Below are 553,387 nucleotides of genomic sequence, written 5' to 3'. Positions count from 1 at the left end.
ATTGCAAATCTTACCGTGATCGCGGTGTGTTTGTGCAGAGTAATCGTGCGAGGCCCTGTCATTGTCCAGCACTGCATTGCCTAACGCATGCACACAATACCGCATGCTTTGCTTGTGGCAAACATACGCGTATGCGTAAGCGCCTGAAATGACATTATCATTCTGATAACACAACAACAACGCGATTTCGATTTAAAGCCTTCGTGACTGCAAGGATTCATCTTCTTGGTTCTTTCGGTAAAGTCACGTAGAATGAGAATAAAACAATAAAACAAAATAAGACAATAAAAACAACGCGATTATTTCGGACAATGTTCTCAAATAATGTTTGTTAAGTTCGTATTTATTTCAATTAGAGTACGGGATATTGTTCATACATTTGCGGATAGAATCCAAATACTGTATTGCTATACAATATACTGTATTGTACGCTACATATTTGTTATACGAAAAATGTTGTGATGCTACTGCATCATTTCCAGTGATACATTAACACAATTTACAACACCTTCAATAACATTGCCGTAACAATGTGATTAAACAAATTATAGGCGGTATTTTTGGGTCTTCAAAATACCGGGTCATTGCCTGAAACGTCGTCTACAGCAAAGGTCCTTCTTCATAGCGCATGTGATATTCAAGAGGCCCATTGCCTGAAACGTCGCCTATTGTGTTTCCCTTTAAAGGCCACGGTGTTCTTGACGAACGTGAGTTTGTAATTTTTTTCCACATATCTGTGAGGTCGTACATTCTCAAAGTGAATCTCATTCCAAGGCCAATCAGACGAACGAGTACGATTAAAACGATATGGCGCGCTGTGATGGTGAATTGTGTGTCAATAAATATGAATAATCGTCATGCAGAAGTCAGATTAACCACAACAATAAGAGCCACAGTTTTGTTTAAATGCAATGCGCACTTCGCAGGTGAGTGCATTCACAGTGCGTACCCTCTAGAAACACGTGTATCGTTATGCATTAATGTTGTTGTATATTATTTGAACACACAAGTGTTCTACCACTACTTCTACTGCCTGTAGAAGTTGTAGCAGTATGGTGCTTGATTGAATGTCTGTTGAACTTCTTTGGCACCGTACGTAGCCAACCATGCGAATCGGAGGTGTATGTTAAACTACAGCGGCGGGGGGGGGGGGGGGGGCTGGGATTGGGGGTAAGGAGCGATGGCGGTGTGATTCGCGCACTGCACTTCGGCCCCTGTTTGCCGAGTTCGATTCCTGGCCAGCATGGCGAACAGCAGTGGCGAGTCGCGTCTAAACCGGTCCCACCACTCTCGTCAATCAGCACCGACCAGCCAGGTGAAGTATGGTCGCACAGGCCCCCAAAAGCGACTACGGAATGAGAAGAAGCCGTGCGCGCAAAGAAACTCCCCGTCCACGATGGATGAGCCCGTGCGTAACAGCAGTGGGTGGCTGGAGAAGGACCCACGCCAGTAGCCGCGCGTCCCGTAAGAAGCCACTTTGTTGAGCTTTCACTTGTGGCCAGGTCGCCTTTGACAACGAAGCTACATAACTCAGTGGGTCTTACCTGGTAATATTAACCGAATTAAAAGGTTAGTTATATTTGTATATTTTTTAAGTTATTTGTTTACCTTTCCTATACTTTGCACGCCTATCGTATTTTGTTATTGTTTGTTGTTGTAACGTTATGACCTGCCCCTACTGAACATCTGTAAAAATAAAATAGCATAATAGCGTATCGGATTCCTCCAGTATAAATTCTGATTATTATTTCACAGGACGCCTAAAAATCTTCGAAACGGCCCGCAAGCGACTCGTGTCCGTGGTCACTGCAAGTATCTTAGCCGCACTAATCGCGTACCCGAGGGTCAAATCTTCAACCTGACAACTCTTTCGTTTCGAAATCAATCGCGCTCAGTCGCCTGCGTCGTCTTTCAAGCAGTCCCGAGCACACGGCCGATGCGCATAGTCCAGCGTCGCGATCAGCGTTTACTATCAACTCACGTGGTGTGGCCTAAGGTGAAGATTCCCGACCCGTAAGTCACAGTCGTGGTCCAACAAAAGGATGCGGAGGCAGGGACACGAGGACATTCTAGAACAGGAGGTTTAGGAGGAGACAAGCCTCGATTCTTACCTATCTAGGAACGGCTGAAGATGTGGCTTGGGTACATTTTAGAGGTGGGATCTTAATGTAGGAAGTTCTGAAAGGAAGATGCTGGAGAAGACGACATGCATCAGCAAAGGGAACATGCCGCTTGGCGACTTGCAGGGATGAAGGGCGGGGATGGGGGGTTTGGAGAGAGGGGTTGGAGGGAAGAATCCGCCAAGTGAAAGCACAACTCGGACGCGATGGAGGGAGTTTGAGCCAGAGGACGAACACACTCGCTTCGACAATGCTTGTCAATTAGCGACAGACCTCGCTCGCTCGCTCTCTCTCTCTGTCTCTCTCTCTTCACTCTCTCGCTCAAGTCATTACAATTTAATTATCCGTGCGCACGCCCTCGCGAGCACTCAAGGTGCTCCTGCGCCGGTAATTCAATTGGGATGGGTGGGGGAGGTGGCGCGACTCATTGAGCCGCCTTCCCCCCCCCCCCCCCCCCGTCTTGAGTGCAGCGCTGCGGCCACTTTGTCTAAAGCGTCCCGGGGTCAACGCGTCGGGAAATGGGGTTCAACACAGAGGGGTCAAGAGTTGCGATTGTCCGAGAGAGGGGTCCCGCTTCCAACACGCGCACCCCCACCTCCTGCTCACTCCCCGTACAATCTTGAGCGCTAATCAGGATCCCAGAACGGGCTGCGGAGCAGTGCTTGTTAATACTCATTATTATATCACACAAGGATGTAATAACTGTTATTATGAAGATGTTTGAAGGAATTAATTAGGGTCTATGAACGTCAGAGGAAACCGGAGCACCCGGAGGTAAACCCACGCGTGCGAGGGAGCAACGCTGTATTCCATTCCGATGGGACAGATGATATTAGTCCACGGCTGGCATGCCAGGGAATGGCGCCTCGACGGGAAGGGAGTTTCGCAGCATTGTGTGATCTACTAACCCTCGGACGCACAGTGCTCAATTGCAAGCTCTCAGCCGAAACACTCCGAGATGTGTGTATGTTAAACTTCAATCGCACTGTGTGTAGCCAACCGTGCTAATAGAAGGTGCAGGGGGAAGAAAATTGCCACATCAGTCCAATGAACCAATTCATACGATGTACTGTAGCGTGGATATGCGACGCTTGTACTCGATTGGAAGTACCTTAGGCCGGTAATTCCTACTCTGGCTGTGAAATATTGTGATCGGTGATGCTGGTAGAAATTGTGGGAGGGAAGGTGGTGAGGATCGGTGGTGAGGGTGCGAGTGAGGGTATACCGCTCCGGCCTTCATTGGTGCTCCTCCCAAACAACACTTGCCCCAACAGTCTGTTAAAGGCTATACGGGGCATCGTTGTATTTGGCGGGTGGAGAGTTGGGGGGGTAGGTGGGGGTGGCGGTGGGGGAGGAGATTTCCAGCAGTGGGTTGACATGGAGGACTGCAACAGATTCCATAAAGCTGCTCGTGAAATCGTTCCAACGCGCCGCTTTTATCCACGGCTCGTTTTAAAATGCCACGTTAAGATAATTGATTGTGCGCCGCACGTCAATCAAAGCTAATGTTTCTAATTCTCATAACTGGAATTTGGCCAAATTGGCTCAAACCCATATTTCATATATAGATATGCACACATACATATATAAAATTCGGGGATTTTTAGCCGATGTTTCATACACACACACACGTGTTTGTGCAGTTATCGATTAGCATCATCGGCTCACTCGCACTTGGGAGCCTGGTTTAAATGACGGGAGGCTGAAGCCCGGATTCGAACCCGGGTCCTAAGTGGTGCCTGGTCAGCGCTCTGTCCCATGAGCCAGCCAGCAAACCGGACCACTGTCCCTCTCTTACAAATGGGCCCTTGAACGAATGAAGGTTTGACTATTTCTGCATGAGCTCTGTCCGTACGTCTGTTGTCTTTTGAGAGCGGTGTGTGGGGCGCAGAGAGGGGGGCCACAATATCCCTCGTGACGATCGTCCAATTCGAATGAAATATCGTTGTAAATGATGTTCAGCATACATACATACATACACACACGTTGCTGTTAGGGACTGGCAACGAGGAGAAACCCAGCCACGTTGATCCGAGGAGTTGCCCCGCGGCCTTCCAGGGAGAGCCTCTTACCGGAGCCGCCGCCGTCTCCTCGCGGCGCGCGGACTTCCACTGCTCCCTTTGCGCGTCTGAAGCGAGCGCGGCGCTGGTACCATCGCCATCGTTAATTCGACGGCATCCGATTGGCCGACGACTTCGTCAGAAAATGCCACCGTCTGCCATCTGCGACCCCCCAGTCTCGGAGCGATCGAGAGGGCCTGAATTTCGATTTAAAGCTTTCGTAACTGCAAGGATTCATCTTCTTTGGTTCTTTCGGTAAAGTCACGTAGAATGAGAATAAAATAATAAAATAATAAAATAAAATTATCACGACGTTTCGCCACTTGTGTTGTGGCCGAAACGTCGTGAGAATTTTATTGTTTTATTTTATTATTTTATTCTCATTCTACGTTACTTTACCGAAAGAACCAAAGAAGACGAGAGGGCCTGGTTTCGAGGGAGACAGCCGTTCGCTGTGTGGCTCCCCGCGTGTCGTCCTCTGTCTTGATGCGCCAAACTGCTGCAGCAAATTGCGCTAACTCCGGCCGGCGGTGGACGTTCAAAGCGGACTGCGAACCCTCGAAGGAACGGCGCAGCCATCGTGATCATCTCCCCCCCCCCCCCTCCTCTCCCCGCGGTGATCCGTGGATGATCGACGCGAATGCTGTCGCAAGAGGTCACGCGTTTGGCACAAGGGGTCCTTCGCTGACTCTGCGCGACGAATGAATGATGGCGCAAAACGCGTTGTTGCAAAGGGTTTCCGCATCCACGCGTAGTAAGCACGATGTGTTTATTCGTTGTGAACAGTGAAGCGTGGTGTCGAGGATGTGCGGCTCGGCTCGGCCCGCGTTTGGAGGTTGGGAGTTCAACTCCTGCCCGGGGTTAATTTCAACCCTTGATCCGTGGGATACATTTAAATGAGTACCACATGGTGAGCATTGGACTGCGGTTATCCTATGGGTAGTCCCCGCGTGCTCCACTCTCCTTGGAATGAATTGCAACCAATGACTCAGGGCTGTAAAGCAGGGAAACATTTTGACCTATCTTGTTGCATCATGGGACCTCCCTGATGTAGCTGCTCACCCCCAGCTCTAAATATCCTAATAGTGGCATTGTCTCTGTGCTGTTCGCCTTTTGGCGTCCTCTGGTCAAACACTGTTTGAGACTAGGCTCTAAAGAAAGCTGTCTCTGGTGTGGACCAATCAGTTTCAAAGACAATGCATAGCATATCAGAGCATGTTTTTTCGATTGTATTTTCACCACAAGTATCTGTGGTTAATTCAGACATGATTCCTTGTTAAAGGTTTCAGTTTGGTGTTTTAACATCTTAACACAGCTGTCGTATTTCCAGAAAGGGTGAAACCCATTCTTCTTATTCCTTGGTGCGTTTGGTGGGTCACGCTGAGACCGGCACGTGGCTAACATAACCTTCTTCTCCTTCCTTCCTTCTTCTTCTTCTTCTTCGTCGTACGGCTGCTATAAATGCGGAGCATCAACTACAATGTCACATTCAGGGGGTCAAGGCAGACAACTGCGTCAGGAGCAGCGGAGTGCATCGCTGTGATGTCTCCTCCTTCGTGTTTTTGGATCGCGCACTGCGTCGTTCTACGTTGGACCGTGTGTTTTGGATGACCGCAGTCTCACACTGGAGAGTTTCATTTGTGCATCAGGTATCCGCATCTGCCATGGTTTGTGCGATATGCGATTTCGGGTGGATCATCGGCTTCGTGGAAGATCTAACCCAGAGATATTCTGCGGTCGGGTCTTTCACAGCTTCCAGAAGGCGCTGGTAACTTCCAGTAGAGCGAGAAGTGGCAGGGATGTGATGAACGTGCACGTTTATATTCTAGTTAGTGCGTTTTCTCCTGATTGCCAGGATCATTTCACCACTGAACCAGAGAGCACTTTTTCAGAAGTGACCTGCCCATCACAAATTATACCTCGACGAAGGAGGTTGTCGTCATCACTTAGAAGCTTACAGCAGCCAAATACCCTAAACGCGTGATGGTGATTCTACACGTGTCGGGAATAGCCGGAGAACCCGGAAAAAAAATCCACGCTACCACGGGAAGAACATGAAAACTCCAAATATACAGAAGGCGTCGGGGTCGGGATCGAACCCACGACCTGCTGCTGTATGCAAGGCGAGGAAGATATCAACTTGCCAATAAAAACACTCATACAAGCGGGGGGGGGGGGGGGGGAATTGGCCAAACATAGCAGGCAAGGCCCTCTTGAAAAGAGTCTTGAGACTCGCTGAAGCTTTCCCAGGTTAAACAAATGATTAAGCTAACGAGTTTAAAGGGACCGCGTCCACCGCGCGAGTGAATGAGCGAAGTGAGTGAGTGAGTGCGAGCGGGCTGACCCTGCACGCAAACAACACCGGGAGCACTTGAGAACGCTTTGTAGCGAAGTGGCCGGAGCCGTAACGCGATAGGGTCTTAACAAAATGAGGTTAAAACAACAAGGGCCACCTTTCCTCTCAAGACGCCAATATGGGTTTTTTTTTAAATACCCAAAACAGAAGGTGAAAAGTGCCAGCTGGTATGCAGGGCAAGGCGCGGGGTGCGGCTCGGGTGGAGGAGTGGGGGGGGGGGAGTCCAGGGGCATTGAGTTGGGTGAGGAGTTGAGCTTCGTTATTGGGATTCGGGGGGGGTGTCAACGTTCAAGGGAAGGCGATCTGCAAAGCACTGCTTAAGAAAAACAGCCTCCAGTTGTTGACAGTCCCTTTGACAGACACGGAGGTGGCGGGAGAGTTGAGGGGTTCCATGGTTTAGCCATGATGAATATTATATCTGTGTGTGTGTGTGCAGCCACGGGAAGCGTTGGTGCAGTGGTTAGCCTGCTTCGATACGAGCCCGGTCACCCGAGTTCGATTCCCGCTCACGGCCAACACCAGTGGCGATTATCGGAATGGGTCCTGGGCCTCCCGTAGGTCGACTCAGCCTCAAATGAGTGCCCGGTGCGATGTGTAAACTTCGCCACTGCCGAGACAATGGCGGTCGGGCGTGGTGCTGGTCACCCACCGACCCCGCGTGTAACCGTGTCGGCCTTCATAGGTGCTCGCTAACACAACTTTCCCCAACAGCCTCTGAAAAGGCGACACGGGGATCTTCGTCTTTGGAGCCGCGGGGAAGACAGGAAGGCGGGCAGGTCGAGATGCAGCCCAGCCCGCGTCTCGACAAAGTGTCCGCTGTTTTGGCTACAATTAAATCGTGTTCCATTAGAAAGGGGTTTCCACTCCATCAGATACGATCGCTTGCCGAGCGATGTGTCTGCGTTGCTGTTCTATTTTCGCTCTTTCCAGCCGCGGCGCGGAGTGAAATGAGTGGAGCAAAGTTTATTCTAACTTTATTCCAAGTCTGCTGTTGCCTGGCACATCTCGTGGCACGACGAATGGATTGGGAACTCTCGTATATAAAGCAAGTGCATCACACACCGTGTTATATATATACACACACTGTGTATAGAACGACATACGGAAGGAGATATCGCAGAACTACTTTTTAAATAACTACCTCGTGCGGTGTGTAAACATCAGCACCGGTTGAGACAAAGGCGATTGGGCATGGTGCTGACCACCCAACTCTCTCGCTTGGCATACCGGCCTTAAGCGGTGCTCGCTAACAACACTTGCTCCAACAGTCTGTTAAAGGCTATGCGGGGGGGGGGGGAAAGGGGGGTCCGTGTCTTTGTTACTTTTGCAAGAGAGTCCACTGAACTTTGCTGTGATGACCATTTGTCAATGTTGATTTCATGGCGCCTGCACGGATCGCAGACTCATGCATAGATGAGCATGGCTGCGAGCTATGGACAAGTATTTTGCAAACACTGACCTCCTCCTCCAGGGGATGATCTCGCCGGAATACCGTGCCGAGCGGGTGCGTGTTGTGTGTCTACACACGTGCATGCAAGCGCTAACTTCTGATGTGCCGTGCTAACCGTCCGCATTTTCCTGTGTTTAGTCATTTATTTGTTGGCTAATTTGCATTCAACACCCCCAACACACCAGCTACGATTATATCGCACAGAAAGCAACATTTAAACACTCCCTTATAACGAATAATATATACTACGCTTACATTACTGGCAGTGATATTTGAATAAAGGTTATTGCCCGAAACTTCAAACTACAACTATGAATTGATTTCCCTCCCATTAAATTATACGGTTATGTTTAATAAGAAGTCTTCTTAGTATATTATTTTGAGTGGTGCATTTTGTAGAGGTTAGTTACCGTGTTAGGTTATACCACGTGGACCTTGAGCATCGCGGAGTCGAGCGTCGTGCGAAGTGGAGAGCGACACGTGATCGCACGGTGGCCAATCGCATTGGCCGCATCGTGACGACTTCTGATTAAATACCTGCCCACGAGAGAAGAAAAACGCCATCGAAGACTTGGCCCAAGTCGTCAACGTCATTGAAAAGTAGTCAAAATTCTGGCCCAAAAACTCGCCTCACTGTGGCAGTCTGGTTGGCAGTCTATTGGACACCTGCGGCAATCTGCTGGACATATTTGAAAATATAATAACTTGGTAGGCTGTACCTTGTATGATAAAAAAGTACGATATATTTTTAAGTGATCTGTTTACGTTTATTATACTTTGCACTCCGATCGTGTTTTGTTTGGTTTTCTGTTGGAACGTTATGACCTGGCCCGACTGGACATCTGTGAAAAAGAGCTTTATAGCTCATCGGATTCCTCCAGTATAAATGCATATTCTAATTTTGAGTGATGGCGTAGTCTCGGCAACCCGTAACTGCACGATTACTCTTCATAGAATAATCTATTTCCCTTCCAAACTGTATAATATATAACTCACACGGTACGAGTCTTGTTAAATAATGTCACCATAATGTTCTTGCATATTGCCAAAGTACTTGCAAATGCTGTTATGAAGACGCATCCATGGAGCTTGAAGAGCCACGCTTCTAAAACTGGCACCCGTGAGACTCGCATATCTGAACACAACATAAAGAAAAACAGCGGTCGCTAATTAGAATTCATATCGCTTCGTCAATCCACTGACGGATAAAGCCCCCTCCCCCAACCCCACCTCACCCCACTGGTCAGTCCGTGGTGGTGAACAGGGGGGACAGGAGGGGTTCAACCACCACTCGCCACTGATGATGGCCGTCGTTTCAGAGAATCGACCTCCGGTGTGTAGCGTCGTGCGCTAACCACTGGGACCAATATTTCACCCCGGTACTGATTACTTACGCGAATATATACAGCTATAACTCTAGCATGTTATGTACGTGATGGAATAAATACGGAGCAGGCAATTGGGGCCTCACTAAACGAACGAAAAAATAAATGCGTTTGAACGAACTTAAGCACGTTTTTGGAGATAGCGATGATTCGCATTGGTGGCGATTTTATTTCAGGGCCGAAATTCTGCCTCGTGTCGTTTTAAACCCTTTCGCTCGTATCGTTGACATCCGTCTCTCTTTCTCTGTTTTGCAAGTTGTTTCGTTCCATCGACCTGAATGCATAACATCGGCATATGGTGTGATACATATATAAATAGCATCAATTTGAAAAGCACACATTGTTACAACCCCGAAAATAGATCGATGCCTGGTGTGCCTGAGAATGTAGATATTAATGTATCGATCGTCATACAGGCGTCTTCATGTGAATGGAAAATACACTCAAGCGCTTGTACACCACGCATCTCAAGGCAACCTACAATACTGAACATGTCTTTTTTAAATAATAACGACAGCATTCAGAGTCTTATCTCAATCCGCTGCTAGATGAAGCCCCCCCCCCCCCCCACGTCGCGTCTGTCATGGAGGTTGTTTGACCAAACTTCACCGCGCCGGTTCGTGCGGGTTGATGAAGGATGGCCCGGGACCGGTCCAGATATAAATCGCCAATGTTCACCCAGGTAGCTGGGTTCAGAGTGCAGGCACTAAGCCACTGATGATAACCACGGCCGAAAATCGAACCGGGTTAGTAGCGCAGTTCGCGCTAACCACTGCTCGATCACGACACACGACTGAGGTTCGTGTAAACTTTAAAGACCCTGGGTTTATTCTACGAGCAAACTGAAGAAATATTTACGACCGAAACAGGAAGACTTCTTCACAATTCTTGCAAATCACCCGATGAAGCTGGTTGCTGTAATCACGAGCGAATCCTCATCGGACTCGAATTGTAAATGTTGTGGATTTACTTTCCAACACAACGGTGTGCTGAAGTAGTAACCAATTGGCACGTTTTGTTTACGTGACAAACCTTACCAAGTGGCTGCGTCGGACGGGTTAACGACACTTTATATTTACGGGATCTAACCCAAATATAAAAAAACACCTCTTATGAAGAAATAACCTTTGGTCTCGGAAATACGGTAGGTGCCCTTTAAAATAACTCGAGGCTCTGCTTGCAACGTTCAATAGCGCCTGTAGTGCACGGTTCACGACACGAGCAGGAAGAGGCGACGGTCGGTCACAGAGACTTGAGACTCTCGTTGTTGCTGCCCAAGGGAGGGGGGGGGGGTAGGTGGCGGGGGGGGGGGGGTGTCCAGATGCGTCCAAGTCACGCGGGTTATGCGTGAAAGGCTGCGGCAGAGACCGCTCCGAGGTTCATTGCAGTGGAGGAGAATGCTGGGAGCGCGCACGAGGGACTCGTGGTTGCTGCTGCTGTTGCTGTTTATTTGTTCTGGCCAGCCCGGCTAAATTGGCAGAGGATTTGCGGAGAGGTCGTTTCTGGAAAGTTTAAGCCTGGAGGAACTTTGCTTTCTTTTGTCAAGGCGGTGGCGGGGGGGAGGAGGTCATTTTACGGTCGCTTAAACAATCGGCGTTACGTAAAACGCATTTAAGGGCACGCCGCGTTAGCGAAGCGCTTTGTACTGATGAGAAGATTTCGTTTTGAGCTGATTAAAATCTCACCAGAGTCGCCGTGTATATATTCATATATGTAGAGAGAGAGAGAGCAATTACACAATTAGTGTATGCTGAACTTGTAATCCAGATGCCACCAGTTCGATTTCCCAGCGCGCCAGTGGAAACAATGACTGTACGTTTATTAAATGCTCCTTACTCTTTGGTTCTTTCGGTAAAGTCACGTAGGTGAAGAGTATGGATCCTTGCAGTCACGAAAACATCAAATCTATAATGAAATGCTCCTCCATGGGGAGGCAGCGACGTTGCTCGGTCCGCAGGTCGCATGTGGGTGGGGTAGCCCATGAGCACTTCAATCTCCTTCCAAGCCATCCGGCCAGCATGGAAGGGAAGAGTAGGCAAAGGTACCCTCGTTAGTGGGGCTCTTTCGAGCTCCACCTATCGTGCACCTTTAACCTTTGCAACGTGAAGGTAACTAGATAGCAACATCGCATACTTGATGGCAACGATAGAGTGTTCTTGTTTAACCTAAAAAACTATCAAGCAGCAGGCTGCGAGGTGGTCAGGAGATGGCAGCACAGCAACTGGGTTCGTGAACCCGTTTGTGCGAAGCTTTAAAATATCTCCACCCCCCCCCGCCCGAACCTCCTCCTTTGGTGTGTTTTCTGAGGGCACTCCTGTTCCTTCCTGGCCAAACATCCCAGAGTAGCACCCTCCTGAAAGACAGACTCGAGGCTCGGGGAAGCTTCCATTGGTAAATAACGACATTATTATTATTACTACGACCAGTAAATGCATAATTATTATTACTACGACCAGTAAATGACGACATTATTATTACTACGACCTGTAAATAACGAGATAATAATTATTATGATTATTACTACGACCAGTAAATGCATAATTATTATTATTGCTACGACCTGTAAATAACGAGATTATTATTATTACTACGACCAGTAAATGCATAATTATTATTATTGCTACGACCAGTAAATACATAATTGTATTGTTTTTAGCGAGTAGCGAAATATGCACGTGCGTCAAATGTTTCCGTGTCTTCCATGAACCATGGTGCACTCCACGTCCCCAAGTCGAGCAGAACCACCGCGTGATATGCTCGTTTTTGGGCCGTAAAGTTGGATGTGTTCACAAGCACGATTGGCTACGTACGGTGCGAAAGAAGTCAAACATACATACATAATCAATGCGATCCTGAAGTCTCGTGAACGTTTTTGGACCTCGTGTGTTTTTTTAATCTTCAGTGGACTGTTGAACAAGTCTGCTGTGTTTGTGTGGAAGTGGAAGCCGGTCGCGTGAGAGTAAACTTCATAGCGCTCTGAAAATGTCTGGGTTTTAATTTAGTTTTATTCCTAGAAGATGTATCCGTTTTGTTTATGAACAGACAGTCACTGTAGTTTCATAGAATGTAACGCAGGTGCGTATGTTGCCCAAGAGTCGTTACGTCCCGTCTTTTTAAGGCACCTCTCGAGTTATTCAACGCAAAGCTACACAACCATCTGCAACGAGTCGCTACGAATCTCACCACACAGCTCACCAACACCAATTTACAGCCGTGGGTAATTTGAAAACAAAATTGCCAATGAAAGTAAATGGTTTTTAGAAGTTGTTTAGAACACATGCGCGTGCGTGTTAGATCGCTCGTACGCGTGTTGCTGGCCACCCGCCCCCTGGTGTGACGGCCCGGCTTTCATTGGTGCTGCTGCTGCTCGCTAACAACACTTGTTCCCGCCCTCATAAGGCTATTAGGGTTATACGAGGGAGCTTTGCCTGTTTTTTTTTTGTTCACGTGTGCGGTAGTGAAGTGGTTTTCGCACTGCGTATTTATTTTGTTAACAGAGGCTCAGTTAACGGACTGGCATGTGGACTTGTTGTAAATGCAACTTTCCTCCAAGACACACACAGACTAATGGAACGTTAATGTTTGAAGACACATTTCGATAATTGACCTTTAAACCTGGGCGTACCGCCGCCATCCAATTACTGGCTACTTTACCCATGACTAACCCTGACCCTAACCCCGACCCTAATTCACGCGCATTGTATTTGTATTGGCTTCTATGGCCCTACTAAGAGGCGCTGTGGTTCGCGCACCCCTGCTCATAATCTGAAGGTCGTGGGGTCAAATCCCAGCTTGGGGGTCAACTCATGCCTCCATTGTTGCGAATGTTCCCGTCATCACCACCATCACCATGATAAACATTGTTTTCAATAATATGATCGCCATCATCATTCTTCTTTCCTTCTTCTTAACATATCGTTAGTTGCGTCTATTATCTGTTATTATCTTCAACATCATCCCCGTTGTAATTGTAATCACCGTTTCAATATCACCATCTGCATCATAACTTTGTTACAAACGTAATCATAATAAAATATACCGTCATGTAAAATGCATCTCAAAGGTTGAACAATTGTGAACCCTAAGCGATCCCTCCAGAGCTTCGAAATCAACTTCATCGGCTTGAAGTTCCACAAGGCATCACGTACAAAGTGTCATGCGCACACGCAAGGGGTCGACCGGCATATTCAGCCTGCGGTCGTCTCATCGTGCGTTGTTCAATCTCGCAACCGTCCGATCTCAGAATCAATCAAAATATGTATACTGGATGAATCCGATGAGCTACAAAGCTCTTCCATATTCGTTTTTTTGGGGGTTAGATCGCGTAAATATATAAATGTGTCGTTAAACCCGCCACCACCCGACACAGCCAACTAGTAAGGGTTGTCACGTAAACAGAACGTGGCCAATTCGTGACTAGTTCAGCATCACAGGTGTGTTGGAGAGCCAAGCCACAACGTTTAAAATCTGGGTACGACGTTTCGCCAGTAATTACAACTAGCTTCATCAGGCGACAGCCAGATTTGTGGTGAAGTCCACCTGTTTCGTTTCTCAATATATGTATGATATTGGTCGCGAAAACCGACGTGTTACAGAAAGCTCTTCTTCACAGACGTCTCTCGCGCCAGGCGTCTGGAATTTCTCTCTCCTCCTTTCCCTCCCTCACTGCGCCGCACACATCTCGGCGTCCTACTCTCTGTCAACATCTCTTTTTTATCTCTTTCATCTTTTCTCTCCTCCCCCGCGCCACTAATTGCCATTTTAAGTTCAATTTGTACGAGTTTCAAATGCTATTAACATCGAAAAGGGGACGAGATATACCGCGGAGAGACACACCAATCGCGATGAAGGGCACGACTTGCGGTAAAAATACCGCGGACTACATTATGCGGCAACAGTAAACACCACTCACGTCTTCATAACCATCACGAGTGTCATCATTTTCACCACCATCATCATCATAATTACCGTCATCATAATAGCCTCGGCTTACCCTTGTTTCCATCTCGATCGATCATCACCATCATCACGATCACCATGACTCGTCAGAAGACACAGCCACAACGTGGGGGAGTCAACAGTGGAGGGAGTCCTTATGGATAAACTTGTCCCCTGCCATGGGAATGTGGAATTTTAGACGTGAATTTTGGTTCGCCTCGTTTTAATGCAATCTACTGTGTAGGTTAAGTTACTTCTGTGAACGCGCAAACACAGTGCATGCGATACAGAACAAACGAGATACACCGTACACACGGTACAGAACAGAAATCATAATCAGAAGATGTATTCATACTTGATGAATATGATGTGTCTATGAACCTCTTTTTCACAGCTGTTTAGGAGGGTCGGGTCAGAACGTTACACCAACAAACAGTACAAAAACACGATAGGAGTGCAATGTATAGGAAAGGTAAGCAAATCACTAAAAAATATATACACATTAAAATAAACTATTTTATTTTACCAGGTAAAGCCCACTGAGCTTTTTGGCTTCCTTATCGGAAGCAGGCAAATCATCGCGTTCCTCCAGTCTAAATAACGAGTCTGATTCTGTGTGAAGCATTTTTTTGGGGGTGGGGGTGGGTGGGATCCTCAGTCCACAGCGGGCCTTCTTTGCTGCCCGGTGACAGCTCGTTCGCTCCATCCTCTTCTTCATCCTCCCGTTCGGCTTGACCGCCGCGATTGTGGAGGTCTTGGGCCGGGGTGGCAGTGGGGGGAGGGGAGTGGGGGAGGGGTGCGCACGGAGGGGGTTGAACTTATCTGCGGGAATCCCTTGAACCTGATCAAAGGTCAAACAAACTCCGACGAAGCAGTACGCGTGGATTAACAACAGCGACAGCAGCAGCAACAACAACAAAAATAACTCAACACATTCGTCGATAACACTGTGGCCTGAGGAGGAAAATTATATGCGGAGGCGACGTTTCAGGCAATGGCCCTCCTTCATAGCACATCGCGTGGACTGTGTATGCATGGATTATTGTTGTGTACCGCCACAAACCCAACCGTGCTAATCGCACCTCCGGTTAGCACGGTCGTCTGCGTACGGTGCGAAAGAAGTTCAACACGAATGCGTGCTCTGCGTCACATACCTTGGCAGCAATCAGCATGTGGTCTACGTCACTATTCATTCATTCGTGCTCTGCCAATCTGAAGCAGGTAAAGAGGCCATTCAAGACTCTGCGGGTATGCGGTACTTCAACGGCCAACCACAATTACCGTGCTGCAGTGGTAAGAGGTTCAAGGAATAGCGTCAACACGGGAATCAATGTGAAGCGGTGCAACTGTAAGATACTTTAGACGTTGATTCGCACCGCTGCATATTCAGATGGATGTTTACACAATCAGTGGTGATATACAAACGCTGTTTTCCCACGATTGCTTATTTATATAGAAACGCAATGTGAAACATTATTCACAGCCCTTTGTAAATCCATCGCTGGATGAATGTCTGCCACCCCAATCCGCGTCGGTTGCGTGTTTTGACCACATTTCAGAATCTTTTCTTTTATCCTGGAGAAATCCGATGAGCTATGAAGCTCTTTTTCACAGATATCCAGCAGATTTGCAGGTTGGCGAAAGAGGGCAGTCCAGGATACGTTTGGACACGTTCAATAATTATCACTCGTGACTGACGTTAGCCGTGGCCGTAAATGGAACCCTCAGCTCTCTGGGTCAAACAGCGAAATGCGCTAACCAGTGCGCCACCGCTCCGCCAGGTGATCATTACCTGGTCATTCATTGATCCTCAGAATTACCACTACCGAGAGATGGAGGGCAGCGCCGCGCCAGCTATCTGCTGCTCCATCTCGCTCTTGCACCTTCCTCCACACCGCTGCCACCCCCTGTACCCAACCCTGCACCTAAACCCACCTCGTCCTTTGCTCTTCTTCACCCATTCCTCCTTCAACCCCCTGCACCATCGCCTCCCTCCCCCTGCTGCCATTTCCCATTCGTTTTCCAAACCAGATTACGAACCGCCGTACGACCCCGCCCATCCTTCCCTTGTGTACCGTGGTCTAAGGGGTACTTTTGGAATAAAAAATATATATAGAATAAGTAGAATAGTCATACATGAAATACATCTAGTTCAGTATGTAGACGTGCATCCCGACCATGCGATAGCCCCGCTCGGGCCAGAAGTCTCCGTGTAAACGGTGATCTGAAATCTGCTTGCCACTGATGGGATCCCTCCCCGTAGAAACCTCGTGTGCTGCGCAAATCGGTCCGTTAAACATATCGCGATGTTGAAACGAATGTGAACATGAATCATTAACGGATATATTTGCGGTCAGATAGAATGTCGAAAGATGTAGACGTTTCGGCTGACTATCCTTCTTCGGGAAGTAGAGGCGTGCAGAAATGGAATGCTATATACTGGAAAAGGTTGTAGTGGGGGTTACACAGTCCAGCAGTTTATGTAGAGGGCCAATCGACCGAAACGTCCATACTTTTATTTCCTCCGAGACAGTAAAAAAAAGTTAGTAATGTTGATTATATTTCTATGCTTTACCGAAGCAGCAATTTATTTTTTTACACCGAGGGTTAAAGAAGCGTGGGGAGCGGTGGCTCGGTCGTTAGCACACTGCGCTATGTGACCCCGTCACCTAAGTTCGATTCCTGGCCACGGTAAACGTGAACGATGATAGAACTCGTTGAAATGCTACGGAAAATAAGATACATCTGTAATTCTCATAAACTCTTCTCACAATCCTGTACACGGATGATTAAAAGTAATATTTTTTATCTAATGAAATGCCAATATAATGTGTAATGTGAGGTTTTTTTTTCCTACTCTCGAGGATGTAAAGAATATTCTGGCGAAGTGATGATATTAATAGCGGGCACAAATGTAAAATTTAGCATTTAAATTAACCGTATCAGTCTTCCGTTTTCGTTACTTTCACCTCTTCGGTGTTGCTGTCATTTATGTCTTCCAATTATTTTATTTCCCCGCCGTTTCACCTCAATGCAATGTTTATTAATTATACGGATCACAAATCCAGTGGAGCCAGTTATCCAGCTAGTTTTTGTGGCAACGGCCCGCAGTAGTCGCTCACAAAAACAGCGTTATCGTTGGGGTAGAGAGGAGCCCAGCCAGCAGCTAGCCAGGAAACGAAGAGGGGTAGATTTTGTTAATCGTAATACGATTCACGTGAATTCTGAACCGGTCTTGGGGCCCTCGCTTAGGTCGACTTAGGCGCAAATGAATACCTGTTGCGGGGTGTAAAAAATCAGCACCTGAGAGACAAAGGCGGCCGTGTGTGGTGCTGACGCTCCCTTCACAATTCCCAACTCACACTCAGTACCGTGGCGAGGCATGGTCTAACAACGCCACCACCGGTAGGGCGAGTTGACACCTTCACCCGGCACTTACATTAGCCGCGTCCGGGAATTGAACTCATGTCGCCGGGTTGCTAGCGCATGGATTGTTCGGCGATGTCCAAATGCATTTGTTGGGAGGTGAAGAGACTGGTGGCTATCTGAAATGTAGGCGTCGTCGATTAATTAAGGTCACGATACGCACGCGCATGAAACCACGCGTGCACGAATCGAGTTGTTTCTGTTATCCTACAGACGCTGTGCGTAATGAGGCGCGCGTGATCCCCTCCTGCCACTAGAGGCCGCTACATTCGCCATCGTGTTAAATTAAAATATATATGCAAACTCCATTCTTGAATGGAATTTCGACACGGGAATCGCGAGGGAGGCGGCTCATTAAACCCTGACTTTGTTCGTGGGTGCCGTGACGGTGAGCCAATGTGGTGGTGATGAGGGTGGTGATGGGATTTGATAGCTTTGCAGTGATGGCGATAAAGTGACCGTGCGGTGATGGCACTGATGGCTCTGCCGTGGTGATAATGTGGTGGTGATGCATGATTGTGGGAGCGATGGTCTTACCGCGGTAATGGTGGTGGTGGTTGTGGTGTGCTGTGTTTGCGGCGATGGTGAATAGGCCTGTGGTAGGTGGCCAATGCCGTGTTCGTGGTGGTGCTCGTGGCTGCGGTGAAGATGATGATGTGGCGGTGATGACCGTGGAGTGAGCGTGATGCAGTGGTGGTGGTTGTGGTGGTTGTGTGGCAGTGCCGTGGTGGTGGTGGTGGTTGTGTGACAGTTCCGTGGTTAAGGGTCGTGGTGGTTGCTGTCGGTGCCTCTCACCTCTTCGGGTGGCAGTGTCGCGTCTGCACCCTGGGTCCTCAGCACACATCTCCGCCATCCCCCCCTCCCTCCCTGCCCCTCCAACTCCAAATCCTCCTGACCCCCCCCCCCCCGCTCTCTCCTGCCCCTCCAACTCCAAATCCTCCTGACCCCCCCCCCCCCCGTTCTCTCCTGCCCCTCTAACCCTCCTCCTCCACCGCCGCCACCCCCTGCTCGGCCGTTCCTTGGGCCGCGTCTTCTCTCCGCGGGTCTCCCGCTCTCTCCGGACGCGCCAGTGTGAGTCCCCGCTTCTCGCACGCCCCTTGCTGGGTAGGTGAAAAGGCCGCCCTTTTCACAAGACATAATTCTCTTCCGCCCCTTTCTCTCTGCGCTCTCGGCGGGAACGGAAAGCCCCGGGCACGCCTCCTGCCGCCAATGTCCACCTTCCACCACCCCCTACTAAACACCACATTCATCTTCCCACCCACCACCTCCCCCCGCCACCCGATCGGCTCCGTCTCCTCCTTCGTGGGCCCTTCTCCGCACCCATTCTCGCACAACGCTTCCCTCCAAGTGCCCGCTCTTCAATTTCCACCTCGCGGTTTAGCACGGTTGGACTACGTGCGGTGCGAAAGAGGTTCAACACACGGTAACATGCATGCACCCCCCCTCCCCCCCCCAACAAGACCAACACGCCTGTTGGGGTTTATCTTAAAAGGTCTCGGGTCAACACAAAAGTCCGTGAGCCCAAACCAAATATGTCACTGATCGGTGCCAGCTGAGGTGGCATAACTTTCGTGGTTCCTATGTATGTACGTGTGTTTGTATGTCGAACTTCTTTCGCACCGTACGTAGCCCAACCGTGCTAATCCCGAGGTGCGGGTAAGGACACCATGGGGCCTTGCACTCCAAATTCCCCTGACTCCCTCTCCTGCCCATATCCCTCGCTTTGCAATGCGTGGGTTTTCAAGGTCAGCAATTCACTCTCGTTAGCCACGTAAATGCATCGGTTACGACGATAGCTTTTGCTGTCTGGTGTGGTACCAAATGTTTCCCTGGCCCGGAAAACCATGCGCAGCAGCTGCGAGTTCTGGAGAATGCGGAACGCGTTGACGGCGTCTGCCCATGATCCCCGTGCCCCTACTGGGCATCTGTGACCAAGAGCTTTACAGATCAACAGATTCCTCCATTATATGATATATTGGCCTTGCCGTGATGATATCTTGATCTTGGAAAATAACCTTATTGTTTAACTACGTTAATCATTTATCCAGGTAAAGCCTCAATATATTCCAGGAGGTCTTGCTACAACGTACTTTTTTACCAAGTCCATGAATGAGGAGTGGTTTGACTTGGCGTGAGAGGAATTCCCGGAGTGACTGGTAGGAGAAACTCGTCACGCTGAAGACGAGGGGGTGAGACTCGCCACTGGCTCCTCTTGGTCGCAGCTCTCCACAGCGACAACACCTCATCAACAACACCTCATCAACAACACCTCATCAACAACATCTAATCAACAACACCTCATCAACAACACCTCATCAACAACACCTCATCAACATCACCTCATCAACAACACCTCATCAACAACACCTCATCAACAACATCATCAACAACACCTCATCAGCAACACCTCATCAACAACAACCTCATCAACAACACCTCATCAACAACACCTCATCAACAACACCTCATCAACAACACCTCATCAACAACATCTCATTAACAACACCTCAGCAACATCACCTCATCAACAACATCTCTTCAACAACACCTCATCAACAAGACCTCATCAACAACAACCTCATCAAAAACAACCTCATCAACACCATCTCATCAACAACCTCATCAGCAACATCTCATCAACAACAAACACCTAATCAACAACACCTCATCAACAACATCTAATCAAGAACACCTCATCAACAACAACCTTATCAACACCTCATCAACAACATCTCATCAACATAATCAACACCACCTCATCAACAACCTCATCAACAACACCTCATCAACAACATCTCGTCATCCCAGCCCCTTCGCCTGCCCGGCTGCTCATCGCTTCAAATCCTCTAATTGGGGATGCCGTAGAGGCGGGATGTTAACTACCTCGCCTGGTATACAGGAGGTCGTGGGTTTGATCCGGACCCTGATGCCTGCTGTATAAATTTTGATTTAAAGCTTTCGTGACTGCAGGGATTCATATTCTTGGTTCTTTCGGTAAAGTCACGTAGAAGGGAAACAATAAAATAATAAAAATATAAAACAATAAAATTTTATCATCTGATGATGATTGCTTGTGTTGTAGTCGAAACGTCGTGAGAATTTTATTGTTTAATATTTTTAGTATTTTATTGTTTCCCTTCTGCCTGCTGTATAGTTGGAGTTTGCGTGTTGTCCCCGTGGTCGCGTGGATTTTTTCACCGGGTCCTCCGGTTTTTATTACAAGCTTTTATTTAACTCACTCTGTTGTTGTCGTTGTTATATCCTCAAATCTTGTAACTCAATTTTAACCCACTTCCCAATGTGGTATCGACTGCAAACTTGGTATACTTATGTCATACTGATGACAATACTATATTATATCATTAAAAATAAAAAAATATATATTAATTTTGAAACACTATTTTTTTATATGTTATGTTTCGGCTTGGGTCTAATTGTCCACGGTAAACTGACCACGGTCCCTTACGTTATGGCAAGCTTCGGGGACACTTGCTGGAGTCGTTGAGTTCATCCATTACCAGTACATTTCATGAAAGCGTGTTTTAAAAAACTTTTTTTAATATTACTTTTCCATCCACATTTAGAATCAACATCGCGCTTTTAGAGTATTTGGCTGCTATACATTTCCGCAGAGTAAGCCACTTTGTTGAGCCATCGTTTGTGGCCAGGTCGCTTCTGACAAAAGCTAGTATCTCTGTGAGCCTTAAAATAAAATATAGTTTAATAGTTTTTTTTTAATAATTTTAAATGTTTAATTCGCTGCTTTACCTCCTAAACTCTACACCTCCCCACCCACCTCCTACGTCTCCTCCCTCTCTCACACATCATCACTGCCACGAGCGGCCTGCCTTAGCAGATGCACCATCAATTAGCTGCCCAATTGACTCGTTAAACGAGCTGCAAGATGTTTACCTAACGGGGTGCGAGGGGGGCGTGCTGTGAGGATGCGAGAATCAGGCGGCGATTATTTGGTGGTGAAAGACGATTGCGTGCCGAGCATTTGCATGTTGTTGTCTTCTGTGCGATTATAATTGAAGCTTTTGGGATAGAGAGGGGGTGGGGGGGAGTGCGTGGGGAGTGGAGAGGGGGTAGTAGGGGAGGTATTTTGGGTAGAGGCGGAGGAACGATGGTGTCTACCCGAATAACATCAATCTTATGAAATAATTTAAATATCTTTTACAGTTTCTGGCAATAAAACCTTGCAATTGTATTGCCATAAATGGTAAAACCTATTATTATTATTTCATACTTTGCTACTGGCAAAAAAGGGTCCCATTTTGACATCAATCTGATTTTAGATCTCTATCCGGTCGTGGGCATTCCCATATTCATATTGCGAGAAGCATGCATAGGACACGAAACAAAACTCAACACGTCCGTCATTAACATTGCGGCCTTCAAAGGAAAAAGTTTATAATAGTCGACGTTTAGGGCAATGGCCCTTCTTCACAGCACATAGGCTGGAGAGTGGGCTAAATGGACTGTATGCATAGGGCGATCACAGCATAAATATAGTAAAAAAAAATCACAACCATTTATCGATCCACTGCTGGATGAAGGTATCTTTACCGTATGGAGATTGTTTTTACATACTTCACCAGTGCGTATTGAAGGTTGGAGAGTGACGTGTCACTACCCGTTCGACCACTCACAAAATAATTATCCAAACGTTTAATTTATTTTGTACACGTACATATATAAATGATTAGCATCACAACAGTACAGGTCTTCTTCTTGTTATGAGTGTTTATATTTCTTATTATTGCATGTAAACACTCACTAATTGGCCGATAACACCTTAATATGTAGAGGACCGCAGAGCTTGACAATTGTTTCTGCCTTCGTGGTTGTATGTTGTGGATCCTCGCGCGTTACAAGTTGAAATCATACGTGTATTTATTGTTTAAGTTTTGCTGGCTGGCTGGCTGCCTCGACTGGCTTGGAAAGAGAAGACACTGCGGGCTATGTCGCTTGTAAATAAACTTTAACTATCATTTTTTATTTTATTTTACTAGATGAGTCCTACTGAGCTACATACAAATGATAGCTCAACCAAGTGGATTATCGTATGGAAATGTATTAGCAGCCCAATACTCTAAAGACGTGTTTCTGAATGTGGAGGGAAAGACCGGAGGACCCGGAGAAAAATCCACGCAACCACGGGGAGAACACGCAAACTCCAAATATACAGCAGTCGTCAGGGTCGAGATCGAACCCACGACCTCCTCTATACCGGACGAGGTAGTTAACATATCACAACCGCGGTGCCCTCAAATATAATCTACTGTGCCAGCGTATGTACGCTGTGTATGTCGATGTATACATACAGTGAGGGAAAAAAGTATTTGATCCCCTGCTGATTTTGTACGTTTGCCCACTGACAAAGAAATGATCAGTCTATAATTTTAATGGTAGGTTTATTTGAACAGTGAGAGACAATAACAACAACAAAATCCAGAAAAACGCATGTAAAGAATGTTAGAAATTGATTTGCATTTTAATTAGGGAAATAAGTATTTGACCCCCTCTCAATCAGAAAGATTTCCGGCTCCCAGGTGTCTTTTATACAGGTAACGAGCTGAGATTAGGAGCACACTCTTAAAGGAAGTGTTCCTAATCTCAGCTTGTTACCTGTATAAAAGACACCTGTCGACAGAAGCAATCAATAAATCAGATTCCAAACTCTCCACCATGGCCAAGACCAAAGAGCTCTCCAAGGATGTCAGGGACAAGATTGTAGACCTACACAAGGCTGGAATGGGCTACAAGACCATTGCCAACAGTTGGTGCGATTATTCGCAAATGGAAGAAACACAAAAGAACTGTCAATCTCCCTCGGCCTGGGGCTCCATGCAAGATCTCACCTCGTGGAGTTGCAATGATCATGAGAACCGTGAGGAATCAGCCCAGAACTACACGGAAGGATCTTGTCAATGATCTCAAGGCAGCTGGGACCATAGTCACCAAGAAAACAATTGGTAACACACTACGCCGTGAAGGACTGAAATCCTACAGCGCCCGCAAGGTCCCCCTGCTCAAGAAAGCACATATACATGCCCGTCTGAAGTTTGCCAATGAACATCTGAATGATTCAGCGGACAACTGGGTGAAAGTGTTGTGGTCAGATGAGACCAAAATGGAGCTCTTTGGCATCAACTCAACTCGCCGTGTTTGGAGGAGGAGGAATGCTGCCTATGACCCCAAGAACACCATCTCCACCGTCAAACATGGAGGTGGAAACTTTATGCTTTGGGGTGTTTTTCTGCTAAGGGGACAGGACAACTTCACCGCATCAAAGGGACGATGGACGGGGCCATGTACCGTCAAATCTTGGGTGAGAATCTCTTTCCCTCAGCCAGGGCTTTGAAAATGGGTCGTGGATGGGTATTCCTGCATGACAATGACCCAAAACACACGGCCAAGGCAACAAAGGAGTGGCTCAAGAAGAAGCACATTAAGGTCCTGGAGTGACCTAGCCAGTCTCCAGACCTTAATCCCATAGAAAATCTGTGGAGGGAGCTGAAGCTTCGAGTTGCCAAACGTCAGTCTCGAAACCTTAATGACTTGGAGAAGATCTGCAAAGAGGAGTGGGACAAAATCCCTCCTGAGATGTGTTCAAACCTGGTGGCCAACTACAAGAAACGTCTGACCTCTGTGATTGCCAAAAAGGATTTTGCCACCAAGTACTAAGTCATGTTTTGCAGAGGGGTCAAATACTTATTTCCCTCATTAAAATGCAAATCAATTTATAACATTCTTTACATGCATTTTTCTGGATTTTGATGTTGTTATTGTCTTTCACTGTTCAAATAAACCTACCATTAAAATTATAGACTGATCATTTCTTTGTCAGTGGGCAAACGTACAAAATCAGCAGGGGATCAATACTTTTTTCCCTCACTGTAGATGGTGGGATCGGTAGTGTAGTTGTTAGCGCACTGCGCTACGAAGCCGACGAACCGAGTTCGATTTACATTGGGAAGACAAAGACGGCCGGGCGCGGTGCTGGTCAACGTCGTGTGACGTGCCGGCCTTCGTAGGTGTTTGCTAGCAGCACTTGCCCTAACAGTCTGCTAAAGCCTATCGGAGGAATCTTTGTATTTGTGTCTCGGCGTTCCGCGAGTTGTGTTTTCGGTGTTCGGAGTGGTGCCGCAGTGTTTTCGCGCACTGCGCTACGAACCCGGCCGCCTCGGTTCGTTTCCCGGCAATGGCAAGTGATCCCTCGGCATGAGAAGTGACAACTCGGCATTGGATGACTACGCGATGTCGATGTTGTGACTTTAACGCCGATTTCCAGCGACGCAGGAGAGACGTTTTTCACGTTCCGAATTCGTGCCGTGGTGACGTCACGACTGCGTTCGCATCTCTGTGACGTCGCTACACTTTAAAGTGTTTCGTTTCAATGATTCGGGAAGCTTCAAACTCGTTTTGATAGCCCGGTGTTTTGTTTTATTGGGTGTTAATATGTAGAACAGATCGGGGTTTGGCAAGAACAGATCGGGGTTTGGCAAGAAATGAAATAGTCTTCTGGTTGGTTGCAACATTCAGAATCGGAATATTTATTTATACTGCTGGGGGAATCCGATGAGCTATAAAGCTCTTTTCACAGATGTCCAGTAGGTGCGGGTCAGAACGTTCCAACAGCAAACAGTACAAAAACACGATAGGAGTGCAAAGTATAGGAAACGGTAAACAAGTCACTAAAAAAAATATGAAGTACAAAAACAAATATATTTTATTTTATCTGATGACGATTGCTTGTGTTGCGATCGAAACGTCGTGATATTGTTATTTTTTTATCTCCGTGGCTTTAACGAAAGACCCAAAGAATATTAATTCCTGCAGTCACGAAAGCTTTAAGTCAAGATAGAATCAGCATATTTATATATACTTAAACAAATATGCTGCACGTAAATACACAAAGGCAAAGATCCCCCCGTGTAGCCTTAACAGAGTGTTTGGGGCAAGTGCTGTTAGCGAGCATCTATGAAGACCGGCACGGCTCACGAAGAGGTGGCAAGCACCACGCCCGGCCGCATTTGTCTCCCTAGTGACGATGTTCACACGTCGGACCAGGTACTCATTTGAGGCTGGGTCAGATCATCGTGACTGGTGTTGAGTTTCCGTGAGCCTGAATCGAATTCCGGTCGCCGGGTTCGTCAGCGCAGCGAGCGCTAACCGCTACGCTACCGCTCCCCCCCTCCCACCCTCAAACGTCGAGTATATAACACCATAGGAGCAGCATAGAGAAGAGGAGAAAGAGAGCTTTAGGCGAGCGCCGCCTAATACTCGTGTCACAACATGTGGTCACACTTATCATCTCCCGCGCCATCACTTGCGGCAGAACCCACGGGGCATGAAGACATTCCCGCTTGGCGGCAGGACGCGGAGCAGCGCGGAGCGGTGGGGAGGAGGAGGAGGAGAAGGAGGAGAAGAAGCGGAGCCTCGCACGCGAACACGGACTCGCATGGTCGCGCTGGCACCGCGGCGGCGATGCGAGGAGGAGGAGGAGGAGAGAGAAAAGCGATTCGATTGCGGCGCTTTTCTCGCCGTTTATTTTGCTGTTAGCCAGGGCTGCTGTATGGGGCGACCACTAATCGCCGATCTGTAGTAATCCTATATATGACGCTTTTTTATTTGTTTTTTTCTCGCAGATGTCCAGTCGGTTCACAGATGTGCCAGCCTCATGATAATGCTGGCTGTAACTATCGGTGAAACGTCGTGCTATACTCTGTATAATTTGTTTTCATGCTGTGAGATTTGCTTTAGAAAGCACCGGTGCTGCTGCTGTATGTATGTATGTTGAACTTCTTTTCGCACCGTGCGGAGCTAACCATTGCTAATCGGAGATGCTGCTGCTGAAACAGTAATGACATGGCACGTTTGTTCACCGTGACAGATTTAGCAATTGGCTGTGTTGGGTGGAGGAGGGTTGAACGACAAACAATTGTATATATGGGACCCTTTTTTGCAAGTGTCAAGATGATGAAAAAAATAATAGGCAAGGCTACACGTGTTGATATGTTCAAACGCTCCATAGGCACCCATCACAAGGCTATTATTAATGCTTTGAAATTTGCAATGCCTTTGTGCTGTTTACCGTTTGGCATTCTCGGGTCTAACACTGGTGAGACAAGGTCAATCAGTTTCAAAGACAATGCATACGGTTGTTTTGCCTGTCTTACCACAAGCACGTGCGGTTAATGCAGTCTTCACGCCTTGCAATAGTTGCCGATTCGGTGTTTGAACATATTACTGACCTCATGTATTATTGCCGGGAAGGGTAAATAATAGCCCTCGCTTTCTTCATGACAGCTTGCTTCACGTGACCAGTTTATTCATTCGCTGTAGCTGGTGGTGGAGGTGTTTTCGACACGTAAATTATTTGCGCGATCTGTACCCCCCCCCCCCAAAAAAAAAACATCTATTATGAATCGTACATAATATTGGTCGCGAAAGCGGACACGTGTTAAATGTAAACGCGCCTTGTTCGTTATGTTTACATGGACAGTGTTGCAATTCAGTGCGACTAAACTGACTAAATTGCCGATAGTACTGGTAGGAAACGTAGTGGACTGGAAGCCCAACCGGGATTAATTCACAGGAGGCAGGGAATTAATTGTGGATGTCTGTGGATGTCTGTCCACGTGTATCCGGACACCCGGATATAGATCAAATGCGCTCCTAGTGGGCATTACTGGTAGGAAACATAGTGGACTGAAAGCCCAACCGAGATTAATTCTCACAGGAGGCAGGGGATGAATTGTGTATGTCTGTGGATGTCTGTCCACGTGTATCAGGACACCCAGATATATAAAAAAAAACATCGCCACCTAGCGCCCATTTATACTGGTACTGGTAGGAAACGCAGTGGACTGGAAGCCCAACCGAGATTAATTCTCACAGGAGGCAGGGGATTAATTGTGTGTCTGTGGATGTATGTCCACGTGTATCCGGACATTCGGATATAAAAAATGGGAGGGGTGGGGCTGTGTGGAGAGGGGAGGGTAGGGAGGGGCTGGGTGGGGAGGAGCTGGGTGGGGAGGGTCTTGGTGGGGAGGGGAGGGTGGGGAGGGTGGGGCTGGGTGGGGGGTGGGAGGGGTGGGGCTGGGTGGGGTGGGGCTGGGTGGGGAGGGGCTGGTCACCCCGTGGTGCCCTTATAAAACTCAACGTTTAACCTACTCACGCCAACTTGTGCCCGCCCTCACAGTCGGGCATATTTGCGGAATACACCACGTGGTGCCGCCATTGACCCTGGCCATTGACCGAGCAACCAACGTTCCTACCAGCTACCTCCGCAGGAATGTGTTTGAACTCATGTTAATTCCAGTATCCAGGCAGTGAACATAACTTAATTTTCCGCAATTGTACGCGTGTGTGTGTGGTTTGTTTGTATAGTGTGGGGAGCGGTGGCACAATGGTTAGCGCACCACACTGCAAATCCGGCTACCGAGTTCTATTCCTGCTCACGACCAACGACTGTGACGATGATCAGAACCGCTCGCACCTGGTCCTCCCCTAGCGGTGTATAAACATCAGCACTGTGGAGACAAAGGCGGCCCTCGTGTGCGGTTCCGGCCTCCGGCGTGTGCTCGCTCACAGCACTTGCCCCAACAGTCTGTGAAAGCCTATACGGGTGATCTTTGTCTGTGTCACGTGTATGTGAATTTAGAGTAAAGGTACGGCCCTGAAATTGCATGCACGCGCAACTGCTGACGGAAGGGCCTGTAGAGGTCACCGTGAGCAGGGTCGTTTAGTCTCCTCTTACACTTTGGCCAGAATCAGAATATATATATTCATACTGGAGAAATCCGATGAGCTATAAAGCTCTTTTCAAATATGTACAGTAAGGGCAGGTTAGAACGTTACAACAACAAACAATACAAAAACAGGATGAGAGAGCGCAGAAAACTTAACTTTTTTTATCTTACCAGGTAAGGCTCACTGAGCTATTGCCTTCTTTTTCAGAAGCGACCTGGCCACAAATGACAGCTCGACGATTTGTGGCTTTTCGTGTGGAAATTGAGAGCAGCGAAATAATCGAAGCTAAAGGCATGTTTCCAAACGTGTCGGGACCGTGTCGGGAAATATGTCCGGACCCACACTTCACCCCGCCAGACGCGACCTGCCGAACGTCACGAGCTGTGGCGCTCCCATGTCCACTGGCTGGGTGGACAAGAGGCGCGCGTGCGTGTACTTCATAGTCTATGTGCGTGGTTATGGAGCCGACTCGCAGTATTGGGGAGACAAAGGCGGCCGGGAGTTGGTTCTGGCCTCACCAACCGCTCGTACGCAATGCATGCCTTAATAGCTGACGCACACATCCACACACACAGAGACATACACACCACACGCACGCACGCATCCACACACACAGAGACATACACGCACGCATTCACACACACAGAGACACACACCACACTCACGCACGCATCCACACACACAGAGACATACACACCACACTCACGCACGCATCCACACACAGACAACACACCACACTCACGCACGCATCCACACACACAGAGACATACACACCACACTCACGCACGCATCCACACACACAGACAACACATCACACTCACGCACGCATCCACACACACAGATACATACACACCACACTCACGCACGCATCCACACACACAGAAACATACACACCACACTCACGCACGCATCCACACACACAGAGACATACACACCACACTCACGCACGCATCCACACACACACAGAGACATACACACCACACTCACGCACGCATCCACACACACAGAGACATACACACCACACTCACGCACGCATCCACACACACAGAGACATACACACCACACTCACGCACGCATCCACACACACAGAGACATACACACCACACTCACGCACGCATCCGCTTATATACACACACAGAGACATACACACACAGACGCCCGCAGACAACACACACAGACAACAAACACACAGACAACACACACAGACAACAACACACACAGACAACACACACAGACAACAAACACACAGACAACACACACAGACAACAAACACACAGACAACACACACAGACAACAAACGCACACAGACAACACACACAGAGACACACGCCGCGTTTTCAAAGGCAAAAGACGGAGGCGCTCTTCTCGTCGGGGTGGACACGCGCAGCTCGACGGACGCGACTCATGAATATCAATATTCACCCTTGCGTGCCTTCACGCTCCCACGCTCGGCTACACAATATTCCGCAGCGCTTAATAATTTATCCCAGCGATGAAAGGGGATTGAAAGGATTTGATGGTGGGGGGGGAGGGGGGATTTCAGACTGTGGAAAGTAAAGAGAGAGGGAGAGATGCAGAGGAAGCGCACGCTGTCTGCAAGTGCTCCAAGGCTTGAATCCACGGCCCCCTCCCTGCCACCGGTCCCGTTGTTTCACATAACCATTATAGTAGTAATCGTAATGATAACTTGCAACGGGAAGGGGAGTAGAGTCACGGATATAATGGATGGAAGAAACATGAATATGTAATACATTGCATTATATAAAAACAAATATGAACGAGAAAGGAGAAGATAAAGAATGAGAAATAGGAGGAAAATGATGGGAAAGGAACAGAGAAATGGGAGGGAAGGATCAGGGGAGATGAGGATGGGGAGGAAGAGAAAGAAGAGACTGCATCAGGGTCTGGGCGCTGCTGCTGCTGCTGCTGCACAGAGAGTCGTCTGTTTTCACAGCGGGCGGCACTGGGGAGAGGGGCGGGGTTATTACCGAGTGGGAGTGGCCACACAAAAGTCAAGTGACTTACGGGAGGTTTGAGCTGATTGAGATACAGTATACAGATACCAAGGATGTAATGCATGTTCAACTTCTTTGGCAGCGTACGTGTCCAACCGCGCTAATCGGAGGTGCGTGCAGGGGAAGGACAACAATGTAAACAAACACCTACACGATGACAAATTACATCACTTTGTCATTCTACTTCTGGTTGAAGGCCTCCCCAAGACGTCACCATCTCTCGCGATCCTGCGATATAATAATAATCCACACAGCCACTTGCTATGTAGTCGCTCCATCTCTTCTCGATGGACGTAATTCTCCAAGCACGTTCCATCCCTCGGCTGTCACACCATCAAGAGGTGGGGTGGGGGTAACGGGATTACAGCGATTACCACCCACGTGCCACTGACGAGTCTTTTGTTTCATCGGCGTCTACAAAGAGGGAGTTGTTGAACCAAAGCAAACATTGCGCCGGTTTCCACTTTACTGATTATCATCAGCAGGGTGTAGCCGGATAAGCCAATTTAGACAATACACTTTTTTTAATAAATAATACATCAATGCCAATTCAGATATGAGGCGACTATGGTGCTGATAAATCTGTATATATTATAGATGCTCGCTAACAGCACTCGCTTGGGGTTTGTACTTAGAATATGTACACAATGTGTGTTTACGTTGCTATATACAGTGAGGGAAAAAATATTTGATCCCCTGCTGATTTTGTACGTTTGCCCACTGACAAATAAATGATCAAATTTTGATTTAAAGCTTTCGCGACTGCAGTAATTCATATTCTCAGCTCTTTTGGTAAAGTCACGTTGAAGGGAAACAATAAAATAATAAAAAATATATAAAACAATAAAACATTTCTCACGACGTTTCGACCATAACACAAACGGTCGTCATCAGGTGTGTCGGTTTGCATGCAAATATTTTATTATTTTAATATTTTATTATTTTATTGTTTCCCTTCAACGTGACTTTATCGAAAGAGCTAAGAATAAAGAAATGAGCAGTCTATAATTTTAATGGTAGGTTTATTTGAACAGTGAGAGAGAATAACAACAAGAAAATCCAGAAAAACGCATGTCAAAAATGATATAAATTGATTTGCATTTTAATGAGGGAAATAAGTATTTGACCCCCTCTCAATCATAAAGATTTCCGGCTCCCAGGTGTCTTTTATACAGGTAACGAGCTGAGATTAGGAGCACACTCTTAAAGGGAGTGCTCCTAATCTCAGCTTGTTACCTGTTTAAAAGACACCTGTCCACAGAAGCAATCAATCAATCAATCAGATTCCAAACTCTCCACCATGGCCAAGACCAAAGAGCTCTCCAAGGATGCCAGGGACAAGATTGTAGACCTACACAAGGCTGGAATGGGCTACAAGACCATTGCCAAGCAGCTTGGTGAGAAGGTGACAACAGTTGGTGCGATTATTCGCAAATGGAAGAAACACAAAAGAACTGTCAATCTCCGTCGATCTGGGGCTCCATGCAAGATCTCACCTCGTGGAGTTGCAATGATCATGAGAACGGTGAGGAATCAGCCCAGAACTACACGGGAGGATCTTGTCAATGATCTCAAGGCAGCTGGGACCATAGTCACCAAGAAAACAATTGGAAACATACTACGCCGTGAAGGACTGAAATCCTGCAACGCCCGCAAGGTCGCCCTGCTCAAGAAAGCACATATACATGCCCGTCTGAAGTTTGCCAATGAACATCTGAATGATTCAGAGGACAACTGGGTGAAAGTGTTGTGGTCAGATGAGACCAAAATTGACCTCTTTGGCATCAACTCAACTCGCCGTGTTTGGAGGAGGAATGCTGCCTATGACCCCAAGAACACCATCCCCACCGTCAAACATGGAGATGGAAACATTATGCTTTGGGGGTGTTTTTCTGCTGAGGGGACAGGACAACTTCACCGCATCAAAGGGACGATGGACGGGGCCATGTACCGTCAAATCTTGGGTGAGAACCTCCTTCCCTCAGTCAGGGCATTGAAAATGGGTCGTGGATGGATATTCCAGCATGACAATGACCCAAAACACACGGCCAAGGCAACAAAGGAGTGGCTCAAGAAGAAGCACATTAAGGTCCTGGAGTGGCCTAGCCAGTCTCCAGACCTTAATCCCATAGAAAATCTGTGGAGGGAGCTGAAGGTTCGAGTTGCCAAACGGCAGCCTCGAAACCTTAATGACTTGGAGAATATCTGCAAAGAGGAGTGGGACAAAATCCCTCCTGAGATGTGTGCAAACCTGGTGGCCAACTACAAGAAACGTCTGACCTCTGTGATTGCCAACAAGGGTTTTGCCACCAAGTACTAAGTCACGTTTTTCAGAGGGGTCAAATACTTATTTCTCTCATTAAAATGCAAATCAATTTATACCATTTTTGACATGCGTTTTTCTGGATTTTTTTGTTGTTATTCTGTCTCTCACTGTGCAAATAAACCTACCATTAAAATTATAGACTGATCATTTCTTTGTCGGTGGGCAAACGTACAAAATCAGCAGGGGATCAAATACTTTTTTCCCTCACTATCAATGCACTATTAAATATAGTTACACGTGCTCGTCGACACAGTATTGCGTGTCCACGTGTTAGCTTATGCTTATATGCACATGTGTAACTACGTATGTATTTCTGTGTGCGTGTCTTAGTCTGTGTGAAGCTACGTGGCACAGTAGGGGGGAGCACTTACCAACCATTCAGTCAGCCAACCCATGGCACCTGGGTCTGTCCCGAGACCTCCTCCTGTCAGCAGCGAGCCTTTGACACTTCACGTGGCCTCAACGTACACCTGGCCTGGCACAGGCGTTGTGGTGAAGTCGCCGTGACTTAGTGGCGAATGGTATTTGAAACTACACGTGTATGTTTTATGTGCGTGTTATAATATATCTGTGTGCGGGTTGCGAATCAGACTCCGTGTGTGTTGTAGTAATGCATGTGTTATATACCGTAGTAGCGGCACGTAATGCAGTTAATTAGGCACCGCCTTGAACCCAATATTGTCAAATAATCCCCACGACGGACGAGGGGAGGCTTTCATCCAGCAATGGAGACTAACAAAGCGCTGTACAATTACCGAGGGCGATGTGGCTTCTCCGGAGCGTGTTTGTATTCACGTCCAATAATCGCGTTTGTATTTACGTTGGGTCTGACGAATAATCATCTTGTGTATTTTGACGAATGAGTTTGTATTATTATAGGGAGCGCCACGGTGGCGAGATGTTAACTCCCTTGCCTGGTATGGAGAGGTCGTGAGTCTAATCCGGACCCTGACGCCTGCCGCTGTATATTTGGAGTTTACGTGGTCTCTCTCTCCCCGTGGTCGCGTGGATTATTCTCCGGGGCCCTCCGGCTCTTCCCTCCACATTTCTAAACGTGCGTTTCAGAGTATTTGGCTGCCATACATTTCCAAGTGATAAGGGGCCGTCCATAAATGACGTCACGCGATATTGGACAATTTTTAACCCCCCCCCCCCTCGTCACACGGCGTCACAAAAAGTCAGACCCCCCCACTCAAATATGACGTCACAAAGCTCTGCCCCCCCCCCCCCAAATCATATTTCCATTTTGAAAATAAAACATGCTTCAACTCGCTTTAAACTATTGCCATTGTAGTGCGTATTTAATGTGGCGCTGCACTCTGATGTTATAGCAGTGTTGTTATAATTCTAAATGTATTTAAAGTTTCGCATTTTGATGTGACGTCACATTTTTCACCCCCCCCCCCTCGTCACACATCGTCACAATTTTCTAACCCCCCCCCCCCCCAGGTGCGTGACGTCATTATGGACGGCCCCTAAGCCACTTCGTTGAGCTGTCACTCGTGGCCAGGTCGCCCTCTCAAAAAGAGCTACGTAGCTCGGTAAGCCTCGCTCGGTAAAATAACAAAAAAATATTTTAGTTTAGTTTTACTTTACGCGCAATTCGAGTGCACACTGTTTACAATAGACGGATGTTTTAATATTATTGCGCATTGATAAAGTTGGACCTTTCATACTCCGAGGCGCCGCGTGTTTTGTGCGCACAGCGATACGACGCCGGTCCACCTGAGCTCGAGTCCCGGCCACGACCGACATCGACGGCAACGTGGTGCTCAGAAACTTCCCCCCTGCACATCGCCGCGTGCGAGGCCCCCTCCACGACCTTAAATGACTGCCCAAGTGGCGCGTGGTGAACACCAACACGAGCGAGACAAAGGCGTCTGGGTCCCCAGGGCTATGCCAGGCGCTCGTGTGTCGCGACAGCCGTTATACTGTACTCTCTCTCTTGCCAAATAATCAAATAATGTAATGACATTCTGCCAAATCCTGCTGCACCCTCCCCCCCCACGCCTATCCCTTGCCTCCGAATCGTGTCGAGCACAGATGAGAGGTGATGTCGGCTCAATTTAGATGCACAGGCTGGTCCAGATGTATTGTGCCCCCCCCCCCATTTGATTCTCTAAAACTTAATATATATTTAAATGCATATGCGAAGGATATTTTGGCGGGAGGGGGGGGGGTCAATTAATTTTAGGTCACAAGACATCTAGACCACCACGCTGTACATTCTATTGTCAATCAACTGCTGGATGAAGGTCTTCCCCCTACACCTTGAGATGCTTTAAATAAACCTCAATGGAAGACAAATGCAGTGTCTTTATCAGTGGATATTGGATGGAACGGCCACGATAAGCGGTTTTGGAAAATTCACCTCATGGCACCCCGGTCTCCTCCCTCTACTCCATCTCCTCCATCTCGTTTCATTGCTGCTCCCTCTCTTTCTCCCTTCTTCTCTGTTCGTATTTTCTCCTCTCCACCCCTCTCTCCCTGCTTTCTCTCCTCTCTCCTTCCCTGCTCCGTACCTCCCGCACACCCTTCCCCGAGTCTCTCCCTCCTATACCCCCCCCCCCCCCACTGATTATCTCTACCCAGCTATCTCTGCCCGAGTCTCTCCCTCCTACCCCCCCCCCCACTCATTCTCTCTACCCAGCTATCTCTGCCCGAGTCTCTCCCTCCTACCCCCCCCCCCCCACTCATTCTCTCTACCCAGCTATCTCTGCCCGAGTCTCTCCCCCCCCACTCATTCTCTCTACCCAGCTATCTCTGCCCGAGTCTCTCCCTCCTACCCCCCCCCCCCACTCATTCTCTCTACCCAGCTATCTCTGCCCGAGTCTGTCTCCCACGCTGCTGCTGAGGGCGACTGCGCGAGTCGCCCTCGGCCCGCGTGCGCTCTCCGGAACAGCGTGGAGCGCTAGAAATGCGATCTCATGCAGAGGCGCGGTGCGCGCAGGGCCAAATCCCCACCGGGACAGATCCCCGCGCGTCCCCGAGTCCCCGGGTGTCCTCCACAGCTCCCCCCTCCGTCTGTCTCTCCATTCAGTCCCCCCCCCATCCCCTCCGACTCTAGACAAAGATCCCCCGTATAGCCTTAACAGATAGTTAGGGAAAGTGCTGTTAGCGAGTAGCACCTATGAAGGCCAGCACGGCACACGAGGGGGTGGGTGGCCAGCACCACGCCCGGCCACCTTTGTCTCCCCCAGTGGAGATGTTTACGTATCACAGCGGGTACTCGTTTCAGGCTGAGTAGACCTAGGAGAGGCCCAGTCCCGGTTCCAATAATCGTCACTGGTGTGTTGCTCGTGAGCAGGAATCGAACTCGGGTCGGCAGGTTCGTAGTGTGGCGCGCTAACATCCCTCTGTCTCACCCTCTGCGTATCGATAACCCCCCCCCCCCCCCCCCCCATTATTAGCCCCTCCATCTCCCATCTCTTTATTCTCACTCCACCTCTCCTTTCACCCGCCCATACTGGACATCTGTGAAAAAGAGCTTCATAGCTCATCGGATTCCTCCAGTATAAATCAATATTCTGATTCTGTCCTTCATTCCCCCCCCCGCACCTCCATGTTCCCCCCCGTCTCTCTCAATGTTTTTTTTTCTGATGATCTGCAACTCGTCACCGTCTCCGCCTCTGTCTCCTTCCCATTGCACCACCCCACCCAACTTCTCTCTTCCATCTCTCCGCGCCACGTCAGGGGGGCACGGAGCTGTCGCGCTGGGCGTGCCGGGGTCCTTCCCAGGTACCATGAAGTCTCCGTCATTCTCATCGTCTGGACGTGCGGGCAGGGCGGATACCACGTGCAGGGCGGTGGTCACGTGCAGGGCGGTGACCACGTGCAGGGCGGTGACCACGTGCAGAGCGTTGGCCACGTGCAGGGCGTTGTTCACGTGCAGGGCGTTGGTCACGTGCAGGGCCTTGGCCACGTGCAGGGCGTTGGCCACGTGCAGGGCGTTGGCCACGTGCAGGGCGTTGGCCACGTGCAGGGCGTTGGCCACGTGCAGGGCGTTGTTCACGTGCAGGGCGTTGGCCACGTGCAGGGCGTTGTTCACGTGCAGGGCGTTGGCCACTTGCAGGGTGTTGTTCACGTGCAGGGCGTTGGCCACGTGCAGGGCGGTGGCCACGTGCAGGGCGGTAGTCACGGGAAGGGCGGTGAAATGTGAATGAAAAGTGAAGTGGTCACATTTAGTGATTTGCAGGGAGGAGCGACATTTTAATGAGTGGAGAAGACCGGCCAACCATGGGGCTAACCCGGAGAGCACTCGGTACGATTTACAATTTAACGCAACGCGACCGCATCTCAAAACGAAAGTGTAGGAACAGTGGGCAATCCACGTCGAGAGAGAGAGAGAGAGGCAGTCAGTCATCGGGCGAAGAAACGTTTCGGGGCACGGACTTGGAACAACGGCAGGGAGTTGACAGCACGTGTGGCTGAGGAGGAGAAGCGAAGGGAGTACCAGAGACTTTGAACATCAGCGTCAGCCGTCTAACATCTCGACTGATTAAATTAAGGGAGGGGGCCCTCTCGAAGCGATCGCCATCTCTCGCGGTCGTGCAATGCCATGCTTTCCGAGAATGACGTCGATCGGGGAAATCAAAGCTTAAAGAGAAAAGAGGTGGAGCGGAAACAACATTAATCATCGTAGACTTTGATCTTAAAAAAGTCATTATGAGGACCAATTCGAATTAGCGACAGGAAATTATAGAAGATAATGCTACAATGTGGGGGGGGGGGGGCAGAAACTCATGGTAAATAAGTTAAACAAAAGTCTGCTTCGACAAGTTCTAAAATTTATTATATCTGTTCGGAGGAACACAAACACGCCTTTAAAACCATTCCCCGAGCCCTAACAAAACAAACTCGAGCCACGTGTTCTTCACTAACTTTCAAAGAGGGGGGGGGGAATTTCCTCTGTAAGACATCATCAGTGTGAGGGCCTACACACATTTGGAAACCATTGGGGGGGTTTGACAACATGATTATGGGGGGTATTGTCACGTGTTGTGTATTGTCAGGGGCCGCGCTCAATGCCACCGGCGGCGTCCAGTAGCCCGCGGGCCTTGCTCTAGCAGCCAGTCAGTCTATGGCACTCCCTCTACCCCTTGACGTTCCATCCTCCCGCCCCTGCATCCCCTCTGGCGTTTTGCCAATCCCCCCTCCCCCGGTTTTACACCTTGCGTGGCTCTCCGTGTTTGTGTCCCGAACTCGCTTCCCATGCAAAATGCAGTGTTTTGCAAGCACGCGGAAATGTGTGGCATGGCACTCATGAAAGATACAGACGGATTATTTCACTTGCCTCTGCAAACACATATAAAGGCAACAGATCCCCCTATAGCCTTAAACTGTTGGGAGCAAGTGCTGTTAGCGAGCAACACCTATGAAGGCCGGCACAGCACACGAGGGCATGGGTGGTCAACACCACGCCCGATAGTAGCCTTTGCCTGCCAAGTGACGATTTTGTACACATCGCGCCAGGTACTCATTTGCGGCTGAGTCGACCTAGGGGAGGCGCAGGACCTATTCAGATAATCGCCACTGGCGTTGGCCGTGAGAAGGAATCTAACTCGGGTCGCCAGGTTCTTTGCCACCGCTACCCTCAACACGGACACACACGCACTGATCATCATCATCATCATCCTCCGTGAAACCTATCAAATAATGCCCCCCCCCCCCAACCGCTACCGAGGAGAGGATCGTTGCGTCGTGATTCTAGACTTGAAGAGGACCCTGCCATGCAATGGTTAGGTGGCTCAGCGGTTGAGCAAGTAGCTCGCAACCTCAAGGCTGCGAGTTCACATCATGCTTGGTGTGAATTGACGCAGCACATCATCCGTTCCCGGGGTCGATAGAATAGGCACCACATTTTGGTGTGGAAATCAACAGCGGTTGTCCAATAGATCGCCTCGCCCCACTCACACCTCCGGCGATATGAATGTGGAATTGCCACCACCCGGGGCTGCGCGTCGATAACTCACAGGCAGGAGAGGGTGAGTGAGTGAACGTGTGACAGATTACGTTATGTGCGCGCGTACGGGCAACGCCAGCGGAATGGATGATTCGGCGTTGTTGGCGTCGGTGTCCACTAACCAACGCGTAACCATGCATCCCTTTGTCCCGATGATTCCGTGATGTGGCTCAAGTTCGAACTGCCTATCGTATACACTGCGAAGGGCCGTATCGTGTACACACACACGCGGCTGTGCAAGCAGCCATTGATCATGCAAAGCGCGCTGTCGAGGGCTTTATGGTTGGGTCTCGACGTTTCGGTTGGCCAGCCTCCATCAAACAGATTCCACCATTAGGCCCGAGTGTCTTTATCGAACTTGTAGCTTCTTGTACTGTATTGTTACGGCCATTTGTCAATCCACCGCTGGATGAAGTCCCTCCCAAACCCGACTCCAACACATGCGGTTTATTTGGCCATACTTCGCCACGCTGGTCAGTGCGTGTTTGTGAAGGGTGGAAGGTGCCCGCCCAGTGGGAGGAGCCTAGGACATGTTCGGTTATACTGGTAGGAACGAAGTTGTAAACTGAGTGTACCAGCCTGCAATAGATTAATGTGTCCGTCCGTCCGTCCATCCGTCCGTCCGTCCCCTTTCAATACTCGTGCTGTTGGGGTGTAAAAGTAAAATTGCGCAAAATTCCAATGTTCCTACCAGCCCACCCTGCAGGGACCTGTTCACTCGCCACTGATGTTAGCCATGGCCAGCACTCGAACTTAGGTGGCGGTATGCATAGAGTACGCGCGTGTTAACCTCTGCGCTGCCGCATTATATCGGGATATCATGTTACCTGTACAACTTTAGAATTAAAACTCGTGTTCCGTCTGTATCATTATACACTGCTTGTTAGCTGCCACGCAATATCAAGCTTTATGTCCGTATAAGAGACGCGGTTATTTTTTACAATTCATGTATGTGTATGCGTCAAAACGTGATTGCACATCATTTAGTACGACTGTAATTGTTTACGGTACATTAGCTAATGCAGCCCTGAATACGCTAACAGGCAAAGTGTTTTAAACATCACTTATCCAGGCAATAAGTCAATGGGAAACTTAATATCAATCCATTCCAACGTGATGTTCTGTAACTATTCTGTACTACATTATTGGTATCTTGTCATCAAATATTATTTTTGCAATTACGATCAGTGACTTTCACTATCAACCTAATTTATTGTGATTATACAAAACCAGGACGCTTAACGTGCCACCTATCTTGCACAGAACCGCATTAATTCGGGGCCACGTAAACCAAACACTTTTCTAAACATTGAGCATCATTTTTTTGGCAAACACTACTAACAAACAATACGCACACACGAACATCGGCTAAACATCACAACGCATGATCCATATGAATAGTAGTATTGAGGCTCAGCTCGTCTCTCTCAGATAAATACAATGACGTATATATGGTGTATTCTCTGTGTTATAAGACCCACGTAATCCCCTGCACATAAATTGTAAAGCAAACGTTGTGGGTGCGCCTTATAACCCGGTAGGTGTGTGTGTGTATGATCAAATTTGCCCAATGAGACGCTCCCAAAACACACAAGGAATTGGTTGGTCATACTGCGCACGTTTTGGGGAGCGTCTTGCTTTCCGAAGCGACTTATGATCCGGAAAACACGCGGTAATCACCATTAATAAGGGGATGTGCAATGCCCGCGTTAGTGGCAGTCGTGTATTCAAGCAACAGTTTAAATTCACCTCTTTCCAAAACCGCGTCCCATATGAACACATACTTAACTGGCAGCGTCACCATGCGGAGTTTCTCCGAGACTCTCCGGCACACTGCTCCGCAGTTCTTACGAGTGTTGGCCGCTTCTGCTTGCGATCCCGGTTCGACTCCCGTTACGAGTCCTGCCTTGTTGTTTGGTCCCACCAGTGCAGGTGTGGTTGGGACTCGCATCCACCAGAGGTTCACTCCCTCGAACTCCCCACCCGCTGAGTATAAGTATATACAATATATATATCTGTATGCAATATACACACGGGACTCGTTAATGGTCATTTGAGTTCTCCGTGCATTCCCAGCGGCTTTATATCCAACCCGATATTTTATCCAACCCGATATTTTCTGGAACGCTACCAAACTGGCTAAGAGCAGCGATTGTCGGCGTAAGGCACTGCCACTGGAGTACAAAGTGTAGCCCACCTTGAGTCGTCTGATATTATTGTATTGTACCCTATATTCCTATCACCCTGCGAACAGGCTTATGCAGCATCGGATGCATGGACTCACCGAGACGGATGGGGCTGGGTGCTGAAATAATTCCCGTGAACAACGTTCAGGGACTCAGCGCTGCGCATAGCTCCCAGCACACAGCAGCACACAGCAGCACACAGCAGCACACAGCAGCACACAGCAGCAGCACACAGCAGCACACAGCAGCACACAGCAGCACACAGCAGCACACAGCAGCACACAGCAGCACACAGCAGCACACAGCAGCGCTCTCGCTTTTGCAGACACCACGGGCCACTGCGGTGTCGGGGTGCGCGCGTGCGTGCGCGTTGTGTGTATGAGTGAGAGCGTCTTTGCGGGGAGCGGTAGCCCGCTCACGGCCAACACCCGGTGACGATTATATGAACCGGTCCTGGGCCTCCCCTAGGTCGATTCTGCCTCAAATGAGTACCTATTGCGGCGTATAAACATCACCACGAGGGAGACAAAGGCGGCCAGGCGTGATGCTGGCCATCCACCCCCCTCGTGTGCCGTCTCGACCTTCATGGGTGCTCGCTAACGGCACTTTCCCCAACAGGCTTGTAAAGGCTTTGCGGGGGAGCATTTTGCATTTTCAGCGTCCGTGCGTGTTTATATAACGCATGGGCTGGCTGTCAATGCACGACAGTAATATGTAAGTTGACCATGTGAGTGCACACAGCATGTACAATATACAGCCGTCTGTCAATCTTCTGCTCGATGAAGGCCTCCCCTAACCGTGTCGTTCCTGCGGATTGTTTCACCATCCTTCCACGCTGGTCAGTGCTGGTTGGCGAAGAGGGTGGTGTCCAGGGCCGGTTAGCCTTGAGCGGTAATTACCACTGAGTGGACCTAGGGGAGGCCCGGGACCGGTGCAGATAATCGTCACTGGTGGTGGCCATGAGCGGGAATCGAACTTGGATTGCCGGGTTTGTAGCGCAGCGTGCTAACCACTGCGCCACCGCTCCCCACTCGCACACATATTCACGCACACACGCAAACACACACGTACACAGTGTAAGTGACGAATGTGTTGAAGGTTTTGTTGCACCAACCCCCAAAGCAGCATCATCGCCAGATGTTGCATTAACTAAAACCGCGCATACCACTACCGTCAGGGAGACTTGAATTAAATGAGTATACAGTACAAGAACATTCTTAATAATAACACGTGATATCATTATCATATATATGTAGACTATATAATGGCAGAGGGATTCGCTCCTGAGTCAACTGGCTTCAGCGTTTCACCGCACGACAGGCGAGTAACTTGGTCCACTGATGATGACGATGATGTTGAAACTCGTTCGTTTCTTCAGAGTCTAGCAAGACGAGACTGGAAGTTGTGTAAGAAGTTCAGGCGGACCCTGTGAGTCGAAGGAATGAATACACGTTCACCGTGGCCGATGTGTCAAACTGTACATTTATTTAGTTTGTAAATCGTACCCCGTTGCTACGTTTTTCAGTTTCATTTATTTGGAACTAACTTTACTACCTGGCTTCGCCCGGGACTTGGATTCACCTTTGTCTCCCCAATGGCAATGTTCACACACCACAGCAGTTACTAGTTTGAGGTTGAGTCGACCTAGGGGAGGCCCAAGACCGGTTCAAATAATCGTCACCGGTGGCGGCCGTGAGCGGGAATCGAACTCGTGTCGCCGGGTTCGTAGCGTAGCGCGCTAACCACTACACTACAATACGTTACGCTTCCACACAGACACACACACAGACATACACAGCGCGCTAACCACTACACTACAATGCGTTACGCTTACACACAGACACACACAGACACATACACAGCGCGCTAACCACTACACTACAATGCGTTACGCTTCCACACAGACATACACACAGACACATACACAGACACACACACAGACACATACACAGCGCGCTAACCACTAAACTACAATGCGTTACGCTTCCACACAGACACATACACACAGACATACACAGACACATACACAGCGCGCTAACCACTACACTACAATGCGTTACGCTTCCACATGCGAGGGTCACGTGACAGATTTGACGTCACAGCGCACTTGCCGTGCAAAAAATATACATTATTGAGCTCCCCCCCCCCCCCCCACCAAAATAAAAGTGTATTTTTATAATGTTTGCATGGTGTACAGTCTGGAAAGTACCCACATGGCAAATTTCAAGTTTGTTGCATATCAGGAAGTACGCTAAACATTTTGAACATACACATTCACAACTTTGCCTTTTAGATATATGGAGATAACCCTGTGAGCCATTCGGCTCTTGATACATTTATAATTTACCGTACGCAAATTGAGACACGTGAAGTCGCGCACCAGGGGTGATGAGTCAGTGCGGGTCTCCGCATCCCAACGTCAACTTACCCGGTGCGTAGCGTGGATATGCGTAGCGGCCCTTACCTCCAATCTCCACCTATCAAAGGCACTTTGATCTTGTCGTTCAGCGTGTTTCTTCGTAGGCCTGCTATTCACCGGTCGACGCGCTTTTGTCTGTTTTATATTGCTATTGGCGTCATACTCCACGGGAGACGAATCTACTCGGTTCTTAGTTATCTCGTTAAGTGCTTACCACGGAACAGAAACAGACTTTAGAAGCATATGTTGCTCTTCCCTTGTGAGTAAATCTAATACATATTTTTTTTGTTTTTGTTTTGGGGGGGGGGGGTGAATTTACAACAGCAGGTTTTGGGATTTTAAGAATATTTAATAGCATAAGCCAGGCTTAACGTTTAAAACGCATGTCAGCTCTATAGCGCTTCTAGAACATTTTACATCACTCAGTCACGATCTCCCTTCTGTATGAGATAAGCAAACTTTCTCGCGAGTCTGTCCATATAAGTCCGCATGTCGATTAAAAACTTCGCTTCGCGGCAGCCTCGTTTCGCGCATTAATCTTGTGCCGACCAATTGTGTTTGTTATTCTCAATGAAGAGAATTATTAAAAATGTAACGAGCGCAGCAGAGTAGTGTTACCACATTGTCTATCGGACAACGAACCTCAGAAGGTGACGTGCCAAAACGTGCCAGAAACAACTTTGCTAAACCCGCCTCTAGTTTCACGCTCCTTGTTCATGCACTGCCATCCGCGTTCGTCGCTTGGCAATCAATCTGATATTTTAATAGTCACAGCCGGATAAGCCCAAATCAATGATACAAATAGGCCACATTTGAATGCGTGGGCTTGTATAATCATTCAAACAATAAATTCGATTGATTTAAGAACCCGGCTTAACCCAGGGCTTTTCTGAAACCCAGATTTGAACCCAGAATCTCATCGGTGCCCGCCTTCAACCCCGAAGCAAACCCAAGCCGATCCCACTTCTGCAAACAAAATGTATTTAACGCCTTCAATAAAAAAAAAACCCAACACATTAAGGTCTCACTCCAATTGCCTAATCAACGTAGAACAATTACTCCGTGGGCGTTAATTGCCGCTCCACAGGTGTACACATCATGGGGGCCTCATATCGCTGAGCGTCCCGAGGTGAAAGGAGGCACCACCCACAGGTCACGGCTGAGACGTATGCCATCGCCAAATACAATGCGGTAATAATATCACTGCCGGAGACCTTTTTTTTTGTGGCCGCAGCTTAGATCCGGATATACGAAATAGATTAGCGCACGCATGCCCGCAGTCATCTGTCGCAGGATTATTATTATTATTGTTTTTTTTTTATTATTAAACGAGAGGGCAGGTCCTGCTACAGACGGGGGTGATCTTCTCCGTCGGATTTTCCTCCCCCCCCCCCCCCCCCCCCCCCATTTTGCTGGTTTCTCCACCATCGGCTCCACCTCTCGTCTGCTGACGCCTCTCAAACACTCACCAGACACCTGACGCTCCTCACCTGACCAAGATACTCACCACCGACCAAGATACTCACCACCGACCAAGATACTCACCACTGACCCGACGCAACCAAGCGGTAGACACTCACCAGACACGAATGCACCGCACCACGACATTGCACGCCACTACACTAAAGCACAGCCCTGAAATATACAATAAATCCCTACACTACATCACCAAAGTACAGACGTCACCAACTTGTATACACTACCACACCGTTTCTTCACGGCACTTTTTAACACTATACCACACAACTACAAAGACAAAGATCCTCCATATAGCCTTAACAGACTGTAGGGGCAGGTGCTGTTAGCGAGCACCTATGAAGGCCGGTAACGGTACACGAGGAGGTGGGTGGCCAGCACCACCCGACCGCCTTAGTCTCCCCAGTGGCAATGTTTTTATCCACCGCTGAGTCGACCTAGGGGAGGCCCGGGACCGGTTCAAATAATCGTCACTGGTGTTGGCCGTGAGCGGGAATCGAACCCGTGTCGTCGGGTTCATAGCGCAGCGCGATAACCGCTACACTATCGCTCCCCACCAACTACACCACACCTCTAAGCTACACTGTTATACTAGCTCACTTGTTTCACCCTCATTCACCTCATTCCTTCATCATTTACTCATGTATCTCTCATTAAGTCACGTATTCGTTCACACAATCATACCTCTCATTCATTCTCACATATTTTCCCATTCCTCCCTCACTGAAACCTCTCGATCCGTTCATTCACTCATTTATCCCTCGTCAGCGCTCTCATTTTCTCACTTACAGACGTTTTGTTCGGATGAACAGCAACATATTTGTTCTTGATTTGAAGCTTTTGTAATTTTACATTGCACGTAAGGGATTTTAGGGCCAGTTGTTGAATTTCACAACACATATAACGACATTTTTATTTAAAGCTTTCGTGACTGCAAAGATTCATATTCTTGGTTCTTTCGGTAAAGTCACGTAGAAGGGAAACAATTTTTATTATTTTATTGTTTCCCTTCTACGTGACTTTACCGAAAGAACCAAGAATACATATAACGACAGTTGTGAGATTTAACAAAAACTTTTTGAGGAAAATATTTATCCTTTTTCTCTCATTCAATCACTTAATTTTCTCCTTCATTCTTACCTCGTTCACTAATACCTCGCATTCATTCTCACTCTTACCTCATTCAATCACTAATTTGTATTACTCAATCACGTTTAACTAAATCACTAATTCCTCTAATTATTACCTCATGCACTAGTTATCTTATTCTTTCTTTCCTCATTCAATCAATCATTACACCCAGCAGCTCCCACCAAGCTTCCTGATGCTTTCCTGTGACTTCCTGGTCCAGCCGTTGCTAGGGACACCATTGCTAGGGACACCGTTGCTAGGGACACCATTGCTAGGGACACCGTTGCTAGGGACACCGTTGCTAGGGACACCGTTGCTAGGGACACCATTGCTAGGGACACCGTTGCTAGGGACACCGTTGCTAGGGACACCGTTGCTAGGGACACCGTTGCCAGGGACGCCTGTCGCTGCCGACGGTTGGCCCTCGCGACAAGCAGAAAGACATTTGATTTCCTAAAGCGCATAAGCTCGTTAGCGTCAAGGTGGATTTGAATTATGTAGTCCACATAACTCGGCAACGTCGAGGATCGTAGAATACATTTACATTTTTTGCTTACACACCCTCAGACGAGGGGCTTTAAAACGATCCCAAATTTGTGCGAGTAGCTATATATAAAAAGTGGATTTGTATAATGTTAAAAAAACGTCATGCAAACAAGCAGAGGCTGGGATTTTACGTATATAGATAATTGTGTGAGTTCACTCCGAGCCAATGTGTTATCCTTGCCTCTGTCTTCACTGTGATAGAGGCAGTGTTTAATAATTATCGACAGCCTCGCTTGGGAGTCAGCTGGCTTGAAGGTGAGATAATCTAAGCAGGCTCGGAGTCGGGATAATCTGTATAAGGCGATACTTATCACGAGAGCATAAGGCATAAGTTAAGCTTATCCAGAATAATCCTATATTATTGTTTCCCCATATTCACATGATGGATGTGGCGTGCCAAATTAATTCCCCATAACTGAGTTCCGAACTGTTTGCGATTAAAAGTAAGCGCTGAAAAGATGTGATGTTCATATTATGGTTGGCTAGTTTGGCGTTATGCGACTAGAGCTGGGTTCTGGTATGACCTCGTGAAAATGTACTCATTATATGAACTCATTTACTCAATTTATACCTGACATTAAAAAAACTAATTCATCATCAGCTATGCTCAATCCACTGTCAAGCACTCGATATTATTTAACACATTCCTGCGGAGGGAGCTGGTAGGAACGTTGGGTTGCTCGGTCAATGGCCAGGGTCAACGGCGGCGTGGTGTATTCAGCAAATATGCCCGACTGTGAGGGCGGGCACAAGCCGGCGTGACTAGGTTAAACGTTGAGTTTTATAAGGGCACCACGGGGTGACCAGCCCCTCCCCACCCAGCCCCACCCCCCACTCAGCCCCACCCTCCCCACCAAGCCCCTCCCCACCCTCCCCTCCCCACCCAGCCCCTCCCCACCCCTCCCCACTCAGCCCCCCCCACCCAGCCCCACCCTCCCCACCCAGCCCCTCCCCACCCAGCCCCACCCCTCCCACCCCCCACCCAGCCCCACCCTCCCCACCCAGCCCCTCCCCACCCCTCCCCTCCCCACTCAGCCCCCCCCCCACCCAGCCCCACCCCTCCACCCAGCCCCACCCTCCCCACCCAGCCCCTCTCTCCCCACCCAGCCCCATCCTCCCCACCCAGCCCCTCCCCACCCCTCCCCTCTCCACCCAGCCCCACCCCTCCCATTTTTGGATGCACGACGGACGGACGGAAACAATAATCCCCTGTGGGCTGGTGGTGTAACCAGGAGGTTCCTACCAGTAAAATAACCAGGCCAAATGTATCAAGGCAGATCTAGAGGTAAGGCTGGATGGATCATGCAGATCTGTGCAACCTCCTACCCCGCTTTGGAAGTGACCAGGGGACTGCAGTATAGCAAGTTGAATGCAGGGCGTTCCCCTCGTATTCGTGGTGGATTTTCTCCAGGCACAGTACTCTGATTTCCTCCCCATGTGTAAAACAGAATTTTTAAATAAATAGTTTTTATTTATTTTTTATGCCGGAACTTCCTGCATAAAAAAGTACCGTGAAACTCAGCGAAGCTTCGCTGTGTAAATAGCGAAAGTAACACGTTGCATTGTTACGCAAATAAATAATATCACACTTGTTTTAATGGGATTGTCCAAACATCCCAATTCACAACGGAGCTGAAAATAACCCTTAAGGCTCTGTAGCGTTTCTGGATAAACAAACAACAGGATTATTTTTTGTTATTGTTTAGGGTTGTTTGTATTCACGCTGGGGTTCGTGTTATGGCCAGCGAAGCAAATGAAACGATGCCTTAGCCCAAGTCAAACAAACATGAGAGTTTAGAAACGTTATAGGGAAACCCACCAACATCAACACGTGCATCATTCCAAGAGCTACTGTAGTATTTGATTCTTGACGACGTGGCGTAGCGTGGCTGGGGGGGGGGGGCCCTCCCCGGGGGGGCCTCCCCTCCCCCCTTCGTATCCCGTGGCCTGGACCCCTTCGGCCCGTGGGCCCCTGTGCAGTTGCACCGCCTGCACACTTGCTACTGACCTACGAGCACACGCCCTTAACGTGCAGCGTTTAAAGACACCGTCGTGTGTCGTCTCTTTATCAGTCCAAAACGCACAATATTTACGATTATCAGCCACCGTCAATCCACTGCTGGATGAAGGCCTCCCCAAGTCGGTTACTGCAATCCAACACATCCATCGCGTGCTTGAGATGTCATTGAATGGCTCCGTTCCGTTTTCTCTCTCGACTCATCGGCTGCCACTCCGTCCAAGGGCACCTCAACCAGTCGCCCTTCATCCCTTCGGTGCGTGACTTGGCCCACTCACGTTTGCTGGCTTGGGGGTTCGCAGTACAGCGCGAGAAGCGCCCTTCGCCAGACCCGTATCGAATTAAAATCGTAAGATCATTTTCATATTGCTCCCTCTGGTCGGTAGAGAGGGACCCCTAGTGGCGAGAAGTCGGGTGCCGTCGCATTTTTTGCGGAATTTTTTTTTTTACAATTATTTGCAATAAAGTGCGTGCAATCCCTTGTGTGTCATTCCACTGCTGAATGATTGCTTCTCCCTCCCCCCTCTCCACGCCGTGCGGGTCGCAGGGGTTGTGTTTCACCATACTTCATCATTCTGGTCGCTGCGGGTTGGTACTTATGAAGGATGTGTAAATTCGCCGATATGTCGCGATTCAATGATCGACTCTCTTTTTTCACGCGATGATGAATGTACAGCAGCCACGCGTGGCTGCAGTGGATCACGTCAACCTATCGTATACCACTTTACATTCCAATACAATTTTTAAACAAATATATTCCTAAACAGGTCGACTCGATGCATGCACATTGATCCCGGCCGCCTAGGTTCGAGTTCTAGCAAAGGATAAGAGTAGCAATATTTTTCTGAACCTGTCGTGGGCCTCCTCTAGGTTGACTAAGCCTTAAATAAGTAACATGGTGCGTGTGTGCGCGTGAGCTGTGTACGTGACATCGGCAATGACGAGATGAAGGCGTCCAGATGTATAGTCATGACCTCGTCACACTTTCAAGTGCCAGCGCCGACCTCAATCGATGCTCGCACTTGCCCCCGGTAACCTATAAGGTTAGCTGGGGAAATATCTGTCTTTGTGCTGTTTGTCTTTGAGAAGGTCGTGGCGTTTGCAATTCGCAGCCACGTGTACGGGGGGGGGGGGTGGGGAGGGGTCCTGCAAGGCGTGGGTCATCCTCGCTCTGCGGTTGCACTGCACAGCCCAGGTCTTCTTTTCTTGACAGAATTTTAAACAAACTAACAAGCAAGTCCGCGAAAGGAATCGCCGTTAAGCTAGCGGATTTGAACGAAAACACACGTAAACTTTTGATTTAAAGCTTTCGTGACTATAGGGATTCATATTCTTGGTTCTTTCGGTAAAGCGGTAAAGTCACGTAGAAGGGAAACAATTAAAAAATGATATTTTTTATTGTTTTATTGAATATGAAAACACACGTGTGTATATATAGACACGCAAACACCCTGGCGTTCTACCTAGATCGCCCATAATAATACAAACTTTAAGCAAAAAAAGGTGATGTCGTTTCTAAACCTTGTTATAAAACTGCACGAATACAAAACTGGGAATTTGTTTTGTTGAGCTGTGAATTTTCGTGGCGATTGCTTTTAGGGGTTGTGTAGTGTTCGTGACAACATGAGTACGAGTGGTCTCCAAAAAAGCGGACAGACGGAAATAATATTTCGCGGTCAAAGCAAATGAGTAGCACAGCGGCTCCCGTTGGCAGATGTTACACGAGATAACGTAGCACCTGGTGCGGGCGTGCTCGTGATATAGGAGGAGTGGGCACAACTGTCATTACTCAGGGCCGAATGTGACTTTCAAATTACACGTTATAGTAAAGACAAAGATCCCCCGTATAGCCTTAACAAACTGTTGGAGCAAGTGCTGTTAGCGAGCACCTACGAAGGCTGACAAGGCGCACGAGAGGGTGGGTGGCCAGCACCATGCCCGATCGCCTTTGTCTCCCCTAGTGGAAATGTTTTTACACATCGCACGAGATACTCATTTGAGACTGAGTTGACCTAGGGCAAGCCCAGGACGGGTTCAGATTATCGTCACTGGTGTTGACCGTGAGCGGGAATCGAACTTGAGTGGCGACGTTCGTAGTGCAGCGCGCTGATCGCGACACGACGCACACATACATCTTAGTCACTTGTAAGATACTCTGAAAGTAACAGTGATGCACTGAGAACACTGTATTTAATTTAAATATGTATATAAATCATTGGTAAAAAAATATTCCCCTCCAAATGTCAGATTAGTAAGACCAAAATGCAGTGACGGATCAATATGGTTTGCTGGCCGTGTTAAAAGTGGCGAGGCATCGCGTAGCTGCGGGCCGAGTGAAATAAAGCCGTGGGCCGGGTTGCTGTAGCCTGTTAAGTGCGACTGAGTTGCACGCATGTATGCCTATTAAACTTCTTTCGCACCGTACATTAGCCAACCGTGCTAATCGGAGGTGCGGGTAAAGGATAACAAACGAAACACACACAAAAGCAGTGCTAAAGAAATGAGTGTTCAACCTGTGTCAATTTTTTTTTTTAAAGTGCCCTTCGGTGCGAGACGCACGGCACGGGGAGTCGTTGTCTTCATTCAGAGCATGACGGGGCTGCCCCCTGCCCTCTCGCTACGTACGCGCGTCGTTCGTTGAACTTCTTTCGCGCCGTACGTTAGCCAACCGTGCTCATCCGGAGGCGCTTTGGTATCGAGACCGTAGCCCACGTTGTGCGTCTCCAGCCAGCTCTGCGTACAGCTGTCAATCAAACCTTGGAAGACAGAAACCGCCCAGTGCCGTCGTCAGCGAGCACCTCGTGGTCTGTGAAGAGTTGGTGCCAATTCACTGAAATCGACCGCCTTGTCTCTTTTCCCCATGCCCTCTCTATTCAGCTCTTTGTCAATCAACTGCTGGATGAGGGCTCCATGCCCCCCGCCCCCCCCCCCCCCCACAAGCTGTGCGGTTTGTTGTTTTCGGAGTTGCTTTGCCATACTTCCCCATTTTGGTCAATACGGTTTGGCACTTAAGTAGGATGTGTCGCAATGAAAAAAATCGATTGCTTTTTTACGTTGAGATTAATGTATAGCGGCCACTAGTGGCTGCAGTGGACCACCTAAAATCATCCCGTACAGCTGAACATTCGAATTTTAAATATATATCTTCCTTCACAACACAACTTGATGCAATCGCATTGATCGCTGCCACCTAAGTTCGATTCCCAGCGATGGAAACGAGTAGCAAGATTTGTCTGGACTCTCTGGCACGTGCGGGTTGGTCAACAAAAATGGTTTGGTGGGTTAGCAACTTTTGGCTCAGATATAGCTCGTCACTGACGTTAGCTGTGGTCGGGAATTGATCTTCGGTAGTCAGAAATGCGCTAACCAATGCCCCACCACTCCCCCTCCTCTCACTATATATATACCGCATGTATACAAATTAAGTGGCGAACAGAGCAGTCAGCATCGGCTACATCTTACACGTTACACCCAAATGCGGTAGCCGGGTGTCGCTCGCTTTCTCTCGGCTTTGGCGTCACACTCCATGGGAGCTGAGTCGATTCACTGATAAGCGATAATCGCAAAGGCACACAACTGACACAAGTGTTTGGAAAAAAAAGACTATCTGGCAACTGCCTGATATTGCTGGTTGTAACTGCCGGCGAAATGTCGTGGCTCGCTCTCCAAAGTCGACGGTGCCGCTGAAGCCGTAATAACATCCGTAGGTTTGTTCACGTGACAACGTTAATACCTGGCTGTGTCGGGTGGAGGAGGGTTTACGACACACACATTACTTATGCGATCTGACCCAAACAAATGAATTGTGCATCTTAAATCAGTTCGTGTAGAACTTTCAGCTGACTTCCTATGTTCTTTTTTTTATTTTTTACCAGGCAAGACCCACTAAGCTATACATTTCTCTTTTTCAGAAGCGACCTGGCCACAAATGATGGCTCAACGAAATGGCGGTTTATCACGTGACAATTTAATGTAGACAAACACTCTAAACGCGTGTTTCTAAATGTTGAGAGATAAACCGGAGGACCCGGAGAAAAATCCATACGACCGCAAACTCCAAATATACAGCAGCAGGCGTCAGGGTCGGGATCGAACCCACGACCTCCTGTATACCAGGCGAGGTAGTTAACATCTCCTAGCCACTGTGATAATAATGGTGATGAGAGAGAGAGAGAGACACGCAAACTCCAAATATACAGCAGCAGGCGTCAGGGTCGGGATCGAACCTACGGCCTTCCTGAATATAAGGCCAGGCAGTAAACATTGAGACTATTTAAGTATATTGGTGAAGATGGTGCTGCTGCATTGGAAGTGGTGCACAAGTACAAACAACAATAGTAATTACTATAATAATAACGCAACGCATTCGTCAATAACACAGGGGCATATAAAGAGGCCAGAGAGAAATAGTCACTTGCCTCTCTTCCTCTTCGGCCTTAACGTCGTCTATTGTATATATATTAAGGTCACAGTGGTATTAATGAATGTGTTGAGTTTTGTTGTTTTATTACTCTATATCGGTGTTTGGACTTTTATCGATACTATGACAAGCACATGCTCGAGCACGCGTCCTCTCGCCCTCCTCCAACAATCATTAACACTTCGATTTAAAGCTTTCGTGACTACAAGGATTCATCTTCTTTCGGTAAAGTCACGTGACTTCACCGAAAGAACCAAAGAAGAATCATTAACACGTTCAGCGTTCGGCCACGCTCATCCATGTGGAGGAAACTGCATTAATGCACAGTATCATCTAATACTATTTAACCGATCCAAACATAATTACATAATTGATACGGCATTTTTATATCGTGGCGGATAAATTGTTTTGTTGACAACGTTACTAAAAGCAACATATTTTGCGTTATACTTTTGGTTTAAACCCCAATGCTTGTTTATCTAATTAATCACACGATAGCATACACAAGAGGGGATTTGGCTAACCTGTTTTTAGATACTTGCAAGAGGGTGGCAGACCGCTGCTTAGAGTTTGTGGACTCCAACAACAACAACTCTGTACGAAGTTATATCACCGCTTCTGTACAGCATTCTGGGTATTTTCAATACGACAGTAATCCAGTAAACGCGCTAACGTTGAGACAACGCTGGCATGTGATCGGAATCGGCGGAGCGACGTTGGGCCCTAACGTTGGTCGAACGTTGGTTTTAACATTGGCCCAACGTTGGTCCCCCATGATGTTCCACGTGTTCTGGGAGACTGCTCCAAAGGTGTGGTGTGACAGCAGCGTTGGCTAATGAGATTTCCGGTCGTGGGAAATGTCAGAGCAGCTGAAATGTACAGGCACGTGACTGTGCCAGGAGGGTAATGCGTGTGGTCCCTCACTCTCGGACGTGTGTTTGAGTGATGCTCAATCATTACAATGGAGAGAGTCGGCGATACAAAAAAAAACGGGGATGGAAATGTAAAAGCAGATGTCTTGAAATAGTAGCGTGCTTGTCTTAAACATGATACATCTGCCATTAAGGGGGTTACAACACCGACGCGTACGTGTGGCAGAGGGAATCTGAAAACTGTGGGTAAGTTCAATTCCCTTCTCGTTAAGCGATATTGCGACGGATCAGGGAGACATTCATCCAGCGGTGGATCGATTGAATGGTCGTGACTGATGGTCATGAATTCACTCCGCTTTCAGATGGATTAACAGTGCAACCTTCAACAGACCTCACGCGTTATTGGCAGAGAGTAAGAGAAAACCTGTTATTGAAGATACTGATGTGAGTGAGTGTGTACACACGCGTATAAGCTGTTGCTGGCTATATTGAGGATGTGAGCCACACTTGGAAGCATCTCGCACTGCACTCCCTCGACGCACTCTCGGTTACATCTCCTCGAGCCGCCTCGTGTTGTACTTTGGAAAACATCGCGTACGAAAATAATTACCAATGTTACACTTTAAACGGACGCTGTATTCGGAGTCCGCTTGGGGGGTTTCTCTATAGGCTCTCGGGTCTCGCTTTCACGCGTGTAACAAGAAATCGTCATTAATTAATTCGCATATATATAATGTGCTATGAAGTAGGGCCATTTTGCAGAAACTTAAGGCTACACAAAGACGAAGATCCCCCCCAGTAAAAGCCTTAACAGACTGTTGGGGCAAGTGCTGTTAGCGAGCACCTATGAAGGCCGGTACTGCACACGATGCGGTGGTAGGTGGTCAGCACCACGCCCGGCCGCCTTTGTCTCCCCAGTGGCGATGTTTACTACACACAGCACCAGGTACTAATTTAAGGCTGAGTCGACCTAGGGGAGGCCCGGGACCGGTGAAGATAATCGTCACCGGTGTTGGCCATGAGCGGGAATCGAACTTGGGTCTCGGGGTTTGTAGCGCAGCGCGCTAACCACTGCGCCACCGCTCCCCACACTTTCACGCACACACGCACACACTTTCACGCACACACGCACACACTTTCACGCACACAGTGTAAGTGACGAATGTGTTGAAGGTTTTGTTGTTCTTAGTTGTGCTTGTGCACCACCCCCAAAGCAGCAGCAGCATCGCCAGATGTTGCATTAACTAAAACCGTCAGTGATACTTGAATCAAATGAGTATACAGGATAGTACAATAACATTATATTGTAAGCCTTGTGTGTGTGTTTATATAGGGAATAGGCCAAATATCTCCAGCAGGACTCGTTTTTAATTACAAGTAATAATACAACAACAACAATAATAACCTATTGTTATTATATTTTATTTTAAAGTCGTGAGGTGTGTGTTCTGTTTTTGAAAGTACGTAAGATGAACCTGACCAAACTGCACTACGAACCCGGCCAATCTTAATTCCACTCCCGGCCACGGCTAACATCAGTGGCGAGTGATATCAGAACCGATCCCGACCCCCAGAACTGCGCTTCACCAACCAGCGCTGAACCAGCGTGGTGAAGTGTGGTGAAGTATAGTGAAGTGTGGTAAAGTATGGTGAAGTGTGCTGAGGTATGGTGAAGTGTGGTGAAGTATAGTGAAGTGTGGTGAAGTATGGTGAAGTGTTGTCAAACAACGCCCGTGACCGTCAATGGCGCGTGGAGGTATTCATCCAGCAAAGGGATTCACAATGCCTGAAGTTAACAAACACATGACTGTATATAAGCATAAACGAACCACTTACGAACTGTGAGGTGACGACCGGAAGATGTCAGTACAGCCATGCACTCACTTCCCATATATATAGTTTGTGAATGTGTTGGGCCAGTCTGTGGATTGAATCCATCTGTGCGGAGTGTTGGGTCGTTATCACCTCGTTTTCGTGGTGGGTTTTTCTCCAGGTACTCCCGATGTCCATCCCACACCAAGCCAAGACAGTCAATTCGTGATATTGACCAAGCGTTCAACACGCAGGACCCTCTTGATCAAATAGTCGCAAGACTCGATGACACTTTCGTTGGTAAATAATTGTCATCGTTATTTTCATTTAGATTACGCATCGATTAAAAGTCGGAAATTAGATACTGAGTGCTGTCGGGGTTAATAAAAGTCATCCCTTGTCTATATGCATCTGTTGAAGAAAAAAATCAATAAGTTGAGCGAATAAAATTGTAACTCTATCCACAAAACAAAAAAGTTATTTGTTTTCAAGATACGCCACATCACGCTTACAGATGTTTACGAATATAACACATCGCTTGAATTTTGTAAATACATTGATTCTAATTTTATACGTAGGCTTTCACGATTGAATGTCATGATTCATAATCGGTTTCTTTTGGGTTAGGTCGTGAAAAAAATGTGTGTCGTCAACCCTTCTCCACCCAACATGCCACGTGAATAAAACGCGCCGAATGTGTTCCAGGACCGCGGCGTACTGCTTCAGCAGCGCTCCCGGCATGGAGGAGGGCGTTTACGACACACGTTGTGTACACGACCTCACCCAAAAGAAACCAATTTTGAATCAAAGTAATTGTAACTAGTTACTTAGCTGATGCCGGGTAAACAGAGATGGGGGCTAGCGGTGTAAGTCTTTGAAGACAATATATCGCTCCTTTGCGGTAGGAACGCGGGCAGCCGCGCATCCACTATCTTACAAAGGTGCTGCACATAAATGCACAACGACAAAGATCCACCCCTACAGCCTTCATTGACTTGTGGGACAAGTGCTGTTAAGCGAACACCTATGAAGGCCGGCACGGTACACAAGGAGGGGTGGGTCATCAGCACCACGCCCGACCGCCTTTGTCTCCCCCAGTGGCGATGTTTTTACACACTGCACCAGGTATTCATTTGAGGCTCAGTCGACCTAGAGGAGACCGAGGACCGGTTCAGATAATCGTCACTGATGTTAACCGTGAGCGAGAATCAATCTTAGGTCGCTAGGTTCGTAGCGCAGCTCGCTAACTACTACACTACCGCAATCGTACACACACACATTTATGCCATGCATTATACGTAAATTGTTACCATCACAATTAGAGATATCTGTAAATTGGAAATTTATGTTGATTGGAGATGTCTGTCGAAGGCACACAACTGGCAAACGTAACAGAATATATTCAATGACATGTACATATATAAGCAGGACTGTTTCGTTATAATTTTTAAAATATTTGTATTATTACGAACGAATGTTTATATACAATGAAGATTTTCTGTACTCATGAATGATATTCATATTCTTGGTTCTTTCGGTAAAGTCACGTAGAAGGGAAACAATGAAATAATACAAATATTAAACAATTAAATTCTCACGACGTTTCGACTGCAACACAAGCAATCATCATCAGGTGTGAAAACCACAGCAAGAATGATGTTAACGAACTCCGGGGCCCAGTGCAGGACTCTCCTGAATGAAAGAAAGAAAGGCGCCTTCAGACTCATTGAGACTCGCCTGGATAGATAATACGCATGGATAATCGTCAATATGATTCCGTGACGTATACATATAGTAACTCTATATTACGGTGCTTGACAAACACTGGCGGTGCGATAACACTGTGCTTCGTGTGAAAACACGTGTTTGGAAATATATTTAAAAATATATATGAATATATACAGTATATATTATTTGTGTTGTACGTGTGTGTGTTGGGCGTGATGCTGGCACACCCACCCACCCATTCGTGCGCCGTGCCGGCCTTCATAGGTGCTCGCTAACAGGACTTTCCCCAGCAGTCTGTCAAAGGCAATACGGGGATCTTTGTCTTTGTTGGGAGTAACGTTGTTGTAAAGGTTTGTGCAAACAAAGATCGCATGGACCTTTAAGATCGGCGCGGTTGTAATTACAATTCTGTACTCTCTCCCCATCAGTGTCGCACGCTCGCCAAATAACCACACCCGGTTCTTCTATTCACGATGGTTCTATCCATGAACATACACGGGTTTTTTTATGACGTGAATTACACTTATACATGGAGACACAGAACTGAAGTTTGTTTATTTCCTAGTGCCAAGTAATCAAACGGGTATCCCATATGTTATACGGAGTGTTCTTGCCAATAATAACTGCATGGCAAATCCAGCATAATTAGTTGAACAAGTCTGACTTTGCCGATGAGACAATGAGTGTCGAAAACCCGGCGCCAGACTTTGCTTGTTTTTAACCAAATCTGCTCAAATTATGCACCTCCGAAATCACGTACTCACAGAAGTGCCACTTGGCCTACGCGGTGTGTAAAAAGAACATACGTTTTTGTTTTGGACAAATACTTGTGACACACACACACACACCGTATAACACACACGCCGACGCTTGTTGAATACTTGAAAAACAAAACAAGTGCAAGGCCTCCACCGCATGAGCGACCGTACCACTATGACCACAGTGATGGAGACGATACATCTCACCACACCCATACGGCATACATATTGACGGCTGTCTATTTGCAACTTCAACAGCGCTGGTTGTTTGTTTGTGCTTGCTTTGCGCTTTGGGTGTCTTTGGTGGGCTTGTGCACGCACAGCAACCGTCATTCATGTATATATACACATCTTTGTGTGTATATATACGCCCAATATAATTCCTGAAAACCCCACTCTCATATCGCTCGTGCCGCACATGGCGAATTATGGTGCACAAGTAAGTTAATGCTCTGCATGGGTTTAAATTCATCCCCTCTCCGAGACTATCGGCTTAGATTTATGTTTTCTCCTGTGGGCTATATCGTACAAGGTGCAGGAGTGGTGGGACAGTGGCTGGCGCGCTGCACTCTGTGAACTCGGCTACCCCAAGTTCGATTTTCTATCTACGTGACTTTACCGAAAGAACTAGAGAGTATTGTCTATATCTTAATTACAGTATACCTGTATCGCTATAATTAATTATATATAGTGATAATCACGTGACTTTTCGGACACCCACCCTTCCGCACGTGAGAATTGACTGTTGCCTCTCACGGACTTGAAGCAGGGCAGTGGCTCGAAACGTCGCTATGCCATTTATCTCTATCCCTGAAACCCGGTTGCCGAAGTTTACTGTTATTTTTATTTAAAGCTTTCGTGACTGCAGGGATTCATATGCTTGGTTCTTTCGGTAAAGTCACGTAAAAGGGAAACAATACAATAATAAAAATATAAAACAATAAAATTCTCACGACGTTTCGACAGCAACAACAGGCAATCATCATCAGGTGTGAAAACCACAGCAAATTTTCTTGCTGTGGTTTTCACACCTGATGATGATTGCCTGTTGTTGCTGTCGAAACGTCGTGAGAATTTTATTGTTTCATATTTTTATTATTTTATTGTTTCCCTTCTACGTGACTTTACCGAAAGAACCAAGAATATTTACTGTTATTGTTTCGTGTTAATGACTCTGATATATTGAATATTTTTTTTTCCAGCTACCACATAATTCGACCACTAATAATGCCAACGCATGGAGTCAATACAAAAGCTCATATATGGTGCCCGATGTGGAACTGTGGACGGGGGGCGAGGGAGGTAGGGGGAGTGGCAACGGTGGCGCAATGGCTTGCGTAATGCGCTATAAACGCAGCTGCTTGAGATAGACTCCCGGCCACGGCTATCATCAGTGGCTATTCATATGTAAACCGCTCCTCGGTGACCACTTCGACCCAAACTGACCAGCGTGCTGAGTGAGGTATGGCTGATGTAAATGACATACACAGCGGTTACTCTACATGAAACCGTGACCTCTACAGTGAACGCAAGTAAGGTCACGATGGCCAGCGCTTGAGTTGAGATGAAATTCACACAAGCTATGGAAAAGAGGTGATAGCCTAAAGAAGCGGCATTGCCTGAAACGTCGCCATTTATGTAAATATATTGTTTACTTTTAAGGCAACGATGTCATTGACTCACGTCTGTTAACATTGTTTGTTATGAATGCTGGATGAAGGCCTCCATAGGCCGTGTCGGTAATGGGGATTTGGTTGGCCATATTTCACCACGATGGTGAGTACCGGTTGGGGAAAGAGGCAACAACGAACACACACACATCCATTGGAAACTCATTTCTTTGGCACTGATTTTGCGGTTAGTTTGTTCTCCTTCACCCAAACTTCAGATTAACACGGTTGGTTAACATACGGTGCGAAAGAAGTTCAACATACCTACATATCCGAATAGCCACGTTTCACCATCAAACAAATCAGGGACATGAAATGCGATTAAAAGTCCATCAGTCAATGAGATTTCTGAACCGGCCATTTCCCAGCAATTTTGGTTCAAGCGCAGAACAACTCCAAAAGAGACCAGTTCCGAATGCCCCCTGAGCCTCATCGGCCGGGTGCAGTCCCGTAAACAACTGCCGCTGGGTCGCTTCAGTTCCCCCTCCTCCCCCCCCCCCGCACATTATGGCGACACTCCACGACCACATAGCATGCTGGCCATATTATTATACGAGACGAGAGTGTATGTGAAACATTACATTTAGCCAATTCCTTAAAATAGACACCCTACTTGCAAGATGATCGCTAGGTATGATGCCTCTCGGCGCCGTGTCGGTCACGCGGGTTTGTTTGACCATACTTCACCACCCTGGTGCAGACGTCCTATACTTGCATGCCTCCACTTAACCCACACATACTGTCTCTAGTCTGAGTCACGACCGTGCTGGCTTAGGCCTGAGACTTCCAGTCAAACAATAATATTATCGTCGTCTCTTTACATCATACTATGAAGTAATAGCCATGGTAACACGTACTTTGTAATCGCATGTTACAGTATTCTAACACATATGTTGTCGTACGTGCGCTTTTAATGGTGGAGCGGTGGCGCAGTGGTTAGCGCACCACAATGTTAATCCGGTGACTTGAGTTCAATTACCGACCACGGCTAACATGAGTGACGAGTGATCATTCAAGCGGCCCCGGGCTTCCCCCACGACCCTTCACAAACCATTATTAACCAACGTGGTGAAGTATGGTCAAACAATAAACACTATATCATTGCCACTGAATGGGATGGCCTTCATCCAGGTAGTGGATTAACAAAGGCGGTGTCAGTTAATAAAAAAAAATATGCACTTTGCATATACAAGGTGAATGCATATTCATTTGGTAATATGTACTTTAAACTTCTTTCGCACCGTACGCAGACCTATTTCCATATACAGTATAGTGGAAGGATACGACGCCGTTATATGTTCATACCGATACGTGTTGCCACATCGTTACTAGAGTCATTCCAAATGTCAGACGCTGCTTTGTGAACTCAATACATAGAGCGACCATTTCCAGTAATAAACGCTTCACGAAACGCGTTGTAAAGTTAAATCATATTAACTCAAACAAAAGGTAGCCTGCTCTATGAGTCATTGGTAGATATTTAGCATAACAAAAACAGCATGTGTTATTTAATGAATGATGTCAAATGTCTTGATTTTTGGGGGGCGGTAGGTATACAGTTATTAGTTTCTACACCTGCGACTGTATGTATATGTTGTAATTTTTTTGCATTGTGCGTATAGCCAACCGTGTTATTCGGAGGTTCGGGCTAAGGACAACAAACTAAACACAAAAATCAGTTCTAAAGAAATTAGTTTTTTTTTTTAATCTAGATTTAAAAGTACATAACTCCAGTTGCTTCCTAATATCGGAAGCCACTGCAGCTATGCACAACGCGGGTACTGGCAGGTATGCGTTCTGTGCACGTGGTGTAAGAAAATAAAACATACAAGGGCCCCCCGCATTGCCTCAACAGACCGTTGGGGCAAGTGCTGTTAGCGGAGCAGCACCTAAAAGAAGGCCGGAACGGCACACGAGGAGGTGGGTTGACCAGCAACCACGCCCGACACTGCATGCACACGGGTTTGGCTTGAGTTGACCGATGTACCTTCGTACGATGTTCCATAAGGGTTAGAAAAGCTGAAACTTGGCATCCAAAAAAAAACCCACGGCTGGGTTTATACTTATTATATATCTGGGAAAATCCGAAAACTTTTGGTTCCCTCCAAAGATATTACGGCGGCGCGAAATGTGATTGTATAGTTTCGCTCATAGGGTGGCGTTTACCACAACGTTCGAGACAAATTTGATGCGAGTCTCGCGCTGAGCGCGTGCACACATGCGCACGCCGCAACAGGTAGGTGGACGATTCACCTATCGTGGAGTGTGACGCTAGAGTCGAGAGAAAGCGAGCAAAGCCTGCCCGCATTGAAGACCGTCACGCAACTAATTAAAAGGCACACGCGTGTACGTCTCTTAGTCGGCTCGCCCTTGCGAGACAGAGATTGTTATATATATAGGTTTTAAAAAATATATAAATACCACATCTTCGACGTCGGTATCCTCGGCTGTGCTGTCCAGCTCTGCTCGGCGTATAATTTCTGGTTGTGCTACGGCGTGTTGCTCGGTGCGATGTCCGACGTTTCAGCTCATCGACGAAGCTGCCATCTAGTGCATAAAAAGAAGAAAAAACCGCCGGGCATCGTGCCGTACAACACGCAGTGCAATTCTACTTTGTGCAGACCCCAAAACGCCATCGGGGGGGAGGGGGTCTGCATTTGAACACCTGACGTAGGTATACGGAGGTGCTTTAACGCGTTGGCGAACATGTGCCGATAACCTAATCCACCATCATCATCATAATCAATATCACCACCATAATCATCATAATCAACATCACCACCGTAATCATAATCAACATCATCATAATCAACATCACCACCATCATAACCACCATCACCGGGAAAGCAAGCAAATCAAACCAAGGCGAGGTGATCGATTTTTGCCAACCGTGTGGTCAAAGTAAACCTCCCCCCCACCCACCACCACCAATGTGCCAAATCGTAAAACGCGCATTCGCAAACTACTCCTCTCGCAACTGCGTTGTCAACACCGTGCGCAACTTTCGGTACGGGCGACGTGAAGGCAACAAAGATGAAGTCCCCCCCCCAACCTGTATAGCTTTAAAAGACTGTTGGGGAAGTTCTGTTGGGGAAGTTCTCGTCGCGAGAAGCACCTCTGCACACAAGGGGGTGTGGGGTGGCCAGCGACACGCCAGGCCCACCTTTGACGATGTCTCACTACACATTGCACCAGGTGCTCATTTGAGGCATAGTCGACCTGGGGGGTGGGGGGGGTGGCAGGACCGGTTTCAGATAATCGTCGCTGGTGTTGGCACATGCGCGGGAATCGAAGTCGGGGTGGCCGGGCTCGAAGCGCAGCGCACTGACCGCAGCACTACCGCTCCCTCATTATAAGGGCAACGGGCAGGCACGCGGTTTGACGCGGGGACACGGCAGCAGCAGGAGCCCCGAGAAGCCCCGAGGAGCCCCGGCGTGTGCAGACGGCACCGACGCTGCGCCACGCGAGGGATATCCTCGCTCGGCGATTAAATCAAGCGGGGAGTGGAACTCGGGCAATGGTCGAAGGCACGGGATGACCCCCCCCCCCATTGTTAATGCTGCAGTAGCACAGTCTTAACCCGAGTCCTATACGCGTGCGTATTCATGCATAAGCATGGACCGTATATCAATACATAAGCATGTGTATCAATACTTAAGCATGTATATGAATGCATAAACATGTGTATCAATATTCTTGGTTCTTTCGGTAAAGTCACGTAGAAGGGAAACAATAAGATAATAAAAATATAAAACAATAAAATTATCACGACGTTTCGACTGCAACACAAGCAATCGTCATCAGGTGTGAAAACCACAGCAAGAACATTTGAAAAAAGTGGCGGTTTTTTTTTTACGTTAGCACCACGAACAGCGATTTGACAGTTATTCAGATGGACCAGTCCATCTATGTTCGGAAAAGAAGAGGGGGGAGACGAAAATAATGGATGCGGTCTGAAAGCCACCGTAACCGTAAACAATCAATTAAGACCCAAAATGGTTTATCAAATCCTTCCAATGACTGCTAAGGCAGAATCCATCTTCTCGGATGAAATTGTCTCTGTGTTTGTATATGTTGATAGTCTCATGAACGAATCTCTCATGGTAGCCAGATGGCCTGCAAAGTACATCTGTCTTGGAGAAGTCAATGTCATGTGAGCCTACTGAATTATAAAAGTGATCTGCCACGGCCGAGGTGGTGGTCCTACCGTGTTTTAGGTCTGCTTTGTATTCACGAATGCGGTCCGAGACATGTCGTTTGGTTTCTCCAATGTAACTACTACCACAAAGGTAACTTAGTTTATAGACGCCAGGGTACTGTACGTCCGGAATCACATATTTTACAGACGGAACCAGATCACGGATTTTATGTAATGTGTTGAATCGGACCTGGATCTTGTGTTTATTCAAGATTTTGGAGATCAGTTTTGTGATCCCCGCAATGTAGGGTAAAGTGATGGTTTTGAAAGGCTCCTCAAGAGGGTCCCTCTTCATGGTTGGAGTGATAGCTTTGCGGATTGTGTAGTCGGATTAACCATTAGCCTTAAGAGCTTGGTGTACGTGTTTGAGTTCACTGGCTATGTGTTCCTGGTCGGATATGCATTGGGCTCTATTGTGCAGAGTCTTGATGAGGGAATTCTTCTGGGATGGATGGTGGTGGGAATCCGGTTTCAGGTAAGCATCCGTATGGGTAGCTTTCCTGTAGACAGAGTGGCTCATTGAACCATCAGGTCTTTTTCGACTTCCATGGTAAATCTGATGGCTGGGTGTATGGAATTGCTGTGGTCGAGGAATTGGTTTAGAGCAGGCCGGCCATGTGGCCAGGTTCTTTGCAAGCCATCTGGCTACCATGAAAGATTCGTTCATGAGGCTATCCACATATACAAACAGAGACAATTTCAAACGAGAATATGGATTCTGGCTTAGCAATCATTGGAAGGATTTGATAACCATTTCGGGTCTGAATTGGCTTTCAGACCGCATCCATTATTTTCGTCTCCCCCCTCCTCTTTTCCGAACATAGATGGACTCGTCCATCTGAATAACTGCCAAATCGCTGTCCGTGGTGCTAACGTTAAAAAACGCCACTTTTTCTAATTTTCTTGCTGTGGTTTTCACACCTGATGATGATTTCTTGTGTTGTATTCGAAACGTCGTGAGCATTTTATTGTTTTATATTTTTATTATTTTATTGTTTCCCTTCTACGTGACTTTACCGAAAGAACCAAGAATATGAATCCCTGCAGTCACGAAAGCTTTAAATCAAAATGTATGTGTATCAATACATAAGCATGTATATCATTGCATAAGCATGTATACCAATGCATAAGCATGTCTGGTTATAATGTCGCACCCCCGACACACCACGTTCAGTATACATCTCTCGCGATGGCTGTTGCTACTCGTCACGTGCCCCCTACTTCAGCCTTCCAGCGCGGTGTGAAGCTATGAATCCCTGTGTGCGCACACTTGATCATGAAGCGCTTTAGTGATTTAATTAACATGTGTAACTTTCTAATAATTGCAAATTATAGGTACACTTAGCCCGGCAGGGTAGCGAATCAAGTAACACCACAAGCAGTTCCAACAACTGGATGCCACTGGGAGGAGTTTCGAACGCAAATGTTCTGGAGCAAACATCGCGGACAGAGCTGCATGGAAGGCCGTGATCGGGAACGCCTTTGAGAAAGGACGTGGCTCACAGAGAGATCAATAGACTAACATTGCCCATAGACTAAGTGTCCATTCACTAACATTGCCCATATACTAGCATTGTCTATAGACTTACATTGCCCATAGACTGACATTGCCCATAGACTGACACTGCCCATAGACTTACATTGCCCATAGACTTACATTGCCCGTACACTAGCTTTGCCCAGAGACTAACATTGCCCATATACTAGCATTGTCTATAGACTTACATTGACCATAGACTAACATTGCCCATAAACTAGCATTGTCTATAGACTTACATTGCCCATAGACTTACATTGCCCATACACTAGCTTTGCCCAGAGACTAACATTGCCCATAGACTTACATTGCCCATAGACTTGCATTGCCCATACACTAGCTTTGCCCAGAGACTAACATTGCCCATAGACTTACATTGACCATAGACTTACATTTCCCATAGACTAACATTGCCCCTAGACTAACATTTCCCATCGACTTACATTGCCCATAGACTAACATTGCCCATAGATTAACATTGTCCATAGACTAACATTGCCCATAGGCTTACATTGCCCATAGACTTACATGGCCCATAGACAAACATTTCCCATAGACTTACATTGCCCATAGACTAACAATTCCAATAGACTTACATTGTCCATAGACTAACATTGTCCATAGACTGACGACACAGAGACACATTTTTGTAAGAATAAAAGCAGTGGTTTGTGCTTTCCCTTAAAGCCATTTCCTGTAACGTTAATTATCAAGGCACGTCCATACACGTCGCGGGTGCACATTGAGTAGTTGATGCGCATAGTTCGTACAGTATTTTGAATGGCCTTTCACAACTACACTCCACACCTAAACCAATCCTCCTCAGGAGATTTTCTGATGCGATTATTTTGCAAATCGTTCCTGAAAGTCAATATCGTATCTCTCGTCTTTACAAAAAATAAAATTGCAAGAAATGTGCTGATGAGAGTGTCTGTTTTCATATTCTACACGTATATAACTCTAGTAATTTACACCATGTAACAACCTATAGCATATGTAAATTCGGATTGTGTAAGAAAGTTATTGTAAACAAATGGGGCTGGGAAACATTGGCACAGATGGCTCATAATGCTGATGGACTACAAGTGTGTATATTATTTTGTTACTTGATTATTTATTATTTAATATGCTGCTATATGCATCTACAATATACACAATAACGTGTGCATTGCACCTACATGCAAATACGGTCGGTCATGTGTAATAATTGAAGTAAACATTTTAAAGGCAGTATATTCATGAAATTATTTCACGCGAAATTATATCCATATTTATGGTGGGAGCAGCGCACTGCAAAACTATGAACCCGTCCCCTGGACACACACCTCCCCCCGCCCCCCCTTTGTTACCAACCCGAACTAACACCACCGTGGTGAAGTATGGTCAAACAAGCCCCCCCGGTACAATTACCCCGCCTAAAGACCGACCCGGCGCGTGGAAAGCCTCCACATTCATCCAGCAGTGAATTGACAAATAGGGCCGTGCACTTTTAGCGCATTAACATGTGCGCACACATATACATACACACATGCCTACATATAATATGAGAACGAGATAATCAGTGAGTTTGAAACGTGTGTGCATGGATCCATGTTTCTTTATTTTTGTTTAAAAACACATCTTAGAAAGATGCCCTGCGTGTTAATCCACACGCACTCGTGAACGCAACCTGCAGGGAAGTATAGGCGAGTTGAACACTGTTTTAACCCGAGAAAGGCATTTTAATACTGCAGGGAAAACATGTCATCTTACATATATGTCTGTGTGTATTGGATATAGCAAGTCCTGCACTTAAATATGTCACTGCTCTCTGTTCGTATGGAAACCAACGGAAGTTGCTATTCCAAGAACTGTGTGTGAATTATGCTTACGCCACTGCGTACTTAGAATGATTTTACGCACCGTGCATTAACAATGAATTAATTTTAAGTTCAGCGAACATATCGGTATGGGAAACGACATAACGTGGTAGCCGCCTTGGTGGTGTTTTGTTGTTTCTGTTTAATATATGAATTTATTTTGCAGCAACAACAACCCAAAAAAAAACATTGCACATTAGCGTTGTTATATATATATACATGCTTATTTACGCTACATAATATCTTGCCGTGACTTGGTGGTATAAAATCGACGGACAGCAGAAAAAAAAAGAAAACGTGCCAATCACTCTTGAAAGTTTCAACAACAACAAAATAACAACAACGATAACAACGATTGTAACAGTAATAATCATCATCATCACCACCACCACGTCCCATGCATGAGTGCAAGCGACTCGTGAACGTGTGGCTTTGTGTAGAGTCTGCAGTGTCGATAACCGCATTATTCTGCAGCACATCATACATTACATAGGTACATATTTATATGCGATCATTAGTCGCTGATTACGAACGGTCTGGAAAAACAGCAGCGCCGACTTCGGGACGATCCATGGGGGGTGGAGATGGGGTTATATCACAATTAAAATCACAATTAAAATCCTTAGAGGGTTGCGATGCGACAGGCCAGTAGTTGATTCGGACATTAGGCTTCGAAGTTTGGGCGATCTGATTTGGATTCCCGATCACGGTTAACGTTAGCGGAGATATAAGAACTGGTGTTCGTACCCCCCATCCTCCACCTGCACGAACCCGTGCTTACCAGTGTGGTAGAGTATGGCCAAACAGCCCCCGTGCCTTAGGGAGGGAGGCCTTCATCCAACAATTAATTTATAAAGGGCTTATGTTTCATATGATATTAATAATATAAAAACCTGACCAGTTTTAGTCCTGGCCTGATAAATGCTGCAAAGGACTGGCGCAAGTGAGCACAGGGCGCGACAACTCGTCAAATGTGTTGTTACTGTCTCACACCCCCGTGCACTGCCCGAAGCGAGCGGCGCTTCTATTCCGAGACCACTCAAGAGCAACATTCAATGACCGCGTCAGTGAACCCGCGCTTCAAATCTGCGTTGTTATATATTTTTTTGCATATTTGTAAAAAATACAGTACGTGGGATGTCTGTTGATTTTTACGCAAGAGTCTGACTTACGCGCTGGGATATCTTCCTCAGTGTCCGAAATAAGCCGACTGCAGGCCGGCACCAGGGAAGCCCATGAGTGACGGCGAGTGCGACTGCCTGTGCCCCGCGACGGTCGAGTGGTGATGCTGGTGGTGGGCAGCTAAGCCTTGCTGCAGAGCCGAACTGCCGAGCCCCAGGTGCCCGGCCAGGCGGTAGCCGGTGCCCGGGCCCACGTGGATGAAACCGGGGGAAGCCGCTGTCCCGTTCGCCCCGGTGCTGTGCAGGGAGCAGCTGCCCGGCGTCCCACCGCAAGGCACGACCGGGGTCGAGCCGCAAGCGGCAACGGCCGCTGCCGCCGCCGCCGCCGCCGCTGCTGCAGCTGAGCCGTGGTGGTGCTGCTGCTGCTGCTGCTGCATGAATGACTGCAAGCCCAAGTGCTCGACGAGCTCCTGATGGCCGCCACCCAAACGTCCGAGGCAGAGACCCTGTGCGCTCGCCGCGGACAAGTTGAAGGGCTGGCCGGCCGCGTCAGCGCAGCTCTGAGGTTGCACCAACTGCAGCGGGCTGTACGGCCCTGCTGCGTGGTTACTCGCGGGATATCCCGGGCATCCACCACCACCACCACCGGCACCACCACCACCACCGCCACCGCCGCCACTTGCACCTCCGTAGCCGAGCATAGAGCCGGCGAAATGAGAATGCAGAGGCAGCAGCGGCGACACGGACCAGTAAAGCGATCCCGCGCGGTCCATGAGCGCTAAGTCGTGCGCCGAGAAGCGCGGAGGGGCTCTCAGGGCCAGCCCCGCCGTGGCCAGGTAAGGGTTGCGTCGGCAGGCGAGCTGCAGCTTGCCGCGCGGAGACGCCGCGGAGCGCCGGCGGAGTTTGCCCGTGCGCCCGCCGATGAAGACGTCGTCGCTGGACGGGTCGAGCATCCAGTAGTTGCCCTTGCCCGGGTCATCGTAGTGGCGCGGCACCTTCACGAAGCACTTGTTGAGGCTCAGGTTGTGCCGGATGGAGTTCTGCCAGCCCTGCTTGTTCTGCCGGTAGTAGGGGAAGTTGTGCATGATGTACTCGTAGATGCCGCTCAGCGTGAGTCGCTTCTCGGGGCTCTGGCGGATGGCCATCATGATGAGCGCGTTGTAGCTGAAGGGTGGCTTGTCACCACCCTTCGCTCCGTCCCCGTCCTCCTTTGACTCTCCGCCGCCGTCGCTTGCCTTGCTTCCCGCTCCCTTCTCTTTGTCGTCAGCGCAGCCCGCTGGCTCCGCGTCGTCCGTCTTCTCCTCCTCCTCGCTGCTGCCGCCGCCGCTGCTGCTGCTGCTAACGGTGGTGTTGGCGGCGTGGTTGTTGACACTGCCGCGGTTGTTGTTGTTGTTGTTGACGATGGTCGCGGTCGTCGTGGTGATGACGGGCGACTCTGGCTCGGTCGGGCACGAGAGTGAGTCCGGGTCGGGAGATCCTCGGCTGGCCGGGCGACTCGCCTCGGCGTCCGGCAGGAGGCGGGCGATGCTGAAGGAGGAAGCCCTGCTGCTCGGCAGCGCCCGCGTGTCGGTGACACGGTCTGCCATGTCCGGCATCCCCCCCCCTCCCTGGCCGGCGCTAAACGCCCGCGAGCGCGGCGGTCACAGCGGCGGCAGTGGCCGCTCCCGGCACCGCGCCCGGCCACTGCGGCGCCGCGGCTCCCCGGCTCATCACGCGCCGCCCGCTCGCCCCCTCGAACGAGGTCCAATTAAGGTGGAGTGCTTGGGTGAGCTAGCAGCCGGGAATTAGGGGGGTGGGGTGGGGTGTTGGGAGGGGGTAGCGTTGCAGCGGGGGGGGGGGTGGTGAAGGGAAAGACTACGAGGTGGTGGTGGCAATGACTCGATAAAATACGAGAGGGGAAATGAAATCGAGAGGGGGAAATGAGACGCTGCGCTGTGCGTGTAGGTACGGGCGGTGCGAGAGAAGAGAAGTGGTTACTTTAATTGCGCATCGGACGTGAAGTTGTAAAACTTGGGCCGACCTCAGCGCTCCGCTCGCGCTGCTTTGGCCATTGACACGGCGGGTGACATCGCATCGCGCGATGTCACTTGCCCCGGGGTGGGCTCGTGGACGAGGCAACGCTGCTGATGCTGCCGCTGCTGCTGGGCCTTTCCATGTTTTGTGCGTGTGGCTGCCTCCCGCGCCTCCTGCCCAATGAAATCTCTGGATGTGAGTGGAGAGCGTAATTGGGCAAGGATTGTCAGCGCTCGCCCGCACCACACACAGAGAGAGACGTGGGGGGGGTGAGACCATTCATTCTCTTTCGTCCTTCCACCCCAACACGCCCACTCTCCAATTCTTGCGCGAGTCTCTCCCCATCCACCCAACTCCATCAGTAACTCCATCATCATCATCGCCACCACCCCCTCGCAGAGCGCGGGGATTCCCGCACGGAGCTTGCGTCTGGGACGGGTGTGTCGCCTGTGCGTGTCGCTAACAGCACTTTCCCCAGCAGTCTGTTAGGGGTATATGGGAGGCCTCTGTCTGTGTATCTGCGGGGAGGAAATGTGACTGACGGTGAGCGCGCTACTGCGCTAGGAAACCCTGCGACCTGAGTTCGATTCCCGCTCACGCGAGTGACGATCATCTGAACCGGTCCCTGTCCCCCTCCCCTCGGTCTATTCAGCCTCAAGTGAGTACCTGGCGCGGTGTGTCAACGAGGCCACCAGGGAGACAAAGGCGGTCGCGCGTGGTGCTGGCCACCCACCCGCTCGCGTGCCGTGCCGGCCTTCAGAAGTGTTCGCTAACGGCACTTGCCCCAAAAGTCTGTTACGGATATACGGGGGATCTTTGTCTTTTATCTCAGCCTCGTCTGGCGCGGAGTTGCCCACATCACCCTCCTGTGAGCCGTGGTCGCCTTCCTTCATAGGTGCTCGCTCAGTGACACTCGCCTCCACCTGCCTGGGTTGGTGATACCGGGGGGTGGCTGGGGTCTTTTGCGTTGCGTGGTCGGTGTCGTCGGCCAGAGGCAGCGCCTACATGGGCACGTCTGGCTTACTTACGTACGGCGCGAAAGAAGTGCAATAAACGTGCGGAGCGTCACGACGTTGTCGTCACGACGTTGTCGTCGTGACGCTCTGCGACGCTGGAACCCATGGGTTTTCTCTTCTGCCCAGCCACGTGGCGTGGTCGCGACTACTACGCGATGGCTCGGAGCGTCCGCCTTGGCATGTCCAGGCCATCGGCTCAGGCGGTATCTAATTTGCTCAACTAAGTCCATTGTCAGGAGCGGTCGCGTCGAGCGCGTGCGCTGCCACAGCGGACCGCGCGGCCTCGCTGCGATTGTCCTCAGCTGACGACACTGCTGCTATATTTAAAGAGGACGGCTGTCAAAAACGCGTCCCGAGGCGGCGGGAAGGGTGTGGGCGCGAAATCAATCAGCGTCGCGTTATTGACGGGAGTCGCGACATTGACGGGAGTCGCGACATCGGCGCGTTTACAAGCGAGTCGCGTCGCGAACGCCTGACGCGAAGTGAGTCTGTGGCAGCACGGTCCCGTTGACTGCGCTCACAGCCATGACGCGTTACGAAGCAACAAAAGGGCCCCCCCCCCTCCACTCATCCACCCACACCCCACCCCCCCCAACTGGCTTCTCGTCTTTTCATTGTTTATATTCTTATTCTTCTTGGCCGTCCTATCGAGGAGTTTATTTTGTTTTGTTTGCGACGTGACCTCAGCAGCCATTTTGAGACAAAGACCTCCTCCGAGTCGTAATCGCCCTTCGTGTGAGAAGTCGCCCGCGATGATTCTGTGTCTCATCTCCTCGTGCCCGTATGTACGTAGACCGTGCGTGTGTGTGTGTCTGTGTGTGTCTCTGTGTGTGTATCTCTGTGTGTGTATGTATGTGTGCCTGTGTGTGTGTCTGTGTGTGTGTATGTCTGTGTGTGTGCCTGTGTGTGTGTCTGTGCGTGTGTGTCTCTGTGTGTATGTCTGTGTGTCTCTGTGTGTGTATGTCTGTGTGTGTGCCTGTGTGTGTGTCTGTGCGTGTGTGTCTCTGTGTGTGTGTCTCTGTGTGTGTATGTCTGTGCGTGTGTGTCTGTGTGTGTGTCTCTGTGTGTCTGTGTGTCTCTGTGTGTGTGTCTGTCTGTGTGCGTGTCTGTGTGTGTCTCTGTGTGTCTCTGTGTGTGTGTCTGTGCGTGTGTCTCTGTGTGTGTATCTCTGTGTGTGTGTCTCTGTGTGTGTGTGTGTCTGTGTGTGTCCGTGGAGAGCGGTGGCGCAACGGTGAGCGCTACGCTGCGCTACGAACCCCCCGGCCATCCGAGTTCGATACCCGCTCGGGGCTAACGTTAGTGACGATTATATTATGTGAACCGGTCCTGGGGACTCCCCTAGGTCGACTCGGCCTCAAATGAGTACCTGGCGTCGTGCGTAAACATCACCACTAGGGAGGCAACGGCGACCGGGCGTGCTGCTGGCCACCCACCCACCCCCTCGTGTGCCGTGCCGGCCTTCATAGGTGCTCGCTAACAGCACATGCCCCAACAGTCTGTTAAGGCTACACGGGAGATATGTGTCTGTGGAGAGTGGTGGCGCAACGGTTAGCGCGCTACGCTGCGAAACCCCTGCGACCAGAGTTCGATTTCTGCTCACGACCCCATAACGGTGGCGAATATTTGAACCGGTTCTGAGCACCCACCCCCCTAGGTCGACTCAGCCTCAAATGTGGCGTGTGAACATCGCCACTGGCGGAGACAAAGGCGGCCGGGCGTAGTGCTGACCACCCACCCCCTCGTGTGCCATACCGACCTTCATAGGTGCTCGCTAACAGCACTTGCTCCGAAAGTATGTTTGTTACAGGCTATACGGTGGATCTTTGTGTCGTCTTTGTGTTCTACCGAGCGGTGGGTTGTGTGACTGCACTACGAAAAGCCGAGTTCGAACCTTGTTCACGGCCAGCATCAGTGTCGGATATTTGTATCGCGGTCCTATCGGTCGTACCTGGTGCGTTGCGTGACCTAGGGTGCTACTCGCTCACAGCACTTTCTCTAACAGACAAAGATCCCAACACGTGGGATCCCAACACGTGGGATCTTTGTCATTGTCGTCTACCAAACAATTGTTGATGTCTTTGGTGATCGCAGAGAGAGAGAGCACACGGAGTGAAGAAAAAGGTTGGATTGTTTTTTGTTTAATGCTTCTAATGTGCTATGCACTTTTATTTAATAAATTTAATTAATACAGCATGTATGTTGTTCGGGGAGACACATACAGGGTTTATTGACATTCCCAATAATGATTATGTTGTGTTTATATTGTATATAGTTAATTGCCTGTCTATAAACGTCGTTGATCATCAAATGGTTCAAGCAAGCCGACGCCTGCTAATGTGAGCTACTGAATGTGAAACCGGTAGAGTGTTTCTTGCATGCATCCAACCAATCACCGCTACTTGAAATACCGCTCAAAAGATGCACTTCCAAAAGGCCGAGTTGCCGATGGGTTGTGTAAACAATGCCGGGGTTTTTTCTTTTTTAAACGGAGAGAGACAAATATGGAAAGGAGGCGTTTGTACATTCGTTGACTTTCTTAGAAAGGAGATCCGAGCAATGAATCTTAGACGTGACATTGACTCGGTGCTGAGCTCTTGTTTAATTTGAATCACCGCGTCAGATAAAAATGCGCATTCAGCGAAAAAAGGTGTTTTATATTTCGTACGTATAATTTGCTGTGGTATCTTATATTACATATACATGTTAATATAGTTTTCGGTTCCGATCTGATACAATTGTCAACTCATAATAAAGGTTTTTGGGTTAGATCGCGTTATTTATAAATGTGTCGTAACCCTCCACCACCCGACACGGCCAATCAGCAAAAAAAAGTGTCACGTTGACAAAAGACAAATAATTCACTACTTTAGCCCACCGGTGTGTTGAAGAGTGAATCCACAACATTTACACTCTTCAACACACCGGTGGGCTAAAGTAATGAATGATTTGTCTTTTGTCAACGTGACACTTTTTTTGCTGATTGGCCGTGTCACGTGGTGGAGGGTTACGACACATTCATAAATAACGCGATCTAACCCAAAAACCTTTATTATGAATAATATTGGTCGCGAAAGCTTACGTGTTAAACAATTGTCAGCTATTATTTTTTGTACTGTATGTGCAATTGGAGATGTTAATGTATTGTTTGTTAATGTATAATTTACAATTGGAGATGTTATGCTACTTCAGATGACAAACGACTTCATTCCCCCAGTACCGTGCACATGGTTGAGCCTTTGCACACCCCCCCCCCCCATTTTCCATCCACTGCCGGACGAGCAGCGCCTCTCTTTGGGCGCCGTGAGCGACATTTGCGTGGGGTGATGTTTGACCAAAATTCACATCGATTTGTGGGTGCTGGTACAGTCTATTGCACCTGCTATGCACGGCGATCTCCCGTACAGAAAACATTTCGTATCGTCTCTGCTTTAAATTCCATGGATCGGGCGCATTTAGCGTGATGTGGTTCGTGCGCTTATTCGCAATGTGTGTGTGTGTGTAACTTCAGATTAAGTCGGATTTAAGGGGATATACTTATACGACGATCCACACGACTCAGAAACGCTTCCAAACGAATCGATACCAGCTCTGCAGTGTGCTTTCTTCGCTATGTTTACACTCGCTGCTCTTTGTCAACAGCCGTTGTGCCAAACTATCCCACGAGGTGTTACAGTAGAGCCCCTTGTCAATCCACCGCTGGATGAAGGACATCCACCAGGCCGAGTCGGTCATGGAGGTTGTTTGACCATGCTTCACCACGCTGGTCAGTGCGTTTTTAGGGGGGTGTGGGCAGGAATGGTTCAGATAACTATAATTAGCCACTGATGTTAGCCGTGGCCCGGGGAATCGGAACGCATATCGCCGAGGTTCATAATAGCGCAGTATTCTCTAACAGTGTTCTTCGCCCATTTTCAGAGGGAGAGACACTCTCGCCGATAAGACTTCAGTGTCTGTGAGTGCCGCCACACATTTAAAACCATCGGGAGGGGGGGGGGGGCGCGGTTTGACAGCAGCACGATGATGATGATGGGGGGGGGGGGTGTTGTCACGTGTTGTTGTTGTGAAGTGTGGGGGGGCCGCACGTCAGGGGCCCCACTAAAGGCCACCAGGGGCAGCCAGTGGCCCCTGGTGGCCTTGCAATGAAGAAGACTGCTCTAACATTGAAGAAGACTGCTCTAACAATGACGAAGACTGCTCTAACAATGAAGAAGACTGCTCTAACAATGACGAAGACTGCTCTAACAATGAAGAAGACTGCTGTAACAATGACGAAGACTGCTCTAACAATGAAGAAGACTGTTCTAACAATGAAGAAGACTGCTCTAACAATGAAGAAGACTGCTCTAACAATGAAGAAGACTGCTCTAACATTGAAGAAGACTGCTCTAACAATGACGAAGACTGCTCTAACAATGAAGAAGACTGCTCTAACAATGAGGAAGACTGCTCTAACAATGAAGAAGACTGCTCTAACAATAAGGAAGACTGCTCTAACAATGAAGAAGACTGCTCTAACAATGAAGAAGACTGTTCTAACAATGAAGAAGACTGCTCTAACAATGAAGAAGACTGCTCTAACAATGAAGAAGACTGCTCTAACATTGAAGAAGACTGCTCTAACAATGACGAAGACTGCTCTAACAATGAAGAAGACTGCTCTAACAATGAGGAAGACTGCTCTAACAATGAAGAAGACTGCTCTAACAATAAGGAAGACTGCTCTAACAATGAAGAAGACTGCTCTAACAATGAAGAAGACTGCTCTAACAATAAAGAAGACTGCTCTAACAATGAAGAAGACTGCTCTAACAATGAAGAAGACTTCTCTAACAATGAAGAAGACTGCTCTAACAATGAAGAAGACTGCTCTAACAATGAAGAAGACTGCTCTAACAATGACGAAGACTGCTCTAACAATGAAGAAGATTGCTCTAACAATGCAGAAGACTCCTCTGACAACTCCACTACCACTCCACCCCCCAAAAGGGCAGACACCGCAAACATATTACGAACATACATTACGGCGATAATTTACATACACACATACAAGACGTGTGTGCACTTTGTGGGGATCTTAGTGTGGCCATTACTTCTAACATCGCGAGCATAAACTTAGGAAAGTATGATAATTCCTTTCACAATTTCCAAGAATGCTCCACCGTATCGCATACTCATTTGTCTACACGCTTAGAAAGTAATTTCATACCGCTGTGTAACATATAATACCGCTCTCTTGCCCTCTGTTTATGACCAGTTAAATGCCCTTTTGAGTTCATAGTGCAGACTGATAACCACGGTACGGAGCCAACCGTGCCAATCGGAGGTGGGAAGATGGACAACAAACTAAACACACGTAAAAATACGACCAAGTTGCACTCGATTAACGTGTCCTTCATTCAGTATCTAACGATCGTTTGTCGCAGATGTCTGCGAAAGAAACAAAGTCGCAATTGTTTCTACAGCATCTCAATTATAATTAAAAGGTGGGGCGCCTGTACGTATATTATCGAGTCTGTATTAATGACGAGAAAAACTGATCACAAACAAATAAACACATTGCGCCTCCCGGAATACAATTGGCCTTCAAACAAACGCACACAAGCACATATACACACACAAAAAAAAAACCCTACTGTGCATTACAGTCGGTGTCAATTACAATTGGCATAGAGATACTGCGTTTGCGCGCGCGTGTGTACCCCAAGAGACGTCGGGAGCGTCGATTCAAGTTAATCCAGCAGTGGATTGACTTGAATCGACGTTGTCTTGGTGTGGGCTGGTACTCTTTTTTGGCTGTTGTTTTTTTTGCTGACCTCGCCAAAGCTCGGGGATTGGTGTACCTATGCGATTGGAACTTACATCTATACTATCCATTATAAGTATTTATTTTAAGTGATTTGTTTACCTTTCCCATACTTTGCACTGCCATCGTGTTTTTTCTTCTCGTGTTGCTTGTTGTAACTTTCTGACTCGCCCCCTTACTGTACATCTTTTTAAAAAAGAGCTCCATAGCTCATCGGATTTCTCCATGACAAATAAATATTCTGCTTCTGAACGGGGGCGGTGGGAGAGGGGTTAACTTGCGGTGCATCTGCTGGATGCTACGAGAAGAACGACTTCCCGGCGGCGCTGGAGTCCACGGATGCTCGCGGGGGCTAAAGGAAGAACTTCGAATTATTGACGATTCATCCCGGAAAGGAGATGTGTGCCGTGTTTGGGGGGGTTGGGGTGGAGGTGTGGGAGAGAGGAGAGGGGTGTGTGAGGTTGGAGGGGTGTCGCTGTTGAGGGATTATATTGAAAAGCGCGCTCTGCTTGATTCTCTCCACGCGGGCACAGATAAGATGACTCAAAACAAACACACCTGTGCGGTGCCCTGTGTGTGTGTGTGTGTGCACGTGCGTGAGTGTGATTGTGTGCTGTGTTGCACGTGTCCGTGTGGGCGAGATTGTGTGCACGTTCGCGTGTGTGTGTGTGAGATTGTGTGTACGTGCGCGTGTGTGTGTGTGGTTGCGATTTTGTATGTGCGTGTGTGTGATGTTGTCTTTGTGTGTGTGTGTGTGATGTTGTCTTTGTGTGTGTGTGCGGTTTCAGCGCGCTGCGATACGAACCTGGTGACCCGAGTTCGATTCCCCGCTCACGGCCAACACCAGTGACGATTATCTGAACCGGTCATGGGCCTCCCATAAGTCGACTTACCCTTCAATGATTTCCCGTGTGTGGTGTGTAAATATCACTACTGGGGAGACAAAGGCGGCCGGGCGTGGTGCTGGCCATCCACCCTCTTCGTGTGCCGTGTCGCCATTTATAGGTGCTCGCGAACTGTTAAAGGCTGTACCGGGTGGGAGGGGGCAGCTTTGTCTTTTAAGCGTGTTTGCGTAGGTGTGTAAACTGGCGACCTGGCCAAGATGCATGACTCAAGTGGCACATGTTATATCCTGCGGAGCGACGTTGTCTGCTGGGGTGCCTTTATCAGCCTGCACGAACAGGCACGGTGAAGTATGGTGAAATAACCCCCCAAGATCCGCAAGGCGTGGGAAGGTCATCATCCAGCAGTGGATTGACAAAAGTAGATGGACATTTTGATTTAAAGCTTTCGTGACTGCAGTAATTCATATTCTTAGTTTTTTCGGTAAAGTCACGTTTGTTGTTTCTCTTCAACGTGACTTTACCGAAAAAACTAAGAATATAGATGGACATTATTGTACATGTGCATAGAATGAGACACGTGTGTTTTGGAGACCTGTCAAACGGGCATTCTATATTAATATTAAATAATCTAAATAATTTACATCCCTTTGGCAATCCACTACTGGATGAGGGCCTCCCCCAGACCCACCGCTTCATTCAGGAGGGGTTTCTTGACCATACTTCACCACACGGTGGGGGGGGGGGGGGGGGGAAGGGGGATCCAGGATCAGGGCCGCTTTTGATATCGCTTCACCACTGATGTTGGTCGTAGTTGGGAATTATCGCATCGAGGTCGCCGGCTTCACAACGCAGTGCACGGACGTCTGCGCCACCACTCCCCTACGAATGTTCCGTATGAATCGACTTGGTTGCATCTACCGTAAGTGACGGTGACGGCTTGGTATGGCCTTCATCCAGCAGTGAATAAATCATGGCGCCTGCTGATGATTATGATGGGACAGAGGTCAGTCTTTGTAATGCCACACTTGTGCGTTGTGTATCTTTCGCATGCAGTGCACGAAATAAGATCAATGCAGTGCAGGCGATCGTGGTGGCATTTCTGTATCCTGCAAGAAGGACGCGCTGAGTCTCGGGTAAAAAAAAATGTGTTCCCAGAAACGGTCATCGCAGCTGCGATGTTTGGCCAATTCCGATTGGACGGGTGTTTTGCATGCGGGAGGAATACAGCAACTGGAGAACGTGTAGAAAAACCACGACTGCATACAAGATGACGATACTCAAAACTCCGCACAGACGGGTTCACGAACACACACGTGTTGCATGCGCTTTCAATGCCCTCTTTCGGCCAGTACCACCTGGCTACCCAACGGGTTTTGGAGCCCCACGAACCCTGCACGTGATGTATGTGCACGTGGATGTATGTGCACGTGGATGTATGTGCACGTGGATGTATGTGCACGTGATGTATGTGCACGTGGATGTATGTACACGTGATGTATGTGCACGTGATGTATGTGCACGTGATTATGTGCACGTGGATGTATGTGCACGTGATGTATGTGCACGTGGATGTATGTGCACGTGGATGTATGTGCACGTGGATGTATGTGCACGTGATGTATGTGCACGTGGTTATGTTGAACTTCTTTCGTGCCGTACGTAGCCACCCATGCTAATAGGAGGTGCGGGGGGATGGACAACAAGCTAAACACACACGCAAAAAAAAACAGTTCTAAAGCAATGAATTTCAATCTAGATGCTTTAAATGGTGCAACGCTTCCTAAGTATCGGAAGCAAGAGCGTTCCAGACGGCCGCTGAAGCGCATCTGCAAGCGCGCGACGCGGTGACCGTCGTCTTTGTTTGATGGCAGCAGCCGAAAGCCGCTGCTGTGAGGATGATCGCCGCGGCTGGACCGCCGACCCTCACCCTTACAACAACAGCAGCTCTGGATCACAGGGATCGTAGTGAGCCACCTTGCTGCTCGCAAATCCGAGAAATGCAGAGTAATCTTGATTTTTGACGCTTTCGTCACTGCAGGAATCCATACTCTTTGGTTCTTTCGGTAAAGTCACGTAGGTAGAAAATAAAATATACAGAGTACACCCCCCACCCCCGTCCCCTCCGAAAAAAAATTGCGTACAAATTTCACGATCGTCTCTCGGTGTGCCGTTTGCACGAGGCGCTATGTAACAATGAGCGAGCGTCGGGGGAATTAACGCGTGTAAGTGCGGCGGGGGATGTTATGACGTGGCACGTCAGAACAATCTCCCGTGCGCCGACACCTTTGTGTGCCGAGGTTGCCGACAGCATTCGCTCCAAGAAATTATTTCTTTTTTTTCTCCCCTTCACCCGACAATGGGAGGAGGAGGAGGAGGATGATGATGATGATGATGATTCTGCGGCTCCTCTACAGCGACAACTGCTGCTGCTGCTGCTGCCGTGGTGCGTGCCACAGTTGGGCGCCCAACCGACCTGGGCGTGTGCGTTGGCTTGCACGATGGATTTTGATTCTAGTCCATAATGCAGGGGTGGGGGGGGGGGTGGTTAGACCGCGTAAATATATAAATGTTTCGTTAAACCCGCCACCACCCAATTTGTGAAGTCCACCTGTTTCTGGCTGTCGCCTGATGAAGCTAGTTGTAATTACTGGCGAAACGTCGTACTCAGATTGTAAATGTTGTGGCTTGGCTCTCTGTACGAGTGACGAATTGGCCACGTTCTGTTTTCGTGACAACCCTTACTAGTTGGTTATGTCGGTTGGTGGCGGGTTTAACGACACAACATTTATATATTTACGCGATCTAACCCTAAAAAAACCTCTCATGGATATTGGTCGCGAAAGCCTACGTGTTAATCTGATTCTAGTGTTGGTGTGTGGATACATAACAGCATGTTACATGGTGTAATGGTGAGAACAACACACACTAGACTAGGGGTATGCTGGGCTGTATGTATACATAATGTGTGGTTGACCCGCCTATGATCCATTCTGGGTTTAACCAGGCTGGTTTGTGTGAGGACCTCAAATATCCTTGAAAGATCTGGACACACTCGCATCGATAAGCTCCTCCGGCAGGCGAGGCTGCATTGGCTGGGTCATCTAGCCCGCATGTCCAGCCACCGCATGCCCAGGCAGCTTCTGTTTGGACGGATAGAGGTGGGCTAAACGGGCGTGGTACCAATGACTGGTACAACTGTGCCAATATTGTCTTATGTGGAGGAGGCTCGTGAAGGGCGCTACTGGGCAGTTGAAGGGAGTCGTTCTCCAACAACGACGAGCAGAGCGCCAGGCTGCGAAAATACAGAAAGTTGGCACAGTACGGGGTACAGCAGATGCATCGGCCAGTCATCTCAGTCAGTCAACCCACGCGCCCGGGCGTGTTCCGTGACCTCCGGCCAGCGAGCCTTTGACACTTCACGTGGCCTCAAGGTGCACATAACCTGGCACAAGCACTGTGGTAACGTCACCGCCACACTGTGGCGAATGGCGGCGGCTGTTATCTAACGTGGCCTCACGAGTGGCTGGATAATTGTGTGTCTTGGTTAAAACGTTCCTGTCACGATCGTACGGTTCATTGCCTTCGGCGGCCGAATGAGTTAGCACCGCACGAGTGCCGTATTAACATCCACGCAAAATTATCTCTCGCCACCTTGAACAGAACAAAATGAGTGTGGGTTAGGACAACGTGGGAGTGGTTCAGGGCTCTTGTGTGTAAGTGGTCTACGGCGCGGGGTGCGGTAGCGCAGCGAACGGCGCGCTGCGCCACTAACAAGGCGAGCCGAGTTCGACTCTCGCTCACGGCCAACACCAGTGACGATTGTTTGTACCGGTCCTAGGTTTCCTCCTCAAATAAGTACCTCAGCATCAAATGAGTACCTGGTGCGGTATGTAAACATCTCCACTGGGGAGACAAAGGCGGCAGGGCGTGGTGCTGGCTACCCACCCACTCGTGCGCCGTGCCGGCCTGCATAGGTGCTCGCTACACAGCACTCGCCCCAACAATCTGTTACAGGCTATACGGGAGATCTTTGGCTCTTTGCGTTGTGAGCAATCCACGATCACATCAGCAGAAATGTCACAACCACAACAACAACCACAACAACATCAACACAATCCCCGTGGTGGCGTCAAAGAGTGGGGGACAGCCTCCTGCAAGAGGACAGCAACATGGATCAGTACTACATGCGTTACGCTGTGTGAAAATAAAACCACATGTATTTAACAAACAAAAAATCTGTTTTATTTCTTGTTTTATTCCTTAGCCTTTAACAAACTCCGTATTGTGTAGGAAATCTCACGAAAATTGGGAGGACATTAAGAATGAGTTTAGGAATTGAAACTATATTTTTTTTTCCCGTTCACATTATCAGAATATGTATTTATGCTGGAGGAATCCGATGAGCTATGAAGCTCTTTTTCAATTTAATTTTTTTTCTTTTCGGCCCGATGTTCGTGTCATTCAAATGAATTTTAAAATCTGTGGCGCCTCCATCGTGTGCACGCACAGCCCTCGACCGTTCCACTGCCGAATGAGCGCCCCCATAGTCCCATACGACGGGTTTGCCGTGGAGGTTATTTGTCCATACTTCGCCACGCTGGTCAGAGCGGGTTTAGTGAAGGCCGGGTGCAGAGTGGTAAGAGCCCATCGATGAATATTTACTGCTCTGCCTTCTGCCCACAAGCCTAGTTTCTGCAGCAGCCTGTGACAGCTGTCATGCGTGGTAGTAGTCACTTTGCTAAAGCAATATCCAGTCTTCAACGCTGCTTAGCTGCCAAAAATTCGACAAGATCGGGCACCATCTGAGTGGTCTGGTCAAAGGCTTATTCGCATCGTGGCGTTTTCTCCACCCCAGCAGTGCTCACGACGAATGTAGTGACTTGTTTTTTGGTTTGGGGAGGGGTGGGAGATACTAAGATGAGAGGCGGAGACTGCATGGCGAATCAAACACTTGCTGAGCTGGAGTCGGCAAACGACGCGAGAAAGAGGTGAGATGGCTGACGGTCAGAATTACCGACAGGATGGCAGCCAAGGATAGGGAAACACGCTCGAGAGTGACGTCCGCCGCGAGAGATGGAGCGATGAAAATCATTTCACGTGCAGGTGCTGGGTGGATTTATCCGCTGCAGGACGATGAGAGATGGCAGCAGATTGGGGATGCCTTCGTCCAGCATTGGATTGACCGTTGCTCGCGATGATGATGACGACGACGACGATAAGAAACGGTGAGAGAAGGGACAATGGGGTTAGGGCACACAGCTTAAGCAGAGGCCGGGGGTCGGGTCAGGTGTACGGACGGACGGCTGAACAGGGTTGCTGTGTATGTGTGTGTGTGAACACTCCCTGCCTCCCGGCACTGTTGCTCTTGGTCTTATCTCCATCGCCCTCCCACATCTCCCGTGCTGCGCACCTGGACGCAGAGGTGACGGGAACTCCCTGAAAGAGATTCACGGCGTAGTGACGATTCACTCAGCCCGTGTGTTTGTCGCCTCCGCTAGAATGCACACACGCACACGCCACATACACACACGCCACACACACACCACACACACGCACGCCACACACGCACGCACAGAGAAACGCAAATTACTGATGTTGTCTTGAACCCGAGTAAGAGCCAATCTCAACACGAAGTGGGACCCTGTGCAGAGAGAAGGTCTGGCAAAACGGGTCAATACAGAAACACATCACAGAATCTGTATTTATCCTGGAGGAATCCGATGAGCTGTGAAGCTCTTTTTCACGAATGTCCACTCGGGGCTGGTCAGCGCGTTACAGAGAGACGGACAAACAACGCACGCACAGAATGGAGACAGCGGCGGAGAGATAAACAGTTACGCAGAGATACAGAAAGAGACGAACACAACATTTTTGGAGCGCCCAGAAAGAATACGGAAAACTGTGTATGTATAGCACACGTGTGTGGGTGGCACAGCTCATAGTAATATTAGAGGTTAACGATGCACTCACGGCCCATGAACAAGTCACCCGAATGCGCCCAATCTCATGCGATCTCAGACGCTAAGCCGAATTGAAATCTGTGCGACGCCACACGCAGCCTCCTGTAAAGTTGTGCAGCGGCCTGTGATGGCGTCGTTCTTAACAGCGGACGACGCTGAAATCGTAGGCGGAATCTACTTTTTTAGAAAAAATATCGCCTACTCGGGACTGCATGGATACAATGTATCCCTTGAAAAGAGAGACGACGAATTATACCCATGTACTTCCATCTGTTTGAGTACGAGACGTTGACTTGTCTCGGTTGATGATCATCGGTGGACTTGGTGAAACATCCCAATGGAGGAACATCTTGAACAGTAGTCTCGAGGCTTGGATGTATGTTGAACTTCTTTCGCACCATACGTAGCTACTCGGAGGTGCGGAATCAGTGACCGCTTGGCATAAAACAGACGTCATAGGCGGCATTGGTCAGTGTAGCAAAATTAATTGTTGTACGGTACTCCCACGTCTATGTTCCTTGTCTTCCCCAACTCGCATTGAGCAGCGTGGTGAACAATGGCGGAGCCAGGATTTTCAGGTAGGGGGGGCAACCCCTCCAGTAATTAAAAATGATAGAGGAGTTGTTAGTATGTAAGGTGTTGTTAGTAAGTAAAGACTTGTCCCTTGCTTTTCATTCGACGCGTGTGCGGCGATGGCGCAGCCATCGATCGAACGTCGAATTCGAACCGCGTTGTGTGATCGGCATCGCGCTCGCTGAAGGTGTTGATGCCTTCAGGGAAGTCGTGGACTCTGTAGACGAAAATGCTCACAATTCTGAGTCACGTATAACTGATTTGCCGTTACTTATTGCCAATTATGGACCCGGACTATTGTCCTATCATCTCTTAAAGTCCCTGGCACGTAATAATATGCTACACAGTGGCAGTGGGGGTCGCAAAATGCCGATGTATTACTAATAAACCCCAACGATTGGATCATTGGGGTGGCACGTGCCACCCTTCCCCCCCCCCCCATTGGCTCCGTCAGTGGTGGTGAAGTATGATTTAAGTAACCCGTACGATCCACACGGCATGGGCATGCCTTCGTCCGGCAGTGGTTAGACAAAAGGGCTACACAGATAACGTGACGTGTAACAGCGGTGGGCACTGATGTTGTTGTTGAACTTCTTTCGCACCGTATATAGCCAACCGTGCCAATTGGAGGTGATCACTGAGCGGTGAGCACCGGACAGACATTCCGTTCTGACGAGTTACACCGCATAGGCACGTGACGTTGGCACATGGGTTTGGGAACTGGCATTTACATCAGATATATAGGGTAGTAGTAATAATAACCAAGGATTAATTTCCCACTCAATGTTTTAGGCTTTTGATAACCACGGGTTCATTTCTCACGCTCCGTCTTTTTGGAATGCCAGATAGGCTCGGACTAAGGAGTATCGGGTAAGGCACTACCACGAGAATGCAAGCTCTCGTGGTAGAACCCTATTCACGCACGTTGTTTACACACCACCACCACCGTGCCCACCACCGCAGTATCACGAGGACAAAATAAGGCGAAATCAATCGCCGTCCAATTGTATTTCTTTGAAGGCACCTTTTTTTACACCATACACTATCCTCCATTAAATTTCAGAAAATCATGCGATTACAATCGTAATTAGGTTTGTCTCCAACCGTACATTTTCTCACATTGGTTTTATTTGGTGAATGCCAGGTTGAACAGGTGACGATTTTGAGTCGTATGGGCAAACAGGGAGTTGCCCTTTTCCGACGAGGTAGGAATTCAGCAGCGGATGCGCCGTGGAGGCGGAGTGCCAAAATAGTTCCCGGAACGGCGTTCCCAGGCTGTCCCAGCTGGATTCGCGCACTGGGGGTATAAGACCACACCGGCACGGGTGGGGGTGTTGTTGGGTGTGTGCGGCACGGGTAGGGTGTTGGGGGTGTAGGGCACGGGTGGGTGTGTTGGGTGTGTGCGGCATGGGTGGGTGTGTTGGGTGTGTGCGGCACGGGTAGGGTGTTGGGTGTGTGCGGCACGTGTGGGGGTGTTGGGTGTGTGTGGCACGGGTAGGGTGTTGGGTGTGTGCGGCACGGGTGGGTGTGTGCGGCACGGGTGGGGAGCGGTAGTGTAGTGGTCAGCGCGCTGCCCTACGCACCCCGGCGACCCGAGCTCGATTCCTGCTCACCGTCAACAAACACCGGCGGCGATTATCTTGAACCGGTCCTGGGCTTCCCCTCAAATGAGTGCCTGGTGCGATGCGTGAACACCTCCACTGGGGAGACAAAGGCGGCCGGGGCGGTATGGTGCTGACCTCCCCGCCCCTTCGTGTACCGTGCCGGCCTTCATAGGTGCTCGCTGACAGCACTTGCCCCAAAAGTATGTTAAGGCTATACGGGGTGGGGAGTAGGGGGTGGTTCTTTGTCTTGTGGAGGGTGTAGGGGTGCACAGCCTGTCGGAAAGCCCCGCTTAGCGTTAAGTGGAGATTACTAATTGCCGAGCTGATGCTATCGTGTGTGCTTGTGCAGGTGTGCCGCTGCCTCACATTGAATTTCCCCCGCAAGAATCCCGTCTTCGGATTCCAGCTCATGGAGGCTTTATCAAACAATAATGCGGATAATTCTGCGCCTATTGACATTATACTGCCGGTAGGTGATACCGCCTGCATGCCTCCTCAATGGAAATGCCTAAGGCTCAGTGCCTCTAAAAAAACCACGGTACACTAACAATACAGTGGGACAACGCAGATGTTACAGTGAAACAGGACGCTCATATTATTATTATCATCATCAATGGAAACTAAACTGTCAAAACACTGAGTTCTGGCATGAGCATCGTTGTTCTGTACCGTGTCGATCCACTGCTGGATTGAAGGCCTCGCCGTGCTGTTTGCAAGCTGGCTACCCATACTTCACCAAGCCGGTCAGAGAGAGTCTGGAGCAGCGGGCAGGATCGGTTCAGACATCACTCGCCACTGATGTTAGCTCTGACCGGGAATCAGAACTCCGGGTTGTTGGGGTCATAGTGCACTGCGTCACCATTTGGGGCCTTAGGAATTCGAGATTTTAGTTCAATAAATGTTCCGCTTTGAGGATATTTTGCCATTTAATTTCTTGTCTGTGACTATGGCAAGTGCAAATGGTATGACGGGCGTATACAGTGATGTTAAAACTTGAAGTGCCCACATTTAGCGGTTATGCTGCTGCTACTGCGTGGTGTACAGAGACAATTACCAACAACACTCAAAACATTCGTCAATAGCAACGCTATGGTCTTAAAAGAAAAAATATATAATCAGCGACGTTTCGGACGATGCCCCTTCTTCAGAGCACACGTAGAATGTAAATATATATGAAATAAATAGGCGTACACTAAATTTTGATTTAAAGCTTTCGTGACTGCAGGGATTCATATGGTTATTTTGGTACAGTCACGTAGAAGGGAAACAATAAAATAATATAGTTTTATATTTTTATTATTTTATTGTTTCCCTTTTACGTGACTGTACCAAAAGAACCATGAATTGACATACACTATTACCATAAAGAACAGGCAATGTTATTGATGCGCTCTAAGTTTTCAAGCGTGCGCGTGGCGCCACCTGGCGGTCAATATAGCAGTGTGCGCGTTTCGACTTTCAACACAACAATAAGTTATAACCGTATTCTGACAAAGTAGGTCCATCAACCTCAGGGGTCTTCTTGTCTTTTTGTTAAAGCAGTAACATTCTGTACCAGTTTGCCTTCGTGAATTTCACCATCAGAGTGCCTACCCGCTAATGTAAATACGTCCTATGGTACGTCGGCCCTAATTGTAATGCTTGCGCGGCTTGATTCCATCTATCACTCGGCCTTAAGATTTACATCGAACTGCCCATATAGGACTCACCACTGTGATCTCTACATTGGGCCAAACTTAGCATCTCTTAATGTTTGACGGCTTGTGCACCAGATCTTATTTATTCACGATGTACTTACAAAAAAATCCGCAGACTACCTGCTGGATCTCCTCTCTGTTTCAAAGAACAAATTTGACCTCAGGTCTTCGCTCATTTACTAGCTTCACATTCCCTATTGCCGTACAAAAACTGGAGGAAGGGCCTTTGCTATTGATGACCCCAGGGTCTGGAATTCTATTGCCAATCGCTACCAATGAGATCTTCTCTCAAAACTGCTCTAGAGGAGTTGTACACCTAGCTGCCACTGCTTTTCATTGGCGTAAAATAAAATAAAATGTTTCGCTCCGGATGACGCTGCAAAGTATTATCTGTATTTTGATTTAGCGTGCTGATCTTAAAGGTGCATTGAAAAATTTGATACTGCGACTGATGCTTCTGTTGTTGTGGAGTAACTCATGCAGCCAGCTATGGCTCTAGGATTTGATGTTACATGTTATTTATGTAGTTTATTGTAAAAATTCGGTCACAGTCCCTGTGATCACTGTTACGTTGCAATTATGGCTTTAGATTTTGGTGATTTCGAAAATGTTTTTTGGTTTGGACATGTTTGTTTTGTTGTAGTACGGAGTTAGATTGATGGCCTTAATCTAAGTTTTCTTGTGGTTGTTGTTGTTGTTGACTTGCATCCCACTGGGATTTTTTGCACACAGCGTTGGTGTACGGTGCTTTTTTCAGGAATATTTTGCTGTTTTTGTTCATGGATTTTCTGTTTGCACAGTCACATAGTCACTTTAAGATGTTTTTATTGTTCGTGTTTTTGTTTTTTTGTTTGTTGTGGTTGCACCCGATTCAAGAGCCGAATGGCTCACAGGGTTATACCAAAAGAAATAAACTGAAACTGAAAAAAACTGAGTAGACACGGATTGTCTAGGTCAGTGTTTTTCACTCATTTTCAGAAACGTTGGGGCGGGGGGCACTTTCGCCGATAAGACACCATCATCAGTGTGCGAGGGCCGCCACGCATTTAAAACCATCGGGGTTTGACAGCAGCATGACAATGCGGGGTGTTTTCACATGGTATGTGTCTTGTCGGGGGCCCCACGTTAGCGGCCGCACTAAAGGCCACCAGGAGCATTCAGTGGCCCGCGGGACTTGCAATGAAGGGCACTGGTATTAGGCCCTTGCCACAGTGGTCAGAGCCGCTTTAAACGAGCTTCCCGAGTTTGTGTTCCTGGCCACGGCTAACATCGGTGACGAGTTGATATCTGAAATGGTGTCGACCGTTTCCCGATCTCTCTCCCCTCCTGTCGCCAACACGCTCTGAGCCAGCCTAGCGAGGTAGAGTAAAACAATCATCTCCACGACTGATACGGCGTGGGGAGGCCTTCCTTTCTATCATGTGTTCATAAAAAGCTGTAAGTTAAGTACCCTTGTACCACACGGCAGTAATACTACATTAGTTTCATGCTGGACGTCTGTGAATACTGGACATCTGTCAAAAAGAGCTTCACGGCTCATCAGATTCCTCCAGGATACATAAAGATTCTGATTCTGAGTTGGTATTGCAGGACACGAAGAACGCATTGGGTAGAGAAAAAAAAACAAAGAGTAGGGAAGAGGTATACTTTGCTCCATACATTTACACACGATGGCCGGGTTCACATAATTGAAAGGTCCACACAACCTTCTAAGCCCGCTGGCACAATGTTTCCCGGTAGCGTACGTTTGTAACAGGCGGGCGAAACGCGTGGCCGTTGTCTCGTGCCCTGTTGTTTGTTGTGCGTCATCGAAAATCAATCGGATCAATGCACGATAGATACATTTTAGTGACGTCTATTGATACGATGTTGCTCTCTGGAGGATTTGGGGTAATTCGCTGGAGGTCAAACATTCACTGTCACACCAATGGATTCCTCCTCCCAAGCCTGTTATCAGATGTTATGCAATATGTGCGTCTGTCATGCCTAATTTAAGCTGCAGATATATCTATGGGTGCACTTGTACAACCACTCACCCCCCCTCTCTCCACTCTCTCTCTCTCTTTTTTACGATCAGAGGAAACAAGAAGATGCTCGGTGTAGTCGTCACTTTGCTCCGTTCATCATTTCGTTTTTAATGCTTTGCTTTATGTAACCCCCCCCCCCCCCTTTTAAATGAAAGACCCAACAAAATATTTGTTTTCTTTTTTTTCCCTCCTTTCCCCTCTCCTCTCTCTCTACCCCCCTCTCCGCCCCCCCTCTCTCTCTCTCTGCCCCCTCTCTTCCTACTCCATTCTCTCCACTCACTCTCTGTCTCCTCTCACTCCCTCTCGCCACTCACTCCCCCTCTCCTCTCACTCCCTTTTTGTTATTCCGAGTGGAATGCACGGCGTGGGGAGGCCATCACACCAAGCAGTAGATTTACAAAACAGGGTTGTGCAGTGCGTGTACAATTAGAGTGCAGTGCGTGCACAATTAGAGTGCAGTGCATGTACAATTAGAGTGCAGTGCATGTACAATGAGAGTGCAGTGCATGTACAATTAGAGTGCATTTAATGGCTGAAGATGAGTTGCAAAGCCATAACGAGGAAGCGGACAATATTTATCCTCCATATATCAGTCCCTCCAGGGAGTAAATATTAGTACACCTATTATTTACACTTGTCATTTAGAAGGCCTTCTGAAGGTGAGTGCATCATGTCAGCAGTCCTCGCCTAGAGCATCCGCCGGTTCACCGCCATGGGTTGTCGAAACTGTTCCAGAGATGTGCTGCTACTTTGTTGGAACAAACGATGTTGCAATTATTATGGACTCTCACAAGGCCGTGCTCTCGACGAGAGGTTGAATAAATTATATTTTTAGGTTTTTTGTACGCGGACGGAAAGCTGCGTGTAACGGTACGCGTGCTTCGAGGCTGTCGATAAATGACGTCACGCGATTTTCGACGATTTTTGACCCCCCCCCCCCTTCGTCACACGACGTCACAAAAAGTCAGACCCCCCCTCAAACATGACGTCACAAAGCTCTGCCCCCCCCAAAAAAAATATAAAACATGCTTCAAATCTCTTTAAACTATTGTCATTGTAGTGCGTATTTAATGTGGCGCTGCTCTCTGATGTTGTAGGAGAAAACATTTATTAAAAAGTCTATTTAATTAAGTAGAACGTGTTGTCTATATTTATTTAAAGTTACGCATTTTGATGTGACGTCACATTTCCCAAACACACCCCCCCCTCGTCACACATCGTCACAAATGTCTGATCCACCCCCCCCCCCCAAGTGCGTGACGTCATTTATGGACGGCCCCCTACGTCTCATTAAGATAAGATATTCTCGACAATGAGGCGAATGATGCCTGTGTTCATTGCCATAAGTGGGACTCGTCATTTGGCGATGCTGTGTCGGCAGTGATGCACAAACACAAAACAAAGACCGATCCACCACATTCGTCAATAACTCCCGTGGCCTTTCAAGGGGGATACATATATACACATACTATAATTGGTGACATTGGAGCAATTGCCCTTCATCGTAGCACAATAGGAGTGGAGGCCAGGGAGAGATGGAGTGGAGTCAGAGCCCTCACGCCTTTGATGACCCCAGCTGGTGGGTGGTGCAGTGGGAGCAGCGGTGGGGGGGGGGGGGTCAACGGATGAGGGCAACGTTGGGGCAACGTTAGGTCAGGACAATGGCTAGGTTTAGGATAGGGTTAATGTTAGGGGTTAGCTTCGAGTTTAAAGTTAGGGTATTGTTTTCATTAAGGTAGGGTTAGGTTATGGTTAGATTATGCCAATTATTTTGCTGCTATAAATGTCCACGTGATAAGCTACTGCGTTGAGCTGTCATATATGGCCAGGTCGCTTCTGAAAAAGAAGCTTATAGCTCAGTGGGCTTTACCTGGTTAGATTTTTATATATGTATTTTAAGTTATTCATTTCCTTTCCTATAATTTGCACTCCGATCGTGTTTTCGTATTTTTCTGCTGTTGTAACGTTCTGACCCGCCCCTACTAGACATCTGTGAAAAAAACAGCTTCGTAGCCAATCGGATTCCTCCAGCATAAACAACAATTCTGATGCTTCTGATACTTGACATCTCCATCTCGACAAACATCTCAACCGCATGGTATTTAATCGCAGTGGGTGTGCGCGCGCGCCGCCTATTGGCTAACACGCGCTATTGCACACGCGCAGGAAGCGCATGATCTGAGTCTGTCCCGAGACCTCCTTCCTGCCAGCGAACCTTCACGTGGCCTCAAAGTGCACCTGGCCTGGCACAGGCGTCACAGCCACTTAGTGACGAACGGCATTGGTATCGGTTGGTGGTGTAGCGACCGGGTTCGATTCCCGCTCACGGCCAACACCGGTGACGATTGTCTGAATCGGTCCTGGGCCTCCCCCTAGGTCGACTCAGACTCAAATGAGTATCTGGTTCGGTGTGTCGTAAATATCGCCACTGGGGAGACAAAGGCGGTCGGGCGTGGTGCTGGCTACCCACCCACTCGTGCGCCGTGCCGGCCTTCGTAGGTGCTCGCTAACAGCACTTGCCCCAACAGTCTGTTAAGGCTTCACGGGTGATCTTTGTTGTTGTTGTTGTTCTGGAGACCGGGAGATCGATGATCGATGTTCGGCGGCCTCGTTGATGGTGCCATTCGTCGTGATTTCTCACTCAACAGAGTGGGGTCGCGCGCGTGAAGGCTGTGTGGTACATTAGGAATGCATCACCCTTTTAATTATTTCCTTGTGCAGCCAGGGAGTAAAGTCTGGTACTGTGAAAGTCCTGAGGTGCTGTGCAGTGCATCAATAAATGTGTATACAGCAGCATGTGATGACTGAGTTGGGCCTGTAGGTGGCTGGCAGGGTTATTGAATAACCGCACTTGTACACTAGTCACGTGGTTAATGGCGACTCGGTTCAAGAATTGCTGTGTGTGACACCACGTGCTGTTGCATCTTACAGATTAACCACAATAAATGTGTTTGCCCTCGATTTGGAGCACCTGCCCACGTCTTTCATTTCGAGTGTGCAATAGCTGCATGCAGAGGTGAATGGTTCCTGATGAGTTGTGGCGAGGTTCGATTCGATTTCCCGACGCGGCATGTGTAAACAATGTGGGTGGGTAGCTTTCTTAATAAAATCTGGGGAGGTTTTTTTTACTGAAACAGCTGCCGGTTTTCCTGACTCGGTTTTTATTTTTTGTTAACGAAAGATACAACTGAGAAAATTATTTACTGATGCTGCGTTTGCGGCGGCGCACAAATAACAAAACACCAGGACACGTTCGTCGCTAACACTGTCTGTGGCCTGCAAAAAAATGAAGATTATATAACAGGCAACGTTTCGGGCAACGATCCTTCCCCCATATACTCCCTGGCCACAGAGTTATTGTTACGAATCAACGCGGACGTCCGGAATAATCGCCTCCTAACTCGAGATGCACACACCACCTAACTCGAGATGCACACACCACCTAACTCGAGATGCACACACCACCTAACTCGAGATGCACACACCACTACGCCCACTCCTGGCTTTGACAACCCTCCTCACCCCTTTTGTCAACGTGACACTTTTTTACTGATTGGCCGTGTCGGGTGGTGGAGGGTTACGACACATTTATAAATCACGCGATCTAATCCAAAAACGTTTATTATGAATAATATTGGTCGCGAAAGCCTACGTGTTAAACTCCACATGCCCCTCCCCCCATCCCGTCATTAATATTCATGAGCGGATACATTTTTACACTCACGCAGAAGGTCGAGTGGAAATATATATTTTTAGCAAATTCGCTTTGAGTTTCACGTTTCTTTATTGAAAGTGACTCTAATAAATAATTCTACGCAGCAACAAATGTTCCAATTAATTTCAACCCCAGCGACCGAGAGCAAAAGAGAATAAAGTATCAGAGCAGTGAATTTGAACAAATTGAAGGTCAGTTATTAACGGTGCTACAGTTTAATGAAGTGAGGTGTTTTATGACGTAGCTTCGTGCAAGATTCACTGCCATTAAATTTACACACGATACAATTATTACTCTGCTCAATGTTTTCGTAAATATTACAGCTTCTGTCCTAGGACGGGAAAACAAAGCTAGTTATTTTATAGCAAGCATACTCCGGTGTACGCTCATGATTCGGCTCCTGAAAACCGGAACGTAAATCTAAACTTAAATCGAAGCAAAGAGATGGGATGTTGGTAAAGTACCTAAACAAAATTTGCTCATTATGAGACCTCCTTTGCCAGAAACAAGATATAGGAATAGGTTTTACCCTTTTAACTGGCACAAAAACTGACATCTTTATTCAAGGCATCATGTTTGCAATAACCACAACACAAGCAGTCAAAATGCAAACAAAAAAGACAACTCTGATAATAATATGCACTGTCCTTGAATTTGATTGGTCCACACCCGAGACAGCTTTTCTTAGAGCCTAGTCTCCATTGGTGTTGGACCAGAAGACGCCAAAAGGCGTACAACTCAAAAACAGCGCACTATCAGAGTATTGAGGGCTCGGGGTGAGCATTTACATTATAAGACCTCCTTTGCCAGAAACAAGATATAGGAATAGGTTTTACCCTTTTAACTGGCACAAAAACTGACACCTTTATTCAAGGCATCATGTTTGCAATAACCACAACACAAGCAGTCAAAATGCAAACAAAAAAGACAACACTGATAATGACAGTGCATATTATTATCAGAGTTGTCTTTTTTGTTTGTATTTTGACTGCTTGTGTTGTGGTTATTGCAAACATGATGCCTTGAATAAAGGTGTCAGTTTTTGTGCCAGTTAAAAGGGTAAAACCTATTCCTATAAAATTTGCTCAGTAAACCCATTGTGCATCTGTGAAAAGTAAGTGTGTTTGATTGAAATATTAAGATATATTACTTTATCCGTTATACTGTACAGTGAGGGAAAAAAGTATTTGATCCCCTGCTGATTTGTACGTTTGCCCACTGACAAAGAAATGATCAGTCTATAATTTTAATGGTAGGTTTATTTGAACAGTGAGAGAATAACAACAACAAAATCAGAAAAACGCAGTCAAAAATGTTTTAAATTGATTTGAATTTTAATAAGGGAAATAAGTATTTGACCCCTCTGCAAAACATGACTTAGTACTTGGTGGCAAAACCCTTGTTGGCAATCACAGAGGTCAGACGTTTCTTGTAGTTGGCCACCAGGTTTGCACACATCTCAGGAGGGATTTTGTCCCACTCCTCTTTGCAGATCTTCTCCAAGTCATTAAGGTTTCGAGGCTGACGTTTAGCAACTCGAACCTTCAGCTCCCTCCACAGATTTTCTATGGGATTAAGGTCTGGAGACTGGATAGGCCACTCCAGGACCTTAATGTGCTTCTTCTTGAGCCACTCCTTTGTTGCCTTGGTCATGTGTTTTGGGTCATTGTCATGTTGGAATACCCATCCACGACCCATTTTCAATGCCCTGGCTGAGGGAAGGAGGTTCTCACCCAAGATTTGATGGTACATGGCCCCGTCCATCGTCCCTTTGATGCGGTGAAGTTGTCCTGTCCCCTTAGCAGAAAAACAAACCCAAAGCCTAATGTTTCCACCTCCATGTTTGACGGTGGGGATGGTGTTCTTGGGGTCATAGGCAGCATTCCTCCTCCTCCAAACACGGCAAGTTGAGTTGATGCCAAAGAGCTCCATTTTGGTCTCATCTGACCACAACACTTTCACCCAGTTGTCCTCTCAATCATTCAGATGTTCATTGGCAAACTTCAGACGGGCATGTATATGTGCTTTCTTGAGCAGGGGGACCTTGCGGGCGCTGCAAGATTTCAGTCCTTCACGGCGTAGTGTGTTACCAATTGTTTTCTTGGTGACTATGGTCCCAGCTGCCTTGAGATCATTGACAAGATCCTCCCTTGTAGTTCTGGGCTGATTCCTCACCGTTCTCATGATCATTGCAACTCCACGAGGTGAGATCTTGCATGGAGCCCCAGGCCGAGGGAGATTGACAGTTCTTTTGTGTTTCTTCCATTTGCGAATAATCGCACCAACTGTTGTCACCTTCTCACCAAGCTGCTTGGCAATGGTCTTGTAGCCCATTCCAGCCTTGTGTAGGTCTACAATCTTGTCCCTGGCATCCTTGGAGAGCTCTTTGGTCTTGGCCATGGTGGAGAGTTTGGAATCTGATTGATTGATTGCTTCTGTGGACAGGTGTCTTTTATACAGGTAACAAGCTGAGATTAGGAGCACTCCCTTTAAGAGTGTGCTCCTAATCTCAGCTCGTTACCTGTATAAAATACACCTGGGAGGCAGAAATCTTTCTGATTGAGAGGAGGTCAAATACTTATTTCCCTCACTAAAATGCAAATCAATTTATAACATTCTTTACATGCGTTTTTCTGGATTTTGTTGTTATTGTCTCTCACTGTTCAAATAAACCTACCATTAAAATTATAGACTGATCATTTCTTTGTCAGTGGGCAAACGTACAAAATCAGCAAAGGATCAAATACTTTTTTTCCCTCACTGTATGTATTATTGTTCGTTGTTTATCATATACAAAATAGTCAATACTTGGGATAAACAAAAAAATGACCATAAATACGGTATGTGTGGAAAAAATATCAATAGTACTGTACGTGTGTAATGGGTTCATCTGAATCGCAGACGAAGACTTGGAGGCAACATATTTATTAACGTCCAACACATGGGGTAATTTCCCCTTAACAGAACTACAACCTATATTCATATTCTTTGGGTCTTTCGGTAAAGTCACGTAGATAGGTTGAATAACAACCTATGGTGGTGCCCACCAGGCTAACTACACTAGTTACAATGTAACTGCTACTACAGACCGGGACCAACAGCTACGGTCAGGGTCCACGTGTTGGAGACTCGTTGACCGTAGAACGTAGACGAAGGTTTATTCAAGGATGAACAAGAAACCTGGTCCCTCTCGGCCACGTCCACCTTCCAGAATCCTCGGGGAGGATCTGGGTCCCAATCACGTGACCACCCCTAGCCCCGACTTGGGGCCCCTTTGTAGACTGAACTGGTCACGTGTCCTCCCGGGTCAACCAGAGTGCCATGGCCTCGAGTAACCTCATCCTCGGCCGGTACCCACACACCCTGTCCTGTAGGGTCGGCACTGCACACTAAGCGTGGTCCCATCCAGCGCTTTCATTCAGCGCTCACCGGGCCCCTCTAGGGCCGGTACTACACCCACACCACTGTGGTATCCGCGATGTCGCTACACCGCACGCCGTGCCCCTCTATGTCCGGCACTGCACGCAACATGTTGACATCCAGCGATGTCACTACACGTGGACAAATGAAAGAGACTAAAGCCAGTCAGGGATGCCAACGCGTGGGCGTCATCTGGTGCCTGAATGTCGCCATGTAACTTGAACAATGTTGGGTCTAAGTGGTAAAGTTCATAAAAATCAAGTACCTTATGGCGAGGTACCACAGTCCATAAATAGGATTAGGTATCAAGTTGGGCACGGTATAGCGAAAGTACGTAAAACGAGAGGGCCTAAATTGGTGTATGACTATTTGGGAGTTGGTCCGGCTAACTGTGTTATCACACCATTTCGCAAACTCCAGTCCTGCCATTCAAATTAATTAGTTCCACACTGCACACGCCCGATTGTTAAACAGTGCACGTATGTATGGCTGGGTCATGTAGCCCGCATGCCCAGCCATCGTATGCCGAAACAGCTTTGTTCGGCCGGATAGAGGGGGCTAAACTGGCACGGCACAGGCTAGAGAAGAGATGGAGTGATGTGGTACAAGAAAATGTGGAGCTGAGTGGACTTGCCGATGACTGGTTACCAGCGGCGTCAAGATCGGCCTCTGTGGACGCTGCTGGGCAGTTGGGGGCAGTCGCCATTCCAGCAACAATGGAGGACAGAGGAGCGACGCTCACATTAACGAGTGGAGCGCCGGGTGGTTAAAAAACAGCAAGTTGGCACAGTAGGGGGCACAGGTGGTGCATCACCCAGTCATTTCAGTCAGGCGACCCATGGCACCTGGGTCTGCCCCATGACCTCCTGCCAGCGGGCGTTCTAAACTTAACGTGGCCTTAACATGACATAGCCTGGCACGAGCGCTGTGGTGACAAATGGCAGTTACGTGTGTTTACACGTTTTCCACGTGACGCGGACAGCATTAATTGCTTAGCGCGTCAGGTGGCCTGTGTTTTAACGCCCATCGGGCGCGTGCAGCGTGGAACGAGTCCATTTGTATTTGAATGGGAAATAGATTGGTAAACGTGGAAAGATGTAGCGTGGTGGTTGGCCGCGAGGACTGGAATTTGGGAAACCCTCGTACTGTAAAGGACACCTAGAGATGATCATATCAATTCATTCATTCACTGTCGGCATTGCTCGCGACTGCTAACCTATTTGCCGGTTTGAATAGGGCACGGAGAGCCTTCGATTGGCTGAAATAGAGTGCCGGCCTGAGCCCTGATTGGTTGAGCAGAGCAGCCAAAGGGATTCAAGAGCTGCCTTGGCAAATGACCAGCTGATTGGCCACGACATTCAAAAAGGCGAACACCAACGGAAATTGAAGCTTCAACGGCTGATGGAAAAGTCGAGAGTCGGGGACCGGCAAGGGCAGCCATTATTCGGGGTCTTTTGCCGAGTGCAGTGCTCAATTCCCTATGCGTAGTCTGAGGAATAAATACTCAGACACCACCCACGTGTTTGACTCCTCTGTTCACTCCCCTTCGTCTGGTGGCAGCGGTGGCATAAAAGAATGCTGCATACAAAGAGGAGCCACGATTCAAGAGAGGCAGCAGGAGCAGGGGCTGAAGATGCCATCCCCTCCGCGAAACAGCAACTTTGTCGGCAGGGAGCTTTCCTTCTGACCTTTGAATGTACCACTTGTTTATATGCCTCACCAAAAGACCAGTTGGAAAAGCATCTGGCACCTTCTCAAGGGTGAAACATAGATTACCTATAAAGTCCTGGGCGAGATTTGGGAAGTAACCATTTGAAGTCAGCTATCCAGTCCTCAATTGCTTGGGCTGTGATTCTGGAGTTAAAAGTATACATCTCAATTCCACGCATGCATCTTGGGCCAAAAAGGCACACTCTGGTTGGATGCTACCTTCAACCACAGCACCGCTCCAAAGAGGAGCTCGTTGAATGCATCATCTGAGAGCAGTTTATCAGTAACCTCCACTGTGATGCCTGGAATGATGGCTCTGCCATCACCACACCACCTAATTGTTACTGTGGTGGCTCTGCTGGAGAGCTGCATAGAGGTGGAAGCTATTTAGAGTATCCAGGATGTGGAGAGATCAAGAGAGAACGAAGACAAATAGGTTGTGACGGAAGCCTGAGAAAGCTTACATGGGGTGAGTGGGGGGGGTAGTCTGGACAGGGATACATACATAGGAGAAAGAGCACCACCATCACATGGGGGAAAGCAAGCAAGGCCCAGTACCAACATCGAGCTTTAAAGACAGCCAGAGCAGCCAAGGCAGCACCAACAAGTTCCAGGGTATTCTTGGGGGACCCAATGTTCTTCAACAAGTCCGAGGGTATTTTGTGCAGTGTCTTCACCATATCCAGTCCAAGGGCATGCATGGTGGGTCGGGCCCCCCTTCCTAACTCTATTACCAGGTAGTAGATTCTGGCTACATACTAAAAATTAAACTAAACTTTTTATTTTACCAGGTAAGGCCCACTGATATATATAGCTCTTTTTCAAAAGCGACCTGGTCACAAATGATAGCTCAACGAAGTGGCATATCACGTCGAACTTTATAACAGCCAAACACTGTAAACCCATGTTTCTAAATGTGGAGGGGAAACCCGAAGGACCCGGAGAAAAATCCACGTGATGACGGGGAGCGAAACACGCAAACTCCAAATATACAGGCATCAGGGTCGGGATCCTGTATACCAAGCGAGGTAGTGAACATCTCGCCACCGCGGCTCCCCTATGTTTAGGGCCCACCATTTTAGGGTAAAAGCATGAGATGAGCATGCATCTATTACTACTGGTCTGCGTCCAACGAAAACCACGTGCTCCATGTCGGTTTTTAAAAAAGTCAAGCAGGCCCAACTGAAAAGGTCTGACGTTGCAATGGGGGAGGGAAGAAGTGTGGGTGGAGCTTATTGCCAGCCAAGGCAATCAATTGATCGTCTTTGTTCCCACAGCAGACAACAAGCCACGATCACTTGCTCTCCCAGTGACTATAAACCTACCCTTATAATTTGTTTATGCGCAAAAGGGCCCATTTTCACACGGCTTTTTTTGTTTTCATTCACAAATTGCCGTTCCTTTTTCAGTGTTGTCCGCACAGTGCCGAGAGGTGGTGAGACGCCTTCATTTGGCGGTAAGCTTGTACATGTACTGGTAAATACGTGAGCATTGTGACTTGTATTATTCAAAGGTATTATAACGTGTATAAAACTTGCGCATAGGTGCTGAGGAAGACAGAAAAAACGCAAGAGTATAATTAAAGTACTGTATCTGCTTTGTAAAATCGAGCGTTGGTCAACCTGAACAGTATAAGGGACAATAATTTGCTATTTTTAGCGATTTGTGGGTTATTGCTTACAATGTACTGTAGCTTCTGTCGGAGAAAAAGTCCCAATTAAAAACAATCCCTTGACAAAACTAGATCTGTGCGATAAGATGTCTTCATAATAATACTAAATCACTTTAAAATGGCCGCATGTGTATGACTGTAACCGTCACGTCTCGGTGTCTAAAGTGACGGGGGTTTTCTCATGAAACGCATGACCGCATTAAGAATGTTTTTTTTGTGTATTTAGCAGCGCGTCAGTTTCTTAAGAGACACGAGGAAGGAGCGGTCTCCCGTTTCTCGTTGCGTTATCTATTGTTAATTGCGAATGTCGAGGTGGTCTGCCAGCTACGAGATGCCTTGAGAGAGATCGAGTTCGTGTGGCTTTGGTATTCCTCCGTCGATGAAGGGGCGCGCAATCGATTGGTTTATTACACGGGCCTATAGTTTAGGTTGCATGGCCACATTAGTTTTTTCCGTGCGCAGCCATCTCAAGTTCAAGTGCGCGCCACGTGGTCGCGCGTGATCACGCGGCAGCCACGTGCTGCTGGAACCACGTGGGGCGGGGGGGGCGAACTCGCGATGGTGGGGGGGGGTGTACGTGACGACGGAAGTGACGTCACTGCGCGAGGTATGTGACGCGCACGCCGTTAAGTTGCAGATTAAAAACTTTTAATTTTAGTTTGTTAGGATTTTTCTGAGGTGTTAAGTCACGTCGCTTATTCATGAGGTTATTTTGACGCGCGTTAAATTATCGTTTAAAAAAATATCTATGTATTGTCGATCGTCAGTTTTTTTTTCTCTATTTAACGGCGGGTCACGTGGGGGTGCGGCGTGGCCCGCGCATGCGCGGTGGCTCTGAGCGCCTGCGTGCTTCTTCGCGCCGTCGACGGTCGTCGAAGAGCGGGAAAAAGGTTCGTGAGGCGGAGGCGCAAATCTTTTACGATTGCGCCCCTCGATAATTATTTAAGTTTTTTTGTAATCACAGAAAATAAAAAAACCCTCGGGGGTTGCCATAAACTCGAACGTAACAATAAGCGACGTCGTGTGTAAATGCGGCGAGCGAAGGCGTTCGTTCTCACTCTGCATTCGCTAGAGCGTTTCGGCAAATGCGCGGCCGCTCCACCAATAGGGAGCGAGCTCTTTCGATCACGTGGCTGCCTCGCTCGCCAACGGTGAGACCGCGCCGTTGCTTATCCCAGTTGGGGTTTTGAGTGACGTGGGTGGGGCCGTGACGCGCTCGGGGTGTCGCGTGTGGTGGGGGGGTGGTTGGGGGGGTGGTGGGGGGGGTGGTGGGGGGGTGGGGGGGGATGGTGGGGGGGGGTGGTGTTGGTGGGGGGGGGCTTCCCGATACGCACCGGGCACCGGAAGCGCGCTCGGCGTGTTTCACAGCGTGCGCAAGCCGCATTGTCTCGTCGGCGAGCGCGCCGCCGCGCGTTTGATCAACCGCGGCGCTCGACGAATCGTACGAATTAATAACAGGTCGCAGCCGCCTTCGAAGCGTCGAGCTTCTCTGTCGTTTGGCCCGGCTTTTTTTTGTTGTTGATCTCGATGCGGCGGCGCTGAGCCGCGTGTTGGGAGGAAGCGGTGGTGGGGGGGGAGGGAGTCTCTGTGTCCCCCCTGGCGGGGGTTGTGGGTTATGGACCAGCTCGGGCACGACAACTGGGACCAATGTCTATCGGCAGCAACCACTGTTTATCATTACGATTACTACCTCAACTGCTGCTGATGTTGCTACGACAACGCTCTTCGCTCCGCAGGTTTTTTTTCTCAAACAAGACGACACGGGCACTTGTGCGCTTGTGATTTAAATGTTCGTGTAGCCATTTTTCTTTCGCCACACTTTGTTAATTTGAAGCTGTTCAGTGAAAAAAAATGTTTCGGCCGAGCTTCTGGCTCCGTCGTAAAGCTCCGTAGAAGCGATGTACCTGCCAACGTGGCAATTTGTAATCGTCACCAAAGATTGTTTAAAGTGGTTATTGTAAGGCGAGCCTGTCACGTGCTCCCTCACGATGGCTCCGTTGGCCTGGAACGCGTGCAATGGCAGCTGCTCCGCGTGTTTACCCGATGGGTTTTCTTTTTTTTAATTATTTTCCGCTTTTATGCTCGTCGAGATTTTTAACGGCCTTGAGTGAGCCTCTTTTTTGTGTGTTATTTCATCGCAGGCGATTTGTTAATAACCACCGTGATAAAGATACTCCCCCACACACAATTAAGGTTCATACCCTGAAAATCCGCCTCACGTGAGTGAAGCGACGCTTCAACGAATACGCCCATCAGGGCTACGAGAACAAATCCGATTGGCGCAACTCGTTTCGTAGTCTTCACGGCTGCGTCCCGTGACCCATCGGAAGGGGGGGCCCTTACCGCCCGCTCTCGTCTCGTGCTCCTGGTGGGGTGGGGGGGGGTCCCCGTCTCTCTTACGTCGAGCAACCCAGCAACTGGCCGGCGTTAATATATATTTTTAAAAAAATATTTCCCGCACCTCCCGATGAGCAACACGGTCGGCTACGTGCGGTGCGAAAGAAGTTCGGACATACGTACGTGTTTATAGGGAGAGGGGGGGGGGGTGGAGAGAGATGGCTACAGTTAGTGTGCGGGTGTCTTACAGGTCGGCTCCATAAGCATTTGATCGTCGTGTCGTTTTTAATAGTATAAAACAACAGGCGCATGCTTGAACCCAGCGAGTCCCGTCACCCGCGCCGTGTGTTTGCTGGGGTTTTGTTGTTGCTGTTGTCACAACCCAAAGCAACGTGCAGCAGTACTTGCACGCTTTTGTTAACTCACGGAACGTCCAAGCAATCCCCCCTCGCGTGTCCACACAATCGTATGCGATAGTTAGTGGTCGCTTAACAACCACTACTTCGCTCACGTTAGCTTCGTGTACACACACACACACCATCGCTCGATGTTTTCCTTTTGTTTCATACACGGGTACGTGCGAGTTGGGTTTTTTTGTTTGTTGTTGACACGATTTGGAGGTGGTTGTGAGCGGCGAAAATAATATTTCGGCATTTCGTATACTGACTTAATATACTGCGCTTCGTAGACTGCACGTCCCCAGGTAGAGCTACGGGGAGTCACGGTGCGTTCCCGGTGTTTGTGTTTATTCTTAAATGGACAAACATTGGCCACGTTACCAGCTTTGCCTTAGTTGAACCTCGTGCTCATGTGTCTCTCCGCTGTGGAACCTTAGCCCGGCATAATAATTTAGCGGTGACGCGTAACATCTTTATCTTTTCTTTACGGAGGGCGTGATCGCGTTTGTTTAATTCCCAAAAGGGTACTACTTTTTTTTCGCAAGCCCTTTGTGTCCATCGCGTTGTTACGATAGATAGAGTACTTTGAGACTGTTACAACAGTAGTGCCAATTTGATAGCGTATCGTGATTTATAGCCAGAACTCGTGCTGCTCTGGTGAGCTACCACCATGCACAAACAGATTTTAATCGGGCTGCGGGCTTACGCGATGGGCAGCAGATAACTTTTGTTGTGGGGTACTTCTAAGATCCCCCGCCTTAAAGAACCCGAACTGACTGGCGTGGGTTGAAGTCTGATAACCGAAAACCCACAGGGGGGACCCCCTTCTTACATACGTGGCGACGTCTTCATTCGGCAGTGGAATGTACATTTAAAACGTTGGTTTTCGTAGCTAAGAACAACAATAATCTATATTTGTTTATCTGGTAAGGCCACGCGGAATTTTTTATGCCAGTTTTTTTTGTTTCGGCCAAGTCGTGGTTTTTATACCTAATTTAGCATAAAACGAATACGTGGCCTAGCCCAAAAAAAACCATATATGATCGTTCGTGGTACAGGCTGTGGTGTTCCAGTGATAGCCTCCGTGTTGACGTCGACCACGGGGGAATCATTGAGGAAGAAACATGTGGGACTTGTCTTGTTGTTGTTGTTGATGGCAGCCCACAAATGGTCGTCGGCAGGCAATGACACACGATGGGCTGCCTTACCACCACCACCCCGCCCGCCCCCGGCGCTTGCAAGCAAACAACATTCTCACGCGTCACGACGCATCCCCACAACACCCCCTATCGAGATGCAACTAAACCCCACGCGGCCAATTGTGTGCAGAAAATGTCGGGTGAGCAGCAGCAGCAAGCAAGCAGCAGCTTTGCTCTCGGCTCGTTGTTGGGCCGCGCATAGGCCGACGACGATGATGATGTGTGTGTGTCTCTCCCACCCCACTCCGCACGTCACCAACATGGACGAATCGCGGGTCCCGTGTGTTGCTCGCCGTTGTTGTGACGCACTCGGCGAGGCGCGGGTGCGTGCGTGCATTTTTTGGTTGACGCTTATTTTCCCGAGGCGTGTTGTTGGTAGGATTTGTTGTTGTTGTGGCGGTTCATAGTCCTCGAGTTGCTGGCGTGTGAGCCCCAGCAAGCAATGTTTGATGGGGTTTTTTTTTTGCGCGCACGAGGGGTTTGGTGAGAGATGTTTACGGCTTGGTAGGGCTTTAATGCACCCGCACCATTTTATTAATCCACTGGTGGATGAGGGCCCTCCCCCACATCGTGAGGGTTATTTTTTTAAAATCAGACTTAAACACGCCGATTTCTATGTGTTTCGTGAGGTAGGGATCATACGGGAGTGGGTTTTGCTCGACTGCCCTGGCAGCAACCAACAGCACCCGTGTTATTCATAAGGGCGCAATGTCAGGGCCAAATTATCTAGCGCGGATATATTGACCTTTTATTGAAAGTATGAGGCTAGCTGACCCTTCGGTCGAGTTAGCTATTTTAGTATTTGGCTGCTGTACATTTCCATGTAATAATCCGCCACTTGGTTAGGGCTATCATTTGTGGCCAGGTCGCCTCCATAAAATAGCTATATAGTTTGGTGGGCCTGACCCTGGTAAAATAAAAAAAAATAGTTTGAATAGCTGAGTTGCACGGATAAATAAAAAGACAGTTGTGAAACCCCAGCCACCCACATTAACGTGTGTGTTTTTACTCACACCGAATGTCTCTAACAAAACAGTTGGCTGACATTGTGTTGTACTTTATTAGTCGTTGAAAGTACTAAATGTTTCAGTTGCATTTCTATCGATATAGAGTTTTGAAATTTGGTACCTTTATTCGTTGTTTAATAAACAGGCAAAGGTCTATCTTTCCATTCACGTTCATTTATTGGTCTAGGTTTGTGGGGTTTCATGACCAATGTTTTCTATCACCATTTATTTTCGGAGTTGTGCGGCGTTAGTGTGTGCATATCGGTTACACAATCTGCATATTAACTCCTGGCATGCATTCAAGAATGTTAAAGGGCTGCTAACCGAATGCATGACAATTCGTCTGACATCAACCACTCATCATCACCTATCAATACTGACTGTAAATATCTTGCCTAAAGGCCAGCCAGCTGAACCGTCGATCTTTTTCCTTCCCCTAAATTAAAATAAACAAAACACATTCATAGTTTCTTAAACTTTTTTCCCGTTTTCCAAATACAGCACGACCCCATTAATATTCGTTTTTATGGGGGGTACCATATCACACAAACTGGTAATCATGATCGCACGTATATAAAGGAGCGGTATAACATTCCTTAGTACGTTCGTGCTCATCGATAATTACATGGGCCTCTTAGACATTGCATAACGTTACTTGTCATTGATGATGACATCGCATGTATCTAGGCCTCAACTGTATATCCGTGTGAAATATATGAATTATTTAAACACACGTTGACATAAAAACACGTGACGGTATGTTACGCCTGACGTAATAGTATTATTTATAATTAATCGATTTCCCCTTTGTGCATCAACCCATTTAAGGACCAGTGCTCACGGGGCCAGGTCTGTCCCACTGGTCCACCGCACCTCAATGATCCAGGGAATCTGGGAGACACTGGGGTAGGCGTACGTTCTCAAATCCACGTGTTGCTCTTGCTCTCTCAACTGCAGCTCCAAGTGTGCACCTTTTTAACACATTTTACTCTTTGCACATATGAATCTCCTTTGTTAATGTCCATGTTTCTGATCCATGTAGTAACAGGTAATTTGTTCATTTTTGTATACTTCTGAGCACAGACATGTTGGAACAATATTACAGAAACTATGCCGATGTATGATTTTTATTGTTATTAAGTGTTCACTGATGCTATGACTTAATGCCTTGGTATTGTCTTGTCCATATCTGTTAGAATTAATTTCGCTATTTCAATATATTTTAGTATTTTGCCAGCAGTCATAAAAGTTAACGTGTTTTTTTTTTCATTCAAGTTGCATAACTTTAAAATGTACGTCTATCATAACAATTATTTTTCATATTATCCTTTCAATTCCCTCTGACAGCGTAGGTGAAGACCATGGTTGCGACATGAGATGACTTCTGGTCTTCTGGAAGCCATTTCAGTCCTCAAACCCCCACAAGCATCACAATAATGGATTTACTTGAGTGTGGTGGCAATAGCAGTAGCGAGAGCAGCAGCAGGGTCGTGTCTCCTACGAGCTCGATGATCCCCCCTCCCACCTGCCTGCTGCAGGGCATGGCGGGGGTGGTGGGGGCAGCGCAGGAAATACAGCAGGATGCCATTAGTCCAGCTTTGAGCCCCTGGAAGCGCAAGGAGGCACGAGGCATGGCCTACACGATCCGCTCGTGTGGCTTCCAAGTGACGCTCGACAACCGAGAGGTGTGGGAGCGTTTCCACTCGTGGGGAACTGAAATGATCCTCACCAAGACCGGGCGCCGCATGTTCCCGTACTGCCGCTATAAGGTGGGTTGGCTCCCGTGGCAAATAGTCGCATTGCGCGCATCTCCTTCTGTCTTGGTTTGCCTTAGTTTGTGTGGCTCAAACTCTTTTAAACTTTTGATGCAAAAGTTGTGTAGTGATTAATGAAGAAACCTTGTTATTGTTTGTAATGACTTGAAAATGAAAAAACTTGCTTTTATATTGTGCTGGACTATCCCAATTATTTAAGGAATTGATTACCAATTGCTGGTTCAACTAATTGGGTAACAAATAATTGTATAAGATAACAAAAACTCCCCTCTACTTCGTGTTGCTGCTGGACAACAGTTTATTGTTAGGGCTTGGTAATGCCTGCTTTAACATGCCCGAAAGTTTAATCAGTTACTGTTAAATCATTAGACGTGAGAACCGGGTTTATTCACAATTGGCTGACTTGGTACTGACTCTGCTTCGACAAGTGGCCTTATAGTAGCACCACACGCTACCAGACCACCACCAGACAAGCCCGCTTTAATGAACACTGATCTATTCTGAATGTCTGGGTTATTACCAGGTCCGTGGCTTGGATCCTCAAAGCTGCTACCTGATGGCAATTGACGTCGTGCCGGTGGACGGACACCGCTACCGCTGGGGTGAGGGCTGCTGGATGCCAATAGAACGGGGAAAGCCACAGATTCCTGACAGCGTCTACGTGCACCAGGAGGGTGTCGCGCCTGGCTCCTTTTGGATGTACGAGAGCATCTCGTTTTCAGAGGTAAAAGTGGTTGCAACCTTACGCAAGCACCAGTATTATTTTAAGCACCACGAATTCGGATCGAGCGGCGGTTGTGCAGTGATTATCTCACTGCTCTTGGAATTCGGTGATCTCGGTTATGATTCCCTCCCATGGGCAAACATCGGTGGTGAATGATATCTGAACAGGTCCTGGACCCATACTTCACAAACCTACACTGATGAGCATGGTCAACTTTGACCAAACAACCCCCAGAATCAATACAGCGTGAGGAGAAAGTGTCCCAAGTATTTTTTTAATATAATTTCCAGCTCTTATTCTATTCCATGTGCAACAGCTTTAATAAAAAGTTAAGATTTATTTATTATTAGGCATACCTACTTTAGGGGTACGTAAATGTATATTTTCGTGTAAAATTCGTAAACGCACAGTTGTTGGATTACGTTTATGATGTAGCACGGTTAAACTTGACTCCGTATTATGACCGACAACATCCGATGTGGTTTTTTTAGTGCCATTGGCATTATTTATGTTGGTCAAACTTCCGATTTTATACTTTCAGCGCTTTCACAACAGCCGTTGACGCCGACACTGCTATGTTTGTTTCTGATGGCTGTAGGTGAAGCTGACGAACACCGCTTTGGGTCAGGACGGGGTGATCTCCCTCATCCCCATGTTTAAGTACGTGACGCGCTTCCACATCATCCGGGCCAACAAGGTGCCACGCCACCTGCGACTGGACGCGGACAACGTGCACACCTTCATCTTCCCGCAGACAGAGTTCTTTGCCGTCACCGCCTACCAAAACACGGCCATCACCCACCTCAAGATAAGCCACAGTCCCCTTGCTTGGAGCGCCGAGCCAAAGTCAGACGCGTTGAACCAGGATGAGGAGGGAGGCGGTGATGGCAGTGGCAGGGCGCTCAACTCCCAGCAGGGCGCGAGGGAGAGAGTCTCGCTGGGCTCGTCGGGGAAGAGGGATCACGCTTGCATGGTTGGGACTAATGACCGTTCATATGATGCCAGCCGAGGAGATGGATCTGTTGGGATGTTGGAAGAAGATGTGCTGTCTGATAAGTCAACGAATGGAGATGGTGTAAAAAGGTGTGTTGCTTTCTTTTTCTTGTTCATCGCAATCTTTTCTTTATGTTGGCATTTAACCGCCACTTTTTTAAATTTTCTTGCCGTGGTTTTCACACCTAATGATGATTGCTCGTGTTGCAATCGAAACGTGAGAATTTTGTTGTTTTATTTTTATTATTTCCCTTCTGCGTGACTTACCGACATAACCAAGAATATGAATCCCTGCAGTCACGAAAGCTTTAAATCCAAATTTAATTAGTTATTTTGAATGGATAAATGTATTTGTTACATGACTTGTTTTTTATCAACTTTTGCAGGAATAAGTCGAAGCGAGACGACAATTCCAATGGATGTAAGGATCAAAACACTTTGTTTGACATCAGAAAAGTCAAAGACGAACCTAATGACACCTGGCAGGAGTTGGTGGAAAACGTTGACCCTCCCTCCAGTCTGGGAGGGAAAGGAGAGTCCCAAGTTGTTCTCCAGAATATCTCTTTGAGTGATTGTTTATTGCCTGCTGGGAACAGCACATGCAAGTCAAATCTCATTAGTAAGGTGGAATCTGCTCGTGCAGGAGCCATGATTGTGCCTACATCGGTGGAGCAGGACAAGGATCCCAAGTGCCCTACTTCTCATCATCCTCTGAACCAAAATCTGTTTCCCGTTGTGCGCTTGAAGCAGTGTAACATATCAAAGCCCACAGTCAAGCTTGGTGAACTGCCAGCCTCCGTCTTGTACTCGTACAGCATTCCGCAGATTTCTCTCTCGCGATCCGCATGTGGCGACCGACCGTTGATCGTGCTGGTGAGCGAAAGTCCGCCACACTGGTCTGAGCCAACGGACGATGTAAAACCCAGCAAACTGTGTTTGTCAGAGGGTAATGGAGCTGATGTGTCAGATGTTGAGGAAAGACCCGGAAAGAGCCCTTTGCCAATACAACCACTTCCGACAATTCCTCATTTGAATAACGAGGCATTTTCTGGCGATGCCATGGATGTAACCCCCGAAGACGTGAAGCCGACGCGGTCGGAATTGGATTTGAGGTTGCTGAATCTGACGTCCGTGCCGAAGGATGATGCCAAGGAGACAACAGAACACCCGGACGCCCCTAGGGGAGAGTACGTGAGCGAGAAGGGCAGCGTGCTGCCAGCGCTCAAGATCGGGCACACGGGGTTCTCCTCGTGGGTGTGGACCCCGCCCAAGGAAGGCAACGCGCCGGCTTTTCAACTTCCGCCGCCCTCCTTCTCGTCGGTGTCGTCGCGCTCGGGCTCCCTTTGCTCTCGCTCGAGAACACCTTCCCCGACGCCGGGCTCGAGCCAGCCCCGGGGCCGCAGGGTGGCACCGCGTGGACTGGCCTGGGAGGCCCCCACTCAACGTGCCGACGCCGCCGCTACCGCCACCCACCACCATCCTCGCATGGAACACCAAGCCGACAGAGTTGATGTCGGAGGAGTGTCCTTCTTCTCCTTCTCCAACAAGGTGTCATGCTTGGCGTGCTGTTTGTTTGGAATGATGACCACCGTCTCGCAGTTTTCCAGAAAAGCTGCGTTTCTGGACATTTTAATGCGTAAAAATATGGATTACGTATGATGTCAAAACAGAATGCGTGATAAACGTAATAATTTCCCTGCGTGAAGTTAGTTTGCATGATATAAAAAAAAATATACATGTCGTTAAGGATTGGCCCAGTGGTCCTTAGAGCTCGTGCGGGATGCATTCCGTAATGTGTGCTGCTCATCGACAGTATGTAATTTTGCTTTATTGTAGAATAAATATAATAGAATGTATAAAATTATAATTTAGTGAAAGATTTTCTTTTCAAAACTTTCATGTTTGAAAAACAAAAGTCGTGGTACTGTATTGGCAAGTTTTGGTACAGTATGCATTAATATTGGAGTTAAAATGTAAGACCTAGATAATACATCACTATTTTTAGTCTTACACCTGAAAATACTGTGAAAGTTAAGCCTGCCTTCCCATGTCGTGAATGAAATCATTGTTTTGCAAGTTGCATGGGGAATTAGACTGACAGTGCTTGGAATTGGTTAGTATAATTTGAGTCCTATGAATGTTATAGTAGAATTTAAAAAATAGTGCTGTTTTGTGAAATGGGTCTGATCAACAGCTGCTTTTGTTTGAAATGTGGTTACTATTTCAATCAGGAGGCTATGTTGGCTCATCGGAACATGGAGCAAGAAAAATTGGAAACCCTTCGTTTGTCCCCAACATTAAGCGACAACAGTGCAGATCATGGTAAAAAGACATTTGTTAAATGCCACGCTTAACATAAACGTTGCTTTTAAATCGTCACCCACACGGCTGTACATCGTGTAATCATAACAGCAAAAGCTGGTTATTGAAAGTATTTTATAATGCCTAATTTTGCAAAATGTTCACACTTAAAGAATTATTTTTTTATATTGAACATTTGATGACTATAGCCGCCACTGTTATCAACTTATAAAGCATTGACTAGTGACATGCTGCTTTGCTTTGAAACACTTTGCTCTCTTTTGTTATCACAGCCTCAACCGGGAGAGCACAAGAAAGAATTCAGAGGCTGCAAGATAGGCTTCAGTCTGCGCTCAGCCAGTTCCAGAAAAGCAAAGGGAATGACGAGTCAGGTTCGTGTTCATTGACTGTCCGAGCTGGGATTGCTTTTCAAAATTAGAACGAAGCAGGGTGCTTATCCGAGACCTCAAAAGTAGAGTGCTGAACTCTGAACCCAGTGAAAAATAATAAAATTCGGCATGTGATTGGCTTGGTTTTTAGCTGAGTGTGCTAATGGTTTTTAGCTGAGTGTGCTAAATTGTACGTACATTATACATGAGAGCTGTGCAATTCCTGCAGAATCCTGTTCGATTCCTACAAATCCAACCTCTAGTTCTTGCAAGTATCGCATTATTTTAAAGTTGGTTCCAATGTTAAAACCGATACAAGGCCATCCATACCCCACGGGCCCTCCCAAATTGCCTAAATGGCACAGAAAAATCAGGGTGGAATCGAGTCATGTACACACTCTAGACATTGGTGTCTGTAACAGCTGGCTGTTAATAAGCAGGATCGCTATTGAAACATATGTTTTACACACATTTCAATAGCATTTCCACGAAGCTGGCCAGGACCCACAAGTCCTTCCTTTTTGCCTGAATACCACGCTGAATTCCACACATCCCCAGCTCCTCCTTCCACGGTTCTGCTAATCCCACTCTTGTCAAAAATCAAATCACGATTCCAAGCTATGAATCGTGTGACTAGATGAGCTTTTACATTATGAGACCTCCTTTGCCAGTAACAAGATATAGTAATAGGTTTTTACCCTTTTAGCTGGCACAAAAACTGACACCTTTATACAAGGGATCATGTTTGCAATAACCACAACACAAGCAGTCAAAAATGCAAACAAAAAGAGACAACTCTGATAATAATATGCACTGTCCTTGAATTTGATTGGTCCACACCCGAGACAGCTTTTCTTGGAGCCTAGTCTCCACTGGTCCAACACCAGTGGAGACTGCTTGTGTTGTGGTTATTGCAAACATGATCCCTTGTATAAAGGTGTCAGTTTTTGTGCCAGTTAAAAGGGTAAAAACCTATTACTATATCTTGTTACTGGCAAAGGAGGTCTCATAATGTAAAGGCTTACCCCGAGCTCTCAATACTCTGATAGTGCGCTGTTTTTGAGTTGTACGCCTTTTGGCGTCATCTGGTCCAACACCAGTGGAGACTAGGCTCTAAGAAAAGCTGTCTCGGGTGTGGACCAATCAAATTCAAGGACAGTGCATATTATTATCAGAGTTTTGATTTAAAGCTTTCGTGACTGCAGTAATTCATATTCTTAGCTTTACCGAAAGAGCTAAGAATATTATCAGAGTTGTCTCTTTTTGTTTGCATTTTTGACTGCTTGTGTTGTGGTTATTGCAAACATGATCCCTTGTATAAAGGTGTCAGTTTTTGTGCCAGCTAAAAGGGTAAAAACCTATTACAATAGATGAGCTTTACTCTGCATATCAGCGTGTTGGAATTTGTTTTCAGTTGGGCTATTACTTATCATTAATTGTTCAGGTGCTGATCCAAGGTTTGTCTCTCGAACTGGAAAGACGAATGACGTGACGAAGATTAAAGGGTGGCAGCACAAGTTTGGGCTACAGGCCCCAGCGTCATCCAGTGGCAGTGCCCCAGGTGCGTTCCCATGTGACTCACATTCACCTCTGTTCTGCGTTGTGCCCTGTAGGCATGTAACTGGTCACCCTTTAAAAAGAGCTGTACATCTCAATTGGCTTACTCAGGAAATCTACTTTTTAATAATACACTTTTCCAGTAATTCTTTGAAATGTTACGATTCAGGTTTGCGATTTCAACAAAAATATTTTTTCTCATTTTTGCTACGTCTTTGGGATTAATCTTTAACATCTCATTTGTACAGTTTTTTTCACTGTTATCGTAAATGTAAAAACATGCAATTTTCAAATGATTTGCTTAAATAATAACGAATCAATTATCATGTGCATGATTCTTTGAATGTTTTGTGAATGTAAGAATACGTTTTAATCGCCAAATTGCGTGCCAACTGCTTTCACCCACAGACATGAACACGCTGGGCAAAAACCGTTCAGTCTTTTTGAGTGACAAGCTGGACGAGTATCTGCAGGAGGAAGAGAAACTGCTGGAACAGAGGCCAAACATGTACGCCAGCAAGGCAGCCGGTGTCACCTTCCAGACGCCACGCACGGGCAGCACGTACGTGCGCACCCTAGACAGCGTGCTACGCCGCCGTGCGGGCCCAGCACGGTCCGCCGGGGAGAGAGAGGCATTTGCTCAGACCTGCGCCACGTCTCCACCGCCGCCGCCGCCATTGCCACTGTCAGGTGTGACGCAAAAACGTGGCGCGCTGGCTGGCCGGGGCAAAATTTCGACAGCAGCGTTGAGAGCGACACAAAAGTCTTTCAAGCGCGGGACCCGCGGAAAGCGCTGCAGCAGGGGCGGCAGGTACGGCAGCAGGGGCGGCAAGTATGGTGGCCGGGCAGAAGTGGTGGCGACTGCCGCTCCCCTCGCTAGTCCGAAAAAGGTGACGCTACCCTCGTCGCCACCGCTTACGCCTCCTTCGCTGAAGCCAGCTCGGTCGTGTCCTGTCAGTGGGGCAGCGCTTGTGAAGAATGCCAACAGCCGCAATGTGAACACCATGCTGCTTGCTCTGGAGGAGTTGGCCTTGTTGGATGGGAAGCACCGCACGTATATCACCACCGATCGGGCAGAGCGCTCCATCACTACCCTGCTTACCCCACAGGTGTGAACATCGTGCTGTTTTTTGTCTTATGTGAATGTGAAAAACTAAGCCAAAGAAATTGCACATTACCTAATGGAGCTGCTTCTTAATGTCCTGCTTTTTTTTTACTCAGATGACCGCGACAGGCATGAAAAAGCTGTCCGTGCGTTTTGCGGCAGCCACAACGTCGACGTCACACAGCAGCAGCCCATCATCAACACCTGCGGCCAGCGGTCGTTGCCAGAAAGAATTCTGCCGGCTGGGCTGCGTGTGCGATAGCCTGGGTGAGGGCCGCGCCGTGCCGGCACACTGCGGCAGACCCGAGTGCATGCTGGAGTGCAGTTGCCCTCCCCAGGCGCGACGCCAGGCAGGCTTAACGATGAGCAAGCAGAGTGGCATTGCAGATAGCACCGAACCCGAGGACGAGTCGTTTGGCCGACACAAGCGCAGGAAGAGGCTGCCGACGAGGCTGAGTGGCACCCACGTTTTCTACGATGACGTCGCGTCAGATTGCTACGCCTTCTGGAAGCTTACAGGCCGAAAAGGGCACAAAAGGAAATTGGAAGGACTCGGTACTGCCCTTTCTCCTCTTATACAATGCATGCACGTATGGGTTTTTAGGACAGCGCATCGTTTGTGCTAATATTTTATGAAAATGTAAAGTAACATTGCAGTATAAATGCATGCGATGCAGGGTTGTGGATTTTGTTGCAAGTTGTCAGTGAATGTAGGATAACGTTATTTATTTTCTAAGATTTTCCTTTCATGTAGACGTATTTTATATATTATCATCTAACATGCATGGGTTTTCTGCAGAAGATTCGGAAATACACAAGAAGCGGATTGCACTTTGGTCAGATATGGACAAATCTACCCAGGGGAATGCGGATAGTGCAAGTTCGAATGATATTCCTGCTACAGAGGCTCAGTCTTCTAAAACTGAGCTGCCTCCTACATCCAATGAGATCAAGGCACAGGTATAAGTTTGCTGTGTGTGTGAAGAAAAGCTTACAGAAATCTTTTTGTTAAATTAACTTATCACTCAAGTAACACTATCCACCAATGAAAACAATCTGGTGTTTTTCTTTTGCAATCTATGGAGCATATATTTCCAGTATTGCACACAATTGTGCATGCACTGCTTTGAATACTCGTTCTGTTTAAAATTGTACGAACATTATCAAGCTTGGTTATTTTCTCTTTGGTGGTGTTGCAGATGCGGGATGAGTTGATGGCCTGGGCTCTGGAAGATGGGTACACGTGTGCTCGTGTGCGGGAATATGGACCGAGCAAGCGGTCCAAGGCAAACCTACAGTGCACCTGTGGGAAACCCCACTGCACAGAGAAGGTGAGACACTCTCACTGGTGCTTGTCACAAAAGAACATCTGCAACTTCAGAGCAAGCATTTACCATTCTCTTCATCTTTGTGATAAATGCACCCCTAGTTGTGGCTGCAGGGTTTGCATGCCCTCATTAAATACAACATTTCTGAACAATGAAAAAGTTCTCTATTATTTTGCACACCAATTTAATGCTTGTATAATGGAAGTTGATTTTACTCTGTGCCCTTGTGTGATCGTATGCTTGAACGTTGGCTTCTTAAACCAAGCAATGTTCCAAATGTTGACAAGGTTCTACACTTAATAATGTAGTACTGCTAGGTTATGCAAACGCTGCATCCACTAACAGTGCTACATTGATCAGTGATAAAAAAAGAATCGATTGAATCGCGACGTGAATTCATATGATTGTTAACATTTCATACACCCCTGCACATGAGGGAACTTTTTACATAAAATGTAACTGCCATTTAAAACAGGGTTTTTTATACCTGTGTTAAGCCCATTTCTCATAGATGGTCACAGACCCACTCCCGACTATATCGCATGGCAATTCCATCCTAGTGCCAGTTCCTCAATGTTAACTATTAATGTTAACGGCTGATTTGCAGGCTTTTTTGATGTTTGAAAGCAATAGTGAAGAACAACTTGTGTGTTGGAGTGAAGCGTGTTGACGACCGCCTCCTGAAAATGGGGCGTAACTCGGGCACTAAAGCCAATTTTATTCATATGGCTATTGCAGACATGATTCGACTTAATCACGTGAACCCTTAAGAGCCTACCAGGTTGTGGGAATTTTTTTCTCATTTTTTTCTAAATGGCGACCCTTTTCAACCCACTCCTCTTGTGACACGAGTATCGAGTTTAATGGTGTGAAATGTATGATACTCCACACAGATGCATTGCACATGCATATTAGAGGTACTCCAGCCCTACTGGCCCACGAAACCACCGTTACCTGGGTTGAATTGGGATGGCATCTCCTCGTATGACCCAGCACCCTTTGACCTATGGGCTATCAGGATTCATTTTTTAACAGAAGCAGCCACTCTCTGCTTGGATGCAGGTTCCCCCCCCCCCTTCTGTCGATACAACACAAATAGTTGCTCTGAAGACCTCCCACTCCTTGGAATGCTTCGGGTAAAAAGCGAAAGCCCTAACAGGGTACAGTCTATGGAACTTGCCCTCCTACCTGAGAGCAAAAAGGGGCCAGACAGAAAGATTGGGAGTATAATCTCCTGGTTGATATGAAAGTCTGGTGACCTTTAGGCATGCATCTCATTGATGTCCTCAGCAGCACCTTTTCCTTAGAGATGACTGTAAATGGCAGCACTGCCACTGGAGAAGTGGTGGGGTAACCTGCGGGCCCGCGAGCCGCACGCGGCTCTTGGCCCCTCGTGGTGACCTGTTTTAAGTGTATTTAAGTGCACAAGCACGAATTAAAGTGTACCGCCCACTGAGGTGAAGGAGAGGGCCGTTTGTAGCCCACGAACTAGTCTAGGTTGTCCACTGCACTGGAGCCCACAACGCGCTTGCTCCCCTAGTTGACGTGATTGCCACCAGAAACACCATCTTAAGTGTCAATCCACTCTGAGCACGTTGCCTGGGGCTCAAAAGCTGATCCACAAAGTGTTCAGCACCAGATGCATGTTCCAGGGTGCCACCCCCAATCCTGATGAGCCTTGCAATGTTTTTGGTCGAACTGACCCTCAGCCCCTTGACCTCATCATTGAATGCTTAATTCGCTAAGGACCTGACTGTTATACCCACTATAAAAAATCCTCTGCGCAATGCCTCTTTATCAGGAATCAAGCGAATCAAAGCGCCACCCTGCACGAGACTGGATCTAGTTTCTTGCACATAATGTATGGAACCTGTTTCAGGGATAGTTGTAAAATCTCCAGGTGGGTAACCTAGACTTTAGGAGTAATTACTGTACTTCATCAAGATCTCTTCTGAACTGGGTGCTCTCAACATCTAGTCAATCAAGTTCAGAGCTTGTAGTCATTTATGCCACACCCCCCTCTGGCTGTGTAGGTATCTCCTCTGGCAGCTGCCATGCCTCTACCTCTGCCAGACCCACCACGACCCCTTCAGCCACCAAATGGGGCTATTATCAGATTATGCAGGCCCCTTCCCTGCTCACCTCCTCAAGGACTTTGGGAATGAGTGGGAATAGATGAAATGTTTATCCCAGTGACCCCTTGACTGGCAGGAAAGTGTTGCCATTGCATCCTGCTACCTGAAGCTGCAAATGAACGAGTCAAATTTGTGCTTCCTACTCGAAGCAAACCAATCAACCATTTGAAGACCGAACCTGAGCTTTAACTGATAGAATACGTCATGATGCAGGACGACTCTTCTGTATCAAATTGCTCCCTGCTTAACCAGTCATTGTGTTGTCCAATTCCACCAAGTGCTTCACCAGCAGCTGATCTTGGTTCTCTGCTGAAGGCATGAGGAAGAGTTACTCCCTCATTAGATTTATCAAACCTGGAGGACTCTTGTGTTCACCAGTTGTCACACCAGACGAAGCCGTCCCTTCCCAAGACAACAACCTTCATTTGAGCGAGAGCCAACCTGGTCACCCAGAGCTCCAGGAAGTTTACGCTCTCCTGAAAAGCCGAACACTGACCCTGCATAGCCACTATCTGATTGATAGCATGCCCAGCAGGTTGGCATCTCCAGCCCAACAGTCACTTGTCCCTTGAAAAAACCCCAGAGGATTTGCTCAGGTCACCTGTGGGAACTCCAATCGCCATGATATATTGACTTGTGCGGCCCAGGACCATGGAGCAAACTGCCATGTGTTTTTGCTTTTCACTGGGTTTCTGCAGCAGGTTCCACTTGAAAGCCCACATGCAAAATCTGGCCCATGGGACTATTTCCACGGCAGTAGCTATGGCCTAGTGCATCAGAGACAGCCTTGCCGGGCTTCTGCCCTGTGCCAAGACCCCCAGCCGACAGCCCCAAGCCATTTTATCTTCCCTTTCCTTACAGAAATTGTACTATCGAACTGGCCCCAAGGTAGGTCAGCTGCTGGGCTGGCTCCAAAGTACATGTTGGCCCATTCAGTATGAACCTGTAGTCTGCAGTGCTCTCACCACATACCTTCACTGACCTCACCAAGTCTCTTTCCAAGCTGCCTCTTGTTTGAACTCGGTCTAAGAAAGGGTAGATGTGGTGACTCCCTTTCTGGGATGTACCATCACTAAGACCAAAGTCTTGGTGAAACCTCTGGGTGATGCCGACGGCCCAGAAGGGAACACCTCGAACTACCAGTATCCCCCGAATACTCATAATTTGAGGTATTTGTGATCGTTCTTATTGGTACATTTATATAGGCGTTCCTTTAAAATTAACAAATTCCAGCCAAGCACTTTCCTTTATGGCCCTGATTCTAGAGGCCAAGGACTCCGTCTTGAAGTGTCTTTTCGGCATGTACGCATTCAACCTGCTCAAATCGCCGATCTGAAGCCTCCCGAAGCGTTGGATCACCATAAAGAATTTAGAGTAGAACCCTGAGCCACTCTGACCCCCTGGGACATCTTCTATTTCCCCTATCGCCATATGGCTTGTATTTAGAGCCTTTTTTAATCTGGGGTGTTGCCATTTGTCTCAAGTTGTTCTTCCACTCTTGGACGAACTGTCAGATGACCTGCTAATTGAGCTGGAAGTGAAGCCTTGCACAATCTTTGCCCCTCTCTCTTTTCATCTAATTTGAGAGTTGAGGCCTGGGAGGACATCTCCTGACCTACAGGGAATAGCAACTCTGTCATCTACCCTGTCCCCTTTCAGACTTGCCAGCTTCCAAGGCTGTTGGTTCCAACGCAAGAGGGTCTGGTTCAAGTTTGGGCTTTAGCCCATGTACTTATGAAAGACGCAAAAAGGACAGGTCCTATAGTTCTGCCATGTTTCCTCGGGTTCCATTTCGTGTTCCTTGATGGCCACCTTTTCTGCTTTCCCAAAGAGCATTCTGCCCTTGTAAGGAAACTTCATCAGAGGCATCATTCTGGTCTGTGCGACCGTCGGTTCTCGGTTTCCTTTGCCACAGGTTTGTCCTTGTGACCACTAATGATGCCATACCTGTGGTGTTCCAGTTTACTAAGTTTAGCCCCACATCTGTTGCAAAATCCATGCACAACCACATGTCCTCATATGCCCTTTTAATCACCGTGCTGTTTTGCCTTACCTTCAAGCTGGGCCAATTTTATGCATATGCTATGTGCACGCCCATTCTTTGTGGTGGTACGCTTATAATCCAGCACTGTGGAGGCAAGGATTGGTGGATTGCACAAATGTTGTTAAACTCTCCGTGGGCGTCGAGGTGCCATACCCTGGCTCACGAGAAGGCAGGCTGATTAGTTGATATTTGTTTACATCTGTACGGGGATCGTGTTGCTCCCCCCCCCACCTGTGCGTGGGTTTTCTGCAGATGCTGTGATTTCCTCCCACTTACATAAACCTCATTAATTGGCTTAAAGCATATTAAATTACTACTCGATGCAAGACCCTCCTGAAATAAATAATTTGTAGAACTTAGGGTGGCTTTCCTGGATAAATAAGTACATTATTATAGTGGCAATGACACTGCTAAGAAGACATTGTTGGCCTCCGACTGCCCCTTCTGCTGGCTCCATGATTGTTTTTTTTAGCAGGATCCACCTCACCAGAGCCATATCCACGAGAAGGAGGGCAGTGAGCACTTCACTCCGAATCTCTGGTAGTAGAGTGTGTCAGGCTTCGACATAATTTTGGGACCTGAAAGCTTTTGTTGGGTCTTCCCCACTCATGTCACCATATTGAGTGTGCTGGTCTAATGGAGCTCCATCAACTGGGACCTAACCGGTAAATGAAGGGTGAGGGGCTTCTCACCCTTGGCCTTTTCAGGAGCCTCTCAGATCTGGAATGACCAACTCTTAACTCTGCGGCCGCCCTGCAGGTCTCTTGCTAGGTCCATATCCTCGCCCTTCCTAAAGCCCTGTTCATCTCGATGTCTGTCAGCCTCCTGAAAGTCTCATCAACCTCCGAGTAGAAACCTTGGAGCTCTCTTGATTCCAGTCCGGATGAGGAGGTGCACTATTTACATAATCAGGACCTCCTTTATGGCCCTGACGTTGCCTATGACTGCGACCCATCATGGTGCAGGCTGGATCTGCCCAAAGGCTCCTGTCCGTGTTTGTCTTCTGGGTTCTGGAAAGGTGTTGCCACGTGGCAATTTGGGGCCAAGGAGGACTCCATGTACCCGCGTGGTGTGTGTGCTAGTCGCCACGTCACTTCGTCCTTCGCCGCTGCACCTCAGGCTGACGGCCTACACCCAATCGGCCACTGGAATCTATTTTCCATTGCTTGCTTTGTGCTGGCTCTGGGCTGTTTCTTCAGATCAGTTTTGACACCGACAGCCTTCGTAACCTGATGACACTACTGCGCCACCACCGCAGTCCTGTTTGCGCCTGTTTTTTTTGGCACGCAATACGCAACCTCCGCGCTCCACAAGTTTGCGCAATGCATGCTGCCTTAGTGCTAATACAGTAAGGCCTCGACATCTGCAAGGGTTCGGTTCTTGAAATCTTGAAAATCTGCCCCAATGTAGATACAGGCATTTCTCTTTATAACTCTTTCTTTCTAACACTTTGTCCTGGAGGAAAATTCTCGTGCCAGATCCCTGCGCTGAAAATCCCTGCACGGTAAAAAAAATTCGACCTCCGGTAAATGTTTTTGCTTTATTTTGATGAAATTTTTGACCCACAATGTCTGGAAAAATGCTTGCAAGTGATAGTACTGGTAATTTTACTAAACAGTCAAGGAAAAGGCATCGGAGTGTGGAGGGTGGGAGAGGTCAGGTTGATGTCGGTTGGAGGGTTGGGTTTGGTTGCATCAACCGATGCAGAAATGAAGCCCTTGTAAACCGCTCCTAAAACACAGCGCTGTCTGTAACGCATCTCCATTGGAACCATGTTATAATGACCTCTAGTGCTGTTTTTGTATAGTGCTTCGTTTACCAAGAATGCTTCCTGAGTGCTATAAGATGTATATATTTGTAAAAATGGGATTAGGTTCCTGTGTACCACTGAACATAGGGGAGAATGTAAATGTTTCATAACATTAATCCTTTACTGTACATTTAAATAACATCAATATCCAGCAAACCCTTGATCATGGCGGCAGGTGTTGTGTTCTTGAAAATAGCTACAATCGGTAGGTATATCCACGATCCAAAAACTGAGAGGCAAATAGGAAAATTATGGTTTGGTTCACAGTTCGTAATACGACACCCCCTCGTATTTTATGTTAGCCGACATCAATCCAAACATTAATCAGGAAGTATTGTGAATGTATAATATGATTAATATTTTTTAGTGTTTAATATAACTTCTACGGTAAACACATAAAATGAGGAAACATTTACGTAGTGTGCAATACTGTATACGTATCCGTGTACGGTAGTTTACACTACAGGAATAAAAATCTAACCTCGCTGCCTCCTCGCGGGAGGCTGGGAACACGTGACCTGGGACCCGCGAAGGGTCGCTTGGGAGATAAGATGGAGAGAGGATGACGGATACTCTTTTGGCGGTCATCGGTCCACTTGCCGCTACACTTTCACTAACTGCCTTCTCGTTTACTATGCAATGATGGCCAACATGTGACCCTTCCCCCCACTATCACCACGAGGAATTATATTCACCAACTCTCCTCGTTGAGCTAAATTCGTCACTTTGTTCTGCCTTCTACTCTTGCTCTCACTCCCTCAACTCGACGACGCTTATATCCCCATGATAAAAAAATATAAACGCCACATAAGGCTAAAATACCACAATGAGCGGCACTTGAAGAGGAAAAGCTTCGGCATCATTAATGGCGGCACACGGGCCACAATCCACTTACTGTACTGCGCAAGTAAAGTACCCCTCTCCATGATGTGGCGTTGTCAAAGAAGCGAATAGTCGGAGGAAAAAGGCATGACAGTTAAGCTGGTATACAAATATAAAATCGTGAATAATAAACATTCTTGAACGATAACTCCGATGGAGAGGTTTAACTACCATTTTTGAAATGAAATAAAACCTGTAAGCTCTCCAATAGGGCTCTGTTAGCTAACAGCTTCTACCACAAGCATTTAACTCTGGACGGTGAACTTCCCACCTCACTAAAAGAGCTAAAATGCGACAAGAACCTCATCATTGCAGAAACCCTACACAAAAACTCTCTAGGCAGCCAGTCTAGAATGGGTGCCTGGCACTAAAATGGAGTTCAAATGTGATGTAGTTGAAGCGTGTTGACGATCGCCCTATGCATAATACATTGAGTAATGTTTAAAAACAGTAATTAATTAATACTCTTGGGTCTTTCGGTAAAGTCACGTAGATAGAAAAATAATATTAAATTTTAATGCTTTGAATTTTGTTCTTTTTGTGATCATCTTTCAGGGTCCAAGTAAGTCCAATGGCAAATTCAATAAAGAATTCAAAGGTACGTGTTTATTTTGTCAGACAAATTGACATGTGTCACTTAATGCTGTTCGATTAGGGCATGGGGGAATTGCCGTACTCGGCATGGCTCTGCTAATAATTTTTGTGTTTTGCAAAATTGCAGGGATCATACCAAAGGAAGAAAAGTTGGAAAAACAAAGCTCTACACTGCCAAAGGCATCTAAAAAAGAAACGACTGGCAGCTCAAGCTCAGGCGGTGCATTGCGCCCGCCAGTGCCTCCTATCCAGACTGGCTCTGTGAGCTTCATACAAGCCAATGCTTTGACCCCGCTTACAGTGGCATGGAACGTTGTACCCCCGATCACTCCAGTGATTACGCCCTTGAAGCAACAGATGCATCCAAGTGGCTTGCCACAGTCCAAGCTCATCGAGATCGTGTCGAACTGCAACTGGGAAGCAGAGCGCACTCGCGTGCTCAGCGCCATTGCAGAATACTCCGGTGGGCAGAGCAGTGGTGACGTAACCACCGTGCAGTTGGGAGACTTGCAACTGGAGATCTCGCACTTGGACAACAAGGAGCGTTTTAAGGAGAAGCGCGATCCATCGATGACAGTTTCATACTTGTCGGGCCTCCCGTCTCATATGTGTTGCTCCAGGGTTAAGATCATCTACAACCCCAAGTTGTCATCGGCGTCTTCTCCATCCAAGCAGCGGGCGGCAGTGGCTTCGGTCCGAAGCTCCAACAGTGGCGACAATGCTTCAGAGGAGCAGTGCCAACAGCAGAATGAGCTACAGCTGAATTGGTTGCAGTCCCAACAAAGTTCTCCGCCACTAGAGCAGCAAAGCCTGCAACCGCAGCAGCTGCAGAAGCAGCTTTTGCAGGCACTAAATCAATCGGAAGAGCACGTGCAGAATGAAATACAGAATTCTGAGAAGGAGCTGGATCTTAATCAGCAGGAACAGACTCAACCACACGAGGCTAAGAAGCAACCAGATGAACGGCTAGAGAACGAACAGCAGCAACCACAGGGTGTACAATGTCATTCAGAGCTACAACAACAGAATGAGCAGCCAGAGCATGAGCCACAAAATCGGATGCAATCTCATCCTCTACATCATCAAGAACAACGACTGGAAGATAAGCCAAAGCAGCAGCAGCAGCAAAGTCAGCCACAGCAGAATAAACAACAACTAAATCAGGTGCTGCTTCTGCTTCCAAAGCAGCAACAAAAAAATGAACAGCAACAGAATCTTGTACAGCCACAGGTTGAATGCAAACAGGCACTTGAAAAGGATGTCCCATCGCACCAAGAGCTCAAATCTGTTGAGGGTGCGAGAGCCGAGTCTTCCCCACCGGTGAAGAGGAGCATGCCTTGTTCCACTGCCAGAGTTGAGACGTCTGCCGCTGGGACGTCTGCGGCAGCTAAAGGAGGCACTCTCAACAACAAGACTCTGTTTCTCACCACGGCTGCAGCCCAAGCTGTGTTTAACTCCGGCGCCAAAGGAGTAAACATAATACAGGTATGCAGCTTTACATATATTTGTACACATGTGCGTAAGACAATGTTTGCATATCTGTACTGTATAAATGCAACTCCATCTTAAGTTATTGTGCAGAATAGTGGGACGTGTATCATAGGCACCACTGAATAGGGAGGCATGTATATATTTAAGTAAAGGTGTGATTTAAGTCATAGGCCGAAAGATAGGTCTTTAGCTTGGGCTTGAATTTTCATAAAGCAGTGCCTTTATATATTTTTTAAACAATGTAATTAAATATCAATAACTCAGACGATTAATCATAGTTTATATGTTATTACCTAACTATTAAAGATATATTTCTTCAGATTAAAAACTCCACAAGCCCTGTAATGCATTCACAACGATGGTGCAGCTTGTGTACAAGATCACGTGAATGCATCGCGCCCCGTATTATATGCAGTAAGTTTGCCTCGGTCATAGGTTAATTAAGCCAATTTGATGGGCTGCGTTAATCGATATAAAGTACCTGACTGTTCATGGCCATTCTCTTTTGCAGGTGAATGGCAACTTCGTACCGCAAGCCAAGCTGGTAGTCGGACAGATGGGGGCACTGCAGGCTATGGCACCGGCCGAGAATCAGCAGAGTATGGTTCCGAAGAGGAACCTGACACTCCGCGGGCATTCTCCCTTTCTGCAGGTCAACGGTAACATGGTGACGCACGCCAAGCTGCTAGTCGGACAGATGGGATCCCTGCAGGCCATCGGACAATCGGTTGGGACGGCTCCTTTCGTCAGCACGGTAGGGAGCCCGTCGCCTGGCACCAACTTGGCGTTCCATGCGGCGACGCGACTGGTGACCACGCCGCTGTCCCCCGTGTCGATTACTCTGCCCGATGGGACTGTGGCGCTGCCCACTGCAGGTAAGAATTTGCATCCTACTGATGTTTCAGCAAGCTGCGTTTACCAGATCACAAGATGCATAGTTTAAAATAAGGCTTCCCAAACTCCAGTCCTAATGACCTACCATGGACTAGCTTTCCACATTTGCCCGTCTGCTCCTTTCAAATACAGATCGGCTTCTGAAATGCTCTGCATGTCCGATTTAAATTAAGACAGAAGGTGTGTATATTCTGCTTTCCCTTCTAGGTAAGGTTTTTGGAACATGTTTTATAACAATATGAAGATTGGCCATTGCCTGAAATGTTTGCCCACCATATTTTTTTCGATTATAAGCCAGTCTGAAAGATGAATGTGAACTTTTTTAAAAATGTATTCATTTCCACCACCCGCCCCCGCCTGCTCTGATGAGTCCGGTTTGGCTGATATTGCTGATGTCTCTGGTAATGCCGTCCAGATCGTCAGGATGTTGTAATGTATGATGTTAATTGATGTACATTTCCAGAATTATATATTGTGAGTTTTTTTTAATACGAATTTCCCTACTGTGTATTTACATTTTACATTTTTTCGTTAACAGGCAACAATGCCGTCACGCACCTGATTGTGAACAAAGTGGGTACTCTGGTTGCAGGGCAGTCTTTCCCCAAGTCCAGAAATCTCGGCCCATCCTCCGCGACCAGCACACACGTGGCGTCTGGAGCAGCTGCTGCTGCTCCAGGGGCATCTGGTGCTACTTTGGCAGCTGTTGTACCTGAAGCAACTGATGGACCTGTGGCAACTGCTGGTCTTGTGGCAGCTGATGGTCCTGTGTCAACTGGTGGTCTTGTGGCAGCCGATTGTCCTGTGGCAAGTGGTGGTCCTGTTACAGCTAATAGGCTTCCTACGGCTGACCAGCCTGTTACAGACGATGGGCCTGTGTCAGCAGATGGTCTTCTCACAGCCTCCGGGCCAGCGGCCGCTGCTGACGTGGTTGTAGCTTGTGGGCCTGTTGCGGATGGTGAACTTGTTGGAACCAGTGGGCCTGTGGCAGCCAGTAGATCTTTGGCAGCTGGTAGACTTGTTGCAACTGGAGAACTTGAAGCAGCTGTTATGTCAGCGGCATCCGGGGAAACTACGGCAGACGATAAGGATTCATCGTCGGCCACTGCTGGCTTAACCCGGGCAGTGACCACCTCGGCTTCGGCAGGAGTGCCTATAGCGGTGCCCTTTACTTCCAGCAGCCAAGCAGTCGCCGTCAATCTGAGTGGCGGCCTTCAACTGCCCACCGGTATGTCGACGCATCGTGAGCTGTTGTCCGTGGGACATGGTAAATTGGCATGCGTAGATATAAAAAAATACGCGTAGTTCATGTTTGTTTGTATTAAGTTTAATGTTTTAAAGTAATACAATATTGTTTTTATTTATTGTCATTTCAACTACATTTAAATATGTATAAATTGGAGGGAGAAGGAGGAGCATGAACTTAAAGAGGATCCTTAGGATTTTCAGAGAGGAGAGAGGTCGAATGTTGGTACGGGCATAGTGAAGGGATGTTGGCAGATGAGATGAGGAGTGTGTTAAGCCTCTACTTGAACAAGCGAACGATCTTGGCTATGTTGCAGCAGCAAAGAGCAACTTCGGAATAAACAGACGGTTTGGAAGCTTCAGAAACGTTTTTCAAATGGAACTTTAACAGTCGCCGATCATTTGCCTTCGCCACTCACTGCTCAATGGCTTTCGTGCGTACGCAGGCATTCCCATAGTGCGCGAAGTCTCACTGGCCGATCCGCAGCGACTGGTGCTCATCCCCATGCAGCCACCGCAGGTGCGACCGCCGGCGACCCCGACGACAAATAACCCAATTCGCCTCCCCACACCAGCACCCATGCTACTTCCGGGCCAGCGCATGGTTCTGCAGCCCGTGAAGGCCTCCAGCGGGATGCAGCTGTACCGTCACCCGAGTGGGCAGCTCGTGCAGCTGGTGCCTGTGCGCTCAACACGGCCTCGCCATCCCGTCAGCACCACGGCGGAAGCTCCCAAGCCCCCGTCTTACACCACCCTTCGTACCGGTAATCTCAACAGCAAAACACATCTTGGCCTTTCCCTATTCTCAAATGAGCATCGGGTAGTTCTCATGTCCACCTGAAGGGCCCCCCGGGAATAATTTTATGACATGCTTTTATTTAACTCTGTTGTTGTATCCTCAAATCTTGTAACTCAATTTTAACCCACCTCCAAATGTGGTATCGACTGCAAACTTGGTATACTTATGTTATACTGATGACAATACTATATTCATCTTCTTTGGTTCTTTCGGTAAAGTCATATAAATGAGAATATTATTGTGTTATTTTATTTTATCAATTTATTATTTTATTCTCATTCTACATGACTTTACCGAAAGAACCAAAGAAGATGAATCATTGCAGTCACGAAAGCTTTAAATCGAAATTTAATACTATATTCATAAAAAACATATTTTAAAACATTCTATTTTATATGTTATATTTCGGCTTGGCTATAATTATCCACGGTAAACTGACGTTGCCTGTGAATGACCATGGCCCCTTACGTTATGGCAAGCTTCGGGGCCACTTTCTGGAGTCGTGGAGTTCTTCCATTACTAGTACGGTACATTTCATTAAAGCGTGTTTTTTAAAGTTTTTTAAAATATTACTTATTTTAGCATATCATGCCATGTAATAATCACTCCATAGGTCAACTGATGTTATAATCACTCAAACGTTGTACTTGTATCTCACCCCCTGAAAGACGATAGACAAGAGTGGTCAATTTATAATGATCTTTCAAAGATCGTTGTTGTCTTTGTCCTCAAGCCACTATTTTTTCCCCGCCTATGTGTTGATTGCTGTTGCTATTAAATGTTACATACATATTTCTTGAAAGCAGTTTTTTGTTAGCGAGTCACATTGGGTTTCATAAACATAACATTTGGTCGTGCAGAAGTAAATATAATGGCCTTTTTCAGCAGTGTGACAAATAGACATATTTACAGTGGACTTTGTTTTGTTATTTGCAGGCTTGGTGGTCCACACTCTTAACCCCACTGGCCTCGGTTTACAAATGAGACCAACTGGAACCATGTTGACTGTGGCACGGACTGAGGTTCCGCAGGTTGCCTCAACCACCAGAGCTTCGTTCTCGGCTCCGAAGGGTGTCGAGGTAGCCACTCTTGAAGCATCAAAATCGTCTTCCGTGAAAGCTGGTCAACTGCCTGCAGATAACGTGACTAAAAGCACTGTGATGCCATCTAGCGAGGCGGTATCGAAACAAACAGCGGAGAAGGTTCTGTCGGGTGGACCAATGACGGCGCTAGAGATGTGCTTGGTTGAGGCAACGAAAAACTTGGAGATCAAACGCGAGAAAGAGTTGTGGAAAGAAAGGCTTCGTAAACTAGATATGGAAATGAGCAAGGAAATGAAGGTTAGTCCGGAGGAGATTTGTCAACCTATAAAGATGGAAGTGAAATTGGAATATCCAACTCTGATATCTCCTCAAGCAATGCCTGGTGGTGAACAAACCCAAGCTGAAGGCGATGCAGTGAATCCCATTGTCGCGAAGGTAATCTTATCTTTTAGTTTATTTCTACCCACTGATTTGCGCAGGATATAACTTGAGTGAATTGTAAGCGATATGGATTTATTGCTATTCCTTTCCAAATGGTGCTTGCTAGCCTACTTTAAATCAACAACAGCAATAATGTGACAGAGCATAAACATTCATAACAATCACATCAACAACTCCGATAAAAATTTGGTATGGAAAAACATTGACATCAACACTTGACATATAAACAGAAATTTTGATATCAACACCACAAGTAGAATTATTAACTAGCTTGTTAGTCCATCCTAGGACAGAAGCTGTAATATTGAAGATGTTAGTTAACGTTTTATTGCATGATTGTTAAGTTAATTAGGGAATGTAGCACGTAAATATTTTTTTCTTAAATTATTAAATGAATTTAAGGACTTTGGAAGATTTCTCAGTATACGATATTTTATGTGAATCTCTTATCACTGTTCAAAAGGTTTCCCTGCAGTTGACTATCCTTGATGAACACTTTGATCCGCTGAGGATATTTAGATCTAGACAGCGCTTTTTAGACACTGTATAGGGGCAGTGTAATCTACAGAGGAGCCAAATCTAGCTAGCAATAGGCAAAGGCAAACAATCTCTGTGGCTGTATAATTTGAGAAAAACCCGTAACTTCACTTTAGCACTGTTTTCAAATCATCTTAAGCTGTTAACTGACAAATTTATCTTCACCGATGGACGCTTGATAGCGAAGAGCGAAGAAAGTAGAGTGCTGATACTGTCTGAAGTAACTTAGCAAATAACGAAGACCAAAGAGAAGCATTAGAGTTCCGAAAAAAATTATCGGAGTATAATTTTATCTTGTCTAAATGTAATGGTAGGGAATATTGAAAGAAAGAATGTCATCAAACACTTCACTGCATTTCACTGTAGCACTATTAATAGCAGTGAATGTTGCACAAAAAGACGTCGTAAAACACCTCACAGCATTTGACCGCAGCACTGCATTAATGGCAGTGGTTGTTGCACGCAACTGTCATCAAACACCTGATGTAATGTCACAGTAGCACTGTATTTAACGGACGTTCAATTACTTGCAATTCACTGCTCTGATACGTATCTTCCGCTTTCGTCCGCTGGGTGGAAAACAATTTGTTGGACGTGCCGAAGAAAAAAATGAAGGCGCCAAATTCACTACTGCGGCGTACAATTATTTATTGCCTTCACTTTTTTTAAAGATACGTAATATCGAAAGCGAATTTGCGTAAAAAATGATCATAGCCGCTCGACCTGCGTTAGTCAAAAAATCCAGGCACACCTGAATAATAATGAGGGGGGGCCCATGTGGAGTGACGTCACGCACGGGACACAGCCTTTTTTGGCTCGTTATATTAGTTGCTGCGTTGATTTCTTTATTAGCTTTAATTTCCATAAAGAAAAGCCAAAATTAAAGCTAATTTGTGGAAACAAATGTTCGTTTCCGCTCCACCTTCATGCGGAGTGACGTCACCCGTTCATGATTATTAAGGACTGGGGGGGTGGGGGTCCATGTGGAGGACCCCACCTGTTCATGATTATTAATGAGGGGGGCTGGTCGACATGAGTGACGTCACGCGTGTTACACATACATTATTGGCTCCTATTAGTGATAGCTGTACAACTATTTTACGACCACACCTGAAGCGATGCGCATGTATGTTGTACACGTACGTCATCGGCGCGTGCGTACGTCATAGGAACTGTAAAGGGTTCATTTTGTCAGCAGCGCGCGGTCTTTTGTTGTGCTTTATACCGTCCACCGCAATACTCGCCTGAGCTAGAGTTTGGCATTCTATTTGTAGACTGCAAGTAACGAGGACGCAGATAAGACAGAGGAAGAAGACTCGGTGAGCAATAAGTCGGGGTCGGCAAACACCGCCGCCAGAGAAACGGCGCAGTCTATGGACGACGAGTCGACAGAAATGTCCAGTGATGAAGATTCCGAAGTGGATGTGGAAAATTTAGTAAGTGTACACCGTTTACTGGGATGATTTTGTGGATGTGAAAAGTAACAATGTAAATTAACATTTCATGCCTTCGAATTAACTTTGTGTTATTGTTCATTTTTCTTGTAATTTCTGTACAATTCAGTTGAATGTAATAATTTATTTGATTTGGCATGACAAGCTGGAAATAAACGATTGGATGCCAAACAACTTTCCACCGTTTATATGCATTTTATCCTTTTTTTTATTCACCCATAAGGGAAATATTTTTCGCCAGATTAGGGTTGTCAAACATACGGCCCTCGGGTCGGACCTGTCGCCCCAAGCAACTTTTTGCATATTTTTTAGTCATCTACCGAAAATTCAACATGAATTTAAACCAGGCATTTAAACAGGGCATTTGGTGCGTCCTGCCGCAAAAAAAAAATCAACACTTTTACTGCACTTTTGGATTTTTAATCAGTAAATTAACACCGTATTATTATTATGATTTTTATAGGCCCAACTGGGTGGCCTACGGGAGGTGCATTTGAATTCAAACCGGCCCATTGTCCGACTTTGAGTTTGGCACACCTGTGCTAGATTATGCTACTAAGGAAATTAGGAAACTTTTATTAAGTTGCTATTTTTCCATTTTCATAGGATTTTTGATTTCGCTTCGTGGTCTGCATAAACGTTGCAACACCTATTCACATCTAATGATTGAGGTATACCCAACGGGATCCACAAATACTCCTCGTTTCATTTTGTGGCGTTGTACAGAACTTTTAAGCTTCAAAACCCCACTTCCATTTCCATCGCATTGCCTTCAATAAAAAAAACAACCCCTAGACATGCATATGCATTTTTATATTTTAAATGTAAACATGCATATGCCTACTACACAGTTAACTTGTCCTGAGCACCTGTTGCCTGCTAACCGATCGATGGTGAACCACATGTTTTCTTTGCGAAAAGTCTGAGGGGGAAGTCTCTGGTATCAATTACCCTGAACAAAATATGGACATAGAGACTGTGGTGGACACCAAAATGAAGGAAAATCTTTCTTTGCTGAGATCAAGGGTGGCACAGAAAGACGGCATGAATTCCCAGTAAGTACCTGCTGCATTGCTTCACGCGTTCCTTCATTATTTCACTTTAACCACTCTCGTAAAAGGGTTGCAGTAAAAATATTGGTTTGTTTCCAGCTTCACGCCAATGGTGTTTGTTGGTCAGTCGCGTGTAGCTTTTCTGCTGTCCTTCTACAGGTGTGCACTTCACAACCCCGAATTTTCAAACCAGGAGCTGAGCGACAGCAGTGATTCAGACGATGATATCCTCAAGGAAGTTCGGGTAAGGGATTTACACTCTGGCCATGTAACCTGATTGTGTTAAATAAATTATAAACTTAAGCACACTTACGGAGGGTTTCAATTTTTTACAAACTGTCTGCAATAAAATGCATTTATTTTACACGGCAAGTGAGCTGTGACGTCACATCTGTCATGTCACCCGCGCATGCGTAAGCGTAACGGAGTGTGCCTGCTGATGTCACGCATCCCCCCCCACCCTCCGCGGGTAAAGTGAAATACAAATGTGTTGCAGGTCTAAGGCGTTCTTTGCGCAGCATTGCTTAATACTGGTAGGAAACGTAGTGGACTGGAAGCCCAACCGGGATTAATTCACAGGAGGCAGGGGATTAATTGTGGATGTCTGTGGATGTCAGTCCACGTGTATCTGGACACCCGGATAAAATGGAAGGGGTGGGGTGGGGAGGGGCTGGGTGGGGAGGGGCTGGGTGGGGAGGGGAGGGTGGGGAGGGGCTGGGTGGGGAGGGAGGGGCTGGGTGGGGCTGGGTGGGGGGTGGGGCTGGGTGGGGGGTGGGGCTGGTCACCCCGTGGTGCCCTTATAAAACTCAACGTTTAACCTACTCACGCCGGCTTGTGCCCGCCCTCACAGTCGGGCATATTTGCGGAATACACCACGGGCCACCGTTAACCCTGGCCATTGACCGAGCAACCCAACGTTCCTACCAGCTCCCTCCGCAGGAATGTGTTTATTTAAGTCGTTTACTGCCGTACGCACCCTGAAAGTTGTGTGTCTGCAGCAAGCGCATGTATGTGTACCTATGGACGCGCACGCGTTTGTGTGGGGGGAGCGGTAGTGTAGTGGTTAGCGCGCTGCGCTACGAACCCAGCGACCCGAGTTCGATTCCCGCTCACGGCCACCACCGGTGACGATTATTTGAACCGGTCCTAGGCCTCCCCTTGGTCGACTCAGCCTCAAACTAGTAACTGGTGTAGTGTGTGAACATCGCCACTGGGAAGACAAAGGCGGCCGGGCGTGGTGAATCCAAGTCCTGGGCGAAGCCAAGTAGTAAAGCTAGTTTTAACTATATAATAGACTAGTAATCAGTCTATTAGTATGTTTCCTCTATAAGGAATTGTAAGATGTATTAATTAATAATACACGCCCAGGCCGCACTAAGCCTGTAGCTGTCAGTGGTTAAAATGCCTACTATAATCACCCAGGAATGTATGTCCTTAATGCTCGTGACGTCACTCCACATCCACCAGCCCCCCTAATTAATATTCATGAGCAGGTGACGTCCAAATGGACACCCCCCCCACCCCTCACTAATAATCATGCACAAGTGACGTCACTCCACATCGAACAGCTCTCATTAATAATCATGAGAAGGTGATGTCACTCCCCATCGAACAGCCCCCTTCATTAATAATCATTATAAGGTGACGTCCTCCAAATAGATTCCCTCCCCCATTCATAATTTGCGGCTGACGTCACTCCACATGGGGGGCCAAGGCGCCTCCTCCCCCCTCTCAGTAACGCTGTTGAGACATCGAAGTAAAAAGGACGTCTTGATGAACATGGGATTATGACCTTTAAATGAAATAGGTCTGTCACCGCGTCCTTACAAATTGCACACGAATGGATGCAATGAATATCACGTCACGGTCTGTGCTTTTCGCTTGCAAGTTTCAGATTTACTGCAATACACCCGTCCTTGGATGGGCAAAAGGCTAGTTATTTATATTTCTCTCAATTTCAATGGATTTTTGAATTAGTCTTGGCCAGTAATAATTAGTTTTAAACAACACTTCAACGTTATCAAATCAAGTCCTTGTTGGCAAGCATGTTCTGCAACTGCCGACAGTTATTTGAGAGTATTAAATATTTATTTGTATTGTGGTTATTGCAAACATGATCCCTTGTATAAAGGTGTCAGTTTTTGTGCCAGCTAAAAGGGTAAAAACCTATTACTATATCTTGTTACTGGCAAAGCAGGTCTCATAATGTAAAGGCTTACCCCGAGCTCTCAATACTCTGATAGTGTGCTGTTTTTTGAGTTGTACACCTTATGGCGTCATCTGGTCCAACACCAGTGGAGACTAGGCTCTAAGAAAAGCCATCTCGGGCGTGGACCAATTAAATTCAAGGACAGTGCATATCATTATCAGTTGTCTCTTTTTGTTTGCATTTTTGACTCCTTGTATTGTGGTTATTGCAAACATGATCCCTTGTATAAATGTGTCAGTTTTTGTGCCAGCTAAAAGGGTAAAAACCTATTACTATATTCTTTTAGTCTTGCGCTAATGTTGCATCCCTTCTGTCCAATATAGCATCTGCCACATAAGCTATTAATCTGATACACAGCTATTAATAACTTAGGCAATTCAGCTTTAGTACAAGATACTAGTTTTTGAATTTTGTGTATTGTGCCAAAGATTTTTTTGCTTTTGCACAACTCGAGCTAATTTGGCAAGTTAGTCCCGCGATATATGGAATTCTGATTGTTTTAATAACCTAATCACTTTCAGCAGTATTGCTCTTCGATTTAGGTTTGGCATTTAATGTTCTGTTAATTTGAGCATGGTAGTAGCCATTAATTTGTAGCGCTTAACATGTTTAATCTGTCTCCTCAGACTTTCGCCATTTGACACTTTTAGCCCGATGTATGAGCGTCTTGATGAGAGAGGATTTATGTGTGGGGTGATGATGCGAATCTGCATTCAGATAGGCATAAGTGTGCGTTCCATTTCTGTAAACGCTGTTATTTTACCAGCGTCTGAGCAAAATATCTAGGAAAAGGGAGTGTGTTATTCACCAAAACTAACCAAATATACATTATCTAGACTTCATAACAAACAATTCCCAACTAATAACTAACAATTTAAAAACAAAAGTGTAATGAGGGTGGAGGTTTACAACCTAAAAACCTTTATTATAAATAATATTAGTCGCGGAAGCCTACATGTTAAACTGAGCGTTGCTGTCATCCGCTGTAATTAAGCCTGCAATTTTGGGGAGTGTTCTTGCTCATAACGTCTTGGCAAGAAGGTAATTTTAGAACAGAGGTACTCAACTAGATGGACTCCTGGCACAGGGTAGCTGAAACTAGGTGGAAGCCCATTTTGGCTTTCGGTCAGATGATAAAACAAAGAAAAAGATCCCCCGTATAGCCTGTAACAGACTGTGTTGGGGCAAGTGCTGTTAGCGAGCACCTATGAAGGCCGGCACAGCACACGAAGGGGTGGGTGGCCAACACCACGCCCGGGCGCCTTTGTCTCCCCAATGGCGATGTTTACACATCGCACCACTTACTCATGAGGCTGAGTCGACCTAGGGTAGGTCCAGGACTGGTTCAAATAATCGTCGCTGGTGTTGGCTATGACCAGGAATCGAACCCAGGTTGCCAAGTACATAGCATCGAGTGCTAACCGCTCCACTACCACTCCCCACAGCACCCGTTCTCACCAACAGCAGCCTCGTGACCATCCTGTAATGCGTTGGCAATAGCCTCTATGGCACTGTTGCCCCGTTCGGTTGCATGCCGAGTCATTGTTTGCATCCCTCTTTTCATTGTCTGTTTTTTTTCAGTTAATCTCTTTTGCTTGTGCGTTCTTTAAGCCACATTTTAAGAAGCACGAACATATTTAAGTGCTATATAAATGGTAATATAATAGCTGTACAGTTTATACAACAGCATGTCTTATGAATGGGGTGATTATGTGTGCTAAATAACAATTACCATAACTGTACATCATTACCTGCTTGCAGCTTTGTTATGGTTCACCTCTACCACTTTGTATTTTATTGTTTTAAATGCACTGTTGCACTTTTTTCGCCAGGGGGTGCATCACTCATTACAATTGCCTCATTTCACATTTTGGGTCACTTTACCTTTTGAAAGTCAGTGTACCATTAATAGAAAAATATTGAATGCAACAAGGTGGTGAAACAATTGAAATGAATATTTGAGCATTAAAACTATGGATAACCAGATGTTAACTAACTCGTCTGGTATACAGAACGTCGTGGGTTCGACCCTGACACCTGTTTATTTGGAGTTTACATGTTCTCCCTGCAGTGGTGTGGATTATTCTCCAGGTTCTCTGGTTTTTCTCTCCACATTTAGAAACATTTCGAGTATTTGGCTGCTATAAATTTCCACATAAGCTGCCACTTCGTTGAGCTATCGTTTGTGGTCAGGTCGCTTCTAAAAAAAAAGAGCTGTATAGTTCAGTGGTTCTTACCTGGTAAAAAAATAAATATTTTGTATACCTAGTGTATTTTTTTACAAAGTGAACTTAAATGGAGTTGGGTTTGACAGGGCATGAGAATATTTTTCTTTTTTACACTGGAGGGAAGGAGAGAACTAGACGGACCATGAGATAGGAGCGCACTGAATGGACGGTGAAAAGCGATTGCGAAGAGTGGATAACAATGAGGCAGGCCGTTGCCGAGCAGTGGGATGTGAAGTCCAAGAGAAAATAAAGGTTGATGGTCTTAAGGTTGCATGTAGGTCATCACCAATACTATAAGTTACTGTTTCGTTCCTGTAAAAAATAATCCTTTGCTCAATAATATGAAACAATATACCACTGTTAGTGCTCTGGCTTCTGAGCACATGATATAGTTTACATGTAAGAAATGTGTGCGGTGTCAAGATAATGGCAGTTGTATTGGTGTGTGGTATATGTACAATTTTATTTTGTAACAAAATAATTTGCTTAACCGTATTTGAGATTGTAGCCTTATTGATACTGGGGACTTTTTTGCCAATATTTAACCCAACTTTGCTTTGTACAACAGAACACCAGCGTTTGTGACCGCATGCTGCTGATTTCTAAATACAGGCAGAATTGTGAAGATACCAGTTGTGCATATCAGCCAGTATTTTAGGCAAATGTTATCGCAGTGGGATGCCGTGTGTACAGGGAGTCGTGGGTTCAACCCCCACCCTGATGCCTGCTGTATATTTAGATTTTGCATGTTCTCCCCCTGGTCACGTGGATTTTTCTCCAGATCTTCCGGTTTTTCCATCCACATTTACATGCGTTTCGAGTATCTGGCTGCGATAAATTTCCGCATAAGCCACTTCGTTGGCCGATCACCTGTGACAGCCAGGTCGCTTCTGAAAACGAGCAATATAGCTCAGTGGGCCTTACCTAGTAAAAGAAAAAAATGTTTTTAGAAGCTAATAAAGCCTCACCTCGGTGTCCTTAGCATCCACGTATTTCTTATCTTCAGCCAAACCGGTCGAGCCTCATGCGCTCACTGCAGCTGGAGAAATTGATCGCACTCAAGTTGCTCTCGGTGCCCATGGACGAGTTCTACGACCCCAAGGCCTCGCTGCACACGGTCAACGAGCGGCGACGGCGCTCGGAGCTGCGCGATCTCTTTAAGAACATCAAGAACCTTCTGGGTTTCCCAGCGCACACCAAGATGTCCAAGTACGCCCTGCTAAAGCAGGTGAGATCTGGGATGGATGGCAGAATTCGCCCAATCTCTGGTCACATGAACTGTCCTTATAACTTGTTCCACAACATCATTCCATCCCAACATCAGTCTCCTTTTGCCCTGCACTAGTATTTCCATAGCCCTAAATCTATATTTGTCTCTTTTGAACACACATGTCCATACCATCTAAACCTAGCCTCCCTCACCTCGAATATTAGTAACCCCAGCCAGGGCTCCAACTGCTCTTTCAGAGTTGCACTGGCTCCCCGTATACTTTGCGGATAGTGTATAAACTCTGCCTATTAATGCACATGGCCTATATAAACATGTCTAGACTACTTGTCCAAAACCCCTCGCACCCATCGCAAACCTCATCACGGGCTATACAGACAGCTCTGACCACAACGTCCCGAGTGTAAAAAAAAAAGTTTGAGCAGCGCGCTTTCTCGTATGCTGGGCCCTAAGGCTTGGAACTCACTTTCCAGTAAACCGTGGAAAGAAAAAAATCTAAACTTTCAGAAACATCTAAGATTTTCTCTTTTCAAACTGACTTTTGATTCATCAACTCGGAATGAATATTGTGATGAGCTGCTGGTCCAATATTGTAAGCGGCACAATATAAGATGCATGCGGCAATGTGTGTGAGCATTTGCATTGTGTGTTACCAAGTTGAGTGTTATATTATCACAACAAAAAATATACGTGCTAAACAAATCATTCTCACAGTCGATTCACCCACATAGTACCTTCCAACGGATGTAGCACTGTTACCTCTCGCAAGCCTATCTAACATCTATCTTTGCAACAATCTTGGCAATATAAAACCACGTATATTCCTACACATCACCCCCGTGTTCCGGAAAACAGCTCGTTAAGTAAACCGTGTATAGCTGAAACACATGTTCGATAAAGCTTCGTTTGGTGACATTTTGCAATATATTTCAAGTTTTTTATTTAAGTGCTTGCCATCATTCTCATGACAAAGTTATAAACATTGGATATGGACTGGATGGAATTGGCAAAAATAAGCCTTTGGATGTGAATGCTTTCCAAAGGGTAATTTGATAATGATGGAAAAACTATTTTGCCTGTCTGCACGTCTCAGATGAACGCACTAAACCCAAATGAGGCTCTCCACCCTGAAAGAATGGGCCAGGTTTTGACAGGCGTTTATGCATCAAATCCCCCATGGCTTTGAATGTGCACATAGCTCATAGATGAAGCTGCCCATGATTAAAGCCATACAAGCTTGTGTACATGTCAGGATCTTTTTCAGGATTAACCAATTAATGTATTCATGTTTTAAGTGACAAACTTTATTGTTTTTCTCGACAATAAATGAGTAACTCCCCCCACTGCTGGGTAAAGGCCGCCTCGCATTATCTGCCATTCCCTCTCTTTGGTTGCTGCTGTTCACTATTGGCCTCCGAACCCTTTCATCTCATCTCTTCCACTGTCTTCCCTATGCTTATTTTTCCTTCTCTCGGTATCCACTTTGTACCTAATTTTGTCTTTCTCGTCGGTTTTCATTGCGCATCCTGCCAAATTTCACTATGCAAGATCTATTCCAGTCACACCATAGTTAGCTATTTTAATATAACAAAAATCTGATTGGGAAAAATTGTTGTGAAGTGATTTTTAATGCTTGTATTAGTCTAGAATTGTTTTATGAATTATAAAAACTCATTGTCGCTAATGGAACGGGCCCTTGTGCTGTGCCACCACTGTCGCTCCCCTTGCAGGCTCACAGTGAGATCCAGCATCTTCAGGAGCAGGGCGACAGGATGATTGCTGAGAAAAACAACCAGCTTCGACGGCGAGATGCCCTCTTGCGGAAGCTGGTTGGGATGACGCGTAAGCAGCAGCAGCAGTCGGCTCGCTCTGTGGCCACACTGACGTTCATTCTACAGTTTGTTTATTTTTTTAATGTACATTTGTGTTTATAAGCACACATTTAAATCAAATTACACAAGGTTCAATGAGAATGAATTCGGACAACAGACTCTATAGGCAGAAAGGCAAAACATTCCAAATGTATCTTTCCTAATTTGTAAAAGTCTGAATGTATCTTGCTTATCCATAATACAGGTTTTTTGGGTTGGATCGTGTAAATATGTCGTTAAACCTGCCACAGCCAATTAGTAAGGTTTGTCACTTAAACAGAACATGCCGATGTATTACTAGTACAGCACAATGGTGTGTTAGAGAGCAAAGCCACAACATTTACAATCCGAGTACGACGTTTCGCCAGAAATTACATCTAGCTTTTCTTGCCTAATTTGTAAAACCAAAGCAGCTGGGCAGGCCAAAGTAGAATGTTTAAAGTTAATCTTACTCGACTCATTAGGTCTTGGTGTGTAAAATGAAACCCAAGACTAAGACACTTGTGATTCCTACAGGAATCGCATTGGAATGGTAAAATTCCATCGATATAAATGTCTACATTCGTGATTCTTAGAGTCAAGTGTGATTATCCTGCCATCTAGTGGTGTTAATGGAAATATCCGTTAAGAATGTTAAATTTCAATGGAGAAGATAAGCCACCAGATGCTTATATGCTGTGAAGAAGGGCCATTTCTCGATATTTCTCACATCCGATGAGCACGGTTGGCTACATACGGTTCAAAAGAAGTTATACATACGTAAATACATCACCTATTTTATCTTTTACCTTTGAATCTGAGTTGCATTGTTATTTGTCCTTGTGCTCCACTGCCAACTCCAAATTATTTGTTTGGTCTTGCATTCCTGTCACTAGCATGTCTCCCCTGCCCATGAACATCACGTGTATTAATATAAATTAACTTGCATGCATAAGCCAAACATTAACTCGGTTAGAGGTACAGTTAATTGTTACACAATTGATGTAGCATATCAATTATCTTTCTATTTGAGAAAGTTAATGCGACTTTGTTTTATTATTATTTTTCCTGTAGAGAAAAAAGAAGATGTTATCATCAGAAAGTTGGAGTACATCTGTGCCAAGCACAGAATTAAAGAAAAGCTTAAACTGACGTCGCCAAAGGATCACGATGAGGACATTAAGACGTACATTATACCATGCAACCAGCCCCTGAGAGGGCGTCCACGCAAGATAGCACCCAAGCCATCTTCGGCTGGGTATCGGCAACACGCGTCAAGTCAGCTGGCCAGTGAAGATGAACCTTCGTCGCCACAAGCGCGTATATTGCCACCTCCTCCACCGCTACAGTCGCAGCCCAAGCGGCAGACGAAACCCCATTCCCAACATGAGACGGATTCTTCCTCTCAACCGCAGGCTCGGTATGAGTCTCAACTGCGGCCCAGTCTCAATGGCCGAGCGCAAACCAAGTCCGAGTTTGAGCAGCAGCCAGAGGACCAGTTGGAAATACAACCCCAGGCTGAATCTCAACCGGAGGCCCAGTCCAAGTCTCCGTTGCCTTCTCAGTCGGAGTCTCAACAGGAGCCAGAACTCCCATCTCAGCTGCAGTCCCAGATCCAATGTGAGCCACAGCCTCAACTCGAGCCCCAGCCGGATTCTCATCTGCCACCTCTTAAACCCCAGGTATACACTTGCTGGTTTTTTACGATTGCATTGAAATACATAAATATATTTTTGCAGTTAATAACAGAAATTAAGTCCCCGTTTCCTCAACTTCCAAGTTGCGCCCGTCATTAATCCAAGTCCCCCCCCCCCATAAGCAATCATTCAATCCCTGCCTCTCCCAATGAATAAAAAAAAATCTTGCCGATGACCACAGTACCTTAAATGTGCCCTGATCTCATGAGATGTTTGAAGCTTAGCAGGATTGATCGTGGTTAGTAATTGTGTGTGAGTGCCTGTGAATACCAGTTTGCCAGGAAGCAATATATGTGAAGCTTTACCCTTATATCCATGAGTTTTCTTCTGGCATTCCGGTTCCGCCCCACATGGCAAGGACTCATTATTTGAAGTGATCAAAAGCATCCTAATGTAGGACCCTCTTGAAAAAGTCTTGGGATTCCTGTGAAGCTTTTTGTGGGTAACTGAAGGACATTTAGGTTAAATGTGTATTTGTATAACGCAGTTGTCTCAACGTATATATGGTAACTAGATGTTAACTGCCTTGCCTGGTATACAGGCGGTCGTGGGTTCAATCCTAACCCTGACGCCTGCTGTATATTTGGAGTTTGCATGTTCTCCCAGTGGTCGTGTGGATTTTTATCCGGGTCTTCCGGTTTTTCTCTCCACATTTAGAGACATGCGATTCAGAGTATTTGGCTGCTATAATTTTCAATGTGATAAGCCAACTCGTTGAGCTATTTCATTTGTGGCCAGATCGCTTGTGAGAAAAATTTTTATGGCTCAGTGGCCCTTGGTAAAATAAAAAATATATATATCTCTAAAACACTAATAAATAATCCTTGCAAAGTATGTGCACCGTTGCTGTAAAAAAATGGCCCGGTTGCAAATGCATTCCCACTCGTTTCTCTTGTGACGCGTCGTCTGCGAAACCGTTGTGCAGCTTGAAGCGTGCGCATCTGGGAACGAAGATACGACAGCCACGACCGCGTGCACCCCTACCATCCCTGCGGCTCCTCCACTCAAGTCATCCGTGGTCTCCCAAGCGACTAAGAAGCCGTCAGTGGCCCGCAGCCGGCCTCTGATCCTCACCCGCAAGCGCCCATGTATGTACTGAAATTGCCTCATCCTGCAAATTTTTCTCCCCACCCAACCCCACGCATCGCTTGCCGAGTCTCCGTAGACTCTGCGAAATGCTAAGTTGCTCGCACGTTGAATTGTGTGCTTTGTGAAGATAACTGACAGAAATGCTTGGCTTTTGCATGCAAAAACTGATTGATAATATTGGTCTTGAAAGCCGATGGAATAACGATTGTTGAGTTATACTAGCAGCACGCAAGTTGTCCGTCCCTCCCAGCCAGCGAGCCAAACTTTTACCTTTACACTCGGTTTAATTCCCTTTCACTCTCCTCTCTGTCTCTTTTTCTTTCCCTCCCTCCCCTCTATATCTTCCATCTGCCTCACTTTCCGCCTCTATCTCCCTAACCTCCATCTCCCTCCCTCACCTGTCTCAATCTCTCTCACAAGCGTCTCCCTCCCCCACCTCCCTCTGTCCCTGTCGCATTTGCGTGGAGGGTGGGTACGGGAATGCATGACGTCAGCACGGTGCAAGAACCCGGCTCGACCACACAGCTTGGGTTACCTGTCCACAACATGCGGGCAGATTCTTTATGTAGCGTTGCATCGGTAACAAAACGTGCTCCGTCCGTCGCTATTCTTTTCACGGTACCTGGTTTTCTCACTTTATTGCATTGCAAACTATTAAACTATGTATATATTATGTATTTTACCGGGTAAGGTCCACTTCGCTATATAGCTCTTTTTCAGAAGTGACCTGGCCACAAATAATAGCTCAACAGAGTGGATAATAGCTCAGCAGAGTGGATATTTATAGCAGCCAAATACTCTAAACGCATGTCGATTCTAAATGTGGAGGGAAAAACCGGAGGACCTGGAGAAAAATCCACGCGACCACGGGGAGTGAGGCACGCAAGTGCCAAATATACAGATGTCGGGATCGAACCTCCGACTTGCATACCACCGCGGCACCCATTGTTCTTCCAGACGCGGTGGAAGCACACGAGTTGCCGTCCACGACGACAGCTGTCGCGACGTGGACCAACATCAGCAGCAGCAGCAGCAGCAGCGCCGCCACCACCTCTTCCAGGGAAGACTCCCCCATCCACGTGACATCCGACGGCCTGCTGATGACCTCCCACGGGCAGGTGCTCACGCTGAAGGGGAAGATGTTGCCGAGCCACTCCAACGCGTCCGGCACGCAGATCATCATGGCGCAGGGTGTCCTCCAGGGCAAGCCACTCGCACCCAAGGGTCACGACAAAGTGGGCGCTGGCGTACCTGGTAAGAATGTCTGGCTCGTACGTGTGCGGCTGGGGACCCACGCTTGCAATCAACTTGTGCATTGTTTGAGTCGGTTTGTTTTATGTGGTCTTCTTGCCTGTTTGTGACAGACAAAAAAATCTACGCTGCCCCCCCTCCCTCCCCCCCCCCCCATTTCGGTGTATAAAACATCTTTTTAAGTAATGTAGGTTAGTTTTCTAAAGGATTACTCTTGCCAACCATTCCTTATGTGATCATTTATAGGTGTGGTGAAAAGATATATGCTACTGCCCTTTGTCAACATGCTGTTTGATGAAGGTTTTCCCAAGCCGTTCAAATTATGGGCGTTGTTTAATTTACTTCACGCTGGGGATTGTACGTAGGTGAACGGAGGTGACCTATGGCCAGTTCCGATATCATTCGCCACTGACGTTAGCTCTGGCTCCACCGCGTCTCTTTGGGTTCTATTGTGCAGTGTGCTACTTGCGCCACTTGTGTACCCTTAAATGGTGCAACGTGTAACTGTATAAAGCAAGTAACTACATACTGACAGTCCCAAGTCCCTGCCTCAAGAGATAGAATCTCGATGGGCAAAACACACACGAGCCGTACGTAAACATCGTAGGTTAAATCGGCGATGTTTTTTTGTGCGTGCGTATAGGCATTGCGTCTGTCACGATCCGCCTGCAGTGCGTAAACGTGCCCACGTCAGGCGTGAACACCGTCACTCAGGCCCTGGAATACAGAAACTCGTGCTCCGACACCACGTCGTCCACCGTTACTAGCACCAGCTCCAGGCCCGTCCCCAGTTTACTTTCGGGATCTCCCGTCTGTTCACCAGCGGCGGTGGAGTTCGGTGCTAGCGTTGCCATGGTCGACAAGGCACAGGTCTCTGAATCGCCAGAGGGGGCTCCGGCTGATGGAAGCTCATGGGCGGCGGGTAAAGAGGTGCCAGACGGCAAGAGCAGTACGGACTTTATGGAGACGACCGAGACTGCAGGGCAAGATGAGGTGGAAGTCCCGGGTATGTATTTTATCAAACATAATAGGGCATGGAGTATCTTGTGTTACTCTTAACCACGTGTAATTTTTGTGCATTTGCACGTCCGTCACTCGCGTTGACTTGGATTTTTTAACTATCGTGTTAATTGGAGCGTGTGCATGTCTTATATTGCAGATTCTGATTTGTTCAAAATAGTGAGCGTAACATCGCTTGCTGTTGAACAATCGAATGAATGCCGTACGAAAGGTGATGAGGTCTCCCCCTTAAAAGATGGCGTCGCGGACAATGCAAGTGTTGCACGCAACGACACGCCTTGTGAAACCGTGTCTGTGGACAGCGTCGGCAGTCTCGCATCAGTGATGAGTCCGGACGCTGATGACGCCCACCAGGACAATGCGGATATCTCTATGAGCGATGCCGACACTGAAGGCCCAGTATCCGTGTCCCCTACACATTCCTACAAAGGATCAACTGTCAACCCTTCCCCACCGAGCTCTCCAGTGCCACTCGAGCCTCTGACATTGTCGGCCTCAACTCGTGGAGATAACCTCAGCAAAGACCACCCAAGCAGCTGTACCCCGGCGTCCACCAGAACTCTCCCTACCAGGAATTCCTTGCGTGCCCCCTTGTCCCACCGTCCAACGCGGCTTCCCTCCATGTTTCTGGCATCTGGCTGTACAAACGCCGCCTCCGCCATGGGCACCATTCCATGCAGTGTGAGGCTTCCCACCCTGTCACTGTCCCAGCAGGCCACGTTGGCTCTGCAGGCGGCCGCCAGGTGTTTACCCGACCCACCCAGCAAACCCACAGCCACCACGGGGCCCCCGGCATCTCTCTCCTCCTTGCAGGTCAAGGTCTCCTCGGCCGTGCCGGCGACAGTGACAACGACCACGACTACCGTAGTGGCGGCAGATGGAGAGGAATCACCGGGGCCCCTATCGCCGGGGGCCCAGGCGACGACACATTCCTTGGGGGCGACGACGGGCAAGAAGCCTGCGTTGAGGCCCATGCCGCAGCTGTTGCAAATGCAACAATCCAAGGTGCCGCGCGTGACTTCGCGCACGCCCAGGTCGCTGCCGCCGCTCTCTCGCGTCGCGAACCCACCGTCGTCACTCGGTGGTGACAAGACGCCCGGAGAGCGGAGCTGCCTCGACTGAGCGCGAGCCCTATTATCGCGGCGCCGTTTGATCACGTGCGTATCGCAGAGACTTGGGACCGGCACGCCGCCAGCATTCTGCGGTTGGAACTGTCACGGCGTGGGCCTTTAGTGTTCCATGCCGATGTCTTCACTCGCGGCTCTCTTGTAGAGCGACACAACTGGGGTGCCTTTTATTTGTTGTGCAAGATGAACGGCGTTGTGTCATGGCTTCGTGCATTGCACCTAGTTTCTACTGGTTGTCGCGCGTGTACATAAACGTTGCGTGTGTATAGTGAGTGAGGGTGGGCAAAGGAAGATGCGGGTGTCTTGTAACACTGAATTTATTTCGTTCACTTTCAAACGTGAAATTTCTCCTCAACTTTTTTAAAAGAAATGCTCACGCTCGTTGAAAGTAATTTAAGCTGTCATGTTAGCTTTGAAAAAAAAGACATTCGCCAATCTAAAGGAAAATGCTTTCTGTGTCATTAACATATATAGCAGCCATGAGGTAATGAATAATATGAAAAATAGTAAAATGTGATGCAAGGCGGGTAACAAGTAGTAGATATTCTGATGAATATATTTTTACATGGCCTTTTTACAACGTGAATCCTATACACCAAACCGCGATGTACTATTTGTTCCCCTGGTTTATGATAGTAAATAATGCTTCTCATAGCGTCAGCTTTTGAGTACACAATAAAGTATGAAAAACCATTTGTGACATTGTATTCTTTCACATTTTATTGCAAATTTTTGGTGTTCATACACGCCATTCATTTATTTTAACGTGTGTACGTTTAAATACGTACTAAAGGGCCAAGGGACAAAGAGTTCGGTTATATGCAAACATTTCCTGTTGAAATGGAGTTCTGTGCTCCATTGTGGTCAGAATTACGTGAACAAAATTTGGACTGCAAGTTAACACTTTACAACTTGGTTGATTCATTATAAACCCTTTAGAAATTGGTAGGAATATCCGAGCAATTTTTGTGATGACTTTAACTCGGGTAAAGGGGCGGGGGGGGTGAAAAATGTCACGATGGTGACCCACAAGTCTTAATTGTGTGTGCGTTGGAATTTAAGACAATTCATTTGTCACCCTCTGTCAGGTCTTCATCAGCGGCGTGAGCTTGTTTTCAAGTTGACTCGGTATGCTACACTGGCCCACTCGTGTAGTTATTGCAGTACGTTTGACTAAATGTTTGGTCCATGACACCTGCACGCCTTCCATTATCCGGTGACCAAAGTAACTGCTTGAACCAAAGAAGATCACACTTGGTGGTGGTGAGCTCTGTACTTTTTATACACACTGGCTAATTGATTAAATGTTTTAAGGGTTCCTCGACCAGGGGTCTACAACCACAATAACAAAGGAGCCATTTTTTATCGAATTCGTTAAGCAATTCAATGTATTTCAAGAGCCGCAATTCAATGAGAATAAGAGACGGCGTTCCTTAAATAACGGTCACGAAGCGGTCCTTAAAACAGCCACAGGTTGCTGACCCCTGCGTTAAGACCGATTCCAAACTGCCCCGACATCCCTCGTTCGAATTTCACGTTTATCATTTCTAATGTGAATATCTGCATACCCGTAGCGTTTAAATTGTTCAAAAGTATTTGTTGAGAAAACTTTGAGCTGTTACCGAGTTCTTGTAAGGGTAATAAAAAGAAATATGTAGTCGGATTTCTTACAAAATATAAATATATCGTAATTGTTTTGCGTTTATTAAGCCTGCTTACCCGCAAGAGTGCACAGCCCCGAGCGTTTGTGCCTTGTTCTTGGAGACTGCGCTATGCTTTATGACCAAGTAACATCAATCGTGCCAAACGAATTAAGTGGTTTTACTTATCCAGTCCTTGGAGGGTGGTGGGGGGGGGGAGGTTGGCCTGACAGTGCATTAGCAGAATAATGCTTGTTCCAAAAATGCAAGGAACACTAACCAAAAGCAACACCGTGGGCGCCTGATGAACGACTCGCCACCTGTCGGCGTGTGCGGTAGTTAACTGGTGGGTGGCACGACGAACGAATCGCTTCCACGGTCATAAGGGGGACCGACTTGACTGCCCCAACACCACATTAGCGCTGATATTTACCGACCTTTATATTTTTTGTGGACACGTGCGCACGCGCTGTTGGGAGTTTGTTGATGCGTAAGCTGCGCTGTTCAATATTGTGAAGCCCCGTAAAATACCAAGATTAGTCTTTTTTACTTAAAATAGTTTTTGTTTTAAACCCTTATCCCGTACACCCCTCCAGCAGTCTGGAAACCTGTGGGTTATATATTTCATAATAACACAATTTATATTGCGCGCAATGTTACGGACCGAAGACGCAATTCTCTCGGTGCGGATTCGAGCTCGGTGCGCGATTTGCGTCGCATTATTCCGGTGAGACTCGCTTGTGTTGCGATCGAAACGTCGTGATGTTTTATTTTGTATTCAAATGTTTTTATTCTTATTTTTCTATTTACGTGACTTCACCGAAAGGACCACATGAGAAGCCACTTCGTTGAGCGATCATTTGTGATGGCTAGGTCGCTTCTGAAAAAGAGCTCTACAGCTCAGTGGGCCTTACCTGGTAAAAAAAAAATGTGTTCATAGTTTAAATACAGCCCGTGCGTGTGCCATTGGTGGTCCGCTGACGCCCGACAGACCAAGGCGACTGCCAGCAGAAGCGAATTTGGCAGCAGCCGTGCGCCGTTTGCCTGTTTATCTGCTGCCCTGGCTCCACGTCTGGTGCCCCGATGGCTCAAACTTCCAATTAGCAGTTGAGAATGTTGTCCCTGGGAGTGCGTGGTTTTTTGGAAAGGGTGTAAAAAAAACTGTGAAGTGTCTGTGCGCGTTTTTGTGAAAGATCTTTTTTGAGGCCACGCCGACGTATAAAGAAATCCAGTGTTTCACAAGAGCGTCCAATGGTGGGACGAAGAGATGTACAGCCCACGTCTTTTAGACCGTGATGTTTGGCTGTGCCAGAACCCCGAAATTTGGCAAACGTTCAATTTTTTCCATGCGGTTCGTACAATTTCTGCAATGTTCAATCTGTGACGAAGGTTTTCCAAAGCGTGGCGAAAACACGTGCAGCAATATGAGGGTGTTTTATTTCGGCAACACAATTGCCATTCAGTGATACATCGCAGGAGATTATAGCTGCAGGACGGACAGGAGCGCGTTTAGCAAGTGGCAATTTGTGCTGTCCCTGCTTGGAAGTTCCACTTTGTCAGTGCCCCGTCACTGGAAGCCATTTCATTTACAGTGTCACTTTCTGGGATTTGGTTTTGGGCAACCTGGCCACCAATTTGGCCACCAACTTGAAACTGATCGTGCAAATGATCTCATAACTTTTGTTGTTTCTTTTTGTTTAGGCGTTAGAGAGCTTAAATGTGTTTTCTGTGGGTAGCGGCAGTTGATATTTAGGTAATACGTGGGGACATTACGAGTGCCCTGGCACTGATTTCGCACATTTTAAATCCAATACAATACCGTTGGCGTCTGGTGCTCCCATTGGCGTCTGGTGCTCGTGTAATTTCAGAATGGGGGTGGCTTTGATCGATCAAATTTCCTGGTGATGGAGGGTGGGTTAATTTTGTAGTTTAACTTTGAGTGAAGTCTCCGATGATAAGCATGCCCACAATGTTTTCTTTTTTAGTCGTGTGTGGCAATAATAGGGTTATCAAGTTACTCATCCTACCCAGAACCAGGACTCTTCAGTGGCATTTGTAATTGCACCGGCATCTGGAACTATCCCACTGCACATGCAGAATCGCTGCCCCGTCATCCACCTTCAAGCAGCAGCAGCATTCTGGTTCCGCCCCACATGGCAAGGACTCATTATTTGAGGTGATCAAAAGCATCCTAATGTAGGACCCTCTTGAAAAAGTCTTGGGATTCCCGTGAAGCTTTTTGTGGGTAACTGAAGGACATCATTTAGGTTAAATGTGTATTTGTATAACGCAGTTGTCTCAACGTATATATGGTAACTAGATGTTAACTGCCTTGCCTGGTATACAGGGGGTCGTGGGTTCAATCCTAACCCTGACGCCTGCTGTATATTTGGAGTTTGCATGTTCAAGCTAATGTACGAGGGACTTTGAGATCTGGCTCCGCGCGTCGAGTTCTCGATAGAATATTGGGTTCGATTCGAGAAATATGTGCGCGTTATAAATAGCGTTTATCGTCATCAAGTTGTATATGAGGGAGAGGTTTTGTGCTGATGCTCTGGTGTTCTTGGAATGTCGGCCTTGGACTCATTTCCACTGCAGCATGAAAGATGGAAGCAGATCATTCGAAGGGTCACCACTGGGAGTGGACAGAGGTTAAAGATACCACTGAAGAATAACGCCCCCCTTTGCACACATTAATCTTTTACTTGCCTTTATTAAATTTTTTTGTTTTTTGCATTTCGTTTAAAAAATATATTTTTTTCGATTCCAAACTGGGGCTCGAGTGGTGTCATGGTGTCCTTCGCTTTCAAAAACTGGAAACCATCAACACCCTTGCATGCGACTCGCTGCTTCATGGGTCAATCGATTGTCAAACTAAACCCATATTTAACCAACGTTCTCCAGTCACAGCTGATGTGCCCCGTCACCTGCAATCCAACCAAGCTGCACAATTTCCACCATACTATCTGCTTGTGACCAAATCGCTCGGAACGCATCCGAGCTCATGGCATCTCAAACTAAGCTGGGAGTTGAGCTGTGATTGTGCTTGGAGGGAGCAAACACTTTGCGTTATGAGTTATTTTTGGCTGTATGAACAGTGTTGAACTTCTTTTGCATCGTACATAGCCAACCGTGCGAATCGGAGGATGTGGTGCTCGGCAGCTGAATGATGTTCAACAAAATCCATTGTTGTACTGTACTTATTGTCTGAAATCTATGCTCCTCGCCCTCGCCAACTAACATTGACCAGCGGGGTGAAGTATGGTTAAAAAAAAATACCCCACAAAACTGCACGGTGTGGGGAGGCCAGGTATCCAGCAGTGGATCGACAAAGGATTTCAGTGTGCACATGCCCACTCTCCGAGTAAGTATTCACATTCAGGAGAACCACAAGGGGGCTGTATATCGGCGTAACTTTTGTCCAAGCGCTTGTGAGGCTACTCGGACGCTGAGGGGCAATACAATCGTCAAAAGTTTCCATCTGCGCTTTAGATAAATAGAAAAAAGCAGTTCCCACCGAGCATGCACCAACGGGGACAGGGTTGATTGTGTTTATTTCGGAGAGGGCAAGTGTGTTAATCGACCAGACTGAAGAATTACACCACCGGTTGTTTGATTGAATGAATCGATGCTCGGCAGCTGCCAACAACCGTGCAAAGCAGAAAGCAAAACCTCCAAGCCCCAGAACGGGGTTGGTAGCTCCCTCCGGATGGAGCCATATCCGTGGCCATGATGCGCTGCAATGTTGAATTGGGATCGTGTCGTCGTCCACGTTTTTCATGTGCACGTAAGCTCAACACCGATGCACGATCGTGGGTTGCGGTAGCTAACGTTGAAAACAAAGCGAAGTCTGGTGCGTTCCACGTTTTGATTTATAAAGAAACCTCTGCCAGCTGCATGATTTGTTTTTAAGTGCCGAGATAATTGTTTGTAATGCTGCTACACAGATCTACGTCTCACAGGGGACGTGCAGAATTGCAATAGACCAACGCGAGGGTATTCAACTATTCGAGTAAACTTCCAAGCCCCTTTTTTATTTTTGGTGATAATTTTTCACGCCTTCACGAGTCTCAGGTGCGGGGTAAAAGCAAGTTTGTGGGCAGGGAGAGACAGGTCAGAAAATAGCCCTTCTGTTGGCAATGGCTTCGCTGGCCAATTTCACAGCCACCTTTTTTTTGACAGGGTTCAAAAGTGGGTCCCTAGCCTGGTGTATCCCTCTCCCGTACGGAGACGGCTGAATGTTGCAGGATGCGGGTGTCCCGTTCGCCGCCCAATCTCGGAACGCGTGAGTGGCTCGGCGATAATTTTATTTAGAGAAGCATCGCGCCGTTGTTTTTAAAGACGACGTCCTCGCCGCAGAGAACCGGAGCGGACACGACCATACACTTTGATAGCCGGCGCCAAAGTGTGCCACACGCCCTCCCGCACACGGCTTTGTGGGAGCCTCGGCACCAATAAAGTTATTTAATTAGAGCTTTTTTTTTCTTCCCACTCCGTTCCGATGACGGAATGGGAAAGGGTTAATAACCCCCTGGACGCCTCCTTCCCCCAAGCCGTCAGGATCCGCCACTGAAATTTGCGTGACAAAAACGAATGAAAACATACAACGAAAGAAAAATCCCTACAGGCAACGCTTACTTTTGACGTGAATGCTATCGGTATCTTGTTCACGAGTCCTGACGTTGCTTCTTATGCGGAGTGTGTACGAGTTCCTGTTGGGTTTCTTTTTAGATGGGGCTTGTACTCCCCCCAAAGTGCCGTGCTCCGCGGAGGAATTAAGTTAGCGAAACACTGCAGAATGTACAAATACTTGTCCTGTTCCCTACGGTCATCTAGAACCTGTAGCAAGTCCCTGGCTAATAAAAAAAAACTAATCTAGTTTCTAGATCACGGCAATATAAACAAATAACTGCAAAAAAATCTAATTATTTAGCAGTTTAACGACAAGCTATTCTCTTCTCTTTTTTGTCTTTTTTTCCAGTCTCTTCTGTAACTGGAGTCGCAAATACACTCTGTGTGTGGAACGCAGAGGCCAATCTTCCACTCGTGGACGCATTCCGCGCACAAAGCATCGTCATCGGCAGAACTTGGCACAGGGGATACAACAGCGGTGATTGGGGTTGCCACTTGGGAGTTTCAAAATTATCCGTCTCTCTCTCTCTTAACCCAACTGAAATTTCTCTTGTTTGCACACAAAGAAGACAAATGTCCACCGATAATCTTTAACAGGCTGTTGGGAGCATGCCCTGTGAGCGAGCGCTTACGAAGGCCGGGACGGCACACCCCAGCGGGTGGTGGTGGTGGTGTGGCCAGCACCACGCATATTGATCCCCAAGTGTTTACAGACCGCGATCGGTATGCATTTGAAGCCGATTTGAGCAGAGGGACTGGTTCATAGAATCGCCGAACATGTGAACCGTGGCCAGAGTCGCCAGGATTCGTGGCGCGTCTCGCTAACTGTGACGCTGCCACTGCCCCGCTGACAACATTTAATTCTCGTACGCAGAACCGTATGCGCACACGGGGTAACACAACCAGCAGATGCGTTCCATAGAAATGCAATCCTGCAGCCAGGTGCAGAAAAAAAACACTTGGTGATTACGGTTTTGAAACCGCAAGATCAAGAGTGAAAGGGAGGGAGAGAGAGATAGAGACGGCAATTGTATCCAACACTTTCCGCAAAATATCTTTTTTTTAAATCCACCACAATAAGAAAACTCTTGCACAAAGGTATGCTGCTCACGAACGGCATGAAGGCACGGACGCCCATCATGTCGTGCGTGCACGTCACGCGACCACCCCAGTGCCACCAACCTTGCCCAAACCACCAGCTCCAAAGAGCTTGAACACGTGGCCGTCGAAAAAGTGACCGTCCCAAGAGGCGGCAGAGCGAAGCACGCCGGGGAACCCGTTGGCGACAACGCGAGTCACACGGGCGGCACAAGATTGTCGCGTGGCCACGTGGCCACGTGGCGGTCCCGGGCTTCGTGTCCCGCTCTGCGTCGCCCATTCTCGACGCGCGCGTCGCGGGCGGGAAAACGTCGCGTAAACAAAACCGAGACGCTTTTCGTCAGTTTTACGGATCGATGTTGAGACCCTGTTTTTTTTTAAGGAACGACAACAACAGCAAAACGGCAGCTCGTCGTACCGGGGGAGCGACGTTCACGCTCCCCCTTCCTCCGTTCAGTCGACAAACCCTCAGCCCTCGAGGACCACCACTGCCACGCTGAGTTACAAATTACCGACGCTCGTTTATGCGGATTAATAAAATATAATTTACTTATCGTCTGTTGTTAGGAAGCTGGACAATGGTGGTCCCTAGGCGCTGGTGGTTAATGCGTGTTAATAATCACCGCTCTCGCTTGCTCGAAAGTGCACTTACAACGCTCCGAATGTCAAAAAAAAAATCCTTCCGACTTTTTTTCCTCCCTTTTCTTGTTTTTTCACAGCCTCCCGTGACGTCAGCCCTCGGCCTGCATGATAGTCGACCCGGCTAATCTCTCCTCCTCTGATTTTGCCTCACTCCTGATGGCCTGCTGGACGGACAGAGAAAATCACAGTCAGCCGAAGTTCGTCAGCCCGGCGACAGCATTCAGATAAGACATCGTACTGGCGGCAATTACACCCCCCCCCCCCACCGTGCCCCTACTTGTGGGGGGCTGACACGCATTCGCGTAATTTAACTCGGGAATTTTCAAAATGACAATCTCAGCTTGCTGCTGCCCATGCCAACGTCCGCTACAGAGCCGCCGATTTAAACCCCGCAGTTGATTGTGCCAACAAAGACACAATAGTGGGCGTGGGAAAGTGACTCGAGCTAAGCAACTCATTTTTTCCCCACCGAGTGGACCTAGGGGGAGACCCGCAACAGGGGCACACCGTGGCTGGCATTGAGAACCCAAAACTGTTGAGACGAGAGCGGCGCGCGCACCAGCCGTGACTGTGGCACTGTTCCCCATCACGCCTGCATGGTTTATGTGATCGCATCTCTTGCCCTGGAGGCAATTTAAAAAATACCACCGCACTGGCTGTGATGAGCGAGCTGCAGGTGAGTGCGGTGGGCACTGGCCAGTCAACCAGGGCTCGGTACGAGTCATGCGTGAAAATGTTCACTTGAATAGTATAGAACAAATAGGCTTTCGCTACAAATATTATTCATAATTAAGATTTTTTTAGGTTAGATTACGTGTTCTAACCCAAGTACCTATATTATGATTACTAGTGTTTATTTTAAAAAAGTAAAGAAAATAAAAACGTATTCCAGAGATGCACGTGTCTTTTAAATTATTGCAAGAGCAAGACAACCCCATGTGTTAGAGAATGGCCTGCGGGATGAGATGTAGAACTTCTTCTGAAATCTTGAGTGACCTCTTCAATCCACACTCTAAGTGGGGGGGGGGGGGGGGGGCTGTCCTTTCCACGTCAGAATCTTTATTTATGCTGGAGGAATCCGATGAGCTGTAAAGCTCTTTTTCACAGATGTCCAGCACTTGCCCCCTACCACAGAGGAATGTCCATTGCACGGCAGTGAACCTGATGGAATTTAGCCAAACGAAGTGAAAAATCAAGCTTAACACAACGGCTTTTTTCTCCAGGCATTGGTGACAGGGCTGAGATCATGGACACGCTACGTTTCAGAAACAAGGTTTCATCCCGGGTTGTGGCTACAACTTTGACTTGAATGCAGATTCTCAGCATTGGCAGCTCAAAGTTATCACCCTGGAGCAGGGGTTGACAATCGTAATCAAAACAAAGAGATTTTTTTTCGAATTCTACACAAACCCCACACCCCCCTATTTAAAGACCAGCAATGCACGCACGTGGTGAATGACGTCACGACGAAGTCATTAGAGCCACATGCGGCTCCGGAGACCCGCAGGTTGCCCGACCCCCTTGCCCTAGAGTCACCTGGAACACCTCGACAGTTGAATTTCTCCAAAGCGTTCGCGGCTCTGGACGTTTATTGTGCATGTGGTTTGTCTCTTGCCTTTTACGCTGCGCTTGATTGCCGCCAGCACCTTCTGTGGGTAGAGCAAAAAAAAAGGCACGCACACGAGTGACTTTTGCATATAAATACCGTGAAATGCCTGTGAATTTTCACACGTGAAGTTCTGCTAAAAATACCTAATATGTCTTCCCCATGTGGCTGTATTTTTCCTCATTTTTTAAAAACTATTCTCTCCTCTATCAACTAAAAACAATAATACAGGATTGGGAAGATGAGGTTAGAGAAAAATTAAAAAATATACAAAATCACCGTAACTATTCATTCATTATAATAATAGGGTTTTTCACCTTTTTTCTGGCAACAAAACTGAAACCTTTTTACAAGGATTCATGTCTGCATTAACCACAATACCTGCAGCCAAAATGCAAACAAAAAACATACTATGATAATATATGCATTGTCCTTGAAACTGATTGGTCCACACCAAGGGACGGCTTTCTTTTGAGCCTCGACCCAATTGGTGCTCGACTAGATGACGCCTTTTGGGTCGAGGCTCAAAAGAAAGCTGTCCCTTGGTGTGGACCAATCAGTTTCAAGGACAATGCATATATTATCATAGTATGTTTTTTTTGTTTGCATTTTGACTGCAGGTATTGTGGTTAATGCAGACATGAATCCTCGTAAAAAGGTTTCAGTTTTGTTGCCAGAAAAAAGGGAAAAACCCTATTCTTATATTTTGGTACTGGCAAAGGAGGTCTAATGATGTAGATGCTCACCCCGAGCCCTCATTACTTTGATAGTGCATTGTCTTTGAGCTGTACGCCTTTTGGCGTCATCTGGTCGAACACCAATTGGGTCGAGACTCAAAAGAAAGCTGTCCCTTGGTGTGGATCAATCAGTTTCAAGGACAATGCATATATTATCATAGTATGTTTTTTGTTTGCATTTTGACTGCAGGTATTGTGGTTAATGCTGACATGAATCCTCGTAAAAAGGTTTCAGTTTTGTTGCCAGAAAAAAGGGGAAAACCCTATTATTATACTTTGGTACTGGCAAAGGAGGTCTAGTGATGATATTCATTAATTATTTTGTTTACGCGTCTAAAAAATCTAGATATATTTAACCTCTCCGGAGTAAATGGATTTTTTTTTAATCTGCTGTCAATCAAGACACGAAGCTTTGAGAGGCTCCCGTTGGATTGAGTTACCAAAAGCAAGCTTATTGACGCTGCGTTGAGAAACTGTGTTCTATTCCAGTGCTGTTCAGAGCCCCATTGCTAAGCCTACTGCTGGCATTGCCAAGTACAGCTCTCAAAGTACATAAATAACTGCCACCCTGAGCTAAAAAGCCCCAGTGCAGTCGCTCAACTTCAAATGACACATTCTGAAAGGTTACGTTCCAGTCGGCTGTTGACGTTAGATTTTTTTTTTAAGACTCGAGTTTATTATGCGCTGCCCTGAATTTAAAGCCCCCGTCCCTGCCAGAAATAATAAAACGCTGGCTATTTATTACCCGTAAAAAAAAGTTATAATTTTTTTATATTTTTGTTGTTGCTGATGCTTCGGGACATCTTATTGAATGCCAGCTCGTGTAGGCGAGCCAGACTGTGTGTGTGTGAATTTGTGTCTGTGTCTCTGCGTGTCTAATTACTATGTGAATCTGTGTCTTTGTATTCAGTCAGGGGAGCGGGCGTGCAGGGGTTAGCGCTACGCTGCGCTACGATCCCGGCGACCCGAGTTCGATTCCCGCTCACAGCCATCACCAGTCACAGTATTATCTGAATCGGTCTTGGGCATCCCCTCGTTGGACTCAGCCTCAAATGAGTGCCTTTTGCAGCGTGTCAACATCGCCACTGGGAAGACAAAGGCGGTCGGGCGTGGTGCTGGCCACCCACCCCCTTCTGTACCGTTCTGGCTTTCATAGGTGCTCGTTAAAAGCACTTGCTCCAACAGTCTGGTAAGGCTATACGGGGGATATTTGTCTTTGTATTCAGGAAGATGTGGTGCTGCCCACACCATCCCCACGCGTGTTGTACCCGCGTGGCTCGTGTGTCAGTGTCAGATTGTCAATGCTGCATGAAATAAACGTAAAACGTATTGTTTTGTTCGGGAAGATTTCGTGGGAAAGATTGTTAAGCGAAGAAACCGTTTTGGTGGAAAAGCGTATCGGGATTTTACTTTTTCTGTCGTTTTGAACAGTCGCAAGCACAATCTCCGTTCTACACATGCCAAGGTCTGGCCTGCGTGTGAGCACAAAGACGAATCCAGTTGTTGCCCCGTGAAGTAAACACAAAGTCAGATTATAAACATCCGGACTTTGGAAACAAACGAGCGGCAAGTTTTTTGTTTGTTAGTTTAACACGTAGGCTGTGTCGTGACCAATATCCATAGTTCAGGTGTTTTGGGTTAGATCGCGTAAATATCACCAGAGCCGCTTTTATATTTGATAGGCTCAATAGCGAGGCTGGATGCTGTTCAAAATCAAGCTTACTCGTGTCTAGATTGAGACTACTTAGATTGTTTTGCTGCTATAAATGTCCAAATGATAAGCCACTTTGTTGAGCTATCATTTGTGGCCAGGTCGCATCTGAAAAACAAGTTAATACCTCAGTGGGCTTTGCCTGGTATGATGGGGATGGTTTAGTGTTTTGTATTTGTGTTTGGGTGATTTGTTTACCTTGCTTGTACTTTGCACTACTATCGTGTTGTTGTTGTAACGTTACCCGCCCCTACTGGACATCTGTGAAAAAATAGCTTTATAGCTCATCGGATTCCTCCAGTCTAAATACATATTCTGATTCTGATTTAAAATAACCGACTAACAGGTAGCTGTTAGTGCGGTAATTTCTAATGACGTCTTTCCTTAACGAGGGTCGAATAGGACTTTTAAATACCTATCTATAGCGGGTAATGAAGACAAAGATCCCCCATATAGCCTTGAACAGACTGTTGGGGCAAGTGCTGTTCGCGAGTAGTACCTACGAAGGCAAGCACGGCACACGAGGGGGTGGGTGGCCAGCAACACGCCCGGCCGCCTTTGTCTCCCTAGTACCGATGTTGACACACTGCACCAGGCGCTCGCTTAAGGCTGAGTCGACTAAGGGGAGGCCCAGGGCCGGTTCCGATATTAATCACTGACATTGGTCGTGAGCGGGAATTGAACTCGGGTCGCTGGGTTCGTTGTGCAGTACACGAACCACTGCACAATTACAGACGTCATTGGTGGGCAATTAGATTATCATCAGACAAACACCTCCGTCACCTCGATTCGCCCTCGGAATGATTCCATGAGTACTGCAAAAACCGACAGGCAGCTGTTTGTGTCTCCACTTTTGGGCTACTGTTTTTTGTTGTTGTATCCGTACGGCTGGTTCTGGTTTTCAACAGAGGAATTCCCGAATAGCTTCGTTCATATTGGACTCATCTTTCCGTGGGTTATTATTGTGTCCTCCCAACCCCCAACCCCGTTACGAACAGACGGACAGAGCTAATACGCAAAGGCTTTCAATCTTAGTTGGGAAACGTTTGAAATGCCAATCGAGTCCTCGGTATTTCGAGCGCTGTGTGCTTTGGCTTTGAATGAGAGTCACCCCCATAGCTCCTCCCCCCCCCCCGCTCCCCGCTGTGCGTCCCCACGCTCACTCTGCTCTCGGCCGACCCCCAGGCATCCCTTGAGCTCGGGCAGCGACAGCGCCTTGTTGCCGTTGAGGTCGCAATACTCCATGAACTTGCGGCCGCACCGCTGCGGCTTGGGCCTTCTCTTGAGGAAGCGGCGTAGGGGCCTCATCTCCTTGCGGCCCACGACGCCGCGCCCGCTGCGATCGAGCTGCGTGAAGAACCAGCGGACCGCGCGCTCCTCCAGCGTCTGGCTCGGGTCGGGCTCCTCCATCCTGCGCGTCCGCAGAGACACGGCGGGCGAGCGGGGGCCCCCTCTCGTAATGCGGGTACGGCACCATGTCGGGCCAATGAAGCCTCCAATAGTTGATCGTCGTAATAATAACAAACCATTCTTTGTTCATGTTTCAGGTCAGGTCACGTAGCGATCGGGCCAAATGTATGCCGTGCCAAGCGTCTTCCTGCAGATGCTTGCGTCGTATCTGGCTGCGAGATGCGGTTGTGAGGATTGTTCTTCAACTTACCAGGGAGCTGAAACGGCCATGTATAATCGGTGGGAATCCTCACCCACCCCACTGCCTCGGTCCACTCAGCAGTTATAAATCGTTACGCCAGAGTTAGTCAGTCGGCGGGTCACGTGTAGTGTGGTAAAGTGTTAGGTGTCTCTCCACCTCTATCAAGACACCTGGCCAGCATGTAAGAATCGGTCAAACTACCCTCTTTGAGTGCTACTCTCGAGCTGCCGCTAGCGCGAGGCCCCCCTCCGCCAGCAGTGGCGTGAGCTAGCAGCGGTGCGTGTGCACACGAGTCTATGAGTCACAAGCAACGTTCACAGGCAAACGGCCACTGCGAGTCGGCATGATTTGCCAAGTTTGAAAATCACCCCCCACACATCTGAATTCCCTGACAATAAATCACATCGGTACAAAGGACCCCCGAATGTCTACTGAGTTAGCGGGGGTGGTGACGGGGTGGGTGGCGGGGGGGGGATCCCCTGTGGCAAAGCTGGGCTGGGTGGGGGGGGGGCGTTTGGTTTTGGTTCACTCGAAACCGTTGCTCGGCTTAAACTTTGCCCCCCGGGTGATTAACGATCGCTGAAAGTCCCCGCGCGTGCATTGGTTTGGCCCCACGGCGGTGAGTTTGGGAGGGCCCTCACTTCATCCCCGGGGAGGATTCCGCCGTCTTGACGGCTTTGACCATGTCGGTGATGAGCGCGTCCAGCAAGGACGTGATGAACTGCGCTTTCTTCCCACCGGGACACCCTGGCATGAAGCAGAGATCAGTTTTAAAAAAAGCAACATGCACAACAAATCCCACCAGTGTCAGTAAAATACCCTTGATTCATCGCGTGTCTATATTTTATCTCCTGTTTACTCTGCAATTGTCCGATGATGAAATTTAGCGGTGGGGGGGGGGGGGTTCTGCACGAGACCGATGGCTAGTCGGCACCATGTTGCGTGCTTTGACGATTGCGTTTTGACCGTGGAAGTCCTCTCACGTGATCCGCCTCGGCTGAAACGTTCATCTCAGTTAACTTTTACTGGCTGCGGTAGGCAACCACGACTCGCAGCAGGCGCGGCAGGCCTCTGCTGGGCTGCGTTGTGGGCAGTAGAGGGCAGCGCGGTGAAATCCATTGTTGTGCTGTACTTCTACGCTGTGTTCAAACAACCCGTACGTCCGATGCAGCATGGGAGTTGGGGGGGGGGGGAGAAGTCTATCCAGCAGTTGATTAACAAAAGGTTCTAAATTATCATTATTATTCTTAACAAAAATCTCAACACATTGTGTTAATTGTGCTCGTGGACCACTGCCCATGCAGCAGCAGCAGCATAACCAAATCATAACAATAATTATAATTGTTAGGTGAACCAGGTGCACGTGGTTTTCTTTCATCGTCTACAACAAGGAGCATAAACCATCGCGCGAACTCCGGTCATCCTCGCAGCAGCTTTTGGGTAACCATCGAGCAAAGACGGTCACGACATGGCGCGCTTTCAGATGCGCTTCTGAGCATATTAGGAAGCCACTACAGCTATGCACTTTTAAATCTAGATTGAAAACTCATTTATTTATAAATGCTTTTGGTGTTTAGTTTGTTGTCCTTCCGCCGCACCTCTGTGGCTATATATCTCTTTTTCAGAAGCGACCTGGCCACAAATGATAGCTCAATGAAGTGGCTTATGTGGACATTTTTTGCAGCCAAATACTTAAAACGCATGTTTCTAAATGTGGAGGGAAAACCAGAGGACCCTGTGAAAAATCCATGCCACCACGGGGAGAGAGAAAAAAACTCTAAATATACAGCAGGCGTCAGGGTTGGGATCGAACCCACGACCTCCTGCATACCAGACAAGGGAGTTAACATCTCGCCACCGCGGCACCCAAAACATACAAACGTGCACCGATTCATTTTAAAATGGAACTCTTGTGTTTTTTGGAGCAGAAGTATTTAGGGAGAGAAGAAACGAAACAACAATACTGCCGTTCTTGTTGCTCGATGAAGGCGCGCTCCCCTCTCACGCGGCAAAAGCTCAGAGATGCTTCAAAGCTCCCCGTGGATCAACAGTGCCCCTCCTTAACACAAACCGGGCTTCTTTTCTTGCGATAAATAATGATTTAAGGTGGAAACGCCTTCAACTCCCCTCCGTTGGAATTTCACAGCGGCTATAATAAGTCGACGTACGAGTCGACGCGACACACCTTGGAATGCGGCTTCCAGTAAACAAGGCTGGTGGCGTCTCAGCTGGCTCCCCTATATAAGTGCATGGCAGGTAGGCAGCCAGTATTTTCGCACCTCCGATTCGCACGGTTAGCTACGTACGGCACGAAAGAAGTTCAACATGCCTGCATACTCACCGTGGCACTCATTTTATCGGAAGAGATAATGGGCCGAGTCCAACCACCAACCAGAAGTTGAACTTGCTACCTCCGGATTGTGAGCCACTCCCTCTACCGCTGAGCCCCCTGGCCGAATCAAGAGTGGTTGTCTGATGGGGGAGACTTGCCCCTGCCATAGGTATGTGGCATTTCTGCCACAGGCTCAGGGTTATGTCTCAGCAATGTGTGTGGCTACATTTTGACTTAACTTTCGTGATTGCAGGAATTCATATTCTTTGGTTCTTTCGGTGAAGTCACGTAGATAGAAAATAAATAAATAAAAGTACAATACAAATAAAATAGTAATAAAGCACTAATATAGACTGTAGCCTGGTTCTTAATCGGAGTGAGTGTACTGGCAATCTCTAATGTGGACTGGAGCCTGGTTATTAAGTTTGGTGAGTGTACTGGCCGTCTATAATGTAGACTGTAGGCTGGTTATTACGTTTGGTGAGTGTACTGGCAGTCTATAATGTAGACTATAGCCTGGTTCTTAAGTTTGGTGAGTGTACTGGCAGTGTATAATGTAGACTGTAGCAATGGTTATTAAGCTGGGTGAGTGTACTGGCAGTCTATAATGTAGACTGTAGCCTGGTTCTTAACCTTGGTGAGTGTACTGGCTGTGTATAATGTAGACTGTATCCAGGCTACAGTCCACGTGAGAGACTGCCAGTACACTCACTCCGATTAAGAACCAGGCTACAGTCTACATTAGTGGTTTTTTGTTTTTATTATTTTTATTCACTTTATAATTTTTCTAGCTACGTGACTTTATCGACAGAACCAAGGAAAAATCTGTACGGCTACTGTGTGAAAAGAGATGGAAGTTGAAGGATTTTATTTTCGGAAGTTTTTAACAATTGCCCTCCGTCGCGATTCCGTTAACTGTCACCATTCGGTGTGGCAGCCCCATTCAAGGAGTATTTTTTGTTTCTGTTGCGGTGAATGTAGCGGCCTCTAGTGGCAAAATGAATGGCGTGAGCTAAATTATATACAATAAATATATATATAACACGCATATAACAATGCATGTGTGGCAAAATGACAAATAAATTTTAATTGCCAAAGCGAAGCGTCGTTACACCCCGACTTTTTGGCGCCAGGGTGTGGAATGCCGAAATGCTGCACTGTGATTGCCGCCGGTGAGAAAGCCCCCTCCGTGTTACCAAAGCCCAGCGAAACGTGTCTCTTTTTTCCCTTGTCTGTTCATCTGCTATACCGGGCTATGTGCATCACAGTGCCGCCATTAGTTTGCGGCCAAGTTCGCTTCTGAAAAAAAGCGACATTAGCTCAGTAGGCCTTCCCTGGTAAAATAAAATAACAAAAAACATAGTTATCTTATTTTATTTAACCAGTTGAGAACTCCAGAGTCCTGGATAGTCTCATTTCACCACCATCATCATCATCATCGTCGTCACCATCAGGCATTGCCACACAGCTGGGTTCATCAACTGGTGGATCGAGGGCCTGATTGTGGCCTGTGGAGGCTCTCGGCGTGGCCCGTCTAGATATGGCTCGCAGAGAGATATGGCTCGCAGAGAGATATGGCCCACAGAGAGATTTGGCCCACAGAGAGATATGGCCCGCAGAGAGATATGGTCCGCAGAGAGCTATGGCTCGCAGAGAGATATGGTCCGCAGAGAGATATGGCCACAGAGAGATATGGCCCACAGAGAGCTATGGTCCGCAGAGAGCTATGGCTCGCAGAGAGATATGGTCCGCAGAGAGATATGGCCACAGAGAGATATGGCCCACAGAGAGATATGGCCCGCAGAGAGATATGGCCCCAGAGAGATATGGCCCACAGAGAGATATGGCCCACAGAGAGATATGGCCCGCAGAGAGATATGGCCCACAGAGAGATATGGCCCCAGAGAGATATGGCCCACAGAGAGATATGGCCCACAGAGAGATATGGCCCCAGAGAGATATGGCCCACAGAGAGATATGGCCCCAGAGAGATATGGCCCACAGAGAGATATGGCCCACAGAGAGATATGGCCCCAGAGAGATATGGCCCACAGAGAGATATGGCCCACAGAGAGATATGGCCCCAGAGAGATATGGCCCGCAGAGAGATATGGCCCACAGAGAGATATGGCCCGCAGAGAGATATGGCCCGCAGAGAGCTAATGCTCGCAGAGAGATATGGCTCGCAGAACTATGGCTCACAGAGAGATATGGCTCGCAGAGCTATGGCTCGCAGAGAGCTATGGTCCGCAGAGAGATATGGCCACAGAGAGATATGGCCCGCAGAGAGCTAATGCTCGCAGAGAGATATGGCTCGCAGAACTATGGCTCACAGAGAGATATGGCTCGCAGAGCTATGGCTCGCAGAGAGCTATGGTCCGCAGAGAGATATGGCCACAGAGAGATATGGCCCGCAGAGAGATATGGCTCGCAGAGAGATATGGCCACAGAGAGATATGGCCACAGAGAGATATGGCCCGCAGAGAGATATGGCTCGCAGAGAGATATGGCCCGCAGAGAGATATGGCCCGCAGAGAGCTAATGCTCGCAGAGAGATATGGCTCGCAGAACTATGGCTCACAGAGAGATATGGCTCGCAGAGCTATGGCTCGCAGAGAGCTATGGTCCGCAGAGAGATATGGCCACAGAGAGATATGGCCCGCAGAGAGATATGGCTCGCAGAGAGATATGGCTCGCAGAGAGATATGGCTCGCAGAGAGACATGGCTTGCAGAGAGATATGGCTCGCAGAGAGCTATGGCCCGCAGAGAGATATGGCCCGCAAAGAGACATGGCTCGCAGAGAGATATGGCTCGCAGAGAGACATGGCCCGCAGAGAGACATGGCCCGCAGAGAGATATGGCTCGCAGAGAGATATGGCCCGCAGAGAGATATGGCCCGCAGAGAGACATGGCCCGCAGATAGATATGGCTCGCAGAGAGATATGGCCCGCAGAGAGATATGGCCCGCAGAGAGACATGGCCCGCAGATAGATATGGCCCGCAGAGAGATATGGCCCACAGAGAGATATGGCCCGCAGAGAGATATGGCTCGCAGGAGTGGAGAGATGCAGATTGGTGAGGTGCAGTAAAAGATAACCGAGAGAAAAATGAGAGGCGTGGAGACAGGAGACATAGAAGCTGGTGGATACACAGCTAAATGCAGCCATGAGGATCATCTCAGGGATGCTAAAAAACAACACCACTGCTGTGGCTTCCAGTCCACACAAACATCGCTCCTCAGCAGCGATGCCGCGATGCCGCGCATATGATGGAGCACCACAAGGCCATCAGAAATCCAAACAAGGACATCTCCATGCCACCACCGCACAGGTGTCTCAAATCCAGAAAGTCTTTCTGGCAATATGCAAAGAGCCTCCATGACGATGACAAGATCACCGAAGCACGATGGAGGGAAGCCTGGGCAAACACCAACCCACTGTAGAAATCCATCATCAGCCATCCCACAATCCTCCAACCTGGATCTGACCTACTGAGGAAGATTGGTCCTCCTTGAATCGGATCCGGACACTCCATGGAAGATGTGGGGACGCTTTCTCCAAAAATGGAAAATTAACGAGAGTCCAGTTTGTGACTGTGGTGGTGCGACATCTCCGAACGTGCAATATGTTGTGAACTACTGCCCAATCAGACCATTCAACGGCAATATGAAACTAATCCATGCGGCTACTCCTAAAACAGTCAAATGGATATCAAAATCCCGGCATCTATTTGTAATCTGTTGCAATCCCCAAAAATGCTACACGAAAGAAGAAGAGACACAAGATTAGTGCTCTCGCCTACGGACGTTCTGATGTCGCGACGCCACATCACGTCGTCACGTCACATCGTCATGCCTAAAACAAGTGACGGACGACCAATTGTCGTACGTCCAAAACTATCCGGTTGTGTGAATACAATTTATCCGTCGTCCAAATTCATCTGTTGGCTCAATTACTATGTTGCATCACTGAATCCATCCGGTGTCGTGGGACTAACGCCATCTGGGGTTGTACCGCTGACTCTGTCTGAACGTGTGCGACGGCGATGATGCACTCCCCCCCACCCCCCTGACCTGCGAGGTCCCTCTTGTCGTAAGGATCCTCTTGCACGGCACCTCTTGACCTCGCGTTGGGCTCGCACTTTGGGGTTTGATACCTGCTGGAGGACAGAGAACGCTCGCCTTAGAATCCTACACACGGGCCCTGCGTTCAAGGATCACAAGCGCCACGGGTGGAGTCACGGTGGAGCCACGGCAGCGCCTGTGTGCACGCTCAGATATCGGCCAAGACCTCGTGGACACGTGAGGTGGCCAGGCTGGCGGCGTGAGTGAGTGAGGAGCGTGCGGAGGGCGTGCCTGGTGGAGGATCCCGGGATGGGCCGCCCCGTGTCGACGAGCACGCACCAACAGTATCCCGTCGTCTGGTAGCACTGCACGGGCTGGTAGAGCCCCCCACCACCGGCGCACTCAGGCACGAACGCACCCTCACGCGGGTGCTGCCTGTCCTCCTCCAGCACCGACTGCCGCTCCTCCTCGCACGAGCGCGACTTGTCTGACCGCGGAAGAGACGGGCGGATGAGGCGAGAGAAGGGGGGGGGGGCTGGTGGCTGGCTCGTTAGAGGTCGGAGCCGCGCCGAGCCGCCGGCATCCGCCGAGATCACCGCGGTGGCTAGGAGATGTTAACTGCCTCGTCTGGTATACAAGAGGTCGTGAGTTAGATCCCGACCCTGGTGTTATTTGTATATTTGGAATTTGCCTGTTCTCCCCATGGTCAAATGGATTTTTCTCTGGGTCCTCTGGTCTTTCCCTCCACATTTAGAAATATTATTTTAGAGTATTTGGCTGCTATAAATTTGCACTTGATAAGCCACTTCGTTGAGCTATCATTTGCGGTCAGGTCGCTTCTGCAGAAAACCTCTCGAGCTCAGTGGGCCTTACCTGGTTTAATTAAAAAAAAAGTTAGTTTTTAGTTTACAAACAGCAAGTGACAAATTGTTCTGGTTTTGAGGCATGATGGTTCGAGCCAAAAATTGATTCGTTATTTTATATTGTGGTGATTGTAGCAGTGCCTCTAGTGGCGGAGCTGGAATCCTTCCCAGCCAAGTTAATCGTATTCAAAGTTGATTGATTCTTACATCGTAGCGCAATTTAATTGATTCATTAATTTCAGTGTCTGTCGTGCCAGCCTAATAAGATCAATGGCGATCAGTAACAATGCTTCAATCATCATCAGCTGTGCGCCGCTAGTCTAACAGACGACACCAGAGCGGATGAAGCGGGTCGCGTTCCCAGGGGCCCCGTTTGAGAAGCTTTGCAGCAGCGTACGCAGTCAGTAAATATGGAGCATACACCATCATGCGAACTCCGCTCATCTTCGCAGAAGCGACTTTTGGCTAACCATCGAACAAAGACGTTCACCTTCTCTCATGCTTTCAGATGCACTTCTGCGCCCATCCGGAATGCTCTTCATTCTGATATTAGGAAACCACTGGAGCTATGCACTTTTAAATCTCGATTGAAAACTAATTTCTTTACATCTGTCTTCTTGGTTCTCTCGGTAAAGTCACATAGAAGGGAAATAATAAAATAATAAAAATTAAACATAATAAAATTCTCACGACGTTTTATTTGATCATGTTTTATTTTTATTATCCTTCTACGTGACTTTACCGAAATAAACAAGAAGATGAATCCCTGCAGTCACGAAAGCTTTAAATCGAACTCTTTACATCTGCTTTTTGTGTTTAGTTTGTTGTCCTTCCCCCGCACCTACAATTTAGTTGGCTGCGTACGGTGCGAAAGAAGTTAAACATTCTGCACATACAAACCAAATCCCAACACATTGTTAACCTGAAGGTTATAAGCACTGTATTGTTCAAGGGAAACGTTTAATCTTTTTTTTTCTAGTTGTTTGGCTAATTCGTTGTCGATTTATTTTAGAGCGTGGGAGTAAATTGGGAGTATCAGGAGGAATCCACGCGTACGAGGGGATGACAAGATTATATAGAGTGCAAAATAACCCCTTCATCCACGCTCCTGCAATGTCTTCAACGTGTCCCGAGCTGCAACTGGTAGCACTGTATAATTCAGGCTGCAAATATTTAAACAGTGCCGTCATTAACAAACGCTGGCCGCGTTCTGTTTTTTTTTTACTTGTTTAATTTAAAAACAGAAATATTTAGCTAACAAAACCTAGTGACCACTGTAGGAATGTGGAATTTCCACCCAATGACTCAGGCCTGGCAGAAGGAAGTGTGCGTGAATGCGCATATTTGCTTGTGTGTGGGGAGCAGTGGTTAGCGTGCTGCACTGCAAATCCAGTGAAACGAGTTCGATGACCGCTCGGGAGCAACACGAGGGCAAGTGTTTAAACATTAGCACTTGGGAAGCAAGGCGGCCGGGTGTAGTTCTGGCCACCCACCTCCATCGTGTGCTCAGTTTGCCTTCATAGGTGTTCGCTAACAGGACTTGACCCCAAGAGACTGTCAAGGCTATAGGGGGATCTTTGTACGTGTGTTCATTCGTTCGTTTCTCAATCCGCTTGTCCTGGTGAGGGCCGCGGTGGCAGCGTGTTGAGTAGGGCGGTCCAGACCTCCCTTTCCCTGGCAACAGACTTTTAGCTCTTCCTGGAGAATTTCCAGACATTCCCAGGCCAGCTGAGCTACATCGTCCCACCAGCGTGTCCTGGGCCGGCCCCGAGGTCTTCGCCCAATGGGACGTTGCTGCTGCTGCCCGGTAGAGTTCCGGGAGGAGTCTATCGGGGGGCATCGTTACCGGGTGCCCGCACCACCTCAACTGGCTCCTCTCGATCCGGAGGAGCAGTGGCTCGACTCTGAGGCTCTCCCGGACTCCTCCCAATCACGCCTCTCCAGGTAGCTCCATCGTTTCCCACGTGAGCATTGAAGTCGCCCAGTGAGACTGTGGAGTCGGTGGGCGGCACTTTGTCGAGCACTACAGGCCGAATACTCTGAACTGCTATTTGGTGCATAAGCAATAGACAACAGTCAGAGTTTTCTTTTCTGAGACCCGAAGTCTCATTGAGGCGACCCTTGGACAAACTTCAACTGAACAGCTCCCAGCCAGGGGCTTTGTGAGCATCCCCACACCCGCCCAGGGGTTACTCCGGAACAGGAGACCACTCCCGACCGAGGAGTTTGGTTCCAGTGCCAATGCTGTGTGTGGAGGTGAGGCCAACTATGTCTAGTCGATACCATTCCACCTCCTCCACCAGCTCCGGCTCCTTCCTCCCCCCAGTGACGTGACATTCCACATCCCAATACCGAGTGTCCATTGCCCAAGGTCCACTCCGTCTGAGACCATCCCTCTCCCTGCCATACTGACATCACACACCCACCCCTCAACCCTTCGTCCTGCGCATGGTGGGCACGTGTGCGTGCGCATTATTGAATATTTGATTGCACGCATGCATGTGTTCCCCACAAAGACAATGATCTCTCCATATAGCCGACTTGAACTGTAGGGACAAGTGCTGTTAGCGAGCACCCATTCAGCACCACACCCAGCTGCTCTTGTTTCCCCACACCGCACCTGGTATTCATTTAAAAGCCGTGTTGATCTCGGGGAGAGCTGGGACCAGTTTAGATCTCACTCACCACTCGTGTTAGCCATGGGACACCAAGTAGCTGGCTTTCAGAGCAACCACCCGCTAAGACGACCGCTGGCGAGGTGCGATTTCTTTTTCCGGCCACACCACTCCCTCCTCGGAGTTGCATGCGCCCGGCCTCAAGAAATTGTCGCCTGCTACAGCAGCCGCAACAAAAACGGCGGCAGCAGCAGCAGAGTCTGCGCGGCTGATCTTCTCTCCTTCGTCTGTGCGTTTGTTGCACCGCGCGCGGCAGCGGCAAGGTGGGGGGAGGGATTCGTCTCCGTTCGAAGGGAAGCGGCATCCCGCACGCCACCCAGTCTCGGGCGAGCACAGGAACAGTGGCAAGGAAAGCTTAGACCCCGTCCGGAATCTCCGCATCGGCGCACAGCCGCCGCTGGCCCCCTTTGTTTTAGACTGGGGGGGGGGGGGAGGGGGGGGTTGTTTTGTTTCTCCACGGAACAGAGGCGGCCCTGTGCTCCGGTTTGCGTTGCGCACAATCGCGGGTTAGATTTTCTGGAAAGATTCCCCCCCCCCCCCCATTAGGATAATTGGAGGGCCATTACCCGTGGAGACTAAAGTGCCCCCGCCACCGTTTTAAAGCTCAAAGTGTTGTTTATTCTCTTTATCGGACGCACTAAAAGCCCGTTTAGTTATTTTTTTTACTTTTACTTTACATCGCCGGGGCACAACGGCTTCATCAAATAACAGTTGGGAACAAAAAATAAAGTTTGAAAAGGTTATCAGCCCTCCCCCGCCACTCCCCCCGCTATTCTTCGTGTGAACAGAGAAGCAGGTTGAGTGAGTGCCACCGCACATTATAGTGCTGTTAAGCAGCGACTGTTTCATCTCATTCATTTGTTCATTCGCGTATTCATTCGCGTATTCATTCTAGCGTCAGGGCCGCTTGGTGTTGTGCTCGCAAGGCACTAAAAAGTGTGCAGGAATTCGGCTTGTGGCAAATGCAGTGCTCCAAGATGACGTGGTGTATGCATGTTGAACTTCTTTTGCACCGTACGTAGCCAACTGAGGCTAATCGGAGGTGCGGGGGGAAGGACAACAAACGGAACACATCAAGTTTATCCTCTACGTGTTTCGTCTCTCAAGGACAGAGAAAGGTATTTAGCAACTCAATTATTGCAATACAATTGCGAATGTGTGTGCAGCGTTTAAGTGTAACTACACCTCGAAGTGCCAAAGAAATAGGGGAAGACATGTCGACCTAGAGAGTTCCTGAGCAGGTTAAGGTAAAGCAGGGAATGTGGGAATACAAATCTGCAGGCCAGAGAGGGAATTCGGATGACCTGATGTTAGAGGTGCCAAGAGACAGCCGTAAGAGGGAGGGAAGTTTTGGCTGGCCTTGAACAGGAGAAAGGATGGCCAATGTGGGGATAGCCAAGAGGAAGGGGATTTCAGACAGTGGAAGCAGTAGCAGAGAATGTGCATCCTCCTCCTCCGCTTACTGGGCAAAGGTTTACTGACACGTTTGACAAAAGGCCTCACTTGCTGGAACAGAGAGCGATGAGAGGGGGGAGGAGGCGTGGACGACCCTATGAAGAACCTTGAAGATGGTGCGGGGCGATCTTGTAATTGGTCGGGGGTTGGATTGGGAACCAGTGGGGGATCAGTGTATCGGGGCGACGTGGTCTCATTTAATGAATTATGGGTGTGGATGACGAAGTTCACCGTTGAATGCATTAATCATGAGCTGAAATGCACAATAACTGGAAGAGATTGTTATATTCCATTGGTCTTGTGTGTGCGTGTATATATAGGGAGCGGTGGCGCAGTTGTTAGCACGCTGCGTTACGAACCCGGCGACGGTAGTTCGATTCCCGCTCATGGCCACCACCAGTGACGTTTATCTGAACCGGTCCTGATCCTCCCCTAGGTCTACTCAGCCTTAAATGCGTACCTGGTGCAGTGTGTAAACATCTGCACTGAGGAGACAAAGGCGGCCGGGTGTGCTGCTGGCCACTAACACCCTCGTGTGCTGTGCCAGCCTTAATATGTGCTCGCTAACAGCACTTACCCCAACAGACTGTTTCAAGCTATACAGGGTATTTTTGTTTTACACACAAAGAACTATAATTGTACACTTAAGCAAACATGTTAAATCAGCGATGTGTGTTAAATGTAAATATCTAGCGCAAAGATGTTTGACAATGTGTAGCTTGTTACATATACCATGAATCTATATTGCACGTGATGGCTGTAGTTGTATGTGCGGATGATTTGCAATGAGCCGAGTCCCTGTCGGGCTCCAACTGTGCCAGTTCTCTCGGCCAAAGGCAGCACGTGGTGCCGCCCGGCGTGCAGGTAAAGCTCGTGTGATTGTTTAACACGTGACGTGCATGTAGAGCTCGTGTGATTGTTTAACACGTGACGTGCAGGTAAAGCACGTGTGATTGTTTAACACGTGGCGTGCAGGTAGAGCTCGTGTGATTGTTTAACACGTGACGTGCAGGTAGAGCTTGTGTGATTGTTTAACACGTGACGTGCAGGTAGAGCTTGTGTGATTGTTTAACACGTGACGTGCAGGTAGAGCTCGTGTGATTGTTTAACACGTGACGTGCAGGTAGAGCTCGTGTGATTGTTTAACACGTGACGTGCAGGTACAGCACGTGTGATTGTTTAACACGTGACGTGCAGGTAGAGCTCGTGTGATTGTTTAACACGTGACGTGCAGGTAGAGCTCGTGTGATTGTTTAACACGTGACGTGCAGGTAGAGCTCGTGTGATTGTTTAACACGTGACGTGCAGGTACAGCTCGTGTGATTGTTTAACACGTGACGTGCAGGTAGAGCTCGTGTGATTGTTTAACACGTGACGTGCAGGTAAAGCTCGTGATTGTTTAACACGTGACGTGCAGGTAGAGCTTGTGTGATTGTTTAACACGTGACGTGCAGGTACAGCCCGTGTGATTGTTTAACACGTGACGTGCAGGTAGAGCTTGTGTGATTGTTTAACACGTGACGTGCAGGTAAAGCTTGTGTGATTGTTTAACACGTGACGTGCATGTAGAGCTCGTGTGATTGTTTAACACGTGACGTGCAGGTACAGCCCGTGTGATTGTTTAACACGTGACGTGCAGGTAAAGCTCGTGATTGTTTAACACGTGACGTGCAGGTAGAGCTTGTGTGATTGTTTAACACGTGACGTGCAGGTAAAACTCGTGATTGTTTAACACGCGGGTGGAGGGGGGGACGTTGTGATGGGTGGGACACGTGGGCGGGGTGGAGGGGGGGGGGACGTTGTGATGGGTGGGACACGTGGGCGGGGTGGAGGGGGGGGGGACGTTGTGATGGGTGGGACACGTGGGCGGGGTGGAGGGGGGGGCATTGGCTGGCGATGGGGAAGAAGACGTCAAGCGGGATGGTGGAATATTGTCAGAGAGGCCCTCGGAGGTCTCGGCCGTTGGTCTTGAAACAAAATCCGTGAGATTTATCAGAAGGAGAACGAGCGTTGGGCTTGTGTGGCGGTCTTCGCGTAATTAGTTTAACTAAATTGTTTTCTTTCGCTCTGATCGCATCGGGTCAATGTCAAATTGGTAGCGATAACCCTCCGCCACCCGACAGGGCCAGTCAAATGGAATTGTCACGTGGAGAAATATGCCAATTGATTCGATTTTTCAGCGTACTGAGGTGCAGAAGAGGAAGATTTAAACAATTTTATATATTAATAGTAGCAAGAGTAATAATGATATGTAGATCGCTTGCTTTTCAGCATTTCGGTTTGGTGTAAAATCAAATCAATGATCATATTTGCCAACGTGACAACTTAATTTGTTTGGCTCTTTTTGGTAGTGGAAGCTAATTGTATTTACATTTTTACATTATGCCTACACGATCTAGCCCAAAAGAAACGAACTATGAATCATATTTGTCATGAAAGCATGCATATGAAATTACAAGTGGCCGTCTTGACCTATTGACCTGGACCTTAATTTTGTGGAAGCACTGAGCAGTACGTGTTCACGAGACTCAGATGGCTCTGATAATCAACGTTCGATTATCCAGGGAAATGGGAGGAGGAGGGATGGCCCAGATAATGTTATACTGGTAGGAACCTCCTGGTTACTACACCAGCCCACAGAGGATTATTGTGTCCGTCCGTCGTGCATCCAAAAATGGGAGGGGTGGGGCGGGGTGGAGAGGGGAGGGGTGGGGAGGGGCTGGGTGGGGAGGGTGGGGCTGGGTGGGGAGGGGAGGGTGGGGAGAGGCTGGGTGGGGAGGGTGGGGAGGGGCTGGAGGGGGAGGGTGGGGAGGGGCTGGGTGGGGAGGGGCTGGGTGGGGAGGGGCTGGGTGGGGAGGGTGGGGAGGGGCTGGGTGGAGGGTGGGAGGGGTGGGGCTGGGTGGGGAGGGAGGGGCTGGGTGGGGGGTGGGTGGGCTGGGTGGGGAGGGGCTGGGTGGGGAGGGGCTCGTCACCCCGTGGTGCCCTTATAAAACTCAACGTTTAACCTAGTCACGCCGGCTTGTGCCCGCCCTCACAGTCGGGCATATTTGCGGAATACACCACGTGGTGGTGCCGCCGTTGACCCTGGCCATTGACCGAGCAACCCAACATTCCTACCAGCTCCCTCCGCAGGAATGTGCTACGTATGTTTAACTTCTTTCACACCGTATGTATCCAACCGTGCTAATTGGAGGTGCGGGGGAAGGACAACAAACCAAACGCAAAAATCGTTTCTAAAGAAATGAGTTTTCAATCTAGATTTTAAAAGTGCATAGCTCCAGTGGCGTCCTAATATCGGAAGCAAGAGCGTTCCAGATGGCTGCAGAAGTACATCTAAAAGCGCGCGATGCGGTGCCCGTCTTTGTTCGATGGTTAGCCAGAAGCCACTGTGCGGATGCTGAGAACGCCATGTGCGGCAATGGCACAATTGGGATAAAAATTTGGTAAAATTATAACAGTTACGAAAGCGAGAGCAAAACCATTCTTCGGCCATTGAAGGGTGCAGACACTAAGGGACATAAACAATCATGCGAACTCCGGTCATCCTCACAGCAGCTTTTGGCTAATCATCGCGCGCTTTCAGATGTGCTTCTTCAGCCGTCTGGAACGCTCTTCCTTCCGATAAGCCACTGGAGCTAATCACTTTCAAACCTAGATTGAAAACTTATTTTTTTGAACTGCTTTTTGCGTTTAGTTTATTGTCCTCCCCGCACCTCCAATTAGGATGGTTCGCTAAGTACGGTGCGAAAGAAGTCCACCATACATACACACACGTACCTACGGCAACGAACTTGAGACTCATTGAGGAATTCGCAGTCACGGAGCGTGGAGAAATAAGCCCTCCAGGTAATTAGCGCTGCAAAGTCGATGCCAAAAAAATAAGCAAACTTTCAAAACGTGCCAATTTGTGGGATTCTGCCAGCCGCTCGTAATTTGGCAAACCCCCCCCGCCCCCCAACCTTTGGCGTGGGCATGAGGGCCCTTTTAAAAGGACCGTGTGAGTGAGGCGGCTGGTGGGCGCGATGGGAGTGGTTAAGGATGGGGGGGGGGGTGCACGATCGAGATGGTGGCGGTTAAGAGTCATCGTGCTTTGGGGCCCGCCGCGATGCCGTCAGTGTGTTCCTACGCACAAGAACCGAAACCTCACATGCCCCCTGGATCTTGGATGATATAAGCCCCCCCCCCCCATCTCACTGCACAGAGCTTTCATCTTAATTAACTCACTTTATTTACTCTATGTATACGTGATGTGTACGTATAGCTGGTGGTCAGAATCAGAATCTTTATTTATCCTGGATAAATCCGATGAGCCATGAAGCTCTTTTGTTTACGGATGTCCAGTCAATTAATCCATTGGCGCGTCAATCGTCAGGGGCTGTTTGTGGCTATACTTCACCGTGCTGGTCAGCGCAGCTTGGTGACATCGGGATGGGAGTGGGGAACAGCTCAGATATCACTCGCCACCGAAGTTGGCCACGTGCCGGGAATCAAATTCAAAGTTGCCACGGTTATAGCGCGGTGTGTAACTCGCTGCACCACCACTCCCCACACTTTAGCTACAGCAAGGTGAGAGAGATCATTGAGGTTGTGGCTACTCCCATCTCTCGCAAGGCATATTGCCAGTGTGGAAGAGTAAGCCAAATACCCTCTAGAGGGAATCTCTAGAGCAGCGTCTAGTGAAGGCCCTTCTGCCAGAAGTAGAGCGAGTAAGCAATTTCAGGGCTGCTTCTTTACCACCTTTGCCTTGCCATTTTATCATTGTTATTATTATTCACGGACATCTGTCCACCAAGAGAGACGATCCCACAAATCTGACCCAACCCGACTACATTTTGGAAGCAGTGAAGGAGTGGTGTGGCCAAGCGAACGAGCCGCGTCTAGTTCAGAGGAGTTCTCTTCTCAAACCCAAAACAAAGACGAATCCCGGTTGGCTACGTACGGTGCGAAAGAAGTTCAACATACGTCCATGCAACTCAGCTTCGTTTGCAATTAACTTCCCCGCTGACAGGGATCTAGAAACTTCCCAAGGAATCGGTGGGAGCGGTGGGGGGAGGGGGTAACAATATTTCAAGCTTTTTAAGTAGGGCCCTACATTAATAAGAAACATAAAACATGAAATGTATTGTTTTTGGAAAACATCAAGAAATACTAATTTATGGAGTTTCAAGGGCGGCAGTCGATTGCACTATCGCCCCCCACCCTACTCCTGGTATCCACCACTCCCCACTGAATAGCAAAAGTATCAGCGGTGGTGCTAAGCCTAATTAGAGGCAGACAGGCAAGGGAGGCTCGACGAGACATTCTTGAAGCAGGAGTGAATGAGTGGGAGAGCAACAGGGCTGCGGAGTAACATTTGGCGCTGATAAATGACCCACGTGTGGACACGTGGATTCAGATTATCCCCAAGAGGAGCGCAGCAGACAGCTGCTGAGAACTTGAGAAATGAAGAGGCGGCTGGCACGGGGGACACGGAGTAGAGACCAGAGGCCAAATCCTGTGACTCCCAGTACTGCGGTCTGAATGCATATTTGAGCGGAACTTTGTCCTACTGAATTTCCAGACCAATATTATCCAGCAGCAGCAGCATTTGTTTTTTTTATTTAACAGCAAGCAAACTGGACGGGTCCAAGGAGGTTTCAAAAACCTCCTTGGTGTCATCAGCAGCGTCAGGCTCGGTGAACAAATGCCGACCCGCTTATCAGACGTTATTGTCAAGAGCGCTCCGTCGAAACGACGGGACCCCATCCGAAGCAGAGAAAGCAAACATCGCGTTGCACAAACTCGTCCCCGGTTGGGGAGCAGCAGGCGTCCCCCGTCGCACGCCCCCATATTTCACCGCAGCGTTGTTTACGGCACTCCCGGCGTTTGTTTTGCCCGTGCGGAACGTCGATGACCGCTGACGCACGCGCGAGCAAATTCAGCTCCCTGGCAGAGCAACCGCACGACCTGCACAACGTCCCCCGTGACACAATTCGTTGAGCGATGGCGCTCGCTGTGATGTGACGCGCACAGCCGCAAGATGTTTAGCGACCTCGCCCGGTATACAAGAGGTCCTGGGTTGGATCCCGATCCTGACGCCTGCTGTATATTTGGAGTTTGCTTGTTCTCTCTCTCCTCGTGGTCGTGTGGATTTTCCTCCGGGTCCTCCGGTTTTTTCCTCCACATTGAGAAATGTGCGTTCAGATTAGTTGGCCACTGGTATACATTTCCACCACGTATGCCACACTTTGTTGAGCTATCATTTGTGGCCAGGGCCGCTTCTGAAAAATAGCTACATAGCTCAATGGGTCTTACTTGGTAAAATACAAAAAAAAAGTTTAGTTTTAGTTTCAGCATGCGGCGGTGCCCACAATGAAGGTGTTGAATCCACGCAACTGTCGTTGGAATAAATTAAAATAAAAACAAAAAAATAAAAAATAAAAAATAATTCGGGTCACAGCCGTTTGTAAATCTACTGCGTTTCCCAACCCCCCCCCCCCCAACTCAGTCCATCCTGCGGTATAAATGCTTACACCACAGTTTGTCGATTATGAGGTCGCATGCGGTGGGGTAAAGTGCGAGTACTCCAACCTATTCCAGCATGGAAGAGAAGGCCAAAAATACTCTCCAGAGGGAGCTCTCTAGAGCTCCCCAGAGTGGAGGCCCTTCTGCCAGCAGTGGTGTGAGAGAGTAATTGCAGGGCTGCGCCTACCTGCCATTAAACTATTGAATGAAGGCCTCTGATATTTGGGGGGTGGGGGGTGATACGACCCTACTTCACCACGCAGGTCAGTGCGGGCATGGTGAAGCGGGGCGAGTCCCAGAACCAGTTCGGATATCACTTGCCACTGACAGTGGCCGTTACTGGAAATCGAACTCGGCCGACCGAAGTCATCGCGCAGTCGTTGTACAAATCAAAATGTAAAATAAGTCAAGGTCGTATCCCTGCTTCAATGGGCAATGGTGCACTGCTTCTCTTTATTGCCAATTCTGAGGCGGTGGTAGAAGCTCCACGTTCCCATGGCAGTTGGAGGCCGCTCTCTCCATCTATGACGCACAAGGTGACCGATGCCGACTACCCATTTTATTGATCCCAGAGGGATGTGGCTCAGTTGACCTCCAACCCAGGTTTGAATTCCCAACCTTCCCCAGTTGTGGCTCACGTGCTCCTGGACACGCAGCCCCGTCGAGCTGCAGCGGCGTTGCTCATTCATCAGCGACGGGAGTGACTGTCGGGTGCGGTCCGGAGCTGTCGCTACTCTCAGAAGCGATGGTCGGGCTTCTGAACGCAGCTCATAGACGTGTGTTGGGATCCAGCTCACTGCCCTCATACCACTATCTGAAGCTCAGCCACTTCACTCTATATGCAGGGTTGGGGGGGGGGGGGGGATACATTATTGATCCGGCATTGCTCTAATGCTGTGTATGACGGGGGAAGTAATTAATATATATTATATATAGAGAGAGACTTGGTCACATCGCTGCTCTCTGCTGTGCGCCGTGCCGACGTCGATACCTCCTTTGCACTGGCACATGCGAGTCGAGCTAGCGCGGGGCCGTCGCGGTATGGACGCCTTATCCCACCGGCTATTTGCCGTGCCAAGCCTCACAAGAAGACGTCTGAATCTGGCTGTGGGCCAAGCAGGGCCAGGGGCGGGGCCCAATGATGCGCGCATCGCGTGAGATGTCACTCGGTACCCCGCGTGTCGCCGTGCCGCCTACGCGCCGCACCTCGACTGGCGAATGGCACGCGACGGCAGTCGGTAACGTTGCGAGGGACCCGGGGCACCGCCGTGTCCCTTCCGCACGGCGTGTCGCACGGCGTGTCGCGCGTCTCGTCGCCGGCACGCCTCGACTGCCGCAGTGGGAAAAACAACCACCGGAGCCTCCCGAGCTGCGCTGGGCGCAGCTCGGCACGGGCCTGGCGCGGCTCGGTTGTGCGGTGGAAAACGAGGCATTAGCAACGCTCGTAGCTCATGAGGCTAAACGGTGGGTGGGGTAGGGGCAGGGCTCCTCGCCTCTGTGTTGGCGTTTGGTGTGAGCGTCACTGTCCGTGTTACCGGGATGCCTGGAAGAGGATCCGTTGGACCGTCCGTCGCGTGCACTCGACAGCTGCTTGCTCCACAAGGTGGGAGCGTTTATTATGTCTGAAAAAGAGACACGGCCATCAGGGAACGTGAGTTCGTCGCCGCAGCCGCACACTCCCGACGCGACGGGCGTACAAAAAATATTTGTGCAGCGAGTGCGGTTTTAAAACGCCGCAGCCGCTGCATGTGATTTACACGTCATTCCGTAAATGGGTGTCGCGTGACTCTTAAAAGCTTCGGATTTCAGCGGGCATCTTCCTTTGGTTTACGTACAGCAAAATAACAAAAGTATCTTCGTTTCCTAGTAAACTAATGCATCGGAGAGTAAATTCTGGCGAAATATATTGGAAACATATGCTGTTAAAAATCCATTAGAATAAAACTAAAATGACATTGGTGACGAAAAAAAAAATAGCTAGTTATCCTCGTCTTTAGCCAAGATAAACAAAACAAACATTCTAAAAGGCAAGAAGGTAGGGAACAAACGCTGCACTCAGGAGTATAAATAATTCCCAGAGGATTTGCATCGGATTCTTGATGATCCCAATGTGAACTTTGGAGATTTGTTTGTGAATGTTGATGAACTATCAAACGAGGCATTTACACGCCGAGACAAAGATGTCCCTAGTATAGCCTTGTTAGGGCAAGTGCTGTTGGCGAGCACCTCTGTAGGCCATCCCGCCACACGAGTAAACATGCAATGTTGGCCCAACGTCAACCGATGTTGGCCCAACGTTGCATGTTTCCTGGCGGTGGTGAGGTGGCGGAGGTTGGTGGCCAAACACCAGGTACCCCACTCATTTAAGGCTGAGTCGACCGAGGGCACCAGTTAAAATATTCGGGAATCCAACTCAGGTGGCCGGCTTCACGGCGCGGTGCGCTAACTGCCACACCGCTCGCACAAAGAGCGCCCCGTGTAGGCCACGCGGGCTGTTGAGGAAAGTGCCGTTAGCGAGCACCTATGAAGGCTGGCCCAGCGCACGAGGGAGTGGGTAAGGAGCACCACTCCCAGCCTCCTTTGTCTCCCCAGTGCTGATGTTTACACACACCACACCAGGTACTCATTTAGTGCTGAGTCAACCTAGGGAAGACCAAGCACCGGTCCCGATAATCGTCAATGGATATTGGTCACGAGAGAGAATCGAACTCGGGTCGCTGGGTTTCACAGCCCGGTGCGCTAACATCTGTGGCGCCGTTCCGCTACTCGCGCACAAAAACAAAGACGCGCACACACACACACACACACACGAATGCGCACATATGCACTCACAAACCCTGCCCAAGGAAAATAACCTCTTTAACGGTCACTTGGAAACCAACATGATAGCTTGGACTCTGTTTCACTTAATTCGCAGTGCAATGACTCAAGACAATGTGGATAACTTTCCAATAAAATAAGAACTGCGCTGGGAGTGCAGCGTTGACCAAATACAAGTCGCCATTGTAAACGCCACCCTATATGGCTTCTAAAAGGAAAGACACACAGTGTGCAACGCGTTACTTGATTATTTGCAATCCACTGCTGGATGAAGACCTCTGGGTTTATAACGCAGTGCTCTAACCACTTCGAAGAGTGGCCCCTAGTCTGGTCGGCCACCCGCTCTGTGCTGAACAAGGGCAATTTTTTTAAAACGTTACAATCAATGGCTGAGAGTTGACTCGCCTCATTATCGGTGAATTCGTTCTTTTAAGTAACACCAAAATTCTCATTCATTGCCACTTCATTAACCCTCTCCCGTTCCGAAAGGTCTGCAAGTTGCAGGGTGGAACGCGCAAGCAGTTCAGCGTTCATTTGATTTGGAGGCGGACCGCCGCTGTTTTAAAAGACACTGTCCTCACCGCAGAGAACCGTAGCGACAAACGCGCGCACTCTACGAGAGCTGGCGCCGAACTATGCCGCACGCCCTCCCGCGTGGCCTTTTTCATTCGGATTTCGTTCCGATGACGTACGCGTACGGCACCGGAACGGGAAAGAGTTGATCATTCGTGTTGCAGTCTCTCCCTTGCCCTGAATGCACCCCCCGCCGCCGACCCCCCCCCATCCTCAGAACCTCACCGTCGTCATCGCCGAAATGTGGCTCCTGCGTGGGCGTGGGTTTGGAGCCGTCGTCTGCGTTCAGAAACAGGAAGAATTGAAAGGAGACTGACATTATTGAGATAAAGACAATCTACTCCTCAACAAAGGTGGAAAACAGTTTTTTGCCCGGCCACGCACACAACAAATTTCATAAATATATACAATTATATATTTTATATATATTAAATATATATAACCATAACGGTGTAAGTTTACGAGCGACGTGGATCCACAGCATGGGTTGCGTCCTTGGCAATGCTTGCGGTTCTGTGCCGCCCACACAGATGAGGGCCCACCAGCGTTTGATGAGCGTTGCATAGAGGCACTGTCGCCGAGGTGATAGGACATGCGGTGGTTACGTGAGAACACCAGCGATCGTGGAATTTAATCCTTGGCTTCCAGTGTTTCTAACATTTATAAACTTCGAATAACACATTTGCAATGTACTAAAGTAAATAATGGGTCGGTTAAAATATTTGTGTTCATAATAGGATATGCTTGTTACTCTGTGTGTAGGGATTCATCATCCCCCGGGCAATTTGGTGCTTTGCCGTGATTCAGGCTTGCGATTCAGTGCACGAGTCGAGTTTTTTTAAAGCAAAGTAAATAATATAGCAGCCTCCAGTAGATGCCGGTGTCACGCGAACCCCGTTGCGTAAAACGCACGAGAAATCTCGCAATGATTATTCTCGCAGCACGCGATTCAATGCGAGTGTCGCGAGCCTCCGAGAATCAATGTCAATCGATCGGTGATATTTGTTACCGGTCGAAATAAGTCCACTCGCTCCGACCTCCCAGCCAGTCCGTAGATATAGCTGGTGGGGAGGGTGAACCTCCTTCTCCCACGACTGCTGCTCAGTCTACCCCAAAGTTCGCCAAGCTGCGGAGGTCGGTGACCATGACCACAGCAGGGGAGCCAAGCGAGCTGGCAGGATGGGTTCGGTGCCAAACAATAACGATGGACATTTCTGAAGAGGGGAATTGGTTTGTGATGAAATAAAAAAGCAATAGGCCTCCCCGATGGGCGTTTGACGGGTTGCACCGTGCCGTTTTAGCAGGATGTTTCGACGCGTCGCTCCACATTGCTGGGAGCTTCTGATTCAGTTCCTGAAGAATCCCCCAGAACGCAAAGCGAAACGTCGAACAAGACGCGGTGTCACCCGAAAACAGCAGAGAGAGAGAGAGCTCCGTAGTGCAGCCGCGAACTCCTCTGCAGTCGTGGAACGAAACATCTTCTGAGTTTGGTTTATTCGTCGAAATCGACAAATACTCATGAAAACTCGTGTGAATGCCGTAATTCGTGCGACATCCATATATTTTTTTGAAGCGGCTCCTTCGAACAACAACGAATCTACCCCGTTATTATTAACCAAGGGAGCGTTTCATTGAGTCTCAATTTGCTCTCAGGAGGGTCCTGCATTTGGATGTTTGACCAATGCCATTACTGATCATTTAGCTTGTGAAAAAACTTCACAAAAAGCCACCATGCATACGGGGGGCGCGGGGGTAACACTCAAAACTCCGCACGAATGGATATAATAATCGATTGCTCACCGGCCACCTCACATCCCACGTCTACAGCATGGGTAAGTCTGAAATATTAGTACTAACAAAACCCCACCTTGCTTAGCTTCTGAGATGTGACAAGTTTAGATGACTGCAATGGATGAGTTTCCACTCTATGTTCGGCTGAAAACAGTTACATAACACCGGATTGTTAAAATGCATGAATGATTCGTCAGTTATTTACAATCACAAATTTCTTGTTGGTAAAAAAAAGTTATGGTCTTGCCCCAACAGCTATTGCCTGCGAGCAACTGATATCCTTAACCTAAAATGACATACTGAGATTTTCAATAAATCGCGGCTATAAACCTTCCTGATTTAATGCTTATTGGGTTTGGTTTGCATAGGCCCCCGTGGCTAAATGAAATACGTACGTCACGTCCGGAGGGATAGGACGGACTGTCACGTCTAAATGACGTGCACATTGTTTGTTTATCCATACGTAGAACTCGGCTGTCTCCAAACTTTTGTGTCACTCCTATTGCTCAGTGTTTTCAAGGCACCGTGCTGTGGACATGTACTCTCCTAACCGAAATCGGTCAAAGTATCCTTGGCTGCGCTTTCTATCTGCTCTTAAGAAAGACCAATTGCCCAAAACATGTGCTTGATATATTGTCTTATTTTATGAGGCAGTGTTAATGGCAAAATATTTCTTCAGTCTGCAAAAGGAGTTTGTAATTAATACGTATGGCAAACGGTGTCTTCAACAGCATGATGAAACAGGAATCCCAGCATGCTTTGCATGTCAATATGACACTTCCAGCCTTGTGCACATTCTGTACGGACGAATGGTGATACCATCTTGATATGCAAATACTTCAATTACATGGGGTATTTCCTTCAGTTAAGAACGGCTTTCTATGATGTGCGGATTACTTTGCGGATGAGAAATGGATCGTTAATTTAATCCTATTACCCGCATTTTTTAATGAGAATAAATGGAATACAACCCCCATGGAAAATGACATCCCCCCCCCCAAATAAGAGGAGTCCTCCTGCACTTAACTGTTTAATTATACGGGCCCGCAAAAATCTTTCGTCATTAACGCTGCCTCATAGCAGAACCGCGGTACAAAATGCGCGCACTGATTTACTCACGGCTGTTGCATTGCTCCTCCGGCTGGAGAAAGAACTTGAATTCCGCCTTTTTAGAATTCGCGAAAAAATTCAAAGTGGTTTTTGAATGCGACGCAACGAGGATGAGGAGGAGGGAGGAGCGAAAAAAAAACCCCACCGCGGAGAAAATGTTGGCTTTTCTGAATCGAAGGCGAGGGAACAGAGGGGGTACACATTGCTCGCCAGCGCTGTTAGCGCTCGCAGACAGCACTTATTTCCCCAGGGGGACTGCCCCCCCCCCCTTCCAGCCAGCCTCCCATTACCCTGGCTGGGTCACACGCGCTACGATAAATACATCAGCGGGCATCGGCTCACCACGTCGGCGAGCGGGCGGACGGCGCTGACTAAATTATTTTTTGTTTGTTTATAATCCATGTGAGACCCGTGCTATTTTGCGATAATTAACGCCCTGGAATTAAAATCAATAGCCGTTGAAAAAAAAACACGTGTCTCTATTGTTGTTGTTGTTGTTCTTGCTTTTTTGTGAAATGACAACTCTGACTTTGTGTGGAAAAAATAAATACCCCGGTTGCGTGCGCGCGTGTGTGTGTAATGTTATAATTTAAAATCGTGATGTTTGCTGGATGCTTGCAGCTGACACGAGACATATATAATGCATTTTTAAACGGAGGAAATTTGAACTGCGAAGCGTTCACGCACTGCGTACGAAAAGTAAGTTGTGAATTATTGGTTTCTTTCTCCCCGCGGAGAGGGCTTTTACAATTCGAGAAGCCATGGGACTCGTTAACTAAATTCTTCAGAAATTACTGTTGACATCGTTACAGCTAATGCCCTAAGTATATGCTTGCAGAAGCCCTTATTCATATTTCTTCTCATTTCTTGAAACGTTGGACACCTCAGTCAGCCAATAGACACGAGGGGTTAATTTTTCAAATGCATTTTGTCATTCGCGCCAAAGACGAATATTACCTCAAACAAATATGAGTGTAATTTCTTCCCAGTATGCATATTTTCGTGATGTCTTTTGACTGGTTGAGTTTATGCACCTTCGTTTATACACAATTGTTTATTTGATACGTATTTAAGGCCTTTCCCAATTCCAGACTGTGGGCCCTTCGTCTGAGCACTGAGAGAGTAAAGAAGGTTGTGGCTTCATGGTTTTATCTTTCGGTGCCTCAAAAAAAAATACCCGTAAGATTTAAGGGAAAAAAAAGTTGGGTTTTTCTAAGTAGTTTTCCCGTTATCACATTTCTTTGGAACGCTTTACATTTATATTTTCTAGTATTATTATGATGATCATAATAATAACATTGTGATTTGCAGCCCTTTCTCAATCCACTGCTGCATTAATGCCTTCCCCATGCAGTGTTGGGGGCGTGGGAGTTGCTTGACCATACTTCACCACACTGGTCACTGCGGGTTGCTGAGTGAGGGTGGGGCCCAGGACCAATTCAAATATCACTCGCCACTGATGTTAGCCGTGATCGAGAATCGCGTTCACAGCACGGTGCCTGGACCACTGTTCCACCCACATGCTTAGTAACGTTTACGAACAAATGCTTTTACATAAGTTCGCACAAGAAACAATTAACCAGCCTAAATGTGTTTCTGTGAGGCGCATGAGTGACGTCAGCACACAAAGAGCTCATGTTTGTGAATGCAGGTGGCTCAACTGTGTCGCTAAGCACGAACCATTGGCCCAAAGTTCAGACCGTGGCTGAGTTATATAATGCACTTTATCCGGAAAGGCCTCATTGAGTCTCAACAACTCTTTTACAGGAGGGTCCTACGTTGGAATGTTTGGCAAATGTGTGATCGAGAGTGTTGCGCACGTTGGGGGGGGGGGGGGGGGGGGTGTGAGGACACTCGGGACACGTCCATGCCTTGACACACGTTGTTACGTAACTCGTGAGTGTGCAGGCGGTGCAACTGCACCGAGACCCCACGGCCACCGAGCTACCAAGCTGCGTAGAGGAAATTAAACAGGAAGGGGTCGGGGAGGGAGGCCATTCAATCCCCTTGCAGCAGGGCCTGTGTCAACTGGACTGTGTCGCTGGAGGGACACGATCAAAAATTCGGCACGGTGGAGTCAACAACCTACTTGCTGTACTTCACCGAAATGTATGGCACATTGCTTTTCAATATCCTTCCACCGCGTGCGCTTTGAAGAAATGGTCATTTCCAGAAACATCACCCCCCCGCCCCTCCACCCATCGAGGCCACGCAGGGTTATTTGATGAAGATCTCGAGCATCACGCCACTCGCTACGCTGCCACCTGCCGGCCAGCTTGTATCCCCACGAGTCTCTCGTGCAGCAGCTGCAGCAACAGCAACAACCTCGCGTGCCGCGCGACAGTTCCACCCGCTTGGCTTAACCGCGGCTAATCGGCATTGCGGAAAGCCAAGCAAGAGCACTTACTGGTTGACGCCTGTCACCCCCCCGCCCCAAACCCACTTAGACTCCCTAACCGTGCGTCGCCCTCCGCAGGGCGCCGTTCTCCGCCGGCGTCACAGCGCCGCGGGAACCCGGCGGTGGTGGCGGTGGAGGCGCCGTCCAGCAAGGCGAACGTCCTCTCGCTCCCTCTCGCTCCCTCTCGTCCTCTCGCTGCTCCGCCGCCGCCGCCAGAGTGTCGGGCCCCGGGGGGGGGCGGGCGGCACCCGTGAGTGATGCCGGCGGCCCCCCGGGACCCTGGTGGCTACGGCCGCATCGCGTGCGCTCTGAGCTAACGGCGGGCGAGGAGAGGCTGCACGCGACGGAGCGCCAAACCTCGTCGCCGCAGCTGTCTGGGAGCGGGCGGGCTGGGGTGGAGCGGGCGGGCGGGCTGGGGTGGAGCGGGCGGGCTGGGGTGGAGCGGGCGGGCTGGGGTGGAGCGGGAGGTGGCGCACAGCAGTGGTGCGGCAGAGGCGGAGGGTGGGGAGCGTCCCGCGAAGCGAGAGGGAAGGGAGCAGGAAGGCGGGGAGCAGGGAAGCGGGCGCCTTAGTGGGGTTAGTTAAGCGACCGTGACTCTTGCGCGTAGCCAATTAGAATCAGAATCTTTATTTATCCTTGAGAAATCCGATGAGCTATGAAGCTCTTTTTTCCACAGGTGTCCCAGTCGCCAGTGCGCTCAGCCAGGGGAATTCTACATTAGCAGGAGGCGAACACTACGCAAGCCATTATTTCTGCATTGGAATTTGCAAAAATAGTTTCTCTCTCGTCGCAATCAGACATGTATGCAGTTTGTGGCTTTGTTATTCTTTCACGCTTGCCCGTCATCTCGAAGGCAACTCTATTAAAGTGCACTTCTGTGCGAATTTAATCTGCTCCAACAACATAATGTGCAGTGAATTTGGACGAGACGGCGGTGTGGCTTGAATTTATTTGAAGGCTTCCTGGAACGAACTTGCGACAATTATTGTGGACGGCGAAGGCTACGGATGGCAAAAAAAAACACAAAAGCCTAGGCATGTAAATTGCACTCAAGAAGTTTAATTATCTCCATTTTCTGTCATTACCGCACACAGGCCACATGCCCTAGACCTGCCAGCGATGAAGAAGCCATGGCCACCGATATGTTTGAGGTCACAAACAAAGACAAACATCCCCCGTAGAGCCTTAACACTTTTTTGAGGCTGCTGTTAGCGAGTAGCACCTATAAAGGTCAGCACAGCACACGAGGGGTGGGTGGCCACCACGCCCGGCCACCTTTGTCTTCTTAGTGGCGATGTTTACACACTGCACCTGGTACTCATTTTGAGGCTGAGCCGACTTAGGGGAGGCCCAAGACCGCTTCAGATATTCGTCGCTGTTGTTGGCTGTGAGCGGGAATCGAACTCGGGTCGCCGGGTTCGTAGCACAGCGCGCTTACCACCACACACACACACCACAAAAACAAACGCTGTCTGCAGAGTTATAACAAAAAAAAGAACTTCGTGCCAGTTTATGGGCTGAATTATTTTCATCAATTCGTTTATTGAACAGGCATACCCATGCGGAGAAACGAAATGGCTCGGGAGTGACCGGACCTCTGGGTTAACAAGCATTTACTTCTAGAGCAAAATATTAGCTTGAGCGTGTCAGTGAGCACAAGACGCGAGATTCAACGACCCGTGGCTTCTGCCGAAGAGCAACGAGCCTGGAATATACACCTCGCATAAGTTATATTTTTGGAGGGGGGTGGAGAGGAAAAAAATTGGTTGATAAAAGTCACGAAATTAGATTATTTATTTACGTATTACGTTTTGGCCTTGAAAAAAATGAGGTCCTTATTTTACCTGACCCAAAAAAAGCGAGTCGGCTAACGTGAGTAAGTTGCATAAATCAGGGGGAGGAATGCAAAACATTGGTGTTGATGCATAATCCATGCATTCCAAATTTAATTTGTGCTTTAAACAGCTCTCTCGTTTCTTTTTCTCCAGGAGTTGGGTTTCGGTCTCGCCGGTGGCCCATACAGCTGCTCTGTTTCACGGCCGGGGGTCTGTTTATCGCGAGCGGCACAACACATGCGCATGATCGGCAGCTCCGATATACGCCGGCGGCACGCTGGCACGGAGGGCTGAACACACTGCCATGCCCTTTTCGAGGGGCGCTCTGTGCCCAACGAGCTGTCCAAGTGTCCGGCGTAAGTAAATGCAAAAAAAAAACAATGGCCCGTCACCGGCAAACTTTCGCTAGCACCAACGAAGGCCGACCACGGCACACGAGCGGGTGGGTGGCCAGCACCACGCCCGGTCGCCTTTTGTCTCTGCAGTGGCGGTCTTTACACACCGCAGCTGGCACTCATATTTGAGGCTGAGTCGACCTAAGGGGAGGCCCAGGACCGGTTCAGATGATCGCCACTGTGGATGGTCGCGAGCGGTGATCGAATTCGGGTCGCCGGGTTCGTAGTGCAGCGCGCTAACCGCTACAACCACAACATCACTGCCAACATCACTGCCACCGACACCAACATCGCCACCACCACTGCTATGACCACGACCGCAACTTCTGCTAACCACTGCCCCCACCTTCACCGCCACGGCCCTACATCACCACCGTCACTGCTGTGATTACCACAACCACCACCAAGACCGCTATCACCACTGCCAATCCCACCGCCACTATCACCAGAAGTTATCATCATTAGAACGACCATCATCATAACCACTATCACGACTACCTCCACCATCATCGCAACCACCACTGCCACCATCATGACCACTACCTGGCCACTGCTACCGTCACTTCTACCACTACCACCGCCAACACCACGAGCACTTTGACCAACGTCACCACCACGACCGCTATAGCCAGCTCCACCACTGCAAACACTGCCATCACTTCAACCATTACCACCATCATCATCATCACCACCACTTCAGCCATTCCCCCTGCTCGTGATACCCCCCAAATAAGGAGCAGCGTTTGTTAGGCCACACTGCACAGCAGATGTGAGATTGAGCATTCGCACGGCTGCTAAGGCTCCCACCGTGCCTGGACAGGTGCTCACAGACTGCACAAATCAAAGCCTGCAGAGAGGTCGTACGCACATCGACGGATGTCTGTGTGTCTGTGAGCTCCGTCAGCAGGATCTTGAATCGGTTAATACCGCTAAAGCCCTTGTGTTCCCTTTAAGTTATTCGAAGCTGCGTCTCTTACAGCGAATATTGTGATCGGTCACTCTGTGCGATTGCTTGGAATGTTGATGACACAATCTGTAAAGTAGTGGACTCTAATGCGGAGATGTGTTCTTTTTGTTAAGTGGCTCAGCAGCAGCAGGGAGCGGTGAGGCAGGAACGCGGGCACCAGGCCTGTAACTATGGCGTCAATTCACCGATTTAAATCTATCCTTACTCTCGCGATATATTCATAGAGTCACGTGCGCTTTTAAGGTTTCAAATTATGCATTCATTCAGTTTCGTTTGGAATTGGTTCAGGTGATCCCTGCGGCCTCGAGGGTCGCGACACCATGGAGCGATGTAACAAAAAATTAAACAAAGCGGCACATTCTGGCTTCGAAAACGCATTTCGTGCTCATCCGCGTAATTCCACGGGGGGAGGGGGGGGAGGGTGCAAATCGTTACAGCCCCAGTTGTTGTCTCCAGATAGCAAGCTACTACCAGCGTGGGGCCATCAGCAGGAGGTCGGAGACCGTTGGGATTGACCGCGTGGTGAGCAGGGGGTGGGGGGGGGGCAGCGTAGGGGTGCTGGTGGTAACGGGGGGCGTCGGGTTGGCAGGGAGGGGGTTATGTGGAAAGGGGGGAGCGGCGCCCTTAAAGAGTGATCGCGGAATTGCCTCCAGGGCTCCATTTACCTTTTCGGCTGGGATTTCGGTCGGACCGCGGCGGCTTCTCCCCGCTTGGGCCTGCGCACACACAGACGGACGTGCTGATTGCGCATCTCAGCTGCGGCGTTGCGTTTTTGGCGCCGTGGGTCCCAATGCGATGGGTTGAACGGGGGGACGGGGCAGTCGTCGCTAAGTCGTCAATGGGCCACTGTTCCGAATGTTCCTCCAGGGGTCGAGATCCATCGCACCCAACCAGGCCCCCTGGATAAGGCACGGGGCCACATCATCGGTGCACGATTACCTGCAGGCACCGGGTTTGGCATGGGCATCCCCTCTGGTGAACCCACGTTGGGTCGGCTTTTGTTCCAGATCCGGCTTTGGTTCCGGATCCGGCTTTTGTTCTAGATCCGGCTTTAGTTCCAGATCCAGGTTCTGTTTCAGATCCGGCTTTAGTTCCAGATCTGGCTTTGGTTTCGGATCCGGTTTTTGTTCCAGATCCGGCTTTGTTCCATATCCGCCTTTTGTTTTGGATCCGGCTTTTGTTCCAGATCCGGCTTTTGTTCCAGATCCAGGTTCTGTTTCAGATCCGGCTTGTGTTCTAGATCTGGCTTTTTTTTTAATTCGGCCTTTGTTCCAGATCCGGCTTTTGTACCAGTTCCGGCTTTTGTTCCAGATCCGGCTTGTGTTCTAGATCTGGCTTTTTTTTTTAATTCGGCCTTTGTTCCAGATCCGGCTTCTGTTTCAGATCCCGCTTTTGTTCCGGATCTGACTCCGTCACTCGACCGCAGGGCAACGTGAGCCAGAAGGTCTGGGCAAAGACGACTAGCCGCGTGCCCGAACAGGGCCCAGAGGGACGAAGGCCCTCTATGTTGGGGAGACCAATGTGGGATGTGACGGTGGTATTTGTGACTAAGTCAAAAATTATATGGGTGGGGAGCCCCCCCCCCCCCCCCATGTATAATTCCCCCGCCCGCTCCTCCTCTTCTTCTTAGTGGTGCAGCGGGCACCTGGGTTTATTTGGGCTGTAGGCCCGCGGTGCAGTTGCACCGCCTGCACGCTTGAGAGCTCCACCGCTGGCGCGAGCTTCCGTGCCCAGCAGTGCTGCTGCAGCGTTCTCCGTTTGTTGGGAACGTTGCCCTCGTCGTGATTTTAACGCCGCTGGCGACGTTGAACAAAAAAAAAAGAACTCATCGATTCCTTGCCACGAGGGTTTTTCTTTATAATATTTGGTAGAGTGGTGCCTGAGTGAATAGGACAAGGTTTAAATGCTGGTCTGTTATGATTTCCGTGGTTCATTTATGTGAAAAGGGTAAATAATTAATTAAGTAATTATAAAATGCCGTGTGACCGTGTGGTATTGTGAGAATGTCATTTGGACTTTTTTTTTTAAATAGTCAGGCCGCATTTTTATTATTATTAATAATAATATTATGACTTTGGCAAGCGCAATACAAAAAAATACATTTCAACGCTTGATCCTGGGGCAAAAAAGTGCAGCTGCTGAGTGAAATTTTATCACCTTGAAAAACACATTCAGCCATACCCATTGTTTACACGCTCTTGCAAAAATGTTTATCCGAAATACACCAGAATCCCTGCACGAGTCACGGCGTAGAGCTCCCATGATTATGATAAATTTTTAAAATATGAACGGTGCGAATGTAATGTGCGCTTAAAAGTATGAGCTATCTGAACCTTAAAGCACAAATAGTTCTAACTTGCAGCACTGGCAGCGTAAAAACGTGAGCTAAACGTTTGTATTTGGCACAACGTTGATGTCTGCTGAGCGATAAGCGTGTTATAAAAGTACTCGATACATTGTATAAATAAATACCTATAAGTATATATGTATAAATAAATACATATACTTCCGTTCCATCTTTCCACTCAAAAATGTAATATATTTCGGTCCATCACCCGCTGACATTTTAGAATGATTTTGACCGGCATTATTTTTTATTTCAGCGAACAAACAGTGTGCTAGCTTAGATTTTCTGGGTCTCATCAGCAGTCAGGCTCTCTAAACAAGGTGTTGACGCCAGTGCAGAGTTTGCTTAAATAAACGTTGCTGCTTCGTGTAAGATTAGAAGGCCATTACGCAGAGAGACTAAAAGAACAACTTTTTATTTTCTGTGTTGGGCTGAACATTGGAAGTTTATTTGTTTCACTATATGGAATGTTCCGCCGCAGTGCTGAGTGAGTTTTCACTCAGTAAAACGTTTATATGCTTGCAAACGCCGTAATAGATTCCACCGTGAAGCCGCGTGACGTGCCATTGTAGAAACAGCATTTTCCCTCATTAAGCGACGCGTTGGGTTAATCGTTTGTTTGGTTACACAAACGGCAGTCACAATTTACTCGGTAGAAACTCACAATACGTGCTTAACACCATTCTACGTTGATCTATATAAAATCAGATCAATAGCAAAGTGAGAATAGACGTTCCCCTTTCTGGCAATAAAACAGGTGTTAGGATTATTCCAACACCAAATAGACACCCAACATTGCAAGGCATCGTCTTGATGCTGGTAAAAAAAAAAAAAGGTCCCATAGATAATAAGCAAAATGCACCAAACACAGAGCAAAGAAACAATAACGTGCAACATCTGACCGCAACATCTCGTGGCACCTGTGCACTTGGGCAGCTTGTTCTTGACCGACGAGCCACCCACGGGCCTGCCGTCCGGCGTAACGCACCAGCAGTAGCCCGTGAAACTGTGGCACTGCACCTGCGGGGGCGAGGGAACGGAGACCCGGCAGCGTCAGTTTGGAGTGGGTGGCATCGCTCCCCTCTCCGGCAATCGTCACGGAGGCTGAGCGAGCAGCGTGTGGGATCTCGTTGAGTTTTTTTTTTATATATATCCTGTGTACTCAAGACGTCTGGTTGACATGGAAGAGTAGGCCAAATACCTTATTGAGCGGCTCTGGAGCTTCTGCAAGTGGAGGTCCTTCCGTGAGCAGCGGCATGAGTTAAGCAATTGCAGGGCTGCGCCGTTACCTTTTACACAGCGCCCGTGTGATTAAAAGTTAATCAAATATTTGTTTGTTAGAAAAACATAAATGTTTATAGCAAAGGGTCAAAGCACCGCCAATGTACAGAGCAAAGAAGTGGATCTGAAAGGCACTGCAGAAAGTGGGTTTCACAACGCATCTGCTCTGAGCATTGAATGTTATCTCCTGGTGTCCTGGCACTCTCCTCCCCCACGTGGAATAAATAAAAACAACCAACCCAAACTCTGAAACAAACTCTGCCAAATTTCCCAGCGTGGCGTTGGATCCTCCTCCTGAAAAGTGAGCCCCAAGGCTCGCGGGCGAGGCTTTGTCTGCGTAAATAAGAAATTAGACCGAGGTTTGTTCGCCGCCTGCTTTCGACTTGCGGCACTTGACCCGCTTTTTTTGTGTCTTAAATTCGTGGTGAGCGCGGCACGCCGGGGCCACCTTGGCACCGTGTCGATGGGGCCGCGCGCCAAAACTACACACTGCAAACAAAGTATTCCAGATTGGTGCAATAAATCTCTGGACGTTTTGTGGCGCGTCTCTCTTGATTCCAGAGAGAGAGAGAGAAATGTTTGCTATGCTGAAAGAAATAAAATAAAAACTTTGCATAACAACATTTTTCGAACAAAATTTTAAGAGCAGGAGGTCTATCCACGTCAGAATGAATCTTTGTAGTTTCGCGGTTTTGCTTGTTTAAATGTTTCAGCCAGGCACGGGGGTGATGGGTGGTGGCGTGGGGCAATGTGGGGGCCTGTTTTTGCGTATTCTGTGTGGCCTGTCCGTGTGCGCACATAACAGGGTAAAGGTGCGGCCCTGCAATTACTTAACTCACGCCACTGCTGTTGGAAGGACCTCCTCTTAGAGGGTCGTTCTAAAAAGTCCCTTGAGACTCGAACGGATATTTTGGCCTAGAAAACTTCTGCCTGTGGCACACGCCACGGGATGGGGACTAGAGTCAAGGATGTAATGAATGTAACAAGATAAAGAGCGGAAGTCGCCACCGTGGAGCCCAAGGGTAGCGAGATGTTAACTACCTCGCCTGGTATACAGAAAGTCGTGGGTTAGATCCTGACCCAGACGCTAGTCGTGGGTTAGATCCTGACCCAGACGCTTGCTGTATATTTAGAGTTGGTGTCTTCTCCCCATGGTCACGTGAATTTTTCTCTGGGTCCACTGGCTTTTCCCTCCTCATTTAGAATCAACACGCGTTTAGAGTGTTTGGTTGCTATACACTTCTGCATGATCAGCCACTTCGTTGAACTATCATTTGTGGCTAGGTCGCTTCTGATAAAGAGCCATATCGCTCAGTGGGTTTAACTGGTAAAATAAAAAATAGTCCACAAGATGGACAAATAAGGCATGGCTCAAGATGACCATGAGGAAGAAAGGATTGCCAGGCAGGAATTGGACGAAGGGAAGAAGGACTGACCGGTTCAATATATCGGAAATGACAGGGTGATGATGATGAAAGGATGATGATGATGAGGATAGGAGTAGGAAGAGAGGGAAGGAGGAAAAGGATGGAGCAAGCAGAAGTGAATCGTACAGAGCAGAGTCATTTTTCACAGGGGGCGGGGAGAAGGGAGAGATTTAGAGTGGGTGTGGTCACACAAGTCACGTGATTCACAGAAGGCTTGTGATTTAAATATGTGTGTGTATATATAGTATAAAGGTGGTTATGGCACTGCGTTAGAGATTCCTGATTATGCACCACCACCTCTGCCACTATCACCCCCACCACCACCGCTATCACCCCCACCACCACCACCACGATCACCACCACCACCAATGCTATCACCACCGCCATGATCACCACCATCACCGCCACCAACGCCGCCACCACCATCGCCACTACCACCAATGCCGTCACCACCGCCACAATAACCACCACCGCCGCCGCCACCACCGCCACCACCACACGCAGCAGTTACTCATTGGCATTCCCTCCTCCAACCAGATTAGCACGGTTGGCTAGGTACGGCGTGAAAGATGTTCAACATACCTACATACATATATACACCACACTCCCTCTCTCGCCAGCCGTCGCACCCCACCATCTTCAGACTCGCAACAAACCCTTACGATCGTGAAAATTTGACCCCGACCCAACGCCCACTCCCTGCTCTAATGGGATTTACAACCAACTGGGAGGCCAGTGATTTAAAATACTTTTTTTTGGGGGGGGGGGGGTGGAGGGGGGGGGGCATTTTACAAAAAATAAGGACGAGAAGAGTTTGCGTTCTGCTTGCAAGGGAGCCGTTGGGGTTCCGTGGCCCCGTGCCAGCGGTCCTCTGCGGGGGGGGGGTGGGGGACTCACACAGACACCCTTGTGTGTGCCCCCCCCTTCCACCACCACCACCGAAGGGGGCTGTGTACGCAATATCGACTGCTGTAGCGGCAATTAACATGTTATTGCCACATCAAAATTACATCGCTGATGATTCAACCCCTACGGTATGCAATAAGCCAACTGTTTTTTTTTTCGCCTGGAATTTAGATTTTTTTTTTCCAGTGGGAATAACGTTCCCGCAATTCCAATGGGGGGGGGGGGTGTTTATTTATTATGGAGTAATTAATTTGTCTATTTATTATGGAGCAGTTAATTTGTTTATTTATTACGGAGTCATTAATTTGTTTTGGACTGCACCGCTGATGCTACAAGAGAGTATATATCCCGTGATGCTTCACGATCGTTATGAGAGCTTTACTTTCTTCTGCTGAAAATCAAAACGTCAAAAAAAAACTCCCGTATGATGGGTCTCACCGTGAGCATGTTTGCCGTTACAAACGAATCAAATGTAAAAGTTTACAACAAAAATGTCTTCGTAAGATTTATCGCGGGTGCTGTGTGTTTTTTTTCGCTTTCGTTTCCATTTTCACTCCCAGAGAGCACGATCGGACTCCTTGACTCCCATCGTCTCCTTTACCCCAGCCGTTAACAACTTTGCTCAATTCAAAGAAACGTGGCAACCCTCGTCGATTACAGCTTGAATAAGGAGTGCTGTTTGTTGCTGGCCCGCGAGACATTTTCACGCCTTTGTGCCTGTGCTCAGTCGGCAAACCGCGCAAAAGTAATGAATAAACACGTATTTATTTGACGCTCTTATTTAATGCGTGGCTTTTGAAATCCCAAAGGAACTCCGGGCCACTTGCAGTGCACGAGACAGAGAAACCAGCATCTGCCCCTTACGCCACGGCGGATAACCCCTGCGCGCTAGACCACGTCGCCTCTCATTTACCGTGCAAACGGCTGAGTGTGCGTGGCTCGCTGACTGAGCTCTTGTATTCGTTTGAACTCGGTGCACCCCCACTGCACGTTAACAGTATGGGCATTTTGATAGCTGCATTGGGGCGCATTCAGAGCCTCAGTCGAGCAGTGTGTTTCAATACTGGAGGAGGAGGAGGAGGGGCGGACACAACATTCACTGGAATCTCTTCGACAAATTACGATTCGCTGGAACGGCTCACAGGCAGGGGTTTTAAAAAAAAAAGTCTTATTAAAGCAACCAAATTACTGTTGCTGTAATTTAGTTTCTGTAATCGCTTCTTAAAACCTGATTGAATAATAAATTGCCTAATTCGATTAGTGCTTTGAAAGGGCCGTGTTGTGTTATCTGGCGGGGGGACCCCAGCACCCTCTCTCCCCGATGTGTTTTCTCCGTGGTGCCGCGGTTTAAGTGGCGCCCGCTCGTCTGCGAGATGAACGCGCGGGACGCTGGGCGTCACCGGACCCAAGAGCGGTCAACAGCGGCGATGGAAGAGGGCGCCGGCGGCCGCCTTCGCGTGGCCCATTCCGTTCGGTGAGAAGTCACGAACGGTGCCATCGTCAACCCGGTGAGCGAACATCGATCGACGGCCTCCCCCGGGTCTCCGTGGCAGGGCAAAAACAATTTCCAGGTCCCCAAATGCTTCGTTTGAAGCGTCATCTGAAGCAACATATTTCTTCACTCCCTTTTGTCGGTCCACTGCTGGATGAGGGCCTCCCCACGCTGTTGCGAGTCGTGCGGGCGTATTGGACCATACTTCTCCACACTGGTTAGTGTGGGTCCCGTGAAGGCGGCTGAGCAACTAATCGATTCCTTTGACCGTGTCGAGGTCTCGGGATAACGAACTTTGTTCTCTCGTCCGCGCCGTGTTCAACCACTGCTCCTGCTGGTCAAAATACTTGCCCCAAGTTCTTATTGCAACCTTGCTCGAATTCAAGTTATTATCTATTACATCTTAAATAAGTGCCGTTTTGTTTTCTGGCCGCTTGGTATTTTTTTAGCCTTCTAGGCCCGTACTCATCTACCGTGATTATCACAAAAAATGCGAAGGAATTAAATTTAAGAGGTGGGTATTTACCCAAGGCCCAGGTCATAGGTCACAGCACATGCATCAAATCGTGTAATAAATTACCGCTCATGTGATTTGTTCAGGGAAACTCTGCAGCTATTATGATATATAAATATCTAAATGAGAATAATCATATTTTTGCTTTGATCGAGCGCCCTACACGCCGGAGCTTCTCGAAGCACTTCGCATCTCATCTCACCTCATCACATTTAAAGGGGCACCCCCAGTGGCAGCTGTGCCTGTGGTTACAAGGTTACCCAGCACCTGGCCTGCAAACGGGGTGTTAATCTGCTAGTAAAGGCGAGGGTGATGATTGTTACGCGCAATCCCAATGAAGTCATATGCTGGTCACTTTTTAATTTGACAGATTTGGACCCTGGGACCAGCCACACATACTGGCCCACGCTTTGCGAATAACGTCGCGGGATCTTTAACGTCCGCTGCGTAGCAGACGGCACAGAGTATTATCCTGGTCATTCCACCTGCAGTAATGATCAGGGCAGCCGCTAGGTTCGAAAAGTGGTACCTCTGAAAATAGGTGGCCAACATGTTCGACCGTGTCACCGCCCCATACATCACATTACACATCATATTAAAAAAAAATATATTCACGATGGCAGTTTCAGCATCGGATTCTCGAATCTATCTGTGCAGATACTTTGAGCGTTACCCTAAAGTACGCGTGGGCACTATTGGATACTCCATTTTCATCCCGCACTGCAAAACACGTTCCCCTCACGTTCCCCAAAGAGTCTTGAGGAGCCATTTTTTTGCCACTATCAAGATGATGAGAAATGGTTCCCATAGATGCTAACGGCTCGAGCCCGAGCTATGAACGCCTTGACATTTGCATTGCCTCTGTGCCGTTCTCAGGTCTCACACTGGTGTTGAGACAAGGTCATCCATAGATAGACGATGTCTCTGGTGTAGGACATTACTTTTCAAGGACAATGCAAATACTAATCGGGGTTTCCCCCTTTTTTCTGGCAACAAAACTGAATTTTTTTTTTTACCAGGATTCATGTCTGCGTTAACCACAATACTTGCAGTCAAAATGCACCAATTGAGACTAGGCTCTAAAGAAAGCTGTCTCTGGTGTGGACCAATCAGTTTCAAGGACAATGCATTTATTATCAGAGTACGTTTTTTGTTTGCATTTTGACTGCAAGTATTGTGGTTAATGCAGACATGAATCCTCGTAAAAAAAGGTTTCAGTTTTGTTGCCAGAAAAAAAGGGGAAAACCCCTATTATTACATTTTGGTACTGGCAAAGGAGGTCCAATGATGACAATGCATATATTATTATCAGAGCATGCTTGTTCGCATGTTTTACCACACGCAGACTTGATGATGCCTTGTGATAGAGGTGTCTGTTTGTAAAGCCTATTCTTGTTTTTTCATAGTCCTCAGTAGAGTAAGGCTTTCTAGGATAAATATCAAACACGGTTCTCATTGTTGTTACTATTATTATTACAATGGAATGTTGACCCCCCCCCCCAAAAAAAAAATAACACTTCAACGAAACATGGAAGGAGTGAATTGTTTCATCCATATGAAATACTATAACAGCTGGTTATAGTGCCCCGTTTAGTTTCTGCCACTGCAGCAGGAAGCCCCGCGGCGAGAGGAAAACTTACAGGCAATGCACATGCATGCTTTAACAAATGTATACTTAACTCACTAATCTTTTAACAAGAGTTAATAGAGCAGCAACAATACACGGTGCAAATTAATCTACAATTTTAAATGTGTGTGTGTGTGTGGTGGACGAGTGCCCAGAAATCCCCCAGACCGCTGCTGTTGCTGCTGCTGCTGCTGCTGCTTCCTCGTAAATTTTTTACGGAAAACTTCAGAGCCACAGCCAAATTCTGCAGAGAAAATCAATCCCCCGTCAGTCGGCGCGCTCCGAATCGCCGAGGGCTCTCGCGAGTGCACGTGATGGGAACAACAGAAAAACAACGAAACAAATGAAGGAGAGGCTACGGAAGGAGACGAGGCTACGTGGGAAAGAGTTCATGAACGACGTGGTGTGAAGCGGTGGAAGGAACGGATTGGAATTGCGCGCGATAACGACAGGGCAAGGAAGGTGAGATGTACGAAGCCGCGATGAGACCGGCGGCGTGAGACAGGAGCGGCAGAGGTGGACGATAAGGAGGACGGGGGACGGGGGATAAAGTCCGTGAAGAAATCAGAAGAGCACGCACTGCGATGGATTTGCCGAAACAGCAGCTCGAGACTCGAAGAGAGAGCGAGGACATCAGAAACCGCACCTCCGATATAGCGCGGTTGGCCACGTGTGGTGCGAAAGAAGTTCAACACACTTACGTATGCACAAACCAACCGGGGATACGAAGAGCTGTCGACAAAGCGAGGGAAGCGAGACCGAGGCGGCCTTGGTCCGTGTGGTGCGCAGTGAGGAGGGGGACATTACGAGCGGAGTTTTGAAAGCAGAGATTCTAGGCACGCGAGGAAGAGGAGGAGACCAAAGATGCGATGGAAGGATATCTTATACAGGTGACGTGAACCTTGCTGGGATGTGTGTATGTTGAACTTCTTTCGCGCCGTAGGTAGCCAACCGTGCGAAGCATGGGTACGGGGGGAAGGACAACAAAACAGATGTAAGCAAATGAGTGTTCAATCTAGATTTTTAAAGAAATGGGATGACAGAAATGGAAGAGTATATGGCTGCTAAACATTTCCACGTTGATAAGCCACTATGTCGAGATATAAGTTGTGGCCAGGTCGATTACTAAAAAAGTGCTCAGTGGGTCTTACCTGGTTACAAAAAAAATGTGTTTAGTTAGGAAGGTGTGTGGGGTGTGGGTGGGATGTTGCTTGTGGGCGGGCGGGTGGGTGGGTGGGTGGCAGGGGGGGGGGGGGAGAGGCATTTGAGGAAGGCTCGGAACGGCCGACCCCAGAGCGATGCGATGAAGACGGAGGAGGAGGAGGTTGACGATCAGCGGATGGTGCAGGTGGGAGGTGTGAGTGGCCGGCCCACGCACCTGTGCGTAGGTGCCGTCCTCGTTGCACTCGGGCACGAAGACGCCCTCCTGCGGCTTGCGCGCCTGCTGCTGGTTGTGCGTCCGCTCCACCTGGCATCGTGAAACTTCTGTGCACAAAGGCCCCCCCCCCCCCCCCCCACGAGCGGGGCACGCACACCCGTTAGTCGCGGCGACGGCCACCCCCCCCCCCTTCATCTGACCTCAATCGCCCCCCCCCCCCCTCCACGTCCCCCCTCTGTTCCCCGCCGCGTTTGCAAACGGCGGCGAGGGTGACGAGGGCGCAAAAGAGCGGAGCACGTGGCCGGAACGTCTCGCGCGGACGCCTTTGTTAGCTGGCCGCTCTGGTCAGAATATCACAAGGGACATTCGAAAAACGTTGGCGCAATTTGCGCTTCGCAGAGCAGCGTTTAGGGCCCTTTGGGCCTGGACTCATCGAGCGTGACGTAATGCTTTTGAAATTCTGTCGGCCGGCACAAACAGGCGAGTGCCAAGAGCATGAAAGCCGCCTGTCTGCCATGCTGACCGCCTTTCGGTTTAAAATATTGATCTTGAAAGCGTGTCTTGCAAACGTTTTATTTTGTTTTCTTACAACACACCTTGAGTTTGGGTAATTTTTCTCATTTGAATATTTAAACAGATTTTTTTAAAATAGAGTTTGTGTATGTGTGTGGCGGCGTGGGGGAGAGTGGTGGCGTAGCGGTTAGCGCGCTGTGCTACGAACCTGGTGACCCGAGTTCAATTCCCGCTCACGACCAACACCGGTGACGATTATCCAAACCGATCCTGGGCTTCGCCTCGGTCAACTCAGCCTCATACAAGTACCCGGTGCGATGTGTAAACATCGTCACTCGGGAGACAAAGGCGGTCGGGCGTGATTGCTGGAAACCCACGCCCTTCTGTGCCATGCCGGCCTTCATAGGTGCTTCTTGCTAAAGTTAAGACTACACAGGCGGATCTTTGTCTTAATTAACATCAAATCAGGAAACTGCTTAATAGCCACATTGACGAATTTGGAAAGCCCATCGATGGTTATGTAGCTACACTGTTTGCGCGCAAATTGGATTCACGGTTCCCCATTCATCTTCCCACGTGCGTACGAAGACTGGAACGAGTTACTGACAGCCAACTACGTATATGACGCATTAAGCCAGGCAAATTATCCTTGGCGTTGGAAACGCGTTTTGTTGCAATATACAGATGTCTGAGAACCAATAGGAGGAGGAGGAGAAAAAAAACGAAACATAGGGTCCAAGGTATTCGGTGGCGAGCTGTCAGCGGGTTTCAACGGTGGGACTGTGGAGCACACGCGTTCATTTTATTTTGTCGCTTGCCATAATCCCCACGTGCCGAATTGGGCTCGCTCTGCGAATTTTGACGACGCGTGGATTTTGGGTAACGCTTCTCTCTCTTTTCGTTGTTGTCGCGAGCCCTCAGAAATCGCTTTAATGACTTCGTCCCCAACAGAGGGCCGCGTGTACAATCGCATTTTGCAGCACATGCCACGTGCGCCCCGTTGTATTGGGCTAAACACAGCGCATTTTTTCACGGCGGCTCTTGCGTACCGAGAGCTGTTTTTGTCTCTCCGCGCCAACGCGCTGTCTGGCTCAAGCCGCGCGGTCAATCAGCCCGCGCTGCCAATTTCATACCTCAATAACGTACCTACTGTTCTGGGAGCCTGGCTGGCCCCTAATGCAAAATTTCGCGCCGTGATGCCGAAAAGTCGAGCCGTTCTTGAGCGGCGCGCGGGCGAGGATGGAGAGAAATGGAGAGGGGGGAGGGGGGCGGGCGACTTCAGCGAAGTGGGCACGAAGCCATTGGGGGGAGCATTTTTTTTAACGCCTTTTCACATTTATTACCTTGCAAATCATTCCCTATGCGCTTGTCCCAGTGCGCGGCATAAAAATGAAGTAACTGGCACCGTGCAGGAATTGGGGGAATATTAGACATGACACAGGTACGGCTGGCTGAAGCCAAAAAAAAAAAATATTAGGTCTCCGTAAAAAGTAAAAAAAAGGAAAAGGGGGCATTTGAGACGCTTCTCGCGACCTCGCGAGCCTGCCTCGCGAAAAAAGAATTCTAAAAACACTGCCCGCGTTGTGCACTCGGGGAATAAAAAATCCGCTGTGCTCGTGCCTTTGTGAGCGAGGTGAGACGCGAGGACACGGTTTCGCGAAAAGGCCCGAGGCGCGTCTCGTCGCAATGGCCCTCACGGCGTGGCCGAGCCTCTGGGTTGCTGGGCCGGCCGTTTGAGCGCGTCCCGCGGGTTCGTCACTCTTGTCGACTGGTCCGTCGCCCGAGCCGCTTGCATTTTCTTTCTCTCGTTCTCGTTCTCTCTCTCGCTCCTCTCTCACCCGACAGTTCATAAATGTCACTTGGCACGGCTGTCATTGCTTGTGATAGCGATGGTGATGATGATGATGACAATAATAATATGAGTCGTGCGTGAATTGTCCGTAACGCGTCTTTGTGATAATGAGGCTGAATCGGACCCGGTGATGGTTATGATGATTCGGTGATGACGGTGATGTTTTCAGCCTTTGAGAAAATTGATGCCAGGTTTTAGTCAATGATCTGTACACCAAAGTCTTGATGCATATTCCTACAAAGCAGCAGCAATTTCTTATAATATACCTGCAGAAAATAATCTCAACATCAAGAATATGTTCATAATAAAGGTTTTTGGGTTAGATCGCGTTTATTTATAAATGTGTCGTAACCCTCCACCACCCGACACGGCCAATCAGCAAAAAAAGTGTCACGTTGACAAAATACAAATAATTCACTACTTTAGCCCACCGGTGTGTTGAAGAGTGAATCCACATTTACAGTTTGAGTACGACGTTTCGCTGGTAAATACATCCATCATCATCGGGCGAATTGCCCGATGATGCTGGATGTGGGCTAAAGTAGTGAATTATTTGTCTTTTGTCAACGTGACACTTTTTTGCTGATTGGCCGTGTCGGGTGGTGGAGGGTTACGACACATTTATAAATAAACGCGATCTAACCCAAAAACCTTTATTATGAATAATATTGGTCGCGAAAGCCTACGTGTTAAATCAAGAATATGATTCCCATATTGGTTCCAGTGGGTTTGTTTGTTAGTTTTCTCCACGTAAGTTTGGCCAAAGCAAAATAATTCGAACTTAAAAAACTTAAATTACATTTTCATTTTGCAAAGACATCTGGCAACAAACCTCCGTCTCTTGCCAGCATTGCAACCAAACCCTTCAGCGGGTTGCGATTTTCACAAGCGTGATTTTTTTTTTATTTTTACAGAGAGAAAATAACGTGATTTTTTTTTTCCCCATCCTTAATTTGTTTACAAATGTATCGCGTGTTAATGCAGCGTGCTTTTCGCGCCAACGAAAGCATAATTACTGCGGCTGAAAATGCGTGGGCGGCCGCTTTAAGCTAAGCTGCCCACACATTGCTAGGGACCACGGCTTGAGTTTCTGCATCAGCGGAGTTGTGTCACTGCCCACCGCGGTCTTGTCAGCCACGCCGCAGACACACGCGGTTAGTGGCGGGGCAATTAGGGAGCGCTAACCAGCCCACCCTCACCCCCGTCGTCGTCATCATCGTTATAACTGTCGAATTCTGCTAAGAATCGCGAGGCTCAATTCGTAAAATGTGCATTTGATGCGAGTTTTTTTTAATTTATTTTATCCTAATGCTATTCCAGTCGTGCTGTCGGTGACAAGTCACACGACGAAGTTTCCTTTCAGATCTCTCTTGCAACGCACAAGAGTCCATGGAAGCGGATATCACAGAGCTACCTCTGAGATTCGCGACCCCTGCTCTACACAGTAGGAGGGGTCAGCACTTCACCACCCACTCCGCCACCGAGGGTAACATTTTGTCACGTGACGTCATTGATAACTTCACTACACTTGAAAACTCGATTGGTTCAACCACAGTCAACACGCATGGATTCCAACCCAGAATCTCGGCGGTGCCAGCTCAGCGCTCTGCCCATCGATGGCACCTGGCCATCACCACAGTTGGTGGAATGTTTCGCGTGCGTGTCAGTGGCAGGCGAACACTAGTGATGCAATGAGAAATATTAAGGCTGTCCCTGAAACTAAACACAACTATTTTAAAAAAAAAAAAATTACCAGGTAAGGCCCACTGAGCTATATATCTCTTATATCCGAAGCGACCTCGCCACAAATGATTATCTTAAGTGTAAAGTTTATTGCATTGCTTGCTTGCACTTTGTGCCTTTGGTAGAGAAATCGACCCTCATCTCACATGCACGAATCATTTCGTATATTTTGAGCGTTAGAATGCATCGCTATACGCCCACTCTACTCACTCTGCCACCCAGGCTGCTGCACGTGGATGTACGGCAGCTGTTTATGACTGGCACCTGCCAGTGAGTCTCCCGGTGGCGCAGGAGTCACAGCGAGGAGGTGCACAGCTGGCACAGGGGTCAGATCACAGAGCCAGCGACCCATTAAAACATGTGTTCAAGTCCTGGCTCCAGTCGCCTATGATTCAACTGGTTTCTCAATTGTACCCAGCCGATGGTCTCAGACGAGTTACTTTCGGTTGGCCATTGAACAAAGACGGTCACTGCATCGCGCACTTGCAGACGCATGTCTGCAGCCGTCTGGAATGCTCTTCCTTCCGATATTAGAAGCAACTTGAGCTATTCACTTTTAAAAATGGATTGAAAACTAATTTCTTTATAAATGTTTTTTTTGTGTTTAGTTTGTTTTCCTTCTCCCGCACCTCCGATTAGCACGGTTCACTACGAACGGTGCGAGAGAAGTTCAACATACATAATGACATACATATGGATTATACTCGTAATATGAAATTGGCGTTGTCACTTAATCTCACTGAATTTTAGCTCTGAAAATAAATAAAAAATTACGCTTTGATTGACATGTGACAAACACTATTTGCAGGTCAATATAAAGTGTTGGCTCCTCTTGTGGATAAAGAGGACCATTGTGTGTATGTTGAACTTCTTTCGCAATGTACATAGCCAACCGTGCTAACTGGAGGTGCGGACTTAAGAGGTAGTTCTGATACATCATTTTCCACGATGGCTCTCTGACTAACACATGGCAGTGGCCTGCTCGCTGTGAGAGTCTCGGGCGGAAATGTGTTTGTCTTGTGACGCAACGCTGATGGCACAAATTGTAATATTACAACTGTGGCCAGATGTTAACTACCTCGCTTGGTATACAGGAGGCCTTGGGTTCGAACCCGACCCTGATGCTTGTATATTTGGAGTTTCCATGTTCTCCCCGTGGCCGTGTGGATTCCCTGCACCTCCGATTATCACGGTTGGCTACGTACAGCACGAAATAAGTTAAACATACATACAGTATATACCTGTGATCCATCTATTAATACCCCACTGATTTCTCACGCCCCTCTGACTTCTCAACAGGTGAGCGACTTACGTGACAGCGATGGCTCCATTCTTAATTTCATTTTACAGCGGAGAGAGTTACAATATTTAATGAGTGCATTGAGATTGGAGGATGACGTTTATAAGCTTGGAATTCAAATGTTATTTAAAACCAAACTATTTGAATTTTACCATTTAAGGCCCACTGAGCTATATACTGTAGCTCTTATTTTATGCCGAGCCATTACTTGAGTGGGAGTGTCTCTAAACAGATAATTTTGTATTTGTAATAAAAGGCCATAGTAATTTTATGAATACGTAACAATGTATACGCTGACAAATAAAATGTGTTTAAGTTCATCAGCCTGTTGGCTTTGCAGATCAACATTATTATCCAGCAGCAGAGTCAGGGTTATGTAAAAATATATATTTTGTATACAGAGACACAGATCAGAGGTCAGAGGTCTGTGTCTATATGTTGTTACCCGTAATACTCCACACAATGAGTGCTTACGATAATAATATTGAATGGAATGAAAGCACGAGTGTATTTGGTATCCGTGGCATTCGAGTGATAGGAGGCTATCGCGAAGGCGCTGCGTTTCGCAGACACGGCCTGGAGTAGCTTTGCAGTTCGGGTCGATTTCGCCCGGTGTTTTCCCAATGGAGCAACAACTTGCGGTTTTATTTTCTCAACTTGGTCAAAACTTTTTGTCTGTGACAATCGTCCCCTGTGAAGCAGACGGCGCGTGGTCGTAGTAGTAGCAGTATTCACGGTGGCGAGATGTTAACGACCTCGCCTCGTCTACAAGGAGGTCACGGGTTCAATCCCGACCTTGACGCCTATGTCAAAGAGGTCATGGGTTCTCCCGGTGATCGCGTGGATTTTTATCCGGGTCCTCCTCCGGTTTTTTCCCTCCACATTTACAAACATGCATTTCGAGTATTCGGCTGCTATATATTTTCCACGTTATAAGCAACTTCCACGTTATAAGCAACTTCGTTGAGCTATCATTTGTGCCCAGGTCGCTTCTGAAAAAGACCGATCTAGCTCAGTGGCCTTACCTGCTAAAATGAAATAAATGCTTAAGTTAGTTTGAATACACACCGCAGCATTTACCAGCGCGGTCGCTAGGCCCAAACCACGAACCTTCGTAAACACTCGGCGAACGAGCGATAACCGCTCGGCCACATCTATCCCAAAGACGAAGACACACACACACAGCGCACGGTGGGTGGGGTGTGGGAAAGGGGGGGGGGGGGTGGAGGTGGGGACAGGGAAGGGAGGAAAGGGAAGGGAGTGGGGGGGTAGCGCACCTTTGCACCGGCCCCGGTGCGCCACCTCGAGTGTCCCCTCGCGGCACTTGGCGCGCTGGAAGTCGCAGCGGCTGTCGTAGGTGCGTCCGTCGGAGCCGCAGAGGGCGCGGCGAGCCAACGCCTGCGCCGTGCACTCGAGGCGGCACTCGGCCTCCCGCTCGCCGTCCCCGATCAGGAACTGAGCGGTGGGCGACAGCGGCCGGGGAATGTCATCCAGGGTTCATCGTTAGCATCGTCGTCGTCGTCGTTAATCTTCAGCGATCGCAATTGTTGTTGTCAACATTGATGTCATCATCGTCGTCAGTGACATTCTGAATCATCATCATCATCATCACCCTTTTGTGTTTAGTTTGTTGTCCTTTCTCCGCTCCTCCGATTGGCACGGTTGGCTATGTACGGTGCGAAAGAAGTTCAATATACGTACATGTATTGTCAGCATAATTATCTTCGTCATCAATGTCATCATCGTCATCATCATTGTCAACATTGCCATCGTCAATGTCATTGTGAATCATCATCGTCATCATCATTGTCAGCATCACGTATGGATGTACGTTGAACTTCTTTCACACTGTACGTAATCAAACCATGCTAATCGGAGGTGCGAGCTAATCGAAGGTGCGATAATCATCATTATTGTCATAATCATGCCATCATGAGATCAATTTCCATTCCTATTTGTTGTCATCATCATCACTATTATTATTATCATCATCATCAAATAACATTTTCATCATCATCATCTTTAATTGTTATTCAGGCTTTTTCGTATGTACTTTGAAAATGAACGGCAGCCACCGTGTCGATATGGCGATGTTGGCACAGTAGCTGACGCGTGGCTTGGTGTTAGGCGGTTCGTGTGAACGGCTTAATTTAAATATTCGCTCTTATCGATGCCATCGTAACATATTTTCATCGTTAAAAAAAACTTCCGTCATGTTGCCAAAAACTCCTTATTTAGAGAATGGATTGGAATTGGCAAAAGCAAAAAAGAGAAATTGGCCGAATATCTTAATGCAGGACCCTCTTGAAAATGAGTCTTAAGGCTGAGGTTTTGGTGGATGAAGGACATTCTGCTTCTCATTATTTCCATCCTCATTGTATCTGATAGTAAATGCTGCTATTGCTCTGCAGTGGTCTCAGGAAAAAAAACAATACATAAAACTCTATTGATGCCGGCAATTATTTTGTTAGATTGTAACGTCGTCATCATCGGTCATGATTCTATCCACGACTGGATGAAGCTCTCCCCAAGCTGTTGTCATCTCTCATGGTACTGCAATCTATCAATCCATCCAGCGCCAGCATACGAGCTGACGATGCTGACGATGCTGCAGCAACATCAACTCCACGGCACGTGTGCCAGGCTATGTGCACTTTAAGGCCACGTGAAGTGTAGAACGCCCGTTGGCAAGGTGGTCACGTGACGCACCCAGGTGCCATGGTTTGACTATGTCGGTTGATGACAAAACGACTGGGGCGGCATCTCCATTTGGGTGGCTATTTGGTGGCATCGGTTGCTAGCAACCTGGAGCTGTCGCCACCTTTTATGGCGGGGGGGGGGGGGTGGATTCCGATGAAAAATGGGTCATTGTCAAAATGTTAATGAATCCCTGTTACTTTACACCTGCCTCTAGCACCTGAGACGAACTCATCCGTCAGGTGCTCGTAACAACGTTGGCAGGCACGCGCTGACTGTGCACCTCCGTTCAAGTTAGCTGCAGATCGCCGCGCTGTTTACGTGCAACGGATCGCCGCGTTGTTTACGTGCAACGGATCGCCGCGTTGTTTACGTGCAACAGATCGCCGCGTTGTTTACGTGCAACGGATCGCCGCGTTGTTTTACGTACAACAGGCTTCCTCGGAAGAAAGGGGAGGGGGGGGGGGCGAGCCGGGGGGAGGGGAAACATGAAAAATACCTTGCCTCGCTGTTAGAATGTAAGTTTTTTTTGTTACGTCTTTCTCGTTCCCCGCGTACGCAATGCGTTTATTTTAAAAGAAAGGCAATTTAAATATTTATCCTGGTCTTGAGCAAGATACATTTTTTAAAGGAGGAATTTTTTTTTTTTAGACTGTATAATTATTTGTGCGAATTACTTTTTTTTCAACCCAAATGAACAGCATTTGTAAAAGACAAGATATGTTTACAGGTGATGTCCCATCGTTTCGTTACACAGAACTACGTGGTTTGTTTCTTTTTTATATATATAAAAAAAACTTCGATTTAAGAGATCTAATGCTTGATCTAATAACATTGACAATTATTTACCCAGGAAATTCTTGCTGATTATTCCAATACTTTACGAGGCTCCTGCAATTGGGATGTTTGAGCAATGCCGTTTAAAGTTTGAGTCCAGCTGTGATGTAAGGTGCTTTGAGTAGACGAAGGAAGTTTGATTTTATTATTATCACTCACAATCTTTACTTGCAAGTAAAGATGTCACGAGATCAGACGCATTCATCGTGATTTCATCATCGGGCACACCGGAGTGGATCGCTATCATTAAACCACTCAAGTGCACAAACTCATTTCATCTTATTAAAAAATAAAATAACAATTGCTTGCCATCCAAATTAATTGCTATTGAACGCACAGTGGTGGTGCAGGTGACGCACCGGGGTGCCTTAATAGACGAATTGGAACCCTAAGCTACTTAACCTATAATGTGTCAGCTGTTGGCTCAAGCCACGCCACTCCTCCTGAGAAGCTGCAAGGAATTCATGGTCTTTTTTTCGTTTTTCATGATGTAACCGTTGCATTGGACTAATGTTAATGTATGTGTGTGTGCGGTGAGTCGTGGTGCAGAGGTGAGTGCACTGCACTACCATATCAGTGACCTAGATTTAATTCCTGATTATGGATGCAAGTCCGCGCCAGGTTTATAAACTGTTCTGGGCCTCCCTTAAGTAGGTTTAGCCTGAAATCGTATGTCTCGTTCCATTAGCCACTGCGGTGGGTTATTCATGGCCAGGAATCAAACCAAACCCAGGCGGCTAAGAACAAAGCGCAGTGCGAAAACCACTATGTCACCGCTCCCTGTGTACGTACACAAGGCAAATATTCCCCGTGTAGCTTATAAACTGTTGGGGGCAAGTGCCTTTAGCGAGCAGGAATGGTGCACGAGGGGGTGGTGTGGCTGTAACCACACTCGGCTGCCTTTGTCTCCCTAGTGCTGATGTTTACACACCGCACGACGTTCTTAGGCGAGGCTCAGTAGGTTCAGATATAATTCGCCACTCTTTAGTCCATTGCCAGGAATACAACTCAGGTTTGTGGGTTGGTAGCGTACGTGGGACACAGTGCGCCCCCCTATACATATAGGTACAAGACAAAGATCCCCCTGTACAGCCTTCACAGACTGAGGAAATGCAGCACCCCATGCCCGCCCGCCTTTGTCTCCCCAGTGGTAATGAAGCAAAAGGTACTCGTTTGCATCTGAATGGACATAGGGGAGGTCCAGGACGGATTTAGACATTCATCACTGACGTTGGCTGTGAGCAAGTATAGAACTCGGGTCGCTGTGTTGCATAGGTCCAAATGCAAAAATCCCCCCTGTATGGGCCTAACAAACTGTTGGGAGCAGGTGCCGTTAGCAAGTAGTGCTGACAATGTTTAGCACGGCACAAGAGGTGGGTGGCCAGCACCACGCCCGGCCACCTTTATCTCCCTAGTGGCGATGTTTACTACACACCGCACCAGGTACTCATTTCAGGCTGAGTCGATCTATGGGAGGCCCAGGACCGGTTCAGATAATCGTTACTGATGTGTTGCCATGAGCGGAAACCGAACTCTGGTCGCCGGGTTCTTAGCGCAGCGCGCTAACCGCTGTGCCACCGCTCCCTTACGTACACACGCATTCGTAGGTACACACACATACACAGAACACTGTGAGAAACGTGCCCCCGTGTCTGGCTGCCTCCCTCGCTGCTGCATTTGTGGCACAAACGGCACGAGTGAGAGAGGAGCAGCAGCAGGAGGAGGAGGGAGGGAGGGCTCGGGTTTCTGTCCCTGCGCTGAATGAGCACCGTGTGTGCCCTCTGAGCACTGAGCAGGGGGTGTGGGTGGCACGGTGGGGTGGTGGGGGAGCGGTGGTGTCGTGGTTAGCGCACTGCGCTACGAACCCGGCAGGCTTGAGTTCCAATCCTCCCGCTCACGGCCACCATCAGTGGCGAATATCCCCTAGGTCGAGTAACCTGGGTGAAATGTGTACACATCGCCACTAGGGAGTCAAAGGCGGCCGGGCGTGGTGCTGGCCACCCACCCCCATCGCGTGTCGTGACTGCTTCCATAGATGCTCGCTGAAAGCACTTGCCCCTACGGTCTCTAAAACAAGGCTACACGAGGGATCTTTATTGTTGGGAGTAGGGTTGTGATTGGCGATGCTGTTGGTTGGTAGAAGGTGGTTAATTGTTGATTTCGTGGTAGGTGGTGTGAGTTGGATGTTCGAGGCTGGTGGTGGTGATGGTTAGCGATGTTGTAGTTGGTGGTAATTCGTTGCGGGGTGTAGCTGCGGGGGTCGTCGTGGTGGTGGTGTTGGTGTTGTGCGTTGTGAGTTGTGTAGGTGAACGAGATATTTGTTTATGCGCTTGTTGGTAGTTCGTTGTGGGAGAGGGCACATTGGCCCATGACCCCACCTGCAACATCACCCCGACGGACACGAGGAGCCAGGCACACTGTCACAGAGCTGGTGCGCGTAATTGCGAACTCGCTTCTCTGGAACTGCTTTCTTGTGTTTAGTTTAATGTGTCCTTCCCCCCGCAGCTCCAATTAGCACGGTTAGATAGTATGGTGCGAAAGAAGTTCAACATACGCACACAACGAGCGATTCTGTTGTCGCTTTTCCACGAGCACTGGGGAAAGCGAGCGGGTCCACGTTCGGCCCGTGTCCTTCACTCATTTTTCAGAGCGGGTGCCACTTTCGCCGATGAGACATCGTCAGTGCGAGGGCCGCCACACCGCCTGCAGAGGATTGCTTTCGCTGTGTGTGTGCTGTCGGGGGGAACGCGCGTCAGGGGCCGCACTAAAGGCCACCAGGGGCGGCAGGTGACCCGTGGGCCCTCGCAATGAAGAACACTGCCAGAGGCTGACCCAGGCTAGGCTGGCGCCCATCACACACACACACGCACGCTACGCCGTACATCCACGCGGTGGGGCGAGTGAGCACATCGAGAATGACGCACGCGTGGAGCATTTGGCAGCAGTCGATGCACGCTACCTGTAGAGAGGAGACCGGGAGAACGTGATGGCGCTTTGAGTGGCAGATATTTGTTTTCTCTCTCCAGAGAAAGCGCCACGTGTTTAAGCAAAAAATAAATTGACTTGGCTGTCAGACTTTCAAAAATTAGTGTATTCCCTTCTTTCCCTCTACTGTTGTGTCGTCACCGTGGACTAAACCCGTCTCATCATCATCATCACGATCCATGGGCAGATAGGCTGGAGGTGTCCACTGCACATGTCATCATTTGTGTCCACTTTCCTCTGTCTTGTGCCCACTTTCCTGTATAATTCGTGTGTTATACATTATTTAGCCCAAAAACACGAATGACGAATCACAGTGGTGATTGTTGAAACCTACTTAAGAAATGAATGACGATCTTCAAGTCACTGTTTAGTTTCAGAGACTGGAAAATTATCATTTAATTTTGCGTGCAACCCCTGTCATAAACCACACGATAAACCAACACAGCGTAGAGCAATGGTCAAGCATTGTGCTATGAATCCAGCTACCTACATTTGATTCCCGACTATGGCTAACATCAGTGGTGAGTGATATGCGAACCAATTTTGGAACCTCCCCCCCCCCCCTTTCCTTCACCAACCGGCGCGGTGAAGTTTGGTCAAACAACAAATTAACAGACTGTTGGAAACAAGTGGCGTTAGCAAGTAGCTTCGATGAAGGTCAACACCGCACGCGAGGAGGTGTGGGTGGCCAGCACCACGCCTAGCCGCCGGTCGTCTTTGTCTCCCCAGTGATAGTGTTTATACACCTTATCAGGTACTCATTTGAGGTTGAGTCGACCTAGAAGAAACCCAAAACCGGTACATATATATTCACCACCGATGTTGGCCGTGATCGGGAATCGAACTCGGGTGGGTAGGTTTTTAGTGCAGTGCGCTAACCACTACACTAACGCTCCCCATACATCCAAACACGCACGCACGTGGCACTAAATGCATATGTGATATCAAATAGACGATGCTCTATTTGTTGAATATCACGCGGGGTGCGGTGGCTTTGCACACTTGTAAAAGGGGCAAGCAAATACAGCTGCTTCATAGCAAGACGAGATGATCACGCAGAGATGGAGCCGAGTGAATGGCTTCAGAACACAGTCGTACCACGTGGAGCGCACGTGACGTTTTGTGGGCAGCGTATGAAGTTGCTGATCACAGCAGCATTGTTGACTAAGCATCTATCCGTGTTTATCATTTGTTTATCAAATGCTAAGATGACATCGAAGACATTCACGTAGCCGATTGTGGGTGAGCGAGTGAGTGAGCGAGCAAGTGATGCTAAGTTTTATGGTCTCTCTCGAAAAGGAGAGCTTTGGCCATCTGAGTTTGATTTCCAGTTAGGGCTAACATCAGTGGCGAGTAATATCCTGGGTGCCTCATTCACCAACCTGCCCAAACTACCGTGGTGAAGTATGGTTAGACAGATTATCATGACCAAACCCGGCGTGGGGAGTGGAGGCCCTCTACCCAGAAGTGGTTTGACAAAGGGCCGGAAATTCCTATTTAATAAACATAGATTATTACATGTGCGTGCCACAGTGGGGAGCACAGTTGGCGCATCTACCAGTCATCTCCGTCAGTTAACCCATGGCAACTGGGTCTGTCCCATGACCTCCTGCCTGCCAACCTTCCACACTTCACGGGGCATCGAAGTGCACCGAGCCTGGCACAATCGCCGTGGTGACATCACCGCCACTCAGTGCCGAAATGGCGGTGTGCTGTCGTTTATATACACGTATGTTGAGCTTCTTTCGCACCGTACGTAGCCAGCCGTGCTAATCGGAGGTGCGGGAAATATGTATTTATTATTATACGGGTAATGACCATGAAATTACGCGGCTGGACAGATCTCCACAATCGTGCGCTCGCGTTCAAGCACATCGAATCCATATTCCGCGGGACACATTCGTGTACATCACTCACGCACACAATGGAGACGTGACCGTGCGAATGACCGCGGACACGCCAGTTTTTTATATTCACCGACAAACGCACTCTGCGATGATCCGAACCCCGACGAATGCCAAATTGTGCCGTTGCGGAATCGGCCAAGGCAATTAGCGCTCTGTCGCGGCCCAATTCGTTATATGTGGACACCTAATTGGCATGTCAATTGATTTCGATCCAAAATTCCACTAGCGTGGATGTACTCTGCGTCAATGTCTAGGACGATATTTACGCGCAAATCGAACCCTACGTTCTCCCATAGTACTCCTGGGTAAGTGCTGTTAGCGAATGCCTATTTAGGTCAACGAAGCACACAGCGGCGGTGGGGTGGCCATGCACACGAACGTCCCGTCCGCCTTTGTCTCCACAGAGCTACTTATGTTCTTCATAAACAGATAGTAATTTTAGGCTCAATCGGCCTCCAGTGAGAAAGGCCTACGTCGAGTTCAGGATCTAATTCTCATTGATGTTGTACCGTGGCCAGGATGCGAGCTCATACAGCTGAATTTGCAGTGCAAAGACAAAAAAAACTCATCCCCGTAGAGTCTTTTATTGGACTCTCTCATTGACTGCTCCCAAGTCATCTTAAGGAGCATGCCTCTAATTGAGGTCAGTATGATGTGGTGTGGCCATCATCATGCCCGGCCGCAGTTGTACTCATTTAAGGCTGAGTCGACCTAGGGGATGCCGTGGCCGGTTCGGATGCCGCTTGCCACTTATTTGTCCGTGACGAGGAATTGAACCCAGTTCGCCGGAATTATTAAGCGGTACAAGAACCACTTTTGCCACCAATGATAAAATCACACACAGACACACGTGCGCAATGAAAGGTTCCACATATAGCCTTCAGCAGGCGGTTGGGGCATGTGCTGTTAGCGAGCACCTATTAAGGCCGGCACGGCACACAATGGGGGTGGGTGGCCAGCAGCACGGCCGGCCGCCTTCATAAAATATACACAACGCACTGGGTATGTATTTAAGGCTGTCGACCTAGAAGAGTCCCATGGCCGGTTCAGATATAAATTGCCACTGATGTTATCCATGGCTGGGAGTTCAACTCAGAGAACCGGAATCTTAGCTCAGTGCAAGAACCACTGCGCCACCGATGATACCCTGACGTACACACACACGCGCGCACAGTCGGGCATAGACGCTCACAGAGGTGCGTACGGACACAAAAGACAAAGACCCCCCGTAAAGGCTTCACAGACTGTTGGGGCAAGTGCTGTTAGCGAGCACCTATGAAGGCCGGTACGGCACACGAGGGGGTGGGTGGCCAGCACCACGCACGACCGCCTTTGTCTCCCCAGTGGCGATGTTTACACACACCGCACCAGGTACTCATTTGAGGCTGAGTCGACCTAGAGGAGACCCAGGATCGGTTCAACTAATCGTCACTGGTGTGTTGACAGTCAGCGGGAAACGAACTCGGGTCGCCGGGTGTACAGCACAGCGCGCTAACCACTACACTACGGGATCAGACAGGCACACACACAGACACACTGCGACAGTGACACGGACAAAAACAAAGATCCCCCACATAGCCTGACATAGACGAGTGCTGTCCGGGCGCCTATTAACACTTGGACGCCTTTATCTCCCCGGGGACCGACACTTTAGACACCGCACCAGGTACTGCAGTCATTTAAAGGCTGAGTCCATCGTAGACGGGGAGGAGACCCAGCTGAGATTCAGACCTAACTCGCAAGCGACGGTGTCACGCGCGTGGAGGGGTGAGAGACACGCTCGTCGCGTTGATAGTGAGCAACAGTAATAACATGAATCCTCTCGCAGCGAACTTACCCTGAGCCCCGCTTTCTGCGCTGGACACTGCGGCAGCAGGGCGCACAGCATCGCGTACTGAAGCACGGCCAGAGACGCCCATTTGACCATCGCCGCGGAGCTTTAAACCCGACCCGGGGGAGATCGCAGGTGGGGGGGGGGGGGGGGGTGCCGTGGCGCAGCAAGCGAAGTCGTCGAGCCCAACGCCCCGGATTTAGGTGGCCGCTCGTTCGATGCCGACTCGCGCGCGCGTGAGTGCCACGGTCAATATGCGCTCCTCCTCCTACCGAGACCCGCGAGCTCTCACTTTGGCCGCACGCGCGTTCGACGAGACGGACGGCTTCGCAATGAATGGCTTAATTAAAACATTCGCCTGCGCTCGAGTTAAGTCGGGTAGGTAGCTGGCGGGGTGGGAGTAATTTTTTTTAATGATTGTGGGGGGGGGGGGGTGACTGGCCTGGAAGTCGCGGCAGATTTATTTATTTAATTGATGTCGGTAGCGAGCTGGGTTCTTCTGCACGGCTCGGACGCGTCGCAGAAGGGCGCGGTAAGAACGCCGCCAGAGCGCTTCTATATTGGAACGGAGTGCCCCTTCGCGGCGCTCTGGTAGGGGCGGGGGCGATGTGGGATGGAACTGGGGGGGGGGGGGTGGAGGGATGGTTTGGGAGGAGGGGGGAGGGTGGCTGAATTCGGGGAAGTGGTAGTGGGAGGGGGGGTGGAGATACGTGGGGGGCGGGGGGGGGGAGAGGGATTTTACAGAGAATAAGCGAGGGGCTAAACGGTTGGGGTTAGGGTGGTGCGGAGAGGGGATGGGATGAGAGGGTTATGGTTGGAGTGCGGAGAGGGGATGGGATGAGAGGGTTATGGTTGGAGTGCGGAGAGGGGGTGGGATGAGAGGGTTATGGTTGGAGTGCGGAGAGGGGATGGGATGAGAGGGTTATGGTTGGAGTGCGGAGAGGGGATGGGTGGGCGGGGGGGTGAGACTGATACGGCGCTCATCGTCATACTATCTTGGACACCCGATTTCAATTCCTGCCAATTCCGGGTCCAAACAGCCCATAACTTGACTCAACACAAACGAAGTGGTGTGTTTTTGTTTAATATTTGTAGAAAATATGCGGAGAGCATTACCGAACAACTTGATGTATATTCGTTATGCGAGTCATTTATTTTATTCAACTCGACGAAGTGTCGCTCACGAGTCTCGAGGCACTCTTTTTTATTATTTTGGAGGGTCCTGCTCCGCTGACATTACCGTAGCTCGCGTCCAGGCCAGGGGGCGCCTTGGGTCGCCTTCACGTCCCACGGTGGCCCAAGCTACGAGTAGGGCCCCCCTCCCCCCCCCGCGACAGACACCACGAGATATCTTGTCAACCACAGTGTATGAGAACAACACACTTATTAAAAACACGGTTTAAATTAATTTCGATGAAAATAATGTCGTGTCCCTTCCGCGTTTCATTTGTATTGAACGAGAGCAATATTTGGGCACCCCCCCCCCCCCCCCCGAGCTGATAATGTGGTTACGCCACTGACTCGGACGAACTCGGCCGCTCCATGAGTGAGTGGCTGGCTTCTTGTACCGAGCGCAAACCAAGAGAACCTGGAGCAAAAGCCACCACACATTTCACAGGCTAATACTACGTACGGATCGATTCAGTGAAGTGCGTACGTTTTTATATAACGCGCGTCTCTTTACAAGCGAGGCTTAATCACGAGCGCGCAGGAATTCTGTTGCTGCACCGCCATCTCTTGACCACCGATGAGGTGGCCAGGAGATGGCGATACAGCTCTTACAAGACTCATTGTATATGCATTCATAATTAATAAAGGAGGGGGGGGGGGGTAGATCGCGTAAATATAAATGTGTCGTTAACCCACCACCACCCGACACAGCCAATCAGTCAGGGTTTGTCACGTAAACAAAACGTGCCAATTGGTGACTACTTCAGCACACCGGTGTGTTGGAGGGTAATCCCACGACAATCTGAGTTCCGTGACGTTTCGCTGGTGATTACAACAACCAGCTTCATCGGGCGATTTTTCCAGAAGTGTACATGCAGTCTGCCTGCGTTGAGCTCCACGGCGTGCGCTTTATAAACGTGATTGGCGGATCACACCGAGACAATGAGCTTTGGGCGCCCACCTTTAAAAGCTAATAAACTTCGCCACATGGTGTAGTACAGCAAGTAGGTTGTCCATCTCTTAATGTGCACGGCGATTTTGGTGTGCAGCGGTTTGGCTCGTTTATACAGTACTTTAGGCATTTCAAGTACTGGTGGTCACGTGGATTTTTATCCGGGTCTTACGGTTTCCCCCTCCACGTTTACAATCAACGTGCGTTTAGAGTATTTGGCTTCTAGAAATCTCCACGTGATAAGCCACTTCGTTGAGTTATCAAATGTGGCCAAGTCGCTTCTGAAAAATATACCTAAGTGGGCCTTACTTTGTAAAATACAAGTAAATAAAATACGATGTTTTACTCTGTGGCCAGTGCTCGATATGGGGACGTCGGTCACAACCGGTGCACAGGCCCTGGTAAAGGTGGTGGCTGCTGGGCACGCCTGTAGAACCACCACTGTGGACGCGGAGGAGTTGGTGGAATCGCAAAATTGTTGCAAAACTCGAGGTGCCATACCCTGGCTTGCCATGAGAAGGCGGTAGAGAAAACGTGGACCCTATCATAGCGGACGTGCGCAGATGAAGCGGATGGCGTTGTTGTCCCCTCGTAGGCGTGGTTTGTCTCCGGGTTAGCCGGTGTCCTCCCACGTTAATGGGGTGAGCCAAACGTCCCAAGTTAGGGCCACATAACTCTGGCAATTGTTGGTAGTGCCGGTTCTGTCTGCCTTCCAGCTCGTCTGTGATTTAAACTATACAACTATGAACTAAACTTTTTTTTTTACCAGGTAAGGCTCACTGAACTGCGGAGTTCCTTGTGTCAGAAGCGACCTGGCCACAAATGATAGCTAAACGAAGTGGCTTATCACCTGGACATTTATAGCAGGCAAGGTACGCTCCACTCATATTTCGAAAATGTGGAGGGAAAACCCGGACTCGGAGAAAAATCCACGCGACCACTGGGAGAAAGTGCAAACTACAAATAGACAGCAGGCGTCAGGGTCGGCGGGATCCAACCCACGACCTCCTGTATACCAGGCGAGGTAGTTAACATTTTGCCAACGATGTGCCGCGCCTCTGAAGCTTCTTGGACGTGCATGCCTTACAGCTTCATAACTCTTTTTTTTAATTCAAATCTATTCATGACTGGATGAGATCAGCCCCACGACCCTGCATGGCGTGGGTTTATTTGACCATTCCACGCGAATGAAGGCGCGGAACATAGACGTTGAAGCATATCATGGTGCAGCGATGCCTCTTGGTGCTTGGCCCTCTGTGGACATTGTAGTTTGTTGTCCTTCCCCCACACTTCTTTTGGCTACGTACGGTGCGATAGAATTACAACCTACAAGCCCGCAGAAGTGTACAGCGCCCGTTCTGTGTATCGTGGTCGCCAATTTTAAGCACTATACATGCACAAACCTGCTTAGCTTCCGAGAGCAGACGAGATCGGGCGCGTTCCGGATGATCTGGTCGTCCAGAAATCATCGCTGGCGAGCCAGCTAGCTGCACCTTCCTGACACAATTACCACGAGACTCACCGAGGCTCTCCTTGTGTTAGCAATGCCTCGGTCCGAGTGAGGCTCTGATTGATGCATCGCGTGCAAGGAAACAACTGCGGCTGCCCGTCCACGTTGTTGGCCTCGTGCGAGCGGAACAGTCTCTCGCTAGGGTTGCTGCCCTGCATGGAGCTCACGGCGCAGGCGTGCGTAAGCGGCCACGCTGGATCGTATTATTATTACTACACGCTTTTATTTAGCTCACTCTGTCTGTTGTTCTTGTCTGTGTTGTTCTATCCTCAAATCTTGTAACTCAATGTTAACCCACTTCCCAATGTGGTATCGACTGCAGACTTGGTATACTTATGTCATACTGATGACAATCATAAAACATATATATTTAAAAAAAATTCTATGTGATGTTTCGGCTTGGGTCTAATTGTTTACGGTCCCTTACGTTATGGCAAGCTTCGGGGCCACTTCCTGGAGTCGTGGAGTTCTTCCATGACTAGTACGGTACATTACCGTACTAGTTTAAAAAAAAAATGTTACTTATTTTTATCCGCCTCTGAGTTGCCGTCACGTCTGGAGTGCGCTTGCCCGAGGCCCTTTTCTCGAGCGGCACCGAGCCCAGGACGAGAACCCCCGCGCTTTGGGACCGTCCATAAATGACGTCACGCACCTAGGGGGGGGGTCAGACATTTGTGACGAGACGAGGGGGGGGGGTGGTTGAGAAATGTGACGTCACATCAAAATGCGCAACTTTAAATAAATATAGACAACACGTTCACCTTAATTAAATAGACTTTTTAATAAATGTTTTCTCCTACAACATCAGAGTGCAGCGCCACATTATATACGCACTATAATGACAAAAATTTAAAGCGATTTGAAGCATGTTTTATTTATTTGGGGGGGGGGGGGGACAGAGCTTTGTGACGTCAAATTTGAGTGGGGGTCTGACTTTTTGTGACGCCGTGTGACGAAGGGGGGTGGGGGTCAAAAATCGTCCAAAATCGCGTGACGTCATTTATGGACGGCCCCTTTGGCACGCGATGGGGCAACATCGCCGAGATGCATTGTTGTTCACGCAGGTCGGCGATGCGTATTGTGAGAATTAGAATCGGAATATTTATTTGTACTGGAGGAATCTGATGAGCTATGAAGCTCTTTTGCCACAGATGTCCAGTAGGGGCGGGTCAGAACGTTACAACAACAAATAATAACGAAAACACGATAGGAGTGCAAATAATAGGAAAGGTAAACAAACCACTTTAAAAAATAAATCAAAATAAAACTAAACTTAACATTGTATTACCAGGTAAAGCTCACTGAGCTATTAGCTTATTTTTTAGAATCGACCTGGCCACAAATGATAGTTGAACGGAAGTGGCTTATCATATGGAAATTTATAGCAGAAAGTAATCTCAATAATATAAACGCATGTTTCCCAAGATACAACGCCGATGTCTTTGCCTGCAGGTATAAGACGACACGTCCATCTTTTTGTTACCAAATGTCATCGCTCGTGCGAACGAGCGATGCGTTTATTCATAATTGTTTTTTTATTGGGTTTAGATCGTATAAAATGTGTCGTGTCGTAAACTCTCCTCCTCCACCCGACACAGCCAGCCAATGAATGCACAAGGGTCACGTGAATCAAACGGGAGCTAAATGTATTACTGCTTCAGCAGCACATCAATCCGTGTGTTGGAGAGTCAACCCACAACATCTTATTGGGTACGACATGGCATCTACTTCAGGACTCCAATCAGGAAGTGCTTTCACTCGAAATATGAGCTCCTTTTATCAACAACCCTAATATGATGTATGTGTATGCATGTTTAACTTCTTTCGCAGCGTATGTAGCAAACCGTGTTCATCGGAGGTGCAGGGGAAGGACAACAAACTAAACACAATAAGAGCAGTTCTAAAGGAATACAATTTCAATCTAGATTTTAAACTGCATAGCTCCCGTGGTTTTATAACATTGGAAGGAAGAGCGTTCCAGACGGCCGTAGACGCTTATCTGGATACATGTGGCATGAAGAAGGGCCATTGCTCGAAGCGTTACCTATTATAGATTGTTTTTTCCTTTCAAGGCCACAGTGTTATTATTGATTAATGCGTTGTTATTTGTTATTTGCGTTTGTTTGCGCCACTGTCAAAGCAGCAGCAGCATCGCCAAATAATCACCAAATAATTGGCTTCCCAAAACAGAATTATTTCTTTTTAAAGCCTTTGTCGGTGTCGTGTGCTGTGATTTACGCATTATTCTTTTCGAGTATGTTCCCGATCACAACTATGATATGATGGAATTAGTCCCGTGTAAATTATTTCAACGTACAACTCATTCACTCTGTCCAAAGTTGCATTTATTTAAACTTGACAATTTATACATTTACACTTATATGATTGTATCCCATTCACAAGCAAAACATTATTTTACGTGCACATTTGCACGTCTCACTACGACGCACACGCACAATTATTGAGTGATCGTTTAGGAACAGAAACGTAATTTGCCGATGCAATGTTTTGTAAAGAAAATTTAAGAGATGGCATTGGAAGTGGTGAACAGGCCTAGACATGAACTCGCACCCATTTCATTATGAACTCTCTTATAAATTAACAATAATTGTACTAAATTTTGATTTAAAGCTTTCGTGACTGCAGTAATTCATATTCTTAGTTTTGTTTCTCTTCAACGTGACTTTACCGAAAAAACTAAGAATAATAATTGTACTGTCGATTTATTTGAAAGGTGCTTGTCATTCCACATACAAAATGAGAAGCAAAAGCAGTGCAAGCAAGGATTAGCAATACACAAAAGGATTATATTTCCAAAATATAAGTTTGCTTATTTGAGATGACATATCCGATGAGCAAAGTTGGCTACGTAGGTGTTATTTTATTTGAACCTATCTACGTGACTTTACCGAAAGACCCAAAGAATATGTGCAAAACAAGTTCAACATACACGTACATACACATGGCGTGCCCGAACCTGGAGAGTGGGCAAACACATTTAGTGCAGCGATTGGTTGACGGACAGCTGAATTACATTTCTCGAATCATAATTCTACAACTGTTTATGTATTGAAATGTTTTTTATCATCACAATTCTGATGTGATTGGTACGTAATTCTTTTAACTTGACAACAGAACTTAGTACAACGATGAGCCTCCATTTACAATGTTGCCTTCATGTTTACATAGTAACATTAGCAGTCCTGTGTACATACAGTACATAAAGAGTGAGGTTTCTGTTGATTTCTAATGTTGTCGAGGGATTGGAATGTAACCAATTTTACTCCAAGGTGTGGTGGCCAACGCTTGTTACAGTATCTGGCAGCTCAGAGATAAGGTTGATGGATCACATAGCGATTTATCCATTATCTTGCGTGATGCCCACATACAGGGATATGAGTTAATGCCTGTAGGAGGAGGTACAGAAAACAGCTTTCTGCCTGTTGAGTGCCTTATTTGGATATTTTATGGGCTTTCTAGCATGCAAAAAATATAAAATTGCTCAAGAAAAGTGGATAAATATGCCAAGTTTGGTCCTCCTGAAGCCATTTTCAGATCCTGTGATGATTTGCTGAGCAAACTATAATCGTATCTGAGCCAGATTTCATCAATCTATCGTGGATATAATGCCATTTTATTTGTAAAAAATTATAAGCTTCTCCCGACCTGTATTTCTCTTTTATCAGTGCAGCATTTCAATCTATTCTCTAATGAGTCCAAAAGCCCATGTCAATTATCACTTGTCAAGTTCAATACAAAGTATTGGTATTTATTTCCTTGAATGATCCCCAGATATGTGCAGTATATACCATGTTAACTTGACCTTTATCGGCCAGGTGGTGTAACAATGTATGATTCAGGCCCTTTTGCTGGATTGCTTGATTGTATTATGTTGATTCGGTGTAACAGATAATTCGCCCGAAACAGTTGCATAGTGGTAGGCGCATCGTCCTGTGAGGTCAGTCACCTGAGTTTTATTGCCGGCCACGTCTAACACTAGTGGTTAGTGACATTTAAAAACGAAACTATATTTTTTTATTTTACCAGGTAAGGCCCACTGAGCTGTGTAGCTATTTTTCAGGATCGACCTAGCCACAAATGACAGCTCAACGAAGTGGCTTATCTGGCGGAAATGTATAGCAACCAAATACTCTAAAGATCTAAGCCGTTCATGTGCTTCCCCTCCACCATGGCCATTTCAGCTTAAAAACATTCACTTATTCAATAAAGAAAGTTATATATTCTAAAACTGCTGATAATTTCCTGTAAAAACACACCACATATGTGTTATTGGGGATAGCGACGTGGCCCAGCGGTACTGCGTTAGACAGCTCGTGGCAGGCCGTCCTGTTTCTACTGCGGGTGGTATATTACCTGCTCACAGTGGACATTAAAACATCCTCTGGCATCACCTGAAATTAAGGAGGTTGGTGTCCGTCATGAGGAAGTTATTGTGCGTCATGGTCCAAGTTTTCCAAACTCAAAAAAATTACCCACGAAGTACTCAATTGAGAATACACCTATGGAACATCGTCTCCAAGTGTGAAACTACTACAGACTATGTGTGTAAAAACAGCGCCTTCGTGATACACAGTGCTATAATAATGGCACGATTACCAAATGTTATACATTTTTATGAAATTGATTTTTAAATTTGACTGTGAGGTTGCCTGATTTGTGGAACTTCCAAATGCCGATTAGCACAGTTGGGTACGTACGGTGCGAAAGAAGTTCAACATACATTAATACAAATGTTAATACAGTATATAGCTGTTATAGCACGACGGGCAACATACGTGCATGTTGGGTACAGTGGCGACATTGGCATTATCTGGCGAATTTATCTTAATTCTGCAGACATTGTCCTCAAGCATGCATCCTAATGAGATGCAGATGATACCTGGGGATACATAGACCACGAAGAAGTCAGCTTTGGGCCAGGTTAAGTGCAGGTTATAAGGTACCGTCTCCACAAGGTTCCTGTCAAGAGCCCTCAAGGGTGGTCAATACCCCCAGAGGGTTGTTATAGTTTCCTCTCCAGCCCGGCAGATTAAGGCTCAGACCCTTTGTAAGGTCTTCTTAGGGCCATTTGAGTGCACGGTGAACAGCGGGACAGAGCGGCTCTGCTTGCCTTTTCATTGCAATTAACACCCGAGGTTCCATGCGTGGGTATTCAAGTTATAATTTGCAAACTGTCCAGAAAGAAAGAAAACAAAATAGGCCACAGATTTGATCTGTGTGCTAAGTAGGAGGGACAACATTTGAAGTTACGCCTATTATATGTTATTTTCCTTTTTAGGGCAATGCCATTAACGAATGTTTGCGTTTTTGTTGTTGTGCCTGTGGACTCCTGCAAATGCAGTATCACAAACATGTTTTACACTTTGCAGAGATATAATGGAAATATAAAAAAATTAATCCGTCATATTCAGCAGTAAAAACATGCACGTGTAAGGTTTGCATGACTGTGGAATTACACATTTGCATTTATGTTGAGTACTTATCTTCTATTTTATATATTTGCACATGTCGTATGTACATTTAACTTATTATTTGTATTACAACAAGTGTAAATGGATAATTATGATAGACGGGACTTAAAAGTAAGCCTATTAACTTAAATAAATACCAGTGTGTATAATTTCGTACAGTATCTTCTCATTAAAAATTGTGGACTTGTTATGCATACGTGTAAAAGCAGAAATGTAAAGTAGTTACCGCTAAATATGAAGTCATGTTTAATACAGATATGTAATTGACGTTTACAATTGTAACAAAAATCTTGCCGACAATGGCATAAGCACCTCCCATTAGCATGGTTGGCTACGTACGGTGCGAAAGAAGTTAAAATACATACTTAAAGAAACTGAAACTCAGTTTTGTAAAACTTAATTTCATAAGTTGAATCAAGTAGCAAGAGCGATATAACTGAATAGGTTTGAAAGACCGATGTTTATACCACAAATTAGTCACGAAAACTTTCTTAAGCTGTTGGGGGGAAGAACGTGTCATCACACAACATTATTTTCTTTAATTAATTTCACAACGGCCAACTCATTAAAACATGTTTCTTCCCGTCGGTACGAGTACGCCGTTTTAAATAATCGCCATAAAAAAAGACCGCATCTTACGACCACCACGACTCTTTCCACCCAACTTCGCGGGCGTACATATATATTTTTCCCACCGCGGAAGAAAAGAACACATGTTCAGCGAAAGTCTGCTGCGCGTATAGTTAGCAGAGATCTCATTGAAATCCCTGGGACGGAGGGAGCGCCAGCCTCTCAAAATAAGCCCTCTCCATACGGGGGGGGGGGGGGGGGGTGCGAGAGACGGCGGCTGAAAAGATCGCCCCTTTCTGTCCTCCACACCTGCGTCTTTCACCGCCTCCGACTGTTTACAGATTGTCACAAGGAATTATTCTTCCCATTACGAGGCGTCAGCATTGGCCGCACCGGGGTCCGGCTAGGCGCTCTTGTTTGGCCGGGTAATTGCACATTCACGCCGTATTGAGCAGCGCATGAAAGGCTGCGACCGCCGCATGAACTTCCCCCCCCACCAGCATTTTTGTATTCAACAACGAAACAAAAAAAATAGGGGAGAAGCGAAGGGTTGTGGGAGGTATACGTATGGATGGGGAGGGGGGGGCATCGGCCGTCTTGGATTGGTGGGGGCCGGTGGGGTGGTGAGGAGGGGTCTGGGGGGGTGCAGGTGTTCGCTTGCCCCCCTGTAGAGGTGGAATAACTAAGAGGGTACCCATCGTAAGGCGGCAGAGTGTACCCAAGAAGACACGCCTAGGCGAGAGCGATTGGGCAGTGGTGGGGGGAGACGTTATTGTTAACTTGCGTGATTGTTATATTTGTTGTGTTCGTCTTTCGTCCATGGGCATATTTACTTACATCACTTGCAAATGATAGATTGGCACTGTATAACGGATCATATAATCAAGTTTTGAAGTAAAAATAATTACACCGTTATATTTTTGTACGCTAAGAACAATATATACAGTATAAAGAATGTTTAATTAGTTTCCATCAAATAGGTTAGGAAGTTGCTGTGTATGATTAATAACTGTAGCTGTTATTAGTTTGGGTACATGTCACTTTTTCAGCCAGAAATCCTCAATCAGTCTGAAGATTTGTTTTCAATTTGATGTATGCGTAATATCATGAAGGATTATTCGTCTTTTTGGAACAATTTTTTTGTAAAACTATCAATACCAAACATTTTGAATAGAGCTTATAAATTGCAATTGGACACTGACATTGCGTGATATACTCACAACTTTTACTGCTAATCTATTTTAATTAACGTCTTTCAAAGCCAGCAGTGGGCAACACGTAACATCTAGGTCACGTCCTTAAAGACGAACGTTTCGCGGCCTGAACTTGCACAGTCGCTTACTGTGGAACCAACGGCCGCTTTTACTTCACAACTTGGACAACGGGCACTGTGTGTGCTGGCCCTCTTGGTGGCATCTGAAACGAGACGCAATCGTTATGACTGAAGAGGCTTGGCAGGCGTTTGAGAGAAGTGTTTGGAGGAGGGGGGAAAGGGGGGGGGTGGAGGGTGACTGGGGTGAAGGGAGCGGAGGGGTTGGCTGAGCGATTCTAGAAATAATAAGGCTCTGGGGGTCCCAAAATTCACACGCTCTTGAAAGGCGGGTTTAAAACGATCATTATTTAATTGTTCCCTGAAAGTAAGGGGAGAGTTGGGGGGGGGGGGTTACGTGCAAACGAAAGGCGTAATTCTTGGCCGAGTGTGGCGTCCACTGATCTGGAAATACAATCATGCTCTATCTGTGCACATTCATTAAAGAAACACACAACTAACATTGATAATAAATTGATGATAATTTTGAAGGTGAATGATAGCCTGCACGGCTTGTTTAACTAAGAGGTTGGGTTAAGGTGAAACCACACAATAACAGAGCCAGTGACCCTATAATTGCAAACAATAGGTTTTTGATTTAAAGAGTGAACAATACATAATGAAAAAGGCCAGCCATAACCATTAACAATCACCCCAAACTCTTAACCTTTCACATACCACAGTTCTAATTTAATTATATACTGTACACTGCTTAAAAAAAACTAACTTACGTACACCATTTATTTGAATTCACGATGTAACCCATATTTTAATGTTATGGAGGATATTTTGACCACTCCGATTTATACACGCACACGGATAACATCAGTGGCGTGTGATATCTCAACTGATGCTGGGCCCTCTCTCATTCAACAACTGGCACTAACCAACTGGCATTGGTGAAGTATTGTCAAATAATCCAGCAGTGGTTTACCAATCAGTGGTAGATAACTCCACAAAACGTTTTCGACAAATACCCGAAGCGAAAATGAATGAATGTCCTTGCACTGCATTATCTGGTGAACTGTTACAACTCTGGGTGGACACGGTGGTGTGATATTATCTTTCTTGCCTGGTAGGCAGGCCAGGGTTCAATCCCCTGACCCTGACGCCTGCTGTATATTTGGAGTTTGCGAGGTCTCCTTCCCCGTGGTCGTGTGGAGATTTATTTTTTCTCCGCGTCTTCCTGTTCTCCCTTCAGATTTATAAACGCGCGTTTAGATTATTTGGCTGTTATGCATTTCAACACGATAAGCCAACTTCGTTCAGCTATCATTTATGACCGGGTCGCTTTTGAAAAAAAATAAGCTAATAACTCCGTGGGTTTTTTCCTGGTGAAATATTTTTTCTTGTTCCCACGTGATTTCACTCACCTCTCCCATACGTAGCATTGCTGTCGTGTTTTCGCATCGTTCGCAGTCGCATTTTTACTGGACGTCCGTGAAAAAGAGTTTAGCAGCTCATCGACATTTCCTCCGGTGCTAACCGCACATCGTCCCATACCCCCCCCGGGACCTTGCGCTTCGTGCGCTTGCCGTGTTCATCGCGCGCCGCGAGAGGGCGCCAGCCTCACACAACGCGGCACCACACACACAGAGAGAGTGAGAGAAAGGCACAGGAGGAGGAGGAAGAAGAAGAGAGGAGGCGGGGAGTGCCAGAGGAAGAAGAGGAGGATTTACAATGGCCTCCAGGAAGGCGGGCACCCGGCTCGAGTTGGAGATAGAGCGCTGCCGTGGCGAGTGTCAGTGGGACAGAATCCCAGAGCTCGTCAAACAGTTCTCAGGGAAACTCATCGCGTCTGGTACAGCCACGAACACTAAACCATACACCCCAGCGCTGTCTGAACTGCGGCCTGTGTGTGTGTTGCTTCTGTTCTAATGCTCCAACTCCCCGTGTGCATGTGTGTGTGGTGTGTGTGTTGTGTGACCGGTCTCTCTGTTACTCACGGCTGTCGCTCCGTGTACGGCTGGCCTAGCAGATTTTCTGTCCACATTGCCTCCTTGCCAGCCTAACAGGCGCTCTGGTTTCTCGCATTCTCTGCCTCTGTTATTTTCGGGGTTTTTTCTTTCTCTCACGTCTGTCCGGCTGGGCCCTGTGTCTCTCTCTGTGTATCACTGACGCACCAGGCCTCCTTTGCATTGGACATAGCCTCTCTGTATGTACGGCCCTGTTTGTCTTCCCGCATTCTGTCTTGTTAGTTTCACCGGCTTCTGTATGCCTCGCCTCACAACAAGTCGACCGGCCTTCCCTGTCTGACATTGCGTCTTTATGTCTGTCTCACTGACCTCCCGATCTGCCTGTATGTCCCATCGCACGATCTTCCCCTGCCTCGTTCGTATTGTCCGCCCTACTTGCCAATTCGCTGTCGTTATCCCAGTCCCGTTGTCCCTCCGACTCCCCTTGTCCTTCTAACTCGCTCTGCCATTCCTCACATTGGTCTGTCATCACCACTGGTCTGTCTGAGTTGTTGCCTGCCCTACCGGTCTTATCATGACATGCCCCGGCTTGCATTGGGCTGCCCTATCTACTCGAGGCTTTGCCATTCCTGCACATCTCTTTAACGTACCTGCCCCTTGCTCCGTCTGCCCCCTGTCTCCATCTGCCTCACCTTTCAGCTCTGAATGCTCCCCACTTTCCACGCCGAACTGCCCATGCCGATTGTACCTTTCCCTTTGTATCCCGTGGTAGCTTCTTGCTCATATCGACCTGCATATCGTTTGTGGCCAGGTCGCTTCTGAGAAAGAGCTACATAGCTCAGTGGGCCTCACCTGGTAAAATAAAATTAGTTTAGTATTCAGTTTCAATTCATCTGCTTTTCCATAATCCCGCCTGACCTGCCATTCCACCCTCCTCCAACCATACATGCCCTTCTGTTGTCATTACCCTCCTTTCTCGTTTGACATTCACAATGCCCTTTCCTCCTGGACTGCTCTCCTCACTCACCGTCTTGCTTTCGAGTTTTGGTGAGGCCTAACCCTGCAAGTTATGAGCTACCTTATCTACACATCTCCACTTATATCTCTGCCCTCACAGATTCCCCTCTTTTCCTACAGTCTGGGACATTTCACAAATGCGTTTTTCATAAGATATATATTTAAGAGGTAATGTCTGTCCCTGTTCCAACCTTTATTAAAAAGCACAAAGCCTGCCCAAGCACATCGACATAATATTGATGAGCTCTACTCAACAGGAGGTTGCACTGCCTCCTTGCTCATTCGCACGGCATATTTAAGCCGGGTGTTCCAAGCATCTGCTTAAGACGTTCTCCCTCTGACTATGTATGACAAGTATCTTTTCCAAAAGTATTTTATTTATGCGATCACAAGTAATCTTATTTACCGAGAAATCATTTCCCAGCCCCCCTCCTTGATCTTATTTATTTTTCATTCAACGTCTTGAGATAAGGTTGCATATTGACTTTTTTAAAAATGAATTTCAATGATTTGTTTTGGTATTTTAAGAGGGAAAGAATCAATCGATGTATTGATTAAATTGATTATTGTGCTCACAATGGTTGCATCGAATTGTTAATTGGAAAGTTTGACTAATGGAAACAAAACTGAAAATTATATGGAAAGAGAATTATATACAAATAAAAATGAGATCCCAAAAAAAAACAAAGACAAAAATAAGTAGTTCTGGGATTCAATGACATCCCCGAATGATGACGATTTATTCAATTGTTCTGGAGGTGAATCGTTAAAAGCTTGGTATTTGTAACCAGATAAGTGTCCATTTAGGGCTGTATTGTCAGCAGAGGGCAGTACAGCACATTATATTGTACTGTACTATGCGCACGCCTCTGCTTCCCGCCTTCATCAACCAATGCTGACAAGCGTGGTGGAGTACATGGATATGATCTCATCTATTAGTAAATTGATATCAGGACTATACCATCTCCAAGTACCCATTCAGATACCTCCATATGGTGTTTAACCACCCTAAGTATTTCAGGTCAAAACACTCCTCTTTCTGCTTCTTTCCTCGCACTGCTCTGCTTTGGAATCCCCTCTCATCACCTTGCTCAATTCAATAAACGTATTAACGCATCAACTACACCTTCATTAAGTGCTGTTTGTTGCTGGTTGCTTAGTATTTTGGGATTTTGTGCCTGTGCTCCGCAATCGTGATAAACAGAGTGAGCTGGTGTGAACTGTGCCCTCTGTGCGACGTGCGAGCAGACGATGCAGCAGAACTCTTTCTCGGGGAGGCCCTGCTGGAGCAGCATCTCAAAGAGTTCCCCCTCAAGGCTGGGTCCTCGCCCAGGGCGTCAGGGGCCAAGCTCACAGAGGCCAAGAAACATCTCACAGATGTCCTTAACAAGGGCAATTTGAAGGTAGCCGAAAGGTGGCATCGAAGCCGTTCGACCAGACGTGGCATTGCACAACTGTTGCCAAGGGGTGGGGGGGGGGGGAGGAACCCCCTCAATGGCAGTTGTCCCTGTGCAGTACAAAGTATAGGCAGTAACGAGTTGCAAATGGGCATTTGTCCGTTTGCAGGGGGCGACGCTGGCATATTTTTTGTTCCTCATTGATTAATTTGCCAGTAATTGATCAAAGTTGGACTATGACGCGCGCACATTTGGCCAGCGTTCAAATAGTGTCACTGGACCTCCGAGCGTTCAGTGTGAAGCATACGGTAAGTATTTATGGTGAGCACACTGGCGATATTAACCAGGGCGGCCGGCTGAGCTCGTTCCATTTAGCAAATGTGACACCTTTTCGTGGGCCATGCTTGAGTCTGTAAGCGCTTATTTACAGATTAAGTGAATCGTATGCGAGTGATATACGCAGGCAAATAAGAAAATGCATTTGGGACAGTGGCAACAATAAAAAAACACTGATTCTAAAATAGAATTTTAACCCCAAATGTCGACAATCGAATTATAACGGTATAATGAACTATAAAAGTTAAAAATTGAATGTACCACAACACCCACAACTCAGAAATAAAGCAAGCAGTGTGTGAGATGAATTCTCATATTTTAACTTTTTATTTTGAAAAGTCCTCATAAAGGGCCATGCATTGGAGTGTTTTGCCAGTTATAATTTTTAATGAGCTTTTGGTCGAAGCTAAAATACACAGATAAATCCGACTCATGAAGGGATGATGCTCATCTCCACACATATTCAAGAATAATTTTCTGTACTACTATCTCCTGGCCAACACGCAGTCCATAGCTGGTATTCCCACACTGCCCCCTTTTGCACTAACTAGGCTTAACTTTGCTTAGCTTCTGGAATCTGACGAGATTGGGCAGGTTGTGGCTGATTTTGTCATAAGCATATGATGTGCTCTGTGTGTAAACTTTTTTTTTCCTTAGAATTCTCCTGTCTTTACACATGCAAAATAATCCAAATAGAATTGTGGAAAAAAACCATACCAACTAGCTTACTGAATACTTTTGTGGATGTTGACCCAAATATACTTGCTTGGCTTGCTTAAAATCGTGTTGCGCTACTAGGTGAGGCTTTTGTGGCAAACGCTGTCAATTTTAACATAGCATTTGATACAACTGCTTCGTTAGAATTTCACCGCAAACCACACTTTATGAAACGAGGTCTTAAAATTATTGAAAGATAAATTCTATACGGAGGCTCAAATGGTCACTTTATTGGCCACTTAAATAGCGGAGGTCAATTGAGAGTATAAAAAGCTATCATTTTACGAACACAATTGACTCAACATTTTTGAACAATTTATTGTGAAACTTTGTGCCTTTTATCATGCATAAGCCCTGATTCCATAATTATTATTGGATCACTTATCGCTGCGTCATGAGACAACGAATTCATGATTTAATGCACTGCAAGTGGATAATGTAGCGTGCACATCGCATTGCACACAAGGGGGCAGTACTGTATAACTACCCAACATCTTGGATTGATGCAAACACTGCCACACCATATAATGTACGGTACGGCCCTTTTATCAATCCACTGCTGGATGAACGCTGCAACGCCATTGTGGTTAAGGTGGTTGTTTAATCATACTTTGCTTCGCTTGGTTAAGAGGGGCTCCGTTCATGTACCACATGCCCACTGGTGTTCGCCGTGGTTGAGAAGCGCACTCGGTTCCCATCGTGCGTCTGGAAATGCAAGAGAAATTTGAGGCTAAATATACAGGGTACAAATATCTCAAGCGTTGACCTGTGCTGGGTGTAGACTTAACTTTACAAACCTTACAACACTCTAGACACTAAGCAATAGAGAAATCGGCAAACCCAACCATTTATCAAGTAAGGTGTGGAGGACCGAGCATATTTATATTTTATATTAATGTAGATGTTGTTGAAGGGATCTTTAAATGTAATTGATAGACATTGATTAAAATCGATTATTATGCTCATGATAGATGCACAAAATCGTACCCATAATATTTGATTATTTACAGTTCTTGCAAATTTGTAGTAATGCACATTAAGGATATGAGAGTGAACATGTTTGTACAGATGACCCAGGACAAACGGGATGGTAAAAACGAGATTTAAAAAATCTATTCTTTAATTGCATTCTGACTCATCGCAAGATGTCATCATAGCCAAAGTCATTGATGCCACCACACTTTGCCAATGCTTTCTGTCCTCTGCCAGATTCCTGTAGCTGCTGCACAATAGACATGCAACCTTCAAGATGTCCGAACAATAACTCACCATCTGATCTTAGGTCTTTCCCTAAGTCACCGAACTCGCGAAAACCATTCAATATTCTGGGTGATTGGCCCTGTCTCATGCCTGAATCTGTCTTTGGCCAGCCCGAGATGACACAGGAGGCAATGATCATCCTGGGCAAGCTGTTGTACCTGGAGGGCTCCTTCAAGGATGCACTTGGTATGTACGTGCGCGCTGGCCTGGACGACCTCACCCTCATCGGCGCGCCCGTCTACAAGATCCGCATCATTGCCGAGGCCTACGCCATTCGAGGTACCACCCCCTTCCTCTATCGCACCTTGTCTCCCTGCCGCCACTGCCAACTTTTTTTATCACCCTGGTTTATTTTTCTCCAATTATCATATCATGCAAACCCGATGTACGTTGTTTTAAGTAGGCACAGCTTTCCCGCATTCCAGGTCTCGATACACTCTTGTATTATACCTTTGTAACTTGCTGTGGATTTTCAGTAATGAATAAATACATATTATTATTTCTCTTCCCAATTACACAACTTGGTAGCCTGCAGTAAAACATGGCTACAAAGTGTGGTAGTTGTCACCAGGAAAAGGAGTTTGTGATTGGTGATGGGTGGACACGTATGTAGGATGCAGGAGGACAGCTTACTGATACAGGCATTGGAGTGGTAACTTGGGGAGGACACTGAAAGCCACAGTGGAGACTGTAAGAACTGACCTTCAAGGCTGTGTGTCAAGTTTACAGCAACTCCAGGGTCTAGCAGAAGAAAGGAAGTGATTGTGCTGTGTGGTGGACTAGTTCATGTTGGCCATACTCACTTTACCTTTACCCATTCCCACTTATTTCCGTCGGACAAAATTAGCACCTGAGAGAATGTCCACCAATAAACGAATATTACTTTTGGAGAAATGTTGGGTTATTTATCTATGTTTCCAAATTTTGCTCTACATACATGCGCCAGTGTTTCTCCATCGTCTGACCAAAGCACCTGGAATGCATCCGATCTTGTCAGATGCCACAAGATAAAAGATTTGAGTTTGGATGTTGCCGGGATGGGCAACCACCATCTCCCCAAACGTTTTTTTGGAAACTTCTGCTGGGCTACGTGATTGGCAGCATAGAAAAATCAATTGTTATACTGCACTTCAGATTTCCCATGTATACGCTATCCATATTCACTAACCTGCACTGGCCCAGCATGGGGAATTATGTTCAAATAACCCCTGTGTCCTGCATGGCGTGGGGAGGCCCTTACCCAACAGTGGATTGGCAAAGGGCTGAAGGGAGTAGTACGCAAGGAGGTCCGCGATCTCTTCATGTATACGGCACCTTTGGTGTGCGGCGTTTTGCCTCGTGTATACTTGAGGCTTTTCTTCGGGCAGTCTGTTTATACCCAGTACCTGATAGGTCACACATCCCAACAGTGTACAGCCCTGGGAGGTGGTGGCTGTGCACGCCTGTAATCCAGCACTGTGGAGGCGAGGGTTGGTGGATGGCATGTTGCTAAACTCCCTTCCTGTGGGTGTCGAGGAGGTTCCGTACCCTGGCTCGCCAAAAGAAGGCGGTACAGCAAAGTGGGGGGCTCGTCTCCAATTGTTCCATCTGTATGGGATAGAGTGTTGCTCTCTAGCATCCACTAGTTTTCTCTGGGTGCTCCGGTTTTCTCTCACATGTATAGACACTCACGAATTGGCTGAAAACATGTGACTATGCATGCACCTTTGTGTTGCTGATTGTGCATTATTGTGAAATGCAGTTTGCATGAACGACGCTATCTACAAACACGTATTATCACATGTGCACATGTCCACGATTCTCCTTCAAATAAATTGGTAAAATTTCAACGAGTGAACATTGGAGGTAGAGTCTGTTCTTGTTCCTTTCAGAGTCATGCTCAATGGTGTGTTTGGACGTGAAATACGGGAAAGCCGTGCCTTGATCTGGAAGAGTTGTCATGTTCACTTGATCACAGTGTGATATGATTGCTTATAAGCCGCGATTGGTACAGCAAAGCCTCTATGCAGCATCCATCTCACAGAGGGCTTCGTTGGTGACTCGTGAGAATTCATAACATTTATATTTCAAAATAAATCTTTTGGAATTAAATGATGGCACAGAAAATCGTGATAAGCTAGGAATTTCGTCCATCAGTTTTCAAAATCTCCGTTCCTGAGTTTTTCGTTGTTAGCATTGGATTCATTGTGTTTGCAGGTCATCTCTTAAAAGCAGTCTTGGATACATTATTGTGCCTCAAATACTCGCAGCGTGAATCTGTGTGACGATGATTCATTTTTCATTCATATGCATGTGCCTTACTTATTCAGCTGCGTAAAACATAATTAAAATGAAATTACAATTTGGAAAGTAATGGCCTCTGTTAACGCTTCCACTTCGTCGAGGTGGCCGCCAAGTGGCACTCTTGAGCTGCCTTTTATCTCCTTACTGGCTAGCGGCCTACACCCAATGTTTACTTCTTCAGTCGGTCTGCACTCGCATTCCCGCCAGTTTAAATAGTTGACCTTTCATTTGATGTATACATAGTGTGGGTGCGCTTGTGATGTGCTGAGCAATAGTGTTTGTATCCAGCTGACGCCGCGCACTTTGTAAACTTCACGGGTCCGAGTGCCACCACAACGTTCTGACTGGGAAAGTCTCGCTAGGCCTTGGGTAAAACACGATTTTGTGTTTTTCAGCGACAGAAATGGGGTCCCTTTCTCCGTGAACCCTGAAATCATGCGCTGGATGAATGCTGAGCGTTGTTGTTGTGCTGTTGAGTGTGATTGAACGTTCTCATAAAAATGCTTGTATACATTTAGTTAGCTTAAAAGCCATTCACATTTACTGCTTTCAGTCAGTTTCCCTTTTATGGGGCTGCAGCAGAAGGAGGCAGATTTCTGGCAGTAAAATGTTGCCACAAGTACTTATGCTGCTTTTCCAAAAATATTTTTTTGCCGGCATAAAAAAAATATATATATTATTTGAGAGCCTTTGGGGTTGCCGAGTAAAACCAAACTGTGGTTGGCAGTGACATACTGTGGCACTCGTGTCTGTGCATCACAAGACAACTCTCTTTGACTAATTTACAAACAAGCCATGAGTGGATAAAGGAGACCACATCACACGAATAATCTAATCCAACAACTGGCATCCAATAGTCCTGAATCAATTCCAAGATCACACTTCACTTCATCATGGATTCATCCCTGCCTATCTGTACTCCCCTCCATGCACCCTCTACTACAGCAATCAAAGCCTTCTGTCTAAGCTCCCAATCTGTAACTCGCTCCACCTATCCATCCGTGCTGTCAACTTCTTTGACCTGTTCTAGTTCAGGCTCAAGATCTTTTTACCTCTGCCTATAACTGACTGACTGAATGCGTCTCACTATAAAATAAATATACCAAATGGTTATGTACATTGTCTTGAGCAGCGATCGCTTTTAAACGCAATATAAATCAATTTATTGTTTTATTTATTAATCACTGTTGCTCAGCAAAAGGCTCAAAACGCCACAACGCAAAGCAGACAGCAACAATCGGCACTATTGAGGTTATAAAAGATCAAAGTTAATGGATCTTGAATTGTGCAACGTTCTAATTACTAGGGGAAACACACGAGGCAATAGGAGGGAATTTCAAAGTTAAGTAGCGCGAAAAAGTAAAAGTAAGACAAATGTTTTGACCTGTAGGTACAGTGGTTGAACGCAATATGGATGACACAAAGGAGCCAGTTTGGAGTCCTCAATGAGTGAAGTTTGTGGGATCAGTAACCACGGTAGAAGCGATAGGAGCGTGATAAGGAGGCGACTGTATCGCACGAGAATGTAAATTCTCTGCTCGCGCTCCGCAGGGCTGTGCCTGGAGCAGCAGCCGCTAGCGTCACCATCGCGGAGCCGGCAGAGCGACCGCGAGGAAGAAATCCTCACGTGCTACGAGAAGGCGGGCGACATCGCACTGCTGTACCTGCAGGAGGCCGAGCGGGTCAGTCTCGCGGTGTGGTGTGTGGTGGGGGGGGGGGCACGCAACCAGGGGCACACACCTTTTGGGATTTGGGGGTATCCTGCCAGCAACATTGTTCCCGGTGGTTTTTATTGGTTAGGTTACAGATTCGCGGTGACCCACTGTTTGCTGCTGCTTCTGCTGCTGCGATCAGACCACTATGAGAGTATATGAAGTCACTTCAGCGATGAGCGTGAGTAGAGGTCACTGTAGCTAACATCTATGAGAGTGAGCGGAGGTCACTGCAGCTAACAGATCTCTATGAGAGTAAATGAAGGTCAAGCTCACAGATCTCTATGTAGGGGCGTGCACACGTAAGTTGGGGCGTGTCTGACTAGCGCAGGGGTGGGCACATTTTTTGACTCGCGGGCCACAATGGGTTCTAAAATTTGACAGAGGGGCCGGGCCAGTAACGGATGGATGGAGTGTTTGTGTGTACTAATATAAATGACGTGTTAAAAATCATTACATGAAAGGATTTGGCCTTTAACAGGCAGCAAAGCATTTATAAGCAAGGCAATTTAACGAATTGCACGAACATGAACAATACAAAAAACATGTCGTAACTCCCGGTCAAAGTGCGCCATCTAATGGGGAAATGGGGGCATTACAGGAGAAAGGTAAAATTTAATTTAGTAATTATTATTATATTTGGACAAGTTCGGCGGGCCGGATTAAAAAGCCCAACGGGCCGTATACGGCCTGGGGGCCGTACTTTGCCCACGTCTGGACTAGTGCATGGAATCCGGTGGTTTTTGGTTGCAGAATCTACTGCTATCATGAATGACTATTGCCACGCTATATTTAGGGTCGACAAACCCTGAGTACGTTTAACTTTGACTCGGGGGGCAAAATATTGTGAGTGTCTCTTAGCCACATGTGTCTTGTGTGCACCCTGGGGGTGACCCCCCTCCTGCTCATGATGACAGCTGTTAAGTAGCAGCTACACATGTACAGAAAGTAGTTGATGATTTACCATATAGTTAATAAAACATATTTCATCGTGCCTAGCCATTAGAATGTGTCTTTAATTATTAAAATCTTATTCATATTGTAATGTCCATTTATGATCCCCGCTGTAATAATTTATGACATTTACGTTATTACTCCGTGCCTTTGGATAGAGCCGTTGTAAAATTAAACTCGTTTTTCCAAAATGTTATTTCGCCGGTAGTGCTGGCTGACACCGCGGTACACACAAATGCACGGACGTGCGCATTTGTGGGAAAACTGCCGCCATGCTGATGGCGGGAGTTAAGAACAGCAAAAATGTTCAGACATTGCATGTGTTTCCTTTTGTCTTTTGTCTCCGCGTAAAGTTTGTTATCTACGGAATGCCACCGGTTAGTGGCAGACGGCCAACACTGTCGGCATAACTCCGTGGGTTTTTTTGCGTATTGCATTGCACACTTGCATGACATTGTGTGATTTCGCTAAAAGCGTACCTGGCCCATTTTGTAATGGAATGGTTGGGTTGTATTCACATTTGTAAGTTGTTTCTTTTTATCACAATTTCAGTTATATATTTACAATTTCGCTCAATTAGCATGCTCGCCAATTCCATCTGCTGCGAGTTTAAAAAACTGTTATGCACAATCTGAATATGCACATACCGCTTCAGAGCTTGTGACATCATAGGTTCGAGTATTACTGTGCTATTAATCTTTAACATCATAAAAAAATGTGGTTTCATCAGCATATAATGATTCATGGATGAGCATTTAATTGAAGGGTTATACGTTCTTTAACACAAAGGAGTTGCACTGCCCTGGGTGAAATCTAGATGGTTCCATGTTCTCATGATCGCCGAGAGCATAATCGGGATAACATTTTGGAGAAAAAGACAATTTCTGGTATACAGGAGGTCGTGGGTTCGATTTTGACCATGACGCCTGTATATTTGGAGTTTGCATGTTCTCTCCGTGGTTGTATGGATTTTCCACATTTAGAAACAACATTCGTTCTGAGTATTTGACTGTTACAAATTTCCACACGATAGGCCAGGTCGCTTCTGAAAAAGAACAAAATAGCTTAGTGGACCTTACCTGCTAAAATACATTTATTTTTATTTTTTTAGGTTGAATTGAGCATGAATGTAACGATTGCTGTCCACAGGCGATTACAAACGCGCAGAATCGCAGCCCAAAGCCGTGTATGTCGGCTCCGGAGCAGGAGATGGGCTACTTCCTGGAGGTCGGCCTGCAGAGCGCGCACGTGCTCAGCATCCGCAACGGGTACGTCCGTGCGGTCAGCATGGCCCGCCAACGCCTCGCCCAGTATCTTATCGCCATTTCATCGTGACCCCGTTATCACTGCCTTCGGGCGCATGATCTCCGGCTGTCTGAAGCATATGCAATAATTCAAGCTCTTAATATCCGTTTGTTGACATCAGCAGTGTCATCTTCATCTTGATTTCCATCATTTAAAAAAAAAGGTTATTTTACGGGTTTTTATGGGTGCAGCATTTAACAAAGGTGTTACGGGTAACAATAAGCAGAGAGCAACATAGTACAGCCAATAGATCCAAGACACGAGAACAGTATACCACCGAGTGTATGACCTGCACATGGATTTGTCTGAATGGACGATTGTTGATATCTGTTGTTTGGAAAATGTATTTTTAAATGTCCACATTTTATATTACCTGCAACCAAATTGTAGCCCATTGAGACCAGAAGGCCATTTTTCAAGGGAGACCTGGGTTAAAATACAGACATCAAAAAAACTAAACTGAAATGAAACAGTGAAACAGGTTACTGAGAGCACAAAAATTCTAAATACAGAAATTTAATGAATGGCAGGAACAATGTGTAACGTATAAAACCAGAACAATATACGCCCTTTTTTGTATTATTAGGATGAAGAGTTATTATCTAAAGAACACTTATTTTCATACTCTTAAAAAAGTGAATCCAAAAACTTAAATTGACGGTATGATTCGTATTTGTAAAACAGTTACAATATTGTTTTATTTACAAAGAGCAATATTCTTCAAAGAGAAATCTCCATATTTCGGAATTAATTTCGTGGCTTATGATACGAATGCATTCTAATGGGAGGGGATTCTGCGTGGAGCAGTGATGCTTTGGTTAGCGCGCTGCACGATAAACCTGGTCTCCTGAGTTTGATTCCAGGCCACAGTGGTAGGTAATATCTGAAGTGGTCCTGTCCACCCCTTCAACTTGCACAGACCAGCTTTGTGAAGTATGGTGAAACAACTCCCATAACCAACATGGCAGTGTGTTGATTAAGAGTTATAAGTGATTATTGTTATTAGTTAGCATTTCCATTTTTGGTTATTTGGGTTTGCTCTTAAGAGTTATTAGACTGAGCACCCCTGGAAAGGCCTCGTGGCCTATCCAGTCTGTCCTATATATTTGTATCTGTCAGATCCATTCATTACCAACGTCATCTTTTGAGGCCTCATCATCATGACGAATGCGTTGCTGTCAGCCATCATATACAGCCTCATTCTGAGGCGAGGCCGTTTCTGCGCGATACTGCCCATGAGAAACGACTCCTCCTGCTCGCATGTTACCGTGTTTTTTTATTTTTAACACTTGCCTGCCTACCGCGTCACCGACATGTGTGCTGTGCGTGGATGCTTGGCTTTTGTTTGTAATTGCAGGACTTCACAGTGGGACAAGTCTGAGCTAGCGTATGTGCAATGCGTTGCGTTCAGAGGGTTTGTTTCAATGCGCCAATCGCAGATACCTAGAGCAAGGATACTCGGCCTATCCTGCTTTGGAATGGAATAAATTTGTATTTGTTTTGTTGTTGAGCATTTTTGAAAATTATCATCTCAAATCTAGTATCTGTCGGTGCTTCTGTTTGGGTGTTCATGTGATTGATGAAAATGTGAGTCTCCTTTGTGTGATTTTTGCATTAAGGCTTAAATGATTTTTTCTTGACACTTTGATTTATGGATTGAATCCCGTTTGTTCAGAAATAACCTGAATGCATGGTGCCATATTATAAAGTTTAACAGTTTTAAAAATTGGAAGCGATTATTGGCTACCAGCATATAAAAAAAAAATCCCAATTCCAATATCTAGCATTGCCTGCTACAAAGTTGCGGCAACATTTACAATAAGCCCCGAGTATTTATTTACTCAGTTGATCATTTAAAAATGGATAATGTATCTCAATGGATTTTCACCTGGCTCGGATATTGGATATTGAAGTTCAGTGATCAAAACAAGCTTTGAATTTCTATGACATTATCTCCTCATGTGAGAAAAAGAACCAGATACATTTGCTTTGTAAAATATGTTCATGTTATTTCTGGTCTTAATACGATTATTTGTGTGTTCCTTCTTGATTATAAATCAGCCGTGTGAAACAAATGTCTATTTTCTTTGCATGGGCCTGATTTTATGTTTGATTGGTTTACTGTATTTGTGCGTTTGTTTTCTTGAAGTCCATTACATGCAGTGCTTAATTTCATCTGGGAACAGTCTTGAATGTTGTTCTCAGAAATATTTTGGCATGCCACATCTATCTCTTCTGATTGGTAATAGGATTTTATTGGATTATAGTCTACAATAATATAGCAATATTATGGAAAAGTGTACCTTTGTCTACTTGTGGTAGTGCCTTATCCCAATAATCCCTAATCCAAGCCAGCCTAGCAAGCTGGTAAATATAGAGTAAGATATTAAGCCCTGATTGCATTGTTTGATCTTTTTTTAGAGTTCAAAACAATTTGAGCGTGCTGATTAATTTGCTTTTCCAGATTTTGACGTTGGGCACGATTCACATGTAGGTGATTTAACCTTTTGCCCAATGTTTGTCTCCAATCGCCAACAATGGAGCAAAGTGCCGAACACGATGTGTTTGTCCGTTTTTGCCGAGATGCGAATCTGGCTCAGCATAACTTAACGCGTTTGCTCAATGGAGGAATCCATTGCAGGGGCTTCCTGTTGTAGTGTTTAAAATCGTCTTAATCCAGCTCGCAAACCTCATGCACATATCCAGCCTTGCAACATTAAACTCCTCTGCATCAATGCCTGGTGACGTATTTATGCCAACCGATTAACGTCAACTAGTCACGTGGTGTGTGCTATGCATTTCGCTGCAATGCAGCAAAATTCATAGCACTGTATTATGCCCCCACATCTGTATGCCCCACTTTCACTGGTTGGCGTGGTGAAGTATGGTAACATTACCTGCACGGTGTTTGGGAAGCTCTTATCCACCAGTGTATTGATCAGAGGCTGTACATGTACATCGTGTGTTCATTATTTCACCCTTAACAATTTGCAGTCATACTGCACTGTTAAGACAATCCACAGCGATGTGCACAAATACGGTAAACAAATCCTCGCCCAATGTTTCCCCCGGTGAAGGCTTCACAGGTGGTTGAGTAAACGATCTGTCATTTTCCACGAAAATGCAGATGTCAGCCAGATATGTATAAACACAGCACACTGTGTATCTCGTTTTTTTGGCATCGGTATTTCATTATGTTGACATGTGCTCATTGCTCATTGTACGTTTCTTTTTGCATGGGTTCTTTTGTTTTTTTAGAAATCTCACCCGAGGAGTTGGCAGATTCCGTGAGATCCTCAGAGCTGTGGAGACACGGACCACGCAGAACCTGCGAATGGTATGGGACCGCTCGATTGCCAGGCTTGCAGCTCTCTTGTAAATTCAGCTTAGCCGACGCTTCTCAACCTTTTTGGAATGGCATCCTCCCCAATCAAGGCCACAGGTGCCTGCATCCCCCTTCATCCTAGCACCAGTGCCACATCTGCATGCCCCTAGTCAACGCGGTGTTTCTAAGGCACGTTTCACGTTGTGCCATGTGTGTGTGTTTTTTGTTAGCCATTTGTTTCATGTTGTGTTTGTGTGTGTGTTTTGTATTAGGCATTTGTTTAATGTTTTGTACGTGTGTTTGTTTTGTGTTAGCGATTTTGTGTTTTTGTTAGGCATTTGTTTCATGCTGCATATGTGTGTGTATTTTGTGTTAGCCATTTGGTTAATGTTGTTTATTGGTTGTGTGTTTGTGTTAGGTGTTTGTTTCATGTTGTGTATGTGTGTGTGTTTTATGTTAGGCGTTTGTTTAGCGATGTGTGTGTGTTTTGTGTTAGCCATTTGTTGCGAGTTGTGTATGTGTTTGTGTTTTGTGTTAGCCATTTGTTTCGAGTTGCTTATGTGCGTGTGTTTTATGTTAGCCATTTGTTTCGCGTTGTGTATGTGTGTGTGTTTTGTGTTAGCCATTTGTTTAGCGATGTGTATGTGCGTGTGTTTTGTGTTAGCCTTTTGTTTAGCGATGTGTATGTGCGTGTGTTTTGTGTTAGCCATTTGTTTAGCGATGTGTATGTGCGTGTGTTTTGTGTTAGCCATTTGTTTAGCGATGTGTGTGTATTTTGTGTTAGCCATTTGTTTCGCGTGGTGTATATGCGTGCTTTGACACCGCAAAGTGGTTTTTCCCGTGCACATTTAACTTTTATCCTGCACGGTATCTAAGCCGCATCCTGCACACCCCCCACCCCCGCAGAGGGCCTGAACTGCCGAGCTCAAGTGTTTATTCAGCAGCATGAGCCTATCCTATTAGATTATTTTCTGCGGCCACGGACAAATTTTGGCCGATCGCTGCGAATAACTTTCTATCAGCTTTCAGTAATTGATTTGTTGCTTAAAAATAACGTTCCACTGCACCACAAATTACTACAAATTGCACTTTTCATCTGTTAGACACATTATAGGGAAGCAGTGGGGTTTGGATGGGGGGTTGTCAGCAAGGATTCCTCGGCTTGTCCAAATATTTTGTCACTTATCAAATTCATCGGAGTGCATTCGACCACTTTTGCGAAACAATTCGTATCAGCGTGGCGAATTTCATCCAAAATTCCCCCCGACCCGTCAGATTTTTTTCTCTCCATGTAAATTGAAGCAAAAATGACCACACGGTTTTAAGGAATAATCTTAACAAAAATGATAGTTATTACATTTGTCCTTTTTTCAATTTCAAGTAACAAAAAGGCACTCCTGTTTCATGTTTGTGGTCGTACATTCTTAAAATCCAGCTGTGCCGTGTCGGGGTCTGGGCTTAAGAAAATGAGAGTGTTTCTCCACTTTCCGACGTGTGATGGTGTCGTGATATCTAACATCGCTGTGCCGTGCCAACACACGGCACCTGGGGCCAGGATTGACATAATCCTAGCGTGCTCAGTGAAAAAGCACAATAACCGGATTACTCCATTGCGTTAAACATGCTGCATGTTTGAAACTGAATATTGAGGCTGTCGACTGCACTTTGCTTTCCCACCCACCGGCCAGCTGCTCTCTTAACCCCGCAACGCACCACACGCCGATGAGACCGCTATCCTTCGCCTGTTCAACTCCAGGCTCGAGACCTTTTTACCCCTCGTCTCTTCTGCATGTGACTGTGCGTTGCGAAGTGTCTTTATGCATGCTTCAAAGCCTCTGCTGTCGTTTCGGTAGCCATTCTTATCTCAAGACCTCCGCCTGTCACGTCGCAAGATAAATAAGTAAATATAAAATGTCCTCGATTCACACACGTCGTAGATTTTTTTATAGCGTCTTGAGAGGCAGTTGCAGTTGAGCGCTGTATGAATCGTTCCCGTGAGCTCACAAGCTAAGCAGCATTGGGCCTGGGTCAGTGCTTTGGTGGGTGCTTACCTCATTAGTTGTGCAATATTCCTTCAGGGCCCTGTACTTGCTCCCTGCGATATTGATGTTTTTTTGTTCTTTTTTTCTGATGCGCTCGCTCAGCACGGATCTCTCCTGTTAACAAATGGAACAAACTCTAAACTCACCCATGCGCAAAAAAAAAACGGTCGTCGTAGGGACTGCGACGCTATGCGGTGAGCAGCAAAGGGCAGTGCAGTAAAATCCATTATTGCACCGCGCTTCCACGCTTCCAGGTCTGCCCCCCCCCCCCCCCCGCCTGCAACCAGCCCACGCCTGCAACCAGCCCACACTGACCATTGTTGCAAAGTGCGGTCACACACAATCTCCACGTACCCACACAGCGTGGGAAGAGCCTCATCATCCAGGAGTGGCTCGAGAAAGGGGTTGTATCTGTAGATGTCCAGCGAATAACACCTCCCCCCAACCCCCCCCCCCCTCGTTAAGATTGACTTAATTCGCCGATGTGGACGACACAAGCGAATTAAGTAGTTTCCTATCTAAAATAATAAAAGGGGCCATCCATTTAGTTAATACGCAAAAATCTGTGAAAACTTGACCCTTCACCCTCTCCCAGTACGCATGCGTACTTTTTACAGCCCCCCCCCCCCCACCTGCGTACGTTCGCTTGACGCACCCCCCCCCCCGAATCCTATAGAACAGCAGATATTTAATCCACGCAGAAACGATCAAGGATGAATAATATTAACGTGTTGAAGCAAACAGATAGTCCACCGCCGGACTATCTAACTAATTTGAAGGTCAATCTAGACAAATTATTATCGAGGCTTCACCCCCCCCGCCCCCCCCGTTTCCTATGCGTACGTACATTGTCAGTAGACCCCCCATACGCAAGCGTACGCATTTGGGTTAACCCCCTAAGATGTCTCATTTGTACAAATTCCTTATTTCAGCAATTTGGAACTGGGAACGATACGTGAATAATATATATATGACTTTTTTTTGCTGAATGTGCGTTGTTAATCTAAAGCGATGATTCGAATTAACAACAAAATGCACACTGAGTGAAGGGGGTTGGGGGGGGGGGTGCTACACGTGCAATAAATCCACTCCGTTTCGCACCGTGTCCTCCTCCCCCCCTCTCCGTTCCGCCTCCCCCCCCTCCCCCCACCACGCGCGATCGTCGCGGGGCAAAGACGATCGCGCGGCAACTGGCGGAGATCCTGCTGCGCGGCATGTGCGAGCAGAGCTACTGGAACCCCTTGCAGGACCCCCCGCAGACCCCGCACGGCACGGCCGACCCCCTGCAGCCGCCGCGGGTGCCGCTCGCCAAGGCCTACTCGCCGAGTCGCGGGCCCCGCACCTACGCGGGCGACAAGTGAGTGGCGGCGTTGGGGCGTGCGCGCAGCGGGCAGCGGTGCTCGAGCACGCTGCTGTCACCTGAGGGATGGTGAGGACTTTTTGAGGGGGCTAAGAGACCCCCCCCCGCCCCCATCCCTGCCGCCCCCATCCCTGCTGCTAAAGGCTCAAACCCCCCTTATAAAGTCAAGTCAAACTGTTGGTATGCAGGTGAGGAGAGATCGAGCAGCATGCATGATAGACAACAGCAGGTAATTTTGTGTTTAATTCTGTATTTGTTTAAAGTTTCCTTAGCATTGACTGTGGCGTGCTCCCTCCCCCCCCCCCCCTGAGTTTTTGCATGCCCTGCCCCCTCCTTAAACACGGGCACACTGCAGGGTTGCCGTCACCCCTAAATTTTCTCAAGCCAGGGCGCTGCAACTGTGCCCCCCTTTTAAACATTTCCCATCAGCTGAGTAATGGTGCCTCGCGAGGTACTGCATAGATAAAGATGATGGTGACGATGATTAGTTCAGGCTCATTCTGGAACCGGCATGGTGACGTAGGGCTAAGTAACCCCCACAACCTGCACAGGGTAAAGACATATTGACTGTTAGGAAAAGTAAATGGGTTTGGGCAGGACATGTCACGAGAAGGATAATGACCTGTCGCCACAAATACAAACAGGAGTGGCAGCCAGAGGAGGGAACTCACCCGAGAGCACGTCCACAGTGGAGATGGAGCGATGATTTTGGCTCGTGTATCGGTGCCAGGTGGATTGTACATGAGAGATGACGACGGCTTGGGGCAAGCCTTCATCCAGCAGTGGCTTGATCATCGTTTATAACGATAATGATGATGAAGTAATAGATACGTGAAGCAGTTATGAAGGGCAAAGGATTTAGCACATTTGAATTGCCCAGTCGTTGAAATGGAATGAGGACAGGTGGGCGGGGTGGTCGTGAGAGTTGGGTAGGCACTAAATGAGTGAGACTGGCAGTCTTCGGTGTGTTGACTGCCGGGTCAAACTCACTGTGTGTCCTTCAGGTCCGCCAGTTTAAACATGCATGACATGTGCGGCGCGACCTCCTTCGGGTAATCTCCGTACGACGGCCACGTTTTCAGCCTGCCCATGAATGGAGTGTGTTTACTTTGCTTTAAATATGAATGGAAGAAATTGGTTCTACTTGGAAAGACGCTCTGCATCGGAACCCAAGACCAACGGTTGAGCACCATTGGGTTAGCCTGTGGCTTAAACAGCCATTATGTCGGTAATGTAATGCCCGTTCAAGTAGTTAAAGTGCAATCAGCCTTGGCAGCTGCCTTTAACGTAGTTGTTGGCTATTTGCGTGTATTATGAATAAATGACATGCCCTTCGGGTGTTTGTCGGTCCTTCCACAGTGGTACATTCTTATACTGGCTGACGCGTCTTTTGCATTTTTATCTAAACTTGCAGCCGCCGACTCGAGTTTCGTCTTGCCACGTATTTAAATAAGTCGTGTGTCGCCGAACACTTCAATTGTTACGCAAAATAAATTGCATACAATTTGCTTATCATTTCAATAATTTGCGCACGTGAGTCGCGACGTGTTTTAAAAGCGGGATTTAATGGAATTGATGTCAACTATGTCATCATTCGTCACCGCGTCACATTGGGCGTGCGCTGCAGTGAGTTTCCCGTGTTTCCACTGGCAGCCAGTGGAGCCAGTGGGGGGGGGGGGGGGGGGTGGCACGTGCCTGCCCAATGATCTGATCGAAATCCCTCATTTCGATCGGATCATTGAGGTTTATTAGGAATAAATCGGCATCTTGCGACCCCCACTGCCACTGTGTAGCTTATTATTATGTGCCAGGGACTCTATGAGATGATAGGACAATAGTCTGAGTCCATAATTGGCAATAAGTAACGGCAAAGCAGTTATAAGTGACTCACAGAATTGTGCGCAGTTGTGTATACAGTACACGACTTCCTTGAAGACATACCTTCAGCGAGCGCGATGACGATCACAAACATTCTAATTCGACCCTCGATCGATGGCTGCGCCATCGCCGCACACGCGTCGAATAAAAAGCAAGGGACAAGTCCTTACTTACTACTAACAACTCCTCTATCATTTGTCATTGCTGGAGGGGTTGCCCCCCCCCCCCCCACCTGAAAATCCTGGCTCCGCCATTGCGTGTATTTACAAAAAAATATGTATTAATTTGCTTCCCAATTATGCCTTTTTTGCATGAGCAGTGAGAACGATACTGGATCTACGGTGGCCACCAAACCAGGCTAGAGAGCCCGTGTCCCTAAAAACAGCCTATCCTGTCTGAACCAATCCCGATATATTCTCAGAACTCGTAATGCTTTTACCAATCCATAGGCTTAGCTGCGCTTAAATTGTAAATTGGTCATGATGTCACGGGGTCAACGAGGAAGTGAAACTGACGCACCGTGAATTAACCGGCTTAGTTCAGCTTTCTCGACCGTGTTGGTATTGAAAATATCGAGTGGGAAATCGCTAATTGAGTGCCAATGAAAGGGGCTGAGTGCACAAATATTCGCTGCTTATCAAGTGTGGGGACCGACAGCGTGTGGCCATTCCCTGGCCTCTTTCGAGGCCGTTCCCAGGCCATTTCCGGGACAGTGATTGTGTAAACAAGTTGGTAGTCGAACCCACTCTGGCTTGGCGTCTTATGAATAATAAAATAGAAAGTAACTTTTTATAACAACTTTTTTTTTTACAGCCATTTGTCAATCTACTGCTAGAGGAAAACCTCCCGTGCAGTGACAGACCTGGGGGTTGTTTGACCATACCTCGCTTGTCAGTGCGACGTTGGTGAAAGGCTGTTGTTTCACCCAAGACTGTCTAAGCACAATGCGCTATCCGCTGCACCGCAGCTGCATCCCTGTATTGGTTAAAATACCTGCAGCCAACAGCACTGGCTGTGGTATATAAACTTTGGAGAAGGTAATTGCATGAATAACATTATTTGGTATTTGTCTTGCTTGCATCGTGCTATTTTCAGTGTTCCACAGGTGGAGTTCTGTAGGTAAATGGCTAGCAAGTCAGAGACTGAAGTGTGTTATAGGTGTAGATCTGTTGTGCATTTTGTTAAGGTCTTCCAGTCTGTGGATGATCACCGTGAGATTCCAGAGTGGGTCTCTTAATAATTAGATGATTGTGGCAATGTTAATCTGTTATGAAAGCCTGGCTTTCCATTTGTTCGTCAACTAAATTATAAGAGCCTTTCAGAAGGCCAGCATCAAAACGTTATAGAACGTGCCCCCCCCCCCCCCCCCCAGATGTGGGGGTAACAAGTTGATCCAACAGGTTTACAACAATTGTCGACCACCGCCCCGCCCCCCCCCAATTTTTTTATTTTAATTTTGTAAGCTTATATGCCTACACCCTCCATACAATAGAGTCAGTAGTATATTTGCACACATTGGGGAGGGGGGGGAGAAGAGGACATTAGTGGGGGCAACAGGCGAGGCGCGAACCACCGAGAATCCCTACATAGGAGCTAGTTAAAATTTTTTTATCTGCTTTCCTTTTGAGAATTTGAAATCAATGATACTTCAATGGACGTACACTTAGAAATTGACCACCCATAAGCAACACGTTAAGGAGCTCAGAGCAGTGTTTCTGTAAACAACTTGTGTGCAACTTAATTACCAAACTGACGGATTCTTGAAGGTCTGCTTAATTTCTCCAGCCTCTTCTGCCCTCAAGAGAACACAGAGGAAGCCCTGCTCCTGCTGCTGATCAGCGAGTCTATGGTAAGTGTGTCCGGAATGTCACTTGTGTTCATCAGGAGCATTTTACCTCTTTATTTTTTTTTTCACTCACCGTACAACCGATCCGTGCCGGGGCCTTGCCGAGCCAGCAAAGCGTGGCAGAGGAGAGTGCCAGGTTGTTTTTCCACCGCATAACCTGAGCCTTGCTGCAAACCTGAATACATTTTGTTTGATGAAAATGATTTGCCTCACCCCTGACGCTGCTTGGCCCCGAGCCAGCTTCAAATGTCATTTTGTGAGGTCAGAGTATGACGGTTTAGTTTTCGGCTCGGCTGGGCAAATATCTGGCGAAAAACCACGCGCGCTATGAAGGCCCGGTTTTGGCACGGCTTGGGTATGACAGTGGAAAAGGAGTATTAGTTTTCCTGCTTGCTGACAACTCAAAGCACTGTTTGCTTGTACTGCGTGCCATTATCACTTGTAGTCAAACATTAAGATGCATCAGCACTGTCTCCATCACTGCGTAAATATTAGCACCTTCCCCCTGATGGCTTATTTGAGCTGTAATTACTTGCCCCGGGTCGTACACGGTGTTTAATTATCGAATAAGATTCACTGTGGTGGATAGCGTATTTGCAGTCGAAGGTGCTGACACGGGTGGGGATGAAGACCACTGAGACTGATTTGGATGATCAGGTGTTGCAGGAATTAGCTACGAGGTGACCAGGAGATGACAGCAAGGAAAAAACTGTGCTGAGCATTTAGTGTTGCCCCCTCATACGCGTGGTTTTCTCCGAGTACTGCGCATTCCTTTCTCTTGCCAAAAGAAACTCATTCATGGACTTGACCCAACATCCATACGTAGGACCTTCCTGAAAAAGTGTTGAATCGTTGAGGTTTTTCCTGGGTAAATAGAGGCCATTATTTTTTTATTATGAATGAGGCACTGATTGTGATGTTGATGACGATCTTTGGCAGGCGAATCGCGACGGGGTGCTGAGCCGCACGCCAGAACACAACAACGACCGGGTGCTGAGTCTGCAGAACGCCACGGTGGTGTACGACCTGCTCACCATCGCCCTCGGCCGACGCGGCCAGTACGACATGCTAGCCGAGGTGAGCATAGCAATCCCATTGATTCATCGATCATCATCCATTTTTTTTTACACTCGTGGTCTTCCTGTTCTTCAATCCCCTGGTTCATCTTCTTTGGTTCTTTCGGTAAAGTCACGTAGAATGATTATTATTATTTTATTCTCATTCTACGTGACTTTACCGAAAGAACCAAAGAAGATGAATCATTGCAGTCACGAAAGCTTTAAATCGAAATCCCCTGGTTTTTCCCCACTTCTGAGGCGTGTCTGCTCATGTGCCATCCTGCTTCGTGAGAGTGATTCGTTTTTGACACAGCGCTTGCGGCCGATACGCCGCGCGTCTCATCTCAAACATTTCAAAGGGCACCCCCCCCCCCTCCCCGAGTGGTAGTGGGCACAAAGTTACTGAGCACCTAGCCTACAAAACGGGCATTAGTCTGCCGGTAGGTGGCGATGATTGCCATGTGTAATCCCAATTGAATGATTAGAGAGGAGTGTTTGAATTTGGCCGGCACACAATGGCATACTCTTGCGAATGTTGTCAGGGGGATCTATGAAGTTCGCTGTGTAGTGGACGGTATGAAGTGTTATCAAGGTGATTACACCTGCTGGATTCGAACCGTGAACCTCTGCAACAAGCGGCAAACGTGCTCTGACTTTTAGGCCGTATCATCTATCATGTCACTTTTGCATGTGGCTGCTTGAATGCGTTTCTTTACTGGCAATATGTTAAAAAGCATGTGTCTGGAAACACGTTTAGCTTTTGTATATTTCCGGACAAATGTCTCCTTGTGAGTGCTGGGCTTCAGAATCAATTTGAATCTGTACACATATGTAAGGGGTTGATGTGACCTGTGTCGCCACTGGGGTGGTGGGGGAGGAGCAAGCATTCACCACACTGTTAGCACCCCGAGAACGATTGTTTAAGGGCGTTTTATAAATTTTTATTATAATATTTTGTTAAATTAAATTTCACCTACCAAATCGTGACAAGGAGAGCGAAGTGGTATTCACCTAAAATAATTTCATTATCACGATGAGAAGGAATGCTGCTGCTACCGCTTTAGAGTTTTTTTTTGTTACAAGTGGACGAGGTCAAGCGTGTTTGCCGTGTATTGACCGCCGGTACGCAGATTAGCACGGTTTGGCTATGTACGGTGCGAAAGAAGTTTAACATACATACAGTACATCGAGACTTTAGGTAAGATTTGTAAACGTGTGTGCGAGCCGCAACGCTCAGCATGCCCGTGTTGTTACATCACCATCGTCGTCAGCTGTAATGCGGAATTCACAAAGCGGATTTCAATGTGCAACCACCAGGATTGTATTCTCTGTGCACACTGCTTTACATCGGAAACTATGGCCCCCTTTGCTTTTTGCAAATCCTCTTTTGCATCACTTTAAATGCCATCAACATAGAAACATATCACTTTGATCTTACATTATAATTGGTCAGTCCTCGATATGCTTTTAGAGTCTTCTTGATTCAGACACCATGTTTGTGTTTCTGTAAAACAAACTCTGTGAGCTGTGGTAGAGGATCATGGGTAATTATTTAATACACAGGGAAGTATTTTTTGCTATGTTAAAATGTGTTAGTCGTCCGTCAGTCTATGAATTTTCCGGACCAATCTTTAATGCGGTCAAATTCTGTTTAAGCCCGATTACTGGACGAGACGCTTGAGGTTGAAGCCAGTCAAGAGTTTCGCTGTTTCAACAAATGTTGTTTGAAAAGGATTGGTCTGGAACAGGGGTCGGCAAACAAAATAACAAGAGACATTTTTTTCGAATTCAGGAAAAAAAATGCAATATTTCAGGAGCCGCAATGCACATTCATACGAGAGACGGTGGTCAATAAATAACGTCACACAGCAGTCCTTAAAGAGCCGCAAGTTGCAGACCCCTGGTCTAGAAGATGCCACAGGCTGATGGACCAAAATAATTGTACATGGAGAAGTGCGTCTTTGCCGATACAATACAATGTGAATTACATCTGGAGTCTAACTGTAACAAACGCGTCTGAAGACAATATGGGTGTCTTTCTTGCCAGTATTAAAATATAACAGTAGGTTTTACCCTTTCTGGCAATAAAACAGGTGTCAAGATGTTAAAACACCAAACTGAATCCTTATTCAAGGAATCCTGTCTGCATTAACCACACGTGCTTGTGGTAAACATGCAAACAAAAACACATGCTCTGATAATATATGCTTTGTCTTTGGAACTGATTGGTCCACACCAGAGGCAGCTATTTTTTTTGCAAGTTCACCAGAGGCACGTGTGGTTAATGCAGACAGGATTCCTTGAATAAGGATTCTGTTTGGTGTTTTAACATATTGATACCTGTTTTATCGCCAGAAAGGGTAAAACCTATTGTTATGCATCTGAATATGCTTTACAGAAGCTCTTAATTCCTTGTTCTTTACGCAATAATTTTCGAAGTTTATTTCGAAGGCCTATATGGTCTGCCCTCAATTATTTGAGCATGAAATAAAATCACTATTGCTAGAATCCTGAGTTAAAACTTAATATACTTATGTTTTCCTTCTCATTAGTATTGCGCTTGTACATTGCCATTAATTTATTGTTGCATTTTGTGCTATTACTGTGCCAAATCCTGTTTTTTACCTGGTAGTGCTTCTTGGAAAATGTACTGTTAGTCTTCACGGCCTCGTAGGTAAATAATTAATGTTGATGATGATAATCTCGGTCCATTGTGTTCATAAAAATGTGCAGAGTGAAATGTGTATTAATGTAAGAATTGCTTTTTTTCTTCTTTTGAATAACGTGACCACGTTTTATACATATATGCAAGCTTTGGTGCACAGGTGGATTTTGAACTTTCGGCATTACGGTGCTTATTATTGGCTGCGGGATTTCACGGTGTTAAGGATTAACTTGAAAGTGCGAAACAATTACTGCACCTGACCTCTGCGTGCTCTTTAATGGATTTGGCGGCATTGCTTTGTGAAATCCCGCCCTGTATTATGTGCACACTTTACACTGTGGCAGAAATTCGAATGTATGGCCAAACGTTCACCGACAAAGGGGACATCTGCAACTTGAATACCACAGCATGATTTGCTGTCGGTCCACTAAATTCATCACCTATGTGTATATTAATTCCCGTGTGAATACAACTATAAGTGCGTTTATTTATATGGTAGGAAATAATAATAATGATACATAATACCCTATGGTTTTTTCGGTAAAGTCACGTAGGTAAAAAATTATTAAGATAAATTAAATCGCGACGTTTCGGGCACAACACAAGCGTCCTTCTTCAGGTGGGGACAATTTAGCGAGAGCACAAACGCCGTGACACACTTAAGCAGGGTGCTTTTGCTAAGTTGTCCGCACCTGAAGAAGGATGCTTGTATTCTTAGTTTTTTCGGTAAAGTCACGTTGAAGAGAAACAACAAAATAATAAAATATATTTATATATATTGTTATTTTGTTGTTGTTTCTCTTCAACGTGACTTTACCGAAAAAACTAAGAATATGAATTACTGCAGTCACGAAAGCTTTAAATCAAAATTTAAGGATGCTTGTGTTGCGCCCGAAACGTCGTGATTTAATTTGTTTTAATAATTTTTTACCTACGTGACTTTACCGAAAAAACCAAAGAGTATGAATCCTTGCAGTCACGAAAACTTCACATCTAGAATTAATACATAATACCCTTTTACTCAGGAATGCCTCACTGATTCACAAGATGTGTATTAATGAGGGTCGTGCATTGGGTTATTTAACCAATTCCATGAATGAGTTGGTATGTGGGATGAAACTGGAGCCCCTGGTTAAAAACCCTCTTGACCTAGTGAGGAGAGAACACTCGACACACCACACAGAATTAAATATCTATCCCACTACTGCAAGGTCCTGGCCACCACACAGCTAAAGTGTTTTGGGTTTGACCTCCACACCAGCTCAGGTGTTCAAGCAAATGCGCAACCTGTAGCCTTGGTTAAACCTTAATGAAGCCACCCAAAGAGGCAATGCCTGTTGGACAAAAAACCCAAATATATTGTGAATAATGATTGTGACGTTGGCCACAGTGCAGCAGCGTTAAGAATTGTATCGGATAAAACCAACAAGTTGTCACGATGGCGTCAATTGCATTCAGCCACCAGAGCGAAGCCACAGTGGATGAATTGTGCTCCTTTTGGACATTTTATTTGGTCTGCAATCACTTCCGTCCTGAGTAATTATCTCAAATACTCATTTGCTTTGGTGCCTCGAGGGGTGTACTGCATGGGAGGTGTGGTACAAATAATAATACAAATAATGAGTTGTGTGAAATAAGGCACAGTAAAAAAGTGTGAGAATCTGCCACCAAAATAGCCACACAATGCAATAAGAGTCATATGAATAACTTGAATCCCCTTGTCAGTTCACTGATGGATGAAGCCTTCCCGCATGTCATGTCGGCAATGGCGGTTGCTTTGAGTTTACCCAAACGTTTTGGGCAATGTTGGTTTGGTATAGAAGGGGGGTAGCCAAGATTGGCTCAGATATCACCACTCTTGTGAACCTTGGGCAGGATACATTTTCAGTTCACCGCATTTCTGGTGGTTGAGTGCACTGATCACTGCAACCCCCCACTCCCCACCAATGTTTTGAAGCCCATTGTGTATTGAATGTTTAGTTGAATTACAAATGTTGTTGCACTCGGGGTGACCATTACAAGTTGAATGTACACACGTGTTTCAAAGTGTTTTAAATATTCCTCTACATTTCAATCAACACGCAAAAATGCGTCAAAAGCGCGCTCCACCTTTGTGCATTATGCAAAAACTTGTCTTTAGTTATTCAGAAATATGTTTCCGTTATGAGAAGCTTTTCCTCATCTATCAAATAAGTGACTTGCTTTGGATGGAAATTAATTTAAATATTCCTCCCTCAAAATGTTTTGCCTGCCCACGCCTCTTCCTCTAGTGATGTTGAGAACATCGACAAACACGTCTGTGCGCGGCTGGAACGTGCTCCCCCTCCCTCGCCCAGTGTGTGCGTGCGGCCGCCCTCAAACGTGGTGCTGCAGGCTGCCGGAAGGCGGGCAAAACGTAACACGAGAGGTGGAGTCCTATTCGTGCCATGTGCACGTCCCTTCGGCGCAGGCCAAAAAATTGTGGGTAATTAATTAACACAAGGTGAGTTACAGTGTAAAAATAGCCGCATTATGGTTACTAACGTGACGCAATAATGGGTGACTGATGAGGGGGTGCTGTTTTTGGCGCATATGCCGTGTGGTGATTTGTGCACGGCTGTATTTTAGCATCATTTTTCGTGTGTTTTTATGGATAATACATCACTGAAAATTATTTCTACTGAACACTTCCTAGCCATGGATAAGAGAAATGTTGTAATGCGAGAGAAAAAAATGACTTTTGTGCATTTCAGTTTTCCCCACGCGCTACTTTGATGACGTGTTATTCAGGGAAGATAATAATTACGAGGCAGAGATGCTGAGGATAATAATTTTGACTGGGTTGCGCCAGTCATAAGTAACTGTTTGGAGAGTGATTAAAAACGTATGTTGTGGCATCTTAAAATAAATATGATGGGTTACAATAATAGTTGGGTACAAAAGCTGAAAACTGCATTCAGTCATGTCATTGTGTCCGTTGGTTGACCAGAACCGATGGTGGAATTTCCACATTCCTATGGCAGGGGATCAGTCTGAAGATGTCAAACACTTGTGACTAAATGGGTAAAACGTTGATATTCACTTACAGGTATATTAAACTGCATGCCTGTGATTGTTTCTTGGCTATAACATGAAGGTATATTAATACACATAAACACTGTCTGCGCTACATTTATTATGCCTCCCATCTCATTACACTGATTGAAATCACTTATTGGTAATTGCGATGTTAATGAGTTTGAATCTTATAATGCATGCAGCTGTAGTATAGCAATTACCCCAGATGTAATAGCAATGACATGGTTTTTGTAGGTGTCCAGGTGGCTTGGGGTAGCAGGAACCGTGTGCAAGCCCTGAGCTGCTGCAATTTATTGAGTTGTGTGAAATGTATAGTTCAAAGTGTCTTATTGATGTATAAGCTGTTACGGTGAATTATGGGGGATTGAAATAATATGATAATTTACTGACCAGCGTCTGCTTCTAGGGCACGAAGATTTTACCACCAAATTTACGTGATGAATTGTTGCGATTTAGTTGTTGTGTTTTAGATTCAAGGATCGATTGATTTTCTTTAACATTGTGGTGAATGGTAGCCACACTCGTGGCTGCAAGGGAGACCCAGACCGATTCCATATAACATGTAAGAATAAAACGCATAGATTGTTACGGATGTACATGGACGCATGAACGCAGAGAATCGATATTAACTTATGAATCGATGCATTGGAACTCCCCAACCGTTTTACTCCGTAAAATAATTTGGATCCTTTGTTTAGATGCCCATGACCTGACATGGCATGGGGGAGGCCTTCATCCAGCAGTGGATTGAGAGAGGGCTGAAGGCGATTATGTATGAATGTAGAGCGTGAGATGCGTCACGTGAGATGCGTCACGGCGCTGGTTTCGTGTCGCTCGCAGTGCCTGGAGCGAGCCATGAAGTTTGCCTTCGAGGAGTTCCACCTGTGGTACCAGTTCGCTCTGTCACTGGCTGCTGCTGGCAAGGTGAGCACACGTCATCCTCCCGATCACTCATTCACTTACTCACGTTGTCATCCTCCCGATCAGTCATTCACTTATTCACGTTGTCATCCTCCCATTCACTCATTCACTCATTCACGTCATCCTCCCGATCACTCATTCACTTATGTTGTCATCCTCCCATTCACTCATTCACTTACATTGTCATCCTCCCATTCACTCATTCACTTACTCACGTCATCCTCCCATTCACTCATTCACTTACTCACGTTGTCAACCTCCCGGTCAGTCATTCACTTACTCACATTGTCATCCTCCCAGTCACTTATTCACTTACTCACGTTGTCAACCTCCCGGTCAGTCATTCACTTACTCACATTGTCATCCTCCCAGTCAGTCATTCACTCACGTTGTCATCCTCCCGATCAGTCATTCACTTACTCATTCACTTACTCATTCACGTACGTAACTTTGTCCATGTCCATCTTGCTGAGTGATGACTGCTGTATCTTCGATGACCAAAATACCTAACTCAATAGATAATTTATATTTCATGTTGAACCCCTGCCTCAACCTAGTGAGGAACTCTGTCCAGATTTGGGTTTTTTTCCGTATCTTTCGTTTTGTTTTATCTGACATGAATGTGGGTAGACAACAGCACCACTACATTTATAAAGTACTTAACAGTCTCACTGCAATATGTAGTAACTCTAAAACAAGATAAATGGAAGATAACATTTCCAAATACACCTCTTTGCTGATTAATTAAATGTGATAAAATCCCTATTGAACAGATGTCTTCAGGCATAATTAAAAATTTGGCAGTGCATCGGCGCAGCTGTTACTGAGAGGTAAGGAGTTCTAATCATTAGCAGCTGATGATGAAAAGTTTCTCTATCCCGTGGTGTTAATAGGTAGTTATCTTGTAAATGGAGTAAAGTGAATGGAGTTGTTTTCTCCATTCACATCACATTCAAAAATGGTAGTTTTTACTTGCTAAATATTAATATTTTTCTCAATCCATGTCTGTAAGAGGGCCTCCCCCATGCTATGCGGGTCGTGGGGGTTATTTGACCATGTTACACCACAGTGACCAGTGCAGATTGGTGAAGATGGCCAGCGTAGACGTGAGAGCGTTGAAGTGCGGTGCGAAGATGATGTTGTTGTCTGCACTCCCCGCCGCTGCTGCCACCAAATGAACTTTATGGCGGGACGACGGGATCCCGAATAAACGGAAGTCAAAATCGTAATTAATTTATTTTTGCCAACTCCGTCCCACCGCGCACATAAACGCCGCGACCCACCTGGCACGGATCATTCTGTTGTCGTGTCGTCCAAGCACAGCGAGGACGAATGCGCAGAAGAGCTGAACAAGCGAATGCACTCCATGCTCGGGTATGGGCAGGATCATAACAAGTCTTATCCAAAGCTGTTCAAACTGCCTACACGACTTAAGTCCTTTCTCATAACGATATGTATAATGTGGATAAGAGGAGCGGCGACCCACTACTCTGTAGAGAAAAATTGGTATAAATGCTTGTTACAATATGAACAGCGCATTGAAAACGCGTGCTATTTTATGTACTGTTTACAAAGTGTGTGCACAAATCCACACTGAGAAACACGTTGATTGATAGAGGGGTGTCAACTATTTTTTCGATAGTGTATTTAAATAGAGGTACTGCAGGTAAGTAGTTTTCAGTTTTAAAGGCATAGTCTAACAAGACAACACTTACCACCATCCTTCAAACCCATTGATGAAAAAGAGCAAAGTTTTTGCTTACATTATAATGTCATGTTTATGCGAGAGCCGGGGGCTTATGGGACCCCAGGGGTCCCGCCATAAGGTTCATATAGCCTGGCGCTTTCTTGGTGTATTCTCCTTCTCTCGTGTTGCCGCAGTGGAAACCAACAGTTTTTGAAACATGTCGGAGTTAAATGCTAAGTTTTTTTCTACCAATACACGGAGGCAGTGGACTCTATGGATTGCAGCAACTCCGCCAGGATGTTGCATGGATGGCGCATCCGTCGATGATGCGTTTTATGGGTTAGACTCCACCGCAGTCGCAGTTCAGCGATTCTTTGATCTTCCATTTGTGGAAGTTGTACACGCATCTTCCACGTTGCGTCCCCCAGCGTGGTTTCGCAAAGAGAGAGGAGCCCGGTTCTTTCCACAGTCGGGTCCGGAATGAGGTTCGTATTGGTGACCATTTCCACAATTTCGTCCAGCGAGTGCCGATGTCGTTATTTTTGGCTGCAGGACCAGAGGCACGCATCCAGACAGGTTTCCTGGATTTCAGCCGATGGAGTGGGGCTTCTCGTTGTAGGCCTTTGTTGGAGCAGGAAGAGACTTAGATGCCCATAATCTCGTGGTAGTCCCCGGTTATTGCGACATCACGATGTTCGCCATTGGACTTCAGCGCGGTGCTGCTGATGATACCTATATATGTATGTTGAACGGAGGTGCGGGGAAGGACAACAAACTAAAAGACAATAAAGCGGTTCTAAAGAATTGTGTTTGCAATGTAGATTTAAAAGTGACAGGTCCAGTGGCTTGGAAGGAAGAGCGTTCCAGACGGCTGCAGAAGCGCATCTGAAAGCGCGCGATGCAGTGACCGTCTTTGTTCGATGTGTGGTATCGATTTTGTGGCGTCGACGAGGTTTGTGTGAGAGATGGCACTCCACACTGTGTATTAAGGGTAAATTAACGTTTCCTTTTCATCACCACCATCGTTACACCAGCGTACGTTATTGCACCGCACATCGAAGTGCATCATCACACATCGCTATCGTCGGACCACGTGAGGCTGCCGGCGGCGGTGAGGTATCCTTACGCAACATAGGCCTGGGTGAAAATGTTTAGCATGATAATGCGGACTCTTGAGTGCTCAAGTGTTACGTAAGAATTTCTTTGCGTTAAAGACTGCGGTGGGCTCGTGCAACATCCGAGTTATTGACGTGCTTCTCCAGTGAAAATATGCACGCCCGCATCTTTGCAACAACAATCCCACGCTGTTGGCAGCATAGACATGTCAGTTAAAGTGTTACGAAGTACAATTCATCGACCGCAGGCTGTTTTCGAGCAAATGTCAACATTTAAGTCTATCAAAGTTTTTTCCTATTTCTTTCTACGTCCTTCCCCAGCGCAAATGCGGATGAATGATTTAACTGCCAAATGCATGCCTAGCTCTGAATGTGGGGATGAGACATGCGGCTGTGTTTTTATTTCTGTCGGAAGTGCCTTGTGCATTCACGGTGCCGTTTAACCCAATGCACTTGCACCTTGTCTTACAAAAAAGGTGCGCGTGTGCACGCGCGTGCTTGCTCACCCACCCACACGCCCGCCCGCCTGCCCACCCGCCCACCCGCCCGCCTGCCTGCCCACCCGCCCGCCTGCCTGCCCACCCGCCTGCCTGCCAGTGCGCCAGCGCGCGCGTGCGCACACATCCGGAGAGGCAATTATGCGCGGCGTCTCGCCTGTGCGGGGCTGATTGGCGCTGTACCCATGCCTCTCCCATTGGCCAAATTTTCCGCTCTCCGAGCGCACCATGTGACCAGTCCGGTGAGGCCACAGCTGCACTGCAGTAACTCTCCCTGCTCTGGCGGCAGCTGATGCGTCTCCCACGCCCTCCCTCTCGCTGTGATGCCCCCCCCACCCGCCATCTGAAAGCCGCATCTTCCGCCCCGGCTCTCCCTGTAACACCAGCCTTCACAATTCCACCCAATTTTCACCCTGAGTCTCTCGCCGTTCACACTCCCTTGTACCCCAAGCCTCTCATTTGCGTTACCACCCTCAATTTGGCTGCTGTTTTGTGTCTACTTGTAAGCGTCGTGTCCTGGGATGTGTGTCGTGGGAAGTACTTGTTTGATTTGCAACAGCAACATTGAATTCCATGTGGTTCTATTTTTGCAGCGAGTAATTTTAAACCTGCATATAGCACGTGTGTACCTATTGCCATTAATAATGGTGCAAAGCGTAAGCATTTGTACCCATTTGGAAATGTTTTTTTGTCATACAGAAACATCACGTGTTTAAGGGCATTTGATAAACCCGCCCTTTCAGTGTAGAGAATTCCCTACATTCTCAGTGCAGGACAAATTCACCGAACAGCCGCATAAACCATCCACTGCCCCCCACCGCCACGGCCACCGCAGGGAGGCTGTGACGGAGCATACTGTCGCTGCCTTAAGAGTTCCCCGGGCCCTCTTGCCACCGCGCATTAGCGTCAGCACATGGTCAGCGCATGCCGCTGTAGGATTAGCGGCTCCGTGGTGTTCTCATGCCTGGCCTTTTGGAGACGCATGTACCAACCGAGTCGCAGCAAGTGCAATGAAACGACATTTCCGCTCCGCCCTTCCGTTTGCGTGTATTTAAATAGACGAATAAATAAAGCAACCGCAGGACGTTCGAGATTAAATGATGCGCCATAATTGCAAGCGGAGATTGGAGTGGAGGCTTTTAGTTTGACGGCTCCGTTGGGTCACGCGCATTTTGATTAGTTCACACCGCCTCTTTGGTCGCCAGATTCGTGTCTAAGCTCGACTTGTGGCTTCGATCGTTTACTTTCAAACCGACCTCGTTTCATGAATGGTAGCAGTTGACATTCATAAAACGCTTTGCCATTGAATCATGAAGATTTTATTTTGGTTAATAATTCATTTTTTTATATTTCGGTCAGCTTGAAGGTTGAGCAAAAAATTCCGCTCTGCATGGGTGGTAACTTTTTGTTGCCAATCCCTTGCCATGCCCTTTCCGTAAGCGCCCGGTAAGCTCGTGCACTCACTCCGAAGCTGTATTTTAATTAGCCCACGTAAATGCGCGGAACGTAAATGGTGCTGAATGAAAAATAGGAACTGCATTCTGAAGGCGGAACATTCCAGAAAAGTACAATGGGCTAAACGCAGGACACGAACCGGTTAAATAAAAGCTGTTGAGTAGCTGTTTCGCAGACAGCTAATGTTAATTCTTAAATTAAAGTGCGCTCACCAATAACGAGACGGTGCTATAGATAGAACTAAGCGTGGTCACGGAGGTTTATTTGCCAACGTGTTTAACAAAAAAAGTTTAAACCACAAAAAGATTCACCCTCCATACTTGGGCGTCCTCGCTGTGTGAGGAACGCTCGGCTAAACTGTGCACATGTTATGCAACTGTCGATTTAGTGCACGGCATGAGTCACGGGAAGAGAAATGTGCTGGCCGTGTAAGGTCTTGTCATTTATTTACGATGATGACGTCGATGATAATATTAATAACAGTAATGACGAAACGAGAAGCATTGATTCATTAAAATTCTCGTCCTGCTGTTGATCACAGTGCATGATAAATGAGCCCCAAAATGCATTATTCACTGTCTGTAGAATAAATAGGAGCTGCTGTGGCTTAATGGTTCGCACACTGGACATGCAATCCAGAGGTCACCGGTTAGATTCCATATTCGGCCCTCCAGTTGAGACAATGGGAATGTTTCTGTCCACCCAGCAGTATAAATGGGTAGGCTGCAGTCAGTAGACCAGCGGGTCACGTGCGATGGACTGAATTGTGGGTACTCCCACCCCTTCCAAGTTCTCTGGCCAACGTGGTAGAGTGCCACACAGCCACTAGTGGGGGCCCTTCTGCCAGCACTGGCATGAACAAGGAATTGCAGGGCCGCACCTTTGACTTTTATAGAATTGCCAACATCAGCGTAGATAAAGTGGCTTGGTCTGAGCCAGGGACTTTGCAGTCGGGGTTGGTGGATCTTGTCGGGGTTGGTGAATCAGAACTGATGTTTGTGTTTTGTTTGTTTTCCTTACCCCACTCCTCCGATTAGCATGGTTGGCTGCGTACAGTGCAAAATAAGTTAAATGTACATACATGTCAAGATACAGTACAATTTACATTTATATAGCATCCAACTGCAGATGCATTTCAAGACTGAGATCGTTGTGTAAGTGAGATGCCTGCCTCTAGTGTTACTAGGTTAGCATAAGCAAGCATGTTTTTGATATATTTGTAGAGTGGGAATATTACTTTGGCTCTCTGGGGACTCTGGTTGCCTACCCCATGAAAAAAAAAAATTCTAAAAAAGGCAATGGTCGAACATCACAAACAGGGTTTGTGAACATTTACTTTGTAAACAGATGAACTGATATTGTTATTAAGTTTTAATTAATTACAAGAACAGTTTATAGCCCTTGATCAAACCACCGCTCGATGAAGGCCTCACCTTGCCATATTGTTTTTGTTGTGGCGTTTTGACTATAGTGCACAACGCGAATCAGTGCGGGTGGTTGCCAGGACTGGTTTAGAATATCATTCTTCGCTGATGTTAGTCGTGGCCAGTAATCGAACTCGGTTAGTCGCTTTCGCCACTTTGTGCACAGGACCCCACCTTACCACCCCTGCCATTAAGTAAATAACAAAACGACGACATCTAAACAGGCCCTCTGGCGGCAATTAAATGAGTGGTTCTACACCAACAGCGCTCTTCCCCCCCCCCCCGCGCCACATTAACAATCTGCTATCAATGTGAATAACTTTCGTAGGAGGAATTCATGTAATTTTTTTACGAGGGAATGAATTATCTAGTGACCAAAACTTTGGCTTACGCTTTGCCTTCGATCGGTCTGCATGCAGGTGCAGGGCTTTCGTGCGAGCAAGCTGTTGCGTAATTTTCAGTCCCCCCACCCACCAACCCCGCCCCTCCCCTCCCCCCACTTGAAAGTTACACGTATTGTCATAAAGTCTCTGAAAATGATTACCTTCTGGAATTTAATTAATCTCGGGGTTTAATGGCTGCTCGAAAAATGTAAGCTGCTTAATGGCATACGGTGGTGTGTGTGAGGGTGTGGGCGCAAGAGAGGCTGGTACAGGTGGTGGGGGGTTGGGGCGGTGCAGGAAAGTTGTACGATAATCCGCATTGTATTGGCAGGCGCTTTGAAGGATCCTTGGGCAGTCTGGCAATACATTAAGGGATTGTGCTGTGAGTGGTCTTTGCACGCCAGCCTGCTCAGTGGCCGTATTACACGTGAGCTGCACTTTAAGCACTGCTCGCTGTTGTCCCCTGGCCCACCTGTGTGACGTGGTGGCTCGCTGTTGTCCCCTGTCCCACCTGTGTGACATGGCAGCTCGCTGTTGTCCCCTGTCCCACCTGTGTGACATGGCAGCTCGCTGTTGCCCCCTGGCCCACCTGTGTGACATGGCAGCTCGCTGTTGTCCCCTGTCCCACCTGTGTGACATGGCAGCTCGCTGTTGTCCCCTGTCCCACCTGTGTGACATGGCAGCTCGCTGTTGTCCCCTGGCCTACCTGTGTGACGTGGCAGCTCGCTGTTGTCCCCTGGCCCACCTGTGTGACGTGGTGGCTCGCTGTTGTCCCCTGGCCCACCTGTGTGACATGGCAGCTCGCTGTTGTCCCCTGGCCCACCTGTGTGACATGGCAGCTCGCTGTTGTCTCCTGTTCTACCTGTGTGACGTGGTGGCTCGCTGTTGTCCCCTGGCCCACCTGTGTGACATGGCAGCTCGCTGTTGTCCCCTGGCCTACCTGTGTGACATGGCAGCTCGCTGTCGTCCCCTGGCCCACCTGTGTGACGTGGTGGCTCGCTGTTGTCCCCTGGCCCACCTGTGTGACATGGCAGCTCGCTGTTGTCCCCTGGCCTACCTGTGTGACATGGCAGCTCGCTGTTGTCCCCTGTCCCACCTGTGTGACATGGCAGCTCGCTGTTGTCCCCTGTCCCACCTGTGTGACATGGCAGCTCGCTGTTGTCCCCTGTCCCACCTGTGTGACATGGCAGCTCGCAAGGTTGCCAATCGCTTCATTGTCGTAAGGGCGGTGACTCACTGCTGCTTTCGCCGACGCTTGTGACGTAGGCCAGGAGCCTTGCCGCGGGTTCCCGTTAATGAGAGCGGCTTTGTGTCTACGATCCATTACTCGTGCTGCTCCTGAGCGTGCGTTGGTGTCTTTGGTTCTGTTGTTATTGTTGTCATTCCTATTATTACTTCTGTCAAGTGTGGATTGTTGTCACGCCACATTATGCATTGCACAAGTAAATAACGTGAATGTAATTTGAGTCACTGACAGACGAAATGGAAAAAAAAGCTGAAAAGTCCACAAAGAAGCAGTGTGAGAGGTTGCATGCTTACGCCGAGAGAAAGACAAACGCGTGGATCAGAGGACATGTGTAGAGACATCGTATTGACTCAATATAAAAATAGGTGGGCTTGAGCAGGACGTCACTGATCGGAGTGGACTATGGATGGATGAGGCTGCTGATGGAATGGTGGCCAAAGGAGAGAACACGCCCAAGAGGCATGCCCATCGCAGAGTTGGAGCAATCTCATCACCATGTTTGTGGTGAACGCCCTCTTGGGTGCTTTCCCTTCTTTGGCTGTTGCTCGGCAGCTGTTCTGAGTGGCGTGTCCGGCCGAAGCCCACTTATGTTGATTCGCAGTCAGAAATGTCTTTCACCTGCGTATGTTCGCTAATTGATTTCCATGTAATTTGAATGAAAGGTAAATAATACATTCACAAATGGACAAGAATCGATGCACATATGAGGAGTGCAGAAATCTATTTAACCGCTGCATCGTTACGAGCCTGCCTTTAATCGCACGGTCACGCATTATGCAAACCGCAGCAGCCACGTGTTGCGTTATGCATCGCCGCGGGTGTGTGCTGTGCGCTCGCACGCTGACCCAGTGCAGGCTGCGAAGCCACATGTCCTTCCTCGCATTCTCTTTATGCGTAGCTGCAAGCTGGTCATTGCGCGGCGCTTGACATTGCTGCAGGCAGCTGCTGGAGTTGAACTCGAAGCGCCGCATTGTTGCTGTGCGAGCTCACGTGCTCGAATTCTGGAGGGGGAGGGGATTTGCGCAGCGTATCTCTACGCTTCGAGCGCTTTGTCTCGCGAGAAGTAGGCGCGTGCAAGCGTGCCGCGTGCGAGCCCTCGCTCTGGTGGAGCCCTGTGCAGTGGAGCTGCTGCGGACAATCCCTGACCCGACTGCAGAGAGGCATCACCAGCCTGTGACGTATATACAGAACTGTGCCTTGCATTGTGCAGTTTAATAATGATAAGTGATAATGGTTTGTTATTCGATCGAGCACCATTCACGCCAGGGCGTATCGGAGGGCTTTACATTACACGTTGTCTCAATACATTTTAAAGAACACCCCCCCCCCCCCCCAGTGGCATATGTCCTTGTGAACGCAAGGTTACCTCGCACCTGGTCTAAAAACGGGCATTTGTCAGCCAGCAGGGGGAGATGATTAGTGCTCTGTGTGTGTGTGATCCCTATTGAGTAGCTGTGAACAATTCACAACCTTTTGTCCGCTGCTGGACAAAGTTCACCTACATCCCATGTTGGCGATGGAGGTCGTTCGACTGTACTTCACCACACTGGTCAGTGCGGATTGATGAAGGAAGGGGCCTCGGACTGCTTCATATATCACTCGCCACTGATGTTAGCCATAGCCGAGAATCGAACGTATCGCTGGATTCGGAGTGCAGTACTCCGACTATCATCATAATTATATAATAAGAATACATTTTCATTTTTGTAATCATATATTTCTACCAGGCCGGTTTTTTTTTTCCAATCAAGCTGCACTGTCAGTGAGCCAATGCCTTGTTATATATATTAAAAAATATATTTCTCGTGAAATGGATATATATAGATTCTGAGTCGTTTTATTTTTAGTAGGCATGTGATGATTCACCCTCTCCTGGGATTCAATGAATTATCACGATTTCGGGGTCACAATCTGATTCAAGAATCTGTGTGTTTTTTATTGGTATCATTTATGTTGCTTCATCGTCTCGAGTCTACGTTGCACCGGTACTGGTCGTGTCGGCACTGTTTGTCTAGGCTTTGTCTCGCTGGTTCTGTTCTCTCGTGGCATCTAATTGGCATCGTCTCGTCTTTTCTGTGTCTATATCCAACCAATATCCTCGAGAGGATAATTGAATGCATGTTTTAGAAATTGAAAGTGATCATTCTTACACACAGATTTCTATGCAGGTATCCTTAAGTCAATGGTCAGTCTTGATTTGAAGCTTTCGTGACTGCAGGAATTCATACTCTTTGGTTCTTTCGGTAAAGTCACGTAGATAGAAAAACATTCTATCTACGTGACTTTACCGAAAGATCCAAAGAGTATCAATGATCAGTGTTAATAGAATAACTATTACAAGCCTCTACATTCCAGTTTTAAAGTATACATCTGTATGCATACACACATTAGGTAGGAGCGGTGGTGCAGTGGTGAGTGCAACACCCCCCCTAACCTCTCCCACACTACAAACCCAGCTTCTAAAGTTTGATTCCCGGACACTGTCAACCTTTTCCCATTCCGAGACATCTGCAATTTGCAGGGTGGGTGTCCTGTTCACCGCTGAATTTTGGAACGCGCAAGCGGTTATCATTAATTTTATTTAGAGAGGCATTCCGCCGTCGTTTTAAAGACATCACACTCACCACAGAGAACTGTAGCGACACGACCGTACTCGGATGATAGCTGACGCCAAACTGTGCCGCACGCCCTCCTGCATGGCCTTGTGGGAGCCTTGGTACATCTTCTGACCTCAAGACATACCGATATAGTTATTTTATTTTCGTTTTTATTTCCGTTCACTGCTGAATCCAATGACGTACACGTACGTCATCGGAATGGGAAAGGGATAATATTAGTGACGAGTGATATCGGAACCAGTCCATCCCCACCTAATCCCGCCCCCTCTTCACCATCGCACATTGACCTGCATAGTTAAGTATGGTCAAACAACTACCCCGTGCCCGACATGACTAGATGACCTTCATCCAACAGCACGTTGACAAAGGGTTGAAATTAAACAGATATTTAGATTATGAAATGGGGCATGTGAACTTGCGCATTTCCACTACTGAAAAACAAGCCATCCTTCCAAAGATGGTCAAGAGGTCTCTAATCTCTTTGACTTTCACTTCCAATTGCCTGAGCACTGAAGGGTTCACTTGGTGTCTATGACAGAGTTCGCATCATGGCAAACATTAGTCTCAGGCAGGCTATTAGCAGAAGGGCGCACAGCCACCAGAGTCCGGCTTTTGATTTATGACAGCATTTCAGACCCGGTGGACTTTTATTGTTCCATAACTTCCCAGCAGTGAAAGAATCTGATGGTCGACTAGGTGGTAGGTGGGGGGGGGGATATAAACAATTCCCGCATGTCTGGCATGGAGCTGTTCACCTGGGCATGGTTAAGTGTTACAAGCGTTTAAATAATGCCATCAGCATGTGCATTACATCATGTTCAAAGAGCGAGTAAAATTCTTGTGTGGGAGTAATTTGTGTCTGGGAGGCGATTTTTTTTTTGTTTATTTTGTTTTCTTTTTCCTGGCAGTTACAACAGTTTGTTGGGGAGGTTGTGCTGGCTTTTAGCAGTGCTCATATCCTCACTGCCGCAGGCTCTGTAGGATGGACATGTGCATTTGTGTAGCCCGTGGTATCCGAATCTCTCAATTAGGACTTTCGGATGTAGGGAAAATGCCTGAGGGTCACTGCAGGGGCAATAACAGTGGTCTGTTTGCACAGCCCAAGTTTCATCCCTGTGGGCGCAGTTCGAGGAGTTACTGAGCTAATGTTGAGAGTTTAGCAAAGGGCAATTTTAAGAATGAAGTAAACAAGAAGAAGAAGAAAAGTAGTAGAAACGAGTTGAATTTTTATTTCAAATTGTTTGGTAACTCATCGTATCGTCATCAAGCAAGTTTTTCTACAGTTGTAAGATAATACGGGGAAGTTTTAGTGTTGTAATTACGATAATAGGCGACCTGTTTGTGTGCGTGACTTGGAAGCTGGGAAGAGACTTGCAATTAAATCTTGACTTAAAGCTTTCGTAACTGCAGGAATTCATATTCTTCATTTTTTCTTGAACCTATCTACGTGACTTTACCGAAAGGCTCAAAGAAGACTTGCAATTGTTCACTGTTGGAACAATGCATCGAGGCATCAATTAATGTCGATTCACAAGTTTGATGATGTATGCATATCTGTGTTTGTTATTCGCATGTTAATTTTCAAGGGTTCATGTCTTCAGACATTGTGAAAGGTGCCTAAGACATGGACATTATTATTATATTATTACTGCAGCAACCTCCCCATGCTACCCTCCTGTTGCATTTTATACATGTGTACACTTACAGCCATTTTTGTCATTCCACTGCTGGATGAGGGCCTACCCATACCGTGAAGTTTTTGGAGTTTATTTCGCCACGCTTCACCATGCTGATCAATCTGACGGTTGATGCAATTGAGGATCTTAGATTAGCATGGTTGGCTACGTACGGTGCGAAACAAGGCCAACGTACATACATACATGGTACAAAGATCGATGTTATTGCACTGCTGTCTGCTGCCCTACCACGGAGCCTCTCAGCGTATATATGTGTGTAGATGGGAGAAGTCAGCTGTGTGACAATACCATATTCTCCAGATTGTAAGACACTCCGGAAAGTAAGACGCATCCCAAAATTGTGCTCGGTATCAATAAAAGTTTTTCAAATCTGGTCACACACACACAAACAAACAAACCAAAGACAAAGATCCCCCCGTATAGCCTTATTGGGGCAAGTGCTGTTAGCAAGCACCTACCACATAACGTGCCACCCATTTGCTTACGAGATGCTTCCATCTGCTGTAGACTACACGGGGAAAAGTGGTCTTACAACTTGCACAATACGGAATTTGTTGTAGCTGCTGTGACCTAATGATTCCCCAACACAGCTGTGTACTGCAGTGCCCCCCAAAGCTGTGTGTGTATGGCATGGGTGGGCGGTGGAGGAGGGGGGGTGCGAGACGGCGGGCAGGTGACCCTGTGCGTGTTCTGCGTGTTTCAGTCTGCCCGGGCGGTGAAGGTGCTCAAGGAATGCATGAAGCTGTCGCCGGAGGAGCCCAGCATCCCGCTGATGGCTGCAAAGCTGTGCATGGGCCCTCTGCACTGGGTAAGTCCGCTCGTGTGCAGGTGTCCGCGCCCCCCCCCCCCAATCTTCCTGCGTCATTTACGTGGAGCCACGCCGCGAGGGATTCATGAGTGCGGCGACCAGGTGGGGCTCGGGGTTCACGGACACTGCGCCGGCGTCGCTGAGAATCCTGGGTTTTAATCATGGGCAGCTGCCCATGATTAAATTGGGTTCTCAAGTGTAGTCTGTGAGTTGATGGCCTCAGCCCGGTCAGCAGTCACTGCACACGAAAGCAATGTTTGAATTAGTTCCGTCGCTTGATTTTGGGAGAAAAATTCAGGGGCCGAATAAAAAAAATGTTTGTTTGACAGCTGTGAAACAAAACATCGATATCGGGACAAGTGGGAGAGTGAAGTGCCCCTGGTGTGTGCATAAGAGATCACTTGAAAGGATCTCAGATGTAGTTCTGTGATACATCATTCTGTCGGTTGCTCACTAACCAGAGGTTACAGTGAGGGAAAAAAGTATTTGATCCCCTGCTGATTTTGTACGTTTGCCCACTGACAAAGAAATGATCAGTCTATAATTTTAATGGTAGGTTTATTTGAACAGTGAGAGACAGAATAACAACAAAAATCCAGAAAAACGCATTTCAAAAATGTTATAAATTGATTTGCATTTTAATGAGGGAAATAAGTATTTGACCCCTCTGCAAAACATGACTTAGTACTTGGTGGCAAAACCCTTGTTGGCAATCACAGAGGTCAGACGTTTCTTGTAGTTGGCCACCAGGTTTGCACACATCTCAGGAGGGATTTGTCCCACTCCTCTTTGCAGATCTTCTCCAAGTCATTAAGGTTTCGAGGCTGACGTTTGGCAACTCGAACCTTCATCTCCCTCCACAGATTTTCTATGGGATTAAGGTCTGGAGACTGGCTAGGCCACTCCAGGACCTTAATGTGCTTCTTCTTGTGCCACTCCTTTGTTGCCTTGGCCGTGTGTTTTGGGTCATTGTCATGCTGGAATACCCATCCACGACCCATTTTCAATGCCCTGGCAGAGGGAAGGAGGTTCTCACCCAAGATTTGACGGTACATGGCCCCGTCCATCGTCCCTTTGATGTGGTGAAATTGTCCTGTCCCCTTAGCAGAAAATCACCCCCAAAGCATAATGTTTCCACCTCCATGTTTGACGGTGGGGATGGTGTTCTTGGGGTCATAGGCAGCATTCCTCCTCCAAACACGGCGAGTTGAGTTGATGCCAAAGAGCTCTATTTTGGTCTCATCTGACCACAACACTTTCACCCAGTTGTCCTCTGAACCATTCAGATGTTCATTGGCAAACTTCAGACGGGTATGTATATGTGCTTTCTTGAGCAGGGGGACCTTGCGGGCGCTGCAGGATTTCAGTCCTTCACGGCGTAGTGTGTTACCAATTGTTTTCTTGGTGACTATGGTCCCAGCTGCCTTGAGATCATTGACAAGATCCTCCCGTGTAGTTCTGGGCTGATTCCTCATCGTTCTCATGATCATTGCAACTCCACGAGGTGAGATCTTGCATGGAGCCCCAGGCCGAGGGAGATTGACAGTTCTTTTGTGTTTCTTCCATTTGCGAATAATCGCACCAACTGTTGTCACCTTCTCACCAAGCTGCTTGGCAATGGTCTTGTAACCCATTCCAGCCTTGTGTAGGTCTACAATCTTGTCCCTGACATCCTTGGAGAACTCTTTGGAATCTGATTGATTGATTGCTTCTGTGGACAGGTGTCTTTTATACAGGTAACAAGCTGAGATTAGGAGCACTCCCTTTAAGAGTGTGCTCCTAATCTAAGCTCGTTACCTGTATAAAAGACACCTGGGAGCCAGAAATCTTTCTGATTGAGAGGAGGTCAAATACTTATTTCCCTCATAAAAATGCAAATCAATTTATAACATTTTTGACATGCGTTTTTCTGGATTTTTGTTGTTGTTATTCTGTCTCTCACTGTTCAAATAAACCTACCATTAAAATTATAGACTGATCATTTCTTTGTCAGTGGGCAAACGTACAAAATCAGCAGGGGATCAAATACTTTTTTCCCTCACTGTATGTCACTCTTGAAAATGATGCTGCTGGTCTCTTGGGTTCTCATCTCGTTGAACAAATCATCTTGACTTGATGAATGGATACTTCTTTGTCACATGACTTGACACCAATGGCAAATTTGAATAAAATAGTCAAAAAAGTCACAGTTATTTCGTGCTCAAATGACCATTGATGTGGTGCTTACACCCAGTTAACAGCGCTGAGCTGGTGGTGGAAATTCCTATAACGAACAACCACTGTCAACCTCGGACCAGGATTTGAACTCGCATCCTTCCGATTGCGGGCCGCTTGCTCTCCTGCTGAGCCACCCGGCCAGATAACAAAAAAATTGGGAGGGCAAAAAACGAAAACCATCTGAATGAATCCAACAGCATTGCACGGCCACTTCTCCACAGTGTCCATTTGGAGGCCACTGACATATCGAGCAATAGGTTCCGTGTTAATTGTGCCATACTCATTGTGGCCATGGTTTATGCCATTGCAAGAATGGTTCAGTCAAATCCTTTTGAGTTTGAGTTAATTTGATTTGTTGCATGAATGGTCCCGTTTAGCCAGTCGCCCAGCTATTTTACAAGGTAGATCTGTGATGCCGAGAACACAGGCGCAACAAAAACAAGACAAAAAACATCGACGTTACAGAGAACGAGTACGTGGTCCTTAAGGAATATTGCACAACTTGCAAACGAGGGAGCGTTTGTGTCAGCAGAGCTGGAGTTTACAGCTTCAACAGCACTCCAGAGTGCGAAATGTTTCATAAAGGTCACGTTCTTCAGGGAATATGCAAATCGTGTTACATTTTGGACCTCATTAAAAAAATATATTAACCTACAGTCATGTCCAGCACTAGAATGCCAATGTTACGCAAGTGATTCTGTGATGCCCGCTGACCATGCTACGTAATTTTCCGTGGCGTCTACTGGCATAGATGTCCTCATTTGAAGATTCCCTTGAATTAAAAATGCATTTTGGTTATCATGCCTTGCGCGTGTTAGTGGGCACACGTGGTCGTTGTAAATGGATACAGGGTAACGCTCCTTCATGGTGAGTCGGGAGCCTTTTCTCTCTCTCATGGTTTGCACACTGGACCAGCGATCCACAGAGGTCGCCGGTTCAATGTGAACTCCTGGCGTGGCAGCGAAAACAATGGATAGGTTTCTTAAATCTCTCCCTCGGCCTCTGCCCACCCAGCAGTATAAATGGGAAGACCACAGACAGTCGATCGGCAGATCGCGCGTGGTGGGGTAAAGTGTGGTTACGCCCACCACTTGCAAGGTGTCTGTCTGGTCATCGTTGGAAGAGTTGGGCAGCATTACCCTTGCGAGAGGGGCTGCCTTGAGCTTTCTCTAGTGAAGGAACTTTCACCAGCAGGATCTTGAGCAAGCCACTGCAAGGCTGCAACTTTGCCTCTTACCTTTGAGATGAGTGGACGTGCGTTGTATTTGCATGGCAAGCATGACCGTCGTGCGGTCCGGTTGATGGAAAATAAAAAGCAATAAAAAACGCTCATGTTTTATAATGTACACTTGCATAACGGTTGTAAATAATTAACAAATTGGTTATAGTGGAAAGTGTGCTAATTTACTGCATGTGTTGCAGCCACATTTTATTTGTCAAAGAATAAGAGCCACTTTACGGTCAGTGGAGTCCCTCTTAATGTTTTACTGTCATTGCTTAAAATATACATGCAACGTGGCTATAAGAGGATTTAGCAACTGGTTTTACTTTGCGACTGATTGTGAACAGAGTTCCATGTTTTTATCCTATCACTGCGTAAAGAGGCATGCACGTATCTTATCTTCATGTTGCCTTTAAGGCTTAATCCTTAACACCAAGCCACACAGTTTGGCAACTGTGAGCCTATACAGTTTGGCAGGTGTGAGACCCAGGGTAATTTTTGCAAGTGAGACTCATCTTGGTCCATTGAGTTCTCATCTGGTAATGCAAAATAAAATAGACCCAACCAGATTGAACCCGTCGTTATTCAAGAATCCCAGAAAACAAGAAATGTTTAATATATACACCATGTCGTAACGCACCCAGTGAGGTATGGAGTGGTGGTGTTGTGATGTCAGTGTGTATGATATATCAAAGGTCGGCTTTTGCACCATCTGCCTGTTTGCCAAGCACTATTGTTTATTTTGACCATAAAAATACCAATAATAGGGTTTTCCATGTCCACCATTCTCCCTCTTTTATTAAAAAATTTTATGGGACGGATATTTTGTTGACCGTTCTAAAACTAGAATGTTTGAAATGTGACTTCGGCACCTCCTGTGTTGTGCTTTCTATTTTCCTCATTTTGTGGTTTTTGGGGTTTTTCCAGTACGTTCACCGTTCTTTAATGACGTTCATCCGGCAGCATACTCTCTCAGAGGCGACAATGACTTTTGTATCGGGTAATGAGCGAACTTGTCCTTACAGTCTTCAGGCCGCGAGGAGAGACCGCGTGTGTCTGCTCCCAGTTTGGATGGCCCCGACTGCACCAACAGGGCCGGTTTGTTTTCTAGACGTTCTATAATTGGAAGTAAATGTTCTTTTTTTCCAGTGGATTTCTGGCCCTTACCGCACTTGCTGCATACTTATTGATTCCATGGGTAATTTGTAGCATAAAACTTTAATCACATTGTTTCAATATAGCGGCACCTTTAGAAAACAGTTAATTAAATAAAATTGCTGTTTTATCTCGATTGATTAATTTGAGTTGTGTTCGTGGATGTGTGGATATTTTTTTCTGGGCAACTCTTTTTTTCTCCCACATTTACAAATGATCAAAAAGAAATTTGGCTAAATATCCCATCCAGGGTTCTCTTGAAGAAAAGAAAAAAACCCAAGACAATTCCTTGAGCTAGAATGAGAGGCGATCATTTAGGATATTTTGGTTAAGAAATACATTTTAAATGTATGAGGCCTGTAGTAATGATACACTCTGCTTTAGTGATTGAAAGCAATTATTTACATTCACAATGTTTTGCAACAGTCAAAATCATGTTTGATAAATCTGTTGTTTGTGATGAATGCAAATTACATGCTAATGAAGTAAAGAGACTGGACAAACGAGACCGAACAAACAGTAATAAAACACTACTAACGACATGGGAGACACGAGGACAAAAAGAAATCGATTTTATGAATCCACGGATGACCCAGAATGGTGACAATCGCTGGAGCGAGAGGCAGGGGGCAATCATTCCTTGCCTGATAGGAAACGTATACTAAATGTTTTCGCATACGGATAGATTCTCGTTTAATTTGTGCAACATTTATGTCAAATAGTCGCCTTTTCACACACACTGTGCTTTATTTCCGCTCCATAACGGCGCGGTAAGTCTGCTGGATTGATTGCAGAACATGTTGCAGGATGTTTATCTCTGTCGCGCCCGTGACGGGCTTATAAAATAGGACTTTACTCTCTTGTGCTGTGGAAGCGTTGCATTTATTTTGGCCCGACCGGGTCGACACCAGATCACACTCGGTGACATGAGATGCAGAAGTACGATTATTTATGACGCCGCCCGTTACGCCTCCCGTTCTTGACCAGGAGGCCTTCTCCCTCTCTCTCTGGAACGAGACCACCTGCTCGTTCTCTGGGAACAGGTTGCTCCCACCGCCCCCCCCCAACCCCCAGGTTCAACCTGCACCCCCCCCCCCCCCCTATCGTTATGACGGAGTTGTGTGCCTGCCTGCCCACGCGCTCTCCAGCACTCCAGCGGAGACCGATGGTGAAGCACGTCTCTTGTGTGGCAACGTGAGATGGCAGTTTTGTTGAATCAAGCAAAGATCACGTGCAAAAGGTTCACCCGTGAGGCGGTATAAAAAGTAGTTTGCCAGTTACCTTTCTATGCTGAGGTTAGAGAACATGATGCCGGCAATCATCACCTGCAACTACGGCAGCTTAGTACGACATTGGCTTCGAGTGACAGAATTCTGTACAGCCAATCAAAGCAGCCTGCTGAAAAGTGTGCCATATTGACGAATGATTGGTTTTCAGAGCACACAACCTCTGGTGGTCATGTGACCTCTTTGATCTGATTGGACGTTGCCTATCCCCGTTGCCCTCCAGAGGGAGTAGGGGTCATATTGGTCCACATTTCTACAAATATTATTTATTTTATTCCTCCGGCTGAAAAAAAAATGGCACGACAACCATTACTGGCAACGGTTGCCCTTCCATTGCTATACATATCATGGCCTTCGGGAGCCAGGTTCACAATTGTGAAAAAAACGGCCGAAGCGTATCACCTGAGTGATTTTGCTGCATTGTGGTTTGTTGATGAAGGCCAGGCTGAAGAATTGTGACATCAAAAGTGATGCTTGGGAAGCCCAGGTGCTGGAACCGTCCTCAGTGGCGCTGTGTTGTTTGGCAAAGCAATGATGAGTGAGCAAATCCGCCTCGCCAAGGAAGCAGAATCATGCGTTTAGATTATTTAGAACATTTGACTGATATAAATTTCTACATGTTGAGCCACTTTGTTGAGCTATCATTTGTGGCCAGGTAGCTTCTGAAAAAGAAACGGCTCAGTGGGCTTTACCCGCAAAAAAAGTTTAGTTTTACTTGCATATTTTTAGTCATGTGCTTACGTTTCTGATACTTTCCACTGTCTTTCGTGTTTTTGTATCGTTTGCGATTGCAACGTTCCGACACTGCCCCTTCTGCAACATCTGTGACAAAGAGCGTTAGGGCTCGTCGGATTCCTACTTTAGAAATACAGACTCTGATTTTTATGAGATGAACGGTAGAGATGGAAAACAAAGAGCGGCGACAGCAGCGGCACAACATCAACAGGGCCCCCCCCCGACTCCTTCCCTCGGGAGCCACCAGCCGTGTCTGCGCTCGAGCGTATATGGAACTTGGATCGGTTCTGTTCAGCCATCTCGGGACACACCGATCATTCCACCATCTGCGGAAGACGTGTCCTCCCTGTACCCGATGGGCCACCGATGATGACGCGCGACATGTGCTGTCGTTATAGACGTGGCCATATTTTCACCGAAGATTGGAAGAACGGTATTGTGGAATCCCACGTGAATTGGGCTGCGTTATATACCCTCGCGTGTGGTTGGTTGCTCACCAGTTTTTTTTACTTGTAACAGAAATCTCGTGAGACTGACAAAAATCACCCTGAATCCACTCAGAGATCATCAGATCTCTTACACTAAGTATCGTTGAGCCTGGATGGTGGAAAGTGCTTGGATGGGTGTAATAGACTTGTTTTGTGGGCAGCAGAAGGCAGTGCATCAAAATACATTGTTGTACTGTACGTTTGGGGTGCCACAGTGGCCTGGTATACAGGAGGTCGTGGGTTTGATCCCGACCCTGACGCCGACTATATTTCGAGTTTGCATGTCTCTCTCCGGATTTTTCTCCGGGTCCTCTGGTTTTCCCCTCTACATTCACATACATGCGTTTAGATTATTTGACTGCTATAAATTTCCACACAATAGGCAACTTCATTAAGCTCTCATTTGTGGCCAGGTCGCTTCTGAAAAAGAGCTGTATAGCTCAGTGGGCCTTACCTGGTGAACTTAAAAATAGTTTAGTTTTATTGTAGTATTATGCTCCCATATTTATACTCCCTTGCCTTCACCAACCGGCGTGGTGAAGTATGATCAAGTTATCCCTGTGGCGTTGTGAAGCCTTCATCCAGAAGTGGAATGTCAAAGGGATGTAGCGTACACTAATCGGAATAAGTCTATAACGCTGTACAGTATTGTCAAGGGATGCAAGACATATATTGTATGTGAAACACCCTGTGCTGTGGTGGAGGATCATGGTTAACGAATGCATAATGAACAAACAGGAAATACATTTCTCTGCATAAAATAAAATATTTATCCATGAGAATTTCATGCAAGAAAGCCATCTTGACCGGTTTCAAGGTTTGCAGTCTCGTCAGCTGAATCAGGCTGCTGGGTTAATGAAGAAACGGATTCCTGTCTATCATTAAATATTCAAAACGGACTTCCTGTCCGCTCATTAAATATTTGAAACAGTCATCCATTATGTTAATTATGTGCATTGAAAATACACTTCCTGATTTTTTTTATTGACATCCTATCCATTGCATAGTGGACATATACTTCCTGTCAATTAAATATTTCAAACAGTTTTCCTTTCCGTTCATTATGCATTTTAAACGGATGGTGCTACCTTTCGTTTCATGTTCCAACGTGCACTTCCCATCCATTCATTGCACGTTCAAAACGGACTTCCCGTCCGTCTTTTACACATTCCTTATCTAGGGATGCAGCTCAGTGAGGTCATCGTCGTGGAAGGCTCTCTCGCTGCCCCGCGCTGACACGTCACTTTAGAAACGGGTTAAAAGAGTGTCCCTAAGAAAGCCAATTTATGCGTCTCATCGCGAGGGTCAGCGGCTGCGAGGCACCGCCGGTATATCTCGTTGACCTTCCCACGTGGCAGGGAATTGGATGGACTCGTGGCTGATTAGTGGGACACGGCGCACCAGGGGGCCAGGGTGTTACAGCCTGTGAGCGCGGTGCAGACGACTTGGTTGAGAGGGAGCGCGGGCGGTGTGGGGGGTGGGGGTGTGCCGGTGTGCAGGCTGGACAAAACCTGTCCATTCTGCTCAGAAACGCGATGTTTTACAGAGGTGCATGGTCGTTAAGGTAGCAGTCGTGGTGGTGGTGGTGGCAGCTTAAAAAAGCAGGTGCGTAGTGAGATAGGGACGGTATGAAATCCTATACTCTGCACCCTTCATTCTGATTGTGGATGAAAAACAAAGAAATTGAGTTTATTACAGTGTTGAATTTGGAAAGCCATTCAATTAAATGTTGACGTTTCCAGATGGATTCCCTTTGTATCTCTTTTTAAAAAAAGGTGTATTGGGCAATGATTGGTGATGTGTGAAGGATGGATCGCACTTCACCACAATCAAAATTATGCTCTTGTTTAATTCCACACCCGTGGAAGACGTAGCTGCACCTCCCTTGCGTTGTTCTAACCTGATTAAGTACCGTCCAGTATCTTCAAGACCAGGCAAAGCCACATAATGCCTTTCTTTGTTCTTCAAAAATTGTCTGGTTAATGGACATGGCAAGCTGATCCCATATCCCGCCACAGGCTATCGATGTCTCTCCTGGCTGACAAAAGCTTCGAGACATGGGTCCGAAAATGTTTCTTAGCATATAGGTGGCTTGGTTGTGGTGATTTTTCGCCTTAATGTGTCCGTGATTCCAGCCTGGTTAAAGTTCCAGGATGCTGCTTGCACCAGGCTGGATCAATCGAGCCTGCGTCCCCATAGCGACTTTGCCCCGCCCTTCCGATGACGATCGATTCCCGCGGCAGGGCTGCCGAGCCTCTTTATGGTGCACGAAGTTCCAGGGATTAGAACGGGGCCGAACCCACACCCAGTCGCGGTGTCGCGGTGTCACAGGGTCAACACGGGGTAGAGACGTGCACGTCGCTAATGGCACTCGCTGGCTTCACCTCCCAGGCAAATTTATGGTTGAAATTGCACGGAAGAAAATGACAAACCGAATGAATTTGAACTCGATCTGGTATTGCCTAATGCATGGCTACATTTCGCTTTATAATAAACTAGCTGTACTACCCGGCTTTGCCCGGGACTTGGATTCACCACACCGGGCCGCCTTTGTCTCCCCAGTGGCGATGTTCACACGGCAACAGTTACTCGTTTGAGGCTGAGTAGACCTAGGGGAGGCCCAGGACCTGTTCAAATAATCGTCACCGGTGGTGGCCGTGAGCGGGAATCGAACTCGGGTCGCCGGGTTCGTAGCGCAGCGCGCTAACCACTACACTACAATGCGTTACGCTTCCACACAGACACACACACAGACACATACACAGTGCGCTAACCACTACACTACAATGCGTTATGCTTCCACACAGACACACACAGACACACACACACAGACACACACACAGACACACACACACAGACACACACACAGACACATACACAGCGCGCTAACCGCTACACTACAATGCGTTACGCTTCCACATGCGAGGGTCACGTGACAGATTTAACATCACAGCTCACTTGCCGTGCAAAAAATATACAGTGAGAGAAAAAAGTATTTGATCCTCTGCTGATTTTGTACGTTTGCCCACTGACAAAGAAATGAGCAGTTTATAATTTTAATGGTAGGTTTATTTGAACAGTGAGAGACAGAATAACATTAAAATCCAGAAAAACGCATGTAAAAAATTTTATAAATTGATTTGCATTTTAATGAGGGAAGTAAGTATTTGACCCCCTCTCAATCAGAAAGATGTGTGGCTCCCAGGTGTCTTTTATACAGGTAACGAGCTGAGATTAGGAGCACACTCTTAAAGGGAGTGCTCGTAATCTCAGCTTGTTACCTGTATAAAAGACACCTGTCCACAGAAGCAATCAATCAATCAGATTCCAAACTCTCCACCATGGCCAAGACCAAAGAGCTCTCCAAGGATGTCAGGGACAAGATTGTAGACCTACACAAGGCTGGAATGGGCTACAAGACCATTGCCAAGCAGCTTGGTGAGAAGGTGACAACAGTTGGTGCGATTATTCGCAAATGGAAGAAACACCAAAGAACTGTCAATCTTCCTCGGCCTGGGGCTCCATGCAAGATCTCACCTCGTGGAGTTGCAATGATCATGAGAACGGTGAGGAACCAGCCCAGAACTACACAGGAGGATCTTGTCAATGATCTCAAGGCAGCTGGGACCATAGTCACCAAGAAAACAATTGGTAACACACTACGCCGTGAAGGACTGAAATCCTGCAGCGTCTGCAAGGTCCCCCTGCTCAAGAAAGCACATATACATGCCCGTCTGAAGTTTGCCAATGAACATCTGAATGATTCAGAGGACAACTGGGTGAAAGTGTTGTGGTCAGATGAGACCAAAATGGAGCTCTTTGGCATCAACTCAACTCGCCGTGTTTGAAGGAGGAATGCTGCCTATGACCCCAAGAACACCATCCCCACCGTCAAACATGGAGGTGGAAACATTATGCTTTGGGGGTGTTTTTCTGCTAAGGGGACAGGACAACTTCACCACATCAAAGGGACGATGGACGGGACCATGTACCGTCAAATCTTGGGTGAGAACCTCCTTCCCTCTGCCAGGGCATTGAAAATGGGTCGTGGATGGGTATTCCAGCATGACAATGACCCAACACACATGGCCAAGGCAACAAAGGAGTGGCTCAAGAAGAAGCACATTAAGGTCCTGGAGTGGCCTAGCCAGTCTCCAGACCTTAATCCCATAGAAAATCTGTGGAGGGAGCTGAAGGTTCGAGTTGCCAAACGTCAGCCTCGAAACCTTAATGACTTGGAGAAGATCGGCAAGGAGGAGTGGGACAAAATCCCTCCTGAGATGTGTGCAAACCTGGTGGCCAACTACAAGAAACGTCTGACCTCTGTGATTGCCAACAAGGGTTTTGCCACTAAGTACTAAGTCATGTTTTGCAGAGAGGTCAAATACTTATTTCCCTCATTAAAATGTAAATCAATTCATAACATTTTTGACATGCGTTTTTCTGGATTTTGTTATTCTGTCTCTCACTGTTCAAATACACCTACCATTAAATTATAGACTGATCATTTCTTTGTCAGTAGGCAAACTTACAAAATCAGCAGGGGATCAAATACTTTTTTCCCTCACTTTATGCATTATTGAGCTCCCCCTCCCCCTAAAAAAAAAACTGAAGTGTATTTTTATAATTTTTGCATGGTGTACAGTCTGGATAGTACCCACATGGCAAATTTCAAGTTTGTTGCATGTCAGGAAGTACATTTTGAACAGACACACATATTCACAACTTTGCCTTGTATATATATGGAGATTAACCGTTTTTACATCACTTCCCAATCCTCCACCCTCCAGTCACGAAGGGTGGGGGATAGTTTGGGAGATGGGGTTGTCATCTCATGCTACATGGAGGCCCACAGAACCGGGGCAATAGTGTTGTTCCTAGGCAGGAGAGGGGACAGTTCCCAGTGGTGATGGAAATGAGGCGTCATAAGAAACCCCTGTATCAACCCAGATGAACTCTAGCACTGCAATGAATCTGGCGGGAGTAATGCACGCGTGTTTCCATCGATACCCAAGTTGATGTTGTGGTACGTACTATAATTTTATGGCCATATTGGTACAAGCCTGGAGCTCAGTATTTTGGATCGATGTGGAAATACTGAGCAAGAGTGAATGTGTTTCATGACCATTGTGCCCCATGAGGTTGGCTGTAAGGTTTTGCACAAGGAGGCAATGGTTGGTAGATCGCATAGAGGTGTGAATCTCCTAAACCTCTGGGTCCTACGAGGTGACCAGTAAATAGCAGTAGATCAAGAGGGTTGATAAACCCACTTGGCAGAAACGTGTTATTCTTTCATGTGCGTGTTGTGTTTTTTTTGTGTGACCTCTGGTTCCATCCTCCTACAATCCCAAATAACTCATTATGGAAGTGGCCAAATATCCTTACTCCATGACCCTTCTGCAAAAAAAGTGGTAAGACTCGGTGAGGCTTTTCTCGATTAAGAAAAAAACAATCATTAACAAAAATTTGCAGCCCTTTACCAAACCTCTGCTAGATTAAGCACACTTGTACGTAATTTACACCATGGTGGGTTTGTATCTCTACACGACTTGAGGTTATGCTGTACCCTTTAAAGCTGAGTTAGATTTAGGCTGCCAGGTATGGTAAGACGGGTTCATGCTCGTCGCAAAGACAATGGGACTGCGAGAGTTTGTGAGTTGAAAGCCCTCAATCTGCTGCCGTCTGTTGGACGTTACTGTTCCCATCGTCTGTCACAAATTTGCTCGTTAGAGGCTCCGTGACGTCATTAACAAAAGTAGGTCAACCGTGTGCCAGCCGTTGTGGGCCAAATTTGAAAATTACTTGAAAGTTAGATATTTTTTAAATTAAATAATTACGTTACTTTTCTTAATAGTTTTTTTCTGCAGTTAAACAAAAATACACCATTCATTGTCTCATCAGAACTGTGCAGAAATATTCACATTTGGATAAACTGCTCATTTAATCTGGATGAGTGAGTTAGTGAATTAAGGAATGAGTAAAACTTCATGCCCCGTAATCCCTACTTACACAGGGCTCCATCTGGGAGCCACACTGTGACCGCTAATAATGCCACCCTGCCAGCGTTGCATTAAAGATTGAAAGGTATTCCTTGGCAGATTTGCGGTATCTGTGCTCACTAAGACACTGGATTATAAATATTTATACACCTTAATGCTATTAATTCTAATATGATTGGTGTATCAGCCAGGCACGTCAATACATCTACTTTAATCAACGTTTATGTGTCCTCACTCATGCTCTTGCTGCTATCGGCTTTACATTAATGGTGTGCGCATCGACCGTTTTAACTCGCAGGGAGTCTCCCTATGTCTCCCCTGAGTGGCGTGGAACGTTCCAAGAAGATCAGCTCTAAACCAGCGCATCCATACCAGCCTTATGCACTATCATGCGTTCATGATAATTCATTTGGAATGTTGCATTTGTGCAGGGGGTGGGGAAGGAGGGTCTAGCCAGTGTTGGAATTCCCTCCTGGTTTTGCTGGCCTGTGTATTACCTTCCGAATTATACTGATTTCTACGGATTAATGTGGACAATTAGCAGTGTCCTCTTGAGGGAGGGCGGTGGAGTTGAGAGTGAAGGCGGCCGAGTTATTGTCTCAATCGCTGCCGCTCAGGTTGAGATATTAGACCTTCACCTTGCACAGCCACTTTGTGGACATACGCGTACTATCCTGTGGCATAAATAAAGCTACATTAATAGTCCCTGGGCAGCAACGTTTCCTGTTTGGAAACACAGGGCAGCAATTCGAAAACGATTTGCCATGTGCTTGTGCGAGTTGTGCCATCATTGACACGCATGCCTGTCATTACGGGCCACCCGAAACAAAAAATGTTAGGAGAAAACATTTTGACTGGGCTCGCGGAGTTTCTGTACCCCCTCGCTGTGTCGTGCTCTGTACCACGCTCCTATAGAAAATGTAATAATAAAAAATAAAAAATGGCGGGAGCAGGAACATTTAAATGTGGCCAACGAAGGCCGGACTATCACATCGCTGATGCGCGCTGATGCATGTGCGTGCGTTTGCGTGCCCCCCTCCTGGCCGTGTGGCAGCTGGAGGAGGGAGAGTTTTTTGCGAAAGCAGTCGTGGACATGGAGGAGCGGGCGGGCGAGTTTCAAGCCAAGGGCTTCCTGGCGCTGGGCCTCATTTACAGCCTCCAGGCGACGGACGGTGAGCAGGCGTGGTCGCCGGGAATTGAACGGACGTCGTCGTTTTCACAAAGAAAATGGCCGTGGTTGGCGCTAGTTAGGCCGATTCGTTAATTAAGAAAATGTGTTTTTACTTAAGCTCAAGTTACATATGTCAAATCGTGAATGTGAACACTTATTATGTTTTACGCAAAATATTTCCTAAACAAATTTAACTGGGCAAATGATGAAAAGTATAAAATGCAATTAGCACTGTGAAAGTTAGAAAAAATATGTAATTATTTAATACAATTTGACCACGAATCGTCCATCGGCCTTCGTCCATTCTGACGATGTACGCTGCTTAAGCCCACTGATTGGTATGGGCCCCTCTCTGATTTGCATTCCCCCCCCCCACCTTGATTCATGTGTTTGTGACTAATTATCTTGCGTCATTGGTTGAGGTGGCAATGCAAAGTGAGACCCGACATCATCCCTATCAACACCTTATCAGTGCCCTACCTTATTACAGACCAATTCTGACCTTAATGGTCACCCCGTGCCCTTATAAATCTCAACGTTCATCCTACAAAGTCCCATCACAAGGGAGAAATGCAAAGAAATTGACAAAAAATTTTTTTTTTACTCAATTTCCCTGTACAAGAATACAGGCAGACCGTACGGGTTGACAGGTATTCCGCACGCTCATGTCAGTGTTGGGCGGTCCTCGTGTTCGCGTCTCCATTGGCGGGTCTGAGCCCGTGGCGGACATTCTGCCGGAGATCCCCCCGGACAAACGCCCTGTTGACCCCCTCTGTGAAGCACCGCAGCGGTAATGCGCGGGGCACGCTTGCATTGTGAACCCCTGGCACGCAACGTCGCCATTCCCGTTGAGAAGGCCGAGAGGGGGGATGGGAAGAAGCACGCGAGACGCGTTTGTTTTAAAAATAAGCATTTTATTTCCACTGCTCCGCGGTTCAAAAAGCGGTCACGTGAAACAAAAAAACTGTTCCGTATGATCGAAGGTTTTATAGCCGCGTGGCACTTTGCGGGGTCGGCTGTTGCAATTGTGGACAGCTGCCCGGCGCGTGGTGGCGATCACAGACGGGGGAGGTTGCCATTCGCTCTGAAAGACGTGCGACATCTCTGCCAACACGAGCACTCTCGTGAGCTGCCTATTCTTAGGCGATGCAAAAGGTTGCACTAAAGTATATTTTACTGGACCGGTTTGTGTGGGGTAAAATATTAAACTGCTACAGGTTCATTCACAAGTCGTGACGGGCTTTCGTCTCAGCAGTGTGCTCTGTGTTGTTACGGCTGGAGAGCGAGAGGGCGCGTAAGATAGGTTTCATTTGCACAGTTTGTGGTGAAAATGGAAATGTCGATCACTTTGTTGTTGCATCCAGAATGTGAATTCTGTAGCCCGGCTTTTTTCGTTCCTCGCCTGCACAGCTTCCGCATGTTTAGAATGGACATTGCAGTGCGGATATAATACAGTGCCTAAGATTGAGCGCATCTCAAGGCGCTGCACAAAAAAAACAGCAGGTCGCGCATCACAGGGATAGGATGCTTTTTCATAAAAATAGAGACAGACTAGCTATCATAGGGAGGAGAAGAGTCGGGTCTTGTGCCTCGATGTGAACGGCACAGGTGGCTGTGGAAAGGGAATTCCAGGCTCAAGGTGCACCAGAGGAGAAAATGAGTCTTTCCACTGAGCGAAGTTTGTCCGAGGGTTTCGACAGAAGGGCCTTTATTCCTGGAGAACACAGGAAGGAAGGGGGGGTAGAGCGAGATGAGATGGAGAGGTAGGCAGGAGCAAGTTCATGGAGTTCATGCAATATATTTATGTTGATTGTTTTGTTTTATATACATGGTTGATAAAGTAAGAGTGTCTTTGTACATAGATCTTTCAAAATATATTCCCGTTCTTTTTGCAGCGACATTGCGAGTTACCCGCGAGGAGCTTCAAAGGAAAGCGTTGACTGCCTTCCAAAGGTAATGCACAGAACTTATTAGAAAACAAACTCTTCCAGTTATGATAGTTCAGGAATGCTTTATTGTGTGCATAGGATCCTGGGAGTAACACAGCATGTGTAAAGTGATGAATGTAAGAGTAAGTCTGCAGACAGTGCATGTAGTTTTACAGAAGCACTTAATCACTTTCATCATCATCAGCATTGGTCTTGATTGATCCACTGCTGAATGAAGGCCTCCCATTGCAATCACTCACAGTCCCATGCTGGAACAATCCGCTGAGCAGTTGCACATGAAACCAAATGAATTTCTCCATCTCCACGGCAAATCTCTATCGTAATAAGTTCAGTCCTCCACTGATAAATAATGATGTTAAATATCTCAAAACTAAAGACATGGGTATTCAGAGGGAAAGATTCAATGAGCTCACGGTGATGATGATAAGTGCATCATCAACACACGAGACCTAAAGAGCAATGTGTTAATCGCATTCTGGCGCTCAACAATTTAAAGCAGAGCGCAATTTTGCCGATGAAATGCACCCTAAATGCTCGCCTTGCATTTTGTGTTTTTGTGCGACATGGTGCTGTGCATTCTGTCGAGACAAAGAAGTTAAAAAAAAGCAATCTCGTACGGAAATTGAGCAAGACGGATGCATTCGGAACGAAAGCACGTGCCTTTTTCACACGTGATTGTCATTTTATTTTAAATTCCTCCCGTGTGCCTGTTAACGTAAAAAAAAAATACATCTTTTACACGGAGCTCGTGAATGAACCTGGGGAGACGGCAAATATCCGCACCCATCCCGAGAGCATCCGCAGCACAGTTAATTCCAGATAAGGTACGCATTTAATAAGGGACGTCCCCATTTCGTCTCCGAGCTGAGCCACAGGCAGATGAGTGCAATTACCCTCCCGGCACACCGATGAGGCATGGCTGAATTTCGATTTAAAGCTTTCGTGAATGCAGGGATTTATCTTCTTGGTTCTTTCGGTAAAGTCATGGGAAATAATAAAATAATAAAAATATAACAATATTTTATTATGTTTTAATTGTATTATTTCCCTTCTACGTGACTTTACCGGAAGAACCAAGAAGATGAGGCATGGCTGCTTTTGCTTGTAAAAAATTGACCATTCCCGAAAAGAATGAGCCACTCAAAATCGTTGCGCATTCCATTTCATCTTCTGCTGTCCTTCTTGTCCCAAGGGCCCCCACCCCGTCTCACGCTCCCCACCCCCCGCCGCACACACCATGCGCAATGCACGCACGTTTCAGGTGATATGCCCTGGTGCTGTAGTACTTGGTGAGACATTGAAACGAAATCATTGATGCAGACGTCTGCGGGAATGGCCTTATAGACTGCAGCAAGCCCTTGAAGGAGTTAGATTTATTTTTTATCACGACTGCTGAACACAGGCCCAAAGGCACACAATGCTAAGTGGCCTGTAGCACACAGCACTGTTGAAGGTGTAATAGATAAAAGTTAACGCCTTTCTTGAATTGAGCAAGGTCATGAGAATTTTTGAGAGAATTGCAGAGTCAAGCGGTGTGAGTAAAGAAGCCAAATTGGAAGCACTTGTACCTACATACAGTATATATGTATGTTGAACTTCTTTCGCACCCTACGTAGCCAAGCACCGCGGTATGGATGAGATTAAACTGTCAATCTGCTAGGCCGAGCTCTCAACATGGGTGGAGTAATCGAAACACGTTTTTTGTGAGATGAATGGAGTCGGCACTGGGGGTATAACTGCAACTACTCAATGTGCATTGTAAAGCAACACCCTTGAAAGGGTTTACATTGGCGGTGTTCACCACGGTTTGTCAAAGCTGTGAAATGAGGTCAAAGTAAAGGTTGGCAGAGGTCGGTTCATGTCACTGCGGCTGGAGGGCTTTCCGTTCCCGCGGGGCATTAAGCTCACCCCGCCGCACTGGCCGGACCGTTTACACCAAGCGGAAGTGCGCGCATTTGTTTGCGCCACGGCATTGCTCATAAACTATTCACGGTGCGACTCGCGCTCCCTTGAAGGGAAAAAGAGCGGCCAGTGGCGGGTCGGAAGAGCATTTAATTTATTTCTCAAAATTAATTCCGGTTATCCCCTGTCCTCCTGCACCGCGGAGCGCCGCAGTGGGACGCGGTGAATGCGCGGTCGCGGACGAGCAGGACTGCTCGATCGCGACCGCCTCGCGCTGGTGACCAGGTGGATGCGCCCCGGTTGTGGAGCGGTGGCGTGGCGGTTAGCGCGAGTTCGAGTCCCGCTCACGGCCAACACCGGTGACGATTATCTGAACCGGTCCTGGGCCTCCACTAGGTCGACTCGGCCACTGACGAGTACCCGGTGCGATGTGTTGACGTCGCTACGCAGGAGACGAAGGCGGTCGGGCGTGGTGCTGCCTACTCACCCACTCGTGTTGTACCGTTCCGGCCTTCATAGGTGCTCGCTAACAGCACTTGACCCCGACAGTCGGTTAAGGCTACACGGGGGACCTTTGTCTTTGCGCCCGATTGTGAGTTGGCCGCCCGCGTGGCACAAAGCCATTTCTATGACACGGCCGCTGAAGACAAAGTCAGGGGCGTCTGCCACCACGAGCCCCATGCCTCTTTGAGCGATCGCTGAAATAATGGGGCTTTAGGGATGGCTTCCGTGGCAGGGCAAGTGTTCACTGTATGTGAAGGAAATTGGTCTGGGCCTCAGAGCATTGCGGAAAAATCTTAGTAATTGCTGCTATGCATTTCATACGAAGCTGGCCTATCGCCCCTCTATTAATTCCTCGTGTGTTTGGCCAAGCGTCTGTGGTTTAATAACGGTGTGGGCACTCGTGAAATCGGGTCAGTTCTTAACAGTTTTAAGCGAGAAATTGCTTTCTCGCATAAAGGCGTTCATTTAAATGTGTGCTGCGTTTTGTTAATGCCTGGCTTTAATGCATTACAAATATTAAAATGTAGTAAAGCAATTCAGACTCGATTTAGTTACATTTTCCTGGAACATTTCCTAGGTCGGTACTGTTTAAAAAAATTTTGACTGGTAACATAGTTTTATCTTTTGTGTTTACATGTACTTTTTTTACTTTGGCTATTATTAACTCTAATTTCAATTAGCTTCTAATCTTGAGAGAACCTCTGAAGAGGTATCATATGAATGAATGAGCAGCTGTAGGGAGCAGGCATCAATTGGTAGACCACTTGACCTACTTGCTGTACTGCCTGTTGCAGGCCACCTCATATCATTTATGCATACCAGGCCTCTCTTGAAAATTTTTTATTTGGAGTCTCATTGGGCTCACCTGCTTAAAAATCGCCTGATTACAATTGTCCATTACAGTAGAACCTTGGAGATCGAACGCCCCAGAACTCAAACAATTCGGTGATCGAACAAAATTTTCGACCATTTTTTGCCCCGGACATCGAACAAAAATTCGGAGGTCGAACAACTTAAAAGAACCGGTTTGGGCCGAGACGCGTAGCCATGGCGACCGAGACAAAGGCGAATGACCCAGTTTACGCGTGGCTCTCGCTCAGTGCAGACCCGCCAAAAACATCGTTCCGTTAACTTTTTCCTCACCACCTTCCACTCAAGCCATCCATTCTCCTTACTAAAGTTAAAGTGAAGTTCAATGTTCATTTATTCTTCATAATAAAGGTTTTTGGGTTAGATCGCATTTATTTATAAATGTGTCGTAACCCTCCACCACCCGACATGGCCAATCAGCAAAAAAAGTGTCACGTTGACAAAAGACAAATAATTCACTACTTTAGCCCACCGGTGTGTTGAAGAGTGAATCCACATTTACAGTTTGAGTACGACGTTTCGCTGGTAAATACATCCAGCATCATCATATAACTGTGTTTCTTGTTTTTTGTATGCTTTTATGTACTGTACTGTATTTTAATATTTTAAACTTTGTGTAGAAATGGCCCATAATAGGAGCATCCTTGGGTGGGGAACCAATTAATGCTATTTCCATTCATTCTTATGGGGAAAATTGATTCGGTGTTCGAACAAATTGGTGTTCGAACACGGTTTTGGAACGAATTAAGTTCGATCTCCGAGGTACCACTATATCTAGTTACAGTATCTGGTTACAGTATCTGGTTGCAGATACTGGACATCTGTGAAAAATACTGGACATTTGGGAGAAAGAGCTGTATAACTCATCGGATTCCTCCAGCGATAAATAAATATGATTCTGATCAAGCTCATGTTGGTAACGGTGAGATTTGTTGAGTGTCTCATCAATCTGGTTAAATTGGTGTCGCTCACAAACTCCGCCACCGAAGCGCTGGGTTACAGGTGTATTCCACCACCGCACCCGACGAAAAAATACCTGTTTCCTCATTTCTGCTCCGTTCTGTGGATTTTGAACTACGCTTGAAAAAAAAAAGAACATGAAAATGCATTAAAAAAAGTATTGAAAAAGGGCATCTTAGCTTGGAAGTTCATGCATTAGTAATGTGGTTTCAATCAGAAAGCATTTCTAAAAAGAACGTGTAATTGATCCCTCAATCTACACATCTCTGCACTCTGTTTGATGTTCCTTGGTTGCCCTCCTGATTTTCTATCTCAACTGTCTGTGTCTGCTCTTCTTGTTTTCCTTCTCTGTGCACGCACTTCTCCCCCCCCACTCTGTTCCCCCCTTGTCCCATGCAACCCATTTCAATCTCTTTCCCTCTTCAACTTTTGATTCGTCTGCTCATCGCCTATTCTCTGCATCTGTGTGTCGTTTGCATCCTTGTTTTACTTATTCTCCACGTGTGTGTGTGTGCATGTTACATCTCTTGGTGGGGAGTGGCGGTGTAGCGGTTAGCAGGCGACCTGAGTTCGATTCCTGCTCATGGCCAACAATGGTGACGAATATCTGAAACGGTCCTGGGCCTCCCCTAAATCGACTCGGCCTCAAATGAGTACCTGGTGCGGTGTGTGTAAACATCGCTCCTGGGGAGACAAAGGGCATGGTCCTGGCTACCTACGCTCTCATGTGCCGTGCCGACTTTCATAGGTGCTTGCGAACAGCCCTTGCTCCAACAGTCTGTAAAGGCGCTACGGGGGATAATTTGTCTTTGTTTTTCTGGGTGCTGTGGTGTGCAGGGCCTATAACCTGGCGCCTGATGACCATCAGATGTCCTTCTACCTGGCTCTCCAGCTGGCCATTTCCAGACAGGTAACTAGGGGGCTTCATACTGCATTCATCTCGAGACATTAATGCAAGCGGCCAATTGGCTCAGCCGAAGAGCGAGCGGCTCGCAGTTGGAAAGGTTGCAAATGAAAATCCTGGTTGGGGTGTCAACTCAGCCTATCATTTCTCTGAGCTCTATAAAATACGCACCGCTTTGTGGGAAAGTCCATAATGGTTGTCCGATGGATCGACTAGCTCCTATCATAATAATGTGGCACTTACATCACTGGCTCAGTGGTGTGAACTGGATCTGAGCATGACCTTAATACTCATTTGAGCAGGAAATCACTTGGACTTGACTATGTATGTTCGCTCTTTCCTGCTTACCACAGCAAGAACACAGCAAAGATTTGCTCTTCCCTAGGGGAGTAGTAGCTCTGTTGTAATTTTTTTCACAAAGCTTTGAAAAATCAAGATGTTTGGTAGCATTTTACACGTTAAGCCATAAAGCGACCCTATTTTTATCTTACTCTGTCATTCTTGCACATGGTAAGAATGCTTGGTGTCAAGCAGGAATAGGAAAGTCAGCCAAGAGATCAAGAATGTGGCCACATGATTTCACAAGGCATCTAACCATTACCCCAACCCCCGGCAGATGGAACCGACCACCTGGATTACAAGTCCAGTATGCTTATCATTACAACTTGTCCCAATCATTCCCTTTGGATAACAAGTCCCCTGTGATAACCATTATACCACGGCAGCTGCTGCCCTAGGGATTACGAATCCAGTGTGCTAAGCATTATGACCACGTCCACATCCCCCTACCTGTTTGGGCACCGTTAACTGACATGACCCGCTTGCCCACCCACACTTGATCGATCGTGGCTAAATAGATAGCCCCCCCCCCCGCGATGCCGCAGGTGGCTAGCGTGGTCGGACGCGCCGTGACCTACGCGTGCCGTCATCCGTGCCGCAGATCCCGGAGGCGCTGGGCTACGTCCGGCAGGCACTGCAGCTGCAGGGCGACGACCTCAACTCGCTGCACCTGCTGTCCCTGCTGCTGTCGGCGCAGAAGCACCACCAGGATGCGCTCAACATCCTCGACATGGCCCTCAGCGAATACCCCGAGAGCTTCAGGTGACCTCACACTGTGCCCCTCCCTCTCTCCCTCCCTCCCTCCCGCCCCACCCCTCCTCTATCCCTCCCTCGCCTCGCCCCGCCCCTTCTCCACACCTCTCGTGTCCATGGTTAACCTGTGCTTTGCCTACCGTGAGATGCCCGTAGAAGGCAATGCAAGTAAAACGAGAGTTGTTTGAAGTCTGGAAGCTTTTAGGCACATTTTAATATATTCGCGTTTACAAATGAAAAACTTGACAACACTCAAAGTGTCATTGTCCAGAAAATAGACTTTTTTTGGTTGACAGTAGGCAGATTAAATGGATGAAACATGTAAATGATGAAATTCTTTGTCTGACCGTCTATGGAGAGATGATAAATTGTTGAAGCCAGCAGGGGAAATCTTATATATATACGTGTGGGTTAACAAGTTTTTCCTGGACACCTCATGCTATACATGTCTTTAAATTGTATTTTATGCATGTTTGACAATGCTCATGCCCTTCATCAAATATTAACAATTTTATCTTTCAAGATCTTAGCATATTCCTGCGTTCAGATGTTCAGCATCTTGTACACAAGTCTCCTACACCTGAAACGACTTAAAATGTATCCCGAAAACATTCTCGACCATTGAAGCTTCCTGTCGGGTCTGAGTGGACTCGGTCAAATGGCAGCCGACCCAACTTTGCATGCCCAGTGATGGATGTGCAGCTGTTAAAAAAATTTACTGCCAAATAATAGCTGTGTAGATGCAATTTGTAAACACACGAACCCTTCTGTCCATTAGCCATATTGCCCTGCCCTTAACGGATAAAACGCTTCATCCTTTTTCGTCTACTTTCTTTTTGAAAAGCCGCTGTATCAAACCGCCAAAAGAAAATGCACACGGAGCGTGGGTGAGTCGGCTTTGATGGTTTTTCTTGGTCCAAAGCCAAAAAGGAGCATACATCATTGATTAACCGTTTGAAGGTAAAGTAAGGCAGTGCAAGGTTTGTTGTGATTCTCTTAAATCTTGACCTTTTTGGTGTTATAGCCAAGCGATGATAAGTGGACCTCGGTCAGCTTCATGTCCTTAGAAGTCCAACTCGGGGCCAGTTTGGCGGAGAGATTTGCACGTAAACAGGCTCTCGCTGCGTGCGCATTGCGTTAGGCGCGTAGCGTGCTTACTTAACTTCCGTGGTTGATATAATTTGTTAAAAGTAAGCAAGTAAAACGTATAACAATATTCCACTTGTGTCAGCTGATAGATACTGTGCTACCCTCACCGTTCGCGGGTAAATTTGGGGGAATGATTCACCGGCGATTCGATGAATTGTCAAAAGTCAGGGCTCTGATTTTACTCGTAGTTTAGACTCAACGTTGCGTTGAAGTGTAGTGCTCTTAGTGGCTTCAAGGGTGACGTAAACCCATTACTACAACATGTACGAACCAAAAAAACATGCGATTCAATATTTATATCGGACGCTTAGCAATTGATAAAAATTTGTCAGCCGATATATCATTCCACCCCTATTAATATATTTATTTTTTAAGTCAATGGCTTCCTGCTCAAATGAGCATTGACTAGAAATGCCTCATTCCTATGGCAGCGGCAAATTAATCCGTAACGACAAGCACTGTTGTACCTCCCCACAAACTGGTAAAGATTTTATCTCCCGCGGAAGGATGATGTGGTTGAGTCAACCTCAGGCCAGGATTTAAACACAGCCTTTCGATTGGGAGCTGTTCACTCCAGGCCTGTGCCACCTGACTGGATTAACAAGTACAGTGAAACCTTGGATTGCGAGCATAATTCGTTCCGGAAACGTGCTCGTAATCCAAAGCACTCGTATATGAAAGGAAATTTCCCCATAAGAAATAATGGAAACTCAGATGATTCGTTCCACAACCCAAAATACTGTATTCATATAAAAATGATTAATACAAAATAAAATTTTATATGTTTATTATTTAAATTTAATATAAAGTAATCAAATGTATTAATTACATGTAATCGTGGCTGGTGTGAGGGAGACGAGAGAAAGGAGAGGAAGAGGAGGGTTATTGTGTAGGACGACTTTCACTTGCAGTACAGTTACTAAAGAACAGTCACTACACTTGGACACAAAATAAAAAAAATGCTTTATGCACACACACGTGGTCACAACACTATCGTACTATAGTAAACAGTATACGCTCGCACGGATGTTGACTATACGAGTGAGGCACGCCGACTGAGACCGAGCATGGGAGACGATTACCCACAATCCCGCAGCGAGAGAGAGAGAGAAGAACCATTGGCTCAGTTGTGATCACGTGACGCTCGGCAGACAATGCGTTATACTGTACGTACTGCTCGTATTGCAAGACACCGCTCGTTTATCAAATTATTATTCATTAAACATTTTTGCTCGTCTTGCAAAACACTCGCAGACCAAGTTACTCGCAATTCAAGTTTTCACTGTACTTGTATAGCAATATAAACTGTGAGCTCTCGTTCTTAGCATTCGGAGGGACTTCCAAGCAGAGATAACTAAAAGCCCGTCGGTGCATTCCACTTGTGAAATTTTAGCTTCACAATTACGCAGAACGCCTATGGCCGTGTCACTCGGAATGCGCCCGATCTCGTCAGATCTCGGAAGCTAAGCCAGCTTTGAGCCTGGCTCGTGCTCTGTGTGGGCGACTTTCCAGCGAGAAAATAAAATCTTAGCGCGCCACAGCAACTGAGGCATGGGTGAATAACGGATGCGTTATGACAAACGGCTTCTTGAGCGGCTCGGGGTGGATCGGGTCGTGGAGGAAGAGATATCGTCATTACTCGGCGATGCGGATGGATTGGAGTGCGGTGGTAAGCGATGGCAGGCGTAGCTTTTCTGACTTAAGGCTCCTGGGAGTCTGTCCGTGTCCGTCTGTCACCCTCTCGTGGTCTGTCCCTGGCTGGATGTCGCGCACGTCTTGCGTGCGGTCTCACCAGAGTGTGGTGCCTTCCCAAGGCTTTCCCCTTGACTGGCAACCCGCTTTGCAGTGCAACTTGGATTTGAAATCACAGCGCGACTAATTAACGGGGTTTCCCCCCCCCCCCGACACAACTTGCTCTGTCGCCGTGATTTGTGTGCTGCACAACGAACCTGTTCATATCAGTTCAATTTCTGGCCTCCCCTTCCATCCCACATTGACCATCATGATATTATTTTATTAGAATTGTTTATTCGTAATTTTTTAAAATCAAATTTCCTTTATTTTTGTGTTGTACTTCACAAGCCTTGTAAACCCTGCCCTTCCAATGTAACGTGCTCAGCTGCTTCGGCCGGGTCACTCTTGATAAAGAGCTTCTTAGCTCAGTGGGCCTTACCCAAAGCGAACTGACTGATAAAGTATGGTCCAACAACCCTGACGACTGACACGATGTGTCGAGTGGCCGTCATTCTGCAGTGGATTGACAGAGGGCTGTTGGATTGTAGGATATAATGTAAAAATTATGCCATTAGTATCGTGCAATGAGCGATTCCATGAATTTTTTCATGATTCATGGTCTTGATATTATTTCAAGAGTCAATTCAATGGTGAATGGAAATACCCACTGGTAGCTGTAGGGGTGATGTAAACAGATTGCATGCAATTGAACATGTATCCAAAAACCTGGATTCTTACACACGTGCATCGTGACATTAAGAATCAATATTGATAAATGTATGCATCATTGCACCCCTGGCAAGCTTCACATTGCGTTAGGGTACGGCCATGGAAGATGGTGTCACAGAACTACTCAATGTTTTTCTATCAGTGTTATCTTTGTGGTCTGCAAATAATATGCGTTGCATGACAAACTACATTTATTTTGTCTTCAGAGCTGGAATATTTGTGCAACATTACGTGGAAATCCAAAGTTATAACATGTGCTCTTGGTGCAACTATTGATAACTGGGCTGACACAGTGAACCCGTTTTAATCACGCTGGCAGAGTCAGAATTCAAACCCAAAATCACACTGCTGCCTGCCTGCCTCTGGACAGTTAGCCAACTCAGCCACTCGGTCAACCCTCCCTTGGTTTTATAACTCGAAGCGTCAAAGCAGAGCACTCCGTTTTGATGAGCCCAAAGCTGAAATCCTCCCACTAAAATACAGCGACTTAAACGGCCACGCACGGGCATGGGACACACCCACTTAGCCTCTTGTTGTTGAAGACGCCAATTCTTCGGGGGAGATGGAGAACATTTTTTTAAATTAAAATTGCTCTCGAAAACGGTTGACGCTGTTATGATGTTGCGTCCTGCGATAAACAATTAGTGAGGCATGAGACCCAAGCAGGATTGCACCGCAAGGAGGAGATGGTTTTAAAATCTACGAAATGTACTGCTTTATCCGACCACTATTGATTTCCAAACAAGTCCTTTAATATGGCCACTGTTCACTTTCGCTGGCGTTTATTTCCTCGAATGTAAGTGATTTCTATGGAATTGCGTTACCTTGAGGGTGTCTCCGCAGTGAATCTGCTGCTGTTTTATGCTGCGGGAACTCCCTCTGTACCCCGTGACGTAGCTATCGAGTGTGCAGGCAGTGCGATTGCACAGGGGCTCACTGTTTGGAGGGGCCGAGGCACTGGGCTATGGAAAAAGAGGTGGAAAATTGTAAAGGGGACTCCCCCATCGAATTCCTTAACATCAGGGCTTATGCCAAACACACTTATGCAACTTTCTCTACCATTAGGTTAATGTTAGGTTAGATAGACACGTAACCATGCGCTGATTGAAATATATTCTAACACGCATGGTGTGTGTATTAAATCATGCTTTTAACAATTGATTTTAAAAAGTGTATGCGAGTTATATGCCAATATTGCATTCAGGCAAATAGTATTGAGCATAAGTGAACATATGAAAAAGAAGTTACTGTACAAACAGCCATAAAACCATGCTAAATAATAATATACTCTTGAATGGTGACCACAAATTCTGACAATTGATAAGATCTTCCCGTGGGGGTGTGGAGGCGAATAATTACAAGGTACCGTTCGAGATTACTGGATTAAGAACAATTTAGGTTTATATAGTGTCTAAATAAACTACTTTTAAATACTCTTTGTTTTTTCCGGTAAAGTCACGTAGGTAAAATAAAACTAAATTAAATCACGACGTTTCGGAGGCAACACAAGCTTCCGTCTTCAGGTGGAACAGACACAACAAAGTTCGCTGTACAGCGAATTTACTAGGTAAGGCCCACTGAGCTACGTAGCTCTTTTTCAGAAGCGACCTGGCCACAAATGACAGCTCAACGAAGTGGCTTACGTGGAAATTAATGGCAGCCGAATATATAAATGCATGTTGATTCTAAATGTGGAGGAAAAAAAAAACGGAGGACCCGGAGAAAAAAAACACAGACACCACGAGGAGAGAGAACATGCATACTCCAAATATAGGGGTGTCAAGGTCGGGATAAAACCCACGACTTGCGGCATGCCAGGCGAGGGAGATAACATCTCGCCACCGTGGAGACTGCGGTGTTGAAATGCAGCCGCATCTCAAGCTCTTGCACAGTAACTGGGAATATTTCAGAGAGAGGAGAGGCTGTCAGTCAGAAGAGGCAGAGGGAGGAGAGGAAGGTCTTAAACCGAGACTGAAATAGCGGCAGGGAGTTGGTAGCGCTCCCACGCCTGGTGGAAACGACTTCCAATACTCTGTGGGAAGTAGAGGAGAATGACCTCCCGCTAAGCAAAGGTTGACTGGGGCTTCAACCAGAGAACTCTTCTTTTTTTTTGAGAGAGATATAAAAATGAAACTATTTTTGTGCCCTCAACGGAGCGGTGGCAGAGTGTCTGAGCTGGCGATGAAGCCGCGAAGTGGCTCGCAATGCTGTTGAGGTCGCTGCTTTGAAGTGAATTACGGCAGATCGACTGAACTCCGTGGGTTTTCAGATTGCCGCTTCCTCCCGACAGTGCCCCCACGGGGACCGCTTGCCCGTGACTGTGCCGTCAGCCGCTGTTGCGTTTCACATCGTTGGCACCGCCTGGCCTGGGCAGCCGTAGCAGCCGTAACGGCTGTCGTGCGGTGGTGGCACAGGATAGTTATTAATTGATGGTGGAGGCCATTCTTTTGCGAAATGGGGTCCCGGGCACAAGTGCCTGGGAGGTAATAGGGGGCGTCCCTTTATTTCATTTAACTCACTCTGTTGTTGTTGTTGTCGTCGTCGTTGTATCCTCACATCTTGTAACTCAATTTTAACCCACTTACCAATGTGGTATCGACTGCAAACTTGGTATACTTATGTCATATTGATGATAATACTACATTCTGTCATAAAAATATATATTTTCAAACATTCTTTTTTATATGTTATGTTTCGGCTTGGGTCGAATTGCCCACGGTAAACTGACGTTGGCTGTAATTGGCCACGGTCCCCTTACGTTATGGCAAGCTTCGGGGCCACTTCTTGGAGTCGTGGAGTTCTTCCATTACTAGTACATTTCATTAAAGCGTGTTTAATAAAAGTTTTTTTTTTAAATATTACTTATTTTAAATGAACTTGGCTGCGCTTTGCGACATTGTCAAGGAAACACCGTCGTGTAAAGCTACCCCCCCCCCTCCCCGAACGAAGTCTGTGCATGGAAAGAAAATGTTCGCGAAACGCCATTCTTTAATTTTGGGTTTTAGAATTACGTTTTTCAAGTTTTTTTTTTATTCAAGCGCAAAATAAGGTGCGATTGTTAATGCACAGTGCCATGGACGACGCAAGGCGTGGCGTGAACCAAGAAGCCAGCTGCGATCATTTGAAAACGACACAGATGCTAACGCGGCAACTTTACATTCCAAGTCGCGTTGTCCTGCTCTGAGAAAATGCGAAACAAATATGAGCTTCAGTGGATCCCTGCTTTCATTAATAGTGATTAAGTGCCAAGCAGCGTTACACTTGTAGCGATCATAGTGAAAGCATGAATGATTCCATATCGGCCGTGATGCATTCGTGGTTCCCGGCACAAGGCTAAACAAATAACGGCGGGTATTAAATTGTATCGATCGCGCAAGTCGGACCATGCAGTTTGCATGCCACGGTATTGATTTTAGTAACAAGCATGTAATGTGAAACGCCTAAAAGCCACGAGCCTCTCTATCCCGCTAACCAATTAAGGAGATTATAGGCAGCACGAGCAAATAGGCGGCCAGCACGATTTTCCAAACCAGTGGACGGCTGTGGAAATGTACACAGAGCATGGCAGTGTTTCTGTGTGCATGTGGGTGAGCGCTCCGCGTGTGTGGTGGGTGCTTTAGCTTGCGTTTTACAATATAGCCCAAGTGTTTTTTGTTGGTGGGCGTGTGTCCTCTCGATTCACGTGAAGCGTGCACACACAGAGCAAAGGTTTGGGCTGAGCTCGCACGCTGCAGCACGGCGTCCGTGTGCCCAGACACGCGTGCCTGAATTTAGATTGTGCTGGAATCGACACTGGCATAATCACTTTCAGCATTAAACCGCTACTTTTCTTTGTTCCCGAGCAAGAAAACAAGTCGCAGTCGATCTATAACGTTTACCACCCCCACTGACTGCGGTCGCTAGGCAGAGTTGTGTATAATCGCAGCAGCAGCAGCAACAGCATCATAATCATCACAGCCCTGTGCAAGGGTTAAATTGGGACAGCACTTTGTTAAAAACGCAATGCAGTTAGCATGAAAATAATAGATAGATATCTCACCACAAAATCACAATTGGCGGCATATTATGCGTTAACTGGGCAACAATGAGGCGCGGAAGGAGTGAGCGGACCATAAACCCAGAAATACAAATAATGTATAACATATGATTTAAGCAGACTGTTGTAGGATGGTTAGCTTTCTAATTCAGCAATACAAATGTATAAAGCGATGAGTATTTAGGTTATCGTCCGCAAAGGGAGGGACAGTACCAGGTATAAGTAGAAAAGACGGAGTTGAACTCCCCTCCACGTGGAGGCCGATGGCACGCCAACGTTGGGACCAGCGGCAAAGCTTATTGGGATTTATCGGTGGTTTAGTCGAGGCACGTTGGGAATTAAGGCAAGACATGAAAACTGCATCAGGCCGAATGTTTGTCAGGGTTCTTGCTGCAACTGCAGACTAATGCGTGTGTTGGTGTCTGCGTGCTACGGAGCCCAACATACATGCACCGGCTGTAAATTTCTGCTTGCAAATTACACGCACACACACACACAAGGATAAAGATCCCTGCTATAACCTTTCACAGACTGTTGGCCCAAGTTGCTATTTAGGGAGCGCCTCTGAAAGCCAGCATGGCGCAAAAAGTGGGCTGGTGTGGTCTCTGAATGGTGCACGAGTTGGGGTGGGGAACAGCGCCACACCTATTCACTTTTGTGTCCCCATTGCTGATGTTTACACACCACACCAGGTACTTGTTTAAACCCATGCAAGGGGCCAGATCCGGTTCAAATGTCCCTCCCCCCCACCGGTGGCTGGGAATCCATCTCAGGTCGCCGCGGAGTGCGCAAACTGCAGCCAGCCACCCACCCACGCCCCGCACACAAAGACTTTGACAGACTGTTGGAGCAAGTGCGCTGTTCGTGAGCACCTACTAAGGCCGAGATGACACACAGAGGCGTGGGTGGGCCACACCACGCCCAACCGCCTATTGTTTATACACCGCACACACTAAACACAATTATCCCCCCGTATAGCCTTTGACAGACTGTTGAAGCAAGTGCTGTTTGCGAGCGCCTATAAAGGCCGGGCACGGCACACGTGCGGGGCTGGTTGGCAAAGCACCACACCCGAGACCGCCTTTGTCTCCCGAGTGGCGATGTTTACACGCCGCACCGGGTACTCATTTGAGGCCGAGTCGACCTAGGGCAGGCCCAGTACCGATTCAAATAATCATCACTGTTTGTTGAACCGTGATCGGGAATCGAACTCGTGTCGCCAGGTTCGGAGCGCAGCGCGCTCGCTATCCGCTAAGCCCCGTCGCTCCGCACATGCGCGCAGGCACCCCACACACGTGCCATTCGAGTTCACGAGAAGGGGGGAGTGGGAACACATCGCCCGCCTCGTCACAGCGTTTCCCCATCGCGATGGCGACCGTCACGGTAGCGAGTTGGCGTCAGAGCCGCCGCCCCCGCGTCTCGCGCTGTCACACACGCGGTGGAGGCACGCACACGTGTTGGCGTTCGTGCGTTCTCTAGCCCCCCCCCGTGTGTTCTCTAGCCCCCCCCCCGTGTGTTCTCTAGCCCCCCCCCGTGTGTTCTCTAGCCCCCCCCCCGTGTGTGTTCTCCAGCCCCCCCCCCGTGTGTGTTCTCTAGCCCCCCCCCTCGTGTGTTCTCTAGCCCCCCCCCGTGTGTTCTCCAGCCCCCCCCTCGTGTGTTCTCTAGCCCCCCCCCCGTGTGTTCTCTAGCCCCCCCCCCGTGTGTTCTCTAGCCCCCCCCGTGTGTTCTCTAGCCCCCCCCCCGTGTGTGTTCTCTAGCCCCCCCCTCGTGTGTTCTCTAGCCCCCCCCCGTGTGTTCTCCAGCCCCCCCCTCGTGTGTTCTCTAGCCCCCCCCCCCCTCGTGTGTTCTCTAGCCCCCCCCCCCGTGTGTGTTCTCTAGCCCCCCCCCGTGTGTTCTCCAGCCCCCCCCCCCGTGTGTTCTCCAGCCCCCCCCCCCCCCCCCCCCCGTGTGCGGTGGTGTTTTGCTCGGCGTTAATACATGTACAGGAAATGTCTGTTGAGTCATCTCCCCGTCATCGTCATTATTATTAAGCGTCGCTCGTGATCGTCTTCACGTGCGGTCTGCAGCGAGCTGGCACGCGCTCGCCCCCCCCCCACATTGCACGAGGGCCGATCATCCTTCTTGGCAAAAGTGCGTTTGTAAACTAAACAAAAAGATGATGCAGCATCGTGCTGTCGCACAGTCATTTCGCGATGGTTTATGGTTTGACGTGTGACAGGACACGCCTGCTCTGACCATCATCCCTCGGTACACTAGCAGTGCCCCCCCCCCCTCTGAATAGTAACAGGACACTGTTTGCACTGCGGTGAGGGCAGCGTATTTACACTTGATGCGACTTCACGTGCGATGACTGTAGTAAGGCTGTTCCCTTGATGAATGTTATTTTCATTTCTCAATCCCATTGATAAAGAGAGGTCCCTTCCAGAGTTCTTATCTGGGTTGTAAGTAAGCGACTGCTTTGCCTGCCTTGAATGATTTACCGTATAATCACCCATCTCATTGTTATAATGTACATGTTGGTGGCGCAACACTAGTTATTAACGTTAAATGTTAAATATTTTAATCTACGTTACGCTATACAAACCCAAATAAGCTGAAGTTCAATTCCCGGGCCCTGCTGTCACCAGTGCTGTGTGATGTCTGAACAGGTCACCTCGTTAACCAATCTGCACTGTCAAGTCAGTTTTTTTTTTGCTTAAACACACGTGTGGCGTCTTTCTGGCACAGATCTGCCGCTCAAAGCGCCATTGCATTCGTACTTGTAAACGTAACATGTTTCAAATTCCATACAATGAGAAAAATATACTATCTATAGTTGTGGCCAGTGTGGTTGAAGTATGTTCAAACAACCCACATCGAATACATGACCTTTACCCATCAGTGGATTGACAAAGAGGCTATTAAAAAAAACATTTATATTCATACTATGTGTTTCTATGCTGGACTGCCAGTTGTCACTTTTTAGTATTCCGTTACAAATCATTTCCCCCACCCCCATACCTCGTTTACTGCCGGGGCACAAATTAAGTTTACGCTCACCGCGAGCATCGCCGCTTAAAATAATGCCAATTACAGCGATCGTGCCGGCACGGCGATGCACTTCGTCGCGGGCCCGTAGCGCTCGCATTACCCGTTCTGAAAATTGTTGGTGGCACGCGGCGACTGAAAAACCCACCGGCGTCTCCCGGACGAAGCCCCCCGGCGCGGCCCGCGTCTGGCGCGCGCGGTGTGATTTTCTGTGGTTGATTAATGCCGAGGCCAAGCAGGCGTGTCCTGGTTGCCATTCCAGCCCTAACCGAAGCTCCTGCTCACTTAATCCCCCCCCCATCCCCCCCCGCTGTACATGCCCCAACCCCCGCCAACCCCAGCCCACCTCACGGCCCCCCTCCATACTGCGGCACGCTGGCGAGCGCTCTGCCTACCGCGTGCCCGCCCAATGCAGAGTTGAGCCGTGCGATAATCGTTCCGATAGGGCTGATGAGGATGAGGAGTCACCCTTTGTGTGTTGGCTCTACGGGTACTCATCCCGGTCGGCGCTCGACTGCTTTGTGATGCCTCCTGTGCCACGGCACGAGATGGTGAAGTGAAAAGAGGGCGTTGCTTCTCAAGTGAATTAAGCACGTTTTTTTGTATCCTTTTTAACAAGGCTGCAATGCAGTTCCCCTGGAAACACGTTCATTATTAATACATACGTTGCCAAGGAACTTAACACGTACAATTTGTGTTTCTGGGGTAATAGCAATACACTTCATCTTATTTACTGGACGCACTTATGAACCTGGCCCTAGTAAAGACCCACCGGCTAATGAATGATCTTATTTCAATATGCAGTCCCGCTCTATGACATCACAAAGCTATACCCAAACAGCGCTTATGGTTCTTGATTTAATTATCACCGGTGTGTTTTGGCTTGGGCGTCTCGTAACGATTCGTTTCACCCTCGTGATATGATGAATTGTCCCAATTCAGGTTTGCGATTCGATTCGAGAATCAATGTTATGTGCCTGTAGTGGCTGCAGGGGTCACGTGAACCCATTGAATAAAAGAAAAGCCCACAGCAAAAACATTGATTCTCGTGTGCACAATTCGTTGCACGTCTGGAAACAATGCATCGATTCATAGATTAAAATCGATGTTTACCTTGGAGATAAACATGCATTGAAGTGTGTACAAATCCATTTTTTTAAGCAAATGATACGAAAAAAATAAATACCATTGTTGCAGGGAGTGGTGGTGACTGATTATTTTACTGCTCTCTGGATCAGGTAACCTGAGTTTGATTCCCGGCCACGGCTAACAATCAGTGGCGAGTGATATCCAAACTGGTCCTGGCACCCTACTTCATGGTCAACGTGGTGAAGTATGGTCGAATAACCCTCATGACCGAAAGGCATGATGGAGAAGTCACCTCTGTAGGTTATCCCCTCCGCCGGTATTGCGAGATTTCCTTCGTCCCCGTGATGCGTCCTGATTTTTGGACCCCCGAAGTAGCTTGCGGCATCACCGAGTGTGACGCCGTGGTGCTGTGCCACCCGGCCCCCCCCTGCCCTCGTGTCTCCCTGCAGCTTGCTGTTCACCAAGGTGAAGCTGGAGACCCTGTGCAAGGGACCGGACGAGGCGCTGCTGACCTGCAAGCACATGCTGCAGATATGGAAGGCTTGCTACAGCCTCACCAACCCCAGGTGCGCCCTAATCACCCCCCACCCCCGACCGCCAGTGCAATAGAAGTACAATGCACTTCCGCCATCGTCATCATCAGGCTGTCTGTTACTCGGTGCGGGGCTCCTGTGCGTGATACGATGTGTTGCCGAATGTGTGCACTGGCTTGCAATTCACAACGCCTGTTCTATGCACGGTGGTCACCCATCCGGGCACTATCCAGACTTAGCTGCCAAGAACCGTTAAGGTCGAGTGCATTCCAAGTGATTTGGTCAGAGGCGGAACATACATTGTCCATCATAGTAACAAGACCTCCACATCAATAATATTAATTGTTAGTAAAACTGCCAATACGGGGAGGGGCGGGGGGGGGGGGAGCCCTGCATTTAATGTGAAGGCCTTTGCAACTGCTAACTAAGCACACTGATCGCTCAAAAACATGAAGCTTAATATTGAGCTAAATGTATATCGGCAGCCTTTATGAGGGATTTGACATTAATCATCAGTGTTTCGTGAAGGGTGCCACTGCAATAATTTGTGTGGAAGACTCTGGGTCAGTTGTGTTGCATCCAAAGTGCCGGCTAAGAGGTTTTGCGAAGGTCACACTCTTAAACGTGGCAAACACTGGCAGCAGGTTTTGCTCGGCCAGGTAGCCTCGCAGTTGAGCGCACTGACGTCTTATCGGAGCTTGGCCGACAGCTACTGTGGCCGCCCCGGTAAGTTCTGCATCGAGATTGTGGAGTTTGCCCTTGTACGTATGTATGTTGAACTTCTTTCACACCGTACGTAGCCAACCGTGCAAATCGGAGGTGCGCGAGCGAATCGGAGGTGCGGGATAACCAATGTGACCTTCAGAGGTTGATGCAGATTCCTTGTTTAGCGTTTATCAGGCTGTTGGGGCAAGTGCTGTTAGCGAGCACCTATGAAGGCCGGGGCGATACACGAGGGGGGTGGGGGGGGTGTGGGGTGGCCAGCATCATGCCCGGCTATGTTTGTCTCCCAGTGCTGATGTTTACATACTGTAGTAGGTTCTCAATTAATGCTGAGTCAACCTAGGGGAGGCACAGGACCAGTTCATATAATCGTCACTGAGTGGGAATCAAACGTGGGCTGCCAGCTTCGTAGTGCAGTGCGCTAGAGAACCAAAACACAAAGACCTCCCGTATAGCCTTTAACAGACTGTTGGGGCAAGTGCTGTTAGCACACTGTTCATTCAGCAGCTTGGAACATCAGTCAGGAACAAAGCACGTCCACCCAATTAAGACAGTAAAATTATTTGCACCTATTAACAATAAATAAATAAAAATGACAACTTTATTTCATACGAGCACCGCCTGTGCATTTGCGCTGTATGGGGGGGGGGCACGGTGGTGTGACGCCATGTTTTGTTCTATGATTATTGATGTCGACTTGTTTTGTCAAGTCATTCTTGAGCTGAAAATATCAATCTCAGAGCTAGAACTGTTTCCCCAAATCAAGTGAAGAACCTAACGTAATATTGTGGTGGGGTGGGGGGGAGTTATGCAAAACCGTGCTTTGTTTGTACCAAACCGGTTCGCAGTTTTAATATAAAATGTATTGAAATATCATAGAAGTTAAAATAAAGTTCTTCATATGGAAATGTCCCAATTTTATGTTTCTTTCTCTGACAGCGATTCTGGCAGAGGAAGCAGCTTGCTGGACAGAACGATGGCTGACAAGCGACACCTTCAGTATATGAATCTTCCAGACTTCAGCGACCCAGAGACCGGTAAGACAAGATGACCCAATGCACGTACACATTGGCGGGGATTCTGCTTCCTTCACTTTGTCCTTCTCAGGCCAAACAAGGCTTGCTCAGGGGAAGGGGTAAAAAAAAACTGATTTAAAGGTTATTTTTATTTTACTTTTATTTGCTTATTTTAGATCTGGCTATTTTGGGGTTGTTATGAGTTCTTGCTTATGGAAAAGTGTTTCCCGTCTGTAGTAAAAATGTTGTTTTAATGCGATGACATTGCTTTTTTGGGGTTTGACATTGGGTTTGAGGTAAAAGATGAAGCTGTGAATTCCTCAATTAAGTTCCAAGGCTGCGAGATGTATAATTAGTGAAAGTTCTGCTGTAATCTTCCATCATATTTTTAATAAGTCGTAATAAAAATGCTGTCCATATTTAATTTTGCAAACGTAATTAAACAAAAAGTTTAAACCCCCGTGACACGAATACTCGATGTCTGTAAATATTGCGTGTTTTATTTTAAAGCATCTCCATTAGGGAATGGCTTTAAAAAAAAAGCTCAACAGGTCCATCAATAACTCTGTTGCCTTAAAGTAAAAATATATAATAGGTGAAGTTTGGAGCAACGGCCCTTGTGCATAGCACATGAACTAGAAAAAAAACAGAGTGATTATTATTGTATCCTGTAGAGTCTCGTGTGACATTAATTGCCACCATATTCTCTCCCATCGTTTACTTTCTGCTCAAGTCCATATTTATTTTTTCATTACTCAGGCCTCACCATCTGTTGTTATCGGTTCACCTTGGTTCAGGTTTTTGTCTGCCTACTTAGTCAGAGCCAGAGGACCTCGGTGGCATTGTGCTTTGTGGCCAGAGGGGAAAATGGATTGGGTAGGGTCGGCGGCAGCCCTGCCAACATTTGGGCCCGTTAATTCTTGGCGCTGTCCACCCATTTAGCGACGGGGTAGCATCGTTATCGAGCGTGCATGCGGTGCCACTGAACTGGAGCTCACGGATCGGGGGTGGGGGGGACCGGTGGGGGGGGGGGGGGGAGCAGACGCTGGGCGTTGAAGAAGAGGGGTAAATTGAACAGGAGGAGGAGGGCTCCATTTTGTAAACTGCAAAAGGGCCCATGCCAACCACGCTGCGCCACTCGCTAGGGGCAGCTGTGGCCTTATTCCTTCGTCCCTGCGTGCGTGCCTTACACAGCGGAGTTTCGAGCGCCCCAAATGACCGGTGAACGATCCGAAAAGTCGACGGCACGCAAACCCCCTTCCGCGGTCTCGCCGTCCCCCTGCCGCTGCGCTCCATTCCCGGCTGCCACGACCGTGTTGCTCTGCACGCTAATGGGTTTCCATATTTCATAAACGGCCGATTGTAATCGCAGAGATTCCACCGCGTAGAAGCGGTGTTGCTTATCGTCACTTCATATCATCCTAACAGAGGTCCTATTGTTGCAACAGTTGCAACTCGGTAGAAGGCAATGTCACGAGAGGGGAAAAAAGGCGAGCGGACGTTTAGCTGCAGGGTAAAAAACAAACGATGAGCACGAAAAGAACTGATGAGGTGGAACGAGGTGGCAGACTTGTGACGTTGGCTTGGTTTGCTTTTTAAAAAATTATATATTTCCTTTGTGACGCGACTTCTAATGACCGTTTTCATGTGTTGTTTTAAGGCACCCTGCCAGACGCTTACTCTCATGGTTTTCTCTCCCTGTTTTCGGTTTGTAAGTAGCTTTTGTTTACAGGCCATTCATTGCACCCCCACATCGCTGTTTGTCTGTCCGTCCTGTTTTGAGCGAGCCCGACAAGCCACGATCTTGTTTTTGTTTTGTTTTTAAATCACCTTTCCTCTTTCCACCACCACCCCCTGCATCCCTCTTTTTATTTAGCTTTTTAAGCACGTTAATTCGTATGACTTTTTAAGCACGTTAATTCGTATGACTTACTGCAAAAGGCCAAACGGGAGTGAAAAAAAAACACCCAAAGCTAGTTGCTTTTGTTTAAAGCTTCTGGAGTCCCACCCTTGTTTGTTTCTTTGCCCGTAAGCTTTGTTACTCCTAAGCACACACCCACTAACCTTTGGCCTCCCTTCTTTGTCGAGCTCACTGCCTGGCAGCCTGCTGTCGTCACAAATGACTGCGGCACTCTCGCTGTCTAACGAGACAGGAAGCGTGGCCACTCCTCCGCTTCTCCCTCCCCTTGGCTCAGTGTGCAGCATGGCTCCCTGGCTGTTCGGTATCCCCTGTGTGTAGGGTGCAGCAGTATTGACTGTGGGAGGAGCTGGAGGTGGTCAGGTCGGATGGGTGGGTGGGTGGGGCCGGTGGGCGGGCTGGGTGGTGGCTGTGGATGGTTGGAGTTTGCTTGTGCAATTGTGGGGACGTGTGTTTTTTCCCGTGTGTGCTGGAGTTGATGAACTGCACCCAACTGAGCATGGCTGACGCTATGTGGCTGCTTTTATGATCCTCGTCCCATGGCTGCGTGTGGCACGCGGACCCCTGTTCGGTTGCCACGCGGACACATGCGGCGTGCGTTATCACACTCTTTCAAAGGTCGGTTCGAGAAACTGAGGTGAAATGTTCACGTTGCATCTTAAGGGGGACCTATTTTTTTCTTCGTTTATGTGGTCGAACTTGGCCGTTTCCATCGTAAAAAAAAAGCTGTTGGGGTTGAGGCTTCAAAGCTGTCAAATTATCAGGTAAATTGTTAATGATTTCTCAGTTGCACAATTCGTGCTTTAAATGTATGATTAACTCAGGCATTGTTTCAGTGGCCTTCATGTATGACCAGGTGAAAGTCCATTGTGACATCATGGGACATTGAGAGCTGTTTGCGACTTGGTAAGGCCTTCATCCAGCAGTGCATTGACCATGGCTGGTGATGATGATGATGATGACGATTATAATTCGTGGAGGTGGAGCGAAGAAATAAGCACGTGCGCAGGGGCTAGATGACAAGCTGCATTGAAGAACTCAGAGAGGTGGCGACCGCTTGGGACACCCCCTCATCCAGCTGTGAATAGATCATGCCCGATGACGACAGTGAATTCAGATGAAAGTCTCAATCTCCCATTACATTACGATCCGTAAAGTGAGCATGGCCTAATGAGTCTGCAACCAAGTTAGCCTGAATCCAGAAGCTAAGCGGGTTAGAACCTGTTTAATATTTGGATGGGAGAGACTGCCTGGGAATACCATGAGTTGGCAGGACAACAATGGATTCTTCAATCTATCTGAGAGGAGTTTTAAGAAGGTTCTCCTTGTAATGCGTGGGATTCCTCCGGGTACTCCGGTTTCCTCTCACATGCCACTCGTTAATAGAATTGCTCAAACATTCCAATGCAGGACTCTTGTGAAAGAGAGTATTGAGACTCTTCAGGGCTTTCTGGCTGAACAAAGGACCATTCGTATTATTATAAATATTATCATTATTATTGTGGTGGCCAATGGTGTTTTTTTATGCATCAACTGCCCTCTGCCATACAAATGTGGAATTTCCACAATTTTAGGTATGCCAACAAATATAGTGCCTCCCAGTGCTTATTTGGCATGGTAATGCTGAGTGTCCTTATAAACTCTTTATAACGATTATTCGATAATGGCATCAAATACTTATTTCCCTCATTAAAATGCAAATCAATTCATAACATTTTTGACATGCGTTTTTCTGGAATTTGTTGTTATTCTGTCTCTCACTGTTCAAATAAACCTACAATTAAAATTATAGACTGATCATTTCTTTGTCAGTGGGCAAACGTACAAAATCAGTAGGGGATCAAATTCTTTTTTCCCTCACTGTATCCCCATGTTAGAGAATGACCTGCAGAATGTAATACGACTGAACTACTTCTGAGATCCATTTAAGTCACCTCTTATCCACACTAGGGGGCACTGCACTTTGATACACGCCCTGCTTAGGAGATGTTCATTGCATGGCATTCAAACCGAAATTGTGTTCTTCATTTCTCAACGGCTGGAATTTGAACAAATTTAGTTGAAAAACAACATGCAGTATAGTTTTGTTCGAGCAGTCCTTGATAATGAGGCTGAAACTATCAACTTTTTTTGCAACTTGGTTCTCATCACAAGTTTACTCCGATTCAAACCCAGGATCTCTCAGCAGTGTCAGCGCAGTTCTCCAACTCCTAAGCCACTCATCCACCATGGCCTGTCCTATGTAAGTGGCGCTGCGAGATTTATTTAGATAATTCATGCATCTCCCGCGATTGCCTCCGGCGTGGCTTCCCTGGGCCGCGCCATATTCGCTCACCGCCGATTAATTAAAGACGGGGTTTTACCGAGATGGGGAGAACTTTAGACCATCGCCTGGCAAAAACAAGAATTCCTTGGCGAGAGAGATTACATTTATTACCTGATGGCATGCGCGGGGAGAGGGCATGTGGCAGCCTTTAACAGCACTGTTTTAGCAAGAACCCGCCAACAACCTTGGCACGCCCCGTCGCTTGAATCACACCACGCAGGCTGTCTGGGCCCATCTGGAAATATCTTCCTAAGATGTCGTTAACCCCCAGGAGGGAATCGGAATCCGTCAGGCCTCTGTGCTGCCTCCCGACGGATATTAAAAGCGTATTTTGTGGGAATGTCATTCAGAATGGGCAGTTAAGTGCACGCTACACTTGCGTCGCAGGCAGAGAAAGCTATTCGACTCTGCGCTTCCTTAAAGGGGTCATTCCGGGGTTTACTGCCTCAAGTTGCTGTCGAAGAGCGTGCTGTTTTTGGAAATCACAGGCCTGGGAATTGGGTTTTGCGCGTCCCAGGATTTGCGCGTGGTACTGTAAAGGGTTTGAGATGGAGTTACACCCTATCCTCCGGGTGGCAATAAAACAGACTTCAGCTTCTTCCCCCTCCCCCCCATTGCCAGGCCCCGTGGCCTGAGAGAGGAGAATGGGGTTGGGTCATGGTAATTAAAAATCATCAACAAGACTAAAGGCAAATTTCATTAAAGCTGCAGAGCCGTGCTAATGTATAATGTAAATTGAAAAATAAGTTTTACACCAGCAGCATGGAAAACTGCTTGGCAGGCGCGGCTCGTGAATGCACTACGGTTTGTAATTTGGGAGTTTGCATTGTCTGCACGCTCTTATCAGCTCGTAAGAGTTGCGTGGACAGAATGGCTGGCCACACTACGTGTCATAGTGCGTGCCTTGCTTTGCGTTTCACGAGTTCACCCGAATCACAGTTATTGTTTACAACCACGTGCGCGTGTGGTGCTTCATGCGTACGCGCTGTTCCCAGCGAGCCAGGGTTCTATTAGAGGTTGCCTGCCCTTCGGGGTGACAATTCCCTGCTTTCCAAAAACGCATCGAACGTTGATACAATAATAACAACAACAACAAAAATGCGTCCGGGATTCCCAAATCCCCCATTCATAGCTGTCTGGCAAATTCTTCACCACGACGAAACTAGCGGTATTCATTGGGGTCAGGGATCGGGGTGCAAGGGTTAAGAATGCTGAACGCGGATCAGGTTATCGGCGCTCCGCGCGGCCGGCTGCCTGTCGGCACTGCTCGTCGCTGTGCCGGGGCGTCAACAGAACCGCCACTGATAGGCCGCCGCCACCACCGCCACAGACCCCAGCGAATGTACGCTGCAGGTTAATCTTATCGGCTGTCTCGCAGCTCACTGGATGAGCAGGAGGGAGAAAAAAAAGAAATACTTTACAGTAACCCCCAGCGTGCGCTGAATTTTAATGTGGGTTTAACGGACTTCTCGCTGTGTCCGTTGGAAGAAAACGCACCCCTGTTCAAAAAAAACGTGCTGTGTTAAGCTGCAGTTGTTGCACGGCGGTAAATGCGTGAAACGGGCAAAGGTCGGCCATGTAGAGGGCCCTCGCCTGTTTAGCCCACTGCTCAATGCGGGGCAGACTTCGTTGGGAGAGGTGGGAGTGCTCGCACTCTCCCAAACCGACTTGTATCGGCCGCTTTGCCGTGATTTTTAAGGCTGCTAAGCCCTACTTAGCCCATAGGTATATCACGATGCATCGATTCAATCCAGTAAAATTGATTGTGCTAAAAAATGCATGTGTGCGTGTGAGAATCGATCGTTAACAATTTATGCCAGTTATATGAAAATGAGATGTCATCATTACACATTTAGGCTAATGGAGCAAACATTACCGTATAAACGAAATGCAAACGAGATTGGCGACAAAATGAATACCGTTTTTTTAATTAAATCATGACCCTGTCAACTGACCCTGACTGTTGACAACTAATGTGAACGCTGTTGGGGGGCAGATAATTACACACATTCTACCTGGCCACCTCTAGAAACCGAGGTTTAAGTCCGAGGTAAATTCTTGTGAGTAAATCATTTCTCACATACAGGTAGCTTGATGGATCTCAGCCTTGTCAAAAGTGGTACCACAGGGAAGAAAAAGAAACATCCTAACATTAGCCAAGTGTATTCTATTCACTTGTAGTCAACTCTGATCGTGTAAATACATATGCAGAGATGTTAGCAAAATCACATTTTCCCAGGCCAAGACTGCATACAGAAGGCAATACTGGGGGCAGAAACTTACTGAATAGCCAATCAGGGCAGTCTGAGCATCTGATTGGCATTGTTCGCTATGGTAGGGTTCGCGACTGGCAGCGGTTGAGTTCTGAGTAATGGAATAAGTTTGGATTGATAGCATACAGAACTTAACAAATGATGAATAGTTGGAGCAAAAGAGGGAAAATAATAATGATAATACACCACTTTAGCAATTGAAATTGCAGCAAGCAAGCGTCATCAATGTCATTTTGGCTGCAAAACAAAACCTCCAAAAGCGACAAATTGACTTTCCTGTCTTGAATCCCAACGTTTTTATGTTCGTTTCATGCACGTGTACGGCTTCATTTTTTTAATAAAATCTTTATGCATTCCAGGCTCTATGAAATGGGGCTCACTTACGATGCAATGTGACACGCTGTCAAGATGCAAAGCTTCATGTTTGCCAGTCTGCGGAGTTACACTCTCCGCAGCATCTCTTGGAATGCTTGATGTTACTTTGTCATACTTATCTGTCATTAAATAATCTGGCAGAGCCCTGTGTTTTAATGCATTGCCACATGATGTTTGCGGACACAATTTAATTATCAGCCGATGCCTCTCAGTTTCATACCAATGCCCTAGTCATCAAGGCATTATGTGTAGTTGCCTGAGACTGTGGCCCCAAGACGTGTTTAGCCGTGGATTTTAGAGTTGCGTGCTCCTGGCTGTAACTCTGCACAGTGTTTGCAGCTCGGCGTGACACAGCTGAAATTATTCGCATGAATTGGCTGCCATGTTGGAGAGATTCCAAAAAACAAATAAAATCTTGACTCTCGGGCTTGTCACAAGGCAACCCCCAAGCCTGCCACAAATTTAGGACGTCAAGGGCAGTTGCTCCATTTCCGGGCATTATTTTCCACAGATTCTTTTGATTATCGTTCTGTTCATGAACGCACCCACCCTACCAAATTTTTTGAATCCACGAAGCGCCAGAGCGAGGAATGCCTGGCAGCAATAGCCACCCCTCCCCTGCCCCCCTTCACCCGGACATCTTGGGACATGGTTCAGCACCAGACTCAAACAGCACAGCTGTGTGCTTGACGGATGAACTTCCTGCACGCGTGTTGATTTCTCATCTCTTTCAACTGTTCCCACCCGACCACTGCCTTTTGTAACTGGTCACCCTCCTCCCCCCCCCTGCCCTCCCGACAACCATCTTTCCTTTTCTGACCCTCGCCCTCCCTTGACCGCTCTCGACCCACCCTTCTTGACCACCTGCGCTCCCATGCTCCCGCTCGCCCTGCTACCGCTGCTCTCTCGCTCTCTCTCGCTCTGCGATATCCAAACTCCCCCCGCCGACCCCCCACCCACCCCAACTGCCTCCACCTGCCCCAACTTCCCCCAAACTTCTTCCCCACCACACCCGCGGCCAGGTTCGGTGCACGCGACGTCGGTGGCCGCATCGCGAGTGGAGCAGGCGCTGTCCGAGGTGGCGTCCTCCCTGCAGAGCAGCACGCCCAAGCAGGGCCCCATGCACCCATGGATGATCCTCACCCAGATTTGGCTGCATGCTGGTACCCGCTTGCAACCCGACCACGGGGGACGGTGGGAAGTGGGCACTGCGGGAAGTGGGCACTGGGAAGTGGGCACCGCGGGAAGTGGGGACCATAGGGAGTTATATCTCTGGGAAGTGGGCACTGGGAAGTGGGCACTGTGGGAAGTGGGCACTGTGGGCACTGTGGGAAGTGGGCACTGGGAAGTAGGGACCATATGAAGTGAGATCCCTGGGAAGTGGGCAGTGTGGGAAGTGGGCACTGGGAAGTGGGCACTGTGGGAAGTAGGCAGTGTGGGAAGTGAGATTCCTGGGATGTGGGCACTGGGAAGTGGGCACTGTGGGAAGTGGGCACTGTGGGAAGTGGGCACTGTGGGAAGTGGGCACTGTGGGAAGTGGGCACTGTGGGAAGTGGGCAATGGATTGGAGGTAAACGGGCGATGGAGATTGAGGGAAATAAAAAGGCAAATGTTACTGGGAAGCAAGGACTGTGGGAATTGGGGACTGTTTATTGGTGGTGACTATAGCCAGTGGTAGCTATAGGCATTGGTGAATATGAGGCGGAAGTGACTTTCGGCAGTGATGCCTATCAGATGTGGTGACTGCACATCGTTGGGAACTGAGGAATAGGGACTGTATAGGAAGTGGTAGCATAATGGAAGAGGGTTTTGCTCGATGCACCCTGTCATGCAGAAATAATTAAATGCAACAACACCGATTGAACAATGGGATGAGCATCTCTAGCAGATTCCTTTCACAATGGAAATGTCCCGACACTCACTTCAGGCTTTTCATCGTAAATAATGGAGCGTGCCATTGTGATTGTTAGCTATGGATTGATTAATATAACATATATATTGTATATAATGTTTGTTATAGGATAACGTGACCTCTTTATCCACGAGAAGCTCTGGCATTGACCACAGTGTTTCATTTAATACGCTATTGGAGCAAATCCTGACCTTGAATTGCAATGATTAAAATAATTGGTAATGTAACATTATGCTATGTAGCAAAGAAAACCTTGCATAAACAGAACAAACAAGACATGAAAAAAACAGACCGATTGATTCTTGAATCCAATAGCCACCCAGAGATTGTCAGAGTGTCGGTGTGGGGGGGGGGGGGATGGGGAAGCGGATTAATCTTCACGCAACGGACTGCTGTTGTTACTGGGGCACTATATGTATATGCAAACCACCTTTCGCAGCCTCAATCAAGATGCTGGCTTAGGTTCAGCCACTGGTCATTGCAGCGTTATGGGGAATTAGTGGCGAGCAGCTGCCGCCATCTCACCGTCCCGCCGTCTCGTCCCCCCCTACCCGGTGCCCCCCGCCGCAGCGGAGGTGTACGTGGGCATCGGCAAGCCGTCGGAGGCGCTGGCATGCGCGCAGGAGGCGGCCGGCCTCTTCCCGATGTCGCACCACGTGCTCTTCCTCAAGGGCCAGGTGGCGGAGCTCCGCGGCAGCCTGGAGGAGGCCAAGCGCTGGTACGACGAGGCCCTCGCCATCAGCCCCACGCACGTGCGCACCATGCAGAAACTGGTGAGCCCCCTCGAGTTGCCGCGTCTTGCTGTCCCCACGTGTGGTGTCCGCGTGTGGTGTCCGGGTGATCCGCTGTCCGTCTGCTCGCGCGTGTGTGTGTGCGTGCGTGCGACGCTCCCGCGCCTGCCGACCGCCGCAAAATGTCACGTGAGGGGCGGTGACAAAATGGTCGGGGCGGTCGCGCGGTCGTCGTTTGTTTCCAGAAGTTCGCAGTTCGAGTCCCGTTAGCCGCTCTGGCTTAAGATCACGGCAAGTATGTCAACAAAAAGCGACCACGTGCGACTTTCTTCGCAGTGGATATTAAAGATCCCGTGGTGTTATTTGAATATTAGTACAGTGAGGGAAAAAAGTGTTTGATCCCCCGTTGATTTTGTACGTTTGCCCACGTAGGTTTATTTGAACAGTGAGAGACGAGAGACAGAATAACAACAAAAAAATCCAGAAAAACGCATGTCAAAAATGTTATAAATTGATTTGCATTTTAATGAGGGAAATAAGTACTTGACCCCCTCTCAATCAAAAAGATTTCTGGCTCCCAGGTGTCTTTTATACAGGTAACGAGCTGAGATTAGGAGCACACTCTTAAAGGGAGTGCTCCTAATCTCAGCTTGTTACCTGTATGAAAGGCACCTGTCCACAGAAGCAATCAATCAATCAATCAGATTCCAAACTCTCCACCATGGCCAAGACCAAAGAGCTCTCCAAGGATGTCAGGGACAAGATTGTAGACCTACACAAGGCTGGAATGGGCTACAACACCATTGCCAAGCAGCTTGGTGAGAAGGTGAAAACAGTTGGTGCGATTATTCGCAAATGGAAGAAACACAAAAGAACTGTCAATCTCCCTCGGCCTGGGGATCCATGCAAGATCTCACCTCGTGGAGTTGCAATGATCATGATAACGGTGAGGAATCATCCCAGAACTACACGGGAGGATCTTGTCAATGATCGCAAGGCAGCTGTGACCATAGTCACCAAGAAAACAATTGGTAACACAACGCCGTGAAGGACTGAAATCCTGCAGCGCCCGCAAGGTCCCCCTGCTCAAAAAGCACATATACATGCCCGTCTGAAGTTTGCCAATGAACATCTGAATGATTCAGAGGACAACTGGGTGAAAGTGTTGTGGTCAGATGAGACCAAAATGGAGCTCTTTGGCATCAACTCAACTCGCCGTGTTTGGAGGAAGAGGAATGCTGCCTATGACCCCAAGAACACCATCCCCACCGTCAAACATGGAGGTGGAAACATGCTTTGGGGGTGTTTTTTCTGCTAAGGGGACAGGACAACTTCACCGCATCAACGGGACGATGGACGGGGCCATGTACCGTCAAATCTTGGGTAAGAACCTCCTTCCCTCAGCCAGGGCATTGGAAATGGGTCGTGGATGGGTATTCCAACATAACAATGACCCAAAACACACGGCCAAGGCAACAAAGGAGTGGCTCAAGAAGAAGCACATCAAGGTCCTGGAGTGGCCTAGCCAGTCTCCAGACCTTAATCCCATAGAAAATCTGTGGAGGGAGCTGAAGGTTCGAGTTGCCAAACGTCAGCCTTGAAACCTTAATGACTTGGAGAAGATCTGCAAAGAGGTGTGGGACAAAATCCCTCCTGAGATGTGTGCAAACCTGGTGGCCAACTACAAGAGATGTCTGACCTCTGTGATTGCCAACAACGGTTTTGCCACCAAGTACTAAGTCATGTTTTGCAGAGGGGTCAAATACTTATTTCCCTCATTAAAATGCAAATCAATTTATAACATTTTTGACGTGCGTTTTTCTGGATGTTTTTGTTGTTATTCTGTCTCTCACTGTTCAAATAAACCTACCATTAAAATTATAGACTGATCATTTCTTTGTCAGTGGGCAAACGTACAAAATCAGCAGGGGATCAAATACTTTTTTCCCTCACTGTAGGTCTACGTGTCCTGACGTCACCGGCCAAATAAAAAAAACTTGCAGATTTGACTTTATTGGCTAAAGCCACATAGCAACTCTTCATCCTGTTGTAATAGCATGAATACTAAATGTACATTATTATTATTTGGCACGGATGTCGCCGGACTGGTCTCTACGATTTGCGTTGAAGAAGATCTGCAGTGAAAGTTTTCCTGTTTTTGTTTTGCTGAACGAGCAACCTGCACGCCTGCCTGTTCCCCCCCCACTCTTCCTGCCCACCGACACACCTGCTGTGCCTCTATTACAGCTCTCTGGAGAGCCCTTGCAAGAGGTATCTATTTGGTGTTTGAACATCTTAACGCCTGTTTCATTGCCAGAAAGTGTAAAGCCTATACTTATTTTTTCATCATTTTGATACTTGAAAAAAGGTCCAATAGATATGGAGAGGGCCAAAGTTGGTTGGTTGGTTGGTCCGCGTACATTGCTGAGACTCACCACGAACATTGCTGTGACTCACCACGAACATTGCTGACACTCACCACGAACATTGCTGACACTCACCATGAACATTGCTGTGACTCACCATGAACATTGCTGACTCACCATGAACATTGCTGAGACACACAAACTCTTCCCCAGGCTGCAAGGAAACCAGGAAACTGGGTTTTTGAACCTGCCCGTGTGGGCCTTGGATTCTTGTCCCCCTCCCTCTCCCCTTGCACCTCCGATTAGCAGGGTTGGCTACATACTGTGCGAAAGACGTCCAATGTACATACATATCCCCTTTTGTGCGTGGGTTTTCCCTGGGTACGGCCGGTTTCTTCTCACATCGAAAATGCTTCATCAAAGAAGAAATGGCCAAATATCGAAATGCACGATCCTGAAAAAGAGGATTTCACGGTTGAATAAAAACATCCTCATTGTTACCATCTATACACCTAGCATACTCCCACGTGCCAATCTGCTGTCAAACCATCATCATCAGCCATATTATATCCGCTGTTGGAATTAGGCCGTTACCATCTCTCGTGGTAATGCGATGCCACAAATCTCTCTTGTTCCCACACGTTGGCTGATCTATCTCTCCATTTTTCCTCTTAAGACTGTTCCCACTCCCGCACGAGTCTTGTTTCATCGGCCATTAACCCATCTTGCTATGTCTCCCGCCCAATCCTGCTCAATTTCCTTAACCTTCACGACGATGTCTGATTTGAATTTGCTCTCGAAGCCTCCTTTTGTCTCAGCATAATTACAAGCATACGTCTCTTATGTTTCACCCACTAAACATCTGTGAAAAATATCTTTTATAGCTCATCGGATTCCTCCAGTACAAATAAATATTCCTCTGATTCTGATGCTTTCTGTACTTAGTATCTCCAATTACATTTTCTTTATTTTTGACCCGTTTGTCATCTCTGGTTACATCTTGTCTGGATTGTCTCTTTATCTCGCAATTTTCATCCTGGTCAGATCCTGGTCAGCCTCCAATACTTTTCCTAGTTATACGTAGTATGCAGTATTTTCCAATTATATTTATTTCGGCTTTATGCTTAGCGAGAAATGTGTTCTTTCAATAATACATATCCTCTAATACCCATCTGTCCGCCTACGTGTATGCACACTATTCCTCAGTTGTCTGTACGATGATTTAATCCATGTAAGCCGCTCTGCCTCTTGAGCCAGTTGCCCATCCCTCTGTCCTCCCTAAACGCACGCACCACCCAACCTGACTGCACATGAACCAGGCCGTTTCGCCTTCCCACCCAAACATCCTTTTTGCTGTCCCCGACTTACAATCACCGGCCGCACGAAAGTTGCATTCCACGGGTCTCCCTCGCCGCTTTGCTCGCACGTGCACCTAGCAGACGAGCACACGCTCCGCTGGCCGTCTGGAAGGTTTGCGCCTCCTGCATCGCGCGCACCCCCCCCCCCTCCCCATCCCCAGCCACACTCCTCTCAATTTTTCCCTGCCCCTCGCTAACCAGCCTCCCAGACACGTACACGATGGGTAGACTCACACGAGCAGTACCCCCCCCCCCCCCCGCATCCCGCCCTCCCGATACTTTTGCCCATGTCTGCCCGTTGTCGGCATCGCGTAGAACCGCATCAGCTGGCAAGCCCGCATTCCCCACCTGCTTACCCCACTCCGCCTATCCTGCCTCTGCCTGCCTTTCTCCCCCACTTCCACCGCACACGCGCGTGCACATACAGACACGCACGTGCACATACAGACACGCGCGTGCACATACAGACACGCACGTGCACATACAGACACGCGTGTGCACATACAGACACGCGCGTGCACACACGCCCGCTCCAAATGCATTTCCAAGATTACACAGTCATTTTGCTCCTTCGTGCTCATTGGTGCGATTTTAATTCATGAGTATTAGTTTTATTTAGTAAAGAGCTCCGTGCCGACCGTAAATGATCTGTGCCGGCAGCGGACTCGTGCACTGCGCTCTTGGGATGAGACGGTTGTCCGTAACCCCAAGATCGTCCCCATGCTGCCAGTCCCCAAATGCAGTGAAACTCAGTGACCGGAACCTGTCTTGACAGCTGAGCACTGTCTTGATGGCTCCTGAGTCTCTGCCAAAAAGGACATTTAATGAACTTATGTTTGATAAGGTCGGGTTGGCAAAATGAATGCTGGTACCTAGTAGACGTACACAATTCATCCTTCCTCACCGTGCCCATACAGATTTGACACGTTGTTATGATTTCGGCTCGTAATTCACTTTCTTGCTTTTTTTTTCGTTTTATTTTTACACCCTTGTCATTTGCATGTCATTTCAGTACATTGTAAATAACTGCGCGTCGCGCGCAAGACTTGACGCGTGCAGTGGCGAACGTAACAATCTATTATCATCGATTAACCAACTTGTTGTTTGCATGCCTGTTTGCAAACGGGTTTTTTTTTTTACTTCCAATCTATGTTAAGTGAAAATTGAGAGAGAGAAATATATCGCTGTTAAAAACAACCCACGGTCAAGCTGTGGGGACAAAGTAAAGGGAAGCCAGACTTGGCTGGATTCACGTCCCCCAGCCTCTGTTGCTGCGCGTCATGCCTCATCGCCTTTCCACCTAAATTATGTGTGACATAAACGAGGGGTTCGAAAAGCGAATGGAATAGTGTACGTCTATTGAAGTTCTTTCGCCACCGTACGAAGCCAACCGTGCTAATCAGAGGCGCGTGCGAAGGACAACAACCTGAACGCAAAAAATCAGTTCAAAAGAAATTCGTTTTCAATCTAGATTTAAAAGTCCATAGCTCCAGTGGCTTCCTAATATCGGAAGGAAGAGCGTTCCAGGAGCCTGCAGAAGCGCATCTGAAAGCGCGCAATGCAGCGACCGTCTTTATTTTATTGCTAGTCAAAAGCTGCTGCGAGGATGACCGGAGTTCGCTTGATGGTTTATGCTCCTTGACGAGATAAGAAAGGTATTGTGGCAAGCACTTTGTGTGTAATAGGTGCCACCTTATCATCTTCTTCGTTTGGCAACCGGAAACAAACAAATACAGCTCGGCAAGCACTAGATGGAGATGGTCGGGTGTTAATAAAATAAACAATAAGCATAGCTAATGCCATCGTGTTAAACGGACGATATGGTCGCATCCTTACACCGCCCTCCACTCCCCGACTCGATCCCTTCGAAGTTGGTGCTGGTTTTCAATTTTGTAAGCGAGCAACCACAACGCCGGCCAGTCTCCCCAAGGCGGCCCTGGTAGTCAAGTCGATGACGCGGATAAAATACATGCGCGTGCGTTTGAAGGTGTGCGTGTCTGTTTGTGCACCTCTCTTTGCTGTGATGACTCCCCCCAACACACGTGCCCATCTAATGTCTGTGTGTGTGTCATAGGGGAGCGGTGGCATAGCGGTTAGCGTGCTGCACTACGAACCTGGAAACCCGAGTTTGATTCCCGCTCACGGGCAACGCCAGTGACGATTATCTGAATCGGTCCTCCCCTAGGTCGACTCGACCTCAAATGAGTAGCGGGTGTGGTGTATAAACATCACCACTGGGGAGACAAAGGCGATCGGGCGTGGTGCTGGCCACCCACCCCCTCGTGTGCCGTGCCGGCCTTCGTAGGTGCTCGCTAACAGCACTTGTCCCAACAGTCTGTTCAGGCTATATGGGGGGATTTTTGTATTTGTCATAGTTGCCATGGTGATGTGTTTATTGATAGCTTAGAACTTCTGCGAGCTTCATTTGAAATAGTTAATTCTACGAGATTTGTTTTGTATTGTTGCAGAACAACGTTTGTTTATTTTAGTTGCTATCATTGCTTTTATATTCTCTTGGTCCTGTGTGCATCTGCATGAGATGGACGTGCACTTGAACTCGGCCAGGAGATGCCTTCTTCAAGGACCTGTCAGAAAACCAATGCATGTAAACTAGTTATCCATCCAGCATTCGACCAGCATATTGTTGTTGATAATTAAGTCAATGGGCGGTTTATGCAATATTGAATTTTCATCCATTGATATGTTTTTTCTGCATTGCCTTGTGCCAACCCAATTCAGGTTGCTTCGAGAATTTGGGCAGAATAAATCAGATATTCATTCTGAGTAATGCACGACGTGCCCACACATGCACTCACACTAACAAATACCGTATATCAAACATGGGCAGGGTGGAGCAAGTGACGCAGTGGTTAACGCAATCGCGCTATGAATGCGGCGACCGTGGTTGGATTCCCGGCCGTGGCTAACATCAGTGGCGAGCCGTATCTGAACAAGTCCTCGATCCCTTCTTCGCCAACTACTACCGAGTGGTGTTGTTTTAAAATCAGGCAGCTAGCTACCATGACCGACACTGTCGAAAGACTTTAGTGCAGCAGCAGATTGACAAACTGCGGTAAATAATAATTGTTTTAAAATGTTGTTATTTGATGTAGGTGTGTGAAAATCGATTAATTAGAATCAGCTATTTATGCTCGTGATACATCCCGTCGGCCTTTTCGGATATCAGTCAATTATTTAGGATTCATTCAAATTACAGTACATTTCGGATAATGGATCGAATGGGACGGAACAAATGAGACAAAGCAAATGATAAACAATACAAACGAAGGGATATCAAAACACAATCACGCAATTGTAGCAATTCAGTGAACCATAGAGGTGAATTGTTACCGGCTTGGTATAACATAGCACAGCTGCTGAGCTAATCATATGGCAGACAAAAAGAAAAACCGAAGCCAAAATGACGAAAAGAGGAATGAAGTCATCGTGTACAATCATATTGGATCTGTGCCTCGCTATATAAACACGTGTTCCAACGCTACACATTGCGCCACGTTTAATACATAGTGATATTCACACTGAATAAAAAATATATATAATTGTCTGTAACCCGGGACATGCAGCATGTACCAGTAGTAGAGAGCCTGTTTTTTTTTTTTATCATGGACTTCGGCATATGTTGATGGTGGTTGCAACATCTGCCTTCGAAACTAATGTGGTTTGAAATGTTAAATGGGACACAAGCAACCGCCAGAGTTTTTTTTTATCTGCATTGTTACGGCCTTGGTTTGATAAACCGTACCAGATCTTTCGAATGGTAAAGTTCTTGAAAATATATATGTGAAATGCCACACATCTTCGGTTGCACAGCTATTAACGTCAAATACGGGAGAAGTGTATATTCTGTGATGTTATGCGAGCAATGATTCAAGCGGGTGAGGAACGCGGGTGAACTAGTTTCCCCGTGGCATACCATAGGGGGGACACAGGTAGAGAATGCATAGACTTCTCAGTCAAATAGTGTATTAGAGTATCCCTGTAAACCATCAAACATGTTTTTTTGTTGCGGTATACGTATGCGGTAAGCGTTACTACCTTGTACACGAAAACTTGACGGTCATTATTATTTTTTTTTGCTCTTGAAGGGGGCTAAAACTGTCCTCCGGCACCCTTCCATCTCGGGACCCCTTTGCCTGGAACGTTTTCCCTCTGTTGACCACGGTATTATTTAACCACTGTGTGTAAGTAAATGGCAGTACGGACAGCTGTAATCGCCTGATGAATGTCAAGATAGAGAACTGATGAACACAAAAATCACATTCCGCGATGTGTTTTTTTTTATCAAACCCACTTTTGCATTGGATCCAGGAAAAAGCTTTGGAGGTGAGCTGCTCGCTTATGCAGGACAGATTCAGATAAGTTTTTAAAAGTTAGTATTTTATTGTAACTTCAATGAGATGTCCACATTAACAGAGCGTATTTCTATTTTTTCCGTGGTTGGCATGCCTGTTGCATAAACGCATGCCCACTCACAAGCAGAATGCGGGAAACATAATTCAGATTTATTGCCAATAGTAATTTTGAGGGATAATTTAAAAGCCTGAAGTCCCAACCATTCACTGTTGTCTACATTTAGTTTCGCACAAAAAAAAATCACAACGGGTTTTTAAGGGTTTGTGCACTTTTAATAACAAACCCGAAAAGAACAGAAACATTTTGAACTTTCAGCAAAATAATTGCCACTTCAATTTCACAAATAATAACCCTTATAACAGTGACATTCTACAGGCGGACTATGACGTTTTGTGCTGTTGTTTTTACTGGTGCAGAAGTTTCATCGTCGTACATTTTTCTTGCATAGATACAGCTGCGCTTGGTGAGAAAGTATCTGGAAGAAGAAAAAAACAACTCTGGCCATGCATCACGATCAGATTCTATTATTCTTATTTTCCTTACACAAAGGCGGTCAAATAATTGGAGGGTTGGGGGAGGGACGAAAACTAATGAAACATTGCGATGCAGCCGTGCAAATTTCCCGTTAGTCCAACTTCGAAACTCGTGTTTTCCTATCTCATTGCCAGTCCCTACGTGCTGGGTGGGTTGCGCTGCTTGCAAGCCGTAGACCCTTATCGTTGATTGAAATGGCTCTCGAGTCCATCTTCGTGGCTGGCCAGCGTCCTTAATAGATTTGTGTCGAAGAAAAACTTTGGAAATGAGCACATCGAGTTTGGTACTCTTGTCAACTTGAGGGATTCGGTGTGTTATGCAGCACGGTGTGTTCGTGTCTAGACAGTGGCTCCTCTACATTAAACTGTACAATTGCAATGGTGGCTAAAGACTTGGCGACACTAATTTGAATGACGGCGGCTCGTGTGCAGGTGCCAGATTGATTGTCGCATTTCAGAAGCGCGACAAGATGCCAATGGCTCGGGTCAGTCTTCGTCAAGCAGTGGATAGACCATGGCTGATGATGATGATGATGAAAAATAATTATTAGTAGTGTAAACACCCCCTCCCCCTTCATGATGTTATCAATTGCTGTGATTTAGAGGCATGATTCGATCCAAAAATCGATTTCCTTTTTAACATTGTGGTGAATGTAGCAGCCTCTAGTGGCTGGAGGATCCATGCAAACCAAAAGTACGTACAACATTCACCAATAGATAAAAAAAGTATATTCTCATTTGATTGCACATATCAGTCCTTGGCCTAAGAGTCTGATGTCAAACCACAAATCGATGGATGGGCACACCCCTCATTTGGATTATGAATTACATTTCTAAAAACCTGTTCTTTTACCACAAACAGGCATTTTTGTTTCCCCATTCATGGTGAGCCACTAGTTGGCCTCTTAGCCCGAGGAATGTCAACAATTTGGCCAGAACCCTGAGTCCTTGGCGAGCCTGAGTTCTTGTTGTGGATGCACTGGGACTTGTTGGTGCTGTCCCGCCTGTCCCTTAGGGCTCGTCATTGTTGTTGGTGCTGGGCCCCAGATGCTTGGTGTGTCTCAGTTGCTACCTTCTCTGTACTGTTTACTTGCCCTGGCCACCCTTACCCGCACACGTCCCTTTTACCCGAATTCGTTTTTTTTTTGGTACGTATACAGTCCAGTCCTTTTTGTCAGTCCACAACTGGATGACGGCCTTTCCACATCGTGCGTGTCGCGTGGTTTATTCGACCATACTTCACCACGCCGGTCAGTGCATGTTGATGAAGGAAGGGAGTGTAGATGTTGGAGCGTGGAAGTACAGTGCAGCGATTGATTTCCCTGCACCTCCTTCTGCTGACAACATAGCCCTATAGAGGAAAAAAAAACAAAAAATACTGTTCTACTTGGGACCCCACCACCACCACCACGAATGGGCTAGCCACCACCACCACTTAGTCCGGCCGCAGGAGGTTTTATCCTCCTTTGAGCTGGCTCCCTCCGGTCTCCGCCAAGCAGCCGCCCACGAGCTGCTGATGCAGAGCAGCAACAACAGGGCCCACCCACTTGCCCTGGGGCTGTGAGCATGACATCAGTGCTGTCGCGGTGCACGCTACATGAATGTATGTATGTGATGTCTGTGCAGCGTCGAGTGTGTTGCACGTGTGTGCATACATGTAGCCTATGGACATTAACTTGCCAGCAATGTGCAACTTCTCTGCAGCGTGCGTGAACGGAAGGCGTGTAACTATTAATAAGGCAACCATTGTTGACTTCCACAAAATTGAACTAATTTTACTGACCCCTGGAGGGATTGATCGGATGAGTTACGAGCTTCTGATTGGGAGCAGAGCGCTCTAACTAGGCATGTAACGCTTCACACACGCAGTGATTTGATGGGTTGTCACAATCCTGCCCCAGCTCTTTGATTCAAGAATCAATCATACATAATACTCACGATGTGCACACTTTGGCACCTGTATCACGATCGCAAGAAGCTATATTAATCAGCGAATCGATGCATACCTAAACACGTAGCTGCGTTGCACGTGCTACTTGTATGTGTGCCAGTTTTTCTCACGTCACTATTGCAACGATGCCTCAATTATCATCGGCGCATTATACCACGCAATATCCGTTATGGACGTGTAATGCGTGTAAATATTTATATGCGGGCGTCGTAAGATTGTACGAATGTCGCGGTGTTCCGCGCTGTGTTTCTAACATCGCACGCGAGCTGTGAGCAGACACCACCTCTTCATAATGTGCTCTAATTAATTTCCTGCACAGCGCACACAAGGCGGAGGGATGAGAGTACATTCGAATTAGCATATAAATGATTAAGAGTTGGTAGTGGGGGGCGCTCGCTGTCAACGCTCGGCTAATTCGCTTTCCTTTTCACTTCGATGCTAAGAAAGGTATCGATTTCCACGCTGGACATGGCAAGCAGATATATTGACATCAATTTTAATAGAGCTCCCACCATTAGTGAGTGAGCAGAAAACAATGTAGGGCATTTTGCAGCATAAAAAATGCATACGTTTTCAAACAGTGGATGGAGCGGTGGTGCAGTGGTTAACGTACCACAATGTGAATCCCCGGTAACCTTTGTTCGATTCTCAGCCAATGTCAAACAGTGGCGAGCGGTACCTTGTTTGGTCCTGGGACCTCTCTCCCTCTTTGCCAACCCGCATTGACCAGGATGGTGAAGTGTGGTCTAACAATTCTCGTGACCGACTCTCTTGTGTGGAGACCTTCATCCAGTATTATATTGGCAAAGGGTTACATATGATTATATTTTAAAGCAAGAAGAAGTTGACTGTTCGAGGTTACATAATAAAATCAGGCTGATACTTGTGGTAGCTTTACAAACAGGCACATTTAAACGTTATGTAAACCCCTTTTGGTATTATATCGAATGAGACTTTTGGCAAGATCAGGCCATAATGTACCAGTGCTCACTGCAATTTTAAGCTTCCCGTAAATGTCACAGATGCAGCATAGAGATAGTAAATCTTTCCATTTCTTCCCAGGACATCAGGGCCTCTCTGCAGTCAGTGCTCCGTTGCCAAATGCATATAACAGTATTCTAGAATAATAGTATTCTACATACTCTTTGGTGTTCTTTCGGTATACAGTGCTCAAGATCTCAAGACCTTCCATGTTTCGCTTTGACTAGCTACACAATTAATGTGTGCACCATTTCTATTGCAGGGCCTTGTGAGATTCATTCACATTTAAGCGCTATATAAAGCCACACTGTGTTTTAAATAAGTAATTCAAAGTAATTTTAAATGCACTGGAAAATGGAATTGAACCGTTGCCCATTTTATTTATAAATTACACGCCGTCTGATGTGATTTCTGGTTGTGTCAGCTCAACGTCCGACGTTTTGCTTGCGCATGTCTTGGAAGCCGCTTCGCTTCAGTTCCTGGCATCCAACCTTTCGCTCTGTGTGCGCGGGAGCTTCTCGAATCCAGTGCTTCCATTCTTTCAATTCCTAAAGAAGGTATGACAGCGCATGGTGCGAACATCGGCCACCATGCCGAACAGCACGCGGCACAACCCGAAGGCGGCACGTCCGAGAGCCGTACAGAACCACAACCGCGAAGACCTACGGGGGTCACAGGGTGGTGTGGCTGAGAGGACTAAACAAAAAAGAGAAAGGGGGGGGGGGTGGGCTCGTGGAATAGGGGGCGAGCCGTCGGCGATGCTGCAAGGCCCGTGACCTAATTCCACGGTTCCCATGGCATCGAGGTAGTGGTCCTGGGCGTGCGGATCTCGCTGGGAGCCGCGCCGCAAGATTCACACTGAACCACGCGCGAGCACACACTGGCGCACATCATTTATTTCTCGCCGCGGGCATCGCGCTCTCATTTAATGCGCGCGCCATTTAATCCCGCGGTCCTCGCTTCTTCAAGCAAGCGGTTACAAAAAAAAATGTTTAAATCTGGGTTTTTCTCACAGAGTCGCAGCGCTGGACGGGAATACAGCGCGGTACGATTGTGGATTTATGCGGCGTCTTAAGTGGGGCCCGCCATCTCAAGACGCTGTGCAGCAGCAGTTGGAGCATTGTTTTTTTATGTTTTGTAGAGAGAGCAAGGCAGAGGAGAAAAGGTCTTGAAACCTGGACTTGAATGGGGGCAGGGAAGCCCACAGCATTGAGGGCTTGGGGAAAGGGGTTTAACCAGATAGTGGAGGCAGCAGATGAGAATTAGCAAACTCTCACTGAGCGAAGGTTGACTGGGGGTTGCGACTGAGAGCCTTGGTTGGTTGCTGGAGCATTGAGTGTGTGAGGGGAGTGGAGTTAAATTAGAGGAGAGAGGTAGACGGGCATAAAAAGTCGTTGTGACATAAAAGTCATATTAGGGGTGTTCGGTATTACGTGTAACGCTCAATAAATAAATTGCATTAGATCAACTTACTAATTAAAATGTGGCTTCGTGCTGGATAATCATAATGTGGAGTGGACTGAGTGCTGCAGCACGTTTGCCTTGTACATTTTGAGTCAACAGACAAACGGGAGAGAGAAAAGCGTTAATTGGTACAATATGGTTCTCTACTCATTATGTTGCGTGGACAGAGTGTGTGGCTTTGTTTCAGATTTTGGAATCTGATGGTAGTTTTTTTTCCCCTCTTAGCTCTATATTCCACACCACCTCCTCTCGCTGTGCTCTGTTTTTGTGAAGTGTATGAATGCGTTCAATGAGCTATGAAAATTCTGCAGATTCATGCGTCACATCTTAGAATATCAACAGTTCACATTGCCAAACGATTTCAAAAGAGTCCAAGGAGTTGTTGGCTTCGTCATCATTATTGGGCTTCTCGCTGCCAGCAAATTCAATAAAGTTTATGATATGGCTCCGTTCCCATGGTACACAACCACATTGGATGTTGCCACAGTGGTGGAGCGGTTAGCACCCCGGACTTGCAATCCAGACATCGCCGGTTCGATTTAGTGCTTCGGCACGGCAGTTGCCACAATGGTGCAAGTTTCTTGAAATTCCGCCCATCAGTCAAAATGTTTAAACCACAGTTAGTGATCATGTATTTTGGGGTAAAGTGTGGGTGCTCCCACACACCTTCCCAGACTGACTGGCTAGCTTGGAAGCATTGGACAAATACCCGGGGTTCTCTAGAGCTCCTTATAAGGTAGAGACCCTTCTGCCAGCAGGGGTGTGAGCAAAGGAATTCCATAGCTACAGTGAGGGAAAAAGTATTTGATCCCCTGCTGATTTTGTACGTTTGCCCACTGACAAATAAATGATCGGTCTATAATTTTAATGGTAGGTTTATTTGAACAGTGAGAGACAGAATAACAACAAAAACATCCAGAAAAACGCACGTCAAAAATGTTATAAATTGATTTGCATTTTAATGAAAGAAATAAGTATTTGACCCCTCTGCAAAACATGACTTAGTACTTGGTGGCAAAACCCTTGTTAGCAATCACAGAGGTCAGATGTTTCTTGTAGTTGGCCACCAGGTTTGCACACATCTCAGGAGGGATTTTGTCCCACTCCTCTTTGCAGATCTTCTCCAAGTCATTAAGGTTTCGAGGCTGACGTTTGGCAACTCGAACCTTCAGCTCCCTCCACAGATTTTCTATGGGATTAAGGTCTGGAGACTGGCTAGGCCACTCCAGGACCTTGATGTGCTTCTTCTTGAGCCACTCCTTTGTTGCCTTGGCCGTGTGTTTTGGGTCATTGTCATGCTGGAATACCCATCCACGACCCATTTCCAATGCCCTGGCTGAGGCAAGGAGGTTCTCGCCCAAGATTTGACAGTACATGGCCCCGTCCATCGTCCCTTTGATGCGGTGAAGTTGTCCTGTCCCCTTAGCAGAAAAACACCCCCAAAGCATAATGTTTCCACCTCCATGTTTGACGGTGGGGATGGTGTTCTTGGGGTCATAGGCAGCATTCCTCCTCCTCCAAACACGGCGAGTTGAGTTGAAGCCAAAGAGCTCCATTTTGGTCTCATCTGACCACAACACTTTCACCCAGTTGTCCTCTGAATCATTCAGATGTTCATTGGCAAACTTCAGACGGGCATGTATATGTGCTTTCTTGAGCAGGAGGACCTTGCGGGCGCTGCAGGATTTCAGTCCTTCACGGCGTAGTGTGTTACCAATTGTTTTCTTGGTGACTATGGTCCCAGCTGCCTTGAGATCATTGACAAGATCCTCCCGTGTAGTTCTGGGCTGATTCCTCACCGTTCTCATGATCATTGCAACTCCACAAGGTGAGATCTTGAATGGAGCCCTAGGCCGAGGGAGATTGACAGTTCTTTTGTTTCTTCCATTTGCGAATAATCGCACCAACTGTTGTCACCTTCTCACCAAGCTGCTTGGCAATGGTCTTGTAGCCCATTCCAGCCTTGTGTAGGTCTACAATCTTGTCCCTGACATCATTGGAGAGCTCTTTGGTCTTTGCCATGGTGGAGAGTTTGGAATCAGATTGATTGATTGCTTCTGTGGACAGAGGTGCCTTTTATACAGGTAACAAGCTGAGATTAGGAACATTCCCTTTAAGAGTGTGCTCCTAATCTCAGCTCGTTACCTGTATAAAATACACCTGGGAGCCAGAAATCTTTCTGATTGAGAGGGGGTCAAATACTTATTTCCCTCATTAAAATGCAAATCAATTTATAACATTTTTGACATGCGTTTTTCTGGATTTTGTTGTTGTTATTCTGTCTCTCACTGTTCAAATAAACCTACCATTAAAATTATAGACTGATCATTTCTTTGTCAGTGGGCAAACGTACAAAATAAGCAGGGGATCAAATACTTTTTTCCCTCACTGTATACCTCAACATTGACCACGACATTGGCGGATACATATTTTAATATATGTAGCCCTTGTTGTGTAAACAATCGCAGTGTTTACGCATCACAGTATATTTCGCTACGCAGTGCATACAGGGTCAATCGCCCAAATATTTTTTTATCAACAAACAAATGACCAGAAAGGAACACAGTCTTAAATTTTGATTTAAATAACTAAGAATATGAACACAGTCTTGTCGCATTTCAGGAGCTTAGCACTTTGGTTGGGTTGCCACCAGGGCTTGCCAGGTGTTGTAGGTGTGTGGCCACACGAGGTGGAACCTCCTCGCATGTGTGGTATATTTCCTCTGGGTCTATCTAGAATAGCTTTTATGAATACTCTGTATGACTCGGTATCTCATTCGTATATCACTTTCGACTTCCGTTTGGTTCAAGTGGAACGTTTAATGGCTGAACATTAGTACAGTACTTTTTGCCTGAAGCAAGAAAAGTAGAGTTAGTATTCTCATAATTCATGCACGGTAAGAATTATGGATAATTGTCAAGTTTGGGCCATGACACTTGAGACAATTGGCTTGCCTTTTGTTAACCATATCACAAGATGCTCAAAATCCACTCTGCAGTAAAGTACAGTCATGGTGTCCTTTGGCAACACTCTCTGCTTCTATGGGCTGGATGTTGGGCTTTGTACCACCTATCTATTGTGGTCTGCTGTTCATTTTGGGAAGTATCCTTACCCCAGCCCTGTCCATTTCTACAAAGACACGCACATAAGAGGCATGTGCCACACATAATCAGCATGGAGAGTTGTTAATTTCAGCCGGAACAGTCCAGAACATCATTCTGGGAATTATTTTGACCACGCCACATCCATCTTGCCTTATTTTGTCCTCATGTTTGTTTATATATACAAACCTGTTCATTGAATTACAGGCATATAGGGTGCAATACTATAGACAGGGCTATTGTGGATAGGCATGCCTTGTACACTAGTGTTAGTGCCTTATGCTGATAATCCCTACTTCAAGCCAGATTAGCAGCATTACGGAAAATATAGAGTAAAACATTTAGGCCTGGTCATGGCACTGTGAAACGTGAAGCTAAATGGAACTGTGAAACAAAATTTAAAACAAGGGTCTTTGAAAGAATCCCTGTTAACTGATATAACTTTTTTTTGCTCTGTCAATGTCACTACTTTTGACTACCCCTGTATATATATACACACTGTACGTGTATATACTTTAGAGGCTATGCAAAGGTTATTGCAAAAAAACGAATGTTTATTGAGTACCAAAAAAGGAATTGACATTGCGACCAGTATACCTGGAAATCTTTTCAGTAGAAAGCCCCCCCCCCCTCTTTAAAACTGGGTGACTCAGAGGTCAGAGTGCTGAGCCGGCACTGGAAATATCCTGGGTTCGAATCCAGGCAGTCAGTCGCCTGTGAGTTTGACACGTAGTAGGCTTTCGCGACCAATATAATGCATAAAGGTTTTTTTCTGGATTAGATCGCCTAAGAATAATTGTGTCGTTAACCCGCCACCATCCGACACGCCCAATTAGTAAGGTTTGTCACGTAACCAAAACGTGGAAATTAGTTACTACTTCAGCCTTCCGGTGTGTTGGAGAATAAATACACAACATTTACAATTTGAGTAGTACGATGTTTTGCTGGTAATTACATCCAACATCATCGGGCGATTTTTTGCCAGAATTGTGCCAGTGATTAAAGCAGGGTTCGCCAGCACGGTGAGTTGAGGCTCTTAACCCGATCACCAATGATCGCACAACAACAATAAAACTATCACAAGAAATTTGGTTGTGCACTTAACTTGGCAAAATTTCAGCACTGAAAATTAAATATATCAGTTTGGCTGTCATGTGCCTAAGATAACACATTACCCTCTGTGGCGGGGATGGGTGGGCTAGTTACCCCCCCCCACACACCTATTTTGTGAACCAGAGGTCAGATTAAGTGATCTCAAGAGGTAACCGTGTGATATCAGCTTTCACAGGCCATTCTCTTACACAAACGTATTTACTGCTGCGCGAAAGATTATTAGCGGATTAATAGTCTCGTGACGTGTCATGGATACCTCGCCTCATGACATGAACCCGATAGCACGTTTGTGATCAAATTTGGAAAGAAAACTAAATAAATAATATAAAACTGTAAAAACTTTTGTCGCGCATATTTTTGCCATTGTACATTTGTTAAGATTACGCCATAACTCTCTTCCGGAACACATCCATTTTGATTAACCGTATGCCTTAAAATGGATGTGACCTTTTAAACATGCTTGACTTTTTCAATAAGCTTAATTTTTGTCACAGTTCTGTGGCTGAAGGATGCTGGCGACTTGAATGGCACCGTGATGGGTTTTTTTTCTTTCCGTAAACATCACTGTTTATCTCTGGAGTGACGGTGACTGTGTGCACTATCGTTGACATTGTGTCTGGTAACAGGTGACGGCTCTGTGTTGTAGTTACACGACACAAGACACCGCCGTTGTGTGCTTGGGCTTTGGGCAGTTGCTCGTCGATTATAATTGGCTTATAAAGGCGTTACACCTGGTCAGGGTTCACCTTCCAAAAGGAACATCTTCACACGTCCATTCACCCTTTTGTTCATTGTAATGCGCGAGGTCTTATCGGCTAGGACAATTGTTTCTCTGTAACACACTGCAAGTGTCAATTTGCATTGTTTTGCATCCTTCAAAATTGCCCCTTGAAAGTGGCAATACAGGTTTACATTTTTGTTTCCTGTGAGCGACAGTTGTAGGTGTAGCCTTGTCTAAAATGGGGACGCAAATGGGTCATGGTAATGAGCTGGGTGGGTTTTTCTGATCATTTTTGGGGTGGATGCAAATTTTTCTGTTTATTTTCCCGAGTCGAGTTGAAGCTGGAAACATCTGCTTGCTCTGATGTAGCTTTCACAGGTCTCGTTTTGGCACAGCTTGCTGCATGGGACATGATAGCGAGATGTTATTTACCTCGCCTGGTTGTCAGGAGGTCGTGGGTGCGACCCTGACCCTGATACCTGTATATTTGGAGTCTGCATGTTCTTGCTGTGGTCGTGTAGATTTTTCTCCGGGTCCTCCGGTTTTTCCCTCCACATTTAGGAATGTTGTTTAGAGTATTTAGCTGTGATACATTTCCACAGTATAAGCCACTTTGTTGAGCTATGATTTGTGGCCAGGTCACTTCTGAAAAAGAGCCATATAGCTCAGTGGGCCTTAAATGGTAAAATAAAAATAGTTAATAGTTTGTTTTGTTAACCATTTCAACATATCACGATCACGAGGTCATCTTTCACAGCCCCCACCCATAACCTCCTTCCTTCTGGCAGATCCCACGTGACATTGTCATTCGTTAACTTTTTTTCCTGGAAAAATTAGTTTTTACCTCTTTCATGCAGCTATGATGTTAAAGCTGGAGTTTCATTCGTCCTCTACGCTTGCGTAATAACAATCACAATAAATACATTTGAAAACCTCGTGCCAAAATGATTTGTTACCCAACCAATAAATTGCATATCACCAGCCAAGGAATTTTAACCTTTGGAATCGTTTTAGCAAGGGTTTCATGGTTCCCGGGCAGTGTTAAGTTCCAATAGTTTATTTCATATTTCAAAAATAAAACATTTTTCAAAAAACGTGATGCACACAAGTTGTTTTTGAACATTCCCGGCATTCTTATTGAACACGCCCCAACGAATGGTGAGTCTGACAGAGTTTGGTGCCTCCCAAGGCAGCTGTTGTCACGGGCACGTTTGTCCTACGAGCGCGGATGGTATGTATGTGTTCAGCAATTGTACGTCATCGTGACAGCTGAAAATATTCTTAAGGACACATCTATCCCAGCGGCAGAGAGCACATGGAGAGTGAATGCCGCGTCGCGACAGTGATCCACTCGTGCTGATGCCGCGCGGCAAAATTAGCAAGCGACTCTGCCCATAAATCTCGTTGCGCAAACAGGTTGCATGATTCGAGGGAATGCTTTGCAGTGCCAAATTATTTCTAATACATGACTAAATAAATTTGCAACGTGATTTTCTCCACAACTATTTTTTTTACTATTATTAACTTTTAGCCAGGGTGGACTTTAAACAAGTCCCGTTCGTGAGCACCTATTGCAGCCAACGCTTTTTAAGCCGCCAAATTAAACTTCGCTCGGTTGCGATGTATCTGTATGAATAAGCGGCGCTTATTCTCCTCGGCTGCCCCCTGTATTCGAGAACTCCCTTCCCCCAGCCACCCGGGCTGTCGACTCCTCGCCCCTGTCCAAGTCCAGGCTTCAAGACCTTCTATGTACAAAACAAATTTTCCACACCATGTTGGTGGAGCATCTTCAGATGCAGTCCGAATGTAAGCGATATCCAAATCCACGTGTTTCATCAGAGTTTGCGGTACTAGCGCCAGGTTCACCCATCCACCTTTGGTTTTCCTTCCATTACTGCCATTGAACATTGCACAGACCTCGCTCGTGTTCAGCTGAATTGATCCAGTGAAGAACCGGCCAGATCCAGGCATTAGTCACCGCCGCCACGCACGGCTGGGAATTGGCAGTGAGTCACAGAGGATTGTCGGGCAGTGAATACCGCAACTACCACAGCGCCACAATTTCCAGGGAGCCTATGCAGGTATTGGCCATTATGAAGGCGATATTATTTTACAACAGTTTTGAGGTAGGTAAATAAAACCATATGAATATGTATTCGTGTGCATTTAGTCTCTTTAAACTGCCTTGTGTCTCGGTTATGGCATTTTCATTGTTTTGAGAGAGCCCCGGGTGATCCCCAATCAAAATCTCAGCAGCGATTGTTTCGAATGTAACTTGTTCAGTGCTGTTGAAGTATGGTTGAAAAATAACTGATATGGTGTATCATCTCATTGATTTGTATTGAGATGGAGAATGACTGGAAAAATGAGGAATGCTTTGCCAAAATTTCAACCAATTAGTTCAAACTGCTCTCCAAATACGCTTATTTGGTAACAGATGACACCTTAACGGACACCCTGCATACATAGGGTAATACATCGCATGCATATACGCCAATATCCGTTTCAGAATCTCTTTCAGTTAATGTATACTCGCATGCATGCAGACTTAACACTGCGAGCCGCCAAGCCACAATATGACACATGAACAGAGCAATGTGCTGGTGCTCAGCCGTTTACGAGCTTATCGGGCACACACACGAGGCATTACGAGTCACTTTGAAAACACTAACGGCCTTGCCACCGCTTCATAAATAAATGTGTTGACTTTGCACACCCACCAGTCTCGATATAGCTTGCGCTGGCCCGCCGCACAATCACGTTAGCATCTGACAGTCAGAGACCTGTGCAGTTTGCACACTCCTCATTGCATCTTCTCCCTGTCTAGCATCATAACCGAGGGCTGGTTGTCTGTGGACAGGCGCTTTCCATCATTCACCATTCTCAAATGGACTGTCCCTGCTGATTGTCTCGCATTATCCTGCCAAGTGATCCGTGCTTTCCCTCCTCTCTCCCTATTCCCATCCTCTCTTGAAGCAGAGCCACCAGTGTGATGTCTTGCACTGTACTCTATCAAATAATGTAGAAAGTAACATTCAAAAGCCCTGCTGCTTTTCATTGCCTGCCCGGAGCTGTTTAAGGAGACCTTGTGAGGTGTTTTCACTCGGGATGGAACTTGAGTGCTCTCCGTCCCCCCCCCCCCCCCCCGATTCAAGATTTCATTGGTACTCGGCATGCCCATGATGTAACACGGTGTGTTTTGTCGGCGTGTTGGGCCCGTGTTACATAAGCCTCCTTAACTCACAAGTCGCGCAGCCATGAAGGGTTGCTTTCTGGGGCAATCTGTAAGTGTCCACGTTATTTGTTTTCCAAACGTGCTTATAAATATAAAATATATTGCCTCATATTTCACATGAACCCTGCTCATTCAACAACCATCTGCACTGGATAAAATGCAACTTAAGTGGCCCCGCGCTATAAATTATGCAGTTGGTTTTATCTCTCTTAATTTACGTTCAGTCAAGCGGGATTGGGTTGTATTTTTTCTCGCGTCCACTTATTAGCATACTACTGTGTAGCTTCTCGCCGTTGCGCTGTTATAGCTCTCAGTCTGATGCATTTTTTGGGGCGTACTGTTTATTCTACGGCGTGACGTCTTGGGTTTCTCTCCGCGCGCTGCGAGAAATACCAGGGAGCCCGAATCTCCAAAACACGTGGGGCAAAACATCAGGACATGATGCCAACTCAAAAAAAATCAGAAACTGATCCTCTTGACCATCTCTTGCCGCACTTCCCTTGAGCGTGTTGTTTACTCGTGGCAGCTTGCGAGGCAGCCAGCCAGCCGCACTACAAAAAAGCCACACCGTGACAAAGCAACACAGGAAATTACTGACGATGAATGCCAGGGCCAGTGTTCAACATATGCTTATTTGTAACCATTAATTGTATATTTTTTGAACACTGCTTAATAGATGTTTCGAACGCGGTTGTGATGATGCATTTAATTTGATTTCAATTTGACTATAAGCGATGAGTGTTCGGGAAACTGTTATGTAATGCACTAGGCATGCAACAACGATGCATTCATCTATTGATCAATTGAAATCATTTCTTACGTTCACAATGCATACGTTGAATCAGACAAGTGAGAATCTTTGGTGCTTGTGGCAATGTATTATTTACTGTTTGTGATATGCGCATTATACACTTAAGCCAAAAGAGTGAAGGGAAATGTAATAAACAAGACAAAAAAACTGTAAAAATAAACTAGCCTGTGAATACGGAGCAAAAAGGGTCGATGCTTGATTGAAGCGCAACCCTGAATCGTGACAATTCCTCACCGGTGGGGAGCCGTGATCTGAACGTGGCTCTCTCACTCCAGCGCTGTCCTACCAGACAGTCTCGCTCCCTTCACCTGATGAAGGCCGCTTGTGTTGTGGCCGAAACGTCGTGAGAATATTATTGTGTTATTTTATTTTATCAATTTATTATTTTATTCTCATTCTACGTGACTTTACCGAAAGAACCAAAGAAGATGATATATGAACTCGTATTCATCGAACGTGCGCACGTTACAGAGAGACATTGTGTTGACTGTTAAGAAAAGCAAGTGGGTTTGGGCAGGAGGCACCGATGGAGGGGACGATTGCTGGTGGTCAAGACCTACAATGGCGTTGCAGCCAATGGAGGGAGGTACACCAAAGAGGTGAAATAATGAAATCGCCCTGTGTGCAAGAGCCATGCGGATTGTATCATCACAATGCAATGAGGGGTGGGGGCAGCTGGGAAGAGGCCTTCATCCAGCAAAGGATAGGTCGTGGCTGATGGCAATGATTATTTAACCTCGGTCCCTTTGGAGAGAAGAAAATCACGGTCTTTCCACCGTAGGTAAGGCACTCGTGGTTAAATAAACAAACTCCCGTGCTCTCAAGGTGCCCACACGCGCAGGATGCGCCGGCAATTGCTAACAATAGCGTGGAATGCGTTAGGGAGCAGTGTTGGGCACTACCTACACAGCTGAATGTAAGGAGGCATTGGGAGCATCTCTGTGTGTGTGTGGCGCGCCACCACTTTTCCTCCCGCGGCATTCCCCGGTGTGCATTGCTCAGTGTGAGCGGGTTCCATCGTTGCCGTCACTTGCGTCTCCCACCGTTGCGCGTTGCTGTGTTTGCGGGTCCCCTCCGTCGACAGCGACTCTGGGGGGAGCTCTGGTGTCAGCCTTAGCGGTTGCGTGCAAAGCCTGCTATTTTAACCACCGTTTGGTTTGCCTCATTAACGGAGAGTTTACGTTCCCAAAAAGCTTAACCCTCAACCCCCCATCGGTAACCCTCAACCCCATGAATGCTTGTGCAGAATTGAGAGTGTGAGTCGTTTTGAAAGCCTCACAGAGTCTCAAGGCCCTTGCGTTTTTTTTTAAAGAGGATGTTGCATTTGGGTGTTTGCCAGTTACGTTTAATTGAGTGGTTTGTGTGTCGGAGCAAACTGGGCTACCCAAGAGCAACTCTATACATACGTGGACAAAAACATTGCAAGGTCTATGCAAACGGGTTCAAAGAACCCGGACTGCCCTACTGCACTCGCAGGCCAAGGAGGTTGGGATATTTCATAAAATCTGTGACCCCCACCGTTCCTTGCCTGCAAAGTGCTGAATCGTAGGCTTTTGGTAGAAATGTGTTGTATCCTTGCTGGAGAAAATATGGGAGGTTTTGTCTTGTCTGAGCAAGACAGCAAGCATGGTGCTCCCCTCGGTCGGTCTATTCCTTGCCCTTAATTATGTTTCCATAATCGGTTTAGGAGAGGAGGAACGACGGGGGGGGGGGGGGGGAGTGGCCGCGATGTGAACTTTCACACGTTGGGTTTGGCCCTTGACAATAGTAAACATTGTCATCTCTTGTCCAATTACGCAGTTCTTGCAGCCACTTCATAGCAGATGGAACACCTTGGTAATTCATCCGATGTCAGCTGTATGATTTTGAACTGTTGTATATTGGCTCAGCAGCACACTAATTGCAGCAGTTGGCCATCCAAGCCACCTTAAAATAAAACACTAAACGGTTGTCAAGACATAAAAAACATGATCTAATTCAAAATTTCATATGCCATGTAATAAAAGTTATCCAAATAGAAGCAGCAGTTTAACGGACAATACGAATGCAAATGTAGAGACAGGTTTGTTTGTCTTCCCACCCATCAGTGGAATCACGGTCCCCATGCTCGCCTGTAGTATCCATGCGAATGGCCATTAAAGCCGAGGAGTGGCATACCTCAAAACGAAACGCACGCAATAATTCGTCGTTCTCATCCGTCGCCACAAGGACAGGCTGTGCCGGATATCGAGGCAAGGGACTTTGAGGCAGCTTGAAAAAGCCAACGGATTCTGTGGTGCCTCCGTCCGCTCGCCGTGACGCCACTATAATGCCCGTCTCGCTGCGTTAATCCTGCACCGCCGCTTCCTGATGTAAACACCGGCGGTGCCTTTTTGTTGTTGTTCGCATTTTGTTTAAAAGCCAGGGCGCTCCTTGGAAGTGCAAATAAAATATCATGGATGGACTTCATCTCTCTCCCGCGTGCCTCCTCTCATTAACAAACTCTACCTGGAAAAAATTAGCTGGCCGGGTGGCTCAGCGGTCGTGTGAGTGGCTCTCAGTCGGAAGCTTGCGAGTTTGAATCCTGCTTGGGGGCTGTTTCTTACAAATTATAGACTCGTCCTTGCCATAGGAATGCAGAATTTCCACCACGAGCTCATAGCTCTAAACGGGAGATAAGCACCGCCTCAATGCTAATTTGAGGACAAAGAAAATACGATTTTTTTGGGGAGGATTTAAGACCAGCCAGCAGCTCCTTTCCCCAGAGGACAGGAAAAAACAAACGTTGGTTTGGAGACAACATCCAGTCTGTTTAGTCTGCACCTATTCCTCTCATGCACGTTTCACGTCCACAGCGAGGACCATCTTGACTCGGGTGAGATTTCCCTGGGAAAGGCAAGGCGGTGAGTAATAATATTAATCACTTCATAGGTGGGTGAAGTCATATTTCACTTTAAGGTTATGGGCGTTTGTCTACAAAATCATAATGAAATAACATCCGTGGCTCACGATGTGTTTTTAGTAATGCAAACCACGAACGGCTCATTTCGTTGACATCGCTTGGCACATGAATACCAGTTGATAGGCAATTGCTCTAAATAAAAACCCCAAGTCCCCGCAGACCGCGTGAAAGCGCACACATTAAACGAGTCTCGCATCTCCCAGCGTTTCGAGGCTCACGCGAGCGCGCGAGACACAATTGCAAGAAGACGGCCTCTCGCCTCCGTCAAAAAGAATTCAGTCGAGGGACAATGAATTGGCCTAATTGTGAATGAGCAGAAGTGACACCTGAGTCTGCGCCTGGCTCTGCGGTTCCCTTCAAGGATTAAAATAACTGGGAACGCCGGCTCATTCCATTCTTCCAACATGTGGGGAGGGGTGGGGGGGGGGAACGACGTGTGCGACAGACTGGGGGATGCACAACGAATTATCCGCCGACTTGGGAAACCACCCCCTCCATTGCGAGCATACCGAGGGTTGTGCCATCCATTTTAATGAGTAATTACCACCCCGCTTTCATTTTCTTCGAGTGGTACGACCCAACGCGTCTCGTTAACGCAGCCCATTTTCAAACGGTGGAGGCCTTCTCTCGGGTTGATTGGGAGGCCCTGCGGAGTTGCCACTGGCTGCTGTGGCGGCATGCAATCAATAAAATCACTCCGGGGGGTTGCGGATGCCACTTGCCATGCTCGCCCACGACCGGCGGAAAGCCTTCCTTCCCCCCTCCCGACGCTCGCCTTTCCTCCCTTTGGCTTGTAGACATCGTCTCTCCGTCTCCCGTCTCGCCACGTCTGTGCCGCTGACTGTACGCTCCAAACCAATTAGCCTCTCGGCACAGTCCCTCCCCTGCTTGCCTGTTCGCCGACCCCGTGTGCTCACATGCGCGCACGCTTTCCCTTCAGCCGGTGTCTCTTCCTTGCTTGCCTCCCCCTCCTTCCCCCTCGCTGTTGCTGCCAGGAGCTGAGTTTTGCACGCATTGACACCCCAATCAGTCGAGAGCATATAGTGAGCGGGATGAGTGTGCCTCAGCCGAAGAGTGGGTTCAGCGTGAAGTCACTCCCGGAGAATTGGAATGCTTTCGCCTGCCATTTAAATCCACTTGCTGTGTAGCCTGGTAACCGCCGTCATGAGGTGCGCGTTTTACGCGTGGCAGCGCGATGAGCGTTTCCTATCGCTCTGCGAGGCTCGTTCTCTGCTGGGTGCGGAATTGGTCTTTTCGGCACGGCGGTATAAATTGCGCGGCAGTGCTGCGTTCCGTCCTCCCTCGGTCTGATCTCCGTTAAGTGGAGACTTGTTACCATTTCATGAATACTGATTGAGCGCCTTCATCCGTCGCCCATTTGAAGACAACTGAGAGGCATTTCCAGGTCATTTCGGAGAGCTCAAGCCACGGGCATCTTGGGATAATTATGTCCCAACGCAACCTTGCGTAGCTGCGTTTTTTTCTGCCGAGGCAGATGCTTCGCGCGTTTGCCGAATGTACGAATGCGCGTTGAACTTCTTTCGCACCGCACATAGTCAGCCACGCTAATCGGAGGTGAGGATGATCGACTCGGCGCTCTTTCTCTCCTCTCCTTGCCACCACAAGGGTTGACAACATATGTCCCCTTGTTCCATTTCAACCAAGCAGCATATTGTTGGTTTGTTTGCCTAAATTAAAATTGTTATGTGTGGGAGGGGGGGTGCCTGTTCATCACAGGTGTGGCTCATTAAAGATTAACTGCTCGCTTCACACCACCACCATCACCACCGCCATGGCAGCCATGGCATTACCCGAGAGGTGGTTGCCTGCTCGTTATTGATTAACGTCGTACCAATTTCCCAGTGGTACACGTCCATTTAGCCGAAACCCAGCCCTCACGCTTTATCATTACTCCCTCCCCACCCTGATCCCACCCCCTGCACCCCCGTCCTCCCCACCTCAGCCTCTCTCCCTGTCACACCTTCCATCATCCTCGCAGCGTTGTCAGACTCACCACTCCCCTCTCTTTACTGCTTCATTCATCGCTCCCATATCTCTCAGGTGCGTGGAGATTCTGCCTCAAGTAAACGTGTCCCATCTCACGAGTTAAAAATAACTCCGCTTCGGTGTTATGTTTCTCCTTCCACTGGGTGCTGGAAGGCAATAACTTTGTCGGGCTATTTTGTAGACGAGTTCCGTTTCGAAAGTTTGGGACTCGCTTTAAAAAAAAAATCATCTCTTTTTTTTTCCCCATGCCTCTGCGTCTGTATTGTAGTCTGTGGCGCAGCATTCTCGGCAAAATGGTTCCCCGCGTCTGCCTCCAAGCCACCCTCCACTGGGCCGCGGTGTAATTGCACCCCCTGCACACCCAATGGCTACGTAAATATCTGTAAACCAGGTCCCCGATGAAACGGAGATTTTATCTCAGTGGGTTAGTGGCTGGATGTAGAACAAACTGAATAGATACCTTTTTATGAGAACACCACGTAGAAAAATAATAGCAGCAAACGAAGAACAAATTTCACGTCTAATTAGATTCAAATTAATCGGCCTCTTTGTTAATATTCTTGGGGTCTTTCGGTAAATCCACGTCGATAGAAAATGAATAATAATATAAAAAATGTATTAATCCTAGCATAACGGAGCTGGTAATTATTGCGCGGTGACTGTAATAATCAGAGTCATGTGACAGGCATGCAAAGATTCTGCATCGTGTCGTTATTTTGCATTGTCGCTCTCATTAATTACCATTGTTTGGCCATTTGGGCATTGGCAACTGCTCAAAATGTGGTGACCACGGAATGTTGGAGGCAGCTGACATCCAAACACGCCTCATTAGCTTGATATTTTGCGTCATTTTTTGAAAGCAGTGGGGCAGCAGTTGCACACTGCACTATGAACCCGGGTCCCGGCCACGGCCATTATCCTCCTGTCTTTGCCAACCCGCACTTGTCCGGCTTGGTTAAGTCTGTTAAACAACCTGCATGGTGATGAGGTGTTCATCCAGAGGGTTGATTGTCAAAAAAGATTGGCATTGTCATTATTCCATGGAAGAGCACTGCTAGCAGGCTGGACAACTAAAAGCAGGTTCGTCTTATACTAAGGCTTGCTTGCACCACAGTTTTAAAACTCCCTCTGTGTGACGCATCAGAATTGTGATGAAGCTAGGCGCGCGGGGCATTTATGGCTTGTCCAGACCTGAAAGTTTACTTTGTGGGCCACACTGTCAAGTACTGCTGTATTTATTTTAAGTCTGAAGCACTCCACCTCCCAAGCTGGTTACACAAACAATATCTTAACTTTCAGATGATGAAATTCGCTTGGAAGTCTTTAAAAGGTGGATGTTTTTGCAAGACCTGCTGTGTATGTGTGCGTGCAGAACGGCCAAAGTGGCGGGCGTGTGGCTGTGGGATGTTTTTAAAAAGGGCAATCTCACCTGTAGGGGATACATTTGGTGAAATAACAAAACGCAGGTCTTTGTTTTGTTGATTTTTTTTATTTGAGCGGAAAAATCACAACCACCCAGAACATCAAATAATAACAAAAATAAGACCACGTTTTGGGATAAATGAAAATTAATCCAATCAGCTCGGTGAGGATTTCAAGCCCCGGCCTTTAGTTCTCGGTCATTTTTGTTTAACATTTCCTTGTACTCTTGCCGAGCTAATAATAAACCCTGACCCAATATTGAGACCTACTGCTTGCTAGTCTGGACACACATCCCCTTTACGCAAACGATATGCAAGCTGATGGCGATCCTGATGGCGATCCTGATGGCAGGTGTACGTCAGTGTGACTCTCTGAGCATACCCGCCCGAGGCTCACGGAGCCAAACAAAAGCACGGCTGGGGCTAGCGTGACAGCGGCCGCGCAGGAAGATTAGGCGAGGTGCTGACGAGGATTTCAGGATCTGTTAAATAAAATTAATTAACGTTTATGTTTACGGGGATAGCGAGATAGAACCTACCTGCAGTTTCACACTAGGAGCGCTATTTCTGGAATGGCGACACCTCTACCAAATTGTAGCAGCCGCTGCCCGTGACACTGAAAATGATTAATGGGTTTGCGGTGGCCCCTTTTCCCCCCTCATTCGTGCTGCAGTGCTGTAAAAGAAGAAGCTGGGCAGGCGGGGGGCGGGGGTGCATTTGGGCAGAAAGTGGGGGGGGGGGTCCTTAGTCTCTGAGAATGGGTTTTTGGTGAGAATGACGGAGGTGCTAAGGCTGTAGGATGTTAGGCCGCAGAGGTCTTATCGCAAGAAAAGTGGAGGTAGCTTTTTCGCTCTTAGTTATGGTTCGAACTCATCATCATCAATGGTCCATCGCTACCAAATGAAAGCCTTCCCAAGCCGTCACCATCTCCTAAGGTCCAGCGATGTAAAAATCCATCTTAACGCCTATACGCGAGCTGATTTCATCACTGCGTCTCCGCATTGGACGTTCTCTCGGGCGTGCCCACGATCGTTAGCGCAGACCAGCGTCCTTCACCCCTTTTAAAGCAGTGTGTCCTGCCCAAAGGCCATTTATATTTTTTTATCTTCACATGACCCTCGACATGAATGACAAAATTGCGACGTAAGCTGGACTAACCGCAGTCGTGGTTGGTATGTTGTTATTGTGTGCTATGAGAATGCACGCAGTCTGCAATAGTTAATCAAGCAGGCCCCGGACCATAGTGGACCATAGCGGACCATGTATCCCCTCCATCTACCACTAATGGGATCAGACGGAGGAAAGAAAGTGGGAGTGGCCTTTATGAGGATGTTGCACAACAAGGGGGGCCCCCTTCTCCAAAGCAAACAGTAACGTAATACTGGAACAGATGTTCTGCCTAAATGTATGCAGTTACAGAGTTATTAGAGTGTGGAATTTGATCAGGCGTACAGTCACAATGTGCTTTGGAAACCAGACACTGCATGTGAGCTAGTTCACCAAAGCCTTCTTAATTTTTGCCAGCCTGGTACGAAGCATTACTTACTACACGTTTGAGTACCGCATTAATTCATCATGCCGTTCGCCACTATGTATCATATTTAGAAGTCAAAAAATATATTTAAGGCCCTTGTGTATAATTTATGTTAAGCTTTGCTTCTTCAATTCCTTGTTTTGTTTACTTGCTCCGTTTATATACAATACAGCTGCTGTTATGTATTATGCAATATTGAAAAACGTCTATGATTTGTAGAACCTTAGGAGAGGGTGTCATGTTTTCTGATTTGTATGAATGGGAGTAGAAAGTGATAACGCTTTAGATCAGAAATCAATTTCCACACACATTCACATAAACACAAAACAAAGACAAATATCCCCAGCATAGTCTTAGAGGCTCCTAGTGCAAGTTCTCAAAGCGATCACCTATGAAGGCTGGCACATACCACACCTATCCAGCTTCATCTCCAGTACTGATTTTGACACGCCACACAAGGGTACTCATGTGAAGCTGAGTCAGCCGAGCGAAGCTGCCAGGACCGTTTCAATTCACCACCGATGTTAGCCATGGCCAGGTATGAAACTTGGGTCGCAGTATGTATGTATGTTGAACTTCTTTAGCACCGTACGAGCAGTGGGCAAACAACTCCCCACAGGTATGTGCTCGCGCGCCCGCAAGTACACATGCTTGTGCCCACATCTACACATGTGTGTGCATAAGGTAGAATGCCGAGTTTTACGCACGGAAAAGCGGTGTCTGGTTTTGGGACTGCATTTACAGTGCTCGTACCAAGACACACCCGCTACGCGCTACCCCCCAGTGCTTTAATTCAAGCCACTGTTGAACAAGTTTTTCAATTTCTGAGGTCTCCACGGCTCGATCAGATCGGGCCGTTGGTTTTGTTATGGATTATTACGTCAGGTCTGCACGACTAAAGTTCATTTTAACAACTGAAACCTATTAGTCGTACAATTCAGCGTTCGTGTACCTGGCGCCAAAGTCATGTGTCGTGTTTTGAGAACAGGTTGAGGGAGGGTATGGTGCAGTGAAGTGTTTTTGTTTGCTGCGTATTTTGAATGCAACAGCCGCCATTTAGCCACTAAGTGTCGGTGATATCACCACAGCGCTTGTGCCTGGCTAGGTGCGCGTTGATGCCATGTGAAGTGTTGAAGGCTCGCTGACAGGTTACGTGACACACCCAGGTGCCATGTGTTGACTGAGATAGCTGGCAGATGCACCACATGGGCTCCCTACTGTTCCAAATATCCGCGTTTTAGCCGCCCGGCGCTACGCTCGTTGTTGTGAGCGTTGCTCCCCTGGCCTTCGCTGTTGTTGGGGGCGACTGCGTCCAACTGCCCAGCCGCGTCCTTCACGAGCCTCCGACGCACTCGCGCAGCCCACAAACGGGAGTATTGCTGAATTTTAAGTGAAATTCAAATGTGTCTGCTACGCGGACTTCCAGTCGCAGCAGCAGCTCTTGGAACAATGAAGCGGTTGGCATGGCAGGGTGACCTTCGGGTGGGATGCGCTGAATAATTCATTAGTTTTGTTGCAAACCTTTAGCAATCGCCTTGAATGGAATGCTTGTATCTCAGCTTCCACGGGTTGGTGACGGGTTGGCATTGGTTGCCCAGTGACTGTATTATTCCAACAGGTGAGCAGCGCTGGGGCGTAAAGGATAGGATTTCAATTTTAGCTTCTACCTCTCGGGAGGGTGGGATATACAGTGCTATTTCGACTCATACTTTATATAGTGTAACATATAACTATGGCATGTATATGGTCAGTGTGCGTGTGTATATATATGCACATATAAATGTGCTGATGTTCCCTTAATGTTAAACCTATGTTTTATGAGCTACATACCCGGGTTGGTAATAGTCTAGGCTGTTTGTGACTCTTGGAAAATAAAGCCCCTAACACAAACAGTACTTCAAGGTAAGTCAACATTCTGAAAGTTGCTAGGTGCATGCCAGAGAGATTACTGGCTGCTACAAAGATAAACCCTGATACTACTCCCCACACGCACACACACCTGTCCAGATCGATGCGAGGTATATTCCGACGGTAAGAGGGGAGAAGGTTTCTCTCGGCGGCTTTGTCAACCGCTTCTTAGGAACCTCTGCCCCATTATCCTGGGGCATCCTGAGTGGTTGCCAGGGACGCAGAGTTCGTGTTTGCTTGCGTTGGGGGGTGGGCAGGGGGGCACTTGACCCTGACCGTTACGGCTGCTGTTTCGCATTGGCGTGTTATTTAAGACCGCGTTTGGCGTCCCCTTATTTACTTACGAAATAAGGTGATGAGTTCTGCATGCGCTGGTGTATGCGCAAATGCAAATTGCCACGTTCAAGCCAAGGCTTGGTTGAACTAATCACGGCTAAGTTTTGCGCATTGTCATTCATTCTCGTAGGCTAATTTTGTTACGTTAATTTCCGTGTATCTACTTAGGATAGTTTAGTGTGTTCCTTTACTTAACTATTTACTATGTAAGCGTTGAGGATATAAGGATGTACATTTATATATGGTGCTTCAACGCCGTAGAGCCATCAAAGTGCCTTGCTTAAATAATTAAAAAAACAGTGCACACATTTCCACTGGAGGGACTAAAACAATATCCCTTCAAGGCAGGCCCAGGGAGAGAGCCCTCAAGGGAGGCCAGGCATGGGCCAGGAGGCAATGCCGAGGACCAGGCCAGCAACAGGGTAAACATTACAGTGGCATGCAATGTAAAGTAAAGCACAACAATTTGAGATGAGGATCCGGAACTAAAGTTACGTTGAGGGTTTGGCTGAGGAAACATTCATCACTTGGCTCCTTCACCCCGAGGGGAGAGGAGGAGCGGGAAGGACGCGCGATTAAAACGGTGGCCATCTTCCCGTTGGCTGGTTGGTCAACTGAGCAGATGAGCTGCTTAAGGCTGCAGTTTATTATTCTGTGTTTATTTATCTGAGTTATTTATTTTAGAAAAGCTTCACACGGATTGTTTACCAGGGTAACATTCTTTTTATTTAACTTTGAGACAATCTATTTGTGCTCGGTCAAGTTGGCCACGGTCACAGAGAATCTCAGCATCTCCAATGTGCGAGAGCAAATAGGAGCAGTAGATTTTTAGTTTTTTTCTCCGAAGGAATAGCTTTTGCCACGTCCCCACTACCAACGGGGCAGCGTGCTGGCCCGAGATCACAAAGCAGGCATGTAGGAGACTTGCTGCAAGATTCCCACAGCAGCCTGACCCCAGTTATCCCGATTAGGGTCACGTGTAAAGCCACCCTCACAAACACTCGTGACGTCCTCGTGTTAACACAGAAACAGGCACGTGGTCAGTGGCATCTCTCACGTAGGTCAAATTCAGGACACAGCGGAACATTATATTTTTTTATTTTGAAAAACATTTTTTTCCTGTCTGTGAGACGAAAAAAGAAAACCTATGATAGGTCCCCCCCCTCCCTGCCATGAAGGGAAAGGGGCAGCAGCGGGTGGGGTCAATGGAGTGGCTGAGGTCACGGATTCTCGCAGCTCTTGGAAGCGTTGGAGCAAGATAGGAGTTGATCCAAGAGCAGCCTAGCACAGCTTGGGTCTGTTGATCATGGAAACTTCTTAATTGTCTGATTCTGAGCCCACCACCAAACACGACACTGGATGGGGGTCAGGGCTAGAGTTACTTCATTGATGATTGGACCTGCAACCACGTTGCAATATCTGATGCACGTAATCGTCCTCGTGTCATTGCCTTGCCGAGTCGTTAATTTTTAGTGTCCATGGACTGTAAGGTTTGGTAGATTAGGAGAGAGTGTGGTTGTTGCAGAGCCAGTTTCGCATGAGCTGCATAGCACTGCCCCATGAAGCTCATTTGTTGTCCACGTAAAAAATAAACACACACACACACACACCGACATTCCTCGTGTGGTCTGGTGGGAAGAGATTTACATGGGAACAAAACAGCAGAAAGTCACCTTTAAAAGGCAGCCATTGGCTTGTGGTGCCACCTGCCCCCTGTCCAGCCACGTCTGACCCCTCCGCGCATCTGCGTGCCTGGCTGCGAGTCGCCCTAGTTTAAGCGCCGTCTGCTGCACCGTGGCACATCCTGCCACCTGCCATGCACGGAACCATTTTTCAGGCCCGTGATTGCCCCAGCGTCTCGTCTCGCTTTCAAGCCTCGTCCCTTCCTCCTTGTTTTTGGCTCGTGGCGTGATAATGGCAATTTAGACATGGTCCGCATGCCGCCCAAATGGCACGGATTATATAAGTGTGTTTTTTTAGATAACAGCAGGATGGCCCCGGAGTTGAGCTATTTGCCTCTTAAGAAATTTGCCGGTTTGCATAAGACTGTTGTCTGGTAGTGCCGAGAGACTTTGTTCAAGGCAACCTTGTCCTGTTATGCAGGCAGCAACTCAAGACCACATGAATGTGTTCATTCTTATTTATCTGGTGGTTCGCTTGTAATTCGAGAACCCAAACTAGTAGATTTTGAGAGGGTGTGACCTGAAATGGAAGGTGTGTAAATACATTTAACGGAGTGAAATATGCCACCTCATTGCCATCTGCGAGTTGAGAAGCAATTTTTTTTTAATTTAAGACCAGAGAGTGCACAAGAGTACGTGTTTGGACAGGATGCAGAGAGTGAGTGTGACACACATCTGTCAACTGCAGGAGTGAGACCGTGCCAAAGGAGCCACTGAATCTGGTTTAAAATATTGATGAATCATTAGCAAGATTAGAGCCATCGTGTGCCGATGGCCTGCTGCAACTTGTAAAGTCGACACCGTACCTGCTTTTAAATGAGAGTAAATTAAACTAATTTATTGCAACCATTGTCAGCAAAATGTTTCGGAAATGTTAAATTCCTCCTTGGGGGAGATTGTTTTTTTCCGCATTTTGACCATTGTACATGCACGGTTTTGTAAAAAACATTTCACTGGACCAGTTATTTCCCTGGCTTGCAAAAGGCGCCACAGTTAAGTTTGAACTTAACAGCGACTGCATCTTTTCAGCATGCTTTATGTGGGGGTATTAGGCCCTGGCGCTGAGCAAGCTGAGTTCCCCCCTTTAACCAAAGCTGCCAGAACCTTGTGAAATATTCAGACAACTTCAGGGATTGTATTGGCATTGATGTGCCAGCCGATTCCCAAAAAGACACTCGCCACCATCATCATCATCATCGACACTGTCTTACAACAGAAAACAATATCTAGGAGGTGATATCTTATTAATTCTATGCTTTTTTTCTTGTCATAAGTAGATCTTAAATTATTCATCCACACGAGCGATTCGGTGAATCGTCGCAATTCGCGGTTGGCATTCTATCCAATAACGTCTCGTTCGTGTCATCTCTCGTTTGCTCTGTCTACTTTGTGCAGTTTTGTTCACGCTTCATGAGCGCGAATGTAACGGCGTACAAATCTCATATGATTTGCATACAATTTGAATCATAACGAAGCAGAATATGATCAAATCGATGCATCGTTACGACGATGGTAACGAACGGCATAGATTCCAACAAAGGGCTACGGTTCTCGAAATTTTCCACTGTCGTCTCTTGAGTTGACCCCCCCCCCCGCCCCCCTTCTTCTCTTGGCTGTGTTGTCTGCGGCAGGGCCTGGTGCTGCAGAGGCTGGGGCGCGGCGGGCTGGCGGAGAAGGTGCTGCGCGACGCCGTGCGCGTCAACTCGACGGCGCACGAGGCTTGGAACAGCCTGGGCGAGGTGCTGCAGGCCCAGGGCAACAGCCAGGGCGCCACTGAGTGTCTGCTCGCCGCCCTGGAGCTTGAGGCCACGAGCCCCGCCGTGCCTTTCACGGTCATCCCGCGCAGCCTGTGAGAGGCTGTGTCGTCAAACCCTCCCCGCCCACAACAACTCGCCCTGCTGTCCCCCTGCTCCCCATCTTCCCCACTTCCAGGCTGCTGCCCGTGATATCCTTGAAAGCAGCTTTTTGCCTCCGCGCGTCCACGCTTCGTTATGGTTTTTTTCCGCTCGAGTAAAATAAAAACGTTGCACTGAAAGTGATCTTTTACGCCGGGAAGAAATACGAACGTAGAAGAAGACAGTCAACCTTCGACGGGACTTGGATTAGCAGAGCTTCGTCTTGACGAAGGAACGACAGACCCCGGTGACGTAAGGTTGACCAATTTGTGTTTCAATATTGTGACGTCAAAGTCATTTCCCTCGTGTGCCCCACTGAGTGCCCTTTCCGACGCACACCCTCAGTGGGAGACTGTGAGTCTTAAATAAACGCAGGTGAGGCGTTGTAGCGACCAAGCTCTTTGTTGTTTATAAAAATAGCTGATGGACCATAGAAGCGGTGTCTCGACAGGTGAGCTAACGTTCTGAATAAACGACACAAGTACTCGAATCGTGGGGAGGCTTGGCAGGAGAAGGCTTATGGTTGAGTATACAGTCCTGATCACTTTTAGCTATTGTGTATATATGTTTTTGCCCAGTAAACCTACTTACAGGTGGCAAGGACAGGTGTGTCTTGTCTTCGATTCCACCCTGGCCAGTGCCACCGTAACCTCCTGCTCGAGGCACCCAAAGGGGGCTACACACCAGTGTGGTTGTCTGTTGGTTGACGTTGCCGGAGAGAGCCTCAGCCAGTATTTTTCCACACTAGCTCTCCCTAGTAGACGGCAGGAATTAGCACCACGAAATATGCTCTGAAGGTGGATCCACATTACCTGAGAGAGGACGCTGGAGAATGGTTTAGCCATTTCTCTGCCCTCGCCTTATCTTGAGGTACCGTCTTCTCTGTTGGGGCATTGATTATGCTGGAGTAGTTGACTGGTGAAGAGTTTTTTTTTATATATATTTGTTTCGTTTCTGGCTGCTGTGTATTCTAGGCTTTTGGGCCTGCGTTCAGCAACTGCGATAACAGAACAACTAAAGTAGTTCGTGCTTCGTAAAACGACTCACTTCAGTCATCCTCCAGCTCTTTGTTTTGGATCTCTTCTCAACTTCTTTCAAAGCTATTGGAGATGGGATCGTAGCGTTTCGGAGGCTTAGTTTCGGAAAACTCGCTTCGCTAAGTACCTCGAAGATGCTCGACGATAAACATGCCACTCACGTGCGCGCACACGATGGTGCGATGACAAAGGCGTCTTATTGAACCTGTTGCTTTTAGTCTGACGTACCCCTTCTAGGACCGGTGGTGCACTAATTGCCGCACAATGACGGTCGGAAGGGGGTGGCAGCGGGGGGGGGGGGAATCGCCCAATGCCCCTGGAGGTGTTGGCTTTCTCTATCGGTGGCGTCTCGCTCCAGGGTGAGCTTCCTTCGCTTCTACTGTGACAGTGAAAAGTGAGCATGGTGGGGGGGGGGGGGGGTCACGCACGTGCCGTTTACGGACGCCGCCTGTGCCGGCACAAGCGAGCACTTGCTCTCTCCTCGCGCAATCGCCCGTCCCCAAGGGCAGCTCACCTTATACGAGCCCAGACCACCCCCCCCCCCCAACACCACTACTGCCCCCCCCCAACCTCACCCCGACCCCGATCAGTTACACTCTGTCTACCACTTCAGTGTTCTCCAAGCTAAGGACTGCCTGCCAGTGTGACGTGTCCGGTTCACTTATTCCACCGTGTTAAAGCTGTTAGACGCTTGGACGTGCCGAGTCGCGTGCAAATTGAATGATTTAAAGTCTGTCATCCATCTGCTGTGGTGGTGGTGGTGGTGTTCTGTGGCGATTCGGCACAAGCGGGTTTTTTTTTTATTTCCATAAAGCAGGGATCTGTGCGAGCGCTAAACCTTCCTGCGGTGTCGTGAATATCCGACATGAGCTTTTTGAAGATCTAATTGCTCATTGCCTGTTTTTGCTTTTCAGGATTTAATTGTATATTTGGAACTGCCGAAAGTGGGCAAATGCAACTTTAAAGTTTCGTGTTGAATTGTGTTAAATTAAAAGTATATGGAACCTGTATATAGTGGAGGCTAAAGAGATAGTCACACTGGGTTTTTGTACTTTCTGTAGTCTTTTATGTTCTATATTTGTGAAGTCTACAAAACATTTAAAATTATCCATCCTTGGAACAGGAAAGAATCCCTGTGTTTTAAATTGAAAACAAAAGTTAATGTATTTAATTTCCTGATTGCGATCAAAATAAACTTTAACCTAACAAATGTTACCGAAGACGTTCTCATTTATTCTGTGAATAGCAAGCGCTTCCTCGTGTGTTGTGAGCGTTGTACGTGTGGGATACGGCACAGACGTCACAAGTGGTGTTTATCGGAACATGTCGCTCTTCAAACTGGGAAAGCCAAAGCGTTAAGTCGAATGCGAAATAGACTAAGGGTACATACCTTGACGCTTACATCATTCATTTTTTACCCTCATTTTTGCACTACAAATTGATGCATATATTCACAATACAGTACGCAGTGTTTTGAATTTTGTTCTTTCTGTTGTTGGTTAATTGTGCATCATTGTGTTTTGCAATCATTAATAATTAGTTTTTAATAAGAGGGCCCTTTACCCAACAAACCTGGCTTGTAATCAGACATTGGTTTGCTAGTAGGTGGCGATAATTGTTGCGTAAAATCCTAAATTAGTCATTTGCAGGTTGGCAAATTTGGAGCGTGACGCCGGCACACTGGTGATTACGTCATGGGATCTTTCAACCTCCAACTGTGAAACATTCTTTGATAAATAATTCCGATTAATAATCATGAACTTAAAAATATGGAATCTACCGAATGTTGGTCGGGAAGGCAAATTTTGTATTCCAGAGCGTTTCGTAAGAAAGAAAAAAAACTTTATAATGGTCCAACTTCGCTCTGTAACATCAGCCTTATTTTTAGACCACTTCACCGAGGCGGATGCTTTTCATTTAGTTCATATAGTATCTAGATATTTTAATGTTCATACAGAATTATAAGTACCCATAAATATATAATATTTTCCAAGCTAAAGTGGGGCTGCTGCCTCGGTTGCCAACAGGATGGCAACCGAGGCAGCAAACATACCAGAAAATAAGTCCAATGAAATTGTCTCGTGTGCAGATGCAAGGTGGTGCATTCTTACATTGCATGACCGTGAGAGATGTGCAACAGCTGGGGCTTTTATCCAGCAGGGGAATGATCACGGGCTGATAATGTATATCCTTAGTTCTTTCGGTAAAGTCACGTTGAAGGGAAACAATAAAATAATGAAATATATATAAAACAGTAAAAAATAAAAAATCTCACGACGTTTCGACCATAACACAAACGGTCGTCTTCAGGTGTGTCGGTTTGCATAAATTTATTTATTTCCAAACGGCGTATTTGTCAAATAAATAAATAATAAAATGTTCCGTTTGAAAATAAATACATTTATGCAAACCGACACACCTGAAGACGACCGTTTGTGTTATGGTCGAAACGTCGTGAGAATTTTTATTTTTTATATATTTTTTATTATTTTATTGTTTCCCTTCAACGTGACTTTACCGAAAGAACTAAGAATATGGGCTGATAATGATCAAGATGGTATATGTAAGATGTATTCTCTTTCAAAATAAGCTTTTTGTCTTTGAATATTTCCTCTTTTTCATTGTTCAACTGAGCCACGCCGGTGGGTGCCAATTGACATCGCATTTAATGATAATTTCATTCGCCTCGTCGCTTCTTGGCCCCAACGCCCAGATCCCGGTGTCTTGTGAGGCCAGCAGAGTATTACGTTTTGGTTGTAGACGCGGCACGGCAAATTTCCAGTGGAAAACCACCCAGACCACGATGAGGGTCCCACGCTGGCTCAGTTCGGATGTGCCAGTGGAAAAGGGGTATTAATGTGTACACATCCATACATCCGGGTCAAGTCACATGGATCAACTCGGAGGTAAGTCGCATGCGTGATGTCACTCGCATAGTTTAAATTCCCAGCAGCGTTGGTGTTTCGAAATAATTGGTGGAAATTAACAAAAAAATATTTTAGCTTACAATAATCATGTTGGGTCATGGGAGTTCCTGCACCATTGTTTCGCTCTTTGCCTGCATTCGAAATTTGTTGAAACAAACATTTGTTGAGCATCGCCTTCTAATCCCAGCACCAGGCCACAGCGGGGTAAGGAAGGGGAGTGGGAAGATGGAACCGGGTGGGGCTTGGCCCACAGCCTCATGGCTTAACAGAACATGGGGGGGGGGGGGGGAACCCAGAACTTGGACCACGTTCCTGCTCCGAGACTATTACTGGGCCCGGCAGAGAACAGTCTCTGGTGCTCGTCGAAACGAGACGAAAGGGTTTCCGATCTCGGCCGCGTCGTGATGCAAGCCGAAGGTGGGCGTCATCGCGGCTGCGTTTTTTTTCGTGTGTGCGCCGCTGCATGCAAACGGATTGCGTCGGCGGATGCGTCTGTCGTGACCGATTTGTGCACTCGAGATGTTTCTTGTGATGGGATTGTCCCCTCCCCCTACCCGCGCGCCCGCGCGCCAATTCACATTTGAAGGCACCAATGGAAAAAAATGCAAAAAATCCGTGATGTTCTCGTGCTCAATTTAATTAGCTCCAATGCTAATGGGTGGCTTCACGCAGGCTGGATTTCAAATAAACGCATGCAGCCACCTCGTTGCTCCAACGCTGCAATTGGAAGTAATTAAACTGCAAGAGAAGGATGCTATTTGTGAGGATAGCACTACAACGGATTAAGGTTATTTTATCGGGGTTATTTACTTAACCGCTGTATGCCTTCATGCTGCAGAGAACCCAAATGGGGTGCAATTGCTGAGCACATGTGACACATGTGGCACGGCACACGTGTACACATGCTCATCACTTGCAGTGTCCGCAGCTCAGTGTCGTGCTGGGAATCGATGACCCCTTTGTCTCAGAGGTGACGGCCAAAACCTCAGAGCTACCCTACTGTCCCGTCAACCCAAATGATTAGCCAAGCACAGACATCGCAGTGACTACATTACTTCCCTGTCTGTCCAAAAAGATTGGGAAACTGATATATGTCTTAACTCTTGGTTGCTTTCAACGAGGTGTTATATCCCAATGAAAAGATGGCCCGAAAGGCACAACACTGGGTAAGCAATGAGTGAGCTAATCTGGGGGAAGGTGAATGATCGTACAGTTAGTGCGCAATTCCGCTGAGAGTGTTGGCATTGGATCGATGTTTTGAGTCCCACTCTGGGGCATTATTATAGAACGCCATTTGGCGTTAGGTGGTCGTTAATGAGCTCGTGACATCTTACGCAACAGTGAATTGTCGTGTGTCAAAGTCTCGGTCCGAATTCCAAATAACCCACAATTGTGATAACATTTATCACCGTTGGGTGTGTGACCGTTTGGGCCCTTTGACACTCTTACATGTACCTTGATCTCGTGCTTAGTGGTACAATATGAACGTCCTCGTCTGGTTAGAACCGGTTTCCACTGTAAATAAAGAAAGTTCGTACGTATGGGGAGCATACGTTCTTTTGATTAAAAAAATACATTTTGCAAATGAAAATTGTGTTGCACACAACCAGAACAAGCAAGACAGGCGTTGATGTGCCAGTTTCACAATCTCCATTGCGCCAGTGTAAATCCGGCATTCGTTATTGCATTACATGTCGCTAAGCTGGAAATATAAGCGTATTTCACATCCACAAATATCCGACAGTTGTAATAACAAGTGCTCCATTATAGAAATTCGCTACACTTTCTGAAAATTGACTCCATAGACATGCAGTGTTTTCCTGCATAAATAATGAAGGAAAATATTAAAGAATTGGCTTAAGCCTCTAAAACAACAATCTAGGGCAGTCCTTCACTTTCACACCTCCAGTGTCTCACCACCACAAACCTTCGAGTACCTTCGATGCACAGCCGCGTAATTAGCGTCCGTGAACGCACACATTTTCGCAAACTTGAGATAATTTCTCAAGATACTTTTGAGGTTATTCACATTCACGTTACCGCACTACTCTCATTATAATTATTTCTTTGAATTTTTTTGTCCGAACGTGGAACGGTCTCGTGAATTGGCGAGGAAGAGTGAGGTTTCCGTTCGCTACAACGGAACATTAATAATCGTAATGCTTTTAAATTTGTGTTTATGTAGCGTATGGAAAGATTGCAGTCGCATTTATACGTGATAAAAATCCAGATTGCACTGTGCTACATTTTTTTTTATTTTCTCAGTCGGATCCTCCTTTGGGATGTTAAGCCAATTTATTTTTCAGTACATTATTTGGTCAAACTGCATTGGCAATGGTGCAAAAGTAGAAAATTCAAGATGTTCACCAATAACGCTGCCTTAAAAGGAAAAATGCACAATAGGTGACCTTGTGTGCAATCACGCTTCCTCATAACCCAGAGAGGAAAAAAATAGATAGTGGATAAGAGACTGAACTTTACACCATGGGGCTAGATAACATTCAAATGTAAAACAAAATACCGGTGAATATTTGTTTCAATTAGCATATAAACAGTAGCCTACCAGTAGCTATCGAGTAACGGACGAACTCTTCAACGATCAGCAAGTATTACGAAATAAACGAATTTGTGTCAAAAGATTAGTTAGAGTACAATGTTGTTGGCCATTGCATTTTGGGTCGACCTGTTGTCCGTGGGGTTCGGTGGAAGTGTCATGAGCATAAGCCACTTGGCGTTGCATTCCTGGGTCCAACTACTATTTAAATCTACATTTATATAAAAAGGCGAAAGATGTCTGCAACAACTCGGCTGGCTTCCGGTTCCTGGATCGTCTGCTTCAGCTTCGAAGACGATGTATATATTTGTATATATTTAATTTAATAGTGACATTATATTCTTATATTTTATATATCTTCATTGATATCTTATTTGTGTTATATCCATATTCTATCTATATTCTGTCTATCTTTAGATAAATCTTCGATTGAAAAATATAAGTTTACAAAAAAAGTGTGATTCTTTATTTAAGATCTGTTGGATCGGCGTACGTTATGCCAGGTACAGCCAGTGAGATGAGAACATTTCATGAACCTTTTACGACACTTTTAAGAATAGAGTTTTTATTAATTACACAATGTTTAATTTGAGTGCCTTTTTAAAATGTAAAGTTTATTTTTAGCCTCCGCTGCCCAATTTTACTTAAACATCAGATGCGTCGCATAAACAAAGGTCCGTCCCAATGGGAGGTACGCAATATATGCGCCCACAAAGGGACGAGGTTTTGTCTAGCACTCAACAAACAATTAAACCATGTTTTAAGCGAAGGCGAGGCGTTCATTCAGTCCTACCGGCTGATCGGTATTCAGTTTGAATGTTGGAGTCCTTTGCAATGTGCGGGGCCACCAAAGACCCCCAAATTCGCCGCACCATCATTTGCTGGCTTTCTTGCAGATCTGCAGCCGGTTCGAGAGTTTCATGAATCTCCACGTGATCCACCAACCCTTGCCTGCGTGCGTGTGAGCCGTGTCTCCCTTAGAATAGCATGGGGGGGGGGTAGGTTTTCACCTCAATGTATGGCCCTGAACCGCTATGAAAATGCTATATTAAATTTTGATTGAAAGCTTTCGTGACTGCAGGGATTCATATTCTTGGTTCTTTCGGTAAAGTCACGCAGAAGGGAAACAATAAAATAATAAAAATATAAAACAATAAAATTTTCACGTTTCGACTGCAACACAAGCAATCATCATCAAAATGATGCAGTCGAAACGTCGTGAGAATTTTATTGTTTTATATTTTTATTATTGTATTGTTTCCCTTCTGCGTGACTTTACCGAAAGAACCAAGAAAAATGCTACATTATTTTGCCAAACGTCGGCCTATCCTGTGCAAAACTATTCTCGGCTTTCCCGCAAATCCGTTTTTACCGTTCACTACGACAGATGGAGCTGTGAAATCGGCTCGTGCGTAGTCGCTCGGTGGATTGTTCCATTGTGGGACTTTGAGAAATCGTGACGGGTTGGGAAAGCTTTCGTCCAGCAGTGGATGGATCATGACTCAATGATGATGATAATGATGATGGACAATGAACTGAGCTGACCTTTACCTGAGAGGTCAGCTAAAGCCCTCGCTTTCCTCAACAGTGCGAGGCATTTTTTTTCCCAGCTCGAGAGGCAATGCCCCCGGTGATGCTCGTATACTGGCTGTAAGTCCGGCTTGCCGCTTTCGCCTAAGATACCGTGGACATATATTTATTCTTCTGCTGATGCCCTGGCTGTACAGCCCCGTCGAGCCACCCACTGTGATTATTCACCGCGGTCTGGCACCGGCGTGGTTTTTTTTTCTGCTCTGGAAACTGGGGGCAGTGAGCAGGCCGGTGTGGAATTTTTTGTTGTTACGCTGCGGTTATTTTGTTTCATGCTTCTGTTGCAGTTTGGAATGTAGTGATTAAGCCCTTGCCTAAATGTACAGTGCAGTCCCGAGAGAGATTAACATTTTGAACTTTCAAAAAATACATATCTTAAACATGTCAAAGCAGTGGATTGATTATGTATGTATGTTGAACTTCTTTCGCACCATATACTTGGTTCTTTCAGTAAAGTCACGTAGAAGGGAAATAATAAAATAATGATAAAAATAAAAAAAAATTATCACGTTTCCATTGCAACACAATCAATCGTCATCAGGTGTGAAAACCACTGCAAGAACATTTAATGTTTATTTTTTATTATTATTTCCCTTCTACGTGACTTTACCGAAAAAACCAAGAATATGAATCCCTGCAGTCACGAAAGCTTTAAATCAAAAATATTTCGCACCGTACATAGCCAACCGTGCTAATCGAAGGTGACTCGTGATCATGACAAATTTTATCCACTAGCTCTTGACATAATAAAAATATGTTTAAAAGCTACCAAAATATAAATTATCCTGTAAATCGGTACGGCTTGGTTAGGCGTGGCATGTTTATCACGTAGCACAATATTTTGGTTCAACAATTGCATGTATGAAACATTCATTAAATTGTCGGTCACATTCCTTAAATGCACGGGCGTTCCGAGTAACAAGCCTCCGTTACCGGAACGTTTTGCGAACGCAGTAAATAAATGCATCAGGTGTGTTTGGCCATTGAAGTTGACGCACTGTTTAGCGCAAAAGATTGATCGTGGCCGATGGAAGCCCTCTGTTAAGAAAGATTCAGCGTCTCCATCGTGGATGGATGTTATACGTGCACAAGTGGCAGCAACAATGACTTGTGGTGCTTGGGGGGGAATGATGAGTCAACAGCATCCCACCTTCCTGCCGATCCCTTTCTCAGGGGAGGCTTGTATTGCTCTCAGACTATATTTAGCGTGTGCGCGTTGTGTTTATGAAATACTGTTTGCAGCTCGCTGCGTGCGGGTTTTGTATGCGACGTGGATGACGGTGGTAGCGACGACGACGACTATGATGATGATGATGCTGGCTGGGCCTTTGGGAAGAGCCTGCAAATTGCCTGGTTGTGGGATGAATGGTACACCTCAGCCTACATTTTTATTGTAATGACGGATCAGCATTGCGGGTGTCTTAACATTACTCCGAGTGACATTTCACCGTGACAATGATGCTTATAGTGGTGAGAGCCTTTAACCCCAGATTCATTCTTTCAAAGAAAAAAATGAAGAAAATCCTGTCATGGCCCCAGATAGGCGTGGCAGCCACAACACATACCAATATGCATGCCTGGATTTGCATTCCCCCAAAAATCATGTCCACGACATTGGAAATGCAAACATCCCCGGTGCGGTGTGCATTAAGGTTGCTCGTTCGCGCGACGTTTAATTTCGTGATCATATGGGTTCATTGTGTGACCACGGGGTGTTGTTATCACCCGAAGGGTCGCAGTTTTTTTCTTTCAAAGGACCGGGTGCCAAAAAAAGGGCGTTGTTAAAGAAGCGTAATGAAATCCACGAAGATAAATAAAGAGGGTTGATACTTGCCGGCCCCCTCGTGGATTTAATTACGGAAGGAAAAGATATCAGTGCATCTGTAATTCCAGTGGTATGCTATGCGTCGATGTTTTCCTGACAACTCATGAGGTTAGTTCTAAATGAACACGCCGTCACGACTAAAATAAAAAAACGAGACTTTCTCCTACGGCTTTTTTATAACGAAATAAATTGCCTTGGGGGGGGGGAGGGTTTCGTGGTTAAGTTTTGCAGCTGCTACGAAGCCTGGCTGAGTCGAGCCAGTTTGCCCGTACAGTAATTGGTGCAGATTATGTTGTTTGACTATGTGCAAAACACAGATGTAACTCGTGCCCCCCAACCGTTTGCTTTCACTATAAAACATGAGTGGCATTATCATACTGTATTCCAGAATTGGTGGGGAGCGGTGGCACAGTGGTTAGCACACTTTATTGAGCTAAACTATCTTGCATTCAATTACCGGCCACGGCTCACATCAGTGGCGAGTGATACCCCCAAATACCAGTCCTCACCGACCAGCGTGGTGAAGTATGGACAAAAAAAACCCCGGCCCCCTGATCGACATGTCGTGGCCTTAAACGCAGCAGCGACTTGACAAAGGGCCGTGGACAGTTATATTTATTGCATTGTTATAATTATTGCATTGTTATAATTATTGTATTATCGGCGTTGTCATCTGAAATCGCACCCTTGCCTGCCTTACGTTGCCTATTTGACGCACTATAGCTTCGGAAAGAATTGTAAATATTGTCATTCCTGTCTGTGCTGCGTGACAAAAACAAAAGAACTTCTCTCAACTCCTATACATTCATTCACCTTACGTATGTCGGGTGCTTAAAAAATATATATATGTTAAGTATTCAACGATTTCCAGGAAGCCACAGTAATAATCGCGACTGCGTTGTGTTTGTGTCTGATTGTGTGGGGAACCCCTCCTCTCTTGCTCGCACAGCTGTGTTAAAGAGATAAGCTTCCTGGCTCTGATATGAAATAAATGTTTTGCATTTACAGTGCACGTGGACTATCCTGGTTACTAGCAGGTGCATTTACGAGCCAAGTACCTTTAGGTGATTAATGGAATGTCGCCTGTGTACGCATATGTGTTTTTGAGTATTATTTAGCGTATACAGATATGATATAACGTCGTATATTCTACCACCATACTGGGGAATATTTCTCACAATACTATTGCTGATCTATTATAGCGCACGTACGATTGTTTCATTTAAAAATTGCATCATTTATGGAGATTTTAGCATTTCGCTAGTTCTATGGTGGACCAAGGTCTTGAAGGGCCCCCTCCCCATGCTGTCTGTTGTGGGGGTTGTTTGACCATACTTCACCACCTCACTTGGTCAGTTCAGGTTGGTGAAGGGGTGGTAGGGATCAGGACCGGTTCGGATATCACTCTGAGTCGATGTCGGGAATCCCGAGCCGAGGTGGTGGGACACGGAGCGCTCTAACCACTGCGCCCACTGTTCCCTCGTACACACTGTGCGAATGTATAAAATACACAAAAGTTCGCACACGTTGCTAAGTTCGCACACGTTGCCTATGACCCACCATATCTCCCTCTCTATCTCTGCTCGTGGCCTCCCTCCCCAACTCCCTCACCACTCCACACTCTGACCGGCGAGAGCTATGTTCAAACAATCGCCATCAATCTGATGGCCCTTATTTGGCATTGCTTCGACAAAATGGGGCTTTAAACATTATTCTACATATTTAGTTTGTATTGGCCTGCCCAACGTGCTTGTGGAAGGAAACCCTTGAGAACCGTCTTGTGGCGTGCTAGTGGACACCGAACGCCTGCCCTCGACAACTGAGATCTGGGCACGTGAAATTTAAAGGGCCGCTGCGTGGATGCGAGCCTAATTGACTATTACTCACCAAAGTGTATGCGTAAAAGATTATCTCGAACCACTTGCCATGACAACGTGTATCAGTTACCGCAAGCCCTCTCTGAAACACAATACGTGACACGGCCTGTATCCATCGCCAACGCATAAATAGCCATTCCAGGTCCAGTTTTCAAGTAAACGCATTTAATGATTATCTGGACACTGTCGAGCAACCCCCCGTGATGTTTATTGATATTTTTTAAACAACCCGCGGGCCAAGTAAATGTTTTCGGCTGTTGTGCTCCAGCGTTTACAGTGGTCGGTTTCACAAAGGCCCGTTGATAAATATCAATAACAACTGTTAGAAGGCCACTTGCCTAATGCCCTTAATTATTCATGCGAGCGCGCTCATTTACCCCGGGGCACGAGGAGTACTTTTATTTAAAAAGGGGAGCGCTCGGAGGAGGAAATTAGATATTCTCGCACGGGCACTTGTGAGTGGTTGCCCAGGGAAACAAACACCCGTGCACGATTCTGCATATCGTGGGGCCTCAAAAAGGGCCCGCGCCAGGTCACACATTGTGCCTCATTCCTTGCCTTTCATGCTGGAAAAGGCTCCTCCTCGCATAGGGTTGGTTGCATTTTTGTTATTACATTACTAACGAGCCGTTTGCTTTACAAGGAAGGAAATAGTTTTTTTTTTATCACCCCCCCCTCCTCCTCCATGTTATCTAGATTTCGCTGTCAGTGTCATGTTATGAGATGAAGTATCCATTTGTATCCCTGGCAGGGCAGTACAACCGTATTAGAGAACATCCCACGTGATCAAAGGTATGTGAGATCCCTTCAAGCCGATCTGTGTTCTCCATAGTTCGGGGGCTGTACTTTCACACCTACTCTGCCACTGGGTCATGTTTTTCACACGATGGTCAAACAGAATTTTTTTTATTCTCGGTGCTGGAATTTAGCCAAATTAAGTGTACTGTACAACCAAATTGTATGTGATGTGGGGGTTGCCAGTCATTGGTCACCGGAACCGAGACCATCAACTAAATGCACTCGAGCACCCGCTTTCATTCCACTTGGCTGCGTGGATTCAAAGCCATGGTCTCAGCAGTGCCAGCTCGGCGTTTTAAACCCTTTGAGCACCTGGTGAGCTCAGGAAATATAAAAAAGAGTTGAACAGCATCTGTGTTAACCACTAAAAGTTAGAAGTGATGTGATTGTGGTTCCCGTTTCCAAAAGGGAAGAATGAAAGGTCGTGGGAGGCTGCATTGCAGGAAGAAAAAATACTCATCTCGCAGGGTGCAAATAAACTCATGTTGAGACTACCAGGCAGGCAATGCTGGGGTTACATGGGGTACTTTTACTCGTCTCCATTTGAGATATGCACCTGGGGAGATAACCCCATCTCAAGAAATGGAACACTATGCGTAAGCTGATATTGTTTTTGTCCGCTGTGGCTCCTTTGCGTGGATGTGTCTCGGAAATGCAAGACACGTCTTTCAATCAATTACAAAACAAATGGCACTTGCATAACTACGTTTGAGTTTGTACTCGAGTACACTACCAAGTTTGTACAATTGAACAGGATTGGACGCACACGACTTAATGTTATTTCTTAAATATTGCAGCCTTGATCACTCACTTCCAACTTATTTTTTTTGCTGAAATAAAGTGTTATCTCCTTAAGGAACATGTTGTTATATTCAACAGAGCAATGCAATATAACCCAACAGTAAAAACATTCAAGTGCAGCCAAACAAGTCGCTTTGTTACAGCACACTACATAGCAATGTAAGCTTGTGAATTTTTATAATTTCTAAATTTACCTATTTTAATCAGCACAAAACTGTTAAAGAGTGGTTAAAGCCTAAGCCCACTGGAGTATTGTGTAATAAGCATGCCAAAAGAGAGATGCATTAGACCAATTACTAAGGACTGAAATATGTTGGCAAAACTACACATGCTAAAATGCTTCCAGGCACATTACAGTAAAAATAAATTGCACAACATACTACACACCATCAGAGCTAGAAAGCCGTGTATACATCTCTGATGCAGGTTTTTCTGTGCATTTTCACGTATGTTTTTTTGCAAAGTACCTTTTTGCATATGAAAATGCAAAGTGGTTTCCAATAAGTGTTTGCATGTACAGTGAGCATTAACAATTGGTTGGCATGTTGTTGTAGTATTGGTTTTCAGCACACCTGCAAAAACAAACACCCGTTCTATAGAAAACAATGAAGTGTGACAGCTAAATGGAGCACAGCAGAAAGAGATGTCAACATCAGGAGACTTGTACAGTATCACTGTATTGTTTATCGACGTGGTCATTCCGCCCCCGGTGCCGTGGTGTCAGGTGTCATACAAGACATCTCCTGTAAGTGATGTATTAAAGGAAACCCGGTTCGGTTTTTTTTCATACGCACGTAAAAGGCACGTACGTCTATCGAAGCTTGAACTGCAGTGGAATGGGGTCAGCTAATGCTCCCAACTTTGGATCGGCGCCAAAAATGTTCTCTTTAGTGTTGAGTGCGCAGGGAATTAGTGGAACGTTTAAACTCCCTACGTGGGCTTTCGTTGCGAGTCAGACATTTTGTCAAAACCCAGCGCGAGCGCTCGTTTGAAGCCAGCAGTCGTGATGGGTCACCAAATTGTTATGCCAGATGAAGCAAATGCAGTTCCATGAACAGAGCCCCATTTTTTAAGCCACCTCCAAGGGACATCTCCACAGGTGTCAAGGGCCATGCGGAGGCCAGTCCTTGCATCTCCTAAGCAATCAGTTGGCTCATTTGAGACTCCATTACACACGATCTAAATGTAGTTTACCGTCACTTAAAGAGAAAAGCCCTAACCTGCATGGCCACAGTAGCAACATAACCACTGTGCAGGTTACTAGATCACATTTGCAGACATTTTCACATTGGTATGACGACATCGACTGACATATAAGGTGTGGTGGGTCTGCTGTAAGCCAATACCAGGGGCCCACATTCTTAAGGAATGTCTTGAGCAGGTTTGATTACAGCCAAGGTTTATTCATGTTTTGCCCCATGACATCTAGGAGGGATGTGGGTCATGTGCAACTATTTTTAGCACTAAAACATGTGGTAACCCATTTGCCACTTACCCTAAGCTTGACAGGCTCTCATTTACCAAACTATTCCCTACAGCATTCACACTTACTCCAAGACAATCATTTTTTTATTGAGGAAAGATCTGACATGTACAACATGGAATGGGTTTTGTTATTTATTCTTGCATGCTACAGTCCAACATAACTTACATGAAAGGATTATGTGGTACGTTAGCAGTACAAAATGCAACATACCAATAGGTTACGTAACATTACAGTACATGAAGGGTTTTTTTTAATTTCATCTGTCTGTAGTAGAGTACCTTGAAAGTATATCAGATTTGCAATAGTGCAATACAGTACAGTATGCGGATACGAGAGTAACAACAGACTGTATTTCTGATCTTTTTTTGAATGCAGTACCTCATTCTGATAAATCAATGGCAAAAAATCTTGCTTAAAAAAGTCAAGGAACCCCACTTGCTGCTTACACAGTTACATGTAACATTTACAGCCTACCGAGTTACATAACCCTTTTTTTATGTAATGCTAAAATGTTGCCTCTTCTTCAATTGGAATACCTTTCGAAGAAGCTCATACATTTTCTGTGGGTTAAATGATATCCTGATACTCAACAAAGGCCAGGCTTTTGAATTTATACATGTTCACCTTAAATGGGGGAAATGTCACCAAACTGAGCTGTATACACTTGAAATCTAATATGCTATAATAATTATTAAAAACACAAAATGAAGAATTAAAGAAAACTAACAAAACTATAATAACAAAGCTCCGTACGGATGCAGTAAGACACTGTACAACTTCACTTGGCCGTCATCATTTGCACGAACTCTGTAAGATAAAGCAACATAGGCTTCAAATTAATGGACTGCGATGTTTAAAATGTGGGTAGTCACTATACAGTGAGGGAAAAAAGTATTTGATCCCCTGCTGATTTTGTACGTTTGCCCACTGACAAAGAAATTATCAGTCTATAATTTTAATGGTAGGTTTATTTGAACAGTGAGAGTTCATAGTTCATAGTTCCATTTATTTGGTATAGCCCTGTGAGCCATTCGGCTCTTGAATCGGGTGCAACCGCAACAAACAAAAAACAAAAACATGAACAAGAAAACATCTTAAAGTGATTATGTGACTGTGCAAACAGAAAATCCAGGAAAAAAACATCAAAATATTCCAGAAATAGCACCGTACACCAACGCTGTGTGCAAAAATCCCAGTGGGATGCAAGTCAAACAACAACAACCACAAGACAACTAAGATTAAGGCCATCAGTCTAACGCCGTACTACAATAAACAAAAACATGGCCAAACCAAAAAACATTTTCGAAATCACCAAAATAAAGCCATAAATGCAATGTAACAGTGATCATAGGGACTGTGACCGAATTTTTTACAATAAACTACATAAATAACATGTAACAACAAACCCTAGAGCCATGGCTGGCTGCATGAGTCACTCCACAACAACAGGAGCATCAGTTGGAGTATCACATTTTTCAAAGCACCTTTAAGATCAGCACACTAAATCAAAATACAGTTAATACTTTGCAGCGGTCATCCGGAGTGAAACATTTATTTTATTTTAGGCCACTGAATAGCAGTGGCAGCTAGGGGTGTACAACTCCTCTAGAGCAGTTTTGAGTGAAGATCTCATAGGTAGTGATTCAAGTTGCAGTTTATTGGCAATAGCATTCCAGACCCTGGGGGCATCAATAGCAAAAGTCCTTCCTCCGGTTTTTATACGGCAATAGGGAATGTGAAGCTGGTAACTGAGCGAAGATCTGAGGTCAAATTTGTTCTTTGAAACAGAGAGGAGATCCAGCAGGTAGTCTGCAGATTTTTTTGCAAGTACATCGTGAATAAATAAGATCTGGTGCACAAGCCGTCGAACATTAAGAGATGTTAAGTTTGACCCAATGTAGAGATCACAGTGGTGAGTTCTATATGGGCAGAATAATAAAAACATCCAGAAAAACGCATGTCAAAAATGTTATAAATTGATTTGCATTTTACTGAGGGAAATTAATATTTGACCCCTCTGCAAAACATGACTTAGTACTTGGTGGCAAAACCCTTGTTGGCAATCACAGAGGTCAGACGTTTCTTGTAGTTGGCCACCAGGTTTGCACACATCTCAGGAGGGATTTTGTCCCACTCCTCTTTGCAGATCTTCTCCAAGTCATTAAGGTTTCGAGGCTGACGTTTGGCAACTCGAACCTTCAGCTCCCTCCACAGATTTTCCATGGGATTAAGGTCTGGAGACTGGCTAGGCCACTCCAGGACCTTGGTGTGCTTCTTCTTGAGCCACTCCTTTGTTGCCTTGGACGTGTGTTGGGTCATTGTCATGCTGGAATACCCATCCACGACCCATTTTCAATGCCCTGGCTGAGGGAAGGAGGTTCTCACCCAAGATTTGACGGTACTTGGCCCCGTCCATCATCCCTTTGATGCGGTGAAGTTGTCCTGTCCCCTTAGCTGAAAAACACCCCCAAAGCATGTTTCCACCTCCATGTTTGACGGTGGGGATGGTGTTCTTGGGGTCATAGGCAGCATTCCTCTTCCTCCAAACACGGCGAGTTGAGTTGATGCATTTTGGTCTCATCTGACCACGAAACTTTCACCCAGTTGTCCTCTGAATCATTCAGATGTTCATTGGCAAACTTCAGACGGACATGTATATGTGCTTTCTTGAGCAGGGGGACCTTGCGGGCGCTGCAGGATTTCAGTCCTTCACGGCGTAGTGTGTTACCAATTGTTTTCTTGGTGACCAAGGTCCCAGCTGCCAAGAGATCATTGACAAGATCCTCCCGTGTAGTTCTGGGCTGATTCCTCACCGCTCTCATGATCATTGCAACTCCACGAGGTGAGATCTTGCATGGAGCCCCAGGCCAAGGGAGATTAACAGTTATTTTGTGTTTCTTCCATTTGCGAATAATCGCACCAACTGTTGCCACCTTCTCACCAAGCTGCTTCGAAATGGTCTTGCAGCCCATTCCAGCCTTGTGTAGGTCTACAATCTTGTCCCTGACATCCTTGGAGAGCTCTTTGGTCTTGGCCATGGTGAAGAGTTTGGAATCTGATTGATTGATTGCTTCTGTGGACAGGTGTCTTTTATACAGGCAATAAGCTGAGATTAGGAGCACTCCCTGGGAGCCAGAAATCTCTGATTGAGAGGGGGTCAAATACTTATTTCCCTCATTAAAATGAAAATCAATTTATAACATTTTTGACATGCATTTTTTCTGGATTTTCTTGTTGTTTTGCTGTCTCTCACTGTTCAAATAAACCTAACATTAAAATTATAGACCGATCATTTCTTTGTCAGTGGGCAAACGTACAAAATCAGCAGGGGATCAAATACTTTTTTTCCCTCACTGTAAGGGGGGCTTCTGCTGTCAAATTGCAGAAGCCTCCTGGCTGCTAGCTGACCAAGCGAACTTGGTGGACGTGTCAAAAATATCCCACGCTTCGTAGGTTCATGATGCAACTACAGTGCATTCCCCCAGGCTGTGGTACAGTTCCCAACACGTGCGGCCGAAAAAGGGACATGCTAATACGTGCAAGATGTGCGTAATGGATCATGACAAGTGACTATATCGACTCTGAAACAATTTGGGAGGGGGCGAAGGAGAGGTGATGTACACACGCTTACAGCAATTTTCAACAAATGGTGTTGCTGATGTTAGTGGAGTGCATGCCCAACTTGCCTTCGTAGTTGACCTGCCCGTCCCCATCGATGTCGGCTTCCCGGATCATCTCGTCAACCTCCTCGTCTGTTAGTTTCTCCCCGAGGTTCGTCATCACGTGACGCAGCTCCGCCGCGCTGATGTAGCCATTTCCGTCCTGTGCCCGGGTGCACACAGGTAACCTCACATTTGCGCTCGCAGAGACGTGCAATGCTCGGCAACATCCATTCGTGCCAATCTGAGAGAATGTTATTGATTATGTGCCAAACTGTTGACTGTCCAGAAAATCTATTTCAACAAAATGTTTCATTTAATTAGCTGCTATTCAATTCTGAATAATATTCGCAATCATTTTAATGAACACAAAATGTAATCTTAGGTCAGAGGATGTCTCGGCTACCATTTATAAATCAGGCTGCCTTGAAATGTATTTCATACTGCTAATTTTTACAAAGCTTAACGTTACCTACAGGTTTACAATTACTTTGGCTCAAGATTACCATGCCCCATGAAACCACGATTATTACAGTAATCAGGATTTATACCTTGGAAACCAGAGCAGCTGAATCAGCAGACCAACAAAACAGCATGTTAACATTAAACGCAGACAACCCCACTTAACCCCACTGTGCAGACCTTGTCGAATACTCTGAAGGCCTCTCGGATCTCCTCCTCGCTGTCTGTGTCCTTCATCTTTCTCGCCATCATCGTGAGAAACTCTGGGAAGTCAATAGTTCCATTGCCTGCGAACACAAAGCAGAGTTAAACTGCATTTCATCTTAAAATGTGGTGCCTTCCGCCTTCAAGCATTTGCTTCTCCACTTGACATTTTGCTCCTGTGCAACACTGGTGGCAAAAGGACATGTGCAAACAACGGTCTACATTTAAAACAATCGGGAACTGTGTGCAAAAAACAAACAGGTGGTCGAGGTATGCAATAACCCCACACTTTTATCCTGCATGTGAAAATGGGAGTCAATAATTGTTATTGACACTTCGCATGGGGAAAAAAGATCCGCATGTCTGCAACATGACATTGTTCAAACTACAGACCCGCAGGGTGACAGAAAGGAATGGCAGTGAGGGCTTGCCGGGCAAGGTTACTTTGTAAAAGGTTTCTCAGGGTACTAATTAGCAGCTTCAGACCAGCCGGGGTTAGTCACGAGCTCTGCTCAAACCAGGCCCCAACATGTGGTTGTACACGTGCCATCTACACTATCGCTGGTGGGGCATCTGGGGACGAACGGAGGCGTGTTTTGCTTAGGAAAGTCACCACGCCCACACACAGTTATTGATTTTCGAACATGTGGAATGTCTCTTTTTTTTTGCAGTATCCTTCATTTGAAAATATGACAAACTTCAACACCTAATGTTTGAAATGTAACAGCACATTTGAAATGTAAATTATGGTAAACAAAGTGGAAAGAAGTATAAACATGATAATTACACAAACATAAATACGAAAAACTGGACTAATAAACAGTACCATTTCATAAATGGTGCATGGTAAACACCAAGCATATGGGTAAATCGTATGGCCAGTGTTCGCAGGGCAAGGCAGCTCAAAGGCGAGGGGGGACCCAGGGTTCTGTACCATCAGCGTCCACCTCGTTGATCATGTCCTGCAGCTCCGCCTCCGTGGGGTTCTGTCCCAGCGACCTCATTACGGTGCCCAGCTCCTTGGTGGTGATGGTGCCATCGCCATCCTTGTCAAACAAGGAGAACGCCTCCTTGAACTCTGTTGACAACAAGGTAGCCATGCCATCGCTTCAGAGTGGAATGGGTGTTGTGACTCAGGGGTGGTTTGTTTGTGACATTTACCAATTTAAACTACAAAAGTACCAGAGGCAAAACTGAAAACTTACCAGCAATCTGCTCCTCAGTGAGTTGGTCTGCCTGAAGAAGAGATGAACAAACATCGGCTTACTTTAAATACAAACTTTCGCCATAATTTAATTTAGTATTTAACTGCAATTGACAATTTACTTGAGTCTTTTGAGAATAGCGTCAACGCGTTGCTGTGTTTTAAAATTCACATTTAAGCCACATCAAACTACTGTGTACTAAATAAAATCCAAGTACCGTCATTACTGTGTTAATGATTAGAACAAATTGTTCAGCTAAACGTTGTTCAACAAGTTAATTAGTAACTAAACTAAGCTAAAACCTAAAATGACAGTTTTGAAGTTATTATGTTGCAATTTGCACTGAGATATGTGAAAGTGTGGTAATCTATTACCATTGAGGTGCACACAGTACGGGACAACACAACAAGCAAAGCATCTTTAGGGACCACCAACCAGTAAATTAGGCAGCGTATGATGCACGGCAACATGTCGATAGAGTAGCTCTGTATGGTGAAGCCTTCACATAAAATACCAGCCTGCTGTATCCTGATAGGTATATCTCGCAGTACTTTGCATTGGAACCTGCACATACCATTCAATTCAATTCCCCTTTTGAGTTGCAATGAAATTCGATACTCGGCGACTACGAATGTGAATGTAATTAATTCGGTCAAGGCATCGTGGTATGTACACTGAACTGTGCTTCAGTGCTCTTTATACTCAAGAAGCGTTGTTTATACGAGGGTATACAGTAGATGGTATCCATGGGTTAAAATGAGTAGCTTTTAGGTACAGCGGCCAGACACACAAACGCACACATACGAAAGCAATTTTTTTCTCAATGACAGGAAAGGGCTTCATAGCCGAGTTACATGCCCCCACAACTGCTGTACAAAACACGTATCTTTTTTTATAATTAACTTTTTGACAGCATTATATGACGCGTAAGTGCTTTGCAATTCTGTCAATTAAACTTTAGCTTGTCATTTTTTTTCAATTTAACCGTTTAGTTTACGTAAGTCCATGAAAACGTGGTACTTGGAACCAGTAAAATCCTTCCCATCCCAGAAGCAACAAGAGTGCCTTGAAAATATAATTGAGCGTTGCAAATCACCGCAATAACCAGAATTAAGTTTATTTTTAAGTAAACCAAATAAAGGCATGCAGCTTGCAGCACCACACTGACAAACAACGGTTACAACTTACGCTTGTGGTGTCCTTAATTTTTATGCAAAGTGGGAAATCGGGGTGACAGTAGCAACAAAGCATGGCAGTTCGTTATGACTTAAAAATGTTTAATAATGTTACTTATTATAATAAGGCTCACTTTATACTTTGCCGATCCCGAAAACCCCAAAAAACAAAAGAACTAAAAAAAAATCCCCAAAAGGTGGCTTCATAACGACTCGAGGCACTGAAATGCATACGTGCTGTGGGTGCGCAGACTGGCAGGCGTGGTGGTTGGGCGGGAGGTTGGTTGGCTGCATTAGGTTAATGAATTTGTCTAATAACTCTTGGGCTTCGGTTTTTTTTGTTGCTTTAAGATTTTATTAAGTGCGTGCTAGCCGCTCTGGCAGATAACAGATTCCTTGGTTCTGGGCCAGGAGGCCCTCAATTTTGGGCCCACATTCGAGAGGGCTTGGCCACAGGCTGGCAACCGGCCAGGTGGCGCATCCAATTTGAAAGCGTAATGAATTCGCGTCACTTGATTTACAGAGCCATTAACATCCACATCTATATATTTTTAAAATACATATTTGTTATCATTTTATCACTTTTAGTATCCATTTTTTGCAATTGCGCTCGTCCGCGCTCACGTAACCGTCGTTTTTTTTGGGGATGTCTCAAAATTGGAGCGGTTAAGATGACATTTGCCAGTTCAGTTTGCCATCTCCCATATATATTTTACTTTTAAAATAGTATATTTGACTTTCCTTCCCCCTGTGTTTTAATGTTACCGTCATTTGTTGCATTAAACAGGGCAGAAGGGAGGGAAAAAAACGCCCGATCGCAATTACGTCAACGTACGGTTTAAAAAAAAAGGGACGTGGCTAAATAAATAAAATACTATCTAACCAAAACGCAACCACGTACTGTGTATAAATATATACGCATAACGCTGCATATACACACACACACGCAAACACACACTGCACATCGTACATGAATCGTGTTAATATCCGAGCGAGGGATGGCAGTTGCACCGATGCAACAAGCATCGTGATCGATAACATCCACCAACAACAGTATCGTAAGTAAAAAAAAATATTTAATCCCAACACGATCGTACGTCCAAGTAAAACCTAGAAAAATAAACCGTTCAGCAAACAAATTAAACCCGAAAAAACACACACGCGAACACGAACTTTAAAACGGCACCGACTTTACCCCCCCCCCCCATAAGCAAACAAGAACGTTTCACATACAACACCATATATGTGTAAATGTAATATAGTAGTTGTTCGTGGCAATAGAAATGAATGGCGGCGCGGGGTGTTGAAGAGGCGAAGTGGCGGTGCGGGTTAGCTGCTGGCGTAGCCTCTTACCATGCCTGCCGCTGCTGCTGCTGCTTGTGCTGTCTCTCGCTCGCTACTGCTGTAGCCGCTTGCTTAGAACTACTACGACTGCTGCTGCTGCTACTACTACTGCCGCTTGCTCCTCTTGCTTGCTGCTGCTGCTGTAGCCGGGGCCGCACGAACGCGAGAGTTGTCGATTCTCGTCTCCTCCTCTTCCTCCCCCTGCCCTGCCTCGCCTCTCTCCCTCCCTCTCCTATGGGCTCCCTCGCTCGCTCCGCCGAGGTGTCTCGTGCGCCACCCACCGTTCTCTCTCGCTCGCCCGCACCCACAGCTCCACCACAGCTCGCACCCACAGCTCCACCCCAGCTCGCACCCACAGCGCCACCCCAGCTCGCACCCACAGCTCCACCCCAGCCCGCACTGCTGCTGCGGCTCCTGCTGCCACCGCCGAGGGCGCGCGCGTGGTGGGGACCCACGGCCACCACCTGACCGAGTTATATGTCACAATAATAAAGTGTTAAAGCTTTCGTGACTGCATAAAATTACTCATTGTTTTTTTTTTCGGTAAAGTCACGTATGTAGAAATACAATAAAATGATATTAACCATTGAGTGTATGTCACAATCTTTAATTAGACTGTAAGATTTCGATTTAAAGCTTTCGTGACTGCAGGGATTCATCTTCTTGGTTCTTTCGGTAAAGTCACGTAGAATTGAAATAAAATATGAATAAATAATATAATTTTTTATTATGTTTTATTATTTTATTTCCATTCTACGTGACTTTACCGAAAGAATCAAGAAGATAGACTGTAAGAATCCGATGAGCTGGTAAGCTCTTTTTCACAGATGTCCAGTATTTTCAAAGATGTCCAGTATGTTAGCACTTTTTCAGAAGTTTTGGAACACCCATTGCTGGAAGCAGAAATAACCTGGCTGAGAAGGATTATGGCAGTACCGATATTACAAAAGGAAATGAGACGAAAGGAAAAAGCTGGGCCAGCAACAGACTTTAGTGCACCACGCTGATCAATACCGGTCAGGTATATATGTATATTGAACTTATGTCGCATCGTACACATCCAACAGTGCTAATCGGAGGTGCGGCTAATCGGAGGTCAGTGCGATTGAAAGGCGGAAGGAAGGTGAACGTGGGAGCAGAAAATGTTTTAGTACAATAAAGAGTTTAGCTTCAGTGCCCTCTGCTGCCCATCACCAAGCCCTGAAGTCTTTAATGATCTGATGGGCATGGAGCTCACCCATTGAAGCACTGTCCGGGCTCAAGCCTGCTTAGTTTCTGAGAACTGACAGGCACATTCTAGGGCGATTTGGTCACAGACACAAGCAATTCAAGTTCGATTTTGTTCGTGTTTAGAAAACTGTTTTATTGATTTATTTATATAACTCGGTACGTAGTGATAATGATGATGGCCACAATCATTATCATTATTGTGAAGATAATCATGATCATTCTTATGATGATCTCTTTGCAATCTTTCTGAAACAAACGTGGACCCATGTGAGCACACTTACCGACGACGAAGTGACGAGAGAAAGTGGTGAATTGGGGGTGGAGTGGGGGGGGGCGCAAGGAGGGGTTGATTTTTTTGTTTTTGCGCGGCAAAAAGCGCGCTTCGCGAGCCCGAGTGGCCGCCGGGGAGCGTGTTCCACCACGCGCCGGTTATAACGTGGGCGAGGGTGGTGCCGGTTATAACGTGGGCGAGGGTGGCGCCGATTATAACGTGGGCGAGGGTGGCGCCGATTATAACGTGGGCGAGGGTGGCCCGGGTTATAACGCGGGCAAAGCAGCGCGCAAGTCAGCGGCCGCCAGTTAAAATACATTTGGTGGAATTGTATTTGGTGCCTAAGACAATTTGTTTTAATATAAATGTTATACATGGACCTACTTACATTTTGGAATGAGTGATTTTTTATCGACCTCATGTGGCAATTTAAAACGGTTAACCTCCATCAATGAGTTGTGTGCAACGTTTTACTTTGCTCACGCTCGCCTCATGTCCGATGGGTTTTTTTAACAATTATCCCCCATGATCATGGCACGTTCATCGCTGCGGTGTTTGTGTTGTTTTTCTTACTGTCAACTTACTATGAATGTCAGATCACCTTTGCAACAAAAAAAAACAATCCTCAATGTTGTCTCACTTCGTTCAAATGACTGCACCCCAGTCGATTTGCATACACCTACACAATACATAGTTACAGTTCATGTCGTCTTGGTGGCGTTCGGAGGAACGCATGTTGCACAGCAAAAGTTAAACTTTTGTTCGGTATTTTCACGAGCGCAGATGTTATGTCATATCCCGTAAAGCAACGGCCACGTGCAGTAACAAACAGGAGTCGAACCTGGGTGAGTGAAGCAGTGTTGTTGTCAGATCCGGAATGGAAACATACCAGGTTAAAAACCAACCCAAAATGCCCCTTTATGAGATCCTTAACTGACGTGTTTTGATAAAACTATGCTTTCAAATGTACCAGACATTGACGAAACAACCTTAAAACTATATACAAATATATGCACCCCACCAAGAAAATATACTGACCATGATGAGGTTAAGGGATTTAAAACACCACACTTTCAACGTGTTCACACAAAAAATAATTAAATAAGTCTGGGGAAACCGTTATACTTGGGAGGTAAACCCGAATATAATCTGTCATAGCTACCTCTTAAGCCTTCAAGCTGAGAAATAAGACATTCTAGCAAACAGAAGCCGGACATTTCTAAAGACGAGGGGAGAGGTGGTGGGGTCCACCTACGGTTTAAATCACATTTAAATTAAGTACAATAAACAGCGTTGGTATTTGTCGTCGCTACGATTGTATTTTAGCGCACGCACGTGTGTCTGTGTAGTATAAGTCGTTATTTACACACAAGCTGTGTGTGTGGAGCATCAAAGAAGGAGGGGATGGAGGCCGCGTCTGCAATGTGCCAAAGTGCTGGCGACCTTAAATACATGATATACTCGCAAGCTTTCTCGATGTCACTCACTCTTATATATCATTATATTATTATGCGACGCATTGCCCACATAGTGAACATTCCATACATAGCAGTCTTATTCCGCGTGCGCAGCATACGTTGATATGAATCGTTCCATCCGCAACATGGTGCATTGTTTATGCATTTAAGGTCGTACGTTATTTGCCCAGAATAACCGCGTAACGTATATACGCTGCATAGGATACTCTATATATTATAGAATGTAATAACACCTTACATTGGTGTACAGTACTACGTCTAATATGTGTGTATATCGAGATTGATGTGGTATGTGTCGCTTGATTGCTGTGTAGCGGATGTGTTGTTATATTGCAATGGATACAGAGCGAATTACTTATGCAGGATGTCATGGACTACAATTTGAAACCTTTCTGCTAGTATTGTGCAGTTTGTTTGCAAGTTTACTTTGCCTATTCCGGTTCAGATAATCGCCCCTAGCCCATCGTTGCAGCCCAAAACAAATCACGAGGTCGTCACGTGGATGGCAAGGGATGAGATGAAGGAATATTACATACAATACACTTCAACAACAACACGACACACGTGCAGGACACCTCCATTCCACTTTCAATCTCACAATGGATAACTAAATGACAATAGGAACAATTAAGCAAATTAATTGTTTCGTGGTCAATTTGACGATGATGTGTGCTGTGTGCAACGTTTGTGCAATATAATTGGCAACAGTTCTCACTCGCTGCTGCGAGGCAATTAAACCCCTGCAGCCACTAATGGGGCTTTGAACAGAACTTGAATCTTAAATAAACTTGAAGAGAAGTGGCACCTCAATCAGGGCCAATGCGAGATACGAGTTAGAGCCAACCCCGGTGCGATTCGGTTTCCCGACTTCATTCTGTACGTGCACGTGCGCTAATTTCTGTACAGGTGTGATACATTGCAGCTATAAAACGTTACGTAATTTTCTCTGCTAATGTGATCATCAATATCACATGGTCATTCCATATCACGATTACAAACCACGTGGCATACAACAGGTTTCGTGTATGCATTGGATTTCAATAAATTCTGTGCAGTCATTAACGTTTTATAAAGAATTTCATGGCTTCATTTAAAAAGCAATAGCCCATTTCAACGACAATTTTCTTACAATAAATCAATTGGGTAACCTGCACAAGATAAAATGTGCAGTGGAATGATTGGCGTGGTGAACGGTGCATTTAAACAAAATATCAAACCGTTGATGTAAATTTATATTTGTATAAGACATGCTTATGAGCATAATTTTCCCTTGTTTAAATATCTATATTAAGTGCGTCGTACTTGTGACAATCGTGCTCAAGTCTTACATGGGGCCGTCAGAAAATTAATGGGCTCTGGCTCATGAATTAATGTTGCTACTTAGTCGGTCGTGGCCAATGCGGCATATATCTGCAGCTGTTATTTTAATACACGAATGCGTTATCAACGTTCAGCTTGCCTCTGCTGTGGACGTGACAACGTGCCACTCAATTAGTGATGACTCGATCGTCGGGAAATCATTTCGACAAGGTGTCCTCATACCAACAACACATTTGAACTGCATAATGAGGTCAGGAATTTCATCCTTTTGCAAGTGTGCGTTAAAGGCCCGGGGCGCGCGCATATGTACATGGTGTTTTAGCGCCCCCTGCCACACGGGGTTGGTATGTTTGTAGAATGTGTTAGTGTGAAATGCTCCGTATTATCAAATTGCTGTTCAAGTTTCAAGTATTATTGTTGAGCCGGATGAGAGAACTCAAGACACCACAAAAGTTTGAATTTGCAAGGGTGGCCCTGGTCACCAACATGATAAAGGCAAAACGAATGAAATATATAACAAGAATATAAATAACAGTCAATAAAATAAAGTAGAGCAAACTCCAGGGTTAAAAAAACGCAAGTGTCCATACGTTCTGTGCCAAGCAACTTCATGCGGTGGCAGCAGTGAATGCTGGCTACTTGTTTATTGATATGGGAAGAGTGTAGATTTTTTTTTTATCTGGGAGTTTTGGCTATCCCCTGCTCTAAACAGAATTCCTCAAGAATGTGGCCTCAGGTGCACCCCAGTCTCCAATGTGAGATGTGGTTCGCCTTTGATTTTAATTTGATTCCAGCACAGTTGAGTAGTTGCACAAATCACATTTCAATTCACGAATACACGATTGTATTCCATAAGAGGCAAACTCATTGCCCCGGTTATTTTATTTAAGAGGTCAAAGTGACCCAGAACTCTCTATTTGTTCAATGCAAATCTTTACTCTGATTAACGCGCTGAAGTAAAAAGATAGGATTCTGAATATTTTTTTCTTCTGATGTTTTGTATTTTGAACAAACTACCTCAATTAGAGGCAGGAACAGAAGAGACAGGAAGAGTAACACATCGATTAGAAGACATACGGAAAGTTACGTAAATCATTTTGAATGTAGAAAAAACGTAAATTGGTTTTGGGCATAACACACAACTATAAGGAAAAAATGCCTGTTGTCAAGAATAACGACAGAATAGCAGAGGGATGGAAAAAACTTCGAGTGGTCTTCACCAAGCAGTTAATAGATAATGGCTGATTATCAAGACTTTAGTGGAGTCGAAGAATATAAACTATATAAGAACTATATTCTTAGTTCTTTCGGTAAAGTCACGTTGAAGGGAAACAATAACATAATAATATATATAAAATAATAAAAATTCTCACGACGTTTCGACCATAACACAAACGCTTTGTGTTATGGTCGAAACGTCGTGAGAATTTTTATTGTTTTATATTTTTTTTATTATTTTATTGTTTCCCTTCAACGTGACTTTACCGAAAGAACTAAGAATATGAATTACTGCAGTCACGAAAGCTTTAAATCCAAATTTATATCAGAACTATTGCGCATGTATTAAGCATGTTCTATTCAGAATGAAAATAATTCACATACTGAATAAAAAAATGCATACGGATTAGAACAATGTTAATGATACGGTACATGCACCTTGTGTGTTAATATTGAAGCTATTAAAGTATTGTCAAACTGCATGTATTAACTATTTCTTTAAATAATGTAGACATTGATCCTCTGGGTCATAATTATCTAAACATATTATAACATTCGTCCAAGTGTCTATTTTTAAAGTTGAAGTTGTTTTTTGACCTCTGTGCACACAACTCTCATATTTATGGTTGTTTATTGTTTGCTTAATTCTCCAAAACTTACCCATGTGTGAAATTTTCAGTGCCGGTCATTAAAGTGCATTACTCTGCCTGGGGCGTTTTCGCAGAGGTGAGGTCATTTCATTGGCCCACCCTTCTGCAATTTTTCCATATGGGCGCGAGGCAAGCCAGTGGCTCCTGGACCTATGGGGACACAGCTGGACTGTAGGAATCAAGACCGAACTGTGGAGCACAAAGCTGAGCCATTGTGAGACAATTCGTTGAACTCTGGAACAATCACCTGGACTTTAGCCATAACTCGTGGTTGGAAATGTGAGAAACTCAGCTGGACTGTGAGACACAATACTGGACTGTGGAACAAATGTTTATCCTGTAAGACACTTAGTTGCCCTCTGGAAAACTCATCCGAACGGCGGAACATTGAGTTGAATTGGAGAACATATGGCTGGATTGTGAAACTCAAAACTGGACTGTGGCTGTTCCATGAAGCCAATTATTGGCCTGTGAGACAGTCACCTGGACGGAGCATCGCGTGGCTGGTCTGTGGAGCACACGGGAAGCCCCGGCAGAGGGAGACAAGGAAGAGGGAGCGGGAGACAAGAACTGTGTTTGGGCAATGGGGACCCATGAGGGTTGTAGCACACGGCTGCTGCTCATCACCACATTCTTCTGGGTTTCATTTGTGATCGTGGTCATCGGTGTGCCAGGTAAGAGGCACAAATCAAATAATATTTGACACATGTGAAGTGCCTACAATTGTTGGGGGCATTTAAGCAGATAAAGTGGTCATGGCTTTTTTTTATTTTACCCAAAAACTTCACCTGCTGTTTATTATAGTCAGTTATTGAACGATGCAGAGCTATCATAAGGTTAATTTAATAATTTGTCGCTCATAAAATGGGTTCGTTGTAAAGTTCAGTACGATGTGAATCTGTGCTCAGTCATAAACAGTATAATGAATAAATGCAACATCCCAAGATGCTGTGCAGAACGAGTCGTGACAAGGAAATGTGAATGTTTTATTGAATGTTATGTCGAGCAGCTGTGATTTAAGTGGTAATTGTACGAGATCAATATACTTTTGCAGTTGCATTCCCCAAGCAGTAATTCATTATAAAGTACATGCAATATAATTAACTTTTTTGCTGTTTTAATAGCTTGGGTGTTTTATTTATTTTTCTAGCTGCGATCCCATCATTAACACTATGGAGTCTTTACAACATGTAAAAAAACAATGGAATTGAGACAGAAATTGCGTCTTGGAGTACCACTTATGTTTCCAACTTTGAATCGGGTTCACCAGCACGACATTGTCAGGGAAATGTAGTCACTGGAATAAATCCACCCCATAATTTTACAGTCAACATGTATAAATGAACATGTAGTTATGTTCTGTACTCGGGTGCACTGATGGCACAGTGATGATCGCACTCCACAATGAACCAGACTACCCGAGTTCAATTCACCAACTCCGCACTGAAACCAAACGGTGCAGTCTGGTCAAACAGCCCCATGACTGACATGGTGTGTGGGGAGGCTTTTATCCTGTCGAGAATTAACAAAGGGCTGTATATTTTAGATGTATATACACTCACACCCTAGGAATGCTACTCACTTCTCCCATGCAATGTGAAAATACCTCACATTGCATGACCCTTCGTAATGTATGACTCAGGCCATGTCCACAGTGTGACTTGCAGCGGTGCATTATGCACACTGCAGTTTCGTGAATGCTTCTGGCTTCTGCAGCCATGAAATTATTGTGTTTATGCTAAAGGAACTGCATGTACCTTGCCTGTCACTAATGGGCTCCCCATCTCCATGGAGACCCCCACCCCTCCGCAATTGTGGGTAGCACTCATGAACTGCTTGACACAAGCCGTTATCTCGTGGATAAGTACCAGACTGCGAGTCCTAAGCTGGCCGACGCAATTGTGATGCTTCATTAATAATCAGAAAACAAAAAAGACAAAGTTATAGTCCAGCACACAGCCACTGCGCCCTCGTGACCTCGATACCGGACCGTACACATTTTTGGTTTTTATATTTTTTCTCTCTCTCTCTCATTCGCGAATCTTCAAACTAGCGTGAAACAACACAGCCTTCCGAAGTAACACACAAAATAAGAGCTAATTATTTGTGTGCGCAGGGTGGGCAGGTAAGCGCGGGCAGGCGGGCGGGGTTTGCTGCGTTTCGCCCTCTGCTTGAAATTCCAGAGTAGTCGCTCACGTGTCTGTGTGTGTGTGTGTTTGTGTGTGTTTGTGTGTATCTGTGTCTGTGTGTGTGTCTTTGTGTGTGTCTGTTTGTCTCACGTGCCCCCCCCCCCCCCCTTGGCGTGCGACTCTGTGCCACTCCAAAGACGACGAGTGCCCGGACACCAACCCGGCGAGCGAGACCTGCGAGTACGACGAGGTGTGTGACGAGGCGCGTTGCAAGTACAACGAGTACGCCACCTGCCACCCCAACCGCTGCGGCACGTGCGAGGCGGTGTTCCGCAGCTACGACCACGCCATGGTGAACTGCACCCGGCGTAAGACGCGCACGTGCGCAAACCCGCGTGGGGCCACGCGCGGTGCCTCTGTACAGCTCCCACTGTGTCACTTGCCCTGCCTTATATACAGGCCAACCCAGACCATTCGTTGGTCACCCCGTGCCCGTGTGGATCGTCGCAACGTTCATCCTACGAAGTCCCATCGCAAGAGAGAAACGTAAAGGAAATTGTTTTCTTGTGTCCGTATTTGAAGTCGGATGTAGGCCGTATGGGGCCGTCCATAAATGACGTCACGGAACTAAGGGGGGGCGGAGGGGGTGGTCAGACATTTGTGACGATGTGTGACAAGGGGGGGGGGGGGTTGAGAAATGTGACGTCACATCAAAATGCGCAACTTTAAATAAATATAGACAACACGTTCTACTTAATTAAATATACTTTTTTTAAATAATGTTTTCTCCTACAACATCAGAATGCAGCGCCACATTAAATACGCACTACAATGACAATAGTTTAAAGCGATTTGAAGGATGTTTTTTTGGGAGGGGGTGCAGAGCTTTGTGACGTCATATTTGAGGGGGGGGGGGGATCTGACCTATTGCGACGCCGTGTGACGAAGGAGGAGGGGTCAAAAATCGTTCAAAATCGCGTGACGTCATTTATAGACGGCCCACTATGGACCTGAAAAGTCAATTTCCCTGTACAAGAATACGGATAGACCGTGTGGGTTGACAGGCATGCACTATACACTTCACCGGGGACGTGCGGTCAGGGGAGGCAGGGTAGGCAGAGCCTCATCTGTCAGACTCCAATGAAAATAGCTGTTACGAAAAGTAAAAAAAAAGAATAATAAAATCAAATAATTATTAAGATTTTTCCACTGATCTGTGTTATAAATGTCATTTCTGTACGATTCCAATCATTTTTAGAGTCAAAATCGCCAAATTTGCAGAGCTCCAGGTAACTTATTTCACGTATGTGTATAAAGATATTTAGGCTCGCTGGTCTCGTCATGAAACGGCAATGAAAAAGCACCAGGGGAGGCAGCTATCACATCTGCCTCACTGAGGGGGGGCGTGTTTAACACGCCCCCCCTCCGTGAGGCCACGCCCCCTCCATGAGGCCACGCCCCCTCCATGAGGCCACGCCCCCCTCAGTGTGTGAATCTGACACTAGCCAGTGCCTCCCCAGCTAATGACCTCACCGTACGTCACTGCACTACACTACTATACCACTACACTACTATACCACTACACTGCTATACTTGTCAATCCCTTGTCAGTGCCTGCCTTATTACAGACCAATTCAGACCTTACTGGTCACCCCGTGCCCGTATCAATCTAAACGTTCATCCTACAAAGTCCCATCGCAAGAGAGAAACATAAACAAATTATTTTTTGTGCCCGTATTTGAAACGGTTGTACGTCGTATGGACCTGAAAGCCCAATTTTCCCTGTACAAGAATACGGGTAGACCGTATGGGTTGAGAGGTATGCCAATGTCGTGTCGTGCTGCTTTGGAGGGCATATAGGTTGGTGGGTGGCCAGGGCTAACAGGGTTCAGCCCACATCAAACCCATCGCAGACCAGCGCGCATTATTCAAGCACAGCCGAGGCACAGTGAAATCTCCTCTCGAAGCCGGATTCGACGGGGAAAGTGCGCAGTGTCATCACGGGCAGAGCGTGCCGTAAGTAGTAAGACTGATGGCGATCGGTTAACCAGTGTAAATGAACACATTATTTAGTGTAACTGGGTCGGCAGTGGTGCACATCGCTAGATGTTAATGGTTTTATTTGGCCATGTAATTTAGTTTACTTGTATGCATGTATGTTGAACTTCTTTCGCACCATACGTAACCAACAGTGCTAATTCAGACAATGTCCAAAAACGAGACGGCACAAAGCCACGGAGCAGGTGGTGGATTGACACAATAGGTGAACCCGTGCCCTTGGGTGTTTCTGTTACCACGTGACCTGCATCACCTCCGATTAGCACGCTTGACCACGTACGGTGCGAAAGAAGTTCAACATACATCGAAGTGCCACTCTTGTTTGTGGACATTCATTTATATGTAATAAAAAGTATATATTAAAAATGTTTTTCTTCTATTTCAGCCTTCGAAAAATGTACTTCAGCCCTTGTAGAATGTTTTCACCTGCTGCATATTCTGTAGGGTGGTGATTTAATTAATAGCCCTGGTGGCAGTGGAGACAGCACACGTGCTCCACATCCTTGAGCCTACCTCTCCACTCTCACTAGAATGCCCTTTTAGATTCCTCTTACACCGTAGGGCCATGCGTGCTGCTGTCCACCCACACCCCGGTCGTGTGCCGTGCCGGCCTACATAGGTGCTGCTCACAAAAAGCTCTTGCCCCCAAAAAGTATGTTAAGGCTACACGGTGGGGGGGGGGGGAGGCGGTGATGGTTGGGGGGGGATCTTTCTCTTCTTTGTCCTTTGCAGTGACCCCCAAGTGTCGCCTCATGCACCTGGAGATGCTGCACAACCGTCAGAGCGCGGCGGGGAGCAGTGCCAGCGACGAGGTGTGGGACCTCGTCGACCTGGACGAGCCCTTCGAGCCCTCCTGCCACTCCAATGGCTCGTTCCAGTCCAAGCAGTGCGACAGCGACTCGGGGCTTTGCTGGTGTGTGGACAGCGCCGGCGTCCGCGTCACTGACAAGAAGGTGGACGGCCCGCAGTGCGTGCGCCTCGTCCAAGTGCAGTAAGCGTTGCGTTGTTGCGCATCCGTACTGGACTCAGATTTAAAAAAATAAAAATGTATTTCTCAAATTCTGCTTCATGCACATGCGTACCGGCGGAGTCCGTGACGATTTATGACAATGACCCTGTGCGCAAAGCGTGCGACGGTGTTATGATTGTGGACTTATCAATGCTTGTACGTGTGCGTTTGTCCAATCTACTGGATGATGACGGCCTTTCCACGCCGTGCGGGTCGTAGGGTTTATTTGACCATACTTCTTTGGCGCTGCTCTGGGCGGATTAATGAAGTTGGGGATTACAGACGTGGCCGCATAGAGTGCAGTCTGACGCTATAATTTTCTACACTCCCCTCTGCTAACCACAGTGCAGCAACAGTCCTGCAACCGCCCATGAGAACCTGGCATACACGGCGGTCACCCATCCAAGCGCTATCCAGACTCAACCCTGCTTAGTTTCCGAGATCTGCACTTAAGCGAGCGCAATAAGGGATGAAGATCTCGTAAAAATAATATAGGGAATAATCTGTTATATATGTAATTGGTCTACTGTGAGTTTTTAATTTGGTCCCCTTCAAAGTAGTTGTCTTCTACACGAATACATCGCTGCCAGCGATTGGGGGTTGCTTTGTGGAAGCAATCTTGTAAAGCCTTCGCGCAAGAAGTATATTAGTTGCCTCATGATGTTCTTAAAAGTCCTCAACATTCTCAAAATTAATTCCTTTCAAAGTGCATCTTACACACTGCCCTCTCTGCATGGTGCACTTTCACCACGAGAATTCAAAAGTTGTCAAACTCATGTATATAGGGCCTGCTTGTGTCATCATTGCCCTGCTGGATCACACCACCGGGTGTACAGAAAACTGGTAATGGGATAAAAATGATATTTGGTCAAATTAAAAATAAGATACCATCTGTTGAATTTTAATTACAAAAAAAATCAACAAACAAAATTATTCACTAAACCTTGTATTTCGAATAACAATGGTGATAAGAATAGTAATTGCCAATTTCTTATTACACACGTACATATTATACAAATTGTTGTGAGTGATAACAATGGTGATGGTGGTGATGACAGTCTCATACAGATTGACTTGGAGTTTGGAGATGACACGAACAAAATTATTCTGGGGAGAACACCTGAACTAAAACGGTATTGCTGCAGTCACACGCCACACCATAATTGACTCACGTTACATACTAAGCTGTTTGATGATGCTGTTTAGGATTCCGCCTATTCCAGATTTTCCATTCGCATTCACTGTGTGTGATTATCCCCACTTACGCAGACGAGTGGCAGAAATGATGGTGAGAGAATACACGATTAAGAAGAGCCAGATTTTAGAAATAAGCGTAAGTTTAATGTTTCTCTACACTCCGAATGTTTGTAAATCACTAATGCCACAGTTTATCCTAGAGATTATGTTCACATTGCAGCTGGTTAGACATGCAGCCGTACACATACACACGCTAATATGAGCACGATTCTGTCCAAAGGTGAAGGAAAACCAACTGAAGGTGTCCATCAAGATCAGTGAAAACAACACGAAGGAGCCTGTGGACATCGCCACAGTGGCATACTACGTGGAACGGGACGTAAGTGACGATAAATACAACTCTAGGTTTTCCTTCAGAAGAATAAAATGGGACTGCGCTATCTGACTGTGTCAGTCATCGATTACTCTACCGATTACCACTGTGAAGGGACGTCACGAGCAGAAATTGGTGACATCATCAGCTGTGTCACGCTGGCAAAAAAAAAACCTCAACATATTCGTCAATAACTATATCTTCAAAGAAAACAAATGTTTTGCGCAATATTTTAAGTCAGTATTATTGACGAATGTATTGAGTTTGTTTTATTATTAATTGTGCTTGCACACCACTGCCAATGCAGCATTGCCGTAAGATGTGTGTCACGCTGAGCGTGACTTGTAAGCCAGATGCATTCACCAAGTAATCAACCGCATAAATATATAGTTGATTACAATTTTAACTTCTTAGATTTAATCGTCCGAGCTTTAGGATCATCCCTTTTTTCTCTACACCTCCGTGAGACCGATGTTGCTCGTTCTCCCTCACTCCGACTACAACAGATGCGACCATTCACACCGCTGGGGATGTGAAAGTGTTGCTGAGCCTGCCGGGGGTGGCAAGGCAAAGGGCCGCGCTGATCCCAACACAGTTTAACACGAAGCAGGCTTTCGCGACAAATATTATCTCCATATATATAAAAGGCAAAGTTGTGATTATGTGTGTCTGTTCAAAATGTTTAGCGTACTTCCCGACATGCAACAAACTTGAAATTTGCTATGTTGGTACTTTCCAGACTGTACAGCATGCAAAAATTATAAAAAATACACTTATATATATTTTTTTGGGGGGGAGCTCAATAATGTATATATTTTTTGCACGGCAAGTGAGCTGTGACGTCAAATCTGTCATGTGACCCGCGCATGTGGAAGCGTAACGCATTGTAGTGTAGTGGTTAGCGCGCTGTGTATGTGTCTGTGTGTGTCTGTGTGGAAGCGTAACGCATTGTAGTGTAGTGGTTAGCGCGCTGTGTATGTGTCTGTGTATGTGTCTGTGTGTGTGTCTGTGTGGAAGCGTAACGCATTGTAGTGTAGTGGTTAGCGCGCTGTGTGTGTGTCTGTGTGTGTGTCTGTGTGGAAGCGTAACGCATTGTAGTGTAGTGGTTAGCGCGCTGCGCTACGAACCCGGCGACCCGAGTTCGATTCCCGTTCATGGCCACCACCGGTGACGATTATTTTAACCGGTCCTGGGCCTCCCCTAGGTCGCCTCAGCCTCAAACGAGTAACTGCTGTGGTGTGTGAACACCGCCACTGGGGAGACAAAGGCGGCCGGGCGTGGTGAATTCAAGTCCCGGGAGAAGCCGGGTAGTAAAGCTAGTTCATTATAAAGGTTTTTGGGTTAGATCACATAAGCATAAATGTGTTATAACCCTCCACCACCCGACACAGCCAGTATTTATACTTACACGATCTTCCCCAAAAACCTTTATTACGATCCCAATATATATTCAGCCAAAAGGCAAATGTGTCAAAATGTGTTTCCTATGTGTCGTCGGAGATGATAAAATAACTGCAATCACGGGATTCAAATAATTTGACACTCTGCTGCTTTGTATGCAAGAATAGTTTTGTTTGAAGAAACTATTTGGAGAATACTCTTTGGTTCTATTCGGTAAAGTCACGTAGGTAAAAAAATAAAACAACAAAAATCACGACGTTTCGGCCACAACACAAGCGGCCTTCATCAGGTGAAGGGACCAGCCTGTCTCGAAGACTGCGCTGGAGAATATAACAAAGCAAGCAGACTATTGTTTGCACAAAATAACTACCTCAAAGATGGAAACGATCATTTATTGAAAAATATCAAGATGCTCCTTCATGTATATTAAAAAAAAAACACATTACACGATATATACTTACTGTTTTAGCCAATGTACTTTATTATGTATCTACAATTGTCGCAATGTATATATGAAGTGTGCAAATGCATATACTGTTATCAATGCAATTGGCCCAACTTCGCAACACAGGAGTGTCCAGAAAGCGAGTCTTGGAGCTAAGTGAGGAAGTCCCGGGTGAAGTAAAGGGAAACGATCTCTTGTGTATCAAGAAGTTTCGCAAGAGGGATGATGACAGTGGGGAACCAGTGAGGAACTAACAGAGGAAGAAGTAGAACAATCAAACAATAAAACATCTAATTAGGCCAGGTTCAGTGTAACGACGAGCTTAAGATTGTAGCCATGCCTTAGTCTTACAAAACAACAGTTTTTCTGCTATGAATTCAGCGAGGCGGATATGATTCTGCACAATGGTTAAGATGAGTGGCGAGCGATATCTAAACCGGCCCTGGGCCTCAATTGGGCCAATAGAACCTCATCTGAGCACCTGGTGCCTCCCTTGGGTCGATAGAATCTCAACTGAGCATCTGCTGCCTCCCTTGGGTCGATACAAGCTCAGCTGAGTGCCTGTTGCGGTTTCTAAACATCAGCCCCTGGCCAACAGCAAAGGTGGCCCGGGTGAGGTCGAGCAGGCCACACCGTGCCGTACACGCCTCGCCAGGTGGGCGCTCGCTGACAGAATCTTGGCCCAGCAGTGCGCGCAGGCCACTCAGGGCGTTGGTCGCCTTCATCTCGTCGCGCCGAGCAGGTGAAGCGCAACGCGCTGCCGCTGGTGGTGGCCGGCCACCGTCTGGAGCCGCGCGTCGTCCTCGTCCTCTACTTCGACAACGAGGCCCCGCGCATCAACATGAAGAGCGTGTTCCCAGGCGTGGCGGCCATCATCATCGTCATCGCGCTCGCCGTGCTCACCGGAATATCCGTGTTTGTGAGTCTAAGTGGTCATCGCTGTCATTCACCATCGTCATCATCTTCATCATCATCATCAGAGTCTTCTTATTCAAAGACTTGGGAATGTAAATGAACCAACTTTTTATTTTATTTTACCAGGTAAGGCCCACTGAGCTATATAGAAGCGACCTGGCCACAAATGATAGCCCAACGAAGTGGCCTATTGCGTGGAAATTTCTATCAGCCAAGTACATTAAACGCATGTTTTTAAATGTGGTAAGAAAAACCGGAGGACCCGGAGAAAAATCCACCTGATTACGGAGAGAACATGCAAACTCCAAATATACAGGCGTCACTTTCGGGGTCGACCCACAACCTTCTGTATACCAGGCGAGGTAGCTAACATATCAGGGGAAACGTGAATATGCCAAACTTCTTCTTCCTGTAGCCTTCATCGACCACCAGTGTGGCTCCTCATCATGGCACACGTAGCTACTTGCTCCCCCAACTGTGTCTCTCTGTGCCTGATCACAATGATACAAGTGTGGAACTTATTTGTTTTGCGTCTAAATGCGACCGTATCTCAAGACACAGACACAGTGAGCACATTTATTTTGTAAACAGTTAGGGAGTCATGCGCTTTCAGATGCGCTTCTGTGGCCGTCTGGAACGCTTTCCACTTTTAAGTCAAGATTAAAAACGAATGTAGGACTGCTTTTTGTGTCCTTCACCCGCACCTCCGATCAGCACGGTTGGCTACGTACGGTGCGAAAGAAGTTGAACGTACATACAGAAGAGGAAGACCTTGAGCATTGGCCTTGAATAGAAGCAGGAAGTCAAAAGTACCAGATGGCTGGGGGAAGGAAGTTACAGACTGGGGGAAGCAGAGGAGAATGACTGACTTCCCACAATCAGCTCCACCGGCATCCAACGTATAACATTCGACATGTAAAATGCAACAATCCACTAATTAAAAAATCTAGTCTTACAAGCACGATACGTGGATCGAATCGTCCATGTCAATTTTTTTTAATTCATGTACGTTGTGTGTAATTGATTCACTTGACCCACCAGTCACAAGAGGCACAGGATAACATCAAAACGTTCTTGAAATGAATGGGAACCATGAATTGTGACAACTCATTGAACTGCAAGGGACTGAATCGTTCCATGCCCAACAATTATCATCGTCATCGGTAGATATCATTGTGATGCACACCACAAACCAATCAACTTATATGGACGGTTGATGGATCGCTCAGAGAATTAGCATGATTATTGTGATCAGTTTTTTTTTAATCTTGTGCATTGGCTACATGGGCTGGAAGAAGTAAGGATATCTATATTTCCCTTTGATGAACACAATCATTAAACTACTTTGGAAAAATGAGGATGTTTAAATATATTCCTTTCATTTCAGGTTGTTGTCACGCGGCGATCACAGGAGGAGAAATGCAGGGTGTACTTCATCGAGGTAATAATGAACCACAATGAAGCAAAGACAGATAAGCATTTGTACATAATTAACTATTGAGTATGTCACACTTATAAATTATTTAACATAATTGTATGCATTGTACCATCAAAAGTGCATTATCTTCCTTCCATTCTATGCAGTGATGGTGTCGAGTTTGTGATTGTCATTTTCGATTAATATCTGGCATCAAAGCTCTGGCTGTAATGCATTATTTGCGTGTCGTTTGTTTTTATTTCAACCAGGAAGGGCAGGAGATGGTGGAAAGAAGAGAAGGAAGCTTGGAAATTGAATAATGCTTCAACGCTTAACACTCAATGCTATAATAAGTTATTCTTACCAAAATTGTGTGCAAAATAGTACCATCTTCCCCAACACGATTTCCCCTTTTTACTCACAATCAAGCAAAGAAAAGATTTTGGTTTAGCACGTAGGCTCTCAGTTTAACACGTAGGCTTTCGCGACCAATATTATCCATAATCGACGTTTTTGGGTTAGATCACGTGAATATAAATGTGTCGTTAAACCCGCCACTTCCCGACACAGCCAATTAGTAAGGTTTGTCACGTAAACAAAACATGGGAATCTGTTACTAGTTCGTTACGAGTTCAGCACACTGGTGTGTTGGAGATTAAACCCACAACATTTACATTGTGGTGTGCTGAACTAGTAACGAATTGCCATGTTTTGTTTATATGTGTTATTACCCATTATAGTCTACAACAGCATATATTGATTATATAATAGAATAATATTTACTTATTTATCTAAGAAAGCACCCAGTCCCTAGACTCTTGTTCAGGAGGGTCCAACATTGGGACATTTGACCCACTCAAATTATAGTTTATGTTTTTATCCGTGGGAGGGAACCCGGAAAACCCGGAGGAAACCCACGCAGAACAGGGTGAGAACCTACAAAATCAAATGGCTGATTTGTAAAAATGTATTTTTGCATTAAATAAAGCGGGCCCCATCATTTAGGCATGGTACATGCCAATCACACCCGGCAACCATAATCAGAATATGTTTAACAAGCCTGACTCCGCTGATAAGATCCCAAATGTTTAAAAACTTTTCCAGAATGTGCTTGCTTAAACAAATGCTGCTTGATGATATTGATCTGGAAAGCGAATAGGACAATAGGGAATATATTACAACATAGTTTATGGAATGTGGAGACAGAACGGAGGTTTGTTTATATATGTTATTACCCATGATGTTCCACAAAAGATGCTAAATTAGTTTTCCAAAATAACATTGCAGTCATACAAATATCAAACGTCGATCACTAAACTGTGACTGGCTAAACTTGTTGGCAGTAACCTCTACAATATATATTTTAGGGGGATTAAACAGTTACCTCCTATCTCCAGGTCATGGGCCAGAGCAGGCATTGTTACTACCTAAGGCAGACACACTTTAGTCGTGCCAATTTATTTATATGGCTAACGAGAGTTCATTACTCAGTAACCTTGCTCATTTTTAATTCCACCACATCTCCACTGTTGTTGGCTACGTAGATAATTGGGAACCGCTCGAAGTTGTGTCACCTTAGATCAGGGGTGGGGACCGTCCGGCCCGCGGGCCGCGTGAGGCATCGCGAAATCGTTTGGTGTGGCCCTGCCAAGGCAACCGCAGGCGGGACTCGAAATTAAATCAATCTAGGAGCAAACCTGGAAAAGCAGTTGCGAGTAGCAACATCATCAATTCCAGCTCACCAAAGAGAAGCTGTTCCAGTCATAACATTAGGGGTGAGTTAATTAAATGTTTGAGCAAATATAACAGGCTAATTTTTCAGTTGATCATTTTGTATGGCCCGCGAATGATGTTATAAATATCCAAATGGCCCTTGGCAGAAAAAAAGGTTCCCCACCCCTGCCTTAGATGGTACCGACAAGTGAAATATCTGATGTGGGCTCAGGGACGATGTCCGTTTTATATATATAGTCCATAGATAGGAGGTCATTGTTTGTCAGTCGCTGCACAAGACTGACTACGTTAAAATTGGTGTCTTGTAACTTGTTGTGTGTTAAAGTCGACGCCTATAGTCGGGCGAGCGGTAGTGTAGCGGTTGGCGCGCTGCGCTACAAACCTGACCAACACCAGCGACGATTATATAAAATTGGTCCTGGACTTCCCCTAGATCGACTCAGCCTCAAATTATTACCTGGTGTGGGGTGTAAACATCGCAACTGGGGAGGCGACAAAGGCGGCGCAGTGTGGCGTTGGCCACCCACCCCCTGGTGTGCCGCTTTAGTCTTCATAGGTGCTCCTCGCCATATAGCGCTTGCCCCAACAGTCTGTTAAGGCTACAAGGGGGGAATCTTTATCTATTGTCAGTCGTCGTTGGTTACAATTGTGTATGGTGCTCACCAGTGATCTGTCTGCGTTAACACAAATATGTTCAGAAAATTGGAAGTTGAAGAGAGTTGCCCTCCTTCATGAGCAGCTTAGAATGTCTTTTTTTAATGATGAGGTTATGGACAAGAGGAGTTCTGTAAATTGAAATATGTGCTTTAACTTGAAATCGCATGCGACTCCGCGGAGTGGCAAAAAAACAAATGAAGCAACTGAGCAGGCCACGTTGTGTCTGCGCTCGGCTGCTGCACACCAACTACAGCTGACATCAAAGCTGCAAAAGAGCGACAGCGCGCCGAGCTTGACTGTATTCCGGTTGGATGAACCCAGGGACCAGATTCTTGAAGTCCCCTCTCCACGCAACTCCTCCACACACGCTGAGATCAGGGCGAGGGACTGCCACGTGTGAGAACGGAGTCGTTTGACTCTTTTCTGCTTCAGTTTGGCAAAGCTGCGCCTCGGTTTTGGAGAAAATACTTAAAAAGTGAGTGTTTAAAAAAAAATACATTTGCAACTCTTGCTCGACTGCTGTGTTTGGGAAAAGAAAAACACGGCACTCTGATGCGTTCGCTGCAGTAGTCAGAATCCTTATAACGTTAAAAAAATCCGCGATATATATAGAGTTCCTTTCTCGTCTAATAAACACATTTAATAAGCAAATAGTCACCCTGTTTTTTGAGTGAAATCATGTTTAAATGACGTTTAAACGTTACTTTTGGTACATTTACACGACTGAGTTTTCAAACTAATTAAAAAATATATATTTTGCTCGTGTGGGCAAAACTGGCAGTAATTGTTGGGGGGGGGGACGCGGGGGAACGCAGTTAATGTGAGTGTGTAAACAGATAGACGTGAATCCATTGGTGATGGGGCCGAGTTGATATGAGCACGTGGTAGTCCCTTGACACGTGGACATTGAGTGAAAAACGTGCCGTTCTTTAAGTAGTGGGTTTTCTTTTTTCTCAAAGCAATGTGCTTCCTCTTACAAAATACGCGCGCGTACGTTACATTATGCAGCACGCCAGTTTTAAAGAGTTTGCCTTAAGCTGTATATTGTTGTTGTCACACAATGCATCGATATATACTGACTTCCCATTGCGATGAAAATCAGCCGCAGTTACAATTGTACGAGTCACTTTTAACCATGAAAGTCTATGGCTTTGTCCGTCACATGCAAAATAAAACGTGTACCAAAAATACCCCGCAGCAGAGCAAGGTACAGAGTATTAGCCGCCGTGAAATTATTGATAGAGGTCTTTATAATCAGGTTCTGGGACCAGTGAGAGACTGCACATTTTTTTTTATACGAGAGACCTGGGTTCTAAAAACAAGAGCCGGTACGGTACAAGAAAAGAAGATGCTTCAGCAACTCAATCCTGGGAGCGTGACCTTGTTTAAAGGGGGGCGCACACACAGGGATGGAGGCACAACACAGTTCAAGTTAAACTTTAAACCAATGTTACACACGGAACGACGGTATGGTCTGCTTTGTCTGATTTTGCTCTCCCTCCCTGCTACCAACACTTTTGGCAAACTTGATTTGTAATAACACGTAGGCTTTCGCGACCAATATCATCCATAATATAGGTATTTTTTTGGGTTTTATCGCGTAAATATGAACAAATCTGGCTATCGCCTTATGTAGCTAGTTGTAATTACTGGCGAAACGTACTCAGATTGTAATTGTTGTGGATTTACCCTCCAACACACCCGTGTGCTGTACTAACAACGAATTGGAATGTTTTGTTAACGTGACAAACCTTACGAGTTGGCTATGTCGGGTGGTGGCGGGTTTAACGACACGTTTATATTTATGCCATCAAACCCCAAAAAAACCCTATATTATTGTCGATTTGTAATCATTTACAGTCGAGGAGTCTGAGCCTTTTACAATAGATTACATTGAGATTACATTTACATCAATCGTAAATGTAATCGAAATGTAATAATTAAATGTAATTAATGTGTAAAATATGATGCAGAAGGCAATGATCGGAAGGATTTTATAATTCTTAGTGCATTTAATTAATCCGGTTTTGTCATCGACAACTGATAGGGAGGGGATGGGTTATTAAATGTAAAATAAGCTATTATATATTATTCCAGGTTCGTGAAGCAACGCGGCAGAAAGAGCTGCCTCTGAATCTACAGTGTATCCAATTTCAGTGGAAACATAGGGGACACACGAACGTTTCGTTACAATCCTGAAGCTATCTGCCTTGAGCTACGTGAACGACACATCAACATTATTTGCACCTTTTCTTCTTTTTGCAAACAAGAAATAAATGTATCCTCCGTTAATTTTCACCAATTTACAAAAAACTAAATTGATTGTTATTTAGCCATGAAATGTTGTGTGACCACATACATGAGCCCACCTTACAAGTATAAGCCCTTGGAGCATGCCTTGGGAACAAACTGCGCACACACACACACACTTAATGGTGCCACTGCCAAAATTAAATAACCTGACCCTATCCAAACTGCTCAGGCTATGAATAAATATGCGTTCCGGCCATTCTGAAAGGCCTGTTAAACATTAATGAAACAAAAACAACTTGCGCATTCACACCTTGCACGTGACTGCATTCTGGTACAAAGTGCGCAGTGGCACGATTTAAATTGTGACCCCGCTCTGCAAGTAATTATTTCAATAACTCGGCTGCCCATTGTGGCCCAAAGCATGAAATGTCGTAGCAATACCTGCCGGGGATGTGTCAGTGATGGGTGTGGCGCGGTGGTTATCACAACCGCCCTGCGAGCCTGGTAAGCCGAGTTCTATTCCCGTTTCACGGCAGACACGGACGGCGAGGGATACCTGAACGGCGTCCATGAACCCGCGACCTTTGCCTTGCATTGATCAACACAACGAAGCCTGGACAGTCGCTGTGACCAACATGGCACGAGGAGGCCTTCACCCAGCAGTCGATTGACAATGGACTTAACGCGACACGAATATACGTAGGGATTTGTGTACGTAACCGTTGTGCAATTATTATTTTATCGTAAAATGAGTGGAAGATAAATTTTGATTTAAAGCTTTCGTGACTGCAGTAATTCATATTCTTAGTTCTTTCGGTAAAGTCACGTTGAAGGGAAACAACAAAATAATAAAATATATATAAATATTTTATTATTTGTAAGAACTAAGAATATGAGTGGAAGATAGTTTGAAGAACAAAAAAAACTAAGCCGAAATATCCAGTATGTATGTGCATGTATGTTGAACTTATTTTGCACCGTATATAGCCAAGCGTGCTAATCGAAAGTGCGGGGGAATGACAACGAAATAAACAGCCTTGCAGTGGTGTCACACCTGTGTAATGACGACTTGACACACTTCTCTTGAGATGGCACTTTATTTAAGGCACGTTCGCTTGACAACAGGCGGAGACCCCCCCCCATTGCAACAGCCCCGAGTCTCCCGCGCATCTCCCTTTTATATACCAACACGAGGCCACGCCCCCCTTCTCGATCCTTCTCGCCGACTCTGGCCGCTCGCTCCACCGGCAGACTCTACCGTCCTCTCCCGTCACCTGGCCACACTCCCTTCTCGAACATTCCCATAGCCACCAGTCCCTTCGCACTCACAACTGACTCTCCTGTCATTACCTCCCGTGGCCACTAGGGAATTCGCACTGCAGGCTGACTCCCCTGTCATTACCTCCCGTGGCCACTAGTCCACGCACACCGCATGCAGGATCCATTGTCATTACACCTGTATAATGCCGTCAGACGATCCCAGTCGCCTATATCGATTGGTGCCGGGCCTAACGATGGGGCCAGGTGTGTGTTTATTGAAAGCTGGATTGCTCGGCGAACGTGTACGTACATAACTATGTATGCTGAACTTCTTTTGCACCCTACGTAGCCAACCGTTGCTCATCGCAGGTGCACGTGTATTTGCATCGTTCCCCGTGGTTGTCCTTTGCTAGGCTGTACAGTAACGTGATTATAACGATGTGCAGAAGCGTTGTCTCGCTTCAAGTGAAATTCCCCAGAGGGTCAAAGAGACACGGCTGGATGATGGTTCCCCCCCATGCTACCTCAATCATGTGCCAGTTGTTTGAGCATACTTCACCAATCATGTGCCAGTTGTTTGAGCATACTTCACCACGTCGTGGGTTGAAAGGGGAAGTGCCCTAAGACTGGTTGAGATATCCCTCACTGCTTGATGTTAGCCATGGCATGGAATCGAACGAAGGCTCGCCAGGCTCATAGCGCAGTTCGTTAACCACCGCGTGCCATCTCTCCATCCCCCAAGAATAGAATTACGAGATGGCAATTGGTTGGGAAGGCTAAAACCTGTGAAATTTAGCTCTGGGCAATAAAATGGATAACATAGCTTGGAAGGCTTATGTGCATTATGGTGCATGATGTGCATACATCAGCATTAGTTTGTGTGTGCGTATCGCAGTTGACCAGAGTTGACCAGGAAGGTGCTGACTTTTAAATCTTTTTTTTTAGGTGGGGAGGGGGGGGAGATCTACTTATCATATCATGTATTTCCACATGGTGTACATTTCGGAAGAAAAAAAAACACTTGACACGTTTTGTGCTTTGAATAAATTATATTTCACACGTGGGTTTGGTGAAGGGGTCGCATCGATTGCACATTGCCTTGCAATTTGTGCAGCGTGATTGACAGTATTGTATACTTTGGCTTTCATTTTCCCCCTCACTATTTCCCCCCGACTGTGCTGTCTGCGTCACCGTCACGAGAGAAGATTCCTTCGTTCGGATATCTCTCAGGGCAGCCCTTGGTGTTAGAGAACGGTTCATAGAAGTGGACACCACAAAGCTACTTCTGGATTCCTTCAACTGACCTCTGCCCCACACAGCAGAAGTTAGGACCTTCCCATCTGTCCTGCCCGCTGTGAGTGAAGGTCAATGTATTGCTGGCAATCCGATATAATTTAGCAATAGGACAGATCCACATGTTGAGGTGAGGGGGGGGGTGTGCAGTTGTTGGTGGCTGGGCTGAGACCATGAACTCCCTACTCTTGAGAAGCCGGTTTAATCACAAGCGGGCTGCCTGGATTTAAACCCAGGATCTCAATATTGCCGACCCTGTGCTGTGACCTCTGGCGACATCCAATTCAAACCATTCTTCATTGTGTATTCCCAATTTCTCAACGCATATTTTCTCGCATGAATTGTAAAACTGAACACACATAATTTCCACTGTATATTTGTACACACACCTACGACTTAGGCTTATAAACATACGAGGGGTTGGGTGACAGCAGCACGCCCGGCCGCCTTTGTCTCCCCAGTGGCAATGTTCACACACCACAGCAGTTACTCGTTTGAGGCTGAGTCGACATAGGGAGGCCTTGAAGCGGTTAAAATAATCGTCACCGGTGGTGGCCGTGAGGGGGAATCGAACTCGGGTCGCTGGGTTCGTAGCCCGGCGCGCTAACCACTACACTACAATGCGTTACGCTTCCACACAGACACACACACAGACACACACAGCGCACTAACCACTACACTACAATGCGTTACGCTTCCACATGTGCGGGTCACATGACAGATTTGACGTCATAGCTCACTTGCCGTGCAAAAAATAAATAAATTTTTGAGCTCCCCCCCCCAAAATAAAAGTGTATTTTTATAATTTTTGCATGGTGTACAGTCTGGAAAGTACCCACATGGAAAATTTCCAGTTTGTTGCATGTCGGGAAGTACGCTCAACATTTTGAACAGACACATTCACAACTTTGCCTTTTTATATATATGGAGATTTGCGGCATTGCTCCCTATTGCCAGTTTCCTTCCCAATATGACAGTGTTGATGTTGGTTCATGTGGATATTCTAAAGGCAACTACTGTTACTGTTCGTTGATGTTCACTGCTTCGTTATTCACGTCAGATGCTGTATAATGAAAACATTTCATGTCATGAAGTTCATGGTAAATGTTTAGTGACCTGAATCGGGAATTGATGGGGATGTGCGCATATGTTACTGGCTTTTACTTACTTTTTTTCCCCTTCTCAACTAAATGCAGTCTATTTGGGAATAAAATGGTTGAGACAATTGATTGCATGGATAACACATATATCCTATTTAAAAATGTTATTCAACTAAACATCGGACGAGTGTTGACAGAACTTGAATGAATACATTTTTTAGATAACCAATTGGGATTCAGTGGATGGGAAGAAAGAATATATTTTATATTCGTTTTCATCGAAGTAACATCTCCTACTTTCCACAGTAATTAGCAACGAATTTTGTGTTGTGTTTACCTTTGAAGACAATATTGTCCTCTTGATTCCTCTCCTCTTACCTTATAACCGGCAACTTGACATTCATAAAAATGCTTTTCAAGAATACTTGTGCATGTGTCCAATGTGCAATGCAGAGGCAAACGGAAGCCACTTTTCCCCCCTGTTCATGAGTCTTGATGCCAGATGAAATGTGATTAAACGACAACAATATTTCCTTCACAGCCTAATCCGCCCGGTTTGAGACGTTTGCATGCAAATGCGGTGATATTTGTTGCGATTTAGCATTCAACTTCGCAGGCCACGAGAATGTTGCCATCACTTTCCCCCCCAAAAACCACAACCTTCACCGTTCTGGTCGAGAGGACATCCGTCCACCTCGTATATCATCGCCGGCGCGCCAATCGTCCAAGTGTCATCTTCCGATACACGACGACCGAGAGAACCTACCAAGACATTGAGCGGCTCCAAGAGTCGCAATTTTACCCCCAAAGACTTCTGTCGAGCAGGTAGGGAGGAGCGTCAGCGTACCCGGAAAGTGGGACCCAGTGGCGTTTCACTGCCACAGAAAATAATATCCCACTCGGAGCTTCATCGGCGCATTGTGTGGTAGGTGGCGCCCCTACCGCTTTAATGTTGTCAATCCATGCCCCACGTGATTCATACCCCCACCTGGTGATTATCTCTGCCTAAACTAAACTATTTTTTGTTTATTTTCAAAGGTAAGGCCCACATGAGCTATATAGCTCTTTTATCAGAAGCGACCTGGCCACAAAATGACACCTCAACGAAGTGGCTGATCACGTGGACATTAGAGCAGTCAACAAATGCTAATCTTTGGGTCTTTCGGTAAAGTCACGTAGATCAGTTAAAAGTTTTTTGTTATTATTTTGTTATTTTTCTTTGAACCTATCTACGTGACTTTACCGAAAGACCCAAAGAATGTGAATTCCTGCAGTCACGAAAGCTTTAAGTCAAGATTCAGTCAAATACTCCGAAATGATTCACTCACAATGCCGCATCAAGCAGTCAATTGACAATTGAATCTCCAGCCTGATCTTGGATTTGTAACGTTGCCCATTCGTTCCGCCACATTGAAGACGATTCTAATGAAGGGGATAAAAAAAATTGAACGGTAACATTAAGGGAGCACCAAAAATACAAATTATAGCACTGCAAAGTGGGCGGGGGTGGGGTGGGGAGACAAGAAGACTCGCACCTCTCCTCCTCCTTCCACGCGTGTGTCCCACTCGTGAGGGCTGCTCCCAAGCTTCTCCACGCTGCCCTGTTCTGCGCCATCTCTCTCTCTCTCTCCGCTCCTCGGGCCACCGTGGTCCGACTGCACCGCATCGCCCCCTCCCCACCCCACCACTTCTTCTGCCTTCCTCCTGATCACTTTCTTAACACTTGCATCACTAGCTCCCTCTGACTCACGTCATTTTCCTGCTGTCTCTCCACATGACCGAACCACACCCACAGCCTTTTTCTCTCTCTCTCTCTCATCTTGTCTGTGATTTCTACCACATTGAGTCTTCCTCTCACTTCATTTCTCGCCCTGTCCTTCCTTGTTAAACCCAACATCTTACCGCAACATCCTCATCTCTGTGACTGCCAGAGCTTGGGTCCTCCCTCCTTCTAGTGCCCCAGCACTCGGCCCCATACAACAGCGCCGGCCTCACCACCGTCGTGTACTCTACACTACACTATACACTACACACTTTTCGCTTCAACCAAACTGGAGACCCTCTTATCGCACACCACACAAATCGTCTCTCGCCATTTCAGCCATCCAGCACTTGTTCTTGTTCTCATCTCTCCTAGTGACCCATCAGCACCGCATCGTTGCACCCAGGTACTTAAACTCGGTCGTCTTCATTAACTGGTCACTTCCAATTTGCAATCCTCCTGCAATATTGCCACTGAAATTCGCCACCATATACTCAGTCTTTGTCCGACTGATCCTCAACCCATTCCCTTCAATCTTTTGCACCAAAATCTTCAAATCATCTTCCACGACCCCTCTGCTTTCATCGCATAGCGCAATGTCGTCTGCAAATAGCATACACCGGGGGGGGGGGGGGCTCCCTCTGAACATCTCTCGTTCGTTCCAGCGCCAGGATGAACAGGAAGGGGCTCGGGGCGGAAACTTTGCTTCACTCAATTTGACTTGAAAGCTCTCCGACACTCCACAGCTGCCTCGTATATCTCCTGGATCAGCTGGACACGTACCTCAGGAATATCTCTTCTTCTCGTACACCACCAGGTGAGCTCTCTTGGCACCCTGTCGTTACGCTGTCTCTAGATCAATAAACACCGATATGCAGGTGCCGTTTCTTTTCTCTGAACTTTTCCATCAATACTCTCAGTGCAAAGATTGCATCCGTTCTTGATTCGCACTCGCTAACGTTATTCACGGTTGCAAATGTTGAATTTTCCGAAGCAGCACAAAATAAAATGTTGAACTTTTAATCCGCTCTCAGCCGAGGTGTTCGAGAGACTGCCTTGTTTGCGTCGATGCCATGCGTATAAATTTGTCCAAAGGAAAACAGGTCAATTTTTGTTTGTTTGATTGTTACCACGTAAGTTACTTATTCAGTGGGTGACGTCTGCACCGCTAGGTAGCAAAACTAGGCAATAATTAAATAAAGGTAATTAAATAAATATTCTGCTTTAAATATGCGGCTACTTTTGGGATTCTGAAACGGCCCATTGGTTAATTAATAATGCAGAACGAACGATATTAAAAAAAATCTAGCTGCAGCATAAATCCATCAAGCATATTTAGAATATCCAAACGAGCCATTAATCAGTCTCTGCGATAAAAAGCAATTACTGCACCATTACCAATGTAGCAAGTAAGATATTAGTCGTAAACCCGAGTAAAGTATCCCCCATCATCATATATTTTCCTTATCGTTATTTCTAGTTGTTAAAAGTATCTATTTTACTGGGCAGTAAGGCTGGGCATAGGAATTTGAATGGTATTCAGAATCGAAATCGTTAATTATCCCGGAGGAATCCGATAAGCTTTGAAGCTCTTTTATTTTTACATATGTTCAGTCGGGGCGGGTCAGCAATTTACAAAAAAGAGTACAACAAAAACGACCGGAGTGCAAAGAAGAAAAAAGGTAAGCAAGGCACTAAGTTAATTAAATACATCGCAACAAAGTACAGGCGTGTCTCGCTTAACGAGCGAGATATGTTCCCCGCAAATTGCTCGCTCAGTGAATATCCGTTAAACGATCGTATTTTTCCTATTGCCTCCCATGTAAAAAGCCGAGTTACTTGTCAGCCCCAAAATGTTCCACTCATAAACACGTTTTTTTTTCACGCGTGGGAAATGCAAATGATAAAGTAATAAAACATCGAACGTAGCGTTTAACACGGAAGAAGAACCACACAGCGCTTACAGGGTGCCTGTCCTCAGCGCCTGCGGTGATGGCATTAGGGTTGGTGTGACGCTGGAGACAAGTGGGTCAAGTAATGCCACACGCAGGTTACCCGAAACCCCGGTAGAGTTCCTTCCAACACCGTTTACTTTCCCGTGCGCTGACGCTCACCAGGCGGAGTTCACTTTCGCGACCTCACACGTCACGTGAGCTGTCACGTAATCCGACTCGCGTGGACAAGGGGCAAGGCACGTCTGTGCATGAAGCCGTGAAGAAATTAACTGACGGCTCACTTGATGTAGCCCCCCATAGCGTCGTGGGCCTGGAGGGAGGGGGGGCAGTTTCCGAGGCCACCCCCCCGCTGAACTCAATTAAACTTCAATCAATCAAACTGTATTTCCATAGCACTATTCGTGCAAAAAAGTGCAATACATAGTGCTTTACAGGCACAATAAAAGTGAAATTGTAGGCACAATAAAATCACGTAACAGATTTCTTGCGAAGGCATGATAAAAAATAAACATTAAGGGAATCCTAATTCAAAGCAAGTTTAAAAAAGTAAGTGTTTAGATTTATTTTAAAAGTGCTTAATGATTCTGAAGCCCTCGGATCGCCTGGCAGGTTGTTCCACAGGCGAAGACCATAAACACTTCAACGTCGCTTTTCCCGAGGTTTTGGTTCTGGTCCTTGGCACGACTAAAAGACCGGCACCAGAGGATCTAAGGGATCTTGTTGGTTCATATCCTAAAAGCGTGGAAGACATGTTTCCAGGTGCTAGACCATTTAACGACTTAAAAACCAACAGGGTAGTTCAGTGATTTGCATCGCAGCCGTTCCGCATGCACGCGGCGGTGGTGATAGGCCCTGGAGCAGAATACACGACAGCCAAATCGGGGAGCAGCATCGTTACCCATTCTGTTGGGCGTTTAAAGTTCTGTTCGCCTGGACGGAATCCATCGCCCCCCCCCCCCCTTCAAACAAGGTCTCACTATGGTACGGAGTTAATTGTGACATTGATAGATGTTGGACCTGCAGATGGCAGAGCAGTGCCGTGAAACCGCGTGGAGCTGTATAGGCTGCGCCCCCCCCCACTCCCACTCCCCCCCGTGCTGATTATGCGTCTTGGTAGAAATGATCCTTGTAAACCTGAAAAATATCGTTACTTAGAAACACACCTAGTAGCTGCATTTAGACGAGCATCTAATGAATTACAGAGGGCCTCCAGCAGGGGTGGCACAACTGGTCCAAGGATCTATTATTTGTAACCGTGTTCCACCTTATGGTTTAAAGTCTTGACGCGTTAGCTCTGTCTGTTGATCTGCAATGGGGTGCAGATACTCCAACTCTCGTGAAGGCGATCCAATATCGCCCAAACAACTTTAGTAGATATTGTGTTGCTATTTAGGGACTTGGTCAATTGAAAACCGACCAAAATTGTTGAGAGGGCTGCAAACGACTTGGAGACACCAACTAGGGAAAGAATGAGCATTCTTGGAGATAGGCAACTTACCCATCGGCTCATATGAAAATTATATGTACGGAATAAATTGTATAAATATTACTCATCGGCTTCCGAACTGCTCATTGAATATTCCCTCGCACAAACGCCTGCCGGAAAGGGTTACGGAACCCGTGTAGAGCATTTCGTTGAATGGTAGCGCCTCCAATTGTTGCATTGGCAATGTGAACCAATGACAACGCATAAAAAATAACAAAGCTTTTTCTAATCGAAAAACTGAGCACATTTAGCAATTACAATGTGGCCTTAAAAATAAATACAAATATTTCTGTAACAGGCGACATTTTGGGCAATGGCCATTCTTCCCAATACATCGAAAAATCAGAGCGGTAGAGTCTTGTACGTGTGCTTTGGTGCATCTATTGTGAGCGAAATAATCAATATGAATTGATGTATCATTCAATATTTATTGATGTATCATTTTGAGCGTGTTGTCACAAGACGGAGGAAAGTGCAAACAAATGAGGAAATGTACATTGGACACCTACAGGCTGTCTGCCCATGGATCGTGATGATGATCATCATCATCATTCCTTATCTACTGTCTAGCTTACACTTTTTAAATTGAAAATGGATTGCTGTGTGTCGGGGCACACAATGCTTTTTTTTTGCTTTGTGCAGTTATTGCACGATGTCTCTTAATTTGTGTGGATTTTTGTGGATTTTACTCCAGGTAGTGCTCAGATGTAAAATAGCAACGTTACCGAAGCATGGAAATGCTACTGCAGCTGTATTTAACCACACAAAACAAAAGCAGTCTGAAAATGTACAAATTGGTTATTTGTGCAGTACATTTTAATATATCTCTGCTATATATTGTCACCAGACCTGTGAATTTTGACTGATACTTTCAACCTTTTGACCTGAAATGCAATCCCAGCCAATTGTGTTTTGGTGCAAGATATGTTGATGGATTTCTCAAGTTCTGCTTCAAGCATACGTCAGTGATGGCTTTTGACGATTGCTAACATTAACCCGATAACCCAAAAAGTCGTAGACCACTCTCACAACACACCACTTCTTGTACATGTATAGTCCTTTGTCGATCCACTGCTGAATGAGGGCCTTATCACATTATCCCGATCATGGGCCATACTTCACCATGCTGATCGGTGCATGTTAGTGAAGGGGGGGGGGGAGTACAGACAGGCCCACAGCAGCCTATAACACCTGTTATAGAGGATATATTGGTCGCCTGCCCAAGCAATATCCATGATCAATTCTGCTGTGCCCCCGAGATTTGACAATATCGCACTCATTCCACGTTATTTGGTCACAGGCAATGAACAAGATGAACGATTTCTAAATATGAATGATCAAGTACGCACATCACATTCATGCGCACTGACATTGATTCGAAATGGGATTGCTATGGTTTGACAGCGTAACACTCGGGCGGCTAATATCGCTATAAGCGCATGGGAACATTTTATCCAGGTTGGATTGTCAGCGGTTTATCCGCACAACTACTGGGCACAGCCAGAATTGTGTTGGTGTGGCTTTGTTTGGTGGTGGGGGAGGGGGTGTTTTGCATTTTCCAAAACAGTATTGTGAAATTCTCACGGTGTGCAAAAAGCAATCCAATACTTCCAAAGTCAATGAGGCAGTACAGTATTTCTCTTGGCTATCCCCCACCCCACCCCGAGCACCCAAAGATTTGGGGGTCAACATTGCCGGTGCAGTTTACCTTAAGGTGCAAACGGGGTGTTTCTCTGGTCACTGGGCTGGAGATGCTATCCATTTGCTCTTGTAGACAGGGGGGTTACTTTCAGTCTATCTTGATCTCGTTTTCAACATCCAATATGCAGAATCGTAATTAAGGTCCTATAATATGACACCCCCCGTGTATTTACTCACCGATTCAAGATCAGCGCTGTGTAAATATTGGAACGGCGCACCAGAGCTTCTACATTTGTTTTCTTTGTCTGCCCATGAGCTAGCACATGTATGTGCCAATTCTTAAGTAAGAGCACATACATCACAGCCATTAATACGGTTTATTCTATCATGGCAGATGCATAGAATTGGGAGTGTAAGACTGTATTATTGTTATTTTTCCATTCGAATACCGTACTATACGTTAACGCCGAATGATGAAATCACCCGGAAACGCACCCAATCTTAAAAGATCAGCAGGGTTGAGCCAGGACAGTACTTTGGGTGGGCGACCACCATGCACAACGGGTTGTTATAGGCTGCTCCTGGGCTACATGCTGGGCGGCAGAGGGCAGTGCAGCAATATGCATTGTGGTTTTGTTTGCTGTGGCACGGGATGTTATGTACTCCAGGGCCACAACCACAGTCAACTTTAGGTTCATACGCCACGACAATACAACTTTAGTTCAATACGCAGCAAAAAAAAAGACTACATGTAGAAGTATGTGTAGGACCTCAAACCAGTGTAGGCCTTTTTTTAAAAACAAGGCCGTGTAGGATGACGAGTGTAGATTGGTGGCGTTGGAGGCAGTACGGCAAGTGGCAAACTTTTACCCATTAATGCATCAAGAGCTTAACTGCATCCTTCTTTAGAATTAGTTGAATACGATGTTTGAAAAAGAGGCCAATTTAGATGTGAGAAACCGTTCCGAGCGCGAGACTTTTCTTGTGCAAATCGCTGTAAAACTCGGAGAGAAAAGTGTTACTTAATTTGTTTTTCATCCATTGCGCCACTTGTACGCAACCGTTGCTTCACTTGCAGCTACTTTGTACGTACGTGTGTTGAACTTCCTTTGCACCGTACGTAGCCAATTGTGCCAATCAAACTGGCAATTTTCATTCGTAGGACGCCTGGAATGCAAGCGAATTTTCAGATACACTTTTTTTTACAGTTACCCTACTTTTCAACTTAAATAAAAAGTTGGGGTCTTTCTCGTCGTCTGTTCCGTGGTCATAAGCCTGGCACACCGGACACATGCATGTCATTTTTGTGTTCCGTGTCCAATCTATACGCCGTCAGTCACGCCGCTTACAACCCGAATGGGTTTCGGCAAGCGGCTGGGGATCTACAGCGATTTGCCAGCCGCTATACAACAACTAGAACAAAAAAAAACTCATTATAAAACAAACATACCGTTACATCTCCATTCACAATTTTGTAATTCAGCAAACACATCTGGAAAACAAATGATGACGGAATGGAGCCATTTCTGGCACCGGATAATGATTCTGGCAGCTTTAGTGCAATACACGCATCCGAAGATAAACACGATTCGTACACGATTTCCGACATTAATCGGTGCGTGTAACATGACAGCACAAACCGACATCCCACGGTGATGTCGGTTTCACCACAGCCGGTTACATCCACCCTGCTACGGCATAGTGAAACAACCGCCCGGGCGACGTGGAAATAGGTTGGAGGAGGGGGTTACCGAGTGCGTGGCCGAGATTTTTCTCCGGGTTCAAGGGTTGATTTGGGGGGGGGGGGGGACTGCCGGGATCAGACCACTGGGCAATTTTGTTGTTGTTGTAACAGAGAAAACAAACAGCCAGGAACGAAGTGCGGCCTGATGAAGACCGCTTGTGTTGCGATCGAAACGTCGTGGGTTTTTTGCTTATTTATTTATTTACGTGACTTTTTACCGAAAGAACCAAGAATATGCATTCTTGCAGTCACGAAAGTTTTAAGTCTACATTTATTTATTTGTTCACACTAAAATGGAGCAAACCCTCAGCGCGGCACACCGTTTTTTTTTTGCGGCAGTGATAAATTTGTGTTGGCCGGCTTGAATTCCCCGAAAGCGCGTTCACGCAACACAGCGTGCCCGTCGCGTACTCCGCTGGTCTTGGACGGGGCACTCCCCGACGATGATAGATGCCCCGGGTCCAGCTTGGGCAACGCCACAAAGGTTGCGGGTAAAAACCTTTTTCTTTTCACGAGCGCAAGTGTTTTCAAGCGAGCGTTTTAGAGGCAGGTGGCGGACGATATTAAACGATCATCTTCGCAAGAAAACCTGTCGTGCTGTCGGCTTAAATTACTGTTGAGTAGCGAATGAAAATCAACATTCATTACTCTCTGTTGCAGAAGTAAGAAATCGTACGATGTGTATATTTGCTTCGCTCGTGTTTGCGTGTAATTTACGTGGGGCGCTTGCTCGTTGCATGCATGCATTTATGCATCAGCTCGTGTTAATGGCATTACTGTGACGAACGTACTATCTGTACCTTTCCCCCTCGCGCGCAACTTCTAAAGTAATGCGAACGCCGACCTGGCATTGCTCCGCTCGTTCAGATGCACACAGCGGATGGTGGTAAATTAGCAATGGGTTAGACCAGCATTCATACAAGTCTAATCAATGGCAAGTACCAAGCTCCACGTGTGCGTGTGGACGGAATGCACCGTCTCAAGTCAGGGTTAATACGAAACAAATTGTGATCAGGCGTTGCTAGTGGTTGCGCAAAAGAACAATAACACAACACATTCGTCAATAACATCGGCCTTGAAATAAACATGCATATATTGTCCTGTCAAGTCAAAGTTGATGTTTTATTACTCTGTCACCGTTCCAGTGGAGAGCTCCCATGCAAGGTCCCATTACAGCGAACGCACAAGAATAATACAGAAAAAAAGAAAGTAGAAAATGTCTAAAAAAATATATACAATTGAAATCACCAAACAATTCTTACCTTTGGATAATAGCCAACGTTTTGTACAACGCCCCATCTTTCTATCCGCGCGATGTGTCCTTGCAATTCAGCGCCGAGTTAGACTGGCATTTACAGAAGCTGTATGACCTTTAGATTTTTGATTGAGGACCACGAGACAAAGTGCTGGAGCGGTAGCCACTGCCTGTGAGGGAGGGGGGGTGTTAGTACAGGTTACTCTCGTGCTTACTCCACTGCTGCTGCTGCTGCTGCGTGTTAGTCTTGTGCAGTCCTGGCTACACTCCATCATGGGCTCTTGAGCCAGGTTCACATGTAGGTGCCTCCCGTGCCTGTGGACTCTGCCATCATGCCACCGCTTTCTGAATCACCAGAGGTGGACAATGTACGTATGTATGTTTAACTACTTTCGCGCCGTACGTAGCCAGCCGTGCTAATCGTAGGTGCGGGGAAAGGACAAACTAAACCCAAAAGCAGTTCTAAAATAAATGAGTTTTCAATCTAGATTTACAAGTGCTTGCTCCAGTGTCTTCTTAATATCGGGAAAAAAGAAGGAAGGACATGGCTATCAGGGCTAGGCTCTGGGTCTCGCCACTCTCCATTTATAAACGGTGGCTTTTCCTAAAATTCCACTGCTTCGCATTCCCTGGAGAGCTGGGTTCTACACTGCACATTCTCATCGTCACAATGGATAATCCCGGTTTGGATGGCGGTGGATCGCTTACGATGGTGACCCGGTAACGTGCCGTACGCATATTGGGATGTCCTCAGAGGGGACGTTAAGCCTGCTATTCCATCTGCTTGTGGGACCGGGGCATGTTCCCCAACGCCGTTTGTTTAATTAGGCCATTGTGTGCTGGTGTCTCGGCCATTAAAAAAGATACCCCATGGGCCATGATGTGGGCTGTTAAGAAAAAAAAGTAAGTGGACTTAGGCAGAGCACATCCCAGTATGGCATGATAGCTCAGGGTCAAGGCTGGGGACTGAATGGCAGCCAAAGGAGGATCGTGTCGTGGTCGAAGGCCATCAAGGATATCTAGGTGTAAGAAGCTCAGCTAATAATTTTAAACATTTAATTTCATTCACCAGGTAAGGCCCACTGAGCTAAGTAGCTCTTTTTCTTGGTTCTTTTGGTAAAGTCACGTAAGAAAGAACCAAGAATATGAATCCCTGCAGTCACGAAAGCTTTCAATCAAAATTTATACGGCTCTTTTTCAGAAGCCACAAATGATAGCTCAGCAAAGTGGCTTGTCACGTGGAAGTTTACAGCAGCCAAACGCTCTAAATGCGTGGTGACGTTGATTCTCAATTTGGAGGGGGAAAACCCGAGGACCCGGAGAGAAATCCACGCGACCACGGGGAGAGAGAGAGAGACATCCAAACTCCAAATATACAGCAGCAGCAGCAGGCGTCAGGATCTGGATCGAACCCATGACCTCCTGTATACCTGGCGAGGTAGTTAACATCTCGCCACCTTCGGGCCGTATGCAGAAGAGAGATGGATTGAGGCATCACGGGACGATGGCGGTGGCCATGGGGGAGATCTTCACCTAGCAGTGGATCGAGCTTGGCTGGTGGCGATGCCGATCGTTTACCCTTTTTCAGGAGAGATAGAATCCTCTAAGTCTCACAACCATGTGAGTTTAGTTTAATGACTTACGCTGGGCAAGTATATTCAAATTAATAAATAAGCAAGGTATGCATAATGTATGCTCGATTCCAGGTGGTGCTTATATGGTGTGAACAACAACTCCTGTCTGGATGACAAACAAGGCCCTTCTTCAAGCCTGAGGGGGTTGGTTGGTTACAATGTTTAACAATATTTTTTTTTAAACATTCTATGACTTTCACAGGAATAAAAATGAGTTGAGGTTCTTAAAAAAAATCCAAATTTAGTGGAGATAAATATCTTAAGGGGGCCTTAGCTATCTGGCTTCAGGTACCTCACAATGTGAATGTTGTTTATTCTTGAAGTTACATTACAGTGTTCATTATTGCGTTATGCCGCGGTGTGCATTATGAAGTAAAGCCTCTACGAATCCACACCATGAACACGATCTCTCGCCATTTGTCTTGCAAGTGTCTTGCGTCGGCCACACGATCGCCCTCACCCCACGTGTTCTCTTGCTGCAACATCCGAGGCCTTCTATCGAAGCCCCGTGTCAACCTTGGCTCCGTGGGAAGTCTCTTCCTCTGCTTCCTCTGCTGCCACGGGAAATCTGTAATTCCCTCCCGTGGGTCATCAATGCTGTTGACTCACTGGCCCCTGTTTAAGCCAAGGTTCAAGATCTTTATCTATGGGACCTTTTTGCCAGTATAAAAATGATGAAAAATAGGCTCCACTCCTTCTGGCAATAAAACAGGCGTTACTGCCAGCTATTAATACTTTGAGAGTTGCATTATCTTTCTACTGTTCGCCTTTTGGCGTTCTCTGGCCTAACACTTGGTGAGTCAAGGCCATAAAGACGGTTGTCTCTTGTGTAGGCCAATCGGTTTAAAAGACGATGCATATATTTTTTATCGGAGCCTGTTTGTGTGCATGTTTTGCCACACGTTTGTGTGGTTTTTGCAGAATTGAAACCTTGACATAGGTATCTATTTGGTGTTTGAACGTCTTAACATCTTGATTTAAAGCTTTCCTGACTGCAGGGATTCATATTCTTGGTTTTTTCGGTAAAGTCCTAATAAAAAAGAGACCTGATGGTTCAATGAGCCACTCTGTCTACAGGAAAGCTACCCATACGGATGCTTACCTGAAACCGGATTCCCACCACCATCCATCCCAGAAGAATTCCCTCATCAAGACTCTACACCTTAGAGCCAAATGCATATCCGACCAGGAACACATAGCCAGTGAACTCAAGCACGTACACCAAGCTCTTAAGGCTAATGGTTACTCCGACTACACAATCCGCAAAGCTATCACTCCAACCATCAAGAAGGACCCTCTTGAGGAGCCTTTCAAAACCATTACTATACCCTACATTGCGGGAATCACAAAAAATATCTCCAAAATCTTGAAAAAACACAAGATCCAGGTCCGATTCAACACATTACATCAAATCCGTGATCTGGTTCCGTCTGTAAAAGATGTGATTCTGGACATAGAGTACCCTGGCGTCTACAAACTAAGTTGCCTCTGTGGTAGTAGTTACATTGGAGAAACCAAACGACATGTCTCGGACCGCATTCGTGAAAACAAAGCAGACCTAAAACACGGTAGGACCAACACCTCGGCCGTGGCAGATCACTGTTATAATTCATTAGGCTCACATGACATTGACTTCTCCAAGACAGAGGTTATTTGCAAGCCATCTGGCTACCATGAGAGATTTGTTCACGAGGCTATCCACATATTACAAACGCAGAGACAATTTCAACCGAGAAGGTGGATTCTGCAATCATTGGAAGGATTTGATAAACCATTTCGGGTCTTAATGGATTGTTCACGCTTACGGTGGCTTTCAGACCGCATCCATTATTTTCGTCTCCCACCTCCTCTTTTCTGAACATAGATGGACTCGTCCATCTGAATAACTGCCAAATCGCTCTCCGTGGTGCTAATGTTAAAAAAACGCCACTTTTTTTCAAAATTTCTTGCTGTGGTTTTCACACCTGATGATGATTGCTTGTGTTGCAGTCGAAACATCGTGATAATTTTATTGTTTTATATATTTTTACATTTTTGTTATTTTATTGTTTTCCTTCTACGTGACTTTACCGAAAGAACCAATAATATGTCTTAACATCTGTTTCATTCCTTGAAAGGGTAAAGCCTATTCTTGTTTTTTCATCGGTTTAAAATATTTTCCTTTTCTTTGCCTGGGACTGTCTTTCATCTGCTATACTATACACGTCAAGTGCATGTATGGGATGGAGCAGTGGCATAGTGCTTAGCACACTGCATCATGCACCTGGTGTCTCGAGTTGGGTTTCCGGTCACGGCTAACATCGGTGTTCAGTGGTATTTGAATCGGTCCCATCATCCCCCCCCCCCCCCTTCTTTTACCAACCCACACTGACCATCATGGTATGGTGAAGAATAGTCAAAAACAATGACTAACATAGTGGAGTATAGGCCTTCATCCAGCAGTGGATTGATGAAGGATTTTGGATGTTTGTTTTTATATATAAATTATAATCGTTTTGTTCCCTGCTGGTGCACAATCCCCCCCCCCCCCCCCATTGTTTTGCAGCAACGTCTTAATGTGGTTTTGTTTGGATGCTGTATAAATTCAAATTCGCACGGTGATCGTATTCTGTCGCTAATGGGGTTATGAGAGGCATGGTGTTACTCCTTTTACCGTGCTTCCCGTGTGTGGCGCGATGAGCAGAGGCTTGTTTGTTTATTTAATCTCCCGTTATGCTCCACAATAACGCGATATTTTAGTTTTTTCATCATATATACGTTGCAATATTGCTTACATTTTTTGTTGCATTCACTGGAGAAAGCCCAGCATGATTTGTTTCAGACAGCTACCTCTGGCAAGATGACACCGTACATATTGGAGCTTGCTATAACAATTAAATAAGTGCATGTTTAACCTACGTTATATTATCCAGCAGCATTCGCTGCCTAGGAATATTTTGTCTGGAAAGTCAGGAGGTTGATGGTGTGTGTGTGACTGAAAAAAACAAATACGTGTATAGATTCTCTTGTGAGATGTACAAGAGGAGTCTAAATATATACGTTTTATTTTTTAAATACGTGGTTTTGTGCAGTTGTTTTTTCCTTGCTGCCGTATAAGCCGCGCGTGTTATCCGCAAAGCTCCAGCAGCCGGCTTGCTGCCGGAGATTACCGTCGCGGTGATGGGCGCGGGATGCAATAAACGATGACGTTGGTGATGAGAGAGCCCCCCCGCCCCCCCCCCCCCGAATAATTTCCTTTGCCAGAAATTTGCCGAGAGATGATCCCGAGCAGCTTTCGCTCGCCTGCCAATCCGACGCGTCGCGATTGCGCATTTGTGGCCGTTTTATCGCCCCGCGCGTTCGTCAGTCGTGTTTACAAAATTGTGTTAATTCTCGTCGAGAAAACAACAATACCTGTTCGTTTCCACCACCGTAGTAAGTAAAGGGGGATTTTTTTCCCTCTTTCTCTCAAACAAAACTAAATATATCATCCCCCAGGGTGAATAATACAGCGGCCAGGGATATAATAATAATACGGCCTTATGTTGAGCGATTCCCCATCCTGAAATTCAAGCGGGCTTGCGTGGCGTTCACATTGGAGGATGCCTCATTCGTTAAAAACGACATTGTTTTTTGTGTCCTTTTCGCGAGGCCACGAGTCCTTGGACCTTTCTACAACGATGTTAAATTGCTGTCAAGAAGCACTGTGATTAATGTGAACGCGGCGTCAGCAGGGGAATGGAGGGGGCCCACACATGTTTAGACACCTGTGCCGCGAGGCAGCGAGTGTCCTGGTTGACCCGAGAAACACCGGGCACCTTGCCACAGCTGTCGCTCATCAACGTCCCCTCCGACGCGTGGATCCTTCCTCCGTCGCTGCTCGAGGAGGTGCAAATGGTGCATTTCATTTATCTCTGGAAAGGAGTGAGGGGGTGGGGGGATGTTGGGAAGGGTCACAATGATTGCAGCCGACTAGCCCCCTGGATTTAGTAGAAATGCAAATGTCATCTGCAGTTGCTGGCTGGACAAAAAAACATGAAGAGCAATTCATGTGGGTGGAATTTCAGAAAAAAATTGTGCCCGTCAATTGTTACGCTGGAATGACATTTTAACAATGCCAGTGAAGATTTCGTGACCGATAAAACAGCGTTCTTGTCATTCCAATTGTCACACCTTAATGTGGTCTCCCATGGCCACAGAGCGCACACAATCCCTGCATATCATCACAACAGCTTAGGCAATCATTACCCCGGTTACCTTTATTTTATTTCCGTACGGCAATCGGAAACAATTGCAAAGCCTCATGACATCACGTGATAATATTCAAATCCGGGGCAGATGACTTAATTGGGACATTTTAACGTTGTGGTGGTTCACGCTGCGTAAGCACAAATCAGAGCGGCGCACGGCATTGAGGGCTTGGATCTTCGCTGACAGCCAGCAAACTCGACTTGTACCGGCATCGGTGAATTACCAGTGAATTACGACCGTCTGCTGCTGAGGAGTGGCACGCGTCAGCGAGGCACTGTCCGCAAGAGTAGTGGGCCGTCGTCGCGCGCGGCTCACGGAATGGTCCCCAGATTGCACATTTGGAGCATCGGCCGGCGAATTCACGAATTGCACGATGATGCAACCCCCTCGTCTGCGGCTCTCGGGGTTAGAGTGTCACGTCGCAGGATCGTGAGGAATGGGTGGCAGCGATGGCTTCCTTGGGAGGTCTTCATACTAGCAGCAGATTGATCACGAATTATAATGGTGATGACGGTATGAATCCACACACTTAAACCGCTGACTCCTGTTCAGCGTGGAAGCATACGGGCCTCTCGCTTCTGCTGCAATAATTGTCGAGTTTACATCCACATCTGGGTCTCTTTTTTTTCTCTCGACAATATTCATTTGCAGGCTAACACGACACACAGATGGTTTCGTTGATTGGTCCTTCTTTCGTTCATTCAACAAAACCGATCCGTTCTGACTCACTTCCGTGTATTTGTGTATCTGTACCAGATAAAGAGAATTCTATCATCGTGCAGCTTGCGGGCAAGCGGTTTGTAACGTTTCATCACATTCCGCGTCATTTCCGTCAGCGTCATTCTCATCGTTATCAATGTGACTGTCAATATTTATTGCAATCACTATCATCCATTGTCACCAGCACACGTGTTATTGTGATGCCGTCATGTAGGGAATATTAAAATAAAGCCAGTCATTTATTCGGGAAAGCCTCGCTGAGTCTCAACGGTTCTCTCTCTGTAGGGATGCTTGGCCAATTCCATGAACTAGTATTTGGCATTGCAGGAGGAAAACAGAATAACCCAGAGAACACCCACTACGCATATGAGGGGGTAACACTCAAAATGCTGAACACACAAGGAGTCAAGAAATATGTTTATTTAATCCTACTACTCTGCATGTTTTTGCGGTTGCGTTTGTATGTGTGTATGTTGAACTTCTTTTTCACCGTACGTAGCCAACCATGCTAATCCGGAGGTGTTTTTACCACGTGCTGTTGGGTATTCCACACGACACGTTGTACAATCCAAACGCACATCGAAGAGATGATCTATCTATGGGACCTTTTTGCCAGTATAAAAATGATGAAAAAATAAGAATAGCCATCAACCTTTCTGGCTATAAAACAGGTGATAAGATTTTGATTTAAAGCTTTCGTGACTGCAGGGATTCATATTCTTGGTTCTTTCGGTAAAGTCACGTAGAAGGGAAACAATAAAATAATAAAATATAAAACAATACAATTCTCACGACGTTTCGACTGCAACACAAGCAATCATCATCAGGTGTGAAAACCACAGCAAGAAAATTTGAAAAAAATTGGAAAAAAAACCCGCCACTTTTTTCAAATTTTCTTGCTGTGGTTTTCACACCTGATGATGATTGCTTGTGTTACAGTCGAAACGTCGTGAGAATTTTATTGTTTTATATTTTCATTATTTTATTGTTTCCCTTCTACGTGACTTTACCAAAAGAACCAATAATATAGGTGATAAGATATTCATATTCTTGGTTCTTTCGGTAAAGTCACGTAGAAGGGAAACAATAAACTAATAAAAATATAAAACAATACAATTTTTGTATTATTGTGTTTGAACATCTCCACACCAGTTTTATTGCCAGAAATGGTATACAACCTATTCTTATTTTTTTCATTGGAGACATAATCTGGTGCCCTGCTGCTGCTGTTGCCTTTTTCCGACAACCTCGCAGGCCAAGTCCAATCCAGGCTCAATCACGCTTATCTTCCGAAGCATGATGGGATCGGTTTCATTCAGAGTTATGAAAGAAAAACATTGTAATTAAAGAAGCTTCATTTGCCTTGCCACGCGGGGGGATATTGGAAATTCATGCACGGTGTTTTTTTCTGGTCTGGGTAGAGGCGCTCCGTTTATGGCTTTGGCAAAGAGCCACTCCCTTGCCTGGTATACAGGAGGTCGTGGGTTCGATCCCAACCCTGACGTCGGTATATTTGAGTTTGCGTGTCTCTCTCCCCGTGGTTTTCCTCCCGACCCTCCAGTTTTTCCCTCCACATTTAAAATGCGCATGCTTTTAGAGTATTTGACTGCTATAAATTTCCATGTGATAAGCCACTTTGTTGAGCTATCGTTAGTGGCAAGGTCGCTTCTGAAAAAGAGTTACATAGCTCCGTGGACCTTTCCTGGTATAAAAAAGTAGTACAGTCGTAGCTGTGCATGCCTTTTGATTTTAATGGAGACGTGGAAGAAAGCTCGGTTAGAACACTGCGGATTGCGTTTCTCCTTTTTTAATTACTTTGTTGTCTCTGGCCATTTTTTCTCCTTTTAATGACAGTGTCATAATAATAATGGGGGACAGGGAGGGGGGGGATTTTACTTTGCTGCGCAAATCCATTGCGCCGGTTTTCAAATTAAAATTGTGAGCTGCATGTTTAACACCGCGCCGAGAAGATGGGCCCGCATTGTGTCGCGTTGCTCAAACAGCGAGTGGCGTGACCCGTTATCCGTGCCTCGGTGCTTTACTCACCTTGCCGGTGCTGTGTGGGGAAAATAAACACGAGTTTGGCGGCTTAACGATAAATGTGCGCATTAAATATTAATCGTGCACGGTTAAAACCGGTGACCCTTCGTGGAATGTCACTGCTCCGCCGGCTTTCTTCGCGAGTGGAAACGCGCGGAGCGGAGAGTTGCGCCCCAGGAGGACGTTACGGGAGGCGGAATGATGAGAAGGGCTTCAGTGGCATGGTGGAGGTTGGGTTTATTTTAATCACCGTCATGGTGACGAGAATAATCCAATTTATTTGGTACCGGTGACCCGTGTGAACGGGTTTGTGTGTTAAACGTGCACGCCCTGAGAGAGGACTTGTCAGGATGTTTTCTACGGATGTTATACAGATTTGTTTTTTTTTTCTCTCTCTTTCTCTGATCCACAGCACTCGAAGGCTGCCAATTTATTTTGAGGATTTATCTATGTTGAACTTCTTTCGCACCGTACGTAGCCAACCGTGCTCATCGTAGGCACGGGGGCCATACCACAATAGCCTGCTTTAGATTTCTAATACGCGCCATCATAATGTTCAGCTAATTTTCTATCGACTGCTGCACGAAGGCCCTCCCCAAGCAATCGCGATCCGTCATGGTGTGGCGCTGCTGCCGTCCATCTCGCTCCGGCACCGTCTCTGCGCTGGCCGAGTTCTCTCCGTCGCCTGTTCGTTTTCTGTCGCCAGTCTTCTCCATCGACCATCATCCCAACTAGCGATGTGTCCTGCACATGCCCATTCACGTGTCCCTGTGATGTCTCCCATTCGCATGTGTTACCTGTTGCACGTGTCATTTGTTAACGTCTCTGGCACGGTTGGGTACATACGCAGTGGGTTCAACTGAGTCGCAGACGTACTGTAGACTTTGAAGGCAGCGCATTTATTTAGTTCCAACACACGGGGTACGCTTCCCCTTAACCCAATAACAACCTTGGGTGGTGACCACCCGGCTAACTACACGAGTTACCACGTAACTAGTTACTACGGACCCGGGACCAACAGCATCTGCCTGGGTCCACGTGCTGGAGGACTCGTAAGATGGAGACCGTAGACGAGGGTTTCTTTCCCGGGATGTACAACCCCTGTCCCTCTCGGGACCCGGCTTATATGCTATGCGGCGTGGTCGGCTCCGCCCTTGGCCACGTCCACCTTCCAGAACCATCGGGAAGGACCTGGGTTCCAATCACGTGACCCCCCCTAGCCCCCTCTTGGGGGCCCCCCTGTCATCTTAACCGGTCACGTGTCCCCCCGGGTGAGCCAGAGTGCCATGGCCTCACACGACCTTCCCCTTCAGTCGGCACCCACACACCGTGTCCTGTAGGGCCGGCACTGCGCTTACAGCATGGTGACATCCAGCGATGTCACTACACATACAATTAGCACAGTTGGCTATGAACGGTGAGAAAGAAGTTCAATATACATGCACATGTACAAGTAATTCCAAGCAATGCATCTCTACACATTTCTTTACGCAATTTTCAGCTCTTGTCGCATTTTTTGACGAGTGCGATTTTTGCGACCAAATGTTACGTTTCTAGATGGATTTTTGGGATTGGATGGCGTTAAGTCATAGAGTTGTCACGTGCACAAACACGCCGATCTATGACTGCTTCAGCACAAGAGGAAGAAGTCAGCTACCGTAACAACAGCGTCCGCAAACTTGCAAACTCCAAGTGGGGAACGCGCCCAGCCACGATCACCACATGCTACTCCAGCACGGAGCACGCCTGGGAAAGTTTGTTCATCACGTGTCCACTTCATGAACTGTCTTGTGTCGGGTGGAGGAGGGTTTACGACGCAACATTTTACTCACACGTGGCGATCTGACCCCACAACATCGATTGTGAATAATATATTCAGCCCGTGTATGTGCTTCTTATCAATGTCACAGCCGGCAGTCTGCACTGATGGAAAACTTTATTCTTCTTCACACACATTGGTATTCCCCTTGTCACGATCATGTTTTGACTTTTCAAAGGCACTTCATGTTGCTCTTGCTCGTGTCTATATTTCAACGCTTTCATCTGCCCGGGATACACGTGGTCTGCCTGTTTGAACTTGCGTCCCTTCGACAGTTATTTGGTTATGTTGACAAAACCTTGTTGTACGTTACGTTCGCTCGGCTCGCATTCGTCTCGAGCCCAACCTGGCAGCCTTCTTTTGTAAGAGTTATTTAATAATTCCTTGTGATTATTAGTAATTATTAGCAATGGAAATTGTGCAAATGTAAATGCACAAAACACGCCGCATTTTTTGTTTGTTAAGCAACACAAATGCCTCCGTCAGTTGATCTCTTGATGGCTGCCGAGATTAAAGCCGTACACATAAAAGCATGAAAAAATCACTCGAAAATTGCTTTTTGCACTCTTGCTCCAACGGAGCAATAAACAGGGCCCCAATTTCATGAGCGAACAGGGGAGGGAGGGGGTGGAAAGAGGAAAAAAAACCTTTTCAGCTGGCGGACTAAAGCTGCGAAATCGTGAAATTGCAGCGCGCAATTGCAATGTGCTCTCCGCCAGGAGACGTCACTGTGAGGATACGTTCCTGTGTGCTCAACGCGCTTCCAGAATAACATGCCACAGCTGGGATATCGTGACCCTTGATAACAATATCGTAATTACGATGCAGAAATTGTTTTTTGGGAGACAAACAAAATATCGCCCCGGAGGCTTATTTGCTTATTGTGAAACGCCTCAATTGTTGTCCTCCATTACCGCGAAACATTTCCCTGAGTTATTGTAATTCATTGCGTAATTTTCTGTCATCCAATCCTCCCCCCACCAGCACCACCACCGGCACCACCACTCCTGTCTCCCCAGCCGCGTGAATGGGTTCGTCACAGTCATTAGGTTGCATCCGAGTCAAGAGCCGCATGGCTCGCAGGGTTATACCAAATAAAATGAAACTAAACTAGATCGGATGCTCGTCGGCGGCGGGGTGACGTGTGGGAGTACTCGTGCGTCTTCCGAGACGTCTGGCCAGCATGGAAGAGTAGGCCAATGGTACGCTTTAGATAGGGGCTCTCTGGCGCTCACTATAGGGGGGAGTGCCCCTTCAGCCAGCAGTGGCGTGAGCGAAACATTTCAGGCCTGTACCTTTTTTTTGTGTTCTATTGGGGAATGGGTCATTGAGTGGCTCAAGCGACTGAGCACAAACAATGCGTTTTTTCAACCGCGTTTTATTTGCCCAAAGCAGCCTGCACGAGCCGCCTTCTGTGGTGCACAGCCACACGGATCTCACAACGCTTATTACCCGAGTAAACACAGGGCACAGGAAGGAAATTGTAAAGGTGAGCGACGAGGCTAAAAGGTAGGCAGGTGATGCGTCGTGCAAAGTACCAGTCACGCGCGTGTGTGTGTATGTATGTGTGTACGTATGTTGAACTTCTTTCGCACCGTACGTAGCCAACCGTGCTAATCGGAAGTGCGGGAGCGGGGAAGGAGAACAAACAAAAGACAAAAAAAGCAGTTCTAAAGAAATTAATGTTCAGCTTTAGATTATAAAGTGCATCGCTCCAGTGGCTTCCTAATGTGGGAAGGAAGAGCGTCTGAAAAGCGCTCAATTGGCGTCTTTGTCCCGTGATATCAAGATGTACTTGTCTGCACGTGACAACAAGATGTACTTGTCTACACGTGACAACAAGATGTACTTGTCTACACGTGACAACAAGATGTACTTGTCTGCCCGTGACAACAAGATGTACTTGTCTGCACGTGACAACAAGATGTACTTGTCTGTACGTGACAACAAGATGTACTTGTCTGCACGTGACAACAAGATGTACTTGTCTGCACGTGACAACAAGATGTACTTGTCTATACGTGACATCAAGATGTACTTGTCTGTACGTGACAACAAGATGTACTTGTCTGTACGTGACGACAAGATGTACTTGTCTGTACGTGACAACAAGATGTACTTATCTGCACGTGACAACAAGATGTACTTGTCTGTACGTGATAACAAGATGTACTTGTCTGTACGTGACAACAAGATGTACTTGTCTACACGTGACAACAAGATGTACTTGTCTGCACGTGACAACAAGATGTACTTGTCTGTACGTGACAACAAGATGTACTTGTCTGCACGTGACAACAAGATGTACTTGTCTGTACGTGACAACAAGATGTACTTGTCTACACGTGACATCAAGATGTACTTGTCTGTACGTGACAACAAGATGTACTTGTCTACACGTGACATCAAGATGTACTTGTCTGCACGTGACAACAAGATGTACTTGTCTACCCGTGACAACAAGATGTACTTGTCTGTACGTGACAACAAGGTGTACTTGTCTACACGTGACAACAAGATGTACTTGTCTATACGTGACAAGATGTACTTGTCTACCCGTGACAACAAGATGTACTTGTCTGTACGTGACAACAAGATGTACTTGTCTGCACGTGACAACAAGATGTACTTGTCTGTACGTGACAACAAGATGTACTTGTCTGCACGTGACAACAAGATGTACTTGTCTGCACGTGACAACAAGATGTACTTGTCTGCACGTGACAACAAGATGTACTTGTCTGCCCGTGACAACAAGATGTACTTGTCTGCACGTGACAACAAGATGTACTGGTCTGTACGTGACAACAAGATGTACTTGTCTGCACGTGACAACAAGATGTACTTGTCTGCACGTGACAACAAGATGTACTTGTCTATACGTGACATCAAGATGTACTTGTCTGTACGTGACAACAAGATGTACTTGTCTGTACGTGACGACAAAATGTACTTGTCTATACGTGACAACAAGATGTACTTGTCTACACGTGACATCAAGATGTACTTGTCTACACGTGACAACAAGATGTACTTGTCTATACGTGACAACAAGATGTACTTGTCTATACGTGACAACAAGATGTACTTGTCTACACGTGACATCAAGATGTACTTGTCTGCCCGTGACAACAAGATGTACTTGTCTGCACGTGACAACAAGATGTACTTGTCTATACGTGACAACAAGATGTACTTGTCTGTACGTGACAACAAGATGTACTTGTCTGCACGTGACAACAAGATGTACTTGTCTGCCCGTGACAACAAGATGTACTTGTCTACACGTGACAACAAGATGTACTTGTCTGTACGTGACAACAAGATGTACTTGTCTACACGTGACAACAAGATGTACTTGTCTGTACGTGACAACAAGATGTACTTGTCTGTACGTGACAACAAGATGTACTTGTCTGCACGTGACAACAAGATGTACTTGTCTGCCCGTGACAGCAAGATGTACTTGTCTGCCCGTGACAACAAGATGTACTTGTCTGCCCGTGACATCAAGATGTACTTGTCTGCACGTGACATCAAGATGTACTTGTCTGCACGTGACAACAAGATGTACTTGTCTGCACGTGACAACAAGATGTACTTGTCTGCACGTGACAACAAGATGTACTTGTCTGTCCGTGACAAGATGTACTTGTCTGCCCGTGACATCAAGATGTACTTGTCTGTACGTGACAACAAGATGTACTTGTCTACACGTGACAACAAGATGTACTTGTCTGCCCGTGACAACAAGATGTACTTGTCTGCACGTGACAACAAGATGTACTTGTCTACACGTGACAACAAGATGTACTTGTCTGCACGTGACAACAAGATGTACTTGTCTGTACGTGACAACAAGATGTACTTGTCTACACGTGACAACAAGATGTACTTGTCTGCCCGTGACATCAAGATGTACTTGTCTACACGTGACAACAAGATGTACTTGTCTCCCCGTCACAACAAGATGTACTTGTCTGCACGTGACAACAAGATGTACTTGTCTGCACGTGACAACAAGATGTACTTGTCTGTACGTGACAACAAGATGTACTTGTCTGCACGTGACAACAAGATGTACTTGTCTGCACGTGACAACAAGATGTACTTGTCTACACGTGACAACAAGATGTACTTGTCTGCACGTGACAACAAGATGTACTTGTCTGCACGTGACAACAAGATGTACTTGTCTGCACGTGACAACAAGATGTACTTGTCTGCACGTGACAACAAGATGTACTTGTCTGTACGTGACAACAAGATGTACTTGTCTGCCCGTGACAACAAGATGTACTGGTCTGCACGTGACAACAAGATGTACTTGTCTACACGTGACAACAAGATGTACTTGTCTGTACGTGACATCAAGATGTACTTGTCTGCACGTGACAACAAGATGTACTTGTCTGTCCGTGACAACAAGATGTACTTGTCTGCCCGTGACATCAAGATGTACTTGTCTGTCCGTGACAACAAGATGTACTTGTCTGCCCGTGACAACAAGATGTACTTGTCTGCACGTGACAACAAGATGTACTTGTCTACACGTGACAACAAGATGTACTTGTCTGCACGTGACAACAAGATGTACTTGTCTACACGTGACAACAAGATGAACTTGTCTGCACGTGACATCAAGATGTACTTGTCTACCCGTGACAACAAGATGTACTTGTCTGCCCGTGACAACAAGATGTACTTGTCTGCACGTGACAACAAGATGTACTTGTCTGTACGTGACATCAAGATGTACTTGTCTACACGTGACAACAAGATGTACTTGTCTGTACGTGACAACAAGATGTACTTGTCTGCACGTGACAACAAGATGTACTTGTCTGCACGTGACAACAAGATGTACTTGTCTACACGTGACAACAAGATGTACTTGTCTGCCCGTGACAACAAGATGTACTTGTCTGCACGTGACAACAAGATGTACTTGTCTACACGTGACAACAAGATGTACTTGTCTGCACGTGACAACAATATGTACTTGTCTGCACGTGACAACAAGATGTACTTGTCTACACGTGACAAGATGTACTTGTCTACACGTGACAACAAGATGTACTTGTCTGCACGTGACAACAAGATGTACTTGTCTGCACGTGACAACAAGATGTACTTGTCTACACGTGACAACAAGATGTACTTGTCTACACGTGACAACAAGATGTACTTGTCACGTGACAACAAGATGTACTTGTCTGCACGTGACGACAAGATGTATTTGTCTGCCCAGGCGTATTCGCAAGCCACCTGGAGCTCAGCTGTGCGTGGCTGCTCTGGGTTAAGTTAAGACGAGTTCGTGTTTTCGTTTCTATTATCCCTCGGCAAGCTCCGTATACCGGGGAGGCTCGTGCTCTCGGGGTGAAGTGGGTTCCTTTCATTCTCATGCCTTTTCAGATGCCAACAATCTGCAATTGCGTTTCACTTGACCCTGACGCCGGCTCATTCATATGAACAATGGGCGACCACAGTAGTCGCGATGTAGTTCTGCATTCACGATTGATTAATGTGATGCTTAATCAAATCTATTCATCCGCATGTTGTTGGCTATTTCAGGGGTTTTATTTGTAGATACTCAATGTCCTACTCGTAGAACAATGCTCATATGCCAAAATTCAAACCTATTAATTTGTCAGTTTTATTCAAATGTGTACCACCTTTCTCAGGCTCCCATGGCGAAAAGTGTGCTCCCCACATATAAGTCAATCAACCTACATGTTCCTTCTCTCTCTCTCTCTCCTTATGCAGAAAGGCCATCGTCCAAAGCATCGACCGCCTTTCATCCCTTCTTGTTACGCGGCAGGGTTAATGACAATTTGCACCGTTTAGCACGGTTGGCTGTGTACAGTGCGAAAGAAGGCCAGCATACATACATCATGGGGATCTTTTCTGCCCCTATCAAAGTATGAAAAATAAGAATAGGTTTTACCCTTTCTGGCAATAAAACAGGAGGTGTTAAGATGTTCAAACACCAAATCGATTCCTTTAGCAAAGAATGAAGCATGCATGAACCACACGTACTTGTGATGAACATGCAAACATTCTCTGATATTTGGCATTGACTTGTCTGGTGTAGGCCAATCAATTTCAAAGACGATGCATACATTATCAGAGCATGTTTGTTTGCATGTTCACCACAAGTACGTGTGGCTAATGCAGATTTTTCAAAACGGATCGATTTGGTGTTTGAACATCTTAACACATGTGCTATCTTTGCGAGAAAGGGTATACAATCTATTCCCAATTCTCATACATACATACGTAGATACAACGGGGACGAGACTGGTGACGGAATGATAAGCCAACATTGTGAGAAATCATCCCATCAGACGACCCCACCGGGGAGATGGAGTTAACGACATCGGTAGCAGCTCCGGTCCTTGGATCATGACCGCATGAGGGATCATGACCGCATGAGGGAAGCCTTTATCTAGCAGAAGTTAGACAATGGCTAATGAATGGGAAGATGTTTTTTAGGGATCCTTGTGCCCCCCCCCCCACCTCCGATAATCACGTTTGGCTACGTACGGCGTGAAATAAGTTCAACATGTGTACATGCATACTGCCAATGCAATCCCTTAATGCGTTTGTCTCATTTGGGATAGGAGGTTCTTTATTGACCTCTTGGGGTTTACATGTACGCTGGGCGTCATTGCACTCTTTGGAAAAGCGAAGAGTAACCACCACCACCACGTCGCTACTCCCAGCTGGGCTCCCCAATCGCATTACTGCCCCAGTCTCTGCGGTGACCAATTACGTCGTCAATGGTAATGAAAACAACAGCGTATTTAAATAACACTGAGTGTACATATGATGGATATTTGAGAAGCCACTTTTGTTGACCTATCGTTTGTGGCCAGGTCACTTTTGAAAAATAAGTTCATACCTCTGTAGTGTTTATAATGACGAATAAACTTCTTATGAGGCACACTCGGTTTATTGTAATACTTCTCTTACACAGTCCTTAACACAGAGGGGTATACGGTCCCCTCACCCGATACCCTAAGAAGGTACAGCATCCGGACTTAGAGTGACCTACACACAGGTCTCTTCCTAACCTAAGGAGGTACAGCTTCCTATCTTGGCGGGACTTACTCACACGTCTACTGCTATCCTAGAGTCCTCTAGCTGGGACCTAGGGGAGGCTATCTGACCCACCGCTGGGCCGGCGGGTCTTGACCACTGGATACGCCGAGCCTTAGCCCTCAGAAGGGCTGGAAGGCTGGATCCAGGGTCCTGGCTATCTTCAGCCCGAGCTTCGGTCTTCGTGTAGGGAGAGAACTCCCCACGCTCAGCACGGTCACCCCTTCTTATACCCGTTTGTGGCCAGGTGTAACCAATCCCACATTCCCACGTGGAACTGTCTGATTGGTTCTTACCAAACTGTGGCTACGATCCACTTCACCTCGTCTGACCCCAACCGTTATGTACACAGAGGTAACGCTGCACTGCCCCTTTGATACCTAGTGGCAATGCAGGTTACCGAACAGTGAATAGTTAACACCTCTGCACCTCAATGGGCTTTGTCCGGTAGGATGGGGATGGTTTAGTTTTGTTTGGGTGATGTGTTTACCTTTCTTACACTTTGCACTCCTATCATGTTTTTGGACTGTTTGTTGTAACATTATTACCCGCCTCGACTGGACATCTATGAAAAAGAGCTTCATAGCTCATCGGATTCCTCCAGTATGATTAAATATTCTGATTCCGAATGATCTTTATCGAGTACCCTTCGAGTCAAACAACACGAGAAGAGTTGGAGAACGAAAGAAAGGTCTGACCTCTGTTCCCACGTGGGCTGCTGCATGGAAGGTGATGGGCGGGCCTTGGTGATGTCATTGCATCAGCATCCAGCTGGGCGTGGCTTGTAGGGGGTTTACAGCCTTCGGCAGATAGGCTGTGGGGGCTATTTTGAGAGAGGCTCGATTTATTGGCTCCAAAAAACATGTCGATTCATTGCTCGAGTGCACAAATCGTCCAAGCTCTAGTTTACTGTACTGTGTTCAGGAAGGCTGATGCAGGGAAAAGTCCTGATTGGCTGCTTGGTTGTTATAGCAACTATCTGCGGTATTGTACAACATTTATCATTCACTGTAGTAGTTGTATATTATGAGAAATGAAATGAGAAAAAATAATAAACGGAGAAGGCACATCTTCCATTACACGTGAAAAAATGTTAAACAAAAAAATATTAATCAGCATTAGGGCCTTCTGAACCGATGGTAAATGTAATTGTATTATTTAGCTGCATCTTTCCATTCACGGTGACGAATGTCATTTAAAAAAATTGAAACGTGTACAAACTCTATTACAATCCAGCAAAGATAGTTAAAGATTAATTTTGCTTGCATCTGGAATGAGTAACACTGAAAGTGTTGTCATTAGCCTCCCGCTATAACAAATGAGTTGAAATTTAATCTGGAAAATTCTTACAACATCCACTGCCGCATCATTTTTTTTTCTCCTCTCTCCACACGCTTTAAAACAAATGTTCGTGGAGAAGATTTGAAACTAAAATGTAATAATTTTGGTATTACATTTTAAGCACTTTTTATGCTGCTTTTATTTTTACCATTAAAATGAATATTAATTCTCTGAAGACGGTTGTTCAAGATCTTAAGGAGAGGTTACATTGTGCCACATCCCTTGCACAGAGCCAGTGGACTGTGTACTGAGAGCTGCCAAAGAACTTAGGCCGAGGAGAACGGTCATTAAATATATTTTGCCAGTACATGTATTGTCCAAATTCACCTGAGTGTAAACAGCCAATTAGGACCGCAAAGCAAATCCCCAGATAAAACAACAAAATCTTCCTGGGCCTTCACGTGGCGTTTGGCATTTGTGTTGTCCTTAATTAGCATCTCCCGCGCGCCCGCTCCCTCCTTGACGGTGGGCAAATAAACAGACCTTGTTGCTTACTTTCACAGACGACCCTGGGAGACCTGACCCCATAAGATGTCTCTATTTAGCTCATTGAAATTATTGCTATTTTTATTGTTGCTTCTTTCCCAAAGCTATATATTGTAATTTGTGCTGTCGCAATCACACCACCGGTGAAGAGAGATTTCCTTTCGGAGCCATGCAGCAAGCAGTGTGCATCACCCCATCTGAAAAATGACCCGGAAAAGATTGACATCACAGAACCTACTTCTGAAGTCAATTCAAGTGAGGATTCTTTACCCACACTCGTTGCACACCTTTTGAATGACCCTGCAAAAAAAAGTGTTTGTCACATATCAATCAAACTGAATTTCCCACAACACAAACTCAACCCATTTGTCAATAAAACTGTGGCCGTAATTGGCATTGTACGTAATAGGTGACGTTCCGGGCATTCCCCTTCATCGTAATTGGCATAGAAGATTGCGCTGTTTCGTTATTTGTGCTTGTGCACCAGTGCCACACGTAGTAAAACCAAATAATTTGTTGACGGTTCCACATCTGGCATTATATACAATTTAAGTGAAAATCCGAATTTAATTACGTGGCAGTGTTGTGGCAATGGTCATGGGTTTTAATGCGCACTCGTTGGCGACCGCGCCGAGACTGACAATTCACTTCACTTGAGAGCGGGTGGCTGAGGCCCGGATTCCATCCCAGCATCTCAGCGGTCATGACCGAGTGCTCTGACCTGTAGCCAACCGATCAGCATGGTTGGCTACGTATGGTGCGGAAGACGTTCAACATACACACCTACGAGGCACCCCTCGCAGATAGAATTTTTTTCTTCCTGTTACTAACGCGTAGGCTTTCGCGTTTGTGCTGCACAGCTCTCTACGACGGTTTTTATATCGGGTCATGCCGCGGTCTCGTTCGGCACGATGTCCAACGTTTCGGTGCACGTGCTGCGGGGAGTTTCTTCAGCCTCGCTCTGCCCCTCGATTGGCAACATCTGCCATCAACCGTATAATTAAAGGAAGAAAGCTAAGCCGCTCGCTTCGCGTCCCGACGAAGCTGCCAGCACGCCGAAGGCAAAACGTCGGACATCGTGTCGAACGACGCTGGTGGAACAAATCCGCAAACGCCACGCAGAGATGTTCTGTCCCGTTTTCCATGCGGTGGCACGGTTGCACCGTCGATGGAAGGTATGGTGCGCGAACGAGTATACGGACAAGGGAATGTATTGTTGTCCCTCAACGTTGCTCGGCAGCCTGGGAGCGAAGGTTCCGTACGTCTTGCACGCGGTGCGCCGCGCTCGGTCTGAGTAGATGAAAGTTAATGCACAAAACAACGCAGCATCCTTTGAAATGTCAACGTCATTCATTTCAGTGCCCTTTGACCCGATGAGAGCAGTGTAAGAGCTATTTTCTTTTTATTGTTATTGTAAAAAAAAAACGTCCGCGAAGCAACTGCAGTGGCGGCATGCAAGCTGACGATGAAGGTGCAGCGATGGTCACGTCACTATTGGCGGCAGGGCCTCCGCTAGAGGGAGCACAAGAAGGCCCATCTAGGTGGTATTTGGCCTCCTTTGGCACACTGGTCAGACAGCCCTGAAGAGCTGAGAATTCCCACACTATAACCCCACCAAAAAAGACCTATGATTGAATCTGTAGCATACGTGTTATCATTAAAAGCCAAGGTCGATCTACCGCTAAATTAAGGTCTCCCCCCAAGTAGCCAGGTTTCCCCGATGCTGCGCTGTAATAACCATCACTTCACCCCCTCAGTGGAAGTCTTCTCGGCTGCGTTCCAATCCCTTGACTGCCACTCTGTTATCATTCGTAACCATGATGCATCAGTCCTTACAGCGACGCGTCCTTCCCAGGCTCGCTGAACTTTTCTTAATAGTTTGGGATGATGGAATTAACCTGCGTATGTTCTCTCATCCATGTGCTCATCTTCATGCAATTCTTATCTTATTTTTTCTTATTTAATATTTAGCCTCGACTCAAGGCGCTTTACAGAGTCTAAAAGTGGCACAAAAAATCAAGTGATTTAGATGTCAAAGGGAGGACGGTGCAAGGGCTGAGGAATTGGTGATCATAACAGAGGGCACGTGGGGGTCACGAAAGGGCTTTAGGGGGAGGGATGGGGATTGAGTGGAGGGGCGAAGGGAAAACATACTCAGGGATTTCACGAGTGCACGTCTGTAAATACTTCTTTGCACACCCTTCGTTTTTTTGTGTCAATGTTTCTGAAACCATGCGTAACAGCTGGCGCAGCAGACGACGAGCACGTTACGCGTTGTGGCATGCGGCGTGGCAAGATGTTTGGTCGCAGAATCGCAGAATAGCGAGCGCAACGCTCCGCCGCTGTTGTTCGCGTCCTGTTGCGGTTTCCGTTGCGCGCGTCGTCACGATGACAACAGCAGGGGACAAACCAAAAAAAATGCATTCGCCGTGGCCGAATTTCAACGAGCGCAAATAAACACGTAGAATTACAATCGTTAAGCACGTCCTGTCCCATCGCCTGCTAATGAGCAACGCAGGTGGACTTTGACATAGCATGGCGGATGTGAGTCGTGCGACTGTTGATCGAAAAATTAGCAGTTTCTTTGAAGGCTCGGGGCCACTTTCTTCTCTGTGAAAAAAAAAATCCATAATGTGATTTTTCTTGGTTGCAGCCAATTAGAATGTTTACAACTCCAGCCGTGGGGACAAAAAAAAAACATGCAGCTTCTCTGATTTTTAAATTACGCCCAGCCCCAATTAAGCTCGAAGATCCACGTTTTAATTGCATCGAAAACGTGTGAGAGACGTAAATGTTTGACAGAATCATACTCCGGTGCAGATGTTTTTTTGCAAAAAAAAAAACACTGGCTGGGAAAACACTGATCGGGAATCTCTGGTTGCCTGTCGCGGACAGCGTAGCAAGTAGGCCCCTGACCTCGTTTGTAAGGGAGTGGGGGGGGGAGTGTTTCGAGTTGCTCCCCTAATATACACGGGGTTTTTTTTGTCCGGACGCTCTCTGGTTTCCCTCTGTGTGGCGAAATAAGTGGTTGAGACGCAGCCCCTGCAATTGCCCACTCACGCCGCTGCCGGCGGAAGGACCTCCACTGGAAGTGGCTCTCTGATAGAGCCCCAGAATAGAGAGTCCCCTTCCACTAGCTCGGTTAGCTTGTGTGCAAAATAAATAGTAGTGATGCAAACAATAGTTAGTCCAACATAAGCAGGACCCAGAGGGAAGAGGTATTTGACACCTAATGAGATTTTCTTGGGTAAATCAATTGTCTCTTTCTATATATCTACTGTACTGTATATATACTAATATATATTCAGTAGACAATATATTGCAATGTGTCAGTAACGCGCATCTGTCTGTCCATCTATTTGTCAGTCTACTTGAGCTGTGTATAGGTTGTGTATGTATGAATACATGCATATGTATATGGGAAGACTGAATGTTAAAATGAGTACCTGGTGTGAGTGTGTGATCTACATCAACACTGTGGATACATATATGGCCCTGCATATTGCTATAGCCACACTTCTCCAGCTATTACTCAGTGCTGTCTATGGGACCTTTTTGCCGGTCGCAAAATGAAAAAAATAAGAATAGGCTGTACACTTTCTGGCAATAATACAGGTGTGAAGATGTTCAAACACCAAATAGACAGATATTTCAAGGCATCAAGTCTGCATTGAGCCACACATACTTGGGGTAAAACATGCAAACAATCATGCTCTGATAGCACATGCATTGTCTTTGTACTGTTTGCCGTTTGGCATCGGATATAAGACTGGTGAGACAAGAGGCAGGCTTGTCTCTGGTGTAGGCCAATCAGTTGCAAAGCCAGTGCGTATATTATCTCAGAGCGTGTGTTTGTTTGCATGTTTTGCCACAACTTTGTGTGATTAATGCAGACGTGATGCCTTGCAATAGCGGTGTCTATTTGGCGTTTGAAGATGTTAACATCGACTGTGTTGATGTCGAGAAAGTGTAAAACGCCTCTTCTTCTGATTGCGCTCCCGATAAAAGTACTTGGCCCACAACTGCCTTTGATCCTAAGCAAGAGGATGCTTGTTTTTACAAGTATATATTTCTGCTAGAAGTTGTGCGCGTTTGCACTTTGCGAGTTCATCTGTGGCGAGATAAAGGGGGTAACTTTGGGGCGGGGGGGGGGCGTGCAAACTTAAACATTTACGGTGCTTGTAAATAAAAGACCCTCAACGTATGTTATGTTACAAAACATTTATTGCAAAGTTCTTAGCAACTATGACATGTAATAGACCAAAGCTTGACTGTATTTGTGTAAAAGTAGGCAATTGTCTGCTAAACACATTTCTGTTAAACTCCTTTTAACATTAAGGACATGCAGCATGATTAATTAATTAAGTATAAAAGCAGCATATAGAAGGTTATTAACACATGCAGCCATTGTTTCCATGACAGCGATATAGACACCGTAATTATTTTTTGTTTAACGTACATTTGGTGAGCATAAAAAGTCAAAATAATTTAACTTGTAAAACCGAAAATAACAACAACAAAAAAATCCATGGCCTAAAGTGCTTTCGAACAACCATCAGTCAACAGCTCGCTCGGCTAACCGCCGAGCCTCACTTTGGCTAATTCTCTCTTTCACCTCGAGGACACAGTGGCACGTGCCAAGCTAAATAATCCACAACCTGCATGCGTTCAATGCACAGATGGGGGGGGGGGGGGGGTGGGGCGCTCTCCTATGACATCGCGACTGCAGCCATGGGAGTGGGAGCGTACCATTGTGCAACAACAACAAAACGGGATAGAACGGTGGCGTTTGGAGGGGGTGGTGGTGGCATGTGCGGCCGTGGGGGTGGTCCACGGGATGCACACGCAGCTTAAATTGCACGCAGTGAGGTCGCCAAACGAGATGAACGCATTGAAGTTAACGTTCGGATTTTAATAAGGCATCTACAGTAGTTAGTAATTGTTAGCTCGCAGCTTTTGCGAGCTTTTACCCGTGCCCGCGAGAGTTTGCTCAACGGTCAGTCGATCACGAAGCCTTCCCTTTCTCCTCCCCAAGAGCTTTGGGAATCCAGGAATCTAATTAATTGCCCAAGGCGCTGCAGCGCTCACTGTGTTATTGTTTTCTCTGCGGGCGTGAGTCGCACGACCCTGCGCGAACAACGCCATCGAGCACACAAGCATGTGATGGGTGGGAGGGGTGGGGGAAATTGGCCTTCAATTGTAACTTCCAACAAATGGGGAATAATCCCTGGCATGCAGGGCTTCGCGGGAAAGAGAGGCAGAAAATAAATGGAGCATTTTATAAATACTGATGGCAATGTAATTATTTGTGTTTAAGATGGTCGTTGTATGATCGAGGGAAGGCCATAATGAGTTGAAATAATTATGCAGAAAAACTTGCGATGTTGAAATCCATGCTCATTGGTATAATTTGTGCCTCACAGCAAGAAGTACCTGGGTTCAACTCCCAACTCGGGCACTTTTCTGCGTGAAGTTTAAAGTTCTCCCCTATTGTGAATGGGTTTCCTCTGGGTTATCTGGTTTCCCCCCAATGCTAATAATAACAAAAATAATGCAACGGGTGTTGGCCAATTCATCCCAATGCTGAAAAATTACCTGCAAATTACTGGAATGATATTATACTATGCGCCCTTGCTGCAAAAAATGGCATGACCCTCCTGAAAATTGGTCCTGAGATTCGGTGACGTGCTCCTGGATAACGAAGCGTATTTCATAATAATAATGATAGCAACGTGACGTAAAAACTGCACGGACGTTCGTAGCTGCTGTAAGGGGAAAAAAGTAACACCGTTGTGATATGTCCAAGCGCATGCACATTCCCAGTGCTTGTGTTTTCACTGATGAGTCGTGACTGCCGCTCGTAGCAGCAAACGCGATTTCATCTCGATTTTGTGCCATCGTTAAAAGTTCCTGTTTGGCCGAAGATGAAGATGTCGGTTGCAGCTGCCCGCCGCATTGGTACACTTCACTAATGTTGGTTAACGCATCCGCCGTCCAAACACCAGCAGCGGGTGTCCCGGACTTAATCGTCGCGGTAAAGTGGCCATCCTCAAATTGGCCAATCATGGTCAATCACGCTCAGTGTCGTCGCGTTTCCCACACGGAGAGATTTAATTGCGGGCAGCCCGCCCGCCGCCTTTTGCCGACAGGGGAATAGCAGAACTCTTCTTGACATCTCGGCGGGACGAAGAACTCGCGGATTTTCTCCAGCTCCCAAATCATTTCCACCGCCTCTTTTCTTACGTTGCGAATGCAATGTGGGGGGGGTGGAGCGTGGTAGGTTGAAATATTGCAATGTGAAACAGGAAGGAAGCAGCAAGGTACATTGTGGGTAAGTGAACGGATAACTAGCATAAATTTAACTAATAAACTATTTTTTTTTATTTTACCAGGGTAAAGTCCGCTGAACTATACAGCTCTTTTTCATAAGCGAACTAGCCGCAAATGATAGCTCAGCGAAGTGCGTTATTATGTGGAAATGCATTGCAGCCAAACACTCTAAACGCTGTGACGTTGATTCTAAATGTGGAGGGAAAAACCGTAGGACCCGGAAAAAAAACCACGCGACCACGGAGAGAACACGCAAACTCCAAATGCACAGGCGTTAGGATCTGAATCGAGCCCATGACCTCCTGTGTACCAGGCGAGGGAGTTAACATCTTGCCACCGTGGCGCCCTGTGTTGGTTTACATTGCCAAATTGGTATTAAAACGGTTGGGAGAGGAAAAAAACAAACTCGCTTTCACGCTGCTTGAGGCTCGACAACGTGTGACAGTGAGCAGGGCTGGCGTTTTGCAGTGCCTGAGACAAAAACTCGTCTGATGTTTTTGCATGGGGCCTCTCAAGCTGTTACGTTAACGTGAATTGGGGGGGGGGGGGGGGGTATTAGCCGGAGTGATAAAACAAAAGGGAGTCCTCCGTGTTTCCTTGCAGTGCGTGAAGCACTTTGTACCCTTCATGTCCATGCTTTATGCGCCACCAGTAGCAGTGGTGGTGTTACAGATTGGATAATGATTTTCTCTCATGTGGGCAATTATGTGACGATGACAAAAAATATATATTATTTTGCCTATAGTCTGCAGGAATTTATTATGAATGTAATAATAAAGAACTATTACTTACACTATTTTTCCAGTTTTTTTACGCATTTGTGCTTTCTAGTTTGTGACTAAATTTGCTGCTAAAACAGACGTTCTTAATCCCGAGTCAAGTTTATTATGGGCGATGCATAAATAACGCATTCGCCATATATTTGATGACCACGTGTCACTTTGCAGAGATGTCTCATTGCATGGCACAGGAAAATAATAATAATTTACTCCTGGATACTCATGGAGCTTGTGCCTGAAACGGAACTTTGAATGGGCAGTTTCATCACGGTCCGTTTTTCTATTACAGTTAGAATAAACTTTTTTGTCTGAACACAAGGTACCCTGTTCGGTGGCACAGTGTGGTTGTCATAGGCGGTGGCACTTGGAGTGAAATGGGGGCCCTTCTCTACAATTTCCCCCACCTGGACCCTGGCCCCCTGGTGCAGTTGCACCGCCTGCACACCGCGTCACGCCCTTTCAGGTGCACTTCTGCGGCCGTCTGGAACGCTCTTGCTTCCGATATTAGGAAGCCATTGGCGCTATACACTTTTAAAACGTCTAGATTGACAAACTAATTTCTTTAGTACTGCTTTTTGTGTTTAGTTTGTTGTCCTTCTCCGGCACCGCAAATTTGCATGGTTGGCTACGTACGGTGCGAAAGAAGTTCAACGTACATACCTGCATACACTGACCCTGGTGCATAGCGAAAGTTCTAAGTTTGGGGAAATCAATGAAGAGGTCAGGAACCAGAGTGAGGCGAATCTGGGGGAGTGGCAGCGAATGCACGACTCACGAGGGCTTCTCTCCACAGGCACGTGGAACCTTCCCCGCTCAGTATAATTTGCCACAGGGATGTAACAGTGCATACATTCATCGATTAAAATCGATTCTTACGCTCACACACAATACGTGCATAAAATCATGACGGTAAGAATGTATTTATCTTTCCGGTGTGTTTCCGAGTTGCGCTGCATGTTGTTGTTTGGCGTGATGCGCGACGTCTTACTCCACGTGCCGGCAGCTTCGGCGGGAACTGGATGAATGGTTCTCGATGAAGCTCCCAGCACGTGGAGCGAAACGTCGGACATCGTGCCGAACACCGCGCGGTGCGACCCCCAAAATACACCGGAGAGTTGTATAAAAGCAGTTGCAGTTGTAAGAATTGATTATTTTATTTTCATTCATGGTCCTTGCACTTAAGGTTTATCATAAAATAATTCAAATTTGCAGCTCTTTTGTCAGCCGACTGCATGGATGTCGGCCTCCCTTTCCAATCAGTCATGGAGGTTGCTTGACCATACTGCACCGTGCTGGCCGCCGTGGGTTCACGAAGGGACAAGAGAGAGGGCCCAGGACCAGACCAACGTTGCTCGCAACTAATATACGTTGTAGCAGGGAATCATCATCGATCTCAGGTCTCCGGGTTCACAGCGCAGCATGCTAACCACTGCGCCACCACTCGGGCAGAACGTGTTTTTGTCCGTTATCCCTTCGATAGATTTTACGTGCACTACAAGGGCATGAAATAATCAACTTGAATTGTCCGTCATAGATTGGGCCAATCGTAACGAGGTTAATAGGTCGGCGGACGACGATATGTTTTTTTGAAGATCAACGTTATCAAAAGACTCGCACGTGTTGTTGGCGAATTGGCCGCCACTCTTGCGGTGGCTTCAGATAATCGGATCTTTGTGATGGCGTTAAACTCGCCAATACTTCACCAGCACCCTTTCATTCATTCGACTTGCACGAACACATCCCTCTGTGCAATTGAAATGCTGCTATGGCTTGTAACCCGAACGTAACATTCGTAGTACAAACATACCTTGCATACCATACTGGGAGAAAAACATATCCTTATAATCGTCTATGCATTATGGGTATCGCTTATTTCAAGTAAAATATAGCTTTGTGAAGTGGCAGATTCCATTTCAACTAAAAAGGGATTAATTTTTATAGTTATTATTTTTACATGCCAGTGGTGTTTTAATAAACATTCTGAGTATCGGTTTTAAAGACCTGAGTTTTCTGGGCTGGGAATTATCAGTGTAAATTTTAAATGGTATCCTCATTACCATGTTTATAAAGCAAAATGAATGCATGCTATTTGAAGTCTTTTCGTAAAAACAAAACATAATTCAGCAAATATATTTATTATTAACAATTGGCACCATTGTATCAACACTTCTTAATAATTATGTGCAGCATATCAAAATAGAAAAAAACAGTTTGTATTTTGTAAGCTATATCATTATTTAGCAGAACTGTCCTTGCTGGTATATTGATTTATTTTTATGGTGCAACAGTTAATTCATAGAATTGAAGAATTGACATACCACATTTTTTTTTAAAGAATACTGTATCATAGTGTTTTTGACTGTTTTTTTCATACTAAAAAAAATTCCAGACGTTATTGTTGAGGGATGGGATCCTCGCATCATCAGACTAAGCAATATCTAAAAGTCTGCGTATAATCATACCAATTCTACCAAACACTCCAATAACGATTTAAAGCTGCCCAAAATAACTGGAAAAAATATTCATGGCTATCTTTGGGAAGGAGGGGGAAGGGAAGGGGAGGTGGGGGGGGTGTGCAGGAGGTGGGGTTGAGAATAGCAAATAGCATGCAAGTTGCCACTTAATATTGTGCAGATTGTGAAAAAAAAATTGCATCCTTTTGTATTTTCTAAAAAAACCCCCATCATCTTTATGGCCTCGTTTCCGTCTCTGCTAGAAAATAAATTGCACGCTTCGTAAAGTGTTAGCCAAAATGATTTTTTTGTGTGCTGCCCATGGCTTCAATCCCCTCGTGTTTGTCATGATCAGCGGGAGCTGACGTACAAATCCAGCGGCAATGCGTCGTTCTGTGGACACGTCGAGTCTGCCAACTGCCACGGTTCTAAATCGTCGGGCGTGCACAAAACAAAAGAAACATCCGAAGTAAAAGCGTTCACGCAAGTGATTACAGATTAACATTAAGCGCCAATTGCGGGCGAATGGGTGAAAAAGAACGTGAGACAACATTCCGCTTTTTGCAATAACAGTCGAGTTGTATTGCCCGCTGCTCGTAAAAAAAAAAGCAAGCGGACATGCTGGTGTCGCGATTGTACCGTGTACAACATGTGCCTACATATTTCCCCCCGCTTCCTGCGGTCACGATGTACCGCATCCACGTTCGTGACCACATTTCTGATAACATGACAAATTCCGTCCCCCTCCCCTCTCCACTGTGCGTGTGCAGTTCGTCTCTTCGTGCGTTACATCCAAGAAATAAATGTTGTTTGAAACCAATGGCGGAGCCAGGATTTTCAGGTGGGGGGGGGGGGGACCCCTCCAGCAATGACAAATTATAGAGGAGTTGTTAGTAATAAGTAAGGACTTGTCCCTTGGTTTTCATTCGACGCGTGTGCGGCGATGGCGCAGCCATCGTTCGAGGGTCGAATTCGAACCGCGTTGTGTGATCGGCATCGCGCTCGCTGAAGGTGTTGATGCCTTCAGGGAAGTCGTGGACTCTGTAGACGCAACTGCGCACAATTCTGTGAGTCGCTTATAACTGCTTTGCCGTCACTTATTGCCAATTATGGACTCAGACTATTGTCCTATCATCTCATAGAGTCCCTGGCACGTAATAAAATGCTACACAGTGGCAGCGGGGGTCGCATAATGACGATTTATTACTAATAAACCCCAATGATCCGATCGAAATTAGGGATTTCGATCGGATCATTGGAGGGGGCACGTGCCCCCCCCCCACTGGCTCCGCCAGTGTTTGAAACGAACGTCTCTCGCTGTGTCTAACCAACGCTTAGGTTACACTTTCGTAATGTTCATCTTTCTTTGTCGCACACAACCTTACATACCACACACACACCGTAAGCTACCCACGAAAGAATGACAGAAGAGTATTGACGGTACGAGAACGTTCGCATCAGACGCTGGCTGATTCATCCGGTAAAGAGAAAAAAAATCTGGGTTTTTTTGTTTTTTCAAAAGCAAGCCACGGTGATGTTGCCACATGTAGATTGGTTCTAAAAATAGCCTTGGCATACATTAATCTCGCTCGCTCTGAGTCATATGGCAAACGCAATGATAATTGTTTTTTTGCATTAACAATATAGGCTTAAGTGCAGTTTTGCTGTGGTTATTTCGACAATATAAACCTATTTTGTACGCCAGTATTGACACCAGTGTATTGCAGACAAGACTATGCTTCTCCATTTCTTAGTTTTTCCCCAACCTTTGATAACTATTTACTTATTCAATGTTGATGTAGAGCGCCTTTTGAGTACCCTTTTAGAAAGGCGCTTCATCAATTAAATGTAAGATTAAGCAAAATGCAACTCCCTGAATCACATCCCGATCTATGTCTGATTCCGAGCACTAATAAATAAAGACCACACTTTTAGCTTCCACCTATCCATAGAGAACGGCAGCCGGGCTGTCAAAACACAAATAACCCGAGCTCAAAGAAGATTCTCCATGAGGCAAGCGTTACTGCAAGCTTGTTTGTTTTTGTGATATACGATTCTTGCGGAAATTAAATTAAATAAAACAACGGTGGTGGCGGCAATGGGGGGGTGGGGAGATGGTCGGTAACATTCACAGCCAATGGCACTTTGTTTCCCCGAATTGCCTCGGCGATGAGGTCCATCTCGGGGCTTTCTGATGTCGGCTGACAGCACGTCCCAGGGAGGAGGGGGAGACATTGACGAGTGGCGACGTGAATGCAACGTGCGGGTGAATAACGCGACCGGTGCTGGACACCCACCAGGACGGCTCTCCTGGGGAGGCGCTTCCGATCGTGAAGCCACAACGGATCCCAGCTGCACGAGTGGTGAGATGTTGACTACCTCGCCTGGTGTGCGGGAGGAGGGTGGCGGGTTCGATTCCGACCCTGGCGCCTGTAATATTTGGAGTTCGCGTCTTCTCCCCGTTGTTGGTCGCGGTGGATTTTTATCTGGGTTTTCAACTCGGTATTTATGATGAAGATGCGTTTAAGAGTCATTTGGCTTGCTGTGAATTTCCACTCGATAAGCCACTTCGTTGAGTTATCATTTGTGGCGAAGTCGCTTCTGAAGAAAGAAAAAAAAGCGCCATATCGCCCATTGGGCCTCACCTGGCAAAATGAAATAAAATAAAAAATCGATTTATAGTTTATCAGCAACAGTCCGGAAACAACTCGAGCCCCGGGGGGGGTGGGGGGGTGCGGGGCAATTGCCTCTGCAAATCTCCCCACCACCACCCTGGGCACACAAAGCCGTCGCTCGCACGCAAAACCAATGGCCAATCGAGAGGCCACCACCACCACCCCAGTCCCCCACTCGCCTCGCGGCGTCTCACCTATCCTCGCTGGTCTCCGCCAGCCGGTTGTTCATGATGGCCAGCGCCCCGACGCCCGCGGCGAATCCGTTCTCCCGCCCGAGCGAGTGCGAGTGCACGGGCGAGCAGCGGTGCGCTACGCGGTGGTGGTGCCCGTTCGCCGCCTCCGACAGCTGCTTCTGCATGAGCGCCAGCGACACTTTGTTGGACGCCAGGAAGTCCTTCATGGATATGAGCTCGCCCGAGAGACGCCGCCCGTCCGTGTCGCTGTCGTTGCCCGCGCCGCCGTCGTAGCGACGGGGGCCCGGCGCGGCCACGGTCTCAACGCCGCCGCCACCGCCGCCTCCGCCGGCAGCGTCGTTGTTGTTGTTGTTGCGGCGTCCCCGCGGCACGCCGGGCATGACCGCGTTGCGCCGCTGGTTGCGCGCCCGTAGCCTCGGCCGGCGTCGGCACAGGCTCCTGCAGTCGGCCTTGTGCAGCATCCACGTGAGCGTCTGCTTGATGACGATGGAGAGGACGTTGAAGAGCGAGTATATGCAGCAGACGCCGGCGAGGATGAACACGATGTTGCCCACGCGGTACCACGTCTGGTGGTCGTAGAGGTCGCGCTGGCCGGTCACGAGGTCGCCGAAGCCGATGGTGCTGAACGCCACGAAGCAGAAGTATAACGAGTCGACGTAGCTCCAGCCCTCGACGGCGGAGAACATCGCCGAAGCGGAGCACGCGATGGCCACGGCGGCGATGCCCAGGATCATCATGACGTGGTAGACGGACGGCTTCCAGCCGGCGAGGCACTCGATGGCGTCCGACTGATCGGACGCCTTGCGCCCCGGCTGGATGACGAGCCGATTGATTTGCCGCCGGTGGCAGGAGCGCATGACGCACGCCAGCAGCGTGATGAGCCGCTCCAGGAAGAGGTTGAAGAAGAGGATGCCCGCGGCGCAGCCGAAGAGTCCGTAGAAAATGAGGAAGATCTTGCCGCTCACCGTCGTGGGCGTCGTCATGCCGAAGCCTGTGCCGGGTGGTGGTGGTGGTGGCGGGCGGGCGGGCGGGCGGGAGGGGGGTTACAGAACGCGATGTCCGTGGGTTAACGAGGATGGTGGTGATGGTGACGGCGGTGGTGCACCGCACCAATGCTTTGTCAATCCCAACAACAACAACCGACATTCACCACTAAGTGGCGGTGACGTCGCCAAGGCGCTTGTGCCAGGCTACGTGCACTTTAAGGTCAACGCCACAGTCGTTGCCACCCCCCAATCTGCCACAAGCCGAGCAATTAATACTTTGATACTTGCGTAAAAGCAAGGTTGGCCACATATTGTGCGAAAGAAGTTTAACATGCATACGATACTCTTTGGTTCTATTCGGTAAAGTCACGTAGGTAAAAAATAAAACAACAAAAATCACGACGTTTCGGCCACAACACAAGCGGCCTTCATCAGGTGAAGGGACCAGGCTGTCTCGAGGACAGAGCTGGAGTGAAACACAGCCACGCTCAGACCGCGACCTTTAAGTTGTGTGCGAGGAAACAAGGTGCCTTGATCTTATCTACAAACACAGACACAATTTCAACCGAGAAGATGGTTTCAAATTAAGCAACCATTGGAAAGATGTTCTAAATCGAACCAAACATTAAACTAATTTTCAATGGTACAGTATATTTTTCAAGTAGTGGTACCCCAAACTTTCGCAGCTCTTAAAAATTCCCCTTTCACACCATCAATAAGTAAACTCCCCTCCCCCCCCCCGTGCCAACCGGCATGTGCACCCGCATGTACACCACCTCTACACCGTTCATCATGCTAAGTCGGCCAATCAAATGCTAATTTTTATGCTAATTCCTTTGTCAAGGCACCTTGTTTCCTCGCACACAGCTTAAAGGTCGCGGTCTGAGCGTGGCTGTGTTTCACTCCAGCTCTGTCCTCGAGACAGCCTGGTCCCTTCACCTGATGAAGGCCGCTTGTGTTGTGGCCGAAACGTCGTGATTTTTGTTGTTTTATTTTTTACCTACGTGACTTTACCGAATAGAACCAAAGAGTATGGATCCTTGCAGTCACGAAAGCTTTAAATCTAGAAGTGCATACGATACCTGCGTCGTCTTTTTTCCTGTTCGCTTTTTGGCGTCGTTCTCTGATCTGACACTGGTGGTGAGTCTAGGCCATAAAGCAAGCTGCTGCTGTCTCTCGTGTCGGCCAATCAGCTTCAACGACAATGCCGTACATTTTCAGAGCATTTTTTTGTTTGCACGTGTTGCCACAAGTGCGCGTGGTGACTGTAGACTTGATGCCTTTCAAAAGGTAACCATTTGGTGTTTGAACATTTTCACACCTGTATTATTGCCATCATTTTGATACTGGCAAAAAGGTCCCATAGATGCAACAATCCAGATCGTAACTCCTGCACACGATTTGAATAGTCCTAGTTACATGCTCATGGTGAGTTCTCCTTTTGGCAAAGCAATAATCATAATGGGCAATCGTCGCAAATAATTCCGTGCAGAACTCACACGGCGTATATTTGAGATATCTGAAATGGTCATGGGGGGCGGGGGGGGGCTCTTGACCAGCGTGGTGCAGTTTAGTGAAACAATTCCCGTGACTGACGCGGCATTTGGCGACGTCCATTTAGCATTGGCTTGACAAAGGACTGTATATTATTTATTTATCAGTAACTGGCCAGATGGCACAGCCATAGATTAGATGCCTTGGAAATGGAATAGTGTGAGTCCATAAACAACTCTGTGCCTCAATCTTCTGGGGTGTGGGCAATTCAGCAGTGATTTTTTTCTTTGAATAAAGTCGACCCTGCCATAGGAATGTGGAAAAAAAACCATACTCATTTAAGTGAGAATAAAAAACAATTTTACTTTCTCACCTTTTGATCATGTAGTCTCTGAATTACACGGAACAAAATTATACTTTGGTCTCATGCCACCACTGGCAACATCATGACTACATGCCCTCTCCATCGTCATCAGTATTTGTTCTTCAGCTGCCACCAGCTGAGTATTTTAAATATAAAAAAAAATTGATTTGACTGAGTTAACAGTGACAGGCTGAGCTGAAAGCTTATGGTACTGATTGAATTTTCCTGGTTATATTTATGAATAAAATATGCTATAGAGATTCATAATGGACATGTCCCGTTCACAAAGGCACCGTAATGAAAAATTTAATGTTGGGTTCATAATGGCAGCGTCACAGACACCGAGTTAACACATTGGAGGCCCTGGGTTTGAGCCCTGGGTGTCCGACCTCAGTGGGTTTCAAAATTGTCACATTGAGTTCATAATAGCGATATCAGAAATGCCCTGCCCACGGTACTACTGGAGGGTACTCTATTACAGATCCCTTATAATTGTTTTTTTCAAATTTTCCACAATCTTATCCTGATGTGCTTTCGGCGTTCTGTCATCAGATGAAGCATCCGTTTGGATCTGTCGTGGTGCAGTTGCACCGCTCCATGGTTAGAGAGCGGCCTACAGAAGCATACGCTACCGAGCTACATCTGAGATCCTTCAAAGTGACCTCTGGCCCACCGTGCCGCTGAGAGTGATGTTCATCACACAACAGTAAAACTCATATTTTCAATTCTAGGAGTTGGAATTTTTGCCTCTTTTTTACCGCCAATGCTGAACCAAAATATAATGCGATGGGTTTTTTTTTGTGTGTGAAATCATTTGTGACCTTGTTTAGGTCATCACTCACACTTGTGAACCCGATTCTCTGAGCCACTCGGCTCACCTCTCTTTGGGTGTTTTTATTATTATTACTAAGAAAACCATGACCAACAGTTATAACAATAACTCATGGGACCGCCTTTTTAAAATGTGAAACTTCACGTGAATAAACTGGTATTTTGCTGAAGGTTGGCCCTGGGGTGAATCTCCAGGTGAACTGAGTGACGCTGTTTAGTATGCACAGCAGTCAAGAAATGTAAAGTTCCCAGCCTGCATGGAGCCGAGCCATATCATTACTTATTAAGAGGTATCTGCACTAATTAAGGTAAACATTTTTAAACAGCCCCCAATTGACTTCCACATTTGTTTTGACATTGTATGTCTTGGTCTCTGCTACCCGATTAGCACCTCCGATCAGCACGGTTGGCTACGAACGACGCGAAAGAAGTTCCACGTAGTGCATTGCATACCCTGACAATCATAATCTCTTTTTCTGCACTTGCCTTCCTGAGGCATCATCCCAAGTCCTAACATTTTATATCGAGATCCAGTCGTATTTCGCCACCGCTTGAACACAACTGTATAATTGTCGCCAATGTTGACTATGATCAAACCACTCCTGGATGAAGGACCCCCCCCCCCCACCAACTCAACCCAACCCCCCCCCCCCGTCATGCCGTGATCATGTGTGGTTTCAATCGGTTGGAATTGAATTGGCATGGTGGCCAAGGGCTGCTGATGAAATAGCAGCCAGAGGATACGGCGTGCTCGAGAAAGTGTGACGGACACGTGGAGGTTGGAGCAACGAGATCAGGCCATGCGCAGGATGTGAATTTTGGCATCACCGGCCCAATGGCGGATGGAGACGGTACATGAGGAGGCCTTCATCTAGCAGTGGATAGACCGTGGATGAAGACGACGGTTGGTGGCGTCGAATTGCGCACTATCTTCACGGTTACAATAATATGCCCATTTGTCTGGTGTAAAGCCATCGAGCATTACAGCAGTTGTACTTTACAAAGAGTTTATTTAATTCTGAAAGGCACTGGATAACACATTATAGGTACCATATTCAAGATGCGTCAGTGTTGATAACTCATGAGTAATTGAATTGTGCGTTTAATGTGTCTCTTAGGAAAGCTTGTTTAGACTATAAGAAACTAAGATAATAAAATACAATGTTCTACCATCTGATAGGGCATAAAGAAACTTACAGTAATTAATCTTAGAAAACACAACGCCATCAAACGATGTCCGTTCGACCACAAAGTCTGGCAATATTTTTTCGTCATGGTGATTTTTCTTTATTTGTGGGGCGCCGCTGTGGCGAGATGTTGACTCCCTCGCATGTTATGCAGGAGGTCGTGGGTTTAATCCCAACCCTGACGCCCGTATATTAGGAGTTTGCATGTTCTCCCTGTGGTCGCGTGGATTTTTCTCTGGGTCCTCCGGATTTTCCCTCCACATGTATAAACATGCGTTTAGAATATTTGTGCTGCTATACATTTCCACTCGATAAGCCGCTTTGTTGAGCGATCATTTGGTGGCCAAATCCAATGGCGGAGCCAGGATTTTCAGGTAGTGGGGGGGCAACCCCTCCAGCAATGAAAAATGATAGAGGAGTTGTTTTAATTTAAAGCTTTCGTGACTGCAGTAATTCATATTCTTAGCTATTTCGGTAATGTCACGTTGAAGGGAAACAATAAAATAATAAAATATATAAAACAATAAAAATTCTCACGACGTTTCGACCATAACACAAACGGTCGTCATCAGGTGTGAAAAACCAACGGCAAGAAACATTTGAAAGAAGTGTCGGTTTGCATTAATTAATTGATTTCTAAACGGTGTATTTATTTATTTATAAAAAAAACGTCAGCGCCATGCGCAGCGATTTGGCAGTTTATTTAGAAGGACGAGTCCATCTATGTTCTGAAAAGAGGAGGGGGGAGACGAAAAATTATTCTATGCTGTCTGACAGCGACCGTAAGCGTGAACAATCAATTAATACCTGAAATGGTTTATCAAATCCTTCCAATGATTGCTAAGCCAGAATCCATCTTCTCGGTAGAAATTGTCTCTGTGCTTGTATATGTGGATAGCCTCATGAACGAATCTCTCATGGTAGCCAGATGGCTTAGAGGAGTTGTTAGTAAGTAAAGACTTGTCCCTTGCTTTTTATTCGACGCGTGTGCGGCGATGGCGCAGCCATCGATAGAGGGTCGAATTCGAACCGCGTTGTGTGATCGCCATCGCGCTCGCTGAAGGTGAATGCCTTCAGGGAAGTCGTGTACTGTACACGCAACTGCGCACAATTCTGTGCGTCGCTTATAACTGCTTTGCCATTACTTATTGCCAATTATGGACTCAAGACTATGGTCCTATCATCTCATAGAGTCCCTGGCACGTAATAATATGCTACACAGTGGCAGTGGGGTCGCAAAAATGTTGATATATTACTAATAAACCCCAATCATCCGATCTAAATGAGGGATTTTGGGGGGGGGGGGGGCACGTGCCACCCTCCCCCACTGGCTCCGCTAGTGTCTAGGTCGCTTCCTGAAAGGAGCTTAATAGCTCAGTAGGTCTTACCTGGTAAAAGTAGCACAGTGGTATAGTGCACGAGGCTTGCGATTGGAAAGATCAGAGTTCAAATCCCGGTGAGGGGTTGACTCAGTTTCTTCATTTCTATTGGACTGATACAAATTTGGTAGCACTGTGGGGACATCACTCATGGTTTTCCTATAGAAAATAAAACTTGCTCCCACCATAGAAATGTGGAATTTCCACCCCTGCCTTCGAGATGTACAGTATATTCAGAAAACGAGTGCAGCCCATTGCTGAATTTGAGTGGGAAACCAATTTTGACCTTTCAACAATATTATATTTGTATTATTATTAGCATAGAGAACCAAACAGTAGAGACTGAGTCAATCCAGTGTCCTGTAAGTTTAGAGACAAGTGAGTATGGAGGGACATGTGTCGTGCTATCTGCAAGGCATCACGAGGCCATCGCTGATTAAGGTCCCCATGTAAGTGGAAGGTCACCCTGGAGGCCAGAGAGAGAGAGAGAGCTTCCTATCAACAAAGGTGCAATTGAACCTCATCTCCTGAGAGCCGTCGGTTCACATCTTCCACACAATCCTATCTTACGCGCGTAGACGACAGTCGCCGAGTGACTGACGTAAATTCTAACCGTGTCCTACGAGCGATAGACAGATTAAACGTGGCTAGTATATTGTCAAGATTATAACGAAGACCATGTTTTTTTTTTTTACAAAGATGGGGCCTGTAATGTGTCAGCCTGCAGATGTAATGGTTTTACTCAGAGGGCAGAGTTAGTCTGAAGTTTAAACGTTTCTTTAAGTCTTGTTTTGACAACTTAAAACATATTCACCATCATTCGTGATGAAAGTAAATCACCATCTCCATGGGCAGCGATAATGCAAACGCATTAAAGGTGTACAGTACATGGACAGCCCTCTTGTCAATCCACTGCTGGATGATGAAGGCCGCCCCAAGTCGTGTGGGTAGCGGGGGTTATTTGAGCAAACTTCACCACGCCTATCACCGCAGATTGGTCAGGGCACGGAGCACAGGAGTGATATAAGCGCAGTACGGCAGTGGATTTTGCAGCTGGCTGGCTGCGTGTGGAGCGGAGCACCACAGCCACTTGTGGCAACCTGGCGTGCATGATGCCCCCCCCCCTCCAATCCGATCGCCCTCCTGCCAACTCAGCCCCACAGCCTATACGCTCTGTTAGGCATGGTGGAGTCGCCCATCTAAGCAAAGCACCACTATCCAGGCTCGACCCTGGTGAAGCTACTGAGGCTCTCACGAGATCGGGTACATTCCTGGTGATTCGTTCGTCGGCAAAAGTCTAAGTGAATTTTCTGCTCCTGTTCAAAGCCCTGAGCCAATGGTGGAAATTCCTCATTATTACGGCGAATGTGTGAGTCTACCCGTAGAAAACCACCACTGTTGACTCCTCCCACAAAGTGGTACTCATTTATCGACCCCAGAGGGATAATGGCCTGAGCCAAACCCCCAACCAGGAGTTTGAACTCGCACCCTTCTGATTGCGAGCCTGCTCGCTCTGCCACTGAGCCCGCCACCTGACCGATTGTGTGTTGACTTATTCAAACACCTCAACATATGTATTATTGAGAGACAAAGCAAAATAAAACTCCTTAAAAAAAGGCACGCGTTCGAAGCATCTCCTGTCATCCAACAGGCGCTTAAGTAAGGGATGCCGAGGTCTGAACCAAGCCTTTTTTCCGTTGGTCCATAAATTCTTCCCCACCCCCCACTGACCCTCTGACCTCGCAGCTCGTCATCCCTGAGATTTCGCTCAGAGCCAACGTTCATTTACACTGCACAGGCATGCGAAACGTTATTTACCTCGCCTGGTATACAATAGGTCGTGCCTGCGCCGAGCCACACGCGTCTCCTTTGAGAGAGACGACAGTCGTGAGACCTTTCTACCAGGCCTCCAAGCAAAGCAGCCAGCCTTGGCACGCCGTGACGTCACATGTTCAAACTGCAGGGCAGCTGTTTGCTCCCACCTTGGCGAATTCGCGGTGGCGAGACGTTATCTGTCTCGCCTGGTATACAGGAAGTCGTGGGTTCGATCCCGATCCTTACGCCTGTTGTATATTTGGAGTTTTGCGTGTCTCTAATTTCGTGGTCACTGCACCTGAATGAGTTAAATGATGACGTCACCCTGCTGCTCTATTTAAGACCGGGAGCAAGTGAGGGCTTTACCATTCTGGCGAATTGCCCGATGATGCTGGATGTAATTACCAGCGAAACGTCGTACTCAAATTTTAAATGATGTTGATTCACTCTTCAACACTCCGGTGGGCTAAAGTAGTAAACTATTTGTCCTTTGTAAACGTGACACATTTTTTTACTGTTTAGCCGTGTCGGGTGGTGGAGGGTTACGACACATTTATAAAAAACGCGATCTAACCCAAAAACCTTTATTATGAATAATATTGGTAGCGAAAGCCTACGTGTTAAACTGGAATTTTTCTCCGGGTCTTCTGGGATTTTCCCTCCACATTTAGAAACGTGTGCTTTCGATGATACGGCTGCTATAAATGTCCTCGTGATGATAAGCCACTTTGTTGTTGTTGATCTATCATTTGCGGCCGGGGTCGCCTCTGAGAAAGAACTGTATGGCTCAGTGGGCTTTACCTGGTTAAAATAAAAATAGTAGGTAGTGAATAGTAATTGAAAGCGCTCGCTGGAGCCACGTGGCAGGCAGTGGACATTGTTGACTGAGCCCCGTCGTGAGGGCTCACGGCGCACTGCGCCTGTGCTCGTTGCCCGCGGTGTAACCGTTCACTCCCCCACCCCGATGCCCTGAACTCCCACCCGGCAATTTGACGAATTGCCAAATTTCTATGGCCGCAGAATACTGTACTATATCAATGTCTTTATAAAAAAAATGATTGTGATGAATGCAACGGCCACTAGTGGCTGCAGGGATCATGTGAACCCATTATTACAACATTTATCCATTTGCAGGCTTTTTGTCAATCTACTTCTCGCTACAGGCCTACCTAACTCCGCGCAGGTCACTAAGGTCATTTGACCAGACTGCAGTGCACGTTTAGTGAAGATGGAACGCATTGACGCGAGACCGTAGGAGGTACAGTACAATAAATGAATGTTTCTGCACTGCCCTCTGCTGTCCACCACGTAGCAACGAAGTCTATAACACCTGCCATGCACAGTGGTCACCCATGCAAAGCGCTATCCAGATTGAACCCTGCTTCGCTTTCGAGATCAGATGCGATCGGGTGAACTTTTGGGTAATTTGGTCACGGGCAAAACACAACGGAAAATATTTTTAATCCAAGGCAAATCGATGCATGCGTCGTGAGCTTTTATGAATCGATGTGAATCCATCCATCGATTGATAAATACTGTACACCTTGTAACCATGACCACATTTTAGTTTTGTAATAGTATTTGCTGTATGAAGAACATTAGATCAATATCTGTGATGAAGGTACGATCATTGGTTGGCAAGTATGCGATGCCACAGTAGAAGCCCGTTGTGCTTGATCAGAGTGGGAAGCCTTGTAGTCCACTGTTGATTCAAACTATGATGCAATCGTTAATTTGCTCCGCATGATTTCATACTTTAAATTCCCCTAATGGTGTTGTCTGAATTGGGCACTCTGGTTAAAAAAAAAAAGTTCAGCTGCTACTGAATTACAGCACAGTGAAATTTTAACACAATTATGCTCATTGTGCAGGCTAAGGTCGACTTGTTATTTATAATGTGGGTTTTGATTGTGAATGTACCTATGTATATATAAAGACCCCGATAATGTACCTATGTATATATATAAAGACCCCGAGAACCAAATCGCCCGGAATGTGCACAAACTCGTCAGAGCCCATGTGACAACCGGATTTGATTGACTCTGTCGGTTGTTCGTGGGTTATGGTAAACATATGCCATTATACCTGGACTATCTAACCCAAAATAAACGAATTATGCATTGTCAGAGCAGAGTTGAGCCTGGATAGTGCTGAGACAGACACCTGTACATAAAACAGGTGTAATAGGCTCTGTGGCTACGTTGTGGGCAACAGATGGCAGTCCTGTACAGTACTCTTATACTCCCACGTATATGCCCCCCCCCCCCCCCACCTTCACGCCCCCCCCTAACCTTCACCAATCCACACTGATCGGCGTGATAAAGATGGGCAAAAGTGATATTGTCAAATGATTCGCATGGTGTGAAAAGGCCCTCATCCACTCGCGGATTGATGAAGGGCTGCCCATGTCCATGAAAAACACCAACAACATCGCACACCGATGCAGAAATTGCATTGGAGACCAAAAATGTCTTGCGCTGCCCATACTGGGAGACAACGGAAGACATTCTCATTCAAGGCTTGTCCTGCCACGTAGCCAGACGTTCATATTCGCACCCCATAGGTTTCAGTGTCGCTGTCGTTTCAACTCACAGCCATCGTAAACGTCAACACCAATAGATCTTCAATGTGCAATCGTCTCTCCGTCGGTTCGCAGAGAGAGCTCTGTCGGGCCAAATGCTGGTGTTGCGTTCGGTAAAGCACAGATGATCTAACAGTTAAAGTGTGATAATGTAAACTGCAAATGGAAAATAAACGGTTTGGTTTGGTTTAGATTGTCTTATCTTGACAAATGTTAATTTCCGTCACATTTGTGTGTTTGTGAAAATGCACTGATTGCTTCCACTGCCATTAATGGAGGAGAATCACCAAAACAATGTTTGGGCTGTTTCACAAATTGGTAAGTAATCTAGTTGTTATGACTGGCTATGAAATGCCAGCGATTTCCATTTTTTACGAGAAAAAAACATTTAATGGCTATAATTTTGCCCGATTCCATAAATGACAATTTGTTTTATTCTTGTGGGAGGAAACCAGAATACAGATAGAAATAAACACTCAAGGGATAACACTCAGCAGTGCCATCTGCTGGCCCACCCCGGCAGGCCCAAGCAACCCTGGGCTGTAGCTCCCCGAGAGCTGATGGTGAGACGAGGTGCACCATCGACTTGTGGTTTGCTTATAATTCGGGAGCTCTTTTCCTAAGGGGTTAAAACTCATCGCTCCACCCTGGGAAACAGACGTGAAGGTGCTCTCCCAGAAGGAAAACAAACACCTGTTGACCAGTCTAATGCACAATCAATTGTTTGGCCAAAGCAAAACTCGACACAATGCTGAGGGCACCCTACAGTTTAAATTGCTTGGGTGTCTCTTGGGCCAAGTCTTTTTTTTCTTTCCCAAGATGTGTATGTGTTTTATTTAAAGCTACAAAGCCAGCAAAATTTGGCTCTGTTCCTTGTATGGGCACGTAGATTTTAGTAGGTATACATATCTGGTGTGAACTAACTTTGATTGTCATTGGCCTAAAATAAAATATGAACCTACTTCTGTGTGTATTCACTGACAATGCGGTGACACAGCATGTCTCGCAACAAGCTACAAGAATACCGTCTTACAAGCGTGTACCCTGTTGCTCTGATGATGACGAAGCTGTGACATGTTATTATAGACCATTTTTTGCTTATGCTGTGATGCTCCTGCTGATGATACTTCTGCTATTGATCAGAGCTGTCTCAAAACTAAGTATGGCTCTACACACATGCTCGGCGGAAGAGGACTTATCATGAAAAAGACAGGCATGGAGGGAATACACTGGAGGGACAGAGAGACAGAAATAGAAAGGGATGCATAGAGAGACATAGGAGAGACATGGGAGGGACATATAATGGAGAAAATAGTCGGAATGTTGGGCTTCATGTAGAAACAGGGCCCCTGCGTATGCACCAATATCGCTCTTGTGTAGAGATTACACTCTTACTGCTGCTGCTGTCGCTAATGTTGTTGCCAGTGATGTTACTGCTGATGACAATGATGGTGATGCTACTGATGCGGTTACTGATAATAATTATTAACCATCTGTGGCTAATGACGAATACGACGAAGTATTCTGCTGCCGCTGCTGATCCTGTTACTGCCACAGACTATCGCAATGCCGCAGCAGCGGCAGCAGCATGCCACTCAATACGCCACTGCCACTGCTTCTGCCTGCTAGCTGTCGGTTCTAATCAACGATGCCAGTGATACCGCTGTTAGCCGTGCGCCGAACTCACCAATCGTTGAGACCACGGTGCCAACGAAGTAAAAAGCCCCCGTGAAGTCCCAGCGGGGGCGCAGCGGTGCCGCCCGCACCCCGGCTGTGGCCCCCAGCTCAAAGTCCCGGAGAAGCGCGTCGAGATCGGCCCGGGGCACTCCGAAGTGCTGAGTGAAGTTTTCCAGGCGGTGCAGCCAGCGCTCCTGCGCCACCAGCTCGGAGGGTCGCTCCAGGGCGGAGAAGACGGCCGCTCCGCACAGCAGGTAGCAGAGGATGAGCGCGGCGAGCAGCGCGAAGCGCGCAGTATCTTCGCCTCCCAGAGACACCCGAGCCATGGTCGTGGGGCTCCTGCTGCTGCTGTTGCTGCTGCTGCAGCTGTAAACGTTGTAAATGCTGCTGTTGCTGCTGCTGACGAATCTTCCGCGGGGATGCGGGCTCTGGCACATTGAGCGAACCGCCCCGTGGCCTGCGCTCCCTCACAGAGGTGCAGCCGTACCAAAGTGAGCACTCGCCGCGTCGCGACGTCGGCGCAGGTTTGACTCGGGGGTGGGGGGGGGGGGGGTAGGTGCTAGTGGAGAAGGGGATTGAGGAGTGAATGCTGCGACGTCTTTGTTAACACACCAAGCCCCCACGGACGACGCATGCTACTGTAACGTTCGCCCACACGGGCTATTAGATTATACCATTTTTTTGAACCACGATATGCAGAGATAACTATTTCTACACGCATGGAGTTGAAAGCAATGTGTTCGTTGTCAATAACCTCGCTAGTTTTTCATGTTTTTCTTGGTCAAGTCTTCTATCCGATTATAATTTTTTGACCAGGATTGTAATGTCGTCACCATAACATTGCTGATATGTTGAACCAGCCTGCTCTTGTGCTGTATTATCATCCTATAGAATGCTCCAATATAGGCGCCATTCCAAATACGAAACCCGTATTGTAGATAGTGCTCAGCGCATCACTGTCCCTGGTGCTGCAGTTCACGTCCCTGTTCCTTGGTGCTGAAGTCCATGTGGCTGTCCTTAGTGGTGAAGTCCGTGTCGCTGGCCGTGGTTCTGAAATCCGTGTCGCTTTCCTTGGCACTGAAGTCTGTGTCGCTGGCCGTGGTGCTGAATTCTGCGTCGCTGGCCGTGGTGCTGAACGAGGCGACTTCTCAGTGAGCGCCGTTGTGCAGTGGGCGTCCATGTGCGATCACATTCCTCATCATCACTGTGCCCTGTGTGAGCGCACAGCACGGCCGGTTGAGAATGTGTGCATATATGTATGTATGATAAGTGTGTGTTGTTTCGTAACCTCTCTAACGAGCATCCTTCAACACCCTCCTCTCCTTATACACCCAAGCTCGTTATTCTATCTGTTGTGTGCATATAGATAGGCTCGTTATAACATGCTTACATTTTTCTCCGATTTTTTTTTTACTTTTTATTTCCCAACATTGCTTTTACATGTTAAAGTACGAATTCCGTGTTGTTTTTGGGCGTACATTTACAACTGTTGGTTATTGCCGTATTTACGCTACTCACATCACTGCTATTATGTTTTATTGCTTCCCACATTTCAATTGGAAAATACGCATCTGCTCTCTCAATTGGTTAATTACCGAATTGAATGTGTTTAAAAGCACATTTTCTAAATTAATATATACGTTACTCCATATACAGTCTATTTGATTTCAGATTGAAATTATTGTACTTTTTAACCAAATTGCTTGGCTGCATTATTATACACCCGCCTAAACCCTGCTTCTTGTGAAAGGCAATGCTATATAATCCATATAGGTTATGATTTAATAATGGTATATGATTAGTTGAGATATTTATTACTAAAACAGGCAAGAGCTCATTGAAACTGAATGTATTTCCCCCCCTTCTGGAAGCGAACAGAAAAAGGCTTGGCTACAAGCGACCAAACCTATATCGGTTTACTTCAATAGAGACATCCATAAAGCATTGGTGGATGCGTTTTTAAGACATCGTTCACAACGGGCTGCCACGCACAACAACTCTTCCAGGCTCCATCCACACTGCTGTGTGTAGTTGAGCGCCGTAATGCTCCGCTAAGGCTGACGGTGGGCGGATACGTCGTGTAAAAAAAGCACCTACCAATGTTACAGCACCACGCCAATAAATATATAACACATATTTACAAGAGTATATACGATGTGTATATCCCACACCTCCGATTAGTACGGGTGGCTACGTACGTTGCAAAATAAGTTTAATATACACGTGATATCTCATGCACATATGCGCACACGGCATATCGTAAATAAGGGAGTGCATTATGACCAGAACCTTAATGAATGTGAATCACGAATTTAATGCGGTAGTCTTACTCACCTCCACGATCAGAACACGCGTGATCACCGTGCACGCTTCACGCGTTGTTTCGCTTGCCTTCTCGATCCCTCCTCTCTCTCTCTCCCACCGTTCGCTCCTCTCCCCCTTTTGTGTGAAGTTTTTTTTTTGGGGGGGAAACAAAGCCGAACCAATAACGAGCGCGCGAGCCAGCGTCGCCTCAGATCCCGACACGGAGCTCCGTCGTGGTCAGTAAAGCTCCAGTCTGGCGCGCCGCCGAACGCGTTTCAGCATAGGCGTACGCTGACCAAAGCCACATCATCATTATCCTCATTCTCCTACACATCGCCGCATAAGGTAGCGCTCCCCAAACCCGCACGGTGATCAACAGCCACACGCCGCCCTCTCTACCCCTGCTGCTACCCCTTTCCATCTCCCCGCCCCCCTTCCCCACAGCCCGAGGGAATCCCCCCCCAACCCCACCCCCCATCTCGCTCCCCCCACTCCCCATGCCCTAGCCCCAGCCTCCACCTTAAATTAAAGACGTCTCCGACAAATGACACCCGCATTAAAATAGAACACGGATCGGTTGCGCATATTAACGCCTTGAATTAATCTAATCCTGTCAGAGCACTGAGCCCGCGCTGGTAAAACACTGGGTTCGAATCTGGGATGTGCAGTCGGCTTATAATGAGTAAATGTGGTTCTGTGGTGCAGCGAGTTCACAGTATCTGTTGAATCACCAACCGCCCCTCCACCCCTGTTGTGTTTATTTATTAATGTATTATCTTCATGCCGAATATCCTATCTCACGATTGCCATGCAGTGAACACCTCTTATGGGCAGGGCAATGCGAGTTGCGCCGCCTATTGTAGATAAGAAGCGAGGGGAAAAACGCGAATCGCGAGTATTTATTTTGATGGCGCTATCCTGCCACAGATCATGTTCGCACCCCGGAGCGCGGAGTGGGATCGTCCTTGCCCTTTCAACATCTGGCAATTCACTCGCGTTGGCTCGAGCTAACCTGACGGCTGCTGATGAGATCCTGCGTGTCGAAACCAGTCGACAGTTTTGTTTTTGCTTGTCTTGAATACATGCTGCTAAAAAATTATGCGCGCTACTGATGAGATGTGCAACAAATAATTGTGTTTATTGCTGCTGCTGCTGCTGCTGTTGTTTCCCCGCGGAGAGACGGGTTTGTGCAGGAGGCGCGTTGTCTGCGTACGTTTTGTGTTATAACAGGAGATGGTGGGGTGCTCGCTGTGAGGATTCCAAGCGGCGCACGGCTTCGTGTCATGCGTGATTTGATGCCGGCGGGTAGCAGGATGGGGCAGGAGAAAATAAATAGATCAACAGACACAATAACCTCCCCCCAGCGTTGAACCTGTCCGAGGTGTTTGTTGTTCGGCGTGATGCGCCCGACGTTTCGCTTCGCGTTCGGCTGGGGGAGCTTCTTTAGAAGTGGAGCGAAACGTCGGACAATATATTCCGTGCGACACATCGGCAACCAACATCGCGGGAGCTGTAGAGCGCACATTGCGAGAACCTACGCAGAAGGACGACCATTGTTATCAACTGTAACAATATCTGTGGTGTGCTACCTATTGTGTTATTTCGTCTCACACACACACACGAAACAATACAACCCCCGTGCGTCTCTAACACTTGGCGATGAGAGGGACAGACGAAGCCCGGGCGCTGTTTGTAAAACAGCTTGAAATTATATGGCAGTGCAATCAATGGGGATAAGGCGCACTCATTAACATATATTATTCAAAAGCGTCCCCGTGGCTCGGTCAAAGGTGCCTCGGGATGAATGCATTACGTGCCGCGTCATAGGAGCGGTGTGTGTGTGTCTAAGGGAGCGGTGTGTGTGTCTAAGGGAGCGGTGTGTGTGTGTCTAAAGGAGCGGTGTGTGTGTGTCTAAGGGAGCGGTGTGTGTGTGTGTGTCTAAGGGAGTGGCGTGTGTGTGTGTGTCTAAGGGAGCGGTGTGTGTGTGTGTGTCTAAGGGAGTGGTGTGTGTGTGTGTGTGTCTAAGGGAGCGGTGTGTGTGTCTAAGGGAGTGGTGTGTGTGTGTGTCTAAGGGAGCTGTGTGTGTGTCTAAGGGAGTAGTGTGTGTGTGTGTGTCTAAGGGAGCTGTGTGTGTGTCTAAGGGAGTGGTGTGTGTGTGTCTAAGGGAGTGGTGTGTGTGTGTGTGTCTAAGGGAGTTGTGAGTGTGTGTGTGTGTCTAAGGGAGTTGTGTGTGTGTGTCTAAGGGAGCGGTGTGTGTGTGTGTCTAAGGGAACGGTGAGTGTGTGTCTAAGAGAGTGGTGTGTGTGTGTGTCTAAGGGAGCGGTGTGTGTGTGTGTCTAAGGGAGTGGTGTGTGTGTCTAAGGGAGTGGTGTGTGTGTCTAAGGGAGTGGTGTGTGTGTCTAAGGGAGTGGTGTGTGTGTGTGTCTAAGAGAGTGGTGTGTGTGTCTAAGGGAGCGGTGTGTGTGTGTAAGGGAGGTGTGCGTGTGTCTAAGGGAGCGGGGTGTGTGTGTCTAAGGGGGCGGTATGTGTGTGTGTGTCTAAGGGGGCGGTGTATGTGTGTCTAAGGGAGCGGGGTGTGTGTGTGTGTCTAAGGGAACGGTGTGTGTGTGTCTAAGGGAGCGGTGTGTGTGTGTGTGTGTCTAAGGGAGCGGTGTGTGTGTGTCTAAGGGAGCGGTGTGTGTGTGTGTGTCTAAGGGAGCGGTGTGTGTGTGTGTCTAAGGGAGTGGTGTGTGTGTGTGTCTAAGGGAGTGGTGTGTGTGTGTAAGGGAGGTGTGCGTGTGTCTAAGGGAGCGGTGTGTGTGTGTCTAAAGGAGCGGTGTGTGTGTGTGTCTAAGGGGGCGGTGTGTGTGTGTGTCTAAGGGGGCGGTGTGTGTGTCTAAAGGAGAGGTGTGTCTGTGTCTAAGGGAGCGGTGTGTGTGTGTCTAAGGGAGCGGGGTGTGTGTGTTTAAGGGAGTGGTGTGTGTGTCTAAGGGAGTGGTGTGTGTGTCTAAGGGAGCGGTGTGAGTGTGTGTGTAAGGGAGGTGTGCGTGTGTCTAAGGGGGCGGTGTGTGTGTGTGTCTAAGGGAGCGGTGTATGTGTGTCTAAGGGAGCGGGGTGTGTGTGTCTAAGGGAGCGGTGTGTGTGTGTGTCTAAGGGAGCGGTGTGTATGTGTGTCTAAGGGAGCAGTGTGTGTGTGTCTAATGTAGCGGTGTGTGGTGTTTAAGGCAGTTGTTTAGCTGTCGGTGCGTTTAAGTTTATCATGTGTTTTTTATCGCGTTGATCTAGAGTAGGGTTATTGTCCACCTTTGGTTCAGCGTGGCTCTCTACCCACATTGACACGTGTCGGTATTGGCATCTGAAGCGTCAATACAGATATTAAACCGCGGTGGCTAGCAGATGTTAACGACCTCGCCTGGTATACAAGACGTCCTGGTTTCGATCCCGATCCTGGCGTCTTCTGTATATTTGAAGTTTGCGTGTCTCTCTCGTCATCATCATCATCATCACGATGGCTAAAAAATGTTAACTACCTCGCCTGGTATACAGGAACTCGTGGGTTCGATCCCGACCCCGACACCTGCTGTGTATTTAGAATTTCAGGGTCTCTCTCATCATTATCACGGTGGCTAGGAGATGTTAACTACCTCGCCTAGTATACAGGAGGTCCTGGTTTCGACCCCGATCCTGACGTCTGTTGTATATTTGGAGTTTGAATGTTTTCTCTTCCCGTGGTCGGCTAATTTTTTTCACCGGATCTTCCGGTTTTTCCCTTCACATTTGTAATCAAACATTCATTCAAGAGTATTTGCCTTCTATACATGTTCACATGATAAGCCACTTCTTTGAGATATAATTTGTGGCCAGGCCGCTTCTGAAAAAGAGCTCAATTGGCCTTAGATGTTAAAATTAAAATAATTTAGTTTTTGTTTAGTCGCAACATTATATGCAAAGAAAAAGATCCCCCATGTTGCCTTAAGACTTGGGGCAAGTGTTGTTAGTGAGCACCTATAAAGGCCGGTGCGGCACACGAGGGGGTGAGTGCCCAACACCACGTCCAGCCGACTTTGTCTCCCCAGTGGCCATGTCTACACACCGCACCAGGTACTCATTTGAGGCTGAGTCGACCTAAGGGGAGGCCCAGGACCGGTTCAGATAATCGTCACTGATGTGTTGGCGCTAACCGTTACATGACCGCTCCCTACACACTCACACGTGCACGTCCGTTCGTCTGTTCATGAAACACAATTAAAGACAATGGAACCATATCTTGCCATGGCTTACTTTCTCTCTGCTAAATCCAGCAGCTGTTTAAACAAAACACAAAAACCTGACACCTGCCCCCCCTAGGTCAGCTCTTACAGTGTCGGACCCTCTGGCTTTGTTTATGCAATTGACACATCCGTCAAGGACCCCTTTGACAGTCTCATCACCAGCATCCGGCTTCAGATCTTCCTTATGGTGCCGACATCTGAGTTACTCCTCCAATGCAGGTCCACAAACCTTTCGATGCTTATCTTATTCTACACAAGCTATTGCTGTTCATGCCACCGAATCATCGCTCATGCGGAATAAGTCGCTTCATTCAAGTAGTTTGCGAAGCAAGCTCAACTGTGCTTAGCGCCTGAGGTCTGATGTGATATCGTGCAGTCGCTAATGCGGCGTGCAGGCGCGTTTGTTTTGGCTGTTCTCTATGTTCCGTGTTGTCGCCTTCTGTTAGCACAGTGAGCGAGGGAGGGCAGTGCTGGTTTGGCGGGGGCTGTGATGGAGGCGAGAGGGAGGAGGGTTGAAAGGACGCGGCAGTTTCTGGTTGACTGAGCTGTATCGTTTCACTCACGAGGTCTTGGTATTTATTAAAACCATAACTCAGTTTACACTTACATTGTGAATGAATAGTTATTTTGAAGAACCGTTAGATTTATGCATTATTTGACTCATTCTAACATTCTATAATATTAACATACAGACGTTTATCAGTCAAGTTCCGAATAAAAGCCTTCCAAAAAACCGTATCAGAATCTTAATCTTTTTTAATCAGAATCTTTATTTATCCTGGATAAACCCCACGTGCTATGAAGCTATTTCTCACAGATGTCCGATCAAGGAGGCTGTTTAACCTTACTTCACCATGCTGGACAGTGTGACTTGTTGAAGGGGGGGGGGGGGGAGGATCAATTAAGTTATCACCCACCACTGATGGGGAATCGAACTCAGGTAGCCGGGAATTGAACTCCGGGTTCAGAGCACAGTGGTAACCTTAACCACTGCCCAATGTTCCATCAAGCCACTCGTGAATAAAACCCACGGTCCAATCGCAAACAACCTCACAGAACCTTCCACACGTGTTCACTCACTTGCAGACAACGGAGTGCAATATGACCCAGCCACCACTCCCCCCTCCTTCAGAAATTAGTGCCCGTGTGTACGTGGAGCGTCGTACACGAACAAAACATTCGGATGCGGTCGATCGATATTGATTCTGAGCCTAATCAGCTGAGAACCCGCAGGGTAAACTATCAAGGCATCAACGTTTACTCCGAGAAATGTATTGGCGCGCGGTCGTGAATGATGACTCCAACGGGAGTGGTCGTCTCGACCAGTGCTGTTGACGCCACGGAATCATCGCTTCATTCGTATCTAAAACCACCCCCCCCCCCCCCCCCCCACAGTATATCCCACCTTGAGCGTCACACCAAGGACAACGTAATTCTATTCCCGCGTGCTGTGGTCAGCATTCCCCCCGTCATGCCATCCAAGTGCGATGCAGTCGTGTAATGAGCCTTTAACGCCACGCTGGGTGATGCACGCTGAGTCTGGTGCAGTATCGGCTGCTTCAAAAAATAATGTTAACACTCACATGGGACTATCATTTTCAGTGGAGAAAGAACGGATAATACAATGTAACATGATAACAAATGTATGTTAGTAGCTTCAAAAACTCAAAGAGTCTCCACTTGTTCGCCATCATTGTCAACACGTGCCTGGAATCTTCTCCAGGCGGTCTCCAGAACCTGGGAGGTACATTTCTTGTGGAATTGTTGCAAATTCTCGGAAGTGTTAACATTGTTTTGAAGCACTTTGTGTAAGTACAAAATGCCGTGCCGAGGCTTCCCTCGGCCGCTCCTCATCCGCTCCCTTTCGTGTCCCCCCCCCGACCCTGTCCGCTTAAGGGTATACGTATGTGAACATTTGGGTTTATGAGTGTCCGCTTATGCCGGCTTATGGTTGCATTCGTCAATTTGCATGTGGCTCAGGTTCATCACTGAAGAGTTTTGTCATTCACGTCTTGTGGGTTCCCGCGGGAGCTGAATGGCGCATACTTCACCACGCCGGTCAAGGCAGGGAGCATCGACGAGGGAGCGTACAGGTACAGCACAACAATACAATGTTCTGCACTTGCTCCTCCACTGCCCACAACGTAGCAGCCTATGGTATATATTATGTATGATGGCTGTCACCCACCCAAGCACTATATCCAGGCTCAATACGCCAGGGATTCCGAGATCTGACAAGATATTGGGTGCGTTCCATGAGATGTTATCAAAGGCCAACAATAAAACGTTGCTCGAACAGATACCACATATCTGCTCCTGTGGGCCATTCCCCCCTGCGCGCACTGAATTGCCCCGATATTGCCAAATGGGCGCTCCATTGCACGACACTACGCCAAGAACGCAATTGGCATAAATTGGGAAAATAAAATAAGACAATATAAAAAGAGCTTTTTACCCGGTCATATAAATGCAATTTACTCGGCAACGTAACAGTTCACATTCATCAGATTCCTCGGGACGCTGGGACGGAACGCTATCGCGATTCTTTAGACCAGAGGTGGGGGAACGGTAGTGGGGGAGGGGAAGGCTGCGATGACTTCCCTGTTGCTGTCACGACATTCGTCGTTTGTCAAAATAAGTGGCCCGGGTGCTCCCCTGCCTGCAGTTGTCTGCGGCGAGCGCTCCCCACTCGGCTGCCCCGGTCCGCAATCATCAAAGCGGCGTTCGTTCCTCGAGGAGCCCACGGCAACTCCCAGCGAGCCACGAAGCCCCGGGTCCCGCCGTGTCATCTCCTGGTCACGCAGGGATATCTCTCGCTGCCTCGCCTTGCCCACTTATACGTATCCATGTCCACCGTGTAATTAAGTAAATATTCTACACAAGCCTATTGCACATCCAAGGACGGGTGTATTGCAGTAAATCTGAAACTTGCGAGCGACGTGATATTCATTGCATTTATTCGTGTGCAATTTGTAAGGGCGCGGTGACACAGACCTATTTCATTGAAAGGTTATAATCCCTTGTTCATCATGAAGTCCTTTTTACTTTTATGTCTCAACAATAGCGTTATGGAGATCGCGTGCCGTGAGGGTTCTGCCTTTGTAGTGAGGGTTGTGAGTTGACGCCGAGGATGGGGGAGGAGGCGCCTCGGCCCCCCACGTGGAGTGACGTGAGCTGCTTATTATGAATGGGGGGGGGGTGTCCATTTGGAGGACGTCACCTCATAATGATTATTAATGAGGGGGGCTGTTCGATGTGGAGTGACGTCACGAGCGTTAAGGACATTCCTGTGTGATTATAGCAGGTATTGTTTCGCCGTCATCATATTTTGTTGGACCCCCCCCCCCCAAATCCTTTTATACCAGCCCCCATCACACACCACCCTCCCTCGGCTGTCAACCCCTGAACTCATTTCAACGCCCCCCACCAACCCCTTCCCTCCACCCCCTACCCCACAAAAAATGGAAACGAGAGGCGTCATTATCTTCACTCCATGGCGTGCTATTCATCATTTCGGGTCAAATCAATAGCTGCTTGTCTTCCGAAGGCGTAGAAGGTTAATCGTTTGTAATGTTGCTTTAAGCCATCGTCGATGGTGTCCCTCGAGAATATTCTCTCTGTTTCCTGCAAAATGTACCCGGTTTTACATACGTGCACATACACATCCACGTGCGCGTGTGTAGTCGTGGGTATCGGGGTGTGGGAGCGGTGAGCGCAGCGCTGCGCCACGAACCTGGCGACCCGGGTTCGATTCGCGCTCACTGCCAACACCCAGTGACGATGATCTGAAGCGGTCATGGGCTTCCACGAGGTCGACTCGGCCTCAAATGAGTGCCTGGTGCGGCACAAGGGAGACAGAGACGACCGAGCGTGGAGCTGGCTACCCACCCCCTCGTGTGCCGTGCCGGCCTTAATAGGTGCTCGCTAACAGCACTTGCCCCGGCAGTTTGTCAAGGTTATAGAGTACAGGGGATCTTTGTCTTTGTTGTGTGTGTTGGGGAGGGGGGGGGGGGGCGGTGACACAGTGATTATCCTGATGCAGATTGAATCCAGCGTCCCGAGTTTGCTTCCCAGCCATGGTCGACATCAGCGGTGAATGATATCTGAACCATTTCTGGTCGACAACACTTGTCACACTAGTCTGTATGGCTACAATGGGCCGCTTTGCCGTTGTACGTGTTCTTGTGTGAGTCAATGTGTAGTGGAACACAATGCTTGGGAAGATATTGCCTCCTGTATAACGGAATTGAGGGGCTGTATGGTAAAGGAAGCCACTGTAGTGCAGCACTTTAAAATCTAGATTGAAAACTCGTTTCTTTAGAACTGCTTTTTGTCTTTAGTTTGTTGTCCTTTCCCCGTACCTCCGATGAGCACGGTTCGCTACGTACGGTGCGAGAGAAGTTCGTCATACATGCATACATAGAGGATCACAACGGTGAACTTCAGCGATGAGACTTCCCACTCACGGTGCTGAATGTGAACACCAACAGCACCACCGGCAGGACAGAGCCACTCGGCCCTGCAGCGCGTGGTTGTGACGTGGTGAGAGTGATCGGCTAAAAGCCACGAGGTTGTCAGTCAAGGTAGTTAAACTGCAGTTCAGGGAGTTGAAAAGGAGATCAAATGGGTGGAATGGCAGTTAAGAGTTAGTTAAGCCCGGATAAGTAGAAATAGTGGCTCTGCTGTGACAGCTCTACGTGAAGTTGTATTATAATAAGAGCGCCAGAGTGAAAGTAGACACGCCACGGATTGTTTCAAGTGTGGAACAGTATGTTTTATTGATTTTTTTTAAAAGTCGTTTTACCCATTTGGGTTCAAAAGTGCAATATTATTGGAGTCTTCTCTAACTTTTTATAAATGGTAAGAAAAATAGGCGACATTACACACGCACGTTTATCTTAACGGGCGCAAGTTTGTCGCAATTATCCGTCACGTGTGTTGTTCGGCCATACTTCACCGAACCAGTCAGTGCAGCTTGGGGAAGAGATCGGGTGCCCAGAACCGGTCCGGATATCACTCGCCGCTCGTCACGAATCAGACTCTGGTCACTGGGTTCACAGCACAGTGCGCTAACCACTGTTCCACACGCTCGTCGCTTATATTAATAGGCGCTCTCTAGTAGCACATACTCCAACATTTGCAATGGTTCAATGGACACCTTTGACTCGGTACGTCTACAAGAACCACTTGAGTGCGTGCAATTCCAAACACCTGTTGTCTCTTCACACTCAGCAAAATCACGACACGCGTGTCACACGGGCCATACTGAGAGATGCTGACCAGAACTAACTTGGCAATCCACGCACAAAAAATCTCGAAAAACAATCCATTTCCAAAATTACGTTTTTCTTTTCAGAGGCCATACGATGACCTGGAAAGGAGGCAAAAGCAAAAAAAGCCCGAAAAAAACCCAACAAAGGATTTGTCCGATATGCGTTTGGCATAAGGCAGAGTGAGAGAGAGGGAGAGTAGGGATTTCAATCCATTCATCAATCCATCCATTGGGGCAAATGGAGAACAACTGTAGACGACGCAGCCGCGACAGCGAGACGGCACAAAAAGTGCTGCCCAAAGCTGGCAATGCAAAGGATGCAGACACGAGGACTCCAGCAGGCGTGCGACCGTGGCGTGACGATCAGCACCACAGGGCGAGTTGGTTCCATCCGATCTCTCCGCGCCGTGAGTTGAAACAATGGAGCAAGTTTTTGTTGTTCAAAGTCCCCTCCTCTGCGTGCATCCGACGGTGTGAGCGAGCGCACCTCCGTTGGCCAATCGGCAGATCGTGCGAGGCGGACACGACTCCCGAAGACGGTGCCGTGTGTATGCGGGGATGCACGTGTGAACTTTGTTTCGCACCGCACGTAGCCAACCGTGCTAATCGGAGGTGCGGGGGAAGGCCAAGGGGTTACGCACAAAAGAAGCGGTGGGATAGAAATTCGTTTTCAATGGAGCTTCGAAGAGGGAGGCCAATTTTCACACCGGAGGTGTTCTGCAGAGCTCCTTCTAGTGGAGGCTCTCCACCAACAACAGCAGCAGCGGCTTGAGCGAGACATCACGGGGCTGCACCGTGACATCTCTAAAAAAAATAAAAAAAACGTGCGTGTGTTATAATTTTATTTATTTATTGTAATCGCGGCTCAAGGTCGAACTTGACGCACGACCCAGGCCCTGCGGAGGGTGCAGCGAGATCGCGGTCGACTTTCTTCTCTCGAGTGAGCGCGGACGCAGCGCCAGTCACCCGGCAGCTTCATCGTCGCCGTGATGCCCCCCCCCCCCCCCCCCAGAAACCGGCCTCGCCACAACGGCGGACAAACGCCGCGTGCGAGTCACGGCGGAGCGGACCGCTCCTCTTGGTGTTTGACAGCAACAACGACGAGGTCGCGCCGACGACGCTCAAGCGGGCCCCCCGGCGTAATTGGTGAGGGCCACAGCGCGCCAAGGCCGCGATGGATGGAGGTGATGCAAAAGTAAATATATATATACACACCCGGCTTTGGCGATGCTTTTTAATTTTATTTCGGTGTTTTGTATTTGCCTTGGCAATCGATGAATGGACCCCGAGTAGGCTTAGCAAACGCTGTGTAAATTTGCACACGCGTGGCCTTTCGCTGCTGGTGACGGCTCGTAATTTCTCTCGGCTCCATTGTCCCCGAATTGTCCGGACGATTGGCCGATACGGGGATTGCAAGGTGTTGGGGACCCAGACCCTCCCACCCCAATACACCACCCCCCCCCCCCTTCACGGGGGTCTGGAAGTCGCTCACCGACGGACCCTGGCAGTTATTTTCTTTCTAAAACGGCTCCAGATAATGTGGCACAAAACGTTCTTCCGGGCGAATCAAATACATGTCCATAGGGGGGGTGGGGGGGGTTGCTAATTAACGGATTTTTCATCAATGGCAGGACAAAAAGAGATCATCAAAAGGCACGTTTAATCCATCTGATATCGTTTAACGGTGCTATTTAAACAACATTGAATGATTGTCACGTGGTATCGCGCAGTATTCTTGTTGGTATATCTGTAACCGTTTGTTGATTTGTAGCGGCCAGCTTAGCAGAGAGTCTGTATCGATAGGGCAGCCTGTTGAATGCAGACCGAGATGACTTTGAAGAAAGCGGTGAATGAGAGCAGGATGGAAATCTTTAAAAAAACACACGCAACTGAATTTGATAACGACAAGCAACTCACCAATTTGCTGAGAGAAGACAGATTTAAGTGAATGCATATTATCCGTTAGGAGGTGTATTAGAGACTTTGAACTCTGAACGTGACAATGGAACAAAGGCTAAAAACGTACAAAATGAAGCATGACTAGGAAATCACACAGACGGACAGAGCCAGCAATGCGTTGATCACAGCAGAAATGTAAATTTAGAGACATCGCATTGATCGTTAAGGAAAGAAAAGTGGCCTTTCGCAGAAACACATCGGTCAAAGGGATGGTGGCGAGTGGATGAGAATGGTGATGGAGTGACGTACGTATGTGTGATTTAAGTACAATTTTATGTAAACCTGTATTCAGCATTAAGCAGAAATGCTCTTTCCATGTCAGTAAATGTACTCCTGTGACTTATTTTATGAAGCAAGAAGTGCAATGGCCACAGGCAAGAGCCTGTGGCCATTGCAATGTGTCATGTTAAAGAGCAATAACGTCAGTTTAAATTCGATTAAAAAGTTTAACCCGACAAAGGGACGCGACGCATCTGTGTGCTTCAAAGGGGAAAACCCCCATTATCGGCGACATTGCAGGCAATGGCTCCTCGTGTTGTTGTACGGATGCGTGTTGGACTTCTTTCCCGCCGTACGCAGCCAACCGCGCTAATCGGAGATGGCAGCCGGAGTAAGTGAACGCCCACCGTGGAGATGGAGTGATGAGACCGGCAGATGTGCAGAAGCGATATTGATTGTGGTGTGTAGCAGGGCCATGAAGCATGTAATCCCTGTGGGGTAGGCCTTTATCTAGCAGTTGATAGATCATGGTTGCTAATGATTAATCATCATCATCAGCAGCAGCAGCTAATATCTTACACATACAGGCCTCAATAACACATGTATTTTGAGATAACAGCCATAAAAAACGCAAGGCCAGATTAGGAATGCATGGAAAAGTACCATAAAGGTAAATGAGACAAGGTGACATCCCTTTCCGAAAGTTAACGATAGTTACATTAATTAATTGAACGTCTTTTTCGAAGCATTTATGGGCAAATATTGAAGGAATTTCCTACGTGCAGTGATGTCTGCAATGTAGCCCTCATTTGAAGAATCCTTATCTGAGGTCTTTCACAGTGGTTCAGATGGATTGCAACTGGGTGGGAGAGAGGTAGCCACATTGAATCCCACCACGATGATTTGCCTCTGCTGCAGCAGCTGCAGCAGCAGTAGCAGCAGCCTCAGCAGGAGCAGCAGCTGCAGCAGGAGCAGCTGCTGCAGGAGGAGCAGCTGCTGTAGGAGGAGCAGGAGCAGCACACATCTCCCTCGCCTTTACAGAAGCATTCAAGAATTCGTAATTTTGCTTTGTGTTTCACAACCCTTTGTGGTTTCTATATTGTTTCGTGTATCCCGCACCTCCGATTAGCACGGTTGGCTACTTACGGTGCGAAAGAAGTTCAACGTACACACATACAACCTCGACCAACTGCTGATTAACAAAAAAAATCCAGTGCTGTTGGTGGTAAACATTTGGGCCCACCATTGTAGAGTAGAACATTTATAAACCGAAATTCGCGAATACACCATGTTCACAAATATGCGCCTATAATTGTATAACTGCAATTGTATTGAAGGAATAAACCGGCCAAAAAACACAAATCTCTTATCGTGGAGGCACACACCTGGGCCGTGAGCCACAGAACTGTCCAACACGAACTTGAGGCCACATTAATGAGACGACGTTGAAGTTATGGTGAAGCAAACCATTATTGTACTCCACTGATGTCCTTTTTTTATTCCCAATGTTATGCAAATTAGTTGCTCTCGTTTTCACGAGATGAAGAATCCATTGGGATGTTTCACGGATCGATGCTATGGTCCACGGAAGTAGATATCACAGCGCTGCCTCTGAGATCCCTTCAAGAGATCTCTAGTCCACTCAGCACTTTCCCACCCATCTTGCTACAGAGAGTAAGGTTTGTGACGAGACAGTAACCCCGATTTTTTTTTTATTCTCAGGGCTATAATTAATTCAGCCAAATTAATGGAAGAAATATTCAATATGATGTGGCTCCTCTTCTTCTTGTGAGTAGTCATTCTTGACTAAGCTGAAACCATTAACTCTCTTCCACAAGAGGACTTGATTTAATCACGGGTGGCTTCTTGAATTCGAAACCAGGATCTCAGCGGTGCTGACCCAGCACTCTGATCTCTGAGCCTCCCGGCTGGATCCGTGCCATGAAGTTGAATACAGCATCAATGCAGTTATGTCACGAGGGCACATTGATGGGCACACCTTACTGACTTTAAAGATTGATTTTCTCCTTGACCAAAGCTTAAAGCTCACCTAAAGCAGCTTGGAACACAGTCTAATTGCATGTCTATAAGAAAAGGGCTGTTCGTATCGAGTTGTGTCTGCATTTAATATATCACTTTGCGGTATCAATATTGATTAACGACAACAGATTGTGTCTCTTACTATCGTAACGATAATATCGCCTTGAATTTTTGTGAGCATTGTAGGCACAGATGACCCGTTACAGTAATTGTGCTTCCATATGTGTACTTTAAACAAGAGGAGAACATTGGTGCTGTGGCTAGCACACTGCTATGTACCCAACTACCTGAGTTAGATTCCTGCACGTGGCCAAGAGCAGTGGTGACATCTTAACCATCACGAGTGCCCTCCTCCATAAACCCACACTGACCAGTCACGTAAAATATGTTCAATCAGTCCTCATAACTGGACACAGCATGGAGAAAGCCTCCATCCGGCAATGGATTAGCAAAAAGGGCCGCAAATGGTTATTACTGTTATAATATTAGTAATAATAATTATTACTGTTATAATATTAATAAGAATTATTATTACAATGGACAAACTTTCAGCACTTGCCTTGGAGGCATCAACGCACGCCACGTCTTGCAATAAACGCACTCCGAATTTTTCCGGTATGTCTCCGATTTCTCCCGCTGTTCCGAACAGCCCGGTGGCCCAAGTCAGAAATGTTTCCTTGACAACACTGATGGAGGCAAACGCATTTGATGCACTTGAATAGATCTCTTTTTTGAGACGTATATATATGTATTTTTTTAAGAACAACGGACGTGCTTTCCTGAGACAACTGCACCCAAGGGAAAAGCGTACGCGTGGCGACCTTATCATTTAGCGTCCAGCCTCAGCCTATCCCACACACGCCGAGATTGATGGAGTCGCAAAGGTCTACGCAAGGGATGGATTCATCCACTAAGGGAAGCCAGTGGGGGGGGGGGGGGGGGGGTGGCACGTGCCCCCCCCAATTATCCGATCGAAATCCCTAATTTCGATGATAGGACAATAGTCTGAGTCCATAATTGGCAATAAGTAACGGCAAAGTAGTTATAAGTGACTCACAGAATTGAGCACAGTTGCGTATACAGTACACGACTTCCCTGAAGGCATCAACACCTTCAGCGAGCGCGATGCCGATCACACAACGCGGTTCGAATTCGACGTTCGATCGATTTGCTGCGCTATCGCCGCAAACGCGTCGAATAAAAAGCAAGAGACAACTCCTTACTTACTAACAACTCCTTACTTACTAACAACTCCTCTATCATTTGTCATTGCTGGAGGGGTTGCCCCCCCCCACCTGAAAATCCTGGCTCCGCCAGTGGATTCATCAATGATAAAACAATTACTATTGGGAGTTATGCCAATTTTTGTTCTTGTAAGCACTAAATTTGACACGAAACCATTTTCATTTTACCAGGTAAAGCCCACTGAGCCATATCGCTCTTTTTTTGGAAGCCACCTGGCCATCGATGATGGTTCAACGGAGTGGCTTATCATGTGGACATTTACCGCCGCCAAATACTCTAAACGCGTGACGTTGATTCTAAATGTGGAGTCAAAAAACCGGAGTAGCCGGCAAAATAAAAATCCACGCGACCACGGGGAGAGAGACACACCACAAACTCCAAATATACAGGCGTCGTCAGGGTCTGGATCGAACCCACGAACCTCCTTGCATACCGGTCGAGCGAGTTCGAGCGAGTTCCAGTATCATCCCGCCACCGCGGAGCCCCCTTCGGAGGGCAAGACCCACATCAGGCGACGGTGGTTAAACTGTGAAGAGAAGGCCTCGGTGGCCCGGTGTCGACCACACAACGTGCGCGGGATTTCACGGAAGCGAAGGAAGCGAAGGCGAGAAGGTGTGAAGGTGTGGAGGTGTGAAGGTGTGAAGGTGTGAAGGTGTGAAGGTGTGGAGGTGTGGAGGTGTGAAGGTGTGGAGGTGTGGAGGTGTGGAGGTGTGAAGGTGTGAAGATGTGAAGATGTGGAGGTGTGGAGGTGTGGAGGTGTGGAGGTGTGAAGGTGTGAAGGTGTGGAGGTGTGGAGGTGTGAAGATGTGGAGGTGTGGAGGTGTGGAGGTGTGGAGGTGTGGAGGTGTGGAGGTGTGGAGGTGTGAAGGTGTGGAGGTGTGGAGGTGTGAAGGTGTGGAGGTGTGGAGGTGTGAAGGTGTGGAGGTGTGGAGGTGTGGAGGTGTGGAGGTGTGGAGGTGTGAAGGTGTGGAGGTGTGAAGGTGTGAAGGTGTGGAGGTGTGGAGGTGTGGAGGTGTGGAGGTGTGAAGGTGTGAAGATGAGGTGTGGAGGTGTGAAGGTGTGGAGGTGTGGAGGTGTGAAGGTGTGGAGGTGTGGAGGTGTGGAGGTGTGGAGGTGTGGAGGTGTGGAGGTGTGAAGGTGTGGAGGTGTGAAGGTGTGAAGGTGTGGAGGTGTGGAGGTGTGGAGGTGTGGAGGTGTGGAGGTGTGGAGGTGTGAAGGTGTGGAGGTGTGGAGGTGTGAAGGTGTGGAGGTGTGGAGGTGTGAAGGTGTGGAGGTGTGGAGGTGTGGAGGTGTGGAGGTGTGGAGGTGTGGAGGTGTGGAGGTGTGGAGGTGTGAAGGTGTGAAGGTGTGGAGGTGTGGAGGTGTGGAGGTGTGGAGGTGTGGAGGTGTGAAGGTGTGGAGGTGTGAAGGTGTGGAGGTGTGGAGGTGTGAAGGTGTGAAGATGAGGTGTGGAGGTGTGAAGGTGTGGAGGTGTGAAGGTGTGGAGGTGTGAAGGTGTGAAGGTGTGGAGGTGTGAAGGTGTGAAGATGAGGTGTGGAGGTGTGAAGATGTGGAGGTGTGAAGGTGTGGAGGTGTGAAGGTGTGGAGGTGTGAAGGTGTGGAGGTGTGAAGGCGAAGTAGCATCGACGGCATTGGCCATGGCGCGCCCCCGCGCCCCCCTCCCACCTCGCTCGTAATCAATACAGGTACAGTGGTGTCTGTTATGGATGAGCTGTCAAAAGGCATTCCCGTCGAGCAAATCTCCATCGCAGCGTGTGTCACCGGTGGTCACGTGGACGGGGTCGGGGGTAGGAGGGGATGGGTGTGGGGGGGGCCTTCTGTAATTCGCGCTCCTATTATCTCGTTGCGCAACACTTTCACGCCCGTTGTTCAGATAAGAGAAGTTACTTTCATGGATAAACACGGAGGATGTGATCCGCTAACCCCCGCCCCCCCACCCCCCAGCATGCTACATAGTCGACGAGATGTTGTCCTACAGCTCTGTAATCTGTGAGTCGAGATGTGCCCCAACCGCGAGCCAAATCCATGGGCGCTTGGCTCTGCTTATCGCAGGACGCCGCCGACGCCTTGGCTGATGTTGCAGGTAGACCTGAGCACACGGCGGAGACGTTTCTCCTTGAGAATTCCATTTCGCCTCTCCGCCCACGCATTTTTATACGATTTTTTTTATTCATCCAAATTGGTGCAAGAACGCCGTCGCACCGTCGTGTGCGCCCTGCGGCGGTGCGTTCGGAGGCTCCAGCGGAGCGGCTCAGCGGCCCCCCGCTAGAGAACGGTCCGCGGAAGGAGATAGCGCACCGCTGTCCTGCCCGTTCAGCTACGGAGAGTAATGTTTGTCATGCGACTGTCAACGTTTATATATAGATAAAAATCGCTTCCCAAGTGCCGTTGAAATGTCAAGTACGACGTACACGTGTGTGTGTGTGTATATATATATACACTCGTGTGTGTGTGTGTGTACATGTAGGCACACAGCGCAATATATACACATTTGACATGCCACGTCACACCGTGATGGACGTGCGATGATATTCCCCCGGTCTTCGGAGCGATGAAAGCAGCAGTACGGCGGCTCTGCGGGGTTGACACACGTCAGTCAGCCAGTCGGTCAGCCAGCAAGGGCGCTTTTTTGTCATCTGTGGTTTTGTCCAATTTGACGACGCGTTCCTACCTCGACAGTCGCGTCCCCGCGTGGCCTCAACGCTGCTGGACGCTGAGCAAGGTCTCAAATCACAGAGGTATAATAATAATAATAATTTAAAAAGCAAGGGTGAAGGCGCAGCCCTGCAAGTGCTTGTTCACGTCACCGTTGGCAGACGAGCCTCTGCTTTGAGGGATCTCTGGAGAGTCCTCCAAGAGCGTTTTGGGTTTACCTACTCCTCTGCGCCCGACAGATTATATATTGTCAAGTGTGGCAGTACCCACTGTTTACCCTGCCACGTGTGACCAGCCGATTGACTCACGGTGGTTCGTCTCATTTGCGCTCCTGGGTGGACAGAGGTGGTGGTTGGGGGAGGGGATTGCAGCTGCCGCACTGAGAGTTCGAACTGGTGCTTTGTGGATTGCGAGTCCTGCCCGCTAACCATTACACCAGGGTTGCGTGCCCGTTTCGAATCATGCAAGTTAAATCTGGTTAGGCCGTGGCTTCAATCGGTTGACTGAGACTAATTAAGACCACATGCGTTGTCTCTGCCTATGATCACACATCAGCAGGAGTGCGCCTGACCTTGTCAGGTGTTGCAAGCTAAGCAGGGGTTAACCTGGATAGCGCTCTGATGTTAGACCATCGTGCATACAACGGGTGTGGTAGGCTCCTGCGGGTCTACCCTGTGGACACAATCCATTGTTGTAACGTGCTATGCTCCGTGGTCGTTCATGCTCCCCGTTTTACCAACCCCCGCACTGACCGCAGTGGTGAAGTGTGTTCGATAAGCAACAGACGCATTGCGTGGCGCGGGTGAGGCCCTCGTCCGGCAGTCAATCGGGGGTGGTGGTTGCACAGCCATAGACAGGGTTGGCGGATCTCATGAAAACTTCCCAGCCTTCTGGGCTTCCCAGGCGGGCCGAGTAGACGTGATGAGAGTTCGACAAGTAGGTTACGTTTGCCCCCCTTATGCGCGTGGATAATTCCCCTGGATCTCACGGTGGACAGCGACCCCCATGCGGAGTCAAGAAATGAGATGCGTTGAGAAAACGTTGGCAGGAATTCACGTGTGAAGGCCTCCTCGATGAGTCAATACGTTCTGGAAAAATAAGAAGGGAAATTAATTTTAAAAGGTCACCGTCAATTCACCTGGGGCTACTTTATGTCCGCAGGGACCACCTCCCCCCGGCTGCGTGCCAGAGAGGCACGGCCTCCTGTGGATATGACAGCAGTCCTGATCACGCTACCTAACGAGCGTTTGAATAAATCAGGCAGGGGTGGGGGGGGGTGTGGGAAACTTAACAATACGCGTCCCATGGCTCAAATATATACTGCTATGTAACCAGAGGAAAAACAACAAGCAACTTCGGCCGCCGCGTCCACGAAATGAAAACATTGAGAAGGGCGTGCATTTCAACATTACCCCGCTCATCCTTGATAATGCTTGCAATTGGTTTTCTAACCTGGTGAAATATGACTTCCTGAAAGCAATATTTGCTGGAAATAAATATCATTTCTCCCCCCCCCCCCCCACTCAACAAACCCCGTTATTAAATTCATAAACAACGAAGCCGAACATTTCTGGATTGCGCGGCCGTATTGACAATTATCGCATCATACAATTCAATTAGTGTGAGAAAACGTTGCATAATTAATTTAGCGACGTATTTCAATGAATGAAATTATATAGTAATGACGGGTCTTTATCGGCGTACGTGGCAGAATTTTTAAATCTTGGCGGTTTGTGTGTTTTACGATCAAGTAAACAATAGGAGGATGCGATGGCGTGCTGATGAATGGGTGGGGGCATATTCAGTGGGTGGTGGGGAATGCCCCCAAAACTCTAAAAGGGCCTACGAAAGAAATAAAAATGCACGAATCAAATAAAAACTGTTTATTTACTTGATCAATTTTCATGAGAACATTATAAACGATGCTAACTTGATACGTTGCTTCGTTTATAGGGTCGCTTTCATTTGGATTATCACGCTTGGCTATGTACGGCGCGAAAGAAGTTAAACAGACATACCTACATTTGACCCCCCCCCCCTCCCCAGCTTTCTGCGCGTGACATGAGTGAGCCCTCCGGTATTTGCATTGGATGGAGTGCGTTCAGGCAGCGAGGGTTGGAGGGGGGAGTAATTGGAGGGGATGGGTTTATTCTGCTGTTGGTGTCCCAGGGATTAAGATGCTTAAACCGGGCCTTGCTGATGCAGTGTTGTGCGCAGCTGGGCGCCTTCTGACCTGCTGTGCGGTGCACTGAGTAAACCACGGCGACACTTCTCCGCAGAAATACCCTCTCGTCCGCATCTCCCCTTTGGTGACCCACGCGCGCACGCGCTAGGTTTCTCAATGTCATTCTCCCGTTGTCCTGTGTTCAGCAGCGACAGCTGTATGGCTCAGCAGTTAGCTCGCTTTCCGCTCAGATGCTGTGTGTGTGCGGTCGCGGCGGGAACCAATCTCTCTGCCCCCCCCTCCCTCCACAATAACGGCGGTACTTGGCAAAGAAAAGTCTGTTGCGAAGTGAATATTTAAGAGCCTGCGGCATCATTCGCAGGACTAATCACTCCGGGTGAGCGTCATGCCGAGAATTTTAAGTTATTCGCAAGAGAAGTGCCTAGCGTGTGCATGTTTGGTTTATTTCATGGCATAGCACACTGTATTTCGCGATATAAAACTTCGCAAAAATTTCGTTGTGTTTTAAAAGGTTACATCTTCTCTGAATATTTGTTTTAAATGAATGGTGCAATCACATTGTTATTTTTTAAAGGTATACAAGCAATATATTTACAAAGACGGCAAACACATTTACACATACATGTACACACACAAATGGTAGCATGCTTATATCATTGTATCTATGTTCACATATGAATGGCGACAAGTACATGTATACATAGGAAGGACTGACAGTGATACATTTCTGCACAAGGTGAATGAGTGGTCTTAATTAAAGGTTTGGATTGCCATTAAAGACACCAGAAGGGTAGAGGTCACCAGGTCGCTCGGAGGTCAGAGCACTCAGCTGCCACCACTGAGAGCCCGAGTTCAAATCCAGGATGGCTGAAGAGTAGTCAGTTGATAGTCTCAAACCTGTCATCACTGTATGCACAACGACATCACGTCCATTCGGTTCTGCACTTGATTTGACTACGTTCCAGCTCTTTAGAAGAAAAAAAAAAAAAAGATATATTGCTCCAAATGTCATGCAACGAACATTGCTCTGTGGCAGGCTGGAAGGGAAGCTGTTACCTCTTAGTTATGTGGATCAGAGATGGCTTCAATAGAGTTAAGAATGAGTTCCGAAGCAGTTCTATAATATCCGCTTTGTTCTTTAGAAGAGAGGCTTGCGTTGCCCTGTGAGAGTTTAAATCAGATGCTTCCTCTCGTGGCATTGGGCACCGATATCAAACATTTGAATGAAATTGTGAAAATTACCAAACAAATGGTAATAAACTATCATGGTTCAATAGGTGATACGAAGGCATTTACTTTTATAATTTGCAATTACTCTGTGCAATTACGGGAAAATGTTTTCTTCACAATTGTGTTTTGTTAGGACCCAGAGTATTATAGAGCAGCTATTGCAGCCACTTAGCAACGGGGAAAGCTTAGTTTAAAAAAAAGTAACAATGAGATCCATATTTACCTGCAGGAACTCTTACTCGTGACCCGAGTAGCTTAGAATATCATTATATCCAACGATGCTAGTAGACTTGATTCAAACTACAGCATCTGAATATATTCCAACGAACACAGCTTTTATAACCTTTATGACATTCAAACCCAACACGCATGCATTTCATGGACAATAAAGTCGCCCAAAATACTTTTTTTTAAAATGTAAGTTATGGAATTTAAATGAGGTAGGAATAAAATAAAGAAATCTTTTTTTATTAAATTTTTGCTGTTGGAGGAGAGAGTGGGGAAAAAAACGAGGAGACGTAAAATATTACGACGCAACAATTCTCCATCAATCTTTATCACTTACGGCTTTCCGTGGGCAGCGTGTCAGACTCTCGTGTTCCGGGGTGACCTAAGTGATTGACTCTGCGAGCCTGAGCGCCACACGCAGAGCATCAATCAACCAGCGGCTGATTGTCAAGGAAGCCGGTCCTGTCAGCTGCCCTCCGTGAGTGATTGATTCGGCGGAAAGAAAAAAAAGAACAAGCCACTTCACCGGCAGCGTCTCCGAAAGGCACCATAAGCCTCCTCCTGCTACACGGTCGTTTACGCCCGCCTCTCTCCCAGATCTAGATCAATAAAGGGCACGGGTGCAGCCCTGAAATCGCTTGCTCACGCCACTGCTGGCAGAAGGGCTTCCACTACGCAGAGGTCAAGGGACCCCCCCCCCCCTACCCCGTCCTACCCCGCCCCACCCCGCCACTAGAGGATATCTTGGTCGACTCTTCCACGATGGCGAGAGAGTCATGGAGGAGGCATGAGAACTCACACTTTACACCAACACACCAGACGTGACCTGCCCGAGTGACCAACTGCGGCGTAGTCATTAATGCTACTGCTGGGTGTACTGCGGGAGGCGTCGGTCGGGGGGGGAGGGGGTTGTGAGATTTTAGATCGCTTCAACTTCCTCGCCAGGAGATGGAATCGAACCGGCGCCGTCCGGTGTGCGAACCGTCACGCAACGGCAGCGCTTTCAATTCTCGATTGAAAAACTCATTTCTTCTCTTTGTGTTTAATTTGTTGTCCTTTACGCGCACCTACGATTATGCACGGTTGGCTACGTATGGTGCGAAAGATGTTCAACATACATGTAAAGGCGTACATCGCAGAACAACAATTAACCGTGTGCGTGTATATTAAATAAACGGTATTCCCTTGTTATTCACGAACTTGCTATCCGCGATTTTGGCTATCCACGAATCGCGTCTGGAACTCTACACGACTGCATCGAGACAGAGAGAACGCGATGAGCTAAAAGTGATGAGAGAGATATGCGATGAGATCAAAGATGAGATAACGCGATTAGAGAGAATGTGATGAGATAAAAAAGAGATATCATTTTGGTAATTGCATGTATTTGATATTTACGTTTTTATTTAAAGTAATTCATAAAAATATAGGGGTTTTTTTGCAGGGCATCATAAATTTCCGCGAAATTTGCTATTTACGAACATCTCTAGAACGTTTCCTTTATCAAATAACGCGGGGAATACTGTGTATGTATGAGCAGTATTATCAGGCAAGCCTTGCAGCGAAAAAAATATGTTTCACTCAGATAATCATTCTGCACGTAACGATGAGATACATCGTGTTGACAGCTCAGCCCACGAAACCATCGTTGTCAGTGACGTTACTATTCTGCCTTTTACAATGAACATGTCAAGATATACTTAACCCAACGGAGGGTGACGCAGGGAGTCTGTGTCATCGCCGTACATATGTAAACCATTTACACTTGACTCGCTTGATTTCATAATTATCAGCAATTACGGGGCAATTTAATTTGTTTCGTTGCCGAATGTGGCCCGTGATCACGGTGGCAGCGGTGTAAAGTTAAGCGCGCGTCGCCGGCGCATCTACGGCTCTCACTTGCGACCCGCCTCTGCTGGCGCTGGCGATGGGGGAATTCTTCGAGCATTATCGTGGCAGCCATCAACCCTGAACTCTGCTGCTCGGAGCAAATCGAGCCGGCTGCTCATTTCTTTCCTTGGGAGATTCTGTGGCTCTGCGCAGCCCTCGTGGGAACTGCGAACCGTTGAGTGCCGCGGCGGAATCCCGACGCGAGGGATTCCTAAACGATCCACGTCCATTCATTCTGCTCCATAATGTGGCATTTAAGTGAAACTAACCATCGTACTATGCGTATGTATTTTTGCCAAGTAAGGCCCCCTGAGCTATATAGCTCTTTTTTTCAGAAGCGACCTGGCCACACATCGTAGTCCCAACGAAGTGACTTATCAATGTGGAAATTTAAAGCGGCCAAATACTCTACACGCAAAGTTGATTCTCAATGTGGAGGGAAAAACGGAGGACCCGGAGGAAAAAATACACACAAGCACGGGGAGAACGTGCAAACTCAAAATATACAGCAGGCGTCAGTGTTGAGATGGAACCCCCGACCTCCTGTATACCAGGCGAGGCAGTTAACATCTCATAGCCACCGTGTCGCCCCATTGAACCCTCCATGAGTAAGATGCCAGATTTACGCGGCTTCACTTCTGGTTTGCGACCGTGGTTCCCTCCGCCCAATCCCGGGTCAGTGCGGCCCCCGCTCCTCCGCAGTGCCTCCCACCACACAAAGACAAATATCCCCGTCTTGCTGTACAGATTATTTGTTGGGGAATAATGATGTTTGCGAGCGCCTGTTAAGGCTGTCGACATGGTGCACGATGGGATGGTGTTATGTGCCCCCCCCCCCCCAAGTGCTGATGTCATACAGCGCATGCAGTACAGTACTCATTTCAGGCTCAATTGACCCAGGGTAAGTTCAAGGCAGGCTTTGATGACCATGTGTCACTTGTGTTCGTTGTGCCCAATTTCCAGAGGATATATTTCCCCCGGATATATTTCCCCCAGAATATTTGTTTCCACAAGAAATGAATGTTTTTCAGGAATATTGGTTCCCATTCTAAATATATGTACAGTACGTTCTTATTTTTTGGGGGGAATGACATAACAACCTCTTAACCTTAACTCTAAATGGAATAAATGTTCTCTGATGGGATCAAATATCCATTTCCCCTGTGGGCCCACATGCTCACTGAATATATATAATCAGCAAACATGTTGTGTCCGGCGTTTGCTTCTCACGGTGCGCCTCGCAAATTGGAAGGTTTGCGAGTTCAAATCCTGTTTGGGGGGGTTGAACCGGCCCACCAGCCCCTCAGGGGTCGATAAAATAGCTACCACATCGGTGGTTGTCCTCTGGATAGACTCGCCTTTGTAGGAATGCAGAATTTCCACGACTGGCTCAGGGATATAAATAAGACATGAGCGCAGCTTCAATGCTCAACTGAATAGGAAAGCACGACAACAGAACATGCCAATTCGTCACTAGTACAGCACTAACCGGTGTGTTGGAGAGCCAAGCCACAACATTTACAATCTGAGTACGACGTTTCGCCAGTAATTGCAATTAGCTTAATCAGGCGACAGCCAGATTATATATTTACGCGATCTAACCCCCCCCCCCAAAAAAAAAAAAAACCCTCCTCTTATGGATGATATTGGTCGCGAAAGCCTACATGTTAAACTGAATAGGAAAGCGTTAATTTATTTGTTATTATTTGTTCCCACGCGCACTGGATGTAAACTCAGGTCACCGGGTTCGGAGTTTACTGCATAAACCACTGCGCCGCTGTTCTCCCACTCCACTCTCTCCTACACTGACACACACTCAGCCTCTCCAATACCAATGTAGAGGAGTAGAATGGGGAAGTGGCGTCACTTGTGCTGTCCAGGGCGATGACGTGACGTCATGCGCTCGGGGCAGCAGAGTGACGTCACGGCTCAAGGATAAAAGGGGGACCCCGTGACGTAAGCGGGGTAGTAGCTGGAGAGTAGGGTCTGAGAAGGGTGGAACGGGGAGCCAGGGGCAAGAGGGTAGGGATAGGGGAGAACACAGTGCCAGGGCTGGACGTGGCTGTGCTCCTCGGTCGGCCGTGTTGGTTGATCCCACGGCCGGGGCAGAGGAGACAGCACAGGGCAGCCGGCTGTGTCGGGACCTAGCCCGGGACCCCTAACCCCTGGGGAGTTTAAATTTTGATTTAAAGCTTTCGTGACTGCAGTAATTCATATTCTTAGTTTTTTCGGTAAAGTCACGTTGAAGAGAAACAACAAAATAACAAAATATATATAAAACAAATTTATGCAAACCGACACACCTGATGATGACCGTTTGAGTTATGGTCGAAACGCCCTGGGGAGTTGTTCACCACTGCGTATTATTAAAGATTTGTAATAAAACCTTGGCGGAAGCCCTTACCTTACCTTAGCCTCCGAGTGAGTCGTCGGGAACTCCTTTACACCAATAACCCGATATTTGCCATTAAGTCACGGCGATGTCACCACGGCGTCCATGCCAGACCAGGGGCACTTTGATGCCACGTGAAGTGTCGAAGGCTCGCTGCTGACAGGAGGTTCTCGGGACAGACCCAGCAGGTGCCATGGGTCGGCTGACTGAAATGTACCCCCTACTGTGCCAATTTTCTGCATTTTAGCGGTCTGGCGTTCCACTCGTTGTTGTGAGCGTCGCTCTTCTGCCCTCCGTTGTTGCTGGAGGGCGATTGCCTCCAACGTCCCAGTAGCATCCTTCACGATCCTCCTCTCCACACACATGCACACACCCAAATGCCCCGTATAAACTTTCATAAACTGTTTGGGTAACTGCTGTTAGCCAGCACGGCACAAGAGGGGGTGGATGGCCAGCATCACACCATTTCGTCTTTGTCTGCCTAGTGGCGATGTTTACACATCGTAGCAGCTACTCATTTGTGGCTGAGTCGATCTAGGGGAAGCCCAGCACCAGTTAAAATAAACGTCACTGATTTTGGCCGTGAGCAGAAATCGGGTTCATAGCGCATTCCGCTAAAATGTTCACTGCACACACACACTCTCTGTCTCTCATATACCCAACTCCACTCGACGGCAAACCAATTTCAGTGGATGCTCTCTCTCTCAGGGGAGTGGCGTTGTGTGCCTCCAGGAGGAGACGAGCAATCATCGAACTATGAAGTTCCACAAAACGGAAGAGAGAGAGAGAGCGAGGGCTGTCCGTCACCGATCGCCCGCGAGATGCCATTTACACTTACGCACAACGACGTTGGTGTGCACCGCTCAGTAACGCTCACAGCAAAACCAAATAAGAACGCCGTCGCCACTTGTAGCAACGTGCCCATGCATCGCTCGCCGGAGCGCCAATGTCTCTTTCGACTTAACAACTTAAGAGCGAGCTGCTCGTAGCTCGTACGAGTTGAACCGATCAGTATTTGTGTTGTTGTTTTTGTTGTTATAATAGGTATTTTGTTGTTGCGCTTAACCTAAAACAATTCAAACGAGGACGTTTCCGCTTGTTGGCATCGCGAATAACGATGATGGAACGTGCTCATTCATGTCTGCCGCTAAGGCCCCGTGGGTTATGTAACAGCGAGGAAATAGGGGTTTTCCATAATAAGAGGGTTTTTTGGGGAGGGGTCAGATCGCGTAACGATAAATGCGTTGTTGAACCTGCCACGACCGAAACAGCCAATTCATAAGGTTTGTCACGTAAACAAGACGTGTCAATTCGTTACTAGCTCAGCACGCCGATGTGCTATAGAGCAAGCCCACAACATTTGCAATGTTTGTACTTTAACACGTAGGCTTTCGCGACCAATATTATACATAATAGACATGTTTTGGGTTAGATCAATGTTCTTTGGTTCTTTCGGTAAAGTCACGTAGAATGAGAATAAAATAATAAAATAAAAATAAGACAATAAAATTCTCACGACGTTTCGGCCACAACACAAGCGAAACGTCGTGAGAATTTTATTATTTTATTGTCTTATTTTTATTTTATTATTTTATTCTCATTCTACGTGACTTTACCGAAAGAACCAAAGAAGATGATTCCCTGCAGTCACGAAAGCTTTAAATCGAAGTTTAGATCAAGATTTTTTTTTATTCTTCTAAGCTGTGACTGTGGGCGGGAAGTGGATGCAACGATGTCTGCTTGTTTATACCTCTCAGTGGCGTTGAGATTATTTTGTTGGCAGTGAAATGGGATGTTAAACGTACGTAGCCCTGCACGAGGCGTGGGTTCGTGTGATGTCGGTATAAGCGACATAGAACCCTGGATAGCTGTTGTCCCCCCCACTCCCCGCACCTCCGATTAGCGGTTGGCTACATACGGTGCGAAAAAAAGTTCAACAAACAGACATCTCTACGTCTAATCGTGAACGCCTCACTGAGCCTCAACACTCTTTTTCCAGGAAAAAATCAGGAATTTCTCCGTGAGCATCAATGGAGCAAACATGATAAAAAACATGATTTTGGCCATTTTGTCAAGTAGGAAATCCGGCTCTGTTACCGCCTGGCTATGCAATAGGCAATCATTGTCAATTGTCTACAAATAAATGTCTCGATACATACATTTTAGAAGCGTCCTGACATTGGAATGTATGGCCAAAATCCATTGATGAGTGTTTGGCTTTCAGAAAGGGCATCAGAGTACCCAGAAAAAAACCCCATGAAAGTGAGGGGACACCACTCGAAGCTCTGCAGAGATTATCTCTAGTCGCTACTATGCATTGGGATCCTAGGATGGAATGCACGTAATGGCCAAAACACCAACATCCAACCAATAATTCTTGCCACTGTTCATACCTTTTTTTTATTACGAGGATGGTTTTTTTTCCCATTGTAAGAAATAGAATGTGATTTTTTTTGGCAGCTCGGTCAAACATTCTAAAACGCATGCCCTTTGTGGCCCCGCAGTCTGACCCCTGACCCAGCCAACAACCCCGCAATCCTCCCACTCGTCATCTCCTGTCTCCCTCCCGCTCCCACCAAGGTCTACACTTTTACTCTTCTCTCGCTTATCACCGGCGGCCACACCACTTAGCCACCTCCGTATTATCATTGTACCGCGTCCGGGCACGTCGGACTTAATGATGCATTTGGGCGCCTTGTGAGAGCATCACTGTGCACTGATTGGCATCTCCTAGCACGGGGGGTCGGCAACCTGCGACTCCGGGGCCCCGTGTGGCTCTTTACGGACTGCTTCGTCACGTGATGTACGTATTCACGTTGCATTGCGGCTCTTGAAATATTGAGTTTTGTGCCGAATTCGAAGACAACAAAAATGGCCATTCTTGTTATTTTGGTTGCAGACCCCTTAGCCCAGTACGAGGCGTGGGTTCGTGTTGTGTCGTGACTGGGCTGGTGGTTCGCGTGCTTTCATGATGCATTCGAAACGGATGCGGAATAAGATAATTTGGAAATTTGTGATATTAAATCTGTGATCAGCCTCAACCACGAATCCAGAGAGCCCCCCCCCCCCAACCTAGAGGGAATTTTGGCCTACTCTTCCATGCTGGACAGATGTCTTAGAAGAGGTGGGGCAGTACTGCACCTACAATTAACCCCCTATCACACGCCACCTGTCTATCGACGAATTGAGGTGTATCCATTTACACTGCTGGGTGGCCAGAAGGCAATGGAACTGAATAAACTGTGCACCACTGTTTTCACTGCCGCTTCAGGAGGTCGAATTTAATTGGCGACCACCCGATTGCAATTCCAGTGTGCCTATCCACGACACGACGTCAGCCGCCACACACACACGCGCACACACACGCGCACGCACCCTTCCACAGAGCGCATAGACGAGGCCAATACAACGTGCACGATAATGCAGTTCACTAACCCTGCTGATGCTCCATGTTGAAGGCAGTCCATGCTTCTATTCATTGTGTATTTAATTGTTGTGTGTGTGTGCACGCGCGCGTGTGGGGGAGCGGTAGTGTAGCGGTTAGCGCGCTCCCCTACGGACCTAGCGACCTGAGTTCAATTCTCGCTCACGGCCAACATCGGTGACGCATATCTGAACCGGTCCTGCGCTTCCCCTAGGTCGACTCAGCCTCAAATGAGTACCTGGTACGGTTGTGTAAAAACATCGCCACTAGGGAGACAAAGGCGGCCGGGCGTAGTGCTGGCCACCCACCCCCTCGTGTACCGTGCCGGCCTTCATAGGTGCTCGCTAACAGCACTTGTCCCAACAGTCGGTTTAGGCTATACGGGGGGACCTTTGTCTGTATGTGGGTGCGTGTGTTTACCACGGACTCGCGTGCGGGGGGATTTATGAAACGAGGAGGCACCGAGGACCGTGCCTTATTCGGGAGGTTGTCGCCGAGGGTGGACGTGCAACAGATGGTGTTTGCTGCCTGCACAGCTTGGCAGACGGCAGTCAAGTCAGGGTCATTCACCTCATCCTTGTGTGTGCTTGCGCTGCTCGATTTTTTGCATGTTTATTTAACTGATTCCCCCCCCCGCTCCTATTATCATTACCCCCTCCCCCAGCCTCCGCCCACTTTACCGGGCGACGGTTGACTAATGTGGTCGATCACGTTTCAATGGTTCTTGATTTCTCCAGGCAGACTGGAGATTAGCGAGGAGGGGGGGGGGGGGGGGTGTGACGACTCATCGATGCTTGCGTTGCACGAGGATTGGTAGGATTCAGAAGCTCGCGATACGTGGCATGTGAATCGATACTCTTTGGTTCTTTCGGTAAAGTCACGTACGTATCTATTCCTGCAGTCACGAAAGCTTCAAATCAAAAATGTGAATCGATGTTTATCTGTTTGTGTACATTGTGTAAATGGGTTATGCGCAATTGCACAGCCCCCATTACATACAGCATTACACCCCTAGTAAATGGATAGGTTCAGCCCTGCAATTGCTTACTGTGAAGGACGGTCACTGGAGGCACGTACGTTTGAACTTCTTTCGCACCGTACGTGGCCAAGCGTGCAAATCGGAGGTGCTCAAGAGGATATTGTTTTTAACCTACTCTTCCACCGCGGCCAGATGCCTTGGAAGAGGCGGCAGTACTCACATGTTGCACCGCACTACCGATCGACCGACAAAAAATGGCTTTTATTGTTATAGTGTTTGTCGACCCCTGCAGTAGACTAACCCAGCGGGCGAGTGCAGGAGCACGTGAGCGGCTGTGTGTGGTTTTAGGTGGCGTAGCAGCCACATTCAAATCTTGGCCACGCACGACACCATACAGGCAACTGCTACGTGAACTTGGACGCAACCCCCTCCGAGGTGGTGAACTCGCCCTAGAATGATCCGTAAGCACGGCGTGCGGCCGACACCAGCGACGGGAGTCAGAGGCAGCCGGGCATGCGACGTCACTGCCGCACGTAACAATAGGTGCTCTCTCATCATAGCTGCCCCGGACTGCTTAAGGCTAAACCAGGGGTCGGCAACCTGCATGCGGCTCTTTAAGGACCGATTCGACGACATTATTTATTAAGGGACCACCACGGTGAATTGCGGGCTCTTGAAATATTGATTTTAGGTTTTTTTTTTTAATACCGAATTTGAAAAAAAAATACTCTTGCTATTTTGGTTACCGACCCCTGGGCTAAACAGAGGATGAGGTTTTATTGTTGTTGTTATCTTTGTGTCCTGTGGTCGTTGTCATGCCACTGAGAAGGGGCGGCTCTTGCGCTCAGGATGTGCGCTGTCCGTTTGGGCCCTCTGCAAGCGGCGAGTGCGCGCACCATCCACAGCGGCACAGCGGTGCTGCTGCTGCCGCAAGCCTCGGCTGTCACGTCACGCCGTGCACTGTGGGGTCGTCGTACTCCCTGCGTCCCCCCGATCGTGTCCACGAGCCCAGAGCGAATGTTTAAAGGTTGTCTCGGTACTATCAAAAAAATGTAACCAAACTTAATTTTTTTATTTTACCAGGTAAAGCCCTACTGAGCTGCTGTGTATAGCCTTTTTTTGTTTGTTTGTACAGAAGTGACCCGGCCACAAATGATAGCGCAACGAAAGTGGCTTTATCGCGTGGAAATTTATAACAGCCAAATACTCGAAATTCTTGTTTTGTAAATGTGGAGGGAAAAACCGGGGGACCCGGAGAAAAATCCACGTGAACACGGGGAGAACATGCAAACTCCAAATATACAGGCGCCCTCCTACATACGAGGCGAGGGAGATCACATTTCGCCACCGTGGCGCCCAGGTACCACCTGGAGTGTCATAAATTTAGTGGTTGCAATTTCTCCTTGTGGCCAATAGCAGTGAATTGTGCGATAAACATTTGAAATGAGAGGCCTATCAAGTAATTCACTCTCATTATAGCCATTTCAATAAATTGTACGTCTAAAGATTTGCTACCTCAGGTGGCACCGATTTCTTCTCTGGCCCGTGGATTCTGAATCTGTGTATTCATGAGAGCGCGTGGGCAGTGGTGGATCGTGATATTGAGATGAGAACTGAGGCGCTATTTTTTAGGCCCTTTACCCAGGAAGGGCTGGAGTAGTGGCACGGTGGTGGGCACATTCGCGCTATGAACCCAATAACCAGAGGGTTCGATTCACGGCCATGGCTAACATTAGTGGCGAGTGATAGCTGGTCCGGTCCTGATTACCCCCCCCCACCCAACCTGCATCAATTGCAGCCCTGCAATTACTTGCTCATGCCACTGCTGACCGACGGGGTTCCACTAGAGGGAACTTCAGAGAACTCCTCTAGTAGTGGTGAGATGGAGTATGGTGAAGTATGGTCACAAAATACCGTACCTATGACTGATGTGGCATGGGGAGGCCTTCATCCAGTGGTGGATCGTCAAAAGGCCTGTTAATCATTAGGTTTTATTTACCTGAGGAAAGTACCCAAGAATGTTGTTTTATTTTAGGTTTTGCTTTTTGCGTATTTGGACAATTCACTAATGAGTGTTTGGCATATGGGAGAAAGCCTGAGTACCCAAAGAAACCCCACACAGGAGGAACCGCATTCAAAGCGCTTCACGGATAGATTTAACTATTCATTGATGCACTGCCATCTGCTGGCCACCTTCCAGCCCAAGTCTACAAGACCTGGCATTCCCAGGCAGTTGGACATCCAAGTAGAGGTTTTCATCCCTTTTTTATCTTCCGTGTTCTGACGAGACTGGGTACATTCGGAGTGATCTGGTAGGTGGCATGCTCACAATAAAACACCTGTACGTACATTAATCACCACAAACAAGTACAATTATAGCGGCTGTTCATGGTGTTCTGTGTTCGTCGCGTCAATTTCAAAGTTGTGATTTGTAGAAAACCTGACATTGCATGCAATACCTTTCAAGTTACAATGTGAATGCCCTTATACGACGCGTGAAATATTTGAGCCAGAACTGACACACACTGCCAGTTGACGCGTGTCAACTTCGGGGAACTGTGGTGCAAATTACAAAACCGTGATTTTATAGAGCGTCTAACCGTGACTCTTATCTTAAGATAATGTTTAAACCGGAACATGCGTATCACATGGAAGGAAAGGTCTGTGCTATATATGTAATATGCTATTAAAATCATGTATGTATGTTGAACTTCTTTCGCACCGTACATAGTAAATCGTGCTAATCATATTATGGACGGGAGACAGTCTGTCATGGGCAGAAAGAATTGAAAGCCTCGTGCCGGGAATTGAAAACTGGCAGAGAGAGAGAGAGAGTATCTTATTAGCACTGTGCCAGGGTTTGGTCTGCACGTGGGGAGGGTGGAGATGGTGGATGGTGTGCAAGAGGTTAGAAATGGGGCGACAGAGAGACAGAAATACGGCCGTACATTAGCAATCATGAATCTGATCATGGTAAGATGCCACACTCATATATTCAACTGCGTTAGACACAGCTAATATATTTCCTTTAAATGTAATTAATATAACAATTTACTATTAGATATTATAATAGATATATCTTTGTCTGCAGTGAATGTTTTGGTTTATGCTTTCGGATATATATGATCTTGTATCGGTTAATGGATTAATAAGCAATGTTATTTTGATTCATATATGTTATAAGTAATAGGTTTATATGGTCCCTGCAGGCACGCAGGCTGCTACAAATACCACAACATGAAGACAATAATCCGCATTGCATTGACCATACGTCTGTACAAGCCACCTATCTCTGCACATGTAAATATCCCCAATGCTTAATTGCAAATTTGCTGTGTCAATTCAGTCGGCAAAACCAGCATTTCTTCTTTCGTAACAACTTGGCTTCCAGGACAGCCATCTGCTTTGCATTACATAATTTGAAAGGGTGACCCATAATTTCCAATCATAAACAAATACTGTGTACATATAATGCACACATGCGCAATCAAATCAAAACACAGTGACAATTAACTCGTAGAGAAAAACGGTGATTTACGACCACCAATTAAATCCAATAATCAATTGCTCATTGATGAGAGTGGCTGCTGTAAATCCGTAGGACACTGCTCTCCCCAGTGAGAGCCTTCACTCGGTTACAAACGCAATTTCCCTTTCTCGGAATCTCTGAAAGTGAGACAAAGATTGCCCTGAAATTAGATCAAGGAACCTCTCGAAGCTTTGGCAAAAGTGGAGTTTCCAGAAGAGAATGCTTTTTTTTTGCCCTCGCGCTGCCTAATAAAATAATCGATGTAATTGTGAACAAATTGAAAATCCATTTCATGCCACACACATCAGTACTGTCAGATTGCATTTTGTGCCTCCCAGCTGTGCTCTACATTTTGAAAGTGACGCTGAGGGCACCTTCAGGAATGATAATCCCTGAAGCGAAGTTCCAAAGTTATTCTCGGCACGGCATCATCAACGTAGTCGTAGTAGGTGGCCACCATCACCACCAAATTAATACTGCCGTTTGCCATCATTAATACAGAGACCATGGATTCAATAATCTCTGATGAGACGAGAGTAATATATGGATATCTTTTTATTCATTTGTTAACGAGATAGTTATTATATACCGTATGACAAATGGGCTCCACCATTATTGGATGGGATTTTATACGTCTGGCTGGATGGTTAATTTTGTCATATTTTGTACCAGTGCATGGTAAAGTCGCAGCCTTGCAATTGCTTGCTCGAACCACTGCTGGCGGAAGGACCTCCGTTAGAGCGCGAACCCTGGAGGGTATTTGGCCTACTCTTCCACATTGACCAGACGTGTTAAAATAGGTTGTCACCCCACCACACGTGACCTGCCCATCGGCCGACTGTGGTGTTCGCGTTTCTACTGCTGGGTGGACCGCCATGTAAATATGTTTGTTCATTGTGGCAAGTTTCTATGACGTTTGATGCATGTGTAGTGACTTAACTCGGAGACGCTAAGACTTGGAGGCACTTCTTTTATTTAACCGAGCACCCTTTGCACAATACACACCCTTACGCTGGTACACGCTCTTGTGTCGCTCGCTTATAAACAACTCTACCTGGGTTGCTAACCTATACACAATGCTAGCCGTCAAACACTGACAGCGCTGAACCGAGACAGCCAACTACCGTCTAGCAGTGCAATGTCGAGTGAAGACGACAGTGACGATGACGACGATCTTCAACAGCACGACGGGGATCCCACTCCAAACGACAGCCCCAAGCTCTCGCTCAGGGCCCCCTTTTATGCTCCCAGCGTGGCCTCGCTCCACCCCGGCCACGCCCCCTCTCTAGAACCTACGAGTGGGTTCCCGGGCTTCCCCCACGTGCCCCTTCTGTAACCTTTCCCCCAGATCGCCTGGCCTGCTGACGTCAGGGCTGCTGTAAGCCGCAGATCCCTTTCCGCGCCAGCAGCTAGCGTTATGCTGCTACATTACTTATTCTATGCCACTACACGTGAATATAAACATTTGGTGATGCTCCTCGTATTAAGAAGCTACATAGGGTGCCGTGGTGGCGAGACGATAACTATATCGCCCAACACTGACGTCTGTATACAGTGCCGAGAAAAAGTTTGTGAACCCCCCAGGATTTCACATATGTTGCATATTTCAAACCCAAAATGTTATTATATCTTGATCGAAGTCCTAATAATATATAAAGATAACCTGATTAAACAAATGACACAAAAACATGATAATCTTTAAAAATGTATTTATCCTCAAATGAGTCTACATTAAATAACCACGTATGTAAAAGTATGTGAACATTTAGATGCAGTAACTGGTGACAACCCCTTGAGCAGCAATGACTGCAACTAAGCACATCGGATTTGAGGAATGTTAGCCCATTCCTCCTCACAGAACTCCTTTAACTCGGTGACATTTGAGGGTTGCCTTGCATGGATAGCTCGCTTCAGGTCCTGCCACAACATTTCAATGGGGTTTAGGTCCGAACTTTGACTTGGCCATTGTAAAACGCGGACTTTCTGCCTTCTGCAGCCATTGTTTTGTAGATCTGCTTATATGTTTAGGGTTATTGTATTGCTGCAAGACCTACTTTAGATTCAGCTTCAGCTCACCGACGTATGGCTTGACATTCTCCTCTAGAATCTTCTAATACAATGCACAATTCATGGTTATGCCAGTGATGGAAAGCCATCCAGGTCTTGAGGCAGCAAAACAGCCCCAAATCATCACATTCCCACCACCATGATTGACGGTTGGGATGAAGTTCTTCTGTTTGAAAGCAGTGTTTGGTTTTCTCAAAACATATCGTTTCTCACTGAGGCCAAAAAGTTATACCTTTGACTTGTCTGTCCAGAAGTCTTGTGGATCATCTGTCAACTTCAGACGGGTAGCAATGTTATTTTTGGAGAGCAGTGGTTTTCTCCTTGCTATCCTTCCATGAACACCATTCTTATTCAGTCTTTTTTCTGATAGTTGAGCCATGAACACTCACATTAGCCACGGCGAGAGTGGCCTGCAGATCCTTGGATGTTTCTCTGGGATTCTTTGTGACTTCTGTGATGATTTTCTGGTTTGTTCTTGGAGAGATTTTGGTCAGACGACCGCTCCTGGGGAGAGTGACTGTGGTCTTGAACTGTCTCCATTTGTAGAATATCTGACTGTGGATTGGTGGAGCCCCAAATCCTTAGAAATTGTTTTGTTTTCCAGACTGATGAGATTTTCTCCCAAACTGACCCCTGAAGTCTACCTAATTATTTAAACACGTAATTATAATTATTCCCTTAATTGAGCTCAGGATAGAAGGGGTTCTCTTACTTGTTCACATACCCTAAACCTTAATTACTCATTTATTATCCTTGGTTATTTCGGCAAAGCCACGTAGAAAGAAAATAAATAAATAATAGAATACGACGTTTCGATTGCAACACAAGAAGTCGTCATCAGATATAACTAAATTTGAGAGAGAGACAAAACACAGACACGGAGACACACAGACAGACACACAAGCAGAGAGACACAACACATAGACACACACAGAGAGACACACACAATATGGACACAAAATAAATGGAATCGATTAATATAAACCCAGTTGGATATTTAGCAAAAGACCGGTTTTGATTCAGGAAGGCTACCATGGTAAAACTATGGAATTTCCATAATTATCATTGGGGTTCACGAACGTTTTCTCGGCACGGTATGTGGAGTTTGCATCTTCTCCCGGTGGTTGCGCGGTTTTTTCTCTGGGTCCTCTGGTTTTCCCCTCCACATGTATAATCAACATGCGTTTGAAAGTATTTGGCTGCTATGAATGTCCACACGATAAGCAATTTCGCAATCATTTGTGGCCAGGTCGCTTCTGAAAAAGAGCATTATAGTTCAGTGGGCCTTACCACGTAAAAAAATATATTATCGTCATCATCATCGTCGTCGTCATCAACATCCTTAAATGCCAGAATCGTTTTATATGGTGCGTCAATCGCGCGTCACCATTGCCGCCCATCATCAAACGTTGACATCATCTGGTTTGATAGCATCGTTGGTGACGGTGCCTGCGACTGCTTGGAGTGAAGTCACGTGCCGTGGGGGGTGCGGCGAGGGGGGGGATGCCTGTTGCCATGTGTTGCTCTGTGCCTGGCGACTGTTGCCGTGGGCGCTGGGGGGTAGAATGTGGAGGTCCGTTCATTCATCCACCGCCACTCACCTCCAGCGAGGTGACACGAACCCACCGGGCTCCGTCCTGCCGAGTCCATCTCTTCATGACATCATCAACACAACAAACATTTGTCCGCCTCCCCACGCAGAGGCACGAATGATTGTTTGCAAAAACTGAACTCTTCAGTTTGTAACTAGGCAACCCCCCTTGAGGTAGGGGAATTGCCGACAGAAAAACAAAGATCGTGCTATGGGGATAAATGCTTGGGATAAAAAAAAGATATGATATTTGACTGGAAAACTATTATTATTCGTGGAATATGTGAATTGATGCCTTTGCTAACAATGCACGTATATATAATTGTTAATATACGAATCGATGTATTTGCGTATTGTAAGTCGTGGGGTCACGCGACCCTTGCAACCGCTAATTAGAAGTGGCACAAATTTAATATTAAACACTCTTCAGTGTGCGAATGTGGCCATCCAGAACAGACCAACATTTCACGACGCATTGCCCGATCCACAAACACAAAGGAGGAGAGACATTACAGCGATGCACTCGGCTCCTCCTGACGCGGTTGTCTGGGCTTGACCACGTGAATGTGAAATTGCTCTGCATCGACATCATCAGCTGTCCGAAAGACGACGAAGACGACGAAGACAACGAAGCGGCGGCGCCGTTCACGGGACTTGTTACGACGTCAAACAAAAAATCCACTCCGGAATGTAATCGCTCCCAACGCATCACCACAACGACATTATGTTCACCTGGGGTGGGGGGGAGGTGGGACGCGACACGTAAATAATTACACCGCCACGCACACAAAAACAAATACGCATTTACATTTAAATCGGCAATGCTCGTACAATTTAAATCATATCATTATAAAGGATTTTTTGGGGGATGATTGTAATAGCCAGTGTGCCTGAAGGGGATGCTTTCGCAACAAAGTATAGAGGAGCGGAGGGGGGGCACAGCGTGGCGCTAATGAACCGCGTGGCTGAAGATGGGGCATCCCGTGTGGAAGTGGCAGCGGAAATTGAATTTAACCATTGTTTTTGTTTCCAAACAGGTCATCATTGCCTTGGGCTTGACGTCCGAGCAGCCTGAGATCACCGACACAGCTGCTGTCCGCTACAAACACGCAACGGCACGCCGGGGGAATGTTCTGTAGCTGCAGGCGTTGGACTCGATACATTTCTGTGATGATATATATATACGTACATATGTATTTGTTCTGCACAGGTTCGTCATTCGCTTATTTATTCCACAACAACGCGGGTCTCGTTATTAACCCCCGAGGTCACACCCGTGGGGGCATTGCAACGTCTGCCAGATCCACGCATAAATTTGAGCTTAAACGCAACGCTAAGAGCATTGCGGGCAACGAATCTTGCATCGAGATTTTGAGTCTCGGCTCACGGCCAGCATCAAATCATTCAAAAGAGTCATTGATCAGCTCAAGTCGAATCTCTTACTTGCAGTGCGCACCTGCCCTCACATGCGAATATGACCTCAGGGAACACCGTGAAACGGCTGCGTAAGGTGTTATCGCACGCCGACATATCCGCTAATTGGGTACATTTTTCTCCACCTCCGCTTGGCTTTGCTTGTGTGACACCGTGCGCTCGTTGTGATGGTGGTAGGGAGGGGTAGTGTAGCGGTGACCGCGCTGGGCTACGCTACTCGGCGGCTCGAGTTAGATGCTCGCTCACGGTCAGCACTAGTGACGATTACACTATGTAACACAATTTTTGTTCCTGGGTAGTAAGTGTTATTTCGTAATTCCTTATGCCTAAAAAGTATAGAAAATGGCTATTATTCCCCACAAACTTTGCTTTTGTGACCAGGACAGAGATTTTAAAAAATGTATCTATTTTCAATGAGAAAACGGGCGAATTTGTGTCTTTTCGTTCACATAAAGTTAGAAAAAAACAACATGAATAAAAATGTACATGTATTTAGACTAAAGTAATACAAAAATACTAAAAAATGTTTTAGAAGTGAGTAGTTTTTCGAGATTTACGATTATACTGTAAATCACTTTCACGAATCAGCCCCCAAATGTAGTCTCCCATCATGTTCTCGTTATACTGTCCTTGGTAGCGGCGTTCAAAGTCCAGTATTTCCTGGTGAAAGTGCTCGCCTTGCTCCTCCGAGTACGCTCCCAATTTCTCCTTGAATTTATCAAGATGAGCATGAAGGATATGGACTTTGAGGGACATCCTACAGCCCATTGTGCCATAGTTCTTCACCAGAGTCTCAACCAGCTCTACAAAGCTGTTCCAAGCCACTTTCTCCTTAATAGTTTCTTGGGGAATTCATTGCACTCCAGGATCTTCTTAATCTGTGGTCCGACGAAGACACTGGCTTTGACCTTTGCCTCAGACAGCTTAGGGAATAAGTCTTGAATGTACTTGAAGGCTGCCGACTCCTTATCTACTGTTCTGACAAATTGTTTCAAAGGCCCAATTTGATGTGCAGTGGTGGCATCAGCACCTTCCACGGGTCCACCAGTGGCTCCCACTTGACGTTGTTCCTCGCCACAGAGAACTCGGTCCGCGGTGGCCAGTCTCGCCTGATGTAGTGCGCCTTGGTGTCCCTGCTGTCCCAAAGGCAAAGATAGCAGGGAACTTTGGTAAAACCGCCTTGGAGACCTATCAGGAATGACACCATTTTGAAGTCTCCGATGACCTCCCTGCCGTACTCATCATATTTCAAGGCGTCCAGCAAGGTCTTGATGCCGTTGTAAATTCTTTGAGGTGCACCGAGTAAGCCAGGGGAAGAGACGGGTACTTGTTACCATTATGGAGCAGCACGGCTTTGAGGCTCCTGGATAAGCTGTCAATGAAGAGGCGCCACTCATTTTGGTTCCAGGCGATTCCGATTGCCTCGAATAGACTGGTCACATTGTGGCAGAAGTAGAGCCCATCTTGACTTGTGAAGAAGCTGCAAAAAGGTTGCAGCTTCTTCACCGGGACGATGGATGAAAGAAGGTCTGGATACGTGATAGCAGGTGCATTCTTATCATTCCGACGTTTGGAAGAGTCCACCATACAGAAGTAGCAGTTGCTTGAGTGATCAGTGGGTTCCCACCAAATTCTTGGGATAGCGAACTTCATGGCTCTTTTATCCTTCCACAAAATACTTTTTTTCACTTTTGTCTTGATAAATTGGCCGCAGGCATTGCAAAATGCGTCTGCCGAATGCTTGCAGCCTATTGATGCCATCTCAGAAAAATGCAGAAATGTATCCATTTAGGCAGCTGGAACTAAACTGAACTGGTGGGCTTAAGGCCCCTGTATTTATACGACTATTTATATTACTGGAAAGTTCTAGAATGTTCGAATAGTTATTCCAAGTTTACTCAGCACTGAATCTATCTGGAATGTAATGGAAAATAGGTAAATTACTATATATCACTGTCCTGGTCACAAAAGCAAAGTTTGTGGGAAATAATAGCCATTTTCTGTACTTTTGAGGCATAAGCAATTAAGAAATAACACTTACTACCCAGGAACAAACAAAAGTTACACAGTATTATCTGAACCGGTCCTGGGTCTCCCCTAGGTCGACTCAGCCTCAAATGAGTACCTGGTGCGGTGTGTAAACATCGTCACGAGGGAGACGAAGGCGGCCGGGCATGGTGTTGGCCACCCATCCCAACAGTCTGTTCAGGCTATACGGGGAATCTTTGTCTTTGTAGGGATGGTATGTGGCATCGACCTGGGGATAGCGGTTAACAGGAACCCATGATGCAGTATTGGTCGCTGTAAATACTGAACACTGCAAATCACGAAAATCATTACCGTCATCATTGTCATCCATACAAAATCATCGTTGTGATTTATCATCAATTCATCATCATCATTGCGATCATTGTGATCCATCATATTGTATTCATCATCATCATCCTCAGCATCGTCATCATCCATACATCATTATCGTGGTGATCAATCAACAACATCAGTCCACTGCAGGAAAAAGCCTTGCTCATGCTCAGCCATGAAGCACTATCCAGTGCATCCACAATCCATCTCTCCCTACACATGCCCTCATTTCACCATGATCAATTATCATCAAGTCCACTGCATGACAAAGGGCGTCTCATGTTGCTCCGCCACACATTGTCCTGGGCAGCGGCTACTGCACCTAAAGGCGCACGTGCCCCGATGCCTTTTTTACGCAATTTGTCAGCCCGTCGCTAGATGTATCCCTCGTTTGCCGTCCGTTTCAAACGTTCCAGCGACTCGGTTCCAATCGTCGAGCTCAACGGCGTGATGAAAAGACGCTTCATGTAATAACGACGTTCACAGGATTCAGTCAAAAAGAGCCTCAACACACATATATAAATAGAAATATATAAAAACTTTTTTTGCCGAAAGTTTTTGCTCAGAATAAATGTATTCTCCAAAGAAATAAAAGAAAAGATTACTTTTGACGAGGCTGCTGGCACGAAAGAGGGAAGGCTGCATCCCACCCCCTCCTGCTGTAGGGCCCGCCACGCGATTGATCCCGTGGTCTATAAGCCTCACCGGGGGGGGGGGGACTTTGAAGACATGAAAAGGGGGCCGACATTCAGGGCCCAAAAGGAAGCATTGGCTGACACCTACTGTGATGCGCACGTTCCACGTTTGATCGAGCAAACCCTTCCGCTGGCTTTGCGATTCGAAAACTTTGGCTGATTCGAGTTGTTTTGTTAGTTCCGTGTATCCGTCATGGCTACGTGAATGTCATACTCAGGTCGTGGTCAGAAATGTTTTGGTGGAGTTTAGAGAGAAAAGAAAACCACAACTTTGCCCATTCACGGGTGTGCAGCAGCACTGGTGCAATTGTGACCCGAGTTCAATTCTCAGCCATGGCTAACATCGGTGATGAACGGATATGTGAACCGCAGTCTGCTGCACCACATGCACCTACCTTAACTGACCAGCATGATAGATTATGGTCGACCAAATCCACGTGACCGATATGTGGTTGTAAGGCTTTCATCCAGCAGTGGATTGACAGAGGTATGAAAGTTCAGAGTTTCATGGAGCTTTGCTGGTTTGTTGTTGAAGGAGCTGCACCGCTGTTGACTTTGACATCAGGCGAACCAGCGGGCATTCATTGGCGAGCACACACCAGCCATGATGATGGCACTCAGAAAATTGAAACCGGTCCAAGGGTTTGCCTGCTTGAACGTATGTTGCTGGAAAACATTGGCTGAAGGGCATAAATATTACTGCGTTTGACTATTTTTCGTGATGAAACAGACCCGTGTGAGTGTGGTTTATTAGTCTTTACGTTGTCGCCCACAATTCAACGAGACAGCGCATGACATTTTGTCTTACAATTTTGAATATGACTGTGGATTTACACCATCTCTGTTGGAAGAGAGGCAATGTACGATATTTCGAGATATTTTTTTATTGATTCCATACAGGACATTGTGTGGGATTGTGCATGATAGGAAAGAGAGGAATGTAGAATGTTTTTTTTTCCTGATTACCATTGAGGTTTTAGCCAACCATCACTGTCCTCGTTTATTTAAGGATACATTGGCCAAGAATTAAAAGAATGTGTTTTTAAGCCACACTTATTAAAAGCCTCCAACACGGGTTCCTTATGACAGTGATGGAGAAGCACTTGAAATTATATTCATTGTATAATATTGTGCTGGGTCATTTACAGACACCGTAATGTACCCTACCCCATTCCCAACGCATCCTTCTATCCAATGTCGATCCCCGAGTCTATTTGCTTATTACCGAGGGTTGCTGATTTGGCCATGACGTTGCAATGCATCGGCCCTCTCTTGCAGAGGCGCGCACCGTGCTATGATTGTCATCGTTCACGAGCTAGCGCATCTGCAGTTCCCCTAATAACACCGCATGTGACATGCGCATCGTTTCACTGCAGACGTCTATAAAACGAAGCGGCGTTGAGTCTGGTTAGTACGCGCACGGGTGACCACCGGAGCCTGCCAAGCATCGCAGGCACGGGGCCCTGCGAGGTGGTCCAGCGATGGCAGTGCTGAGTCTCACCCCCACCCACCCGTATGCGCGGTGGACTTTCTCTCGCTTCTCCGTATTTTTTTCTTCGGCCCCGTTCTTGAAATTCCGGTGCCGGTTTCTCGATCTCTTTGCGCTTCATTGACGCGCGTTGGGTTGGCCGTGACACGGGAGCACAGCCGGGCCGCCCCCCCCCCCCCCCTCTCTTGCGCCGTTACGATCCTCAGCGTTCACGGAGGCCAGCAGAAGCGAAGCGCCTCCTTTTTCGACACAGGCATCGACAGCGCGTTTCCGTGGAGGGGCTGGGACGGGGCTTGAACCGGTCCGCTCCGCGATGGTGCCAGGGAGGGCCCGGACCCATCGGGGCGCTTCAAACTTGACAACACCGGGCTTACCTCCCACGGTCATTACCGAGAGCATTAGTGCAAAAATAAAACGCCCTTAATGATACGGGTCCGCGGGTTAAAACCGACCCTCCAGGACGATAGGATCAGAATAATCGTATTTCCGCGACATGGCTGACAGGCGCGCAGCGTGTAATGACCTACTGTTACAAGTTAAGAGCCTTTATGTACGTAAATTAACATTTGACGCACGTATAACGTTCGACTCTGCCAAAAAGCAAAGTTAATCTGTGTGGGTGCAGCACGTAGAGTAGCTGGGTCTCACAGAGAGTGCTGCTTAACAAATGCTCATTCACGTGTCCCCGGCTCTTAAAATGACCTGTAATCATTTCAAAGGAAGCGTTTATCTTGTTTTAGATTTGTCACTGTGAAAGGAATGCTTTTGCTACTTCGCGTATGTGTGTGTACATGTGTTGCTTTATAACACAGCACTCAGGACGATGCATTTTACATGTGGTGCTCTCTTCTGATATTGTGAGACATTGTGCTTCCCGTTGATATGTGCTGGTTGTTTGCAACTCAGGGGACAATCCGAAGCGCAGCAACAACAACAAAAAAAAAACACGGGGAGGTGCGCACTCGCACACGTTTGGGGACAAGAAGGACGCCAACCGACGAAGCGGCCGCTCGAGAACGTAAAAGGACCCAGTCGAGGCGAATTTCGTGGGCGAGGAAGGCTTACGCGGAGGAGGCATTCGACGCGGCGGCGTTGGCACGCAGCAGGTGGTGAACGTCGCGGGCGGTCGCTTTCCCTTTGACGACTCAAACAGCCGCGTTTACTGAGCTCCTCGTGCTGATGAGCAAGATCCCACTCGCGTGTTGGTGTGGCGTAATGGCCACTGCGTGCCCTGGATACTTGTGCTGCTGCTGCTGCTGCTGCAGCATACGAAGCTAGATATGACATTGTTGACGACATTTTGCTTTGCGATACGTATATAAGCTGTACACATGTCACTTAGAATTAGTTAATGCACAGGTGCAAGGAAGAGGTATTCTGGATGTGGGGGTACCGGGGTGTGGAAATATTTTTTGGGCCACAGACCCAGACACACACCCGGATGAAATTAAGCCCTCTCTATATACAGTCTTGTACCGTCACACCATATTGCCACCCGCACGGTATTGTGCGAAAAAAAAATAACAAAAAATCTTCCTGCCATTACGAGAACACATGGCAGGCAATTTCTGAGTTAGTGGGATATATATAAGTGATAATATATCTTTATTTCTCAACGCAATATATGCTGTCGTTTTTGTTGTTATTACATAGTGTACCTTCGTACCAAATTGGCACCGTGTACAGTAATGCGCTCCTTCAAGCAAATCATTTTTTCATTTACAAGAACACTCCGCGTCACGCGATGAAGTAATTTAAGCGGCACTGAAAACCGCACAAAGTGTTATTAAACAGACACGGTAAACAAAAACCATCGACCATTAACGCTCGCAATTAAACCGTGCCTTCATACAATTATGCCCCATTATCGATGATGAACGATGGGAGATGGTCCAAGGAGGTGTTCGTCGAAGAGCAACAGCATTGGCTCCCTCCGTTCGTCTTGTGTCAGGGCAATGTGTCTGCCCAGAATTCATTGTGAGCAATTTGCTTGAGGGGTTTTACCGTTGACCGCGACAGTGCTGAGTTTCGCTCTGTGAAACAAAAAAAACCTTCGTTATTTTTTTGCCTTTGCATATTTTTCAACGGCCTCAACTTCAATTTGGCATGGCGTGCATGTTATACCTTGCTGAGAAATAACAGCCGTGTGATACTATCGGATAGAAATCGAGGGAGGCTATTAACGCCCGCCAGATTATATCATGAACCCAAATGTACGAGGTCAACGAAAGATTTTGGGATTCCAAAGCCTGCCGTGCTGTTTTCGTGCAAGGAATTTTTTTTTTACTGCGCATGCACTTTTCCGGTTGGGGGAAGGACATTTAAGCGTGCAAAGTCACTCGCTGACACAACTCATGGCTTGGGAATCTCACATACGACTGTGGACCTTGTCGTTTTTTGTTTGTGTTACGCGGTTAACATGCGACGTTTGCATTTCTACGCCGCACTCACTTGGAAGCTCAGCGGAGTTACGCTCGAGTGGCTACCATTGCTTGCCAGGTGCTGTTGACAAGGGGGTGTGAGGTAGCCAGGAGGTGGCGGTGCTGAGTTTCGCCCTGTCCAATGCTGCTGGGTTTCTCTCTATCCTCTCCAGTCTCATCGCACATTGAGCCACTCACTTGTGGAATTGGCCAAACATACCAACAATGCAGGACCCTCCTGAAAATGGGCCTTTCCCGGCGCAAAAAAAAGTGTAAAAAAGTAATATTTGCTCGAGGTACTTTATTGGGGTTTCATATTGCATGCTCCAAATGATTAATTATACACTTCTGTCGGTGGTAGTGTTTGTGTTCACAGTGACAAGAGTGGACTTGCCATGTGCAAATATCTCTGTCCCTTCGAGAGTTTAATTGTGGACATGCGTCCTTGATGACTTTGGGCGTGATAATTGGATGTGCGCGTGAAGGAAATCACACGCAGTTTATAGAAATAGCAAGTCAATTGTTATTTATTTAATTGAGAATTGCTATTGAATTATTTTCTTTATTTTCCACTTTATTTTTGCGAAAGTTCTTTATAAAATTTAGTTGGAATTATACTTTTTTTCCTAATTACTATAACTATGTTTCCTTTTTACCATAATTATCTACCATTTGTGCTATTGGTCTCATGAAACAAATTTCCCTTCATATTACGGAACGGCCTTGGAAGATGAATGCACACAACTACTGCCGAAGTCAGTCCAATAGAAGTCTATAACCACACAAGAGTCCACATTTTAAACGTTCTGCCAATTATCAGTCCTGCAATTCCATTTAAATCAAATTATTTAAATGCATTTCTCGGCACTAGAATGAAGTAAAATTACGTATTTTTTAAATCATTATTTTTCTGTCCTGTTCAGGCATTGCTAACTGATTGGGGACCATCAACTTACGACGATTGAGTGTCTGGTTTAATAATGTCTTGATTTATACTCAGGGCCTCAGCAGTGCTCGTTTAGTACTCTGACCCCTATGGTACCCATCCACCTCTCGGGTGCAACTCTTAAAGGTACAACGAGCATTGCACCTTTAAGAATCATTATCCAATGTTCGTACGGCCTCTTGCCCACGTGGCTGCGCTCCTGTCTACGTGTTGATGCTTGCTTTGTCACACCTCGTTTGTTGCACACATTCGTTTAATTTAATTCTAGATTTGAAGTTTTCGTGACTGCAATGATCCATACTCTTTGGTTCTTTCGGTAAAGTCACGTAGGTAAAAGATAAAATAAAGTTCATCAAATCACGACGTTTCGGAAGCAGCACAAGCCTCCGTCATCAGGTGGGATAGTCACAGCAAGAATTAATTTGTTGTAGTGGACAAGAGCTGCTCGTAACAAGGATATTATATAAGGCAAGAGGGGGGGGGGGGGGGGAGCCAGGGAGGAGAGAAGTAGAGGGCGGGGAGGGGGGGAGTAGGGGAGGGGGGGGCATCAGCCACCTGGTACGCAACACGGCTGGTGGTGCTCTCAGAAGCGCATCGGGATATTTAGCGGCCATGCAGGAAATTTATTTTTGTATTGGAGAGCAATACAAGTGTTTGCGTCACCTTGTAAATTAAATAGCATTCAGTCCTTCGCAGTGTCTCGGCCTTTGGAACCCACAATGTTTGTTTAGGCAGGACAATTCTGAGCCCCGTGTTGGTTTTTATGGCAGCGCATCATGAATGTTGTATCGAGTATGCAGGCGGTGCAACTGCACCAGGACCCATGCCCAGCTCACTACGCTGCTGGTGATACTTGCACACAACGGCCAACCGACACGGTAATCGTTGTGGCACTGTTCACAAGTGCACTGAGCTGTGGGTCTGTTACTTCTGAAACAAAGCCCATTCATTTGTGGTAGTAGCAGTAAAACTTTGTAATCAGGTGAGCGCCCATTACAGATAAAAGTCTCTATTTCAAGGGAAACCTAGGCTACAGAAAACAAAACACTACAATGTGAAACGATTTACGTATAACATCAGAATAAACGTTTTCTACTGATGACAATTTACCATAACAGGCAAATAGAAAAAAAAACTTATAGTACACCTAACATTAAGCAATAATGCAATTCACTTGTGTGAAATAAATAAAAAATATCAGCAAAGATGTAAATTCAAATTATGCAGAATGCACCTGATCTCATTAAATCTCAGAAGCCAAGCAGCGTAGAGCGTGATAGTGCTTGGATGGGTGACCACAATGCATACCATATTTTATAGGCTGCAGGGCTACGTTGTGGGGATCGTAGGTCAGTGTATAACAACCAATCGTTATAATGGACTTAGTTCTATGCTCCCCGCCTTCACAAACCCACACTGGTCAAATAACCGTCAAGGACCCGCACGACATGGAGCAGTCCTCATCCAGCAGTGGACTGACAACGGATTGGTCCATGTAGAGGAGGAAAAAACTTCAGGCACAGCATTAATCATCTAAAAACTGTAAGCAAAGACAAACTTCAGCTGTTGGCACAAATGTTTGGTGGGTCACCTTGTTGTACGAACAGTTGATGGTTTATTATGAAACATTGCAACAAATGACAAGGTTGTCATTGACAAATGCCTAAGAACAGAATAACAAAGCTTGCATTTTGTCATTTTTAACCGACCATAACATTACATAATACAATGCATCCATATCAGAGGACACTAATATCCTTGGGTAAAAAAATATATATTTCAACATTTCCTGCCATAGAAAATAACTGATTGCACAGTGGGGGGGGGGGGGGGGGGGGAACTGGTGATGGTTACATTTGTGAAGACATTTGTTACATCAATGGTGCGTTTTATAAAAGTAAGTTGTTGTAAAAGTGACTCGGAGATCACTCACACCAGGCACTTCTGTGGAATCTTAAAGAACCCCATGAATGACAATCTTATGCAAACGCGGTTACAAATCAATAGAACCAGCGTCGGTGATTTTGCTACCCAATCAAGACCTTCTACCTCCCGTGTAGCCACCTTCAGATATCACCTTCAGATATGAATCCTAGGTGGCTGGGCTATATGTTGCTTGCTTATTAAAAGCTGGTGCCAACACGGCTGTAGTTGTGAGCAAGTGGTCGGGCGTTTGCCACTTGTTGCAGAGGTTCGCAGTTCGATGTCGAGCGGCCACCCTGGTTAATGCTGTGGATGATTTATCTAAAAACTACGCGCCCTCCGCTTCACGGTGGACGTTATAGATCCAATGAATGTTGTTGGAAAAAAAAGTAGCCCATTGTGTGGTGTGTATCACAGTACAAACTTATCAAATTTGAAAAATGACCTGCAAATTACTAAATTGGGTAGAATGACATCGCAAAATTGTCCCCTACTGACAGACTCTACCCATCTGTGGAACATAACACCTTCGTGATAGCCTTAGAGTTTTTGTAAACAATTCGAGGATGAATCTTGATTAAAAGCTTTCGTGACTGCAGGAATTCATCCTCTTTGGCTCTTTCGGTCAAGTCACGTAAATATAAATAATAGATCACGACGTTTCGATCGCATCCCAAACAATCGTCTTCAGGTGATCTATTATTTCTATTTACGTGACTTGACCGAAAGACCCAAAGAGTATGAATTCGAGGATGGTGACTGCCTGCCCTATGCTGCAGGCTACGCGTTCCCTGCCCCGCTACACCTGCTGCACCAGCTGGGCCCTCGCCCTGCCCCGTACCTCGATAACTTACTGTTCAGGACATCTGGCAAAGGCTGACGATTCTGATCCATGAAGTGAAATGGGTGACATGGTCACACGAGGCTTACCATCTCTGGGATACAAAAAAATCCCAGGGCATACCATGGGAAGAAGAATATCTCAGAACACCGGGAAGTGGGGAGAGCTACAGGCAAATGCATCGTCTTGAGTGGTGTGTTAAGGAACTGGCCAAAAAAACCTGGGACTTTAGTGTTTCAGGAATACTTGCAGATTCACCAGGACAGCTAACATCAAAACAAAAGGACGATTTTGGAAGATAAAAAAACCTCACCAAGGATAGGTAGCAACCCTGGGTCACAGGCACCATGAAAAGATGATGAAAAGAAAGTGATTACAACCAGCACCTCTCCATGATCTCTTGCAATTCCTCTCTTCGGACCGAAGCCAATTATCGTCGTGAGTGCAATAGAGGGAGATGTGAAAACCACGAGGCAGACGATTCCGAGCAAGGTTAGAGAGCCCGCACAGCTTGGGCCTGGGGTAGAATTGAAGAATTGAGATTTTGGAGTGGTAGTGCTTCCTCTCAACAAGCGTGCCCCTATTTCCATGTTATAAGTGCCAAGAAACTAGAGCACCCTGAGATTTAAAAAAAAACGCCACGAGGGACAGAACATTCCAATTCCACATGGACAGGGTCAGCAACGGACTTGATGAAATGACAGAGACATGCACTTCGGGACCGCTGCGGGTGATCCAGCATACCACGATTCATCTTCGCGTGTCAAACTATGCCAACAGACAATATATATACAGTTCCACGCTAAAAAAAAAGACGACGGTGATTTTCAGGCAGCAATCGGCCACTCTGGAAAACTGCACTTAAATATTTACCACGTTACCCAGCCATCCAATGACAATACAACGTTGCATTACCGACACGCTGAGGTAGAGAGAGATGGCGAGGTGAAATGGTCGCGTGTGTGACCATGAATAGAAAATGGAAATTACACGTTCACATACTGCCCCGGGTGTGGCCGGTTAATTGGTCAGGGCAGATATGTGACGGTGGTCTATGCAACGCTGGACTCGATAGTCGGTTCTATGGTAAGGGGCCGTCCATAAATGACATCACGCACCTGGGGGGGGGCGGGGGGTCAGACATTTGTGACGATGTGTGACGAATGAGGGGGGAGGGGGTTTGAGAAATGTGACGTCACGTAAAAATGCGCAACGTTAAATAAATATAGACAACACGTTCTACTTAATTAAATATACTTTTTAATAAATGTTTTCTCCTACAACATCAGAGTGCAGCGCCACATTAAATACGCACTACAATGACAATAGTTTAAAGCGATTTGAAGCATGTTTTATTTTTTTTGGGGGGGGGGGGCAGAGCTTTGTGACGTCATATTTGAGGGGGGGGGTCTGACTTTTTGTGACGCCGTGTGACTAGGGGGGGGGGGGGGTAAAAAATCGTCCAAAATCGCGTGACGTCATTTATGGACGGCCCCTAACCAGTCGGTGTGAATTCAGCAGTGGTGTCCCAATGTAGAGAACGGTCCTGCAGCAGCAGCAGCAGCAACAACAACAAAAACCCAACAGGGAGGAGGGTGAAATTTCCACCGCTGTCTGGCCACGGGCAGCGAAGGACGCCGCCCCCACCACGGTCGTTAGAGCACCGGCGCTGACTCCTTTTACGAATGCCGTGAGCACCCAGGTCGCAAAGACTGAGGTAGCTGAGCGCGGTGCTGGCCCTGCGAGTGGAACGCCGCCAAGCACCCAAAAGGCCCTCGCTTGCAACGTGAATCCCGGCCGCTGTTAGCGAGCGTTCACCGCATGAAAAGTAGTAAATAAAATATAGAAATAAGTACACACTTGTTGAAAATAAATGTTATTGTTTGTAGGATAAGAGGGGTATGGTGTATTTGAAGGTGTAACATGAGGTTGGGTGAAGCAGTGGCATCGTGGTTGTCACATTGTGCTGTAAACCTGGCGACCTGACTTGAGTCCTGGCTACGTCCGATAACAGTGGTAGAGTGAAATCTGAAACAGTCCTGGGCCCTCACTCCCATTCACCAACGCACATTGATTGGCGTGGTGAAATATGATAAAAAAAAAACCCCGACGAGACTCGCATGATGTGGGGAGGGCCTCATCCACCTGTGGATTGCTGTGAACTGACAAAAGTGGTGTGCGTGTGCACCCTTACTAATTGGTGATGTGGCCATATCTTTCAAATAGGATCTCCTGAAAATTGTCACACTTTAAAAAGTTCTCTGTTTAAACACTTGTTATTAGTTCTCGTCATATCACAGGAATGACACTCAACATTTAAACACGCTGAAAAAATACAGCGAGCACGTTTGTCACGTCCACTTCTCAAAATCACATCCTTACTCGCACGAGTGAGAATGGGTCGTGCCGATGTGCGAGGCACACAGCGAATGCGTGCGAGTTGACACTTGGGAGCTTTGAGAGACATTCGCGCGCATTAGCAGCGGTATGGATGGGTCCGCCACGGTTGTTGGACGGCTGGTCATGTCTGGCCGGCATGGAAGAAGTAAAAATCCTGTCTCGTAGAGGGCCCTTCAACCAGTAGCTGCGTGATCAACATATCACAGGGCTGCACCTTAGCCACCTTAGCCACCTTCGCCGGATACCGTTAGGATAATAATGTACAGCATGTGTGTTAAACACGTAGGCTTTCGCGATCAATATTATTCATAATAAAGACTTTTGGGTTAGATCGCGACGCATTTATACTTACGGGATCTAACCCAAAAGCCTTTTATTGTGTACAATATGTATGTTGAACTTCTTTCACACCGTACGTAGCTAACCGTGCTAATCGTAGGTGCTGGGTAAGGACACACGACCACGGGGATAACACGCAAACTCCACATATACAGCAAGCTGCAGAGTCGGGATCGAACCCACGACCTCCTGTATACTAGGCGAGGGAGTTAACATTTCACCACCGTGGCAGGCGCTTATACAATTGTGCCTCGAATGGGTCGCACTTTGCAGCGTGATTTTCTGAGTGTGCCTCGGAATTCAGCGCGAAACCTCCTCTCAAGATGTTCCAAGGCAACTCAGCTTTCCAATTAAATTATCCGTTGATGATGCCACCTGCAACGGTGCACAACACACAAGCAGCAAAAACAACTCAACACATTTGCCAACACTCATTTCTTTACAACTGCGTTTTGCGCGTTAGTTTGTTGTCCTTCCCCCGCACCTCTGATTAAAACGGTTGGCTAGGTACGGTGCGAAAGAAGTTCAGCATACATGCAACAGCACGAAGGGCCGTTGCCGATTGTGTTTTTTTTTAAAGCCCCGTGTTGTTGATGAATGTGTCGCGTCCTTTTGTCGGATTAAAGTTTTAATGGAATTTAAACTGACGTTATTGCTCTTTAACATAACGCAGGCTCTTGCCTGGTGCCATTGCACTGCTTGCATCATAAAATAAGTCACAAGAGTACATTGGGTACATGCTGACATGGAAAGAGCATTCCTGCTTAATGCTGAATTCAGGTTAACATAAATTGTAGTTTATAAATCCATGTTTCTGGTCTCATCTGCGATCTGTCTGCCACGATTATTTATCGCCTCGAGGTGCGGGAGGCCCACAGCCGTGAATCAGAACGACACATTATTTTGACAACTTGCAACCCGCAGTCCACTAAATCCTATCGCAGCCTGCGTGCGCTGCTGGCTTGAAGGTGAGGGTGAGGTGGAATGCGTAGCACTCATATGAATCTAAGCTAGCCCGTGATTAGAATCTGCAGCGTGTGCCACTTGACTGATTGCTGCAGATGTGACCCTCGATTCATGAGGTGTTGCTTTGACTTTGAAAAAAAACACTGTGGGGTGAGTTTATTCACGTGTTGACGTATTAACGTTATTTTCACCACCGCACCACGGATTCCCAGGAGCGCAGCATTGATTTCAGTGACCGGTTGGCCCATGGGCTTTAATACGATGTCCAGAGCCCTGAGCCGACACCGCTGAGGTCCTGGTTTAGAATAAAGGTGTCAGCCACCCATGGCTAAACACCATCTTCTCAAGGGTCTGAAATTGGTCGTAAATATCTGCACAAAAAAAGTACAATCGTCATTAACAATCATGATTTATCCACTGCAGGATGAATGTGCCTCCATACCATCGCCATCCCTCATTGTCTTGTGATGTCATGATCCGTAAGCCAATTACATTGCTAAGTCTCCGCTGTGGTCATCCTCTCAGCCATACTCCATTTTTTTGGCTGCCATTCCATCACCAGTCTCGTCTATCGTGGCCATCTTCTCTTCCATCCCCAAGCCCACTTACTTTGATAAATACGATCAATCGGATTTGCACTTCTCTTATCCACGTGTTCCTCTCTTTGCACGACATATGCAGTAATTTAACATTGTAGTGTTATATTGTTATATTGGTTTTCATAATCAATTTAAATGTACCAAGCATGCACTCCAGCATACTCTCCCATGCCTCTTCACGCCATCATTTTTACCTCAGTACACCTTCAATTAAAGACTCTGGACATGAATACCCTCTTGTGATTTCCAGTTTGGTCCCTCCAAGAATTAGTTTATTTTGTTTAGCAAACTTGCTGTAAGTGACTTTTTCTTTTTAAGGTATTTATGTACAATATAACCCAATGTTGCAGTCTTCATTGATAAGTTGTTCAGTACAATCCTGTAGTTCATCTCTGTCGGTTATTTATAACGACTATGTCCTCAGAAAATCTGAGATGGTTCATACTTTCTCCATACAATGTTCATGGGTTTATTGTCCAATACATTTTTTAGAAAAAAAATTCTCACGTGGCTGTGAATGGCCTTAATGAGAGTGCATCCCCTGGCCTGACCCCCTTGACTAAATTTAGTATGTAGTTATTTTCTACATGTAACTGCAATTTAGCTGCTTAAATTTGCAACATAGTTTCCATAATTTCGACATACATGGCATAGAAAATATTATTTAGGCCTCACTCTGTGAAGGCCCGAATGCCTGTATGAAGTTCTACTAAATGAAATGATTTTTTATAGTCTACAAAATAAATTCCCAAGTAATATTTGATCTTCACTTGTTTGTTCGAGAATATGATTGTACTTTTTACATTCAACGTATAATCTCAGTGTAGCTGTTTCAGCTTTATACATTGTTTATATATGTATATAATTTAAGGCATTGGTTTGTAAGAGCTTTGATGGTTGCATCTAGTTTGCTCTGAATAAAATGTTGTACACTACAAAAGTCAGGCACAATGGTATTTGATATTGATTTGTCTCTTCTTGAATCTGAAAATGTGGTTGATATTACAAAACAACGTTTCTCCATCCTGCTTGCTCACGTGGTTTATTGGTTTCTAAATTGCAAGTAATTACATTTTCTTTAATCTCTTCTGAGAAACAAAAATAAAATAAACAGGCTAATGGGTGTTTAATTACTAAAATGTCATATCTCGTTCTTGTAATATAAGAACAAATGAGGCATCATTCCACAATTGAGATAATTTATTTCTATGGAAGCATTTAGTAAATAGGTCCACACATTTGCAATCAACAGCTGGTCCCACTTCTTTAATGGTATCCACATGTATTCCGCTTGGTCTGGAAGTGTCACCCTTTTTTTCATGGCAATTGTGCTGCGAGAATAATTCCATGATGCGAATAAATAGTCCATTGAAATTCACACAAAGCAATGCCTCACCTCATTTTAGAGCATGGCCTGCATCAAATGATACCACATAACTACTTCTGAGATCCCTACAATTGACTTCTTACCCACACTAGGAGATATTGTGCTTTCCCACATGACCTGCTGTCAGGGCCAGATTAAGGTTCTTGTAGGCCTTAGGCACTTCTGTTTCGTAGGCCTTCAGTTATAGCTTTCTACCTACAGTTCACACTACTGCCCATATTACTTCCCGCCGCTGTCACTCGCTTGTTTCATGCGGTACTTCGTCCAGCTGCTGGAAAAATGTCGTGACTGATACGTTCATTATTTAGACCTTGCCATAATTCGATAGGAGCACTCTGTGTGCCGCAGATAAGCAGATTTAATTTGAAATTATTGAATAAAAAAATAGCAAGGTAAGCTTAAAAATATTATTATAAGTTAAAAGTTCTTCAACTATTTTACTATGATTATCATGTAGAATGACGCAGCTTTAAAGGGATGCCGTTCATTATAATCGATAACAAAAAAGATTGAAAAGTAAATTTCTCTCACCTTATGAAAAAAAGATTGACATTGGCATGACCTGTGTATATAAGTTTATTTATTTATTCAAGACGCTATCTTGGTTACATTTTTTTTTATCATACAATAAAAACATGGTCAAAAATGTTACGTGTAGGCCCTTTAGTTTTCAAAGGCCCTAGGCACGGTGCCCACTGTGCATATTGGATAATACAGTGTCGTTAAACCCGCCACCACCCGTCACAGCCAACTAGTAAGGGTTGTCACGTAAACAGAACGTGGCCAATTCGTCACTAGTACAGCACACCGGTGTGTTGGAGAGCCAAGCCACAACATTTACAATCCGAGTACGACGTTTCGCCAGTAATTACAACCAGCTTCATCAGGTGAAAGACAGATTTGTAGAGAAGTCCACCTGTTTCGTTCCTTATAAAGAGACATCTATACAAGGAACGAAATAGGTGGACTTCTCTATATAAGGAACGAAATAGGTGGACTTCTCTACAAATCTGGCTGACGCCTGATGAAGCTAGTTGTAATTACTGGCGAAACTTCGTACTCGGATTGTAAATGTTGTGGCTTGGCTCTCCAACACACCGGTGTGCTGTACTAGTGACGAATTGGCATGTTCTGTTTACGTGACAACCCTTACTAGTTGGCTGTGTCGGGTGGTGGCGGGTTTAACGACACTGTATTATCCAATATGCACAGTTGACAACCCTTACTAGTTGGCTATGTCGGGTGCTAACGGGTTTAATGATGTATTTATATATTTACGCGATCTCACCCAAAAAATATCTTATGGATAATATTGGTCGCGAAAGCCTACGTGTTAAACTGGATAATATGGCCATGCTGTACAGATATTCGTCGCATGGCAGTCAAATAAAATACATCTTTTGATTTGTTTGCCAATACGATATTGTGTAATGTTTCTTTGAGCAAACATTAGTTTCTAGGCTGAGACCATTAAACAAATACACTTAAACAAAGCTGGTTTAAATACAGACGGTTTAAACCTGGCTCAGTGTTTTTTTTACTTCCTAGCCACCCCGTCTGCTCAATATAATGCTTTTTTTGAGTGGTTTAAGTGAATTCCTACTTCACGGTGGGTGTGATACCAGTTAAATGGGTTAACAACCCTTCAGCTCTACCCATGAAACTGCAGCACATAAGCCATTACTGAATGAAAACCACTGTTCACAACTTTGACAGCCATGCTCATGCAATTATCGTCATGGCAATGCTGTTGTGCAGTTATGAATCCCCAGATGTAATTTTGCTCGGTATGGTTGAGACTGCAGTCGTGACCACGAACTGAAAATGTTCGCCAATAATCCCCATCGAGTAACGGGACATTGAGCTGGGCTCGCCCATAGGGAGAATGAGCGAGAAGGTAAATTGGAAGTTACCTGATTTTAAATCAAATACTGTACACAACAAATTCGTCAACAACACTGCCTTCATAGGAAAATAGGTATGGTGATGTTTCAGGCAATGGCTCTTCTTTATAGGAAATGTTATCAACGTGTTATTTGTGCGTGTACACACCACTGCCCATGAAGTACCGCATGAACTCTTCGCCGTAGATAAAGTAAATAAGTGGCACAAAAATTACTTCATGCCTCTGCTACTCGAAGGCCCTCAAGTATGGCGAACACTAGTGGGCACTTTGTTGCCCACGTTGGCCAGATGTGTTGCAAGAGGTGGACGTATCCACACTTGACCCCAATGGTTCTGAACCGGCGGGGGTACACATGGCAATGCCCCCGGGGGTTAACGTGAGGTGATTTATAAATGTGTGAAACTATATCATACATGAGAGTCATTGGTGAATAATCACGTATGAATCTGATAATATAAAATAGCTTCGGTAAAATGTTTTTTTTTGTATCCATATGGTAACCTGGAACCAAATCAAATACCTTCATAAACTCATCGTGAACATCGTAAACAACGTGGTTTTCACGAGTAACCAGCGGGCACGAACAAACTGCGTCGTGCATGCAGAGCGTCCGTTGACATGTTTTTTTATTCGCTTGCAGTTACTAACTGGTTCGGATTCCTTACAAAATGGACAATTGGTTAAAATATTGATGTTCATTTATTAATGCGTTTATTTCTCAGAGCCATTTAGGGACAGGCAAGGTTGGGGGTACTCGGTTGAAACAAAATTCAAGAATGGGGAACCGCTGCTTTACCCCACCACAACCGACCTGCTGACGACCTGCTGTGATGTAAAGAGATTGGGGGGGGGGGGTATCACACCAGCGACCTCTGGACTGTAAGTCCATTGTGCCAACCATGACAGCGTTGCAGCCCCCATTGTCATTTGTGTGTGGAAATGTCCCTCCCCCCCCCCTTCCTGATAGTCCTTGAGAGGGCTGAGTAGGTCAAGGAGTGCTGCCACGATCGGCCCTTTCCTTTTCATGCTCCCCATTTGATGCTTTGGATGTGCGTCGGTTACCACACAGCCAGGATGTAAAGCCAGCATGTCCTCGTGCACATTTTTTTTTTTAAACAGATCGATTTGTTCGTGTGTTGCCGAGTGCTCGATTGATAACGTAAATACAACTAATGGAGAAAACGAAAAGGCAGGGTGCACTTTTGCAATGTTTTTAATGCAATACCTTTCCTATGACAAGATAGAAACAGAAAATGCACAGCGGTGCTTGAGCTTTACAATCAAGTGGCTTGGAAATTAATCCAGGAGTTCGTTTCATGGTGCAATACGCTTGAGCTGTACGACCGGTGAGCGGAAACATGTGACCGTACTTCACCACACTGGTCATTGCCAGCTGGATAAGGCGATGAGGCGGGGAAGCACACGGTGAAGGCATGATGGCCGATTGATAAGAAAAATAAATGATCAGGCTGAGAGATTTTGTACATGCAACACACACCACATTTTTGTGTTTTTTTTAAATATATTTGTTTTCAGCCTGCGTACATATTTATGCTGCAATGGGATTTATTGTCACAGATTGGAATAATAATAATGATAACGACAGAGTCGCAGCCGAGGAACGAAACTCGTGCTGGAAGACGTCCAACCGAGATGCAGCGGATGAGATCAGACCATGTGTAGGTCTTACTACAGTTGGATCGCAGAATGGTGAGAGGCGGGGTGGCCTTCATCTAGCAGTGGACAGGCGACGACGTCTGATGGCGATTATTAGCGCGTGCACAACTTACTGCGTTGGGTTAGGTAGGGCCGTCTCGTCTCATTAGTGCCAGATTTGAAGCTTTATTCCCAAGGTCATGCTCACTGGCCAGCAAAGAAGGTAGAAATAAATTCAGCTTTCACAACATCGTGAAGAGAGAGACATTTTTTGAAAATATATTTAAAAAATTTACACACACGCTAATTAGTCTTTGGAGACTTTCAAATCAACGCTGTACAGTAATGATAAAAGTTCCTCGGCGCTTAATTTTCACCTTGGGTGGCCTGCCGAACGTAATTATCTGAAGATTATTTACGTGAAATATTTTATCAGGAAGCGGAGACGAGGTGCAACACAATTTACTGCTTAAGGCCGACGATGACATTGGGTTATTTTGCTATTTGACTGTATCATTGCAAATTGTTTCATTAGAAAATGGCAGAATAAACAAAATGTATTTTAGGAATGTGATTCACTCAAATAGCACGCGCGCACATAGATACACGACCAGTTAAAAGGTGGTGGTTTTAACTGAGTTGATAGGACAATTATAATTCTGATTGTTATCCTACTGGACACAATGTGATTTGGATCGTATAGTGTCCAGTTGTAACTGCATCTCAAGATGATGTGTCAAACAGTAGGGACATGCACATCTTGAGAGATAGAGAAAGGGAGAGCTTTTATGTTATTTTCAGAGGGGTACAAGGCTTCAGGGTGAAGAGGGAAAGAAGACACCTCGTAGAGGCAGTCAGTCATATGGAAAGAAGAAGAAAGGCTTGACTCTGGACATCAATAAAGGAACAGTGTTAAATATGCATAGCGCCATGGAAGGCGTTATCTCAAATCAACTTTAATATCACCCTCGCTGTCTTGCTGATCATCCATGGCCTCGCCCCTGTCTACTTCTCCCTTCTCATTGTGCCAACTCGCTCTTCACGTGCTCTCTGCCCAAGCAACAAGGCCTTATATTTAAACCCCCCGTTTAATTATTTGCTCAGTAGGAGGTCGATCTTTTTTTTGCTGCTCTATGCTCTAGAACCCCCTTGCTCCAGCCGTCCGTGCTGTTTGACAACCTGCCCCCCTGTTCGAGTCCAAGCTCAAGACCTCCCTCTGCCTTTTTTTAATTTGCCTTTGACCGTTACATTCTCTCTATTGAACAAATGCAGCTTCATTTCCACGACTATGTTCATATGCCGATGTTATTGTACAGAAGTATTTGATTGCTACAGCATAGGGTGCGTGAGTGGGTGTAGGGGGACGGGGAGGAACGGAGTGAAACGAGCGTGTTGATCCGGGATTGGGTTGCAAGCCATTGAAGGGATCTGATGATTTGGGCGATGTGGGTGAAGAGTTAGGCTGCTACATTGTAGATCATTAAGTATTTTATAGGTGAAGGATTTCTGTAGACTTCATAGGAGAGTTAGAATCGTTCCTGCACCGCATACTTTAAAATGCTCTTCAGCGGCCGTCTGGAACGCTCTTCCTTCTGATATTAGGAAGCCACTGGAGCTATTGTTTGTTGTCCTTCCCCCGCACCTCCGGTTAGCACGGTTGGCTAAGTATGGTGCGAAAGAAGTTCAACATATACATACAGAGGGAGGTGCTGACGATATATATATCGGTCGCAGCAGTTGACGGGACAAAGAAACAACAGTTGAATTATCATCTTTGAGAAGGATGTCAGTTTTGGCAATGTCTAGTTGGGTGAAGTTAGAACCAATCCAAGATTGTCAGAGAATACAATGCAGGTGGGTTATCTTGAGTTGATGAAAACGCAGAGCTCGGTGACATTAGCAAAGACATGAAGGTTTATGTTGATGCTGGAGATGAGCAAAGGCCCAAGAATGAAATGTCATGCAACACCACTGCAGACAGGTATTTTTGTGAAGATGACAGCTCATATATGGAAAAATACAAATATTAATTTGAGAGGCCAGAGTGGAAGCAGGAGAGATGTGTGGTTCCATCAGTGGTCTTTGCAACCATTAATTGGATGTCCTTTATATTTTGTGATATTTATTTTGTCTGTTCTCATGAGAAGTGCTGATGAATGACTGCACTTGCCATGTGAGATAATCCCACTGCTCGGAGGAATTTGTGCAGATTCTCTCATTACCCTTCGCTTCCACTATTTACTCGTATTGCCCGCTGGGGATTGTGCTGAACAACGGTTTGATGCTTCCTGGAAATAAAAAGAAAATGAAATAGATTATTGAAAATATTGTAAAAGCTACTCTTGATAGATTCACGCTGGGATCTGGGGGTGTTAATGTTGAAAAAGGTAATTTTTACTCCATGCATTTTTTTTTCATTAATGCCAGCGAATTACAGGCATTTAGATTGTTGTGCAATGCTATATTTAATTATCGGCATGTAATAACAACTTACAACAGTACTAAGTTGTTATGCACTGCGATTTTATATATAAAAAATAAAGATATCTTTGGCACAGTTAAAGTATGTATTTATGGTCGTAAAACACATGTACATTCAGGTGAAAAAACAGCACGCTTTAAATTTGATGGATGTTTATTTTGCTGTTCATTGCACCACTAAAAATAAGACTGTTACAAAACGGCACAGCTGTGTAAGAGCATGTAATTTTTCATCATAATTAGCCAAGGCCAATCCGTTGCTGAATTAAGGCTTCCGCAGGCCGCTTGCCACCTCCTGCAATCTATCGCAATCCTCGACGTTAAAATGCAATTTTTACTCGGTTCTCATTCTCAATGGAACAATCCAGCAATCGTGAGATGCCTGGTTTAAACGGAGAGTGCGCACCACGTGTTACTCCAAACAGCTCACACGCTCTGTTGGATGCAATTAAATACACCCATTGTTGTTAACGTGCACATCTTGAAAACGTGACTTCGCACTCGGCAAAGGCGGGTGCATCTTGGCAGTTGCAGTGATACGGGCTGGAAAGGTCATTTGGGTCTATTAAGCCCATTCCACCGTGGACCTCATGGGGAATCGTTCTGGGACTCCTCCTGCTAAAAGACATCCTCTAACCACTACTGAAAGAGCACGGCTCGGCCCAATGAACGCCATGTACGTCCCTGCAGAGGCTCGTGAAAAAAGACGGGACACGGAGTCAAACTTTATGATCGACGTGCCCTTCAGCATTCGCAATGTCTCCTCTAAATTGTCTCGACACCTCGGCTGGGAGACAATTCCAGGAACATGGCGGTCGATTGAGGGGGGGGGGGAGCGCTTGGCAAGTCATTTTCAAGGAGTGGCATTCACATTCCCAGGTGCTGGGCTCCACGCGTGAAACACTATTAGGACTTAACAAATATTTCATTTTACCAGATTAGGTCCGCTGGTCTCTATAGCTATTTTTCAGAAGCCACGAATGATAGCTCAACGAAGTGGCTCATCATGTGGAAATGTATCGCCGGAAAATACTATAAACGCATGTTGATTCTAAATGTGGAGAGAAAAACCGTATAACCCGGAGAAATAGCCACGCAACCACGGAGAGAACATGCAAACTCCAAATATACAGGCGTCAGGGTCGGGAACGAACCCACGACCTCCTGTATATCAGGCGAGGAAGTTAACATCTCGCCACCGTGGCGCCCACAGGGGGCTGGATTAGGTTTGATGGTAGCAATGCACATCGTGATTCTGTGATGATAATAACCAAAATTACCGAAACAGATTTATCAGTGATACAGTGTTGTGTTTCAACCATTATAAAGCAGTATAGCATATACGTTTGGGATCCCCTTCAAAATCCCACGACCTCCCCCGGGCTGCTGCCCCTAAAGCCCCTGTTTTAATCCAGCCCTGCCATGCACAGCATCGCAAACGAAGCCCTCAGCCATCTTGACCATATCCTCCCTCCCTCCCTCTTGTGGTCCCTATTTTTTTTAAGTGATCCGCAGCAGTGAGCGACGTGAAGTTGGAGACAGCCTGGCACATTGTAGCAGCTGCTGGTGCATCGCTTGTTTTCCTAATGAGGCATTGCGGTATAAGTGGTGCTTTTGCTTGGTTTTAAACGAGCACTGCTGGTAATGCTTTTAGGCAACATCCAACTGCCTCTGTTTATGAAAAGCTAAGGTCCAGACACGTGGCACATGACATTTGGTGTAGCAGGTTATGCGCAGTGCCACGCACGCCCATATAATGAGGCCGGTACAAAGGCATGCCATTCAATACCTGCTCTTTAAAGGGATATGAACCTTCGTGATTTCCAAGATTGGGGCTTATTAACCATCTGCAAGGCACTAATATATCTCCTACTACTTAAGGGATTGTCTCACATCGGTTCTCGAGCACTCTGAACTACTGACACTGTGCAATGTTTATAGTCGCTGTTATGTGACATTAAATTGCAGGCAGCATATCAAGCAAGCACAAAGCAACATTCTTATAAAGGGCATCATCCCAGTGGCACACATGCGAGAGGCAAGCATTGCACCCGAGCATAAATGTTCCCTTTTGTCAATATTGCAGCATGTCATTTCAACCACTTAGGATAATTTCAATTGTGTGGTTCATCTTTTTACTGAACAAAAAACTTGTGGACATTATTCATTCCATTAGTGCTCTTCAAGCCACCACAATCCTGTCCATTATATCTATCCCTGACTGCCAACAAACCCTGGCTCCCTGTCAATGTCCCCAACACACCCAGTGCTGTTCCATGAGCTCTGAAGATTGTTGCTGTGACTGACATCATCAAAATCCCACATTGGGATCCAACATCCCTGCAAATTTTCACCCCGCCACAAACCTCCCCATGTCCTTGGAAAAGTCATATATACCCAGAAAGCGTTATACAGGAACGGTGTATCCCAGATCTCCAACATGGCTTGAGAAAGCATCCAACAGTCGATCGAAAAAGGTATGTAATCTGTAATTGTAATGTATCGCTTTATGAGTTTTTAAAATGTAAAACTTCATTGGAAAATGATCGATTCATATGCGTATGATGCGATGCTTGTATCTTTAATGTAAGCTCAAATTTATTTTGATGAAAATGGTGCCAAATCATCAAATAAATGTTTGCACGTGGAACTCTTTGAGGGCAGTGCACGCTACCTGGTCTAAAAGAACAACGGTAATTCTATACTGCAGTTTCTTATAGAGGTTTCGTGTTCACCGTGGTGGCACACCTTTAGAGTTATACTCTTTGGTTCTTTCGGTAAAGTCACGTCGGTAGAAAAATAATAGATCACGTCGTTTCGATCGCAACACAAGCAATCGTCATCAGGTGGGATAACCACAGCAAGAAACAAACTGCTGAAGTAGGCGACAGACCTGCCGTGGCACGAGGTTATATAGTAGGCCTCGGCAGTAGGGGGGGCGGGGAGAGAAGGGGGGGAGCGGGGCAGAAAGTGGACGCCGCAGCAGCACCTGGGTCACTGGAGTAAAGTGGGCCAAATCAATAAAATCCACCAGAAATCAGAACATGTATGTATCCTGGAGGAATCCGATGAGCTATAAAGCTTTTTTTTCACAGATGTCCAGTAGGGGCGGGTAAGAACGTCACAACAACAAACAAAACACAACAACGCGATAGTAGTGCAAAGTACAAGAAAGATAAACAAATCATCCAAACGCAAACAAAACACTAAACCATCCCCATCCTGCCAGGCAAATCCTACAGAGGTATTAACTTACTTTTCAGAAGCAATCTGGCCACAATTGATAGCTCAACAAAGTGGCCCATCATTTGGACATCTATAGCACCAACATAATCTAAACATTCTCAATGCATATTCTAAATGTGGAGGGAAACACCACGTGACCACGGGGAGAACATGCAAACTTCAAATATACAGGTGTCAGGGTGCATACTTGGCGAAAAATATAACATCACATCACCGTGACGCCCCTGAAATAAATAAAGTATAGAAGTAAAAATTGCATAATCAATTCCCAAGCTTCGGAAAGGCAGTAAAAACAACAGCAAAAACAGTCCCAGACCACGTCAAGACAACACACAGTTCCTTAATAAAAACAAATGTACGTTAAAATTGAACTCTCAATAAATTGTTAAGGATTACATTTACAAGTCACATTTGCAAATGTGCTTAGGAGACAGCACTAATCTTATGCTTCAGAATATTTTTGAAGGAAGATGTATTATGATGTTAAGTGAGGAAACAAAGTTGTTCCAACATGTTTGGTGCTGCCATGGAAAAGACCTTGTCACCTATTCCAATTCTTGCACTTGGGATAGTTAAAAGGCAATTGGATGGACGCTTTCCGTTTCTTGGATTTGACAATGGGGTTCATGAATTCGCTAAGTTCTGCTCAGATTTTCCAATAAGGATTTTATGAACAGGACCCGATTAACAGGGCCTGATCTCGGAAGCTAAGCACTTTTTGCACCTGGATAGTGCTTGGATGGGCGACTGCAGGTGTTGTAGGTTACAGATAGTGGGCAGAAGCAGCGTCAATGCACCCCACACCTTCACATAGCCGGCACTGGCCTGAGTGCTAAAGTTATGGTCAATCAACCCCCGTGACCAAGACGGCTTAGGCGAGGTCCCTCATCCAGCAGTGGATTACACGTGTGCGTCACATGATGAGCGTGTGTAGGCCATTCGTGGCACAGTCTGTGCATAATTGGCCTGAGACCATCAACTCACTGCACTTGGCAATCTGGTTTAACCGTGGGTGGAATGAACCCTGGATTCGAACTCAGGAAATTTTTATGAGCCATCTAAGCCACCAAACCCCACCACCTGCTGGATGCACGGCACTGTTATTGCGCCACAAATCCTAAAGGACGGGGCAACATCGTTGTCGTTGCAATTGTGTGCGGTGTAAATCTTGACTTAAAGCTTTCGTGACTGCAGGAATTCACACGTGTGCGGTGTCTTTCATTCATTCATTCTCTGCAAAGGAATGAAATTCCCAACACCTCATTGGCCAGCGGCGCGTGACGTCACGTTTATAATTTCGCGGGAAAAATCACAGCTGACCGCGTGTGGCAGCAGCAGCAGCCCGCAGTAGCATCGCTAACAGCGCCATTGTCAGTGTTGGAAAAACAACACCACTCTCGTTAAGCTTCAGCCCGCGCGGTCTCCTCAACATGTCACAGAAGAACACGCTCTTCAAGTACTTCAACAAATCGCCGGGCCTGACCGCCAAGGCCAAGAGCGCTGGCTCGCCCACCGAGGCCGACCCGCCTCCCCCGGGGGCCTCGTCTCCGCCTACCGAGAAGGAGCGCGGTCCGCGGGCGGCGAACGCTAAGCGAGAGCGCGGCTCCGATGTGGCCCAGGCCCGAGAGGCGGCGAAGGCGCCAAAGTCGTCGGAAGAGAGGCGAGTTTAGGCGCGGCCGTGCACTTGCGGTCCTGATCATTCTGCGCGCGGCTAAACGAGAGCAACTAGTCTGTTAAATATATAGCAGTCTTACTGCAGATACGGGGAAGAAGGGCCAGAGATAGCGGAGAGAGATAAAACAAAACAATAACAAGAGATAGCGATATGATGGGACAGACGCGGGGGTTGGGGGGGGGGGAATACCGGACAGATATGAGTAGAGACACGGATCTAAATAAAGTTGCATGGAGAGACGGACACGGAGACAGAAATACAAGAGACGGGGACAGGCACCGAGAGACACAGACATGGAGAGACAGATGGACAAATACGAATACGCAATGTCTTCTTCATAAGCCTATTGTGTGCTGATTTTTTTTTGTCACGTGTATTCTCCACAGCGACGCTAATGATACATTTTTAGAGATAGTCGTACACATTTGCAGGCGGCCAGATATACACGGACACCAAATAATCCTTATGGCGGGACCCCGGGGTACCGAGGCAATGAAATATTTTATTTCTGGGACACTATTTTTTGTTTCCCAGGGGTGTACTTCACTCCTCCGCGACTGGGGGTACCAATCAATCCGAAATCAGTGCCACACTCCGCGGTGTCGAAACGCGTCGAGGACGATTGCGCCGAAACCCTGAACGCTCGCGGTACACACCGTAGTGGTGGTGGTGCATCGTGAGTACAGCTCGTCGAGATGAGCCGATTGCCGCATCGCCGACCATCAACAGACTAAAAATGTGTGCATCACGGACGTTGTGCGAGAGCCGGGGTAGCTATGGTGCTCCGGGGTACTGCCATGAGGTTAAAATCACGGATAGGGGGACAGACAACATTTAGACACGCAGGAGACACCTGTGGATAGCGATGGAGAGAGGCACCGAAGTCGTCCCACCATAACAACCGACTTTAAGGGTATATATTCTTGGTTCTTTCGGTAAAGTCACGTTGAAGGGAAACAATAAAAGAATAAGATATATTAATAAGATTTATTTTATTGTTTCCCTTCAACGTGACTTTACCGAAAGAAACAATAATAAGATATATTTTATTATTTTATTGTTTCCCTTCAACGTGACTTTTCCGAAAGAACCAATAATAAGATATATTTTATTATTTTATTGTTTCCCTTCAACGTGACTTTACCGAAAGAACCAATAATATGAATCACTGCAGTCACGAAAGCTTTAAATAAAAAAAAGACTTAAGGGTCTTTCGCACAAACTCGTCGCTGCTGTAGCAAACACTTTTTGTTGTGGATATCTGTCATTGTGTAGCGACTGCAACCTCCCAGTTAGCACGGTTGGCTACGTACGGTGCGAAAGAAGTTCAACATGCTGTACATACAGACCGCTAAAGATCCATCATTGCATTAGCTCCACGGTGCTGAGTGGACACTGCCGAAGCGTTATCAAAAATGTTTTGAGCTGTTAAAAGATGCTGGCTGGCAAGTTTCACTTAATTGGCTCTCTCCTGCGTGTAAACGATTGCACGAAATACCGCTTAGTTGGCATTTGTTGCATGCAAATTTGAGTCAGAAGATCTACGGGGTTCAGGAATGATGGAAAATGTTGCAGGAGGAATTGCCGCGGAATACGGGTGCTAGTTTTTATTTCTAAATACAAATGTACAAAGGCTAACGACAGTTAAAGAAATACGTTTGAACAAAGTCCAATGCGAAAAATCGGTTTTGTTCCTTACAGCTCTTAAAGTGTTAACTTTATTCCTCGCGTGCAGCTGCATTTTTCGACTTTTAAACCTTTCCATTGCATTCTAAGTGCATCTATTCGGCAAAACATAAACGGCATACCCTTGATGCTTTTTGAAAGATCGTGCACGTTTGTATTCACCCCTGCCGTTTTCTGTAACACTTGAAAATGTAAAAAAAACAGCATCTGTTGGCATTCCAGTCGTGTGTGTGTTTTCGCCGTTGTTGCTGTACTTCTCTCCCATACGTTTTCGGGGGATACAGGGGCCGTGTTCGTTATCGAACGCGTCGCCCAAACGTGCTGGTAAAGACCGATTACCTTGATTCGAATAAACCTGAGGTTTACCCCCCCCCTCACCCCCCAGGTAATTGGCTGCGTGAATGTTTGCACGCACGATAATGGCACATTGGAGAGCGGGAAGGCCACACAAGTGGAGGTGTCGTGTATTTGGGGCGCCATGTTCACGAGATGTTAACTACTTCGCCCGGTATACAGAGGAGGTCGTGGATTCGAATTCTGACCTTGACGCCTGCTGTATATTTGGAAGTCTGCATGTTCTCCCCGTGGTCGCGTGGATTCCTCTCCAGGTCCTCCGTTTTTTTTTCCTTTCACATTTAGAATCAACGTGCGTTTTTTTAGAGTATTTGGCTGCTATACATGTCCACACACACCACTTCGTTGAGCTGTCATTTGTGGCCAGGTTGTTTCTGAAAACGAGCTACATGGCTCGGTGGGCCTTGGTAAAATAAAACTAGTCAGTGTTTTTAATACATTCTGTTCCTACTCCAAAACCACGCCTACAGGTTGCCTGCTCACTTCACCTGGCAGCAATGGAGACGTTTATCAACTGCACACATTATTAGCATCTGTATGTATACTGGTGGAATCCGATGAGCTATAAAGCTCTTTTTTAAAAATACAAACGTCCAGTAGGGGCTGGTCAAAAGGTTACAACAACAAACGATAACAAAAACACGATAGGAGTGCAAAGTATAGGAATAGTGAACAAATCACCACTGTCCCCTCCTCCCAGTGGCCCCGCTGCGGAGGGAGTGGTGGTGTTAGCCTGACAGCAGATTGGTTCCTGCAGATACCTCAGCTGTTATTTGTTACTTTCTTTGAACCTATCTACGTGACTTTACCGAAAGACCCAAATAATATGTTACTATATAATCAAAGCATGCCCTCTGCTGTTCAGCAGATGCTATGAAACCCCGTCATTCACTTACATGGCAGCACGTGGCCCGTGTCTTGTGTTTGTACCCTCAATTTTAATGTTCTAAACGATCCACATTAAATAATTTACGATTTTTGTATCCATGAATGCAATTTAATTCCATAGGAATTTTTGAGTCCCACGACTGTTTTCTGGAGGGTCCTTGGATCGGAAATGTTTGACTAACACCGTTTTTAAGGGTTGGCTTGTGGGAGGAAACCAAAGTAACACGGAAAAAACCCACATTGCCTTCTCCTGGTCGCCCATCCAATAATTAACCAAGGCTAAACCCTGCTTGGCTTGCGATATTGATGAGATCTAACACGTACGTGTTGTTTGCTTTGGCTAGCCATCGAACAAAGACGGGTCGGATCACTGCATCACTCGCTTTCAGATGCAATTCTGCGGCCGTCTGGAACACTCTTCTGACGTTAGGAAGCCACTGGAAGTTATGCACTTTTAAATAATCTGGATTTAAAACTTATTTTTTTATAACTGCTTTTTGTGTTTAGTTTTTTTGACATTCCTCTGCACCTCCAATTAGCATGGTTGACTACGTACGGTGCGAAAGAAGTTTAACATACATACATTTGCTCATAGGGTAAGCCACACATGCCCTTGGCTATGGTTACCTAAAGCCAAAAGTCAAAGTGTATTTCCCCACTGAGACAAACATGTGGTGGCGCGCATCTCCTCTTTATGACCCTGGGTAGCATTTGTATATAGGACCACCGCTGGTGACTTTCCTCGTAGCAGCACTCCTCATTGTATTGACCCTGGAGGGATGTACAGCTGAGTTCACCCCCTTTTCCCAGACGATTTGACCGATCAACCCTCGTGATTGATGGTCTTTGCCGAGCCTTGTTTTCTAATCACTGAGCCAACCCCCGCAACACTTGGTTTCTGCTTAAACAGATGCAGTTAACATTTTTTTAATGAGAACTGATTCGTTCAGACTTACCTTTGAATGCCAAACTTTTGGTACCACCGTCTTGAGTGAAATATCTTCACCCGTGTGTGTGTGGTGTTAATATTAAAACAATTTTTAGCGCTTCAGCACCTGCCACGCAGGTTTCGAGGCACAATTTAAAAATAGATGATGGCGACAATATTAATGGTTACTCAGGGGTCTCTTAAGAATTACTTCTTAATGTGCGTTTACCCGGAGACAGTCGTGTATAAAGGACAGTGCAAAGTTACTAAACTAAACACTTGAAAGCAGAGTCGGAGCATAATCGTAACATTTAATGGAGCTGAAAGGCTGTTCAGTGCTTATGCCTGAGGACACTGCATGTTTTCACGATAATTCTAAGATCGCTAAACCAATCGCTACGAAACTCGCCACACAGCCTGCCTAAAGTGATTGCATTTATAGAATGTAAATGCGTTCACGTGCGTGTACCGTCACTTTTGTCAGCCGACTGCTGGATGAGGGCCTCCCCCACACTGAGTTATGGGTGGGCTATTTACGCGTAGGCTACCATGCTGGCCAGTGCCAGTTGGTGAAGTCGCTGATCAGAGACATGGGCACATAGATCTACAGTGTACAGCTGTTGATATTGGTGCAGTGCGCAGCACGTAGCGCCGCAGCCATCAATGACAATCTGGCATGCATGTTGGTTGCCCATCCAAGCACTCTCCTTGCTCAAGCATTCTTAGCTTTCATTATCTGACATCAGGCGAATTCCGAGTGGTTTGGCCAAAAAACGGTTTAATCCTAGATCGCTGGAAGCAACACTAAAATGCTGACCACTTGTGTTTTCTCTCCTGTGGGTGCAACGTTTCAGTGAGTTCCAACCAGGTGACTTGCTGTGGGCCAAGCTGGAGGGATACCCGTGGTGGCCCAGCCTGGTGTATGACCACCCCGAGTCCGGAGCGCACACACGGGGCCGCGGAAAGTCCCTGAGAATCCACGTGCAGTTTTTTGATACTCCTCCTACACGCAGCTGGGTCGGTGCAAAGTACTGCAAGCCCTACAATGGTACGCTGCACGTTTGTACATGTTGCATCCCTTGTGTATGAATTTACTACTTGAACGAGGACTCCTATCCCCCATGACTGACGGGGATGTGGGGACAGAATTGATTCAAAAGTTGTTTGAAAAATTATGATCACGAAGTGGGTTTTTCGTGGTCGTGCTGTACAGCTCTCCGATGTGTTTTTGGGGCTGCAGTGCGTGCGTGTTGATTGGCACGAATGTCAGACACTTCGCTGTATGCGCCGGTGGCTTCATTGGGAACTGGAGAAACCCCAACTGTTGGCACATTACAGTAATGTAATTGTATTATAAAGAAAGTCATTTCCTGCTCATATATATTTGAGCCAGTGATGATCACCTCTTTACAGCCCTAAGCCAGTGGTAAAAATTCTACATTCCCATGTCCACTGGACAGCCGATGTTGGTTCGCTGGCAGTGGTTCTCAACATTATAGTACAGCATCGAATTGCGATTCAATAGAGCTGCACGCATCTCCGTAGGATCCAGCTCGAAGGAGGCGCAGAGGGGAGGCGTCTTCTTCAGCACCAATCCTCAGATCCTGGGGGCGATGAAGCAGGCCGACAAGGCGATTCCGCTGAGCATGGAAAAGCGCCTAGACCTCGTCGTGTGTGTGGAGCCATCGGATGAAGAGGACAGCGATGAAGCTGATGAAGAGATGGAGGCATGACTCTATTCATTATTTCATGCTTAGCAGTTGAACTTATTTATTTACAGCAAGTGCTTCACTTATTTAGTGATGTTCATTGTAATGCAGATATCTTTGCATGTGCGTTGGGAATTAGAATTCAAGAATGCTTAACCAAAAGCTTCTCAAACTTTAGTCCTTACTACCTCCCCTCTCGGTGCATTCTTCCTTAATTTCCAACCAAAAGGTACATGCGGCGTGACTACAAAAAGAACATAAAAGATTGGTAATTGCAGTAAGCAGCACCAATAGCGGGAAGTCGGACGAGGGTTGCGATTTCCTAATTTCCACAAATAAGCCTTTGCTGAAATATTGTGGGGGGGGATAAAAAAAAAAACACACGCACATCAATAACGGGAGCCTCAGCTGTTTTCTCTTGCGAGAAAAGCAGCTGCTTCGCCTCTGGCTATTAAAACACCACTGCGTGCAGGTGGATGCGATTGCGTCGGACGTGGAAGCGAATGGAAAGGGTGACGGCGAGGAGGAAGAGGAGGAGGACGACGGGGGAAGTGATGGCACCGCGTGCGAGACGCGCACCCCTTTGCGCTCGACGCGCAAAACGGCACTCGAGAAAAACGGTCGGAAGAACAAGCGGCGCCGCATTGTGGTGCCCTCCGACACCGATGACAGCGACGCCGAGTTCAAACCGGACACGGTCGATGTAAGTGCCTGTTTGTAGATCGTTGTGAAGTGCAAAAGAAGTTCAACATAGACACATACCTACACATACATTGTGCAATCGCCGGACTTTTGTTGTCCTTCCCCCGCACCTCCGATTAGCATCGTTGGCTATGTACGTTGTGAAAGAAGTTCATCGTACACATGGACCTAGAGACCCGTGAACCCGAACTGCTCTGATTCGTGTTGTGCCGCGTGCTCCGTAGGCGAGCAGCGATGAGGCCAGCAGCGGTGTCGATGAGAAGGAAGCAAGCGAGCCCGAGTCCGCCTCCGACCCGGAGTCGCCCGTCAAGAAGCGCAAGCGCACCACAACCAAGGCTCCCGCCCTAACGCCCAGTCGCCAGCCGTTGATGCTGGGTCTGAGCAGCGTTGCGTCGTCCGGAAAGGCGGCGACCCCCAAGCAAGCCCAGACGGGTTCCAATGCCAAGGCTAAGCTGTCCGCCTTCTCGTCGGACACCCTCGAGAGCCAGAATGGCGGGGGGCAGGATGGCGGAAAAGGTGAATCTTCATTGTGTTTCTGCGCTGCTTGTGTTCGCCATCGCGGAGAATGATGCTCGTTTGTCTGCGAAGTTACATCTAAATTTCCGTGACGGCAGAGGTTTATACGTGCAGGGGGTGCATATAATAGGATTTTTCACCGACTCTGCATCTGTTTTTGGATAACCTGAATTTGTGTGTCAACATCCATCCCAGAGGGTGGCGGGTGGGACCATGAGAAGCTGGACTGGTTGCGGGACGGCAAGCGTCGCGACGGCAAGAGGCGGCTCCAGTCGGACCCCGAGTACGACCCTTCCTCCATCTACGTCCCCGATTCCTTCCTGTCCGCGTGCACGCCTGGCATGCGGCGCTGGTGGGAGATCAAGAGCACGTTGTTCGACACCGTGCTCTTCTTCAAGGTGAATTCAAACCCGCCCACCCTACTCACCCAGACCCCACCCACCTCCCCCTCCCCGTTGTCCATGCCAGAGTTAGTGTCATGTCTCAAAGTCTCCAAAGCCAATTTCCACCACTCGTCGTCGGAGGTTTGGGTTACTGAGACACTCAGCCCATCTCCAAGGTGGCATGTCTTAATCCCTTTTTACATTTTGATTTAAAGCTTTCGCGACTGCAGGGATTCATATTTTTGGTTCTTTCGGTAAAGTCACGTATAAGGGAAACAATAAAATAATTAAAATATAAAACAATAAAATTCTCACGACGTTTCGACTGCAACACAAGCAATCATCATCAGGTGTGAAAACCACAGCAAGAAAATTTGAAAAAAGTGGCGGTTATTTTTAACGTTAGCACCACGTAGAGCGATTTGACAGTTTGTTCAGATGGACGAGTCCATCTATGTTCGAAAAAGAGGAGGGGGGAGACGAAAATATTGGATGCGGTCTGAAAGCCACCGTAAGCGTGAACAATCAATTCAGACCTGAAATGGTTTATCAAATCCTTCCAAAGATTGCTAAGCCAGAATCCATCTTCTCGGATGAAATTGTCTCTGTGTTTGTATATGTGGATAGCCTCATGAACGAATCTCTCATGGTAGCCAGATGGCTTGTAAAGAACCTCTGTCTTGGAGAAGTCAATGTCACGTGAGCCTACTGAATTATAACAGTGATCTGGCATGGCCGAGGTGTTGGTCCTACCGTGTTTTAGGTCTGCTTTGTGTTCACGAATGCGGTCCGAGACATGTCGTTTATCCCTCTCTTTTGTTGAAATAAATTTGCCTAAAGATTACCAGTCTCAGCAGAGGACATTGGGGTTGTGAGAGAGGTAAGGATAATAATGCCATGTTTTATCAGAAAGCCTTACTTGAATCTCAATACCTATTCAAGAGGATTCTTCATTGCGATGTTTATCCTGTTTCATAGTGGAGTGTTTTGTTTGTGGAAGAGTACCGCAGCTTGTATGGAAATGGAAGTATTGGTGGTACACCGGTGCAGGTATAACACACCGGTCCTCCTGAAACAGTCCAAAATCTAAATTTGAACTGACATTCGTCTTCCGACTGCTTCGACAGAACGAGAACTGATTTTGACGCACCACCACCCCGCAAGATTTTCTGACTGGGGTTGCGAATTGCGGGAAAATAAATAATTATTGTAAAAAATGTGCTTTTATTTTGAAACCGCGCACCACCGGTGTACCAGTTTAACACGTAGGCTTTCGCGGCCAATATCTATAATAGTAGTTTTTATTTTGAGCAACATTTACAATTTGAGTACGACGTTTTTCCGGTAATTACAACCAGCATCATTAGGCGACAGCCTATAAATGTTTTGGATTTGCTCTCCAACACACCGGTGTGCTGTACTTGGTAACGAATTGGCATGTTCTGTTTACGTGACAAACCTTACTAATTGGCCGTGTCGGGTGGTGGCAGGTTTTACGACGCATTTATTTTCACGCTACCTAACCCAAAAGAAAACCTCTTCTACACCGGTGTACTGCCAATACGTTCAAATAGCGCTCCATGGAGACAAGTACACGAACCCACGAACTGTACTGCCTCCTCCTGGCCAGCAACGGGATCGAGAGTTTCACAAATCCGTGAGATCGACCAATGCTTTCCTCCAAACGTCTTCGTTGAGTTTGTTTCACCGGCTGAGAAGTCAAGAGACTCGGGTAGTCGGTCACATTTGCAAGCGTGAGCTAGGTCACCACAATAACTAAATTTAATTGAAGTCAAATTCGTCAAGGACAATTAAAATAATTCGAGCAGAACTGTGTTACAGGAGAATTAAAAATAGTGCACAAATATATATCAGGATAAAAAAATTCCCATAATATAATATTGCTGGTTTACAGGCGTGAGTCCACACCTATTAAAAGGGGGGGAAGTGTTACCTTCGGCCAGGTGGCTCAGCAGTGAAGCGGACGGCTCACAAGAGGCAGTTCAAATCCCGGTTGCGGGTCAATAAATGAGTACAACTTTGTGGGAAAGTCAGTGGTGGTGCTATAGATTAGACTTGCGAGCATGAAAAAATATGGAATTTTCACCACTTATTCAGGGCTAGAAGCGGGAGATTAGCACCGCGGAAAATCGCTTTGACTTTTTAGTCTTAATTGGACGCGGTTTACGGAACGAGCGTTGGGCAGCTTTCTATCGTTTGTGGCTTTGTTGGTGTCGTGCGTCGGCAGGTGGGCAAGTTCTACGAGCTGTACCACATGGACGCGCTGACGGGCGTGTCGGAGCTGGGCCTGCTCTTCATGAAGGGCACATGGGCCCACTCGGGCTTCCCAGAGACCTCCTTTGCGCGCTTCTCGGATGGGCTGGTGCAGAAGGGCTACAAGGTGGCGCGAGTGGAGCAGACGGAGACGCCCGACATGATGGAGGCTCGCTGCCGCGCCATGGCTCGCCCGGCCACAAAGTTAGACAAGGTTCGTCACCGGCAGTTTTATTTTAATTCAAAAGAACATAAATGTAGTTTTAGAAAGTTTCTCCGCTAATTGTATATCAGTGTTGTTCGGGTTTATTTCACGTACAGGACGGAGGGTTTTTTTCTCATTTAAAACCAAAATCAGCTTCTGTTTAGGGAGCAAACCCTAACGATCTTGACCAAATTAAGTTTCAAACTTATTTTCTTCATTGGGCTTGTACGATACTGACACTGGATGTGGCCGGGTGGATCGAGGGTCAGAGCGCTGAACCGGCACTGCCGAGATCCCAGGTTCAAGTCAGGGTTGGAACCAGGGTCTAATGTGTGGTGAGCTGATGTGTCAGGCCAATGCCTTCAAAATAATAAAAATCAATCCTTGACATATTTCGTCAGTTAATTGGTAAAATTTCAGTGCTGAGAATTAAAATATTCCAATAGAGCATGATGCAAAATGCAGTTCTATTTCTGAGGGTTTTATTTACTTAATAATTGTTATAAATAGGAATTAGATGTTAATGTGATTATGGATATTGTTAGTATTGTACAGTGTTGTGCGGTGCAATTTGCATGCATGACCACTATATACAACCAAAATTATTATTAGCTTTGTGGTATGGCCTTCACCTCCTTTTGGTAATCTGAGGCATTGCATGGCTCTCCAAGTTCCAAATGGACACATCTTTCGATTTAAAGCTTTCGTGACTGCAAGGATTCATCTTTGGTTCTTTCGGTAAAGTCACGTAGAATGAGAATAAAATAATAAAATAAAATAAGACAATGAAGCTCTGTCGTCCCGACAGTTTTGTTCCTTCACCTGAAGAAGGCTACTTGTGTAGTGGCCAAAACGTCGTGAGAATTTTATTGTCTTATTTTATTTTATTATTTTATTCTCATTCTACGTGACTTTACCGAAAGAACCAAAGAAGATGGACACGTCTTTGTTTCATAATTTGATGCCGATTGTCTCCTAACACTCGGCATTAAATTTGGGGGGGGGAAAAAGACAACGTAAAGAGAACAGAAAAACGCTGACACAGTGGCTAGGTGGCTAGGAGATGTTAACTACATTACCTGGTATACAGGAGGTCGTGGGTTCGATCCCGACCCCGACACCTGCTGTGTATTTAGAGTTTGAGGGTCTCTCTCATCATTATCACGGTGGCTAGGAGATGTTAACTACATCGCCTGGTATAGAGGAGGTCGTGGGTTCGATCCTGACCCCGACACCTGCTGTGTATTTAGAGTTTGAGGGTCTCTCTCATCATTATCACGGTGGCTAGGAGATGTTAACTACATCGCCTGGTTTACAAGAGGTCGTAAATTCGATCCCGACCCTGGCACCCGTTCTTCCTGTGGTCGCATAGATTTTTATCCGGGTCCTTCAGTTTTTCCATCCAGATTGGTAAACATGCATTAAGAGTATTTGGCTGCAATACATTTCCACATCAGGAGCCACTTCGTTGAGCTATCATTTGTAGCCAGGTCGCTTCTGAAAAAAAGCGACATAGCTCAGTGGGCGTTACTTGGTTAAATAAAACTAGTTGAGTTTATTTGTATCTGGCGCAATTTGCGAAAACATTGCTCTTTGCACAATTCTGCTCGGCTCAATTGTGCGGGTGGCTTGGTATCGCGGGCACCGCAATGAAATAGGCCGACAGTCGCCAAACTTTTTTCCGCGCAGGTGGTGAAGCGCGAGGTTTGCCGCATCATCACCAAGGGCACGCAGACGTACAGCATCCTCGACGGCGATCCCTCAGACGCGCAGAACAAATTCCTGCTGGCCGTGCGCGAGAGGGAGGCCCCGCCCGGCGGCAGTGGCAACAATAGCGGCGCGAACGAGACGGGGGCGTCCGTGCGCACGTACGGCGTGTGTTTCGTCGACACGTCTGTCGGGGTCTTCCACCTGGGCCAGTTCACGGACGACCGCCACTGCTCGCGCTTCCGCACGCTCGTCGCGCATCACGCACCCGCGCAGGTGAACAACCGTGGAGAAAAATCGTGCATTCCCGTGGACTCGGTCACACTTTTTGTTCAACGTGTTTCCTCGAAGTGTTGATTCGGGTAGCTGTCAGGGGAAAAAATATCTTTCTTTAGCGCGAGATGCACCGCAAAACACATACCTTCCCCACCATCAGTCGCGAGTATAAACTGGTGTTGGGCCTCCCCAGCACAAGAGTGCTCGCTGAGGTGTGCAGCCAATAGCGCTGGGAAGGCGAAGGCCGTCGAGTGCTGGCCACACACACCGCCCTATTTTGCATTGTGCTTGCCGTCGTAATAGCTGCGCACTCCAAGGCTATACAGGGTGGAGTTTGGCTTTGCGTTGTATATAGTGTGTGCATCTGTGTGTGTAAATATGGGGAGCGGAAGTGTAGTGGGTCGCGCACTGCACTACGAATCCGATGACTCGGGTTCGATTCTCGCTCACCACCACCATCAGTGACGATTATCTGAACTGATCCTGGGCCTCCCTCAACTCGACTCATGCTGAAATGAGTTCCTGATGCGGCTTGGCGTGGTACTGGCCAACCACCCTATCGTGTGCCGTACTGGCCTTCATAGGTGCTCGCTAACAGCACTTGCCCCAGCAGTCTGTTAAGGCTTCACGGGGGGGGGGGGGGGGCTTTATTTTCGTGTAAATATGTGGAGAGTGATTTGGTGGTAGGGTGTGGAAAAAATCCAGAGTGGGTTCAAGATACAAGGAATAACAAAGCGGGGGGCACACAACGTCACGGGAGGTAGGGGTTGCACTCTAACTTCAGAGGGGCCTAGGACAGGCTGCAGGTCAAGGCCACCCACCTCTATTATACCACGCTTTGCTGCCTTCATGTGAAGCCTAAATGCATTGGGTTTTACAGTTTTTTTTTTAATGGGTGTCAGCGTTTTTTGTTGTTGTGGTTATAACTGATTCTCTTCCTGTTCTAGGTTTTATACGAGCGCGGGGGCTTGTCAGCCGAGACGCAGAAGATTGTCCGTGTGACGCTGGCTTCGGCACTGCAGGATGCTCTGACGCCCTCCACTCAGTTCTGGGATGCCACCAAGACGCTGAAGGTGGGTTTGAGTGTGATCGTTCGTACGTAAGTTGAACTTGTTTCTCACCATACGTAACTAGCCGTGCTGATCGGATGTTCAGAACACGCGTCGTCAATCGAGGTTGAAATTGTGGCTGGGTGGCTCGGGGTTTGAGGCATTGTTGTTACCTACCGTCTATGTCAGCGCTGACCACTTTTTTCTCTGTTGTGTTTGATAGCCTCAGACCGATTAGCAGTGATTGCCCAAACATGTGCAATGTTTTATTTTACAGATCCCATCTCTGGGGGATAAAGTATTTTCTGTATATGCCGTTACAGATAAGTTCAGACTTGCTGTACGCAGTACAATGGGGTGTTTTTGTTGTTGGTTGTTGTATTGAGTTCGGCCTCTTGAGGCACTGGGATTGGTTGAGTTTTGTGACCTTAGCTTCTTTAGCCAATATAATATGGATGTTTATTTATTGAAGAACAGCGTGTTGTCTTGGTGTGGTCTGAGACTGTTTTTGCTGTTGCTTGCAGCTTTGCCCAAGCTTAGCTTGGGAATTGGTGCACCTTTATTTATTTTTAGTGATTGGTTTACCTTTTCTATACTTTGCACTCCTATCATTTGTTTGTATGGTTTGTTGTAACTGTGTGACCCACTCCTACTCATCGGATTTCTCCAGGATAAATAACGATTTTGATTCTCACTGCAGAACCACAGTCGCAATGTACAGCAGTAGGTGCAAAAATGTAACATCTGCAAGCACTTGATACAATAATGCAGTGAATAATTGTATCTTTGGAACCTTTCTACCAGTATCAAAATAATGAAACAAGAATAATATGTTTTACCCTTTCTGGCAATAATACAGAGGGCGTTAAGATTTTCAAACATCTACAGTTGGGTCAGATACAGAATTGCAGCCGATTAATTTTGATGGTCCGCTCGAACTCTTACGGTTTGTGTCTTGCCACAGCTTAATTAATACAGACTAGTTTTATGGACATGGGTGTGAAATGGTGAGTTATTTCTAAACGTTTTCTTCCTGCATTGACTGCTATTTGTCTGTTGCCTATAATTAGATGTGTAGACTTAGTTACTTTCAGTCATTCATAATTAATTCTGTAATTTGTTTGAGACCTGGTTGAAATCATTGCCACACCATATAACAAATTTGGGCTCTGAATCATTTAACAGGAAAACTAAGCCGAGCCAACTTATAAGTCTCCCCCTGCGAAAGAAGCACGACCTGAACACATCTGACATATTGGCAAATGGTAGCCACCTGCAGATGAGGGTTTGGGCAATTGACTGCACGAGATATGGACCCGGAGTCTTTGTATTGTGGCTGCAATAAATCGCAGTCGCATAACGCTTGTGTGTTTAATTTCTTCCTTTGCCTTACTGATGGTGCCAGTTTGCCAACAGAAAATGGGCAGGAGTCAACACGGTAGAGTTGAGTGGCTCACATTCAGAAGGTTGTGAGTTTTAATCCTGGTTGGAGGTTGACTCACAACCCTCCCATCATCCCTCCGGGGTCGATAAAATAACGACTACTGTATGGGAGAAGTCAGTGGTTGTTTTATGGAGGAACTTGCCCTAGCCATAGCAATGCGTGGAATTTGCACCGCTGGTTCAAGGATGTAAACAGAAGAGTAGCCCATCTCCAATGCTTATAAGAGCTCAAAATAATTTCAATTTTGACGTTTGTCTCAATTTGCCTGGCAATGGGACCTGGCGAGCAGGTGCTAGCGGAGGAGGGCTACTTCAAGGTCGAGGACGAACGCGGAGGCAGCGGCGGCGGTGGGGGCAGTGGCGGTGCCCTGCCACCCGTGCTGCGCGCCATGACGGCCGCCAGCGACTCGCTGGGCCTGGCGGCGGCGGACGAGGCGGAGCTGGCGCTGTCCGCCCTGGGGGCCATGCTCTTCTACCTTCGCAAGTGCCTCATCGACCACGAGCTCCTCTCCATGGGCAACTTCCGCCGCTACCAGCCGCCCGACCTTGCGCTCGCCGGCGATGCGCACAACGGTGGTTACCACCAAGTTCCCAGCTTCTCTTGTGTGTCTGTTTCTGTGAAAAAGAGCTGTATAGCTCAGTGGGCCTTACCTGGTAAAATAATAAATAGTTTATAGTTGTACGTATGATGAACTTCTTTCGCACCGTATGTTAGCCAACCATGCTAATCGGGGGTGAGGGGGAAGCACAGTAAAGGATATTATGCAGTATAATGCACCAATGGTAATTGAGGCATCGCTGCAATAGACACGTGATAAACACAGCATGTGCAACATGTACATAGGTACATGTTTAGGTGTTTGTATGCTGAAATTGTTTTGCACCATACGTAGCCATCCGTGCTAATCGGAGGTGTGGGGGTAGGACAAACTAAACACAAAAAGCAGTTTTAAAGAAATGAGAAGTTAGGAGCCTCGACTCCTAGCGATGATTCCTTTGCATGATCACATTGCACGGTAAGCACCTATGTTAAAACGAGGCATGTAACGATTGACTGTCAAGCGATTCGGTGACTATCATAATTTGGGAGCCACAATACAGTTAAATGTTTATTTTGCGTCTTGTTATTGTATCGTCTCTATTGTTTCATGTTTTTTTCTGTATGGGTGTGTTCGCATGATCACCCTAAATCCATCAGAAAAATATAATGTTCACTTAATTTGCATAATTCCTACATAACTGATGATTAAGATCAGGAATCAAATGGGAATCAAATGTAATCAATGAGTCGCTGCATCATTACCTGCCAACTTAAAACAAACCATCTGCGCATTCTCGGCCATGCAAATCTGTTTAATGGTGTGAAGAGACGTGTGGCAGCAGGGAACATTGATTACTGTACTGTACGTTGAGTCGTGATGAGGACGAAACCGGTCAACGGTCAATGATGTTTCACTGCTGCCTGTTGGTTGTCCACACAACTCATTATGTTTGAAATCTAGAGGACAAAATGACTTCGCTGGCGGTCTGGATAAGGTCGAGAGCATTTTGGTGCTCGCAACGCACACCTTCTCCACCGCTAACCATCGCGCTGACGGTGCATCGCGCCCAGGCCACCGTGACGCCAACGAGGATGATGATGAGGAGGAGGAGGTGGGCAGCACGGGACTCGCGACTCGCCGCATGGTGCTGGACGGCGTGACTCTCACCAACCTGGAGGTTCTGCAGAGCAGCACGACGGGCGGCGTGGAGGGCACGTTGCTGGTGCGCCTCGACTCGTGCCTCACGCCGTTCGGGCGCCGCCTGCTGCGCGCCTGGCTGGTGGCGCCGCCGTGCGACCCACGAGCCATCGACGACCGCCTCGACGCGCTGGAGGACCTCATGGCCGTCCCCGACAAGGTGTTGCAGGTGAGCGCGAGGGATCGTAACGTTGCCGCTGTCACCGTAATGTTGCTAGGGGGTCTGTGCCACTAAAGGCGTACTTTATAAAGTGCCTGCCACGAATGAACGACAATACCTTTCTGATCTCGTCAAGGAGCGTAAACCATCGCGGAAACTCGGGTCATCCTCCATTCGGCCGAAAACTCTCATGTAATCTCGAGAGCATGAGCCGCTCCATGCAGTTCCTGCAGAAGCTCCCAGTGCGTGGAGTGAGAAACGTCTTACATACCGAACAACGCACGGTACAACTCCCGACACATCCGAGAGCAATGCAGGTAGCTTCCTTGCCGTGGTGGCTAAAGTCAGATTCTACGGATCGGTGTGGTGCCTTGTATGCGGTGGTGTCTTGCAACAGGTGAAGGATCTTCTGCGCAAAATGCCCGACCTGGAGCGGCTGCTGAGCAAGATTCACGGACTGGGCACCCCACTGCGCGCGAGCCGCGACCACCCGGACAGCCGCGCCGTCCTCTACGAGGAAACGGCGTACAGCAAGCGCAAGATCGCCGACTTCCTCTCCACGCTCGAGGGTTTCCGCGCTGCCAGCCAGGCTGCTGGCCTGCTGCAGGCACGCACAAAGACAAAGATCCCCCGTATATAGCCTTCGTAGCTTTGCTGCATAAATCAGTGCGCCACTGTTCTGCGCTCTCCCGCTACACTCTCTCCTACACTCACACACGCAGCATAAACAGACTGTTGGGGCAAGCGCTGTTAGCGAGAGGGTGGGTGGCCAACACCACGCCCGGCCGCCTTTGTCTCCCGAGTGGCGATGTTAACACATCGCACCAGGTACTCAATTGAGGCTGAGTCAACCAATGGCAGGCCCAGGACCGGTTCAAATAATCGTCGCTGGTGTTGGCCATGTGCAGGAATTGAACCCGGGTCGCTGGGTTTGTAGCACAGTGCACTAATTTCCAAACTACCGCTCCCCACGAGACAAAGATCTCCCGTATATAGCCTTCGTAGCTTACTGCATAAACCACTTCGCCACTTTTTTACACTCTCCCACTACACTCTCTCCTACACTCACACACCCAGCCTCTCCAAAGACCAAGACAAATTAAAATTGAAAACTCACTCCTTTAGAACTGCTTTTTGTGTTTAGTTTGTTGTCATTCCCCCACACCTCCGATGAGCACGGTTGCCTGCGTACGATGCGAAAGAAGTTCAACGTACGTGCATACTCCTCGGAGAGATCTGAATGGAGGTGACATTGGCAGCACAATTTGGATACATTTTGGTGGGAAAGACCCAAGGAAGTGTGGAGACGTACGCTGCGCTGCTTTCTGGCCGTGTGTAATAACTCACTGTTGTCGTTTCCTGCGGCTCAGGAGTGCGCGGGCGACTTCAAGTCGCGGCTTCTGCGCAAGGTGGTGTCTACGGAAGATGGGGGGCACTTCCCAGACCTGTCCCCCGAGTTGCAGCGCTGGGACATGGCGTTCGACCACCAGAAGGCGCGCAGCTCAGGCGTCATCACCCCACGTCCAGGCTTCGACCCCGAGTATGACCAGGCGCTCCTGGACATCTCCGCCAACAAGAAATTGCTCGATGTAAGTGTGTGCCTGTATGTATGTGTGCGTGAAATTCCTCGCTTGGTATAGAGGATGTCATGGGTTCGATCCCAACCGTAAACATCACCACAGGGGAGACAAAGGTGGCCGCGCGTGGTGTTGGTCACCCACCCCCTTGTGTGCCGTGCCGGCCTTAGTAGGTGCTCACTAACAGCACTTGCCCCAACAGTCTGTTAAGGCTCTTTGGGTGATCTTTGTTTTGTATATATGTGTTTGTGTATCTGTGGGTCCATGTGTGTTTACATGCATGCCGTGGTGTAGATGCAGTTAAAGCATTCAGCCACATTGGTTCAGCTTCGTGTGGTCAATATTTTACACGTCGTGCTGATCGAAGAATTAAGATGGGCCCGTAACGATGCTCGAATTCTCAATTAAAATATAGCATCTATATAGAATCTGATTAGATTCTCTCTATATTCTGCATAAACCATAAGGGTAATAGGACGCACCAAGTAGTGAACTGCATTGTGACTTTGAATCGTTAAGTTCCTCATCTTGCAGCGGGTGTCCTGTGACATCCCTGTTCTCTGTGTATGTTGAACTACTTTCAACCGTGCAAATTGGAGGTGTGGGGGAAGGACAAAAAACTATACACAAAAAGTGGTTATGAAGTAAAGATTTTTCAATCTCGATTTAAAAGTGCATAGCTCCAGTGGCTTCCTAATATCGGAAGAGCGTTCCAGACGGCCGCAGAAGTGTATATGAAGGCAACCGTCTTTGTTCAATGTCTAACCAAAAGCCGCTGCGAGGATGACCGGAGTTCGCGAGATGGTTTATGCTCCATAACGAGATCAGCAAGGTATTGTGGTTCATTTGTGGCAAGCACTGTGTGTATAATGAGTGCGACCCTACTGCTGTTGCTGCTGCTGCTTCCCTCCCTGCGGCAGGAATACTTGGAGAAGCAGCGCAAGCGTCTGAGCTGCAAGTCCATCGTCTACTGGGGCACGGGTCGCAACCGCTTCCAGATGGAGGTGCCGGACGCCGTGGCGCAGAGGAACACTCCCGAGGAGTACCAGCTCAAGGTGTGTTCACACTCGCACGTCGTCTCTCTTACCCCGTCAGCAGGGACATTTGTCAAGAGTACCGAGCCGAGCTCTCCTGACATCCTGGGTCCAAAACCGGGTTTTAGCTCCCCGGGATGAAACCAGGTTCTCGCGTATCGTGAACTGATGATCTCAGGCTCAGGTCACCGATGACGTAACAAGAGCCTGATAACAAGGCTCAAACTGCAACAAGAGGAAGGGGTACAAAAACTCCGTGGGCTCAAGCCCGAACTCGGTACTCCGGGGGCTAAAGATGGGGAGGAGATAACGCCGCTCTCACCATCCCTCTCACATGGGGAACCTGTGACGTTTATTGAGCCGAGAACCTTTCTCGCTGAGTTGCTGACTGTTCTGTAGTGCTGGCATTGAAAATTGTCTGCTCAGTTTGAGTTCAGTACGGAATTAGTTTTATTCAAAGTCAAATACACCCAGTGTAGACATTGAGTGATTTTCTTCTGCAAGAGTAGCTCATTTGTAATGTGCATTGATAATGGTACTGCTGTGTGAATGTGACCAGCCCATTTGTCATTCTACTGCTGGATGAAGACCTCCCCATACCATGCTTGTTGTGGTGCAATTTAACCATACTGCACCCAGCTGATCAGTGCGAATTTGTGAAGGTGGGGAGCATAGACGCAGGAGTATAGAAGTACAGTCCAAAAATTGTTTGCTATACTTCCCTCTGCTGCCCATCATGTAGCCCTGCAGCAGCACTGTCCAGGCTATATTCTATTTACGTTCCGAGATCTGATGTGACCAGGTGATTTAAAGTTTATTTTGTTGAATCTGGGTGAGAACTCAAGAGAGCCAGCATCGTCTCATTCGCAAGAGTGACCTGGGTCACCAAATTACAAACAAAACAATTAAGTCAAAACAAAAACAACCGTATCACATGACGAATTGAAAACCTTGCACGCATTAATTCCCTGCCACGTGAATTTACTTGGACAGGCTGCCTTCAGATTGAACACGGAACAAATTGAAAAACTAAGCAACACAAACTTTTTTCCATTTAAAAAGATATAGGGTGACCATAGTCCTAAACATAAACAAACGATGTATGTCTAATGCAATTGCAAGTTTTGGTTATAGGCAGGAGAAACAATGGGGAAAAATGCATGAAGATGCAATATTTGTACAAAGATCTCCACAATTCAGAAATGTGCAGCGACACTGACAAGAACCCAAAGTCATCTCTTGCTCCTGCTGCTCTTCCTTCTGGCCTCCTTGCCTCCCTCCACATACCATCAACTCACCGCCACCTCCCCCCCACAGTCGACCAAGAAGGGCTTCCGCCGATTCCACTCGCCCGAGATCGAGCGGCTGATGGCGCTTCTCTCGGACGCCGAGGAGCGGCGCGACATAGCCATGCGCGACTGCATGCGCCGCCTCTTCTACAACTTCGACGCCAGCTACAAGCAGTGGAGCGCCGCCATGCACTGCATGGCCGTCCTGGGTAACCGCTTCGTTGTTTTTACATACTCCAGGGTTTTGTCTGCTAGATGGAGCTTTTTTTTGTCAAAGCCTCCAGTAATAAAACTCGTGACTTTCACGGCAGACGCTAATGACGCCGGGTATGTACGAACGATTCTGGGCAAGCATCAAGTTTGCTGCATCTGTTTACTGTGGAGTCAACGGTGGACAAGGTGCAGTCATTGCTCATGGCAACTATTGGTGGAACGGGGAGAGAACCATAGAGACTCTCGAGGGTATTTTGGTCTACTGTTCCACGCTGGTCAGACGTCTCGGAAGAGGTGGGAATATTGATCGATTATAATTATCTCTGGTGTACCCATTTATACTGCTGGGTGGACAAGGGACCTGGGGTGGGAGGGGGGGGGGAGTTTAAGGGATATAAGTAACTTTCACCATGATTACAGCTACCGTGCCAGAAGATGGAATCGACCTGGTGACCTCTGGTTTGCAAGTTGTACCTCTGATTAGCACGGTTGGCTACGTACGGAGCGAAAGAAATTCAACATACAGACACGCATATACAAGTCGAGTGTGAGCACCGTTACACCACAGCAGCATCGCCTAAGTGTAATGCTTGATAAAGTGTCTTGGCATCTAGTGGATTTTTTGAGGTGCATATAAAGCAGTGGATTATTTTCCTTCGTGAGGACCAAGTTAGACTTTCAAACATCCCCCGTATAGCCTTAACAGACTGTTGGGGCAAGTACTGTTATTAAGCACCAATGAAGGCTGGCACGGCACACGAGTGGGTGGTTCTTCAACACCACACGTGGCCTCCCCAATGGTGATCTTAACACGCACCAGGTACTCATTTGAGGCTGAGTCGACTTAGAGGAGGCCCATGACCAGTTCAGACAATCGTCACTGGTGTTGGCGGGGAGCGGGAATTGAACACGGGTCGTCGGGTTCGTGGCCCAGCGCTCTAACTTCTATTCTACTGTTCCCCACACACAAACAGCTCGGTCACTAGAAACATGATGTTGATGCCAGGTCAAAAGTATTTACATTCAGTGCCTGACGAGTGAAGCCAAGGTGCTTGCAGTGACAACAAATATCATTTGCAGGCCATTTCGAAGCAGTGAACCTCACGTGTGCATGACATAGGTTAAAGAAGTACAATACTCAAAAAATGGCGGCATGGGCAGATAAGAAATTACAATATCCCCCCCCCCCCCAAACACCTCACTTTGTTTTGTATCGACACAGACGTGCTTCTCAGCCTGGCTCACTACAGCGAGCAGGGCGGAGAGGGCGCTAACCCCATGTGCCGCCCGAGCGTGCGGCCGCCCCCCTCGGAGGGCGGCTCGTCGGGGGGGGGGCCCTTCCTGGAGCTGCGTGGCTCCCGCCACCCCTGCGTCTCCACCACCTTCCTGGGCGACAGCTTCATCCCCAACGACGTGGTGGTGGGCCTTTCGGACGGAGACGATGACGGCGGCGCCCGTTGCGTGCTCGTCACGGGACCCAACATGGGCGGCAAGTCGACGCTCATGCGCCAGGTCCGGGAGGAGCCGGCGAACGCCACCATTTTCGCAATCGTCCTAACGGTTATTTACTTATTTATTGGGCCTGAGTTTATTTGTTTTCACAGGCGATAACGTTTTGCCAGTTTCGTGGATGTTTTATAAAGAAGGTCCGTGATGCGTGAGCAACTAAAGCAACAAAAACAAAAGACAAAAATGTCAATGTTGCTGAGAACGAACGAGCACAGGTTTTGTTGTTAGGTTTTTTTGTGTGGTTGTGCTGCCACAGTCTTCCCAATGTGTTTTCGGGTTCTACCTTGCGCTGTTCGGCACGTCAGATAAGTGGCTCCACGTGCTTCAGCTTCAGTACCCTAAGAAGCTCCTATCATGCCGAACAACGTGCCCGAACAACGTGCCCGAACAACATGCGGTATAACCACACACAAAAAACGAAAGAACCATTGTGTTCATGTATTGTGGCCGTTTACGACAACACCATTTACAGTGGGTATGCAAGGATGCATCCGTTTAGATTTTTGAGCCCACTGTGAGTCCACTGCTGGATGATGGCCTCCTTGCACCGTGACACTCGTAGGGGTTTGATGATAACATCGCCACGCTGGTCTATCATTTTCATATATAGAAAATTATAATGTTTAAATTTTTACAGCTAACCAAAACGTACAAATTATTTGGGGCTTTTGGTAAAGTCACGTAGATAGGTTAAAATAAAATAAAAAAAACTACGACGTTTCGATCTCAACACAAGCGTTCGTCATCAGGAAGAAAAAAGAGGGGGACAGCTGCTGAGGCAAACTCAGCAGCTAAACCTATCTACGTGACTTTACCGAAAGACCCAAAGAATATGAATTCCTGCAGTCACGAAAGCTTTAAGTCAAGATTTAAAACGTACAAATTGTACTTTTCAGTATGAAATAAAAGATCAGGTTTATTTTAACGTATCAATGCTTTATTAACACCGAGTCCATCTGAAAGCGTGGTATAAAATAATTTTGCCTTAACTTTGTATATCTGTGAAACTAAAATCCTAAAGCGCTTCGCTTCTCCTTCTCTACCGTGTCTCTTGCATGACAAAAAAAAACCCTTTCCTTTTTGCCACCAATTTCGTCTAACCGCTCGGCTCCGTCGATGAGGGGGGTGGCATGTGACTGGCCGACCCCAACGATGGTGAGAACGTAGTGTGGGTCTTCCACAGGCGGGGCTCATCGTCATCATGGCACAGCTGGGCTGCTACGTGCCGGCCGAGGCGTGCCGCCTGACGCCCGTGGACCGCGTGTTCACGCGGCTGGGGGCCTCTGACCGCATCATGTCTGGTGAGGCCCGTGTGTGCGTCAGTACCGCGGCGCGAGGGTTGCCGATTCTCTTATGTCCCTAGGTGTCCCTCGGTCTCGGCTTGTTGACAATGCTTCAAAATATTGATCGATTGCTATTTTGTTTCCCCCAAAATTGAACTCTTGTGTGTGGTATGTAAAATAATGTGTCGCTTTGTTTCAAAGTGTTTGGTGGCTTCTGCAGTGCAACGCTAGATATCCTCGCTGGAGCCAATTTCAGCCATCGTAGGGCAGCGCCCCCTCTACCTTGACTGGTCCTGACACCGGCCTCGACTCAAGAAGCTTCCACCTCCGTTGATGGCCTCACGAGTGCTGGCCTAGAGTCCAAGACTAGTGGATTGTCCAGCTTAACCAATTTGGCAAGGTTTTTACTTATTTGTGCCGATTTGTTCCGTTGACTTCCCTAACGAAATAGTGACTCATTTGATTGATTCCTTGACAAGTGATGGGCTGCGGGAATATGATACACGTACAATAGTGTGCGCCACCGTTCCGCCCCCATTAATTGAATATGGCGGTGTGTTGTTTGGCGATGACTGTGCTCCTCAACTTACACGGCAAATGATAAAAGCAACAAAGTTTAAAGGGCGTCGTCGTACGTACGTTTCTATGTACGCATGTTGAACTCGTTTCGCACCGTACTTAGCCAAGCGCGCTAATCGGAGGCGCCGTGTTGCGACGCGCAGGGGAGAGCACGTTCTTCGTGGAGCTGAGCGAGACGTCCAGCATCCTGCAGCACGCGACGCGCCACTCCCTCGTGCTGCTCGACGAGCTCGGTGTGTACCCCCCCCCCACCCCCACCACCACCGCACAACGCGACCAACGCGGAACCGACGCAGCGCGCGGAGCCGAAGTCGTGATGCCCACGTTGCCGTTTGTCTTTCGTTGGGATTTTTGTTGCGCCCCCGAGGCCGCGGCACGGCGACGTACGACGGGACGGCGATCGCGAGCGCCGTGGTGCACGAGCTCGCCGAGGGCGTGCGCTGCCGCACGCTCTTCTCCACACACTACCACTCGCTCGTGGAGGACTTCGCGGCCAGCCCACACGTGCGCCTGGGCCACATGGTACGCCGCCGCACGTTTCCCCCTCCGCTTCGTCATGGTTGTTGCACGCACTAAACGCCTGATGATTGCTAAACAAAAGCACCCCCCCTACCACGTGCGTCTGGGCCACATGGTACGCCGCCGCACGTTTCCCCTTGTCAACAGCATTAACGTCTTATAATGAAGTTGTTTCACGCTGTTACGTGCCTGATGATTGCTAAACGCCATTGGACAACTTTTGACATAGTTTCTGATCACCAATCGGGCTTGCTTGAATCAATGCTGGTGAACCGTCAGATGTTATCTGTGAGGGACCGTCTCTTTACGATATTCGTCTTCGACGCAAAGTTACAAAATGCATGACAAAACATAATTATTGGCGTTGTCATGGAGAACATGAGTAGCACAACAGGTAAGCAGATAATATGTACTCTCCATTCTCCCTTCTCTTCCCCCACACTTTCCCATACGGTTGAACCTCCCTCAACCTCTCATTCCACTCGTTTTCCCGCACACTTGCACTGAGATGAGTACTTCACCTCCCCCATTCACTCACCTCTTGTTTTGTACCTGATGTTGGAATGAATTCAGGGTAGCGACTGTGGGCGAAACAGACTTATTATACGTGTGTGCATATCTTTGTCATGTGTCTAAATGGTGAATTTTTATTTCATACTGAGATATGGTCGTCAGCAGAGGGCATTACAGAAAATTGCATTGTTACGCTCCAATGCCCACGCTGCCAATTTTCACCAACCTACACCGACCAGCGTTAGTGAAGTATATGGCCTATTAATCTCCATGACCCACAGAGTGTGCAGAGGTCCTCATCAGTGGAATGACTTGATGGCTGTGCATGTGCTCAAGCAAAACAATTCCGACCTCATTTTACGTTTTGCGCGTAACTACCGGAGGATTTTATCTGTGTACGAGTTCCGAGGTGCTAAGTTGGGGCCCGCCGGGGATACGCCGGGTTCTTGCAGGCGTGCATGGTGGAGCAGGAGAATGACGACGACCCCAGCCAAGAGACCATCACCTTCCTCTACAAGTTCGTTGCCGGCGCGTGCCCCAAGAGCTACGGCTTCAACGCCGCCCGTCTGGCCGGGCTGCCCGACGCGGTTGTGCGGGCAGGACACCGCAAGGCGCGCGAGTTCGAGAGCAGCACCAACGCCCTCCGTGCATTCAGGTGCCGCCACTCACGGCCAAGCCGCTCGCTCGCTCGCTCGCTCACCGCGCTACCCGCCAACACGCTCGCTCGCCGTGCCAGACGCTCGCGACGCCAAGCCACTCGACAAGACACTCACCGCGCCGCTCACTTACATCGTCACTCGCCGTGCCACTCACCATCTCACCACTCACCGCGTGCCACTCACTGAGCCACTCACCGTGCCACTCACCTCTGCTATACGCTTTTTGCCACTTTTTGCTGTGGTGGCAGCTCTCAGCTGTGTTATTGATATCGGGCATTCTCTGCTTTTTTTTTTGGCAGGACTCCATGTCAGAGCAAAATGGGGGGTGAAAAGGTCGCTTTGAATGGGATGATTTTCCATCGTCTTTATGTCCTTGCTGGCATGGATATGGTTTCGTTGAACGGTTTTCTGTTGCCATGGGTCGAATGGCCTATGTGTTACATTCTGTAGATGTTATTTTTTTTTGCTGCGACTGTATTTTGGACTTTGCCGGTGTGGACATGGTTTGGCCAAACAGTTTTGTCTTGTTTTGGGCATACGTGATTCACATTGTACACGTGTAACCGAACTGATTATCTACTGCACGATGCCTTGAAAACATCAGATAACATTTGCTCGGCTTAGTATTTTTCCGAAACGGCAGTATAAAGGCTTGCGGCGTGCCGGTTTCTATTCAGCTGTCGTAGCCCTGCGAGTGACCCTGTGCACTGTGGGTGTCTTTGCAGGATGCTGTGTTCCATGTCGGAGGGGAACTTTCACCTTGAGAAGCTGAAGGACATTCAGAGGATGATCGGCGAGCTGTGAGGGCTGATGAATGTTTGCGCTCCTTTGCTTTGAGCCCTTCAACGTGACCATCTTTGTGCGCATATTCCTCTTCCTGTTTCGTTTTAAGAGAAGCAAATATTACATGGCAAAATACAATTTGATGTACGCTTGTCGGGGAACAATTATGCGTTTGTAATGGCTCGGTTTTGTAGAATGTGGACTTTACGTGCCGACGAGCTGATTGTTCAAAATAATTCCGTGAAATCTGGTGGCCAAAACTAGGTGCAAGAATGTGCGGCCCACGCGTGATGATTTAAATCTGTCAACGACGAGCAATCCATCGCCACAAGTAATCTGTAAGTGATGGGATTTTCATCCTCATTTTCTTATTTTAATTATTGTTGACTAGGCAAGTGTAGATGAGGTCAGCATAGTGTAAAGGTACAAGCCATCTAGATATGGGGATCCTAGAGGCATACTGCAGCAGCGAATGTTGATGGCTTACTGATGAGTGCTCATGACGATGAAACCAGGTACAGGTGTCTGTTTCACTGCTGCCAATTTGGCATGACCACATTTTCTCAACCCTTTTGATTCGTTGGTCCAAATGACATTTGCCACACACAGTTATTTTGAGCTTGTGGTCTGGATAAGCTTTTGTACTTTCAATGCATACCTTTGTATTTTACAGATATTCCCATGTGATGCTATGCATTTGAATGGGTAATTGTTAATTAACTAAAGATTAACAGTATTAACGTCAGGAGGATACAACTGGATCCAGAACAAAACAAAATTCACTGACTGTCAATAAAGGAAAGTAGAAAATATTACAAACATTTAAATATGTTGTCCAATATTAAAAATATTTAATACAAACTATACGTTACGATTCAACTACCGGTAATTTGATGAAGCGCCAGATTTCAGTTACAAATAAATTAAGTGTTGTCTTCGTTTTGTCGCTCCTCATGCCAGTCTCGTATGTTCTGTTCTGGTTTGTTATGCCCATTCGCCTACATAGATATTTGCAGATTAGAATATAATTAACATTAATCATAAATAATTTAGATGTTTTTCACACATTCAATGCTTGTATCCAGGATAATGAGAATCCATTCAAAGAACTCATTGGTGAATTGCTGTACAGATCTAGTTAGATATGTACCCGTACCTAAGTAGACCGTTTGACATGGGTTTTTGAGGCGTCATCATCAGCCATGATCAATCCACCGCTGGAATGAAGACCTCAAGCCGTTGCCGTCTCTCGGTCGTGCGATGCAACAATACATCGAGCACCTGTACGCAAGCCGATTTTGTATCTCCATCTCCTCGTTCCCTCCTTTGCTTTGTCACTCCGTTGGTCGTCTCGACCACAAGCCTTCATCCCTTATCGCGAAGTGTTCTGCCAAAGCGCACTTTTCTTAACGGTCAATGTTGGAATGTTCTCTCTACTCATTGTGCTCGTCTTTCTGCCTCCGATTGTAATTGCAATTGTGCATATCTCCGTTCTTCTTTGCAAACATTAACGTGCTCAGTTTGCTTCGTCAATGTCCGTGTTTCTCGTGAGGGAAAAATAGTTTAAAATCCCAACCGGAAGTGTTGAGCGATATCACTGCAATAATATTTTTTTTTAAACACAGGACTGATGTCGGTAGCACGTTCCTGTGAGTGTTAGGCCTTTTTTTTATCATTACGCTTCAACCTCGCGTTGAGCAGCTTGGAGTACAGCGCACGTACTATCCGCAAATGAAAACATTTTTGGATTGCGTTTTCCAGTTACGCCGACCGAAACGGCCAACCACGGATGAGTTTATTGTTGTTGCAGCGTCTGTTTCATCGCAATATCGTAAAATTCGGTGCGACAACAATCTTATCTTCAAACAGGCTTGGGGGGGGCCTCTACGTTGCGTCTTTGCCTTATTGTGCCTTAGTTAAAATATAACGAGTAGAAGTTGTACATTTTGTGAGTTTACTCTCCAACATACCACTGTACTAAACTAACTAATGGGCACGTTTTGTCTACGTGACAAACCTTACGAATGGGTTGCGCCGGGTGGTGGTGGGTTTATCGACACGTATATTTACGCGATCTAACCCAAAAAAACGTCTTCTGAATGAAAAGAAAGATTAAGCGTTGATGCGATGTCATGTCAGCGACACTGGCGGGGAAACGCGCGGGTGCTTTGTGCAGTGTTTGTGTTTGCGGCTCGATGGTTTTTTTCTTTAAACTTAATGAGCCCTGATGATGTACACATTAGGCCGTCATTTCTCAGGTATCCGAGTGGTTTCTATCGCGAGCCGATCGTCTCCACTCATTCACACGTGCATTGGACCGAGTGACGGCATCTCGGTTAAGTAATGTGCATGACATAGTCCAGCTCAATTTCACGTTTGTGATACTTTGTTTTCACTCAAGCGACATTTAGCTCCTGAACATACGCAAAAATAGAATTAAAACTCGGTATGAAACGTGAATGTGTTTAGCCGTCCTTTGTTAATTTGTTGTCATTTTGTGTTTTTTTTTGTTGTTTGTCAAAATTACATTGTGAAAGGATGCAAAGGTCAGCCGTCTTTCCTGTCACTCTAGTTCCTCCAGCAGTAGTAGAATTGTCCCGATAGCACGCTCGCCTCGGTAAATGCTCTACGGCAAAGCACACGAGTTTATGTACGGTATTGCTTTTTTCTCCATTTAGCGGGGTCCCATAGTTTATATAGAGTGCTTTGAAGCCGATAAAATCTGGTAATACCAGCTTGACAATCAGATGGAGTAGCGAGAAAGTTTAAACAGGTCCCAGAGTTTTCTTAAACAAAATGCTGCTTGATAATATTTGGAAAGCCAAAAGGGATTACTTTTTTTAAAGTCACCAAGTTGTGCTTGTATATATTCAGTTACCCATGGTGTTCCATGTGAAAGCATAATGAGTGTGTGTCAAGTGGAATTCGCCGAGAGTAAATGCACACCCGTGTCAAAGAACCACTTTAATTTGCGGAGTGGGAAAATCGGGCCAAACAAAGGGCTTGCTTTGGGCACAGACCAATGACGGACACCTTTAAAAGTAAATGTTAAATAAGGCGTCATTGTACGGCAGGAAATAACTCGCAAGGATACGTATGGCTCGTGTCGTTTCAACACTGGCAACATTTAATGCAAACGTTGCAGCTTTTTTTTTGTTTAGTTAAAAGTGCAAGATGTAATTTTGAGTGCATGAAAATATATGTTTTAGATCATTCCAACACTTGTGACGCTTTTTCTTCTGTGCATATGCTTTTCTAGTTGTAAACATGTATACCAATTTGCTTTTAATTGCAACTCTTTACCGTTTCATGAACGTCTTCCACGTGTAGTAAACATGCCCGGAAAGTACTCTTTAACCGTGTTTAATTTGCCAAACGTGTTAACTGTGAAGCCTAGCTGCCAAATGGGCTCGCCAGACGACGTTTCGATGTTGGCATTTGTGTTGTATATTCATTGCGTTCAGGTAGACATCGTTTGAAATAAAGTTACGAAGAAACCAATTTTTCTTTTTTACAATTTGGTGACTTTTGATTCACGAACTTGAGTTTGTTGAGATGCTTTTATTTTTCAGTCGGCTATGGCCCGCACAATGAACATCAACATGTTCAAGGAGAACGCTGACGAACAGTGGAATAACGTGGACTTCGAGAACGAAAAGGTATTCCAGACCCAAACAAAACGTCCCTCCTGTCTGACATTCCTTAACGATTCTGCAACAGAACATCAACAGAGACTGATGCATGCATTTCCATCACAAATAGAAAATTCTACGTATGACAAGCCATGGCGGAGCGATTGTGGCCATGCAAACCAAACTATGGGGCCATAGGGTAAACGACTGCAGTCTGCGCTGCTTCAACAGAGGAATAGCGACAACACGAACACTCTTCTGAAGCCCTCTTGTTAGCTAGCAGACCTCGACCATGGCGTTTAGCTGCTGAACTTATTGCCATGCGTAATATTAGAATGCGTTCAAATGTTAGTGTCGTAACAATGCAGATTAAACATAAAAGTATGCGTATGTAGGCTATTTTCTTGAGCTGACATTTGTAATTGGATTAACTAAGGTTGGAACTCGTGGAACGCGCGATGTATATTGATTCTTAAGCTCGCAATACATGGATTGTATCGCGTGCAAGAATCCCATGTGTTTCAACTTGAAA

The 553,387-nt window shown here is 46.8% G+C and overlaps 8 protein-coding genes and 2 long non-coding RNA genes across 37 annotated transcripts; 5 read left to right on the top strand and 5 right to left on the bottom strand.

The window, feature by feature from the left end:
- Positions 1-12,356: 12,356 nt before the first annotated feature.
- On the bottom strand, positions 12,357-18,590 carry LOC116943201 (uncharacterized). 2 transcript variants are annotated; one of them, XR_012941942.1, is made up of 2 exons: positions 18,531-18,590; positions 12,357-15,521 (listed from the first exon to the last, which is right to left on the bottom strand). It is a non-coding gene; the product is annotated as an uncharacterized LOC116943201 (long non-coding RNA). The 2 variants fall into 2 exon arrangements; XR_004402894.2 differs by having other exon boundaries at positions 12,357-15,063.
- Positions 18,591-34,286: 15,696 nt separating this feature from the next.
- LOC142924804 (uncharacterized) lies at positions 34,287-35,144 on the top strand. Its single transcript, XR_012941873.1, has 2 exons — positions 34,287-34,378; positions 34,544-35,144. It is a non-coding gene; the product is annotated as an uncharacterized LOC142924804 (long non-coding RNA).
- A 32,004-nt stretch (positions 35,145-67,148) lies between these two features.
- On the bottom strand, positions 67,149-70,772 carry LOC116943202 (uncharacterized). The gene has a single exon (XM_032955850.2). The coding sequence runs from the start codon at positions 70,142-70,144 to the stop codon at positions 68,618-68,620; it is 1,527 nt and encodes a 508-aa protein (XP_032811741.2). The 5' UTR covers positions 70,145-70,772; the 3' UTR covers positions 67,149-68,617.
- Positions 70,773-100,186: 29,414 nt separating this feature from the next.
- On the top strand, positions 100,187-146,530 carry LOC116943203 (uncharacterized). 16 transcript variants are annotated; one of them, XM_076067703.1, is made up of 29 exons: positions 100,187-100,388; positions 106,374-106,451; positions 106,898-107,314; positions 107,844-108,044; positions 108,643-109,127; positions 109,424-110,585; positions 111,269-111,359; positions 111,632-111,730; positions 113,172-113,288; positions 113,693-114,393; positions 114,506-114,944; positions 115,189-115,349; positions 115,589-115,720; positions 123,144-123,186; positions 123,310-124,667; positions 125,185-125,548; positions 126,106-126,795; positions 127,259-127,576; positions 128,548-129,089; positions 130,907-131,068; positions 132,008-132,141; positions 132,298-132,382; positions 137,582-137,803; positions 139,534-139,645; positions 140,728-141,335; positions 142,276-142,438; positions 143,397-143,693; positions 144,334-144,696; positions 144,850-146,530. In XM_076067703.1, exons 3-29 carry the CDS (start codon positions 106,982-106,984, stop codon positions 145,830-145,832), a joined length of 10,365 nt encoding a protein of 3,454 aa, XP_075923818.1. In that variant the 5' UTR covers positions 100,187-100,388; positions 106,374-106,451; positions 106,898-106,981; the 3' UTR covers positions 145,833-146,530. The 16 variants fall into 16 exon arrangements, with proteins under 16 accessions (XP_075923818.1, XP_032811751.2, XP_075923819.1 ...); XM_032955858.2 differs by lacking the exon at positions 100,187-100,388 and adding an exon at positions 101,410-101,494; XM_032955855.2 differs by lacking the exon at positions 100,187-100,388 and adding an exon at positions 101,410-101,494 and having other exon boundaries at positions 106,893-107,314.
- Positions 146,531-151,014: 4,484 nt separating this feature from the next.
- On the bottom strand, positions 151,015-216,564 carry LOC116943205 (SPARC-related modular calcium-binding protein 1-like). 7 transcript variants are annotated; one of them, XM_076067710.1, is made up of 13 exons: positions 215,980-216,564; positions 206,994-207,171; positions 200,309-200,415; positions 192,604-192,703; positions 190,002-190,052; positions 181,066-181,152; positions 178,983-179,069; positions 166,242-166,437; positions 165,960-166,045; positions 160,196-160,301; positions 159,067-159,314; positions 155,465-155,495; positions 151,015-154,010 (listed from the first exon to the last, which is right to left on the bottom strand). In XM_076067710.1, exons 1-13 carry the CDS (start codon positions 216,067-216,069, stop codon positions 153,971-153,973), a joined length of 1,407 nt encoding a protein of 468 aa, XP_075923825.1. In that variant the 5' UTR covers positions 216,070-216,564; the 3' UTR covers positions 151,015-153,970. The 7 variants fall into 7 exon arrangements, with proteins under 7 accessions (XP_075923825.1, XP_032811762.2, XP_075923824.1 ...); XM_032955871.2 differs by having other exon boundaries at positions 155,465-155,498; positions 215,980-216,563; XM_076067709.1 differs by having other exon boundaries at positions 151,015-154,013; positions 215,980-216,563.
- An 11,979-nt stretch (positions 216,565-228,543) lies between these two features.
- On the top strand, positions 228,544-354,964 carry LOC116943206 (tetratricopeptide repeat protein 7B-like). Of its 4 annotated transcripts, XM_032955873.2 has the most exons (22): positions 228,544-228,777; positions 231,158-231,312; positions 233,730-233,898; positions 237,454-237,584; positions 239,718-239,836; positions 241,231-241,260; positions 243,132-243,210; positions 246,416-246,597; positions 250,264-250,327; positions 251,264-251,401; positions 257,945-258,028; positions 270,851-270,955; positions 285,112-285,229; positions 287,124-287,181; positions 292,251-292,323; positions 293,258-293,418; positions 305,623-305,739; positions 307,369-307,466; positions 309,106-309,156; positions 315,360-315,500; positions 316,820-317,022; positions 352,449-354,964. In XM_032955873.2, the coding sequence occupies exons 1-22, from the start codon at positions 228,657-228,659 to the stop codon at positions 352,668-352,670; spliced, it is 2,619 nt and encodes an 872-aa protein (XP_032811764.1). In that variant the 5' UTR covers positions 228,544-228,656; the 3' UTR covers positions 352,671-354,964. The 4 variants fall into 4 exon arrangements, with proteins under 4 accessions (XP_032811764.1, XP_032811765.1, XP_032811766.1 ...); XM_032955874.2 differs by lacking the exon at positions 241,231-241,260 and having other exon boundaries at positions 228,545-228,777; XM_032955875.2 differs by lacking the exon at positions 309,106-309,156 and having other exon boundaries at positions 228,545-228,777.
- A 1,999-nt stretch (positions 354,965-356,963) lies between these two features.
- On the top strand, positions 356,964-397,454 carry LOC116943207 (epithelial cell adhesion molecule-like). 2 transcript variants are annotated; one of them, XM_032955877.2, is made up of 10 exons: positions 356,966-357,093; positions 381,898-382,497; positions 384,150-384,320; positions 386,743-387,001; positions 388,078-388,152; positions 388,289-388,352; positions 388,497-388,595; positions 391,178-391,354; positions 392,738-392,791; positions 393,037-397,454. In XM_032955877.2, the coding sequence occupies exons 2-10, from the start codon at positions 382,407-382,409 to the stop codon at positions 393,085-393,087; spliced, it is 1,041 nt and encodes a 346-aa protein (XP_032811768.1). In that variant the 5' UTR covers positions 356,966-357,093; positions 381,898-382,406; the 3' UTR covers positions 393,088-397,454. The 2 variants fall into 2 exon arrangements, with proteins under 2 accessions (XP_032811769.1, XP_032811768.1); XM_032955878.2 differs by lacking the exon at positions 381,898-382,497 and having other exon boundaries at positions 356,964-357,093.
- Positions 367,726-375,870, bottom strand: LOC116943208 (calmodulin-1). Of its 2 annotated transcripts, XM_032955879.2 has the most exons (7): positions 375,666-375,858; positions 374,326-374,337; positions 373,138-373,168; positions 372,867-373,010; positions 371,909-372,015; positions 371,294-371,429; positions 367,726-368,414 (listed from the first exon to the last, which is right to left on the bottom strand). In XM_032955879.2, exons 1-7 carry the CDS (start codon positions 375,666-375,668, stop codon positions 368,386-368,388), a joined length of 462 nt encoding a protein of 153 aa, XP_032811770.1. In that variant the 5' UTR covers positions 375,669-375,858; the 3' UTR covers positions 367,726-368,385. The 2 variants fall into 2 exon arrangements, with proteins under 2 accessions (XP_032811770.1, XP_032811771.1); XM_032955880.2 differs by lacking the exon at positions 374,326-374,337 and having other exon boundaries at positions 375,666-375,870.
- Positions 397,455-437,151: 39,697 nt separating the features above from the next.
- Positions 437,152-457,751, bottom strand: LOC116943209 (potassium channel, subfamily K, member 13). Its single transcript, XM_032955881.2, has 3 exons — positions 457,358-457,751; positions 455,034-456,234; positions 437,152-443,700 (listed from the first exon to the last, which is right to left on the bottom strand). Exons 2-3 carry the CDS (start codon positions 455,458-455,460, stop codon positions 442,706-442,708), a joined length of 1,422 nt encoding a protein of 473 aa, XP_032811772.1. The 5' UTR covers positions 455,461-456,234; positions 457,358-457,751; the 3' UTR covers positions 437,152-442,705.
- A 65,093-nt stretch (positions 457,752-522,844) lies between these two features.
- Positions 522,845-552,724, top strand: MSH6 (mutS homolog 6). Its single transcript, XM_032955882.2, has 21 exons — positions 522,845-523,231; positions 527,957-528,150; positions 528,648-528,829; positions 529,284-529,514; positions 529,738-530,029; positions 530,225-530,427; positions 532,661-532,900; positions 534,581-534,874; positions 535,822-535,947; positions 537,657-537,939; positions 538,979-539,274; positions 539,663-539,872; positions 540,636-540,854; positions 541,763-541,897; positions 543,194-543,374; positions 544,601-544,890; positions 546,071-546,188; positions 546,893-546,982; positions 547,117-547,271; positions 548,234-548,436; positions 549,166-552,724. The coding sequence occupies exons 1-21, from the start codon at positions 523,002-523,004 to the stop codon at positions 549,242-549,244; spliced, it is 4,251 nt and encodes a 1,416-aa protein (XP_032811773.2). The 5' UTR covers positions 522,845-523,001; the 3' UTR covers positions 549,245-552,724.
- Positions 552,725-553,387: the final 663 nt, after the last annotated feature.

This window comes from Petromyzon marinus, chromosome 17, assembly GCF_048934315.1.
Source record: "Petromyzon marinus isolate PM22_M1 ecotype Great Lakes invasive population chromosome 17, UKy_Petmar_22M1.pri1.0, whole genome shotgun sequence".
NCBI classification, from domain to species: domain Eukaryota; kingdom Metazoa; phylum Chordata; class Hyperoartia; order Petromyzontiformes; family Petromyzontidae; genus Petromyzon; species Petromyzon marinus.
Note: the sequence above shows the minus strand (reverse complement) of the source record. Positions and strands in the feature narration are given on the sequence as shown.

Bases quoted from the DNA above. Each gene is read 5' to 3' on its own strand.
- LOC116943202 (XM_032955850.2), bottom strand. From the start codon at position 70,144: ATGCCGGACATGGCAGACCGTGTCACCGACACGCGGGCGCTGCCGAGC.
- LOC116943203 (XM_032955860.2), top strand. From the start codon at position 106,982: ATGGATTTACTTGAGTGTGGTGGCAATAGCAGTAGCGAGAGCAGCAGC. The intron at 123,187-123,309 runs GTACGTGTTTAT...GCAAAATTGCAG, and splicing joins ATTCAATAAAGAATTCAAAG to GGATCATACCAAAGGAAGAA. The intron at 124,668-125,184 runs GTATGCAGCTTT...TCTCTTTTGCAG, and splicing joins AAGGAGTAAACATAATACAG to GTGAATGGCAACTTCGTACC.
- LOC116943205 (XM_032955867.2), bottom strand. From the start codon at position 216,069: ATGGTCAAATGGGCGTCTCTGGCCGTGCTTCAGTACGCGATGCTGTGC. The intron at 207,172-215,979 runs GTAAGTTCGCTG...CCCACCGCTCAG, and splicing joins CGCAGAAAGCGGGGCTCAGG to TTCCTGATCGGGGACGGCGA. The intron at 192,704-200,308 runs GTGCGTGGGCCG...TCGCCCCCGCAG, and splicing joins AGGACGGCACCTACGCACAG to GTGCAGTGCCACAGTTTCAC.
- LOC116943206 (XM_032955873.2), top strand. From the start codon at position 228,657: ATGGCCTCCAGGAAGGCGGGCACCCGGCTCGAGTTGGAGATAGAGCGC. The intron at 305,740-307,368 runs GTGCGCCCTAAT...TTTCTCTGACAG, and splicing joins TACAGCCTCACCAACCCCAG to CGATTCTGGCAGAGGAAGCA. The intron at 317,023-352,448 runs GTGAGCCCCCTC...TGTCTGCGGCAG, and splicing joins TGCGCACCATGCAGAAACTG to GGCCTGGTGCTGCAGAGGCT.
- LOC116943208 (XM_032955879.2), bottom strand. The intron at 373,011-373,137 runs GTAAGTTTTCAG...TGTTGTCAACAG, and splicing joins CACTGAGGAGCAGATTGCTG to AGTTCAAGGAGGCGTTCTCC. The intron at 368,415-371,293 runs GCAAGTTGGGCA...TTTATCTTACAG, and splicing joins CGGGCAGGTCAACTACGAAG to AGTTCGTGCAAATGATGACG.
- LOC116943207 (XM_032955877.2), top strand. From the start codon at position 382,407: ATGGGGACCCATGAGGGTTGTAGCACACGGCTGCTGCTCATCACCACA. The intron at 388,596-391,177 runs GTAAGTGACGAT...CGCGCCGAGCAG, and splicing joins CATACTACGTGGAACGGGAC to GTGAAGCGCAACGCGCTGCC. The intron at 392,792-393,036 runs GTAATAATGAAC...TATTTCAACCAG, and splicing joins GCAGGGTGTACTTCATCGAG to GAAGGGCAGGAGATGGTGGA.
- LOC116943209 (XM_032955881.2), bottom strand. From the start codon at position 455,460: ATGTGCCAGAGCCCGCATCCCCGCGGAAGATTCGTCAGCAGCAGCAAC. The intron at 443,701-455,033 runs GTGAGTTCGGCG...CACCCGGCACAG, and splicing joins CACCGTGGTCTCAACGATTG to GCTTCGGCATGACGACGCCC.
- MSH6 (XM_032955882.2), top strand. From the start codon at position 523,002: ATGTCACAGAAGAACACGCTCTTCAAGTACTTCAACAAATCGCCGGGC. The intron at 528,151-528,647 runs GTACGCTGCACG...GCATCTCCGTAG, and splicing joins GTACTGCAAGCCCTACAATG to GATCCAGCTCGAAGGAGGCG. The intron at 546,983-547,116 runs GTGTGTACCCCC...TGCGCCCCCGAG, and splicing joins CGTGCTGCTCGACGAGCTCG to GCCGCGGCACGGCGACGTAC.